This window comes from Pituophis catenifer, unplaced genomic scaffold (assembly GCF_029215685.1).
Source record: "Pituophis catenifer annectens isolate HBS135680 unplaced genomic scaffold, rPitCat1.0.hap2 SCAF_7, whole genome shotgun sequence".
NCBI lineage: Eukaryota > Metazoa > Chordata > Lepidosauria > Squamata > Colubridae > Pituophis > Pituophis catenifer.
Window position 1 is genome coordinate 58,652,460 of NW_027256887.1, and position 576,716 is coordinate 59,229,175.

Sequence of the window (576,716 nt, forward strand, 5' to 3'; positions counted from 1 at the left end):
GTCTGAGTAAGTTCTACCAGAATCCTGATTTTTGGCTACAGTAGACTAACATAATTGTATTCCTACAATGTCATAGGAAGGCAGTACCCAAAGCTAAACAATTAATACAAAAACTGAATACACTATACATCAAGAAAAAAAAGTAAATTATACTGCTTAATATTTGGGCACCCTTCCTGCAAGAGTCTTCAGAAAACCATTCCATTTATGTACTCTTTTCTTAGGACACTACTATCTTATGCTTACCCCTCCAGGTTTATCTACAAAATCTAATACCACAGCAAAATCTGTACACCTGTTCCTGGAGGCATACCCATTTGGGAATCTGCTGTTGATTATTGCTTAGAAGTACCCAGAACTTAATTTTTTTCCCAGGCATCTCCATGCTGGGAGGAAAGCACTGCCTGTGTGCAATGCCTCAGCTTTTGCAGATACCAGAGAAGCTGATTTCTCACTATGCCCTCTGCCTTCCATTCAACTGTTTGCAAACTGAGACAGTGGGGATGATGCAAACGAACAACAGGGCAAATTTGCTTTCTCTTGGCAATAGTTTCCATCTCCAACAGGTTGCCGTATGGAAAAGCTTGGTATCTCTTCAAATTTTCTCCCTGCTCACATTTGCTCACTTAATTGTATCTTCTTGTCCTCATCCTTTTCAGTTTTCAAATAGCTTTTATATTTACAGTTCATATGCTCATTTGCCCAATTGGCTACTTTTTCAGGGCCAGTGTTGTGATTGCAGTAAATTAACAAATGGTTAATGGGAGGGAACATAAATGGACAGAGCAAGGACAATAATTGATGCTAAACTTGGAGAATGGAAAGGAAAAAGTTACTTGTCAATTTGATCAATAAATTTGAGTGCAATGATATAGATATAGATATAGATGTAGGGATAGGTATATAGAGATACAGAGATGTAGTTATAGATATATATTAGAGATATAAACTAAGAGATAGGGTGGGACAGAGCAGAATGTACAAGGGGGGATAGGATCTGCTATTTTTTTTATTTATTTATTGAATTTATATTGCTGCCTATTCGCTCATGGCGACACAAGGCAGCTTACAGAATATAAAACAACATTTAAAACAATAAAAACTAACAAAAAGAATCAAATAAATTAATATAGTACAATATAACAAAATCACTCCCCATCTCCCACCCCCCATCCCGGCAACAGCAGATCACACAAGCCATTTAATGGGCTCCATCCCGCTCTGGGTTCCCCAGGCCCACTGGCAGAATCAGAACTTCAGCACCTTCCGGAAGAGTATTAGAATGGGGGCCATTCTAATCTCTGAGGGAATAATGTTCCAGAGAGAGGGAGCCACCATCCACCTCCATTGTTTCTTGTTTTGACTCTGCCACAGATCCTTCCATGTTCCCCTGATGCTCCTTATAGTTCTTCTTGGATGGCTTCTCTTTGTTTGAATCAGCAATTGAGGGAGACATCACGTTTGATTAGTTCCAACTGTATGACTTCTGATCTACTTTCAATAATTTCAAATATGATGCTGCCAAGACTGCCTGGTTTTCAGCATTTACTTCTAGTCTTCTAATCATCTATCTGATTACTGATCAAGTTAATAGGGAGAGCAGTTTAGCAGGCAGTTTGGTGTAGAAATCAAGGAGGAAGCACTTTTTAAATTATTTATGAGAGAAGCATGAAAAAAGACAGAATTGCTCTTGTGACCAACAAGGCTTATTCCATATTGTTGCTCACCCTGCAGAACTATGCATGACTTTGTCAAGCTTCAATGCATGACTATGCATGACTTTGTCAAGCTACACTGTTGCAACTATTATCACCTCTCAGCTTGCCAATAAACTAAGGGGGAGGGGAGGGGGGAAATTAAATGTAGGTTCCAGACATAAGGAGAGTGGGAATAAAGGATACTTCAGCCCATGGCTAATATCCTCAGTATTTTCTCATAACAATTCTATTGCATTTAATTGGACAATGTGACCTACACCAAGATGGGGAAGGAGAATTACTATGCTTTAATTAAACAGGATTGTGTGGGAAATAGCCAGGGCTGGTTTTGCCTTAATTGTGCCAAAATGATGTACTCAATAAAGCTTTGCCTAAAGAAATTGGACCTTCTTGATTGTGCTTGCTCGGTTGAGTTTGTCAGTCGAAACCTTGACAGACTTAATTGGAAGATGATTGACCTCCTAGAAAAAAGACAGAGAACAGAGACACCATTACCAACTTATCACGGAAGATGACAAATTGTTTTAAATGACTCAATGACTTATGGAAAGACAATAGCCTCAAGAAGCCTTTCAGGAGATAGAAAAATGTGGGGGTGGTTGCTTTCTCAGTAGCTGGCAAACCACGCTGAGGAATGCAAACGTCAGCACAATGATCCTTAAAGACCCTTCCTCAGGAAGTGTGAGACATGAGATTTGTCACGTAAGCAGGTCACATTGTTTGCAGCAGGAAAACCATGAGCTGACCATGAGCTGTCCATATGGATAGCATACCCTATAGCATGAGCTTTGTTTAGCCAATCAACTACAAATGAACTTTGATCAATGAATCAGCTTCTGCCATGAAGACTGTAGAGATCAATAAAAGGGAGCTCCCAGAAGCTGTCCTGTGTGCCTTCCCATTAACCTTCTTCCTGCCTATGCGTCTTTCTTCATCACAACAACACCTGGTGACCCCGACGTGATATCCCTCTGCACTCATTCGGCCGGACGAGCCCAGGTGCACCACAGCGAACTTTGTTCCCAAAAATACGTGAGTATGGGGGGGGGAACTGTCAGCTCCGCAGAAGCTTCATGCAAAAGAGCTACAGAAAATACTTAAAGACAATGGAACAGCAGGAGTTAGGTTAAGTGATTTAGAGCAGTTAGTAAATGAGATAGGTTGTCAATGTCTCTGGTACCCTGAGGCAGGAACCTTAGACTTGCGGGACTGGATAAAACTTAGAATTCATTTGCATTCGCCACCACGAGCACCAATTCAACATTTGTTGCTGTGGCAAAAATGTAAGGAAGCAATTGAGGTTATGGGGACTCATAAACTCAAGGCACCGTCACCATCTCTCTCTTTGCTTCCTAAGGAGGGGTCTGCTCCCCCTCCACCATATATGCAGCTGACTCTGCCGGCAGCAACTACACTGAAGACAGTGGAGTCTAGCTCCCCGACTGCACCCTTACCGATTGCTTTTTCACAGGAGCCATTTAGCGCAGTCAGAGCAGGGTTTAGGGAAGAGCAGCAAAAAGGAACCCTCACTGGGATAGAACTTGCAGAGGGTCTCCAAGCTTTTCCGGTCACACAGACAGTCAATCCACAAGGGCAAGCTCAATATCAGTGGAATCCCTTGCCATATCAAATTTTGAGAGAGCTGAGGAAAGGTATCACAGAGACAGGTTTGCATTCCACCTATACTATTGGAATGGTGGAAGGCATATCTAATGGTTATAATTTGATCCCACAAGATTGGAAGGATTTGTTTCGCATGCTTCTCACACCAGCACAGTATGTTGTTTGGGATTCAGAATATCAGAGAGAGGCAATTCATGCAGGAAACAATTCAGGAGATTTATATATACCAGACCAACTGTACGGAGTTGGTGCTTTTACTACAATACAGCAACAAGCCACAGGTACACCCCTACCAGCTTATTCCGTGATAGGGCGTTGTGTGCTCAAAGCATTTAAGAAAGTACCAATCTCAGGCAAACCTAGCAAGTCTTTTGCAGCAATTTGACAAAATGCTGCTGAAACATATTCTGATTTTATTGATAGATTGCAAGAAGCTATTCAGCGGCAAGTAGATGAGGAAGCTAGTGGAGAATTAATGAAAAGGCTAGCTTATGAACATGCTAATGCTGATTGCCGCCGCGCATTGCAATCTGTTGTTAATAGAGGGGATTACACCTTGGCTGATATGTTGAAAGCGTGCACTGATATAGGCACAAATGTTCATCAAATGGATGCCTTAGCAGCTGCCTTACAAAAAGGAAAGTTTGGCAAGCCCAAAGGTAACTGTTTTAATTGTAATAAACCTGGCCATTTTAAACAGCAGTGCAGAGCCCCTGGTGGTGGAGCCCATAAAGGCAATGGGCCAGGAGGAGGTCAAATAACTAAACCAAAAACTGTTTGCCCTAAATGTAAGAAGGGGTTTCATTGGGCAAATCAGTGCAGAAATCAGGGAAATAGTCAGGGAAACTAGAGTTTGGGCTCGCGGCAAGCCCCGGCCCAATTGCCGCCATTACTATTAAAAATTCTAAAGCAGCTACGAGAGGGAGTGCAGGAATTGATTTGATTAATCAAGAGGATAAATTCATTCCTTTCCCTGGAGTTGTTACCTTAATGTCATCACAACTGAAAGGACCATTACCTGCTAACACTGTGGGATTGGTCCTTCCTTGATCCTCCGCAGGGAAAAAAGGAATTTTTGTCATCCCTGGAGTCATTGACTCAGATTATGAAGGCATAATTATGATACAATTTGAAATGAATGTGCCCATGACTTTAAAACAAGGAGATTCTTCGGCACAATTGGTAATTGTTCCATATGTAGTGCCAGCAGGAGGTAAGCAAATTAGTAGAGGAAGTGGAGGATTTGGTTCTACCAATCCTATCCGCTCCCTGCATCCTAGCATTATGGCAATCACAATCAATTCAAGAAGAAAAACCAAAGCATATATATTTGTTAAATGGCAGATCTTTTGAAGGAGTCCTCGATTCTGGCGCAGACGTCTCTGTCATAGCCACTGACAATTGGCCCACAGATTGGCCTACTACATCACCCTCCGTGTGGGGAGTTGGAGGACCCCAAGCACCAAATGGTTTATGGTAACAGCTCTTGATGGCAAACGCACAGCCCAGTTAAAGCCAGTTATACTCCCCATTCATGTAAACCTATGGGGAAGAGATTTGATGTTGCAATTTCAAGCAAAATTAATTATTAATGATTAATAGTTACTATGTCTCAGCCTACTGCTCTCCCTTTAGTATGGCAATCTTCTACGCCTGTATGGCCTTTATTGTTCCTGAGGAACAATGGCCTTTACCGCAAGAAAAACTTATAGCCTTACATGAGTTAGTGAGAGAACAGCTAGCCGCTAACCACATTGAACCCACTACAAGTCCATTTAATACGCCAGTTTTTGTAATAAAGAAGAAATCTAGTAAATGGAGGCTTCTTCACGACCTCAGGAGCATCAATGCAATTCTACAACCAATGGGGCCACTACAATGTGGCACGCCAAATCCGAACATGATTCCTAGGGAATATCAAGTTATGATCATTGATTTAAAGGATTGTTTCTTTACCATTCCATTATGCAAAAAGGATAAGCCTCTCTTTGCCTTCACAGTTCCAGTATTAAATGCTGAACAACCCACAGAAAGATATCAATGGACTGTATTACCTCAAGGCATGTTAAATAGTCCTACTCTCTGTCAGCACTTTGTTGCAAGAGCTTTGAAGCCTTTTAGAAAAAGATATCCTCAAGCATTGGTATATCATTATATGGATGATATCTTAGTTGCTGGTCCGCAAATTTCTCCATATTGGCTAAAACATCTAACACAAGATCTGGCTACATATGGTTTGCAGATAGCACCAGAAAAAGTACAGCTACAAGAACCATTTATTTATTTAGGTCACAAGTTATTACAGACATATTCACACCCACAAATTCCTCAACTAAGAATAGAGGATAAAGTTTCCTATGTTCAATTACAGCAACTTTTGGGTTCAACTAATTGGTTGCGACCATACGTAGGCCTTCCTACTAGTATGCTTAGTCCTTTGTTTGATGCATTAAAAAATAAGAAAGATCCATCTGAATTGATAACACTTACCCCAACTCAAAAAGCAGTCTTTACAAAAATTAGATAGATAGATAGATGCCAGGAATTGGGTAGATAGATGCCAGGAAAATATTCCCTTGATAATGATTATCATTCCAACCGCAAAACAACCTACAGCGGTATTAGCTCAGGAAATACAACAAAGAAGCAAGAGTAAGCCTTCATTATTAATAATTGAATGGCTATATCTCTCACATAGCCCAAGTCATACTATTAGCGTACCGGCACAAATGCATGCAGAATTAATTTTCAAAGGAAGAGAACAATGCAAGGTACTTATAGGTCAAGATCTTGTCAATATCATAGTCCCCTTGCCATTGAAAGATTGGGAGCGTATGGTTAGCCTCTCCTCTTCTTTACAAGCAGCGCTGACCGATTATGTTGGGAAAATTTCTTACCATATTCCTGCAGACCCGCGCCTGCTTGCCTTTAATCAAGTAGAAATCATAGTCCAAAATGGTATCTCATTAAAACCTTTGGTGAATGCCCTCACAGTCTTCACTGATGGGGGGCCAAAGTGGGGCGCAACTGCCTGGCTTGAACATGGACACTGGGTTACGAAAATTACACCTCCACAAAAGTCCGCTCAGCATGCAGAGGTTGCAGCTGTAATTTTGGCCTTGCAAATCTTTCCAACTCAAGACCTCAATATTATTTCAGATAGCCAGTATGTCTGTCAAATTGTCACCTCTCTCCCTGGTGCATATGTTACACCATCTTTGGATGATGATCTTCTGTCCCTCTTTTTAACATTACAACAAGTTTTGCAAATTAGAAAGAATCAAATTTACATCGCACATATTAGAAGTCATCAGTCTTTCCCAGGCATATTGTCAGAGGGAAATGCTGTTGCAGATGCTGCAACAAAACAGCATGTTCTGTCTGTTACTCCATGGGAAAGTCATTCTATGTTTCATCAAAATGCCAAGGCTCTTGCAAAACAATTTCATATTCCTCTAGATCATGCTAGAGCAGTCATACAACAATGCCCTCTATGTTCTCAAATCACCCCATCTCCCTCCATTGGGGTGAACCCGAGAGGTCTTAAAGCAAATTAACTTTGGCAGATGGATGTAATCCAATACCGCTCTTTTGCTCCTTGGAAATATCTTCATCTAACTATTGATACTTTTTCTCATTTTATTTGGGCTACTCCTCAGAAAGGGGAAGCCACCAAACATGTTGTTAATCATTGTATTCAAACATTTGCTGTCATGGGCCTGCCTTCTATGTTAAAAACAGACAATGGCCCTGCATATTGTAGTCGCTCCTTTGCTGAATTTTGTGACAAATGGCAAATTAAATATCTTTTTGGCATACCTTATAACTCTACGGGACAGGCCATAGTGGAGCGAGCAATTTTTACATTAAAATCTGCTTTGGATAAACATAAACAAACAGGAGGATTCCTATAGGTCTCCCTGGTAAACAGGAATGGTTGAATAAAGTTCTGTTTACTCTGAATCATCTTAATATCACAGATTTATCAACTCCAGTAGATAATCATTTTGGAAGTAGAATGAGTCATCCCCAGCCACAGGTAATGTATAGATTATTGCCTAATCCCGAATGGCATGGACCTGTTCCCTTATTGATGTGGGGACGGGGATATGCTGCTGTGCTTGCTCCTACAGGTCCGGTGTGGATCCCTGCTCGGTGTGTGAAACCGTGGAAGGATGGCGTGGCACCAAGGACTGAAAAACCCGATCCCGAACTTCTCCCTCAGCCTGCAGAACCCTCAGCAGGATCGGGACCAAGCACCTCATCAGAAACATCAAGTGACCTGGGGGCAGATTAAGGCCCTCTCTGCTCAATCTACAAAATTGCTACAGGAAAAGGACATGCCACAGACACCAGAGAACTTTTTGGTAGCAGCATTTGCTTGTTTAAATGCTAATTCTGTAACTATTGTAATGTGTATTCTTTTTATGTGTATTTTTCCTCCTGGCGTGGCTACAGTGACTTTGCAAGATGGAATTCCAGAGCAAGGACTTTGGAAACAAAATTCCTATATATGGGATGTTCAAAATATCTCTCGATTAGTAAACAAGACTGATTGTTGGATCTGCATGCACGTTCCCCCACATGCCAAAGGAGGACTTTTAATACATGCTATTCCTTTTAATGAAACCAATGGAAACCGATGGAAACAACATCCTTGGATCCCCGGAACACTACAAAAAGAAAATGTTAATTATACTATTTTAGCCATTGGTAGCAGACTTCAAGAAGTAGCAGCATATTGTTGGGAATTCATTAACCATACTAGGAAGGCATCTGTTGATGTTGGAAAGTATCCCTATTGTAACACGACATTCGTTCCTAACACTGCTATTGAGAGACATAATACCTTTCTGAATGCCACTATAATGGAACATCTTCATAATTTTACCTCTTATGGCTGTACATACCAATTAACTGGATGTCCAGTAGTAGTAAGGGGAGGGTGTCCGACATGTGTGACCACCGGAGGTCTCTCTTTATGTAATTTAGTAAGATCAATGGTCAAACAATTAGCAGGGGGTGATAATCAAACAACTAACACATTAGGTAATGTTTGGATGTTATGTGGTAGGCGAGTATATCAACGTATCCCTGCATGGTGGTCCGGTCGTTGTACCTTGGGATATATTGCTTCCTCCGTAGTGATATCTGATCATCAACCTAAAGGATGGTTACGGAATCGTAGAAATATAGATGTTCAAAATCCCATTAATCATTACACTAAGACCATGTTAGCAAGGGGTGTTATTCCTCCTTTAGGAGTAATGATGAATTATAGAGATTTACATATTTTATCAAATTGGACTACTGCTTTATTCAATGCTACTATCAAAACCTTAAAATTGATAAACGAAGAAATGTCGCAAATTTGAGAGGTAGTTTTACAAAATCGTTATGCTTTAGATATTATTTTAGCAGCCAAGGGTGGTATATATGCTTTAATCCATTCACATTGTTGTATATATATCACTGATCATAAAGCAAATATTTCAGCCACAATTGAGCACATGGAAAACATGACTGCAGATAATCCAATTGGTTCCACTATTCTGCAATCCCCATGGGAATGGTTATGGTCTTGGCTCCCAGATTTTAGATGGGTGCGACAAATAGTGCCCGTTGTTATTGTCAGGGCATTTATTAATCCCATGTTTGGCTCTGGGACTAATTACCCTGGTTTAATTAGAGGAGATGAATCGTGGCTCCTCCTTGTTTGCAATATTCCGAAAAAGAAACGCGAAGGAAGGTTTCTAATAAAACTCATTTATTTGTTATAAAGAAAATAAAACACCTCACTAACTAAGAAAAGTTAATCGCTACATTTTTGAAAGTAATTCTTGCCGGCTATCTCAGCCGGACCTTGCTGGAAAAAGAACAAAGGAAAAAGTGTGTGAAGGAATGTGGGTGGATGGACATGCGTAGTAGCTTTTGATAACAATTCTTGGCAAGGTATGGAAAGTCAGATAGTCCAGAAATAATGAGTTCAGCTGGCAAATAAAATAACGCAGTGACAGTTATTTTAGTTATCATTGCCTTAATTTGCTGTTGCTGCTGCGTGCAATGTTTGCCTGGTTTATTGACGGTATTTCATCCAAGAATTCGGCCCTCCAGATCTGAAGTTATGTATGCATACAAATTATTAAAAAATAAAGAATAAAATAAAAAGGAGGACATGTGGGGGTGGTTGCTTTCTCAGTAGCTGGCAAACCACGCTGAGGAATGCAAAAGTCAGCACAATGATCCTTAAAGACCCTTCCTCAGGAAGTGTGAGACATGAGATTTGTCACGTAAGCAGGTCACATTGTTTGCAGCAGGAAAACCATGAGCTGACCATGAGCTGTCCATGAGCTGTCCATATGGATAGCATACCCTATAGCATGAGCTTTGTTTAGCCAATCAACTACAAATGAACTTTGATCAATGAATCAGCTTCTGCCACGAAGACTGTAGAGATCAATAAAAGGGAGCTCCCAGAAGCTGTTCTGTGTGCCTTCCCATTAACCTTCTTCCTGCCTAGGCGTCTTTCTTCATCACAACAACAGAAAAAAGCAGAAGGAACAAAGAGATAGAGGAATGTATACTCTGGAGCTTCAGAATAGGTCTTCAACTATGTAACACAATTTTTGTTCCTGGCTTCTAAGTTTATAGTTTAGTTTATAGTTTATTGGATTTCTATACCGCCCGTCTCCCAGGGGACTCAGGGCGGTGTACAGCCACATTAAAACACATGAATTTATAAAATTTAAAACCAATTAAAACAAATATATACAATTTGGCCCTCAAATTAAAACACACATACACCCACTTAAAATTCATATTAGGACAGTCGGGCTTGCTGAAACAGGAAGGTCTTTAGGGCACGGCAAAAAGTACGCAAGTTGGGGCTAAGACGAAGCTCTAGGGGAAGCTCATTCCAAAGGGCTGGTGCCCCCACAGAGAAGGCTCTACCCCTGGGTGTCGCCAGTCGGCATTGTTATTGTTAAGGATATTGGCGTTGTGTTACCAACCAGCAGAGTAAATGCACAAGGAAACGTTGCTGAGAGCAATGAATAAGAGATATGCAAACTGGTTTATCAAAAGCTTACTTTATAGCAGAAAAACAGTCTCATAGTCTTTAAACAAATTCCAAGTCTTTGCTAGTTAAATCAGTCCAGTAGTTACAGATATCTTCTTACCAAACAAACATTAGTTGGTTAGAATAACAAACTCACTCTGGTTCACAAACCACGATGGTAACAGATCCATCAAACGATGATTAGCAGATAGCAACTCTTCTCAATGGCAGCATATCATACTCTGGTAGCATATCACATCAGCTTCATACACAATGGCAGCATATCATAGCAGCAACTGAACACGTTACAATACCTTGCTTAAATACTCTCACAACCAGTGATTACCTAATTACAGCATGACTCAGCATTAAAGTCACATAATACATTTACAGATTAAAGTTACAGTACACATATATTGCCTGGACAACTTGTTAGGCTCAAACCACATCCTAACATTCTCCCCTTTGGACAGGTCAATATATACAGTTTAGATTCTTAATCCATAGCTTTCACAACACTCTGGCAAACTACGGTTGCTTTATAACGATCAGGTGGATGCCTTTCTCTAGTAGATCTCCTAGGTAATACAGGACTTACTGCAGATGATCCATCTGACTCCTCCCCTAAAACTACCTCCTCTAAACCTACTTCCTATTCTTCATTCTTGATAGAGAATTTTACATAATCTAAATCCTCAGGAATATCATCAGGAATATGATGATCTAAACTAACAGTATTATTATGTCTATAATCTGCACGCTCTAGTTTATCCCATCCTTCGTGCTCTAGAAATTTAGCACTTGCACTACAATAAACACTAGTAGTTCCCTGTGCCCAAAATCTAAAAGACCTATGATTTGATTCATAGCCAACGAAAAACATTTTTCTGGCTCTCTGTTGATCCTTTCTCCTTAAACTAGATTGAATATTTACCTAAATTGGGGCTCCAAATGTGTGTAAGTAACTAAGATTTGGTTTCCTCCCATGCCATAAGGTGAATGGTATTTCTCCTGTAGAGGAATGAACCACGTTGTTTAACACATGGTTAGCACACATAACAGCCTCACCCCATAAATTTTCAGGCAAACCAGAATCTGCGAACATAGTTCTAGTCATGGCTTGTAATGTCTGACCTCGTCTCTCAATATAAGAATTATGTTGTGGTCTGTATGGCGCAGACCACTTATGCTGGATCCCTGCATCCTGCAAAAACTTATCCAACCTTTGGTTGGTAAATTCTGTACCATTATCAGTCACCAAGCATTTAACCTTAAATTTCTGTTTCCTTTCCACAAAACGTAGCCAGTTGTTAATATGCTGGAATGTTTCACTTTTTATTTTCATTAAATAACAGAATCCGTATCTTGAATAATGGTCTACTATGCTCAGAATATAGCAGGCACCTACTATGCTGGGTTTTTTGGGTCCAATTAGGTCTACAAACACTACCTCTAATGGATTTGTGGTTTTAAAACCATTAACACGGTTTGCTGGTATTACCCTACTTTTTTGCTGACTACAGGCATTGCAATTCAGATATTTACTACATGCTTGTAGTTTTATCCCTTCGAATAACTGAACTGTTTTCTTTAACATCTTGAAATTTAAATGCCCAAGTCTCCAGTGTAATAGATGAATACATTCATCATGTGGTTTAACATTCTTATAAACAGACTTAGATTTAGCCATCAATACTGGGTTATCCCTTAAAACAAATAAATCATTTTCTAAACTTGCAGTAACAACCTTGTCATCTTTCTCAATAAAACACTTATCATTTTTAAATGTTACTGTAAACCCAAATTTCAGTAATGATTTAACAGATAATAAATTGAATTTTAACCCAGGAATATATAACATAGGTAATGGTTCATTAATAAATGACCAACGAGCAATACCCTCTCCAGCTACCTTAACCTTCCAGCCATTTGCTAGTTTAACATGTTGGTTACTGTTCTCCATTTTAACAAAAAAAAAATTCTATTTCTAGAAATAGATTGAGAAGCACCACTGTCAACAACCCAACAATCCTGGTTAACATCAGTAGTTGAACTGGATATAGCTAAATTACAACCTTCTTGGATCTAGTATTATTCCTAACAGGCATTTTCTTATTCTTACAATACTTAGCTATATGCCCTTTAGCCCCACAAGCAAAACAACGTTTTACAAAATAGGCAGTTGAGTACATTTTTTCTTCTTTTGGTTGTTGCACTCTCAACTGATCCCTTTCTTGTCTTCTTTTGGATTCTTCCAATAACCTACCAGTTATGCCAGCCAATGTCAGTTCATCTCTGGACAAAACCTCTAACGAAGAAACATAGTCGTCATAACTATCGTTCAAAGAAAAAAGAACTATATAAACTTGTTGTAGTTATGAGAAAACAAGTTCCTTTTCATGCAGCTCCTGGAAAATTCTGGTCATGGATTCCAAATGAGCCATCATATCTCCACCTTTAAGAAGATGTTGTTTAAATGATCTCCGTGTGAGATAAATATGAGCACCCACAGAGTCACGAACATATAGTCTCTTCAACTTGGTCCAGCACCTAGCAGCAGACTCTTCGCCACGAATATGGACAAGCTGCTTGTCACCCAGTGTTAGTCCAATAATGCAAAGAGGCTTTTTGTCAAGATGAGCATCAAGGATAAAGACTTTGAGGGACATTCTGCATCCCATTTTGGCATAGTTCTTTATGAGTCTGAACCGGCTTATAGTTTTCAGCCTTGTGATTGCCTAGAAAGCCATGAACCACTGCAATGAAACTGTTACAAGCCAATTTCTCCATCCTATTCAGTTTTCTGGCAAATTCGTCACACTCTATGATCTTCTTTATTTGTGGTCTGACGAAGATATCACCTTTAATCTTTGCCTCTGACAGCTGTGGAAAGAGATTTTGGAGGTATTTGAAAGCTGCAGAGTCCTTGTCTAGAACTGTGACAAATTGTTAGATGAGGCCTAACTTGCATCAGCATCTTCCAAGGGAATACCAGCTGCTTCTACCTTATGGCGGTAGTTATTAAGGAAAGTCTTAGGCCTAGGGAGGTCACTGTTCCTCAGGTTGGCGGGTGTGAATCCCTCCTTTTGAAATGGGACCCTGGAGTTCAGTCTGGGCTGTTGATCATGTACCTCTCCCCCAGCTGCGTGGCCTCAGCCCTGCCCGCACTACTAGATGTCTTAGCCGAATTGACGGTGGAACTCTCCAACCTTTTGGTTGTGGGAGATTTCAATTTGCCATCGGCCGGTGAGTCATCTGAGTTGGTACGGGAGTTCATGACCTCCATGACGGCCATGGACCTGACTCAGATTGTACAAGGCCCAACTCATATTGGAGGACACACACTCGACCTTATTTTTCTCTCTGGACAGTGGATAAATGATCGTGGGGAGGGGACTCTATCTATTGACCCTCTGTCATGGACCGATCATTCCCTCCTTAGACTCGACTTTTCCTCCGCCATCCCCCGTCGCAGGGGTGCGGAACCAGTAAGATGGTTCCGCCCCAGGCGCCTGATGGAACCCAAAAGTTTCCTGATGGAGCTTGGGTCATTTCCCGCCTCCTTAGCCCACGATTCATCTGAGACCCTTGTCACGGCCTGGGAACAGGCTGCGGTGGGGGCCTTGGATCGAATCGCGCCTTTGCGGCCTCTGATCCGACGCAGATCCCGGGCGGCTCCTTGGTTTACCGCAGAGCTCAGGGAAATGAAGCGTCGGAAAAGACGCCTGGAGGGTGGTTGGAGATCCTCCCGATCCAAGTCCGATCGAACACAACTAAGAACCCATATTAGGTCTTATCTTGTGGCGATAGAAGTGGCGAAACGTAACTATTTCGCCACTCTCATTGCATCTGCAGAAAATCGCCCAGCAGCCCTGTTTAGAGTGACCCGCTCCCTCCTTAATCAGGGAGCGAGGGAGGACCCCTTACAGGGCCGTGCTGAGGACTTTGCACAGTTTCTGCAAGATAAAATCACTCAGATTCGGACCGGGTTGGACTCCGACTGGACAGAGTCCGTTGAGGTGACAGGGCCTAGTCTCGGTGGAGACATCTGGGTTGAGTTTGAGCCTGTTTCATTGGATGACGTGGACAGGATTATGGGTAGGCTGGGGTCTTCCACTTGTTTACTGGACCCTTGTCCCTCCTGGCTTGTTTCGGCAGCCAGGGAGGTGACTGGAGACTGGATCCAGGCTATTGTCAACGCTTCACTAAAGGAAGGGGTCTTTCCCGCTGCGCTTAAAGAGGCGGTGGTTCGACCCCTCCTTAAGAAGCCTAACCTGGATCCTGACGTACTTAACAACTACCGTCCAGTCTCCAACCTTCGCTTTTTAGCAAAGGTTGTTGAGTCCGTGGTGGCACAGCAATTCCCTCAATTCCTGGAGGAAACTGACTACCTGGATCCTTACCAATCTGGTTTCAGGCGTGGCCACAGCACGGAAACGGCATTGGTCGCCCTAGTAAATGATCTCTGACGGGCCAGGGATGGGGGTTGCTCCTCCATCCTGGTCCTTCTTGACCTCTCAGCGGCATTCGATACCATCGACCATGGTATCCTGCTGCAGCGGCTAAGGGGGATAGGGTTAGGAGGCACCGTTTTACAGTGGTTCTCCTCCTATCTCTCGGGCCGTCTGCAGTCTGTTTGGGCAGGGGGTCAGGGATCCTCCCGGAGGCCTCTCACTTGTGGGGTGCCTCAGGGCTCGGTTCTCTCTCCTCTGCTCTTTAATATCTATATGAAACCACTGGGTGAGATCATCCGTGGTTTTAGGGTGAGGTATCATCAATATGCTGATGATACCCAGCTTTACATCTCCACTCCTGACCACCCTAGGGATGCCCTTTCCGTGATGTCCCACTGCCTGGAAGCGGTGCGGGTTTGGATGGGGAAGAACAGGCTTAGACTCAACCCTTCCAAGACTGAGTGGCTGTGGATGCCGGCATCCCGGGATCTGGAGGTTCCATCCTTAATGATCGGAGGTGAAACCCTTGCTTCCTCCGATAGTGTCCGCAACTTGGGTGTCCTCCTGGATTCTCGGCTGTCTTTAGATGACCATCTGACGGCCGTAACCAGGGGGGCCTTCGCACAGGTCCGTCTTGTGCGCCAGTTGTGCCCGTTCCTAGACCGGGATGCCCTCGCCACGGTCACTCACGCCCTTGTTACCTCTAGGTTGGACTACTGTAACACCCTCTACATGGGGCTGCCCTTGGGATGTGTCCGGAGGCTTCAGCTAGTCCAAAATGCAGCCGCGCGGGTAGTTACGGGGGCGTCTAGATACTCCCGTGTAACACCTCTCCTGCGTGAGCTGCACTGGCTACCGGTGGCACTCCGGATACGTTTCAAGGTGCTGGTGCTCACCTATAAAGCCCTTCATGGCTTAGGCCCGGGGTACTTGTAGGACCATCTCCAGCCGTTCTCCCATCGTCCTGTGCGCTCTCACAGAGTCGGCCTCCTCAGGGTGCCGTCGGCCAAACAATGTCGGCTGACGACCCCCAGGGGGAGGGCGTTCTCTGTGGAAGCCCCGACCCTCTGGAATGGATTGCCCACTGAGCTCAGGACAGCCCCCGACCTTCTTTCCTTCCGTCGTGAGCTGAAGACGTGGCTCTTCCGCCAATTAAACTGATCCGTTTGGGGGTACACTGGTATAATTTTAAATCGTTTTTTAATTGGGTTACTGATTTTAATTTGGTATTGTATTGTGATTTGTATTGAAGTTGTCATTTTGTAAGCCGCCTTGAGTCCCTAGGGAGAAAGGCGGCATATAAATCGCAATAAATAAATAAATAAATAAATAAATAAATAAATAAATAAATGTTGTTTTTCTCCAGAGAGAACTCGGTCCACGGTGGCCAGTCCCTTCTGTGATAGTGCACCTTAGTGTCCTGGCTGTCCTAGAGGCAAAGAAAACAAGGAAACTTCATGAAATTGTCTTGGAGGCCCATCAGGAATCACATCATTTTGAAGTCTCCAATGACTTCCCAGTCATAGTCACCATACTTCAAGGCACTTACACTCAACAACATCTTGACACTGGGTCAAGATGCACAGAGTGAGCCATAGGGAGAGACGAGTACTTGTTCCTGTTATGAAGCAGCACAACTCTGAGACTCCTGGATGAATTGTCTATGAATAGGTGCTATTCACTTGGGGCTACAGGTGATTCCTAGAGCCTCAAATAGACAGACAGGCCACATTGTTGTAGAAGCACAGTCCATCTTGCTGACTGAAGAAGTTAGAAAAACTTTGGTGACGCTTTCTCTGATCTGCGACTTTCACTTTCATCCAACAAGTTTCACTCCTTGAGCCTAGAGGTCAGAAGCTCAGCACGGGACTTGGTAAGACCAAGGTCTCTGATCAGAATACTGAAGACTTTCTGGTTGGGGAAGTATGGTTTTTCTCCTCCACCGCATGTGTGAAATTATAATCTGTATCTGCAATGTCTTTCTTCTTCAGGAGAGAGAAACAACTTTGACTTGTTTCTCCCTCCTGAAGATGGCAGATCCCTCTCCAGAGGGGTAGGAACAGAAAGCTCAGAGCAGTGTGGTACTAGGGCGATGAAGGAATGTTTGGATATATGAGGTGCACTCTTGCCAATTCGACGTTTGGAAGGATCACATGATTATACCCAATTTTATTACCATTTTACCATGGCGATTAAGCAAATCACTAGCCTTGTTAAGTGAATCACTTTGTTGTTAAGTGACTCCAGCTTCCTCCATTGAGTTTGCTTGTTGGAAGCAGAGTAAAAATCTCTCAAATCACAATTATGTAATTGCAGAATGCTGCAACTGTATAAATGTGAGCCGGATGTCAAGCACACAAATTCTGATCACATGACTGTGGGGTGTGACAGTCATAACTTTGAGGATGAGTCATAAGTCATTTTTTCCAGCACCATCATATTATGAATTGCCATTAAACAAATAGTCATAATTCAAAGGCTACCTGTATTTTATGTCTTCTCCCTTCCTTTTTATACACCAGTAAATCAGGGAAGAGTCATCCTGAGTCTCTTCATAACAATATCTCCCTTTCCAGGACTCAGTTGTGTCTTCTTTGTTTACATATGTTTTCTGAATATTTGCTTCAAAACGGTCTCCCTGTCTATAGAACCATACAACATGATGCAAGGGAGCAATCCCACTGTAGGTGTCATGGAGGCTTTGGAATCTGAGTCTGATGATGACAGGGAGTCAGCTCCACAGGTGTCCAGGGGTCTTTGGCGGCACCAGTAGAACAGCCAACTGAGCTGAGGCAGAGGAGGTGGGGCTGACAGGCAGGCAGAAGGAACAATTGCTGCTGTTATGCAATCAGGAAAACGAATTGTCACCCTTTCCCAATGCAAGAGCACATAGAGCAGAGTATAGGGAGGAGTAGCTGAGGTCAGTGATGTTACTTGTGAGAAAGCAGCCCTGCCTTCTTAAATGAGACGTGTTGGAATGTTCTTACTCAAGAGGAGCTTTGAGTTAGAACTGATGTTGGAAATTACCATCTATTAGTGCAAGTCTCTTTGCCTCACTTCGCCTCACCCCTAATATGATAGTAAGACAAAGGTGATGTTATGAGGACATGTCTTCAGCCAACAGTAAATAAATTGTCTTTGAACTGGGTGGGGTAAGTAGGCTACATGGGAGTCTATAGTTTTAAGGCTAACAATGTGGTGCCAATTTCTATATAGCTACCATGATCTGTATGTATCAACTTGGGATATTGTAACTATTTCCACACAATTATACAAACATTTAACTTAATAATCACATGATTCACCTAACACCTGCAGTGATTTGCCTAACAACAATGGCAAAAAAGTTGGTAAATGGGGCAAAACTCACTTAGTCCTGTTGAGCATTTTTGGGCTCAATTGAAGTTGTAAGTCAAGGGCTTGCTTTTACAGAACTAAACTACCAGTGTTTTGAAGAACCAAAGAAGTATAATTTGTAATAAAATTGAAAAAAGATATTTGAACAGGGAAGGATAACAAACAAACAGTACATTTGTAGCTGTACTTTGACACATCCTCAGTAACCCCTTTGGACATAGTCCCAAGTTAACTTGGGTTAATGGTATCACAGATTTTAACCAAAGAAACATATAAGCAAAAAATTAAAATCTTGCCAATTTAATTTCAGTCTAATTCAGAAGAATTGAATTTACAGTATAACTTCCAACATGGGCAACATTTGATACTTTCTTTAAACAAAGACACTCAGACTTTGCAACCATTGGATAACTGTATGTGTGTTGATTTTTTAAAGCTATTATTCTTATGAATTAGAATTTTAAGTGCTACTGAGGCATTGCTTTTCTGCATTTATCTGGAAGTATAATAATGATGGTTCTACTGTTTATATATTATATACAGTATTAACTGTTAGAAAGAAATGCTTTAGCACGTGCTGGCATACCATTTTTCTACTATTATTAAAGCAGTCTGTCTGTCTTCAGGCATCTGCACAAACCTGAGAAATAAAGATGCTACTACTTTATTGCATTGCATTTCATGAGTTGACCTCTTAAAGACGTCACACATTTTGTACATGGAAATTTGACAAAAGACAGGCTATTTTAACAAATAGCAGAGGTGCTGTCTTCATATTCATACATGTACCAAAAACCTTCTGAATCATTTTTCAAACACACACTGTTACAATTTTCCTATCCTAAAATTACTCTTAATCACAAATAAATCCCATTCAGCACAAATCCTTACACTGGGAAAAAGAGAAGGAAGGGAAGAAGCATAGTAGATTCCAGGTGCTAGGAGCAATGTCACAATATTTTTATTTATACTGTATTTCATGTCTTTAGACCACCCTCAAGGATAATACAGGTAGACTTTTTTACTAATAGGAAAACACCTAAAAAGAAGAATCTTTTCAATTGTATTCCATTAATGCACTCCAACCAAACCAAAAATAAACGAGCTAGCTAATAGCACTTGGAATCTCACTGGGATCTGGTGATTCTAGAATGTTGGGAGATGGCAAATGGAAAAGTTCTTATTCTCTCAAAAATTTAAAAATCTTTCTTCGTATAGAAATATTTGTGAAATTCTAGTACTAACAACTGTCCAGCAGATGGTAGCATTGGCATAAAGTTGTTCAAGAAAATCAGCTACAGTAATCATTGCTTCATATTTTGGTTCTAAATTTGATTTATCAATTTATCACTTCATCAAAAACAATGAATTGTTCCTCACATTTATTTTATTTGAAAAAAATGACATATTTTATCAGTAATTTATGCAACATTGTAATGTGCAGCATTTATACAATATTTAGCGTATTTTCCTTTTTGTGTGCGTTCAAAATTTAGCTATCTGCTGGAAATTCATGGGCAGCAGCTTTTTGCCTTATTCAGCAATCCAAACATCACAGTTTTTTAAAGCTAAAAATAACAGAATCACCTTTTTGCATTTTACATAGTAGAGCAGTATTTCCCAACTTGATTTGCTCCGCATGTATTGGATTACAATGTGCCCATTTCAGCAGTATAGAACCTGGCTCTTAAGTACTTGTTACTAGCTATGATGCCAAAATGATGAATATGCATTATGACACCTTACTGTGATATCAGATGTCAATATATACATGGCAGAATGTGTTTTGATGTAACACATTTTGTCACACAAACACCCTTCACAGATGTCATTTTCCTTCACTAAAATAGTTAATATTTTTATTAATAATATTAATAATTTTACAATACTCTATCACTGTATGCCTAGTTTTCTGATTTCTGGGACTGAAAATCTCAGTATATCAGATCACATTAGGGAAAGCAGTTTTAGAGCATTCAGAATCCTTCTCATCAATCTTCTAACAGGGCTACAAATAACAGTGCTATAAATTGGCCAATACTGATCTGTTTGGGGGGGTGGGAGTGAGGCTTAATAAGATCTGATAGACACAAAAATTGCTGCAAATCTGCCCTTAAATATACCCCTGACCATAAGGCTCCATTGGTAAACAGCACAAGCTATATAAACTACAGGAAAAACTAACTGCTGGCAACAGAATTAAAAATGGGTCAATGTGGAAAAAAATATTAACATGCTCCTATTTTTGATATGACATCACAGAGTGCCCTATAGCAGGGGTCCCCAACTCCCATACCATGGCCCACTACCAGGCTGTCACCTATTTGGAACTGGCCCCTCAAGTGGCAGGCCAGTGCATACATTCGTGCAGCTCAATTTGTGCAAGTAGCATGCTGGCACATGTGCACACAGCTCGACTTGTGCAAGTCAAGCTGCACGCACATGTGCATGCATGCTGGCCCACCGCTCATGCAAGTTGAGGTCCGCATACTCGTGCACGCCAGCTTGCTACTCGCATGGCCTAGTTACCCTTTCCCCTTTCACCAGGCTGCCAAGCCGCAACGGTTGGGGACCACTGCCCTACAGCATCTGATAAACTTGAGTCTATGATGAGAGGCCTGAATACATGGAACTTAGCTTTCACTATCCAAAAGACTGTGGTATGCCTTCCTAATTATACTAAGCTCTTTAAGAAAGAAGACATAGCTTCAAACTAACTTCTGGCTTGCTAGCAAAATCCAAGATATCATAACTGGATTATGGCCCTAGACTGGGGAAAAGAAGTAACTCTCTCCAGTAAGGCTAGTTTTCTTTTGGTTTATATGACATGCAATCTATGTATATCATCTCAAAATTGTAGAAATCCATAGCAAAACATGACAAATCATATGGCTTCTTCATGAAATGAAACAAGACGGAAAGAAATGCTTTCTACAACTCCAACATACCAAGGATAATGTTGTGAAGAGGAACTGTTACAATAGTAGTGCAGATTATATCTCTATTACCCATCAATTAACTTTCTTCACACGGATCTGAATAACATCTCTCAAAGGGAAAAGGAGTCTTTGCAATCTAAATCAGACTAGGCCAGGTGTTTGCATCCTTAAAACACTCAAAAGAGCCATTTGGACCAGGGGTGAAATGCTCCCTGTTCAGACCGGATCGCCCGATCTGGTAGCAATGGAGGTGGGTGGTTCGGAGAACTGGTAGCAAAAATCCCTGCCTCCCCCCCATGCCCAGCTGAGCCGCACAATCATCAGAGGCTTTTAAAAGAAAAAAACCTTTTTTTTCTTTTAAATGCCTGACGATCCAAGCTGAGTTGCCTGATCGGCAGAGGCTTTTTAAAAAAACTCTGCCGATCAGGCAACTCGGCTGGGATCGTCAGAGGCATTTAAAAGAAAAAAAGGGTTTTTTTCTTTTAAATGCCTCTGACAATCCAAGCTGTGTTGCCTGATCGGCAGAGGCTTTTTAAAAAAGCCTCTGCCGATCAGGCAACTCGGCTGGGACTGTCAGAGCCTTTTGAAAGCATTTTTTTACAACCTCTTCGCCAAAGAGGTTGTAGAAAAAATAGTTTTAAAAGTAAAAAAAAAAAATGGCCACGCCCACCCAGTCACATTACCCCCCCCACCAAGCCACGCCCACAGAACCAGTAGTAACAAATTTTAGATTTCACTACTGATTTGGACCCGCTTCCCACAGAAAACACCGGGCGCCACAAAACGCTTCCCATGCCTATTTCTTGAGCGGCCAGAAAACTAGCATATGTAGTTGAATTAAATGTTCTGTTTTTTTCTGAAACTTTTCTTTTCTTGGATTTATCCATGGTTGGCCTACTGGGGGTTGAAAAGCTCAATAAATCGCATGCCGGCAAGTGTTGCACATTGACGGTTGTGACACATATTTTGAGTAACAGGGAGCTGCAGCAGAGGGGTGAAAGAGCCACGTACGGCTCCAGAGCCGCGGGTTGCTGACCCCTGGACTAGGCAAATTCGGGCAGCTCTATATAAAATTCTTCTTTAATAGAAAAGGCTTTTGAGAGTGTAAAATGGGTATATAGACCACTGAGAATTGTTTTCAAAAATATGTATTAAACTATATTGGCTGAATGAAAATGAACAACATGTATGTATTTTTGTAAGGTTTCACAATTCACATGATCTTATGCTTGGTAACTTTCTAAGGATACCAATGTTGGTATTCCTGCTAGGTCCTATGCTTCATTTTATGCTATTCTATCAGAATAAATAACAGCATTCTACAATTTTTATCTCCAAAGCCACAGTATAACATACAAGTATTTTCTTCTTTGTATTATTTTTGTTGTTTTAAAATATGACTATTTAAAACATACACTCTAAGTCCATTTTCATACTATTAGCATAGCGTATTCTTTGATTGTAAATAAAAAAAACTATAGAAGTGCTCTAGAAACTCAGTACAGGTAGTCCTCGACTTACAACAGTTTCAAAGTTGCAATGGCACTGAAAAAAGCAACTTATGATAATTTTTTTCATTTATGACCATTGTAGCATCCCAGTAGTCACGTGATTTATATTCAGATGTTTGACGACTAGTTCATATTTATGATGGTTGCAGTGTCCTAGGGTCATGTGACATTTGCAATCTTCTGACAAGCAAAGTTAATGGGGAAGCCAGATTCACTTAACAACTGTGTTACTAATTTAACATTTGCAGTGAATCACTTCACAAATGTAGCACGAAAAGTCATAAAATGGGGCAAAACTCACTTAACAAATTTCTCATTTAGCAACATAAATTCTGGGCTCAATTGTGGTTGTAAGTCGAGGACTACCTGTATAAGAATATATACATTATCCTAAAATAGCCTGCTAAGCCAAGGATGAAGCTGATCTCATCTGACAAAAAAGCAACAACTACGTGGAATTGGCAATGATAGTGACCTTTACTCCCCTATGAAAAATACCTATTCCAGGATCCTGGGAGCCATTGCATCAGGAACCTCAGAAAGCCTCTTCAGCTAAAAGCAACAAAATATAAACTGATAACTGCCCCATGCTATTTCCAACTGTCTTGGGTGTACCATATAGACTCAGCATTGAAAGATTATTGGCATAATAGGGGGAACATGATTTTTAAAATAATCAAAAATTTATAAGAAACCCAAACATACCAATCCTTATTAGATGACGAGTTTTGAATATTGTCGGGTGATACCAAAAAGTTAGTGATGTTTTTGTTTCTTCTTCCACAATCTATTTTGTTTTATATATCTAACATTCCTAACTGCAGTACTTCCAATTTATCAAATCATATGTATACTAGGCCTATAGTTTTCATCTATTTAAAAATTAGTGATGTATTGCTCATTTACCATTATTCAAGTAAGGAAATTAATATTAGAAGATCAACAAGTTAACATGTATGGGTTTTCTAAAATCAATGCTATTTAAACTATTAAGCTATTTAAACTGACTTTTAAAACTATTTTTAAACTATTAATGTATCAATCAGACTCAGACTCTGATTACTTCTCATTACCTCATTTTGGTTCCTCAGACTCTGACTGAAAAACTAAGGAAATTTTAAAAGCTTTTCTGCAATCTCACCATTATACTTCAGTAATACATTCATATATTTGTCATAAAAATGATTAATATACTGCTGCTTCTGGTCTCTTTAGATAAATATTTTTATTTGTATTAAATCATGAAAGTAATTTAAGTTTAAGCATCTTTTATTGTTCTAAATAAATATTTTATAGAACTTTATAGCTTGCCTTTTATAGCTTTTTCTAGTCTGCACATTAATTACCCGGTCATCCTACTGGATATATGGTACATTCCTTCAATCTAGTATGCATTTTATATGAGCATCTTCATTTTAAAGTATTCTGCATAAATTTAGGTATCTTGTTAATTCCTTTTAATATCATTTTAGCACCCAGTTTTTTAAATCTTATTTTCTTTTATTTTAATTTGACTGCACTAAGCTCAGGTGAGGTGGGCTCGGATGAGGCTTCAGGGCTGTGCTGAGGAATATGTTCAATACCTAATGGACAAAATTGCTCAGATTTGTTCCCAGTTAGATCCCACGCATGGGGAAAGTCCATGTGAGATGCCTGAGGAGAGGTCTTGCCCAGTTATTCGGGAACAGTTTGACCTTTTTGGACCTGAGGAAGTGGACAGGGTCTCCAGTCAACAATCTCAGTGCCACCAACTGTAAGTTAGATCCTTGTCCCTCCTGAATGGTGGGACAAGTATCTCCAGTACTTCCACCAGTCACTAACAGGTGGGCTCACGCAATGATTAACTCATCACTGAGGGAGGGGATATTTCCAGGGTCTTTAAAGGAGGCCCTGGTTTGCTCCCTCCTTATAAAATCATCACTTTATCCCATCTCTTTTATCCCATCTGCTTTTTGTCCTGTTTGCTATCTTCCTTTCCTAGGGAAGGTGGTGGAAAAGGTGGTTGCCTGGCAGCTTAAGAGAGTCCTGGCTGAAAAGGTTATCTGAATCCATTTCAGTCAGGATTCAGTTCGGTTATGGGATGAAAACAGCATTTAACCTGCTTGTTGATTATCTTTTCTGAGAGTGGGATGGGGGTAGTGCAATCATCCTCACTCTCCTTGTCCTCTCAGCCTTCGATACCATCGACCATAGGTTTTTTTTTTGTTTTGTTTTTTAATTTTGATTTATATGCCGCCCTTCTCCAGAGACTCAGGGCGGCTTACAATGTGCTCAGCAATAGTATGTCTTTGGGCCAACTATGGGGGCTGGGTAGCACTGTTTTACATTGGTCTGTCTCCTTTCTTCAAGGCAGATCCAAATCAATCTTAACAGGGAGAGATCCAGCCCACAGACACTATTTTGTAGCATGCCGTAGGGATCAGTATTCTGTCCACTCTTTTTAAACATTTACATGAAGCCACTAGGTGAGATCACCCATCAACATGGGTTGAGGTATCTGCAGTACACGGATGATACTCCACTCTGTACTTTTGCTCTTAGTGACCCAAGTGATGCTTAGCTGCCCTCTTGCAATGCCAGGAGGTTATAGGGACCTAGATGGGGGACAACAGGCTTTGACTGAACCTTGGCAAGACAAAATGGCTTTGGGTTCATGGAGTCCCTAGATTTGGAATTTTGACAACTTTAATTCTGGATGGGTGGCATCACCCCAAACAGATCCAGTCTACACTTTGGGGGTTCTCTGTGACTTATACTCCTGGTCAAAGAGCAGGTGGCAGTCATGGTTAAAAGAGCCTTTGCACAACTTTGGGTTGTGCACCAGTTGTGAACTCTCCTGGATCAAGAGTCCCTGCACTCAGTAATTCAAGCCCTAGACATCTCGTTTTCGGACTAGTGCAAAATGCTCTACATGGGGCTACCCTTGAAAAGCATTTGGAAGCTCCAACTGGTGCAGATGCGGGAAGAGATGGGCAACCAATAAATTTAATAAATATATAAATGAACAAAATAAGTTAACATAGGGTATACTGAAGGATATTTGTAAACAATGGACCCAGAAGTTAATTTTAAAAATATATTTTTTTATTTATTTTTTTATTTTACTTCAGATTTATATACCGCCCTTCTCCCTAGGGACTCAGGGCAGTGTATAGCCAAGTAAAAACACATAAATACATAATACATCAGATTAAGAACAGATTAAAAGGAAATATCTCAATTTGGCCCAAAATTTAAAAAGACAAACGAATTTAAAATCATTTAAAATCATTTAAAAGGATTTGTTAGGCCAGCCCGGCTTGTTGAAAAAGGAAAGTTTTAAGGGAACGGCGGAAGGCACGAAGGTCTTGGATTCTCCTTATCTCTGGGGGCAGTTGATTCCAGAGGGTGGGAGCCCTCACAGAGAAGGCCCTCCCCCTGGGGGTCACCAGCCTGCATTGCTTGGCTAATGGCACCCTGAGGAGGCCCTCTCTGTGGGAGCGCACGGGTCGATGGGAGGTCGTCGGTAGCAGAAGGCGGTCTCGAAGATAACTAGGTCCTATGCCATGGAGCGCTTTAAAGATGGTAACCAACACCTTGAAGCGCACCCAGAAGACCACTGGGAGCCAGTGCAGCTCGCGCAGGAGCGGTGTTATGCGGGAGCGCCATGCAGCTCCCGTAATTACTCGTGCGGCTGCATTCTGAACCAGTTGGAGCCTCCGGGTGCTCCTCAAGGGGAGCCCCATGTAGAGAGCGTTGCAGTAGTCCAGGCGAGAGGTGACGAGGGCATGAGTGACTGTGCACACGGAATCCCGATCAAGAAAGGGGCGCAACTGGCGAATCAGGCGAACCTGACAAAAGGTCCCCCTGGCAACAGCCATCAGATGTTCCTCCAAGGACAGCTGTGCATCCAGGAGGACACCCAGATTGCGCGCCCTCTCCACTATATAACATTATACACAGATTGTATTTAAAAATGATATGGAAAAAGAGCAAGTTTTACCAGATAAGACTGAGTCTGAATTTGAAAGTTAAATTAAAAGTGATGGGCTATGGGAATGATGTGGTAGGAGATGCTATATTGGATATATAAATAAAATACATATCTTACCAATCCAATACAGTGATCTGGGTAATTTTCTTATATTGGATTTATAAAACAGATTTGTTAATGTTGTGAAGAATTATGAGAAGAGACAAAGAAAAATGACAAGGATTTTCCAAGAATTTACAGAACTTTGAGGGGATTGAGAATCAAGATTGTTAAAAGGAAGAAATATAAAATTGGTTAATTTGATCAAAGTTAGTTAATTTGATTAATGGGCTTTTTCCTGGCCAGGATTGAACAATGTGCCTTTAAAGATTTTTTTATGGATAAGACATGAAATATGGGAAGAAGAGATCATTTGTTGTATTTTAAGGGAAAGCAATGTTGCTAAGATTCCTAATTCTTGCTATTTCTATTTTTTCTTTTTTCTGAACTTTCTATTTTTTCTTCTTATACTTTTATTTTTCTTAGCTTGTATTTGTTCTTTTTAATTTGTAATGTTTTATAAAAGAGGCGTTGGACTTACCGTGAACGCTCTTTCTCCGGGGGCTGCGAAGTGGGTCAGGAGTGGGATGATACAGTCAGTCTGACCAATTACTGAGTCGAATTGCTTTGGCCATGCCTCCTCAGGCCTCCATTGCTTCCAGTTTGTTCGACGAAGGCAAATCTAAAAGACATGCTCCAACAATAGTTAGTCAGAAAGGAGAGGTCACAGGTGGGAGGGGCTGACCCACTCCACAGCCCCCAGAGAAAGAGCGTTCATGGTAAGTCCAATGCCTCTTCTCCCAGTAGGCTGCGGAGTGGGTCAGGAGTGGGACATACCCAAGCTCGACAGCCCTACGGGTGGGAATCCTGTGACTTAGGAGGCCTCGGTGCCAGGTGTACCTGTTGGAGAACCCTCCTGCCAAAGGAAGCCTCCGCAGAGGCATACACATCCAAACAATAATGTTTAATAAAAGGGACAGTAGTCCAGGTAGCTGCCCGGCAAATGTCCTCAAGGGAGGCCTGCGTGGCCCAAGCAGCGGTGGTAGCTGCACTGCAGGTGGAATGAGCAGTGATGCGCCTTGGAGGGACAAGGGAGCGTGACTCATAAGCCCATGCAATACAAGCACGAATCCAATGGCCAATAGTAGCCGAGGAGGCTTTGGATCCCAACGAGGCAGGTTAAAAGGAGAGAAAAAGTGCCTCAGAACATCTGGATGGAGCTGTCCACGACTTGTAAATCTTAATAGCCCTGCGGACATCCAGAGTGTGCCATTTGAATTCTAGAGGATGAGAAGGGTTGGGGCAGAAATTAGGAAGGACAATTTCTTGCTCCCGGTGAAATCTGGAATTAATCTTAGGTACGAAGGCAGGGTCCAAACGAAGGACAACTCTGTCTGGGTGGATGATACAGAAATCAGGTCTGATAGAAAGGGCCACTAGTTCTGATATGCGGCGGGCCGACGTGATGGCTACCAGGAAGGCAACCTTCAGAGTAAGGAACCTAAGACTTGCTGTACGTAGAGGCTCAAATGGAGTTTCGGTAAGTGCCTTCAACACCTGCGGCAAGTCCCAGGTGGGGTATCTGTGAATCACAGGTGGGCAGAGATTCCGAACTCCCCGTAAAAACCGTCTGATGGAAGCATGGTGAGATAACGACACCCCGTCACGAGGAGACAGTACCGTGGCGAGAGCAGCAACATGACGCTTCAGAGTGTTGTGCGCCAGTCCCTTACGGAAGCCATTGTGGAGGAACTCCAGCACCTGTGGAACAGAAGCTGACAGGGGATTAATCTTGCGCGCAGAGCACCAAGAGATAAATACCTTCCACGTGATGTTGTAGAGTCTGATGGTGGACTCCCTTCTGTCTGCCTGCATGATTTGGATGACTTCAACGGAGTAGTGGGCTTCACTCAGGAGGAGCCCCTCAACAGCCAGGCGGTCAGATTGAGCCACTGGGGCTCTGGGTGGTTGATCGCCCCCTGGCTGAGAGACACCCTCTCCTGGGGCAACCGCCAAGGCCGTGCTGCAGATAGTGCCACGAGGTCGGAAAACCAAGGCCTTCTTGGCCAATGGGGCGCGGCGAGGATGACCTTTGCTCCCTCCGCCACGATCTTGCGCAGTACCCATGGAATTAGAGCCAGAGGGGGAAACGCATAGAGCAACTCCCACGGCCACAGGCAGTGAAGGGCGTCTGTGTTCTCCGCACCCGGAGCTGGGTAACGGGTGAAGTAGCGGGGAAGTTGCGCGTTCGCAGAAGAGGTGAACAGGTCTATCTGAGGTTGCCCTAACCGAAGACAAATGTCGTGAAAGAGGTCGGGGTGAAGGCGCCATTCCGATGCATCCATCGTGGTCCGGCTGAGGAAATCTGCTCAGAGATTGTCCCTGCCCGCAATATGATCCGCTCGAAGAGAGATGAGATGTTTCTCCGCCCAGGTGCTGATAAGAAGAGCTTCCTTCATCAACAATCTGGACCTTGTCCCTCCCTGGCGATTTACGTGGGCTTTCACCGCCATGTTGTCGGTAAGTATTAGAATGTGATGACCTTGTATGGAAGGTCGAAATGCCTGCAGCACCAGGGGTATCGCTCGGAGATCCAGTAAGTTTATGTTGGACTGGGTGATCTGTCCCCGTACCCACACACACACCCACACAGCCAGTCGAGGGTTAAGGAAACACTTTGGAACGCACCCAGGTCTTATCTCCGACTTGGCAGCGATAGACACACCGTCTGCCAAGGGTCTTTATTTTCACAAACAGACAGATAAGATACGAACGTTCAAGAAAGTCCAAACAGAAATAATATTCCTCCCAGCAGTTCCGGACGAGGCTTTAGTGACTCCAAGGTTTTGCTTTGTTCGTCACAAGGATCCTTTGACCACTACCCTCTATTATATAGTCTCTGGGGTGTGGTCCAGTGACTCAGTTCTAATCCCTAGCACGCCTCCCAAGCTGCTGCAAACGTTTATCACGCCTTCGGAGGCGTGCGTCCAGGAATGATGTTTCATTATCACTTTGACTCGAATCAGCTGTTTCCTCTCCCTCAGCCGGCACTTGAAACAATGCCAGAGGGGAGGGGCCTGGAGAGGGAGGCCTGGCTGACTCCTCTTCCTCATGCTCGGAGCTTTCTTCCTCCGATGGGACAGGCTCAGAGGGCGGGGCCACAACACTGGGCCTCCTTGGGGGACCAGCGGCCCTGGGCCACTTGAGAGCCGAGGTGTGCTCCCCACCCAAGCAGACTGGCGTCGGTCGTAATGGTGAGAGGTTGAACGTCCGAGAAAATGCAGCCTTTGTCCAGGGCCAGGGACAGCCACCAGCGCAATGACTGGCGGATGGACAGAGGAACCCTGATCTTGAACCAAGAAGCTGCGGTCTTGTTCCTTTGATACGGAAGTAACAGCCATTGGAGGCTGCGTGCATGTAAGCGAGCCCAGGGAACAATGTTTATACACGATGCTAACTTCCCCAGTAGGCGGGACTGTTTGAGTTTGGACACCGTGGGTTCCCTGAGAAGCTGACGTATGAGGAGCCTGAGGTTGTCCCTCCTCTCGAGAGAGAGGAAGACCTGCCCTGCTTGAGAATCTATGATGGCCCCTAAATGAGTCAAGCGTGTCTGGGGTGTTAACTGGCTCTTGGGCACATTGACCAGGAACCCGTGCACCTGTAATACTTGTAAAGTCAGCTGTAAGTCGGCCTGGGCTCTCTGGAGGGATGACGCCTGTACCAAAATATCGTCCAGGTAGGCCTGAAGCCTCACTGGAACTGACCTTAGATATGCCACGAGCCGCCAAAATCTTGGTGAAGCTGCGCGGGGCCGATGCCACTCCGAAGGGAAGGGCACGGTATTGCAGATGGCGCCCGCGTAGCTGAAACTGAGATACCGGCGATGAGCCGGGAGGATTGGGATATGCAGGTATGCCTCGGACAGGTCTATGGAGGCGAGAAAGTCTCCTGGCCGGACCCCTTCCAGAATGGTTTTCAAGGTACTCATTTTGAATCTCCGATATACAAGATGGGTGTTCAGAGATTTTAGATTTTTTTTTTTTAATTTGATTTATATGCCGCCCTTCTCCGGAGACTCAGGGCGGCTTACAATGCGTTAAGATTTAGAATCACTCTCAAGCCCCCCGAGCGTTTTGGAACCACAAAGAGAATCAAGTAAAATCCCTGTCTCCACTGGTCTGGAGGAACCTCCTCCACAGTTCTGATCTCTAAAAGATGTTGAATTGCAAGCTCCATTAGACAACGCTTGCGGAAACAAGTGGAGACAGGGCAAGGTACAAAGTGGCTCAGGGGGCTGGAGCGAAACTCCAGGGGGAGGCCAAATTCTATAGTATGCAGCACCCATTGATCGGTGGTGCTGCGGGCCCACCTGTCCAGAAAGAGGCTCAGCCTGCCTCCAATGGGCGCCGTGAGGGGACGGTCATTTTTGTCGGCGGAACGGGCGATTGCCCGTTCCACGCGAGGATCGTTTTGGGGGACCAAAAGATTTAGGTCTGTCTCGAAAGGACCCTCTATCTTGGGGACGAAAGGAGCCCTGAGCATATGGACGCTGACTAGAAGTGTCCTGAGAATAATATCTAGCCTGAGGCCTGCGATAATATGGGGTGGCCCTGTGGTAGGCTCGTCTGGTAACCGAAGGCAGTACCTTTTTCTTATCCCTGTCCTCGACTAAAAGGGGCTCAAGAGACTCTCCAAACAGCTTAGACCCCGAGTACGGGGTGGAGGCCAAGTGCCATTTTGTTTTGAGATCAGCCGGCCATTGTCGCAGCCACAACAAACGCCGTGAGGTGATGGAGGAAGCCATAGCCCGAGAGGCGTATTTGGCCGCATTAAGTGTGGCATCAGAGGCAAATTGGGTGGCTGCTATTATCTTGTTCAGATCTTGGTGAACCCTAACGTCCTGGTCTGGCAGTAGAGACTGGAGCTGCTGGAGTCACAATAGAGAGGACCTAGAGAAAAAGGAGGCCACAGTAGCGGCATGTATTGCCCAAGCCGAAGCTTGGTGGGTCTTCTTAAAGGATGAATCAAATTTACGGTCCTCAGGTTTAAGTCCCTCAGAGGCATCCCCAGAAATGTAAGGTGACGGGCAAGCAAGAGATGCCACCGGACCATCTACTGTGGGAACCTGCAAGAGATTCGCCAAGGAAGGGTCCATATTATAGTTGTGGCGGTCAGCTCCACTAGGAGTGGGAAGGGAAGCCAGATTGGCCCATTTTTTTTCGCACCACATCCATGAACAGTTTAGGGGCTGGTACAAAAAGTTGTTCAGTAATGGGTTCAGAAAATATGCCTTGACCGATTGTAGAAGAAGCCGTAGTTGGATTAGAATTAGAGTCGAAAAGGCTGGAAGTTACTTTGGCCTTGGGGAGTAAGGATTTGAAAAGTCCCTGAGGGAACAGGCCAGTAAGGCTGGGACATCGGGCAATTCTGTTTCGTCGTCAGAAAGGTCAGCTTCCCTTTGAGGTTCTTCCTCCAAGTCTAGATCAGAATCTCCTCTTGATCTTATGGGCGACCGCTCTGGGGAACCAGTTAAGCTGGCAGAAGGAGATACTCTAGAACACCTTGAATGTAGACTTTCAGAGACTAATGAGGCAGAGCGATGCTCTCTAATGCCCTCAGCAATACCATGGGAAATAGCCCTAGAAATTAAGTCTTCAATAGCCTCAGGCAAGTCCTTGAGCACAGAAGAGGTGGTACAAGGAGGTTTCTGAGCCTGAACAGGTTCCTGAGTGTCAATAGAACAGTCAAAGGGGTCTCCTTTTGGCTTTTCAGGTGATGACTCAGCGGATAGAGACTGTGGTCTCTCTGGAGACAATGCTCTGGCTAAATCTGGGTTATCATCCGATCCCTGTTCTAGGGAGGCAGGACAAGCGGTGATAGAGGCCTTGGTTTGATGTGATCTAGTCGTTTCAGTGTGCTCATGCAAATGAGCTTTGTGGTGGGCTTTCTTACCCGACGTAGATTTGGAAGTGGCCTTGCAACCCGCCTCAGCCTTGTCAGATGGTAGGTCAGCCATTTTGAGTACAGACTGTAGAATTGATAACAGCCTGTAAATGACAAATATATATATAAATATTATTAACAATCAGGTGCCAGTCTCAGAAGGAAATGAGACGTGAGAAGTAGGGTAACTTCGGTAGGCCGTGCAGAGCCAAGAATCCTGCATTAAATGAAACAGCAGTAACTGAAAGTACATTACAATCTGAACTTCAAAATGGCCGCCGAGAAATAATAATGATGAATAACAAAATGGCTGCCGTAACCGTCAGTTACTACACGAGGCAATGGCGGAGACCAAATCCTTTGAGGCCAAACAGCTCTATGGGTCACATTTGCAGAGCAAACTCCCCCCCCCAGGGAAGGTGGCTGCATATAGGCTGAAGGCAGATTCCTTGCCTGAAGTAAAATTTTGCAATGAATTCTGTCACTGGGAGGCGAGAATGCCTGATTAGACACACTGGGGTTCAACAGCAAATCGGCTAGAGAAAGATCTCTAGCCGAGCTCAAACAGCGTTTGTAAACTCACCACCTCAGACAGAAACGCCGGGATGGTGGTAAGGTGGCGGTGGCGGTGGCGGCGGCAGTGGCAGGAACTCGGCGGCGGCGTTTCCAGCAATTCGGGGGTGAAACAGCTCTCCTGCCCGCTTCGGAGATGAGCGGAGGCAGAGGCAGCGTAGCAGCGAGCTCCACAATATCCAAAACGATCGCTCACCAGGCAAAAAGCCGCTTGAAATCCTGTTCTCCGCCTCTCAGCTGATGATCGCAGTAGCGCAGCAGTAATAGCAGCGGCGGTGCGGCGGTGGCGTTCCCAGTCAGACTGGGATGGCCAGCACACTCAGCACAATTTTAAATTTTTTAAAGAATTTTTCCACCTAAATAGTCAGGAGTGGGACTGGTCAGAACTACTGAGTCGAATAAACTGGAAGCAATGAAGGCCTGAGGAGGCGTGGCCAAAGCAATTCAACTCAGTAATTGGTCAGACTGACTGTATCATCCCACTCCTGACCCACTCCGCAGCCTATTGGGAGAAAGTGATTACTTTTTAAATAGTACTGTGTTTCGTTTGCTTTTTACATTACCATATATGATAAATTCCTTCTGTATCATATTTTAAGTGAATATTTTTTGTTATATCATTTGCCTACTTTTTGTGATTACTGACAGAGTTATATATTATCTAAATAACATCATGTACTTTTTTTTCCTTAGCTTTGGATAAGGAGCACTGGATAAACTTTGGATAAGCCTTTGATTTTTTTTTCACAATTTCTCTTGTTTTAATGTCATTGTTTCTCTGAAACAATTTTGTATTTACTTTATCAAGCAATTTTTTTATTTCATCTCTGTCATATTTTAATAACTGTGTGTGTGTGTGTGCGTGTGCGTGTGCGTGTGTGTGTGTGTGTTGACCTTGGTAAATTTCTAGTTTTCATTAGATAATTCTTGTGTTTTTCGCCTATTTCAGGAATCTAAATGCAACATATCCATATATGTCATTATACTTTTATCGCAATTATTATTTTTAAAATAAAAGATATTTGAAAATGAAGTTACAAGTAACATTGCTGGACTTATTATTTTTATAGAATTCCATGTTTTATTAAACTTTGTCTCATAATCTCTTGTTCCAAATTTTAATCTTCTTTAAAACCCATTAAAAAGACCAACTCCTTCCAATATTATCATTCTGCTATTGCCATTCAGATTTTATCCATTCTGTTTTCCACCACAAATAACTTACAGCATAATATAATTTAAACTTCAGAAAAGCAAGGAGGGTTTTTCATTCCAAATAAATATATTGACTTTTCTTTGCCAATTTTGCAAGGTATTTTTCTGGGATTGTAATTGGTACCATTTGAAATAAATAATAATTTTAGATAATATATTTATTTTAATGTTCACTATTAATCCTAACCAGGAGTTTTTAATTTTTCTACCTTTCAAGGTCTTTTTAAACTTATCCCCACAATCTGATGTAATTATTATGAAATGTGAGTTTCGGTCCCAAACATTTCACTAGATCTTTTGTTGTCTAGCAAACTGATTCAGCTCAAAGCTGTCTTCTTCTTATTGAGATAAATATCTCATTATTTGGTTTTTATATGTTAATTTTGACCCTTAAAAGTTAAAGCTATAATTGTTTTTATTAGTTTATTATTTATTAGTTTGATTTATATGCCGCCCTTCTCCAGAGATTCAGGGCGGCTTACAATGCTTTTAAGCAATAGCCTTCATACTTTTGTATATACCTGCTTAGTAGGGCTTTTGGGCCCCCTCTACGCGGTGTTCTATTTTATACAAAGTCATCTTATTGCCCCCACAAACCGGGTCCTCATTTTACCTACCTCGAAAGGATGGAAGGCTGAGTCAACCTTGAGCCTGGTGAGAATTGAACTCGCAGTAATTGCAGGCAGCTGGCAGCTAAATACTACTTTAACAGTAGTTTAGTCTACTGCACCACCAGGCTCAGTTGTGAACTGTCCTATCGTAATTTGTGGTTGTATAACAGTGCTACATCATCCACATAATGTTTTAATTTATATTTCTCTCCTTGAATTTTGATGCCCGATATTTCTCTTTTCAAAACTTATTAGCTTATGCTTCTAAAGCAATCACAAATAGTAGTGAGGTATTACATCTTTGTCTGGTAATTTTGTTTATTGAAATATTTCCAGAAATTACTCCATTATCCATAATGCCAGTGATATATGCTTTTGACCCAAGCTTTTGAATTCTTCACCAGTATTTATTTTATTCAGTAGTGGAAGTAGAAATGGCCATTAAAAATTGTCGAAGGCTTTTTCTTTATCTAAAAAAAAAGTTCTTTATTTAAAAAATAAATTCCTTGTTATTACAGTAATATATTCTGTTGTATTTATTATAATTGTGTTATTGTTCTTTATACTCTTCTTAGGGATATGTTTAATCTATATGCATTATATTTGGGTACAAATTTCTTTAAATGTTCAACTACTATTGTAATATAAAAATTATAATCAACTTTCAATAAGGACAATAGTATTACTATGGTTTTCTTTCCTGCATCATTCCCTTTTTTATGTATCAAAGTGATATATACTTCTTCCCATGTTTGTGTTGTGCCTCTGTAAATTTCACTCATTTTAACAATTCGTCGTCCAGCTCTTTATAATATGTGACTTTCATTGTTATTATTCTTTGTGAGCTTCCCAAATAGATCCAGGTGCAACTGGCAAAACAAGTATGTAAATATTGCAACTCATCTAGGGTTATAGGTTATTGAAGTGAGCAGCACTGCATGTGTTTATTTTTTCCATTTTTAAATCCAAAACCCTATGCAGCCTTTTGTTCTAATTTGATGGCTTAGCATTATTCCTAACTGGGTTTTTAAATTTAATATAATTCTTTTTTCTTCATGGTTTTTCAGGTATGCACAAGCTTTGTATACAAATATTAAGTATGGCATATTAATCCATAATTCATATTGGTTTCTCTGCACATTTTGTGGATTTTTTTTTAAATAAGTAGCTGTGTTTGTGCTTCCCATAGAAATAAGCAAATTTTCTTTGAGGAAAAATGTAGCTTGATCAGCAAACATCAAAATAGTTAACTGACAAAAATGGGACAAAAGGCCACCAAAAAGAGCCTTGATGGTACAGTGGTCTAAGCACCCTGTTATTAACACAGCTGCCTGCAATTACTGCTGGTTCGAATCTCTCCAAGGCTCATGGTTGACTCAGCCTTCCACCCTTTCTAAGGTAAGTGAAATGAGGACCCAGTTTGTGGGGGCAATAAGCTGACTTTGTATAAAATATACAAAAGTATGAAGGCTATTGCTTAACGCATTGTAAGCCGCCCTGAGTCTCCGGAGAAGGGCGGCATATAAATCAAATAAAAAAAAAAATAAAGCAGAGAAAGAGAGAGGCATGAACATTCAGGAAAAATTTCCATTATCTGTATCAAAGTCAAAAAATTATAAAACTTTCCAGAGCCAATGAAAATAATACTATGGCTAATTAAAATGCTCAACCCAAAAAGAATGGGACCCCTTGGTTGTTCCAACTTTGACCCTTTGTGTACATAACATCAGCAGAGTAGAAATGGAAAGTCAGACACCAAGTGAGCCTTCCTCTATTCTGCATCAGGAATGAAAGAGTTTGATAAATGGCAATTGTATAATAACAATATGTACACTATTATTCCTGAAATCAGAATTTTCCTGAACTGGATGATCCCAAATCCCAAAGTAAAATATGTTTGAATTGGCAAAAATCCAGACACTTCCAAGAATATTCATCTACTACTTATAGAAAACCCCTAAAAATGTATATAAAAACAAATAGCTTAATCCATTCAAGGAAGACCCATGAAAAATTTCAAGAATATGTCAATTTGATTGCCAAAAGATGTGATGTGCAAATTGTCATTTTTCAGAGAACTTAAGCAGAAACTGCAGATACAAAGAACATCAAACTGAGATGTAAAATATTGAGGTAGAGGAAGGAAAACAGAGAAGGCTCTGGCATCACAAAATATCTAAATAGGAGCTGTTAGTTCTATAGTTCAAATTAACACAAACTCAAACTTTAAACCTTACTCTCCCCCTTTCAAAGCAGAAATAATTCTATTAATCTACCATAAACAATGAAAGATTGCTGAAATTATATGTGAGTTGTTTTGAGGACTGAACATGATACATAAATGATAATTTTCTGTAATTGCTGAATTTCTTGCTTCTTTTTTACTACTAAAATAAAAGCTTTCAGTATTTGACACCCTAGGTTTGGCAACAGTACATATAAATCCTACACAGACATTCAGGCACTGGAACCAAGTGACAAGAAATGCAGCTACTTGACTCTGACACAGAGAATTAAAATTGGCTATGCAATTCTTATCAGATAGGAATTGTAATTGATGCTGCTTAAGAAGTTCCTCTCCTACACTGGGCACAACTGAAGGGATCAGTCAAAAGAAAAGATACAAGAAAAGATGAGCAGGTTTCTCAGCAAAGGCATAATCAGTATCTGGTAGATGTATTGGACTTACTTATTCTGTAGCAGTAAAAGGGTTGTGAGAGAGGAGGATGCATAATACGTGGACCACCAGCCCCGTCGCCCATAAAGAGCGGCCTTTACAGCTGAAAGGCGGCTCGAAAAACTCCGTTTCCATAAGGAAACGAGAGACAGAGCCAGCGAAGGCAGGTAGAGCCCTCTGCGAAGTCCCCAGAGTCCTTTTTTTGTCTCTGGGGAGGAAGCAGGATGAGGCTCCCTATTTTCGCTCGCCGCTGCTCTGGGCTTCGGGAGAACTCTGCGCTTTGCAGAGCCAGGCGGTGGGACCAGACCAACTAATGAAAACTAACAGATTCTCTGAACAAGTAGGATGAAATCCGGACCTGGGACCCTAAATTGCAAGTATTTCCAATAACCCTAAGACTGACTTTAAAAGTAAAGAAGAGTGGAAGGGGAAAAAAAAGAAAGTTTAAAATGGCGACTGGCTGAGGCTTGAGAAGAAAAGCTGAAAGCGAAAGTCCTTCCGTTTGATTAGTTCAATATGTTACAAAGTAACTGAGACAACAGCGCTGGCTAGAACTGAAGAGAAAAATTCCTATTTTATGCTTCTTCCTTCTTAGAGACTTGATATTGATATTGTTTGGAGAGAAGTTTTCTTCTTTAAAGGGGGAAAAAAATCTGCTTGTGTGGCAGGATGGCGTTAAAACTGACAAAGCCAAACAATCAAGCTGTGGGGGGGGGGCTCCCCCATTTATAAACCACATGAGCAAGTTTTGAGCTTGCAGACACAGAGGAATGGCTTTAAAGATCTAACGCAATTTGTTCTGGAGGAGATGGCAAGACACGATGAGATTGTGAACCAGAACCTTGAAAAATTTAGACAGGAAATTAAAGAGTTGGTTCAACAAAAATATGATAAATTCAAGCAACATATGATAAATTTCTTAGACGCAATGATAAAGATGGATAAAGAGATTAATTTAGAAATAGAGTCTAAAATGAAGGAAGTTGATCATAAGATTTATAATTTGGATAATAAAATACAAAGAATTGAAAATGATTTAACAATGATTCAAGAAAATAGCTCAGAAGTAGAGTCAAAAATAAAGGAAGCTGACAACAAGACTTACAATGCAGATAATATAAAACAAAGGATTGAAAATGAAGTCACAATGATGCAATTCAGATTTATGGAATTTGCGGTCAGAATTAGGGGAATACAGGAAAATAAAAAAGATTTGAGAAAGATGTCTGCTGAAGTTCTGGCTGGGATTTTAAAGGTTAATCCTGAAGAGGTATCCTGTAAGATTGATAAGGCCTACAGAGTAAATTCTTGGATGGCAAAGCAAAGGCAGTTGCCTAGAGATGTGGTGATTTACTTTACCGATAAAGGAATAAGAAATGATATTGTGCAAAAGTCTTTTAACTCCACTCCTGAAATGCATGGAAGGAAGATTTGGATATTTAAAGAGCTGCCGCCCAAGATGCTAAAAGATAGAAAGGATGACTGAGCTAAAGAAACAAAAAATCCCATTTAGGTGGGATGCTTCAGTTGGAATAATATTGAGATATCAAGGAGAAAGATATCAACTACTGTTGAAAAAGCGGAAGAATTTTATTATAAGATTCTTAAAATGGATTTAACATCTCCATGTATAACACATGAGGGGAATAAAGAAAAGCAAAATCAACAAGAGGTTGAAACCCAGGCTAAGCAGATGGAGGTGGAGGTAATGGAAAAACAACAAGTTACAGAGGCCTTTTTGAATGAGCCACTTTTGGATTCTCCTTCAGAGGTTATAGTTGGGTTACCTATAAATACAAGAGAGGCGGCTTTGGATTCGAATGTGATGACTTATCAAGTTACAGACCAGCATGGAAATCAATCAGTTGATATACAACTCATAGAAAGGCAACCAGGATGGAGATCTAAGCCACAAAAAGTTAAGAAGAGAAGAAGCAGGTCTTACAAAAATAAAAATTTTTAGACTAAACAACAGTGTAATGCCAGTTACTTAAGAGACGATTAAATACATGAAAATATAGCTGAGGCAAAGTATTGGTTTATACTATTTTGAGGAGAGTGACAGATCTCTGCAGTGCTGTACTTTTGGAATGTGGAAGATGGCCTTAAATTGAGTGGACTGGAACTTTCTATTTTGGACTCTTTGACAAATGGATTACGTTTATGCTGAGCTACAAGGCAAGAGAACTAAGGGATTTGGGCATGCAGAAGATCTGGTTTTTACCCTAACACGGTGGTTGGAATGAATAATCTAGATGAAAGACATTACAAAAGACACTATATGGAATATAAATATAAAGTCACTCGGGTGTTTTTTTGATATATGAAAACATTTATTATTGATGGGGGCAGATGGTAATTGAAGATACCGAACATACTGTTGGAATTAGAATTTGATGTTACCCTAACATGGGTGATGGAATTAACAATCCAGTTGAAAGACATTACAGAAGATATCATATGGATTACAAGTTTAAAGTCATTTGAGCATTTTATTTATATATGGAATTTTTTTTTTTTTTAGTGGTGTGGGCAGAAGAATAAAGATATTGAAAATATTATGTATGGTAGACCTGTAGGAAACTGGGTGGAGATAAATTAGCTTATTGATTGTCTAGTTTAGGAAAAGGGATGTTATGTTATATTAATATATGTAAAAGATTTGAATTAAGAGATATATGCATGGGGGAGGAGGAAATGGATAGATTATGAGTAGAAATTGCTAAATTAGGATTTATTATATAATTTTACAGCTGAATGTTGCTTTGAAATGTATAGTATAAGGGGGATATAATAATATTGTTAGAAAGAAAGGGTCAGCATATGGGGGGTGGAGTAAAAAGGATGGTAAAGTATTATATAATCTGTTATTAATTAAAACTTTTTCAATAAAAAAAAGAAAGTATTAAATTACAAACCCCAAAATATAAGCCATATAAAATGTAATAAATAAACACAAAAATAAATAAAATAGGAGAAGAATAAAAATTGAAAGGCAAATTATTTGCATAAAGGGTTAATATGTTTTATTTATTTATAAAATTTATTGGCTGCCCATATTACCAAAGGAAACCCTAGGTGGCTTAGAGTCATAAAAATATATCTGCATTAAAACATATATTATAAACCAAAGATTAAAATCTAAGGACACATGTGGAGGGTGGGTGGAATGTGGGGGGTAGGTGAGATTTATTGACACAACCTCCACTGTGCTGTTTCACAATTGGGGCTCAGGCCAACTGGCAGAGCCAGTTCTTTACCTTACAAAAGAATAGGATGGTTGGGGGCAATCTCACATCGGAGAACAAGATGTTCCAAAGGAAAGGAACAAAGGCCTTCCTCCTGGACCCCACCGGCCGGAATAATTGGGCTGAAGGGACTGGCAACATGTCTCCTCTGCCAGAATTAGTGGGATGGGTCAATCCCAGTGGGATGAGACCAGTGGTGGTATTCAGCCAGTTCTATCCGGTTCAGGCGAACCGGTAGCAACAGTGGCAGAAGGTTCTGCCCACCCGCCCAAAAGTAATCACGTCCCATTTTTGATGCTCTGAAGGTCCTGCGCATGCACGGAGGTACGCTCACATTTGCGAACCAGTAGCAAAGGTAAGTGAATAACACCCTGGGTGAGACAGTCCCGCAAGTAACCTGGATCCAGGGGTGAAATGCTCCCGGTTCGGACCGGATTGCCCGATCCGGTAGCGATGGAGGCGGGTGGTTCGGAGAACCGGTAGCAAAAATCCTTGCCCCCCCTCCCATGCCCAGCTGAGCCGCACAATCATCAGAGGCTTTTTTTTTTTACTTTTAAAAGCATTTTTTCTACAACTTCGGCCAAAAAAATACTTTTAAAAGTTTTTTTAAAAAGCCTCTGATGATCGCACGGTTCGTCAAAGGCATTTAAAAGAAAAAATCCCTTTTTTTCTTTTAAATGCTCTGACGATCCCAGCTGAGTTCCCTGATCGACAGAGGCTTTCAGGGAACTCAGCTTGGATCGTCAGAGCATTTAAAAGAAAAAAAGGGGTTTTTTTCTTTTAAATGCTCTGACTATCCCAGCTGAGTTGATCGTCAGAGCATTTAAAAGAAAAAAAAGGGGGGGTTTCTTTTAAATGCTCTGACGATCCAAGCTGAGTTCCCTGATTGGCAGAGGCTTTTTAAAAAAGCCTCTGCCGATCAGGGAACATCAGAGCCTTTTGAAAGCATTTTTTTACAACCTCTTAGGTTGTAGAAAAAATGGTTTTAAAAGTAAAAAAAAAATTGGCCACACCCATCATATTACACCACCACCACCAAGCCACGCCCACAGAAACGGTAGTAACAAATTTTAGATTTCACCCCTGCCTGGATCCATGCCATGAAGAGCATTAAAGGTGATTACCACCATCTTGAATTGCACCTGGAAGCAAACTAGCAACAATTGCAACTCCTGGTGAAGTTGTGTTACAGGGACCATTCTTAGGGCCCCCAAAACTGCCCACAGTCACACTCTGCACCAGCTGTAGTGTTTGAATGTTCTTCAAGGGTAGCCGCATGTAAAGTGCATTACAATAGTCCAACCATGAGATAACTAGGGACTGAATGACTAACTACAGGGAATCCCGATCCAGGCAAAGCCACAACTGACATGCAACATGAAGTTGTGCAAAGGCTCTCCTAGCCTTGAGTGCCACCTGCTCCTCTCCTAACTGTGACTGCCACCTGTGTGGGTCCAGGAGAATCCCCAAGTTGCGGACCAGATCTATCTGGGCAGTGTTACCCTATCCAGGGTCAAAAATATCAAAGTTCCAGATCCCGGAGCCCCATGTACCCAAAGCCATTCGGTCTTCCCAGAGTTCACTTGAAGCCTGTTATCCCCCATCCAGGCCCCCACAGCCTGCAGGCACCGCAAGAGGATGGCCACAGCATCACTTGGGTCACCAAGAGTGGAAATATACAGTTGGGTTATTCCATTAACTAGTTCATTAAATTTTCCAGAAATCATTCCAGAATGTTCACACAGTAATACACACACACACAAACACACACTTGGTGTGTGTGTGTGTGTGTGTGTGTGTGTGTGTGTGTGTGTGTGTTGTAGATATATACCCAGTAGTGATCCTGATACCAGTAGTGGTAGGAGCACTTGAGTCTATGAGTCCTAAGATGGGAGAGTGGCTCCAATAGATCTCAGGAACTACTTCAGAGCTCTTGAAGTACACGAATAGTTAAGATACAGTGCAGAACCCTCAAGCTCCCAGGCCATTTGTAGAGAACCCAAGACTGAGAAAGATACATTCTACCCATAATGGTAAGAAGGGACTTTTTAAAAATAACATTAATCAGAAACAGGAAAGAACAGTTATTTTATTCTAGAAAATTATTCTCTTAAATGAAACCATCTGGAATCCATGCATCATAGTTTCAAGATACAAAGAGATATAAATTCCTTTTGCATTAAACCAAGTACTGTTTTGGATTTAGATTAAGCTTGTAGTTTTTTAAGGATTTGCCAGACTTTTTCTTGTTTAAAAGTGTTGTATCACATGATAGCCAAGTAAACTTTATAACTGTATTTTAAAAAAGTTTCCTGAGGCCATAAAAATAATTGATGTACAGCATCTACACACAGCATCTACAATTTAATTAAAAGACAGAAATATTATTTTTGTTTTGATAAAATCTATACATTTGCTAGAAACTGGCATATGAATTAAGAAAAAGACAGAATGCTTTTTCAAAACTCATGAAATATATATACTATAAACAATTGTTTGGGTTTCCTAGATTTATATTTCTCTTCCCTCACCCCTTAATACTAGGAAAAATTAATTTTCCAAATTTTTTAACTTCCCAACAATTAATGCCAATTTTCTATCCTTTCCAGATAGTAATACATCCAATAGTGGTTTTTTAATCTCCTGGATTTCTGATATTCATTTCATGTAGGTAAATCTGATTGTTTCTTCATACCGTCAAATGGAAAAACTGTCATATTTGTATCTATAATTCTAAGCATATCCAAATAATTTGAACTCCGTTACAGAATGATCATAGACCCTCGTTCATACTAAAACGCTTCTATATTTTGCCCATTATTTTCTCTCTAGGAGAAGGAGGATTTAAGTTTAAACTAATTACCTGATGCGATTAATGTATGATGTAAATTATATTGTGTATTGTATCTCAGTACTGTATTTTGTAGCGAATATTCCTCTTTCAGTACTAGCTTGTAAATTATTCCTTAAATACTCTCATGTAATATCCTATTCCTACCTCAGAGGGGTGCTGCGAGCATAAATTGTTTGAAAGGACGGTGAAGCAGAGATAAAGTTATACAGAAATTTCTTATCCTACCTTTTAGCTTGTGAGGACATGTCAGTCGCAGCTTGGGTAGTAACAAGAGTAATGTGCTCTGCAGTAACAACAAATGTTGTTAATTTGAATTTGTTTTTTCCATCTCAATATTTCAGAATTATTGTCAAAACTGTTAAAGAGCTCGTGGTGGGGAGGCAGATTTTCCCCTATCATTTACAGCTACCAGATCTAGGCTGCAAAACTCTGGGTGGCCATCAGATGGGAGCAAAGTGTTAAAGAGTTATGCAGCCTAGGACTGGAGTGGTTAATCTTAACACCTTTCTATTCCTCTGATATATAAGTACTGGGTATGCCTGCTCCTATGGGCATGAAATAGAAGAAATCTCCCATGGCTCTTAATTTTAGCTTCCTTCGGCATCAGCTATGGCCTTTATTATAAAAGAAATCTACATTTCAATGAAACTGAGATTGTTATCTCAATAATAATAAATTGTTTAACTAATGTATCCAACTCTATAGTATCTTGAAATAAGGTCAGAAATTAACATTCATTTTACTTACAGCTACAGCAAGAGATGCTTATCTTACTGAACTAGGAATGAGGTGTCCTTGGATAGGCTTCTTTTGCTGTCATCAGGGAGAAAAGCAGATGCTGTAGTCCGCCTTATTAGGGTATTTCCCTGTTTACAGGTAAAAGACAGGCAACATCTGATTTTTCTGGACAACATGATCATCACAGTACATAAGGAAATCTTTCCAAAACGTTTAGTAAATCTCTCATTACCAAGGTGAAGTGGAAGTTGAGAAATAGGTAAGGTAGTATTGTCCACAATGAGTGTCTGTAATATACGGGATATAAAGTTTCATTTCTTCCTAATAAGACAACTAAGGTAGCCCTGGTACAATAGCACTGCCTGTATTTAAGAAAAGGTCCAGCAAACAGGTCAGTCTCCTCTCATCAGTAGAACATATTCTCAAAATGGTTGGGCACTATGAAAAGGAAAGCACACCCATACCTTCCTTTTGCATAGATTTTTGGAGGGAAAAAAAATAGGCAGTTTTTCTATGTTACAAAAATATAATTGGGGTTGGGGAACTGAAAACAATTTGGCATCCCTTCCTGCTACAGGGTGTAGTAGAAATAATTCTAGGCCAGCACTGAATCCCAACATAAAAATAGAAATGAGCTTTTTCTCTGTGCTGCTTCTGTATGGGTGGGGCAATCGAAATTCATGGAAGAAAAAAAAGAGAGCTCAGACACGTTTGCCAATCCATCCAGCCAAAGCCGGTTTGAGCCGGCTGAGACTGGTTTCTGAGCTGGGATGAGACATCAACTGTTGTTTAGGCTGAGGTTCTGCCGCACCAGGGCTGACTGGAATCTCTGGACTGGATTACTCACAGAACACCAAGATCTGCAGTCCCCTTGTTAAAATATGCGGCTGGAGCCAGAGTAAATGCCATTAGCAGCAGAGCTAAACGTAAGATGTGGACTAGTTTGTTACATGAACTGGAGAGCCTGCCTTCAGTAAAAGAAGCTGCAGGGGCTCCAACGTGAAATCCAGTCTGGGTTTTTATTCTCTCCAGCTTTCCTGCTAGAACTGGTTTAGGGAGAAAAGGGGCCTCTCAGATATCGGTTTTCAGTGAGAGCAGCTGCTGTAGAACCAGAATGTGGGGGATGGGTGGCAGCTCTTCTGCAAATGCAGATTCAGTGTGAGACAGCTGCGGGGGGAAGGGAACAGCCTTCTTTTGTCTCAAACGTATTCACAATAGAAACGTGCTGTGCTAACACGAAAATCAAAAAACATACAACAGAAAAAAAAATCACAATTGTAAAATATAAGCTGCCACATAAACATGTGTGAAAGCACACTGACTGCACAACTCCTCCCATAACTTAAAAATGAGATTAATCTTAGCTAGGTGAGATTTTTCCAGTATTCAGAAAATCAGAATGTCCATGTGCAAAACAAAGGTTTTATCACAGTAGGCACCAGAATGTGTGTACAAAACAAGAAATGAATCTTGTATATAGAGGGCCACGTTACTGCCAATATAAAAGCAGCAGTTTGGACCTGGGTAGTGGCACATAATTTTGTCTGAAAATACAGTAAATTGCATTAATATATGGTGCTAAGGTAATTATATCATGAAAATTAGTTTCTTTTAATTGTTAATTATCGTTACAAGGGTTTAACAGTTGCCCCCCAAAATGGAAAAACTCATTCACTTCAAACGACCTCAGAGAAAATTATAAACAAAAAAATTCACAAGTGATAGGTTCATATCATATTTCTCCAGCATAAGGTCAAGTACCCCTCTGAGAGGGAGACAAAGTCCAATTTCAGAGAAATAAATATGACATTGAGTTTTACTTCCTTTGCCAGTATCTAGTGTGGCACTTTTTTGAGGTCTTGGCACTTTTCTTCACAAAAGATTTTTTTTTCGGGGGGGGGGGGAGGGAAGAGGCGGGGGGAGGGGGAGCTGGGGGAGGAAATCAGTATGTAAAAGTTTCACAATCCATTTCCTTGATCTTAGTCTAGGAAACTGGTTTAATGTAGATCAGGTCTACATAATTTATTTCTAATACATCACAAAGGAAATTAATAACCAGGAAGTGAAAAGAAAAATAAATAACTCTGTCTTTGTGCTCCCTTGCCAAGTTACAGCCAACAGAGTTTGGACTTCTGTGTGTAACCTTTAGGCTTGACTTATTAAAACCAATATTTCCACATTCAATTCACATTACAAAAGAATATGGAATTATACAATTTCTATAACTATTTCAACTACTGATTTGAATATATTAATTCAATAAACATATGTTCCTGTTTCATGTTTGATGGTAAAATGAATGCACAACTAGGTGAGAATCGATTTAGTCTTCAGACCTCTTATTATCTTTGTTGCTTTTCTTGGCACTCCTTTTAGGGTCACAACTTCTTTGTATCACAGAGACCAGAACTGGATATAGTATTCCAAGTGTGGCCTCACTAGCGCAGTATAAAGCAGAACTATAATTTCTCGTTTTTATGCTAGCCTTCTGTCAATGCAATCAAGGACTGCATTGGCTTTTGGGGCAGCTGCAGTACATTAGTAGCTCATACTTTAAGTGGTGGTCCATTAAGACACCTAGATCCTTCTCACAGTTGCTACTATATAATAACTGAGAGAGTTACTACATATTGATATATACATCTGTTTTTTGAGAGCCAGATTGGTCTAGTGGTTAAGGCACCAGTCAGAGACAATGAGTCCTAATCCTGCTTTAGCCATAAAACCAGTTGGGTGATCTTGGGCCAATCCCTCTCTCTCAACTCAACTCACCTTACAGGACTGTTGTGAGGAAAATAGGAAAAGGAAAGTGAGTGGAAATGTCCGCTGCCTTGAATTATTTGTAAAAAAAATAATAAAAGTGGGATATCTATATATAAACAAACAATTTTATCCTAGTAGAGCTAGCTTACTGTAAATCTCTCTCACTTATGGGCTAGGGAAAAGATTAAATAAAGACCCTGCAAGGGCAAATTTGAGCAGGCTGCACAATGTTTTGGATTCAAAGGAAGTGTTTGGAGTATGCAAAGGTACTTACCTAGCACCTCTTTCAAACAATTGCTTCATTTCCTACTCTCTGCAATTGCAAAACAATCTCAGGGAAACATAAATTTGACTTGAAGAGCAATTCCAGGTGGTATGTGTTCCAGGGCAGGGGTCTCCAACCTTGACAAATTTACAACTTGTGGACTTCAACTCCCAGCTGGCTGAGGAATTCTGGGAGTTGAAGTCCACAAGTCGTAAAGTTGCCAAGGTTGGAGACCCCTGCTCCAGGGCACCATTTCCTTTTGAATTGAAAGTGTTCCAAAGTGTTCCTGTGTTGTTAGGTGCAAAGGAGGAAATTTCTTTATACCTAAGAAACCCTGCTAGAGGTAATGGCACAACTGGATTTATATGATCAGAAATGAAATAATTTATTTTAAATTTGTTTTGAAATAAATACGATAAAAATTTTGTTAGGTTTAGACAACCTTTACAAGTTCGTATATTGATGTTACCTTCTCTCTTATTCTGATAGTGTAGCATCTTATGTGGGAGTGGATTACTGTATTCTCTCTCGTTTGCTTAGAGAGCCAATTGATTAAAAAAACTAAAAAGTTTATTTACCAATAATATTGGATGAAAAATTATTGTAAGTTGTCTCTGCTCAGAAAACATCAATAGTAATTTGTGCTCATTTACAGAAATATAGTTTACTATGCTGTCCAAGTTACTTTTCTTTTAATAAACTTTGATGGATTCATTTTCCTCCCCTCCCCCTTTCCTTTGTGCACTCTCTCCTCATATTTCTCTCTCTGGGATCTCTTCCGTTCTGCCTAGCACTCTCTGAGAAAGTTCCAATTACTGTTTACTTGCTTTAGTGGAATGTTACTGTTTTATCAGGGAAAAAGGTATAAAAAATCAGAGACAATTTGAAGGATAAATTCAGGAGATTAAATGCTACCCCTCATATTCACTGTTTCGTTCGTACAATGTTATGAAAATGTAAACCATGTTTTTTAAAATCATTTTGTAAAATTTGGTTCCATTTGTACTATTCATCGGAAAGCGTTACAGATCCCGAGTTCCTTGAAGAAAGTGGCATAGAGAGCTATGATGAATGGAAACTAAAGGAGCAAAATAAAATGAAGGCATCTAATAATTACATAGTCAACTTGAATTTGATAATTTACAGGTTCTAGAACATAAAATTAAGCAGTCAGCCTGTCAGCTTTTTATTTGGGAAATTTATATAGTTGTCCATCTTATATATGTATTTCTAGCATTACTACCCAATTCGGTAACAGCTTTGCTCCTTATGCCATTTGTTTGGTAACCTCGCAAGATTTGTTTCCCTTGCCATGTACATGTATACATCTGAGCTAGACTGTGTTGTTTCACCGAGTCATATAATATATGTGGGTATATGCTTATTTATTTATTTATTTATTTATTTATTTATTTGTCATGTTTATGTAGTGTATATTAGAAGTGGAGACTCTTTGAGACCTGTATGCAATGAAATTTCATTTTAATGTATGCCGATTAGTGTACATTTAAAGTGAGAATAAAGTTATTCTAAGTCTATATGTGTCTCTGAATGGCATAAAAACATAATACAACAAAATAATCAAAAAATAATCATAAGAATAATTTAAAAACATTAAAACATTTTTTAAAAACTAATAAGCAATAAAAACGTAATCTGTGGGAGAGAACAATCAACAAAACAGGCATTCAGTGAACTCCATACCACCACAACTAGATCCCTAGGCTAGATGCCAAATTCATGTTTTCACACCCTTCCAGAAGGTCAGCAAGGTTGCCAATCTGAGCTCAGGAATTATGATGTTTCCAAAGGTGGGTGCCATGGCAAAAAAGACTCTTTACCTGAATCCGGTCAGATGCATTCTTTCATGGATGGGAACCACATATCCTTCTTCCTGCCAGACTAGATGGGATAGTTAGATGTGATTGGAAAGAGGCGGGTCTTCAAATAATCTATCCTTATTTATATTTTCCTTTGAAAATATAAAAATGGTACAAATGTTCATATAACAAGACATCCCAAATTAAATTTATATAATTTTTAAAACAGACTTCTAGCTTTTTAGATTAGAGGAATGCTATAGATATATCTTCATTCTATTAAGATTTTCTTGTAGATTGCCATAATAAGTTGTTAAGAATCAAGTTTGACAGTTTGCGGTTATATAGATATGTAACTATATGCACTATTCACAAAGTCCAATGCTATGTATCGATTACAATATCAGATCTGGACCACGGTCATAATTGTAAATAACCTGTCCTGTCATTCCATGGTGAACTAGCTGAATCAACTTCATGAATTTCCTCAATCACCCATAATGTCTCAAAATGATCCAGACAGCTTACCTGTTTACATTGTCAAATGCCTTATCTAGGTAAATAAAAACAGAATAAAGAGGTTTGTTCTGCTCAATTTACTTCTCCTGGATTTGCCTCAGGACAAATACAATACCTACTGTATTGATAGTCCTTGACTTAAGGACTACCAATCATTAAGAGAACACTGCAGCCATTAAGCAAATCAAGTTCCCCCAATGGGTGTTTTTTTTGCTGGGAGCCAGAATTAAGCAACAGAAACTGGCAAAAATGTTGCAAATTGTATTAATGTGATTATGGGATGCTGCAAAAACCCATAAGAGTCAGCCAGTTGCCAAGCGTCCAAAATGCAATCACGTAACCATCATAATTTCAAAAACAGATTGTAAGTAGCTTTTGAGGGGTTTGTGATATCTTTGAAAGGTCATTGAGTGATTGATTGTATGTATAGGACTACACGTACTTTATTCTGGCTGAAAGCCACACTGTGTCTCTGGCAGATTCATTTCAAAGACAATGATATGTTTGTTCAAGGGAATGCAGGCACAAATTTTGCCTGCAATTGACAACAGTGAGATAACTCTAATTTCCGCAGTCACATATTCCCTCTAAAAAATAATAAATACTTGACTAACCTGAGAGCAACACTGACAAACAACTGCCCATAAGGAACAGAGGGCCAAGCCTAGTGAATGAATGGCAACCTGAATAAAGAAACATATATTCTACAACTTTAGAACTCAAATAACGTCGAGTTCTTTAGACAGAAAAAAAGCAGCCTAAACCAGGGGTCCCAGATTTGGAATTCATGGGCCACATGTAACCATCCAGATAATTTTGTGTGACCTGCATTCTGCCTCACTATGCTAACTTGGTTAAGGCCAAAGTATATCAGCTCACCACAGGGGTAGTGGTGGAACCACATCAGGAACATATTCATGTTCCTGCCACTTCAAAGTTCCTCCCTCTGTTCTCCTTTCCTAACATTCTCTTGCAGTCCATCTAACAGTAATGAAGGTGAAAATGCACTGAACAACATCACCCTTGCCTTGATTGCTCTGCTGTCTGGCTAGTGTGGCAAAGGGAACTGCTGCACAGGAAGGTAAATTTGACAGGCAGCAATCAGTTGGGAATGATTGCACATTCTGTCAGTAGCACAGCTCAACTTATTAGCAGATGGTAAGGAGAAACAAAGCAGGAGACATGAAGACTGTCAGTGTGTAAGAAATTGTGAGCTGGGATAGTCATAACAACAAGTCAGCCAATGGGAACTGTTTGGTGACTGAGAGTCATGTCAGACAACTCGGAGCCTGGGCGTGGCTTAGCTTGATTGATCTGTATATAAGAGTGCTTCTGTGATTCTTTTGCTTCTGTGATTATATTGATTCTGTGCTTCTGGATTCTGAGTTCTGGTTCTGGCTTCTACTGCATGGGTATTGTCTACATGCGTCATGCTTTATATTACTGTATATAAAGAATTTTCTTTTATACATGAATCCTGCTGAATTATTTACTTGTATGCTGGTTGGATTGCTGCAAACTCCAACAAGGCCAGCATCATGTAAGGCCTTATTTACACTCCATAGCAAGTAATTGGTAGGAAACGAGGCAGAAGCAGAAAGCAGCAGTGGTATTTGTCAGAAAACCCCAGTGCAAAGAAGGGGAAAATGCCACCACTATCCAAACATTAGAAACAATGTACTTTTGTTACAGCCACACTTTATCTTTTGGGATTGAGATAGGAGGGGTGGATCTCTGGAGATACAGTTGTACCCTGAAACTAGTCAAAGCAAAGACTAATGCTAGTTGTTAATTTACTATTCTAAGGAAGAGAAACGTGCACCAACTTGTCTTATAAGCTTGTGAAATATTCTATTAGACAGAAACATTGATTAGGGATGTGAAAGATTTCAAACTTTATCAAGCTCACTGACAATTATCCCTTGTTGTACCTAATGGAAGTAAGTGAGAATCAATTAATTCGGCCTACTGAACCAATCAACAACAAAATAAGGAATAGCATTAGATATATAAGAGTATAACGATGGCCCTGAAGGTGGTTTAGGCCAATTGTTAGTCAAACATGAACTTAGCCTGCAAAAACTAAGAGAAAGAAACTGCCTGTCTTGACTTTCTTGGAAAAAAGTGTGAGGGAAGGAGAATTACCTTTGTTTTCTAAACACAAATGCTTCTCGCGAAATAAATCAAGTGAGGAAAAATTGTCTTGACATAAATAAATGTTGACCGTTTCATTTAACTTTTTTAATTAGGAAACTTCCTTAATGGGAATGCTATACAGATAGTACACAAAATTCACTTAACAACTGTCTCAAAATTCACTTAGCAACAGTCACTAAATGAACTGTTATAAGTCAAGACAGGAAACAAACTCTACACTCACTAATACTGATGATGTAGCCTAAACGGGTAATAGAATGTCTGCAAACAAACAACCAAACACAGAGAGAATCAAGGATTCATTGTTACTATATATAATTTTAAGTTATTTAAAAAACTAGTCACATCTATTTATTACATCTATTGTATATGTAAGATTGTAAATTATTAGTATATAAAAATTAAATTAACAGGAAACTAACAAGATGTGTGTGTGTGTCTATATACACACTGCATATGCATATATATGTGTGTGTGTGTATGTTATATATACTGTATGTGTACTCTATATTACCCTATTTTTTGGACTATAAGACACACTGGTGTATAAGATGCACCAAGATTTTGAAAAGGTAAGTAAGAAAAAAAAGGGTTTTGACCTCCCCGACCCCCAGGAGCACTCTGCAGGCCTCCCAAACCCTCTGCGTGCCCCATTTTTTGCAAAAACGGGCCTGTTTTTGCCCTCCCTGGCCCGGTTTTTGCAAAAAAAAACGGGTCACACAGAGGGTTTGGAAGGCCTGCAGAGTTCTCCTGGGGGCCAGGGAGGGCAAAGATGCCCCCATTTTTGAGAAAACTGGACAAAAGGGCCCATTTTTGCAAAAAACGGGCAAAAAATGGGAACGTTTTTGCCCTCCCTGGCCCCCAGGAGTACTCTGCAGGCCTCCGAAACCCTCTGTGCAACCCGTTTTTCACAAAAATGGGCCCATTTTTTGCCCATTTTTGCAAAATACATGGCACGCAGAGGGTTTGGGAGGCCTGCAGTGTGCTCCTGGGGGCCAGGGAGGGCAAAAATGCTCCCAATTTTGTGAAAAATGGGCAAAAGGGCCCATTTTTGCAAAAAACAGACAAAAAATGGGGGCGTTTTTGCCCTCCCTGGCCCCCAGGAGCACCCTGCAGGCCTCCCAAACCCTCTGCGCACCCTGTTTTTGTGAAAAACGGGCTCGTTTTTCGCAAAAACAAGGTGAGTGGGGAAGGGCTTCAGGAGGCCAAAAATAGCTGTATTCGGTGTATAAGATGCACCAACATTCCCACCCTCTTTTGGTAGGGGGAGTGCATCTTATACTCTGAAAAATATGGTATATACTGTATATTGAGAAAGTTTAAATTGCTAGCAGTCAATTTGTCTCAAATGCTTTATTTTTATTTCAGATGCAAATCCTACCAAAGTGCTTAAGAATAAATATGTTGCTTTTTAAAGAATAATAAAGAATAACTGGGAGTTGGATGACATATACCTTTAATAAATTATTTTCAAATAATATCTACTAGGTATCTGCACTCTATTTATTTGCTTATGGTTAGTATGTGAAATTTACAACTTTCCTGCTTCCTTTTTATGAGTTGTATTTCTCTATTTTTCTGAAGTTCTCTTGTCTGTTTATTTTCTACCGATAGTAGAAAGAGCCATCATTATATTCTGTGTGATGTTTGTTTTGTTCAAAGGTTACCATTCGCCATGGAGTTTGCTGTCTTTTCAATCCATCTCCCCTGTCCTTTCTTTAAAACTTTGCTTCTATGCATACTAAGACCTCTGCTTCAGACTTTCTTCTGAGTTTTCCTTATAGTTATCATCCCAAGATAGTCTTTAATTATCGCTAACTTAGCAGTTACATTACAGATAGTCCTCAAGTTACGACCATAATGGAGCCTGCCTATTATGGTTATATGTTATAAAAGTTGTAAAAGGAGTTGGTCATGTGACAAACCCAATTTTACTAGTTTTTGCAGCAGTTGTTAAGCAAACACAGTTATGTGAATGCCACAGCTGTTAATAGCAGTAGCACTTAGACTTATATGCTGCTTTATAGTGCTTTACAGCCCTCTCTAAGTGGTTTACAGAGTTACCATATTGCCCCCAACAATCTGGGTCCTCATTTTACTGACTTCAGAAGAATGGAAGCTGAGTCAACCTTGAACTGCCAACAAGATCAAACTGTTGGCAGTTGGCAGAATTAGCCTGCAATACTGCATACTGACCACTTTTAACATTAAGTTGATGCATTGTTTATATTTTTAATAAACTCTCATGTAACTGAGCTTTCATAACCAAATACGAACAGTTCCTCCCAACAGGAAAACTAGATATATCATAACAGAATTGACCACTGTTATAAATCAGAGGTCCAGGCTTTTGCTCTGTTTCAAGATGTCTCCCAAGATGTCTCTCCCGGTCTCCCCAAGAGCTTTATTTTTATACAGTTTTACACAAGCAGATAAAAGGTAACGCAGCAATAGGGTTCTAATTGGATAATCCTCCTCCCTCTTCCCTCACTCAGAAGAAGGTCAGATAACACAGACCATAGCAAGAATGAGATCATCCAGGAAGAAGATACATGACACTAGAAACGGAAGCAGTGTGCTGCATTCTGCCCGATGTCATGGACTTCAATTCCCTACAAACCACAGAAAAAACAGAGATAATATTTCCCACAATAAAAAGCGAATAGAAAAAAGGAAATTCCCATCAGAAGTTAAAGGAAATAAGACCAGAGCTTTTAAAAATTAGTAGAATACAAAACTTTTGTACTGACAACCTGATGTAAATGTAAATAAATTCTGATCATTTTCACTACCCAGAAGATCATTGTCAACTTCTGGCAAAAGCAAAAGTAAATTGCAACTCCAAAATACAGTAGTACCTCATTACTCGACTGCTTCAAAACTCATCAAATTTGATACTCAACACATTTTGACACCAAAATGTTGTCCCGATACTTGTTGTTGGTTTGATACTTGACATGCTGCAATAGGAAGAAGGGGAAAGCTGTGGAAAACAGACAGGAAGTTGGCCATGCTGGAAAGGTCACTATAAAAGTAAGCAGGGGACAGCCACAGAGGGTAGACAAGAAGTCAGCAATGCTTGGAAGGTCACTGACATAGGAAAAGAGGGATGGCGGTGGAGAGCAGACAGGAAGTCCTTCCCAGCTAAAACAAAGGTTCATGTGGTAAGTCACATGATTTGTTTAGTACTCGTCATGCCTCCCAGAACCAATTAACGAATATTGAGGTACCATTGTAAAGTAATAAAAAGACATTAAAAATTCACATTAAAATCTAGCAAGGGGTTAGAATAAATCAGCATTCAACCTATTTATCATTTATTAATAAATAAAGATGACATTCAAAATGAAAAAAGTTACTTCAAAAGATGCAGTTAAAGCTGGGGCATGCTTAAAATAAATCAAAAAGCTGAAAGAAAAGATGGTGATCCAACCATCTGGTCGCTCCTACTGAAAATTGCAACCATTGAAATTCTTCTTCTCAAGCAGGTACACGGTCATTAGAGAGTAATCTTGGATCATTCCTAGTTGCTCCCATTCAAATCTAGGAAGCACATTGGCAGCAAAATCAGCTATTTGTTGACAGGAGGAAAAAAATTGTCCTGCCACTCTGTGTACCATTTTTGAGGATTCCTGCAAAGCATTTGAATATTGATGATATAACCATGGAGAAGCTGCAATGGTGCAAGGACCAGTTGCAAAGTTACTTTTTCAGTGCTGTTGTAACTTTGAACACTCGGTAAACAGCAATCTTTTAAGGTCGGTATAGTTTTTACAACAGGAATAGGATTCTTTAGGTTTCTGTCCCACTCCTCTCAAAAGAGAAAAATTAATAAAGCATTATCCCAAAATATGTGTATGTTGATATGCGTACTTACCTTTCGCTCAAACGATTTGCAACATTGTATGAAAGGGCTCAACTAAACAAAAGGAGGAAACTGACAGACTTGAGAGATTTGAATTCTCCCCCTCCCCCCTCCCCCAGGAACAATTACAAGAATTAACAAAAACTCACAACAGTTAGCATTAATCCTGGATGTGGAATCACCAGAGAACTGTTTCTGGTTATATGCATTAAATAAATAAATCTCAATGGTTGCTATGATAGCATTAGCTATAAAGAAGATGACATTTCCCCCTTTTAAGTACCAGCAAACGGAATGCTAAATCAGCTGAAACCTGGGAGATGAGAAGAGGGGTACAACAAGATCTTCCATCTGTTGAAAATAAGACTTTTCAAGCTCTGCAAAGTTTTATCATTGTAAAGAGAAAGATGGTTGCTAATTTCCATTTTAGATATATCACAGCTGGGTTGGAACTAAATTAGCTCAGTTTTCTCACGCAGACAGTTGTGTGAGAATACAGTGGTACAGAGCTGAATCTAGAACACAAAGAGTGGATATTTAAATGATAACTAGTTATGAAACAGAATTAATTATGAGCTAGTAATTAATTTGTGAAGGAATCACTGTTGTACACTATTGTCCAACATAGAAATTATTAGTGCTATTTACCAGGATTTCTTTCTCCTGGGAGTTCTGCTTTCTTTTAATTTTCTTTTTCTAGTCACTCGGAGTAGAAGATAAAAGCTTTAAATTCTGATTTTAAAATTACCCCCATACTTGAAATGCCCCTTTGCATACCTTACAGTACTTAGTCTATTAAATAATATCACACATTAGGATTGTGTAAAAGTTCAGCAAGAAATATTAGGCATCTCAATTGGCCGTCTATGTTCACATATTAACAAATAAGGGAACATCACACTGGAGGTGGTTGATGAATTAAGAAACAATCCTGCATCCCCTCATGCATCCTGTTTCCTCCCTCATCTTTTAATTATAATTTTATCACGATTGGGTCTTCTCTTTTTATTGTTTTAGAGATATTTATATGCTACGATTTTAATGTTTTATGCTGTAAGCCACTCGGAGTAGTTTCCTTATGAAACAAGACAGCAAATAAATAAATAAATAAATAAAATTGAAAGAGAATCTTTATGTTCATTTTACTCCCATTATGTGCAAAAACAAGGGTTTCTAATAGGCCTTTATACATATCAGCTGCAGACCCCTGCTTTAACTTCATGTGGTGGCTGTCATACAGCGAAACAAATTAATTGTATGAAGATGGAACTTCGAACAAATCTGTTTCTATTTCTACCAAGTAATCAATCTAAACCTTAACTTTAATCAATCTTAGATGGATTTCTTTTTTACCTTACCTGGAACATACTGAAATAGTTGAATCATTATTTAAGGTATTTGGACTAAATAAAAGTTTAAAATTTAAAATCCATATTGAATGTTATCATTTAAGACCGATATTGAGACAGTAATACAGATTTTCAGTTTATCAAAACTTCAGTTCCCTTCAGACCTGCAGAGAAGCCATTGTAAGATGCTTGATGGTTTAAAATGATGGAAGAAAGATGAACAAAGCAGGCTCCAAGTCACAGAAGCTTAGCTGCCTTCTTGGCTAAATAAATTCTTGTGGAATTTTGTCCTCACGAATCTTTGACCTACAAGGCAAACTGAGCCTAGTTATTTATTAAAAGTTAGTTGTCTTTATGGACATTATCTTTAGCTCTTAGGCTGCAAAATTCCAGAGTGCAGCAGCATTGAAAATTTGAGGCAGATAATCATTTTAGCAGCATGGAGAAATTTATGGCTGATGAAACAAGATGGTTGAATATGTTCTCATTATATATATAAGTAAATGGAACTAGTCCCAAGGCCACTGCTTCCTTTAAGATGTTCTTGAACTAACTGGGTAATTGAAATGAATTATTTTTAAAGAACCACTAATGTATATTAAATGGCAACTTTGATCAAAAACCCATTCATTCATCACAAGTATATGTTACTTTGCCTAACACGACTGCCATCATATCTGATTCTATTGCAGAACTCTATTTTTAGAGGGGAAAAGCCTGGCATGGCAGGAGAATTTACACTGATGTTTAGGCTTCTTCCTAAGACAGGGGTGTCAAACTCACGGCTTGTGGTCCGGATGCATCACGTGCTGGCCCCTGACCGGTTTAGCAAAGGAGAAAAAAGTCCCAATACATCATGCTGCCGTGATGCTGCCATGATGTCGCAAGTTTGACACCCCTGCCCTAAGAGGTGGAGAAAACTAAGCTGCTGCTAGAGAGTATTTATTTATTTATTTTAGTCAGATTTATTTGCTGCTCTTCTCCCGTAGAACTCGGGGCGGCTTACAACAGTAGAATAACCCGACAATAAGTGAAAATTAAATATTATTAAAACCAATTTAAAATTCCCAAATCCCCAAGTTAAAATCCGCGGCAGATCAGGGAAGTTGGTGGAAGAGCCATGTCTTTAGGTCGACGCGGAAGGTGCGGAGGTCGGGGGCCGTCCAGAGCTCAGTGGGTAACCCATTCCAGAGGGTTGGTGCGGCCACAGAGAACGCCCTCATCCTGGGGACCGCCAGGATGTAGGCACACCAATCCTGTAGAGTAGGCACACCAATCTTCTGCACCTCTTGCTATAGGCTTCTGATTCACTAGCAGCAGGAGAATTAGAAGGAGAACAAGCAGATCTTCAAAGGAAAAATTGAGGGATTGGCTCAGTGGTGGGTTACAATTCTTTTCCTACCGGTTCTGTGGGTGTGGCTTGGTGGGTGTGGCATAGCTTGATGGGTGTGGCTTGATAGGCGTGATAGGGGAAGGATACTGTAAAATCTCCATTCCCACCCCACTTCAGGGGAAGGATACTGCAAAATCCCCATTTCCTCCCAATCAGCTGGGACTTGGGAGGCAGAGAATAGATGGGTGCGGGGCCAGTCAGAATTTTTACTACCAGGTTCTCCAAACTACTCAAAATTTCTGCTACCAGTTCTCCAGAACTGGTCAGAACCTGCTGAAACCCACCTCTGGATTGGCTTCATATAATGCTCCCTCTTTGAGTTTTGTTCTTTGGGAACGTTCAGCTAGATCTCCTATATTAAAATGAACCATGGCTGAATTATCTGTATTTGATTAAAGTATCTTATTTGGCATTCTGATCATTTTTTATTATTTTCACAATGCAATTATTTCCAAAATTATATACTCTGACTTTGAGTAAATAAGTTTTTTTAAAAAAAGGGCAGGGGAGATATTTTGTGAAGTTTCGATTTTTCACCAAAATAGTGTGAAAATTATGTATAGTAGAAAATAAAAATAAAAGCCATGTTTCTAGTGAAAACCCTACTTTATATATTTTGCAGTGTTACATATATATATGTGTGTGTATATTATACATTCAAGGAAAACAATCTAATTATATGGATTCAAAACCATGATTCTGAGAATTAAAAATAATAAATGTTTGCTAAGTTTGCAAATATTATGGTTTCTAAGGTATACCTTGAAGATAGAATAGGAATCAAAGGCGGAATACATTTATTTATTACACAGCTCAGTGGAATATTCTTATTTAGAAAGACAAATAATTCATTTCACTGAGTGCAAACAAACTGCCACAAATCACTTTTAATCTACATATAAAAGTATTCCTTGCACAAACATTAATATTCAAATGGTGTTGCTCCAAAATGTGAAAATGCTCTGTATGTACTATATTGCTTCCCTTCCTCCTCAGTGCATATTTAAGTGATGACTCATTTAACGACTCTGCCACAGATAACAAAAGGGGAAGGACTGTGCAGAAGCCATATACTATTCTGAAAAGAAAGTAAGTCTTGCAAAAAAAAAAATTCAATACCTTTTTCTATAATTTACCATAATTAAAAAATAAAAAGGAAGTATGTATACTTTATGTAGCTTTTCATAGTAACTATCTCACTTTTATGAGAGATTATATAAATAGACCAGAAAGCATTTTTGAAGGTTTTTTTCTACCTTGTGACCTAATTATTTTAAAAATTGCTGCTTGTTATCCTCAACTACATTTCTGTTCAAAAGTTCTTAAAGTTATGACTAGAAACAGGACATGAGCTACTCTATCATCTATTTCTGCATTATGGATAAGGTATAGTACATAGTACATTGATGTGGTATGTACATAGTACATTTTCTCCATCAAATCTTATCAAACAAAATTTGTTCAATTAGTTTCTTTCAACAATGTTTATAATTTTAGTAGAAGTCCTTCCTTACCATATAGTGGCATAACTGAAAATATATTTTTAAAATATTTTAACTCGATATAATCCTGAAGTCACTATTCAAAAGTATGTCAATTAAAAATATAATGGTGGTGAAACCTGATTTGTTAATATAACACTGCATATTTGAAGAGATCTAAGTCTTTGATCGTGCTAATGAAAGCTTATTTTTTAAGGGATTGCTGTGTGATTTGTTTTGTAATTACAAATTGAGAGAAATAGGTTAAGCCTATTTTCATTCCATGTCCCAATTTTGATAGTCTTTCTGAAGATGCATTTAGCATCTAGGATGACCCAAGAAAATGGTTTCTCTGTGCTATACCATTAACTTCTAATACTAGAATTCAAAAGATCAGGATTTTATACTAGTCTCCATTATATATTTGCAGGCTGGACAATGGAATTTTCATTATTATTAACAAGAGCAGACTCACCTTGAATATTTATAGAGGAATTGATTGTGTGAGAAGACTTTTGTAAGTGTGGGTAGTGTTGTGCTAGATCAGGGGTCCAACCCCCAGTCCGCGGACTGGTACTGGTCTGTAGCTGTTGGGAACTGGGCAGAGGTGGGTTCTACTTACCTTTACTACTGATTCACAACGGGAGCGTGCTTGCTTCTGCGCATGTATGCTTTGCGCGCTTGCTTTGGCGCATGTGTGCTTTGCTCACACACGTTTGCGTGCTTCTGCGCATGCACAGATCATCCATGGTGACATCCGGGTAGGTGGGCGGATCCTCCCGCCACTTTTACTACCGGACCAAACCAGGAGCAACCCATCACTGGAACTGGGCCACATTAAGCAGTGGGTGAGTATATGAGCACGTTAAGCTCCATTTGCGCAAGTGGCAGGCACACAGATGAAACCATCCCCTCCCCCCACTGTGTTGTGGCTCCGTTGCCTGAGCCTGGGCTATTGACAGATGCAGACTCTGAGAGTGAGGGAGAGGAGTTGGCAAGGCCCCCCTCTCCAGGACCCTCCTCTCTGGCAATGCCTCCGGAGGACACCGAAGGCCAAGAGATAGGCCCAGAGCCAAGCACGTCCCTGCAGCCACAGGTGGACAGCGACGAAGGAGATAAGTGCTGGCTGGACCCTCCGCAGAGGCTCAGGGAGAAGCGTGCGCAGCAGAGGAGAAGGCGTGCCAGAGATTAGCTGAGTCACTGGACCACACCCCACAGGGTATAAATGTGGGTGTGGTGCCGGTTCAGTTTGTGACGAGCAAAAACTAGAAATAATCCATGATCTCTGCGTTACTGGACTTTTGTCTGCCTTGTCGGACTGCATTTGGACTAATCCTTGTATTGCGGAAACTTTGCCTGCTTTATCGGAATGCTTGCAGTCTAATCTTTGTTTTGTGTGAGTAAAGTCTGAATTGGCAGCTAGTCACTGGGTTGCTGCCAACTTTATCTTCAAAGATTTTGTCGTGTGGCTTATTAACTCCGGGCCGTCTGTGGGGGTGCATGTGTGGGACGGGGACAGAACACACTGCCACTGTTGCCAGTCCACAGAGCCTGAAAGGTTGGGACAGCTATGTTAAATGGATAAATTATCTGAAAGTCATGTTATCTTTTCAATAGATCAGGGGTGTCAAACTCAAGGCCTGAAGGCCAGATCCGGTCTGCAGGGTGCTTAGATCTGGCCCATGGGGCCATCCTGGAAACAGCAAAAGACTGGCATGCGATGCCTCTGCCAGCGAAAACTGACCTCGGGAGGGCCACATGCAGCCCTTGCGAGCTCTGTTTTCACTGGCAGAAGGTTGCAGAATGCCATCCCAGCCAAAAATGGAGCTCGGGAGCCCGTTTTGGCTGGCAGGGCACTCGGGCCACACAAGCGCCTCCTGACACAAGTGATGTCATGCTGGCCATGCCTACCCTAGCCATCTGAAGTCAAACACAACCCTGATGCGGCCCTTAATGAAATTGAGTTTGACACCCCTGCAATTCTGTATCAAAGAAATGGGTTCAATCCTGCTTTGGTTATGAAAAGAATTGCCAACAAAAATTAGGATTATACTGAGTTGGTAGTTACTCTTGTTTAAAAATTATCTGACCATTTTTGTATCTAATAGCTGCACACTGGCAAAATATAACATCTGAAAACATGCTATTTGCATGCCAATTTTTATGCTGTTGTACTAGTGCAATAGTAGAGTTTTGTTCGCACTTTCATTATATCATCCAGGTTGTCCCCTTAAGCAGAATTGTCAGTGCACTCTAGCCAATCCTTTTATCTGTTTAGATGTAAAATCAATATGATTTAAATGAATATTATCCAAACATATTATTCTGATAAACCAAGTCTTATTCTAGTCACATGTTGCCAATGCGGGAGGCAATCAATATCAGAATGTGCTCAGCTGTGTAGAATTGGTTCTGAAGAAATGCATCTGTTTTTTGTTTATGTGAACACTTTATATCCACAGTTTATTGATTAGTTTGGGTGTGGTAAAAACAGATACTGGTTGTTATCATTTAGCGGGAATCCTTAATGGCAAACTATGCCTTTTTTTTTTTTTTTGTTAAGCAAAGCAACAGAAAAATGGTAAATTGATAAAATTATTATTAAAAATAATAAATTGAAATTTTTATTCTGGAGACTTGCACCTGATTCATATCAATTTCGGTTCTATTCCCACTTCTCAGATTTAAATGAATCTGAATCTAACTTTACCTCTATTAAAAACTGCTAAATCTATTTAAGACTATACCTCTCTGGAGTGGTATTGAAACTGACACAGTATACTTTGAAATGTACAGTTTATAACCACTTGGAAATAAATAATCTGCTTCCAATGGTATCACAGCAACAGTTGTTGGGTTTTCTCTCTCTGTCTCTCTCTCTCTCTGTCTCTCTCTCTCTCTCTCCCTTCGGTTGACTGAATTGTTAAGAGCTGTGTGCAAAAGTAGGTTTTAGGGCTGTGTGCAAAAGCATTTGATGCAGCTACATGTACAGTACAATATTTCCTTTCCCTAGTGTATTATCTTTCATTTCTGCTCTGATCAACTTGACCTTCAGAAGCCCAAGGAATGATCACAGTTTTCTTAATATACATTAACTCGGTTTGTTAAAGTATAAACTTAACAATAATGTCAGATATCCTGCTCTTAGCCATCAAATGCAGAGCTGATGAAGTAGCAGAAACAAGTAATTAATTTGGAAGAAAAAAAGGTGTAAGACTCCATGTGGAAGATATACCAAAACTCCTTAAAACATTGCCCCCATCTAGTTCCAGGTGTTTTGAAACTGAAAGTTATATACAGAAACATTTATATGCTAAATCTTCTTTAAAAAAACACAAAACTATTCAGAAATATTTCTGAAAGAATAGTTTGGGAGAGGCAAAAGGTTCCATGTTTATTAACAACCATTAAGATGCACTATGTATTATTGCATACCACTTCTGCCACTTCTTTTCTCAGTGTGATGTGAATTATCCTTCATTTTCAGCATTAATAATGGTACAATGTTCCATTGGCACTGAGCAATTGAAGCCAGGATTTAAGCTGATTTCCAAAACTCAACACCTGTCTCGTCTCACAGCTGTGCAGCACAAGCAACCAAACAGAATGAGTGGCCGGCTGGCTGTGCAGGCTCAAAAGTAGGGCTTATTTTGGGGGTAGGATTTATATTAGATGCATGTGTAAAAACATGCTAGGGATTATTTTCAGGATAGGTCTTATTTTTGGGGAAACAGGGTAGATGATAGCAGAAAATTTGCCTTTTTTCAGCACCTTCAAAGGACACTGGGTTCTTTCTCTTTTAATCTCTCCTGGAAATTGCTTATTAACTGTTTTTTTAATATTAAGAATTGTCAGAAAAGTAATTCGTATTACACCAGGGGAGCGTCTTTTAATCCTTAGCAAAATAAGTTGTATGCAAGGAAATCAGTAGACTAAGTTGCAGTACCATTTTATGCCTTAAAGACGACTAGACTTTGGTCAAATCACTGTCTCTCAATCCATGACATCAGGTTCGGGCAACATGCCAATCAGTTTCTTGTTGCAACTAATCAATCAACACTCAATTGATCCAAAAGAAGCAGACTCTGCACTTGCAGGAAGAATACCAGAAAGAGGGGAAAGTCTTTTCAAAATTCTTATTTTGGAATAAACAGCAAAAGGGTGATTAGAATGTTGGTTTTGGAAAGTTGTAAATAGATTAAGGGACCTGATGCATTGAAAATAAGATTTTAAAAAATTACAAGAATCCTTCCTGTGTGAAAATGTTTAGAATTCCATTAAAAATTATTTTAAAATTAAGGATAAGAAATCTTTCCATAAGAAACTGTTGCTGAATAGAGAAAAAAAAAACATAAAATAGGACTTTGCAGGTTGGACACAAGAGGGAACTAAAAATAATTAAAATTATAATTGAAACAGAAGAGACCCACTAATATAAAATGAAGCAAAATACTCTAACTTTGGGTGAATTTAAGAATATTTAGTAACAATATACTTATTACTGTTAAAAGTGTCTGCCATCATAAAACTAGATTTTAAAGAGGACAAGTTTTATTGGACAAAACTGAGGCTAATTCAAATGTAGATTTTAAAATGACAGGTTACAAGAATTATACAGAAAAATACATTATATACTGGATATATAATTGAAGCTGATTCCTTGATATATAATCAAGCTGATTCCTTGATAATTAAGGGGGATATACAAATAACAAAGTAGAAGAACGACTTGGATAACTTTCACATTTTAGATTTTTGAAAGAGATTTGTTAAAATCTTTGATGGATTTTCTGAGAAGAAACAAAGAGAAAATGAAATGAAACCATTTTCTGCGACACTATTTAAAATGACTAAAGATTGAGATTCGCAAAAGTAAAATGAAGGAATATAAAGATGGTTTATTTGATCAGGGTATGTGTATGTATATGTACCGTATTTTCCGGCGTATAAGACGACTGGGCGTATAAGACGACCCCCTACTTTTCCTGTTAAAAAATAGGGTTTGGGCTATACTCGCTGTATAAGACTACCCCTCTTCCAACGCACACCAAATAAAAATTAAAAAACATCAGATTTGATTTCAATATGGTAATTTTAATTCAAATGCTTATGACATGCAGGTACTTAGCAGGAAAACTGTCACTTATAAACATAATGCTGTTTGTCATCAAACATGTCAACATAAAACAGTGCAATTGGATTAAACTTTTCCTAATTCACTCTAAAGCTGAAAGGAAGGATAAGACAATAAACCCATGGGAGCTGCCATGCTGTTTGTTTTCTAAGCTGTCAACCAAACTGGAACTGATGATGATAGGAGGAAGATAACAAACAATAGAGAGCCAGTGCCGGGCAAGTCCCTGGCGAGTCAGCAACGCCCATCATAACTGCAAGCTATTTTTACAGGTTTTGCTGGCGTGACAGTTTCCCTTTAAAAGCCTTCAAAATCCTCCTGTTCGTCATCTGATATCATAAGTACATCAATGACATCTTGTGATACATTTGTAAGGCAGTCATCATATGGATCTAATTCCGTATCAGATGGTGTGGTCTCAGCTTCGGCTTCTTCTTCATCTTGCCACAAGTCCTCCATACCATCTAATGAATTTGATATGCCACACTTCTTGAAAGACTTGATTACTGTTTCTGCATCAATATCATTCCAGGCTTTTATGACAAACTTGCACAAAACATCCAACTGTGGAGCACGCATGTTTCCTCCTTTTGTGAATGACTTTTCACCGCTAACCATCCACTCATTCCACTGTTCTCGAATGCGATCTTTAAATGGCTTGTTTAGGCACACATCCAGTGGCTGTACCAACGATGTCAATCCTGCAGGAATAACTGCCGCATCTGTGTTTATTCTTGCAAGCCTTTGCTTAGTACTGGGAGTTAAATGAGCCCTGAACATATCCCACACCAGTAGACTACGTTTTTGAATAAGTCCACCTGGTCGCCTGCTCCATACATTATCAAGCCATAGCTTTACCCCTTCTTCATCCATCCAGCCTTTTTCATTCACATGTACAAAACAACCAACAGGGAACTTTAGTTTCGGCATTGTTTTTCTTTTAAAAATAATCATTGGTCTCAGTTTGGAGCCATCAGCTGTGCATGCTAGTACCACTGTAAAACTGGACTTCTCATGTCCTGTTGTTTTAATTAAAATTGTTTTTTCACCTTTTGGATGGACAGTTTTATTTCCAATCATATCAAAATTCATTGGAGTTTCATCTATATTTCCGATACTACTTAACGCATAGCCATGTTTCTTGCGCTGTTTTATTACATATCGATGGAAACTATTTACTTTGGCATCAAGATCTGCAGGTAATTTTTGTGCAATTTTTGTCTTTTGCCTCAGAACCAAATTATGCCTTTCCAAGAATCTAGTACACCAGGATACAGTGGCCTTAAATCTGTTGCTGTGATCTGGGTTAGATTTGGCCCACTGAAGTGCAAACAAACGTATTTTATTTCATGTCACTACATAACTGTTTTGGCGATCCTCATTCACCATGTCTGCTACATGTTTTTTGAGTTCTGGCCAATGTGGGGTGCCTCTTCTTAATGCACACTTACCCCTTGGCATACTCTTTAATGCTTTTACATTTGCTTTCCAGTCCCGAACCATCTTTTCTGTTACTCCATATTGTCTTGCAGCAGCACAGTTATTATGTTCCATGGCAAAGTTTACAACTTTAAGTTTAAAACTGGCTTCATATTTCTTTCTTCTTGCTGGTGGAGCCATGATGGGGTCTTGACTGTTATATTTGTATACTATACTGTATGTACTGTTGCTGTACTGTATGTATTGTTGCTGTACGGTAGAGAAAGGTAATGGGCTACGCTACGTGTAGTGGCAAGAGGGCTATTTTGTACCAGGTTTTTTTCCTTCACCCATGCAGCCTTGTCGAGATCGGCACAGCTTCATGAATCTGAGTTGCTGGCGCTGACTGATGACGCTATGGGAACGCCGACAACATTGACAGGAAGCTGTGCCGATCTAGTCAAGGCTGCATGCTGCTGAATGCTGGAACCAGCTGGTTGCTGTGCGGAGCTTCCCCCAGGCATCTAGGGGGATATTACCGATGCTCGGACTTCCCCAGCTGACCCCCACTGATGGCGAGCCCCACCGGTCTGGGGAAGTCGGAGCGTCGGTAATTTCCCCCTGGATGCCTGGGGGAAGCTCCGCGCAGCAACCAGCTGTTCCAGCATTCCAAGGAGGTCCACAGTGAAAGCGACGCCGTGGTCGACCTGGGCCAACGCCTTGCACACCTGGCTCTGCATCTCCATTATGAGAAGCTCCATGCGACTTCGCATGTCTCTGCCCCAGTCGCGCAGCTCTCGCAAACCGCTCACCGGAGGTGCCATGAAGCGCTCGCACCGCCTTGCCAGATCTTCCTCGTCCTCCTTTCCCCACGGCTTTTCCGGTTGTAATTGCTGCTGTTGCTGCTGCTGCCGCCGAGGCTGCTCCTTCATCTCCGCCCGCCGCACCAGACCCAGCCCGGTCAGCACCGCCGTGGCTCCCGCAGTCCAAGCGATGCCGATCGCTGCCACCCACCATCGCCCCAACGGGAAGAACTACCCGGCAGCGAATCCAAGGAGCCCGAAGCGAACATCCTGGAGCAGCACGGGTCGGCCCGGAGGCTTAAACCCCGGGAGCCCAGGTGCCAAACCCCGCACAGCAGAAAAGACATGATAGCCGGTGCCCAGTCCCTTTTGCAGCCGTCCGGATCGGCGCCAAGCGAGGAAAGTGCGCTGCGCTCTCCCACCCTTCACCTGAGAGCCTGGAAGAGGTGGTGAAATGCAGAGCAATACCTCGTGGGGAAGTAGTCCGCCGTGGCTCCCGCAGTCCAAGCGATGCCGATTGCTGCCACCCACCATCGCCCCAACGGGAAGAACCTCCCGGCAGCGATTCCAAGGAGCCTGAAGCGAACATTCTGGAGCAGCGCGGGCCGGCCCGGAGGCTTAAACCCCGGGAGCCCAGGTGCCAAACCCCGCACAGCAGAAAAGACATGACAGCCGGTGCCCAGTTCCTTCTGCAGCCGTCCGGATCGGCGCCCGGGCTCACAGGTGAAGGGTGGGAGTGCGCAGCGCACTTTACTGGCTTGGCGCCGTTCCGGATGGCTGCAAAAGGGACTGGGCACCAGCTGTCATGTGTTTTCTGCTGTGCGGGGTTCGGCACCTGGACTCCCGGGGTTTAAGCCTCCGGGCCAGCCCGCGCTGCTCCAGGATGTTCGCTTCGGGCTCCTTGGATTCGCTGCCAGGTGGTTCTTCCCGTTGGGGCGATGGTGGGTGGCAGCAATCGGCGTCGCTTGGACTGCGGGAGCCACGGCGGTGCTGGCCGGGCTGGGTCTGGTGCGGCGGGCGGAGATGAAGGAGCAGCCTCGGTGGCAGCAGCAGCAGCAGCAATTACAACCGGAAAAGCCGTGGGGAAAGGAGGACGAGGAAGATCTGGCAAGGCGGTGCGAGCGCTTCATGGCTCCTCCAGTGAGTGGATTGCGAGAGCTGCGCGACTGGGGCGCAGACATGCGAAGTCGCATGGAGCTTCTCATAATGGAGACGCAGAGCCAGGTGTGCAAGGCGCTGGCCCAGGTCGACCGCGGCGCCGCTTTCACCGTGGACCGCTGGGAAAGGAAGGAAGGTGACCCGAATTCCGGGGTAGAGTGGGGACGCATTCCTTTCTCGTGGGCCACGCACTGCCTGGCACCTCTTGTAGGTTGGAACTAATTCGGAGTACAGCTTCCCCTCAATGTTGCCGGCGCTCCCGTAGTGTCATCGGTCAGCGCCAGCAACTCAGATTCGGGTACCCGGCGTATAAGGTGACCCCCGACTTTTGAGATGATTTTCCTGGGTTAAAAAGTCATCTTATACGCCGGAAAATACAGTATATGTAGCTGTTTTTGGTAGCTCTCAACAGATTTTTGTTGAACAGGAACAAATAAAGATTTGTTTAAAGATTTGATTATAGATGAGATATGGAAAGAAGAGATCTTTTGTTATAGTATCAGAGAAAGTGATTAGTTGTTGAAGTTGTTTGTACTTGTTATGATGAAGGAGGAAATTTTAAATAGTCTTCAGTTTGTATTCATTTTTTATCTTTGTCATTATAAATTTTAATTTAAAAATTACAAAAAACCAAACCAAACCAGGGAGGGTCATATCTAAGTAACTTTTTCAAATTATATTTCTGCCCAGGACTTAGATTTATTTTATTTGACCATTCTCATGGTTGCAAATCTTCCTTCAAAGTTATTCCTTCTACCCATTACATATTTCTTTCCCCATTTTTCCCTGAACCACCAAGCTGTCGATATCTCATTTTTTATTATCTTCCCTGGGATGTAATATAGGTGAGTAATCTACTATAAATATTATAATATATATTATAGATGTTATAAAATCATATATTTTATGATAATTAAAATATATGTCATCTCTGGCTCATAATCCTTCAGTGTTCTGCTTTGCATGTTTTGAAATCTCTATATGATTCTTGAGACCAGAATCTTTCCAGAATTATTGTGCCTAATAACACTGAAGAATCAGTTATGATAAGATTATTAATTACAATTTTTTTAAAAATGTGTGATTTGTACTTCCTGAGCCTTTATCAACTATACATATGTGTAATTATGATTATTATGTGTTTAACTGATTAAGGATGAAGTCTCTTTATCAGAATGAGTTCCATGTAGTGGCTGTTGCAGTGTTCCATTCTGGATCATCTGCTCAGATTCTTTTTGGCCAACCTATCTACAATAATAATTACCAAAGACAAATTCCACCTCTGCCACTATTTAGCAACAAATCTCTTGTTCTTCCAAGTTGGATACAAATGGTATCAGTTACATATTATTTATTTGTTTATCCTTTTGTTCTCCTGTCCTCTTCTGTCAATCCAATTCAATCCACAAAACGTGGTTTTTAAAAGTCACTGTTCTAATTGTTATTTTTTTTCTATTTAATAGTACATGTAGTCTTCACTTCCCAACCACAATTGGGACCAGCAAATCTATCGTTAAGCAAAACAGTTGTTAAGAGAAGCATCATGTGACAGTGTCTGTCTTGGACATCAGTTATTTTATTTATTTATTTTATTTATTTATTTATTTATTTTGTCGAGTATGTATTAGATAATATATATAAGTATAAGCATGAATTGAATACATAAAATGAATACAATTAAAGGGAACATTAGGACGGGGACGGTAGGCATGCTGGTGCTCTTATGCACGCCCCTTACAGACCTTTTAGGAATGGGGTGAGGTCAACAGTAGCCAGTCTAAGGTTAAAATTTTGGGGATTTTGGGATGAAACCACAGAGTCAGGTATGCATTCCAGGCATTGACCACTCTGTTGCTGAAGTCATATTTTCTGCAATCGAGTTTGGAGTGGTTCATTTTAAGTTTGTATCTATTGTGTGCTCGTATATTGTTGTGGTTGAAGCTGAAGTAGACATTGACAGATAGGACATTGTAATAGATGATTTTATGAGCTATGCTTAGGTCATACCGAAGGCGGCATAGTTCTAAATTTTCTAAGCCCAAAATTTCAAGTCTGGTGGCATAAGGTATTTTGTTGCAAGCAGAGGAGTGGAGGACTCTTCTTGTGAAATATTTCTGGACACGTTCAATTGTATTAATGTCCGATATGCAGTGTGGGTTCCAGACAGATGACCTGTATTCGAGAATTGGTCTAGCAAATGTTTTGTATGCTCTGGTTAGTAGTATATTATTACCTGAGAAGAAGCTACGCAAGGTTAGGTTTACAACCCTTAATGCCTTTTTGGCGATGTTGTTACAATGGGCTTTGGCATTTAGATCATTTGATATGAGTACTCCAAGGTCCTTGACAGAGTGAGGGTCATCTACAAGGCCGTGTCTGTTAAGTTGGGTGAGTGAAGAGATGGAAACAGGCTTCAGACAACAGCTCTTTATTTGACAACTATTTACTATCCAGCAGATTGCCTCTCTGACAGCTTGCCCTTATATAGGGAGTTCAACCAATCATGTTTGAGTATTTTTCCCACTCAAACACCAGACCTAATAGAAACCTTTTTGGCTGTCAGTATCTAACACCCCTCCCCTCTTAGTCAGAACAATCCACTCTGCATATGTAGTTGCGCAAGTAGGCAGGGCGTTTACAGGCCCTTCCAGACTTGCACAACTCAGCAGGAGTGGCGGCAGCGGCCTGAGTGGTAGTGCCTGCTGCCGCCCTCTGGTCTACCCATGGAAACTCCTGGAACTTTTCAGATGGGGCCTCGGGCTTGACTGGAACTGGTTCGCATCGCTGGATTCCTGGTTCTTCAGGTGCATACTCTGTTTCCATTGGGCTTAAGTCTGCAAAGGAGGAATTATAATTTAATTCATTATTGACTGATTCTTGGGTTTCTTTGTTAGGGCTGAGGAGGCTGTGTAGTTGGCCTATGTGCCACCTCCATAGTTGCCCGTCGTCTAATTTAACAACATAAGACCTGGACCCTGTTGTTTTTTCTATTATCCCTGGTAGCCATATGGATCCTTTGGCAAAGTTTTTTGTGAACACCAGGTCTCCGATGGTAAAGGACCTGGTGCGGTTGGTTGGTTCCCTTATTGTTTTGGGGGCATAGTTTGGGTGGAGCCTGTCTAAAACTGACCGGAGCCAGTGGCCCATTAGTAGTTCGGCTGGGCTTCTCCCTGCTGTTGCGCTGGACATTATGTGCTGATACAGGAGGAATTTATCAACCCAGGCTTGCCAGTCCCCTGGTCCTAGTCTGCCCAGGGCTTCCTTGGCAGACCTTACCATCCTTTCAACCATGCCATTGCTGGCTGGGTGAAAGGGCGCTGTGAGGGCATGTCGTATGCTCTGATCTGCCAGGAATCCTTCGAATGGCATGGCAGTAAATTGTGGGCCATTATCTGACACAAGCACATCAGGTAGGCCGTGCATGGCAAACAATTTTCTCAACATCTTAATTACTGCATCTGCAGTGGTTGTGCCTATCAGGATGATCTCCAATCATTTGGAGTACGCATCCACAACCACTAGGAATGTTTGGCCATGGAAAGGCCCTGCAAAGTCTATGTGGACCCTAGCCCATGGTGCTCGGGGATGTTCCCATTCCTACATGGGTGCCTTTGGGGTGCTGGCCATGACTCTTGGCACAGCCTGCACGTTGCTACCCATTCTTGTATTTCTGGTCCATTTTGGGCCACCAGACATAGCTTCTTGCTAGGGCTTTCATCCGGACAATCCCTGGATGGTCCTCGTGTAATGCCCTCAGAATAGGTGTCCATAAACTCGGGGGTATTATAACCTGATCCCACCCCCAATAAACACCCCCCTTGTGCAGACATTTTGTTTTGTTTTGCTATATAAGGCATGAATTCTGTACGAACCGGCACTTTTGGCCCTCCCCTCCACACCCAGTTCAAAGGAGTCTTGAACGTGGCATTTTTAGCCAAATGCTTTGCCACTTCAGCAGAAGTCACAAGTCCGGAATCAAGGCAGTCAATGAGAAGGACAGGTTCGCCCGGGATAGGATTATTCAACAGTTTGGGCAGCGGGCAGAGGCTGAGGGCATCAGCATGTCCCAAAATCTTACCAGGTCTGTGGAGAAGTTTGTAGCTATAGGCCGAAAGGAAAATAGCCCATCTCATGATTCGGGGGCAGGGGGGCAGCGCTGCAGGTGTGGGGCGGTCCCTTGCCAAAAGCCCCAACAGCGGCAAATGGTCAGTCACCAATTCAAAATCCCTCCCAAACAAGTACTCACGGAACCGTTTGACCTTGGCCACCACAGCCAGCGCTTCCCTGTCCAGCTGGCTATAGTTCCTCTCTGTACTTGACAGAGTCCTGGAGAAGTAGGTGACCAGGGCCTCGTCATTTGACTGCCTGAAATGCGGCAGTTTCCTTGCAGCCCCCAGACCCAGGGACACTGCTTAGCTAGTAATCTATGGAGGGGATCTGTAATTGTGGCTTTGTTTTTTAGAAATACGCTGTAAAAGTTCAGTAAGCCCAGAAACGCCTTCAGTTCAGTCTGGTTCATTGGGGTGGGGGCCTCTTGGATTGCTCAGATTTTGCTTTTCGTTGGGTGTATGCCCTCCCCAGTAATCCTATACCCCAGGAATTCGACCTCGCGGACTCCGATTTGGCATTTGCTCCTTTTGCACAGAGTCCTGCAGTGCAAAATTTGGTTGAAACTTCCCCTAGAGAATAGCTATTGTTCGTTGCTGGCAGTTATTAGCACATCGTCGAAATACGGCACTACCCTGGGAATTTTATGTAGCAGCCTTTCCATAATACTTTGAAAATTCCCAGGGTAATGCTAACTCCAAACTGTAAGCAGTGACACCTGAACGCCCCTCTATGTGTCACTATGATTTGAGCCTTGGCAGTAGCAGCATCTACCGGTAGTTGCTGACACGTCTGTGTGAGGTCAAGTTTAGCGAAAATCTTTCTGGGCCCCAGAGTGTGTAATAAATGCTGGACGATTGGTACTGGATAGGCCGACTGTTGAAGTGTTATGTTGATTGTGCACTTATAGTTGGCGCAGATATGCACAGACCCGTCCCCTTTAACGGGAGTCACAATGGGGGTCTCCCACTTTGCGTGGTCGATCAGTTCTAGAATGCCTTGCCGGGTCAATTTATCTAACTCTAAGTCTATTTTGGGTTTTAAGGTGAATGGGACTCTTCTTGGTTTCATTCGAATTGACGCAACTCCAGGGTCCAGGCTAAAAGAAATAGGGGTGCCCACATACTTGCCGAGTTCAGGGCTGAACACGTCCTGGAATTCCCAGATCAGATCGTCTGCAGTGGCGCTGGCAATGGTGTTGATGCCAATTACCCCCAAACCGAGGGAACTGAACCAATCTAGGCCAAGCAGGCTCGTGAGGTCTCCACTGACCACCATCAATGACAGCTGTCCCTGGAATGCTGAATTTCACGTTGAACATTTCGCAGCCTAGTACAGGAATTTGATTTCCTTGATAGTCACTTAGCTTCAGCCATTGGTGGTTCAATTGTCGCTCCTGTAGTCTCAGAACCGCTCTCTTTAGTGCGGTTATTATTGTCACTGAGGACCCTGTGTCTATCTCCAACTCGCAAGGGGAACCCTCGATTAATATAATCATGTTTATTTTCTTTTGAGAGGGAGTGCTTGCTTGGCCAATTCTCATCTCTGGAGTCCTTGCGTTGCTGTTACTCCGCCTCAGTTTCCATGTCTCGCGCCTTGGCTGCTTTGGTGTTTCTGGCAGGGTGACCTCAGGGTTAGTTCTGTGGTTGGAGGGCAGGTTTGCCCGGCACACTCTCGCCAAATGCCCCTTTCATTCACATCTTCAGCAGATTGCATCACGATGGCGGTACAACACTCCTGGGTGCTGGCTCTCACAGCTGGCACATGGTTGCTGTTTACTTTCCTGTCCCGCAGGCCTTCTTGTGTGATAGACTTCGTCCTCACTATTTTCGGACTATTCATCCTGATGGTGCCCTTTGTGCACAGTGGCTGTAGGCTTAGCTGCCAGGGCTGCTGGAGCTGTAGCCAGCTTTTGGAGCGATTCAGCTGCTCTATTAGGTGACGTGGTAGCCCTTGCTTCATGTAAGGCAGACTGCAGTGTCAGGTTAGGTTTGGCGAGGAGCCTTCTTTGTAGGCGGAGGTCTTGTACTCCGCAGATAAGTTGATCCAAAAGGATATCATTCAAGTCTCTAAATTCACAGTGGACAACGGCCTTTTGAAGTGCTGCAATTTGTTTGTTGATGGACTTGCCGTCCTTCTGCATTCGGTGCCAGAATTCGTAGTGTCTCACTATTTTGGACGGAGCCAAAGTGTAGTGAGTCTTCAGCGCGTTCTGAAGCACTTACCATGGAACTGATTGCACCGGAGCTGGTTCAGACAGGGATTCTGCTGTGTCAAACATGTCGTGGCCGCAATGGCTGAGAAATAGTGCCTTTTTTCGATTGTTGGATAACCCGAGATCATTTGCTTCCATGAAGCATTCAAACCGGGTCATGTACATGTCCCATTTCTCCTTCGTTGGATCGAAGGGCGCAGGCGAGTGGAACGCAGACATTCTTGCCACTATTTCACTCTTTGAATTTGGCATGCAAAATGGCCACTGCTCCTTTTTGTCTGCCTGGCTGGTTGTTTGTTGTCAGCTCTTTTTGCCTCAGTTCTCCTTCACAATTCCACTCTCGTCGCCAGTGTTAAGTTGGGTGAGTGAAGAGACTGGAAACAGGCTTCAGACAACAGCTCTTTATTTAACAACTATGTACTATCCAGCAGCTTGCCTCTCTAATAGCTTGCCCTTATATAGAGAGCTGTCAGAGAGTTCAACCAATCACGTTTTGAGTATTTTTCCCCCTCAAACACCGGGCCTGATAGAAACCTTTTTGGCTGTCAGTATCTAACAGTGTCCACTCAGCTTGTATTTTCTGTTCTGATTCTTTTTGTCAATGTGTAAGACAGACAATGTGTAAGACTCTGTGATCGGTTGAGATTTGGAGTTGCCAATTTTTTGACCATTCTGACACCAAGTCAAGGTCTTTTTGAAGGGTAGCAGCATTGTTGGTGGTGTTAAATAGTTTTACATCATCAGCGAAGAGAACACAGTTACTTATAATATGATCACAAAGGTCATTACGTATAGCAGAGATCTTCAAACTTGGCAGCTTTAAGACTTGTGGACTTCAACTCCCAGAATTCTCCAGTCAGCTATGCTGTGGAGTTGAAGTCCACAAGTATTAAAGCTGCCAAGTTTGGGGACCCCTAATGTATAGTATGAGGAGTGTTGGTCCTAGAACGCTGCCTTGGGGGACACTGCTATTAACAGGTGCAGGATTTGATAGGGCGCTCCTTATTTTGACCTCTGTTGTCTGCACAGAAGGCAGTTCCTCATCATCATCACTAACAGCTGTAGCTCTGTGCTTTCCCACGGAGGAAAGCACAGTTCTCAGGACTGTCCTGCTGCAGCTGTGCTTCAGCCAAATCACTCTCAGCCGGCTGCTTGGAGCCATTGACCAACTCCCCTCCTGATTGCCTGGAACTGATTCATCTTCCTCCAACTGACATCTGGAGAGGTATCTGGGGAAGAGACCGGGGGGAGTCATCACTTTTCCTGAGAAGCCATTTTGGCAATTGTTTCATCAGCCACCTCAGCACAGGTCCTTGGCCTGGTGCTAACAAGAACAAAAGCAAGTTGTGAGATGGAGGAGGAGGAGAAAACGACAGTGGCAGGGCCTCTATCCATATGAAGAAGATTGCCAGCCCTGTTCTAAGTTAACATACACAGACTACCAGATATATGAATGTGCATATTTGCTTATTTGCTTGATCCTAATCCTCAGGACAGAAATTTTTTTAAAAATCAACATTTCTATAGCAACGTAATTGATATATATTATATTAATGACAATAATTCCTTCTTGAAGATAGTAACTGCGGAAGGGCAGGAAAGTAACACAGTTTGAATACTTACGACTACATCACTTATTACTTATACATATGTTTAACTATCATTTTCTTCTTTCTAAAATATATAAATATGAGTGTATCTTTTTGACTGCAAAAGATCTTCCCACTGTGCTCTTGAGGGAATTCTTTCAATATGCATTGATAACAATAAATACTGCAGTGAGTTTTTATTATTTGCTTTGGGTCCTATATGTTGATTCCACAATACAAATTATTTTGTCTCTCCTGAAGAAAAGATGGATAGCAGGGGAAAATTTTGAAAAAAGACTATTTTGTTTTAGTTTAATCTTCCTTCCTTCCTTCCTTCCTTCCTTCCTTCCTTCCTTCCTTCCTTCCTTCCTCTTTCTTTCACATCAGTGTGAATATATATTGACGGAAATATTTCCACTATAAATTTTAATAATGAAGTGATGCAATTAGCCAGGAATATTTCTACCAATACTGAGGAACTCTTCATAATTGGATGAAGCAAAGAAATATAATTAAAGACTATAATGAACTATCAGTTGCAATATTTTTTTCTCTCTCCTGCAGCAAAAACTGTAACTGTGCAGACAACAGCTGTAATATCCACAGCTGTTAGCACCTAACTTTGACATTCAAAAATTGGCATAGGGCTATTCAAGTGACCTAAAGAGATTAAATGGCTGGGAAGAGATGAAAGACAAAACAGGTCGTCAAAAGAAGTGTAGAAGAGAAAAGAAACAAAAGATGCAGATTAATGGCTACAACTGTAATCTTTAAAAAGGGAAAAATCAGCTTGTTCTAGAGTAGCGGACTCAACCTTTCTGGCTCCATGGACTGGCAGCAACAATAGCAGTAGCGGCGGCAGTGAAATAGGAGGGAATGGTTTTGCACACACAATCTAATTCTCATTCATGTGCAAATGAAGTTTTAGGTGCTTGCCCACTGCTTGCACAGCCCGGTTCCCAACGAGTCACAAACCAATACTGGTCTGCGGCTCAGGGCTTGGGGACCCCCGTTTTAGAGGGTAGAGAGGAGTACCCTAGCAAATTGAAACATGGCAAAGCCTTCTGCCTAAAGACAGATCCAGATTCAAGTCAAAGGCAACATCTTTTAAATGGCTGAGCTGAGAAATGTGAACAAGAAACAGCTAAAAGGGAGTTATATCCAGTGCCTAAGATTGGCATGAATTGAAGCAGATATCCATTCCTCATACAATATCCTGCACTCAGATTTGTTTGGATTGTACTCTTTAAAAAAAAATCAGTTCTTTCATAATAAAAGAACTGTTTTTTTTTAAAAAAAAGACTACAATCCATTAATTCGAGAGCCAATAAAATCTATTCTTTGTTTGTTTATTGTTGTGAAGAAAGAAGTATGGGCATTTACACTCCCTTAGTAGAAAAGATGAAAACATCTATGTTCCATTGACTAATTTTGGGGGATTCTCCAAACTACTTTTCTGCTCAAAACCAAGGGAAAGTTATAGAGTAAATTACTGTAGTGACATAAACTCCACCTCCCTTTTCCAGAATGTAGACAAACAAGTTTGATGTAGTGAATTTAATTTTTCCCAACTAAACTTTCTAGCTTAATGTTGACAATGAATATTTCTGTCTCTCTTCTATTACTCCTAGAGTTAGGCATGGATGAAAAGATAGATGGACAGAGTGGTATTGGAGGACTGCAAAGGTATCTTTTCTTGGAAGCAGTTCTAGGACAAATTCTTATGCTTGAATTTGAACTGCATGCTAACATTTTCTTCATCATGATTGGATCCTTGATCTCCTTACATCAGGAACTAAGTCATAATTTTTTCAGCTTCAGCTGGTGCAGAATGCGTCCGCGCGGGTTGTGATGGGAGTATCTCGACACTCCCATGTTACATCTCTCCTACACGACTTGCATTGGTTGCCGGTTGCCCTCCGGGTGAGATTCAAGGTGCTGGTGATTACCAATAAGGCCCTATCTGGCTTAGGCCCAGGATATTTGGGGGGCCATCTGCAGCCAACAACAGCTGCCAATTGCCCAGTGCGTTCCCACAGAGAGGGTCTCCTCAGGGTGCCGTCGGTCAGTGTCGGCTGGCAACCCCCAGGGGGACAGCTTTCTCTGTGGGCGCACCTACCCTTTAGAATCAACTGCCCCTGGAGCTCCGGGTGGCCCCCGACCTCCGCTCTTTCCGTCGCAACCTGAAAACGTGGCTGTTTTGTTTGGCTGGCCTGGACTGATGGGGTTTTAATTTTTAACTTGTTAGTCTTAATTGCACTTTTAACTGTTACATTATGAGATTTAGAATTTTTTTTTTAATTTTTTCATTAGATGTTTTTTACTGCTGTGAGCCGCCCTGAGTCCGGCTGGAGATAGGGCGGCATATAAATCTCATTAAATAAATAAATAAATATTTTTTTTTTATTTTTATTAATATAAATAGAAAGAACAACATGTTCAAAATCCATATAGACAGTGTGTTGTCTGGTTACAATTCTTTTGAGTAATATTCATCAGAGTAATAATAATAGTGTTCTCTAATAGTAATCTCATAGTAACAGTGTTTTTCTCTCATAATATTAATATATATTAATAATACAGAATTAATAAAAATTAATGTGTTACAGTAATCAATCCTAATAATAAAATGAATCTTTTTCTTGTAGTTTTAGAAGTTCTAACTCCTGTTTCTCTTGTTTAACTATCGATAAAACAAATCCCATGCATCAAAATATTCAGTGTCTTCCTTTTCTTTAATTTCAAATGTTAGTTTATTCATTTCTGCATATTCTAAAATTTTTATTATCTTTTCTTCTGTGGGGATCTCCTCGCCCTTCCAATGTTGTGTGAAGACAATTTTGGCTGCTGTTAACACATATATGATTAAATATGCATTCCTTTTACTGTATTTGTCTGGTATGATGCCCAACAGAAATATTTCCAGTTTTAAATCTATATGTTCTTTTATCATTTTTTCTAGCCAGGTGTGAATTTTAGTCCAGTATTTTTTTGCTTTCGGACATGTCCACATGTGGTAATACGAGCCCGGGATTTGATTGCACTTCCAACACTTGGCAGACATATTCTTAAACATTCTAGCTAATCTTGCTGGGGGGAAAGTGACATCTATAAAACATTTTGTATAAGTTTTCTTTATATGCAGTGGACGTTGTCAATTTAGTTTCTGTCCCACAACTTTTCTTATTTGTCCAATTCTATAGAATACCCAAATTTTTAGCCCATGCTATCATGGTTTCTTTTAATTGCTCTTCTTCCATTCTAATAGTCAATAAATAATTATAGAATTTTTAAATCAGTTTCTTCTCTGGTCCTATTAAGATTTGATCCAATACTGATGGTTCTTTATAAAAAACATGTTTTAACATCTTTATAATATCTAGATTGTATCTGTACATGCAGCCACCATGCTAAATTTATCCCTTGGCTATTCAATTCCTGTTTGTTTAAAATATCTTTGTATCTTACAATTTTTCCCATATCCATCACATTTGGGTATGTTAGTGCCTCCATTGTGGAGAGCCAGACTGGTATTTTCAAGAACTAAGTCATAATTCTTTTAAGATTTAGCAGTATTAGTTTCCCGCTTGGCACCTCAGTTATGAAATATCTGTAAATTTTTCATTAAGAACAGAAAACAGTATTTATAGTATAGGAAGAAATATCCTTTTGGGTTCAGCTCCAAGTGGGGGAAAAGACACTGGAAACATGGAGACTGCTTGGAAAGATTGTTTAATAGTGGACAGGATCACCTGGTTTGAGTTCCTGAAGGGGCGAGACGCAGTGAGTCTCCGGGTTTTGTCCTCTCTGGCTTTGAACTTTCTGGAGCCCAGAAAGAGTATCCTGATTGGTTGCCAGACTCCCAGGGGGTGGGGGTCTTAGCTTCCCTTGCTGGCTGATGTAATCTTCCCAGGTGCCATGTGGTGAGTTTCTGTTGCTAAATGGGTTCTACTGTGTTAGTTTCTGTTGCTAGATGGGTCCTATTGTGTTGCAGATGATGGTCCATTGACAAAGATGGGAGGGAATTGAGTTCCTGCCTCTGGCCCATTGACAAAGGTGGGGGCAGGAAGATGGGAGCTGCTTCGTCTTTAAAACATGCTTCTCCATTTCTCATCCAGGGAAACATAATACTCTGCCTTTTTAATATTTCCCAAAATATTTCATTCCTCTAGGAAAGGGATGGGTGCTAACTTCCTGTAATAGCAAGATTACTATGTTGGGATTACAATCTTATTTTTCACAACCAACACTTTCAAAAATATTATTCAAGTTGTATTTTAAAGTTTGTGGAAAAAATAATTCACTGTCAAATTGCAACTTTTTGTCTGTGAAATTATTTTCATTTTATTTGGAATGAGCAAATTAGGAATAATATATCACAGCTAGGAATTAAAAAGATGGCTATTTTATTTAGCGTATGTAAAAAAAATTGGTAAAAAGATAAATTGCAGTTATTTGATTGCAGGATGCTGTAAATGTGGGCTGATTGCTAAGCACTTAAAATGCAGTTAAATTCCCATAGGAGGGGCCCAGTTATTCATATTTCAAATCTGGATCGTAAGCAGCTTTTTTGGTGTCCATTGTATCTTTGATCACATGCAACTGGTTGTAAGTCAAGGAGTAGTGCATGCCTTTGACAATCTATACAAAATCATACATGCAGTGAATGCAAATACCTTGTAACTTCAATAGTAGGTGATACTTGAAAGTCTTTTTTTGCTGTGGCTATCAAAACTGCAATTGCAGGCTAAAATTACTGCCATGTACATTGAATTTTTTAAGTCTAATATTCTGTCTGAAAACCAGAACAGTTTTTACAATCTTTCACTTTATTTACAGACTTCTTGCTTAAGACATTGTTCTAAGTTCATCAGACTTTAAGAAAAGTAGGTACTGAATGAAATGAAAACTGTAAATATATTGGACAGGACTGTTATAAAGCAATAAGGAAAATAGTATGAAGAAATGCTGGAACATATATGTTCCAAAAAATGAAGTGGTACACTGGTGGGACACAACAATATAAATCAATTTTTTTCAGTTAAGTGACATTGTAAAACAGAGTGAAGGAATACCTAAAATAGCTTCAAGGGCAGAAAGAAATGCTTTGGATTCAAAGGTACATGGATGTGCATGTAGTACCTTTGAGAAACACCTTAAAGCGGCTGAATTTTTTGTTTGGTTCTTGCAATTGCCCTCCAAAAGTGTAAATAGTCCTGGAAAAAGAAGTGTTTCATGTTTCTCACATATGCTGTGCATGGATTAAAGTGCAGTCCAAGTCATTTTCATTTTGAATCCAAAGTGATGCTCAGTTGTGGTTGTTGCTGTTGTTACTATTATTATTGGTACATTCTATATTTAACAATCTAGTATATCAGGGGTGTCAAACTCAGTTTTATTGAGGACCGCATCAAGGTTGTGTTTGACCTCGAGGGGGCCAGGGTGGGCATGGCTGGGGTGGGTGTGGCCAGCTCGACATCACTTTGGCCGCGGCGGCCTCCTGCAATCCACAACCAATCCTTCACTGTTTCCAGGGCAGCCCCGTGAGCCAGATCTAAGCACCCTGTGTGCCAAATCCAGCCCACGGTCCTTGAGTCTGACACCCTTGTAGTATGTTATCTTTTGAATAAACAAGTATTTAAAAATTATTTACATGTTGGATTTTTGTGTAATGAAAATGAACTCATGATTTATGATTTTGATAATTAGGAGAAATTATAGAGAGTCATGATGTAACTAGAGAAAGAGGTGAATTTATAATTGTTCTTATAGCTGCTGAACAAAAGATCAGAAGCCACTTCTTCACACCTTTTTATTTTCTATTTTTGTTTCCTTCTTGCACTATTACCTTTCTCTGTGATTTTTTTTACTTACTCTATATTAACGTATATTAGTTTTTATCTTTGTTTTTAAAACCTTAAATAAAATTATATGTAAAAATTATTTGCAATGTTTATTAACTGCCCAATTCAGACAACCACAATAAAAAAGAGAATGTTTTAGTTTTAAAAAGTGAAATTCTGGCAAGACAAGTATCAGGATGGAAGGGCAGAAAATTAATTTAATTCAAATGTTTTGCATCAATCTGGACTCTTTCAATAAAGCAGCAAGCGCATGAGGAGCTGATTAGGAACAAGACCACCTTGGCTAGAGAGGATAATTTAATCTTCCTAAGAAGAATAGTGTTAGAAAGGATGGTCTTTAGCACAGTGGGAAAAAATGGTTAAACTGTTCTCAAGTGAGATAGAGAATGCAAATTCTGCAGACAAATTAGGACACAATCTTATACTTTTACCTCAGGTAGCAAAATGTCTTGGCTAGCAGGTTCTGGTCCATATCTGCTAAGGGATAAAGCAAGACTTTGGCAATACATGTAACAAAAGCTTTTGTTCTTTTACCAACTTGTACTGACCACTCAACCCTAACCCTAAATTTTATTTTAAGCCTGCTTTGAAATGATTCAAAGACTCACTAGAGCAAATTGGATATTATCTAGCAAACATTCTGACATAAGTTATATCTTTGCTCCAACCAATAGCTGAATAATTTGTACTAGAAATTTGTACTGACAAATATCACTACTTGTCAGTTTTGATTGTAAATCTCTGGTCTTCTCAAGCTCAATTCTGCCCCTTAGTCTTTAGCATAATTAACATGTTGTAAATTAATTATAGAATTAATTATCATATATTTTAACAATGAGCTTTTCCATTCAGGTGGTCTGCAAAAAGTTAAAAAATGTTTGAAAAGTGTTATAATTGCAGAAACATTTGTTTTTGACAAATAAATTATAATTTTTTTGACTGAAGGCACAAACCTACTGTACATAACGTTAAGGTTTTCGTCTTTCACTTCCAAAGCTTAATAAGGATGAATGGTGAACCTCTTTTCAAGTGCAGTAGGATTATTATAATAGAAATTATGTTTATGTTAATTTGTAGAAAAACAACAAAAATTAAACAGTTCCTTTTTCCGGTTATTCATGAAGATGTATACAACAAACAAATGTTCAATTTTGTAGTAATTTTTAATATCTTGAATCAAAATGTTATTGTAAATAAAACATTCCTACAGTATTTCACCCACCACCACAGTTATTTCTGGTGTTAGATTTTCTTGCTAATTTGCCTTTTTCCCCCGTTTTTCCTTGTCTTCACATTAAGCACTCTTTCTGTGTCCTTCAATTTAATTCTTTCCCCTCCCCCAGCCATTCCAGTTGTTGCTTTCCTAGCTCTCTATGGAATGCTTGTGCCTTGAAGCCCTCATGGTTGCTAAGCAACATTCCTCATTTTGCCATGTGGCTAGCTGCTATGGCAACATCTCCCCATTTACTTTTTTTCAGCTGTTTGCTACCATAGTACCCCTGTCAATGCAACCATCTGTGGCAGGGAGCAGCCAAAATCTACCATGAATTAATTCTACTTGTCTTGTTCTGGTGCTTTTTAATGGACTACATGATGCCTTGCCTAATGTTTTCTTCATGTCAAATACATTTTTAAATTTATTTTTAATTTTGGTTGCTCTCCAATCAAAGTAATGTTCTTTATTACATTAAATTTTGGAAACATTTTACAATTTCCATTTATATTGATTCTTAAATAAATTCTTGGATGCAGATCCCATTTATTCCCATTTCACTGATTTGGGCACTGGCCTAAACCTAAAACATGACTGATTCGATCAAGAACTCCAAATTCAGAAACAATACTTATTTCACTTAATCAAACTAACCAATATTCTGTCCATGACAGTACGTAAAGTTTAATTATGAAGAGCATTGATAATTAGAAAAAGTGTTAATAATTAGCAAAAAAACAAGTTATTTATTTACATATGTTGTGGTTATTTATAATCTATAAAATAAACATATGAAACACCAGACTTTATAATGCTGTCTAAGCTGTGACCTTTATGTTGATGTTTATTTTTATTTTACAATTATCTTCTAATTTATTTAACTATGAATCCAAATAACAAGAAAGCTCCTTTCCTCCTTATATAACAAATATTTTCAATTATCATTGTACATAAAGTGAGCGCTATCAGAAAATATACATGTACAAGTGCTTAAGATGGCAATTCTTAAGAGTTAAATTCAAGTAAACTCAGTGATCATATATTTAAGTAATGTACCACAGTGTATATACGAATGTGTTGTTAATGCTGTATCAAAATATGTAACTATTTTTAAAATAAAACTGAATGTAGAAAATAATTATCTTTTGTACTCTGGAAAACATACTGTAATTCAAAGCAACAGCAATCATTTTTCTGTTGTTTATTATGTAGCTTTCAAAGATAATGAGACAAAAACATTGGCAACTCCCATAAATAATCTTTCTCCATTTCTGATGCTCTATTTCTTTTGTCAAAAACATTTACAATGTTACATGTATTGCTTGCAATAATTAAGACTTGGGAAATTTTTTGTTACTTGGGGGCACCCAATATTTTATTGAGGGGGAGTTTAGGTGGGGTAATAATTTAAAAAATATGCTTGAGTTCTTCTTGCCATAATAACTATTATAGGGTTTCCAAAGTTTTTGAGTTTTAACCACCTTGCCACAATTTTAGAGCTACTATAAAACATCATTTGTCAAGTATCTAGTTCTTCTCTGGCCACTTGCACATTTATTTCATATACTCTCTGGGTAGATAACAGTAAAAACACCTAATAAGAAAGCAAGATCAGATTTTTTTAAAAAAGGCCCAAATTAGAGTGTCCAGCCCTGGTACACCTTGCAGATAATGCTTTACCCTCTCTTCCATATCAACACTGAATGGAACAGGCCTAAGAGGAAAAAGGAGAACCATCATTGTGCCTCCTACTCATAAACCCTATGATCAGCTCAGAAAGATGTCATGACATTATCAAAAGCCAAGATAGTTGCATCACAGATGTCCCAGCCCCACTAGAGTTCATCCACCAGCATAACAGATGCTGTTTCCATATTATATCCTGGCCTGAAACCCAAATGGAAAAGATCCAGATAATTCACTTTATCCAGGACTCTCTGTTACTTTTTATTTTTATGTTTTTAGTTTCTGCACGTTATTCTACAGTGGAATTACTTTTAGTTCTAAAAATAAATGCTATAAAATTTTAAATAAACAAATCACATATAGTAAATTATGCTGAACAATAATGACTTTCACTTAGTTAAGCCTTGGTATGGTCTCAAAAAGAATAAACATGCATGCTCATTTGTAAGCCATTGAAATGAGAATAAAGAAACTAATTTCATTCTACTTAAATTGGAAAGTGTGTAGAAAAATAATAATTCCAATTGAATGTTGGATTTTTGCAGAGTCCAACTAGATCAGGGCAGTCAAACTTGCGGCCCACAGGCCAGATGTATCATGCGCTGGCCACACCCACGCCCAGTTTAGCGAAGGGGGGAAAGTCGCAATACGTCATGATGACACGAGTTTGACACCCCTGAACTAGATTGTAAAAAAACAGATTTTTTAATCAATTTGATATAGTCTTGAGTATTTGCTCTTGCATTGTTGCAACAGCTCTACCTGAATACCTGAAAACAAGATAATTAAGTATTTAAATTTGGCATGATGTGATGTCTCCCTTGGACGACTCCTCAGATTCTTCCTCGGAGGTTGGCTCAAGGGAGGATGAGCTCATTCCTGGCATGTCAGGAACTGGGTTAATTAATGACTCTGAACAGCTGGCCGAAAGATATTTACAGGGAGCTTTGGCTGGGAACAGCTTGCAGGGGCGGTCAGTGAAGAGGAGGAGCTACCTTCCGTGCTGGATCCGAGAGCATACAGGGCAGAGAAGAGACAAGAACAATGGTGATCTGCCAGATTACTTGGGGAAGGCACCAGCTGTCTTGATGGGCTGCACTGCAAAACTATTTATCACGATAGGTAGAGGGAGGCATTGTTGGGAACAACGTGTTTCGTTTCTGGGTGTGTGTGTTTGTTCTTCATGCTTCATGCTTCCTGCTGGACTTTGGAGACTCTCAAGAACTTTTCTTGCCAAGTGAGCTCTTGTGGGCGTATTTCAATTTGGCTTGGTAGATTAACTTTGTTTGGTGGACTATTTGTTGAGTGACTTTCCATTGTTTTATGGACTATTGGCCATTGCCTTGTGGCTTGCTTGGCTTGCTTGTGGCTGGAGTTATTTGGGACAGTTCTGAAACTGGGTGAAGGGAATTGCTGGGGAACATTAATAAACTCTCTAAAGCAGGGGTCTCCAACCTTTCGGACCTCAAGGACCACTAAATTCATAATTTTAAATCCCGTGGATCACTAATATGATCTACCTAATGACGGCTGGGTAGGCATGACTGGGTGGGCATGGTAAATTCGATGTCACTCACGTTGAGGGATGTCTTGCCGGCCTCTACTCGCTCCTCCCCTCCCAGCCACTCCTCGCCTGCCCACCCGGGCTCCTTAGTGACCCAACAGGAAGCAGTTACTGGAGCTAAGCAGCCACCATGAGAAATAGTTCACAAAACAGCTCATATTGTATCTGACTGAAAAGGAGGCTCAGCAAAAGCATCTCACTGAGGACTACGAGCATAGGCTTTCTAACCAGAGGGAAGACCTGCAGGAATGCCAGGTACCGGCGCCTGGAGGCTCAGCAGGCTGAGATGGTCAGCCAGTTCCAGGCCATGATGCAGTCCCATTGGAACAAGGCCCTCCTGCTTTTCACCACCAGGGGCGCTTCCCTCCAGCCTTTGCCCAAAGCCACTCACCAGGAGGCTGAAGCAGACCGCAAGTCAGAATTTCTGCTCTCCTCCGACCCGCACAAAAAGACCCTGAAGGGGGAGACTCTCCGCAGCAACACAAATGTGCCATAGTTTGAGGCACCTGATTTAGTGCAATATAAAAAATGCAAATAATTTTTCTGTGGACCACCAAAATTTTCTTGCGGACCACCAGTAGTCCACAGACCACCAGTTGGTGACTGCTGCTCTAAAGCACACTTACGTGTGTGTATGAGTGAGTGGAGCAGCACACATGAAAAGTATAGCTAGCACATTCCCATTAAGTGTAAAATAGATGCACAGTTGACTAAAATGGTATACACATTTATATTTAAAATATATGGGATAAAAAAAAGAAACTCCATATCTTAGGGAACCAAATAATGTGTGTGGACTAATAAGTATAAATATTTAATATTAGTTTATGTATGAATATTAAATATTTACATTTCTTAGTCCACATACAATATTTACTTCCCTAAAATACACAGTTCCTTTTTATCCAATATATGTTAAATAGAATTTTCCACTTTTCATGCATTTATTTTTGCATGATAGTTCTTTTTTATATCAATATACAATACCTTCAAACAAATGTATAGCTCTGATAGATATTTAAATTCAATTTTCAACATCTTTCTTAAAATTTAAAATCATTAAGAAGTTTATATTCCAAATGACTTCTACGGGCCATATTATAGCTTTAAAGAAAACTTCAGTTGATATTGATGAGACTCACAAATTGTGCAGAATAATAGCTAATCACATTGTGCTAAGTCAGTGAATGAATTGAACAAACTACAGTGCCTTGGTTGACGAATTTTGCTAAGTCACAAACTATATTATTGTTTAACCATGGTTAAAATAGATACTGATTTAACTGCTGGTTCATGAAAACTGACAATATTTTTGTATGACTTTATTTTTTTAAAAAAATCTGGTTGGACTCTTGGATACATTCAAACCAATACAAAACTCTTGAACTAGAGATGAATAAGAAGGTGAAATAATTGCACACTAAAGGGGAATGCTAAATGGGTAGTTAATAATGCCTATTTGGGCCAAAAAATAAATAAACTCTTGCTCTAGGGCAATAAAAGTAATTTTGGTATAAGTTCCAACCTGATGCCAATTGGGATAAGTGATGGGCCGAAGCATGTTTTTTAAACTGTATGCATTATCTCATCTTTTAGTTGTGCTTTATCTGTTCTCACAGGATATTTAGGGCATAAATAGGTACATATTTAGAAAGGGTGGTTAGCATTGCCTTTTTTCCCCCCTCACTAAAATAAGAAAAGCAGTTTGTGGGCAATAGACAATCAACAGTAAACACCAATCCTATTTTTTCTTCTAGGGCAGACAATAAAAGGAACAAGGACAGGAATTGCATCCAGTTCTATCACTTTCTAAATACCGTAGCATCTCATCTAAACTACCATTTCAGGGAACAAGCAGTAGAGTCTAAAAACAAAACAAGACAGTGCTGTTCATCTCCTCTTTCTTATTTTCTTCCAATATACATAAGAGGGTGAATGCTTAATGAGAATACAAGTAGGCATCACTACCCCCTCAACATTTCCCCTTAATAATGTAATTATGCAATTATCTCACCTTCTCTTTCATCTCTGGTTCCTGAGTTATGTATTAATATGAATTAGCCTTAAGGAGTCCAACCTTCACACCAACCAGTGACAAAAATAGAGCTGGTAAATGAAAATGGTCTTCTAATTTTCTCCAAGAAGCAACACCATTTTATTTATTTGCTTCTTTGGCTGACTAACTCCAATCCCTCTCCCTACTCCTTCTGCCATTAAACTGAAATAGGTAGAATGGTCAAGATGAAACAGCAGCTGAGCAACAAAAGATCCTTCTCCAAAAGAAGAAAATGTGTCTAGCATAACAGAAACAAGTAGGCTTTAATCTGATTATGCCAAAACTTTTGCTCACTGATAAGAAAAGCCAACATAAGCACACTATTCCTTGCCAGCTAATACAAAAACATGGGATAATTTATTTTTATTTAGTATAGTATCTATATTCTATGCATTTGAATCTAGGAAATTCATAACAAAAAACAGAGTAAAACAGAAAACTATTTGATGTAAAACTTCCAAATACCATTCCCAGCCTATCAGGTTAAAAATAGACATTTACCATCCCTCATTTTTTAATAGCCCACAGGTAAGCAAGTAATTTAATGTAATCTAATTTAGGATGGAACAAAACAGTTTTCACTGCCATCAAAAAAGTTACCAATTATCAGGGTCATATAGATCTTTTGAGGCATAGCTGTGTTCCATCATATTTATTCTTCAATTTTCACCAGTTTAGTGTGTCCTGTTTATGTTTAGCTGTTGCTCTTAAAAATAGCAATCTGTTCATACATCCTTTCTCTTCTGACTTCCGGAGATTAAATATACAACAGATGCTTGCTCCTAAATACTCTCTTTTTATACATTTTAGGCACTTCACTTGCTCATTTACTTGTCCCTTTGTAGAATATAATACTGAGAGGTGATCATCAATGATTTCATCATCTTATTTGTCCCCTTGAATTCACTCTCTGAGTAGCATTACGGTGGCATTTTTATCCAGGAATCAAATTCTTCCCATACCTTACAATGCCAAATTATGGACACTGGTATTGTAATTATTATTAGTAAATTTATACCCTTTATTTTATACTACTGAAGACAGTGGTCGTGGATTCTGCAATTATTTCCTGTATTGGTTGCCATATCACTAGCTGCTTACCAGCTGTCTTCTTCTATACAGGTAGTCCTTGACTTATCACAATTGAGCCCAAAATGTCTGTTGGTAAATGAGACAGTATTAAGGGAATTTTGCCGCATTTTACGACCTTTCTTGCCACAGTTGTTAAGTGAATCTGGCTTCCCCATTGACTTTGCTTGTCAGGTTGCCAAAGGTGATGACGACATGACCCCAAAACACTGCAAACATCATAAATATGAGTCAATTGCCAAGCATCTGAATTTTGATTAGATGACCATGGGAATGCTGCAACCGCCGTGTGAAAAAAAAATCACGTCACTTTTTCAGTGCCGTAACTTTGAACAGTCAATAAATGAATTGTTGAAAGTCAAGGACTACCTGTATTGCTTTAATTGTTCACTAATACCTATCTTTCATTTGATACAGCTAAAGCCATTGAAATGTGTGTGAGGGGAGCAAAGATATAACCTGCTTACATGGCCTCTACTTATTCTCTTACAGAATGAATGGGATTGAATTACCGGTACTAGTCTTCAAAATTAGGGGAAATGGAGAGTAAAGTGCAAATGAATGAGGCAATTTTTATTTCAATGACCAACTGTCTATGCTTCTAGAAAGCTAACAAGTAGATGGCAAATGTATCTTGCCTTTCATAATCTCTCTCCTTCTGTGCATGCTTAGAGTTGGTGGCACTGTGGGGGAAAATACCAAGTTCTTTCTGGCTATTTATTCCCATCTCCCACTTCTCCATTTTCCACCTCTCTCAAATGTCTTAAATATTAAAAGTTTGCTGTTGTTTACTGTTTGATTTCATTTCATCAACAAATTTAAAACGGGAACATCAAGACTTTTTACTCTACTTTATTCTAAGTATTTAGAATAAATGAGTAGTTTTGTCCCTGCAGAATACCTTAAGATAGCATTGCTGCAGGCAATGAAACAGGAAGGGATATGTGGAAGAAAAGACTTGTGGGAAAAGGGTGTGGAAAATCACTGTAGAGAGGAAAAAGCAGCTAGTAAGGTATGATTTTAGAAAAGCAAACAAGGTATGTTTGTATTTAGCCTTTCCTATTTCCCATTTAATAACAATTCAATTATTTTCTAGCTTAAAATTATTTTTCCAACTGAAGATCAAAATGTGGAGATAATGTATTGTGCTTCAATACGATGGATACATTCAATTTATAATAAAGCTATTTTATTACATAACATTTTATTCACAATGGATATATTGTGGATAAAGAACCTACAGCTCAAAAAACAACAATTGAATAGTGAACTTATTTTCTTTAGGAATAACCCTAAACGAACTCAACGTTTACTTGATCCTTAAGTAGATGCTATAGATTTGCCTGTGAGAATATCAGAACGTAACTGATATTCCAAATATGTCACGAGTTAACAGCTGTACGACAGCTTAATTTTACAATAGTTACCTCCAAAGTGTAGCAACATTATTCACTACTTTTACCATGGAATACAGAAATTGTATTTCACTGACACTGAGGACTCCTCTGAAACAGTACAAAACACGAAGCCTCTCTTCAGGAACATGCTGATTTCAAAGCTATTCAGATACACCGAAGTAACTCCAACCGATCCAGCCGAGACAGTTTACGCTACATCGGTCAGCTTCGTAAACTGTAGCAGCACTTTCTCCTGCTGCCACTGCCGTCAATTTCTAGCTTAACAATCAACAAGGACTTCCGTTCCACCTTAACTCGCTTATCAACTATCTGCCGCTCAAACCAATAATTTCCTTACTGCAAGAAGGGGAGGAGTTTCCAGCAAAATATGCTAAGTAATTGTGGAATATTTGCATAACCGTCGAAACGGCCGATCTGCGGATTGGCCGGCGAAAGAATGCCGTTCGCACGTCCGCCCCCTCAGCTTTTTCAAAGGAGGTGTGGCCAAGAGAGTGGGAGGGGAAATCACAGCTCATTTGCATAACGGCCCAGCACATGCTGTAGGCTGTGTGTTTCTTTTTTTTGAATCATCGGCGGCAGTGGAAGCGGACGGGAGCACTTGTAGCAGCGCTCTGAACCACTGGCGGCGAAAAGACTTCTACTCGCAGGTACTGCTGCAATCCCCGAGGGGAGGGAGGGAGCGGGTGTTGGATACAGGTCAGGTTTTGTGTTGGAAACGGTGGCAGCCAGCCGCAGCTAGTACACCTAAAAACAATTCTCCTCAGGCATCTTTTATGAGGGAAGACTTTCTCCTTTTTATCGATTCCCCTCCGACTTGCCTTGTACAAATCGCTGACGCGGTGAAAAATTTCCGGATTCCTCACTGCCGCTCCTGGCGGTAGTTTCCGTTCGTTCCTTACCCCCCCTCCCACCGCTGGTTGATGGGTGGCGGTTTCCTGTATCCTGGCAGGAAGTATGTGCCTGAGCATGCGCATTGCATAAGCGCGCCTGAAACCCTCGTTTCTAGCGTTGCACGACGAGGAGGTTTTCTTCAGAGGAAGCGGCCATTTCCCCGATTTATGAACAGTCGAGGAACCTGATTTTAATCTCATGTAATCGGTTAGTACTGTATTATTTTAATTTATATCTCTGCTACTGAAGTCTGACTGTCTGAAATTACGTTGGCTGGGTTATGCTGTTTTTTGATGTTTCTATTTATTTGAGTTTAAGGTAAGTACGGTAAGGTGGGACAATTTTGTTTGTCTTTTAACACAGGTTTAATTTTATTTATTCATTAAAATGTAAATATTTGGATATTGATTAGTTGTATATGTTCAGTTTAAGAAATGTCCTGATTTGTAGCCCTGAGAAGGAGCTAAATACACAAAGTGAAAGTACTGACAGCGTTGTTAAAGAATAGACTAAACTTAGAAAGTAATAATACAATTAATAAGGTAGAGTTTTTAGTATTATGTAAGACAACAGTTTACTCATTTTGCTCTTTGGATGATTGGGCAACAATTAAAATAACCTTTTCATTACAGTAAAGGAGAGATTTTTCCAGTTGTGGATTGTGTTCAAAAGTTGGATTTTCAAGAAGACTACTGTCTTGTGTATGTTTGCAATCTATATACTGTTAATATATGTTAATGTTTCTGCCTTTGTTTATTTGTGTGCATATACACAAATGCACACACAAAACATTCACATGTATTTAAGAGAAAAATAGTTGTTTTGATTTATAAATAAAAATAGTCTTAATTAGAAAAGATATTTGCTTGAAATGATACTCGCTATGGATTTAAAACTTTGCTGCTAAAATATTGACAAAATTGTCAAAAACATAATGTTAAAGAAGACGGAAGACTACTTGGCAATACAGCTAGAATATAAAATAAAAACTTGGATATAATTCTTTAATTCTCATTCATTTATGTATTACATAGAAACATATAAAAATTACTATAGTTTTGTAGTTTAAAATCAAAATGCCTCAAGTATTTTCTAGAACTATTTGTGCTGATTTATGGGTTTTTTAATTCTGGGAAAGTGGTATATAATAGTATGGCAATTTTGCCATGTTTATAAATATGACAATTATATCAAAATTAGCAGTATTTGAAAATATTATTTAACTTTTAAAATTGCAACACTGTTATATGACCTCTAGCTTTTTCCTAAAATAAATAAGAGAGCTCCCTTTGTTTTGCATGATCAGTGTGTGTTTTATTCACAAATAACTTTCTTTGCTTTTATTTAAAAACCAGCATAGTTATCAGCAAAATTATCTGAATTTAACAGTAAGTATGCTATCCACTCTGAAACATGGTATATAATGTTGCCGGTTTCTAGTTTCTGTTGTGGAAAATACATTGATGGTGAGATTTAAACTGCTATATTTTATGAAATCTCAAACTACGAGCACAATCTTCTGTGTGAATAAGTAATTAAAGGGTTCCAAATCTTGTTTTTGTATTCAAGGATTATGTACCAGTGTATTGGGAAGTAATAGAAAAACTGTATGCCGTGTATATGCATATCTTTCATTCTTATACATTGCAATACAAAGAAGAGCGAATGTTGTAATGCACGTTGATCATTCATTATGGCATTATGTCTTGGTGTCTCTGAGTGCAAGAAGCACAATGGGGAAATGACATACCAGTGCCCTACTTGGATGTGTGTGTGGACACTACGCTACATGTTTTGGGAAAAAGCCTGCTCTGTATATCAATTCATTTTTATTTCACGTTTATCTTTATAAGTTCTATAAATGGTTTGTAAAATATTAATTGTTCTTAGTCTTTGAGAGGTAATGATATTCTTTCACTTCTGATTTGTTCAGAAGTTTTATTTTTTAAATTTATATTCTTCCATTCTGTCAAAAGATCTCAAATTACATTAGAATGATGCCAAGATCTAATATGCACAACAACTCTGTGAGGTAGGTTAACATTATTGATAGTGTAAGAATGGCTACATAGGTTTAATATAATTATCATGAGAAAAAACCTCCAGGTTTCAGTCAAAAAGAGTTGCAAATACTATTTTTTTCCTTCCAGGCCAAACATTTATTTAATTAAATTTATTTATTTATTTATTTATTTATTTAATTAAATTTTTATACCGCCCTTCTCCAAAATAGGACTCAGGGCGGTGCACAGCCAAGGTAAAAAACAAAACATATATACAAACATGGTGAATCTAAAAAACTATTTAAAATAATTAAATGTTTTGGCCGAATTAAAACCATTTCCAATTTAAAATCAATTTAAAAATTAAAAAATTTGGTCAAGCCAGCCCAGCTTGTTGGAATAAATAGGTTTTTAGGGCCCGACGAAAAATCCGGAGGTCTGTTATTATGCGTAATTCTGGGGGGAGGGTGTTCCAGAGGGTAGGCGCCACCACAGAGAAGGCTCTCCCCCTGGGGGTCGCCAGCCGACATTGCCTGGCGGACGGCACCCTGAGGAGGCCCACTCTGTGTGAGCGTACTGGCCGGTGGGAGGCTATTGGTGGCAGAAGGCGGTCTCGTAAGTACCCCCGGCCCTAAGCCATGGAGCGCTTTAAAGGTGGTCACCAACACCTTGAAGCGCACCCGGAAGACCACCGGGAGCCAGTGCAGCTCGCGCAGGAGAGGTGTCACGTGGGAGCGCCTCGTCGCCCCCATGATCCCCCGCGCGGCCGCGTTCTGGACCAGCTGGAGCCTCCGGGTGCACCCCAGGGGGAGCCCCATGTAGAGAGCGTTGCAGTAGTCCAGGCGGGAGGTGACGAGGGCCTGAGTGACTGTGCGTAGGGAGTCCCGATCTAGAAAGGGACGCAACTGGCGTATCAGGCGAACCTGATAAAAAGCCCCCCTGGCCACGGCCGTCAAATGATCTTCCAAGGACAGCCGTGCGTCCAGGAGGACGCCCAAGTTGCGAGCCCTCTCCGTGGGGGCGAGTGATTCACCCCCAATAGTCAGCGATGGCGTCAGCTGGCTATATCGGGACGCCGGAAGCCACAGCCACTCGGTCTTGGAGGGGTTGAGTTGGAGCCTGTTTCTCCCCATCCAGGCCCGCACGGCCTCCAGGCACTGGGACAACACTTCAAGGGCATCATTGGGGTGGCCTGGGGTGGAGATATACAGCTGGGTGTCATCAGCGTATTGATGGAACTCCACCCCGAAGCCACGGATGATCTCACCCAGCGGCTTTACATAAATGTTGAACAGAAGGGGCGAGAGTACCGACCCTTGTGGCACCCCACAAGCAAGGTGCCTCGGGGTCGACCGCTGCCCCCCTGTCAACACAGATTGCGACCGGTCGGAGAGGTAGGAGGAGAACCACCGCAAAACGGTGCCTCCCACCCCCAACCCCGCCAACCGGTGCAACATGATACCATGGTCGATGGTATCAAAAGCCGCTGAGAGGTCTAACAGGACCAGGATAGAGGAATGACCCCTATCCCGGGCCCTCCAGAGATCATCCACCAATGCGACCAATGCCGTTTCCGTGCTGTGCCCAGGCCGGAAGCCGGACTGGAGCGGGTCTAGATAGACAGCTTCATCCAGGTACCGGGGAAGCTGTTGCGCCACCACACTCTCAACAACCTTCGCAACGAAGCGAAGGTTGGAGACTGGACGATAGTTAGCCAAAACAGCCGGATCCAGAGAGGGCTTCTTGAGGAGGGGCCTCACCACCGCTTCTTTCAAAGCGGCCGGCAGGACCCCCTCACCCAAAGAAGCGTTAACAATCATCTGGAGCCAGCCTCGCGTCACCTCCCGGGAGGCCAGTACCAACCAGGAGGGACACGGGTCCAATAAACATGTGGTCGCGTTCAGCCGTCCCAGGATCCTGTCCATGTCCTCGGGAGTCACAGGATCGAACTCCCCCCAGATAACACTCTCAAGACCTGCCTCAGTCATCCCGTCCGGACATACCCAGTCAGAGGCCAGCCCTTCTCGAATCTGAGCGATTTTGTCATACAGATATTGCACAAAATCCTCAGCTCGACCCTGCAAGGGGTCATCCCGCACTTCCAGATGGAGGAGGGAGCGGGTCACCCTAAACAGGGCGGCTGGGCGATTATCTGATGACGCGATAAGAGCGGCAAAATAGCTAGTTTTCGCCGCTTTTATCGCCACTAGGTAGGTCTTAATATGAGACCTCACCCGTGTTCGGTCAGATTCGGAGCGGCTGGTCCTCCAGCTACTCTCCAGGCGTCTTTTCCGGCGCTTCATCTCTCTAAGCTCCTCGGAGAACCAAGGAGCTAGGTGAGTTCGGTGCCGGGTCAGAGGCCGCAAAGGCACGACTCGGTCCAAGGCCCCGGCAGCCGCACTGTCCCAGGCGGCCACCAGGTCTTCAGCCGAGTCATGAGCCAGAATCTCAGGAAATGGCCCAAGCTCCATCTGGAACCTATCAGGGTCCATCAGGCGCCTGGGGCGGAACCACCTTGTCGGTCCCGCCTCCCTGCGGCAGGGTGCAGCGGTTAGAAAGTCCAGTCGAAGGAGCGAGTGGTCAGACCATGACAAGGGTTCGATGACTATATCCCCTATATCAAGGCCACTCAACCACTGACCAGAGACAAAAACTAAGTCCAGAGTGTGTCCCCCTGTGTGAGTGGGGACATGAATTAACTGAGTAAGGTCCATGGCCGTCATGGAAGCCATGAACTCTCGAGCCACCTCAGACGTTTCACCGATGGATGGCAGGTTAAAGTCCCCCATGATGGCAAGTCTGGGGGTAGCCACCGCCACCTCGGCTATAACGTTAAGGAGCTCGGGCAGGGCCGTTGCCACGTGGCAGGGAGCCAGGTACGTGACCAACAAGCCCATCTGTACTCCATGACCCCACTTCACAAAGAGGGACTCACATCCGGCTATCTGTGGAACAGTGGTCTCCCTTGGATCTAGACCTTCCTTTATAATAACCGCCACCCCCCCCGCCCCTGCCCTGAGCCCTCGGTTGAAATGCTGGAAAAATATTCCAAATTACTTTCACTTCTAATGGGGATAAAAGGTACTTAACCTTGAGGAAAACCTTTTGTTTGTTAAGAGTTTTTTCAAACTCCAAATGTTTAGGTATAAAGGAAAAATAATATTTTCAGTTGTTGCTAGATTAATATAATTCTAATCCCCCCTTTTTTAAAAAAACTGCTTTGACTTGTTTTGTTGGAAAAGAAGAGATGCATTGTCAAGAACATATTTTAGATTGGCTTACAATATTTTGGGTTATCATAAATTCTTTTGTCTAAAGCTACTCAGTGGAGTGGGGTAACTAATCTGGTAGCATTGTTGAGGCTATGGAAGTGACGAGGAACAACATGCTCAGTTTCCTTCTGGTAAATAGATGTCACCATAGCTGTCCCATGGAAGCTGTTTGTGAGTATGCTCATAAAATTCCATATGTAATAAATTGCCCTTCTCAGAAAAGGTGAGACAAAGCATGAGCCTCTTCTGAGTGACTGCGTTGACTAGAAATGTTTGGAAACTTAAGCTTTCAATAGTGCTTTCAAAACTGATTATTAAGCCCTAATGTATTTAAATTTAAAATTACACTTTTAAGTATTCTAACTATTATTGATACTCTTGTAGTTAAAAAGAATATCTGATAAACCTTCATAAAGGTTTATGCTTTTTATTGTTATGCCTTCATATATATATATATATTTGATTTATATGCCGCCCTTCTCTGGAGACTCAGGGCGGCTTACAATGATATAAACTATGTATCAGATAAAAAACCACAACTTATAAATCAAAATATACAAAGATCCCAAATAACCATTGATAGTATGAGATAATAATAGTAAGTTTGTTTATTAATAAATAAAGATAATAGAAATGTATAAAATTATTACCCTTGTAAATTAATATCAATATTATTTTCTGAGATTCATTCTGTCAGTCGAAAAAGCCACGATTCAGATACAATAAGGGCGTTTCATGAGGTTTGCAAGGAGAATCCCCAATGTTTGCAGATATACAGAAGAGAATAAAAAAGACACAAAGCGGATAAAGAGAAGAATTCTAAACAGACCCTGAAGATGTTGTATTCTCAGTGCTTATAACTGCTGGATAAAAGAGAGGAATGGAAAAGCAAGATAATTGAGAATTTATAAAGAGAACATGGACAGTTAGAACCTTGACATGTATTTATATACTGTACATTGCAATATTTCATTGTGGTAGTTACTTTAACCTAAGGAATTTTTAAGTTGTAAGGCTATGTCCAATGTTATTTTCATACATGCAGTGAAAGTTCTATTTCTTTCTATGTTTTGTTTACACACTCCAAGTTGCTCTGAATCCTAATCCTTTATAATACATTTAGGAGGTACGAAGAAACCATTTTGCTGAAAAAGCAGTAAACTCCAATAGTATTAAGGCCGATTTAGAATTTCCCGCAACTGCCCTTAGCTATCACCGCATACCTATACTGCAAAGGGGTGGTTGAATAAGCATAGGTTGTAGATGGCCATAGATTGGCTGACATAAACACTTCCCCAAACCCAACTATGTATCCTGCGTGCTGATTGGTTGATCCAACTTCCTGTTCTCTGCTGTTTGAGTGCTCCCTAGTCAACAAACAACAGACACATATCTTCCCTCACCTACAGTGTCGGAGAAGTCTGCTTGATCCTTGATAATTTGATGAATTATATTAACTGAAACTGCCAGGAAAAATTCATTAAAATTGTTCTTCATACATTTCTTAATATTCCAAATTGTCAACTTAAAATACTCAATATCAAGGATGGTATATTTTGTGAATTTGGAGATGTTTTTGTTTTTTATAAATTTTGTATTTTATATTACACTACAGAACACGCACCAAACTGCAAATATAGCAGCAGTGCAGAAGTAGTATTTCATTTATTTATTTACTGAATTTGTGTCCCATCCATCTCATTACCAAATGACTCTGTGCAGCATCTTACAATACCATAAATAACAGAACAAGTAGTATGAATAAAAATGTATGTACAAAGTTAAATATTTGCATTGTTAACTTGCTGATAGCTGTGTTTTGTTTTACTTTTTATAAGCTGTTAAGTGACCACATCCAAATGATATAAAGCTCGGTGTCTCTTTAATATAAAGATTGCTTAGTAATTGAAAGAATTACATTTCAGGAGAAAATATTTTAAGCATGTATTTATACTACTATACACGTTATATCCATAAAATATTACATGACAATCAAACACTAATCTTAAGTGTGCTTGAGCATACTAATGTGATAGATTTTTTCCCTTCCAATCACTATAAGTTATTCTGCCAAAATCTTACTAGTGATTTTAAAGTATGTCATTCATTAAGATAAACTAATATAGTGATGTAAGTCATTAAATAAAAGCATTTTCAGTTGCTGTTAAAAATAATAATTTGTCGGGTTGATTTCTATTAAGGAACTTAATCTTTGTTTAAAGCAATATCAAAATGTAATTTTTATTTAGACATTATACACTATAGGATAATAGGAATACTGCCAATTTTTGCATGATTTAATTATCTAATATAGTATTTTCAAAATAGAAATGATCAACTTTTTGAAAAGTTACATTATTTAAAATTAGGAAACATAGATTGCAATATATAAGTAAAAATTGTTTCTGTGGGGATTCGTAAATTATCATATATAACAAAAGTTTCTTAACAGAGAGAAAAAAACTTATCTGCTGAAAAATTTCCCTCTACAGTATTCAGTTTTCCTCTGAGGTTCCAGCTTGTGTATAAAAATTGGGTATTTAGTTTTTTGTAGTTGTTATAGTTTTTATCTGACCATTAGTAAGAACGTCTTTATACAAGACTTAAAAAGAAGCTTTATTATGAAAAATAAGCAGCATAACAAGAAAAACTTGTCTGGACCAATTATTTAATAAAATTAACAATATTAACATGAATTTTATAGTAAAGTTTCTTAAGACAATAATTGCATAGGCAGGCTATTTGAATGGTTTTGTTTTTTGGTATCAATATTCTAAATGATATAAAAGTATAAGCGCATCTATAAAATTATGCTTAAAAACTGCATAGAGCAGTTCCAAACAGTCCTCATCATATATTAACTTGCAAATGAGTTTAATATTGCTCCTTTTCAGTCAGCAATTTATTGACTTCAAACAGAAATACTTACAAATATTTAGTATTACCATTGAATTTATTCCTGTATCATTGAACAGATCTATTTAATTTCACAATCCAAGATTTCATTGTTTTTAAGACTATAATTTACATTTTAAAAGTTGGTGCAATTGTATTTCAGAATTTGTGCAGTAGGCCTTTTCTTTCTCAGCAACAGAAGATAACATAATTTTATGTACTTTTAAAAGTTTAAATTAATCTATGCTTCTTTCTTGGAACATATTGAAATATATTTAACTAATAAATATATTTTAATTAATAAAAATAATGAAAAAGTGCAGGATATTTTTAAATAGCAAAAAGAAGACTATAACCATAATTTTTTTTAAAAAAGTCCCATAAACATTTTTATTTAGTTCACACAGAAATGATTTTTTTGAATATATTTAATATTAATATAAAAATTTATATTAGAAATAGCAACACTTATGCTTTGATTATTCAAAACTTAATGAATTATTTTGAATACTGGTTGAAGTGTATAATTCAGGCAAGTTAAAATATATCATACAACATCCATTTAGTCTGTTCTCTAACATTTCATTAATAACTCCAACTCCAATAACTTTACAGGAAGTCATTTACATTTATCAGATACAGAACTCCAGGATCTGCATTCATATCTTGTCCCTTGAACATACTTAGCAAAATAGTTTCCCTTGAAAGGATGCTAGAGCAATCATGATAGAAATTAATTATATAAATATATACTTATAGGTCTAGACAGATTGGCTAAGACCTGTTGGCAGCAGGGCAGAATACAAATTTGATTAATAATGCTGAATGAAGTTTTCATCAAAAGAATTAGATATATCTAATTAACTTTTTTGGGGGAAATAACAGGATGGGGTACAAAATACAGCAGAAAGCAATTCAGGTGCATAATCAGTCAACATATATTTAAATATTGTTCCATTTTTATTGTTTACTGGTTTTTGAACAATAGTCAATGTTTGGTAAAAGTGAATTGTAACTAGTTGATTGGAGGATCTCTTTCCCTCTAAGCCCCTTAAGTTAGATTTTTTTATATTGTTCTTTAAAATTGCCTTTTATGGACATAGCTACAGTTCACTGCTGAGTTAAGGTTTCTGTGTTCTACAAGTAAGCAGTCTGGATCAGCAGAATATTCTCACAGCATGGAGAATATCCAGGTATTCAAGTTTTTGCCCTTCCCCTTCAAAAAAGCTATTTGAACTATATTCAACATCTAATCAAGAACAAATTTGTGTAGAAGATTTTTTTTGTCTCCATGTTTTCAATGCTTTATTTTTATTAAGGAAAATCTTCTGACCCACTGAAAGCTAATGTTTTAGAGGAAAACAAAATAAGCTTGGAAGTCCAACTTGAAAACTACCCATCTCTTCCTGCAGTATATAGTGTTCTACTACAACATAATTGCATCTACTGAGGGGAGATAGAATGTTTATAATAGCAAAAGTAGATCTAAATAGTCTTATCCTCTTATTTACGAGATAATGAAAATTGAGTAGCAAAGCTAATATAACCCAACCATTATTCATAGATTGTTTACTAAATAGCTGCCTGCTGCTGGGCAAATTTTTGGTGCTGGATTTCTGCTGATCAGAGCATTTTTGTAGATACAGAAAGAATAATAGTTAAACATTTTTCCCTCTCTTCCTGCCTTGTATTAAAACGCCAATAAACCATTGAAAATCTGGTTTCCACCTACTTAATTCTATAATTTTGAAGGGCATTATAATTCTCCAATTAAAAATTAGCTTCAGTGTTGAGTGGCTGTTGATAACCCCAGTGGTATTACTAGTTATTTTAATATATTCTTAGTTTCAGCATTCTACCCTGTTTTTTTCTTACAGTTCTGCACATATCTGTGATTAACAATCCTACTTATAAATAAAACTGGTCCAACCGAAATTGCATGATTTTGAGGGAACAGAGCGGTTCATTTAGAATTATGAGACAATGTTGTTGCTATTTTCTTAAGATAATCAAGAGGATGCTATTTACTGATTTGTTCATTTTAATTTATTGTGGCTACATTCCTATTTCAAAATATCAGTTATTTAAACTTATTATTTTATGTGGATCTAGGAATTGCATTATTATATTATGCCATCTCACATCAAACCTTCATCATTTAAGTGTATCTTTTTCCTAATTACATTGATTGTTTTCTTACATTTGTGTTGGTATAGTGTTGTTTTTTTTAATTTGTTATATACTTATTAGATTTTAGTTTTGTTTGCTTTTGAAAATACCATAGAATCCTGTAGTTTTCTTCTCCCGGTTTTGTTGGTTTTTTCTTTGACAAATTGTTGCGGACTGCCTATTCAGTTATTAGAAAGATTCAGTTTTATCTGATTATCTAATCAATCTATTTTATTTTATTTTACAACTAAAACTTGGTTAAGGCTTTGTAATAAGAATACTTGTTGTAACCCTTTCCCAAGACAAATGCCAATTAGTACAGGTTGTATTCTACAGATAGCCCTCAACTTACAAACACAATTGGGACTGGAATTTCCATCATTCAGCAATGTGGTTGTTAAATGAATCATGTCCAATTTTATGACCATTTTGCCTCAGTTGTTAATCAAATCACACGGTTAAGCAAATCCAATTCAACTTCCCCCTTTGCTTTTTGTAAGCTCCCTGGGAAGGCTGCAAATGGCAGTCACATAATGCAACTATCATAAATATATGCTAGTAACCTGAGAATAGTGCAACAGCCATAAATAGTTATTCACTTACGGCGAGTTCAGTCTAAAGTCAAAATGTTCTAGAGATCAGTCCCTGTAGGGTTCTCATTGTTTTTCCATTTTTGATGCAGTACCATTCATTTAGTGACCAGCATTATGATGGTGCTAAAAAGTGACTTATGATAGTACTTGCACTTATAACTCTTGCAATATCTTGCAGTCACATGGTTACTATTTGCAAACTTCTCAGTCAGTTTTGGAGAAGGAAAATCAATGGAAGAATGTAACAAATTGAGGCCACACAATGTTTCATTTAACGATCAGTGATTAGTTTAACGACCACAGCAAAAAAAAGTCATAAAAATTTTGGTGTGGTTTCATGATGTCTCACTTGATCACACCGCTTAATGACAAATTTTCCAGGCCCTATTGCAGTTGTAAGTTGAAGTGTACTAGTTTTAGAAATTTCCTATACATCACACCCTTTTTCCATTTCTTTATGTGTCTCTTCTCTTTTCTGTTGTTCCTCTTTTTTGTTGTTTCTATTGTTCCTGGTCAACAATAGAATTCCTTGGTTATGGCAGACATTTTTCCAAACTCTCTGAAACACACCTACCACCTTCATACTGTTTAAAAAAATATTCTCATGGAATGCTTCATTGATAGTTATTGAAGTCTTCCTTAATTTCTTATCTGTCAGTAAATAACCTCCTGAGCCATTTCAGCCAGGTTCTGGTGTGTCATCTGTTTGATCTCAACTGCTTTAGGTTATGATTTGCTGGTGAGTAAGGCAAGCCATCAATTATCAGTACTGGTGTTGTTGGACTTGTCAAGTCCCTATGTTATTTTAGTCAAATCACTGTCTGATCTCTTCTTAAAAACCTCCAGTGATGAAGCATCCATAACTTCTGGAGACAATTTGTTCCATTGCTTGATTGTTCTCACTGTCAGGAAATTTCTCCTTATTTCTAAGTGGATTTCTCCTTGATAAGTTTCCATCCATTGCTTCTTGTCCTACCTTCAGGTGCTTTGGAAAATAGGTTGACTCCTCCTTCTTTGTGGCAGCCCCTTAGATATTAGAAGACTGATATATCACCGCCAGTCCTTCTCTTCATTGGATTAGACATATCCAGTTCCTGCAATCATTCATCATATGTTCTAGCCACCAGTCCCCTAATTATCTTTGTTGTCTACTTCACACTCTTTTCTAGAGTCTCAGTTTTTATATCATGCCAATCAAAACTGGCAGTATATACTTGCAGTATTCCAAGTGTGGTCTTTCCAAGGCATTATAAAGTGGTACCAACACTTCAAGTGATCTTGATTCTATTCCTGTGTTAAGCCTATTAATTAAGGGGACATGATGGCTCAGTGGCTAAGACGCTGAGCTTGTCGATCAGATAGGTTGGCAGTTTGGCGGTTCGAATCCCTAGCACTGTGTAACGGAGTGAGCTCCCGTTACTTGCCCCAGCTTCTGCCAACCTAGCACTTCGAAAGCACATAAAAATGCAAATAGAAAAATAGGGACCACTTCGGTTGGAAGGTAACAGCGCTCCATGCGCCTTCAGCGTTTAGTCATGCCGGCCATATGACCACCGAGACGTCATCACACAGCACTTAGAAACTTAGAAACTGAGATGAGCACCTCCCCCTAGAGTCGGGAACGACTAGCATGTATGTATGAGGGGAACCTTTACATTTATCTTACATTGAGTTTTTTTGGCAGCTGCAGAACGCTGTTGTTCACTAGAATTCCTAGATCTCTCTCACAGTTACTGTTGTTGAGCCAAGTACTATCTATTCTATACCTGTGCATTTGGTTTTTCTTGCATAAATATAAAACCTTACATTGAATTTCATTTTGTTGGGTAGGGTCCAGTGTTCAAGTCTGTTGAGATCCTTCTGAATCTTGAGCCTGTCTTCTGGAGTGTTAGCCTTTCCCACCAGCTGGGTGTTGTCTGCAAATTAGATGAGTTCCTCTTATATCCCCTTCTCTAAATCATTTATAAAAATGTTGAAGTGTACTGGGCTTAAGACAAAACATTGAGGGTGCTTCACTGCATTCTTCCCTCCATGTAGATGTAGTTCCATTGAGGAGTACACTTTGAATGCAGTTGATCAGCCAGTTATGAATGCATCTGATAGCGATGCTGTCTAACCCACATTTTTCTATGTTATGAAGTAGTAGGTTGTGGTCTACTTTATCAAATGCTTTACTGAAATCCAGATAAATTATATGGACAGCATTTCACTGGTCCAATTTGCCAAAAATGCAATAAGGTTTATCTGGCATGATCTGTTTTTGACAAATCCATGTTGGCTTCTGGTTATAACTTTGCTTGCGTCTAGATGTTCACTTGATTCTTTCCAGGATCTTCTCAGGTATTGATGTCAGGCTGATTGGTCTGCAGTGTCTTAGATTGGTTTTTTTCCCCTTTTTGAAAATGGGAACCACATCAGCTCTTTTCCAGTCGTCTGGTAGTTCCCCGTTCTTTAGGATCATGGTTCAGGGGTTTTAAGATCCTGTCTTTCAGCTTCAGATCCTGGAATCCATCTGGGTCTGATGATTTGAACTCAAATCTCTTACAATTTTGTACTTATCCTTTTTGCCTTTCAGTTTATCAGAGAATTCTTTATGCAGCCATTCTGGTTTCTTCTGGGATCTCTTATTTTCCTTATTCAGTGATATTGTGACTTGGCTTTTATAATCTCACTTTTTAAAGTTTCCCAAGTTTCTTGGTTTGGTTTCCTCTTTGAGTTTTTCTATCCATGAAATCCTTCCCAAGTATTCTCTAATTTTGTTGAAATCAGCTCTCTTAAAGTCAAAGACTCCAGTTTGATTTTGTTACTTTGCTTGTGCTTGCAGTATTTTGAATTGCAACATAGCATGGTCACTCCCCACTAGGAGGCTTAGGGTCCTGTTTTAGGCCTACATTTGTTTATTGTATATAATCTGTTTCAGATTTTTGATACTTTCGTTGTTATTGTTCATCTGTCATAGTGATGCTCAGCTGTAATTCTCTGATCTTATCTTGGGTGAAGATAGTCTTCCAACTGTCTTCCTGGGATTTCCAGATGGATGTTTTCCTGCTGCTTCAGACTAATGTGGACAAATTGAGCTTAGTGCCTTCTCTTTTTTTTCTAATTGTTTTTCGTTCTTACTCCTCTTTTCAAAAGTATCAACCACTTTTAAAACTCTCAATTTTACAGTCAGTGATATGAGTGATTTTTTTTCTAAGTTCTTTCATTAATAAAACCATGTGAATCTGCACACTTTTCTCTTGTGACCCTAAACATTTGGCCATTTCCTGCTGTTGAGGCAGCCAAGCAATTCCTCTTTCAGTTGTGTTTGTCTTTGGTCCAAACTAACGCAGTCCATATTGTCTTAAACCTTTTCCAATATACATTTTTTTCTTCCTTAGCACATGTCTACATTGATCGTGCCAGTTCAAAGTATTGGTATTGACTTTCCAGGCTTTGTTTACAAGTGATTGAAAGAATCTGATTGCAACTCTTATTTCAGTGTGCAATTAAAATTGCTTATTTTGCCATTTGTCAGAATCACCATTTCATGCTTAAAACTTCCCATCTAGCTCTTCTTTGGAACTGACTATCTCTCAAATTACAAAGACTTACCTCCTAAGATTTTCAAAGGCCCCTGAACACTTTGTACTGAAGCTAGAATTATTTTTATACCTATTATCTAACTCAAGCCACTCAGTTGCCTGAACCATGAGATGGGCAGCAGATAAATTTAATAAATATCATGCTGGAATTTTTTACGGTAGTGCTGGAGTTTGCTTGCTTGTTTATCAAATTGATTTGCTGCCATGGTTCAGATAACTCTGAGTGGCTCGAGTTAGATAATGTAGTAAAATTGATTGAGATACACACAGAATGATATTTATACTAAGTTATGATTTTCAACATTTAACATGTACAACATTGTACAACATGTACAACATTTAGGTATACATTTATATCAAATAAAAACTAATGCTAGAAATCGTAATGTTCAAAAATAGATACTGTGGTCAGGATCAATTACCAATACCTGTTTGGCCAGCAAGTTTATTGATGAGGTTATGTTGTGTCAATTTCTATAGCTCACCATGTAACCAATTCAGTTTATTATTTTGCAAGTGGAAACCCTTCCAAAAAAGAATATGGGATCTGGTAGCATTCTTTTTCTTTGCAAGACTTAAGAGAGCTTCTCCCTTAAAGAAGCTCTTAAAAAGGTTAGATGGAACATGAAATCTACTGACATCAACCCAAAGTACCCATGGGATAAAATGTTGTTTCATATACGTTTTAATCTATTTATATAGCACTTTTGGTGTTAGTATTTTTGTCTCAATTTCTGAAGAATGAGGGTAAAAGATTAGGATTATTTACATTGGAGATAAGAAATCTGTGTTGCTAATCTCCAATTCTGAATAACCCTAACTATCGTGTCTAATGGTAAGAGAGGCAGGACAGGCATTATATCAATATCTTAATAATACCCCTGATGAAATTGAAGCACCTTGACTTTTAAGTAGTACTGAATGATGTTTGTTTTAATTTTCAATATCACTGAAAAATTTTTTTCGGTTGATTAATTTAAATTTTAGCAATTCATTCTCAGGCACTGGGCAGTAAAAGATATATTGCCAATACTGAAAATATGGTAATATATTTATATCTGGCCAATGAAATTTGCTAAACAACTCTTTAGGATATGAAACAAACTTCTAACATGTACATAATTCAGGTATAGAATTTAATATTTCTGTAATATATACTCTTAAGAACATTTTTATTAGATTTTTTATCCCATATTGAGAAAAAAGCTCATTAACATGCTTGCATTAAGACAAGTTTGTAAAATTGTTTAATTTACTATCAGTTTAATTGATTCTGTTTTATATATTTTCTCCCTCCCTCCCTCCCTTCCATGAAATCAAATATAACTAGTAAATATGCAGGCCTGGTGAGGTTATAGCAATTTACTATTTTTTAAAAATTGTTTGATGTGAATTAAAATATACTGCGGATCTTTCAGTTAAAAGCACTATGTTGGAAACATGTAGTTGATTAAAAACAACCTAATACTTACCTTTCTGTGTAGCATCTTACAAAAAATTCTTTTTGTAACATTATGTAGTGTAAATGATTCAAGCAGAATTTATAATGCTGTAAGAAAAAAAAAGGAATTGAAATCAGGCTCCTCCTGCATAGCATTCCTTGCCTGCCAGTAATATTTGGCTTCATTCCTGTAGTCAATAATATGTGACATGGACTTGCAGCTGCTTGGATTCAGTTCAGGATTAGATATTATATCCTGAGTTACCGATTGGTTCGCAGAAACAGTCTTTGTGTCTTGTGAGTTTTTTACTTCTAGTACTTGTGCCATATCTCTGCAGCACATGCACTAATAGCACTAATAGTGTATACTCCATAAGGGAGGGAGGTGCTTTGTGACAAGTGTTTCACACATTGCTACGTTCTTACTGGCTGAGACTGAATACACACTGCAGCCATTTTAATCACACTTTCAGTGTAGCTGAAACAGTGCAGCCTCAAAATGGCTGATGAAATTGTCTCTGGAGCAGTTTAGCATGACTATGCTAATGAGCAAATCTGATGCAGTCACATGTTACAGATTTAGAGGTAAGAGCAATTAAGTTTTTGTTTTTTATGAATTAGTTCAGGATATATATATATACAAATATTAGACTGAAGTAAAACTATTGAACAGAAGTTTTTCTGTTTCAGTTTTCAGCTTGTGATGAAGAATTATAGAGAGTTTGGCTATTCCAGCAGGTTTGCAAAAGTCATTCGGTGAAGGGTTGGGGTCAAAGGGTCACATTAATATAAAATTATCATAAATATGTATAATCATTGTTTTGACATTCACATCAGCTGATTTAGACAAAAAACAAGATATGGTATGTTTGTTAATCTTTGTATTCAGTTTTAAATATATTAAGATTATTTTTAATCATTCATAAAGGTTTGTAAAAGATATAACTATATTTACAAACATAATTTTAAATTCTTCAATATTTGAAACAAGATAGAACACTATTTTTGAATAGCATTTACTCAGAAACGATGCATTCATATACAATGTTAAAAAATTACTTCTTAAATTTTTATATTTGCTATTTTGTAAAATAGTATTAGTTTTTTTTTAAAAAAAGTTTTTGATGCATATTAATTTGAGATATAGGTTCACTTACATAAAAATATTATGACCCACATTCCTATTTTGTTGTACACGATTTATTAATGGTATCTTAGGTTTGCATGAGCATTGCCTTGAAGCATAAATAAGAAAGGTAAATTAATAGCGCAAAGTTCAGAAACGAGATATTAAGGTAGAATCTCTTTTGAGTTTGATGTCTGTTATCTTCATGGACATTTGCCATGGTCACCTTCATTGAAATTTTTCAACTCACTAGTTTAGCGTATAGGCCTGGTACTCCATGATTGTCTTTTATCCATGTGCTAACAGGCTTACCCCTTCTAACTTCGGAGACCAGATAAGTTCAGCAAAGTGCTGCCACCTACCGAAGGAAAAAATATTAGGTTGTTTCAATTTTTAATGTGCTTTTAGGAGGATATTTTGATATTGCTGCAGGACACTGGATTACTAATTATTAATTATAAGATTGGCATTAACATCTCATATAAATACGTCTCTGTCAAAAGAATTGTTGCCCATTAAATCATATTTTTTGTAGGCTATACATTTTTATATCAGGTTTATCTAAAACATAATTCCTTTTATTCAATTCTGCTATACTGTAATTGAGTAGTATATGTGACTGCTTATCTGAATACTAATAGTATTTTTAAAAAACTAAGAAAATGCTGCTACTTTTGTGAAGAAAAAGCAGACCACTGTGCACATACTTGGGGCAAAACTTGCCTATCCCTTTTCCAAGATGTGGTTTGCTTGCACTTATCAGAATATCAGTGGGTCTTAGTGCAAGAGGGATGTCTGTTTTCAAAAAGCAGTTCCACGAGGAGAGGCAATATGTCCACGTTCATTATCATATCAAGGAAATCAAACCATCCCTTCACTAACCTCTTAAAATTAATGGATATTACTATTTATTCATCCTTAAATATCTAATTAAAAAGCTAATTTAAGAATATATGAATTATATGTTTGAAGTCACATTTTCCAGGAGCAAAATGTGCACTATTATAAAATATATAATAAAAAGGTTTCAATTTCATTTTTGTTCTTGTAAGCAATATTTCTATGTAAGTTAGGCATTTATTTATCATTGCATGGGTTTTAAAGGGATAAATGGTCTGGCAAATGTGATAGTTATAGAAGCAAGCAGTAAAAATGTTACCAATAAACATGATCAGTTACAAAATACATTTTAGTTATTTTGCATACTTTATGAATATTGACAATCTTTTCAATTATAATTTTTAAAGAGGTTTTGCAAAATAATCAATTTATAAAAAGAGAAAAGCACTTTCCTCATTTAATAAATTTTATTTGTATTCCACTTACATTTCTTTATGAAATATTTTAGATGGTTGAATATTTTTCAGATATTAGCTATATTTTACTTTATTACCTAAAATATCAAAAATAATTTTTGTTTATTTGTGCTGATGCCTAAATCTAGAATTTTCCATAATTACTGCAATCCAATGGAAGAAAGCAAATAATTATCAGGAAACAAGATAGGATTATTTTGCTTTGTGCTTTTCCACTTTGTATAATGCTTTCTTTCTCTCCAGTGTTTTGTAGTGTTGATTTAATTGGCAAAAATACTCTAGCTTTTACTTAGTTAAGTTTTCTCATGATTTTAAAAGAATAGACTTACTGTAAAAATGTTAAAATATTCTTTTTCATCAGTTATTTTGTGGAATTAAAACAAGCAATGTTTCTTTTATAATTGGTCTAAGGTTCTATCAAAAGTCTATTATATTAACTTCAATGTGAGATTTCAGCATGTATTTAATTCTTCTGTTGGAAATAGTGGATTTCAACAATGCATCGTTTCAGATACATTGTGCCTGTAGAAGTGGAAGATTAGCTACAATCCTGTCTAGACTTGTAACATTACCATTGTTAGCTCAATTTCTTTCACTGTATGATTTTATCATTTTGTAATAAAAGGTTTTATTAAAGTATACAAGCACTGAAATAATTCAGTGATTTTATATCCTTGCGTTTTGATTTGTCAGTATAAATAAGATGTACATCTTAACCATCATATACTTTCCATTTAAAAATTGTTTTAAAGTTGTACATTAAATCTGGTGTTTACATTACTTCTCTTCCTTCTCCACCCCCAAAATTCAGCACACTGGCCTCACTGACATTGCAAGATTGACCTTTGCAACAACCCAGCTTCTACTCTTGCTTATACAATCTTTTAATGAGATAGAATCAACTTTGATAAATTGCTTTTTCTCTCACTGCTTATACTCTATAATTTTCCACTAGATAATTTGTAATCTACAACACATTTGTGAGAATGTTTCATCAGAAAACTAACCTAAAATTTTCATTCTAGTTATTTGCTGCTTTAAAATATTCCTTCTGATGCAATGAGAATTTAGAACAAATTATTGTTGGAATAGTACACTAAATTATAGTTACTTTTGGATGATTGATTTTTAAAACAATGTATTGTGTGCCTTTTAAAATACCTTTTTAAAATATCTCATGGTTAAAAAAAACTGCAATGAATATGTGACTTTCAGTAAACACTGATCATGAAATACTTTTTTTTTTTTTAATTTGATTTATATGCTGCCCTTCTCCGGAGACTCAGGGCGGCTTACAATGCGTTAAGCAATAGCCTTCATTCTTTTGTATATTTTATACAAAGTCAGTTTATTGCTCCCACAAACTGGGTCCTCATTTCACCTACCTTAGAAAGGATGGAAGGCTGAGTCAACCTTGAGCCTTGGAGAGATTCGAACCAGCAGAAATTGCAGGCAGGTGTGTTAATAACAGGGTGCATTAAACCACTGTACTATCAAGGCCCTTTTTCAGGATAAAGGAGTTAAAATGAGGCAAAATCTGTTATTTTAAAGGTCAAATGCTACAGATGCAGCATTATCATGTTAATTGTGCAATTTATGAAAAATTAGGTTGCCAGTTTAACAATGGACCTCCTTGCTATCCTTCCTATACATAAAGTTGGCATCTTGGTGATCACCAACATTCAGTTCCTGAAATTTATTTCATACTCAAGCTGCTTTTATGATCTACCCAACCAATAATTTTAATAATTCCCTAAATATTTTAAGGAATATTTTAGTTTCCTAGAGGGCAGAAAGTTTTCTAATTTTAGGCTTTGAATAAGAGTGGACATTTTCCATCATCATCCCTCACTATGAGCTATCATAAGTAACCACTGACTTTAAAATAATATATATGTGGAAGTGTTTTATATTGTCAGAGAAGAATTAATAGATCTCCAATAATTTTTGAGCTATAGCTATAGACCTTATAACTGACGCTAACAGTACTGCAAATTAATAATACAGCAAAATCTACATTCTCAGATTTCACATTCCTTCTATAAGGTCTTCGATAATTCAAGACACTCGAATTCCTTTCCAGAGTCTTACCCGATAATTGAGATTTGATCATTATCATTTATTTGTATTAAACTAGCTGCAAATTAGACATTCGCAGTTCCAAAATTAGAGAACTATTTTTCCTAAAGTTAAGAGCAAGGCTTCATCCTTGTTTATCTTAAAGCCTTTCTAGAAATCTTTTTATTCAAACTGCATTTCATTACACTGGACTTCCTTGTGATTATTTTTGAAATAATTTCTTTTAATTTCTTTATCAATCACAGTATTCAAAGATTTTCAAATATTGTTTTTTTCAGTCTTATGCATGTCTATTTAAAAGCAAATCCTGTAGATTTCAGTGGGTTTACTCTTTAGTGAATCAGTAATGGTTACAATCTAATCTCAGATAATCAAAGTATATGATGATTCCTCAGTTATAAAATCACAATTTGCTAAAATGATTTATTTCAGATTCAGAACACATTTTATGCAAAGTTTCTACTCTGTAAATAACATCCATTTCAAATTTAAAAAATGCTGAGGTTTTTTTTAAAGACAATACTTGATAGCAATATTTAACCTCTTGTTGAGATAATGTTCTAGTAGCCTTCCATGGTTTGTGTTTTTATTTGTATAAAATCCAGCAAAGTGAGATAACAACTACATATATTTTTTTCTAACAGTTTTTCTTGGTATTAGATTTACAGCAACACCACACTTTGAAGACAAAAGTCTTCAATGGTTAAGGGTCACGTTTGAGTGAGCTAGATATTTCTAGTCCATCAAAGGATTAGGGGAACATGATAACTACCTTCCAGTACATGATGGGGGGCTGTCAGAAAAAAGAGGGGTTAGACTTATTCTCTGTCATGCTGACAGGATAATACAATTAGTGGGTGTTCCTCTACCTCCTTGCTTTGAGGCTGAGTCAATCATTTCTTTAGTCCCGCCTCCTACTGTGCATGCCCAGTTTTGACTCAGCCTTTCATGCAAAGAAGAGGCAGGGAGAGGTGCTCCAGAGGAAAAGAGTTGTTTTAGACCACAGGATCCAACTAATAGAAGGAAAATTAATGGTAGCAAAACCGTGAGTAAAAATTGGGCTGTCTCTGCGGGCAGATAGAATAGCCACCGGGGGGGGGGGGGAGCTGTCCAGCAGTGAGCCCTTAAAAGCACCAGCTTTCAGCCTACTGAGGCTTTAAACTGAAAAGCAGAGGTCCCAGGACATCATCTGAATAATAAAGGGGCTAGAGTCACTGCTCAGTTTCAGCTAAGTACACTCGTTATTGGCCATAGAAACAAGAAACTCCAGCATGGGTGAGTCTGCCTGTCTTCCAGGAACAAAGGGGACAAACATGAAGGATTACTCAGAGATGGGCAAGTGGGGAGAAGCAGGTATTCCCTGCCCTAAGCCCAGCCCGAGAAATGAGCTCAGAGGGGCCCAGAGGGGCTGCAAGAGTAGCAACACTTGATGAGAGGAAAGCCTCTAATTTCCAACAAATCTTCCAAAGCTGAGGAGAAAGACGCTTTGAGGAGACAAAGCCATTGATAAAAGCTTTGCAAAAGCTGAAAAGGAGGTGGAGTGGAATGGAATTTCCCGCTCTTCAGTATTTCAGCCAATAGAGATGAAACAGCAAGGAATTAGTGCCAGAGCTACAACACCAGAGGGAGCTGGTGAGCAATCAAACCAAACGATCCTTTGTTTTGGAGAGGATGAATCCTTGCATGAATTGCAAGAAAAGTTTCAGGACTTTGGAAATCAGTGGGAACCTCATCCAAAGAGGATGAGACTGGCATCGGCTACATACTCTCCCACAACTGCAGGAGCTAGATCACTTGCATTTATGAATAAGATGAAAGCTCTGATATCGGAGGCTTTAACGCAGATAATGTCTGACAAGAGGATCAGACCAGCCCTGTAAACGTTGAGAGAATATCAGAACAGGATCATCCTTTACCAACAAGGAGGCAAAAAGGGGGCCTGGCATTACACAGGTTTAACTCCTGCATTTCATCCACTCCAAGTGAGGCTTCAATTTCAGGAGAGGAGGAACAAAGGGAGACAGAATTTTCTGATGAAAAGGAAACCGTGGAAGATACTCCAGCATTTAAAGGTCTATTTTGAACAAGCCTGTTCAAGCTCTTGTTAAACATGCCATGGCAGCAACTGACATGGGCACTGACCCTATGACAACTAGGATAAAACCATCTATGACAAATCCAAAGGATAGGCTTTTTGCAAGACCAACGGTGGAATGCAAGACTGTTCCCTCTTCCGAACTGTTCAGAGAGATGGTGCGTGGACAAATGGTCCAACCAGTGATTTTCCCAATGCCAGATGGGAACAAAAAGATCTATAATGTAGAGCTGGAATTTGCAGAGTCTCTACAACCTCCAACAATTGATGGCCCAGTGGCTGCCTCAACATCCTCAACCATCCTAGCCAATGAGGCAGAGGAGGGCTTGAAAGGAGAGGACAAGAAGGCAGAGCAGACCCTGCATAAGGTCCACCAAGCAGCAGCATGGGCAGTCAAAGCTACCACAACTGCCTCATTTTTCAGCGGAGCTGCTCTGGTCTGGCTTCATGAGACGCAGGACAAGGCACCACCTGGTGATGTCCGATCACAACAGGATTTTAACAAATAGCTACGCTGGAATTTAGCAGGTACCACTCTCAATGGCACTAAGTACACTTCCAAAGTCATCGGAGCTTCGGTAGTTCCAAGATGCTTGGGTTGGCTCCGCCATTGGCAGGTGGAGGTAAAACATGAATGGAAGCTAGCTTCTGCCCCGGTCAAGGGGAACAGGCTATTTGGCGAGTCCATAGAATCTATACTGGGGAAAACCAGGGACAAGAGAAAAATTTTGGACACGCCCAGCAGCGCTCCTCACCCTATACACCCAGGCAGCCTTTTCCAGCCACAAATGCCGGTTTTGGTTACCAGCAGAACCAGAGGCTCCACACATACGGCCAGACCAGTCAATCTGACAGAGCCGGATTTAAAGACAAGACAGGACAACGGTTTCCTGGGAGAGTTTTATTTCCTGGGAGAGGTTAAATCAATAGGCTCTTCCGACGCAACAAGCGACAGCAAGAGCAAACCACCTATTGGCGGAAGACTGGGCTTATTTGCCAACTGATGGGTGACAATAACAGGGGATTCCTGGATCCTGAACACAGTAAAGCGAGGTCTAGCACTAGAATTTCTACACACACACACACACACACACACACACACATCGAACTCCTTCAGAAGGTGCCCAATATCAAGGGACAGGATAAAAAGGAACATCATGGAGACAGCAGTTAAACATTTGCTGGACATCCAGGCCATAGAACCTGTCCCTCAGGACGAATGGGGACAAGGGTTCTACTCAATCCTGTTCATGGTGCCAAAGGCTTGGGGGAGGGAGTGGAGAGCAATTTTAAACCTTAAATGATCAAAATGTCACATAGTATACAAAAGATTCAAAATGCAGCCCCTCCAGTCAATACGGGGGAACATTTGAGAGGGCGACATTTAACATTGATAGATCTCACAGAGGCATATCTGCACTTTCCCATTCTTCAAGATCATCAGAAATTCCTAAGATTCTGCTATGCCGGCAGGCATTACCAGTACAGAGCCCTCCCATTCGGGCTATCCTCAGCACCCAGAACGTTCACCAAAGTATTGGCAGTAGTGGCAGCACATCTCAGAACCATTCCGGTTTGCATCCAATGCTACCTGGATGACATATTGATATAGTTCTCAACAAAGGCCAGGGCAAAGGAGGATTTGGAAAAAGCAATACAAGCACTGCAGAAGCACAGATTTTCCGTCTACTTTGACAAGAGCCAATTGACTTCAACCAATCGACTGCTACATTTGGGAACGGTCATAGATACCACCTCATGTGAGGTGTATTTGTCACAGGAACGCCAAACGAGCATAAAGGCACTGGTGGATCAACTCCTAACAGCCCAAACAGTGTCTTTGGATCTGCTACTGCAGCTCCTAGGCAAAATGGTGTCCCGCATAGCAATCATGCCCTGGTCACACCTGCACGCAAGGACATTACAATGGTTCTTCCTACCACATCAGAGATCAGGCAGGAGCAACACCAGGATCAGGGTGTGGGTTCCACCAAAGGTGAGGCAATCACTTCAGTGGTGGAGGTCACAGGCCATAACAAGGGGGTGTGGATTCAAGGAGCCGAATCGTCTGACCATCACAGCAGACACCAGCCTATTCAGTTGGGGCACATTGCCAGTCCCAGATAGCACAGGGTCAGTGGTCCCCAGCGGATCTCAAGAACAACATCAACTGACTGGAACTCAGGACGACTCACCTGCCATTAAAAAAGGGTTCCAAAGGGTCGCAATGGGTCGACATACTCATCCTGACAGACAACATGACCACCAAGGCCCACATAAACGGCCGGTGGGGGACACACTCCAAAGCACTCATGCAAGAAACTGAACGCCTGGGCCTCTGGGCAGAGAAGCATCTCCTCTCACTCAGAGCAGAACACATCTTGGGGTCAGCAAACGTACAGGCAGACTGGCTAAGCAGAACAAGGGTCGACAACTCAGAGTGGCGCCTACATCCTGACCTATTCTAGGAGTTGGCGAAAAGATTCGGGAGTCCAGTCCTGGATCTTTTTGCATCCAAAACGAACATGCAGCTGCCAAGATTCTATGCAAGATTCCCAACACAAGGAGCGGAAGGAGCCAATGCTCACTGCAGCCCATGGCCAAGGGGACTGCTATATGCATTCCTACCACTACCATTGATCCCGAAAGTGATCAGAAAGATAGTGGAGGAGAGGGCAGAGGTCCTGCTCATAGCACCACACTGGCCCAGACGGCTATGGTTCACAGATCTGGTCAACCTGTCGGTGGCCAGACAGTGGAGGATTCCCACGGACATAGGATGTCTCAGCCAGCAGGATCTGCTACACCCAGAACTGCAGTCGCTTCAATTGACCTTCTGGCACTTGAATGTGCTAGATTAGGTCAGCCCAAATGTCCCACCAAGGTTATTCAGACAATACAGGCCTCTAGAAGGCCATCAACCAACAGGATCTACGACCACATGGAGAGCCTTCTGTGGTTGGTATGATAAAACACATATCGAACCAACCACAGTATCAGTGATACAAATTCTAGAATTCCTACAGGAAGGCCTGTCTCCCAATACCTTACGTAGACAGGTAGCAGCGATAGCATCAGTCTTGGGCAGCGGGAGGTTGGGGTCCATCATCTGGCACCCACTGGTGCACAACTTCCTCAGAGGAGCAACCAACCTAAAACCCCTAGTGGTTCATAGATATCTAACATGGGACCTGACAAGGATCCTGAGAAGATTAATGGTAGAACCGTTCAAATCATTACGCTCTACAGCTTCCTCACCTGGAAGGTAGTCTTCCTCGTGGCAATTACTTCCGCCAGACGAATATCTGAACTGGCAGCCCTGTCCATAAGAGAGGATCTATGTGTATTTCACCCAAGTAGGGTAGTATAACGGCTAGATCCCACCTTTCTACCAAAGGTGAACTCCACCTTCCACAGGGCACAGGAGATATTACTGCGGGATTTTTGTCCTAGGCTGGTACATGCGTTAGAAAAGAAGTGGTACTCCTTGGACATTAAAAGGGTGATACGTATCTATCTAAAGAGAACAGCTTCTATCAGAAAGACAGAGTCAATGTTCGTTTCAATTAGTCCAAGCTCATTGGGCAATAAGATTTCACCATTGACAATAGGTCGGTGGATTTGAGCATGCATTACTAAGACCTATGAACTGCAGTCGTTGCCACTGCTTGGACGAGTGACAGCCCATTCAACGAGGAGCATGGCCACAATGGCGGTGTGGAATACTCCAGCTTCCATCAAGGACATCTGTAGCGTGGCAACGTAGTCTTCTCCGTCGCCATTCATCAGACACTACAAGCTGGATGCTTTCACTTCAGCAGAGACAGCCTTTGGCAGAAGAGTACTTCAGAGAGTACATACAGAGGCAGGAACCCAGGACCAGACTTTGCCCCACCCTTAGGACAATCAGCTTTGATATGTCCCACAAATTGTATTATCCTGTCAGCACGACGGAGAAAGAGTGTTGGTCTTACCTGAACGCTTCTTCTCGTCGTGCTGAAGGATAATACAATCCCACCCTGGCAACTGTCAGGTCCTAAGTCCAGTAGTGATCAGTAACAGTACCGAAGAACTCCAAAAGTCACTCAATCAGCCTTCTTCAAAACTGGGCATGTGCAGTAGGAGGAGGCAGGACTAAAGAAATGATTGACAGCCTCAAAGCAAGGAACACCCACGAATTGTATTATCCTTCAGCACGACGAGAAGAAGCTTTCAGGTAAGACAAACACTCTTTCTTTAAGACACCAGAGGGCAGGACAAGAAGTAATGGGTGGAAGCGTGTTAAAAAGAGATCCAGTCTAGAAGTAAGGAGAATTTTTCTGACAGAACAATTAATCAGTGGAACAGGTTGCCTCCTAGGATTGTGGATGCTCCATCACTGGAGGTATTCCAAAATGGACTGCACAACCATTTGACTGGGATGCTATAAGACTTCTGCCTTGAGCAAAGGGGTTGGATTAGAAGACCTCTGAGGTCCCTTCCAGCTCTATAATTCTATGATTTAGCTTTAAAATATATGTTAATATTATACATATTTCTTAGGCAGGAGACAGTATATTATACATTTTACCCCGTTTTCACCGGTAGACTGTACATTTACTTAAATGAGTATCCCCATGATTCATATTATGCATACAGAGGTTTGATGTCAATCAGCAGGGGTAAGATAAATAAAATGCCAAAGTAGTGTAAAGATAGTATCTTAAAATTCAGCTACAATTAAAATTCAGCTAGAGTAGGAAACGCAGTAGCAACTTTAGCAAGCTTTAGTGGTATTTGTTCACACTGCTGTTCTGGAATATAAAACTTAATTGGGGAGAGGAATGGAAGAATGTCAAGCTTGTGGTCAACCAGGAATTTCAGCTCTGTTTTAGGGAAAATTTTCCTGAGGAACTAGGTTAATAGATCGTCCTGAAAATGGAGAATTATTCATGTTTTAAGTCTTACTTAATTAAAATAGCCATGTTTTAAGTCATATGTAATTAAAATAGCTTTGACTTTTATTTATAATCCAATGCAAACTTGATGACATACTAGATTTTAAAAGTTCCAAAGAATAAATAAAATATTTACAATAATTTTTAAATTAAGGTTATCTAAATATATAAAATATATGAACAGTCAAATTATTTTTATTATATATTGAATATATTATATATTGAAAATATTGATATTTTTTATTTTGATTGAGGCAAATTGTCACTGAACTTTCAGTTCTGTTTAGAACTATTCATCCTTGAACATAAAACATAGTAAATATTTTCTAGCAGCATCTTACTGCAGTTACTTTAGGAAATAGATGCTTGTTTTATCTACATTTCTACTACCAGGTAGGCAGTAAAGAGTCTACCCCATCTGGAATATCCAAGCAATATTTTTGCTCTAGTGGAAGGGGAATAAAAATAAATACTTAAAATAGATATTTTTTAAAAAAGTAGTTATTAAAATAATGCAAAAAAGAACAAAATTTTAAATTTGTATGCAAAATTTAAATTGCTAAATTTATGTGTTGTTTCCTCTTGTGTTACAATATGCATTTTTTCTGCTGTGGCATGTTATAAGGGAGACATCACATTGCACACATTTCTGTGGAGGCAACTGGTAGCACTGCAGCAAGCATCGCCAATAATCTCACTCTAAAAGCTTTCTAGTGCAGCTGACATTTTTAGACTGTATTTGAGAGCTAATATGATTCCTCTAGGAGCATTTGTTGTATAAATAAAAATCTTGGCATTCGTTTTTCCAAAAATGGATAGTTAAATGAAAAATTATGCATTAGGCAGGTTCAACAAACATGCAATATATTTTGCTTATGTAAAGACAAATAAAGCCTGTTCTCAAGATGGCTGACCTAGAAGTGTTCTTCTACTGTTTTGATAAATAAGCAGCTAAACTGAGGAGGAAGTTCATTTGATGAGTGTCAAGCTGTCTCCAGGTAAGAAAAGTAATTTCATAATATTTTAAAATATATTTATAAGTTTTTAATTAATTATAGTTTAATTTAATTATAGTTTCAAGATTTAAAAAGCTGATTAGGTTATATGACAGTATTTTTGAGGGTTTAGGATTGTTGGAGATAGCCACAGATTGATTATTTAATGGAGTAATTAACATAGATGTATCTGTGATGAGATTGTGAGCATGTTTAGTGAGCCTCATAAAAAGTTTGGCTATAGTTTTATCCCATATTTTTATCGCTAAATATAATTGCAGTTTCAAAATAAGTAACAGAAAGAGTGATGGGTTTTTTATTTTTCATTTTGTTTTATGTCTGATAGTATTAAATATATATATATAATTAGATTGTCAGACATTATTTGAAAAAGTGATTGATTTCCTCCATACCAGGAAGAATTTGCTTAATCTCTAGATTGAAGAATCCTGTAAGATTGGAGATTTACTCTATAAAGTTTCTAGCTCTCAAGTCTGCATTAGTACATTTTGGAACTACAGTGACACATTCCTAATAGAATTAAAAACCGAATAAAGAATTTTAGTTTAAAACTAATAATCAGCATTTTAGGGTTTTTTTTGCCTATGTCCAATTAAAAACACATCAGTTTATATATCTTAGATAAGTAAATGGAAATCATCTTTAATTTCATATTGTACAAAATATTTGGCATAGCTTCTATAGCATTGTCTTTTCAGTGTTGATATATATGTGAACATGTAAAACATTTGTTCATTATTTCTAGTGTTTAATTCTATGACATGTTTGGGAAACAGCATTCATTGAACAAGAATAATGATAGTGCCAGCATTGTAGAATAAATCCAACAGTAACAGAAGAAGCTTAAAACTGCATGTGACCAAAGGGAGAAATGTTTTCATTTCATTATTCTAATTTACCTTTGATAGAAGTCTACGTCATGAATATATTTAAGATTACAGATTGAAGCTTTGAATAATTTAAAAACCATCTTTAATATTTTTTTATTATTTTAAAAGTAAAATAATAATTTTATTATATTGTGTGTGTGTGTATGTATGTATATACACACACACACACACCAAATTTATATTTCGCTGATAAAGAAATAATATATATAAAATAAAAATAACTTGGACTTGCTAAACGCCAAAATGTTAAAAAAAATTAAATGTTTTTTAAAATTCTAAATTATAAATCTTTAAAAATTTTGTAGAACAAGAGTTTCCCTTGGTGTTGAAAACTTGACAAAACTTCATTAAGGAGACCTCACCATTAGTCTATTAGTTTATCCATTTTTTCATAGTAACGAAGCTTGAAAAGGTTCAAAGTTTATCAATATTACATAACTAAACAATTCATTTGTAAATCAAAATCTTAAGGCTAGTGAATATTATGAATATAATGATATGATTAAGCAACTCACCAATTATTTAATTAGTGGCGTTAGCGTAAACTGTTAGAACTCATGCTCTTATCTTTTAATGGTCTTATCTTTTAATATCCGCGTTGTACATTGTAATTGGGGTCTAGCCAGACTAGATAGAGAAGCAGAGACTAGGTCTTGCTGGTCCCAGCTAGATGATTATTGCTTATTGTTCCATAATTTGGTTGTATAGTTCAGAAAAATATTACTTACAAATAACCACAGACCAGGTCTAAATATACACGCCTTTGGAGCAGACTCTTAAACAGGGTGTCATGGTTTAGGCCAGCTAGATGTATAAATAAGATAATATTCTGTCTCTCAATTATATTGCTACTTGTAAATACAGACTTGTAATTCTATTTCTCTTTATGGACAAGTAAAACAATGTTCCACTTGAATCCATTAGAGTAAACCCAGGCTTTCCTTTACAGCTGGGATTTTCTTATTACCACCTCTCAGAATTGACAAGTGTGTAGCCCAGTTTTGTATAACTTTCATCTTAATACTGCTGATCTGTGGTCATATGCACATCTATATATGCATACCTCTTGGTCCAAATTGCACGACCAATTTGTTGAAGAAAGAACAAGAAGCATCAGTCAGGACCAATGGCAATTATACAGTAAGTTGCAGGCAAAATAAAAACGGGGGTAACCTTTTTTCCATTGGTTTGAATACTGACAACTAAACTTTTATAAAGAGAGTGAGATTTCAGTTATTATAGTGTGTTAAATCAACAGAAAGAATAAATCTAGATGATGGGTTTCAAAACTTATGAACAACAGTATTAATAACCAGGAAGGAAAACCCATTGTTGTTAGGCTCAATCATTGTTTTCTAAGCATTCTGTTTCCATTGATTCACTTACTCACTTCTATACAAATGTACATTTTTCTTCAAACGTCTCAATGTACATGGCCATGGACTGTAGGGAATAAAGTCTGATAGCTTTACCACACAGTACTGACATGAGCTACACTAAGGGAAATTTTGTTCTTTTCTTAACACGTATCTCCATATTATGATTAAAGATGCTGTCATCTCACCAGGAATGGTTTTTCAATAACTGCTTCCATTTCCAAAAGGTTTTTCAAGAACGAAAGCCTATGAATAACAAGGATTGAATAAAATTGGCTAATTACCAATGTTTAAAATGTTATATTCTCACGCTTACTGAAAGAGTGAAAATGTTTGTGCAATATGCCAAATCCTGATGCCTTAACCATTGTCAACTGTTTCTCCATAATGAAATGTTCTAAATGACTAGTAGCAGGCACCATTTCTAACAATGAAATTTTAAAATAACAGTTACTTACTGGTTTCCAATTCCAGTTTGATAATCAAAAATTTGGTGGCCACTTCAAATCTGCTCTACACTTCTACGGATAGAAGTGTTCAAAATAGGATTTAAAATGCAATCCATAACTTCATGTTAATTAACATTGAATGCTTTATTGTATCATGCAAATGCCTCTTTGGTAAATCAGTGCACTGCTTGATATACTAATTCTTATATTGAGCCAAATTATCAATGTTTATCTTAGTGCTGGCATGCATACCAGCAGTCAGCTCTTCAAGATATCAAGTAGAAATAAAATAATTTCCAATACTATTAAGAGATATTGTTTTACTAGAGATATTGGGATTTGAGATTTTAGTCATGTGAAATATGGGTGCTATTGTTGAGTAATAATTGCTTTTATTTAAGGGGAGAGAGATTGTGTTTAACCACCATGTTTCTTCTTCTCCATGTATCAATGTTACTGAACTTGCTGTTCAGATAAAGAGTCTTTACATTCCATTTGCTATATATATTTGATTTTTAAATGTCTGTTTACATTATGTTTTTTAAGTGAAGCTCATTTTGCTTGACTTAATTTTGTATGTGCTTAGGTAACAATTGAAAACAAGTAGAAATACTTTTAATCTGAAGTACAATGATTTGTTAATACTTTTTAAACATGGAAGGAGAAACACTGCTTTGAGATACGAATTATTATGCATCATGGAAGGCAAGGGTATCTTTCCACTAAGGTTTCTCAAAAGCATTGGGGTTTTATTAAATGAAAAAATGGACAATTTTGCAGATGTTTAATATTTTTAGTCAACCCTGTCAAATGCTTCCCTATGAAATTATAAGTAGGTATATATTTTTAGCATTATATGTATAGTTTAATGGTGGATGAAAACAGAATAATCATATTTTTAAAAATTTACAGTTGAATTTAACTATTTCTAATAGAGCTATATTTCCTGTCTTTAAGACTAAAAAGAAATAATAGGCAAAATGTGTTCTATGCGTAAAGAAGACTGCATGAAAAATAGTTACATGCTTAACTCGTATGTGCTAATCTGGCTCTGTTGTGGGACAGCATAATAGTTAAACTTGGTTATCAAGAGCACTCCATTGTGCATATGGATAGAGGCAGGAAGATTTCATGAAGCTTTGCTGATTTCACACAGTAGTGCTAATGCTTAGGAGGTGTGCTATTTTTAGCCTTGTTGCCAGGCAGATCTTTTCCTGCTTCCTGCTGATTCTCAGCCTCTAGTACTGCTGGGCTTGTACAAACCAGTCTTTAGTTGCCAACCAATGGAATTGCACTAATATTCAGTAATTTGTCTGACATCAGACTTGTTATGTCTTGTTTATGTATAGTTTCTCTTATTAGGCTTGCTGATAATATGGCAGCATGGCTTCAGGGGCTTCTTGTTAGGATATGTTTTTATATACTCAGAAAAGATATTGTCATTTTTAAATGGCAAATAAATGCCAAAGGTAAATCTGTAGGTTAATTGGGTCCATGGTGAGGGGAGATAAATCTGTACTGTAACCAAATTTTGATTTGTGAAGTCTCCCAAAATTGAACTGTATCTATTTGATCCACATTTATTATTTTGTACAGGGCTTGGTATAAGCCAGTATTGTTTGTGGTTGTGCACATACAAGCAGATGTATTTCATTTCTATCAATGAAATCTTCTCAAAAAACAGTCAACAATTTTCTGGAAAATCAGTAGAAAAATTTAAGTTTAAAGATGTGTCTTGTACTATAATGTATCATTGCTTTCTGGAGGTTTATAAATGCTACTTTTTTAATACTGAAATTTTGAATTTTGATGTATTTCTATGTAATTTCCCTTGTGTTTCCAGAGGGTGACACTTGGTGGCATAAAAAGATAAGATATCAAATATAATTATAAAGTTATACATAAGAGCAGCTAAAATGTAAATATGCGTAGTTTTGCATATTTGCTTTTGGTAGGCTTATTGTTACCTTAGTTAAAAACAAATGCGATTTTAGTATCAAATATTTATTTGCTGCTTTAAAATAGGTTTCTTAATGGAGGCACAGTAAGAGAGCATTGTCAAAATTTCCTGTTATGCTTGGGCAAGCCTTAAACAACAGCAAAATTTGGAACAAATTTTGAGAGATGTCTAAATCATTCACAAGAAATCTATTTCTTTTGGCTTTATTCATGAGTGGGGTTGCATGTAGTCATTTATCATTTTAGAAAATTGTATTACAAATTTAAGAACTCATGCTTTGATTACTATACTAACACAGGTTCCCATTATACTACCCTGAAGGCTATTTATCATCTTTATAAAACCAAAGGAATGCTTATGCAACCAAGCAAATGTCCTGCTGAGATGGTGATTTATTTAAAATCCAAATATAGGAAATCCAAACTATAGGAAATAAAGATGGTTAGCAAACTAAAAGTATAAATTGAAAAAGTATTTGAGAGAATATGCCAATAATAACAATAGCACTAAACCACAACTGATTAATATAGCACAGTTGATTTGCATAGGCTTTATAGTAGCTTGTAATTGTGTATTAGCGTTTTAGCAATTATCTAAAAGATTTTATGGTTTTATGGTAGTTACTCGGAAACTAACACAGAATGCAAGTAGTTTATTTTTGTGTTGGTTAAAGGAAATGTATACTATTTGATACTGAAATCGAAAAATTCAGAACTAGATTCAGTTTCATAACCTGTTATTTGGAAACTTCAACAATTTCCAATCTTACTGCTACAATTACCCTTAACATTATATATTGAAGAAGGATATTTCAAAATACTGCAAAAGATTATACATTTTCTAAATATTCAGCAATTATACTTTTTTTCAGGCAATGTCTAAATGTTCAGTTTTATTTGATTTTCTTGTTGCTGGGCAGAACTGAGATTTCATGTTTTTAACTGGTGGGTCAGGATTAGCATTCTCGAGCCAATAGTGTAAGATAAAATTTTCACAGGAAACGGCTTGGTAACAACAAAGCACAGCTGCTAATTTTTTCCTGTATGATAAGTCACACAAATTTGTGAGTACTTCTAACTCCCTCTTGAGTATGCTTCTGATACTGCAAGAACTCAAAAAAAATAGAAGGAATATTATTGCTGTTGTTACCTACCATTATTATGTGGTATTACCACATAATACCATTATTATGTGTAATATAATGTAATTTTTTTAAGTGTAGAATTTTTGTTAATTTGCTAAGGACATAAATGGAGTACATAAATTAGCAAATATTTATTAAGACACTTAAGCAGTCCAGCAAATACTTTAAAGAAAGAAGAAATATAATCTTAACCAAAAGTAAGATTATGAAAGTTTATGAAAATTGCCTGTTATTTCAAAACATCAGTGTGTATTTCTCCTTATGTATTCTTGACATAGCAATGCAGAATTCATTATACAAGTGTGCATTTGCATTTTGACGGACTGTTGAGTAGTGTCTGAGCCATGTTTCAGAACAGAATTCTATAGTCCATCTAGAACATGATACCAACGCCAAGGATTTCCTAATTACCTTGCAGGCAACACTTATGCAAAAAGGCTTAACAGTGAACATTATTTGCTTATATAATTTTTTTCTAAACTGGGTTATATTTGTTAGGGAAACACTTTGCTTTTGAGACTGTAATAGAAATGGCCTTCTGAAATGCTTGTAACATGTCTTAAGTCTCATACAGTATATTGTTGTCTTTTCATGATCTGTCTCCTCTGTTGCCAGGTAAAATACATTTGAACTGGAAAGCAGTTAACCTTTTTAACTACTAATAATACTTCATGAGTATGGGTTAATTCAGAGCAGCTCTTCTAATACCTAACTTTATTGACATATAGCAATGAACTTGCTTTTCAAAAAATAATATTAAGAAAGAGAAGGAAAAGTTCTGAATTATGAAGGCAAGGACACTTTGGAGTATCATTTAGAAACTACTTGCACTGAAAACTACATCAGTATTGACAAAACTTTTCATCAAGTAAAAGTGACAGTGATTTAAATAATTTCTTCTGGTAGATGACATAAATGTTTAATATTTATGAAATGAATTGTATTTTGCATAGGCAAATACTGTATGTAAGCTTTTGCAAAACAAAGCAAGATTTACCGTATTTTTCGGTATCTAAGACACACTCCCCCCCCCAAAAAAAAGTGAGCGCGGCTTATAGAGCAAATATTGAAGCCCCGCCCACCCGCCAGCCCCACCCTTCGGCCTCTGCCTCCCAGCAACTTGCTTCCTTGCAGCAAACAGCCTGATCAGCTTCAGCACTGCCCGATTTAGCATGAGCAGCTGATTGTCAGTTGGATCTGCCTCCTGGAATACCGCCTTTCAGCTGTTCCAGGCTGCAGAGATTGCCAACCCTGCTGCCTATCGCTACCTCCACATTCCCCATTTTCGGCCGTTCCAGGCAGCGGGGATCGCAGCTGCCTATCCTGGCCGCCTGGAATGGGCCAAAAATGGGGCACGCAGAGGCCAAAAACATAGAACGTGTGGAAGCAAAAAAATAGGATGTGCGGAGGTGGCAATAGGTGGCAGCAGTGATGGGCAGTGGCAATCCCTGCAGCCTGGAACAGCTGATAGGCAGTATTCCAGGAGGCAGATCCAACTGCCAATCAGCTGCTCGTGCTAAATTAGGCTGTGGTGAAGCTGACCAGCCTGTTTGCTGCAAGGAGGCAAATTGCTAGGAGGCAGAGGCAGATTTTTTTTCTTGTTTTCCTCCCCAAAAGCTAGGTGTGTCTTATAGTCTGGAGTGTCTTATAGTCTGAAAAATATGGTACTTGCCTAGTCCTAGCTCCTAATTTGTTATATGGTTCTGAACTGTAGAACTTTAAAAAGCAAAAATAAAGCTGTTTCAGAACTTGTTTCAGAACAATTTCAGAAATTGTTTCTTCTTGGTAAGACATATCTCTTAAAATTTGTGGGTGTTTCTATTGAAAAGATTCCAAGTTAGACATTGCTACTGGAGAAGGCACAGGTAGACCTCATTTAACAGCTGCCCTATTTAGCAACTATTTGAAGTTATGAGAGCACTGAGAAAGTAACTTTACAACCAGTCACATTTACCATGCAATCATGTGGTTCCATTTGCGTGTTTCACATCTGGCTTCCAACAGGCAGAATCAATGGAGAATCCGGCAGTAAAATCACAAATCACTTAACCACCAATGGGTAAATTGCAGCAGAAGTGAAGTTGTAAATCCATCATAGTCATGTGATGTCTCACTTAACTGCATTGCTTATCAACAGAGTTGCTGATCCTAACTGTGGTTGTTAAGCAAGGACTACCTGTAATCTCTACCAATTTTTACAGACTTGCTATCTCAATTGAACTAGAAAGATGACAATTTATGTAATGTGATTTCAATATGGTGCCATCAGTACTTTTATTTTCATGATCAAATTTTAATAACTTCCTGAAATAAAAAGAGATTCTGTGCCAGTCACAAGGTCCAGTGACAGTCATTGGTAAATCAATAACAAACCTGTTGTACTTAATATTAGATTTTTACTGATGGATTTTCCTTGTTTTTCTTTTTTATCCTAAAACTATTTTTAAGAATCAAGATGGAAAACAGTGAAGAACCTCAAAAAAAAGTTTTTAAGGCCCGTAAAACCATGCGAGCAAGTGACAGACAACAGCTTGAAAGTGTATATAAAGTAAAAGAAGATTTTTTGAAGACTGCTGATCTGAAACTGTTAAATGGAAAACATGAAAATGGGGATTCAGATATCAGTTCTCCTTTATTAAATCCTGACTGCATTGAGGAAAGAGAGGTGAATGGCCTAGAAGATGCATGCCTTGATCCTGAAGACAATAAAATAGAATCTGATGAAATCACTGATGTCAAAATTCCAGATAACAAGGACAACCAGCATGGTGACTTAACAGCAAAATTTGAAACTCTATCTCCTGAAAACGTTGTTTCTGAGCAACATCATGAAAATAGTAACCCACCTTTGAGCCCTGGATCTGAAAGTCAAGTACTTGAATGTAATAAAGACCATGACATCCAGGAACAGATCACTATAAAAGAGGACCTGAATTATAAAGATCTTTGTGTACCTGATACTTTGGATCAGAAATCCTCATCAAGTCATACTGAAGAAGAAAGTAACATTAATGACCAAATGGTAGAACCAGCAGAAACAAATGAGTTGGCTATTATTCCTGAACTATCTATGGAGGAAAAAAATAATGCAGAGGAAGCTGTTGTAAAAGAGAATGTTGATGAGGAAGCAATATCTAGTAGTTTGAATACAACTGAAGGTTCAAAGAATGAAATCAAATCTGCAGATGTTGTAGAGACTATGGCTCAGAAAACTGTAGAAGAACCACCAACTGAGAATATGTTGGGAAATGCAGCTAGAATGGAAACAGATGAAATTATTCCAATTTTAGAAAAGCTGGCCCCAGCAAATGCATTAAATTGTTTCTCTCAATCCATTTTGCTTCCTGTAGAGACTTCTAGCTTATGTTCAGAAGAAAAGGTAGCAAATTCTTTAAATTCTCCATCTAAACATGAAAGCAATGAAAGTTTGCCCAAAGAAGCTTTCTTGGTTCTTTCTGATGAAGAAGAAGTTTGTTGTGAAAAAGAAGCTGTAGTATTAATGCCAAACCATGAAAACCCTCCAGGTGAGTGGCATCTTTTTCCCCCCTCCATTTTAAATTATCGTTCGAAACAACTCAATATTGGAAAATGCAGTTCCATTAAGTTCCAAAATAATTGTCTTATCTGTGAAATAATAAATTAAGTTATATTAAATGTAGAACAAGCATTAATTGTATCCAATGCTTCTAAGTCACAATATCAACATCATTTTGCTGTTTAAAAATTAAAACATTAAGAATAATAGTGTACAATAACCATACAAATAGTAAACTACTCAATCCTTCAAAATCTACTTTTCAGTAATAACAACCATCAAACAACAACATCTGCCTATCCCAGATCCTTGGGAAGGACTCGATAGATGAATAAAAATGCCAAATCGAGTGTAAACATCTTGCTGACTGCAACCAACCATAATAATAATTTTTTAAATTCATGTGCCACCCAACTCCCAGCAACCATAGAATACCAAATCAAATCAAATAAACCATATCTGCAGAAAATGCAGCAAAAATTATTCTAGAGGCATTTGACTCATGCTGTTGATACCTACTTGTGGTTATTGAATTTTATTTTTACATTTATAGTACTATATTTAGACTAGATTTAAATTTGCTGTTGTGTATAAGATCAAACTGCATTAGTAGATTATTGGAATGTAATCAGCTGATATTAACTGGCTCAATTTTTACTTGTTTTTCTACTTTGCTTATCAATCTGTTTTGATACTGAAATTTGATTCTCAGGGTTGATTCTCAGCAGTGATATTCTGTTTGTAATAAAAATTACTAATGTTTGATTTTATTCAAAAATGGTTATGTTTGTGGGGGTTGGAAAGTAATTTAATTGAAAATAAAATACAAGGGTTGAAGTGTTCCTCAAAAAACCTTTGTTATGCTGGTGTCATTTGTAAGCATTAATTTCTGTTGAGAAGGATTAAATTCTGAAGAATTTTTTGTCAAATAATACAGCACCACCTTCTGGAGATATCTGATTAAATAGTATTCAAACCATTGCAGAATAATTTCAAAATTTTTCAAGGTAACAGAAAATAATTAGTTGATCAGTATTTCAAATGTGTCTGAGAGACTTAGAAAACCATTATTTGTATAATTCTAATCTAAATAAAAAATTGCTCAAATTGATAATTCTATTTTACTTAACATTTACCGGTATATAGTGCCTTTGACCCTATTTGAAATGTGCATTCTATTATTTAAAATTTAAATAAAATTTGATTTAAATTTAAATTATGGTACAATAGAATAAATAAATAAATATCAAACCTTAACTCTGAAAAGCCATACTAAATTAAAAAAAAAAAACTGTGGCCCAAAATATAAATGAAAATACATTTATAAATCAAAATTTTACTTTAATAATGCTGATCATTGCTTCTTTAAATATTGTTTCCTATTAAGATTATTACCTACTTGCATAATTTATATTCTGGTTCTTAGATGTAAGGTTCCTAGAGCAGCTACATGGCACATGGCGCAGATGCGCTTTCTGACACCTATATGGAGATTGCAGCAGATAATTTTTCTTTGCATCCTAAGGGAAAAACATTTGCTACTATCTAGGATTGAGCTTTCAACCTTCCAAGTGGGAGGTGAGTGTCTTCACCACTAGGCCACCAAACTGCTCACGCTGCTGCATATTCTATTTATTCAACCTATGCGTGGAGTACATATTGAAGGAAGTTGGATTAGAAAATAATGATCAGGGGTTTAAAATTGGAAGAAATATAACCTGCACTATGCTAATGACAGTACTTTGATAGCTAGAAATGGAAATCTGTTAACTGTAGTAATGAAAGTGAAAAGAGCGGAATGAAAAAGTGGGGCTCCATATCTCCATGTAGAGCAAGTTGCAGTAGTCCAATCAGGAGATCACCAACGCATGAGTAACTGAGCAGAGAGCCTCCCTGTTCAGGAAACGTATAACTGGTGCACAGTGTGGAGTTTTGCAAAGGTACCAGTGGTGGTATTCAGCAGGTTCTGACCAGTTCTGGAGAACTGGTAGCGGAAATTTTGAGTAGTTTGGAGAACCGGTAAATACCACCTCTGACTGGCCCCGCCCCCATCTATTCTCTGCCTCTCGAGTCCCAGCTGATCAGGTGGAAATGGGGATTTTGCAGCAACCTTCCCCTGGAGTGGGAGGGAATGGAGATTTTACAGTATCCTTCCTCTACCATGCCCGCCAAGCCATGCCACACCCGCCAAGCCACGCCCACAGAACCAGTAGTAAAAAAAAATTTAATCCCACCACTGAAAGGTACTCCTGGCCACAGCTGCTACCTACTCTTTGAGCAGGTCCTGTGAGTCTAAGAGGTCCCCCAAATTATACACCAGGTCTGTAAGCAGTAGTGCATCCAAGACCCAAGATGAAAACAATATAAGGGCGCCCATCCACAGCCACTCCATCTAAACAGGGTTCAGTTGGAAGCCTGTTGCCCACCATATCCCAGTTATACACCCCATATCCTCCAGGCACTGCGAAAGGACAACCATTGCATCACTCACTTCACCTAGGACAGAGATATGTATCCTGATATCACCAGCATATTGATGATATCTCATCCTATGGTGATGGATGATCTCACCCAGCGGTTTCATGTAGCTGTTAAAAAGGAGCGGAGGGAGCATCGAGCCCTGCTGCACCCCACAAAGGAGAGTCCATGAACTGGATCTCTCACTCTCTATTAACACCAATTGGAATTGGCCTCTGAAGAAAGAGGTGAACCAGCTCCCCCCCCAAAGGTCACCCCTAAAGGATGCCATAGTCAAGCAAGGAGAGCAAGGATGGATGCACAACCTCCCTCCCACTACTACCATGAGTGCAACCAATGCAGTTTTGGCCTTAAATCTGATTGAAAAGAGCCAGATAATGTTTTTTCTCTAGGACCCTCTCAACAGGGTCCAGATTTACCACCAGCTTATTCATTACTTAGGAGCCAAGGGCACAGCAGCACAAGGAAACAACAATCAATGACTTAATAGCCAGCCATCAACACCCCAATTAACAACTAAAAGCCACACAAAACCAGGCACCACATAAATATTATGCATAGTACACGCATTCTGGAGAAAGAGAAGTTTCCTGAGGATGGGCTCCAGCACAAGTCCGAAAGCTTTGAAGGCTAAACCTCTGATCCTGGTGACCAACTCATATTGGATTCTGCATACAGTAGACAGTTGCACTGAGGATGACAATGAAGATCGTATAGATGGATCTATCTAAACAAATAAGTTATATTCAGTTAGAATTATGCACACACTAATGGAAATGGAACTGCTAAGCAATTTTACCTATTTTGCTTAGCTTCATTAATTATAATGTAATTCCATTTGTGTTTTCTTCAAACATGAGAATTATAGCTTGAGAAATCCATCTGAAAGTTGTAACTAGAAAAGATGGCCTTTAAGGATTTGGAAAGTATAGTGTAGTGGTTAAAGTGCTGGACTTGAAGCAGGGAAACCCAAATTCTGATCCCCCCTTAGCCACAGGTTCATGAGTGACCTTGTGCCTGTTACTCACAGCACAATCTATATCAAAGAGCTACTGTTGTACGCAATATTATCTATACCACCTTGAGCTACTAAATGAAAGGTGAAATACAAATCTACAAATAATGATCTAAGATTCTCCATCATGTTTAGACATGCTCTTTTTGATATTCATTTTGTCATCTAATTCGTTTGATTTTTAAAAAATATTTATATTTCCTTAACCTGAGTGCTTATACTTTTAACTGAAATTTAAAATAATAATATAATGCTTTATATTGTGTCCATAGAGATACTAGCTAATCTTGTTTGAGAGATTGGTAATATACTAACTAGTAATATAAAATAGCTTATCTTGATTTTATCATACCATCAATTATTGTGGCGACTTCTCCATTTTCTAGGTAAAACTATTAAGATTCCAGCCTGCAGTAAGTCCCGTAATCGGGACCTCTGATTACACTACCATCTTGATACATAGAAACCATACCAAATATGATTCCATTCAGATTATACATTTGCTGCAATATTACCTTGCATATATGGATTCTTGTTAGTTGTGACTTGTTTATTGGTCAATTTCTTAAGTGTAAATATTCTGAGAGCAGTGTGTACAGGTAGTCCTCGATTTACAACCTTAATTGAGCCTAAATTTCTGGCCCTAAGTTGAGTTATCATGTAACGAGATTCAATTTTAAGGTTGTTTTTATAATGGTTGCTATGAGAATTGTAGTTTTTAAGTGAATTGCATAGTTAGAAGTCTGAATCCGGATGATCTAATATGTGTTTTTGCAGAAAATGACAAAAAAAATGCAAAATATAATCACTTCACTGGGATGCTGCAGCCCGGCATGAATGTGAGCTGGTTGCCAAGTACCTGCAATGAGTTCACATGAGGTGGGTCTAATGTGGCAGTTGTAACTTTGAGGATTGGTCATGAGTAACTTTTTTTTCAGATTGTTCTAACTTTGAATGGTTTGTAAATGACCAGTCATAAGTGAAGGACTACTTGTAATAAAAATATAATGAAAAGCCAAACAAACTATTTTTTAAAGGATTGGCTTAAAAAACAGTTATGGAATCCACTTTCTTAGGAGATGCATTTAGCTTACACTCTTACAGTATTTAAAAAACTAATAAAATGAATAAACACATTTTGCTAAGTTTTTAATTGTTATTTTTAATTATAATTGTATATAATTGTATATAATTCTATTCATCTCCCTCAAGTATTGGAATAAATAGAAATACATAGTGTAAATTCAAAAATAAAATTTAAAAAACCAAAACGATTAAAAAAACCCCTAGGGAGAATATTCTCTAGACAGGATATTATTTTAGAAGATGCTCTTTCCCAAATCATTTACCTTTAAGTTTTGGTTGAGAAGCTGTATACAGTTGCAAGAAAAAGTATGTGAACCCCTTGGGATTACGTGGAGTTTTGCATGAATTGGTCATAAAGTGCTCTGAACTTCATCTAAGTCACAACAATAGAAAAACACAGTCTGCTTAAAATAATACTACACAAACATTAGATGTTGCCATGGTTTAATTCAACATAACATGTAAACATTCAGAGTGCAGGGAGGAAAAAGTATGTGAGCCCCTAGCCTAATGACTTCTCCAAGAGCTAATTGGAGCCAGGAGTGAGCCAACCTTGACTCCAATCAGTGTGATGATATTGGATGTGTTGCTGACAACTGTCTTGCCCTTTAAAAACACACACCTGTTTTGGGTTTACTGGTTTCAAGAAGCACTGTCTGATGTGAACCATGCCTCGCAGAAAAGAGCTCTCAGAAGACCTACGGTCAAGAATTGTTGACTTGCATGAAGCTGGAAAGGGTTACAAAAGTATCTCCAAAAGCCTTGATGTTCATGTGTCCACGGTAAGACAGACTGTCTACAAATGGAGAAAGTTTAGCACTGTTGCTACTCTCCCTAGGCGTGGTCGTCCTGTAAAAATGACTGCAAGAGCACAGCGCAGAATGCTTCATGAGGTAAAGAAGAATCCTAGAGTGTCAGCTAAAGACCTACAGAAATCTCTGGCACATGCTAACATTTTTGTTGACACATCTACAATAAGGAAAACATTAAACAAGAATGGAGTACATGGGAGAACACCACGGAGGAAGCCATTGCTGTCCAAAAAAAATATTGCAACACGTTTGAAGTTTGCAAAAGAGCACCTGGATGTTCCACAGCACTACTGGCAAAATATACTGTGGACAGATGAAACCAAAATTGAATTGTTTGGGAAGAACACACAACACTATGTGTGGAGAAAAAAAGGCACAGCACACCAACATCAAAACCTCATCCCCACTGTAAAACATGGCGGAGGGAGCATCATGGTTTGGGGCTGCTTTGCTGCCTCAGGGCCTGGATGGATTGTTGTCATTGATGGGAAAATGAATTCCAGAGTTTTATCAAGACATTTTGCAGGAAAACGTACGACCATCTGTCCGCCAACTGAAGCTCCGCAGAAGATGGGTGATGCAACAGGACAATGACCCAAAGCATACAAGTAATTCAACAAAAAAATGGCTTCAACAGCACAGAATATGCCTTCTGGAGTGGCCCAGTCAAAGTCCTGACCTCAACCCGATTGAAATGCTGTGGCATGACCTTAAGAGAGCGATTCACACCAGACATCCCAAGAATATTGCTACACTGAAACAGTTTTGTGAAGAGGAGTGGTCCAAAATTACTCCAGGTTGTTGTGCAGGTCTGATCTGCAACTACAGGAAACGTTTGGTTGAGGTTATTGCTGCCAAAGGAGAGTCAACCAGTTATTAAGTCCAAAGGTTCACATACTTTTTCCTCCCTGCACTGTGAATGTTTACATGTTATGTTGAATTAAACCATGGCAACATCTAATATTTGTGTAGTATTATTTTAAGCAGACTGTGTTTTTCTATTGTTGTGACTTAGATGAAGTTCAGAGCACATTTTATGACCAATTCATGCAAAACTCCACGTAATCCCAAGGGGTTCACATACTTTTTCTTGCAACTGTAGGAAGGTTTCTGATTTTCTTAGTGTGCAGCTAAATTGGCATATCATCTGGCCTTACAATTGTCATGGTGATTATGAAAAACAATGTTGTTCTTGTTAAGGTGGTCTTAACTTGAGAGTTTTAGTCTCCCAAGGCCATATTCTTCAGCATATCTGTCATTTTAGGTAAGAAAGTAAGAAGACTGTTAAACTATAGAGTACTTAATTTGCCAGGAATGCTCAAATTAAATCCAAACTTTCAAATGTTGCAACATTGAAATTGGAGACTAGGAATGGATTAATTCCACCTTTTCTAAATAGTATGAGGGAGCAATATCTTTTCCATGAACTCCAGTTGGATAGCTGAAGAAAAAGAATTAAGTAGCAAGCAAAAGTGACTCATTTCAGCCACTGTGTGACTTAATTGCAAAATAAATAAGAGGTCAAAGAACACAGCCAGACAGAGGATGAAACAGCCTGGTTTGCTTTTCACAAGGGCCAGACCAAGCATAAAAGTAACAGGCTCCATATATGACTGCGCAAAGTAGTAGAATGCAGAAATCCAGCAACAAACCTGGGATGGCCCTGGGCACAGTACAGAGATTACACAGGCAGCTGGCAGTTCAAACCACGTCTTTATTGCTCCAAATTTCCCCAAACACTCCCACATTTCTGGCAAGTCCCAGAGCAAAGTGATCTCTCACACACACACACCTCAAGCAGCCTCTGGCTGCAAATAGTCCAGCCCAACACCGTGAATACCATGGCTACACAGCAAGATATCTATCAGGCAAGTTGAAGAATCCAGGAAGCAAGGGGGGGATGGCAAGTAATCCAGAAATCCAAAAAGAATGCAAGGACTCCAAGAAAGTTCAAACATTGGCACTAAACACTCCAGGAATTAAGCATTTGCTCCCGACAAATGCCTCTCCCCACAGTGTCTCCTTAAGTCTAAGTCCCCAGGTATGCCTTGTGAAGAGGCTCTCCTGAGTAGTTGGCTCAGTCTACGCTGTTCTCGCCTTCTCTCCACTCTGCATGCTCAAGGATCAGGAGGGGGTGGTCCTTGCTCATCGCCTGAGCTCTGTGTCTCATGTTCATTGCTTAGCTTCTCTTGGTCATCCTGCCCCCATTCCTCCCTGCCTACAAGCCATCCTAAACTTGAAAGCCCTGGCCTGACTGGCCCTACTCCTCCCCAACGAAGGGCCAACGAAGCTGCCCCCTCGATCTCTGTTGGCTCCAGTTCCAGCTCATCTTCCCCTACAGATTCAGGATCCGACAGGGGCATGACAAAGTCTATGTGTAATATATTAGGACTGAGGACCACTTAGAAAAGTTCTTCCTACATCAGACAAGGCATGGTACCAACAACAGTAACTGTCAGTGATTGTCCAACAACCAGCCAAATGTATCAGACAGCACAAACAATGGGCAGCCAGATTCAGCAAAGAGGATACAGTAGCAACCAACCTCTCCAGACCACAAACAGCATGGATCACCTTTTCTTCTGTTGCCAGAATGGCAGCAGAAAACTGAAATTATGCCCAGTTATGGGAGCTCCAGCAAATATGCCTCTTAATAAGAAAAATTTCAGAACATAGTCACATGCAAGTTTAAATAGGCTGTTCCAGACAATCAGGAAGAGAGGACAAAAAAATCACTCTTCCATTCTCCACCTTGACATGTTCCAGAGCAAAAAGAGATTCAAGGGATGCAAGAAAATAATTTGGGAAAGAAGGTGATAGCTATCCTGAAAGTATTACAAATAGAAAGAGGGTTCTTAGCCCTAAATATCTATAGGAATGAAGATATTTCAATATTAGTTTGGGATACTGAAAAAAGAGTCACGAGATACACAGACTGAGTCCACTTCCTCATTGAGTTTAGATGGGGAGTGGATCAGTTTTTGGATGAAAACATGCAAACCTTGCCACCCTTTAAGAGCTTAATGCTAACTCATTCCCAGACATGCTTTGTAAGTCAACAAATCACTCTACTTGGAATTGTATCCTAGCAACCCAACGGCTATTGTCTCTGAAAGAATTACAAGGATGCTTCCTACAGGGTGTGTCATGGATCTCAGTGTCCTTTCTGGATGTTTTAATTGAAATAATTGAGCAGATGGAGCTGGCCAAGTGATAACATCCCTTACATTAGTGAACTCTAATGTACTTTCCACTAAGAGAGATCAAGTAATGGTTACCAATACTTCTAGTATTAATGAAATAGGAATAGCCATAATGTCCAAATTAATGGTCTTTAAAGGAGAGACGATAGAAGTATTGTTGAAGGAAGAACGAACAGTGTGTTGAAATGAACACATGAAATATTACTGGTAGCTTGGACTACAACTATTTCTTTATGATTGCTACAGCTTCATGCTGGAGCTGTGGTGGCGCAGTGGTTAGAGTGCAGTATTGCAGGCTACGTGTGCTGACAGCCGGCTGTCTGCAATTTGGCAGATTGAATTTCACCAAGCTCAAGGTTGACTCAGCCTTCCATCCTTCCGAGGTGGGTAAAATGAGGACCCAAAATTGTTGGGGGCAATATGCTGACTCTGTAAACCGCTTAGAGAGAGCTGGAAAGCACTGTGAAGCAGTATATAAGTCTAAGTGCTATTGCTATTGCTATTGCTATTGCTATTGCTATTCAACTTTTTCTAGACAAAAATCTAAGGCAAAATATCAGCAAACTAGCCAGAGGAACAGATCTGTTGGAATGTTTACAGTTTGTAGGCATATTCATGCTTCATGAGTAGTAGAACTGTGGGATCTGTATTCAAAGATCAGAAGATGACTCTGTCTTTGTTGATTTTGCATTCCAGCTCTTCAGTTATAGCTGCAGTTGTGCTGTACATTAGTTGGTTTGTTTCTTGCAGTGAGCTGGTTCTTATATTTGATATTACAATATTGGCATCTTTTAATGTTTGTGCTAGCTGTTTCTTTGTAATAAACTTCAATGTAGGCAATCTTATTCAACCTATTCTCTGAGTGGAGTGTGGTAGACCCCTACTTCTACAAATCTGATGCTTAGTACCTTTTTTGTGCTGCAATTGTAACTTTAATCAGTCACTAAATGAATGTTTGTAAGTCAAGCACTACCTTTTCAACTCTCATTTTAAGTACAAGTGTGTTTTGTGGTTTACAGCCCCATTCTGTCAACAGCTTTGAATATCATTTTGTTTGAAGTTTGCATTCCTGGTTAATAGAAATAAAAGCATTGCTCCTCCTCGGAATGGGACATTTAGGCACGGACCTTTGGCTGCGCCTCCTTCACTTCCAGCCCCTGTATGAGATAGAAGGCTTTAAAATGGCTAACTTCCAGAGTGTTAAAAATGAAATGGTAATATATTATGACTATCCACTGAAAATCCAGTGTGTTGTCTAAGTGGAAGACATCTAAAAATTATCAAGGAGAATTCTAGGAATTCCTCAGGAGTCTGTGAACAAACCCAAAGGCCTAAAAAAAATAGGCATATATAACCAGATTGGGAGGTTTGGAGAAAATGAGAAAAAAATCAAAGGTTCCAAAAAAATCATGCAGTTGATTGTTGAAGTTGTGGCTGAGAATTTGTGGCAGCAAATTATAGAATTTATGCTTGTGCCAGAAAAAAGTAGTCATCAGTACCGAAGTCAGCCCAAACTTCTAACACCATATTTTGAGGGAAGTCAACTGGTGGGATTGGCAAGTGGAATGGAGGTAAGAGAGCTGCACATAGGGAGGTGTAGAATTGCTTTGTGTACCCTGGGTATTTATGCAGTAATAATGAGATGAGTCTAGTATGAATGTTTCTGTAGTACAGGGTTGGAGAAGCACGTGTCCAGTGTATGTCCAAAGTCACAGAGCCATTGTCTCTTTGGATAAGGAATTTTCCTGCATGACATTATGCCCGAGTAAAGGCCCAGCGAAGAAACTTCAAGGTTAGTTAAGTATGCCATGGGGGAGCAGAGTACCTGTTAGATTCATTGGCAATAAGGGTTCGGATCATGCTAAGTCCATTTGGCACTTTGTATTTGCTACACATTGTTCAATGAGTGCTTTGGTCTGATCATATTGCATGCTGAGTAGGAGTAAGACTAGGGATGAGATTGTAGTTGCCATTGCCTGTTTCCAGGTGGATTGAAAGTTTATAGTTAATGGGATAAGACCAAAGGGAAATAAATAGTCTGAGCCAACAGTTGATTATGGTCACCTACACTCTAACCTGCACTTTGATGAAGCCTGCTTTAGTGGCAGGATGGCATTGGAGACAATTTGTGACTTGAACAGCTCATTCTAGAAATTTGGATTGTACAAGTTCTAATGGCACAGAATTTGAAAAGGGCCAATAATTGTACAGCTATCTAGCATTAGAAGATATACTAATTTTAAATATTCATTAAGATACTTTATCTTAAGAATTTCTGAGATTCAATTTATTGTATATATGTTTATAAATAAATAATAATCTGCGGTACAATGACTTTGTCTATAAAGATTAAAAAATGATTGATTTTTCTCACAGAAGACAGAGAGGAAAAAAAAGAACTGAATCACATAGAAGAAAAGGAGCCCAACAAGGAGGAGGAGAAACCTCCAGAAAAATGTATGTATAGCAAAAATAAGAAATTCATACTGCTTGCAGGAATTATATTGCACTATTTTTGTATGTTGGCTATACTTCAAAATGGTTTATGTCAGGGGTGAAATCCAGCAGGTTCTGACAGGTTCTGGAGAACCAGTAGCAGAAATTTTGAGTAATTTGGAGAATCGGCAAATACCACCTCTGGCTGGCCCCAGAGTGGGATGGGAATGGGGATTTTGCAGTATCCTTCCCCTTTCACGCCCATCAAGCCACACCATGTCCAACAAGCCACGCTCACAGAACCAGTAGTAAAAAAAATTGGATTTCACCACTGGTTTATGTGTGCGTGTGTACTCTATTATAAACAATGACTAAATGAATTCACTTGTTTCTTCCTCATTTCCTTCCCCTCTGCTACCTTCAAATCATGTGGAAGCTTTAGGGCTCTCTGTTAAAATCATTACCTTATTTTTGGATAGTCCTGTTTTTTATTTTTTCTACTGATAGCCATTCTGTCATTTCAGTTATCTACTAGGTGAAATTTCCTCGTTGCATACAATATGCTTAAAATGCAGAAAAACACATCATCAGCGTGTTAAAAGTTTTTCATAGGATTGAGCTGCCGTTCGTTGTGTCAAATATTAAAATTACTAGGAAAGCAAATGTATTTCCAAGTTCACTTTAGTTCTCAAATTATTTAGCTGCCTTATCACTACTGAATCCCTGGACCATGCTAAATCTTATACCAGAATACTGTACTTTTTAGTCACACTAGATGCTGTTTTAGGACCTCTTTCCAGAGCACGATACCATAGTCTCTTGAAACTGAAGGATGCCAATGAATTGTACGTGCATATATATATGATGCATGATTGGCAACAAATATTACTTAGCGTATACCATATTATACATGAACTACCAACATATACCATGTTTCCCCGAAAATAAGACCCTGCCTTTTGCCATATACTCAAAAGCCCAATTGGATTTATTATCAGGGGGTGTCTTATTTTGGGGAAAACTGGGTATTAACATTTCATCTAGATTAGTAAAACACAATAAATATAAAAGTTAAAATGATCTATGTTCAATTACCAATGTCTAACCAGCTAACCATTGAAGTGCAGCATTGTTTATTTTTAAAAGGTCAGATTCTGAACCAGTATATGTCCTCAGGTTACAGCTGGTCACAATGTGATCTACAGTTAGATATGGGACCCTGCAGTCACACTGAGGGGAGAATACTGTGCCCCAGGTATTCAGAGAGTCCTGGCAGACACCATGTGAGATACAAATCCTATTCAGGATTGTCAATTGCTGACATAGTAGTTCAAAGCATGGCACATTTTGTGAGGTCATTTATATGTCTTCCTAAATCTTGGAGTTCAGCAACCCTTTTGGCTTTCCATTGGGAATTGATGTTAAAGTTGTTGGGCAAATGTTATGCAAGTGCCAGTGGAGGCTTCCTGGATTTGAGTCTTACAGCTGAAAAATGAGAAGGTCAGTAAGCACCAGTAGGAACAGGTTATTCATAACCTTTTCTGTATTTTTTCACTAGTGCAGGGGTCTGCAACCTTAAATACTCATAGAGCCATTTGGACCCGTTTCCCACAGAAAAGAAAACATCGGGAGCCACAAAATCTGGGTGGGCGTGGCCAACTCAATGTCACTCACTTCCACCGGTCACATGACCCCCTAACCACACCGACCCAGCCGGTCATTAGGGCAGAGAACCAGTTGTTAAAAAACACTGGAAACCACAAAATCCTTTTGACATATTTCTCTCTTCCCTTCCTCTCTCTCTCTCCCCCCTCTCCGTATCTCTCTATGTCTCTCTCTCTCCCCCTTTCTCTGTATCTCTCTGTCTCTGCCCTGGCCGCTTCTTTATCCCCCACCGTCGCCCTTACCTTCTCAGGCCAGGTGAGGAATGACTGGGAGGGGAGGGCGAGGGGCTGGGCTAGCCAGTGGTAGGATCACTTGACAGGGAGCCACAGCAGACAGCCCAAAGAGTCACATGTGGCTCCGGAGCCGCAGGTTGCTGACCCCTGCACTAGTGCATTTTGCCTACATAAAGCTGGTGGTGCTATATGGCTCAGAGCAAATGGAACTATATGGCAACAAAATGAATAAATTTGGGTCATAGTGAAATACATGAAATGAAAAGAAATACATACATGCAGATAAATACTTAAATGAGAGAGTTGTCCCAGTAGGTTTTCCAGCCCTATTTGGAGACACTCCTAGATGCAAAATAGGTGTTCTGTCACTGACTTATTCCAGCTGCAAGATGCTACCAGTTTTTCTTACTGGGTAGTACCATTTTAAGAAACCTGGTAACATCATGCCTGATTCATATTCACATTATTCCTAGTGAACCAAAGTCACCAGCTTGCTCAATGTGGTGGAATAATTACGGCTATTTTCAACATTTCTATCTTAATTTTTGTAGGCATAAATTTTAAAAATTAATCTAATACATTGCATACTCATGGTTGAGAATTATTGAATATTTTTTTATTTATTATGAACAAAGAAAAATAGACATTTTTTCCCATTGGGTTTTTAAGGGTGTATCACACCCTTTTTAATACTGCTTTTTCTCAAATTTTGGATTACTTGAGGATTTATTTTTTTGCTTTCATTGAGAGAATCATGGTCTTGAAAAGGGCAACTAAGAAATCTATAAAAAAAATCAAAATAAATTTTAGGTGAGGCATCAAGAAGAAAGCGTTCTAAATCAGAGGATATGGATAGTATCCATTCTAAACGCCGGCGGTATCTGGGAGATTTTGAAGCAGAATTTGAAGTAAAAATTACAACCAAAGGAGATGTTCATCAGAAACTTGAAAAGGTAAATATGGCATTCTTGATTTGTGCATTTTAGGTAATTTGCCTTTTAATTTAAAATACTTTCTCTTTGTTCCAGCTATATTAAAATTTTAAAATGCTTAATCTTGAAAATAAATGCTTGGCAGGATTATGCTTTATAAAGAAGAAAACTATATTTTGGAAATGCTATGTTCCGTTGTTCTTGCCTAAGTCGTATTTCTTTAACTTATTGGCTGAATAACAAACCCATTCTTTCCTTTTTACCCATGAGATCTAAGCATTTTTTTGTGTGGGGGGAGGCTGTCCCTTTCCAGCCTGTGATGGTGTGAGGGGTTGTGGCAGAAGTGGAGTAGCCATCCACAAAAGGCCTAGGTTTTCAGGGCCCCTTGGGAAACTTAATAGCAATAGCACTTAGACTTATATATTGCTCCATAATGCTTTACAACACAGTCTGAGCAGTTTACAATGTCAACATATTGCTCACAACAGTCTGGGTCTTTAAGTAGAAGAAAAATCATCTCACCCAGAAACAATCTCTCTTCACTGTTCTCATCACTCCTGCACTTTCTTAGGTGTTTTGGCTGTCCCCAGCTTCATGGCAGCCATGTTGACTGCCACTGCTCCTTGTCTTCGGATGAGGGGGATTTTCCAAGTCAGGAAGGAGAGATGTGACTTCCTTGACCTGCAAGGTGCTCCCCTTTGCTTCATCACCCCTACAGGGTGCCTATGGCTCATTTCGGAGCCCTTTGATGTGGAGAGCATGGAGCAGGGCTGCAGAGCTCGCAGTCCTTGCCTCCAATATCACCAGAAGACAGCTGGAAGCCTGCTGTACCAGTTCTGAGAACAGCTGCTGCCACCCTGCCACCCTCCAGCTCCAAGTAAACCTAATGATCTCCTAATTCAACAACAACTCCACAACCCACATTGACCCAACAAATTCTGTGAGCCCTAAATTAACATATTCCTATAGAGAATCATATAGTTGACCTTGAAGACTTTTAGCAAAATTTCATTCAAGACCAGAAAGACAAGATAGCAAAAGAGAATGAAATTTAAGATTGTCTCGCTTTGACTCTCTCTGGTATAGGAAAGGGAACATGCTTTTAGGCTTTTAAATTTCTGTTTCTGTAGTCTATTTCATTAAAGTAGCGTTCCAGTATTTAGAGTGGCATACCTCAAATGGTTGACTATATCCATCTTTGGTGCCATGTTTTTAAAAAAGTGTGGAATTATTCATAAATGTGCTGTGTGGAGGTAGTTCTGGTGGGGAATGACGAATTGATGCCCGCTCGCAGCGGGAGGCATTGTGGCCAAAAGGCAGTTGAATATGAGATCCAGACTGCCATATATTTTCTCTAAATTAAAGAGAGTGTCAACTTGCAAAGCTTTCAAGTTGCCACGAGCAGGAGGGAGGGAGAACTGAAGTGAATTCCATACATTCTTTCTGACCGCAATCAGAAGGAGGGTGTTAGGTTTCACAGCCAGCCAAAGTGGTTAATTGGATAATGTGATTTATGACATGGCCAGAGAGGAGGGGAGAGACAGGGTCATAGGGGAACGTAAATCTACGCAGGATCAGTCCTAACTGCATCCCAATATTGCCGGAATGTTGCTCCTAATAAATGACTATATTTAATAGCAGAAACTGATGTTATTATAGTCACTTGTCAACTGAGAATCACAGATTCCAGCATCTGAGCTGTTAATGCAGCCTTTTAAGGATTCAAAGTTCAACCAAAGCTCATTTTCATTACTTTGGAAATTAATTTTTACACTCTTTTTTAAAGATTGAAAAATCTTCATAATTGCATGTTTGGCATTCAATGGGTAGGTTCAACCTGTTTAAGAAGGAAGAAAATTACATTTTTCCAGTTTTGTAAATTTTTTGAAATATACCGGAAAAGGATGATTATATCAAGAAAGTTTTTAAATGCTGAGTTTAAATCAATGAAATTGATTTAAAGGAAGACTTTGAGGTGAATTAAAAAGATGCTTTCACATATGAAAATCTCATTCCATGCTGAAAACAAAATTTTGAAGGTTGATCGCTAGAGACTACCATATGACAGCTTGAAAGGAAACATTTGATATTTGAATCCAATAAATATTTGAGTTATTTGAACTCTATATTAGAACCAAAAGCTGTTTATTGAACAAATTTAATTAAATTAATTGAAAAATTGAAAAGCAGTCTACTAGCAGTCTATCAAAACAGTGGTTCCTTTTAAATTGGAATATAAGAGATTTGCTGGAATTTATTACAAGGAAATTAGAAATGGACATGGATAAAAATAAGAATTTGACAGAAGAGAAGTACGGTAGAAGAAAACAAAAGTAAGAATTCCATGTATGGAACCTAAGATTTTCTGAGAGGAGGAAGAAAAAAATACAAAAATTAGCTTACTTGATTTTGATTAAATAATGGGTTACTATCTCTGGTGATTTTTAATGGTTATTTTGACTATAGTTTTCTTTAGGAAAATGTTCAATTTGATATAATGGATTGGTTTGCAATAGCTATATTATTACTTTAACATAAAATAAGGAGATACTATCTCTAGTAATGTTTAATAGTTCTTAATTTTTTGTAATGTTTAATTGTTAATTGGAATTAGATTAGATAGGGATTTGGGAATTAGGTTTTAAATAGATAGTGGAATTATATATTTTATGTTGTTAGGTATTTCTGTTAACTTTTACTGGATCTCTGTTGATTAATAAGATGAATGGAGGATTTAGAGATATGTTTACAGGTAACAGTTTGATACAACCATTTGTTTAGTGATTGTTCAAAGTTATAATGGCATTGAAAAAAGTGACTTATGACCATTTTTCAAATGACTATTGCAGTATGCCTGTGGCCACATGATCAAAATTCAGATGCTTGCCTACTGGCATACATTTATGATTGCTGTTGCTGTTGCACATGGGGTCATGTGATCATCTTTTGCAGCCTTCTGACAGTCAGTGGGAAAGCCATTAACTTAACAACTGCAGTGATTCACTTAACAATTGAGGCAAGAAAGGTCGTAAAATGAAGTAAAACTCACTTAACAACTGTCTTTGCTTAGCAACAGAAATTTTGGGATCAGTTGTGATCGTGAATCAAAGAAAACCTGTATAGAAAATGGGGTGTGGTAGAGAATGAAGCTTTTTTTAATTTAGTTATATTTTAAGAAACAGTGATAAGTTGTTAAATGTTGAATGTACTTGCTGGCCATGACGGAGGAAGTTTCTTTTTGTTTCCTTTTTTTTTCTGCACTCTTTAAGTACTTTCTTTTTTTATGTATTTTTGTGTTTGATTCTTGTATCTGTTTTATGTGTTTAATATAATCCTTAATAAAATTATTGAAAAAGATGTATATGTAAATTAAAAATAACAGCATAATCTTGTTTTATTAGTACATGTGTGAAATTAATAACAGATTATATGATAAAAGTTCATACAGGTTAATGTTTTTAGTGTCTGTAATTGCATAGCTTCGGAGAGCAAAAATAGGGAAAGCATTTAGATTTATGGAAGATATATTATTTGAATGGTTTTTGGAAACACATCTGAATGGTTCAATTTCAATTATTTGTTTCCTTGATTTCAGGGACATGTTTTTCAATCTAGATGTGTATTTCAATTTTATTAAAGCCAATGGAAAATACCACCATGTGGTAACTTACACTTTAGCTATTTTTAAATAACTTGTCTTTAGTAAGCAGATCTTGCAATCTAAACTCTTCCACTAAGAGTAATTTTATCTAGGCTTGGATAGTACCATGAAAAAAGCCAATCTAACATATTTTAACGTTTGCTGATCTTCATTTAAAAAGTGCTAATAAGTAAGGGTGTGAATTGAAAATAGAATTGACTGAATGTGTCATCAATGTATATTCAATGTGTCATCAAATATATTCAAGATTTGTTTTTCATTGATAACTATATCATCAGTAAATAAAATTTTAAATTAATTTTATTTCATTTTTACTTAAATTTTAAAATGAAATATTTTAATGATAACATTTAAAACAAAATTTAATCTTAACTTGCTACTTTTTCATGTATATTTTTATAGGTCATCCATCGTTTTCTAGAAGAGAAATTTAGTGCCATGGAATGTGCGTTGTTTGAGAAAACTCTAGAAGATTTGAAAAGTAGAGTAGATAAAATTGAATGCAATAAGAGACACAAAACCGTCATTACAGAATTACAGGTATCTATGCTTATATGTCTGAGAGTTATTTTTCCTCCAATATTTTTCCTCCAATGACTTTCTTGTGAAGCAGATAGAAATAAAACCACATCTTAAAAAAAACACTGATTTTTCTTGATGAAACCAACATTATAAAACTGAACTATATAATTAATTTATTGAGACTATATTTCATTTTTATTTTATTTTTCTCATTTTGAGGCTAAAATTGCAAGATTGACAAAACGTTTTGGAGCAGCTAGAGAGGACTCAAAGAAAAAAACAGAAGTAAGAACATAACTTTTTATTATATTGTTGATTGACTATTAAGCTCAAAACTGTTATTAGTAACAATGCAAATTTTAGTATACCAGTATTTAATTCATGCATGTTTTTAGCTAAAATACAACAATGGAATCAGATGCATTCTTTTATATAATTACGAAATTATGTGTTAACTTGGAGAAGTTATTGGATACACATAAATTTGTGGACTTGTATTTCTAAATTGAAATGAGGTAAGAAAAATATTTTGGGCTTTCCCAGTTGGAGTAAGATGAATGCCATAGTGAATGCCATTGAATATTTAGCTGTAACTGACAGATTAGTGCGATCACTTGTTAATACCCACAATATTTAGCTAGTACATTATAACTCCTTGTATCTACTGAGTTTTCTAGAAGAAAATTAAAGGATTAAACATTCCACCCCTAAAATTTATTCTTGATTAAATGCAAAATTACAGTTAAACACGTTATTTTAATTTAATTTTAGTTTTTAAACCATTAAACTAGGCATATCCAACCTGTGGCCTGCGGTTCCCATGCAGCCCTGAGCAGCTAGTAATGTGGCCTTATTTATACATTTAATTGTTTGTTTGTTTGTTTGATAGATTGATTTGCTACCTATCTCATTTCAAAGCAACTCTTGGCAGTTTACAGTAATAAAAACCATAAAAGATAAATATTTATAAAACAATAAGAATGGAATTATAAAGATAAAATTATAGTTAAAAGAAGGGAAGAAAGGGAGCAGGATGCACACGCCTCTTAATTCATCAATCACCTCCAATGTGATGCTACCCTGTTGGGGCCCCAAGCCATCTGGTAGAGCCAGGTCTTCAGGTCCTTACAGAAGATCAGAAGGATGAGAACCAATCTCACCTCAAGGGTAAGATGTTCCAAAAGACAAGAGCCACAGCAGAGAAGGCCCTTTTCCTGGAGCTTGCCAGCTGAAATTGCTTGATTGTTGGGGTTTGCAGCATAGCATGCCTCCTTTGAAAGAGTGGGTGGGGTGGGCCAGTCCCATACATTAACTATATTATATATTTTATATGTGGCCTAAGATCATTCCTCTTCACTCAATACAGCCCAGGCAAGCCAAAAGGTTGGATACACCTGCATTACACCATAGAGGACAATTTGATGTGTCTATGTATCTTTCAGAATTAATTGTACTACAAATTTATTTGAAGAATGGAGAGCATTCATAATTCTAACATATCTTCATAATTTATGAGCTAGGAAAAAATAGTTCCAAAAAGATGCTTAAATATCTTAACTTTTAAAATAAAAATGGGAAGTCTAAACACCTTACCTTGATAGTCCCTGATAGATATTTACTATTGCTACATTAATGCATTATCAAGCACCAGGATTGTTTTGATAGTTTAGATATGTCAGTTCATTTACTATGTCAGAGGCTTCAAGGGAAGAAAATATATTTATATTGTATCATGAAATGTAATACAATACTTATTAAGTAGAACTTGAGATTTTCTGAAAGAGAAGTGTGCCTAAAATAGAGCGATCATTTATGAAGTACAAAATTTAAGTTGCAAATCTCACATTGGTTTGTGTCACTTTGTAGACTCTACAAAACACAGCCCATTCTCCAGGAAAAGCAGTGAGTGATACAGGCAATGTCAATAGTGCGACATATCGGTAAGCTGCAACTCCCTAGTTATACTTTTTGGAAATTTAGTTAGAAAGATAACTTCTGCAGAAAAGTACATATATTTTGATGGCAACTATATTTCACATTGTATTTATAAATGTGCCCTTTTTTCTGTTACCCAAATACATGTTAATCCATTCTAGTGATGAAAAGCATAGCTAGGCATGGGGAATTCTTAGGGCAAAAGTGAGCAGCCTGTAGTTTTCAACTGTATGCCTTAGTTGTTAAGAAATAATGGCAGTTAGCATCACACAAAATATGAAGGACAGAGATTGCTTGTTTTAAACTGAGAAATATCTTGGGTTTTTTTTAAAAAATAAGGCTTTGTTTTACATATCAATAGGTATGCAGAATTCAGTGATATTGTGAATGATTTAGAAAAATTGAGTAATATTAAATTATTTAAATTTAAAAATAATTTTCTTTTGGACTTCCTGCTATACCTCCTCTACTTGATACAGCTAACATAAATCTTTGTTCTGTAGAAATGCTGGTACAGTAAGGCAAATGCTGGAGTCCAAGAGAAATGTAGGAGACACTCCATCAACTACTTTTCAGTCCCCTGTGAATACAGGTAAAACTTATCTCAATTATGTATATTATTACTTTTATGGCACATTTTAAAAATCAAATAAGTAAAAACTGACTTGATATAATTCAGCCAAACAGAAGTGATTTAGTTGAAAATAACAGATGCTGTCTTGTTTAAACCCAGTGGTAGCATCAAACAATATCTGAGTCTTAAAATGAAATACGTAGAGTTTTGTCCTTAAACTTAATATACAGTTTTATTCTTAATGTATCCTTAAACATTCATAAAACCAGTTTGAACACCATATAAAATAAACCAGGCTGTAGCACTTTGTGCTACTGGAATTCCACATCAGCTCTAAAACTAGAATAAATTAAACACAGTTTTGACAAAGATGCTCTGTTTAGAAAAAGAAAGCAGTATTTAAAAGAAAATTAAGCATGCTTCCATTTGTAGTTTTTCAGAAATGTGTAACTTTTGGGGGGCTCTTAATGATCACAGTTGGCCATTTAATTGCATGTTGGGTACTATATTTCAGTAAGTAGGAAGGACTAGGATAAAATGACTGGATAGTAATGTAAATTTAAGCTTTTATGATATTTCCATTTACCTAATAATAACTATAAAATAAGTATTATAATTTGATGCTAACTTTTTTTTTTAATAAAAAGTTTTTATTTTCTGATCAAACAAGTATACAATATAAACAATCATTCAAACTATCATCAAGAAAAAGAGGAAAAAAATCAATCCTTGGTAAACTCAATCTTCAACCCCTCCTCACCACCCCCCACCCCCGACTTCCCAGAACAAAAACAGGGCATAGATTTCACCAAACATTCGCTAAAATAAACTAGCTAACTGCAAGATTTAATAACTCCCAAGACCCCTTAACTCCCCTTTTACAATTTCATCAACCTCCCTTTTTATAGACTCAAAATAGCATGTAATCCAATAACTCTTAAGAGTTTTAAAACCATTAACAAATATTAAACATTCAAACCTAAAAACATTTTTCCCCCTCCTACTTTTCTCAAAGTTCAGATATTTTGAAATCTCATAACAAAAAATAAACCTTAGATATTCACTAATTAAATTTCTACATTTTTTAAATTTCTAAATTTCCCCCCTTCATTATTCCTCCCTCCAACTTTTAAAATTTTTAAAAGATAATCATCAACATAATTAACCATTAGTACATAAACTAGAAAACCAAAAAGGATTAATCAACCATTAATGCATCATATTTAAAAATCAATATTTAACTTTATACTTTTTCCCCCTCAGTAGTTATAACACCTAAAACATAATCATTTTTAACCATGAGTAGAACAACTGCAAAGCCAAAAGAAAAGGTTAATCTTCCATTCTTGCTTTCTTATTTTGAAATCTCATAACAAAAAATAAACCTTAGGTATTCACTAATTAAATTTCTACATTTTTTAAGTTTCTAAATTTCCCCCCTTCATTATTCCTCCCTCCAACTTTTAAAATTTTGAAAGATAATCATCAACATAATTAACCATTAATACATAAACTAGAAAACCAAAAAGGATTAATCAACCATTAATACATCATATTTAAAAATCAATATTTAACTTTATACTTTTTCCCCCTCAGTAGTTATAACACCTAAAACATAATCATTTTTAACCATGAGTAGAACAACTACAAAGCCAAAAGAAAAGGTTAATCTTCCATTCTTGCTTTCTTTTTATATTTTTTCCAATCTTTCTGCATCCCTCCTACTTCTATTTTGAGGAGGTTTTTCATTTTAATTTGAGGTTGATGTAACTGCAAAGATTGTCCCCTTTTTGAGAAAATTTCCTCTGATTTAGAGCCCCCAAATCGCCTCTTCATGCTTATATAAATCAGTTCATTCCTTCGTCTGTAAAACCAAAGTTTGTCAAGAGTTTGTGAAAAAAAGTTCAGTTGTTTCTTTTCTATTAAATGTATAAATGCCACTGGCAAATCTCCTTCATCTTCTGAAACTTCGAAAGTCTGGTCATTTACTACTTTTTTCCAAACCAAGTCATAATTTTGAAAGATTCTATCAATTTTTCCGAAAAGAGCAGAGAATAAGCTCGAAAATTCTTGAGAAGATTCTTCCACCCTCTCTGCTGCAATCAGAATATCTCCTGAATTGTCATCATGCTCCGTAGTTGTTTTTGTCTCCTCAGTCATTTCTGTTGTTATCCCTTTAAGAATTGCTATTTGATTACTTATAGCTGCAGTGTGATTATTCATGGCTTCTTTTATAAATTCTGTAAATTCTGCATCAAAATCCTTATAACTCTGTAAATCAGACAACTGTTTCGTTTCTGACACCTCCAAATAGCTTCCAGCACTTTCAAGATCTCCTTTCTTAGAAGCCATTTTATTTTAAAAAGATTTTCTTTCTTCCCACAACCATAAAATCATAAAGTCAGAGCCATCCTTTTGAGCAGCTTTCAGCAATTTCTTTATAAATCACCAAACGAAATAATCTTTTCCCAAACAGCTCTTCAAAATCTATTCCAGCAACTTAAAGCCAGTCTCTGAGCACGAGTCTATTAGCAAAGACTTTCCTTTCTAACTTTCACTTTTAAAATCGCAACAAAGAAACGCCATCTTAACTTCCAGCTCAGAAATTCCAATTAGAAACATTGTATCCCTGGAGTTAAGTATTATACTTGCAAAAAGCTTGTCCTGCTGCTTCTGTTCCGCCTGCTTTTTTGAAATCATTTAATCTTCTGTTTGACAGCAGAAATTGGACGCAACGCCTAGCTCTGTAAAAAAAAACAGAGTCCCCCCGGATCCGGAGCTTCAATGGGCTGAACGGGGAGCTCTCGCCCTCCTAACCCCTGGAATTAATCCAGGGGTTTTCGGGGAGCTCTACCCTCACCCACCTGCTCTCCTCCCCTTCTTTTTCCGAAGGGGAGATTTTCAAGCCGTTTGACAGCTGATTAACACTGTCAGAACGGCTCAACGGAATCACGGGGGCGACGGTCTAAAAAGACCATCAATGGCGCTGCGGAGCCAACCCGGAAGTCCAATTTGATGCTAACTTTTGGAGACATTTTGGACATATCCAAAGCTTCAGTAGGGCACCATGAGCTCTGATGATTTAGGTTGACATTTATTAATTTGTTTTTTCTACCCATAAAGTAATAGCTACTCTTTACAAATCAGTCATTGATTTATAATAATAAACTCATAGATTACTATTGATATCCTTGATCAATCAGTATGAACATAAGTTATTAACATTGTGCCACTGTAGAAGGTTGAAATAAAAACAGTAATTATAGTTTCTTCATGTTAAATGCAATATTTAGTTGAGTAGAACCTGAGCTCCCTAACTTTTTCAAATTTTGATCAGACAAAGGCATTCCCTGGCATAATTAATCCTCAGACAATTTGAAACAAAATTAGAATTGAATAAGGCCTAGAAATTAATTGGTGGCCAATGCTCATGCTTTAAATAGATGACAAAAGATAGTTTTGTATTGTTTGTCTGGATATATAATGAAAATATAATGGCAATGAGAAAGAAACTTATGTACATATTCTTACATTTTAATTCTTCACCATAATCATCTGGGATGAAAAAAAAATCAGGTAGGCTAATGGTGGATGATTATTGAAAACCAGTGAAATAGCTATTTTCCTGTTCATGTATTCTGCTGCCTGATGTGGATCAGATAATAGTTTATGAAAGCCAAATGAGTACCATGCAAAGTTTGAATATTTCATCAGCTAAATATTGCCAGTTTACCTTAGCTGAAGTTTCTAAATTATTTTGTATTCAGACAAAAACTTGCATTATAAAAGTATTTCTGATTCAACTTCTTGTTGAGAAAGAGTTTTCATGGCAAATTAAAATTTCAAAGCAGTTTAGAAATTAAAAAATCTTTTCTACCTTTTCTTGCCTGCTGTTTTTCTGTTAAACATCACTAAGTTTTATATTTCTACAAATACACTGAATTAGATTTGTACATAATGGTGGCTTAGATACTTTGTTTCCCATTGGAAATTAGATTCAGTTCTTTCAAAAGGTTCCTTCAAAAAGACTGGCAAACTATGCTCTGGAAATACACATGAAAAATAACCTCATATTTTAAAAAATATCTGATACTAACTTCAAAACCATTTATGATTTATAATTCTGCACATAGACAGCTGAAGTTTGGTTTGTCTTAAAATTTTCAAATAGCAAATTCTGATTGATGATGAAGGATTGTTTAAGTTAGGAATTCTTGTCAATTTTTATTATTTTGACTATTTGTAATTTTTTACTTGATTTGTTCTAAAGTATCAAATTGATTTTACTTGTTTGAATGTATTGTTTTCATTTACTATTATTGGTAGAATAATAAAGGGACATTTTTATTTTATTTATCTAATTTCTATACTGCTCATCTTACCTGTGTCTCTCTTCATGATTCTGCATGATATTTTACTTTCCTTAACATTTTACAAATTCCACAGGATGACATAGATTTTGCTTCCTGAACATATTTGGGTATCTTTATATATTTTTGGTTGCTAGTCATGAAAATAACATGTAATTTAACCTATTACATATTGTTTTTAGAAATCTTGAACAAAGAAGGTGAAGTTTTTGTTATTTGAGACAGATGTCTCCAAAAATAACTGAGACCAAGATTAAAGAAGACATTTTGCTTGGTCCAGAGATCAGAATCATCATCAATGACAAATGGTTCAAAGATCTGTTAGTGGGGCCAGAGAAAATCACTTGAAAAGCATTCAAGGATGTCATTGAGAATTTTCTTGGCAGCTACAGTGCACCAAACTACATTCAACAGGTTGACTAACCTTCTTACAACTTGCGAGACCTTATAGTGCAACATGTCACTGAAGATTCATTTTCAGCATTCACACTAAAAATCTAGGTACAGTGAGTAATGAATATGTTGAAAAGTTCACCAGGACATTGCCACAATTGAAAACGGTATAAGGCAATTGGAATCCATCCAGGCTGATTATTGTTGGATACTGCAGCAAGATGCATCAGGCACCGAGTATCAGTGAAAATCAGCAGCAAAACATTTTTAGCCCTGTTGAACTCATTTATTATTAATTTATTATTTATTAATTAAATTTGTATGCCGCCCCTCTCCGAAGACTCAGGGCGGCTCACAATGCATTTAAAATCATTATAAAAAACATTTAAAAATTAAAAACATTAAAACTCATTCACACCATTCATGACCTGATCTCGCTGGATCACAAGAGCGAGATCAATGGCCCCAGGCCTTCTGGAAAAGCCAGGTCTTCACTGCTTTTTGGAAGGCCAATAGGGTGGAGATGGTCCACCCTCAGGAGGTAACTGGTTCCAGAGAGCTGGGGCAGCCACAGAGAAGGCCCTCCCCCGCGGGCCCGCCAGCCGGCATTGTTTAGCTGACGGGACCTGGAGGAGACCAACTCTGTGGGATCTTACTGGTCATTGGGAGTTATGCGGTAGAAGGCAGTCTCGAAGATACCCTGGCCCTGAGCCATGTAGGGCTTTAAAGGTAATAACCAACACCTTGAATTGTGCCCAGAGACCAATGGGAGTCAGTGCAGCTCGCGGAGAATTGGTGTAATGTGGATGTACCTAGGTGTACTCACGACAACTCTCGCGGCTGCGTTCTGGACCAAATGTAGTCTCCGAACACTTTTCAAGGGTAGCCCCATGTAGAGCGCGTTGCAATAATCTAACCGTGAGGTGACAAGGGCATGAGTGACCGTGAGGAGAGCCTCCCGATCCAAATAGGGTCGCAATTGATGCAACAGGCGAACCTGTGCAAAGGTCCCCCTAACCACAGCTGTCAGATGTTGCTCTAATCTTAGCTTTGAGTCTAGGAGGACACCCAAATTGCGAACCTGTTCTGAGGGGGACAATTTCTCCTCCCCCAGAACCAAGGATGGACAGTCAACATAGTCTTTAGGAGGCAATACCCATAGCCACTTGGTCTTGTCTGGGTTAAGTCTGAGCCTGTTGACTCCCATCCAGACCCTCACAGCCTCCAGGCACCGGCCCATCACATCCACCTGAATTGACGCGGGGTAGAGATACACAGCTGGGTATATCGTGCAGCATGTTGGAAATACTATGCAATTAAATACATTATATCATTAAAAGTTAATTTCATATTTCTCAAGATTCCTTCATGATACAATTACTCTGAAACTATATTTTTGTTCATTTTGAAGGGGTCTGTCATAATCACAAAAACATTTTTCAGGAAGCAAAACATTTGAAAAAAAATTGTCCAGTGGTTTATTCAGTTTGCAAATCTATCTTTTTCTTATCTTTTTATTCAAAAGTATCTTTAAAGCCAAATTAAAAAGAAATCTTAATTAAATACCTTTTGCTTTCTTTGCCACCTTTTCACAGTATGTTAAATTTGAAATAAATAAGTTTTTAACAATACTTCCCAAAAAGTATCTTTTTATTATAATAATGGTTTTATGTTTTTTATTTTGATGATATCGAATAGTGATAAAACCTATGCTTTTACATGAATAAAAAGTACAATAAAGGTGTTGATTTTCATGATGAAATTGTAATTTAAATTCATTTTGTTTTATTATGAAATAGCTCATTTGACACAAAAAAATTTTTTCTTTCTCTTTATAGTGTCTGCTACTTCTCTTACTACTCCACAAACACCAGTCAGTGGACACCCAAAGCCCCAAACACCAGTCACTTCTGCATCCCTTACATCTGGCTCTTTGACGACACCTGTTCTTCCCACAGCTAACACTGCAACAGTAGTTGGTACCAACCAGGTGGCTGGTGGGAGTACACAGCCAATGTCTGTCTCACTTCAGTCTTTGCCAGTAATCCTGCATGTACCTGTTGCAATGTCCTCTCAGCCTCAGCTGCTGCAAGGTCACACAGGAACCTTGGTTACTAATCAGCAATCTGGCAGTGTTGAATTTATACCTGTCCAAAGCCAATCAAATGTTGGCAATCTAACCAAAACTCCTTTGTCTCTATCATCAACTAATTCAGCAAAACCAAACAATAACCCTTCAGTGTCCAGTTCAAGCATTCAAAGGAACTCTCCAGCTAGTGTTGGCTGTTCAATAGGGACAACCCTTGCAGTGCAAGCTGTAACAACAGCACATCCTGTTGCACAAGCCACAAGGACTACTTTGGCTGCTGTGAATACTTCAGGAATATATACTCCTCCCATCAACAGGAACTCCATACAGATGAAGATTCCTATATCAGCCTTCAATAATTCAGCTCCTGAAGTGAATACTACAACACCAAGAATTGGTGAGTTGTTTTTGTTTTTTATTTATTTACATATGATATTTAGAAATTGCCCATCTTCCTCATCAAATGACTCTAAGCTTTGCACAAATAGACATTTATTTATTCATTTATATCACATTTTTATAAAGCTCATCTCCCCCACAGAGTGATTCTGGGTGGTGTACAATAAAAAGTTAAAAATATAAAACTCTGTGTATGTGTATGTGTGTGTGTGTATAAGACAAAATGTTCAAGAGGTAAATTGATTAAAATTAATTAAAAGATGAAGGAAGGGCTTTCAAGGGACTAACCAGCCTCATGGCTGTGGACTCCTCTGGGCTCCTCAGGAGAGGGTGCAGAGCAATGTCTTTTCAGAAGACCAGGAGAGTGGCGGCCTGTCTGACCATCGGGGGAAGAATGTTCATAGAGTGGGGACAATGGCAGAGAAGACTCACCACCTAGACCCGTGATGGCGAACCTATGGCATGCGTGCCACAGGTGGCACACGGAGCCATATCGGTGGGCATGCAAGTGTTGCCCTAGCACAGCTCCACAGCCTTTCTAGGGCCTCCGGGGGGGGGGAAGGCTGTCTTCGCCCTCCCCAGGCTCCTAGAAAGCCTCTGGAGCCTGGAGAGGACGAAAAACGGGCCCACAAGGCCATCACGTGCCAAAAGCAGGGGGGGTCAAGCGTGAGGGGGCGGGGCACATTGAATTACGGGTGTGGGCACGCACACATGACCTTCACCCCACCCCCTGCTTTTGGCATGCGACGGCAAAAAGGTTAGCCATCACTGACCTAGACCCTTACCAGTCAGAATTCTTTAACTGGCAGGTTCTACAACATACCTTCCTTGCCCAACTGGGTAGGACAGTCTGATGTTATGGGATGAAGAAGGTTCCATAGGTAGCCTGGACCTATATTATGTAGGGCTTTATAGATCACAACACCTTGAATTGAACCCAGAAACAAACTGGCACTCTGCAGTTTGCGGAGCAAAGATGTTACCCTTCCTTTGGACACTCAGAATTGCTTATGGGGTCATATTCTGTTGCTTCTGCACCAGCTGAAATTTTTGGATACTTTTCAATTATAGCCCCATGTAGTTGCAATATTGCATTGCAGTAGTCGAGGCAGAAAATGACCAGATCATGAGTGAATGAAGAGCCTCCCTATCCAGGAAAGGGAGTAACTGGCACACTACATGAAAAGTCCTCTAAGCCACGGTTTTTTGAGCAGGAGCCATGAGTCCTGAAAGGCCTCCAAATTAAGTACCAGGTCTGGCTGGGTAGTACAACTCCATCCAAGATCAAAGATGATAAATTCCTAGGTATAGAGGTCCACTCACAGCCATTCTGAAAACAGCTGAAGCCTGTTTTCCCCATTCAGGCCCCCAGAGGTTCCAGGCACTGTGGAAGAATATCCACAACATTAATCACTTCATCCAGGATGGAGATATATAACTGAGTATTATCAGCATACTAGTGATACCTTAGCCCGTGGTGATGGATGATCCTGCCAAGTGGTTTCATGTAGATGTTAAAAAAGAGTGAAGACCACATTGAGCTCAGTAGCAGGTGCCAAGAGTTGTAGTGCTGTCTCTCTATCAATGACTATTACTGGCCTCAGAGGAAGGAGGTGAACCAGTACAAAATTGTGCCACCCACCCCCAACTCTCTAAGTTGGCCCAAAAAGATACCATGATCAATGGTATTGAAAGCTTTTGAAAGGTCAAGGCGAGGAAGGATGGATGTACCACCTCCATGAATTGGACCTCGAATTGGACCTTAAATTGACCTCGAAGTAAACTGGTGCCCAGTGCAGCTTGTGGAGCAAAGGTCTCACATGTGCCTTTCTTTGGATGCCTAAAATTGCCTGTGCAGCTGCATTTGTACTATCTGAAACTTTCAGATACTTTTCAAGGACAGCCCCATCTAGAGCTTCTTGCAGTAGTCCAAAGGGCAGGGCGTGAATGACTGAACACAGAAAGTGTGTAACTGGCACACAAAATAATGCTGAATAAAGGCCCTCCTAGCCAAAGCTGCCACCTGTTTTTTAAGCAAGAGCTGTGAATCCAGGAGAAACCCCAGGTCTGTCTGGGGTAATGTAACCCCATTTAAGACCAAAGATAAACTACCCACAGCCATTCTGTTTTATCAGGGTTCAGCTGAAGTCTGTTGTTCTCCATCCATGCCGCCACAGCCTCCAGACACTACAAAAGAATGTCTGTTGCATCATGCACTTAACTTGCAACAGATAAAATAGATACAAAAAGTGCACACATTCCTTTAAAATACCAGGTTTTTGAGATGTAAAAAAATCAGATCAAAATAAATCACTTCAGAATTTTTTCCACCTTTAATATAATATATAAGCTGTAAAATTCAATTCAATTGAAAAGCAAACTGAAATCTTTTATTTGGGGGGAATAAAATAAATGTTTTTGCTGTATTTTACTATTAAAATAGTTACATGTCTTAAAAATATATTTGTAAGGCAATGCAATGAAATTCTTCCTTGATCTCCTTAGAGAATCAGACATCCAGATTGTTACCACTTCCACCACCACCAGCAGATAATATAGGAAATAAGAAAGCAGTTGAAGTGCCGTCGCAGGTATGCTGGTTTGTTTGTTTTTATGGAGACTACTTTATTTTCCTTCCATTCAACAAATCAGGTTAGGTATTGTAATTATTTATTTCAGGGTATTAATAAAAATTAAATGTTACTTATTCCTTAATATTTATTTATATGACATAATTTTTTGAACAACAGAATCTGCCAATCCTAGAGCAGTTAGCAGTTCTTTTATACAAGTGACAGATAATAGTAGTAACAATTAGATAGTAGTTCAAATATTACAAATTTCCCATCTATCTGTTAGCCAAGGTGGGGTTGGAGGACTCCCAACTGCTCCGTCAAGAGCCACATCTGATATGGGGAACATCAGTTTGTAAATTCTGTCCAAAATGCTAGGGTAGGTGATTCAACATTTGGATTAACTGGTCCATATGGGAAGCTGATAGATTCAGATACATGAGCAAGTATTGGCAACTTGGATGACCATCTTAGAAATTGTGAAAGATACTGCAGCTAGAGTTGATCCTTCATTTCTAGGCTATCTTGATGTAAGTAAAAAGAAGATAGATGAACTGTTAAGCTTTATGTAGGTACAACTGAAAAATGTAGATCTCTCCTGGCTTGTATTATCATAGATAATATTTATTTATTATTTATTTATTATTCGAATTTCTATACCGCCCTTCTCCTTTCGGACTCAGGACGGTGAACAGCCAAAATAAAAACATTTATACATAAAGTACGATTAAAAATAGATTTAAAATAATTAAATTTGGCCCATAGTTTAAAATTTATCAATTTAAAATCCATATCAAAATTTAAAACCAACCATAAAATCATAAAATCAAGAGAGACCGGCTAACTGAAAGAGGTGAGTTTTTAGGGCCCGACGAAAAGTCTGGAGGTCGGAGATCACTCGTATCTCTGGGGGTAGATTGTTCCAAAGGGTAGGTGCCACCACAGAGAAGGCACTCCTCCTGGGGGTCACCAGCCGGCATTGTCTAGCCGACGGCACCCTGAGGAGGCCCTCTCTGTGGGAGCGAACTGGCCGGTGGGAGGCTATTGGTGGCAGAAGGCGGTCCCGTAAGTACCCTGGCCCTAAGCCATGGAGCGCTTTAAAGGTGATCACCAACACCTTGAAGCGCACCCGGAAGTCCACCGGAAGCCAATGCAGCTCGCGCAGGAGAGGAGTCACATGGGAACGCCCCGTCGCTCCCATAATCCCCCGCGCGGCTGCATTCTGCACCAGTTGGAGCCTCCGGGTGTACCCCAAGGGGAGCCCCATGTAGAGAGCGTATGGCTAGATTATTTACTTTGTTGCACTTAACAGTGAGAAATACTTAGGTGTACACAGGAGTCAAAACCTGTGCATGACTATGCAAAGCCTGCCCCCTGCATTTGAGTTCTATACCCTTTTCTCTTCTCTTGCCAAGTCAAACAGAAGGCTGTTCTCTTGAAAATCATCTTTGATATAATTATTCTCTCTAGCGAAGGTATTGTTGGTTCCTGCCTCACCAATTTCATTCCTTACATATGTCCTAGCAGAATAATATCACATCTTTACAGTAAATGATGTGTTATGCTTAAAAAAAGTTGGTAATGATTAAACCAGGGTTGTGGTTTGGGTGAAATTGTTTAAAATTCTGAGCAAATGTAAACCAGGAATAAGCTGTCTTTTAACTCTGCTGTACTCTTCCTGCAGCCTACTTTCACTCTATTTTATTTCATTTTCCTCTAAATCTCCCAAGATTTACTTTTGACCATACCAAAAATTGATTAATCAACATTCATAATCTCTCATCACTTTTGTAATCCCAAATTTTCATTGTAAAAAAAACCACTTTTTTGAGTCATTTCTTCAGTATGTGTACACATGCATAGATTTTTGCTTAAACCATGTTATTTGGTATCATTTTTACAGAAAAAAATCAAACAATAAACCATTAATTTTGGGGATGGTCCAATCCAAATGGCCTAATCATTTTTCCTATATCTCCTATCTACTCATTCATTGATGTCATCTAGTGGAGAAAGTTATATTCTCCTTATAGAATCAAGGGAAAGTGGACATAAGGAAGTTATTTTGATCTGAGAGAAAGGAATTATGTTACCTCAGAGGTGTATGGAGTAACACTAGTTGGAAATAAGAAAAACATGCTTAATGGAAAGATGCAGAGGCTGGATGAGGGGAAAAATAGAATGATTGCTAAAAAATATTACTACAATGTAATGTGTGTAAAAGTGTGCTTAATAAATTGTTACAAGGATTAAAATGTATGTTGCTATTTCAATAGAAAGCAAGGAATAGATAAAACAGGCAAGGAAATTGTACAGCAATTTTGACTCATTATTTTTGAAAATTGAATGAAAGGAGCTAAACAAAAAATCCCACTAGAATTAATGGAATGAAAAATAAACATAATAAAATGACATATGAAGCTGAAACAAAGAAGACCTATAAAGAGTATTTTCGAGATCTTTTTATGGGAATAATAATAATGATGATACATTAAAAAATAAAATTGAAAAAATGTTATGAATGTCTAAAAAATGGAGGAAAGGTGATTATATAATATTTTGAACAGGTGGATTTGATTTAAATCGAGTTGATTTAAATCACAATTTAAATCATGATTTAAATCACTAGTAAAAAGGCTTGATTTAAATCAACTCGATTTAAATCATAATTTTTAAAGAGCAACTGTCATCTCTGCTACTCCTTTGACCCACTGTTGACTCACCGATAGTCCCAGTGTTGCAGAATATACAGCCTCATGCTACATAACTAAGCTCCATTTCATGCTGAATAAACTAAATTATTTGTGTATCTTAAATAGAAAACTATCTTACGATAGATTTTTACCCCAAAAGTTTTTTATTAAAATAAATTTGATAAAAATCAAAAAAATCCGATTTAAATAAAAAAAATCCGATTTAAATAAAAAAAATCTGATTTTTTTATATTTTTTTAAAAAAAATCATTGATTTTTATCCACCCTGATTTTGAAGAATGTTAAAATGGTTTTTTAAAAGACTGCAGGTATAGGAAATGTAATTGGAGAAATATTTAAAATATGGATGTTGTTTGCTTATGGAGTAGCCTCTGAAAATTCATGAACAATGAGTAGGATGGCCTACTCATCCATCCTGATTCTGCCAAAAATATCAATAATTACAGCTGATGGTTGTTTACTGAATGTTATAAGAATTGTATATAATAGAAGTAAAGCTGGTATGAAAATAAATGGAAAGCTGAATTACTGGCTCAGCAATAAGCAGGGAAGTTGATCAGAATGTATGTCTCCTTGGTTGTTTAGTATATCAATGGATAAACACATAAAGGAAATTTTCGATAACATATCAAATATGTTGATTGGAAATATAAATGTTCATGTATATAGGCCATGCCATGTCTGACGAAGCATTTCAATGATCTTAATGAATCTTATGTGCCATACTGTGATTGTATGCTATGATGAACACTATAGGTCTGAAAATTAATGCATCAAAGACCAAGGTAGTTGTGTTGCAAATACATTAATTAATGTAACCTAGGGATATGGAGAAATATTAAAATATGCAGATTTAAGTAGAAAGGTAGGGGGTAACCTATAATCTATTATGAGGAAGTAATACAAAAGGAAGAAGAATGCTTGTAAAAAGTAGGCTCCCGCACTTTTTTATATAGTACTAAGGGTTGGATATGTCAGAAGAAATGTAGATGTAAATTAAATGTAGTGGAGTAATGAGCAGGGTGGCTAAAAATCAATGATTTTTTTAAAATGTAAAAATTGGATTTTTAAAAATTTAAATAGGATTTTTTTATTTTTATCAAATTTATTTTAATAAAATGCTTTTGAAGTAAAAATCTAAAGATAGTTTTCTATTTAAGATATATTAATAATTTAGTTTATTCAGCATGAAATGGAGCTTAGTTGTATATTCTGCAATATTGGGACTGTTGATGAGTCAACAGCAGGTCAGAGGAGGAGCTGCTGTGGGACAGAGATGACAGTTGCTCTTTAAAAAATATGATTTAAATTGAATTGATTTAAATCAAGCCTTTTTACTTGTGATTTAAATCATTTAAATCGTGATTTAAATCGACTTTATTTAAATCAAATCCACCCTGGTAATCAGTAATTTAAGAAGTATGTATGGAAAAACTACAGAGAGTTATCACAAGGGCAGTGAATAAATGTGGACTGAATGTAAAAGTGAATAGCCAATGCAATAGGATTTGGTCATATAGAGTAATGAATGAACACTGAATTATAGAATGATTATATGGAATGACTGAAGAACTCATGGTTGGGTGTAGTCAATTACAACTAAAAAAAGTGAACATTTTCAAGAACAAATCAATGTATCAGTAAGTCTCTGAATATATAGTAAAAGCAAGGATGGTCTACAGGAAAACAGATTGAGAGATATTGCATATGTTAAACTAGCTTTATTTTATTTCTCTTACCATATGCATGGAATGTATTTTTCTTGCTACTTCTTATTTTTTTTGCATTTTGCATGATGTTACCTACTTTAGAAAAAATAGCATATATGTGTTTGTGCGTGTATGTGTATACATAAAGCCATTGCAGTATTGAATTTGAATTCTGAGTTATTTTGTCGGTGGTAGGGGCTATTCTTAAATTTAAACTACATAATTATTTAGAAGATTAGTTTACTATATAACACATAACTGAATGTTTAGATTGCTAAGAATGTTTATAAAAACAAATGTGCAATTTCCTCTACTTAAAATCATTTTCATTATTATAAGCATATGTCTGTACTTTTTTCAAAATGATCACGGGCACTGTAATTGTAGAAAAGTATTTTCGTTTAAAATTTTCATGGCTATCTGCTGTTTTATGTATTAAAATGTGTAGAGAATTTTAGCATTCTTTCTAAAACAACTTCTCACAGTATTATGAACATAATTATTATTTTTTCTTGATATTTTAATTTTGAACCCACAAACCAAATTGCGTTGTTGTAGTTGTAACAAACCAGGTACAATATTTTAGAACTGTATGGTCATCCAAAAACATTTAATCCAAACTATTATGGTACCAAAAAAATGAAGAGGGAGTATTCTGGAATACAAAAATTAAATTGGGTATTTTTTTCTCTGTTTCTACTATTTAGAAATATGTCATTATTAATCAAGTTCTTAATCAAGTTTCTAGTTCTTAATAGGCATTTCTTTAAAGTATTCTAGTTCTTAATATTGCAGGTGTTAATCTAGTTAATCTAGTTTTTTTTTTTATTATGTGGCATCAAATTAGTTCTATTAGAGTTAGGTCCATTAAAACTAATTGTACATTTCAGTAGAGTAATTAAAATTCCATGGATCTCTGTGGGAATATTTTATGTCATTTTTAACACTCTTAAAAGGAAATTGAAAACCTGTTACAAATAATGGGTGTGGGTAATATTTTGTTTGTTTGCTTGCTTTTTTCATTTTCCAGACTGGAAAGGTTACAGGAAGTATTGCAGCTGGAGTAATTGATCTCACATTAGATGATGAAGATTATGGTTCTTCTCAAGGTAACTGAGAAGATATACCTGACCAAAAATATGATTTGGTTAATGGAATTAAGAATAAGCTATGTTGCAACATACTAATTTCAGAAGTTATTGAAATCAAAAATAAACATTTGTTTATTAAAATAATTTTACTGTAAAACATTGTTCAAAACTGAGTTTTAAAATTTCATGATAACACATAATGCATCTGATTACTGCAGCCCATGAATGTTTATGCCTTCATAAATTTATTTGCCCAAGATATTAGTAAACATTTTTTTTACTATTGCAGAGTTCTTACATAAGTTTTGTCTTGAAAAATGGCAGAAGTTGCAATTGATGCAAAATTTAATAGCCAGACTTTTGAACAATGTAAGGTATGGGGATGATATAATGTCTCTACAAAGTCCAGCCACTAATTGCTTACTAGACACAATTTAAGATTCGGATGCTGAGTTTTAAAGTACTAAACAGACTTCATTACCTGCCATTATCTACCTGCTTGCTATGAATTGGCTAATAGACAAAAGGAAGGAGTGGCAAGCCAAGATAAGGGAGGGAAGGTAGGGAGCACCTGCTCTCATGAACAAACTTAAAGAATCCACAGCCAAGTTAAATCCAAGAGTCTTGATGAAGCTTGTGGAAGTCTTTTCTGTTATCTTTGAAAAATCATGGAGAACAAATATAACACCAAAAGACTGTAGAGGACAATGTTTGTTCCTATCTTCAAAAAGGGGAAAAAGAAAGTCCAGGAAACTACAAACTGGTCAGCTAGATGTTATTTCCAAGAAATCCTTGAACAAATTATTAAGCAGTTGATTCATGGGAAGATACATGGTTTGGCAGAACCCAGCATGGATTTATCAAAAATAAATTATTCCAAATCAACCTAAACACCAATTTTGATAGAGTGACAGTTCAGGAATTCAATGGACATAGTGTACTTTGACTTCAACAAAGTATTGAACAAAGTGTACCATGAAAATCTAGTGGAGAAGGTAACAAAGGATTATCAGGATTATGCTACCATTAGATGAATACAGAGATAGTTGAACAGTCATCTCTAAGAAATGCATATCTATATATCTGCATCAAGTTAGAAGGAACTATAAATATGAAGTACCAGCATATTCATAAATGTCTTGTATGAATGCTTAGAAAATATTTTGCGGACATCACAGATAAGGAAAATAGCATATAATGTAGATGACATTTTCAGTGTTTGGGAGAATCTTGACAAAGTAGAACAAAATGTGGAAACTTAGAAAGATGAATTTTAATAGAAACAACTGCAAAGTCCTACATTTACATAAGAAAAATCAAAGATGTAAATATAGGAAGGGCGCACTGAGTAGCAATAGATGCAAAAAGAATCACAGGTTGAAGATGGAGCCAATATTGTAGTGTAGCTACAAAAAATTCAAATGCAATCCTGCAGTAAAATATATATATAGTTTCAAATTCATGAGATGTTATGGGTCCATTTTGTTGTGTGTTGGTTAGCCTGGATCTGGAATAGTTAACATCCAGTACCAGATACATATTAAGGAGGGGCATTGAAGTACTGGAACATGCCAAGAAGATTGAAGACATCATTACAGAGCCTGGAAGGAAAAAGTTAAAAGAAATGATTGGAGAAGTTGTTAAGGCTGGAGAAGAAAAAGGAAGATGTAACTATCAGCAAGTATCTCTGGCTATTTTGTAAAGACAATTGTTCAAAAGACATGAAAGAAACAATGGTGTTTTAATTACAAAAAAATTAAATTTTGATTAGATATCAGAAGAATGGATATCAGAAAATATCTACAAGAGTTAGATAGCAAGAAATAGTGGACTGTATTCATTGTAATATTAAAGAAAACGCAGCTTAACAACTGTGTTACTGACTTAACTGCAGTGATTCACTTAACAACTAGCAAGAAAGTCGTAAAATGGGGCAAAATTCACTTAACAAATGTCTTACTTAGTAACAGAAATTTTGGACTCAGTTGTGGTCGTACCTCAAGGACTACCTGTACATGCACAGGGTTTAATAGACGATAACCAGTATCTTGAATCACACTTAGAAACCAACCACCTTACAGAACATTAGGGTCACACAGACTTAATGAGGAATGTCCATCATTGTTTACGCCAATAAATTATGTAGCTTCCAAGAAGTCTTCAAGGACAGTTCCATATAGATAACATTACAGTAAATGAAGTCATGAAAGTAACCAAGTGACTTATCTAAATGAGGTGACCAATTGTCTGAGGGCATTCTGTTCCAGATAAGAGCACAGCTAGCACTCTAAAGACAATTGTGCAAAGGCTATCTCGCTCACAGTTGCCATCTATTCTTCAAGCAGAATCTAAGTCCAAAGATGGCCCCAAACTGCACATCAGTGTTGAATGAGAAATGCAACTCCTTCAAGGCCAAAAATAGAAAATCACCAGATGGCCCAAATATCTGCAGCCATTTGATATTGTCCTAATTGAGCCTGGGTCTATTCTTCCTCATCCAGATCTACATAGTCTCCAGATACTGAGAGAGGACTTTGACAGCATCACTTTGTTCATCTGGGGTTGAGTTATAGTTGAGGTATTATCACAAAACGGACAGATGACCTCACCTAGTGGTTTCATGTAATGTTAGTAAGGTGTAATGCCATTGACCCCGGAAGTAACTCACAAATGAGGCATTGTGCACTCGATCTCTCCCCCTACTAGCCTGTTGACACTAATTGAAGCTGGCCACAAAGAGAGGAGGGGAACCACCACATAATGGTAACCCCTGCTTCCAAAGTTTGCAACCAACCCATAAGAATACCATAATTGATGACATCAGAATCAACTGAGAGATCAAGGAGTACGATAAATGCATTACCTCCATTCTCGATGTGTCACAGATCATCAGTAAATGTGACCAGTGCTGACTCTGTACTGAAACATAGCCTGAAGCCTAACTGAATTGTGTCTAGATAATCCAGGTCTTCCAGGATCCTTTGGAGCTTGAAGCCCAAGCACCGTCTCAACAACTTTCACTAAGAAGGGACATATACTGTTCATCTAGCAAATTTCTCCTCCCTTTTTCTATTCTTGCAAATTAATAACATTATCTAATATGAATGGCAATAGTTATGTCAGAGAACCCTGACTGATCTCAGTTATTATTTATACTACAGGGGAATATTTTGGCATAAAAGATTGAAGATGGAGGCCAACAAACTATGCAGAATAATCAGAAAGAATATATGTCTTTATTTCGTTGTTGTTTTTTTAAACAAAAACATTGAAGGTGAATAGCAAATATTCTCCAGACTACTTGCATTTGCACAATACTAGACATTTTTCAAGATACTTTTTCTGTATTGGCTTTATGTTCCTAACAGATGGCAAGAAGCAGAACCAGAACCAATCTAACAACTCTGGAATGGGCCTATCAGCCCCATCTATTGCTCGCCCGTTACATGCAGTACAGACAACCCCTCTCCAACAAGCTGGTATGCCAACAAGTGGCCTGTCACAAGCCACCATACATGTTCTCCCCACAGGTAATATATTTTTTTTAAAATATGTTTTGAAAACTTTATGTTGAGCACTTTTGTTGAAGGGGGAAAAAAGAATGGTCATATCTGATTTGTTAAGAATTCACTAACCCTGGCAGATGAGACTTTATTGATTTTCCTTGGTGCGGTGTGAGTAATCCATTGATTTTAAGTAACTAATAGTTCATTATAAAAAAATATAAATTTCAAAGCTGTAAATTGTTGTGGTTCTTTTAATTAATAGTGTTTCTGGGTCATTGAGAAACCTTCACATATATGTAAAACTTTACCAATTGCAGACAGATAGCTAATTTTCAATTTAGGACTGTAATTGAGGCTGGATTTTCAGTCGTAAGTCAAAACACCCAGCTGACCAAACCCAAATTTACAATATGTTTGGTGGCAGTCATTGAGGAAGTACCATAGTTATAAAATGCCAAGTGGGCTTTTTTTTCTGGCAAAGGAAAAAAAAACCCTGCAGATTATGGTCATATGACCACAGGATGCTGCAACCAATTATAAAGGTTTAAGGAAAGAGGAAGTCAAGAGCACATATGAAATAAATTAACGAACAGTTGTTTCCAACTACCAACCAATCCACTCTGTCAGCTTAAGTCATCCTCAGCCGGTGTTTCTCATTAAGGGCAAGGTTGCTTTCTTGCGAGTAGCTTCGCTGACATCCACTGCCTCTTGAGGTTCAGTCTTGTCTGCAGATCAGGTAGGTGGCAGCTGTTCCTCATTAGTCAATCTGTTGCCACTGTGCCTTGCCAGTCTCTTGTTCTTCTGCTTGCACAGGCAGCTGTTCATCTGATCAAACTCTCATCCCTCTCCCCAACATTAATCAGAACTGCCTCCCTGTCAGCGACAGCGCACTTCACAGTCTCCAGAAGCCCCATGTCACCCCTTTCTGATGGCCCTGACTCTGACTCTGGCTCATTCTCATCAGAGCCAGTCTTGGGTGGAGACACAGCCCTACTCCCCTGCATGGCCCTTCTTCCCAGGTCACTGTTGCTATGGTGTGGAATTGATGGGTTAAGTGAGGGGCATGGACATTCACAGCATCTTCCCAGGAAAAATCCTCAGGGCCATAGCCTGCCCAATCCACCAAGTGCTACAGGTGGTCGCAAAACCAGCAAGAGTCCATGACATTCGTCACCTCATTATCCAGCTGACCTTATACCATGACAGGTGTAAGTGGTGGTGCCAGAGGACGGAAGGGACTGGCAGAAGCATCCAGGACCAATAATCGGTGAAAGACAGGGTGAACCCACAGGCAAGGAGGTAGTTTCAAATGGAACACCACAAGGGATATAACTGCCTCTATAGCAAAGGGGCTCAAGAAACTGTGATCCAACTTCTTGGACAGCCACAATTTAGGTAAGTGCTGGGTGGATAGCCAGAACTGACCTGACTGCCAAAGATGGGATGACCCTGTGATGGTGGTCAGCAAACCATTTGTAGTCCTCCTTCACCTTGTTTAACTGACACTTTACAATTTGGTACAAAGTAGTCAATTCATGGAGGAAACTATTCACAGCAGGTACAGGAGAGTCCAACAGCGCTAGAGGTAAAAGGCGCAGATGAAATCTGTCATTCGCCAGAAAAGGTTGAGGCATGCTGAAAATTGTTATAAGCAAATTCACTGCCAACAAGTCTAGCCAGTTGTCTTGCTGGAAGATTTCAAAGCAATAGAAATATTGTTCCAGAATTTCATTCATTCGTTCTGTGCATTCATCCTTCTCTGGATGATAGGCAGAAGAAAGGTAAACCTGGACTTCCATCTTCTGGAGCAGCGCCTGCCGGAACAGGGCTGTGAAGTGAACCCTGTGATCTGTCATGACTCAGGTAACCGATGTAACTGAAATATAAGTTGGATGAACAGTTGCGTGGTTTCCTGTGTTGTCAGAAGTCTGGAACGGAATGAAATGGGCTATTTTGGTCAGCATATTGACTAAGATCAAGATCATTGTGGCTCTCTTGGAATCCAGCAAATCTGTAATAAAGTCCAGCAAAACAGCGCCCCAGAATCTCTAAGGGGATGGGCAAGGACTGCAACAGTCTATGAGTGGCACCAGTACTGTTTTTGGCTTGTAAACCCTTCCACATTATGGCATATCCAGAGTCACCAAAAGATCCACAAAACCAAATGAAAGGTCTTAAAGAAAATGAAGTAGCTGTTGGTTTATCATGACCTTGGCATGGAATGAGCCCCTGTAGTGGACCTGCAGAGACAAAACACACTTGCAGAAGTAAAATGTGTTTTCCTCCCATGACCAAGGGTTAGGTTGTCCCCCGGTGTCCTGGTTTAACTCCCTTCACTGTGTCGTCATGAAAGAGTCTCATGTTGCTCATCCCGCATGTATGCCTTCAAGTCCACAGGCTCTTGATCAACTGCAAATTTGTCAGTAGGAATGACAGACCAAGGCAAGAACTTCCCATCTGCAAAAGCATGTTCAGGTTTTTGAGATCCCATCTGTTCACTGATTACATTCACTTGGAATATGTTACCTTAAAGTTAAAATGGATGAAGAACAGTGACTATTATTGTTTAAGCTTCTGTGCTGTCTTTAAATGTTCTAAGTTTCTATGATCCATCTGGGCTTCAATCTGATGCCGAGTTCCTTTGAGGTGATGTCTCCATACTTCAAAGGCTAGCTTCATTGTCAGAAGCTCTTTATCCCAGACGGTGTAGTGCTTCTCTACTAAGCTTAATTTATGGGAATAACAGACACAAGGAATAAAGTTCTATATGGTGCAGCAGCTTGCAGCAATACTGCCCCCACTACAACATCTGATGCGTCAGTCTCAACAACAAAAGACTACATGGAGTCAGGGTGTCTGAGGATAGGTTCTGACACAAATGCAACCTTGAGGTTGTCAAAACATGTTCTGTTCAACCTTACCTCACATAAACTTGGTCCTTTTGGGGGGGATTGGATAGGGGCAAAGTGAGTGTTGCAAATTGAGGAATGAAGGCTCGGTAGTAATTGGCAAAGTCCCCCACTTGACATGGGGGTTGCCAGGCATGTAGAGTCTTGATTTCCTTAGGAACCATGTCAACACCCTCAGGAGAGATCTGGTGACATAGAAAGTTAATCATGGTTAGTGCAGATTGGCATTTCTCATGCTTTGTGAAAAGCTGGTGTTCCCAGACACACTGTAGCACAATGTGCACATGGTCCCAATGCTCCTTCCACAGTGGGGAGTAGATAAAAATATTGTCAAGGTATATAACTACAAATTGGTCCAGTAGGTCTGGAACACATCATGCATAAAGTACATGAAGACCCTAGGGGCATTGGTGAGTCTGAATAATCGTGTACTGAAAATGGCCATACCTTGTCCAGAAGGCTGTTTTCCATTCATCTTCATTGCAGATTTGCAGTAAATTGTAAACTCCTCTCAGGTCCAATTTCATAAAGATCTTGGCCTGACACAACTTCTCCAGTAACTCAGAAATCGGGGGCAAGAGATAATGGTTTTGGATCATGGTGTCATTAAGCCCCCAATAATCTCAACAGAGTCTCAATTCCCCGGATTTCTTTTTCACAAATAGTACCAATGTGGCTAATGGCAGCATCAAGGGTCTATCCCCCCCCCACCAATTCTTAGGAATTAAATCTTGAAGAGCAGCCAACTACAGGTTGGACAGGAAGTAAACAGTCCCCACCTGCAATTTAGCATTAGGAATGAGCTCAGTGGGACAATCATACAGGCATGGGGGGCAGCTGATCGGCTTCATATTCTCCAACACATCCATGTAATCCACATTTTCCAGCAGGAGGTCCATGGGCTTGGCACCTTGTTTTTCCATAGTGAAAACATTCATTTGCATTTGGGGTTTATAAAATCAATCACCACAGATTATGACATGATGTGTGTAGATCATGCACCTGCAGCCATTCCAGTCTCAATACCAACGGAAAATAGAGCTTGGTAACCACATAAAACTCTACCTGTTCCATATGGTTACTAACTGTATATGAAGAAGAGCTCTTGCCATGGCCACTGGTCCCAAATGGAGCAGCTATGATTGATTGTCTCTACCAGCAAAGGCAGTGCCATTTAATGTTGGTGAATGTCCCATTTGGCCACAAAGGCTGTATCCATAAAGTTTGTAGTTGACAGGAAATCAGACATCACAAGTTGCCTGGATGGTGTGGTTTAGGATTATTGAGACGCGAACTTGACCTATTGAGCCCTCGAGGCTGGGCTTCTTGGCGTTTCCCACTGGCAGCTTCTTCACCTTGGCAGGACACTTGGCAGCCATATGATCTCGTCCTCTACAATAAAGACACAAAGGCCTTCCTGTTGTGGCTCCGTCCTCCGAGCCTATCTTATTGGAGGAAGAAGGCTCCGAACATGAAGGAGAGGAGACGGCCAGGCCTCCCTCTCCAGGACCCTCCTCTCTGGCAATGCCTCAGGTGTTTCCCGAAGGAGAAGAGATTGGCCAGGAGCCAGGTGTTTCCGAGCCGTCGGATAGTGACGAAGAAACATTGTGGTTGGACCCACGCCAGCGTCGGAGAGACAAGCGTGAGCAGCAGAAAAGGAGGCGTGCCAGAAATTAAGCTGAGTCACTGGACCACACCCCACAGGCTATAAAAGGGAGTGTGGTGGCCATTCGGACTCTGTGACGGACAAAGCTAATCTCTGGCGAGGCACTTGCACCTTCGGACACAACACCTATTTGCCATTGGATTTAATTACAAACTGGACTATTCAAACTGTGTATTTTTGTCTGTGTTATCGGAGTAAAAGCTCTTGGCAGGCAGCCACGGAGTTGCTGCCAAGTTCCTTATCACTGACGTTGTGTGTTTGAAGAATTTATTTAACTCTCGGCTGGCTGGTTGGGTGTGTGCGTGGTACGGGGACAGAACGCTTCCCATCACCGACACTCCTTTTCCACCTGTGACAAACTTGAGTGGCCTGAGCTTTTTGACGTAATGCTGGGCCTGGGGATTGTCATGCGTCTTCTAGCCCTATGCATCTGCTGACAATCAATGCAAAAGCACAGGTGCATGAGTCCCTGAAGGGTTGAAGGGCATTTGGTGCAGGCCTGTTCATCTAGCAGTTCCAAATGTGACCCTCTTTATTCCATTTCAGGTCCTAGCCTGACGAGTCAAAAGTCACTTATATAGTCCACAACTTGCCTTTGCCCCTGTTTCAACTCTCGCAAATGATAATTGATGGTTTGAGCCTTCACCAAGACCTCATACAATACTGTGGGGAGAAAATAGGCTGTTTGGCAAAGATGCTGTAAATTAAGAGTGTTTTCAGAAATAGAAGTGTTAAAAGTTTATTTTTATCAATTAACAAAATGGAAAGTAAAGTAAATTAAAGATTTTTTTAAACATTCCCAAAAATAGTGTCTTATTCCCCAAAATCATAAACCTCTGTTTTCAATCCATTTTCCCAGAAAACTCTAGGCCAGTTTGTTTTCCAATTAGATGTAGTAAATCCATTCCCCAGTCACCATCTATCTAGTTACAAAAGTTCAATTCATCGCTCATTGATTCTGTTGACTCCAAATCTATAGAATCCCTATCCCCCTTTAGCCTTCTTCAGCAAACCTGCAGTTTCTAAACAAAGTTCCTTCTTTAAATCTACCAACAGCAATTTACATTCCAGTAAATGCAATTGTAAGTTTGGGTTGGCTGCAGTTGCTTCTGTCTGATTTAAGGTTGATTTAAAACCTTTGTTATTTATGAAACATTTTACTAAAGTTTTCAATTTGAACTTGTAGTTTAAAAAACATTGTTTTTTCAAAAACTTTCCAGGTACCTTTATCTTTAAGTTGTTAAACTACATTTTTAATATAGTCCTGTAACATGGCATTCACAACCAGACAAAACCGTTCCTTTCAAGGACAAGAGAATTTAAATGTACTGTAACAAAGTAGCCACAGAGAATGTTGAAATAATATTTCTCACAATAAAGTATGATGGGGGGAATTCCATGAAGCATTCAAAAATTATGATCAGAGCTTTTTAAAAGTTAAGAAAATATGAAATCCTTCTAGTGAAAATCTTATGAAAATAAAAATCCAAACAGGTCACTTACACTACCCAAGAAATCTCTGTTGATTTCCATATGGAGAAAGTGGAAGTAATTCAAAACAGCAGAGTGTAACAGTGAAAAAACATGGAAGAATTCACATTAAAATACAAGCAAGGGGTTAAGGTAAATCAGCCTTCAACCAGTCAATTAACTTTTAAAAGGAAAATCAAGATAAAAAAAATTCAAATCACACAATTAAAACCCAGGTGTGCTTAAATAAACCAAACAGCTGAACGGAAAGATGAAGACAATGACTATCTGACTGCTTCTACTAGGAAATGCAATCCTCAAGATTCCTCTTCCTATTTTTGCTCATTTTTCTCAAGCTCTCTTCATATTTCAACATCATTTGTTGTGTACTCGCCACTTTTTCATCTGTCTTGAGTAGTTGTTCCATCCTCTGAATTGTTTGAAAAATCATCTATAGTGTTACATCTTTCTTCTCTTTCTTTCTCCTTCTGCTGCTGAAGCATCATCTGAATTGATCGCTGTCCTCCAGATGGCGATGAGGCAGGTGTAGTTGAAGCACATACAACTGTCACTACTTTTCTACTCATTCTATCCAAAAGTCACCAACGGCCAAAAAGAAAGAAAAAGCCCCAAAAAGTAAAAAATGTAGGGGGGGGAAAAGGGAAAAAGAGAAAATAAACAATTCTTTTTTAAAAAATATTTTTTTTATTTTTACAAACATAAACATAAAATATATCTTTCAAGAACGAAGTCTCAATCCGGTCATGGATAGGTACAATTGCTTACATTTTTTTAACAAGCTCCATTCACAATTTCCCATTACATCTTTTAAAATTGAAAATCAGAACATAAATTATTTTAACATAAATTCTAGCATCTTAATCTAAACCATTCTATTATATCACCATAAATTTAATTTCCAGATAAACTTAACTCATTTTTATAGCCATTTATAAATCCAAATTATATCTGGTTCTTTCCAAAGCTCCCTTCAATACGTCTTTTAACATCAATATCAAAACATTAATCTTAAAAAATATTCTAACCTCTTAATCTAATTATTTACATTACAATTTTATCACCACAAATCTTATTTTCAAATTAAATACAACTCTATTTTTATTTCAATTTATAGGACAAAATTCTATCCATATTTCTTAATCTCTAGGCCCATTTCATCAAATCTTTCAATCTTAAACTTTACCTTTAATTTTCTCACGCTTATCATCTATTACACATTTCATTTTACACAGATTTATCTCAAAATCCATATCCTCCTCCATATCTCCTATTATTATTTGGCTGATTTCCAGCATATTTTATTTTGGCTGATTTTCAGCCTAATCTCCATACCTCCACCTATTGTTTGGCTGATTTCCAGCATATTTTATTTTGGCTGATTTCCAGCATAATCTCCAAGCCTCCAACTATTGTTTGGCTGATTTCCAGCATATTCTCCTCCAGAACTCCCAACTCTTGTTTCGCTGGTACCCAGCATCTCTTATTTTAACTTTTTCCTTCCAGTGTATTTATTATTTAGCTATTTCCCAGTATACACTTCCAGATTAATTCTCAACATATTTCATAATAATAATCATTTCCATCATACATTGAGTTCAATCACAATTTGTTACTTAAGTCTGTGTGTCTTATGTTTTCATCCAGTAATACATTAATCAGTCATATTTACCATTCTCGTTTGTTTACAAATTAGAATTAAAACATGTTACATCAAACAATAAATTTTCTTAGATTTATCTCATATTAGTATATACTCTTAACGTTTTTATAAAAATATCATTTTTAACCACCTATACATCAATCCTCTATTTTAGTTACCTTCTTTTATTTTCCATCTTACTTCATGAGCCCTCCTATTTTTATCTAAAAATCATTTATACATTTAGCTTTTAAGCATTACATTTTAATTTTATCTGCTTTATTTCTTCATTCCCCTATCTGTCCACAAATGTTCCACTTCAAAATCCATATTTCCATATTAGAAACTCTATATATCACTTTAATTCTTTTGTAACATCTGCTCCGTGTAAAATCCATCAGCTTCCTTTCTTTTGTTCCTGTGCCACATCTTTTATTGCTAAGCCAGTTAGTTTTGATTTTAATAAATCCAGTGTATTTCTTCTTTTTTTGTAAAATCATCCAAAAACAGAATAGGAATCTCTAAAATCCAAAAGTTTATAGTTAATTTCAAAGTAATCCAAGGTAGATAGCAATTCAAAGTATTTCTTTTCCAAACAAAAGGAGGATCTCTACAATCCACATTCCGCTTAGTCACAGCAATCTCCATTTTATAGCTATTATGTAACCATCTGTTTGTCTCTCTTCTTTAACTTTCCAAAGGTGTTAAATCCCAAAATAATGCTTCTCAAATTCATTCCAATTAAAAAAAACAAAAACCCAATTTTCTTTTTTGTTAAAAGCCAATTCTTCCAACTCAGTTTATACTAAAGCAAAATCTTTAATGGGACTTCCAATTATTGCTTTACCAAAACCTCAAGCCCCCAAGATCTACAGCCGCTATTTAAAATTTGGGGTCCTATTTGTAAAAACCCATGCTGTTACGTTGTTTCTCGCCTGGGTTGGTGTCACTCACCCAGCTTCGAAGCACATCGTCTTTTCTTCTTCCCTCCTGCATGAATCTTTTCCCAGTTTGCCGAGGCTTTGTGGCAGCCGCCATGGCTGCCTCCCCCCACCGCCGACTCAGAGGATTCCCTCTGGCCTCCGAGGAACTTGCCTGTTCCTCTCGGCCGCCTGAGGCGCTCCTCTTCTTCCCCCGTCCCTGCAGGACGGGTTCAGTCCGAAGACCCATCGATCGGTGGTTTGTCAGTCAGGGTTTTCGCGGGGCTCGTCAGAGCCCGCTATTTCCCCGACTGTAACACAGCGCCAAACCGGAAGTCAAAAATAAACAATTCTTCAGGTTCTTCAAAACCCTAATCCACTTGGGGTGGGGGGGAGGAAAAAAAATTAATCCCACTGGTAACCAAGATACACTGAAGAAAAGTCGAATTAAAAAAGGAAAAATGAAATAAAAATAAAAAAGAAGAAGACCAAGTAGTCAACTAGAGAGGAAAAAAAATCCAAAAATCAATCTTCAGGCTCTTGTACACCTTAATCCAACTCTGTTATATAAGAACAAAGAAAGGAAAGTCCATCAAAGATATTTAAACTGGGGGAGCATACAGAGAGTTATCATTTAACAGGAACAATAAGAAAAGCAAAATAATAAAAAATAAAAGAGAATTTCAATTTCTTCTGCAATGCTTCTGCTTGAGCATTAACAAATGTCTCTCATTTGCCTCAGACTCCTAGTTCTGATAGTTCTCCGAAGAGCACCTGAATAAACAAAGGAGATAGTTCCAACTCTTTCAGATGTCCTTCCAACAATCTTATCAGCAAAAAAGGTTCAGAGTCCTTGGATTATAGCAACAATGTAATACAATTGTTTCAATTTGTTGCTTTAATAGCAGAAAAAATAACAAAGTTTCCAATCCAGTAGATGGCAGTATTACATGCTCTCCTATCTCCCCCACTTAAATTCTTGGTCAGTGAAAAGGAAGTTGAAAAATTAAAACAATCTTCAGAAAAGAAAAAAGAAAAATTAACTCCAAAAAGAAAAATATTTCAAGTATAAGGCACAAAGGCTTACAGATGTTAAACTCTCAGTTCTATCAATCCTTTTCCATCCAGTCCCAGTCAAAAGCAAAACAGAAATTTAAAGCTCCATCGATGTAAATAGATTAAAATAGAAAATGACTCCTGCTTAATTTCGCCGCTTGATTTCTTTTAAGTCCAATTTAATTCCCACTTCAATCTCAGGGTGTTCTTTGCATCAGTTTAAATTAAAAGTCTCTCACCGCATCGACTCACTGTCCTTCTATTCTTCTTCCGGAGCTGTCCCAACTTCAGCAGCTACTATGGCTGCCACCCCCGCTGCTAGAAAAAGGGCTTCTCCTGGATCAACCAGGGACTTTGCGGTGTCCCTGGGATTGTCAGGATGTGCCCTCCACTATCACAGTCAAAACAAGACTGTGAGGTCCGAAAAGGACCGTCCAGCAGCGGGGCTTTCGGCAGCGATCCTGGAGCCCAGGAATCCTCCGTCTGTTCCGTCGTGACGTCAGCTCCTCCTCATTCCTAGCTATTCCCATTCAGATCTAGAGAACTAGCTGCCAAAAAACCTACTTTGTTGGCAAAATCAGCTGTTTGTCAGCAGGAGAAATGACCCCCACCGCCACCATTCAAAGCAGGACCTCTTTCTTTTGCATCTTTTAAAAGCTTGTATTTAATTCTTGTTTTGCCAGATAAATTTGAAAATAACCTACCATTATTCAAAAGAGAGGTCTTTGATCAGAATCACTATAATCTGAAACAGAAATAACATTCTGAGTAAAACATTTCCTTTAATAACAGATTCTTCTCATTAGTGGCGAATCTAGTTTGTCCCATCTGTGCAAATCCACTTTATCTCATTCTATACTTTTACAGAGTTATTTTTATACCACATAGAATTTTTTATTAGAAAGAGTCAGGTACTTTACCACTTTCACAATCTTAAACCTAGTTTTGTTTTCCAGTTTGATCTTGTTTTCTGCTTTGATGATCTTCATTCATATTCTTTACCAACATTTGCACTTTTTGTTTATTTATTTTCATTTCCGCCAATTCTCCAAATATTTTAAGCCTCCTCATAACATATTCAATATCCTCCAATGGATTTTATAAAATCAGAACCCAGTCTTCAGCAAAAGCATGTTATTTATGCGCCTTTATTTACAGTTCTTTTACTCTGTTATCTTGTCTAATGTGTCTTTAATAGTTCCAACATGAAAATAAAGAGGGATAAAGGACACCCTTGTCTTGTGTTTTTCTGAATCTCATATGGTTTCATAAATTCTCCGTTGACTATAATCTAGGCCTTCTGTCATATATAGATTTCAGTCCTTGTATAAAACTCATCTGAAGTCCCTCTCCCAATTCGAATTATCAAAAGCTTTGTTTACATCTAAAAAAATTAATACAGTCTGTTTGTCATTGCATTGTTGTAAATATTTAATTATATCCAAGATGATTCTTACATTATCCTTTAGTTATCCTTCAGGTAAAAGAAAAAAGGTTTAGATTCATTCCTTCATCAATAATAATTGTTTTTAAAAAATCTTATAAAATCCATTCGGTAAGCACTCGGGTCCTGGTGCTTTACCTATTTTAGTTTTTTTTAATTGCTTCTGTAATATCAAAGGTCATTATTGTACTGTTCATAATTTTCTCTTGCTCTTCTGATAATTTGGGTAAATTTTGATTTTGTACATAATCATCCATTTGCTCTAATGAAAACTTATTTCTTATACAAATTAGAATAAATGTCCCAAAAAGACTTTTTTGAACTAATAAAATGTTTTCTGACTAATTAACTTCATTCCAAAATCACACGTGTATTTTATGTTTGTTAAAACCTGATAGGGTATTTCAGTTCCTTACTCAGGAGATTATTTGTGTTACCAATATTCTTTAAATTTATAAAAATTGAATGACAGTATTGCTTCAAATATAGCGTATCCTAAACATCTTGAGTATTGAGGTGCCACCGAAACTTGAAAGAGCATCTGGACCATACCTGTTTCAATTGAATAGATTGCTAAGCAGACTTTTAGTTAAATTATACTCAATACGTGACCTCTTAAAATCCTTAAAAATACTTAATGGTAACCATTTTGTTTAAGATATTACTCATTTAGTCCAAAACATAAATGAAAACAATTCATAATCAGATATGAATTATTCTGTAATATAGTTTTTTTCATGTGAATCTAGTTAAAATTCAATGCCTTACTATTCATAAAATCCTCCACAAGTTAAACTTGGTCTTAGGACTCTCTATACAATACCACGAGTGTTGCCAAAGCCATCCTGGTTCACAGCTTTTCTGCAGATATGTAGGGAAGTGGTGTTGCAACTCCCTCACTGAAAAGATTTGCTGTCCCAGGAAATTAAGACAATATCCATGTCAAAGAACATTTTAAAACTATTGTAGTAGTACTTCCTCCCTGCAAGAAAATCCTTTGCAGAGATTGTGTCTTATTTCTTTATCTTCACCTGCTCAATATTAGGATTCCTACCTAATCTACATTGTACTTAGATTGTTTTTCTCCCTAGCATCCCTTCTCTTCTCTTCTTTCCTTTCCTCTTGTATTAAAATACATATGACAACTATCTTAGTGAACCTTAGCTTTTTTGATAGATATTCCATCATTTTGCACCCTTTGATGCCTGGACAAGACATGAAAGTTCCCATAGTCTACTACATTCTCTGTATAAACAAGTCACACAGCATTACAAATTGAAAACACACATAAGTAGATGTTTCCTTCAAGAAAAACATACTGTCTTCGGTTCTCTCCTAAAGAGCACCACTCACCAACTTAAAATAAGCTTTGTACTTCGTACCTAGTTACAATGATTTTATTCATAGAAATTACGATGAAGATGAACAAATAGCTTGTCTCTTAAGTGGTTCATTGAATGATCAGTTGTACATTTACACAATTCATGTACTTTCTGCTATGCTGCACTTGTTTCTGATAAATGTTTTACCTCCAGGATTGAGGGTAAAACGAAGGGAAAGTAGAAGATATTATCTCTAGCCATATATGAAAAGGTAGACTTTCCATCAAAACTAGAAATAACAGCTGGAATCAGAAGACTGCAACAAAAACTATGTTTGCATGTAGAGTTGACAACTCAGTTGTTGATTTTTTCCCCATTGTAATATATTGGTTTATTTCTTATGCTATAGTGTTTTTCTTAAAAAGACAACAAAATAACATTGGAGTTATGACTATTAAAAACTTGTGAATCACCAGCATTTTTTACAATTACATTGACTGCAGATTGCTGTAGAAATAACCACACCAAAAAGTCCTACATGATTAACTAAAATGTCAACATGATTGGGCTATTAAACTTGTTTGACTCCATATGTTTTGTATGTTATTGTTATGATTGATCACACAGTCAGCCAGATGTTTAGATCTAGGGTAGACACATGTTGCTTGATGGGACTAAAGATCTTATTTACACAACAATGTGAAGTCACAGATGCCATTTCTTTAACTGGTGTTGGTCTTCATAAGCATAAGTTTTTTTACTATTATTTTACCTATCTCTTAGCCCAGACAACTGTGAATGTAACACATCGCCCAGTAACTCAGGCTACAGCTAGACTCCCAGTACCAAGAGCTCCTGCTAACCATCAAGTAGTCTATACTACTCTTCCTGCACCATCAGGACAGAATCCTGTGCGAACCACTGTTATGCAGAATTCTGGTTTAAGGCAAATCAACCCACAAAGTTCAGGTAAGAAACCTTTTCAAAAATACATTTGTAAGCTGTGAACTGAAACATAATTATCAGTTGCTAATAAAAACACAAGTCATAAAAATATGTTCAAAATATAAATTTAAATTTTTAAGGCAGTAATTTTTTAAACTTTTAATTTGATTTCTGATGCAATAGTTGATGTATGGTTAAATTTGATTTCATAAATGTTTGACATGAAAAATAGTTCAACGAAAAATATTTAAATTTTTTATAATGTAGATGTTCAATATATTTTTGTGTTAGCATTTCACTTTGCAGCTTCATTCTTTAGATGGTGACATGAGTGACATATAAATTAAATAAATAAATAAAAATAAACTCAACTTGATTTTTCATTAGATTTTTCTGTTGTCCTGTCTGATTTCTTTAAAAATAATTAGTGGATTCCTAGATTGTATAACCACCACAACCAGTAGTGCCAGGATTGCAGTAATTAAACAAAGCAGTTACATGATGTCTCAATGACCAAATTCTAATTGTAGGCATAAATAAAGGACTACCTGTATGTTATTAAAATAGCATGGTTTATAATAGCTTTCCAAAAAGTAAGGCATAAATACATTGATACTAATATCTTTTATAGGTGTAACCGTGCGAGTGCCTCAAACAACAGCTTATGTTGTAAACAGTGGGTTAACTTTAGGATCTGGTGGACCTCAACTCACAGTACATCATCGGCCTCCTCCAGTACATTCAGTAAGAACATTTATCTATTAAAATGAATATTTAGAAAAGATGATACAACCATACAGAAGATCAAATGTATTTATTCAGGGATCATTAATATTTTAAAACTAATTGGGGACAATACTGTGAAAAACTTCAATAGATGGAGAAAAAAATAGTAAGTTGATGATATCAATGAGCTGGACAGGGTTAGAGCTCATTGGGGTTTGTGGGGGAAATTTAAGGGCATGCGCACATGCAAAGAGAAAAAATTCGTTATTTCTGAGATCATAAGAAAAAGATCTGGAGGCTACGTATGGACCACAAATTATTCATTCTGTAGACGTTTCTGACAAATGTAGGAACACATTACTATTTTGCTTCCAGTACAATTCAAAATGCTGATTTTAATCTTTAAAGCCTTGATTTGCATAGACTAGAATACCCTGCTTTTGCAATAATCTGTTTGGTTCTATAAGAACTCTTCAAGTTCTCGTTCCTTCTGAAGCCAGTGTTTTTGGTGACTGCTCCCCTTTTCTGGAATTCCTTACCACTTGTCAAGTGCATGCATTTTTAACTGTTGAGCGATCAATTCATATAGACTCTGAAATGATGAAGCAACTTCTTTGCCACCTTCACAATACCATTTCTTTTTCCCTTAGGAGCCATTGCGGCCTGTGCATCCAGCCCCTCTGCCAGAGGCCCAGCAGCCCTCCCGACTGCCTCCTGAAGCTGCCAACCATTCTTTGCCTCAGAAGCCACACCTGAAGCTAGCCCGAGTGCAAAGTCAAAATGGCATTGTGCTTTCTTGGAGTGTTTTGGAAGTGGACCGGAGCTGTGCTAGTGTGGATAGCTATCACCTATATGCATACCATGAGGACCCAAGTGCCACTGTACCCTCTCAGTGGAAAAAAATTGGGGAAGTAAAAGCCCTTCCTCTGCCTATGGCATGCACACTTACTCAGTTTGTGTCTGGCAGCAAATATTACTTTGCTGTGCGTGCTAAAGACATCTATGGACGTTTTGGACCCTTCTGTGACCCCCAGTCAACAGATGTGATTGCTTCTCAAAGCAGTTAAACTTAAGACATTGAAAGCTTCCATTCTTGCCCCATGGCTGTGGCTTGACCTAGTTTTGAGTTTGTTCTCATGCATGAAACTCATTGTAAAATCTTCTCTGCAGAATTATTTTGGAGAGCTCTTTCATACACTACAAAACCTAACAACCAAAACTGAAATAAATTCATAACCTCCAGCAAGTCAGCTTGTATTTCTGATGAAATAGTTTCCTCCCCTTTGCTTACAAGTCACTGTACCTAGTAAATAGTGAGTTAGAAAGTTTTGGGAATTTGGCTGACATGTTTCATGTGGCGTCAAATCTAATGTCAAACATTGGCACAAGCGCAGAGTATAACAGCCAGGTTAGGTGGGAAGCCTGGATTCAGGGTTGTGCTTAGTCCTAGAAGAGTGGCCCATTGTACTTTACAAGACATCTAACCTACTTCCTAAAGGGCAAAGAAACTTACCCACAATCAGTTTTTGAGTTCTTATACATGGGTCTGCTTATTGAAATGAAAAAGTTCCAGGCAGGCTTGCACTCGATTTGTCACCAGAATGTGAGAGTATTTTGAAGCCCACCACTAAAGCCAGGTTTCTAGAAAACTTCATTTGCATTTTCAATAGCTTCCTGATTCTCTTTTTATGATCCTCTTTTTTTAAAAAAATAATTTAATTTGTGCCTTAAACAATAATTTCAAAATAAATGCAGTCACACTTTCTGTGTTCCTCTTTCTTTGCCATCCTTTCAATATTCAGCTCTTTTGGCAACCCTAGAATGTCATAATTTCTCATTGCAGATTCACTTGACAAGTAATACCCAGGTTTTCCAATAATTCATGCTAATGTTTACATTACTTATTTAATTTAATCTGTGAAGATTTATCACTCTCACACCGTTTAGCTGTATCATGCTGTTCTTAAGATGGTAGGTAGCCAAAAAATAAACCTCATTTTCTTAACAAACAGACACAAATATCTAGAATTCTGTGTAACAACTTCATGAAAATTCTATACCTACTGAGTCCAAACAACAGAATAGATCCTCTACTTTTTCCAATTCAGCAAAGCTCATGGCTACTGAAAATAAATAAGCTACACCTGGCATAGAAATAACTACCATACTATATTCTAGAGAAAAATAGGACATACATTATCTTCTTGGTTGATAATGCCTATTAAATAGTGAGTGGTAACTTCACTGCATTGCTTGGCACTTCCTATTACTTCCTGTTCTGAAATTGATAGAGTTGGAATAGAAATGCAAAGTTCAAAAAAGGCAGAGTCAGAAGCTAGCTTAGGAAGACAGGGTCTTAATGCTGTTTATGTGGGCAGGTGTATTTCAGTAAAGAAAAACCATAGTCTTGTGGCATTTTGTGTCTTATTTTTCTGAGAATAATGTGGAAACTTGCTTGTCTCTATGTGTTGTAGTCAGAAACTATTTTTGAGTGAGTAAATTTTGTTTTGCGTATTATGAATTCTTCAATCAGTTGGTAATTGGCATAATCAATTTATCACATTTTCTTATTACCTTCAAAAATCTGGAAATAAAACAACTGATTAGCTAGAAACTCATCTCTGAAATGGTCACAAGATTTTTATTATATACGGAAGGAGTATATTTAGCCCACATCTTAATTTGAATGCTGAAAAATGCAAAATGCAGTCAACGAAAAGGGATCAGAAATCAATGGAAGGAGCATTTAATTACAAAACCATTTATTATTATTTTTATTTTTATTATTATTTTTTAAAGAAGCATTGGACTTTACTGTTTAATTTGGCAGTTCCTATTGTTTGTAGCCAATATATTGTTATTTGCCCTTTTAGATTTTTTTTTTTTTTTTTTTTGTACTTGGATAATAAAATCAGGCCTGAGAACATCTGGGAGGAAAATATATTTTCATAAGGTGTGCAACTTTCTTTTTGAGGTTAGGGTACTAGGACCTACAACTTTAACAGAAGGCATAAGAAGTCATTCAAGAACTTTCAGTTCCAGTTTCCAGTATCAGATCTCGTTCCATGTTCAAGTAAGTTTGTGGCAGATGTTAATTTCAGCACTTCTTAAATTAGCATTTTAGAGGATAGTTGTTAGCCTTCAGATTTATGAACTGCAGCTGATAGAATAGGATGCTACATTTTCCAAAACAGAATGAGCATGCCTCACAAGTTATATAAAGCAATACGGAGTTAAGCAGAAACAAATCCTTATGTGTAAGTAATGGCAAAACACATATTTTATATTCTGTGCTTAATTCTCTGCCTTTGGCTGGAAAAAAAAAATCTGAATCTGTAGATATTAATATGTCCTTGCAACAGATAATGGGGACTTTATTCTTTTTCTATCAAACTACTATAAACAGGATTGCATGGCAACAAACTCGACTAATGCTGGATTTTTATTCTGTGTTGATTGAGAAACTGCATCTCACTCAGCACTGTGAGCTTGTTATAGTATGGATAGAAGAGATATTTTTTGAAAGACCTTAAAGAAGAAAAGAAAATTTCACTGTCTACATTGTACCATGTTGGTATTTTTTTTTCTCACCACACCTATTTTATCGCAGTGTATGCCTGGCCCAGTTTAGACATCTTTTTCTACAATAATTTCACTGTGAAACTTATTTCAGCAATGTTCTGCTCTTTAATACTGATAATGCAGCTACTAGTAGTAGTCAAGTTCCATTTCAGAAGAAATGATATAAATTCTGAAAGTGAGCTAGAAGATTGTTATCTTGGTCTGGAACTTGTTAGCTTATTTCTGTTCAATTTTTTCCCCAAATTACACTTTATACAAAAAAAATTGGTTGAATTTAGATTGTGGAGAACAAGACATGCAACATGCTTGTTATATTAGCAACTTAATGATAGAGGATATGTTCGGTGATACTGATAAATGCCTAAGAACTCTGAACAAAAACACTATGTTTAATGCTTACTGAAACACCCTGATTAATCTGTATTTTCAGCATGTTGGGCAATTTCTGTGCCTCTTTAAATTATACATAAAAAGACTTAAAAGTAAATGTTGACAAAATGTCTGAGAACAACCCATTAGAATTAGAACATGGGTTGTACCACATTAAATTGGTCCATTCATTCAATGTTAGACTGATCCAATCAATTGCTACTACGTGTCCAGGACTTCTGCGGCTCTAGAATCCATATTACATGTAGTATTAGTGCTTCAATAATTTTTATTTATCCCTTGACTTGCAATATCACAGTATTGGCTAGAAGAACTACAACCAGAATATGAAACTACATTATGTTGATGCCATCTTACACTTTCTTTAGTATTCTCATTCATTCAGTGGCAAAGTTGTTCATTTTGCATATGAAATCTTGCTGTTTTTAAGATCTTCATATTTGGGGTGTATGAAAATTGGATAAACATATTTTCAGCAGTATAGAGGTTATGTTGAGAGTAATGTACAAATATGCAAGAATGCAAACCAAATTGTGTTCTACAGTATTATCATTGGATCTCACCTATATTTTAAAGCAGAATGATTGGTTTCTTACCTTGTGCTAGCTTGAAAATATATTTTAAGACTAAGTTTAAATTTTAACTGTAAATAAAGTAACTGGACAGCCAAAACCTGAGATACTCTTCAGATCAGTAATTTATAAGCACTGATAAATAAACTTATACAAAACTCCTTATAGAAATTTGCACTCTTGATTTTTTTTCTTCAACAGATGAACATGTAAATAATGTAGGCTGTACCAAAAAGTCCAGTTTAAGCAGGACGGTGGCAAGTTCTCCTAACTTTTATATGCATTGTAGACTAGTGTCTGTATGTGTTAATTGTAGTGGGGTTTTGTCTTGATACGCCTGAAATTTATACTTTGAAATAAACTACTGGGTTTTTAAACTTTTGAGTTTTGTGTGATTAGTTTGGAAGAACAAAAGATCATTTGGTTTAAGAAATGGAAATATCAGTTCAAAATACTAGAGAGAAAGAGTATATAAATGTCAGAGAAACAAGACAGACAAACAGGCAAAGATGATAGAATGGGCAACAAAGCACACAACTAGGAACTATTTATGGAATTGCTGGAAATTCACTAAGCAGCTGCCAGAATTCATCTAGAATCCAAGGTTATATATGCTATTATGCCCATATATACTTGCATATATTAGGCTTTATCTTTCTCATAAGAAGCCATGAGTAAAATCAAGGTATATCCAGGTCTGTTTATTTGATGTAAACACAATTTTCAGAATTTACAGATTCACAGCACTGGTTTCATAGTAACAAAATCGAAGTTATATGACTCTGGCAGACCCTGGTGCTTCGTCTTGTTGAAATGAACCCAGCTGAAGATAGGCAGGCCATTCTCCACAGGGGGGCCATTGATGGCATAGGCTGTAAATTTTGCAGCCATATTGATATCTGCTACCTATACCAAATTTTAAAAAAGAGGTCATGTAAGGAGAAAAGGGGTAGATGGATATTTCACAAATATAACATGCACAAATTATTTCTAAAATCCCCTTCAAATATAAATGGGTCATTTTAATTCATTGTTTTTTTTTCTTTCTATGTGACATTAAAAGAAAGCAAAATTATTCAGAAATGGCCCAGGACAATCCAAACCATGTTAACTGAATCACATGTGCTGCAAACCAGGCCCCTTTATTCAGCAAGGTGAATTGAGGACCAGAATGCAGATACTAAATCATACATTTGATACTGGTGAGATATGATTTTGTGTATTTTAATTCTCTGTAAAGCAAGGAGAGAGGACTGAACAATTTCCTATATTTAAATAAAAAGAAAGCTGGCACACAAGGATCCATGACAAATTTGGATTTATCCAGGTTTTGTCTTGAGCTGATTTTATGAATAGATTATCAAATATTAAGCCACATTCCCTAGCAATGAAAGCATGGTGAGATTTCAACAACCAACCTCCTCAGTGAGATAATCTTAACAATTATCTTGTGCTGTTTCTTCTCTGACCCAAAGATACTCAGTCTTGTAATGTGCTGCACATACAACTATCTTCGAAAACTATCCAGAACCTACAATTGGTCTTGAATGTGGTGGTGTAGTAGTAATGGGAATTTCTTGTGACACCCAAGTGACACTGTTGCTCCATGAGCTACACTGACTGGCTTCTGGGTGTAATTCAAGTTGTTGGTTATCACCTACAAAAGCCCTCCAAGCATACAATATCTCTCCATCCCACACATTGCAATTGGAGGGGCATGTCCCTTTCCATATCATCTTATGAGACCCTGGAGATGTGCCTTCTCAATGGTGGCCCTTTTGGTGTAATCCTCCCTTCAGCATAAATTGGCTGGAACCTGCAAACCATTACAAGCCTTTTGGCCAGAATGAGTAGAGTCCCCATCAATAGCAGTTATACTGCACTTCAGCAGTGTTCGCCATTTATTGCCTACATGGTTTTAATGATACAGGTTGGGTTTTTTCTATTTGTTGGTTTTGACTTTTCCTTTTTTTTTTTAATGCTACTTAAGAGTCATATTATCTGAGTTGGATGGCCATATAAATGCTTTAAATAAACCAACTGACCAACCAACCTTTCTGTTCATATTTTGCCCATATTTCAATTAACTCCTTTAACTATTTCCCTCACAATTCTTACTATTTCTCTTTTTGACATCCTGAAGTAAAAAGTAAGTAATTACAGAATCTCAATGTTCTGTTCCTGTATGAGTCTTCTGTATCATTGCAAATATGCAAAAATGATGGATAAAAATGGCAGGTCAGTGTTCAGAATTTCTGAATCTTCCTTCCACAAAACCAAACAGCCTACACATACAAATGAAGTTAAGTATACATGTCCCAAGATAACGTTGCAGGATCAAATCTGAGTCAGACACCAAGACCAAAAGTTTATTTTCCAAGTTTTCGGGCTTGTGCTGTTTCCCTGATGGACTCCAGCACAAGACTGAAAGCTTGGGAGAACAAATCTTTTATCCTGGTGACTCTCAGATTGAATCTTGCAGCCTACACACAGGTTAAGAACACAGACTATGATATTCCTTAAATAGTATTAATTTCTCAAGGACAGGAATGGCTATGGCTCTTCCAAGGGTTGCTAAGCTATAATTCTGAATGTCCATTGCAGTTAGCCAGGCTGATTAAGGCTACTAGAGACCCTTTGCCTCAATTTTAAAGGGAGAATTAAACATTTTACTCTGTACTGGTCTGTTGCAGGAAACTGGAATAGTTCCCAAGTTCCCTCTGAAATGGCTATACTTTACAATCCCAACACAAAAACAAATATTTACATGGAATTCGCATTTAATTTTAACTGTTAATTAGACAAAAGCTAATTTTATCATATTTCAGTTATTTATATATTAAATTATTGTATTTTATTCCAACTTCATTTTAAACTGTATTTTATTCCAATTTCATTTTAAATTGTATTTTATCCAATTCCATTTTAAATTGTTTTTATATTATTTTTATATTATTATATATATATAAAATAATTTGTGTCTGGAACTCTGCACTTTAATATGGCCCAAGGACTAATCAATAAAGTTAACTAAATAAAGATGAAAGCTGCTATCAATGGAAGCATGATAAAAATGATGTCAATGATTGTCAAGGTAGCTTGGTTTGGCCAGCTGCTGCACCTGCATTTGAATGCACAAGTAATTACAGGCACATATAATGATGTGCAGTGGGGAGAGTATTGTGTATGCAGAATAATGTGAACCAGCTAATGTTTTCTCCATTCCACACATATCTATAGTGGGGCAATTCCTTTAGGAATGTGTACCTTAGAATCATAGCATCCAGCTGGAACTGGAGCCTTGTGCTTCAAGTCTTCTCGGCAACAAATGGTATTGCAGGGATTGTGTCTTGTGTATGGATCTTTCTTATAATCTGGAAATAAAGGGAAAGGGATAAGTAAGTTTTCGCTCACTTGCTTAACCATGATTTAACCCTGTATCTGTAGAGTCAGAAGTCTGTCATTTGATTCTTGCTTCTCCTTCAAAGAAATTGGAGTCATTTTCTTTCCACCCCAGTTGGATTTTATCTATGAAGCAGGTTAGAATAAGAGAGTAGAAAAGAGGTCTACTCTGAGAAGTTGTTTAACAATAAGTAATAGAAATTTGGCTCCTGTCACTCACAGACTTGGAAAATTGTATCGAAAAATATGATGTATTTAAAATTCAACATTTATTTATTTTAACTAGATTCAACAGATAATGGCCAAGAGTTGCATAGTTTAACATTATGAAAGATGAGCAGATATCGTTATTGCAAAACAAATGTTTGATAATGAGGTTTTCTTATTATGGAAGAGAAAACAATCTAAAAAAATCAATAGAAAAATTTAAAATGACATACTATTATATCTCATGATGTACTTCATGGACTCAATATCAGTTACTTTTCCTTGGTCCCGTCGGAAGATTTTTGCTCTTGGGGCCATTTCATAAGAAAAGTCCAAACCATACTTTTGAACATATTCTCTATATCCACTCATATTGTAAATTATGTTATGGAAAGGGATGTTGTAGGAAGGCCAGTATCCTGCAAAACAAGGCTTTACCAGTGAATAAGTTCATCTGGAGCTTTTGTACATTGCTTGAATTCAGCTGCAAGAAACATTAACCAAGTTCTAAAACACTGAGTCGCAAGGGAATGTGAGCCAAACTAGCATGGTAGAAAAATTTCATAAAAAGAGGTTACATTTGGCAAAGCTGAGGTATTTAAGGAATTTCAAATTCAGCAAAAGAATGTGAATTTACATCATCTACCCTCTGTACCACAAAGGAAATTTGTGTTTAGTACTGTCTCACACACACACACAATTATTTCTATAAATACAAATTTTGAATTCCTGGTAAATTGCATTTATTAACATTGAGATTATTTGCAATTTCTATTAGGAAGTTTTAGTTGAGGTTATTTACCTTTGGCCCTCTCCCGTATTCCATTATTCAAAAACTCTTACATAAGTATTTACCTTTACGGAGAATATTTGTTTGATCAGAATATTCTACAAGATTGGGAACCTGTTCAATGATATAAAGAGTCCCATCTTCAATGCTTCTTTGCAATTTGATCTTTTTTGTATCAAGTATCATATATTGGTTATTGTAAGTACCTAGAGAGCAGTGAGAAAATAGTTAAATCTTAACTGTGCTTTTCCCCACATAGAATCATGGGTGAAAAGATTCCCATTCAAATATACCAACCAGAATTTTGTTTTTCAAAGGTTTGGGCCCAGGTCTTTCCAGAATCTGCCATCATATTGGCAATACGGACTCTCTCCCATGCAAAGAGGCTCTCGGGTACCACTTGTTTAAGAAGAGAAAGGTTGAATACACTGTTTGTGGTCTGCAACATAATCAATCCGCTGCCAAGTATGTAAAAGTCATCTAGGGAAACCAAAAAGCCTGAAACAAGAATTTTCAAAAAATTTGTTATTCAAAAAGAAACCCTTCATTTTTTTTTTATTCTAATGCTTGATTTCCGCAAATGAAGGAAATTAAATGGATAAAAACAAAGAATCTACAGAATTCTACACCAGAATCAACTGATTATAAATGAAAGGAAACCAAATTCAGTTAAATTATATAAGGTTTTCAACAATGAGACTCTGGAAGTGGTGAACTGGACCTATTTGTGAAGAGGTCATGCATTCTACAATTGCTTCCAGAAACGTGGATTGGACAGGACTGGCCAAGTCTCCAAAGAGGCTTTTCTTTCAGTGTCTCCAACAAAGCACAATCAGGTAAAGACCTTCTCAGTGGTTTTATTTATATGGGGGCATTCATTTGCACATGAATGTCCTTTCAGCCCCAGGCACATTAAATTCATTTTAACAAAATACATGAAAAATTATTCACAAGACCAGAAAAAATTATACTCCCTTTCAGTCCATGTCATGGTTTGAGTAATGATTGCCACATATGAACTATAGGGGAGAAGGAGGACTCAAGATGGATCTAACTATTCCAGTTTCTTTTGGAGATACGTGCAGTCCAATCTTTTGGGATGGGAACAAAATACATAAAGGACTGCAATGCTGCATATTCATCCCTGATTTCAACTCATCTTGGGAAAAGCTTTCCTTGCTTTTCATCTCACAAAAGGCACCATAAGAAAAATCATTTATACAACTTCCGGTTTGCTGCTTGTCGCTGCTAGACGATCCCTTGGGATCGCCAGCCCCATTGCCTGTAAAGAGCCGCCTTCACAACGGAATGGCGGCTCGAAAAAACTCCGTTTCCCCGAGGAAATGGAGATAGAGCTGGCTAGGGCAGGTAGAGCTCTCTGCGTAGCCCCAAAAGTTTTTTTTTTACTTTTGGGGACGGAGCAGATGAGACTCCCCATTTCCCTAGCCGCCGCTCCGGGCTTTGGGAGACCTCTGCTTATGCAGAGCTAGGCAACAAGAACAAGCCTACAAATTTAACAGATTAATTAAAGAGGACGTGAGTTGGACCTGTGATCCTGAATCGCAAGTATTTCATTTATTTTATAAAAGTTATTCAAGAAGGAAAAAAGAATTTTTAAAAATGGCGACTGCCGAGGCTTGAGAAGGGGCTGAAAGGGAAAGTCCTTCCGTTTTCTATTACTACAAAGTAGCGGAATAAATACTCTTGGCTACAATTGAAGATAAAACTTCACTTTTGTGTTTTTTTTCTCCTGGAGATTTGATATTGATCTTGGTTGGAAAGAAGCTTGTTTTTTCTCTGCTTTTCTTTTCTTTTCTAAAAAAGTTTGTCTGGGCGGAAACATGGCATTGAGACTTATAAAGCCGGACAAACAAGCAGTGGGGGGGATTCCCCCATTAACAAACTACATGAACAAGTTCTAAATCTCCAGTCTCAGAAACCCGATTTTAACATAATAGAATTTCTCTTGGAGGAGATTGTAAGAAGGGATGAGATTGTGAATCAGAACTTTGAAAAATTTAAGTAGGAAATTAAAGAATTGGTGCAATATTTTGGAACGAAAGATTATAAAAATGGCTAATGGTTTTACAGAATTTATGATCCAGTTGGATGCAAATATTAATTTATTAGAGTCTAAAATGGAAGAAATTGAGGACAATTTGGACAATAGAATACAAAAAATTGAAAATGACTTGACAAATACTCAGATAATAGCTTAGAAGAAAAACCTAAAATGGAGGCTGATCAAAAGACTTGTAATGCAGAAAATTTACAACAACGGATTGAAAGAGAAGTTTTAATGATGCAATATAATTTCACTGAATATGCGATTAGACTGAGAGGACTGCAGGAAAATAACAGAGATGATTTAAGGAAAATATCTTCTGAAATTCTGGCTGGGATTTAAAGGTTCAATCTGAGGAAGTATTTTGTAGGATCGATAGAGTTTATAGAATAAATTCCTGGACTGCAAAGCAAAGGCAATTGCCTAGAGATGTGGTGATTTATTTTACAGATAAGGAGATAAGAAATAATATTGTGCAAAATTCTTACAACTCTACTTTGCAATGGTTTGGAAGAAAGATTTGGATATACAAAGAGCTCCCGCCCAAGATATTATTGGAAAGAAAGAAATTTGGTTTTCTGGTGACTGAACTTAAAAAAAGAAATATTCTATTCAGGTGGGATGCTCCAGTTGGTATTATATTGAGATATCAAGGAGAAAGATATCAATTAAATACTGTTGAAAAAGCAGAAGAATTTTATCAAAAAATTTTGCAAATGAATTCAACATCTTTATGCACAATACAGGATAAGCAGAAGGAATTGGAAATAAAGGGAAAACATCGAATTATAGAGGCTTCTGTAGACAAATTGCCTTCGGATTCTTTAGACACCTCAGCTGGATTATCTACAAATAAAAGAGAAGTGGCATCGGATTCTAACGTGATCATGATTCATCAAGTCACAGACAAGCATGGAAATCAATTAGCTGATATACAATTGATAGAAAAGAAATATGAGTTACAAAAGCAAAACCAACAAGATCAAGTCATAAAGCAGAATGAAAATCGATTAGTTGATATACAACTTGCAGAAAGGAAATTAGGATGGAGATCAAGCCCACAAAAGGAAAAGAAAAAAAGGAATAGGTCTCACAAAAATAAAAATTTCTAAATTAAGCAACAGTGAAGCCAGTTTTTTTTTTTTAAAAAAATGAATGAATATATGAAAAGACAGCTGAGGCGAAGTATTGGTTAACATTATCCTGAGGAGAGTGACAGACCTCTGCAATGCCGTAATTTTGGGATGTGAAAAGAGCCTTAAATTGGTTGGATTGGAATTATCTATTTTGGATTTCTTTTTATTGATAAATGTATTATATTTATGTTGAGCTATAAGGCAAGAGAGCTACGCTGGGGCACGCAGAAGATCTGGTTGTTACCCATTACGATGATGGGAATTAATAATCCTGAAGAAAACCACAATTACAGATATTATATGGAATATAATTATAATGTCACTCGGGTGGTTGTTTTCCTTTTATATATATATATGAGGAGATTTATTACTGATGGGGGCAGATGATAACTGAGGATTTTGAACAATCTGTTGCAACTAGGATGCTATGTTACCCTAATATGGATGATGTACTCAACAATCTAGTGGAAAGACATCAAAGAAGATATTATATGGATTATAAACTTAAAGTTATTGATTTTTTCTATATAACGGAATATTTTTTTTAGTAGGGTGGGCAGTAGATTAAAGATATTAAGAATTGTTGTGTATGGCAATTTTGTAGGAAAGTGGGTGGAGATAGGTTAGTTTACTGATTGTTTAGTTTAAGAAAAGGGATGTTTAAGTGATATATTTATGGGAGTGGAGCAAATGGGTGGAGCTGAATAAATGCAAAATTAGGATTTATGGGGAAGGCTGCTTTGAAATGTTATATTAATATACACAAAAGATTAAATGTTAAAGTAGGCCTTATTATATAGTTTTAAAGTGGAAGGTTGTTATGAAATGTTGTATTAATATATAGATATAAGTATGGGGGAGGAGAAAAAGGGCAGATTACTGTTAAATTGGGAGTTATAATAATATTATTATGTTAAATTAGAAGTTATTATGCAATGTTATAGTAGAATGATATTTTGAAATGTATGGTAAAAGGGGGAAGTAATAATATTAATAATATTATTAGTAAGTAAGGGGCAGTATTTAGAGGAGGGAGTAAGGGGGTGGTAAAATATTATATAATCTGTTATGAATTAGGTTTTTGTTGTGAAGAAGTCACGGGGGGATGGGTGGTGAGGGGGAGTTAGGGAGGAGGGGGGAGAAAAATGTGGGGAAAAATTTGTATTTGAAAACTTTTTCAATAAAAAAAAAAAAGAAAAATCATTTATTTTATTACTTAAGATTCAATTCTAATGTAAACATCTGTACAATTGATCTGTAACTGTTTTTGTGTGTGTCGAAGAACTTTCATAATAATAATAATAATAACTTTATTGTCATTGTACGTGTATACACAGTATACCCATACAACGAAATTCACTTAATACCCAAAGACCAGGTCCAATACACATAACACCCCCCCACCCACCACAAATTCCCCATACCTAAACCACCCAAACATCCACACAACAGACCAAGTAATGCTGTCCAACAGCTCACTGATGGTGGCCCTTTAGTTCATTGTTGAGTGCAATTATAGCTCTGGGATAAAAACTATTCATATTACATTATAAAACTCTACAACACTATTCTGAATGCAGTGCTGTTGGGCTATGTTGGATTATCTTCAGCTAACCTAGCCAATGGAAGATGGTACTTGTATTCTAAATATGAGTGGGGAGAAATTTTTTTTGTTTATGTGTATATACTGTAGAGCTCCAAATTGGAAATGGTTATAGTTTACAGACAAACTAAGAAACACATATGGCATTTTTCATTCATCTAAATTACCTGGATAACTGCTGAAAGAGGCACGTCCTGTTTTTGTCTGTGGGTCAGTAATTCTGAAGTCCCAATGTTTATATATTCTCAAAGTGGCAGCATATGTGAACCAACTAGAATGAGCAAAGTAGATATTCTCATATCCAGGGAGGACCTGAGAAAAAGAATGAATTAGTTATCTAGAAATAACAGACAAATCACTTTTGTTTTTCTTTTATGAAATTTAACATTTTTAAAAATCCTTTTATTAATTGTTGGTTAGTATTTTTATAGCCTGCATACAATTAGTAATGTGAATTAAAACATTACCCTGTTTCCCCCAAAATAAGATATCCCCCTGATAATAAGCCCAATCAGGCTTTTGAGCACATGGCAATAAGACCAAGCGCTTATTTCAGGGTTCAAAAAATATATAGGCTAGGGTCTTATTTTTGGGGAAACACAGGTAATAGAAGAACTGGCCTGACACAACTTTGAAGGTGTTGCAAGAATTAAGGATGTAGGCCAGGAAAGACAAAAAAGTGAGGGTTTTTTTTCCCTGCCACTATCCATTGGATAAGAATAAAAAAGAAAAAAATGTATTCAGCAGACCTATGGAGCTGAAAAGTCGTGAAAACTATTCAAGTTAGCTTTCTTAGCATTCCTTGCACAGAGGAAAGCAGGACACCATCATTGGTGTGTGTGAAAATTGGCAAGATGGCAGGTGCAATGGTGCAAACCAAGCTCACCTCTTTTGTACAGGTGTGGTCTTATCTAACCTTAGGTGGAGATCTGTTCAAAGGAAAAGAATAGCAGTTGAAAAAGGATGTCTACATGGTCCCTAATAGACTTTCAAAGATAGGACTTGATGGCTGCTTACACCAAAATATTTTATTGTACAGAGACTATAATGGCATATAAAATGAATCTGAGTGACAAGAGAAGAAACATAGGCCAGGGAAACCAAGCCAATAAGAGGCAGGTTAGCCTGCAGCAGGAATGTGGGTGTGGCAAACATCTCAGACCCTCCCTAGTTTCTTGGACATCTTAGCAACAGGGGAGAAATGTACTTTCAGACTTGTGAGACTTGGTTGCTGTAATCTTACAATAAAGTAGAATTAGTTCATCTGAATTTGCTTCCTGTCTGAACTACCTTGCAAGACTGTCAGAGACCCCTGGGAGTAGGCAATCTCAAAGATATCCAGATCATTAGCCATATAGGGCTTTAAAATGCCAAACAGAACCTTGAATTAAACTTGAAAGCCAATGAGTAACTAATACACCTCTTGCAGTGATGGAATTATCTGAAGAAAATAAGAAATGCCCATAAGACTCAAGCCACTGCATTCTGGACTGTTGTAGCTTTCAAGTAGTTTTCAAAAACAATCCCATGTAAATCATATTACAATTGTTCAGTCGAGAACTGCATCTCCTGATCTGGGAATGTTCGGAATTGACACATAAAATGGAATTATGTAAAGGCCTTCCTAGTCACAGACCTGCAAGCAGAAATTTTAAGTCCAAATGGACCTTCAGTTTATGAACCTGTCCAATCCAGAGGCATGGAACCAGAACTATTTATTTATTTACGTTTTTAAGGCCACCCATCTCATCATAAGGGCTCTGGGTAGCCAACAACAATTAAAAATAATACAACCTGAATAGCATAACAACCAGTGCATATTCAGCAGACAAGGTAAAACTAGAAGCAAACATCAAAAACCATCATTGAAATAACCATTTGATGGGCTTTGCCATATATCTGAACCCTAAGGACTTAAAGAAATAATAGAATTATAGGACTGAAGGAACCTTGGGAAATATCTAGTCCAACTCATTGCCCAGTCAGGAAACTAACTCCAAAATATTTGAAAAAACAAATGTATGTCTTAATTTCTTAGGTATATTCTACTGTGTGCCTGCCACTTAATTCCAATCTGTTAAAAATGCATCCAAATTTTATGGATTCTCATGCTACTTAGTAATGTGTGAAGCTTCGGTTTCCCTAATTTCATGTTGGATTCACATCCTGCATTAAATTGAAAGGCCTCTGAATAAATAGAATTAGGCTATTTAAGCTGTTGAAAGAGATGAATCAACGTTTTTGGGTTGGCTAATTCAGTTGGTTACAGCAGTGCTCCTGAAACCCCAGGTAATAAGAATAATGGAGAATAAGCAGGTTGTGTTGACAATGGATTAATATTTGTAGACTGCTTGGATTGTGCTGTGATCGGTTTCATCAGCCCCTGTAATCCTAAAGTAAAAGTTTTTTTTTTAATGCTAATGCTCTCACCTTGATTAAAGCTGAGCAATGACCCATATCCCATTGATACATCCTAGAAACTTCTGGCATAGAAAGAAAATCATTGTTTCTTGAGTCTGAGGTTAAGGCAGGAATGAGGTCAAGCAGATCTCCAATTGCATTTAGGAAACTAATTTCAAAGTCAGTGAGAGGCTGAAATGAAAAAGATAACAATTTAAGATTCAGTTTTATCTACATGAGTGTTACACGACAGGCAGAAATAATCCATGCCTAGCCAGTTTGTCTTCAAATTGGGAATCTGAAAAACTAAAGTCCAACAGCAGTGATGTTTTAGTTCAAACATTCATATTAAAATTAAGAAATAGTAGTTCATAAAGAAAGTTTATACAGAAAATTGGATCTAAAACTACTGATTTACCCAACATGCTTTATTCAGACACAACTTTACTGATTAGGGTCCCATTTAGAGATAACCAGATACAGGGAAAAAGAATATTTGTTCCTTGAGCTATAGAATGAACGAGCTAGGGAGTTTTCTTAGTTCAGCCCCTGCAGATGAGTAAAGAGTTCAGAGAGTTCTTGTCAGCAGATTCTGGTAGCTCAAAGTGCTGCATATAGGTAATCCTCGAGCTTCCAAGTCTTTGCCACATAGGCGAGGGACAAACTGCCCTGTTTTGTTGCCTTAACAAGATTGCTCAGTGCTGCAGAAACAGAGCCTGTTCATTACAGTTGTATGTCGCAATGGCCATTAAGTGAATATCTCACTGAATGATCCCCCATCACTGTTCTCCCCAATGCAATTGTTAAAAGAATGTGCAGGTCATGAAATGGACCATAGGGTGCCTCAGGGATGAGTAAGGCCATTGGAGGCCTAGCATAGGCCTAGGCCTGCCTGCCTTGGCCCTCCCAAAACTTAGTGAAGGTCCACAAAGCCTTGCAGACCACTGGAACAGATTGCTTCATTGAGCGGCCATGTGACATGATTCTGGAAGCAGAGCTTCCAGAACCTGAGAGGTTTTCAAAATCCTACACGGACTGAATTAGTGAAGCAGAATCAGCCATATGGCATGGTTCTAGGAGCAGTTGCCATTTTTTCAGCCACCAAATTGCATTCTGATAGTGTCACCGCTTCCAGAATTGCACCATGCAGATGCAAGACAAACCACTCTGTTTTGCTGTTTTTGTGTGGTTTGCAGAATGTGGCAGAAGCTTTCTGCAACTTTCTGCAGTGCTGTGCAACCTCATTAAGGCAGAAAAACAGAGTGGTTTGTCTCACAGCCACTATTTTGATGGTTGCTTCCGAGTTTTGGCCACACAGGCAAGGGATAACTGCCCTGTTTTATTGTCTTAACAAGATTGCACAGGGCTGCAGAAAGTAGCAAAACAGAGTGGTTTGTCTCTCACCTATGTGGCACAATTCTAGAATCAAGCCATGTAGCCAAGTGACAAAGTGACCCATTCCAATACTATAGAAGGCTTCGGAGCTCTTGAAAAGGTAAGTGAGGAGGAGTGTCTGGATCCTAGTAGGATGGAAATCAGGTTTAAGGACAGTAGGGATCCATTGGGAGAGGGAAATTCCTGCAGAGACCCAGTGGGCAGGATGGGGGAGAAGATAGGCAGGGTGGCACTGCAGCATCCATGTGGTTGTTGTAAGGGCATATGAATATGGGGGCACTGCCCCAGTCATAACTACAGGTCTGGGACATAAGTAGCTTTTGGCGTTCCACCATAATTTTGAACAACTGTTAAGCCACTGAGTGTAAGTCAAGGACTACCTGTATTCCCTGATAAAGGAGTTTCCATCATAGAAGAGCCAGAGAATAGGATGTAAGTGATGAAGAGTGCAGCATAATATAAACTATTATCAATATTTATCCTTTTTACTTCCTTTTTTATTTCATTTCCATAAAATCCTAACAGAAAATGCAAACTGTCAATTCATTTATAAATATTGCAAAATATAATAAATCCACCATAAAAATAGATTTCCTAATCAAAATCACTATGCAACACTGAAAAATTCAAAATTTCACATCCTTTCTTCATATATAATAAAGAAAAAATAAATTACTTTTTTCTTAAATGTGGGGATACAGATCAAATCTGAAATTCTATACATTTTACAGGGATAAGAATTATATGAAAGTTGAATATATACTTTTTAATTAAGTATGAGCTAGAGAGAATTTAATTTATTTGCCAATATTAAAATCGGAGAACAAACAAAATAACTGGGTGTGTACATACAAGAATCCAAATATACTGTCTCTACATATAATTATCCAAATAGTATTCAAATATCTTATTTTTTGTTATTTTAAGAAATTTACCAGCTTTAAATCTACCACTAAAATACTTAAATCCAAATTCAACAAGAAAACAGTATCTGACTATCGATGTACAGTAAAAAATTACATATTATTATAAAATCTTTCAATATGCAGCTTACTTTGCTCAATACTGTTATCCAAAATTCGGAAAAACAAATACAATCTTTTATTTGTCTAACTGGTTTCTATTTTCATCATTTGTAAAGTAATTTAATACTGTTCTCATGATTTTGTCCGGCATAGTGGAAAAAATTAAACAAACTATATATTTAAAAATTTGGTTTTTATGTATAATATTAACAAAAAATCTATATTTCTACTTACAGGATATCTGCATTTGTTGGGAAAAACTGCCAGTATTTAGCCATGAACAATATTTCTGCCAGTGGCATCATTGGCAAATCATTCTTGATTTTGGTACAAATAAGGCTAAATTAAGGCTGGAGGGCCAGGGGGGGATAGATACCTATTAATACAGTGAGGGCGAAAAGGATGGGTATTTCCTTCTTTTGAATATGAACTCAGATGTTCATCTTAAATTAAAAATACAGGCAATTATTTGGGTTTACTTCTTGAACTTAAAAGTAGAGGCCAATAGTTTTCAACTGTTATGTTACATTTACTTCATAAAAATGTTTTTATTAACATTATGGTTAGAATCAAGAAATATTTTTCCTTCTCAGTTTCTGTAAATCGTTTTCAGAAAAATTAATTCAAAGGGGATAAATGCTATTTTCAATTCAAATGGTATTGACCCTGATTCCATTAGCCCCAGGCTCCATATTTTCTTGCAGTGCTGAGTCAAGGAAAGAAAATGTGTTTAGTTATTCATGTCTTTATTGTCATGCTGTGCCTGAGTATGGAAATAAAGGTGAAAGCTATTTGTATCCAGTGAATTCTCCTCTTGCTAATTCAGTGACAACATCCTGTTGACTCTCAGAAGGTTACCCAGCCCATTCCAAAATTAGGGCTATAATGACAGCACTTTCCCTGTGTGGTATAGCAACTGCAGATAGACGTTCATCTTCTATCTAAGCTTCCTAAATGGTTAGAGAATTATTAAGTAATGCGCTACTCTGGGGCTGTGCCAACTAACTTCTACATCAAATGGAACAGCTGTAACATAAAGGATGTTTTACATATTCTGTATAGAAAGCAGAAAGACTTGGGCTTAACTTAAATCTTGAACTAAACTCTATTTCCATTTCTGAAAGTGAAAAACAACATATTGCTTCTTACTGTCCTTTTCTGCCGTTTAGCCCATTCCACGTTTCCCATATACAGCCCATCCAGCTGAGCAATAACGTATCCTGCATTTCTCCAGAAGGGGTCATCCTTGTTATTTTTAATCTGCTGCCTGGTCCACTCATCCTGTTTCCTATATAGGAACAAATCTGAGTTTAGAATATATATTTGATCAGAACTACTGAGATACTTAAGGTTTGCTCCATTCTATGTCTCAGTGGGACTTTCTTGTGAATAAATATGTTTAGGATAATGTTCTCCTCAAGCTATAGAATAATGAAGTCATGGAACAAAGGACAAACCATATTAATACATGTTCTTTTGTTAAGAAGTTTTGATAATTTCAAACATCACAGATATATTTCCTCTGCTAAATATAATGACCCTAAAGTGCTGGAGACACTGTCAACTCTGCATCAAAACCAAAAAGCCTTGTGGCATTTTAGAAATGTGGTAAATCTATTATGTCATAACCTTTCCTTGTATCACATGCTTTAGCTTCAATTCTTGCACAGAGTCCTGCTAATTCTGTTTGTCTGTTCCTCATTTAGTTATGTATTGCTGGAGCAAGTGGAATTAGCTTAGTAAACATTCTAACTGGGGATTCTTAAAGCCGTATTGTAGCACTTGTTTCATTGCTATTTATGAATGGGAACATTTTTGACAATAGAATACATACTGCATAAAATCTTTTATTTTTTGTTCAATGATGACATTCTTAATCAGCTGAGGATACAGATTTGCAACATGGTCACTCATTCGCCTGAAAGAAATATGCGGGAAATATTATTTTAGTTCACTTGTCTTGCTTTGTCAATATGAACACAACTTAATAAATTTTATGTCTTAACTTGTATCTTTAGTACAACAACAGTTGTGACATTCCAATATAAAGAATAAGAAAGACTACGCATAATTTCATTTTGTATGTAAAATAACAATAAGCAGGCTTCCCACCCTACTCATAGTAACCCTAGTTAAAATGATACATTTCAAGTTATTTTCATAAGATTTTCTTAAATTAGCTTGAATCCTCTTTCATTTGGTACTACAAATGGCATGCTAATTCTGCCCAATAATCTTGGTTTGCCTGCTCAAAGCTATAGGCAAAAAAATCAAGCCATAGAGATAAAACAATTGAAGACTAACTACAGTAGAATTAGAATTTGATTAGAACTGAAGAAGCTTCTTGAATGAGAAGGAAAACATTTTCTAAGGGAATAAAAGTCCAATTGCCTTTTTGGAAAAAGCAACTTTGGGTCCTCCAACATAGTGCCCTTCAAATTTTGGACCTCAAATTCTTAATCTGTAAATCTAGAATAACCTAAGTTTAGGGAAGTTTAGTCAAAACATCACTTGCCTTAATGCCTTGTTAAATTATAATTCACATGAGGAAGGCAAGCAAATCAATTTTGCAAGATTCTGTTACTGTAGCCAATCTTTAAAAAGGTAGTTTTAGGCTTCCATGGAATCTGTTTCTGGTCTGGTCCACTTATAGACAATAGTTGTCTATTGTTCCAGGAGATGAATCTTTCCTTAATATGTACTGTATTAAAAGTACATATTATAAGTAACTAAGCTACTTCTTTCACATGCACAGTCCCCTATCCTATTTCCTACTGTTCTAATCATGGCTTGCCATGATATCTAAATTGTTTACAATTAATGTGGTTTGTCTATCATTTTTCTCCAAGGCAAAATAAGAAACCGTGATCAAAATGGATTTATGTCTCTGTTTTAGAGGCAAGTTTGGTCAATTAGGATATTTTGGAACTTGTGATTACAGCAAGCCAAATAACAAGGGAGTGAGTGTTTTTCAAAAATCCAAAAAGTCCAACCCACATTTTAGATAATCAATTAAGCAATGCCAATTTAGTTTACCAAACTACTTACGAAGCAGTGAGATAGCCTTCCAAGAAACCTGCAGCGTACATGAATATTTCATTGCTTACGGGCTGGTTACCATAGCCTGCTTTGATCTCAAGTATCCCCCATCCAGTAGATTGTACAGTGTCATTGTAATAGCCATAAGCATCACCATTCTTGTCTAATACATCCCTAACTTGGAAAGTTTTTTCATCTTCCAACCAATATACAGTACCGTAGTGGAGATCTGTAAGGATACAAAGAAGAACATTGAAAAATCAAAATATAGTATTAAAAAACTCTAATTCCTCGATTATGAAAAAATTATAAAGAGGAAGATGGATGGAAGAGATACTTTTCTTAGTCATTGTTTATATTTAGAAATCTGTTTCCTTCCATGCAACACTCTTGTCTTTTGTTTTGAACTTGACAGGTTAATAGAGGATGGTTGCATCCTAATTTAATCTTAAAATCACTCATATAAACAATACAGGATGCATTCCAGAAAATCACCATTATAATCTGCCTACATAAAAAGGGTGACAAAGATTAGCCAAAAAACTATAGATCAATAAGTCTTATTGGAATTGTGGCTAAAATGAGTGATAAGGGCAATGAAGTGTAATTATTTCTCCACCTTTATTGCATCTGCGTGGAGGTGGCTGGCAGCCCTATTTCCTGTAATCAGGTCCCTCCTGGGTAAGGAAAAGCTAAGGGATCCCTGGCAGTGTCACTTTGAGGATTGTTCTTGAATATTCTTGGCTTCCGTCAGACAAAGTTCTTGACTTTGCTCAGAGTTAGACTGTGGCTGGGAATCCCTATGAAAGTGATTGAGGCATGTTTGAGTTTTGTTATCAGGTAGGAATTTGAGGCAGTTGCTCTTGAGAAAGTGGGTAGGTTCCTTCGGGCTGTGAGCTCAGCCAGTTATGTTCTGGATCCATGCTCTTCCTGGCTTGAGAAGGCCTCCCAAGAGATGGCATATGATCCAAGTAGTGATTAATGGCTCTTTACAGGACAGGATGTTACCATCTGCTCCCCAAAGAGGCAATGGTATACCTCCTTCTCAAGAGGCTATAGTATTAGACAATGTCCAGTCTCCAATTTTTCAATTTTAGGGAAGCCTGTTGATAGGGTGGTTGATGCAAAGTTGCAAAAGGTCTTGGATAAAGCAAAATATTTGGACCCTTTCCAGTCTGGGTTCAGGCTGAGCCACAGCACTGAAACACCATTGGTCATACTTGTTGATTATCTTTGGAGATAATTACCATAGTATCCTTTAGAACCAGATTTAGGGGCTATGAGTGGGGCCATTGTGCTATAGTGGCCTCCTCCTTCTTTCATAGCTGGTTCTAGTTGCTGTTGGTAGGAAAGGAGATCTCAATATGGTGTGTCCCAGGGCTCAAGCCTTTCACTACTCCTTTTAAAGATCTACATGAAATTGCTAGGGGAGATTATCTGTTGGTATGAGGCCCAATATCATCAGTATGCTGATGATACTCAATTATATATCTCTACCCCTAGCTGGACAGGTGACACTGTGGCGGTACTGACTGAATGTCTGGAGGATATAAAAGCCTAGATGGGGAGGAACTAGCTGCAATTTAACCATGGCAAAATGAAGTGGCTTTGGGGTTTTGGCCCCCCAGGTCCAGATGATATTTCATCTTTGATTCTGGAGAGGGTGGCACTTTCCCAGACTGAGCTGGTGCATAATGTGGGAGTTCTCCTAGATTCACAGTTCCTGATCAAAGAGCAGATGGCAGCTCTGGCTTGGGGATCCTTTGCAACAGATTCATCTAGTGCATCAATTGCACCTCTTCCTGAACTGAGAGGCCTTGCTCATGGTCATTCATGCTTTGGTCACCTTCCATTTGGATTATTGCAATGCACTCTACATGAGGCTGTGCTTGAAGACCACCTGGAAACTTCAACTTGTTCAAAACATAGCAGTGGGCACAGTGATGGGTACTCCTAGGTTCGCCCAGGTAACTCTCTGGGGCCCAAGCTACACTGGTTTCCAGTTTCTTCCCAGTGCAATCCAAGGTGTTGGTCATCATCTTTAAACCCCTATATGTTACAGGGCCAGGTTTTCTGTGGGACTCCCTTTTCCTAAGGACAGCTTTTTATCCTATATGGTCAGATAAGGCAATCCATTCTCTTAAATATTGTCATCTTATGGGAGCTAGGAAATGTCAGTTTTCCAGGGCAGTCGCTGCCTATGGAACCCCTCCCCCTTGAAGTTTATCCTTTAACCTTCTAGCTTTCCATAAAACATTGAAGATTTGGATTTCCCCCAAGTGTTCGGATGAGGCAACTTCATATTGGAAGCTTGATGGAGCCTGATTTTTGGTTTTTAATGTGTTTGGATTTTATAGTTTTAATATGGTTTTATGTTGTTTTAATTTTTGATTGGGGGCCAGTCAGGGTATGTTATAAGATGGGCGGCTACATATATGTTTAAACATAACTAACATAAAATGAACAAATTAAAATATAAAGTCTTCCTGTTACTTTGTGCAAATACTAAAATTTTTCATTATTTAAAAGTTTGGTTTGGCATTAATTAGACTTTATTTACTGTGTGGCTCTCCAATCTATGATTGCAAGTTTATAAATTTTAATTTGTTAAATCAATATTGTTTATTAATAATAACACAGCTAATAATTATAATTACTATCATAAATATGATTCACTATCTTGTTTTAAGGCAATTCCCTCTTCATGAAAAGACCAACAAAAGTAAGCATGAATCCCAAAAATACAAATAAAAATTTTCAACAGCAACTCTAGAAATGCTAACATGGCAATAAAGACTCAGTACGGTATAGTTCTGAAAAACATTGTTATTAAGTTTAATATGAAACAATCAGTTTTACCAAACCAAAATAATATTGTGAAAAATCACACATATCAGCTTTTTGTTTCAATATTACAATTAGTTTATAAGATAGGAAAAACATCCTATTCAGAGAATGGACAAGAAAGACAAATAAGAAGATTCTTAAACAAGATGCCTACCCCAATGTTATCTATCTTGCCTACTGTTTGACTTGCACATTTACAAAGAGCACATCCAATATCCTCTACATCAAAGCTAGGTCTGACCAAATCTCTTGAAGAACAAACTTCTAACTGCATCATCACCTACCAGCAGACTGAGAAACATTGGCTGCACTTGCCAGCACTGGTGCTCTATCTTTTAATGCTCTTTTAAAAGAAGTTTTAAATGGAAATGTCCGGTTTGGCGTCGGTCAAGATAGCGGGAGTTCCGTGAAATCCCAGCCGATATCTCTTCATTGGGGGGCCCTAAGGGGCCAAAGTCACCCTGGAGGGGTGACAAAGAAAGGAGGAATACCTTGATGATTGCAGAAGAGTGATAGTTCTTCTGCTTGAGCCGAGGCACCCTCCCGACCAACAAAGAAGAGAAAGAGAAAGAGAAAGAGAAGAGACCATTATGGCTGACCAAAGCTGGGTCAACCAAAGAAAGAAATGAGTTGGAGCGGTTTGTGAACAGTGGATTGGAACTGAGTGAGACAATTTTCAATTTTTTTATTAGAGACCCACTTTAAACAAAATAATTTTTGAAAGACTCTGAAGTGTGGAAAAGTGGTGAATTAACACATGGAGATAAAGTATAGACCCAAAAGAGAAATGAAATCTTAATGGAACAACATGAAGTTTTTAAAGACTGAACTGGAATCTGTTATTTTGTGAAAAGTGACTTAAATCTTCTGGAAATATTGTCTGACTGTTGGGAGAAATTATATAAAGAAAAACTTTTTTTTCTTTGTATGGAACTTTGACAATCAGCTGGCAGCCCCATTTTGATATTGAAATTTAGAGCTGTGTCACCATCTCCTGGCCAAAGAAGATATTATATTAATATAGAGCTGGTAAACAACATCTGGAAGGTTGTCTCTTTGTTTTTCCTGTTGTCTCTACTTGTTACTTTTTGGCAGTTTAGGAATAATTGATGAGTCTTTTGAAATTTTGAAAACAATGTGGATTATAAAGAATAGGAATTGCCCTTGAAACTGAACACCTGATTCTGTGAGTTAATGAGTCATGGGGAAATTTTGTGGGCCATTCTGTATTACAAATACCATTTGATAAAATATTCCACGAGGCGAAAGGAGGGGGGTGGAAATTAAACAAGACTTATAAAGTTATATAACTCAGAAGGAGTAAAACAGCAGACTTTGAGGATTACAAACATTATGGATTTTGAGGAACAGTTCAGGGACTGAGCAAATTCTTTTAACATTGACTTTTTGACATTCTTGAAAACTTGGGACTCTGGGATTTGGATGGATTACTGAACAACTTTTAGCCAACTAAATAAAGTAAAATGTTACAATAAGAAGAAATAAATATATCCCAAATGGAAATACTATTAATGTTTCAAGATATTAAGGAAACTATGATAAGGAATCATAGGGAGATGATCTAACTGATGCATGATACAGATCAGAAACTTGGAAATTGCCAAAAAATGATAATGAATGATGAACAAAAAATTCAAACAGTAGAGGAGAATTCAGAAGGAGCAGAAGAAAGAAGAGAGAAGAAAACCAACAAATAACACAAGATATAGAAGAGACAGTAAAAATAGAACAGATAAATGATTTTTAAAGCGGCCAAAATGTAGAAGAGAGCAAAAAGAAAGATTCCTTACCAGAGACCAAAGAGGTTCTGATGGGTATCTTAAAGAGCAGACAGCAAGAGGCTGATGTGGAGGCAGGAAGACATTTAGATTAAACATGAGTGATGTAGGATACAAGATCCCAAGGGAGGAGCAAGGAAGACTGATTAAAAAGTCAGTAAGAATTGAAATACTAAAAAGGGCAAGAGATGATGGATAGATATAGAATACATCTTAATATGGGATTTGTTTTACTAAAGGCTAAAAATAGAGCTAGAAATTAAAAATTGAAAAAATGTTATTATGCATACTGTTATATGATAGAATCTATTACAGTTAATATGTATAAGTAAATGTTAGAAGTCAAGATTATGATTATGGAGGCTTAAAAAGTAAAAAATAAGGGATGATGGATAGATACATCATACCTCTTAATATGGGAATTGTTGTATCAGAGGCTAGTAATAAGACATAAAAAGTAGAAATTGGAAAAACACCATTTTATATACAGCCACAAAATAGAATATATTATAATTACAATGTATATGTAAATCTGAGAAGCTGAAAGAATATTATTATGTATATTTAATTAATATAATCATTATTATCAAGATTTTGTATAAAGTAAATTGACCCAGCCAATGTACTGTTCATTAAGTATCTTTCATTAAGGAAAAAATATATAACGTTTCGAATGAAGCATTCTTTGGAAAAGTTTCTCATTTCAAATATAAGATGTCTGAATTTGCATAGTCACTACTTTTCTTCTGCCTTGTTCATTTGTATCTTACCTTTGTTATTTTCTGTTATCAATTATGCTTTCTACGTGAACCCCATATGTCATCAGATCTCAATACATTTAGTTGCTTAGGAATGCAACTTAATGGAGGCTCTGCTTCAAAGTTATAATCAATACAATTTTGAGCAATGCTGTCATCTTGCAAAAAACAAGTGAACTAATACAACAAGTCATATTTTGATACATTGGAATGGAGAAAACATTTCTTTTAAAACAAGGTGTCCTTTATATTCCAGGTTTATCCCATTAAACGCCTATTGCAATTTATGGGTGGAACAAGAAACTGGAGGAGAACATAAAGCATTGTACAAGAACTCTAACAAATTAATCCATTATAATTATTGTATTACCCATTATAATTCGCCTACTACCCATTATAATTAGTACAGCCTTAAAAAATATTGAAAAGCATTCTTACCTGAATAGTTTGGGATAATTCTTATAGCAGGCAACTGACAATTTAAGAACAGTACAGGTTTTAGGTTTTAAAAATCATTCCTACTGAACAACAGCTCAGAACAACAAAGAAGTTTAGAATATCTAGCACATTTTTATTTTCTTTATCACTGTCAATCGTTTGGGCAAATCTGACTGGCCAAGGAGGTCCAGGTGTTTACCACCTCGATTGCCAAATGAAGCAAATGAAAAAGTCTTCCTTTTTTAGCCTCAACAGTGGGCCTTTTCAAGCCTAAATGCCAGAGGAAGAATTATTTTTCTGGATCATAACTGATGGGAGGTAGGGGAGGAAGCTTCATCTTTCTCATTTCATTGGGGCCATCTCTGAAAATCTGTCAAGTGTACAAAATTAACTAAACTCCTTCATAGGGATTCCGTAAGCTTCATCTCTTTCCTGTTACTTAGGATTGGAGACAAGCCTGTCAGCTAACTTTCCTTGGGTCCAAATAAACTTTTTCTTTGCCCCATGGGCTTTTGACTTCAGTAAGACTACCCCTCACACCAAAACACAATCCTTGGGTTGATATACATTTCCCTTGTCATAATTAGTAGCTATTTGAATTATTACTTCAGTCAAACACTTGGTATAGCTCAGGGATGTCAATTCATTGAGGGCTGCATCAAAGTTATGTTTGACCTTGAGGGGTGTGTGTGTGTGTGTTGGCAGGATGGGTGTGGCAAGCTTGACGTCACTTGTGTCAGGGGTACCTGTGGTGGCCTGAGCACTCTGCCAGCAAAAATGGGCTCCCGAGCTCTGTTTTTGGCTGTGATGGCCTCCTGCAACCCTCTGCCAGTGGAAACAAAGCTTGGGAGGGCCACGGGCAGCCCTCCCAAGCTCCATTTTCACTGGTAGAGGCATTGCAGGCTGGTCCATTGTTTCCAGGGTGGTCCCGTGGGCCAGATTTAAGCATCTTGCAGGCCAAATTTGGTCCCAGGCCTTGAGTTTGACACCCCTGGTATAGCTGAATGTATGAACTGTGAGGGATCTCACGAAAATCGATGGTTCGTTGAGGATGCTTTCAAGAAAAGGCAGCACGCAAGGATGCAATCAAATTAAGTCTTTATTTAGAAGTAAAGTAGAGTAAAATGGGTTCCCTGGCATGGAGGCATCCATGCCTGGATTGAGTCCATGGATCATTCCTGTAGGAAGTTAGAACAAGAGCAGAAAAAACAGCCCCTGTGCAGGGGTTCTTATAGGGGCCCAAGGCTCCTCCCTTACCAATGAGGCTGCAGGGGCCAGAGCCCCTTGACCCACCAGTGGGATCAAAAGTCCCTCTTTGCTCCCATCTGGTGGCCTTTTAAGAAACTGCCATGGCTGGCACAAAACACCTAACAATTCCCCTTCTTGCCAGCCAATGACAGGTGACGGTGAATATGAGTGAGAGGGTGAGCAAGTGTCATAGACATGCAGATACGTCGTTTACAGGACCAAACACAAACGCTTACACAGAAGGTTGTGTCAGTCAATGGGTACAGGTTTTGTGAACAGGTCAGCTAACTGGTTGGTTGTATTACATTGTTTGATATGTACAAACCCCATTCTGACAAGCTGCCTGACATTCTTGTAGCGGATGTGTATGTGGCGGGATCTAGAGCCCACCACGTATGCCCCAGAGATTCCAATTGCAGCCGTGTTATCTTCCTGAATTTGGATGGGCAGAGTAGGAGGTGCCCAGATGCTCGTTATCAGAGCATTGAATCAAATCAAGTCATTTGCAGTGTCTGATAGGCTAGCATATTCTGCCTCGGCCGTGGAGCAAGAAACAAATTTTTGCTGCCTAACATGCCAATGGATAGGACAGCCATTTAGCAGTATGAGGAAACCAGAGGTGCTCCATCTACTCTTGGTGTCACCAGCCCAATCTGCATCCGAGTAAGCAGAGAGCTGGGCTGGCTTCCCCTTCTCTGGCTCCAGCATAAGGAGGGCATCGGCCGTGCCCCTGAGGTACCTGAGTACTCTCTTGACAGTATTCCAGTGGAATTCGTTTGGGTTTTCCACATGCCTGGACAATAGATTTACAGCTAAAGTTATGTCAGGCCTGCTCCAATTGCTAATGTATAGCAGGGAGCCAATCACAGATCTATATAATTTGTTGTCTGTGAAGACAGGGCTGTCTTTGTGATCGTGGCCATAGTAATCACTTTGTATGGGGTTACGCATTGGGTTAGATTCCGCCATTTTGCATTTGGCCAACAACTCCTCAATTTTTTCTTTCTGGGATAATGCAAATCCCTTTTTAGTGGCCAAGATATGCACACCCAGATACCTGTCATCCCGCCCCAAGGACTTCAGGGTAAACTTTTCCCCCAGGGCCTTGGCAAATTCATCACACCTATCCTTGCCAGGCCCTACGTATAGGAGGTCATCCACGTAGACTAAAACCCGTTCTGTATTACCTTTGGTGTCACGTGTAAAAATACACTCATCTGCATGAGATGCCCTGAAGCCAATTCACTCTAAACCCTTTTTGAGGCAGTTGTACCAGAGTTTCCCCGACTGCTTGAGGCCATATAATCCTTTTTGGAGTAACCATGTGTTTCCCCCCTCCCGCTGGTAACCAGGAGGGGCCCTCAGGTAGATCTGCCGGTCCAAGTTGGCGTGGAGGTAGGCTGTTGAATTGGTAACTTCCTTTACGAGGGCGGCCTTGACTCTTTCTGCCCAGACAGTTGGAGAGTAGGTCTCTAGAGTCCTCCATGTAGTGTTGGGCGAACCCCTGTGCTACCAAGCAGGCCTTGTACAGGTAGCGGCCATTGGCAAGTGGTTTGGCCTTGAAAACCCACCTTGTGCCAATGACTTTCTTCTCCTTTAGTGGTTGCCTGGGGGTGAAGACCTTGAGCTTTCTCAGGCTCTCCATTTCCTGTTCCATCGCGAGCTGCCACTTTTCCTGTACTTCAATGGACAGCTCCTGGATGTCAGAGAAAGTCTTTGGGGTGACCACGACGCTGTTGACGGATGTGACGTACCCAATGTCAATTCTCTTTGGTGGGACCCCCTTGTTGGACCGCTTTGACCTTCTGACCTCCTGCCACTCACTGCCCTTTTCTTCTGCAGGTTCCTTGCTGACTGGCTGTTCATGACCAGGATGTGGAAGTCCTCGGTCCCAGGCGTTGGGCATCATGGGCCTCTGAAGCGTCGCTGGAAGCGAAGAGTCAGGTGAAGGTGGCGTGTCTTCCCCCTCAGGACTGGACGGCTCATCCTCCCCATCTGGACCAGGTAGGCTGACCTCTTCTCCTGTTCCTCGCTCTCATTGGTGGCAGGGTCTGTGGTTGTCTCAGGTGGTGTCGTGGTTGGTGCGGCTTTGCTGGACCGCTTGATGTATGGGCCCAGATCATTTGAGTGGATCTGGGCCCAATTGGAGTCCTCTTCGAAGGAGGAAGATTGGGAGGTCACAGTCCTGCCCCCTTCTCCCAGGAACCGGTAGGCCTTGGAGCCAGGGGCATAGCCCAAGAACCTCAGTCTCTGGGAGACGGATCTCCCTTTTTTTTTTTTTAATTTGATTTATATGCCGCCCTTCTCCGGAGACTCAGGGCGGCTTACAATGCGTTAAGCAATAGCCTTCATTCTTTTGTATATTTTATACAAAGTCAGCTTATTGCCCCCATAAACTGGGTCCTCATTTCACCTACCTTAGAAAGGATGGAAGGCTGAGTCAACCTTGAGCCTTGGAGAGACCCTTCTTCCGCAGCTGCTTGGGGATGTGCACCCAAGCGTAGGAGCCAAACACACGGAAGTGTCCCAAATTTGGCTTCCTTCCGTGGACCAGAAAATATGGGGTCTGGTTCACAACGCTGCTCCAGGTGCGGTTCAGGGCGTAGTTGGCGTAGTGTGCCGCCTCCGCCCAGTACGATTCCACAACCCCAGCATCCACAATCAGGCTTCACACCATAGTCTGCAGAATGCCATTTTGTTTTTCTACAACGTCATTCTGTGCAGGAGTAAAAGGTGCTGTACGAAAACGGAGTATGCCCCTGTGCCTTATCCAGTTCTGGAATTTTCGGGACATGAACTCAGCCCCACGGTCACTCTGCAGCTGCGCGATTTTTGTCTTGAACTGAGTTTCCATGTAGTTGTACAGTGATTTTATGGCATCAAAGGCTTCAGACTTTTCTGGGAGGGTATACACATGGCCGTACCTCAAGAAATCATCAACAGCAGTGAGGAAATACTGCCTCTTTCCTAGGGACAGTGTAAATGGCCCAACCAAATTAACATGTATTAATTGATATGGATATTGGGTTTTATGCAGTGACACCTTAGATATTGGGTTTTATGCAGTGACACCTTAGATATTGGGGCGGCCTTCCTCTTTGCCCTCTTACAGATGGCACAGTCCAGAAACACCTCACAATCCTGGAGGTGAATCCCCTCAGCGAATTCCCCCATCTTTTTAACCACTGGGAAGCTCGCATGGCCTAACCTCCAATGTAAGAGGTGGGCACATTTAGTATGGAGCGGCTTTCCCATTGACACCTCCTTGGCTCTGGTTGCCTTGGGCAGTGCTGGCTCCTTAGGCCCTTTTTTGGGCTTATCTGCCTTAGGTGCCTGCTGAGGCTCGGGTTTCTTGCCCGCATTGGCCTTGGAAGGCCATGAGGCTGGCTGTGGAGCCTTTCTCTCTCTCTGCGCACAGGCCCCTTCTGAGGTGGCACCCTGTGAGCTGTCTCCTGTGGCTGGGTACTCGGGGGAGAAATATGGCAAACCATTCATAATGGTAACACTCCCAATGACCCTTTTGTCTCGAGTGACATGACCTCCCCCTTTGCGAAACAATACCTCCAGCCTGCCATCATCACATAACTTGGTTATACTCAACAGGTTATTGGCAATAGAGGGAGCATGTAATACACCTTCAACATTGCCCAGCCCTGGTACAGAGACAGTGCGCTCCCCAACAACCAAAGCATTGTTATCATTGGCAACCTTGACAGAGGAGTTAATTCTCCTTAACCTCTTAAAACCTTGCTTCATGTTAGCAATGTGAGATGAAGCCCCAGAGTCCAGTAACCAGAGGCCAGTGGGGCCATCAGCCCGTGTGGCGGGGGTGAGGTAAGTAGTACACACAAAATTGCCCTTAGCACCACCTTTGCCCCCGCCAGGCCCCCTTCTCTGCTCCCTGCCCCTTCCTTGATTGGAACCACATTTAGGTCCTTGCTGGTAATGGGGGCAGTCCTTCTTCAGATGCTCCTCAGAGCCACAGATGAAACACTTGGGTAGAGCGTTAACCTGCTCTGAACTCTGGTGCCTTCTGTTGATGCGATGAGTTGTGGCCCTGGTGTACTCTCCTGCATCTCTACGCCTCCTGTCTTCCTCATTGAGCCTCCCTGTGAGGTAGGACAGAGTCATGGCTTCCTTTCTGATTCCCTCTAGTGAGACAATAAAATTGCCCCAACTTTTGTCCAGGGATGCCAGAATGACAGCGATCATGTTGGCCTCAGTCACAGGGTAGTTCCTGAGCACCAGTTCTGCCCTGAGTGCCTTCAACTTTCCCAGGTGCTCAGCCATGCTAGCCCCAAATTTCAGCTTGGTGTTATAGAACTCTGTTGTGAGTCTTGTGGTGGAGCCCAAGCTATCACTATTGAATAGGCTATATAACAACCCCCAAATTTCACCAGCTGTGAGCCCATCTGGAATGCTGGGGTACAATTTAGCATCCAGTGAGCTCAGTAGAGTGGTATAGGCTTTCCTGTGGTACCACTCTTCTTGAGGCCCCCAAGGGAAAGGTGGGGGGTCTAGAACCATTTCTAGGGTCCCCTCTTTTGAGACATACCTGTATCTCTTTATTCCATATGTTAAAATCTTCACCCCCCAGATGTAGTTTTTTTCAAAGCTATTCGGGAGTACTGAAGAAAAGGAATAAGAAGGAGCAGAAAATACCTGTCCATTCTGCTGTCCTTGGTACCTTTGGGATGATTCCATTGAAATATATGGGAGAGGGATCCCTCTGCTGGCGAGTGTAGGTATTTTTCTCTGATTATTTTTCTCCTTTTCAGATGGGGCCAACTGAGCATGCTCAGAACTCATGCCAGCCCAGGAGCCGACGGGAGCGGACCTCTCTCTCTGTGCTTCAGGGCCAGGCCTGGGCCCAGGCCTGTGGAACTCTGAAGAGTCTTCTGGAAGCCCCCCTGGTACTGGAACACTTACCAGGGGGCGAAGGCTGCAGGATGGGGCCAGAAAAGCCCGAAAATGCTGAGGATCGCCTGGAGGGGCCCACCGTTGGTCCTGAAGACTCTGGAGGAGGCAGCCATCTTGGGAGGTGGGAGGCTCGGCTGGAGGCCCCCTGAAGTCATTGAGGTGAGTCCTCCGTTGCCTCGGTGGGGGTGTTGGGAAGGCTGGAGACCCCAGGGGTTCTTCTGGGACTCTCTGAAGGCGTGGGTTGTTGCTGGGGGGCTCCGGACTGGATGCCCCCCCTCGCTGGTCTCCTGGGGGTAGTGAGGGAGGCTGGCTGCTCCCGAGGTTGAGGTCACGGTCATCATGGCCTCCAGGGCCGCGACCAGGACTTGGATTGTGGCCCTGATGCCCGCTCCAGCAGGTGCGGCTGGGCAGACTTTGAGGCTTGACTGTGGGGGGGCCCAAGCAGTTTGCATGCTGCTTTGGCTGGCTGCCATCGGTTGCTGGGCCTCGTGGCCTAGCTGAGGCCCACCAAGCCTCGCTGGAGTAGGTAGCCTGGGGGCCGCCATGTTGCTTCCGGTTGGACCCGGAAGCTGCAGGTCATGATTTGGTGGGAATTTTCCCATGAAAAGCTCTGGGGCCCCCAGGGTGGCCAGCGTCATGTTAAGGGGTCTCCTGGGCGCTGGGGAAACACTTACCCGGTGTCCAGAGGCCCCCTGCGCTGGTGTCCCATGTGGCTTGGCTCCTGGCGTCCCTCAGGTTGCTAGGAACATTCGTAGCAGCTCTCTGCATTCTTCGCCAGTGAGCTGGTCTACGCTGGAGGTGGCCTGGTCCCTGGCCTCCTCCCCAGTGTCCTGGCAGTCCTGGGTGGACTGCTGGCCTTCCATGCCTTCCTCTGTGGCTTGCAGCTGCAGGGAAGCATGAGAAGGGGTCCCTTGCATTCCGCTGGGTCCTCTGAGGGCATAAAGATCATCTGTACCTTCCTCTGGATCGAAGCTAACATCAGGGACTGGATGCAGGGTTGCCATCCTTGATTGAAGACTTCTGGTCACAATCGGGGATCTCATGCCATCCACCTCTTGGGGGTTCTTGCTGGAACCTCCATGACATCTTGCTTCTGCTGGCTTGGAAGCATTGCCTCAAACCATCCTCTGTTCCCACTTTGTGAGGGATCTCACGAAGATCGATGGTTCATTGAGGGTGCTTTCAAGAAAAGGCAGCACGCAAGGATGCAATCAAATTAAGTCTTTATTTAGAAGTAAAGTAAAGTAAAATGGGTTCCCTGGCATGAGGCATCCATGCCTGGATTGAGCCCATGGATCATTCCTGTAGGAAGTTAGAACAAGAGCAGAAAAAACAGCCCCTGTGCAGGGGTTCTTATAGGGGCCCAAGGCTCCTCCCTTACCAAAGAGGCTGCAGGGGCCAGAGCCCCTTGACCCACCAGTGGAATCAAAAGTCTCTCTTTGCTCCCATCTGGTGGCCTTTTAAGAAACTGCCATGGCTGGCACAAAACACCTAACATGAACAAATAGGGGAAAAAATAAAAAATAAGCTTAAGATATACAATATTTTAATGCTTTTGATGAACTGAATACCTTCATTTATTTTTAAAAAACATTCTACCAAATTTTTAAAAATGCATTTCCACTAATGCATTAAAAAAAAGAAATGTTTGCTGTAAATTGCATAATTACATGCAAGTTAAACAAGCACTTCAATCTAGCTAAATATTAATTCTTACTCTATTTTTTGTGAAAGCCAAATTATTTGCCTGAACATTTACAAACTAGTACTCTCAGTTTTAAAAATATAAAGTATATTGTACTCTTCTTTTTAAAAATTCGTATTATGAGGATTTTGTCTCCCCAACTTCAAAAAACAAGTTACTACAATAATATAATGCTTTTAATAAGATAAACAATACATACGTGAATTTAGTTCAATATTTAATATTAAAGCTAAACACAGCTATATATATATCTCAAAATCTTCCACACTTTTTATAGCATTTAGATTAGTTCTAGTAATAGCACCGTCATGGATTTTGAATTATTTTACTCAACAAATCAGCATGGCTTCTCTTTATTTGTACTGCATTGGATTTTCATGAGATATAATCTTTATTTTGCTTTTTTGAAACTGTTGTGTCCAGGGTGTCCATATCTAAGCCATGTACTTAGATATATCTTTGGGCAGAGAATGCCAGCAGGAAACTCCCAGACAAAAGACAGTTTCTAAGAAACTTTCACTGAAGAAATTCTGGAACTGTTTCATTCCATCTCTGATAGGAAGTTAGATGAAGGGGCCACAGAGACCCCCAGTAACCAGCATACATTATGTGAGATGTAAATGCCTTATTCCCTAATGTGTAAATAATGTATATATGGGACATCGGGGGTTAACTTATTCTTTGGTTCCTAATGTATTCATAATTCACCACTCCCATTCTTGGCTCCACCCCTTGTATATATAAGGAGCCACCTTCACCATTTTGCTTGCTTCTATCTGTGAATATTCAGTGAATATAGAATGCCTGTTATAATTAAAGAGAAATATATTTAAACCTCTAACTCTTATTATCATTATTGAGTCTGATCCTGAAAATATTGCAACAAGCTGGTAGCAGAGGATGGTTAATTGACTCAATAAATACTTAAAGATGTCTAAGAAAGATAGGCCCAACACCAGGGCCTACAGCAAAGAAATAGAAACTGAACAAGAAATAATCAACGAATCCACAAACGCGATTTCGAGAGAATCCGAAGAATACACCACTGAAGAAGAAGAACTAATAAATGAAAATAATGACCAGGAGGAAATCGAAATAGAAAATAACGAACTCAGGTCAGAGATATTAAAACTATTAAAAAGCCAGAAGAATGATGAAAGCCTCATCGCGAATCTCCAAGAAATGCTGAAAAACAGCGGAGCAGCGAGAGAGAAAAACATTGCTAAAGAGAAACCCAAAGACCAAAAAACTGTGAGTGATATGACTACAGAGAAAGTCGTTATGAAAAAGAAAAGATGTGATCCCGCGCGAAATTTTGAATGGCAGCCATCTTGGTTCCAACAAGCCTCCAAAGTGAGCGAAGCAGAGCCAATCAAAATGCTCAGTTCAAAATTTCTGGCGCGAAAAACGTTATCAGACAACGAAAGCGAAAAGGAAGATTCAAACTCTTCAGAAGAACCAGAATCAGAAAGCGAAGACGACTTAACGAAATCCCAAGTAAAGTCAGCAATGAAGACGCTTTTTGCTGCATTTGGGCCAAAATTAAAAATTTCCAGAGCGACAACGAAGAAGCTAGAGAACAAGCCGATACCTCAAGACCTGCACGCTCCCATCCTGACTTCGAGAGCGACGACGCCCGAGCCCAGAGAGCCATGTCGATTCCGCCCTACACCGCAGACCGGATCAAGTACCAACGCACACAAAAGAAAGAAAAGAGCAGTCGCCGCCATCAAAACTCCTAAAACCGAGCCAGAAACCGACTCGTCTGAAGAGGAGCGGAGCGAGCGAGCTGCAATGAAGAGAACCTTCCACGACGACGCCAAAGAAGAAATGAGCAACGCGCATGTGCGAAACTACGTAGACGGTCCGGAAAGACTTGAACTGGCCAGAGAACCGCGCAGACTCGTTGCAAGCATCCCCATGCCGTTTTGCAATTTCCTGCACTTGCGAGACCACGGACTACCTCAGGTTGTAAGTAATGAACAAAATAATGTGGGAAACTTACCCAGTGACTTCCCAAAACTTAGAGTTGATGGCATTAATTTGCAAGAATGGTATCAACAGCTCCAGGTTGTCTTTATGAAAGAAAATTTGCTATTCTTTATCACTAGTCCTCCAAGAAGGCCTTGGACTTTAAAAATAGATTGTTTACATCATAGAGCATTTTTCTTAATAATATCTAGCGTGTCTCCTACAATGTATCATAGCATCAAACCAAACCTAACTGTTTCAGAAATAATTCAATGCATGTTTAATCTGTTTCACAGCGATAGTGTAGCTACCACTACAAGAATGTCTAAGGATTTCTTTTCTTCCAGAGTAAAACCAGGGGTTTCCATAAGTGAGCATTTGATATCTCTAAACAAAATAAGAGCTGAGCTGCATTTGAGGGGGGAAGTGATTTCAGATCAAACAATGAAAAGTGTTATTATCAATTCACTTGATTCATCATGGGATAGTTTTATGTCACACTTAGACACCATCAATCTAGGATATTTATCCATAGAAAGTCTATCTAACAAATTGATAGCAGAAGACAATTCAAAAAAAAATCGTTCCAGCAATCACACAGAACACAAATCTTTTAGGAAGGTAGCTTTCCAGGAAAAATACAATGAAGCTTTTAAATGCCATAATTGTGGGTCCAGGGAACACAATAGAAGAGACTGTCCCAAAATCTCAAAGGAGAGACATAGGTCAGAGTATAGGAGCAAATACAATTATAGACAGTCTTCCACAGATAGACATAAATATAGAAGCCCACCAAATTACAGAGATAGTAGAGGGGGTAGAGAAAATTCAAAAGAGAGAAAATCTGGTTCACTGAATGGACTAAATAAACAAGACAGCACTAAAACACAACAAAATGAGAACAATAATTGGCTTATTGATTCTGGGGCAACCAACCACACCACTAATAACAAAAATATATTGTCTTCATTTACAGAAGATAAATTTGTAATAAAGGTAGCTAATCAAGAAAAGGTTCAAGTATTAGGCAGAGGAAATGTGACCTTGCCTGGCCTAGGAAAAATAGAGGGGGTATTGTTAATTCCAGAAATACCTCATAACATACTAAGTGCCATAAAACTAAGCAGAGATTCTGACATCAATATAGTTTTCTCAAAGGGGAAAGCAACTTTAGAGAAGGACAAAACAAATGTAGGCACTGTGATGATTAAAGGAGGCCTACCCTATCTAATAACAAAAGAAAGATGGTTACATAACATTGATTCAAATATGGAAGATTGTATTGAGGCAGATGATGAAAATGTTAGTAACAGTGACAATGATGAATGTAAAATATCTCATGATCACGCAAATACACACAATGAGAAGAAACCAAGAATAGGTAAACCAATTCATGATGAGTGTGCTCACATCTTGAATAGGAAGTTAGGACATGCAAGTTTTCCTGTAGTACAAAAAATGACTGAACACGCAGAAGGTGTCAAAATAAAAAATTGTGAAAATTATTTGGAATGCTCAGTATGTAAATCCACTAAACTAAAAACTAGTCCCAGACCAAAAAAATCCAACAGATCAACTAACAAAATTTTTGACTTAGTACATATGGACCTAGTTGGTCCATTAACTCCATCAATCACTTATAGAAAACGTTACTTCCTAACAATAGTAGACGATTACAGTCGTTATGGTTTTGTTTACACATTAAAACACAAGGATGAAACCTTTCAGAAATTTAAGGAATTCTACAAACGCATAGAAACACAACATAATATCAGAATAAAACAAATTATGACAGATAGGGGATGTGAATTCATGTCTAAAGAATTCTCCCAATGGTTAAAGGATAGAGGAATGCTACATTTCACGTCTAGTCCATTTTCTGCGTTCCAAAACGGGATTGCAGAGAGAAAGAATTCCACACTACAAACCATGATTAGGTGCACATTAGAGGATGCTGGTTTAGGCAAACAATTTTGGTCAGAGGCCTTACATTATTCAAATTACACTCAAAATAGAACCTGGTCCAGTATTGTGAATAAAACACCATATGAGGTGATGTATAATAGGAAACCCAAATTAGCACACATGCACATATTTGGAGTCACTGCAGACGTACACATACCTAAGCAGTTGAGAAGAAAGGGAGAAAACGTATCCAGAAGATTAAGATTTATGGGATATGAAACTGGCACCAAAGGGTACAGATTCATTGATAATAATAACAAATTTATAGTCTCCAGAACAGCTGTGTTCCATGAACAGGCCAATTGGTCTAAATTACATCTTAATGAAATATTTCCAAATAAATGCAAAGATACAAAATCTTGTGAGGAAGGGACAATAGAAAATCAAAATATCAACAAAAATAAAAACAAAACCAAAACTTGGACAAATAGTCAGCACAAAATAAAGACAGACACATTAACAAAAAAGGAAGCAAGATATTTGCATGATAACCATAGCAAACCCGAAAGAGCTATTAGAAACAATAGAAATCAAGTACCAAATAAATACAGAGATTACATAATGCATATGGATGGTGAACAAATGACACCTAATACATATGAGGAAGTATTAAAACTCCCTCGTGAAGAAAAGGAAAAATGGGAACTAGCTATGAAAAAAGAGATGGAAAGTTTGCAAGGATTAAATGTGTTTACACCTGCGATTGCACCTAAAGATAAAACGATTATAGGTACCAGGTGGATTTATAAAATTAAGAATCTAGAAGGAGGCAATACTCTATACAAAGCTAGATTGGTTGCACAAGGTTATGCACAAAAATATCCGGAGGACTACACTGACACATACTCCCCCACAGTGAGAACAGAGAGTGTTAAAACAGCTCTAGTAGTGGCATCTGCACTCAATCTTGATGTATTTCAATATGACATACAGACTGCGTATTTACACGCAAAACTAGATAAGGAAATATATGTAAGAGCACCACACAGTCAATACACTAATAAGAATGAAATTTGGCTATTGAACAAGAGTCTATACGGATTAAAGCAATCTGGCAAAAGATGGTACGATTGCTTGGTAAAAGTACTTAAGACCATGGATTTCAACGCTACCACTGCTGATAACTGTTTCTTTGTAAAAAAGAGTGATGATCATATTGAATTTGTATTAATTTATGTAGATGATATTTTATATATAGGAAAACACAAGGAGAGAAGAGAAACCTTTGTAAATAAACTAAACGATCATTTCTCGTTGAAATCTCTAGGTAAAGTAAACAAATACCTTGGTGTACAAATTAACAAAACTAGAAGGGGATTCAAACTTACTCAGAAAGATAAAATCATTGAACTTCTGAACAAATGCAATTTAAACAATGCCAAACCCTGTGACACTCCTATGCAAACTGATTTCCTTAGAAACACTGATGAATCTTCCCCTGAATTCAAGGATAATACATTTTATAGATCAGTCATAGGTTCACTTCTTTATATATCTAATTGGACCAGGCCAGATATTGCATTACCACTCAACTTATTGTCAAGATATGTTAGCAAACCAACAATGTATCATTGGGAAGCAGTCAAAAGAATTCTAAGATATCTGAAAAGTACATTAGACTTTTGCTTAGTATTAGAACCTAGTAATGATAAAGAACCAAAACTTACATGTTACGCAGATGCGGATTGGGCTGGAGATATATCATGCAGAAAGAGCACTTCTGGTTATATTTTTCTATTAAATGACTGTCCAGTTTACTGGTACACTGGTAAACAAGAACTGGTAGCCACTTCGACCACAGAAGCGGAATATGTTTGTTTGTCCAAAGCTGCAAATAACCTTGTATGGTTTAATGATTTGATTTCAGATGTTTGGAAAAAACCTGCTTTGCCTTTTGTTATGCATGAAGATAATAAAGCAGCCATTGAAATATCCAGATCCGATGCCATTGGACAAAGGTCCAGGCATATAGATATAAAATTTAAGCATGTGAGACAATTGTCTCAAGATGGATTTATCAAAGCAGTGCATTGTGATACCTCTGAACAATTAGCTGACATATTGACGAAGCCTTTACCTTCTAAACAGCACAAATATTTAACATCAAAATTATATGTCTTATATTGTCCTGAATCTGAATGTAATTGGTGTTGTATAGCGAACCGGCATTTAGAGGGGGATTTGTAAATGCCTTATTCCCTAATGTGTAAATAATGTATATATGGGACATCGGGGGTTAACTTATTCTTTGGTTCCTAATGTATTCATAATTCACCACTCCCATTCTTGGCTCCACCCCTTGTATATATAAGGAGCCACCTTCACCATTTTGCTTGCTTCTATCTGTGAATATTCAGTGAATATAGAATGCCTGTTATAATTAAAGAGAAATATATTTAAACCTCTAACTCTTATTATCATTATTGAGTCTGATCCTGAAAATATTGCAACACATTATATACATTATAATCAGCCTTTTAAAGTATCACCCGCCTACTCAGTTACTTGTGCCCCATCTCAGTTACTTGTGCCCCATCTCAAATTCCACATGAGGTTGCCTTTCTTGCTTGCCAGGGCCTCTATCTTTTCTGAAACTACATTTATCTAAGGAGAAACTATCCTTGGAAAGTACATCTTATCTCACCTGTATGGCTAAACTATCTTCAATAAGATAGTTATTGAAGAGTAAGATAATAAACGAAATCTTTAAAAAACAAAAAATGAGATTGTTGCAAAAAAATAAATGAGATGAATTTCAAGATCAGAAAAAGCTTTTTATTTTGGCCAAAAGGTTCAGACATGCATTCTATTTACATTCTGAACAAAGACCTTGTTTAAGACACGCATCTTTATACTTTTCAGTTAGTAACAAAACAGGAAATGTGAAATCTGCCTCTTTAGCTAGCCCCCTCCCTTATTCCTTAGGCAGGAAAGCTCCATGTGGTTTAGTTCTGCATTTTAACATGGTACCAGGAAGATATTCTTGAGGTTTGACTTTTTGAACCCAGCAACTGTCTCTTTGCCTGCAGTCTGACTTCTTGAACTCTGCAACTTTCTTAAGTCACAGGGGCCCTTCAGAGATCATCCAGGCTGACCCCGTATTATTTCACTATTATATTCAATTTCACTTTACGTCCTACCTTAAGATAGGGTTCCAGAGCCTTAATAAAAGTGTGAATGCTCTAATAAAATGTTTCAATACTATATTCTATAAAATATTCTAATGTCAAAGAGATTGTAATTTTATAACTCAGTTAATTGGGGGAGAAATCTGTGGTCTATTATAAAAGATGCCTCCAACTTTTGGAATATTGTCTTTAGAAAACAACTATAGTTTGTCATGTGGAATTCTGAAAGAAAACATTTGGAAAAAAAAGTTTTTATTTTTTGCTAGAGAAACATCCTAGAAAATCATTTCCTTATACGCAAGCAGAATGTGGAACTGCTAATCTCAAATTTAGAAAGCAGAAAAATAACAGGTTCCTTTTTTTTTCAGGTACAACTATGATTTTTAAAAAATATTTTAATACTATTATGCAACTATACTTGCCTAACACTTTTGCTTCTATAATGAATAATAATTGATTCTTTCATATAGAAGAACTAAATAATTTCACTTCTCCTATCATTATTGCAAAAGCTTTTAAATCAGTACAAAACCACAGATAGAAAACCTGAACAAATGAAACTACTAGTTTCATTTCTGCCCTAAAATTAACAGCCAAAATACAAAAGACCAGAGATACAATTTTAGGTTTGTTGAAAAATATGTGCAGTTCTTTATTTTTTAAATACAGCTTTATACATTTTATACATCTCAAAAAAGTTTTCAAAACTTTGAATCTCAAACATACAAATAACTGTATATAAAATGCAACATTGGCTCCAAGTTATTTTGCTTGCTATCCAATAACTTTTATTTCATCATTGATGCCTCTAACTGCCTTTGCTGAATTCAGTAAATCTAGGCAGTCAGGGATACCCAGCATATTTTGGACTCAAATTTTTCCATAGCTTCAGCGAATTTTATATTTTCTGGTACCCTCTAATGTTGCAGTGTAACACTATTCTTATTCTGGTTAAACAGGTTTAAGATTGAAATAATACCTTGATGTTACAGGTTTGAGCGCCATTGAATTCATATCTAAATTGTGATTTAAAGGCATCCTGCTAGTACGATATAAGTACAAGAAATTTGGGGAATTTTCAGTCTTTTTTACATTCTCCTTTCTGTCTTGTCTGTTGCGATTGTCCTCCATAATATATTCCCTTTTTTGGGATTGCCACAAACCTCAGCAGGCCTAATACAGATAGTCCATGATAACGAATGGGAGTTTCTCCAGTCAAGCTGCTTTTTAATATACAGAAATTAAAAGAAGGATCCCCAAGAACACCAATTCCAGAGAGAAAGTGGTAACTGCTTCTCAGAGTTACTAGTTAAACAGTTAAGAAACAAGCAGTATTGAAATAAAGGTGAATTCTGGTGCTTGTCGTTCAACTTCCAAAGTTAGCAACCCTATTCAGAACTCTCCCAGGACCTTTCCCTGCTTACACTAAGTCACAACAGAAACATGCCCTGGTAACTTTTCTGCCATTTTTCATGATATTGCCTTCAATTTATCCTCAAATACCTGAACCAGCTTAAAGTTACCCTTAGCTGTTCTGATGTTAAAATAATGCTTTCCCTTTAAGCAGGCAACAACATATAGCAGTTTGTGGGTATATTCTGAACTATATTGCCATTTTGTCGTCGGTGGTCCTTAGGGAACAGGATCTGCTTGGCACCCTAGTAATTGAATGCTGATGGGCACATGCTACCTTCCCTCTAGTCCCATAAATTCTCTGGGGTTATTCTGCTTTTTCAGCCACAGAATCCATTTTTCTTCCCAAATCAGGTTCTGGACCGACCTCTGCTTCAGTCCAGAATCTCAGTTTAGAGACCTGAATCAGCTGGAAGAGCAGCCAACAATTGGCAGCAATCACAGTGAACTTTTTGAAGTTTAGAGTAATATAAGCATGTGTGTAGAACTGAAAATGATACTACTACTATTACTATATATTTCTGTATATATGGCAGAGAATAATACTGCTACATGAGAATATGAAAGTGACAATATCTAGTAACTCATCATACATAAAATTCCTAGTTACTAGTGGTAAATTCAGGGACTAAGGTTATACATAATAGATGTTGTTATAGTGAATATTTATTATAAATACCTTATTTAGTTATTATTTATTGTACATATTTACTTAAAATAAACTAAAAAAAAATTGGAATTCTCTTCCTTAGGAAGGAGCTAATGGCAAACCACCCCCCAAATCTTGCCAAGAAAACTGCAGGCTCTAGTCCAGGCACATACAAAAATCCTTAACAATATATATTTCAGTTTATTTCATAGTGTTAAGTATTTATATGCATATTTAGCAGTTTTCAAGCATTAAACCAACTGACCTATTCTGCTACATTTGTTCTTTTGTAATGTCCACAAAATATTTTCACCAGAAAAATTTCCCACAAATTTTTATTTTGAAAAAATCAAAGAAAATGGTTGAATAATAGTGAACATTGATATTATTTGATCCATCATTTTAGAATAAATATCTATTTCTTGCTGAAAATGTTCAAGACATTCAAACACTGTCTTTTAGATTTCTTCTGGCAATGTTAAGACCAGCGTGTTTACAATATCTCCTGACATTCTTCTTCAACATTTTATTCTTTTTTTTTTCTATGCTTATGTCCATTTCCTTAAATTTTCTTGTTGCATAAGCTTTTCATAATTTCCGATTGCTAAACTTCAAGGAACAAATTTTAAGCCTTGGGCTTGCACTATACATTGTTCAAGGTTCATCCCAGCTGTTTGTAAATATTGTTGTATATAATTAACATCATCTAAAACTTCATATCAGGAACATAGGGTAATTCAAGAAAGAAAAATCACATTATAGCAGGGGCAAAGTCTAAGCCCGTGATGGCGAACCTATGGCACGAGTGCCACAGGTGGCACGCGGAGCCATATCGGTGGGCACGTGAGCATTGCCCTAGCTCAGCTGCAGCACACATGAGCGCGCAGGCCAACTGATTTTCGGACCTTCCGGGCACACCGGAAGTTGGCAAACGGACCGTTTCTGGCCTCCAGAGGGCCTCCAGGTGGGTGGGGAAGGCTGTTTTCACTCCTAGAAAGCCTCTGGAGCCTGGGGAGGGCGAAAAACGGACCTACTGGGCCCACCGGGCCATTGTGTGCCAAAATCAGGGGGAGCACGGGAGGTCGTGCATACATGCATGGGGGGGTGGGGCGCATTGAATTGTGGGTGTGGGCACGCACGTGCGTGACCCCCCCCTGCGCTCCCCCCACTTTTGGCATGCAACGGCAAAAAGATTAGCCATCACTGGTCTAAGCCATCGACTCTCTCTTTTTTTGGGGGGGGGGAATCCCACAGCATTTCAAATGTTGATATTACTGCTTCAGTGTTTAACTTTACTACAGGCATAGTTTCATACTGAGCAATTCATCTTGTCTGGGAAAGTCTTGTCACATTCAGCTGCATTTTCCAATGAGGAAGTGAAAGTAAAAAGAACAAATTGATTTTTCTCCTATGTTCCCAAAAAGTCACACACAAAGACATGCTTCCAAAAAAGTGAACACCACAAAAATTTGCCAGCAGCAGCAACCCAAGTCCAGCTCCACTGCTGTGCTTGCATGGTGCCACTGACTACTATATAGCTGATTGGTGCAGCAACAACTTCACTTCTTTGGCATTAACCATGTGGTGCAAGAAAAGTGACCAGAGAATGGGGCAATAAATTTCTTCATCACCTCTGGCAGCCTCTCCTATTGCCTACATGCAGGATGGACTAACATCTTTTTAAAAGTATTTTAATCAAAATGAAAATGTACCAAAAAAATCAGGTTTTGCAGTACTGTCCCAAATCCACAAAGAACAATGACTAGTCCAAAAGGCCAAGGGAATGTGTAGACAGGGAGATTAAGTTTACACAAACGCAGTATATGAGCCAGCAGAACATGCTGACTGATTACATGGCATGGAAGCTAAGGTCAGCATCTTAGCTTACAACTTCCATACTAAAGGCTTTAGTTCTTAATTTAAGACTAAAGTGTTTCCTGCATTGGTCAGCCTTATTATAACATCACTCCAACAAATGTAATTAACATTGTGGAGATTAAGCAACAGATATTTTGTAAGCATATTGATATTGTATAATGGAACTTACAGTGCTAAGCATTTATTAGTGACAGATGGAAAGCAGATTCAGTATATTGCAGTAAGCATTCTCTTTTCTTTCCTCACTGTAAGGGGTTGTTTTGTATGTGTGTGTCTTTGACTCAGCTTTGACTCCTAGCAACTGCCTGGACGAATCCCTGATGTTTTCTTGGCAAGATTTTTCGAAAGTGGTTTGCCATTGCCTCCTCCTTAGGACTGACAAAGAGTGACTGACCCAAGATCACCAGCCTCTTTTGTGTATAAGCTGGGACAAGAGCTCAAAACCTCCACCCAGATGCCTCGACTATATAAAAGTGGCTGTTGGTAAGAGGATCGTATCCATCTCTATTCTTTTCCAATCTATCACTCAAAACATATCCAGAAAGTAACAGTATAATTTAAGAATACTAAGATATACGTATAACTGATCATTTCTTGAAAATAAACTCAGGTATTTTAATCATGAACATTTCAACTAATTTCAACTACTTTGGGTGTTTGAAACAATGGGGAAATATGTGGTTGAAAATATTGAAATTTACATTACTATATGTTATGATCTTAATTTTTTTTAAATAAAGTTATATATTGGTATAAGTCACCAGAGAAATTCCCTAAAATATATAAAGAATTGCAAATTTATGCTGGAAAAGTGGAAAACAAGAAATGTTCCACTAAATCAGAGTGATAAATACAGGTGGTCTTCAACTTACAACAACAACTGAACCCAAAATTTATGTTGCTAAATGTGAAATTTGTTAAGTGAGTCTTGCCCATTTTATAACTTTTCTTGCTGTATTTGTTAAGTGAATCACTGCAATTGTTAAATTAGTAACAGTTGTTAAATGAATCTGCTTTCCCCATCGACTTTGCTTGTCAGAAGTTTGCAAAAGATGATCACACGACCCTGGGACAATGCAACGGTCATAAATATGAGTCAGTTGTCAAGCATTCAAATATAATTGCCATGACCGTGGGAATGCTGCAACAGTCATAAGTGAAAAATGATTATGTCACTTTTTTCAGTGCCATTGTAACTTTGAACTGTCACTAAGTGAACTGTTTTAAGCGGAGAACTACCTGTAAGTAGGGGAAAAGTCATGGAACTTTGTTTTTAAACATGACAACTTCACCAAAATTATTATATGTGCAAAGGTGGAAAGATTTGGTTGGTGAAGATGATGGAACTTGAAGAAATAGCCAAATTGACTTATTAATTGGAGGAAAAACAACTATTTATTGCTAACTAGAAACCCCTTATAGACTTTTTGTGAGAACAGAAAAAATGAATTTATGATGATGAGTTTTGCTGATGTTTTGATGATGAGTCAAGATAGTTTATGGGAAAAAATAAGGTATTTTGCAACCAAGTAGTATAATATATAATTGTACTTATAACTGATGTGAAGAAACTCAGAGGCTACTTATTTGTATTTTCTTTCTTTGCTTTTGTGCTTTGAACTCGTTTTCTTGTTTTTACTTTTAAAATCATTTCTGATTATTTGAGAAAATGAGAATTTTGAATACTACATAAAAAAGGAAGAGGTCACATATTGATTATCATACAATTCTTGACACTCATTGATAAGACTAAATTTTTCTAAACTACTTCAATTGAAAAGTTATCGGATTTTAGAACTTTTAAACAAATCAGATGAAAATCGTAAATCAGCTTGTGACATAGTCAAAAAGTGGAGAAAAATCAATAAACTAAAACAGTTTAAAAACACGTCTGTAGATTGTAATTCATCCAAAAAAGGAGCTGTTCCCCAAATCTTACAATTACTCTTAAGGAAGAGGTTCATAATTTATAGGTATTATTTAATCTATTGATATCACCAAGTTATTTTAAAAGATATAGAAGTATATGGTTTTTATTAGACTATTATTTTATTATGAGTAAGTGTTAAACCATTCTTGTCAACTGTACTGTACTTGTCAACACTATATCAGTGTTTCTCAGCCTTGGCAACTTTAAGATATATGAACTTCAATTCCCAGAAATCAGTTGGTCCACATATTTTAAAGTTACCAAGGTTGAGAAACACTGCCTTAGGTCCAAACCCAGCCCAAATTCAAATCATTAATGATTCTAAACTCAAAGATCCTTCACACCATTAAGCCAGGATGCTTAAAAGTCTATATTATGTATCTACCCATCAGTATCCTTATCAGAGGTCCTTCTTTGCCTTTTGGATCAACTTAATTATATATGGTTTTCTTGATAGTACCACTCAGTTGCTCCTCTTAAAGAATTCACTTCACACCTTCCTACTTAATCCTTCTGGCAATGGTCTATCTATGGGTACTCCTCAATTTACAACCATATTTGAGGCCAAAATTTCCATTGCAAGGCAGTTATAGTGAGTTTTGCCCCATTTTATAACCTTTTTTTGCCATAGTTGTTAAGCAAATCACTGCAATTGTTAAATGAATCATGCTGTCATTAAGTGAATTTGGCTTCCCCCATTCTTTTGGGAAGCTGGCTGGAAAGCTTACAAATGATCACATAACTCCGGGACACTTCAACTGTTTTATCAACAGATTAAAAGTTTTATGTTACTTATGATCATCCTCATTTCTAAGTTTTCCAAGCATATTAATAGCAAATCCTATGAATGTAAGGAAGTAGATTCAATGCTGATTGCTCACAAGTAACTGCTTGTGGATTATATCCAAAGATAAAAACATGTATTAGAACAGATAAAATCAGTATATGAGTAAAGTAACTGACATTCAGATACACCAATATAAATAAATGTACAGTAAATATAAATAAACTTAACCCTAAGAGTCAGCAATTCATGGGAAGAGAAACACTCTATTCTAGTAGCTAATCTATCCAGGCTACTGACCGCAGATGTGCTGGCTGAATATGCAAATAAAGTTACAAAATATTTTCCCATGGTAATCTAATATTGCAGTAATAATTCTTAGGATCAACAGGCTTTCCTTTTCTAATTTGCAATGTTTTTTTTTAAAGAATAATATTCAAATTAGAAGGCAATCAGTCCTACCTTGTGTTTACAAATGTAAATGTCGTTTTCAAAGTTTTTTCGGAATCACACTATGTACTATGTATACAAGTATCTTATCTCTTACATATTGTAAGCAGTTTTTCCAATAATGGAACAGAAATGTACTTGCCTCTTGAAAATAAACGAGGGATGGAAGACTGACTGAAAGTTGTATGATTTTTGTTTGTAAAAAGTGTCCCCAAACTCTAAATTATTTCTGCTTATTGTTGATTTCAGTTCAGTTAAGGATTTAATTCTAGGAAACGTGGCTTTATAATATATGCAGCAAAGAATTGCCCCTCATAAAAGGAGAATGCCAAAAATGTGTTGCTCCTTGTTGCTTTTACTATTTTTGCTCATTAGGCAAAAGAACCCAACAGATGAAAGGCGACTTCGAACCAGCTCCGTTCCATGTACTATCTATTCTGGTTGTTTTAAAAATACGTTTCTTTTTGAAATTTAGAATAGGAATTCTGGACTTATTTGCGTTGTGAGCCATTTCCAAACGGAGGGCTTTTTGACGCCTTTAAAAAAAGAAGAAGAAGAAGCCAGAGGAGATGCGAGGAGAAGCGACGGAGCCACCCCTCTTCCTCCACGGTGCAGAGCAGACAAAAAGCAAAAGCGAGACTTCCCGGCTGCGCTGTAACGCAGGGATTGGCGAGCGCCTGGCTCACGCTCTCTTGGCGGGACCCTGCGGAGGGGGCCCGGGAAGCGTCCTCCTCCTTGGAAAGCCGCCTCTTCTCGCAGCAGCCTCAGCCCGAGCCCCTTCCCGGGCCAGCGGCGAAGTTGGCCGGGAGAAGGGCTTTTTCTTTGCCTGTCCTGTCAAGGGGCTGCCTTCTCACCTGCTCGAGTTTCTGCCACGGCCCAGAGAAGTAAAAGTCCCCCCCAGTACCAGCTCCAGCATCGCTGGCGGCGATTGTCCGAGGAGGAGGCGCTGCCGAAGCGGACCATGCCGAGTTCTGCGAGACGGTCGGAGAGTGGGGAGAGATTACTCGCTTGGCTCGTCCCCGGCCGCTGCCCCGGGCGGCACAAGAGGTCCGCCCTCTCTTAGGCGGGGTGGATTAGAAAGCGAAAAAGCTCTCCGCCCGGGCGTCGAGCATTATCATTATCATTGTTATTAAAGCGGTTGTTCTAGTCTCAGGATTGGAAGCAAAGGATAGTAAGACGTCTTGACCTACTTTTAATGTCCCCAGACTCTTGAGGCGAAGTCATTAACCCGGAATGACTTTTAAGCAAATCTCAACACCTGGCCGACCCTGTCTGTAGGGTTTGGAAAATCAGGTCTGCTTGGTATTTCAGCGGGAGATTTTGGGGCACGGGATGGCATCCTTCCACACACCTCGACAGTTGAACTCAACAAGGAGTGTTGTAATCTGATACTGAGGTGTACACTTTTGACTGGAGTCTGGGCATAACACAGTTATATCTTGAGGGATACAGAGGTTTTAATGGATGCTAGCCAATTGGTACTCCCCCCTCCCCCCCAAAAATTTCTCTTCATGGATATGTTTGGGAAAACAAAACATGGAAATATGTAAAACATAGAAACATAGAAAACAAACAGCAGAAAAAGACGTAGTGGTCCATCAAATCTGTCCTTTGAGCTCTTTAATTTTTGTTTTCTTTTTAATTTATTATTTTTAAATTACAATATGTTCGTTGCACAGTCAGCCAGGTATTCAGGCTGAATTTGGCATTTTTATTCACCTGTCGAGGCCTTTTCTAGGACCTGGGATAGACTGGTGTGAATGTTTGATGATGATAAAGATATTGTCGCAGTATGTAAGCTGTTGTAAGTAAAGCAGCTTTTTGCAATTTTTATTTATTTATTCTTGTTGAATGGTGGACATGTGTTTATCTCAAGCATGATTAAACTGGTTACTGATGATGTGCCTTTCAGTATTAAAGACAGCTTACAGAAACATAACAGAAAAGTACAACAAAGTGTGAAAAGGAAAAGCATTTTCCAGGTGTGATAAAAAATGAGTAAAAAACCCCTATAGTTAAATTGCTTGTTTGATAAAAGCAAAAGCTTGGCTTGAAAGCATTTAGTAGATCAATCACTTTCCTAAGCAAAATTCCTATAGTATGATAGATCTCCCTATTACAATTTTATCATATTTTTCTTGGGCAGATCTGATGTTTTTCAAAACAAATATTGTAGGCTAGCTTCCTAAAGTGATATGGCTGAGATAGAGCTCCCTTTCTATTTTTACAATTTTAGTTATTTTAAAGCCATTCCAGTTCTAAAGTGTAGGATTTTTAAATTGAATCTAACAAGAATTCTCTTTTTGTAATTTTACAAAATTACATTTTGGTAATGGTAAAAGACAGAGAATGAGGTGGCTGGATGGAGTCACTGAAGCAGTCAGTGTGAGTTTAAATGGTCTCCGGGGGATGGTAGAGGACAGGAAGGTCTGGAGGAATGTTGTCGATAGGGTCACGATGAGTCGGCCACAACTTCACAACTAACAACAACAACAAATTGTAAAAGAAATGGATGCATGGTTATAATTCCATTCAAAAAAAATAAGCCACCATATAATATTTATGCCATTAAATGGTGGTAAACTGTAGAGAACTGATTATCTTGGAGAAAATATACAGTACTCCTAAATTTACAACCACAATTGAACCCAAAATATTTGTTGTTAAGCGAAACAGTTGTGAATTTTGCCCCATTTTACAACCTTTCTCGCCACAGTTATTAAGTGAATCACTGAAGTTGTTAAGTTAATATAGTTGTTAAATGAATCTGGCTTCCCCATTGACTTTGCTTGTCAGAAGGTGCCAACTATCATAAATATGAACCAGTTGCCAACCTCCGAATTGTGTTCACGTGACCATAGGGATGCTGCAACGGCTGTAAGTATGAAAAATGGTCATAAATCCGTTTTTTCAGTGCCATTGTAACTTCGAACAGTCACTAAACAGTCACTGCACTACAACAGTCACTGTTGTAAGTCGAGGACTACCTGTACTAATAGCTAATGCAAATGGAGTTCCTGTATTAATTGTGGAGTCTGATTTCTGATGAGGCCTACTTTGAATGGCTGTCACCAATTTTGAAAGCCTAATAGCTTGTTCTCTTCCATCTCTCTTACATTGAAAAGAGTCAAGACTAAATTTAAATTTCTTTCTCATGCTATTGTTTTCCCCATGTCAAGTCAATGTTTTGCTAACATACTTTGCATATCTTCTCCAAAATAATGTCTGCAGTTCTCTATATAAGCCTATTGATTGAATTATCTGAATTACTCAGTTTTAAATATCTGAATAATACAGAGGTGGCATTTTGAGAGTTTTGTTATCATGAGTTATATAAAAAGAACCATTCTGTAAATTTAGTTTAGGCTGATCTGAAGAAGTCAAGCAGTTCTATCATTTTTTTGAAAAGCAAGGTCAAGTTACTTCCTTATGATCTAAAGCTTACCTTAAATGTTTGCTTATTTAACAGTCTCCTATGTGATCTTAGTCATGAACAAAGAAACTACAAAAAACTGCCAAGGGCAGGAAGCTACAAATTTCATTGTACACCAACAAACTAAGGATGACATTTTATTTTTCCCGTGCTAAGTAAATCAGTAATAACTAACTCTTAACTATGGCTTATCTGTTTGTTTTATCAGTGACATCATCAAAATAAACAAGTCCCCCTCGGATGCAGACTCTATCAGGTCATGACCCTACCCGGATATGACGTGTATACCCCTGCCCTACCTGATGCTGGAATCAGAAGATCATGACTCCTAAAGGACATGTTGAACATAATCCCATGGGGGAAAAAGTGACAGTCAACCCTACACTGTGTGATTACCCAGCCTTCATCCTATATGGATTTGAACCAAAATTAAGCCAAGTGAATAATTAACAGAACTCTGGGCTACAGTGTATTTGGGAAGCAAACCCTATTTATGTATTGATAAATAAATAATAATACTTTTCTCTCATTTTTTTTTTTATGTGCTCTTTCCTTTATATTTAAACTATTCTTTCAGATTCTAAAATTTATTTTTTCCCTGCTATATTGTTTGGTAACTTGAGCAAAAATATAAAGTAAAATATGTTTTATAGTGGCACCATATAATTAAGATAAGTAATAAAGAAAGTATGTCCATATTCTGGTATGTATACAGTATTTGGCTTCAACTAACACTGATGTCATGCATTTTGAAGACTATGGCAAAACTTGGTGGATTTCACAATTATTTCCAGGTGGGATGGTAGCAGCCGCTTTATTTTATCTATTTGACATATATTATCTATTTGACATAGGATAATCTAATTATTTGATGTAACAGAAAAATAAATGGCAGTTCCATGAAGCAGCTTTTTAAACATTTTTGTTGCTAACTTCCCATCCTCAAAAAACAGCAGGATATGCTTCCTAAAAAGAAATAAAATGAACAAAACATGCATAAAACATGAATTTGAGTTTTTAAAAATGAAGATAGTCGTAATACTGCTATGAAAATAAAATCATAGCATAACAGCGATATCCAAATCGCCAGCTGTGTTGCTAGTGGAGACCCCAAAAAGGACGACGTTTTCTTTCTTTGCAGCATTTTGAATCCTGTTTTCTTGCCACACAAATGATTCTCCAATGGTCCTCCAAACAAGTACTCTCAATTGTACATAAATTATAAGGAATCTTAATGTTATAAAATACAAAATAAAATCATGTATGAAAAAACTATATAGAACAGCAACAAAATGCCAACTTCCACATAACTGTCTGCCTGTGAATATATCTCAACTAAGTGGGTGTGGTTATGGAGATAGCTATTCATATTTCATCTGTAGCATGGTAAGAACAAGTGCTACAAGATACTCTTATCCAAAAGTTTTATTGTACTTTCAAATGGATTGGTTACACTCCCAAACATTATAGAACAAATAAATCATGAAAAAAACCAATGCCTTAACAGATTTTAAATGGCAGATAAAATATATAACCATAAACAATGTACTGAGTCTAAAACGTATTACTGGTAGTCGACAGTCTCTTCCTTTGTTCCCTGCATATCCAAAAAGCAGTGTACTAGTAAAGGCTCTAATAAGTCAGCAAAAGCAGCTTACATTAAATTATTTGCATGTTGGAAATGCAGCAAAGGGAATCTTTTCATAGTTTATTAATTACTAGTATAACGATATGCAAGTACAGAAGATATTACAGAGAGCCATGTTAGTCTATAGTAGCCAAGCATTGTTTCAAACTAACACATTCTATTAAAAAATAAACTGTAGTGATGAAAACTTGTATGTCTTTTAATAATGCTTGCTAGTTTGAAAAGGTGCCATCAGACTTATTGATTAACGATAATTAAAAGAATGAGCAACATTCTGTTTTTAACCAGTCTTGCTCTCCTCAATCTTGCAAATGGGTAACAATGGTGGGAACCCAAAATCATTTTATTCCTAACTTGTTCCTATCTAGCTTTACAGGTAAGTGGCAGGGTGTTCTTTAGTAGCCAATTGCAGATATTCCAGGGTGTCTTTGCAGTAGCTAGTCATGCGCGAAATCTCTTGCATCTGGCAATCTCCCGTTGGTCTTTTTTGTAACGAGTCCTTTATCATCTCAGCAAAGTCTGCCTGCAAACGCTGCTGATTCTCCCTGGAAATAGCAGTAAATATTTTTAATTATCTATATATTTCTATCCATCAATACTTCTATTCCTATAAACGCTGTTTAAAAGTTGAGAATAGAGGGAGCTCATACAGGAGTGGCAACACCTAGTTGATCTTATAGCAGGTTGAGGCCTGGATGGCACCTGGGTGACATCCCATCAGAATATCCTAGGTCTATAGAAATGGTGAAGAAATTGGGAAATAAAACCAAACAATAACAGAAAACAGTGGCAAGCCACTCTCCTGAATACAACATGGATGTATACACATATACACACCAAGAGCCAAGCTCACCTGGAGTGAGAATGTACTTTTTTATGTGTCTCTATATCTTGCAGGGGGCGAAGTTAGTTTGGGAATGCATGAACCTGTCCTCCAAAAGCACCCCACCCTCAGAAAATAACAAATAGGAAGAACATATACTGCAAAAGATTCTTCTCTCCCTATCAAAAGGAAAACAAGGACTATCAATCAACAATGCAAAAACCCACCCTGATTTGAACACTGGTTAATATCACAGCTTTAAAAAAAAACAAAAAAAACCTCTTACGCTGAAGGAGGTGATGGAAGATTATATTGTTGATCCTTCACACCTGTCAGCCAATAAGTAATCTCAGTTCCTTTGCCCTAGCATGAAATGATAAGATTAATTATTAACTATTATAATTATAATTATTATTTTTTTGAATATACATCAATATCAATACATGAATAGTGAGGCATCAGGGTATACAAGTATTTGAATACAAGTAGTAATGATAGTATTAATATTATTTGTTATTTAAATCATACTTATGTAATTGTAATAATATTCTTTTACATATTTGTATTAAAATATAAGCATTATTTAATTATTCAACATTTTAGTCCCCCATTCTAATAACAATAACAGTATCATTAGAACGTACATGGTATCACCATCTTTCAAACTCTAATCTTTATGTCTAGCTATTACTTTTAATATGTTATATTAAAATGTGCATAATAATATTCCCCCTATTTCTTGTGTCTGCCTCTATTCTAACTCCTGGTAAAGCCAATCTTGTATTACAAAACATTTCCTCTATCCGTCATCTCTTGCCCATTTTAATATTTCAATTCTTATTCATTTTTTGACTTGCCTCCCAAATTCCTTCCTTGGGTCTTCTTCTCTATCTACATCTTTCCTGTTTAATTTAAGTATTTCTTCCATCTCTACTATCTTTTGTTGCCAAACCTCCAGAGGATCTGCCCAACTCTCAATTTTCTTTTCAAAGATATATTTCTGTTTATCTAGTATCATTTTTTGGTCTTTTAGCATGTATTTTCCCTGAATTGCTTCATATGTTTTTATTACCTTCTCCCTCTGATCTTCTTGTTTTGTTTGTTTATTTAGTTCTGTCTTTTCCCCTGGTCTCTCCATTGTCTCCTCTATTTCCTGGGCTTTTTGATCATTATTCATGATCTCTTGTGGAGCATTTTCTAACTTCCCATTTTTGTTATTCATTAAGTCCATTATCTCCCTGTGATTCCTTGTCATAGTATCATGAATGCTTTGAAACATTGCCACCAATTCTTTTTGCAACCCACTTATTTCCCTCTGCTGAAACATCTTGCCTTCTTTTTTGATAAGTCCAAATATTACTCAGTAGTCTGTCAATGTTGTATCACTAGTCAGAATCTCTATTATTTTTGCTCTCAGAAAGTCGATCTGGAAACCATTTACTCAGTCTCGATGTTGCTCCTCCGGAAATACAGTAATATGGTTCTTTGTGTTCCACAGTTAGTCAAGTTAGCTCTTTTTAGGTAGTCCAGGAAAATGTCCAAATGTTTCCTTAAGTCCCCACTATAAGTTCAATCATAACTCCTGATAGTTAAAAGTCACTTTACTTAGATGTTTTCCTTATTTTCAATGTTAGAGCTCCAGTAGTCATGGAATAGATAAGTATAAAGCAATAGATAGCACAGCAACCCTCCAGGTGTTATTTCCACTTTCTCCTCTGTCTTATCAGTATTTTTCTCAGGGTTGTAGGAATATAATGTATTCCATTCACCAGTAGATGGTGCTTTCTGTTTAACTTCAATATTGCATAGATTCTAACAAATTCCGTTTGTATTTATTCAAATAAATAATAAAAATTCTGACAAGTAATTCCAGCATTTTAAAATGTCTTATTACCAATAAAAATTAGAGATCCAATCTTTTTCTGTTTTTAAAGGTTTTGCGCTCTCTTAATATCTTTTTCTTTCAGGTCTATGATTTTTCTCTCTGTAATTGTTCACCACTTAAACTCTTCAAAGAGTCCCTTTTCCAGAGTTTATTTTCTTTAGGGTAGGTTTTAGATTTAAAAAAAAAGTCACCTCACCCAGTTCCAGTCACTGTTCATCCACACTGCTCCAGCACAGTCTTTGTTTCTTCAGCTGCCCCAGCTTCATGGCAGCCATAATGGCTGCCTCTCCTCTTTGTTGTTGGATGAGAGGGAATTAGCCCTGGATTAAGCAGGACAGCTGCCGCTCTTCATGACCTGCAGGGCACCCCTCACTCTTTGTCACCCCTATAGGGTGACTTTAGCCCCTTATGGGGCCCTCCAAGAAAGGGATTTGGTGGGAGTTCACGGAGCCCCGATTTTCGCGTCCAATAGCACAGTGACGTGAACCGGAAGTCCAATTATTGTTATTACTATATTGTATGATTTTTTATAAAAAAAGCAAACTATTTAAACTCACTGAATGTATAAATACATAAAATAACACATTATGTTGTGATTAATTCAACCTCAGGATTTGCTAGCATGACAATTAAAAGAAGGAGAAGAAAGAAAAGGCCTTGGACAAGATGCTATTTTATAAAGTAAGCAATTCCAAAATTCTTCACCATAAAGGCAACAGGACTATTTTTTCCCTGAGGAGGAAGAAAACATTTTGCTTCTCATCCAAGAAGCTTAATCGGTTCTGGCAGGATGGTGGTGGGGGCAGGGAGGTTCGAAGGATCATATTTCTTTGGCAGTCATCTGGTTATTAGCACTCTCCCTAAGAACTCTTGAAGCCACTTGCAGGGTTTATCTGTGCAAAGTGTGTGTGTGTGTGTGTGTGTGTGTGTGTGTGTGTGTGTGTGTGTGTGTGTGAAGCTGCTCAATGTTAACATAAATGGCCTCTTTTACCCTTCTTTAAAACCAATGCTGGACCATTATGTTAACACTGAGCAGTCCTCTCTCAACATTCACTGCTGCAAATCAGGAATATATTTCCCAATCCAAGGTCATATAATAAGATTTATTACAAATAATCCTCACTTACCAAGGGTAACTTGTACTAGCAACTACGCCACTAAAGGACATGGTTGTAAGGCCCCACACTGAGTTATTGCAGTTGTAAAGCAACTTGCCAACTTACGATGAATGTTCTAGCAGTATCAGTTGCCATAGTTAGATGAATCCCATGTTATTACAGCATCCCACAGTCACATGATTATCATTTGTGACCTCTTACCAGCCTCCCCATTGATTTTGATTGTCAGAAGATGGCAGTGAAGGTCACAAACGTGATCATGTGATCATGGAATGCTGTGATGTTCTATTTGTGATCTGATCATTAATTACCCAAATCCCAATCAAGTGACTACAGGGACTCTGCAATTGGTATAGTTATGAGGATCCGTCATAAGTACCTCTCTCATTCCACACTGTTGTAATTTCAAATTGTCACTGAATAAGTGGATGTTAAGTGAAGCCTACCTTTAAGTAGTCTGGACACAATTGAGCTGTAAGTTATATCTTAAAAGCTACACAGCTCTTAAATAAATGTTCACTGTAAACAGATTTTTTAAATTATGAATATATGGGTATAGATTACCTTCAAATATGTTTCTCCCCGTTCTTCATACTGGAACTGACAGTCTGTCCTCTTTAGAATATCAATAGTGGAACCACTTACATGGATCCGCAAAGCTAAAAGTAAGCATATAAGAAATACACAATATTTGTAAGATAGTTTTTAATTATTATTTATTATTACTATTGTGCCAAAGTTATACAGTTGATATTTAGTAATTCTTGATTTTTTTAAATGGGTGGAAACAATAGAATTCAGTTATCTGAAAAACACCATTGTTTTTATAAGAAACATTTGTAATTAAATATATGTAATGCTGAACATATTAATATAAATTTGGATTAGCTTTGATGATTTTATTTATTTGTTTGGTCATATAACAATGTGTATATATATAACCGGTACTAAAGTCAAATAGAACCCACCCGATTGGAACATATTGCTAGAAGGATATAAATTGTTCAATGAGACAGACTCAACAAAAGAGGAGGAAGAGTTGCAATGTATACAAAGAATTACTATATCTCTATAGAAATACACAATACTAAGGATGAAAGCTGCCTTCAAAGTATAACTTTCAAGTTATAGTGAATATTGGGGGGGAGGGGAATGACATTCCTCAGGTGCAGGGGTGGGTTCTACTTACCTTTACTACCGGTTCACAATGGGGGCCATGCACACGGTCTTCTGCGCAAGCGCAGAAGCGTTTTCATGACATCAGGGTCAGTGGGCGGAGCCTCCCACTGGTTTTACTACCAGTTCTATAGAACCGGTGTGAACCAGGAACAACCCACCACTGCTCCTGTGTACTACAGGCCACCCTACCAAGCTGAGGAAATATGAAAGCCATATTTGAACTATTCGCAAAAAAGTTGACGGAGGTGTGCAGGAAACACATAATGGGGAACTTTAACTACCTTTCCATTAACTCAGGAAAAAACTTTGCAAGGAGTGGGGGATTGAACAGGTTCCTGACGTGCCAAGTCACGTGCCTTTATCTCCCAAAAGGTGGAGGAAAGAACTAGAGGGTCAGCTATACCGGACTTAATTCTTAATAAAAACCAAATGGCTGAGGAAGTGGAATCTCTTTGGGGAAGAACTTTGGGGAAGAATGACCATATCATACTAGAATTCACCACAATGCAGACCCAGGTAACTGAACAAAGTCAGATTGGTGTTTTAGACTTTAAGAGATCTGACCTTCAACAAACTAGGAGAGAGAATAGGAAGGATTCCATGGATGGAAATCCTAGATGGAAAAACAGTATGAGATGCTTGGGTTACTTTGAAAAACAAATAATAAAGACCCAAACAAAAACAATACCAAGAGAAAGAAAAACAAGTGACTGCAGACAAGCATGGTTGCACAAAGAGCTCTCTGACAAACTGAAGGACAAAAAGGGCAAGTATAAAAAAATGGAAAGAGTGGCATATAACAAGAGCAGAATACCAGCAAATAGTCCAAATATGCAAAGATGGAGTCAAGAAGGCGAAGGCTCGGAATTAACTAAGACTTATAACAAATGCCAAAAATGGCAAAAAAAAAAAAAAAGGGTTTCTTTCAATATGTCAAGGAAATTGTTGGTTCACTAGTGGGAGAAAATGGCTTTTAATATATGGCTTTTAAAGGTCTTATCCACCTTCTTATCATATAATAAATAAGTATGCCAACCATATAACAAATCATATCCTTCAATATTCAATATTCTTTCTTCTGTTGAATTAATCCAGTCACTGATTATTGATAGGACAGCTGCTTCATAGTATAATCTTAAATTAGGCATTTTAAGACCTCCTCTTTCACGTATATCTTGCATTATTTTTAACTTTATTCTTGGTCTTCTCCCTGCCCAAACAAAATTATTAATACCCTTCTGCCATTCCCTCAAATTTACATCTTTCTTGAGTATTGGTATCAATTGGAACAAAAATAAAAACCTGGGTAAAACATTCATTTTTATTGCTACTATTCTTCCCAACAAAGATAATTGTAATTTTCCCCAATTCTCCACCTCTTTCTGTACTTTTTGCCATAACAATTCATAATTATTTTTATATAATTTTACATTTGAAGCTGTAATATATACCCCTAAATATTTAACCTTTTTTACTATTTCAAATCCCGTTAATCTTTCTAGTTCTTCTTTTTGCTTTACCATCATATTTTTAGTTATTATCTTTGTTTTTTGTTCGTTTACTTTAAATCCAGACACTTGTCCATATTGGCTAATTATATCCATTAAACCTGTAACTGATTGTACTGGTTGAGTTAAAGTAACAACCAAGTCATCTGCAAATGCTCTTAGTCTGTAATCATGATGTCTAATTTTAATTCCCTTTATTTTATTTGACCCTCGTATTTTATTCAATAAAAGTTCCAAAGTTAAAATAAACAATAATGGTGACAAAGGGCATCCCTGTCTTGTTCCTTTTTCAATTTTAAAAGTTTCTGTTAAACCACCATTAATTATTATTTGTGCTGTTTGTCTCTGGTATATTGCCCTAATAGATTGTGTAAAATACTCTCCAAACTGCATCTTTTCTATTATTTTCAATAAAAATTGCCAATTCAATCAATCAAATTCCTTCTCCGCATCCAAAAAAATAAGCACTGCAGGGACTTGGTTGTTTCTTTCCAAATATTCCAATAAGTTTACAATTTGTCTTACATTACATTTCATTTGTCTCCCACTTATAAATCCAGATTGATCATTATGAATCATTTGTTGCATAACTATCATTAACCTATTTGCTAATATTTTAGCAAAAATCTTATAATCAGTATTTAAAAGCAATATTGGCCTATAATTTTTGGGTTGACTATGATCTTGATCCTCCTTTGGGATCAATGAAATAAAAGGATGGGGGTACATCTCCTACAGCTTGAATTTTGCTAAATAGTTCCTTAAGCAGTTCCACTATTTCTAATTGCAAATTTTTATAATAAACAGCTGTCAGTCCATCTGTGCCTGGAGCTTTACCCCCTTTTAACTGTTTAATTGCTAAAATAATTTCCTCTGAAGTTATTGGTTGGTTCAATCCTTCCCTTTGCTCTGGTGTAACTACAGGAATATTCTCCTCCTGTAAATATCTATCTATGTCTTTACCTTGAATTGTATCACTAGCATATAACTTTGTATAAAATTCTAAAAAAGCTTTTTAAATCATATTTTGTTGATATACCCCTTTACAGTTGTATTCTATTTTTTCTATGGTACGTAGCTTTTGTTTTTTCCTTAACAAATAAGCTAACCATCTACCTGGTTTATTCGCATTACAGAAAGTATTATGTTTAGCATATTGTAAATTAGTTGCCACTTGGTCTGCCATCATCATATTAAACTGCCCTCGCAACAAATTTATTGTTTCCTTTATTTTCTTATCTGTTGGATTCAATATAAATGCCTGCTCTTTCTTTTTTATTTCCTCTTCTAAATCCCTCTGTTTCTTTTCTTGTCTACGTCTATATTTATTACTCAAATGCCTTAAAATTCCTCTCATATATGCTTTACTTGCATCCCAAACCATTTCCATAGGTGTACCCTTGTGCATATTCATAACAAAAAATTCTTTCATTTGTTTTTTACATTCTTTCACATTTTCCTCATATCTAAACAAATTTTCATTTATCCTCCAAGACCTTCTAACTCCCTTTTCCTGCTCCAATTCCATCCACACCGGGCTATGATCAGTTAAAGTTCTTGAACATATCTTCGTCTTCCTCACCCTAGAAAAAAAATCATTAGTGATTAGTATAAAATCAATCCTAGAAAAAGATTGGTGTCTATCAGAAAAAAAAGTAAAATCCTTTTCTTCAACATTTCATTCTTGCCAGATATCTCTCAGCTCCATATCATCCATCATATCAAAAAAAGATTTAGGCAATCTAGCACGATTTTGGGTGTTTTGAAATAATCCTTTTTTGTCCTTTTGAGTATCCAATACTCCATTCCAATCACCCATTAATATACACGATTTGTAATCCCATTGTATTATTTTGGTGTGCAAAAGCTTATAAAATTTTTCTTGCTGTTGGTTGGGAGCATATACTCCAAATAAAAGTGTTTTCTTCTCTTCTATTAAAAATTCAATTGTGATGTATCTTCCTTGAATATCTGCCTCAATTAGTTTAGCTATTAAGTCTTTCTTTAGGTATATAACTATACCATTTTTCTTCTCTGGAGCAGCTGCAACAAAATGTGTTCCCAATCTTGAATTTATCAAATATTTTTGATCTGTCACTCTAATATGTGTTTCTTGTAGACAAATTACATAATTTTTAAACTGTTTCAAATAGTGAAATATTTTCTTCCTCTTTTGCGGTGAATTTAAACCATTAAGATTCCAGGTCAAAATTTTAATTGCCATTCTTGGCACCTTGAAGCTTCTGGAGTGCCAGCTGGAAATCCTCCTGCACCTTTCTCTTCGGCCTTTCTCCTCCCACTGCTTCTGTTTTTGTAGTTTCTTGAGCTTTCATTTGGGTTTGCTGTATCTTTAGGTCTTGTTCTCTTCATTTGGCTGCAGCTCGGGTCTGTCTTTGATCTTTGGGTTCTTCTCTTTTTTCTGCTAATTCCAAAGGTTGAACAGTACCAAAAAATTGCAATAAATCTTCTTCAATAAGCGAAGTCTCTCCTTCAGCTTGTGGCTGTTTACCTTCCTTCTGTCCCTGTATTGCCAACTCTTCTTTTCTTCTCCTCATTTCCGGAGATGATGGGCATCCAGCCTTTAATACATTAGTATAAAAATCTTTTGCCTTCCAAATTGTGTTAAGACGATATCTTTCTCCCAAGTAATTCACCACTAGTCCAGCTGGAACATCCCATCTAAACTGGATCTGTCTTTCTAAGTTCATCCACCAAAAAAGCAAACTTTTTTCTGCTTCTCAACATTTTTGGGCGGATTTCTTTTAGTACTAAAACCTCTTGTCCTACCAATTGGAGTTTATTTTTATAGAAGGCTTGTAAAAGTTCATTTCAGATCCTCCTCATTGTAAAATAAATCACAATATCTCTTGGCAATTGTTTCTGTCTGGCAAACCAGGAATTAATGCGATATATTTTGTCAATTTGCAATGAAAGATCTGCTTGTTGCTCTCCAGTTATCTTTGCAAAGGCCTCTGCAAAGATCTCTCTCAAATTCTCTCGACTGTGCTTTCTCAAACCTCTTACTCTCAGGGCAAACTCCATCGGTCTATATTGTAACATCACCACTTCATCGTCTACCCTATCCATCTTAATCTGAACTTCACCCATTTTATTTTCCAAATTCACATTAGACTGATTAATTTCTTCTACCCTTTCATCCAACAATTCAATGTGTTTTGCCAGACCCTGAAATGCCATTACAATATCTTCTCTTATTTCCTTATTCCGAGTTTGGATAACCTCCTTAATTTCAGCCATCTCATCAGACACTCCCTTAATTTTTCCCTCTAAAACAGAGTCCTGTAAAGACTCTTGTAAAGCTTCCAAAGTCAATATTTGTGGATTTGAGGTAGACAAAGATTGTAGTTTTGATGGTTGTGCTGGTGATCCTCCAGCGCTTTTAAAAGAGCCGGGTTTTATTTGCTTAGAGGCCATTTTTAACTTTCAATTTATACTTCTTGCAGTAACCAAATTAATAAGTTCAATTGTTTTTAAATCTTTTGTAAATATTGTAATTTATTTAAAGTCCATACTGTAATCTTTCCACTTTAAATCTTTCTTTCTTTAATGTAGAATCCAATAATCTTGAACAGCCTTAAAAGCGGTAACGATGTTAACAATCACTTTCACTATAACTTTCACTTTTCCACGCCCTATTACAGTTCAGGCACCATTTTTCCTTTCCTTTTTAAAGATGATCTTAGAAGGAAGAAATATGGATACAGAGTTAAAGTTCATTACTTGTAGTTACTAGGACTCCTGTTTTTGTTCTGCCTGCTTTGGGATTAATTTGAAGCTGACTGTTGATTGCAGGGGTGGTCGCGGTGTCTTGTTCTGCTTAAAGCAGAAAAGTCCCGGATCCGGAGCTCTGTCGGGCTACCAGGGAGCTCTCACCCTTCAAGTCCCAGAATTATTCCTAGGGCTTTTGGGGAGCTCTACCTTCATCCAGCTGCTCGCCTTATCCTCTTCTCCCGAGGGGAAGGTTTCCAAACTGCTAGACAGCTGATTTGCACTGTCTTGGCGGTTTTTACGAGATCATGGGGCTGACGATCCGAAAGGAACGTCTGCCAGCACCTGCGGTGCCACTGGAAGTCATAAGTCACTTTTTACAGTGCCATTGTAACTTTGAATGGTCACTAAATGAACTGTTGTGAGTCAAGGACTACCTGTACAAAAATACAAAAAGCTTCTTTGCTTGCAAAAAGCTGCCCTAAATACCAATCATTAGATTAGAAATACCTGCAAGCCAGAGTTACAAATCAGGCAGGGTGCCAGAACACCTTGAGGAATTAAAATAGTTAACAAGCAATGATAAGTATCACCAGCCAACTCTTGCTCATAAAGTGAAGCCCTTTAGCAGAGAGTTAAGCTCTCCAGAAAGTGGGTGGGCATATTTGGGCTACAAAATGCCAAGTTAAAGAGACAAATTAACAAATTATATATGGGACCCAAGTTCATGCCTCCCAAGCTTGTCAGGATCACAATAAAATTAGTACATGCCACAGATATCTAGATAAATTTCAAGCCTGGTGCCATGTTACTAAGCCTTATTATCATGAGAGAAAATTAAAATGAATGGAAGGATCTACACCCTTACCTCCTTTTTTTAAAAAAAAAAATCTTACTATCAGTGAGCAATCATGTGCTTTGGCCACTCCGAAGCAATTCAAAAGCAATAAAGGTGCTTTTTCAAGAGGCAACTGGACTTTCTGGAAACCAAGAAAGTCCAGTTGCCTCTTGAAAAAAGCACCTTTGGGATAACCATGACCTGAATGACTGAAGAATCCCCATAGACAAGAGACTCCTGTGCTCAGTGAACTGACAAAGCACCCTTTCACACCCAGGAGAAGCAATCCTTAGATTCATTTGCACCACTTAAATATACCAACTGGTCTCACTCACAAGATATCGTAAGGAAATCATCCAGATTTAAGGAAAGATCACATGCCCCCAGAAAGATAGTAAAAAAATCAGTGCCAAGCTTGCATCCTGCCTCTTGGAAGTACAGCCCAAAAGGACAGTGCAGGAACCACTAAAGCAGTGAAGGAAGATCCCCCTCCCCAGCTAGAAAAAGAAACCATGAGGCAGGAAAAAATTCAAACACAATACAAATAATTAAATCACAACAGTTTAAATCCTTTTAAAACTAAAACACAAGTCTTGTCTGGCTTATTTCCAGAGCTCACACCCCAGGCAAGCTCAATGTAAACACATGAGATAAGCCTAACTACAAAGAACCTGTTATTAACACAGCTGCCTGCAATTTACTGCTGGTTCGAATCTCTCCAAGGCTCAAGGTTGACTCAGCCTTCCATCCTTTCTAAGGTAGGAGAAATGAGGACCCAGTTTGTGGGGGCAATAAGCTGACTTTGTATAAATATACAAAAGTATGAAGGCTATTGCTTAACGCATTGTAAGCCGCCCTGAGTCTCCGGAGAAGGGCAGCATATAAATCAAAATTAAAAAAAAAAAAATACAATTAGTGCTAGAATGTAGCAAAAGAGCAAACACAGTAGCTGTTGCTTGTTAAACCAATTACCGGAACAAATGGACACAGGAACTAGATTTCTCAATCCTGCTTCTTTTCAGGAACAGAGATTAACATTTTTCCTTTTAAACAAGGCTGAATAGGGAAAATAATCCCATCAATAAACACAGCACAGAATTAAACTTAACCAAAAACCAGTTTTAGACCAAAACTCAGAAAGCATAACTCATGTTTGGATGTCAATCTTTCTAGCTAGCCAAGAAGCCTTGCTGAATGTCACTCATCTTGGTTCCTTGTCATTAAAAGCTTCTTTCCGGCAGCTCTACTTTGTTATTCAATTATTTCTTCAAAGTGCTGATCATTGCATCCCGGCTAGAAGAACTCCAACAGGGAAGTATTTCCTCCCAACAGCAGTGTAAAAAGCTTAAAACAACCCTTCCCCTTTAAGAAAGTCAAGCCTCTAATAAAGCAAAGCAAAGTACCAGCAAAGAAAAAAAAAAACCCTCAGGAGAAGCTCAGGCGACAGTAAGTCTGGGCATACTGCCAAGAACCTTTAGCTGTTACAATGTAATAAGGCTTAACTGAGAGGCAGTTTCTTGTAAACAGAGCAATAAAGATATGGATTAGGCTAGAAACAACACCAGAATCCCACCACTGTGTGTAGTCCTCAATGGACTACACACAGTCCTCTCTATGTAGAGAGAAACATGTAGTGGGATTCATAAGCGATCTAAATGAGGGGATAGAAGGGAAACTCATTAAATCTACAGATGACACAAGCTGGGGGAAGGGGCATTGCGAACACTTTGGAAGATAGACTCAAGATTCAGAAAGATCTTGAAAGACTTGAGCATTGGGTCCTATCCAACAAAATGCAGGCCAAAATTGGGGGGAAAGATCTAAATGTGGATGTCTTTTGAGGAAAACACCATAGATGGTCCAATTATTTATTCACTACATTTGTATTGTGAAGATGATACAAAAAGGAAATTGAATGGCATGTTAAATGTGCTTGGCAAGCATTCGGCAAGCTAAACATAATTTTCAAGAACAACCTCCCCCTATGCCTAAAGAGAAAAATTTTCGATCTGTATGCTACCTGCTCTAACATATGCCAGTGAAACATATACACTAACCTCACAATCGATACAAAAGCTACGAATGGTGCAAACAGCCATGGAAAGACAAATGCTCGGCATTAATATCATTAAGAGAATAAAAGAATTGAAATGGAAATGGGCTGGTCACATAACAAGAAGAACTGATGGCAGGTGGACCAAGGCAGTCATAAAATGAATCCCACTTCATGAAAAGCATCCACAAAAGAGACCTAAAACAAAATGGATTGATAACATCAGCAAGTATTCCAGGCCCAATTGGCAAAAAAGATCAGGATCGTATTGGTTGGAAACATGCCAAAGAGGCCTTCAGCCTGCAATGGATAGACAATGGCTAAAATGATGATGACATTTGTATTGTACATCAAGGAGGTAAGAAGCTATATATGTTGCAGTGCCTTATAATCTAAATTCACAAAAATTACACACTTATCTATGAAATAGTGATTGGCCCCCAATTCTAGTAAGTCTATCATATCTTGATAAAATCTTTCTTTTTATATATGGAATTCTGAATTTGACTGTATAAAACATTGTATAGTTAGAAACTCTGAAACTCTATTCTTACGTAAACCTGTAGACTCCATTCTTGAAGCTGTGTTCACAGTGTCTCCAAACAAGCAGTAACGAGGCATTTTAATTCCAACCACACCAGCTGCGCACGGACCTGAACATAAGACAAAATAGAAATTGTCTGAAAAGTTAAGTCCACATTGTCTAATTAATCTCACTGTTTACAATCCCTCAATCATGTGTATCGATATTTGTAACTCATAGCTGTGTGCTTATTCATGGATCTTTACACCCATACTTAATACTGTTGCTTATGAGTTAAGAGTACAAAAAGTTATGCCATAATCAATTACCAATCATATGAGTAGAATGAACTATAGTCAACCAAAAATTATGCCACAATCAAGTTATTAAGATACCATAAATTATTTGCTATTTTTCCTAATGTGTGTTCATGAAAAGATATGGCAAAGGAATGAACGTAGCAGGATTGATTTGATCAGTTATGTTTATGAACTGAGAGCACTGGTAAAGAATACTTTCTCTTCCTGCATATATAGATGGTGCAATTGGAAAAATGTTAAAAGATGGATATGAGATGGAGACTATGCAATATTTTTAAAATGTGTGATAATTGCATCTCTGCCTGATAATTGGAATAATGTTGTCACTGTTCTGAAAAACAGAGAGGTAAGAACAGTGGTGGGTTGCTACCGGTTCGCCCCAGATTGGGAGAATTGGTAGCAGCAGCAGCAAGAGGCTCCATCTTGGCATGCGCAGAAGCATCAGGCATGTGTGTGAGAGCAAGTGCGGCCACGAGCAAACTGGTAGCGACGGAATATGCAACCCACTACTAGGTAAGAAGAATGCAGAACAAAAGACAGGACGTGAATTAAAGACCACACATGAATTGTTGAATTAACACGGCGAAAAAAGGATGGTTTGCAACTCTGAAAAACATGGAAAGATACAGTAAATGCTGCTAAGTGGTGATATAAACTATATTTTAGCTTCCTTTTCTTGTCTCATATTTCCTGCTGTTAATTTCTTTTCATTACTGATTCTTACTCCTCTTCTAGACTTTGCATAATTGTTTCTCTCAAATGGGAATCGCATAAGAGCTAAATATCAGTATTTGTTTAATATTTTTCTATTGAAATAATAAAAAATGTATCAGTTCAGTAATTTATTTGCAGCCTGTAATGTGCTTAGTTCAAGCACTCCTTTGCAGTCCACAGCCTATGACACAGTCTGGAAGAAAGGTTTATTACACTACAACTGAATATCCTATGTCAAAAGACTATCCACCTTATTAATAATATGCTGAGTGACAGGACTTTTCAAATAATAATGGGAGGGGGGAAAGCGAAGTGCTCTTCCAAATCTAAGATCCTCTTATTTCTGAATCTCAAGCAGAATTCTTTTCCTCTCAATTCCAGTTATGTAAAATTGTCTAAGTCCGTTTCCATCTTTCTATTATTTAATTTTACTTTATCAGTAATTTGTTTTTATTCTGCTCAATTTCTTCAATTTGTTTTTTCTTCTTCTTTCATTTCCTCTTTCATCTTTACAAACCTTTCCTCCATTCTCTCTTCAGATGCAGCCACTTCAAACAGATTTGACAAATTTGGATACCCCCCCCTTTTCAAACTTTTTTGTAATAGTCCCAAAATAATACTGTTTTTTATTGGTTGTTTTAAGAATCCTCTTCTTCCCTCACAATATTTTGCTGCTTTTGCAGTGGTAACAGTTTTTAAAATGTGTAATCCAAAGGTAAAAGTGAGTCAGATGAGTTCCAGAAAATCCTGGTGAAGACATTAGAAAAATATCTTTAACAATTTTTTTTTTTGAATGAGATGAAGATGGTACATAGGCAGAGTAAAGTATATAGGATTAATATATGATTTGCAAGATTAAGAAACATATTAAGGAATATTCTTGTGTACTTTTTCAGGAAGAAATCCAGAGACCAGGTTTTGGGGCAGCATTCCAAGATCAGACTGAAGATTAACAATGTAGATGCAATTGTACTTAAATAAATTTTGATCAAGATAATGAGCAAGAGAAAAAAGTTTTTTTCCTGAAAAGTTCAGACAGAAAACAGATACCATTTTGATGGGACAAAGTCAATGGTGGAATTCAGCTGGTTCACACTGGTTCAGGAGAACCATTTGTTAACTTTCTGAGCGGTGTTTTTCCCACTTTACAGGGCTAATCCTGTCAGGAAGGCAGTAAGGAGACATTCTGGTGTACCTCTCTGTGTTGTTTCTAGCCTAATCCTTATCTTTATTGCCCTGCTTAAGTGTTTTCAGAAACTGCCTCTGGGTTAAGCCTTGTTACATTGTAACAACAGTTAATAGTTCTTGGCAGTATAAATTCATTTAGTGACCATTCAAAGTTACAATGGCACTGAAAAAAATGACTTATACATTTTTCAAACTTATGACTGTTGCAGCATCCCCATGGTCATGAGAGGCCGGGCGAAGCGAAGTGTCCCTCGACAAGAGTAATGTGAGTTGGCCATGCCCACCCAGTCACATGCCAGCCAGCCATGCCTACCGAGCTGGTCATTAGGGCAGAGAACCAGTTGTTAAATTATTTGAATCCCACCACTGGACCAAGTGGATACTTACTTCTAAACAACAGAAGTTTACATTGAATTCAGTACAAAAAGCAAGAGAATTTCTAGAATAATTTAAAGGGGAAAAGGAAGAAATGCAATTAGAGGTCATAAAAAGGACTAAACAACAACTATAGAATACTGAGAAGAGGCTCCCATCTTAACCACTACAGGTAGTGACTTTTCTAAATTCTTGACATAAATATGAATGACTAACACAGAATATAAATGGAGCAAATACTCCTCAAAAAAGAACATTGTTTGATTATTTGAAAAAAAATAAAACTAGATATATTCTACTTATAAGAAAACTTATTACATAAAAGGATAAAATATTTGGTTCATACAGATGTAGAGTTTATTTCAATGGAGTAGTTTTGTATATGAATCCACAATTACAATCAGAGTTGATATTAGCTGATGATTATGGTAGATATGTGGACATGGAAATTAATCTAAACCAGATGTTCTTGACAGTTCTACTCAACCTTTATTGTTCTTGATGAGAAGGTGAAGATATCAATAAAACTTGCTTTAGAGCAGTGGCCCCCAGCCTTTTGGGCACCAGGGACCAGGGACCAGTTCCATGGAGAAAGGTTTTTTCATGGACTGGAGGGGGCATGATTTTGCATGCTGCCTGCATTCCATGGATGGGGCTTCACTTGTTTATGCAGCCTGGTTTCTGGCATGCCGCAGACCATTGCTGATCCAATGGATCGGGGGTTGGGGACTCCAGCTTTAGACACTACTCTCTTGCCTCCATTTTTTCTTCTTCAGGAATTTAGAGAGGAGTGTCTGTGGTGGCTTAATTAAAACATAACTAATTAATAATGATTTCTTCAGGGTTCCTGAAAAGGGCACTTTTCATGAACAGTACAGAAATACTGAATTTTGTATACAAGTGTATACAAAATACAAATTACACGGAAGTATTGATCAATAATATTAGGAAGCTATTTATGCTTGATATTATCTTTATAATATTCATTATATTCTTTTTTGAACAATTGGTCACCACTGATAATTTTCTTAAAGGTAATATTTGAAATCCTAAGAAATATATAATACCATTTCTATTATTACTTTAGGAAAACTTAAACATGATATTAAACATCATTGGTTGATTTCTTTGTTTTGATCAAATGTTTGATAGAATCCTCGTACCAGAATGAATTCCTATTCGAATCCATACAGGAAGGCCAGGAAGATGTTGTAATTCAAATGACCCCATGAAACTGAGTATATCCAGGGCCATCATGGAAATATCCACTGCGTGGCAGTTACCATTTCTGTTTGGTAAACCACTTACTACCATATATGCATCTCCAATGGTCTCCACCTGTTGAAACATGACAAAAATTCACAAGGTATATCTGCTTAGGGAAATCTTCAATTAACAAAGTAAGTCTTCTGATTAGAGCTGTAGGTCCACTCAGTATAATACAGCCCTCCTATCTTGGTGTCCCCTCCAGATAATTGGATTCCATGATTCAGATCACTTCAATTCTGATTGTGCTCAACCAGCATACACACACACACACACACACACACACACACACTTTTGTTTCATCTTAAGGTAACCTTTTATATTTTGTTCTCAGATCAGATCACCTTGTAAACATCATGATGATCAAGAATGTGGTCAAAGTTTTTGTAGATGTCATTCAACATGTCTACCACTTCCATAGGTGTGCTGTATTTACATATGGTTGTGAAGCCCACAATGTCACTGAAGTAGATGGTGACCTCTTCAAACAATTCTGGCTCTACAAGTCCAGTCTCCTTCAAAGATTTTACCACAGGCCTATAGGGGAGGGAAAGGGGGAGGCTTATTAATTTCAAAATGTGCTTTAAAAAAATTAATTGTGGTATGATAGTCACAGCTTTTATCTCTTGTTGAATTGCCTTGAAAGAAATGGCAGCTATAAAAATGTCATTGATAAATAAAATAAATAAATAATTTGGTGAGACATGATTAGTTAATAATTAGTTCATAGCTAATTAATAATTACTTAATTAAAGTACTAAAGCATTTATAGCACTGGTAATCATATTCCTTATGAATACATTGGAAATCAATATTTAATTAAATAAAATCATCTTAACACTTTGCTGTTGTGAAATTCCCTTATTGTAATATCACACTGTTGTGTATATAAGAAGAAGAAGAAAGCAAAGGTAATACCAACAGTAATAGGCGCAATCCCAAAACAACTGGAGCACCACTTGAACACTATCTGACAAATTCACCATCAGTCAATTGCAAAACGCAGCTTTACTCAGAACAGCTTATATCCTATGACAATATCTATAACAGCATGAAACATCTAGATTTGTCTATCCCAGGTCCTTGGAAAGTACTTGACAGGTAGACAAAAATGCCAAATTCAGTCTGAATATCTGGCTGACTATGTGACAAACTATAATTTATAAAGTAAGTATATTGATCTAATTATGTAGAGTCTGAAATGGCATAAATATAATAACATTTAAAAACCATCCTTCCATAGACCAGACATTCAATCTCCACAAATGAACACTACACATGGCAAGCAGGATACAGTATTCCAAAGCAGCACTTGGTACAATACCTGTGGCCTTTCTAAAATCTGCCCAAGAAAAATCAAGACTATATGTCCTTTTTCAACAAAGTTACTTGAAAAGTATAAACTTCATTCTATCTATTTGTAGAAGAATAGTCTTTCTCTGAAAATGGTATTTGCTCTTGAAGAGGAATAGTATTTGCATGGAAGCAGAAGAAATTTTTGCATGCTATCCAGATATAACACGGTAAATCCTTCATGCTGTTCAATATTGTACAAGTTTTTGAAAAGACAAATATATTTAACATAGATTTTAAAAGCTTATTCTTAAGTATTTGGACAAGAAACATATAAATCTGTTTTCAATTCTTCAATTAGCAGAATTCTGTTGATACTGCAGGTACTATTCCCTGGTGGAAGGCACTCACCGTGGGAGAAGCATGAAATTTAGTTTGTCAGCTCTGTCTCGTTCTGCTTTGTACAGCTTGGTTCTCTCTTCTACTAAGTGCTCCAGGTTTCGTGAATACAACTGCAGACGTCGGATCAATGTGTCCATATAGCTCTCATTGTTTTGGTTGTGGTAGTTGCTAGGAATATTGTAAGAACAAAAAATGATATTTTTCAAGAAAAGCAGCAAATAGAACTTGGTGGAAATTAATCTAATCTATAAAGTTATACAATCAAAAGGAACATCCACCAATTCTGTCCCTCTGAATAATAGTTATAAATAGATAAAAATGACATGCTAGAAATGGTTTTAAAAGTTGTAGATGAATCTTAAAAGAGAAAGGAGTAAGAATATTAGTATTTAAGCGTTTAAAATGCTACACTAGATATCTTGAGGAGAAAGAGAAAGAAAAGAGAGAGAAGGAGAACACATGAATGAGAGAATAGTTAGGGAGGTATATATTCAGGGTTGATTCTAGTCAGTAATGATTGGGGAAGAAGAGGGCCTGCCCTAACCCCTGCTATGTGAGGCGCTGCAGGATTTAAGTTTTCTCTCTTTTCTCCTTTTTAACATTTACATGAGGCCACTGGGTGAGATCACAATAAGCTGATTGATGCCTTGACTTATGACCATCATGATTTACTACTGAAATTTCAGTCCCAATTGTGCTCGCAGGTTGTGGGCTACCTGTAGAGAGAGAGTAAAAGAGACAGAGACAGAGAGAAGAAAAGAGCCTAGCTAGAACAACCTATATGATCCAACAGGATTTTTGCATCACTAACCTTTACAGTAAATAATCATGCTATTTTACTTGATTTCTCTTCCCTTTATTCACGTCTACATGTTTTTTTTTTCCATACATGGACATTTTTTAAAATCAGATAATACGTTATCATTTACTTTTGCCCATGTCGTGTACATTTTGCCATATTACTATATAAATCCTTGTTTTAATGTATATTTGTTTCTTACCTAAATATCCTACCTAGAGTAGTTTCAATTTTCTTAAAATCTGGCCTCTTTTCTGGATCTTCTTCCCAGCAGCTTTTCACTAGAAAATATATCTGGCAATGCATAATCCAAACCAAGGTTAGTTAATCTATTTTGGGTTCTATGATAAGATATCAAAATGGCTTTTTTCCTTCAGATAAAGTTTACACATTTTCCACACAATTCCCACTTCCTTGACACACAAGTATTATGTCAAATATTAACCACTACCTAAGGTTCCAACTCTTTTTCTTTGCAAAGCTGAATGACTAGTTAAGCAGTTAATTTATTTTAACATAGTCTGCCTTTCCTCCTGGATATTAAGACAACGCATTGCTTCCAATTTTTCCCTATAATCATAAACTGTGAGTTTCCATCGTTAAGGCTATACTGAACCTGGATCTCCCCACCCTTAGTTCAACACCTTAACCACTACAACACACTGGTCACCATATGAATTATATTATGAGGGTTGAAATTAAAGATATTATAGGAGAATTTGCACACTTTATTAGGCCTCCTTTTTTTTGGTACTGAAACATAGATTGTGCTCTTCGCACAATCTCCGGCCTGCGGGGTACTTAGATCTGGCCCCTGGGGTTGCCCTGGAAACAGCGAAGGACCGGCCCACAGTGCTTCTGCCAACGAAAACAGGCTCCGGAGCTCCATTTTCAGCTGCCACGGCCTCCTGCAACCCTCTGCCAGTGAAAATGGAACTCTGTTTTGACTGGTAGAGGGTTGCAGGAGGCTGTGGTAGCCGAAAACGGAGCTCGGGAGCCTGTTTTCACGGGCAGAGTGCTCGGGCCACCACAGGCACCCCCGACACATGTGATGTTGAGCTGGTCATGCCCCCCTGGACACGCCCTCCCATGGTCAAACACAACCCTGATGCAACCCTCAATGAAAACGAGTTTGACACCCCTGATATAGAGTGTATATATAAACAGGAAAAAATATAAAATGGAATGAATTAATAAGTAAATGAACAGGGTTACAAATATGAGCTGCAGAATTAGAAGAAAAAAATGTGATGCCATTTAATGGTCTTCCAGGTTTTGTAGCCCAGATCTGGTAGCATAACTATCCCATTGTTCTTACCTCCCCAAAAGAAATTATTACCAGGCCTGTTTTCCCAGTGAAGCACCAGGGGTGGGTTCTAAATTTTTTTACTACCGGTTCTGTGGGCGTGGCTTATTTTGTGGGTGTGGCTTGGAGGTCATGTGACTAGGTGGGCGTGGCTAGCTGGTCAGAGTCATTTCTGGAAGGTCCTTGCACTTACGACCAGTCCTCGCACTTATGACCCGACTCATTTGTTTGCTTTTAACACTGATCAGCTGTAGGATGGCCCTTGGAAGCCCCATGGCAAGAGTTTAAACAGTTTTTTTCCCTCTAGTCATCAGCTGGGACTCAGGAGGCAGCAATAGATTGGGGGTGGGACCAAATAAAAGGTAAGAATAACGTGGGTGGGTGGGGGGGAGGGCGGGGGGAGAACCGGTTCGGTGACATCATATCGTCACTGCTACCGGCTCGGCTGAACCGGACTGAACCGGGAGGAACCCACCACTGTGAAGCACCAAGGTTGAAAATCATTTGTTAGAAGAAATATGGCAAGAAAAATATAAGGGTTTGCTTTCATATCTGTTGAGGTTTGTAAAACATCATTTTAACTGCCCCTTTTTGCACTCTAAACTCCAGCTGCTATGTAGGAATTTGGCACAAGCTATATTCTAACAGCGGTAATCAACTAAGAGAAGAATTACAGTTGGAGAAAAGTTAATTAGATTTTGCAGATCTCCATGAAGTTGTTAATAGAAGCGCATTATATGGTGAAATTAAAAAACACTGGACCCACAATATTGTTTGCTAATTTTTCTAATTTCAGATGACATGCATATAGTTCACTCTATCAAAAACTCTTGTTTCAGTTAGAACGTACGTCTTGCTCTCCTTCCCCTTCTGTCTCCAATAAAAGATCTGGCCGGAATGGTCGTTCTTCTTTGCTGCTTTCTACTCTATAAAGTTTTTCTGTAGTGGGAGAGAAAACGTGCAATATATATATATATAAATTAAGCATAAAAAGACAATGGATATGCTTGCCCAATCTGGGGAAATGCCCATTAATCTCCTCCTCTTTGGGAATAATGGGATTTGAAATCTAATATATTTGGAGGATACAAAGGGGTAAGAGCATGAGAACAGAACTGTTGTAGGTAAACAGAAACCATCAAGGAAATATTTTATAAATATAGACTCAAACCTAGCTCTGAATAAACATGTTCATTCTTCGATAAAAAACTATAGACGGTGATTTTGTGTGTGTGTGTGAAGTATGCCAGAATAAAATTCCTGATAGGGTAAACAGAGGAATAAAGAGCAATTGATGCATATTGTTACTACATACAGTATATACAGCAATAAGGAAACAGCATGATGTTGGCATTAAAGCAACTTTTTCCTACTCTTCAGATGCACTGAAGCAAAAGCTAAAAGTTGGGAGTCCCAATTACAGATGTCCTGTAACAAGTTATTTGACATTTAAAATAGTATGCCTTGGCTTACAGAAGCAAATGACACATCTGGTGAATTCCTTTGGAACCAGAAATTTTCCCTATATGTGAGTTGGATGGTTATGTAGATCAGTGGTGGGTTTCTACTGGTTCGCCCCGGTTTGCGCAAACCAGTAGTGACGGTGGCGGGAGGCTCTGCCCACCCGTCCAGATGTCATCATGGACACTCTGCGCATACGCAGAAGTGCCACGCACAAGCAAAGCAAGTGTGCACATACACATGCTCCTGGTTCCGAACCAGTAGCAAAGAGGAACCCACTACTGATGTAGATGCTTCATCACTGGAGGTCTTTAAGAAGAGACTGGACAGCCACCTGTCCCGAAATGGTATAGGGTCTCCTGCTTGAGCAGGGGCTGGACTAGAAGACCTCCAAGGTCTCTTCCAGCTCCATTCTGATTCTAATTTATCTTCCTTTTTACTTTTTTATCTCTTGTTATTCAGCTATAATTATATTCGCTGCTATCGTCTTGGGTAAATATGTTGCATTTGTAAAATATGCAGCAAAAATAAATGGAATAAAATGGGAGACGAGTATGGAAGAAATGTTCTGTATTAAAAAAAAGTTTTGGTACTTACAAACATGCTTTTAAAACTTTTTAAAATGTTAAAATATACTGACAAAATAAAATATACTGATTAAACATTTTATTATTAAATTTCAGTTGTTCCTAACTATCTATCGTTCAAAATTCTAGATTTCAAGAGAATCATGGTCAATGTAAATGAAAAATATTGGGTCATTCTTGTGAATATTAAATAGTCTGCTCTAGAGGGTATTTAGACGAAATGCAACCATTAAGCTCCTTTCTCTTTGTAGTGTTACTCATTGGTCGTGTTTTTGGGGAATACATCCAGAAGGAACTACACAAAAGAAGTGGGTAATGTATTGCTGTCTCTTGTGTTTTCTTCTGTCACTCTCAGCACACAGAGTTTCCTGCTGAAATACATAGAAACATGGACTCAACAATGCTGACCAACAATATGCTCCGATTATTGGGAATCTTTTTTTTTTGGGGGGTGGGGAGAAGCAAATTCAGGAACTTGTTAAAAGGGGAATATCCAGGTATATTAAACAGGGATCTTCATTCTCAGCCTTTGAACGTTGCCAGACACTTTTTTTGGCTATTAATAGTTAAGCATTTAACATTTTGATCCCAAATCAAAACAGAGATGTTTTACTAAATGCATAGGCCAAAGAAGTTGACTTATATTAGTTGATTTATAGTGGTTCTTCTAAAGCGGTGTTTCTCAACCTTGGCCGCTGGATGATGTGTGGACTTCAACTCTCAGAATTCCCCAGCCAGCTCTGCTCTGCTGGCTGGGGAATTCTGGGAGTTGAAGTCTACACATCGTCCAGCCACCAAGGTTGAGAAACACTGTTCTAAAGACTGTGCTATGAATATTATTTACCTATAATTTCTGCTTGTCAAAATATAAAGGTGAAACCTGTACTAACTAAACACTGTGGCCCAGATCCTTTAGCAGCCTCAGAGGTACCTGCAAGCTTAGAATCCTTAAGAGGTTCAGTGCTTGAACTGAAACTAACAATCCAATTTGATATGAAAAAGCAGGCTGAAAGTTCATATCCGTTACCTAAATGAACCATGAAATAAAGAGCTGAAACATCCAATCTTGGAAACTCCAGGATTTAAGAAACAGAAAATGTACTGATGATTTAAGACTGCAATTAATTCATCAGGTAATATTATTTTGTATTTGTTGGATTCCTCAAAGAATATTTAAAAAGAGATAATTTATTTTTTGTGCTAGCATGGCATGAAATCTGAAGCTTCTATAATTGATATCGTTTGACCTTGATCCAGCTGTAGCTTTGTTTTGATTTCAAATTATAGCAACATTTTTGTGGGAAAATATTAGAGTTAAAGACATAAATATGATATTGAACAATATTGCTAAAACATAGAATGCATAATTTCAGAAAGTATTGACCTAGCATAGGGCAAAGAAGATAATCTTATGCAAATGAGTTAAACATCTTCCTAATATTAACAATATTGGTTTTGGGTATATAATTATGCTATCTCTTTTTTAAAAAAATATGTTTTAATGTGCTAAAAATGAGATAATAAAGCAATATGTTTCTACATGGTCTCAATGTAATCATTTAAGATTGAATTAATTTAATTAATTCTAATTAATACTAAATGAACTATGAATTTTTCTTCTATAGTTCTTTTTACTTTTTGTTACATTTCAGTTAATTATTATAATATTTATTCTCTCTGTATTATGTGTGTTGTGCATCTGTTATACCTTTTTTCTATTTCTATTGCTGGGAATCTGTTGTTTTTTTAAAAGTGTAAACATGTAGCCATCCCTCTCTTTATGCACCATGTTTACCTTTAGAATTCCGACAATCGTTAGTGTAGAAAGTCTCTTTACGCAGAATAATCTCTTGTGCTATAATTCCATAGCTATACACATCTCCTTTCTGGGATACATCACCACAACGGAGGTGTTCAGGAGCAGTCCAGAGATCTGGTTTACAGAAGGAAATCATGTTTGTAGATATGAGTGGACAGACAAGCATCTTAGAATTTAATCTATTCGTATATTGGTTTGGCTTCCATTAATTCTATGTATTGTTATACATACATACATACATACATACATACATACATACATATATATATGTTTTCTTTTCTTTTCGTAGGCCTTTATGTGTATTTCTCTTTAGCCAGGTTCTTCCTAAGTAAACCAAGATTTTTATGCAGCCCTAGTTGAGTGAAATCCCAATCCACTAGTTTCTAGGCTTTTTTTTCCAGCAGCCAGCAAGCTCCCTGCTATCCATCTAAGGAGACTGGCTGCTGGAAAAAAATATATATAATATAAAGATATGCATGTGTGTGTGTGTGTAATATAAAGATGTCAGTGGATAGTCATCCCGACAGTCAATATCAGAGATAGTGATGTAACATTAGAGAATTTTATCTATTGTTAGGGACTGTTGTTGCACTTAGATCATGCATATAGGTTGTCCAAGACATTTGGTTAGCTGCTGTGAAATCTAAAAATTAAACTACAGAAGTCTTTGGTCAGAACTAGTTAGACTGTTCTTACATTCTGAAAGTGGGTCAAGTACAAAGAATTTATTTATTTAATCCATTCAATAATTTGATTTATTTATTTGATTTATACACTAACTTTCTACTTAAAACAGGCACTCAAGTGACCAACAAAATTTTAAAATGGGATATAAAAGATTAAAAACTTCTAGTGCCCATTGAAAGCATTCCATTATGAAAGTCTGTGAAACAGAAGAAGATTTTTCTGTGGGCACACTGGCGCACATTAAAAATGAAATTCTGTTGTCTGCTCTCAAAAGTATATACATACATAATACACATACAGATATGCTATATACATACATATGTATATACCTACACCCTAGCATATAAATACATATAAATATTAATCACTATCCGTCTTGAATACCTATCGAAAAGAGGAAGCCTGAGAGATCATAAGGTTGATCTCTGTATGGAACAAACCTGTGGCTGAATCTGGATGTGCTGCTTCAGATACCACGAAGCCTCCTCCCAGAAGGTAACAAGGAAAACAGAAGAATCTTTACAAATTTTCTACATATTGAGCATGTGAAGGCCAAATTCAATTCCCAAGGTTGTTTGTCCAATAGGAGGTAATACTCATTAGTTGATGTTAAGAACATCTTTAACGTATTGTGCTTAGTTATTTTATTTGCTGAAATATTCAGATTGGTCTACAATGGGTCAAAGATCTCTCAAAGGATTAAGATAGTTTAAGAAACAAAGCTGGCCTACTTTCCATGGAACTACACTAAACAAACCCTAAGGGGGAGGGGACTTGAGATCTGGCTGCCAGACAAAAGCATTCTAACTACCTGGTATATGTAGCAATTAGAAAAAATATGACTCCCTTCCTCTCAATGAGGAGGGAAAGGACTTTATAGGAAAGTTCCCTTCCTCTGATTGAGAGGAAGGGAGTTATAACTTTTCTAATACATTATTGAAACAGAAAAAGGTTATCAAGATCAGTTTAAGGATATATGGATGTAATTAAGTCTCCTATTATATTAGTGAGTTCATATGGGATGCAATTAAAAGAAAGGCAGGGGATGTGATGTTTCAATAAATATTTTGTTTTGCTGTCTCAGAGTTTAAAAAAAGGGGTGGTAAAACCTGATTTAATCACATATAATCATTAAAGAAACACATTACTGTCTCAGTGGCATCACTTGCATAATCATTATATTTTTTAGGTATGATTGACTACAAAGGCCAGCATTCCTAGGAATATAACTGTCATCATGCTGTCCTCTTTGCTTCAAAGACCATAGGTAAAAGTAGTGCATTACCTGGTACAAAATATGCTTGCTCCTGTTGTATAAGGCGTGATCATGAAGGGCCATGACTTCATGGCCAAATATATCCTTTGTAAATGGGTCCTAGTATATACAAGCTTTGGCATCTTTGCATAAGGCTGGAAAAAGCCCTTTCTGCAAATTAACTGCTAGTCTGTGTCAGTATTGGTGAATTAGATGGACCAATGATTTGATTCAGTATGAAGCATTTCCTATGTTCCCATTCCCAAGGCATGGGTTTTTTTTTAAAGAGAGTAAATGATTTCTTCCATATCCCTTAAGTACCTTTTTTAGGTAGCAGAATAGAATTGCAGCCAAAATCAGTGATTTTCACAACCATGCGTTTATCAACAACACAATTTGTGGATTTCAGGCGTCCATGGACCTCTGTTTTGCTTGAATGCAAGTAAGACATTCCCTGTGAAACAGAGTGACAGAAGGTAACAGCATAATATCATTACTAACAACTGTATGAGATAGACTGGGGCAGAGGTGGTATAGCTTGCTTTTGACAATGGTAATTAGATCTCCAGCCCAATCACAGCATTGACCTGAAAACACTTTTTTTTTTTAAATTTGATTTATATGCCGCCCTTCTCCGAAGACTCAGGGCAGCTTACAATGTGCTCAGCAATAGCCTTCATCCTTTTGCATATTTATACAAAGTCAGCTTATTGCCCCCATAAACTGGGTCCTCATTTCACCTACCTTAGAAAGGATGGAAGGCTGAGTCAACCTTGAGCCTTGGCGAGATTTGAACCCTGCAGTAATTGCAGGCAGCTGGTCTTAATAAGCTTAATAACAGGGTGCCTTAAACCCCTGTACTACCAAGGCTCTTCTTGCATTATTTTACTCTCCAAGCTGGCAAGAAATTCTAGGACTTGTAGTTCCCACTATATCTAAATGAAATCATGTTAAAGAAATCTTGACTAAAAATTAATGTGAGCTCAGATTCAGTAGAGGTCCAAACATGAATCCTTAGCTAAAGAAAATATCCCAGATTTGCAAGACTTACAACCTATTTCTGAAATACATATTATAACTTTGACAAAATTTTAAATGACAAATATAATGCAACAAATTGGATTGGGAAATATCAGTTGGTAATATTTAATGGAATTATTCCATACTTGCTTGCTGAGGTGATACATATAAGATTCAGAAATTAATTTTAAAAAGTGTATAATATTTAGGAGCTAAGGTGAATGTGACAAAACTGCTTCCCACTCCATTTGTAGTCTGGGTGAAATGAAGGCCAAAGCGAAGTCTTAAAATAACCTGGCTACCAGATTATGTTTGGAATGATGTTTTCTTGATGCACTGTTTGAGCTCCTTATGACTACATCTTTTCTCCACCCACCACCCAGTCAGCTGGGCCATTTTTAAACACAAATCTACCAGTCTTGCAGAATATTTGTAGAATATTTCTACCAGTCTTGCAGAAAACCCAGAAAGACAGGTTATCAGCATCAAGAACATTCACATGGCAACTTATCACTCAGCCCATCTGAAAGATAACTGATGCCTGTGTCCCTGCCAGTTGCTCAAGTGCCCTTCATTACCCTTTAAGGACAGTGACCGATGATGAGCTTTCTTCCCAGCCAATGACCTGAATGGGAAGAGAAGTAAAGCCAGAGGAAGCTACCAATCCTCTTAAAACCTTGCAGTAAAGTTATATAGACAAGGACCATTTACAAACTGGATAACTGAGGCAGATTAGTGTTTAGCTGTTAAGGCAAATTTGGGCATGTTTTTTTGCTAGTACATCTGCTCTTTTATATTTCAGAATGGAGGAGCAGGAGTAGATCAGCCTAGTACTGGTACTTTCTACCTGTTTTCTCTCTTCTGCCATCATATAATAAAATAATGCTTCCTTTTCCACTGTCAATACCAGTAAGGGATGGGGAGGAAGATAAAAAAATATTTCCCACAGATTTGTCTGCATTAATTATTGACAGAATCATGAGAAAGACCTGGCAGTCCCATTTTAGCACTTTTTTATATTATCTTGTCTTATCTCTGGGCCTTAATTAAGCTCTCTTATCTTGCTCTTCTTGTACCACAGAACATTGCCCAGCAGCAAAGCACAGAAGAGAACAAAGAAGTCAGGGCAAAGCATTATTATTCAAGCAATGCTTTCTCTTGCTGCAGCAAGGGCTGCATTCAACTAAGAATCACTAGTGAGAAATCACTCACAGCAGGGATTGTACATCTACATGTCTATTATTTATTTGTTTGATTCATCAGTTTTATCAACCCAACAGGAAGCAAATGCATTTCTAAAATGCCCATAAATTCAGATTATATCAGTCAAAACAGTGGATTCCCAGGAAACACTAATCAGAAGGAGGCAAGAGTTCTTGTGATTAGGATTGTGGCATGAGACTATAAGTTCTCAAGTTCTATACCAAGAATAGACAAAGATCTCCATAAGATATAATGGGTGACAGTGACATTTACAACAACCACAATCATATTTAAATAATTATATGTGCTCCATGCCTTTATCACACAAATGACACAATTATGTAATACTGACATTTATGTCTGGCATAACTCCATAAGTCATGCCATGAAGCATATGTCATATGCATATTTGTACCTTATGAATGCTTGCAGTGAATGATCACCTACATCCCCAAACGTTCTGGCACCAGGGACCAGTTTTGTGGAAGACAATTTTTCTATGAACGAGAGGGTGAGGGAGATGCTTTCACATGCAATCTAGATGCCATGCATGCCAAATAAAGCTTTGCTTGCTCTCCCGGTGCTTATGTGGCCCAGTTCCAATAGGCCATGGCCATGGCCAGGTACTGGTCCATGGCCCAAAGGTTGGTGACCCCTGTCTTACATTACTGCTGCAAATTACTATTTATCAATTATAAGTTATCAATGCTGCCAGCCCTATTAGTCAACCCATTTATTTCCATCTGCCCCCACCTTGTTCTTATTTGTAATCAAATCCTTCTCTTTATTTACAGATTGCCAACCTTTTGCATTTAAGCTTTTCCTCTTCTGTCTCTGCCTCCATAGTCTTCATCTGACCCTGTTTGCTTTATTTTCTAAAGGAGACAGGACTTGAAAGGGTTTTATTTTTGCTTTGAATCCCTATCTTTGAACATCCTCCAATTCCCTTAGTCTGTTCACACACTTCCCAGTTTTGAAGCAATAACAAGACCAAATGCCTCCATATCAGTGGCTTTGTTACTGTCCAAGCATTTAACTGAGCAGAATGGATCTGTGAATTTGAAGATACACAATATTTTCCCTTACTGATAGCTTTTAGTTATAGTCTCTAATTAGAGATCCCTAACCCTGGAGCAAAAAACTAATCTCTGAGAGTTTGCTAAAAAAAAGAAGAAGGGCTATCCTACATGTTACATCAGAAGAGGAGATGGAAAGAAGGGCCATTCTATTAGTCTGTTGTGAGAACAATTCCTTTAATCTTGGTTTGATTTGCATTGTTTCCAACTCAGTTTACATTGGATCCCAGCTTGATAAATTTAAGGATACTGCCCAATTTATTTATGTAGTCTAGATATTGATAGTCTAGATAATGCCTTTCCCCCAATTATTAATTCAAACTACCAATTGGAATGCCTGCTCTATAACAATAGAATTACAAAATATTACCATCATGATTGTTTATAAGCCTCCAAACTATAAGTTGGCCAGATTCTGTTTTATCAGTATCTGTGGGATATTGTATAATCCTTGGTGATAGCCACCACACACATCTCAGGGATATAACCAAAGCATTGAGAATGGGAGTAGATTATTCCATGATTGGATAAAATAAACAGTCTTACTCTTATATATGATGGTAAAGATAGAGGCATATTTCATTCTGCTTGTTGGCAAAAGGATTATTCCCCCAGAACCTTGCTTTGTTTCCTCTGTAGTAGTAAAATCAACATCTCAAATCCAGAGGCAGGTTTTGTACAATTTCCTGTACAGTCAGCGTAGGCCTATAATCTACAGAATAGGACTCCAGATCCCAGTAATAAGGTCCACTCCTAAACTTCATTGGAACTTCCAGAAAGCAAATTAGAATGCTTATGCAAAGCACACTGATGCTAATATCAGATGGATCAAAGCAGTCCCTAAGGACTACAACAGGTTTGCTGATTTAATTAAATCTGTGGCTAAAAGGAACATCCCCAGAGGCTACCGTAAAGATAATGCTTGGGCTACTGGAGAGCTGGCTAATAATGCCTGCCCTATGCTTTTTGAAGCATTTGTCCTGACCCTATTGAGATCCCTCTATACATGAGTTTAGAACTCTTTTGAAATAGCACTAGTCCTGGACTATAGAGGTCATCTAAAATTGGGGGAAAGAGCTGGGTTTTGCCTGTTATTTGTTGCCAGTTGTCTCACCAATGAGTGTATGACAGACTTCTAACAAGGTTTATATGACCATATGTAGAACATAGAATAACAGGGTTGGAAGGGATTTTGGATGACTTCTAGTCCAACCACCTGCTCGAGCAGGAGACCCTATACCAAATGATTGCCAACCTCTTTTTGAAAACCTCCAGTGAAAGAGCACCCATAACTTCTGGAGGCAAGCCATTCTACTGTTTATCGTTCTCACTGTCAGGATATGTCTCCTTACTTCTAGATTGGATCTATCGTAAATAATTTTCCACCCATTACTTCTTGTCCTGCCCTGGGGTGCTTTGGAAAATAAGTAGACCCTTCTTCTCTGTGACAGTCCCTTAAGTATTGGAAGACTGCTATCATGTCATCCCTAGTCTTTCTCTCATTAGACTAGACATACATAGTTCCTGTAACTGTTCGTTGTACAGTTTAGCCTTCAAACCCCTTTGTTGCTCTTCTTTGTTGCTCTTCTCTGCATGCTTTATAGAGTCAGCATCCTTTCTGTATCCTGGTGACCAGAACTGGACACAGTATTCCAAATGTAGTCTTACTAGTGCAGTATAAAGTGGTACTATCACTTAATGTGATCTTAATACTACCCCTCTGTTGATGCAAACCCAAACTTTGGCTTTTTTGGTAGCTGCAGCACACTACTGGCTCAAACATGATTGTCCACTAGGACACCGAGATCCCTCTCACAATCACTACTATTAAGACAGGTACCATCTATTTTATACTATTGCATTTGGTTTTTCCTGCCTAAGAATAAGACCTTACTTTTCTCATCACCACAACTGCATTTTGTTGGATAGGGCCCAGTATTCAAGTCTGTCAAAATCCTTTTGTATCTTGAATCTAGGTTCTAAAGTGTTGGCTACTCCTCCCTGTTATGTCCTTATAAGGACATCCGTCGTGGATTGGCTAATCCACAGGTGGGAAAAATGAACTGCTGTCACTGGGTGGCCCAGCCTGCCGGAGCGCTATAAAAGAGAGTTCCAGCAGCGCAGCCGCCAGTCTATTCTTGAGCTGAATAAAGTACTGAATGGACCATTGCTGGTTGCGTCTTCTTTCCCTGTGCCTGATCTAATACTCCCACCTTAATGTCATCTGCAAATTTAATGAGTTTCCCCTCTATCCTCTCATCTAAATCATGAAGATGAACCTCTTTATGAAGGTGTTGAAGAGTACTTGGCCTAATACAGAACCTTGAGGTACCCCAAGTTCCCAATTTCTTACTTGGGTGAGAAGGCAGCACCATTTTGCCTAAACCTAATTGTTGCTGTCCATAGACACTTAACTGTAGTTCTAGTCAAGGATGGAACTTACTAGTTAGTGATCATTCCACCTCAACCTGAACCCCTATTTTATGACCTGTATACCAGGTAGATTGATGGGTGGGCTAAGCTATCTACATTTGCCTGTCTCTGCCACACCACACCTTTAGTACTATAATTGGTAGTTACTTTCTCTGGCAGCAGGTAACCCTCAGTGGATGAGGAAATAAAGGTAGGGGAAGCCATCAATCATTTTACTTAAATTCTCAGGGATTAAAACAGGGCAGCATCACTTGCCAGCCTCATTACTCAAACAGAAAAACAATTGTCAGTGAAAGCAGCATAGGTTTTACCAGCCTGTTTCTCTGCCAAATCACACTTTGGAGCAGTGTTTCCCCAATCTTAACCATTTTAAGATGTGTGAACTTCAACTCTCAGAATACCCCAGCTAGCATTCGGAGTGAAAGTCCATATTCTGGGAGTTGAAGTCTGCACATCTTAAAACAGCTAAGCTTTGGGAACATTGCTCTAGATCAGGGGTGTCAAACTCACATCGTCACAGCGGCATCAAGTGACATATTGGGACTTTTTCTTCCTTCGCTGAACTGGGCATCGCCGTGGCCAGTACATGTCACATCTGGGCGCACATTTGACAGCCCTGCTCTAGATGAAAGCACTGTAACAGTGGTTGTACCCTAAATGTGGACAAGTCAGTAAGTTTTTTGAATGAAAAACCAGATAATTGTATTTTAAATGTTTTAATTTTTTAAAATTTCTGCTCAGTCAGGGTGAACAAAGATATGCAGCTAGCAGATGCTTTACTTACAGGAAAAACCAGCCATTCTACAGAGTCAGCCGCCTGACAATTCTCCACTGCCATTAAAAAAGAAGAAATTGTGAACTTCTTCTGTCATAAAAAAAACCCTTGTTTAAGAAAGATAAAAGAAGAATGTTCCTGTATGCATATGAATAATTCAAAAAGAGAAATAATAAATATGTCATATATCTAAATGGGAATTAAAACTGGGATCCAATACTCCAATTTACATTTATACTCATTTCCTTACACACCTTTTTTTTTTTGGCAATATACATTTTCTGGGATGATTACATGACATAAATTACACCCTCCACCCACCTACATTGACACTGAGGGAGGAAGTGGAATGTTTGAATGTATGTGCAATTTTCTGGATTGCACATTAAGGACTCCTAAGCACTATTCTTTGGTCAACTAAGAGATAAATAATAAAATAATCAAACAATTTACTTCTATCTATAGTCTGTGTTAGACTAAGAGAAGGTCCTGCCTCAGTTTTCCTACAGAAATTTTGAGCACTCTGGATGAAATCTCTGATTCTGAAAGAGTTCCACCTACTCCTCAGTCATCAGAAATGTATACCTGCATGACATTGGGTATCTTCCTTGCTAATCCTTATCCTGCCTGTTTCAAATCATTGCATACACCTGATTTACTTCCAGGGCAATAAGTATATAAAATAGATTTTATATACTTTCTGGGTACAGAATATTAGAAGAAGGGGGATATATTCTCTTAACAAAGCTAAGGACTGCTTAAATGTGTCTGTCTCAGAGTGTGAAGGAATTGAAAGCAACAGAAAAGAGATCTTGCCAGGACATGTTTGCACAGTGATTAACTGCAGGTGGGGAAAGGCCATTTGTAATGCAGAAGGAGTGCAATTTGAATTATCACAAGACAGATTGAATACCTGTTTAACTGCAGGCACACAATACATGCAGGAAATGAAGGATGGGGAACTTCTTTATGCTTGTCATACTGGTATTAGATGATATTATTTCTGATTCCAACAAATGTGTGGGACAATTAAACTATTGAGAGATTTTGCTAAAGATAATCCCTACTGGAAAAAAGTCAAAATTATCATGGTCTGAGTTGACATCCAGACATTTTTCTGGCCTCTTCTTTGCCTCCTGTCCAAACAAGGATGGAAGATTTGTCTCACTGGGCTCTTCCTCATGGCTATGTTAAAATGTTTCCTCCTTTCATTGAAGTGGCCTTCATTGCTGAGATCACTGCAGTAATCAGAGCCAGTTTGGTGTAGTGATTAAGGCACCAGTCTAGAAACTGGGAGACCATGAGTTGTAGTTGCACCCTAAGCAACAAGCCAGTTGGGTGACCTTAATCTCTCTCACCCCTAAGAAGCAGGCAACTTCAAGGCACTTCCAAGAAATCTTGCAAAATTGCAACGACTAACCCAGGCAGTTGCCAGATGTAAAAAACTGACTTGAAGGTGCGTGTGCACGAGTGTGCACGCACATGTGTGCGCACACACACACACTCACACAAACACACACCAAGACCAAAGAGTAGTACAGATGTACTCTGGGAGAACTTAAGAGAAATGATTGTAAATTGTTTGGCTTTATTTCCATTCCCAACATCAGTCAACATCTGATAGGAAAACATCTATCAATTGCTCTCCATTACACAGATTGGGGCTGGAACCTCTGGAGGATGCAGTAATGTGATATGATATGAAAATGTGAACACGACAATCTCATCTGGCTTTTGGGACCCTTGATCTGGGAAAGGAATTTAATTTTCTCTGGCTACCATTCCCATTTTTAAAATTCTTCCCATGGTGCTGGTTTTTGAAAGTACTGATCTGTGAATGTGTAGAGATTGCATAAGACACCATGCACACCTGGAGATGATTAGGTCAAGTCGGCAACAGACAGCATCTCTCTCTCTCCCCTCCCTCCCTCCCTCCCTCCCTCTCTTCCCTCTTCTTTTGCCATATGTTCACATGCAGGAAATTCAGCCTGGTCTCTTCAGTTTTCTCTTGCACACGCATTCTTGCTCATCTGCACACTTGCCTCTTGGTCTCCCACTTTCTCACTGTTTTTTGCTCTTGCAGACTTTCATCTGCCCTCTCCCTCTCTTCTACAGTCAGTTGACAAAAGGGCTGTTGACAAGTTCAGGTAAGTAGACTACCCTCTTTTCCTGCCACCATCGCAACCCCCACTTTGTAGTTCATCATAGCTGATCCTCTCTAGCACTCCTGCTGCCAAAATGTAATAAAAGCTTCAGTAATAGTCATTTTGCAAAGGAAAAACTGAACTGCCCAGCGATTGCCAGAACTGCAAAATTTAAGCCTGTTCACTATAGGACCTTCAGTGACCCCACTTCCTGCCCCCCCCCCGGCATGTCTTTGCAAGAACCTAGATAAGATTAGTAAGAGGAGCAATTCCTGTCCCTCTATAAACATAATTTTAAGTTTATAATTTGTCTTTGCATATACACTTTCAGCTATGCAAAAGCTATTGGCTCCAACACATTTCAGGGAAGAAGAATTGTAGGTTTAACCTTTTGCTTAACATGAAATCTTTCACTGATTTACTACCTCACTGAGAATTAAGTCTGGAAATAAAAAGTATTCTGAGAAAATGAATACACTGAAAGATTACTGGAAAAAATTCTAAGTAAGAAACTATGAGCTTCATGATATTTTTAAAAATAAAAATTATTTCCAGGCTCAGCATAACTGGCTACAGAGTAAAGCCTATTTAATGTGAGTTCAGAATGATTTTTTTTCATGCCACTTTTTAGTTCATGATTTTAATTTTATAAATATATTTGTCCTCATTCTCATTCTGTAAGGAAATTTTTATCAGTGAGAAAAATTACTTTTATTTTTTTCTGTACTGAAATGTACTAAGCTTATTGTGGCTCAGCTCTCAAGAAATCTGCTATTTCATAGTCCTGTCATGTTTCTAGTGACAGGACTGGAAAGAAACTTGCACAAGCTGATTTTATATACTGATAGTTAGGACAATATATTAAGCTCCAATCTTATTCTTTTGCTAGATTTTATGATGTAAAACTATCCTCATATACTTACCTTAGCAATGTCATACATGACAGAAATTTTAAACTCCCAGTCCATGAAGGTTCCATCAGGGTAGGAGATTTTATCATTTAAGACATCCTGAGATGAAAACAAAAGAAAGAACTGCTGGTAACAACATTAAAACCAGCTTAATGCTGAAGAAGTTGCTAAAAGTAACAGTCAAACAATATCTTCATTCAGATCAATTAAAATAACACAAAATGATGAACCCTTGCTAAGCAATTCAGGGCAATTGAATAAAGAAAATATTTCCTTCAATAAAAAAGCTATTGAGAAAACTCAATTTTATTTCCAGTTCAATTCAGATATCAGCTTAGTGATTCTGTTTTTCCTGAAGTTATTTTGATCACAGTGGACAGTCCTATTTGAATACAGTGGGTGATGAAACAGAAATAGTTCTCCATGTTTGTATCCTTTTTAAATGGCTGTTGTGGTTAAATATTCAACAGGAGAACAAACTTAACCCCTTTAAGCCAGAGATGGGTTTCAGCAGGTTTTGACCACTTCTGGAGAACCGGTAGTGGAAATTTTGAGTAGTTTGGAGAACCGGCAAATACCACCTCTGACTGACCCATCTATTCTCTGCCCCCCGAGTCCCAGCTGATCAGGAGGAAATGAGGATTTTGCACTAACCTTCCCCTGGAGTGGGGTGGGAATGGAGATTTTACAGTATCTCTCCCCTGCCATGCCCACCAAGCCATGCCCACCAAGCCATGCCACGCCCACCAAGCCACACCCACGGAACCGGTAGTAAACATTTTTGAAACCCACCACTGCTGTAAGCCCTTAGTACCTGCCACCTGTAACAGAACAGATAACTGACTGAGGCGTGTCTGAGAAGTGGGGGGAGGACTATACTTAAAACACAAGTGTAAATTATTGCTTTTCACAATATAGTTAAATTAATTCCAGCTGGAAATTCTGGGAACTATAGTTCTAATACCCTGGAGGACACCAGGGTGGGGAAGATCAGGCTTGCCTTTTCATTACTGGTCTGTCTAAGAGAGCTGAACTTTTATCTTAAATTGAATACTATAGAGTATTTGCGTTGTGGTTAAAAAGAACCTCAGCTTCTATCTGGAATATTTCCTACTTCCTGACATGGAGGAGTGAGCCCTTTTGGTTTCTCCTTATGACTCCTAAAATATCACAAAATCTAGTTCTTAATAGCAGATTAAAATGAGTAAAGTGGTATGTAACAGGTTATAAAAAGATAAGTGCCATCTGGAGCTATTTGATTTGCTTCTGAATTGAAGATGCCAATCAATGTAATCTTCTCTGATGCATTGTGGTGTTATGATGTCCTTTTCTTATTACCTTCCTGTTCTTCATAATTAAAGCAAAATCTAATTAATTCTGAAAGATCTCTAAAGGTACTATTTCTCTTGCAACCACCACGAAACCCTTTTCTGTGTTAGAAATTCTTTGTTTTTCTCTCTTCTTTCTTTGTGTCTCTATGGTAACATGACTGTGGGACATGGGGAGCCTACAGGACAGCACAGTCATTTCATTAACATTTAAACCACCACCACCAAATTAAACGGACTACTATTCTTCTGTAGCGACCCCCTTGACCCTCACTAAAATTTTTCTTTAAGATGAAAGTTAATGTGTCTTGATACAAACTAACCAGTGAGTTATAAATCTGTTTACCCGCAATGAACCCCTTTCACAGTACTCAATTACTCCGTAGATCACTGTGTCCATCTTGACTGTTCCATAGAATTTAGTTAGGTTGTAATAGTCAATTTGAAGGAGCTGGAGAAAAGAATTGCATTTATTAGAAGCGGAGAGTTACATTTTAAAGTAACATACAATACTAGGAATGAAAAGTAAAAAATCCTTCAGTCTTTCCGATGGCATGGAGATACTGTATTTTGTGTTAGGTCTTGTAACTTTTCAATCCTAAGGTGATTAAAATATTTGCAAAAACTGCACAAGATACATATTTTTGGAGATCATTAACCATACCTAGAATGTTAAGTTTATTTTGTGGGTGCTATAAAAAAATGTCTGCCATGCTGAAGGTGCATGGCAAATAATAAAATAATAACTGTTTACTGGAAGGGAAATTAAAGTTGCTGTCCCTCATTCTCTCCTTATCTTAGATTAACTTTTTCTTGCTTCCGGCCAGATGAGTACTTGTATAGTACAGAACTATAGTTAATACATCCCCTACTTTTATTTTCTTGGAATGCCTACAGGGTCTATTTAGGATTCAGAAATATTCTTAGAAATAAAGAAGGGGGGAATTTTTTTTAGCAAGCCAGCTTCCTAGTTAAGCTTTTTTAAAAAAATCTATGTAGAAGAATGGCCGCAAAATGACTTAATACAATTCAGAAACTGAGCTAACTCATAAATGCCTTTAAATGGAGGGTAGAGCCGAGGATTTTGTTCAATATCTGTATGACAAAATCACTCAGATTCGGGAAGATTTGGACTCCGACTGGGTAGTCTCAGGGGGAGAGACAGGGGCAGGTCTTGAGAATGTTATCTGGGATGAGTTTGATCCTGTGACCCCTGAGGACGTGGACAGGATTCTGGGTAGACTGAACGCGACCACTTGTTTATTGGACCCGTGTCCTTCCTGGTTAGTACTGGCTTCCCGGGAAATGACACGAGGCTGGCTCCAGGGGATTATAAACGCTTCGCTGAGTGAGGGTGACTTTCCCGCCGCCTTGAAAGAGGCGGTGGTGAGGCCTCTCCTCAAGAAGCCTTCCCTGGACCCGGCAATGTTGGTAAATTATCGTCCAGTCTCCAATCTTCGCTTTGTTGCGAAGGTTGTTGAGAGTGTGGTCGCGCAACAGCTCCCCCAGCACCTGGATGAAACGACGTATCTGGATCCGTTCCAGTCGGGCTTCAGGCCCGGGTACAGCACGGAAACGGCATTGGTCGCGTTGGTTGATGATCTCTGGAGGGCTCGGGACAGGGGGTGCTCCTCTGTCCTGGTCCTGTTAGATCTCTCAGCGGCTTTTGATACCATCGACCATGGTATCATGCTGCACCGGTTGGAAGAGTTGGGGGTGGGAGGCACTGTGTTGCGGTGGTTCTCCTCCTTTCTCTCTGACCGGTCGCAGTCTGTGTTGACAGGGGGACAGAGGTCGACCCCGAGGCCCCTCATATGTGGGGTGCCGCAAGGGTCGGTCCTCTCGCCTCTCCTGTTCAACATTTATGTGAAGCCGCTGGGCGAGATCATCCGTGGTTTCGGGGTGGAGTACCATCAGTACGCTGACGACACCCAGCTGTACATCTCCACCCCGGATCACCCCAACGATGCCCTTGAAGTGATGTCCCGGTGCCTGGAGGCCGTACGGATCTGGATGGGGAGGAACAGGCTCAGGCTCAACCCATCCAAGACTGAGTGGCTGTGGTTTCCGACGTCCCGATATAGTCAGTTGACGCCATCACTGACTATTGGGGGCGAATCATTGGCCCCCACGGAGAGGGCTCGCAACTTGGGCATCCTCCTGGATTCACGGCTGTCTTTAGAAGAGCACTTGACGGCCGTGACCGGGAGGATTTTTCATCAGGTTCGCCTGATTCGCCAGTTGTGTCCCTTTCTGGATCGGGACTCTTTACGCACGGTCACTCATGCCCTTGTCACCTCCCGCCTGGACTATTGCAACGCTCTCTACATGGGGCTCCCCTTGAGGAACACCCGGAGGCTCCAACTGGCGCAGAGTGCGGCCGCGCGGGTGGTAATGGGAGCGACATGGCGTTCCCATGTAACACCTCTCCTGCGCGAGCTGCACTGGCTCCCGGTGGTCTTCCGGGTGCGCTTCAAGGTTTTGGTTACCACCTTTAAAGCGCTCCATGGCTTAGGACCCGGGTACTTGCGGGACCGCCTACTACCACCAATAGCCTCCCACCGGCCGGTACGCTCCCATAGAGAGGGGCTCCTCCGGGTGCCGTCAGCCAAACAATGCCGACTGGCGGCCCCCAGGGGGAGAGCCTTCTCTGTGGGGGCACCTACTATCTGGAACGAGCTCCCCCCAGAGATACGGAGGATCCCGGATCTGCGCACCTTTCGCCGCGCCTTAAAGACCTTACTATTTCACCAGGCCGGCCTGGCCTAATTTTCCCCCTCTTTTATAAAAGATTTTTAAAATTTTAAATATCTTTTAGTATTTATATATTCAATTTTAAATTGGTTTTAAAAGTTTGGGGTTTTAAATTTGTCGGGGCCAAAATTATTTAATTTGATTTTATTCTATTTTTTAAATTTCGTATTGTATGTGTTTTTATTGTCTGGCTGTGCACCGCCCTGAGTCCTTCGGGAGTAGGGCGGTATAGAAATCTAATAAATAATAATAATAATAATAATAATAAATAGATTTGGCACAGAGTAGAAGTTTAAAGGATTAAAATCAGTAATATAATGACCAAACTGGGGGAAAGTTTTCAAAATTCTCAGCAGTTGCCCCTTAACTGAGGGATGGGAGGCCTATTAGGTTGTCCTGTCCTAAGTGCCTGATGGACCCAGCATGTTGTCAGAGGGTAATTAGTTTGTTCCTAAAGCTCTAATATGCAGCTTCCAATAGGCTAAAAGCTAGGGATGACCTTTGGAGGGCTTGTGATGGGGTGGTGTAACTATCCTGGCTCTCCTGCATCTCTTGGTGACTTTCAGTACCATCATGCAGTTAAAGGTAATGGTTATCGCCTTTAAAGCCCTATATGGCACATTGGCACAAGATCTCGTTATTCTGGGACTACCTCTCCCGAAGAATATCTGCCCATTCCACTAGATCAGGTAAGGTAGTCTGGCTCCAGATCCCTTCCCTGAAATCCTGCCACTTAGTAGGACCTCCGAAGTGTGCTTTTTCCATGGCTGCCCTGTCTTGGGGAACACCCTCTCCTTGGTGGTTTGACAGGCCCCCACCTATTTAGCATTTTAAGATTGGGGATACCTTTTATCAAAATGCTGAGAATGGAATTTAATTTAATTTAATTTAATTTATCGCATTTCTATGCCGCCCAACTCCCAAGGGACTCTCACAAAGGAATGGAATGGAATGGAATGGAATGGAATGGAATGGAATAGAATAGAATAGAATAGAATAGAATAGAATAGAATAGAATAGAATAGAATAGAATAGAATAGAATAGAATAGAGATAATTGAAGTTTGCTGCAGGGCATTCTAAGGAATGATTAAAGGTACAGTGTTTGTATTTTTGTTTGATTGTTTTTCTCTTTTGTTGTTTTATGGTTGTTTTATAGTTATTGGTTTTATTATTCTTATGAGGCATCCTGAGCTGTTTAAGATGGGTGACCATATCAACATTTTAAATTAAAAATAAAAATACATTAAAAAAAGTTGTATTCCAGCATTCCTTAGAATAGTGTGCTGCTTACCTTATTCAGAGCTATTTTCTGTTTCTCTGTAAAATTTCCCTCATTGTGTTTGAAATCCTTCAGGATTATTATCTAGAAAATGAGAGCAATTGGAAGAAAACCATAGCAAAGTCATAACAACCTATCACTAATATCTACAATGTCTAGAGTAATTGTTTATAACAATGATTAAATAGCAAATACATCATATTTTATAGACAAATTGATATTTATGCTAATCAATAACAAGCAAATAATTTTAAAATTTTACACCTGCAGTCCACTTTGTTCATTATTTAGGACTGAGAAGTTGCAAAGGAAGCATTTAGGAAAAAAAATCTATATATTTTAATGCATTCATCTTTACAACAAACTGGGAATATGAACGGCATCATGAAATCTGTCTTGCACAAGAGCATCAGATCATTTTTTAGTGAAGGCAAGTAGAACAAAGAGACTGGGAGTAAGAATACCTTCTTATCGTATTTGCCTTGACGCAGCCTTTGAGCAGTATCCCGCCTTTTGTCTTCATCAATCTGGGAAACAAGAGGACTCCTTTAGAATTCTTACTTAGAATAGTAAGGTCCCTATCCTAATGTGTACTAGGAACTAAAATGCAATACCCTGCTGTTGGAATGTTGTCAGGGGAACAGATTCAAAAATACTTCCCATAACTTGAATATTATTTTGATATTTTATGCATCAAGTGATATTATATAATAAATGCAATTTTTCCTTTATTTCCCATTCTTGTCTCAAGATGGTTTTTTTGTTTTTGTGGAAGAACATAGATCGCATCATACTCAGGTCAGAAGCACTAAGGTGCTTCCAGGTTGAACGGATTAGTCAGCGACATCATCATTGCCCAGGGATGCCCAGCTGGGGGCTCTTTTTATGTCCCCAGCAGAAGCTGGAGCAAAGGACAAGAGCTCACCCCGCCCCCAAAGCAGCACTCGGATCTCAAATGTGGGCTTGCTAACCTCCAACCAGGATCCTAACCACACAAGACGCTGTGCTCGTTAGAAGAATATAGATGGCAATACTTAATGCCTAAAAAAAATCAAAGGCATACCAATTCCTAAGGGGAACACTGTTGTGTAAAGCATAGGGAGCTAATAGATAGTCTTTGTGTCCCACAGATAAAATTAATAGTATTGCAACTTTGAAATTCACTGTCCTTGGAACTATACATAATTCCTGAAAGAGCTGTAACCAGCAAATGGGAGAAAGGGAGGAGAATAAAATTAGATTAGAATTTCAGGTGAAGCTGCAATTAAGAGTTCTTTCGCACAACCTGTTTTTCCAGTGTGAAGTTCCCCACTAACCATTTGTTGAGGACAGGAATGTGTGATGTCATACTCAGTTCAGCCTCCTGCAAAGATAGCTTGTCCCTTCTTGTTCATCTCAAATGAGATAATGCATTGGCCATGAAGTGCATGAACTCTATCCATAGTATTTCATTTCAGTAGAAGCCGTGTTTTTACTCCTACTGGATAATCTAAGTTGTTGCAGCCACATCTCTTTCCCTCTAGTCAATAGTAGCTGCCATTTTGCCCATGCTGACCATATTTGCATATGCATGGGATATTTGTACGTGCCATAGCCATCTGCTGCCCCATTCCCTTGCAAGATTTATTGATTGGCGATACTTGGGAGCTGGGATGAAACTGCAAATGAGGGGAAGAATGATAATATTGGCCACTATCTGTAAACTAATAAATGTTACTGTTTCTATCACATGGGGCAGAGTCTAGTAGAAAAGGGGAATGTCTACTTGCTTTATACAATCATGAGAAAACTGTTAATGCACATATAATAAACTGAGCAGTTAGCCTTATTGTAGAACAGAAGACTTTATAACGAGTGATACTATCTGATGTACCATTGTGAAGAATGTACAGCTTACTTCATATTCTGCAGTGAGAAACTTTTGCCAGACATGGCTGTCACTTCCTACCTTTAGACTAACATGATTTGACTCGTTAGTATTCAATGGTAGTATCTTCTCAGGTGGAATATGGGACCATCTCTTTTGCCGCAATTGATTGGCTCTTCTGTACTTCCTGAAAATTTAAAAGTATGATGGAAACAATTCTGAAAGTATTAGAATCTGGAATTTTAGGAAGATAAAGCTGTATTAACATTTTAACACATTTACACATACATACAACATAGCATCTAATTGGGGAGGGGGAGAGGGAGAGTGGAGAAAGTCCAAATGGAGGATGCTGCATCTTTGCAAGCTTTAGCTATGGAGCCAAGGCAGTCAGATGGATAGCTAAAGCTTGCAAGGATCCAGCATCCTCTATTTTGTTGCACAACTTTTGGAGATGACTTTTGTTTTTCTTTAGTTGAAGGGGGAAAGCTGCAGAAACGTTTTATTTCCTTGCTTACTTCAGTTCCTCCATCCTGACGTCAACATCAAATTTAAAAGGGATAGAGGCTGGAGAGCAGAAGGAGAGATTAGTTTTAACACCTAATTGGGATGTGGGGGAGCGATCAACAAGTGTGTCCCTCCCAGCTTTTTGTAATTTTTTTAAAATTGAAGAAATGTGATTTCCTAGGGGGTGGGGAGGGAGAATTAAGCAAGGGAAAAGTTTGGGGAAGCTTATCCCAAACCTGCCTTTTATGCAACGGCCAGCTTCCCAAAGCCTAGAGAGGCAGGCGAGCTTTGCAGCCTCCCAATGGCCAGTTGATCAGTAGCCATCTGATGGTGCAGAAAGCTCTGAAAAGCTAAGCAACTGGGGCTTTTTTTGCCCCAGAAAGACAGGGCACCTTGGCAGGAGGAAGGACAGAGCCAGAATTAGATAAGGCCCAGTGTTTTCCTTCCCCGTTGTTTCTCGCTGGCAAGATAATCAGCCTGAGGTGGGCCTACATACAGGCTGGGGGATACCTTGAGAGGCCTGAAGCAGGTGGGCTTGTGCCTGAGCAAGGCCTCCCAGGATCTACCCAACCTTAACTTAAGCTTCACTTAACAACCCATGCATTCATTTAAAGAATGCATTGGGGAGATCAGGGATGACATGCTGTTACTTTAGGCAGTTCATTTAACATTGTTCTGACTTTTGACACTAATGGACAGGGTCTATTATGGTCGTAACTTGAGGACTACCCGTTTTCACATTGAGCCTTTGAATTAGCCCTTCATCAAACAAATGGGGAAAAAAATGATGGTATAACTCTATGGGGGGGGGGGGTAATTTTTAATATATTGTTTAAAAATCAATTCATAGCTGCAATTAAAAAGATTAAATAATTTTTGGAGATTCAACCAGAAGCGTCGCGGTGAGACAATTGGGGAATTAATGGGCTCTGATGAGCTCCGCGAAAACCCAGACTGACGAACCGCTGCCAAGGGGTCTTTGGATCAGAACCGTTCTTAGGGATGGGGAAGAAGGAGAGGCACCTTGGAAGACCAAGAGGAACAGGCAAGTTCCTCGAAGGTCAGAGGAATCTCTCCTATTCGGCAGTGGAGGCGGCAGCCATTGCAGCTATCAAGAAACTGGAGCAACCAGACTAAGTATTGAGCAGGAGCAGTGAATGCAATAGAGTTTTTGAAGCCGGGTGAGTGACAGCCAACCCACAGGCGAAATAACAACAACAACAAAAATTATTTTAAAACCTGAAACCCCCAGTGTAAAACTAGCGGCTAACAGGCATGGGGGAAGAAAAGAGGATGTAAGCGGAATTTAAAGGGACAAAAACCCGAAAATAAAATTGATTTTTGAATAAAATTAACTGGAAAATTTTAAGAATTAGAAGAAACAACCCCAAAATTGGCCAAAGGATTGGAAAGAAAATAAATAGATCCTTTCTTGTTGAAGACTAAGAAAAATAAAAAACAATTGGATATTAAGCCCTGCAACAGAAGTGCTTTATACCAAAAAAAAAAAAAAAAGAGGGGAAAAGTATTGTTTAATTTGGACTGGACTATAAAACTGATTTGGTATTTTTAAAGTTAAAAAGAAGAAAAAAGAAGCTAGATTGTTAACAAAGATTGATACAAAATGGACAATTAAGAGAATTGTGGATTCTAGAGAGACATCTTCAGGAGAAAAAAGAGCATTGCAAATTGGAATCTTTGTTTTGGAAAACTTTGAACTATATCAGCGATAATAGCCATGAAAACTTTTGGGGAGGATTGCTTTGTCTGCAAGCGGCAGAAAAAATGGGGAAGAAAAAATGGAACTTTTAAATTTGGAACAATGCTAATATAGAAAGAATAAAATGGTGCAGGAAATTAGAGAAATGATGGAAATAATGTATTTGTCGTGGAAAGCGGAAATAAGAGGAATAATTACAATGTTACACGGAGAATCAAAACTTGAGGATCCAAAAACTGAGAGAGAGCATGTTCAAGCTGACAAGGAAACAAAAATGGAGAAGCAAGACACAGAGACTGAAAACAAAGAAGAAGATAAAGACAATGAGATTAATTTTGGAAAACTTATTGAATATATGGATAGTAATAATAAAAAGGAGGTTTTTAGAGATTACATTGGGATTAACAATGGAAAAAACAGAAAAGGCAGAAAGAGACAAAGAAGGAGAGAAGGGAGAAATAGAAAGAACACAAAAGATAGACTTCCGGCAGTGACGTAGGGTCATGGCGGCACAGGAGAGAAGCGCTCTCTTTCTGGTGTCGGATTTCTGAGCTTTTGGTGCCTTTTTGGCGAAGACTGATCTTGGAGAGATCGGGGATAAGGAAGGAAAGCTTCGGGGAAGGCGAGGAGAGGTGCAATCTCCCACCATACCGCGAAGATCCCTCATTCTAGGCTCGGGAGAAGCCAGCTGGTGCGATGAGCGCAGCTGGCCCGGAGGCCCGACGAGCCGATTGAGACCATCGGGAGCAGAGGAGTAAGTACAGTGCAAGATCGTGGAGGGTGAGCAGAAAACAAGAATCAATAATTTGGAATAATTTGGCGCAAATCGAGGAGAGAGTATTTTTCCGGAGAGGTAGCGTGAAAAGAGAAGACCTCAGAGCATAAAGGGGCAGCAACCATAGAGGCGAGCAGAAAGGAAGAGGACGGAACATAGACCAGCAGAGAAAGAATAAAGAAACACTAAAACAGTGAAAACGAAGGTGAGAAGAAGTGGATTTAAACTGCGGAAATTTGAAGAAGAATAGACATTCTTTGTATCTTCCTTTTTTGGCTGCCCTAACAGAAGGAGAGAGGTAGTTTGGCAAAGTAAAAACTGCAGACTATGACTGTGCAGATTAGAGGTCGCCATATTGAAACAGGAAAAGACTCCAGCGTAAAAAAAAGAGAGACTTGCCTTTTCCTTCGTTGAAAATATAACAAACAAGACTTATAGAATATTTGAAAATATATTGCTCATATATAGTCCTCTTTATTTAGACATAGATAGATAATTGTTACTGATCGTTATAGATAAAATAGATAATTGTTACTGATATTTATTGGAATTAATTAATTAAGGATTATAGTGAAATTTGTTCATAATTTAAGTACTATAAGCATTATAATTATTAACTATTGAATACTAAATATTAAGTATTAAGAATTGATCAATTGAATAAGTCTTTGATTATTTAAGCTGCATATTTATATATATATTTATACTTGTATTAATATTTATACTGCTATTTTATATTATATTTATTTTTAAATTTCTGCTACATTTTTACCGAGTATTTTATAGAGATAATTAATTATTTAAAGGAATTTACTTAAAGGAAAGAGATTAAGTGATTGAGAGATTATTGAATTGAATTTTTACGAGAGAAAAGAAAAGAGAGAGAAAGAAATTATACAAAATTTGGATGGTGATTTGGGAGAAAGTTGATAAATTATTAGTGGAACAATATAGAATTTTGAAAGAGATGATGAGTACTACCACAACAACGTTGAAGACAGGGAAGAAGATAACATCAATCTTAGCAGGAACATCGGCCTCCCCAGTGTCACAGAAAACTTTGGAGGGAATGTTTGCATCAGAGAAGCAACCCAGCACACCCAATATGCCAACAATGCAAGCCACGTTAATAACCATCCAAGAAACCATGGCCAAAATGCAAGAATGCATGACCAGAAACCACGAGCAATCCAGAAAAGATATGGACGAGGTAAAGAGAGAAGTTAAGAATGACATCCAAAAGATTGATGGAAAAATGGATTTGATACAAGAAATTATCCAAAAAAATGACCAAAGGATAAAAGAAATAAAACAAAAAACTGAATTGACAGAAGAAAAACTAGAAGCACTGGATACAAAAATGACTAGACTAAACAAGGAACTTGAGAACACAGTGGCGCAGCTGGAAATGGAAAAAGCGGCATTTTATCTGCATTTCCAAAATGTAGTGGAAGAGAGGGAGGAAGATTTGACGATGATAATGGCGGAGATGATAGCTGTGTCGCTCCAAAGAGAAAAGGACGAAATAATAAATGAACTAGATGAAGTGTACCGGGTTCATACAAATTACGCCCGACAAAATAAACTTCCCCGGGAGGTACACATAAGATTCGTAAGAAGAAAGGTGAGGGATATTGTATACAAAATAACAAAGGACGAACCTATGTTCTATAGGAATAAAGAAATAATTACTCTGAAACAAATTCCCAAAAGGATAAGAGACTTGCGAAAATATTATTGGTTCCTGGCCACATTGCTAAATAGGAGATATATACCCTTTAGATGGACAACGCCGGAAGGAACGTTAGTAACGTGGCAGGGAAAGAAAATAAAGGTGGATTCGCAGAGTAAGGCAAGGGAACTATATGACCAAATGACAGGCAGCGAGGCAACAAATGGTAGTAAAGAAGAGGGAGGAAGGAATACCAAAGGAAAACAGAGGCAGGAACGTGAAAGAACTCCCCCACAAGGAGGAAAAGAAGACGAAGGAGAGTCGCAGGAAGAAGGAGGAGTGCAAACAAGAGGCAAAAAAAAGGAACAAGAAGAAACAAAGAAGAAACAACAGGAAAGTCAGTAAAAAATGGAAAGAACTCTAAAAATCCTATCAGTGAATATAAATGGACTCAACTCGCCATCCAAACGACACCAAATTTTCAAAAAAAAATTGAAACAAAAATCAGATATAGTGTGCCTCCAGGAGGTACACATAAGAAAACAAGACATAAAATACGTACAATATAAGAAATTAGGTACAGCATATTCATCTTTGGCAGAAGAGAAAAAAAGAGTAGTGATATATATTAAGGAAGGAACAGATAGCAATATAAGATATGTGGATACTGAAAGTAGAATAGTGATGATAGAGTTAAAACTTGACTACAAAAATATATTGTTGGTAGTAATATATGCCCCAAACAACAAACAATTAGAATTATATAAAAAAGTGCATGAGAAAATTATGGATCAAAAAATGGAAAATGTATGTCTGATTGGAGACTTCAACGCTATTTTAGATGTAAGAAAAGATTATAAATGTGGCCAGCAAAATAAAAATAAGAAAAATGTATTGCCCAGAACTTTTATAGATATGGTGGAAGAGCTAAATATGATAGATAGCTGGAGATTCTATAATCCCAAAATTAAAAATTTTACATATTATTCAAATCCACATAAGTCCTGGTCTAGGTTGGACATGGCATGGGTATCCAGTATGTTAATGATGGAAATAGAAGCGGTAGAAATCCTACCAAATGATTGGGCTGACCACAACCCAATAATGATGACGTGGAAGGGGCAGCAGAGAAAGAAAAATAGATGGACAATGAATATACAGTTAATAAAAGAAAAAGAATATAAGAAATACATGGAAAAGGAGTTAGAATTGTTTTACAAGGAAAATACAAAACAACACACCTCCCTACAAAACTTATGGGACACAACTAAGGCGTATGTAAGAGGCCTTACAATAGCATATAATGCAAAATGGAGAAAAGAGAGAGAGAAAAAGAATATAATAAATTACGAGAAGAAATTCAAAATTGGGAATGTAAATTGCAAGGAAAACCAGGGGATGAACAAATAAGGGTAAATTGTATAGCGGCAAAACACAAGCTGAATATATTAGAACAAGGGAAATATGCAATGACTTTAAAATATATAAGGCAGAATTACTTCGAACACGCAAATAAACCAGGGAGGTGGTTGGCGTATAGGCTGAGGAAGGAAAGGGAAAAAAAGACAATTCAGAAGCTACAAGATGATGAGGGAAGGATCCAACAGACCTTAGAGAAGAAAAAGGAGATAATAGTCCAATATTATCAAAAACTTTATGAGAAGGACATAGTAACAATGGAGGAAATTGAACAGTATCTAAAAGGAGAAGGAGTGCAAATACTAACAGAGGAAGAAAAAGAACTATTAGATAAGGAGATTACGATAGGGGAATTAAAAGAAGCGCTGAAGAGACAGAAAAATAACAAAACTCCGGGGACCGATGGTCTACCAACGGAGTTTTATAAAACATTTGGAGAATTATTAAATGGAATATTATTAGAAATATATAACGAAGCGCTGATGGAGGCAAAATTACCAAATTCATGGAAAGAAGCGTATATCTCCCTAATACCAAAAGAGGGGGCAGATACCACATTAATAAAAAACTATAGGCCTATTTCTTTGTTGAATACCGATTACAAAGTTTTCATGAGTATAATTGCTAATAGGTTGAAAAAAATATTACACAACAAAATATATCAGGACCAAAACGGTTTCTTGCCCACAAGACAGATAAAAAATAATTTAAGGATGGTAATGGATGTTTTGGAATATTACGAGGTGTATCCAGAGAGACAGGTGGCCCTGATCTTTCTGGATGCACAAAAAGCATTCGATCAAGTAAATTGGCAATTTATGAAACAACAAATTAAAACTATGAATTTTGGAGAGAAATTTACAAAAATGATAACATCAACATATCAGAACCAAAAAGCATGTATTTTGATAAACGGGGATCCAACAAAATTTTTTGGAATAAATAAAGGAGTAAGGCAGGGATGCCCGCTGTCACCCCTACTTTTTATTTTAACTTTGGAAAACCTGCTAATTAGAATTAGGGCAAACAAAGATTAAAGATTAAGAGAGAGGAGTACAAGGTCCAAGCTTTTGCGGACGACCTGGTCTTCTTCATAGAAGATCCAACAGAAACAACCCCGAAATTATTTAAAAAGATTGAAAAATTTGGAAATGGACAAATTAACTTCAGAGTTACAGGATAAGGAAGACTCAAAATATTTTACAATATGGAATAAATGGTACCAGTGGATAAATCAGAGGAGGGGAAATGGGTAGAGATGAAATTTAGAAGAAATCAATACAATTAAAAACTGCACTGTCAGATAGATAGAAAATGAAATATGTCACTGTAGGTTTGTATATATGTATATATAATAATAGAAATTAGTTAGTAGGTGAGTTTGTTTGTTTGTTTTGTTTTTTAAAAAAAGAAAAAGAAAGAACACAAAAAACTTAAATGATTACACTGGGATTAACAGTGAAAAGAAAAAAAAGAGGGGAAAAGGATGGGAAACAACAGGAAATGCAGGGCAAAATAGAAGAGTTCAGATTTGTGAAACACAGAATGATTACACTGGGATAAACAGTGGGATAAATAATGGGGAAGTAAGAAAAGGAGAAAAGAGATGGGAAACAATGGGAAATTTAGGGAAAAAGGGGAGAGCTCAAGATTTCAAAGTACAAAAGAAAAAAAGGGGAAAGAAAAAGGTAAAAATAAAAATGGGAAGGGAGAAAAAAATGAAAGAGAAAGATGCTATATGTATTTAGAATTGAAATATGAATTGTAATAAAAAAAATGGGAAACCATATGATTGCAAAAATGAAATGAATAATAATTGGAATATTTGTATTGTATCTTTGAAACTTAGATAATGATAAGCTTTGTTTTTTTATTTCATTTTTTTAAAAGAAATATGAATAAGTTTAAATTGTAACAATCGGAATACCTTTAATGGTATATGGTGTTGAAAGTAGAAAGGATTAAGTTGTGGCTTGGATAACAGCTAGAATACTTTAAAGTTAACTAGAGAAACTGTAATGGTTGGAATATTTTTAATTCTTTAATTCCATAATATGAAGAAAGTAGAAATGATTAATTGTAATAATTGAAATACTTCCAAATGTATATTATGTTGAAAGCAGAATTGGCTACAATTAATTGATTTGTAAGGAATTGGATTACATGGAAATAACTGGAATATTCATGTTAATATTGATTAATATAAAAAGAAAAAAAGATAGTTATATAATTAACTGATCCAACTAAAATGTTGGATTTGTATTAGCAAAGGAAATGTATGTTATAAAATAAGAGGATTTATTATAATCATAAGAAGTAAACTGCTGTAATATTACATAACTAACCAAGGTGAGGAAAGATACACAAATAAATGACAATGGGAAGGGATATAATATAGATTAGAAGGGAAAAACTGAATTTAATTAAGATTAGAGATGAAATGAAGGGTAATATTGGTTCTTAAAAAATAGATGAGAAATGAATATGGCAAAAAGGAAATGTAGAAATTGTAAATTTAAATTGAAATGACTAAATACTGTCTAAATTTGTGAACTGACAAAATACTCTGTTCAAAGAAAATATATTGTATGTTTGTATGTGTGTTTGTTTAAAAAAATTAAAAAAACTTGACAAAAAAAAGATTAAATAATTTTTGTTATTTTGACTGAGGTTTATTTTTCTTGCTTTATGTTGGATTTGTATTTTTCCTTTTGTTTTCTTTTTATTATGCATCATAACAAGAAAAATAATAAAAGACAAGTAAGTAAGCAATTATAAATTTGAATCTTGTCCAAATAAAGAAAAAGAGTGATGGGATTTATGCAGTCTAGATATTTGTGTGGAGTAATTTTTTTGCAGAAGGAAGACTTGAAAGAAGCTAAAGGTATTTGTGGGCTGATGCTGGCCTTCCCAGTCTGAGGTCATTCAGATGTGTTGGACTATAAATTCCCTATTTTTAGCCCAAGGAGGACAATGTATACAATCATACCTCAGCACGAACAAAGCAATTATCAGAACTAGCACCACAATTGCAGTAAGTGTGAAAACAGCTATGGTCAGGACGTTGGGACCTATAAAAAAAAAAAAAAGAGGAATGGGTAAACCAAGATCCTTAAAAAGCAGTTTGAAAGGTAAATCATAGTATAACAAAATAAACTTGTATTACTGTACACAGCGTGTACAACAAAATAGTAAATTTTACACAACGACCATTTTTGAGCCACTGTTTTGAAAGTACTGTAATGAATCCAGTCCTCCAAGAAATTAGTATCAATATCTCACCATCAGAGATTTAGGAAGCAAACTCTCAAACTGATACTTTATCAGAAAAAAAAATGTTTGGCCTCCAGTACTCCTGGATTTGTAGTGACATACATATTTTGTCATAAATGGTTTGGTTTGGTTTTGTCCTATTATCTACCCTAAATGATTGCAAGGTTGATTTTTTATATATTATGTCAGTCTTGTTTTTTTTGTTTTTTTTTTAATTTGATTTATATGCCGCCCTTCTCCGGAGACTCAGGGCGGCTTACAATGTGCTCAGCAATAGCCTTCATCCTTTTGTATATTTATACAAAGTCAGCTTATTGCCCCCACAAACTGGGTCCTCATTTCACCTACCTTAGAAAGGATGGAAGGCTGAGTCAACCTTGAGCCTTGGAGAGATTCGAACCAGCAGAAATTGCAGGCAGCTGTGTTAATAACAGGGTTCATTAACCACTGTACCATCAAGGCTCTTCTTAAAGAGAAACCATGGTTTGTTAAAACAAGAACTAAACAAGGAGCTAAATTCCTTTTCTCCCTGCTCCCCTCCCCAGACCTCTTTCCTAGGGATGGATCTGCAGAGAGAAAAGGATTTTAGCTCTGTGCCTTTTCTCCCTCAGCCCCAGAGCTGCTCCACCAGTATGGAAAGGCAGGGAGAAAAAGATTTTAGCTCCATGCCTATTTGAATTTTCAGCCTGCTTGGTCCTTGTCTCTCCATTTCTGCACCCCTGCACCAGGGGTGGGTTCTACTTACCTTTACTACCGGTTCACAACGGGATCGCGCATGCGCAGATCGCCGATGATGAAATCCGGGGCGGTGGGCGGAGCCTCCAGCCAGTTTTACTACCGGTTCTTGAGGGAATCCATTCACTTAACAACTCTTGAGATCATTTCAAACTGAAACTGGCAGTGCTGGGATCATGGTTATTGAGTGAAGTGGTCATGTGATGTCTCACATAACGACTGCTTTGCCCAATAACCAAGACTACAATCCCAACTGCGCAATTAGGGAAAGCCTACATCTAGTTACTTGTTCCAGTTTTGAGAAAGAGGAAAGGAATGGATCATTATCAACACTATAATGATTCTATGCTAAATTCTTTTGGGAAGTTTTTGCATTTATTACTACTTTGACAGCTCTTGACATTTACTTATTTTGCTTTGATACATCTATCCAATTCATCTACCTTTTCAACTACAAATCAGCCTTATTTTCTTAATTCTGTGGCAAGGTCAAACTTGTCAGAACATCTGGGCTGGCTGTTCCTACCAGAAAAGCAGGATGTTAGGTCAACAATAAATAGAGCACTTAACATGCTCATATACTTGGCAGGTTACAAAAATCTTGCCTGCCCTGCACCCTAAGCTGAATGACAGGGGGTTAAATACCTCCCAGCACATTTTAAATAAAATTAGAAGCTCACATTTAGAATATAGAATAGCAAGGTCATATATTTCTGGTATGCTGCTGCCCCCTAGTGGCTATAAGTATTCCAATGGGAAAAATCTGGATGCCTTCCCACCTGATTTTCTTCCCAATTTAAGATGTAATCAGAATATTAAATAGCAGGCATTATTATTATATTAGTTTTGTGAATTTCTGATCAAGTGGGGAAATGAATTATATAAGGCGGCAAACAACATATTATATTTTCAGGATATTGATGGAGAGATTTTTCTTTTATTTTCTGCACTGAATCTTATAACTGTTTAAATAAACTTTTTCTTTTTTGAGAAAAATGCTATAAGCAGTGCAATGAGAGACAGAACAGCAGTCTATGGAGCCACAATACTTAATGTCACAATTTAATTTGGCTATAGATAGAACATTTTATTGGTACTATACCTTAGGAAATATATACCAGAAATCCTTTGGGAATGCTTTTCTGAACAAGATTTTAAAAAAAAGAAAGAACAGTACTGGTATTATACTGAAACTATGTAAGAGTTTGAAAGCGGCATATCAGCTATTGGATAACATTTGCAGTCTGTTCTCAGTCTGCATCCAAAATGCCCCATATTTATCAGAATCTTGGCATTTATTGATATACCATATTTTTCCCAGAAAGGGTACATTAAATATGATAGATCTGTCATATTTATAAGGACGACAATAAAACCTGGTATGGGAAATGAGAGGACCTTTCCATACCTAATGGAAATTATAGCATGCAAGATTAAAGTTTAACAGGAATCAGGAGTAAAACAAACAATTGGAAAATCCCTACCCACCTCGATACAATTTTGATAACTTCCTGAGCTAAATAAATAGCTTTCTGTTTATTGAGTCCTCTGTGTAAGGCCTTTTAATAATCTGCTAGGCTCCAGATGTGTGAGTTTAACACAATTGGAGAACTGTAATTTGGGGAAGACTAAGCTAATACTGTAAGTCAACTATCAGTTACTCCTACTGCTGACATATAGAGAGGTGGGGGGGATTGGGGGTCAAAGCAGTGAGTTTGTATCATTCCCTCTGGCACACGTAACTTTGAGAGCCATTCTAGGATACTGTAACATCTGCAATTAGGAGGATAGGAAAGACTATATACAATTTTATAAACTCTGCACATTCATTCATTACCTGTTGGGAAATTTATTGAGTAGATCAAGATCACTTCTCTTTTAACACTAGATAATATGACTCACAATTATGCTAAGAAGTTAATGTGTTTTATCAGCCTTGCCTGTTATTCCATAATAGCACAACAAATGATCATTTGTTGTGGTGCAGCCGCACTGATTATGATGAGGGATCTATAATCCTTTCCATATGGGGGCACATTTAGAATTTTGAGAATATACTGTGTACAAATGTATTCTAGCTTTTAAGAATATTATTTGACATCCTATAAAATTCTGGAATGGCTTTAATTAGAAATTAGGGCAAAATATTAAAAGGTTTTACAATATCAGTTCCAAGTTTGAAAAGCTATAAAATATACCCAGCAAGAGATGTTAACCATTTGTTATCAAATACATTATTTGTGTTGTTTCCTGTATCTTGAGTGTCTGAAAATTAATTTCCAGTTCAAAATACTCTTTGTAGATCTCATAGAATGGATAATATTTGATCTTGTGACCATCCTAACCTTTCAAACTTATTTCTCAAGGTCAACATGTTCAAGGTCAGCTATGTTTCCATAGCAACAACTCTTTGTTTAATAAGCAGGGTTTTTTTCTTCAACCTGGGAGGATAAAAGAAGGAGTGGCAAACATAGGAAAATTATTTCTTCATCCAGGAATAAGCCAACTGCTATGAGCTCTTGATCATGCAGAAAGGGGATACTTACAGGTCAAACCAAATAAATCATTGCAATGCCTGAAAAAGTTATATGATGATACAATGTTTTGTATTTGATATTTATATTTGATTAATTATAAATTGCTTTGGAACTGAGGTTGGCATTCAAAACAGAAAAACATTTTTATGAGAATATACCTATATATCTTAAGTCAGGGGTCCCCAACCTTGGCAACTTTAAGCCTGGAGGACTTCAACTCCCAGAATTTCCCAGCCAGCTTTGCTGGAGAATTTTGGAAGTTGAAGTCCTCCAGGCTTAAAGTTGCCAAGGTTGGAGACCTCTGATCTAAGTCATTTTATTATCCTATTGATGCATATTTCATTGACTTTGTTCTCATATAACAGTGAACCTTTGTTTTTAACTGTGATTGGTTGAAATCAACAAAGTAATTATGTCTTGTTGGATCAATTCCTGGTTTCTTCCATTTTATCTATACTTGTTTTGCACATCTATAATTGGTTGAGATTATAGGAGAAAAATAACAAATCAGTAATTCAGAAAACCAAAAAGAATTGATTCCTGCTTGCAATTTATACTGTAGCATGTAAGGAACATAACCTTGTTTGAAATGCAGGTAGTCCTTGTTTAGTAACCACAACTGTGACTGGCAACTTGGTCATTAAGCAAAGCAGTTAATGAACCTGCAACTGTTCTTACTTCCGCCATCCCTTGCTTTACAGACCTGCAAAGGCTGTAAACGAGAGGATTAGTTGCAAAGTTGCTTTCTCATCACTGTTGTAACTGCAAATGGTCGTTAAATGAGGCAAACACCAAACAAAGACTAGCTGTATGCAGAAACTGTTACCTAGGCAAAGGGGCTGATACATTTTCAATAAGATAATGTTCAGAAGTGGCTCAAACAGATACATACATTCTCAACACACATTATGAATTATGGCAATTGCAAATGACTGATTCCATTTGTAGATATCTTTCTTAAGAATTACTGTACTTTTCACTCCATAAGACACACCTGACCATAAGACGCAACTAGGTTTAGAGGAGGAAAACAAGAAAGAAAATATCAGGCGGAGCCTGAGAGGACACAGATAGGTGTCCTCTCATGTGCCAGCTCTGCCTATTGACTCCTGCAGAAGAGGCAGGGTTCAGCACTGTAAAAGGACTCCGCCACCACGGCCCGGCTGCTATTCACCAAAGGACCGGCACTATTTTTGGGGTGGTGGTGGTGGAAGTATGTCTTATGGAACGAAAAATATGGTAGATTGGCTCACCGGTGTTAGGAGTATCCGTAGGTAGCATGTTTTTTTTCCAGATGAATGTAGGCGTTGTTGTCTTCACAACAGTTTTGTTCAAATTTGTATCAAACCACAGGAGGGGTTTAATCTGGAAGAAGAAAAGAGAAGGAGATTTCACTCTGAGGCTTCTTTCCCCTAGTTTACTAGTGATTAAAAGTAATTTTCTCAGACTCCTCCTTTGATCTTTTCAGTCTCCTTTCTGTATCCCACCTATCTCGTATTGAGCTCTTGTATAAATTATTAGTCAAAGTATAAAGGAATCTTTTGCTTAATGACCATCCAAGCCCCTTTGATTTCCTTTACTTGAATTGCAGTAAACCAGGAAAATTCCTAGGAAGGGGGCAATAGCAAACATCGCCAAGAAAACTGCAGAGACTTGTCCAGGCAGTCACTCAAAGGCACAGCAAAAACAATAAAAGGAAAACTCTACATTTCCCATTTCATTTTAATCAGGCAACAATGTTTACCAGCTTCAAATTACTCTAAATTGTACATCAATTTTAAGCTATGGTTTAATATACTATTCTGCTTTTGCTCCAAGGTAAGAATAGGACTGTTGTTTGGGCCTGTCTGGATGACTGTGGCTCAGTAATAAAGAATGTGCTTTCTATGCAGAAGTTTGCAGATTTAATCTCTGGCTCTACAGGTATAATGGGCGAAAATCCTGCCTGACGTACATCTGCTAGTTAATGTACTTATTTTAATGTAGTGTCTAATTTTTTGTTCAGATTAAAATGAAAATAGTAATTAACATAGGCGTCTATCTAATATGTTTCCCCCCGAAATGTAAGCACTAAGGAGTATTTAAAGTGCTAAAGATATAAATTTTATAATTAAAGGAGAGACTCCAGGGGTCCTACAAAGCTATTAGGAAGTCCAAATATTGTGACTTGTGACTGCATGACTGTAACTTTTTGCTTGTATCCTTGTGATTTATATTGATATTGATTGTTTTTTAGTATGATTTGATTGCTTATTGTACCGTATGACTGTCACTGGGTGTTGTGCCTTGCAATTCTCAATGAGTGTATCTTGTCTTTTTATGTACACTGAGAGCATATGCATCAAAGACAAATTCTTGTGTGTCCAATCACACTAAAATGAATTCTATCATTCTATCTTTCTATCATATTCATGGGCAAAGAACTTTATAATCCTTAATAACCTTATACATAAGGATAAAAATTAATATAGTTAGCAAGATGAATAGCCTCTTCTGATATATGCCTCATATGTGGGGTGCCGCAAGGGTCAGTCCTCTCGCCCCTCCTGTTCAACATTTATGTGAAGCTGCTGGGTGAGATCATCCGTGATTTCGGGGTGAAGTACCACCAGTACGCTGATGACACCCAGCTGTACATCTCCACCCCGGAGCACCCCAACGATGCCCTTGAAGTGATGTCCCAGTGCCTGGAGGCCGTGTGGATCTGGATGGGGAGGAATAGGCTCAGGCTCTACCCATCCAAGACCTGTGGTTTCCGACGTCCCGATATAGTCAGTTGGCGCCATCACTGACTATTGGGGGTGAATCATTGGCCCCCACAGAGAGGGCTCGCAACTTGGGCATCCTCCTGGATTCACGGCTGTCTTTAGAAGAGCATTTGATGGCCGTGACTGGGAGGATTTTTCATCAGGTTTGCCTGATTCGCCAGTTGTGTCCCTTTCTGGATCGGGACTCCTTACGCATGGTCACTCATGCCCTTGTCACTTTCCGCCTGGACTATTGTAACTCTCTCTACATGGGGCTCCCCTTGAGGAGCACCCGGAGGCTCCAACTGGCACAGAGTGCGGCCGTGCGGGTGGTAATGGGAGCGACATGGCGTTCCCATGTAACACCTCTCTTGCGCGAGCTGCACTGGCTCCCGGTGGTCTTCCGGATGCACTTCAAGCTTTTGGTTACCATCTTTAGAGTGCTCCATGGCTTAGGATCTGGTTACCTATGGGACCACCTATTATCACCAATAGCCTCCCACCAGCAGGTACGCTCTCATAGAGAAGGGCTCCTCCGGGTGCCGTCAGCCAAACTGTCGACTGGCGGCCCCTAGGGGGAGAGCCTTCTCTGTGGGGGCACCTACTATCTGGAATGAGCTCCCCCCGGAGATACGGAGGATCCCAGATCTGCACACCTTCCACCGCGCTTTGAAGACCTTTTTATTCCACCAGGCGGGCCTGGCCTAATCTTTTCCCTCTTTTCTTTTTAATATGCAAATTTTAATCTGTTTTTTAAATGATTGGGGTGTTTTAATTTGTCTGGGCCAAATTGTTTAATTCGATTTTATCCTGTTTTTAAATTTTGTATTTATGTATTTTACTGTTTGGCTGTTCACCGCCCTGAGTCCTTCGGGAGTAGGGCGGTATACAAATCAAATAAAGATAAAGATAAAGATAAAGAAGATAAAGATATACACCTGGACTAATTTGTGTACCAGTTGGAACATTTCTGTATCAGGACCCCTGTTTAAAGTCATTCATACTTTTGGGTATCTCTTGATTGAACTACTGCAATTCACTCTATATGGGGCTGTTCTTGAAGCCTACCCAGACTCCCCTCCCCCTTAACATCAATACTGCAACGTTACATGATTCAGTACCTGGACAACTATGACTAACTTCTCCGAGTGATTGAATCTCTAGTCAGTGATTGGTTCATTAATTCTTGCTAAAAGTATAGTTTCACAATAAGATTGTACTCACTTCATTATCCGTTGATGTGTACAGAATACTGAAATTGACATCAATATCTCCATATCTATCCAAGATTCGAGGACCTAAAATACCTAAGGGGGAAAAAATCATATTAACCTGTAAGTTTAAGTCAACAAGTGACATTAATTTACTATATAGTAAATTAATTAGACTAATAGTAAATAATAATAAAATTAGATGCAGAGAATGCCTTTGACAATTTGTACTGGATGGCAGATAAATGGTTGTTTTAACATGACCTATTGAAAAATTATTAAGGAGAATTTAAAAATCAAAGCAAAGAACAATAGCAGAAAGATATAATTATCAATGGATCTCCTCCTTGCAGTTATAAAAATGGAATGAGATATAGCTTACTATTTAGTTTGTGCTTTTTTATCTACATGTTTAAAAGTTTTAATAAAACATAGTAAAGTATAATCAAATTATTTTTGAAAAAGTGTTTCGTTTACCCTGTATTGTTAAGATGTTTCATCCTCATTATTTGTAAGGTAACATTAAGAAACCTCTTCATAAACTCTATGTTTGGTACTTAATTTTGCACAGTACCAATTTGATCCCTATAGATATTTATGGATTGCAACGTTTAGAAAATTAACCAAGAATCCTGAGAGTTGCAGTCCTAAAACATTTGCCAATTTTAAGAGGGCTGCATAGGCTATCCATAATAATCTAAAAGAAGACCTATAATTACCTTGAAATGTGATATTCCGGAATTGGTCAATCAAATCAACAGGACAAACTGATTCTTGTCTGGACAAAAGGACTTTCAAAGCATGTCCAAAGAGTAAAACAGCATCCAGGTATCCCAGAAGGATGTCGTTTTTCAGCTAGAAGCAGTAAAAGGAGAGTTAGATCCTAAGAGATTCTTGGATGAAAAATAGCATATAGTGTATTTTTATTCATTTTTATTCAGGATGTGTTTTTCTCTAAATTGTTAGGGTATCAGCGGAGTCATTGCTTTGGTACTGCTTTTTTTTGTTTTTCTCCTTCAAGTTTTATTCAGAATTCTACATAAATACACATATTTTGTGTATATGGGTGAAGAACATGCCCACATTTGTTTGTGGTTCTTGATACCTCCCTTCTCCCCTCTGAGGCTTGTTTAAAAAAAAAAAACCCAAGTAAATGAACTACTTAAACAAATTAATAAGCCTTGTCCTCTTCCAGAAAATTATATGGATTATGCGAGTATAATCTTGTTCAACATGCGAAGTATTGGATAAGGTGAGTAATTTTAGGAGAGGAACCTGTACAGATAATTGACAAAGAAGGTTGTAGGCAGTGGAAATGAAGAACAAATTCAATAGCACTAGAAATATTCAAAGCAACTGGACTGCAGCTGGTAGATGTAGTTCAGCCATTAAGTCCATGAAACTAGCCAAAAAATCTCTTGTATCCAGAATGCAAATAAAAGAGTTACCAAATTGATCTTCTCGGCATCCATGAGAGTCCTACTATGATTTAAAATTGAGCTGTAATTTGCTGGTGCAAGAGTCAGAACAAGGACATTCTGCATGTAGTTATCTGTGTGACTATTTTCATAAGAAAAGTTACTGAAAAGAAAGCACAAATACCTGTATATAGTAAGTAGCAAAAAGAATACAGTCAAACATTATTCAGCCACCACAGAGAGTTTCTCTAGTAAAAAAATCATTTATCAAAGCAAGAAGTGAGCTTTTTTTCAGAATCTACGTGGCAGAAACAATATTTAGCTCATATACATATGATATAAAGGTAGCATTTAATAATTCAAGATGGGATATATATATATTGTTTGTTCAATACTGAAACAAATGAAATATCATAGGATTTGACCTGGACATGCAAGGATTCAAGTGTCATGCATATAATATAATAGTTCCATGTTTCTTCATTGTCTCATTCAAATGATGGTCACTTCAAACAGGGAGCATAAACAACAGTCATTCTGCCTGCATCTAGTCAGAGCATCTCAAGAAAAGGCATTTTTAAACCTGAACTTTCCAACAAAAACTATGGTACCTATGAAAAGAATAGGGTATCTAGAGGTAAAATATCACAGTGTTTCACACAGCACACCTTTTCTTAACAGTTTCCCAAACTATTATCATCTCCAATTTTCAATATCAGAGAAATAATTTTTCATGATTTCATTTTTGTTGTAATTGTTTTTATTGTAATATTTTAACTGAAATGTATTAAATAATTAATTAAATTCATTTGCGTGCTTCTTCATATATCCAAGAGCTGTTGCAGGAATATAAGAAATGTTCAATACAAATATAACAATACAATAAACATTCAATATCATAAATGTTTATGAAGTGTGGAAAACAGCAAGAAATATACAAAATATACAATATACAAAATATTTGTATATTGAAGATTATTTCAGTAAATACTTGAAACAAAATGCAAACACTTGTTTTGTAATATAGTTTTATAATTATTGTCTGTTTTAAATGTGGAAATCATAAAATTTTTGAACACAAATAACCTTTCTACCCCACGTAAAAGGCAGCAAAACTTTATTGAATTGATTTAATTTATGGTGTGAGTTAACATGAGTACTGTGAACAAAATGCATAATAAAAGACTCAAACTACATAAAATTATTCGTCTATATAAAGAAAGGAAATAGTTCAAATGAAATTTATCAGTCATGTATTACAACTTGTCAAATGCTTATCTTTCTGTTTTAGCATTTAAAGGCAGCCAGTTAGAGGAAGTATAGTGATATATTGTGATTCATTATCTATACACTGTGTATAGTTCCAAGAAAATGTGTACTTCAGAAGTTCCTGTTTGAAACATAGGCACAAGTTATCTATCCATTAGTCTTAGTTTCCTCCATCTCTCATATCAATACTGGTTTACATTATAGGGAACATTACACAGTATTTTGAAATAATATTAACATCCCAACTCACTGAACTCTATATGAGTGCTAAATAAGTAACAGGGATAAATAAACCTGCATTTTTGATGCAGATTTGTATTTCGTTTGTCAAATTGCTGGCAGTCTTACAAGCAGACTGAATGTATATCCCATGCCAAAAGATCTTGTAAAACAATTGCAGTGTCATGTGTGAAATGAGCATTTCCTCACTACTGAGTTGAAGTGTTCTCTGCTCATCCTTGAGGCAACAGAAAACTACGCCAGCATGACATGTGCTAACCCCTTTGCTGATCTAGATCCCACCTCTCTTGCCTCTCTTGCAAGTAACTGTCAATCATGTTTTCCTCATTAAATATATGTAGGGCATGACAGGCAAAGTTACTGACAACCTTCTCAAGTACGTATGTCATCATCTAGCATGAAAACAATAGTCATGGCAATACAGCACAAATGGACACAGAGGAATGATGCCATAGTTTTTCCTTTGCTAGTTGCCAGACACATATCAAATAAAGTGTGTGTGTATGTGTGTGTGCGTGCGTGTGTGCGTGCATGCATGCTTGCATGCATACATACAGGTGTATTTTTAAAAAATCCCTTCAGACCCCTATGGGTGGTATGTGATTGCCTCAATCTCAGGTGCTTTACCAGAGGCCTGGGAGTTACAGGGTTGCATGCAGTATTTTAATTGTTCCTACCACTATCCTTTTCTGCATAAAAAGCTCTGATGCTGTTCCTAGGATCTGTTGGAGCCACTCTCCCAGTTTAGGAGTCACCGTGATATGCAAATTTAGTTTAATTAGAGCATCCGCATGATATAAAGTTTAATACTTTTATTATGGATAAAACCATAATAAAAACATCATAATATGGAGCCTTAGAATTGCAATGGGATAGATATTATAATTCGATAACTAAAGAAGCTAATCATTTAATTGCTCCTGATGTGGCTGCAATGAGATTATCCCAGGTGCCTTGAAATTTCCTGAGGAGACATTCTATATGTGTTATAGTTTGCTCTGGAGCATCACAGTTGCATTGTGGGCTCTTGGCCATTCCTCACTTAAAGAGCTTTGCCTTAGTTCTTAGTTCTTGATGGTGGTGATAAGGGAAACATTTAGAATTTCTCTTTTCCTACCCTTTTTTTCATATTGTCACTAACTGCCAGCTCTGCAATTTCTCCTGTTCTGGAAGGAAAGGGATGGGGGTGGGGGTGGGGGGTGGAAAGATAGATCTATCTTGGAATTTTAATATTCACATTTAGTCTTTATACTGTTACACTATTATACTAATGACTATTTTAGGCACAATTATATTGTTTACCAAAGCTTCATCCAGCTCTTGTGGGAGTAAATGCCACAAATATAAGACACATTTTTGTGGTGAGGTTTCTTTTATCTCTGGCTCACCCTTTTTAAGAAGCCTTGCTTTCTGGGACTTCATTTTTTCTGTTGACATTCCTTCTACCTCTGGGACTTTTGCCAGATTCAAGAATTTCTGGCGTATTGCTTTTGGTCTTCAGGTAGTCAATAAATCCTCCAATAATTTCTTTCTCATCTCAGATTGATGCTCTTGAACCCAAAATCTGTCTGAACATGTCTCTGGGCTAGACAGAAATATTCAAGAAATATTTTTTTCTCCTACTGCTACTTAATTATAACCAATTTGATTCCTGAATAGGATGCAAGAACCATTTGCCTAAGACATCTGTCACCCCATTGTCCACAAGGGATGATCTGGCCAGTTGGGTGGATATCTCCTTCATACCTCACTGTAGCATACAGTATATGCCCCTCAAAAAACTGTCCATTTGGTAGAATAGGAGACCATATGAGATAGAAACTGTGTATCATTCAGTCAACAGTATATGATAGCTGTACTCCTACTAGAGCCTCCAAAGAAAATTAAAGTTCATTTACAGAAAAAAACTAGGGATGCCTAAATCCACCAAATGAATCAAATAACCTTTCTTATGAGTAGCAAGAACATTCTCTCAATCCCTGCCCTAGATGTACTGGATTACTTCTGTCAGAATAAAAATACCCACTTGCCACCTGAGTCATCCCTATCACAGGCAAAAGTCACAAACAAAATTATAGAGAAATCTAAAAAGCTTTTCATCTTATGGAGGCTAAAGATGACAAAAGCTCAGGAAGCCAGCCAGAAAGCAAAGATAAAATAAGGAAAGAAAGATAAGGAAATCTCCTAAATCACAATACTATGTCAGACCCCCTCATAAAATTCCACATCTAGGAAGATCTGCACATCAAACATGCACCTCGTGATCAAAGTCCATTTTGGATTTCACACAGCCCCATGGCAACAGCACCTCAATTTGCACATCTAACACACTTCACAATCAAAGCCCTTTGTCACTATAAATACTTCTACTCTCAGTTTCCTAATCTCCTATATAGCATAACAGAGTTGGAAGGGACTTTGGAGGTCATTTAATCCAGTCCCCTGCTCGAGCAGGAGAGTCTACACCATTTCAGACAAATGGCTATCCAGTCTCTTCCTGAAAGTCTCCAGTGATGGGTCACCCACAACTTCTGAAGGCAATCCATTCCTCTGGTTTATTGTTTGTGATCACTGTTAGGAAATTTCTCCTTAGTTCTAGGAGAACTAAGACTTAGGAACAGCTTCATTAAATTCTCTGATTACTGAATCACAGACAGTTTTCAATTATTATATTCAGTTTTCCGGCCTCCATTCTTCAAGCTAGTAGTATTGTGGCACTGATATAATTTATAAAGCAAACAACCTCTCTTTGAACCCTCCAAGCCTTTGCTGCTCTTTGTTAAATCTTGGCCTTGGCTAGTGTCAGAAGATTTACAACATGATGACAAAAGCTCTCAGGCCTATAATTGTCTTCTTTCTAGTCTTGCAAAGGACACAGAGACTGTGTTTTGTTAATAAACATCTCAGATAAGTAGCAAAACCCTAAGAAAACTGAATGTGCAGGAACATAAATTATATGGATGCAAACTCCGTTGCTTATCCCCTTAAATCCTTAAACAAATGGGGGAAAATACCATAGCGGTACTGAAAAAGAAAAATGGTGATAGTCAAGTAGGACAGATCACACCCCTTCCAGTCATCTTTCCTGAATCTCCTTAGAGAAGCAGTAAAAATGCCAGTTACACCATGAAATGCTTAGAAAGCAAAATAATGTTGATAATACTTGAAAGCTAAAAGTGCTATGGGAAACAAGGCCAAGAAAGGTAGCACTTCAAATAACAACAATAATATTTATTCCACACAGCTTTTTTTTTGCAAATAAACCATTGTCTTTGTAGTTCTACTTTTTTTATCTCTATCATAGCTATTCCTAGCCTCACAGATTATATGTGTATTTTCTTTGCATAAACCTGGGGTTATGCAGCCAATTTATGCTTCGGATGGAAGAGTGTTGCTGGTCTCTTTTACTAATGAACTTTAGTAGATATTTTTTTCCTAGAGTACATATCTTTGGCCCTGCAGCATTACACCCCTGAGTACATAACAAATCATGCTAGAAATCATGGATTTTAAAACAAATTCTACCCCCTCAGACTTCAAGCATAAAAATTACTAACTTGGACATCAGTGGAGAAGAAATTACTCTCCCTCCCTCCATAAGGGAATTCACCGATTGTAAAGCAAATATTCAGTTGCATAAGTTTTACAGAATTTAAAAATAAGTTTAATTTGTGAGTTACTTTGGAACAGAATATATATAAAATCCCCTTCTCCCCCTAATGGGTGGTATTTGTCTTCCTCAATCTAGGATCCTGAGAGTTTGAGGGTTCTGAGTAGTATTTTAGCTGAAGGAATAAACACATCTGTATCCAGAATCCATGGTTTTCTTTTATTATTCTTTATTTGTTTCATAAAATTTGTACCTGTGAAGATCTATCAAGATGAAAACTATATTCTCATCCACCTCTTTATTCCCAAGGGCTATTTTGATATCATCTGGAATACCACATGTGATGATTACTGTTAAAAGAAAGTAAGACAGGGAGAGAAATAAGAAGTAATAAATATTGTACTATTTTTTTTTAAAGAAATATCTTATGTTTAGAACATGAAATAACATTAAAGCAGTAAAACTATTGGGAATCTAGTACACTAAAAAAAGCAAAACCAGAAAAGGTTAATACAAAAGTTGAAACTTAGTATTCTGATATCAAGAAAGAGTGTAGACTTCCTATATTTTATTGTTAAAGGAACTTATGAGATATATTTTAGTGGCGCCAACAACTACAGCAAAATGAAGAGCCAGCAAGTTGACTGGCTCTTCATAATTCCTCTCTGGACAAGGAGAAATTTTGAGATCACCCTCATGTGCTCCATATAGTTGTTCTTGTAGGAAAATGATAACAAATCAGATTCTTCTTCTTAACTTTATTCCTCATATTGTCTCAATCACCCCTTAGACAGGTCATACACAAACCACCTTTAATCAACTGACAATTCTCAAAATAAAGGAAATGATTAAAAACACCTTACTGCCCCCATCAGGGAAATGGAACCCCTTCAAGATTAAATCACAATACCAGGCCCCTTACAATAAAACCACAGTTAGAAATGCTTGTTAACTGCTTTTCAGCTATTAGCAGGGATGAAATGCTACCGGTTAGGACCGGTTCAGGCAAACCGGTAGCAGAGATTGGGGCTGGTTTGCCGAACCGGTAGCAATCGCTGGCTGGCCATGCCCCCAAACCCATCTGCGGCCCACAGTTCTGTCATGCTTCTCTGCCTTCCACACGGCCTTCCCAGCATCCCCATGGCCAGCTTGCGAAGGCAGGCAAGTGGAAGGCCATGTGGAAGGCAGGCAAGCATGGCAGGGCTATGGGGAAGGGAGTAGGCTGCTAGCTCCCTTTGCCGCAGCCCTGCCACGCTTGCCTGCATTCCATGCTGCCTTCCCGGCATCCCCATGGCCAGCTTGCAAAGGCAGGGAAGCATGGCAGAACTGCGGGCTGCAGACAAGCTTGGGGGTGTGCGAACCAGCCCCAACCTCCATAGATAGACCGTGTTTAAAAATATTATGGAAGAGGAACAAGTTTTACTGGACAAAAGTGAGACTGATTTAAAAATGGCAGACTACAGGAAAGATATAGAAAAAGACATTATATTGGACATACAAAAGAAACTGGCTGATATCTTAATATTTAAAACAGTTATACAAATAACAAACCAAAAGAATGATCTGGCTAATTTTCATATATTGGAGTTACAAAAGAGGCTTGAAGGGTCAAAGAAAATATGTAAAGAAATCAAGTTTTAGGACATTATTTCAAGATAAAGTTTCTTAAAAAATAAAAGGAATACAAATTAGAATAGAACAGAACAGAACAGAACAGAACAGAACAGAACAGAACAGAACAGAACAGAACAGAATAGAATAGAATAGAATAGAATAAACAGAGTTGGAAGGGACCTTGAAGGTCTTCAAGTCCAACCCCCTGCTTAGGCAGGAAACCCTATATACCATTTCAAACAAATGGTTGTCCAATCTCATATTAAAAACTTCCAGTGTTGGAGCTTTCACAACTTCTGGAGGCAATATATAAATATAAAGCTGACTTATTTGATCAAGGTGTAACTAGATATGTTGTTATCTCTGCTAACCGCCAATGGCTGATTGGGGTTGAAATGACAAGGTTTTAAAGGATTTGTTTATAGATAAGAGGTGGGATATGGAAAGAAGAGATAATTTGCTGTATTTTAAAAGAAAGTGATAAACGCCCTATCTCAAGTTTCAGTCTCACTGGCACACATGGTTTTTCAGGAAATTATCAATTTTAGTTCAAGGCTGAAAAGCTTAACATGAAGCAAAGGAATGTAAACAAGTCAAAGACTTGCCTGCAAAGTTTGTTTTGAAATAGGAGCACTCAGAAGAAGAGTTCAAATTCAGTCCAAGTTTTAAAGAACTAGGTCCAGATTATCAGACAGTCCAAAGGAGAGCGTTTAAAGAAAAGACTCCACATATGATTGTCATACATAGCCAGATAGTCAGAAGTTATCTCCAACAAAGAGAGCCTGATTCAGGATTGTTTCTTAAATAAGGCTACAGCAGCTGTGAAATTGCCGTGAAATTACCTTCGCTACCGGTTCAGGAACGGGAGTGCGCGGTAGCATGTGCGTGTGCCTCTTCTGCACATGCACAAAGCCTTTTGTGCATGCACAGATGGTTAAAAAACAGGACATAATGATGTCCTGGCGGGTGGGTGGAGTCTCCTGCTGTCAGTACTACTAATTTAGTGAATCGGATAGAACCGGGGGGGGGATTTCACCACTGGGCTACAGTCAGCTGTCAATAAATAAATAAATAAATCAAGCCTGATCACATAGTTTCGTAGCAAAGCACGAGTATTTAGCTAGTTTACTATATTCTTATTTTTTTTTCTATTTTCTTTTTCTTTTCTGCCCTTTTTTAAGGTGAGATCAAGGTTTACTCTTTGTGATTCTTTGTACCATTTGCACAGTGCAATGTCCTTGAGACATCCTGTTTCTGGGACACCTGTCCCCTGTTATAGGAACAGAGTATCTGGTTTCAGATGGTTGGCTTCTGAACTTACCAGAATTAGTACTTATCCCACTTTTATGGTTGGAACATTCCTTTCTCCATTCCTTTAACAGTTCTCATCTTCTTTTCTCCTAATCCAGCAGCCTTGAAAGGGTCAGTGACTCTTTCTTTGCTTCTGTTTGTATTTCTATTGATCCTGAATAGTTCTCTCTGCCTACCAACTCATCCATGGATCCTAAAGGAGGAAGGGATTTGGGAAGAAAGAATATCCATTTCCTCTAGAGCAGGGCTGTCAAACTCATGACGACACGTTGTCATTACGTGAAAAATCAAAACTTTTTTCCCCTTTGCTAAACCAGGGGTGGGCATGGCCAGCATGTGACATATCTGGCCCACGCACGGGCTGCAGGTTTGGCACCCCAGCTCTAGAGAGAATATAGCAGGCAGAGAAATCATTCAGCATCATGATCTTCTGTTCAGATACTTTCCAGTCCAAACCCAAAGATGTTTTCCAAAAGGCAATTGAACTTTCTTGGGGTTTTTTTTCTTTGAAAATGTTTTGCTTCTCATCCCAAAAAATTCTTCAGAACTGAACATTTCAAGGAAAAACCATGAAAGTCCAGTTGCCTTTTGGAAAAGCACCTTTGGGACAACCATGACCTGGATGATTGAGAATCTCCATAGACATATTCCCAGTCCAGAACTCTTCCACTATAGACTACGTTGGAGTGGCATGACAGCAGGAAATGTCCAATAACCAACAGCTCAAAGTGTAACATTCCATTCACTCTGGTTTAAGGAGTTTAAGGAGAGTACTCATCTGTTCCAGTGGATCAGAGATATATAAGAGAGAAATGTTCACTGCTGTTAAAGGTGTCTTAAATACTGTACAGTTTCATGTACATGCGGGAATCTAATTTTCTATTTGTAGTTATCCAATCATCCAACCACTCACAAGCTCCTTAAGTTCAAGTTCCTCCTGCTCCAAGTTCAAAGAATTGGTAAGTGGTGAGACACCAAGGCAAGGCTTAAATCTCCATGTTTATTATAAGTGGAATGCTGCTAGCTGGGGAGTTCTGGGAGTTGAAATCCACACATCTTAATTTTGCTGAAGTTGAGAAACACTGAGCAAAACCTACACATACTATTCTTGTTACTGCTATCTGTGAATTTGCTCAGTGAAGAGTGATCTATGTTTTCTAACTAAGTTACAAAATATTCTATCTTGCATGAATAAGTATTAGCCTGTTTGTTTTGTGAGTAGGTATATTAATTACATGAAAGTTAAAATGAAAGAAAAAAATTGCATAGGTTTGATCATGTGTGACTCTTTGTAAAATGTTTCTAGAAGTTCCAAGTTATTTTATTTTGTATGGTGGGACATGAAGCATCTAGAGGGAAAGCTAAACCGAGCTTCAAAGAGTATCAAGGCTCATAAGGTGAGATGAGGAGGGATTGTACATTCAAAACTTGCCCTCACGTCCAAGTCTGCATTGATAGTTTTCACCCTCATCAGTGGTTCTGCTAGCTTGGTGAATAAGGCATCTTTGCATGACTACAGAAAATGTCTTCAGACAACGCTGGCTCCCTCAGCCAAGAAATAGAGATGAGCACTACGCCCTAGAGTCAGACACGACTGGACCTTTTGCATGCAATGATAGATTATGAAATTCTTGTAACTCCAGAAACCATCACAATCAGAATATTTACAGCAGAACCAATCTGAGTGCAAAAATTAAAAAACAGACGAAAAGACATCAGATACACAGTTGGAATAGAGGACTGGTCTGAAGCAGAAATAACCCCTGGATAGGAAGTCCAGAAAAAGAATTACAATGGATTGTGCCCTTCATCCCCATAAGCAATGCTGACAGATTCTACTTACTAAGGAAAATAGGTGGGCATGGAATATTGCAAGTACATCATATGATTGAAGAAGAAAAAAGGGCATTGGAAAAATATCTGAAGGACAGTGAAGAAGCTAGTATAACAAGAAGGCTTAGTGAGTACTGGAGTGACCAAACTGTCATACAAGGAAGACCAAATAAAGAACAAAAAAGAGGTAAGGCAAGACGTGGCCAGTACATTAAAAAATAGCAGACAGAGAGACAATAACAGAACTTGCCAATGGCTAAGAGCAGAAAAGTTGACGAAAGGCACAGAGGGGCTAATTTTGGCTGAGCAACACCAAACCTTAAGAACAAGCATTAAGATTATGTTTGGAAGCAGCTCAGACAGATGGCTCCCTAATTAGGAGGAGGGGGGGTCAGACTTGATAAATAGTTGTTATAACCAATCTCAATAAAAGTAGTGTTATGCATCCTTAAAGTTGATTTCATGGCTTGGTCTACCTAGACCTATGGATTCCAGACACAAAGCCCTTACCATTGCTTTTTCGATTTGGATTTTTCACAATATTTTGCAATTCTTCTGGGGTCCTTAGAATTTGCCTGAATTTCAGGTATTTTGAGATATCTGTAATTGAAGCATCTAGAGCATTCATATACCTGGGATTGGAATAAGAAACAATAGGAAAATTAATATTCAGCAGTTGCATGAAGTTTGGAAAAATATTTGGTGTGAGGAAGATGATAGTGTTGTGGCATCAAATCCCCCCAAATCTAAAGCTGTATATGTCTCTAAAAAAGATGGCACTTCATGTGCATCAACATTTATAGTATTAAAAGCTTTGACTAGTTTAGATAAGATACTAATGGGCTCTGATGACCATGTAATTAAAAAGTTTTATGGATACTTCCTAGAGGTAAAATTGGAAGAAAAACAAGTTAAAGAATCAATGATAGCGTGGGGGAAAAATTTTGGTTATGGTATTGATTTAGAGAAATGGCAAAAATTGTGGTCACATAACTATAAAATGACAATATCTACAGCATATAAAGATAATTTGTATAAGATGTTTTACAGGTGGCATTTACCTTGACAAGGATAGCCAGAATGTTCAAGAACAAATCGGAGAAATGTTGGAAATGTCATCAGACTCCAGGATCTTATTACTATATGTGGTGGACATGCATGGAAGCAGGGAGATTTTGGACTAAGATACACACATGGTTGGAAAAAATGACAAAGAGACATATTGATTTTAAACCAGAGATATTTTTATTAGGGATCTTGCCAGAGACATTTAACAAAGAATTGCAATATTTAATTGTGAACATTTTAACAGCGGCTAGAATTGTATTTGCAAAAAATTGGAAAGGAGAGAAGATAATTACTGATGAAGAAATCACTAAGAAAATGCTGGACTGTGCTGAAATGAGTAGATTGACATTTGAAATAAGAAAACAGGAAGATAAACAATATTATTTGATATGGGAGATATTTTATCAATGGTTAGACAATAAAGCATGGAGATGAGATAGTATAAATGAAATGAAATTTCGATGAAATGTTTAAATATTTATCTTCTGTTCGAGGAAAGAATATTTGTCATATGATGAGATTTTGAAAATTATTGAGAGCACGAAATGATTCTAACCAATCGAGATGCTGTCTGTAATTGTTTGTAAGGATGATATTTTTATATTGTTTTTTTTTATTTAAAAATAATTTTTTTTTCAAAAAAAAACATTTATAGTATTAAAACCATTATATCTATGTTGCAAAATCCATAATAACCATAGGCTTCCATCGTATTAAGCTTACTTTTAAAAATGGGAAGGGATGTTTCTCTTTCTCATCGACCTGGAATTGAGCCTGGAAATGAAAGGAATATGTGTGTTTCTATGGTCATTGGTACTCAGGGATTGGGATGTAAGTAGCTCTAGGGAGGTTTGTCATAATTTTGAATGGTCATTAAGCAATAAAATGTTAAATGAGGACTATATTGTTTGAATATTCATGTCATATGTCTTAATACTTTTATTTGTAGCATTTTTAACTCTATATCACATAATAAAGTACACAATGTACAGGTAAAGGTAAAGGTTCCCCTTGCACATATGTGCTAGTCGTTCCCAACTCTAGGGGGCAGTGCTCATCTCCTTTTCAAAGCCAAAGAGCAAGCCCTGTCCGAAGACATCTCCATGGTCATGTGGCCAGCATGATTAAACGCCAAAGGCGCACAGAACGCTGTTACCTTCCCACCAAAGGTGGTCCCTATTTTTCTACTTGCACTTTTGTGTGTGTGGTGTGTGTGTGCAGTATAGTATCTGTACATCCCTATCTATCTATCTATCTATCTATCTATCTATCTATCTATCTAACTTTCTATCTATCTATCTATCTATCTATCTATTAATTTATATGCCACCTATCTAGGGGTGGAATCCTACCGGTTTGGACCGATTCTGCCATTCAGGTAGGGAAAATTTTGACTGGTTTGGAGAACCGATAGGGATAATTTTGATTGGCCCCGCCCACCTGCCCTCCCCCTCCTCTCACCTCTCCTATATTCTGTTGTTTATTAGCTCAGCTCATTCAGGCGGCAGAGCGATTGCCGCCTCAGCTGAGCTAAGAAACAGCAAATTAATCATAGTCTCATTTGCCCTCAGCTAGAATAATAAAGGGACACTTTCTGCCAATTCCCCCCTCTTCCCCAAAGCAGGGAAAGGAATACTAGCTTTAATGAGATGTATGGGCGTTCAGCCAAGAGCAATTATCACCTCCTTAAAATGTTGCTGTTGAATGTGTTCAAGGATCGCGCCCAATAACTCCACAAGCAAGTATTCATCAGATCAGATACAGTTTATTAACAAGGCATCTTATCATTACAGGTACAAGGCTGGAACTGCAGCAGGACCGCATGGCTGACCCTTAAGTACCCCCTGGGCGTGGCTAAGGTAAGGAGGGGTTATTGGGTTAGGGTGGACCTTGGGGGTTGGCTTGCCCAGCCCCCCTGCCTCTAGCTCTGGGTCAGAGGCAAGGCATTTATTCCTGACAAAACCCCCTCTAAATGCCTGGCCGAGGTGTTCTTGGGCGGTGCATACCTGAGGTGTCATTTTTAAGAGAACACCCAATTTTGATGTTAGATATGTGTGCTGTTTGTTTTGCAATGGTTTTGTTAGAATGTCCGCTGTTTGTTCTTCGGTGTTGCAATGTATAACTCTTATGAATCCTATGCTTGCGAACTGCCTAACGTGTTTGTACTTTATGTCGATATGCCTCGACCTTTGACCAACTGCTTCAGCCTTTGATATTTCCACAGCGGCCTTATTGTCTTCGTGTATGGTAATTGGATAGTTGGGTTCGGCCCATATGTCCGCGAGCAGGTCATCAAACCAGACCAGGTTGTTGGCAGCTTTGGACAAACATATGTATTCGGCCACTGTTGTGGATGTAGCTACCAGGTCCTGTTTGCCCGTGTACCAATGTACTGGGCTGTTGTTGAAAAAGAATACGTAACCTGACGTGCTCTTCCTGCTTTTCACGTCCCCAGCCCAGTCAGCATCTGCGTAGCATGTGAGTGTGGGTGTTGTGGTATTCTCGGGCTCTAGTGCTAGGCCAGCATCAGCGCTATGTTTTAGATATCTCAATACCCTTTTGATGGCTTCCCAGTGGTATACAGTGGGTTTACCTACATGTCGAGATAGCAAATTAACTGGTAGGGCGATGTCGGGCCTTGTCCAGTTCGCAATGTATAACAGAGAGCCTATGGTTGATCTGTATAATGTGTTGTCTTTGAACGCCTCAGATTCATTGTACATGTCCTTTATGAAGTCTGGTTGCATTGGCGTTTCACACCCTTTGGCGTTTGTCATATTGCATTTATGTATCAGTTCCAAAATTTTGTCTTTCTGTGATAGTTGGAAGCCTTTGTCCGTTTTTGTGATTTGCACCCCCAAGTATTTATCTACCCTACCCAATATTTTCAGTGAAAAGTGTTTTCCCAGCTCATTGGCGAAGTTATTGCATTTGCTAGCCTGGTCACCGATATACAGTATGTCGTCCACGTATATCAAGACATATTCGAGAGAGTTGCCTGACTTCTTGGTGAAGAAGCAGTTGTCGGCCGAGGTGGCTGAGAACTCCATGGACTTCAGTGTCTTGGATAAGCATTCGTACCAGCGTTTCCCTGATTGTTTGAGTCCATACAAGCTTCTGTTCAGGACCCAGGTTTCTCCCTTCCTGGTGCTTTGGCTAGGTGGCGCTCTCATGTATATTTCCTTATCGAGCTCAGTGTGCAGATAAGCGGTTTGCACATCGAATTGGTGCACTTCTATCCCAAGTAGTGATGCAATTACCAACGCACATTTTATGCTCTCGGCCCTGACTGTGGGGGAGTAAGTTTCAGTGTAGTCATCAGGGTATTTTTGGGCGAACCCCTGAGCCACCAGTCTAGCCTTGTAGAGGACTTTGTTTCCCTCTAGTGTTTTGACTTTGTAGACCCACCTGGTGCCTATGGGTGTTTTGCCTGCTGGGACTTCAGAGGGAGTGTATACATTTAGTTCCCTCAGGCTGTTCATCTCCCTTTCCATGGCTTGTTCCCATTTTGCTCTTTCCCCATCTGGTAATTTCATTACATCCTCATATGTGTTGGGGGTTAATTGGTTAGTGTGGAGGGATAACACATAGTCCCCTAACCTTTCTGGCGCTTTGCCCCTGTTTGCCCTGATTGGCTTGGCAGGGGGTGTCTCAGTGTCATGCATGTACCTAGCTTCTCTCTCTGTGAGTGAGTCCACTTTGATACATGGGTGGTTCTCCTTCCACACCTTCACTAGTATTCCCTGTCTCTTGGGTTTGCCCCTTTCCTGCTCTGTGTCCTTTCCTGCGTTGTGCTTTATCTCCCTTTGGCCATCCCCTGGTCCGTCCTTGCTAAGGGATACCTCGTTGAGGTGTATCTTGGACCAGTTGGTATTTTCGTGGAAGACAGCTGTTTGTGATATCACGAACCTGTTGTTGCTGTCTATGAATCTATATCCCTTCGTCCCTGGTTCATACCCCATGAACCTCAACCTTCTGGATACCCTGTCTCCTTTATGTCTCAATTGCTTGGGGATGTGCACATCTGCTGTGACCCCGAATATGTATAAGTGTGACACCTGTGGTTTCCTTTGCTACATCAACTCGTATGGAGTCTTATTCAGTACGCTGGACCATAGCCTGTTCAAAGTGTAGTTCGAATAAATGAGTGCTTCTGACCAGAAATGCTGCCCTAAACCGGCATCCTCTAGTGCGCACCTCATCATAGTCTGCAGTGTTCCGTTTTTTCGTTCTGCAACGCCATTTTGAAAGGCGGAGAACGGAGAAGTCGTGTAGTGGACTATCCCGCATGTCTTCAGCCATTGCGAGAAGTCGCTTGACAAGAATTCAGACCCCCTGTCTGTCATTATTTGTCTGATCTTGGTGTTGTGTTGTGTCTCCACCCTTGCATAGAACTCCTTAAATTTTTGGAATACCTCGTTCTTGTGTTTTAGGGTGTACACGAAGCCATAGCGGCTGAAATCATCCACTATGGTTAGGAAGTACCTCTTCCTGTATTTGATGGAGGGCCTTAGTGGCCCCACTAGGTCCATATGTATGAGTTGGAAGATCGAATTGGTTGTGCGTACTGACTTTTTGGGCCTGGGTTTGGTTTTTAATTTGGAGCTTTTACAAACAGAACACTCGAGATAGTTCTCACAATTCTTTATTTTTGCACCTTTGGAGCATTCCAACATTTTCTGCACCACAGGGAAGCTAATGTGTCCCAGTCTTCTGTGTAACAGATGTGCACAGTTGTCATGCATTAACTTTCCTATCGCTGGTTTTTCTTTCCTGGGTGTCCCCTGCTCACTTGAGTCACCAGCGGTGTGTGTGTGACTAACCCCCTCTACTTCCCCACTTGTGTTGCTAACCCCCTCTACTTCCTCACTTGTGTTGTCTGTGTTGTCAGTTTTTACCTTCCGGTGTTTGTTTACCTTGGGCTGCATGTCCCTGACTGGGTGAAGGAATGGCAGGTCCCCACTGATCACTATTTTCCCTATGCTTTTGCCCCCTCTAGTTACCTGTGCCTTTCTTTCTTTGAATGTCACCTCAACATTGTTGTCCTTGCTTAGTTTTAGTGTGGCAAGGATGTTATACGGTATATTTGGTACTAATAGCACCCCTTGTATGACTCCTACCCCTGGCACGTATGCGTTACCTTTCCCTGTCACTTGCACATTGTTCTGGTTAGCCACTTTTATTATAAAACTTTCTTCTGTAAATGAGGTTAGTAAGTTACGGTCATATGTGGTGTGGTTTGTGGCTCCTGAGTCCAGTAGCCATGTGCCTTCCTTCCTGTCCTGGCCTTTGTGTTGTTCTTTGTCTCCTAGTCCATACAGTGACCCCGTCTGGCTTTCCCTGGAGCTGTCCCTGTGGTTTCTTCTGTCCCTGGGGCTAGGGGAGTCCCTGCGCCTGTGTCTGTCCTCTGGCGAGCGTCTGCTAGTGTATCTTGCCCTTTGTTCTGGTCTGTCCCTTCGGTGTGACCTGTCCCTGTCCCCTGTGTTTCTAGGGCAGTCCCTTTTGTAGTGGTTTTTTGACCCACACATGTAGCACTCTGTGTTACTGTGGCTCCTACCCTGTGGCTCAGTCTTTCTGCTGGGTCTTTGTTCCCTGCGGCTTAATGAGCGGTCTTTCCTGATGCTGTCTTCAGCTATGAGTTTGCTTGTTAGTAATTCCAGTGAGAGTTTCCCTGACCCTAGATTGTCTATCTGCGTGATGAAGGTGTCCCAGCTGGAGTCCAGGGAATTTACAATAATGCTTATCATGGTTCTCTCACTTATGACCTCCCCTCTTTGTGTCAGCTGGGCCCTGGTGGCATTTAGGAACAATAGATGCTCGCTCATTGGGGTCCCTGCTTTAAGTTTGGTGGCATAGAACTCTCTGGATAATCTAGTGGTGCTTGCTACGCTTTGGCAGTAGAATAGCATCCTCTGTATTACCTCTAGAGCAGTCAAGTGGTGGCTAATGCTAGGGTAAATGCTGGGGATAATGCTAGCAATAACAATACAGTAAGCTTTATGGTGTGTGCAATCTAATTCAAAAGTCCAGGGTTTTTCTGGTGGGTCAGTGACTAGTGATAATAGGTCTTCCTTCAGCAGGGTGACTTGGAGCTGTTGATTCCAGTCCAGGAAATTCTCCCCATCTAGCCTTAGTTTGGGAAAGTCACTTGGCAAAGTCCCTGAATTGTAAGTTAAATTACTTACATTGTGTCGCTATCCATGGTTCCTCATGTAAGGATACTCACAATAAGGCAGAGGAACGACTGTGGCAAGTCTGAACTGACTTGCTTCTATGTGCTTGCGTCGGTGTAGCTCTATGTCTCGCTCCGTTTCTCTTGCCGGGAAGCAGTGCACATGCGTGAGGTTCATTCCTGCCCAGCCACCGTGGAGTGAGGAGCTCGTCTCTGCAGCTCCCGGGTGAAGGCCCCAATCTTCCGGATGGGCCTTCGGTTCTTCCTTGGTCGGCCTCGCTTGCTCGAAATTGTTGCGGGTCGCCGTCTGGAGCCTCGGGAAGCAGTGAGGATCGCCGGGGAAGGTCGGAAGTCCCACTGGGGCCGCGAATGGTCCCGGATGGCCCGGCCTTGCGTGGGTGTCGCCTCCTGGTGTCGGGCCGAGTCCCCTGCCCGCCGATGGACATCCCCTCCCTGCAGATGGCCCCGTGGGCCATGGATCTGGTCCCGGTCGTCGGTCTGGTGAGTAGTCCCATCGCCTTCGGTGACCCGTTCCTATGGGAGGGCTCCTTGGGAGTCCTGGGTAGCCCTGGCCCTGTGCGGTGGCGATCTGCTCCCCTGGGTGGGACCAGCGCTGGCCCTCCTCATGTTAGGGTCCCCTTTGCGCTTTGCCCTGGCACCGGGGTGCGTGTCGGATAACTTCATTTTGTCCCCTAGGGCCGCGGTGATTAGTTCGATGGCTTTGTTGACCTCGGGCTCGGTAGGCGGGCCTGTAGGTTTTGGCTTTGGGCTTTCTTGTTTGTCGCGGTAGTTTTGGGCGGCTACTTTGGAGTAGGCCCCGATTCCCGCCATGAGATTTAAATCTCGGGAATCCATTGGTGGTTGGTCGGCCATCTTTGGTGATGTCACTTCCCAAGATGGCCACCGCAAAAAGGGCGCGAAGTTTCCTTCGGCCTTTTCGGTGGGTTTTTGGTGGGGGCAGTCCTCTCTTACCGCGTCTTCGTCGCTGTAGTCGGATTCGTCTTCATCTTCCTCATTCGCTGCTTCGCAGCCCTTGATCAGGCTCCGGAGTTCCGCAATGAGGTCGGTGTTGCTCTGAGACGAATCTATCAGTTTCAGAAGTCTTCCTTTCAGGTCGTGCATTTCCCCTTTCGGGCTCTCGTGTTCCTTCCACCCCTCGTCGCATCTGGCCGGGGTGCATGGGTGGTGGAGTAGGCTGCTCGTCTCGGGTGCCTCTCCTTGCGTGGCTTTGGGTTGGGCAGGCCGTTCTGCCATCTTCTTGGTGAATGCCCTGGTATTCACCCTGTCTGTCGTGGTCCTTTGCATGTTATGGAGTATTAGGATTGGGCTGTTAAACCATCCTCTGCTACCATATTGTTGAATGTGTTCAAGGATCGCGCCCAATAACTCCACAAGCAAGTATTCATCAGATCAGATACAGTTTATTAACAAGGCATCTTATCATTACAGGTACAAGGCTGGAACTGCAGCAGGACCGCATGGCTGACCCTTAAGTACCCCTTGGGCGTGGCTAAGGTAAGGAGGGGTTATTGGGTTAGGGTGGACCTTGGGGGTTGGCTTGCCCAGCCCCCCTGCCTCTAGCTCTGGGTCAGAGGCAAGGCATTTATTCCTGACAGTTGCAAAGCTGCAAACCACCTTGCCTGAATTGAGAAACTGCCTCAAAAGAAACTGCCTTTTGCTTCCTCTGGAGCAAAAGCAGAGCGCCTCTTCCAGGGTAGATTTCTCTGTGTCTTCTGTTTTTCTTCCACAACAGAACAAAAAAGCCTCTTCCTGTGAAGGCTTTTCCAGTTCTTTATTCTAATATTCTCCTGGAGCAAAAGAAAGCCCTTTCTAGTGAAGCAGTTCCACTGGTTAATTGTTCTCCCTGTCAGGAAGTTTCTTCTTAGTTTTAGGTTGCTTCTCTGTTTCTTCAGTTTCCATCCATTGCTTCTTGTTTTGCCTTCTGGTGCTTTGGAAAATATATTGCCCCCCCTCTTCCTTCTGGCAGCCCTTTAAAAGCCTGTTGCCTATCACACTCTTGGGCAAAGCATGTGAGCCATTTCCACCTTTCAGTGGTCCATGAAAGTACATCTATAGTATGTAGATAATAAAGTTGAAAAAAAGGTGAACATTTTTACAGAACTATAGATATGTTGATGCTGGGTGTGACAAAGAATGGCTGTGAGGGGAGGGGCCAGACAAGGCACCCCTTGATGTGAGTGACATTGAGTTGGCCATGCCCATCCAGTCACATGACCACCAAGTTATGCCCACCAAGCCACGCCCACAGAACCAGTAGGGAAAAATTTTAGATTTCGCCACTCCACCTATCTTGTTATCCAAGCCCATGCAAACACCTTTTTAGTCAGAAGTCTCCTACTGCTCCCTTTAACGTTCGGCTAACACAAGTTACATTTTGTCCAGGGGAGGGGGAGATTGTCCCCCCTGGACAAGCAAGTACTGGGCTATAGCCAAATATCACTTGGTGCTCTCTGAACGTGGTTGTTTGCTTGCAGATATTTCTTTTATTATTATTATTATTATTATTAAAATATAAACACAGATATAAAGACAATACAATACAAAGACAAACAAAAAACCCACCACCTACAAACCCACCTAACATTTTACATTTACGCTTTTGTCATCAACAGAATATATGTCATTGAGCTTATATAGTTTAATAAAGAGTAATTATTAAATGTCTAATTCCAATGTTATAACTTTTCACTACAAATTTACATTTCTTATGGGTTCATCTCCTTGTGAAAGTCTTTACCCTAATTTCTGTCCTCTACATTTTTGCTGATTTTCCTTTCCAGCCATTGATACCATTGGTGCCATACAAGATAGTATTCGCTTTCTTCCTTTTCCTGGAGTTCCAGCGTCAATCTGTCCATTTCAGCGGACTCTGTTATCTTTGCAACGATTTTGTCTTTGGATGGGAGTTGGTCTGATTTCCAGTTTTGCGCGAACAGTAGTCTTGCTGCTGTCAAGATATGTATGATGAGATATTTCGTTTCCTTAAGATGTTGTGCCGTTATCATGCCAAATAGAAAAAATTCTGGACTGTTTTCTATTTGAATGTTCGTTATTTCTTCAATAATATTTTTTATATCTTGCCAATAGTGTTGGGCTTTCCTACATTTCCACCAAGTGTGATAATATGTCCCCTTTTTTGATTTACATTTCCAACACAACGCCGAAGTGTTTGGGTGCATTTTGGCAAGTCGGGCTGGTGGTAAGTGCCATCTATAAAACATCTTAATGAGGTTCTCCTTGTAAGATGTGGCTCTTGTCATTTTTATGTTCTGCTTCCATAATTTCTCCCAGTCTGCCAATTGAATATTATGTCCTATGTCCCTGGCCCACATTGTCATATTATGTTTAACTGTTTCTTCTATTAATTTGTCTCTCAAAAGGTAGTTATATGTTTTAGTAATCATTTTCTGGTCTGCTCCTAATAAAATTCTGTCCAGTTCGTTCAGATCTTTTGCAATTCCATATTTGATTTTATCCGCATTGTATCTTGAGTGTATTTGAGTGTAGTGCCACCAATCAATATTTATATCGCCATTTTGGAGTTGATGTCTTGGAGTGAGTTCTCCTTCATGATTCAGTAAATCTTGGTATCTCATCATCTTTCCGATTTCAAGGGTATTTGGAAATATCAATGCCTCCATCGGGGACCACCATTTTGGTATTTTAGTATAATAAGTTTTCTTAATTCCCTGCCAAATCTTGAAGAGTGAGGCCCGAATTATGTGTCTTTGGAAGTACATGTGTTGTTTGTCTGGTCCATCCCATAGGAACGCGTGCCATCCTCGTATGAGATCAAAGCCTTCTAGATTGCTTGCAGATATTTCATTATTTGACAAAGTAAGAGCATCATTGCGAGTGAATGTTGAGTTTGCTCCCTGTTTGTGTACAGTAGCTTGTCTTGCCAGTGTTGATGGGAGCGGGGTTTTCTCATTGGTAGTTTTCTCAATAAGGGAAGCGAGCTCGCGCGTGTGGGCATGATGCGAACCGGTAGTAAAGGTAAGTAAAACCCACCCCTGATCCATACAGAAGAAACACAACTAGGTCTGAGGTTTTCGCATGAAAAACAGCATACTTAATTTCCCCTTTTCCCTATTTTGACCACCCATTGTCCATTGTCCATTGTCCACCAATCCATTTTTTTTTATTTTGGGAAAACAGTCTGCACCTTCGGAAGGTTCCCATTGAATGGCCTTGAAGTATCAGGATCTTCTCAGGCTGCAAACAGCTCACATAAGTTCCTTACTTCCCTTTCAGTTCCCAATACATTCCAAGCATCCTCCTTCCCCCCCCTCCCTTCATTTCTGTTGCCAAATTGTGAGTAGAGGCGTGTTACGAGTCAGCCTTGACAGCTTGGGTATACTTGCTTTTACACAAGGTAGCCTTGTCAATTGCCACCATGCTTCATCACCCTTAATCCATCAATAAAAGTAGAAAATCTGCACGCTTGATAATGAACAGAAAGGCTGGATTCAGCATAAAAGGTCAAGTCTTAAGAACTGAAAGCTTTGAGAACCTTAACACTATCTCTAAGACTGTTAGTCTTTTGAGGTTGACCAGATCAGGAAATAGATTCTGTAAGAAGATCAGAACCACACTATTGTAACAGAATCTTAATTATGTTTTCTTTTCCCTCCCTCCCCTTGGACAAGTGGAGACTGTTACTTACAATTACTTATTTATTAGATCCCTGTCCATCCTGATTAGGGAAAGTTTCCAGGATAGTGGCTTCTGGGCGGTTGCATGCTGTGATTGTGCGGAGGGGGGGGGTTTCTTCCCAAAACCCTTAAGGAGGATGTGGTCTGCCCCCTCCTTACCTCACTTACTGGACAACTTCTGTCCAGTTTCCCAGTTTTCCTTTCTAGGGAAGGTGATAGAGAAAGTGGTTGTGTTACAGCTCTAGAGGGTTCTGGATGAAACAGATTATCTAGATTTCTTTCAGTCAGGTTACAGGATAGAAACAGGTCATACTTGTCAATGATCTCTTGTGAGAGCAGATAGGGTAGTGCATTTATCCTTGACTTCCTTGGCCTCTTAGTTGCTTTCAGCACTATCAACCATGGTATCCTTTTAGACCAGTTGTGGGATTTGGGTGGTGCAGTGTTGCACTGGTTTGATTCCTTTCTCAATGGCCAGTTCCATTCAGTATTGATAGGGGGCAAGAGGTCTAGCCCAGGGCCACTCCTTTGTGGAATGCCACAAGACTCAGTACTCTCGCCACTCCTTTTTAACATCTACCATTGGGTGAAATCATGGAATGGAATGAGATCTCAGTAATATGCTAATACTCAGCTTTAAATCTCCATCTCTGGTGATCCAAGTGATGCTGTGGCTGCCCTTTCGCAGTGCCTGTCAGCTGTAGGAGTCTGGTTGGGAGACAACAGGCTTCAACTAAACCCTGGTAAGATAGAGTGGCTGTGGATATGTGGAGCCTTGAGATCTGGAGGTTTATCATCATTAATTCTGAATGGGATGGCACTACCCCAGTAAGTGTTGTCTATGCAAAGAAGCTGAAGAAACAGTGGACCACCTGGTAATTGCTGCAAGAAGAAGGCACAGACTGACTGCAAGTGGTGGCATGACAAAGTAACAACAATGATGCATTGGAAGATCTGCAAGAAATATCATTTGTCTGCAAGCAAGAACTGGTGGGACCATTAAATAGAGAAAGTCATAGAAAGTGAAGAAGTTAAATTGCTCTGTGACTTTAGGATTCAAATAGACAGGAACCTGCCACATAACACTCTGGACTTAACAGTTGTCGATAAGAAAGACAAAAAAAGTCTGGATGGTGGATGTGGCAGTGCCTGGAACAGCAGACTAGAAGAGAAAGAACTGGAGAACATAACAAAATGCAAAGACCTACAAAGAGAAATTGACCAACTACTAGGCCAATAGTAATAGGCACCTTGGGTGCAATCCCAAAACAACTGGAGCACCAATTGAACACCATTGGCAATGACAAATTTGCCATCAGTCAATTGCAAAAGGCAGCTTTACTTGGAACAGCTTACATCATGTGACAATATCTGTAACACCATCAAACATTCAGATCTGCCTATCCTAGGTCCTTGGTAAGGACTCAATAGATAGACAAAAATGCCAAACCCAGTCTGAATATCTGGATGACTGTGCAAATAGCAACAACAACATTTCAAAATGATAGCCTGAAAGTTTCCTACCAGTAGCAGTCTTCATTGATGTCATTCATCTTATAGACATAAACTGTATCCCACACATCAGTTTTGAATGGCAAACTGGCATTTTCCCAGAAATCAATCAAGAAGTAGCTCACTTTCCTAGTTGGTGTTAACATCCTTGTTAAGTTTTCTTTAAAGTCACAAGCCAGACCAAAACTCCCAACAGAAATCAGAGGGAGGTCCAATACCCGATATAATCTAGAAAATAAATAATAACCAAATTATCTTACCATGGCTGCTATTGCTGTCAGTATTTCATAATTGAAATACTGTAATACTCTTCACACTTGTAATACTCTTCAGTTTGACTGCAGCTTAAAATCAATATAAAATCAAAATAAAGTAAGTTCTTTCTTTCAGAAAAATGATTTAATAAATTATACAAGTACTTGTAGTCAAATGTTTCAAATGTTACAGTGTGGATTGCTTCTGTTGACTCTTTCAATCAGGTATCAGCTATCAGCGCCATTTGTAAGGTGGATATTGGGCATGGAGAATGACTGGACAAATTGCTCTGATTATTCATCTGTCAATGTACCTGCAATTCTAAGGTTACCAAGTTGGGGCTTCAGAAATATGGACAACTCCTAGAGAGCAGCAAAGAAATAGATTATCTATTATCTATATCTAAAAATATAACCCTGAGCCATGCCACAGTGATTAGAATGTAGTATTGCAGGCTAATTAGGTTGACTGCCGATTGTTGGCAGTTTGAGTCTCACCAGCTCAAGATTGACTCAGCCTTCCATCCTTAAGAGGTTGGTAAGATGAGGATCCAGATTGTTGGGGGCAATATGCCAACTCTGTAAACCACTTAGAGAGGATTGTAAAGCATTGTGAAGTGGTATGTAAATCTAAGTGTTATTGCTATTGCTATAACATTTTATACATTAATCTCCTAAACTTTTAAATATGTAACAAGTTAATTCAATATTTTAATCTTATTCAAATACAGATAGTCCTTCACTTATGACCATAATTGGGACTGGAAAATTCATTATTAACTGGTGAAGTAATTAAGCGAGACATTATGTGATTATGCTTGTTAAGCAAATCAGCATGGTTGTTAAGCAAGATATCACATGATTGTGGTTTGCAACCTTCCCTGGTAGCTTCCCCATTAATTTTGGTTCTTGGAAGCCAGCTGGGAAGACCACAAATGATGCTGCAATCATTGTAAATACATGTTGGTTGCCAAGCACTGAATTGTGATCACGTGCCCATAATGATTCTGTGATGGTCATAAGAGCGAGGACCAGTCATAAGTCACTTTTGTCACCAGCATCATAAATTTGCACAATTGCCAAATGAATGGTCTACGTCAAGGATTATCTGTATTGGTTGCTACTTACGTGACCATCTGATATGTGGCAAATGAACACACAGGACCCAGGACAACACACCCAAGTTTGTCATAGGTCTATAATATAAAAGATCAAAATAAAGATAATATTAGAATATGCCTTTACTCAACTTCATCAAGTGTTCTAGTTATAACTATTACTGGACAAGAGGGCCTACTTTCTCTCATGTTTTAATTACCTCTTGATCAGATTACTGTTATATGCTTTAAATGGAGCTTACTTAAACACCATCCTGAAGCAACATCTTAAGTAGTTATGGATGTTCCTTATTTTGCCCAGATAGTACCTCTACTTCAAGAGGCTTCCAGGAGCAATTCAAGGTGCTGATTTATTTATTTATTTATTTATTTATTTATTTATTTATTTATTTATTTATAATTAATTAATTAATTAATTAATTAATTAATTAATTTTTTATACCTCCCTTCTCCCGAGGGACTCAGGGCGGTGCACAGCCACAATAAAACACACATATCCATAAAATTTAAAAACAATTTAAAAACATATTAAATAATTTGTCCCCAATATTAAAAACTAAAACAACCTTTAAAATTCATGTTTAAGACAGCCCAGCTTGCTGAAACAATAATGTCTTGAGGGCACAGCGAAAGGTGGGTAGGCTCTCCCCCTGGGGGTCGCCAGTCGATATTGTTTGACCGACAGCACCCTGAGGAGTCCCTCTCTGTGGGAGCGTATTGGCCGGTGGGAGGCTGTCGGTGGCAGAAGGCAATCTTGTAAGTACCCAGGTTCTAAGCCTTGGAGCGCTTTAAAGATGGTAACCAGCACCTTGAATCTCTCATTCTCTTTCTCTCTTCCCCCCCTTTCTCTTTCCCTCTCTCTCCTCCACTCTCCCCCACTTTCTCTCTTTCATTCTCTTGCAGGGGGCCGATCTGGTGTCTGCAATGGAGAGCAAAATCCAGCTTCTTCTCTCTGCTGTAAGTGCAGCATCAGGATTCTGCCTTGGTATATTTGCAGCGCAAGGCAGCCCTCGTTTCCTGCCGACTCAGAGCGGTAAATAGCGTCTGGTTCGGGGAGCAGCTGGATTTTGCTCTCCATTGCTCTCTCGGCCCCCTGCAAGCTCTCATCTCTCGAGAAGCCCAACCAAAGTTTCCCGCACCACTTCAGGGAGCGCTCCTCGAGAGACAAGAGCTTGCAGGGGGCTGAGAGAGCAATGGAGAGCAAAATCCGGCTGATCCCCAAACCAGATGCTGTTTACTGCTCCGTGTCCCAAGCGGCAGGAGAGGAGGGCTGCCTTGTGCTGCAAATATACCAAGGTGGAATCTTGATGCCGAATTTACAGCGGAGAGAAGAAGCTGGATTTTGCTCTCCATTGCAGACACCAGATCGTATTGCACCACCTGCAAAAATTTCCAAATGTAGCCCTGCCCTCTAACAGCCCTCCTGATGTTCAACTGTTGTCTCTCAAGGAGGATACTTGGCCATCCTCATGCTTGAAAGGATTCTACAGTGTAACAGCAGATGTCTCCCACCTTGGCAGCTTTAAGACTTGTGGACTTCAACTCCCAGAATTCTCCACAATTCCCCAGAATGGGCCAGGCAGGAATTGAAGTCCACAGGTTGTAAAAGAGCCACAACTGCCCAGCCCTGGGCTAGGGTAGGCTGATGCCGCGCGGGTGGGAGGCGGGGCAAGGCGAGGGGCGGATGAGCCAGCAATTTAACAAACGGTTTGGTGTGCTGCGAGGCCAATAAATTGCAAAAAAACACCAAACCGTTTGCTAAATTACTGGCTCGCCCACCCCTCGCCCCGCCCCACCCCCACTATTTATTGGCAAGAGGCGGGGCGAGCCAGCAATTTAACAAACGGTTCGGCCAAACCACCTAGAACCGGCAGAATCCCACCACTGGTTTGTTTCCCTCTAGCCATCAGCTGGGACTCAGGAGGCAGCAATAGATTGGGAGTGGGCGGGGTAAGCGAACGGCGACCAGCGATCCAACAGAGGCAGAGGGTGAGGTGAGTGAAGGCGTGGGGGGGCAGAGAGGGCTTTGGCGACCCCTGTGAAATGGCCATTCGACCCCCAAAGGGGTCGCGAACCCCAAGTTGAGAACCGCTGGTCTAGTGATTAAGACACCAGTCTAGAAACCAGGAGACATGAGTTCTAATTAAGCCATAGGCATGTAAACTAGCTGGGTGACTCTCTCAACCCATGATGTTGGGTGACAAGCTGGTTGGTCAATTTCTGTCACAAGAACACATCAATATTTGATTGATTTGAAAAAGTAGCACCTTGTGAAAAACGCTAGGAAGAAAAAAAAATAAGGCTTCTAATTCTTGTTCTGACTCTGCTGGGGTGGAAGATAGAGATTCTTTTTCAGGATATGTCCAGAAGGCTTGTCAGTCTTTAATCCTTTCTCCCTTGTCAGAGCTCAACATCATAATCTGTAGCAATATCTTTATACATTTAGATTTTAATTAAGCTCAATACCAAATAGTAGAGCCATGCATGTTTTGAAAATTATTTGAGAGAAGTGATTTGAACTTTGCAAAAGTAAATTTATCAAGTCTATCTAGAGGATTTTTCAAGAGTCTATATTAATTTCCAGAAATGATTTGAGAGAACGTTGTAAAAAACAAACAATCCATGAGTAACTCCGGTATTTTAATCCTCCTCCAAAATGGATCAGAATATTAACTATCAGTGACAATATACTAAGCATTCTTTATTCTTTGTATTATATTTTTGATATTTTATTGAAAATGAAGAAATCCTTTGCTCCCTCTTTGACAATTGGTTATTGGATTTAGCATTTTATCATTTGGTATATAACCCCCAAGTAATTTTTAGAGTCATGCATTTTGTTTCTTCAGGTTTAAAAAGTTACTGCTGTTTCCAAAATATAATAATAATAATAATAATAGCATGGACATTTTAGAACTAGATATATTGGAATCTAATTTGTTGCTAGCAGATTTGAAGGAGAAGGAATCTGGTCTGCAACCTGCAGGCTGGTTAGAGAAGGCTAAATGGATATTGATTCTAAAGACTCAGAGTTGACAGAACTAAAGAGTAATGAACTGGATTTAAAAAAAAATGATATTGATGAAGATTGGGAAATGGATTTATTATATCTAACTGGAAAGCAAATTTTAAGAGACGTTCTCTTTTGTAGGACGTTAGCACCCACCCCTCTCCTAGGAAAATGAAATATTCTGGGAAATATTAAGGGGGCAGAATATTATATTTTCCCTAAACAAGAAACATGTTTCTAAAGACAAACTCAGAGCCTCTGCTCCCTGTCCCCTCCCCCCCAACAGATATTTTGGTGCCAACCTATCTATAAGATAATTGCTGGGTCAGTTTATCTACAAAACAAAAGACATGGCCCTCAGGACATGATAGGATTAGTCCTCACTGAAGATCCAAACTAGGACAAAGCCATTAAGCCATAATAGGAATTGCCCAAAGCCCCTTCATTATTGTTACATCATCATCCAACAAGATTCAACCAGGCCTGGGACTCAAGACAACCTACAAAGTTACCCCTGCATGGCCCCATAGGAGTCTGACAACCAATCAGAGTACATTTCTTACACAGGAACAGAAAGCTCCAAGGCAGGGCCCAAGAGAGGGTATAAACCTCTCTCCTCTCTCACCCATGTGCTTTTTTTTTGCCCAAGACCTCAAACCATGTGGTCCTGTCCACCATTAAACCATCTTTCCAAACAGTCTCCATGTTTCCAGTGTCTTTCTTCCCACTTAGAACTGAACCCAGATGGACATTTCTTCCAACAGTTTCAACCTATAGGAGGGTTTTTTTGAACAACAAATACTGTGCAGATATCCATAACAGATACTTATGATTTTGGGGAATGAAATCCAATTGTTAGGAAAGATCCCAGTTAAAATGTTAATGTAAAGCCTTATTATTAAGAATCAATCGAGGATATTTGATCCTGGATGGACCAGAAGCAACAATTGTGGTGGGTTATGGTGGATTAGAACCCGTTGTGGATATTTCTATGCAATAATAGACTGTTAACAGAGGGCCTTGAATTTTAACTCTGCTGTTGGTTTTACCCTTTAACTATTGTAGGAAGTTAGCATCCACCCCTCTCCTAGGAAAATGAGATATTTTAAGAAATATTAAAAGGGGAGAATATTTCCCTTAAAAGGGAGGCAGAAATTCAGCCTCCCCCCATCTTTGTTAATGGGCCATTAGGGTCTGAGCCTTTCGATTCTATATAACAAAGATCTACCTCCTTCAAGAAGACCATAATAGGAATTTATTGGTTTATTGGTTTGATTTGATTTATATGCCCCCCTTTTCCAGAGACTGAGGGCGGCTTACAATGCATTAAGCAATAGCCTTCATACTTTTGTATATACCTGCTTAGTAGGGCTTTCGGGGGGGCCCTAAGCGGTGTTCTTTTTTATACAAAATCAGCTTATTGCCCCCACAAACCGGGTCCTCATTTTACCTATCTCGAAAGGATGGAAGGCTGAGTCAACCTTGAGCCTGGTGAGATTTGAACTTGCAGTAATTGCAGGCAGCTGGTGTTACTTAACAGTGCTTTAGTCTGCTGCGCCACCAAGGCTCTTCAATTGCCCAAAGCCCTTTCATTACACCATCACCCAGCAAGCGTCAACCAAACTTGGGACTCAAAAACACAACCTACAAAGTTACCCCTGCATGGCCCCATGGGAGTTTGACAACCAGTCAGAATACAAGCTCAAATTCAAAAGCCTAGAGAGGGAATAAAACTGAGGCACTCTCAGCATCTCTTCCCTTTTTTCTGCACCCAAGATCTTCAAGGCATGTGATCCTGTCCACCATTAAAACCACCTTTCCAAGCAGCCACCATGTTCCCAGTGTCTTTTTCCCCACTTGGAACTGAACCCAGAAGGATATTTCTTCCAACCCTGTTTTTTTTATATATATATAGTAGATAGATGTCAGGTCAAATGGGTTGGGCAAACAAAGTTGTAGAAGTTCATAAATTGTGTGCCTGTTTTTCAAGGGTGGGGACTATTATTCTTGAAATATATTTATCAGCATTCAACTGGGGGGGACAATTTATGTTTTTTTCTTTTCATGCACTTTTATACACATTTATATTCTTCTCTTTTTTGTTTTGTCTAGTTTTGCTTTGTTTTTGCATTTTCTTTTTTCCCTTTTTTGGAATTTGTATTTTAATGTTCTGAATAAAAAATAAAAAAATATTGAAAATAAAGAAAAAAATATCTATAAAAACTAGCAGCTTTACAGCAAAGAGAAAATAAAACTGGTCAAACATAATATATGAAAGAAGCATAATAGTCACTATAAAGCATGTCAAAGCTAGAAATGTAGCTATAAAAGTTCATTATACTCACATCGAGCTGTTTAGCAAATGCCACACCTTCACAAGTGCTACTGCGGCACCCTTGTGAGGAATAGACAGATGTGTTGAACAGATCATATGTAGCGCTTACTTTGACAGTCATGTTGTTTTCTGTAACAATAATACAAATAGAATACTGAATTGTAAGATAAACTTTAAATGATAAAAATATCTACTGAAGTGTACAATGATTGAATGAATATGAATGAATGAATGAATAAAACTTTATTACGGTCCTCGACCAGCAATAGACATACAATAAATTAAAAATAATACTGACATTAATCATGAATAATAACATCCCTGTTATGTAAATACATAATCTCAAATCGTTAGGGTCATTCCCTAATTTACAATACAATAGTGTATTGTAAATAAGTGTACAATAATTTAATAAAACAATACGCAATGCAATAATTTTAATAAGGATGTATAATTATTTTTATTGTATTGGGTGCCCCCACTATATATACACACATTGTAGATCTTCTATATTTGAAATAAATGGAATAGAATATGGGAATTTTAACTGAACTCTACCAGTGTCCTATGGAAATTATTATTATTATACTTTCTGTCTCGTTCTTTTGATGTAGCAAAATTTGCTTCAATTGCAGATAAGAGAAACTGTCTTCAAAACAGCTGAATACAATTTAAAGCCTGAATGCTATTAAGTCTTATTTTAAAACAATAGGTGAGTAATATTTAAGGCAAATGCTTATGTCTAAACTAAAGAATTTGTTTGCAAAATTTTCAACCAACTTTCGCAAAGTTGCTTTCCTCTTAATGTTTGGAACTAAATTCCCACCATAAATAGTCTGTTCTTCCATACTATTACTATCATAAGCACTATGCAACAAGCAGTTTCGATACTGAGAGATATTCCATTTTAATACAGCAGTTGTAAGATCAATTACAACTGATATCACATGAAAGAAAAATAGTTACTGCCTCCATGAAAGAACAGCACAAATTGCATTCTCAGTGGGATAAACTTGAGAAAAGAAATTAGCAGGTATGCTGTGTATTTGTTATACTGTGCTGTAATCTGGACTTGTATCATTACCAAATTTTAGTATATTAAATATTTTGCATTACTAAAAGTATTAGATTACATAAATTGTATTTTGATGTTATGCTTCAAAATGTTTATTTTTAAAATAAAGATTACTTTGAAAAATATTATAAATTATGATTTGTTAAAACCAACTCTAAACCCACATAAAGCTGTTTGGACAGAATTGGTTTAAACTGTATTGATCAATTACTGATAGCTAAAGATTTATAGATAGCTAAAGTACTGAAAACTATAGAACAATGCAATTAACATTCTTACCTTTCAGAATTTCATTCACCAGTCTGAGCCCCAGTTCTACAGTTGGTTTTAAGTTCTCTGATGTCACTGGATAATCAGAGTCATTTAGCATCATTACATTGATCACATATTCATCTTTCCCACACTTGGTTTCACTAGTGTACCACAGCAGCTGACTCAAGAGAAATGATGTTCCCACAAACTGATACATCATTGTTGCCTTATTATACTTTGTACTGGCACTTGGCATATTTTAGCATCTGCCTTATGTCTAGCACTCTGTTCAACTTTCCTTTTTTAAAATGGGTCTTTCTGTCCTTTTCAGTGCTTCTTTTTCACTCCACGCCCATCTGCCTTACCTGTCACCTCTGTTGTGAACAATTAACAGGAGCAGAACTCATGAAGATGGGAAGAGACCAAAGGTTGTTTTTCATGTTTGCAGTAGAGAACATGTAAGCTATAAAACTGAGGCATTAGCCACACCTCACCAGATAAGCATTCAATATGATTCACAAGAAAAAAAAAGAGAGGAGCCAATAACATTATTAAAAAAAAAACTGAAATAAGATTTAAAAGCCCATTAATGCAGAGCACAATGGCTCCTGGTCTCGCCATTCTAAATCATAATGCCTCTTATCATAATGCACAGAAGGATACTGAATAAAAGCTGTGGTTTGTTTTGAGATTCTATTTTCATTTTTTCATATTTACATCCTGCTCTGACAAAAGATTCTTGCTTATTATTTTCTTCCACCTTTTTTCTCTTTCATCTAGTGGCATTTTCAAAGAACCAATAACATATATACAGTTTCCCTTGGCTTATGCTAATTTGTTTTACGCAAAAGAAAAAAAGGGAGAGAAGGGGTTAATATGTGATTTGTTTCAACTTAGTCAATTTGCACCAAAGGTCTGGAAATATGGCAAGGCATTTTCCCCCATCAAACCCATCTTTGTTCTTATTCATGTGTTTACCATTGTGTTATGAAATTGCTCTAGTTGTACATTCTGCCTCCAACTAATTGTACTTCTTTGCCTGTAATAGCCATTACTGTTACTATGGGTGAAAATGGCCAACGTCCTCTTGTCCAAGGAAGGCCCTTGTCTAAAATGAAAAAGAAAACTGCTAGAAACATGTTTGTTATACTGCAGAGGACCAAAGCTAAATGATCTACAGGCCCAGGGAAAGCTTTTAACTTGAGCCAACCTACAAGTACAATACCATAAAAATGCTAATAAAATCCATAGTGCTGTAAGCCTCCCTTTTTTTGTATAATAATTATGTGCCTTTGAAATCCGACTGTAATAAATGTGGAGAAAATACTTTTGCTATATAGAGAACATGAGACAAAGAAGAAAACATATTTAAGTAATGTAATGCTTAAGATCATTGCTCTAAAAATTTATACGCACATTTGTAAATTCCTTTGGGTTACAAAATTTTACACCATATTCCACAACTCCCTTTCTTCCCCACTAACTACTTTATGCAAATTCACTTTATGCAAGGTTTTGGGGAAATATAATCATAGCATAAAACAAGGGAAGACTATATATGATTACATCTTTTTGTACTCAAATTGCAGATATCTATCTATCTATCTATCTATCTACGGTAGCCATCTGAATAGAAGTGATACATTGTACCTGATTATTTGCATTTGTGATGATGGTATTCCTCAGATCAATTGTGTAAAACAAACATTCCAAAATAAGATATCCCCTGATAATAAGCCCAATTGGGCTTTTGAGTGTATGGCAATAAGGCCAAGCGCTTATTTCAGGGTTCAAAAAAATATAAGACAGGGCCTTATTTTGGGGGAAACATGGTACATAGGAATAAGCCAACCTATTGAATTATTATAAGCAATTAGACAGTAAGGTCTAATGGTATTTCCACCCTAGTACATTTCCATTCCCTAATTTATCAGTAACCATTTTAAGCTGGCCTTTCATGCAAGAAAGAAATTTAATAAATGTTATTGCCCTCAAATCTAAGTATCTATTTGTCTGGTCATTTTCAAAAACAGAGATATGTACCTTTATTAAGGAGAAACTGCCAAGTTACCCTGTCACCATTCCTCTGTATCTTAGTAAGGATAATAAAAGGATAATAGGCCAGCAATAAGGTACTTAAGGCTGTACTCTGCTATAAAAAGTAGAAAAGGGGTGATATGTTTTAAATAACTTTTGTAGATGGACAACCGTATGCTGGAGGTTGCCTAGCTAAGAAAAAGAGACAGTTCTCAAGTAACAATAATTCCCTTCCTCTATTCCACATGAAAGAAAAAAGACCCTCTAGCAATCCTCCAAACATGAAGCAGTCACTAAAAACTGAAGAATCCAAGCAACCCGATACTTTGCACACAAGTTAGTCCCCTGACAAAAGGAAGCAGGAACTAGTAATATTCTTGTCTATTTCATTCCTTCTTTCTTTGCTAGGAACAACTGCAAAGCTCTGTAAACAATGCAGTATTGCCTGCAACTTAATTGGGAATCAACAAGATAGTGTGTAGTTGTCTGGTTGTATGCAGGCAATTGCAGGCAGCAATTGTTGTGAAACCTATAAAGCCTTCAAGCTATTTTTCCCTTTAGGGATCTGTGAAGGAAATGCTATATCAGCTTAATCCCAAAAACAGAATGTGGGAAAAGGTAAGATAAATGGGTAAACTTTGTTTACCTATTGATTGTTTTGTCATTTTAGATATCCTGGGACTTAGCTTAAACAGTTCACTTAGCTGTCAAACACAAAAGTATATCAATGCAGAAATGATACTGGAGTACTACAATAACACCTTGATGTTGGAAGGAATATCCATCTGGTTCAGTTCCAAGCTGGGAGAAAGACATCAGAAACATGGAGGCTGATTGGAAAGATGGTTTAATGATGAACAGAACTATCTGCATTTATGGTTCTGGTGCAGCTGCCAAAATGGAATTGAGAGTGGGTGGTTTTATACCTTCTTTTGGGCTTTGTATTTGAGTTTCCTGTTCCTGTGCCATGAACATGTCCTTTAATATTTTATTGGCTGTTTTTAGATTCCTATGGGGGTCGTGTAGGGGTTACATAGGGGTCATAGTTGGCTCTAGAGGCAAAAGAGGAAATGTAAATCCTAGGTGTTTGTCTGAGCTTGGACTGTTCTGGGGGTGGTGCAATGTCTGAAATACCCTTAGGAGATTGTGCAATGTAGTGAGCTCTGTGTCTTCTGCTAAATGGTAGTGGGTTAATCCTATTTTGTCCTGAAGGATCATGTCCTGTTCTTAATCCCATCATCCTGAAGCTGAAGGTCTTTTGCTTTGTAGATAGGCTGGCCCAGTCTTTCTTAATAGGCACAAAATATCTGCTGGGGGGGGGGCTATTAAGAAACAGTGAGTCTGTTTTCTGCCTCTAAAAAATATTCCACAAAATATTTAATATTCCACAAAATATTTCATTCTTCTAGGAGGGGGGTGCTTCCCACATTGAGAATGTCTTAAGTAAGAACACTGTAGAATCCTATGCAATATTGTATATTCTCCCTGTGTCTAAAATGCTTTCCTCATCCCAATAATTTGGCTGTACTCATCATTTCCTTTTCTGACAGCAATGTGAGGGGCACATCAAGTTCTGGGAAATCAACTATATCAGGGCAGTCTTCAATGATTAACAAATGAGCTGCCTAGAGTACCAGGAATGCTTGAAAGGTGTTAATTTTAAAAAATTAAAAGTTGTTTAGTTTATAATTAATTTTTCTTTTGTTCATAGTTGAAAATAAACTCACCTGATGAAGACTTTTCAAACACTCTTCTGAAGGTCTTTAATAGCTTTAAGATGATTAATAGGCAATTTCCAAAAGAGATTAGAAAATTAGGTTTGCAAACTTGGTATTCTTTAACAGACTCTGTTAAAGCAAGATGGCTGATGTGGAAGTCTCCTGGCATTTAAAACCACAGAAAACTGCTGTCCTGTGATCTCCTTGAGAGAGCTGTCTTCAATTCATCATACCTCCCCTGGAGGTCTATGGTCAACTTTTTACTGATACCAATATAAAAATAAAGAAAGCAACAATCATGTTAATTGATTTCACATATAAAAAGTCAGGGTTCCAACAAAAGAAGACTCCGAGGATAGAATTTCCTCAAAGTTCCATTTTATTAGAGATGTCATATTGACACATCTGGGAAAACCCGAATCTGAAAGCTTCCAGGTTTTTCCCACCAAAAAGAAAGTCCAAGTCCCTTTCCCTGCACCCACATGTCCATCACATTGTCCAATCAATGCACCGTCCCAAGAGGAGATGCTTCCCAATCACGCCGCTCCAAGTGCAGGCAGAATGTCCTTGACTCTCAGAGAAAAGAATGTTATTATGACTAGATATCTCCCCAACTCCATGCAATCCCCCCTCCCAGTTTCCCACAGCACTAAATGTGGCAGCCCTGAAGATCTGTTTCTGACCTATTGAGGAACTTGCCTGTTCCTCTTGGTCTTCCAAGATGCCTCTCCTTCTTCGCTGTTCCTACAAGATGGTTCTGGTCCAAAGATACACCCCCCCGACAGCGGTTTGTCAGGCTGGATTTTCACAGAGCTCGTCGGAGCCCGCTATTTTTCCAGCCGGTCTTGCCACGACGCTTCCAGTCTCTCCCAGGATACAATGTTTCTGAGATAATTCAGAACCTTGGGCTTTAATTTGCCAGGTCCTGGTGATATATATTCATCAAGATCAGAGGTGTTCTCTAACCATTTTCTTGCTTATTTTAGTTTTTATTTTTAGTCTGTCTTTTATGGTTAGGTTTTTGGTAGATTAGGCTATAGTTTCTTTTTACATGAAAAGAATGAGTTAAGTAGTTCTGCTTTGTCTCTGCTATCTGTTACTTCCTTGCCATCTTCTCTCTTTGTGGACCTACTGTCTCCTTGACTTTTTTCATATTTATAGGTTGAAAGAAACTTTTTAAAATTATCTTTGACTTCTGTTGCAAGTCTTTGTTCATTCTGAGCCTTTGCTCTCCTGACTTCATCTTTGCAGATTCTGGCTAAATGCTGATATGCTGCCTTAGTTATGTGTCCTTCTTTCCATTTTTTTGTACTTGTCCTTTTTGTCTTTCAGATTATCAGAGAGATCTTTGTGCAACCATGCTAGTTTCTTCTTGGATTTCCTACTTTTCTTTTTTAGTGGTAATGTGCTGAACTGGTCTCTTACGATCATATTTTTCAGAGTTTCCCATGCTTCTGGAATTGTTTTCTCCTTTTAGGATTTTCATCCATAGAATCTTTCTTAGGCTGTCTCTGACTTTGTTAAATCAGATCTTTTAAAGTTTAAGACCCTGGTTGGATTATGTTCCATTGCTTGTGTTTGCATTATATTGAATTCCAATTTGACGTGGTCACTCTTGCCCAAAGTTCTGGCAACTTCAACTCTCTCGATAACTTCTGTTCTATTAGTAAGAATTAGATCCAGTATAGCTTTTCCTCTAGTTCCTCCTCTTCCTTTTGCATGACAAAGTTGTCAGCTAAATCTTCTTTGATCTCCCACGTGCTGCAGAGTTTATCTCCCTGTTGATATCAGGGTAGTTAAAGTGTCCCATTGCTACTGTGATATGTTTCCTACATTCATTAATTTTTAGCAAACCACTCGTCTATTTCTTCTGTTTGCTTGGGTGGTCTATAGTACAGATAGTCCTTGACTTACAACAGTTCGTTTAGTGACTGTTCAAAGTTACAGTGGCACTGAAAAAAGCAACGTATGACAATTTTTCACATGTACAACCATTGTAGTATCCCCATGGTCATCTAATCAAAATTTGGACGCTTGGCAACTGACTCATATTTATGATGGTTGCAGTGTCCTGAAGTCATGTGAACAGCTTTTGTGACCTTCTGACAAACAAAGTCAATGAGAATGCCAGATTCACTTAACAACTATGTTACTAACTTAACAACTGCAATGATTCACTTAACAACTGTGGCTAGAAAGGTCATAAAATGAGACAAAACTCACTTAACAAATGTCTCATTTAACCACCTAACTTTTGAGTTCATTTGTAGTCATAAATTGAGGACTATCTGTATACACCTATAGCAATGTCATTCTATTTTCCTTTTATATTGATCCATATGGATTCTAGGAGGTTTTCATCCTTGGTTTGGTGGATTTCTGTAGAGGTGTAGAGATCTTTTATATATAATACACCTCCTCTTTGTATCCTTCCATCAGTACAATCCAGTTATGAGTTTCATTCCACCCAGTTTCAGTAATGGCAACTATATCATATCTGCCTTAATGTACTAGTACTTCATGTTCACCCTGTTTGTTCCCTAAACTTTGAGTGTTCATGTATAGACATTTGAGTCCTTTATGAGTCTTGGGTATGTTTCTTATATCTCCTACTTTGTAACTGAGTTTACTTCCTTTCCATCACTCTCTACTCTGTTGTGTTTTTCTTTTTCTTCTTCTTTCTCTTTACACACTACTTCCTTATATGATTAGTTATCTAGTGGTTTTTTCTTGGAATTAGATTCTAAAGGTTCCCTCTTCCTTCAATTTTAGTTTAAAGTTTTTCTGATGAGCCAGTCGTTTTCTGAAAATATTATTTCCAGTTCTTGTGAGGTTCAATCCAAACCTTGTCAGTAGCCCTTCATGTAGGTAATGCAAACCATGGTCTAGGAAACCAAAGTTATCTTGACGACACCAGCTTTTAAGTCAGTGGTTCATTTCTAAAACCCTTTGCTCCCTCATTGGATGTTGGCCTTTTGTTGGAAGTATAAATGAAAACACCACTTATGCTGCTACTTCTTTAACTTTCTTCTTGTCTAGCTCTTTGTAGGGGTAGAGATTTATTAACAGTGGAGGATGGGAAAACTGCATGCAGATCAGGGGTGGGTTCTACTTACCTTTACTACCGTTTCGCAACAGGATTGCACGTGTGCACTCGCTTTGCTCATGTGCGCGCCTTGTTTCTGCGCATGCACAGAAGCTTCAGTGCGTGCACAGATCGCTTCTGATGATGTCAGGGTCAGTGGGCAGAGCCTCCTTCCAGTTTTACTACCGGTTCTATAGAACCAGTCCGAACTGGGGACAACCCACCACTGATGCAGGTGGTGGATGTGGCTTGAACGTTCCTTTTTCGCTCACTTTGGATGGATATTCTATCATAATCATTACTCTGTAGAAATTCTGTGTTGCCTTTTTATGCTTTTTTGTATTAGAATATGTTACATATTAGAAATGTACAAAATAGACTTTCTAGTAAACAGCAGTGCAGAGATTTTTAAAAAATAGTTTTGTGATGATTGTTGGGGCATCAATCATTTAACATGGTAAAACTAGCATAAGAAACACAGTATACTCTAGTGGTGATTTGATGTTTTTTCCAGAAATAAATCTATGACAGAAAATTATTTCTGTCCCTAGAATTTCCACAAGCCATTTCCTGTCCAGCAATATTTATTTCCAGAAAACAACCAGATAATCTCTAAAACGACTCTTTGCTTCCCACCCCAAATCAGCTCTACACTGATTATCCTTGAGACTTTGTCTCAATGAGTCTCCATGCTGTCCTTAATACTGAATTATGGCAGAAAAGAGCCTGTGCTTTTATAATTTGTTTTCATTTATATAATTTATATAGCTGTCTATCTCACATAAGAGATTCTGGGCAATTTACAAGATTATAAAACTCATCAAATATAACCCCTGGAACCCAAGAATAAATAGTCAGCATACTCATAATCAATAGTGAAATAGTTTAATCTATTATTTATTTATTTATTTATTTAATCAATCAAGCATGTAGATATAAGTATAGACATATTATAAATACATGAGATGGATACAAATAAAAGGGAACATTAGGACAGGGACGGTAGGCACGCTGGTGCGCTTATGCACGCCCCTTAAAGACCTCTTAGGAATGAGGTAAGGTTGACAGTAGACAGTCTAAGGTTAAAGTTCTGGGGGGTTGGGGAAAAAATCACAGGTGGACTGGTCCCTGCAGTTTTCTTGGCCAGGTTTTTCAGATATGGTTTGCCATTGCCTCTTTCTTACAACTCTTACAGTAAGAGATATTCACCACTTCAGTAGCTTCATTGTCCATTTTTAGGGATAGTTACTATACCTGTCATTAATTTGCTCTTCTATATATTTAAGCTTAGTCCCATATTTTTTATTATGCTTCTTTACTTTCATAGTTAGAGCTTGCAGATCCTTTGCATTACAACTATCAGAATATGTAGTGTTGTCTGCACAATGCAAGTAACTAATATTTCTTCTTTCGATTTTAAAATTACACCTATCTTCTAATGCAATATATATTCCTCTATATACAGTATATTCCACATATAGCATATGTTGAATATTACCAATCTATTTTACCATGTTCTTCTTCATATCAGTCAACAGTTGTATCTGACTCCTTTTCATTTAGCACATTAGTATGCTGAAGTGCTATACCTATGTTCCTTTTCAATAAACATAATGTAATGGTCTTACGGAAAGTGGAAATTCACTGTAAAATCTAATGGTCTAGCCATCTGGCAAAAATTGTCTCCTCCACAGCCCATGTTAAAGAGAAAAATTGGTGGATTTTATTTCCTTTTTTCACAGTTGGTGGTAGTAGCAGTGTACAACAAAACTGAGAGAATCCATCATCTTTGTCATTAAATGTACAATATACATTGTAGATAAGGATAACGTATTTGCAATCTTGCTTGTGGCAGGATTGTGGTAACAAATTTAACACCAGTATAATTTTTGCCTGGCAAAGGGATGGTAGACAGCATTTTATCTTAGCCATAAAGAAGATCTATAGATTTCCCTTTTGCTTTGCAATATCTCTGGGAGAAAAGAATCTGGGACCACAACATTTATTTATTTAAAACAGTTGTAGTCTACCTATTTCTTCAGTTCTAGGCAGCAATCATTGTGAAAACAGAAAACACAGGAAACACACATTACTGCTCTTGATATTTCCAGTATCTTAAATGAATAGACATTTTTCATTAATGGTTAATGGTTCCCCAAAAAAAAAATTTTTGGATTTGTTGAAGTGACAAATTCAACGTGGTACATAAATCAGGCATCATTTTTAATAAGCACACTTGTATAAATCATCAGTCACTATATGGTAACTCATTAAAGTATATAATTTAATTCAGACTGATCTAGGGAATACACTTAATTGAAAACAATAAGATTTATTTCCAAGTCATGTATAAAATAGTATGATTTTTGTCATAAACTTCCATGATTTTATGTCATTAAACTTCCATAAACTGCTCCTAAATTCTCTAAATGTTATTCTATGTATGCAGTTGTTGTTGTTAGTTGCAAAGTCGTATCAACCCTTCGCAATCCCATGGACAATGTTCCTCCAGGACTTCCTGTCTCTACCATCCTCTGGAGTCAATTTAAGCTCATGCCTACTGCTTCAGTGACTCCATCCAGCCATCTGTTGTCCCCTTCTTCTTCTTTTTTTTTAATTTTTTAATTTTTAATTTAATTTTTTAATTTTTTTTAATTTGATTTATATGCCGCCCTTCTCCGGAGACTCAGGGCGGCTTACAATGTGCTCAGCAATAACAATTCTTTTGCCCTCATGTATGCAGTAGTGGTGCAATTAAATAATTTAAAACCTTTGGCCCATAAGTATTTGAAAATAATAATGATGAAGAAGAAATTGCACAAAATCACTGGTAACATGTTATTTAAGGGAAGTTAAAAATCTACTAATGATACCAACACAAACAGTGACTTTTTTTTTTAGTCCTACTCATTTGGAAATATGTTAAGTCACAGGCTTTGTGTCAGATCACAACACATGTCATTTGCCTTCATGCCCTCCTCAGATGCTTATTGTATATTGTTTGGGAATTAGTATTATTTTGTTGTAATGTAAAAATATAAACGTGAAGCATATAACTGTATACAAGTTTACCCAGCTATATACAAATAAATATGCGATCATAGCATATTGTAGTAAGTAGAAACAGTCTTCGCTGGGTGATGATATCGGACCCATTATCCGATCCATCGGAGTCAGTTGTAGCAGCAACTCAGTAAGCAACTCTACAGAGATGCCTACCGCAGTGGTTTTTCTTGCAGAAATGTGTCACTGGACAAGGTACAGCTAGTCAGCGCTTCGTGAAAACGGAGCTTTCCTGTCGAATTGGGACTCTCCTTTCTTCGCCCTCCTAAACCACGAAAGGGTACACGCCTCTTCACGTCACTGAAGCGCTTGGATTTCTGAGATTCTTTCCAAAACTATTTTGTCCGGAGAGCCACCGGAACTGTAAGTATGACTCGCAGTTGCCGCCCGGTCTTTTGTTGCTGTCTCCCAGGCCAGATTGCCTTACCCTAACTACCACCCTTCGCGCGGTTGCCAGGGTAACAGAGACCTTGGTGAGGCAGAATAGCAACAGACGACCGTTGTTTTTTGTGAAGCAGGCCTGTGGGCAAGATGGTGAGGGACAAGAAGAATCGGATAAGGCTAGATTAAGGGGCTTTTCTAAAGAGATGAGAGGGCGAAAAAGACTAGCGGAGCCCTTTTCCCTTTACCTTGTTCTTACTTCTGTCGCTTTTGCAGATGCTCTCACGGCTGAAACCCGCTGTTGGAGGCGGGCCTCAATCAGCGGATAAACGCAGAAAGAAAGGCAAACGGCTGCCGCAGCTGGAAGATTTATTAACTCAGCGAGATTTCACTGGGGCCATTGCCCTTTTAGAGGTACTAGGGATGCATTTGGGGAACTTGGCGGGACGAGAATTCTGCAAGTGGAGTTGCTGCAGCCGCTTCTGGATTATTTGCTAGCATATTTGTTTAGACATCTTTCGGAACAGATCAGTGGTTTGGGGGTGGGGAGGGGGGAAGGAAAGTTGTCCCGACACCTTCTTGCTACTTCAGTCATTTCAGACTGAGAACATCCGTGCTTTTTGCTTCTCTGATTTGCCAGAGTGGCAAATATCACCTCTGCAAAATAGAAGTTGGGTTAGGAGTCGAACCCAAAGGTGCTTTCTCAAGAGGCAGCTGGACTTTCTGATTTTTCTTTGAAGACATTTCACTTCTCATCCAAGAAACTTGGATGAGAAGCGAAAATATCTTTAAAGAAAAACCAAAAAGTCCAGTTGCCTCTTGAAAAAGCCCCTTTGGGACAACCATGACCTGGATGACTGAGAATCTCTATAGACATCTAACCGCTTTATGCAGTGGCCCCAGATAATCCACAGATTACAATTTATCTTCCTTGCTATAGATTAAATATAGTCTTCATAGCTGGTGTGTAGACTGATGAGGTATTACCAGTAATAAGGAAAGTACTGTATCATATCTAAATCACAAGATTATGAACAAGATAGTTTAAAATGACTTTATCAGTTTAGGAATTAGGATTTTATAGCAACCATCTTAATTTGCTGGAGAAGGTAGAATAAACTGCTTGTTCACTTTGTAATAAGCCAAAATTCCTAGTTTATCATGTGTGAACATGGCCATAAGCTAATGCAGTAGTTGTTCTACAAGTTTATTCCTTGTTGAGAGCAATGCAACAGAAGCAATATTATTAAACTGCAACATGAATGAGCACTGTTTGTGCATATATGGATGGTTTAGTGTGACATCATATTCGTGTGAGAATATGATTGTTGCATCTGAACAAATTAGAATTAAGTTTGTTTAATTTATTAGTTTATAAATTCCTAGCTTGTTTTCTTCAGTTCTATGATTAATGTTCTATAATTAATGTTCTATGATTAATACATTAAGATGCAAATACAAGAGTCAATTTTGCATTATGAACTGTGTGTGTCAACACTTCATAATGGTAGTTACATGCAGACATGTAAGGACAATCAAATTACAATGTTGTTGCCTTTTTAAAAACCTACATTTGCAGTGAGAAAAGCAGAGTTGGAGTGAATGTATTGTAACCACACTTTGCACTTCACTCATATTGTGGCTTAATGAGCTAATGAGTACTGCCTAACTGACAGTGACAAATTGATTGTATGGAGATCCTATCAATTTAGAAATATTTGTGGTGTTGCTAAGTCAATAATCACTTGATGGCACATCATATTCATGATCACCTTAATACATTTCTGCCTGCCAGTCATAAAAACTGCTTATCTAAATATTTGTAAACATCTAATTACTTAATTTAAATGTGAGCCCTTCTTTTATACATGAACATCAAATATACAGACATTTGAGAGTGTCTAAATTAAAGCCCCATCACTGCCTAAAAGGCTAGATTTGTGTATACTATATGGCTGCAATAAACTTGTCATTTTAAAATAATTAAAAATTATATGAACTTGGTCACAATTGGATATCACTTTAATTTTTATTCTGTCTTCTTTCCAAGTTTAAGCGTCAGGTTGGAGAACAGGAGGAAGATGCAGACCTCTGGATTGGATATTGTGCTTTCCATCTGGGTGACTACAAGAGAGCACTGGAGGTGAGGTAGTGCTTCTTTGTCCTCATCCTCATTCTTAAATTTGTAAGAATGAGGATGAGGTAGGCCTCAACTTACAATTACAATTGAGCCCATAATGTATGTTGCTAAGTGAGAAATTTGTTGATTTTTCCTTTTACAACTTTCCTTGTCACATTTGTTAAGTGAATCAGTGCAATTATTAAATTAGTAACACAGTTGTTAAGTGAATCTGGTTTCCCCATTGGCTTTGCATGTCAGAAGGTTGCAAAAGCTGATCACATGATCCTGGGACACTGCAACCATCATAAATATGAGTCAGTTGTCAAGCATCAAATGTAAATCACATGACCATGGAGATGCTGCAATGATTGTAAGTGTGAAAAATGGTCATAAGTCACTATGTTCAGCGCCGTTGTAAGTTCGAACAGTTACTGAGTGAACTGTTGTAGGTCGAGGACTACCTGTAAATTTTCCTCAAAGTAATATAAAAGCAAAAATACTGGTTATAATATTTTGTGTCCAGAAGCCTAGTGAATAAATTATATATAGTTTATTATTTTGACTTATTTATGAAATACAATGTATTAATTTATGATCTGCTATTTTTCAAAATTCTATGTTTATATGAGGATAATATTCCAAGAGAATCATGGTAAGAGAAAATTGAATCAATTTACATATGATTGTGTCACTATGACTGTGTCACTATATAACATTGTTCCTCAAATTTACTATCTGTGAAGAATGAAATTTACAACTATAATGTATCTCATGGACCAGAATAAGTAAGATAAAATATCAGTATTTCAAAGGCTTGCATCTAATTGAATATATGTTTAAATATTGTAGAAGAAAACTGTTGTGTATAAATTGGGTTGACAAAATCAGAAATGAGGAGGTGATAAGCCACCTGGGAAAGCCAAGGGAAATCATCAAAACTATAAAAAAGCGAAAGTTAGAATATTTTGGACATGTGATGTGATACCCAGAAAAATATGGCATACTTCACTTAATCTTCCAAGGAAAGATTAAAGGCAAACGAGGTCCAGGCAGAAAAAGAACATCATGGCTTCAAAATCTAAGGGACTGGTTTGGACAAAACTCAACAGCACTTTTTCATGTGGCTGTTGATAAAAATAGGATTTCCAACATCCGATGAAGGATATGGCACAAGAAGAAAAAAATGATAGTAGTACAAAGTTAAGGCTATGCAAAGTACTTAAACAGATGTTTTGCAAAGCAGATTGATATGAGTGAAGTTTTTCTTCTTAAACTGCAGAAGTAGTAGTATCTTCCAGGCAATACCATACAACTATTTTCAGTTTTTTTCAGGTTTCTTGTACATGTGCATGCACATAAAACATTTCCATTAGTACTACTAATAGAGCAAAACTGCTGTACATGCACATACTTGTAGAAATGATTTGGGAAAGCCCTAAAAGTAGCTGCAATTAAAAAGATGCAGCTTTTTCAAAATTTTGATGATAACTGAAATACAATATTTGCACTGGACATGGTAGTCATTTCTGTTTATATATATTTTTTACTTATTTACAGTTCTTATGTGCTCTGGCTGGGTTATAAGAAGAAATAAAGCATAAATTTGTCTGTGGTGATTAAGCAAGGCTGTATCAAAAATTATTATTTATTTAAGGAGTATGAGGATTTAATCAAGGAATCTGCCTGCAACCCTGATGTGTGGGTGAATTTAGCATGCACTTACTTCTTCTTGGGAATGTATACACAAGCTGAACAATCTGCTTTGAAAGGTGAGTCTGATAATTAAGGTTGCTTTTTTATTTATTTTTACTGGCAATAAATTCAGGTGCACTTACTGGAAGTGAGTGGGGACATTGTTTGCACCATGAAAATGAGGCATATGAATTAATAAGTTTGAAAACCTAGGTATTAATTTTGTTTTTAGCTCCCAAGAGTAGACTTCAGAATCGTATGCTGTTCCATCTAGCACACAAGGTATGTATTTCAAAACATTGGATCAAATTTGGAAGTAGTTGAAGTATTTTGAAATCCAGTTCCCATCATATCCCCAAATGTTATTTAAAATCTTATAAATACCTATCATGCTATTTGTTTTCAGAGCAAACAGTGTAATGCAAGGTACTTGGGGAAAAAAGGAAGCAAAAGATATTAGAGATAAGAAGAAAGAGGGGGGGGGAAAGGAACCTAAATCTAGTTGACATTAACACCATTCACTATACCTCTCTGTACCATGGAGATTCTGCTACAATTAATTCATTCACTTTTGCTCAGCTTACATATATGCATACTCATAATGTTATTCTGAGCTGCATTGCCACTTCATAAAAATACAATAACTTTTACACCTTCACCTTACTATTCAAATTCTGAAAGACTTGTTTAAGTAAGAAAGAAGTTCTCTAGGTAGAATAATGAAATGAAGACCTGAAGTACTAAGTAAGCACAGAAGATGAAAGCCTGAAAATTTCATGGTGACAAGAATTAAGATAATTGAGAAATAGATGACTCTTTTGTAGACTGCCTGAAGTCTGAAAAAATGATTGGTTTCTAATAAAAGATGGTAGAAGAGAAATATGGTTAAATATTATTTTCAGCAGACAAACTATTAGAATATGTGTAAGGCATCCACTTGTCTCTGTCTTTAAATCATATTTCCTTTTTAGTTTGGTGATGAGAAGAAACTGATGAATTTCCATCAGAATTTGCAGGATATAACAGAAGACCAGCTTAGTTTAGCATCTATACACTATATGCGATCTCATTATCAAGAAGCTATTGATATCTATAAACGCATACTGCTTGATAACAGGTTGGTTCAACTTGTCTCGATCTGTTTAACATAATTTGGAGGGGAAAGCTGAAACAAATAATTTCATAGGGCTTTTCGATTTTGCAATGTTTTAGCTATCTTTTGCTGAGTTTAAATATTGTCTTTTGAGATCCTTCTTTAAAATGTTACTGTAAAATCTTTACATTTTTGATCCAGTAGTGAGTTCTGAGTTTAATAAAACATGCAGGGAATGTGGACATTTAAGGAAAAATGCTAATGAAGGTACAATTCTACATTCATATTAGATATATGTGGGGCTGTTATTTTTTTTTATGAACAATTACTTTTTGATATTTTACCTTGTGCAAATTTTAAATGATTTAAAAATAATTCTTAAATAATTGGATAACTCTAGAAGGACCTACTACAATCTAGTGGGGCTTTTTTCCTGTTTAAATTAGATTCTGGTTAAAAAAAGAGAAAGATGAGAATTAAAAACTTTAGAAATTCATCAAGGGCCAGAAACGAATGGGGCAAACTTTCCACCTAAATATCTAATCTGAATTACCCCAGTCTTTCTTCATGTCAATAGTTTAATTTATGGTGGGGGAGAATCATTTTGAAGTTGTTACTGTTAAACAGATAGGGGTCAGAAAAGCTTGGCAATCTGCTGCAAATCATTCAGGAGGTATAATTACATCCAGATGCACCTTCAGGCCAGTAGTGGGTTCCACTTACCTTTGCTACCGGTTTGGAACTATGAGCGTGCATATGTGTGTGCTTGCTTCGCTCATGCGCAGAGCATCCGTGATGACATCTGGGCGGAGGGGCGGAACCTGCTGCTGCCGCTGCCACTACCAGTTTGCCTGAACCGCGATGAGCTGGTAGAAACCCACCACTGCTTCAGGCTTATTACATTTAGTGCCTGAATCTACAAAATGTGTTAAAACTACAACATAGAGAAATAGCTGGATCAAATCAAGACCTATTTTAAGCCAGCAATTTTTATTTTCATAGTAACCAACTAAATCCCTCTAAGGTACTTGCAAATAGCAAATGAATGCAAACACTTCTCTTGCTATTGTTCTCTTTGTATTTGTATCTGGAAGCATGCAGTCACCTTATTGAAACAGTGAACACTGAGTCTCCATGCCTAACAGTTTTGATAAATATATTCTTTATAAATTATCCTCTTTTAAAGCAATCCAAACTAATAACCAGGCCTATGTCTTATGTTAATGAATTCTACAAACCAATTATGCAGAAATGCTTTCTTTTGTTTATTCCAAGACTTCCAGTCAATTTCTTTGAAGTCTCCTGATCCTAGTTTTGAAAGAGAAACTTCTTCAGGTCTACTCTTTCTATGCTCTGAATTTTAAATGCATTGATTGAATCTTCACTCAGTTATTTTTTCTTCAAGTTAAGAGTCTCAAAAATATTTGAGCCCTTTGGTCAGTCACTTTGATTGCTTTTTTTCTGCACTTTTCCCACACCCATTGCAGTGACCAAAAATGTATACAGTACTTCCAAGATGTTGGGCTAGAACAGGGGAGACCCAAATTCAAATTCATTCTCAGCCATGGAGACTCACTTACGAGGTTGTTTATGTGAGGAAACCAGTGGAGGAGAGAATGCTGTATTTGCTATCTTGAGTCTCTCAAGAGAGCCATTTATTTATCAAATAATTATTGACAGATTTATTTACGTTTGGACACCTTTCTCATGAATTCTCCATGGAAAACAGCTTTTTCACAGCTGTTGCACACTATGTTAATCTTCAGTGAGTTATCCACTATAATTCCAAATTCTTGATCAGTTAGAAACAACATACTGTATTTTTCGGAGTATAAGATGCTCCAGACTATAAGATGCACCTATCTTTTTGGGGGAGGAAAACAAGAAAAAAAAAAATCTGCCTCTGCCTCCCAGCAATTTGCCTCCTTACACTAAACAGCAAACAGCGGAGGTCCGCAGAGGCGGCAGTAGGCAATGGCAATCCCTGCAGCCTGAAACAGCTGATGGTTGGGAGGCCAATCCAACCTACAATCAACTGCTGGTGCTAATCAGGCTGTGCTGAAGCTGAAACGGGCTGTTTGCTGCAAGGAGGCAAATTGCTGGGAGGCAGAGGCCAACGGGTGGAGGCTGGCGGGTAGGCGGGGCTACATTTGGTGTATAAGACGCACCCAAATTTTCACCCTCTTTTGGGGGGGGGGAAAGTGTGTTTTATACTCCGAAAAATACGGCAATATAAATTTATATTGCAGTGTCCATGTTTTTTCTGATGTTTCTGTTTTTTTAAACAAATGTAAAATTATATGCCCAGGATCCTAGGCAACAATTTTAGTGTCCCATTAGCTGAGAGTTTCATACCTACAGTATACCATAGACATTTACTTTATCACAGTTTATAGCAAGATAAAGGTATTAAGTTGTAATGAAGTAAGATGGATATTGGGGGTATTTTTTTATACCCCCAATATCCAGCTTACTTCATTACAACTTAATAATGTAATATCTTTTTTAGATTTATATACTGGGCTTTTCTAAATTTTATATCACTGAAACTTAGTTGAATTTCATAAAGCATTAGTTATATTAATATGTTGATGAACTTTGATTTGGCAGGGAATATCTGGCCCTCAATGTATATGTGGCCTTGTGTTACTACAAGTTGGATTACTATGATGTCTCTCAAGAGGTGCTAGCTGTTTACCTTCAACAGGTTCCTGATAGTACCATTGCTCTTAACTTAAAGGCTTGTAATCATTTCCGACTCTACAATGGGAAAGCTGCTGAGGTATTTTGTTACTATAGTTTAATCTCTCAAATCTTTCTTCAATCCAAGTTTAAGTTTTGCTATAACATTTCAGTATCTATTCTTGAGAAATGCAAATTCTTTGTGGTGTGTGTATAGCTATTTCTTATTGTTCCTGATACTATGCAGAACAAACATTTTAATCCTATAGTATTTTGCATATGTTTATTTCTTTGGTTATCACTGTTGATATGACCTATTGTCTGTTTTTTAAATTTCTTTAAAACTACAAGGCAGAGCTTAAAAGTTTGATGGACAGTGCCTCAACATCATTTGAATTTGCTAAAGAGCTCATTAAGCATAACTTGGTAAGTAGCAATGGGATAGCTCATATAATGTAATTTATGCCGATCATATACATGATCAAAGTACTGTTTGGTCAATTTGTCTGGAAGAGTAATTTATTGATTGGGAATGAGCTATGAAAGTTGCACTTCTCAGAAGAGTTCCTGAAAAAGAAATTCCATTGATTATCACATTCATGCACTATCATTAACCTATTCCTGACTTTAAGTTCTTTTCCTATTATGTTCAAATATTTATTATTTCTTCAAAAACCTTATGTGATCCATTCCCACCAGCTTCATTTTGATGTAATTTTTCAGATATGTCATTTTTCAGATGATGTTAACTCTGTATTGATACATGTTTCTCTTATGATTCTGCTTATGATGATTTTTTCTTGAAATTAACTTTTTTCACAAGACAAAAAAATTTAAAGATATATTTATTTATTCCATTCACAATTCTTCCTTGTATCTCTTTTACCGGCTTCTCATTCCTTCCCTTATACACTGTTGTCATCTTATCCTACAGCTACCATGTGTTTTACAGCTTATTAACCTTTTAATGACTTTAACTTATCTAAATCTATCATCTTAAAATGTCAGATAATATTCTTAGTTATTCTTTCTTATCCTTGTTGCTGTTTGAAACTCTCTTTTCTCACAGACCATATACTTGATGTCACCTTTTACCTCCCACCTTAAAATCCATGTTTCCTGCAAGGTCTTGTGCTTGACCTTTTTTTTCCCCTCTTATCAACTATATCCAAGTTTTGGAATGTATATATAGTGGCTGTGTATGAAAGTGCTTATATATTGATAGCATTAAATAATAAAGATGTCACTATGATTTCTGGGGTAAATATTTAATCTGTAAACTACAAAAGCAATGGAGTAATACGTGACAAATGTCATCATTCATGATAAACTGCTTAGTATAGTAAATACATTGAAAACATGCATGGGATTAAATTGTAACTTGTTTGCTACAATATTAATACAGTGAATACTTCTACTTACAGGTGGTATTCCGAGGAGGGGAAGGGTCTCTCCAGGTACTCCCTCCACTGGTTGATGTCATTCCTGAAGCTAGACTGAATCTAGTCATTTATTATCTTCGGCAAGGTGAAAAAAATTTATATATCTCATTTTACATTTTTATATGTATCTAAATATATTTTATATATTTTATATATCTGTTCACGTTTTTAGTGATCTTTTTCTATCAAATAGAAAATATACGTACTTTGTTTTGGGAATTATTGGGGGGGATACAGTTGCTTGCTATTTTTTATTTGTGGTGCTTCATGAGCTAACAAATGATGTCAAGCAGGATATCCCTGGAGAAACATCTGGGATTCTTTAAGGTATTGCAGACAAAAATGTTTGCCACCTGTACTTCCAATACATTTTGCTTTCAATTCCAAAGTGCTGCATAGTCCTGTTATTTAACGTCCCTTTTAAAGGAACAAGTGAATTTTTTGCTTAAGGCAATCTGTTCAATCTCTTCTAACTTCAGCTGATTTAGGTAGGAACAAAAACTCAAACATCACTAACTTCAACTATAACAATAAGAAATCTCTTTGGTCCCTCCTCCCACCTTGAGATTTATTTTGAATAGCAGACTTCAAAACCACATGTTTTGATCTTTGGCTGATCTTAGTGTCAACTCGCAAAGCTTTCCTGACCTGCTCGCTGACATGGCGCTCCTAATAAACAACTGGATTTTTCTTGAAACTGCTGGAGGTTCCCACTTTCATTAGGGCATCGTTTGGAACCCTGACACTTAGTTATTGTTGTTATTCTGCAATTGTCACATTGACTCTGGTATCTTTTTATTTGTATCTCTGCTATTAAAACAAAATCCCCCAAAATGCTTTTCTGTGATTGTTTTGGTTTGTTAGTCTAATAAAATGTCTCATTTTAGTAATTAAATACATTGTATTTAATTACTAAATTAAATACAAAATACTAAATTACTTACAAAATAAGTTGACATTCTGTTTTGATGCATTTTCTTTCTCTTTTCTCTATGTATAATATGTGAATATATGAATAATAAAGGCTAAAAAGCCTTTAAACTGTACACCTATTGTAACATTTAAAGAATAACATTATACAAATATTTACCGTCTTTTTTTGTCAATAGATGAATAAAAGTATAGGAGAGGTACAGTATTATATACTGTAATATTATATACTGTATCATATTATTTCAGATGATGTACAGGAGGCTTACAACTTGATTAAAGACCTGGAACCTGCAACCCCTCAGGTTAAAAAAAAGTTTATTCATTGATACATACTAGAAGAAATTATCTTTGAAATGTTATAGGATAGAATTAAATTCTTGTACCGTCTATTTTTTGTTTGTTGCCTTCCATTTTTTAAAAAAGATATGTGGATCAGAGTAATTAAGTAATTAAGATAAGTGGATCAGAGTAATTAAGTTTTGTTAAAATCTGTGAAAAAAGAATTGTCATTTGTGTCACACATATTTTAATGCAACCAAGTACAGCTAATTTATTCTTGATGAAAACTGTTTTGAATTTTTCTTCATACTTAACAGTGATCAAAACAATATAAGCTGTACAATATATTTGGTTCAAGTTTTGAAATTTTATGATAAACTATAGTAAAACAATTGATGTGTTTGATGTTCCATTTAAGTGACTTTTATAGATTTTTATGGATATTTCCATTTTGTGATTATTTCACTTATTTCAAATTCATTACTGTTACTGTTATTATTTAAAAATAATTTCTTTAGCTGATGTATACTTTAAAAACCTGGAAGATGCCAAGATAAATTTCTGGAAACTGGGTGGTTAAATTAAAATACATGCTTGTATAATGGAATATACCTACAATTTTAGCAGAAGAATGAAATGGATGACTGATCAGCCTTTTAATGGTTTGAGTGCCTTTTATATTTAACTTGATACAATTAGCATCCATAAAGATATCTGATTCAAATATCTTATGTATTTGCACAGTAATTTGAATAAAAGAATTGCAAATTGCTTTAAGCATCAGGAAACAAATTGCATAATTTAATTATTTTTTCAATATTTTTAGGAATATATTCTGAAGGGAGTAGTGAATGCAGTACTTGGGCAGGAAATGGGTTCAGTGAGTATAACAGTTTCTGATACTAGTAATTTATGAAGAATCCATAAATGGTCAAATTGAATGCAGAAGCTGATTGAGATTTTAACTTGATCCTTTTTTACATAAATTTCTTGTGTTAGTTAATTATAACTGTTTTAGGCAAGCTAGAGCTACTGAGAAACAAAAAGGAAATATAACCATGCTTGGGGAAGGCTCAACTATTTAAAAAAAAATAAAGTTTTACACAGAAATTTAAAAAACAATGATAACTGAATATGCTCATTAACATCAAAACATTTTGGGAGGAGAAAATGGAGAACAAAATGAGCATGATGAAGAATGGAACTAGGCATTCAGGAAATAGAAAGGAAAAATATTTATCAGTGCAATAAAAGCCCTATTTCTATATTGTTCTTTTTCAGAGAGACCATTTGAAAATTGCTCAGCAATTTTTCCAACTGGTGGGAGGATCAGCTAGTGAATGTGGTATGTTTTAAATGTGCTGTGTTCTCTTTTCGTCAGACATTAATTGTATTAAATTTATTATGTGATTCAATGAAAGGAATATTGCTATTAGTATTTGCCAGTGACAAATATTAAGTAGAAATGTTTAACATAAAAATGCAACATAAATATGCTATTTGGGCTAGAATTAGATGTATATTTATGTCCAATTTAAGTTATGAATTTAGATTATAAATTTTCATGTCACAAAGAATTATAGAATTCTTTGAATATGTATATTCTTTGAATATACATTTGAATATCAATGTCCTATAGAATATAGGACATTGGAAGCTCATAACTTCTCTGAGCATCCCAGACAAATAACTCTCTAATCTTTACTTGAAAACCTTCAGTGAGGGAGTAGCCATAATTCTACGAGGCAAGTGCTTAATAGCTCTTACTATCAAGAAATTCCTCCTTACTTCAAGTTCAGCCCTTTAAGGCAAACCAGGTCGAGAAAGAATTGTCATATGAGTCTTAGAGCTATTTTTATTTTATTAGAACAGCTATAGCAGCGGTCCCCAATGTTTTGGGTGCCAGAGACCGGTTCCATGAAAAGTGGTTTTTCCGCAGACACTGAAAGGCATAGTTATACACAGTGCTGCATTCCATACATATGTGAATGGGGCTTCACTCACTTGTGTGGCCCGGTTCCTGGCGTAGGCTGTGGCCCAGTGCCAGGGATTGGGGATCCCTGAGCTATAGTGACAGAATATTGCAAGTCTGAATATGCTTTCCTCTTTCCTCACTTTATCTTTGTATGGATTAAAGAGGAGCATATCTGAGGCAACTTCTTATTTCTTGGAATGGATTTAATAGGTACTTGACTGATTGTTTCCTTGTAATGGATCTTCCCACTATCCTTTAAGATCATTCTCTATCCCTTCAATCAGTGTCAAATTGTTTCCTATCTGTCAACAAAGTAAATAATATATTGTGTTGCTTCCTGACATCCTGGCAGTAGTTCTGAAAACAAATGAATGTAGGTGTACTCCCCAATATTTTTGCTATCCTCAACCTATTTGCACTGTTAATCTTCAGATACTATTCCTGGGAGACAGTGTATGGCTTCTTGCTTCTTTCTGCTCAGGCAGTTTGATGATGTCCTAATATATCTCAATTCAGTAAAGGTTAGTAAAGTTACAGTTGTCTTGTATACATTCATGTATGTCTGTTTATTAGTATTTCAAAAAGTGGCTATGCACAAACATAATACTAGAGAAGAGAAGAAGGCTATTTCATCAAGTGTCATAGAAAATCCAGTGTTAGGGCATCTGGCTTTTAATCTGATATTTTCAATGAAAATGTTGCTGTGGTGCCAATGATCAATTATTTAATTTTGGTCTTGCTAGAATCTATATTGGAGTGTGTATTTGATGCAATCTGGATTTCATGGAAGTTTCTATAATTGCCTCTTTCTAGTGTCTCTTTACTGTAGATCAGTGGTTCTCAACCTGTGGGTCGGGACCCCTTTGGGGGTCGAATGACCCTTTCACAGGGGTCGCCTAAGACCATCGGAAAACACATATTTTCAATGGTTTTAGGAATAATTTTATGGTTGGGGGTCACCACAACATGAGGAACTGTATTAAAGGGTCATGGTATTAGGAAGGTTGAGAACCACTGCTGTAGATAGTAAAGATAAATAAATCAATCAATCTATGATGGTAAAATCTCAGTCAATATGTAAAAAGCAACTTGACCTATTTTTAAGTCAGAGCCTTATCTTTATTTATTGTATTTTTATCTCACCTTTAAGTCAGGAGGTTAAGCTAGCAAATACAGTGTTCCCTCCTCCTTTTCTCCATAACAGTACTCTTAGAAGGTAGGTTGAACGGAGAGAGAATGATTGGCCCAAAGTGAACTGTTGCAATGGACAATGGAATAGAAATCTGTGTTAGCTTGCTCTTAGTTCAGCACCTGCATTGCATTGGCTTTCATATATTAGCCCTAGCAACTCTTATTTTTTTATATTTTTCTTTGCTATAAACTACCTAGAGTCTTATGATTGGGATAGTTTACAAAAATTGTAAATAAATATCTTTTAAATGCTTTGCATAGCCCCTTTTGGCCAAGCCAAATGAAAACTTATTCTGTCCCTTTACTTGCCAAATCTTGTTTCATTAAGGAATTATCTGGCATTGGAGCAAAATCTGAGGCAGCAACTGGGACCGCCCCTCAGATATAGTATGTAATGCCATCTCTGCTGTAATTGATTTTCCCATTTTCCAATTAAAAACTGGGCATTACCCTTAATTTACAATATTTGGTGTATCATTTGGTGTATCACCTGGTGTACCAAGTGATAGTGCCTGGTAGATTTCAAGGCTCTAGTTGTGCAGAGAATATAGTTCCTTTGTTTTAACAGCAGATAATTATAAAATAAGGATTTAACTTTTTCAAATGACTGAAAATAAGTTGTTCCAATATCTCTTAGCTTTCTTACCCTGTAGCAATCATTTTCTTTTACTACTATAGGGCTAACTTTTATTACTGAAACTACCTCTCAATTTTTTCTTCATGAATTGCACAGGGTCATTTTTTTTCAAAAACTAAGGACACAACTAAGTATGATCATTTCCTGAGTAATACAGAAAATTAACTTATTGGATACCTCCGTCATACCAAATAAAAGTTAATTCAGCTTTTAGTTCATGCTTTATCAATATGTTTATACAGAAAGCACCAATTATAATCTACAACATTTTGTTTTGGAAATTGTATATTTGCTTTTTATGTAAATAAAATTTTAAAGCATATGTCATTGCCATGGTATATTTTTTAGCACAGAATTAGATGTTTCATTGTGATTACCGCATATATCAGTTTGAAAATCTGGCTGTTCAGTGTTTAATACATTCATTTTCATTCATTTACTTCTCTTGAAAATACCCATATAAAATATTTGACTCTGTCCTTTTCTCTTAAGATTTTTAATCTCCATTTCTAAATGAATGAAATGCATTAAACATGCATCATGCATTAATCATGATCATAATCATGATGATGATGAAGAAAATCGACAATTTTGGTTTTGGGATTGAAAGGCAGGACTATGCTATCTTTGCTTTGCTTTGAGTGGAATGTTAATAACTGTACTCCAGGAAATTGCAAGACAAAACTAAGCTTACATTAATTGAAAATACAATAGTTATGTTTTCCAAGTATTTATAATTTTCTCCATCTGTCGCATTAAAAATTATAATTCTGTGGGATGTTCTAAGGTACTTTGGGAGCCAAAGCCAAAATTTCAGGGTGATCATATCTGTCTTCTGCTTCAGAGACTACTACTAGGACATTTTCTAACTCAACTAATAGAATATTGATACAATTAACAATGAAGAGTTTATTGTAAATAAAACATAGACTCACTATGCAATATAATGGGAAACTGAAGATCTACTACTGAAGATCTTTTATATATGGTAGTGTGCTTAGATGTATCTTTTGTATGTATCTTTTTTCTTCAGGACTCACTGAGTTATATTTAATTGATACTTTCTGTTTTCCATACAGAATATTTTTGGTATTTGTGAAAGGAATGAAAAATTTTACATCTAAATCAGATTAGAACCATGATGGCAAACCTATGGCACGTGGGCCCAAAGTGGCATGCAGAGCCATGTCACCTGGCACATGCTGCGTCACCCATTCCTCTTCTGGGTTTCTGTGGCGCATGTGCGCATGACAATCAGCTGGCCTTTTTGCATGTGGCAGTGCTGGAAACTGGAAGAGCTGGTCTTCCATTTTTGTGCGTGAGCATGTGTGCCAGCCAGCTGATCGTCGCGAACGCATGCGCACCAGAAACAGGGAAGACAAACTGGCTAGCATGCATCTGCACGCTGGAAACAGGAAGTTCATTTTTGGCCATGCACATGCACCATTGGCAGCTCCTCTTCCGGGTTGTGGCCCAGATGCACGAACCGCACTCCCTTTTTGGCACTCAGTGCTGAAAAGGTTCACCATCACTGGATTAGAAGTTGAAAAGACACAAAAACCACTTAACAAAATATGTGAATACAGAGATCAAAACAGTACACAGAGGGTTAAGCATTTGTGAAGATTGAGGTTAATCTACACATGATTCATTATTTGATAATATAATTAATGTATTTAAACATTCCATACTGATTGACACTTAATATTAGTTGGCACCTTTCCATTTTCTGTGTTCTAAACCAGTATGTCTAGATAATATTTTATACCTCCCACACAGCTAAAGATTTCAGCATAAAAGCAAACTTTTCCACACCTCAAGGAGAGTGGTATTTTTCTTCCTAGGTTGCAACTTGGCATGAATCTGGACAAAATGTTATTATAATGTGATCTACATTCATTTATACAGCAATGATTACATTTTATAATTTCTGAAATTCTTAATTAGCATTTATGCTATTTAATATATGATTATATATTGATAATCAGTTCATCCATGGAAAATCTAAGGAAATATATAATATATTATAATATTATCAGGGTGAGATGTTTTATTGAATTGGTTTGCTATGACTTCTAATTTAGAAATTTGGTATAACAAAATGAGGAAGTGTTATTTAATTTTAAGTGTGCAAAAAGAGGTATAAAATCCTTTCTGACTTGGCCTGATAGACAGATTGTTTCAAATAGAACTTATTCTCTAGGTCCATGATGACGAACCTATGGCACGGGTGCCACAGGTGGCACGCGGAGCCATATTGGTGGGCACGCAAGTGTTGCCCTAGCTCAGATCCAGCATACATGTGCGCACTGGCCAACTGATTTTCAGGCCTTCCGGTACCACCGGAAGTCGGGAAACTGGCTGTTTCCGGCCTCCGGAAGGCCTCTCGGGGGGATGGGGAAGGCCATTTTTGCCCTCCCCAGGCTCCTAGAAAGTCTCTGGAGCCTGGGGAGGGGGAAAAATGGGCCTACCAGGCCCACAATGCCGTCGCGTGCCAAAAGCAGGGGGAAGTGTGGGGGGTCACGTGCACATGCGCGGGAGGGTGGGGCGCATTGAATTATGGATGTGGGCACACGCACCCGCAACCCCCCCACGCTCCCCACGCTATTGGCACGTGATGGCAAAAAGGTTAGCCATCACTGCTCTAGGTCATTCCTTTTCTGCAGCAGAGCCTACCTTCTGGAGTAGGCTCCATGTAAAAATCTGTATTGTACCATGCCTCCCAGCATATAGGAAGGATGAAAACTGAGCTGTTTAGAAGACCTTTTAATGATTAAATATAATTAGGAGACATTTATATTAGTATAATTATGGGTAATTTAATACACTGATATGCTAGGAGTTCTTTGGGAGTTTGATGGTATATAAATAAGTAAATGTTCCACCCTCTCTGTATAAGGCATTAATTATGAATTGTGGATTCATAGCTTTTATACTGTTTTGGAATTAAATGAAAGAACAATTTCACATTCATCAGGACTATATTTTAGGGATTGTCCAAGGCTTAAACTATTTTTATGAACAGTCAGTAAACTGTATTTTCAAGATGTCATAACTAGATAAAAATGGGGGCCCTTGATATTTGTTGAATTAAAAAAAATGGAATTGAGCAATAATGTTTTGAGGAGACAAAGGGGAAATTACATCATAGCAAGATTTTATATACTTGGGAGAAAGGCAAAAGACGTTCAATTTCTAACATATTAACTTAGTTCAATTGTATTGTCAATTTCAAACGATAGCTGAAAATTGATATTAGCTGTTAAATGTCATAAACCATTAAATTGTTTCTTTATTAAACATACTTTATTTTCCAGAGTTATTTCTATAATGATGATACTTTTAACTTTAACTATGCACAAGCCAAAGCTGCTACTGGCAATACTAGTGAGGCTGAGGAGGTATGTATCTGCTTCTTGAAAAGATCACAGACAATTTTAAAAATATTTGCTGGTTACATTCTGTGTCTTAGTTTCTATATCTGAATTTTCAGAAACTTCAAGGATTTGTGCATCCTTTCTTAAAGAATGTGGAGGTTGTATAAGAATGTGGAGGGTGAATAAGAGGCAATAACTTTTTAAGTATTCAATATACGCATAATCCTATGCATATATACTCAGAAGGTAACAACACTAGACAGTCGCAAAACATGTTTTTTTAATACTAGGAGCTGTACTGAACCTTGTCTTGTGGTCACACTTCCATAGTGTATGAAACTAGAAAAAATATAATAAAACAAGGAGAAGGTGGAAGATTGATTAATTGCTAATACAGTATAGTTTGTAATTTAAAATCTCTCATAATTACAGACAACATAAACAAAAAACTTATTTATTGCAGTATAATAGCAGAGCCTGATATTTTATCCATGTAACATATTGAGAAATGGAAGTAAATTTGCTGCTGAAAGAAAAGGATCTTATGGTTGCTATTTCCCTCTTCAAATTTAACTCCATAAGATCCTTTTCTTTCAGCAGCAAATTTACTTCCATTTCTCAGTATGTTACATGGATAAAATATCAGGCTCTGCTATTATACTGCAATAAATAAGTTTTTTCCGTACAACTGTAGAAGAATACTCTGTTTTCAAGGACGGATGGATGGATGCATGAATGAATGAAAACATAAAGTATAAAATATGCCCCGTTTGCCCTTCACCATTCCTTAAGTATGCCTTAGTAAAAGCTCCAGAATGTTCTGAATAAAATGGAAAAAAATATATATGCTATTCTGAGAAAAGCTTCATTATTTGCTGACTTTGTAAACTGCTGTAAAGCATTTTGAAGTGGTATATAAGTGTGCTATTGCTATTTCTAATACTAATTTCTATTTCTAATACTCCTTGAAGCTTTTTTTTTTTTTAAATCAACATGAATTATCATTTGGCAAAGTAAGGATTAAAGGTTAAATGATTGATTTTTTTTTAAGTAACAGTCTGCATATTAAGCTAGAGTTTTATGAAAACAATCTAGAGTCATTCCCAGACTTAGGCATGTTTGGTCCCCAGACTTTCTAAACTGCTAATTGTTCCCATTCAAAAGGGCCATAAAATACATAATGATGGGCTATATCAGGATTGCAAGATTCCTTTTTTACATCCCTGCTTTTGTATTACACCTCTGCTTTATAGATCCTGGGGGTCTTTTGATAAGGCAAATTATTGAATAAATAATTTTTGAATGAATTACTTAAGGGAAAACTATATTTTCATGTCTTAAACTTTTATAGCTGCTGAATCTTTAGAATGACAAATCCTGATTTGATTGAGGGCATGTATTTCAGAGCTACATTTAATGTGAACAGAAGCTTGGTTTTCTTTGTTTCCTTTCAGGTATTCCTCCTGATTCAAAGTGAGAAAATAAAGAATGATTTTGTTTACCTCAGTTGGCTAGCACGCTGCTGTGAGTCACTCTGCTCTGTTATAAAATATGTATTGACCTAGTATTCTCATCGCTTAAATTAATTTTAAATGAAATTAAGTATTAAGTACTGTATATGTAAATTTAATTACTTTTTAAGCTAAAAGATTTTTTTTCATACAAATGTCTTTTAAGAAGCAATTTTCCAAGGTTTTGAGAGAGGGACTTGAAATTTCTGCTTTGGAGATAGGCCAGTTCTTTAACATAATCTACAGAAAATGTGTCCCAAAGGTGCTTTTTCAAAAGGCAGTTGGACTTTGTTTTTCCTTGAAGACATTTAGCTTCTCATCCAGGAAGCTTCTTCAACTCACTCCAGAGCCTGGGAGAATAATCAGGTCTCCAATACTTCCTGAATGTTATCAGGATGTGAGATGTCATCCCACTCTGGAGAAATATTCTAGAGAGCAGGTGACTTAACACATGGGTAACTGTGTGAAGCCTTCATAGTCCAGGAAAAGGCCCAGCTGCTACACTAGATGTGCCTTGCAAAGACTTCTTTGGCCATAACTGCCATGGTCCTAGATCTATAATGGTGAACCTATGGCATGCATGCCTCTCTGTGGGCATGTGTGCCGTCGCCCCTGCTCAGCTCTCCGTGGCGTTTCTTTCGTGATCTTCTGTTTCCCTGCAAATGACAAAACAAGCATATGAAAGAAAAAAATCTCACCTCTGGCAGAGCTGCCGGTGTTGGGATGCCCCGCCTCCCGCCGGCCAGCTGGTCTTTGGGTCTCTGCTGCTCATGTGCACATGTTTGCGCATGCATGCGCGCCTTACAGTTTGGGCATGTGCGTATGCGCAGTTTGGGCACTCAGGGCCTAAAGGGTTTGCCATCACTGTCCTAGATAGTCTGTCTCCTTCAGGATCCTCTACAGTTGAAGTAGGTTTAATGCCAACATAGATATTATATATTATATTCGTAGATCAGAAAGAAGAAACTTTCAGGAAGGCAACTGACTTTATTTTCACATAAAAATTCACATGTATGATCTATTCAAATGCTCAGCCTGCTGTGTGCTCAAATGGAAAGTACACATGAAAATCTAGAGATCATTTTCATATAAAACTTGTACGTTGGCACATATTTTTAAAATATCGTTTTTTTAATTTTCCAGTCAACTTAATCCGTGTAGCTATGTTATTTCTCAACTCATCTGAACAGCCAATGTAAAGAACAATACTGCTGATTAATATGTTTATCCAGTTCTAAACACTGTGTAGCAACATGCCTCTACTAGTTCTAACTTTCTGTTGATTGCAGATATTATGAATAAGAAACCAAGATTAGCCTGGGAACTCTATCTAAAGATGGAAACTTCAGGAGAATCCTTTAGTCTTCTGCAACTAATTGCAAATGACTGCTACAAAGTATGTTGTCTTTAATCCATTTTCCTTCACTATCTAAATCAACCCTGTAGAATTGTAACTTTTTTTCTTTCTCAAGTCATGTAATTTTTTTTTAATAAATTGCTTCTATACTTTTCTTACAATCAGAAGTTATATGAGATAGGCCTAATTCCTAGACTATAAAGCAGTTCATTAGTTTGGAATTTTTATGATGCATAAAGCTGTCCCAAGAAATAAACCATGCTGACTACTTTTCGTATGATCATACTAAGACATCTTAAGAAAGATTATCAGTTTTTTTGCTTTTCATTGAGTAAGGAAATGATGTTAACTTTTCTATATGTTTATGGCAATTTTCTAAGATGTAAATGCAAATATTTCACAAAAATACATGTTTATCTTTTTTTTGTCATAAATGCTCAGTTCCTTTATTTTAAAATGTCCATTTAGAAGAAAATCTACTTTATATTGAGCCAGGAGATTCAATCATTTGTGCTATTCCTTAATTTTGGCTTTTCTATTTTAATAGAATAGAATAGAATTCTTTATTGGCCAAGTGTGATTGGACACACAAGGAATTTCTCTAATATAAATATAGTTTTGACCATAACTTTTTAAAAACATATTTCTGTTCATTGGAAATTATTTTATTCAATATAATACTTTGCTGGAAATGAAAAAAAATAAATTTCAGGATGAAAGGTAAAATGTAATTGAAAATTGAACTGGGAAAAAAGAACATTTTAAAATGTTTTCAAAGAAAATCTTCCATCTTTAAAATTGTTTGTGCAACTATCATGGTTAGCATGCCCCATTTCTGTGCCACAATGTAAGCATGTTAACACCCCCCCACACACACACACAAAATAAATAATGTGAAATTCTTGGTGCTCTCTGAGCTTGGTTGGGGTTTTTTTTTTGTAGATCTTTCATTACCAAACTAGGTAACATAATCAGTGCTAGTAGGGAATGGGGTTTGCTCTCCTTTTCTATGCTAGTGGCTTGCCCTGTAAGTGTTGGTGGGACTAGTCTTGGGAGCTTCCTGATTCAGCTATTGTTTACTGTTAGCCTGCAGTATCTGCAGTTCCTTGAGATATTGTTTGCTGCTTCTTTTTTTTTGACAACCACAAAACATATATTCCCTTTTTACAACAGTTTCGTAATGGTAGTCTTCTATTGTTTACATTTTCTCCTAACTCTCCTTATAATATATATATCCTTCTTGTCCCATTATCCCTTACTGCTCTATAACTTCCTTCACACATAATATTAATTTTATACATTATTCTACAAACACTTTCCATTTGAAATTTTTCCCCAATCATTTTTATCCCGTATTCCTAATTTCCAGCCAGTTGTACCATTTATTTATTTATTTATTTATTTATTTATTTATTTATTTATTTATTTATTTATTTAATTAATTAATTTTATTTAATTTTATTTAATTTTATTTTATTTCATTTCTATACCGCCTTACTCCCGAAGGACTCAGGGCGGTGCACAGCCAAACAATAAAACACATACATACAAAATTTAAAAGTAGAATAAAATCAAATTAAATAATTTTGGCCCCGACAAATTTAAAACCCCAAACTTTTAAAACCAATTTAAAATTGAATGTATAAAATACTAAAAGATATTTAAAAATTAAAAATCTTTTATAAAAGAGGGGGAAAATTAGGCCAGGCCGGCCTGGTGAAATAGTAAGGTCTTTAAAGCGCGGCGGAAGGTGCGCAGATCCGGGATCCTCCGTATCTCTGGGGGGAGCTCGTTCCAGATAGTAGGTGCCCCCACAGAGAAGGCTCTCCCCCTGGGGGCTGCCAGTCGGCATTGTTTGGCTGACGTTACCCGGAGGAGCCCCTCTCTATGGGAGCGTACCAGCTGGTGGGAGGCTATTGGTGGTAGTAGGCGGTCCCGCAAGTACCCAGGTCCTAAGCCATGGAGCGCTTTAAAGGTGGTAACCAAAACCTTGAAGCGCACCCGGAAGACCACCGGGAGCCACTGCAGCTTGCGCAGGAGAGGTGTTACATGGGAACGCCATGTCGCTCCCATTACCACCCGCGCGGCCGCACTCTGCGCCAGTTGGAGCCTCCGGGTGCTCCTCAAGGGGAGCCCCATGTAGAGAGCGTTGCAATAGTCCAGGCGGGAGGTGACAAGGGCATGAGTGACCGTGCGTAATGAGTCCCGATCCAGAAAGGGACGCAACTGGCGAATCAGGCGAACCTGATGAAAAATCCTCCCGGTCACGGCTGTCAAGTGCTCTTCTAAAGACAGCCGTGAATCCAGGAGGACGCCCAAGTTGCAAGCCCTCTCCGTGGGGGCCAATGATTCGCCCCCAATAGTCAGTGATGGCGTCAACTGACTATATCGGGATGTCGGAAACCACAGCCACTCGGTCTTGGATGGGTTGAGCCTGAGCCTGTTCCTCCCCATCCAGATCCGTACGGCCTCCAGGCACCGGGACATCACTTCAAGGGCATCGTTGGGGTGAGCCGGGGTGGAGATGTACAGCTGGGTGTCGTCAGCGTACTGATGGTACTCCACCCCGAAACCACGGATGATCTCGCCCAGCGGCTTCACATAAATGTTGAACAGGAGAGGCGAGAGGACCGACCTTTGCGGCACCCCACATATGAGGGGCCTCGGGGTCGACCTCTGTCCCCCCGTCAACACAGACTGCGACCGGTCAGAGAGAAAGGAGGAGAACCACCGCAACACAGTGCCTCCCACCCCTAACTCTTCCAACCGGTGCAGCATGATACCATGGTTGATGGTATCAAAAGCCGCTGAGAGGTCTAACAGGACCAGGACAGAGGAGCACCCCCTGTCCCGAGCCCTCCAGAGATCATCAACCAACGCGACCAATGCCGTTTCCGTGCTGCACCCGGGCCTGAAGCCCGACTGGAACGGATCCAGATATGTCGTTTCATCCAGGTGCTGGGGGAGCTGTTGCGCGACCACACTCTCAACAACCTTCGCCACGAAGCGAAGGTTGGAGACCGGACGATAATTTACCAACATTGCCGGGTCCAGGGAAGGCTTCTTGAGGAGAGGCCTCATCACCGCCTCTTTCAAGGCGGCGGGAAAGTCACCCTCACCCAGCGAAGCGTTTATAATCCCCTGGGGCCAGCCTCGTGTCACTTCCCGGGAAGCCAGTACTAACCAGGAAGGACACGGGTCCAATAAACAAGTGGTCGCGTTCAGTCTACCCAGAATCCTGTCCATGTTCTCAGGGGTCACAGGATCAAACTCATCCCAGATAACATTCTCAAGACCTGCCCCTGTCTCTCCCCCTGAGACTACCCAGTCGGAGTCCAAATCTTCCCGAATCTGAGTGATTTTGTCATACAGATACTGAACAAAATCCTCGGCTCTACCCTCCAAGGGGTCCTCCTGCGCTTCCTGGTGGAGCAGGGAGTGGGTCACCCTAAAGAGGGCGGCCGGGCGATTATCTGATGACGCAATAAGAGCAGCAAAATAGCTACATTTCGCTGCTTTTATCGCCACTAATTCCTAATATGGGATCTTACTAGTGTCCGGTCAGATTCAGAAAGACTGGCCCTCCAACTACTCTCTAGGCGTCTTTTCCGGCGCTTCAACTCCCTCAGCTCCTCGGTAAACCAAGGAGCCAATTGAGATCGGCGCCGGGTCACAGGCCGCAAAGGCACGACCCAATCCAGAGCTCCAGCAGCCGCCCTATCCCAGGCGGCCACCAGGTCTCCAGTCGAGGCGTGTGCCAGAACCTCAGGAAATGGCCCAAGCTCCGTCTGGAATCTGTCAGGTTCCATCAGGCGCCTGGGGGGGAACCATCTTACCGGCTCCGCCTCCCTGCGGCGGGGTGCAGCGGTTCGAAAGTCAAGACGAAGGAGAGAGTGATCTGACCATGACAAGGGTTCAGTAACTATATCCCCTATCTCAAGATCCCTCAACCACTGTCCAGAGACAAAAACCAGATCCAGCGTGTTTCCCCCTGTGTGGGTAGGGCCATGAATTAACTGGGTCAGGTCCATAGCTGTCATGGAAGCCATGAACTCCCGAGCCATCTCCGACGTCTCACCCACGGACGGCAGGTTGAAATCCCCCATGACCATAAGCCTAGGGGTATCAACTGCCACCGCGGCGATGACGTTGAGTAGCTCGGGCAGGGCTGTTGCCACGTGGCAGGGAGCCAGGTACGTGATCAGCAAACCCATCTGAACCCCATGACCCCATTTCACAAAAAGGGATTCACAGCCGGCCGTCTGAGGAACAGTGGCCTCCCTCGGTCTCAGACCTTCTTTAATGATAACCGCTACCTCCCCCCGCCCCTCCCCTACCATTTGTTCCATACTGCATAGTATTCTGTATCTTCCTTTTCTTTAATTTCCTTTGTTAATTTATCCATCTCAGCACAATCTAAAATTTTCTTTATCAATTCTTCCTCTGTTGGTGTATTGTCTTTTTTCCAATTCTGTGCATCTGATACTCTTAAATATTTTATTTCCTTAGTATATTTTCTATTGAGTATTCCCAACAAAAATGTCTCTGGTTTCCAATCAATAGGTTGGTCAGTTATCTTTTCCAACCATTTCCTAATTTTGGCCCAATACTTTTTTGCAGCCGGACATGTCCACCAAAGATGGTAATATATTCCATAAACCTTTTTACACTTCCAACATGTTGGAGAGCTGTTCGGGAACATCTTGGCAAATCTTGCCAGAGGGAGGTGCCATCTGTAAAACATCTTTAACTGGTTTTCCTTGAATGCTGCAGAAATAGCTAATTTTATGTTCGTTTGCCAAATTTTTTCCCATCTCTCCAGTTCTATATTATATCTAAAAAATTTTGCCCATTTAACCATTGTTTCCTTAACTACCTCATCTTCCATTTTGTATCTCAGTAAATATTTATATATATTGCTAATTAGTTTTTCCTTTGTCTCTTGTATAATTTTGTCCAGTTCTTGCTGATCATTTTGTATTTCATATAATTTAATGTCCTCTTTATATTTAGACTGGATTTGTGTATATGTCCAGCAATCAATTTCCCTACCTATGTCTTGTTCTAGTTCCTGTTTTGTTTTCAAATTTCCTTGTTCTTTTAATACATCCTTATATCTATTATATGCATTATATATTATACATTATATCAATTAAATTTGGATGTTTTAGTGCTTCCATTGAGGATATCCACATTGGTATTTTTATACAGTGCTGTTTTTTGTTTTTTTTAGCCAAATTTGTAGCAGTGCATTCCTTAGTATATGCCTTCTAAAATAACTATGTGTATTATGTTTTCCATCCCAAAGGAATGCATGCCATCCTACTTGCAGGTCGTGTCCTTCTATTGCTAAAACTTTTTATTTCTTAGTTCCATCCAATCGTTTAACCAGGTTAAGATAGTAGTATATTTCCCATTCTTGAGGTGCCAATCCCCCTTTATCTTTTGCATCTTGTAAGAGTTTAAGTCTAATTCTAGGCTTTTTTCCCTGCCATATAAATTTAGTAATTATTTTATTTAGGGCTTCAAAAAATGTATAATAATAATAATAATAATAATAATAATAATAATAATAATAATAATAATAATAATAATAATAATAATAATAATAATAATAATAATAATTTTGTTTATATACCGCCCTTCTCCCGAAGGACTCGGGGTGGTGTATAGCCAAGATTAAAAACATAAATATACAATATCACAGTTAAAATTAATTAAAATCGTTAAATAGTTTTGGCCAAATTTTAAAACCCAATATTAAAACCCAATTTAAAATCATTCAGTTAGACAGCCCCGCCTGTCAGAACAGTAGGGTCTTGAGGGCACAGCAAAAGACCCGGAGGTCAGAGATGTTACGAATATCCGGGGGCAATTCATTCCAAAGGGCAGGAGCTCCGACAGAGAAGGCTCTCCTCCTGGGTATCGCCAGCCAACATAACTTGGCCGACGGTACCCTGAGGAGTCCCTCTCTGTGGGAGCGGACTGGTCAGTGGGAGGCTATTAGTGGCAGAAGGCGGTCTCGTAAATATCCTGGTCCTATGCCATGGAGCGCTTTAAAGGTGGTGACCAACACCTTGAATTGCACCCGGAAGACCACTGGGAGCCAGTGCAGCTCACGCAGGAGAGGTGTTAGATGGGCGCAACGAGGTACGCCCATAACCACCCGCACGGTCGCATTCTGGACCAGTTGGAGCCTCCGAGTGCTCTTCAAGGGGAGCCCCATGTAGAGAGCATTACAATAGTCCAGATGGGAGGTGACAAGGGCGTGAGTGACCATGCGCAAGGCTTCCCGGTCCAGAAAGGTACGCAACTGGCAGATCAGGCGAACCTGATAAAAAGCCCCCCTGGCTACGGCCGTCATATGCTCAATTTTGAATAAATATATCCAACAGGACCAAAATGGATTTCTGACAGGCCGACAGATAAAGAACAATATGAGGACTATAATGAACACTCTGGAATTTTATTAAACACACTCTGAAAAACAAGCTACACTGGTTTTCCTTGATGCCCAAAAAGCATTCGATAATTATAATGCAACTGAAATCTATGGAATTTGGGACAAAATTTGAAAAGATGGTAGAAAAAATTTATACTAAACAAACAGTAAGGGTAATTATGAATGGGGACATTACAGAACAATTCGAAATAATCAAAGGAGTAAGACAAGGGTGCCCACTCTCTCCACTTCTATTTATTTTAACACTAGAAACACTTTTGATAAAAATTAGAGATGATCAAGAAATATTGTTTGCTTCTTGATTGTCAGATCTTAATCTTGATGTTAATCTGTACTCATTTGGTGTTGCTTGGTGAAGAGGCATTTTGGTCCTTTCCTTTTCAGCTTTTTGATAGTCTCTTGAATGGTATGTAAATGTTGTTTGTGTCTGTGTGCTTCTTGATGCCAGATTTGTCTGGAATTCTCTAGCGTTTTTAGACTTGGCTTGGTCTAAGATGCTCACAGTTTCCAGGTTGAAACTATGGTTTAGTCTGTCCGTGTGTTGGGAAATTTCATCCTGTCTTCTGTTTTGATTCTAGTTTTTCATGAATATATCTGCTAGTCTTCTGCTAGTCTCCTAATTTGGTAATAAAATGACTGCAAGAAAACAATCAAGCTCAGAGAGCACCAAGAGTTCAACACTGAGCTACAAATATTGTATCAATAATGTGTTTATGACATTGAAAAATATTTATTTCTTCAGAAAAATTTATCTGGCTTTCAAATCATGAACAGGAAAAATTCAGTGTCAATGTTCATTTCTTTTTTTATGTTGCTACGTAATTAAACTTTGTTTTAGGCAGTGTTGCTGCCTTAAGTATGTCCCTTTATCTTTTGAACAGATGGGCCAGTTTTATTATTCTGCTAAAGCTTTTGATGTCCTTGAAAGATTGGATCCTAACCCTGAATATTGGGAAGGCAAAAGAGGAGCCTGTGTTGGTATCTTCCAGATGATTGTCGCTGGCAGAGAGCCTAAGTATATTCACTGAGTTTCTTTCTACTACTTTGGCTGCTTAATATTACAGTATTGTTCTTTGTTACTGAATACAAATGCCAATTAGAAACTTAAGGAACAGAAAGCATTTAAGTTTTGATTCTGGTAAAGTATGTATAATGAATGGAAGCCTTACCTTTATTAAAGTACAGGTAGTCCTTGAGTTACAATAGTTCGCTTAGTGACAGTTCAAAGTTACAACCCCCCCCCCCAAAAAAAGTGTTCACTACCCGGGCCTGAAGTTATGTGTGTTGCAACACCGTGGTAGTCATTCACCCTTATGACCAACCACAGAGCTGCTACAACATGCCTCCTACCTATTTCCTCCCAATACTGCCTCACCAGGTCTCCACAAGAACTCAACCTGCTTTGCTAGCCTACCAGGTTCCACATGCTCCTCCCCACCTTGTCACCGATTGCTCACTTACCTTTCAAAGATCTCCAGCATTCCAGACAGGCTGGGCCACATGACAGAAAAGCAGCCATCTCAGATGCTGGCAAAGAGGACAGGATCATCTGTAAGAATGCAACATCTATCACATCCTGCAGGGCTTGTTTAGTCCTGGCCTGGGTGGCTCTCTGGGTGCTCTCTGCGCACTGCTGGATGGCTGGTTCAAATGAACTGTTTTGGACATTGTGGTGAGAAGATGGCAGTGGCAGCCAATCAATTAGGAGATGGTCTCCTCGAGAGTAAGGCTTGGGGCTAATTGGCCACTCCCTTTGCCTATTTAAGGAGGAATGCTGACTGAAGCAATTTGCAGGTAAGAACTTAAGCCTCAACTCAAGCCAGTTCAGTGCAGCCATCGGGCGCCATCCTAGAAGCCTCACACACATGCGCTCACTCATCTCCAGTAGTGCCTTGGATGCTGGAGCCCGGGGTGCGCTCCCTGGCGATGGTGGACGGGCGCTACCACAGCTGTGTTCCTGGGAGAGTCATTGTCTCGTTCTCTCCCTTGGGGCAACTCCCACAGCCTTCAGATGCCCCTCTGCCCATCCGATCTCCCACAGGACATACCCAGCAAATGTGGGGCAGACAGCGCACCAAGCTCTCCATCTCTCCATTTGCTTCTGTAACACTGCAATTGGTGAGGTCCGTGCAAGTTCGCCTCTCCATTATGTGGCAGAGCAAATAAGGGCTGCAGAGACTATGGAGACAGGTGGAGAGATGACAAGCTTGGTGCACCAGCCATCCCATGCTTGCCAGGCATGCCTCAGGGGAGATCAAGCAGGCAGAGAGGCATCTGTGGCTCATGGAGGCTGCCCAAAGGGAGAGGATGAATTACAGGGGGAAAAATTAACTCAACAGACAGGTTATACAGCCAGGGGAAATAAAAATAAATAAGTTTGAAAAATTAAAATTAGCTGGTCAACAGAAAAGTCCCTGATTTAAAAAGGTGATTGCATAAAAGGCACCAGAGGAGTTAAAAGAACATTCTTATGTCACAGAATTTCTGGGAATAGCCATAAAGAATGTCCTCTCTCATTTACAGGTTACTCTTAATATTTTTTAACTAGAAACATCTGTATATAATCAGCAAGATTGACATACATTTAAAAAAAAATTGGTACTACTGAAGCTAAACCAAACCTAGGCTACCCTCACTGTTAATCCACATAGACTGCCTGATGTCCCAAGGGTGCTTTTTCAAGAGGCAACTGGATTTTCTGGTTTTTCTTTGAAGACATTTTGCTTCTCATCCAGATTCTTGGATGAGAAGTGAAACGTCTTCAAAGAAAAACCAGGAAATCCAGTTGTCATTTGAAAAAGCATCTTTGGGACAACGATGACTTGGATGATTGAGAATCTCCATAGACATTTAGACTGCCTGATGCTAGACTTTTTTGAACCTTAAAGATATCTCTGATCACCAGAAGCAAATAATTCCCTGGAAAACAAACATTTCTAGACATATTTTATGACATAATAGCCCATGTATTGTATTGAAGACCAATTGTATGATTGTCAGATAAGATTACAGTGGACAAATTACTTGAACCCATGAAAAGATGTTTGTAATTACTAATAGTGATAATAACCATACTTGTATATGCTGCCTTGGGCTCCTACAAAAGGTGGGATATCAAATAAATGTGCATCGACAAATAAAAAGGATCCTGGACGATCCTTAAATTGTGAACCTGGATCATCCCCAAACTATCAATAAAAGTTTCCAGAAAATTTTCTCTCTCAGTGACTGCAATCATACACCCATGTTGTTTCTCTTGCAACATTAGAAAGGGATTGCTGTTGCCTTCTTTGGGATTATGTTTTTTACTTCCCAGTTGACCAATATGTAACTATGCAAATGCAATATGCAATATGCAAATCGATATTTTTCTACTTCATGCTCCAAGATGGCTGGGCATAGGGTTTTTCTCAGGATGCTAAACAAAAAGTAATTAAATTGAATTCCACTTTATTATCGCAGTATCAATCAAAACATATATTTGCTCTTTTGGCAGAACTTAATATATATTGACGCTTTTAATATAAAATTTCTTTCCCTCTGTTCTGTACTTTAAAATTGAAAATTTTTAGAATGCAGAGAAGAGGAAGTAATTTTAAGCACCAATATAGGGTGAAAATTGGAGAAATCAAATCAGCATCATGGACAACCATTTACTCCTATTGAATACATACTAATTTATGGGGCTGAATTTTGGGCTTCTAGTTCCTAGCAAATATGATATATCACTTTCTCTGGTTCCTATATGAAATTTTCTTTTATCCATTACTTGAAGTCTGAGAAATTTAGTTTCTAGCAATAGGACTGAAGAAAATACTTCAAAACTTCTCAGATATAACATACTTAGAAGTTGTCCGATATTGTCTGATCTATTCTTTCTCTTTTTTTAAAAAAAAAATCTTCATTTCTTTCCTTTTAGAGATACCCTAAGGGAGGTACTACATCTCCTGAGAAGTACAGGCAACCCCCAGGTAGAGTACATTGTACGTATAATAAAGAAGTGGGCCAAGGAGAATAGAGTTCCTGTTTAAACAGTGTGATCAAGCGAATGGAAGTCTGCCATCTATATTGTGCCCAGCTGGAATACTGTGTCATTTTATAGCAGAACAATTATAAAAATACAAATCTATTTATTTTTATATATATTTAAATGTCTTTTATGAAAACTATGCAATTTCATGTATTGTGAGGAGAATCTCATTTTGACTCTATTATACTTCTCCCAAATTTTATTTCATGTTTATATTACTGACCTCTAGCTGTACATATTAGCTTTAATCTTCAAAATGCTTTCATTCTGTGACAATCAGTACTTTTTTGAGACAGTTCAAGAACTTGCAAAATACAGATTTTGCCAGGTCTTATTTTGAAGCAGAATATAAAAAGAGCTCTAGAATTAAATTTCAGATTTTAGTTATAAAAGTTCCTCATATTGAATCTGAAGCAAAATACTTAAAATGGAACACAATAAGAAAATGACGACCTGATTAGTAGTTTTCATTATTATGATCTAATGGACATAAGGAGAAGTATTGTAAATAAAGAGATAACGATTCACTTTCATTTGCATAAAAGATTACTGTTCATATCTTCATCTGTTTCTATATTTTTCTTTCTGATTAAATTAGGGCTGTAAACTTGTCATTCTATGATGAAAGGTGTTTTTTAGTATATTGGGAAAGTTAAGAGTTGGTTTCAGAATACATGTAATGCCTAAGGAAAAATGTCTAAGACACAAACATTGGAAATCCATGATAGAATATGTGTTTATATACTTGTACATGTTGTATGTAAATAATATATGTTGATGCTGTATGTTCATTACAAGTTTTTTTCAGTCTCTCCTGCATTTAATTCTGGAGCAAAATTCCAAAATAAATTCATTTATTAAATCACCTGTGAATTCTTGTTTGTTCTTTGTATATGCCATATGGCTAGGTTTGGGGTTTGGTTATTTTTTAAAATTCTTTTTCTTTTTTGTATTAAACCACTCAAGGCCATTTTGTAATTAAGCAGCATATACATTGCAAAAATAAATGTATTACTTTGTATAATTGGATAGATTCTATGTAGTTAAACTAAGAAGCTTTATGCCTTACAACTTTGTCTCTGAAATTAGATACTAAAAGGAAGAAAGAGCTAGATATAGCCTCTGCTTTGTGTTAGCATTTCAAATTTTTTAGTTTCCAGCTCAGATTTAAGTTTTGCACTATTTCCAGGTCAAATGTACTAAACAAGAAACATTTTTTAGGATGGTCAGTTTCTTTGAATTGCACCTTAAAAACAAATAATGAAAGACGGTGTTTTGTAATTAGTTCATGTCATGTTAAAAGGAAATTAGTATTAAATAGGAAGAAAATCATGCACCAAGGATAGAACGCTCACAACTTTTTCAGGTACTAAATGGTTTTTATGACCATCTTCATTTGCTGTAAACTAGAAAAATAATAATAATATATGAACAGGAATGACCACGCTTGGTAGCTGCCGCATTAGCGCCGCGTTCCTGAGGAAATTAACTTTTGCCCGGAGCCACCAACAGAAAGAAAAGTGCTCATTCAGAACTCTTCGCGAAGACTTTTTAAAAGTCTTACGATTGTACGGCGTACGCATTTCCAAGGCAACTGTGGGCGGAGCCATGTCGTCTTCAACGTGCGATCGCGGTGACGTACTAAAAAAAACCCTAATCTAGAACAACAATGACGTGTAGCAGCGCGTCCGTGGAGGGTTCTGCCTTTGCGCATGCGTGCCTTAGTAGCCTGCATCTATTTACGTGGGGGGGCTCCAAGATGGCAGCGATGTTATCGGCAAGGAGAGGCTAGTGGGGAAGAGGGGAGGTACTCTGACCTGGTTAAGGGGGAGGGAACGGGCGGAGGAGGAGCTGGGGTTGTGGGTGGCGAGGTTGGGTCACCGAACAGGTGGGAAGGGGGGTGGGGGGGTGGATGATGGCGGAGCCGCGTCGGGTGCCGTTCATTAGTCTGTCACCCGTGAGGCGACGAGAAGGTGAGTCTCCGGTGCTAGAGCGAGAGACTGGAGGGGGCCGCGAGCCAGAGCAGCCATTAGCGCGTGAGGGCCTGAAACTACCAGATCAGCAGGAGCACCACCACCACCACCCCTATGAGAACAGTCGGGTAGAGCCGCCATCGCAACCCTTTGAATCTGGTCCTCGGCCAGAGTCTCATCCTGTGACATTACCGCGGGAGATCAGTCGGCCTGAGCTGACACCAAAGCCGCCTCAGCCGCCACCCCACCGAGAGTCCCCAAGGCCAGAAGCACCGCCGCTGTCGTCTCATCAGCAGCCAAATCAAGAGAACAACCGACAGGAATCGCCGCCACCATTGGATCAGACGGTTCGCTTTGAGTTGATCTTGAAAGATCCCACGGAGGAGAGCTGCGTGGAGTTCAGCTATCCCGAGTTGCTCTGGAGTGGCAAGGCCCGGGTATTAGACCTGCAAACGCTCGCTCTTTATCTACCCTTTCTGCCTCCTATTTTGTCAATCTTGTCCTATATGGTTCTGTTAGCATAGTCCTTAGCTTGAGTGCTGGAGGAGGAAGGGGGGAGGGGAATAATGAGAAAGTAAAGGGGTTTAGCATTAGAAAAAATTCCTATCAGGATGGATATAAGACCAAATTGCTACTCTTGATTCAGTCAAAAGATGGTGAACCTATAGGAGCTGGATTTTCTACTGGTCTTTGAAAACCCTTTGATACAAAAAGAGTCAAAAGCAAGTAAATATATCTCTGCCAGAAAGATTTTGTTAGAGTAAATTAGTTTTTCTGTTGTGAATAAGCATAAACCTGTGGTTTTTATTTGCAGTGTTCTTTCAATATACCTTACAAACACTATTAATGCCTGTACATCATTAAGAGATTTGAAGATTTACATAGCAGTGGTGTAAAGGCAAGCAAAAATGGGTATTTCTTTTTTTACAAAGTCAGGATATTGGGAAAACTTGCTTGTTGATATTGTCATAAATAATTTCAGTAAATTTGTGACAATGTGACAGTAATGCATTTAGAAATGTTAATGCAGCCTAATTCATAGTGACTGAGGCCTTATGCAGTCGAGGTTTTTTTTTTGTTTTGTTTTGTTTTGAGAAATGGGCCATCACTATATGTAACCCACAGTCCCTTTTATGTTACTCAGAATCTAAAGTTAATTAAAATATTCTAAATTATTTTTTCACTTATAGGGAAGTCTACTATGTGAACAAAGTAATATATTATTTTGCTATTTGTGGATTAAAAATAGAACATTGCAAAAAGAAATCATTGAATTGCTGACAATTATTTTTTAAGTGTTGATAAGATCTGATTTGTAGTCATTTCTATTATACTACACAATAATATTCAATACTATTACCAAAATTAACACTATACTACCTACAATTTATCATTAGGAAATAACTTTTTCTGTGATTTTTTAAAACAATCTTGTTTCTCTTTGTATGTTGTTGGTTGGTATTAAGAATTCTACCAATTGTCCCTCATCCGTCTTCTGCTGTTATAATATGAAATGTAGTACAGATAGTCCTCAATTTACGGCCACAATTGAGCCAAAGTTTATGTTGCTAAGCGAGACATTTATTAAGTGGGGTTTGCCCCATTTTACGACCTTTCTTGCCACAGTTGTTAAATGTATCGCTGCAGTTGTTAACTTAGTAACACAGTTGTTAAATTAATCTGATTACTCCATTAACTTTGCTTGTCAGAAGGTTCCAAAAGGGATCACATGACCCTGGGACACTGCCACTGTCATAAATATCAGTCAGTCGCCAAGCATGTTAATTCTGATCACAAGACCATGAAGATGCAGCAACATTCATAAGTGAAGAATGGTCATAAGTCTCTTTTTTCAATGCCATCGTAACTTTGAATGGTCACTAAATGAACTGTAAATCGAGGATTACCTGTATCCTCTTTTGCTATATTTTTTTTTCTTTTTGTTGCTATAATTTATCCTTTTCTACATGGCATTGCCCTTGGAATACTGCAGGCCAACAATAAGTTCATAGCAATTTAGATGTTTTACTTGAAGGTATATTTGATTATTGTGAGATTTGTATTAAAAGGGAACAAATTAAAAGCAAGTAATGATAATTTCTGGATCAAATGCAAATATGCCCATAATTATTCAAATCACATTTTGCAGGATTGCTAGTCTCATATATCTATTATCCCAGGTTAAGACAAATAGGTCTTAATCCTGGGATAATAGGTGAAATAGTCATAATAGATGAAAAATCTAGGTGAATACAAAAAATGATATGTAAGTAATACCGTGTTTTCCCGAAAATAAGACCCTGTCTCATATTTTTTTGAACCCTGAAATAAGCGCTTGGCCTTATTGCCATGCGCTCAAAAGCCCGATTTGGGCTTACTATCGGGGGATATCTTATTTTGGGGGAAACAGGGTAGTGTGTCTCTAAGTATAATTTTATCCAAGTGCATTCTGTTCTTATGCTGTTCTATATATTTGGGGATGTGAGGCTACTGAACTTTTGTAAATCAGTGGATATCCAAATACCATACTACCGATATTACAGCTGCTATTACTAGTTCAGCAGAGGACTTCAGTTAGTTTCATGCTTATTAAATTGATTCATGTGGAAGTTTCAAATCTGTATTTTACTTTCTCAGTGATGATTTATAACATAAAATGACAGTTTGATTACCATGAATGTAAATATTTAAAAGCATTTCTTATATCGATATATTGTTTTATATTAGGAACACAGATAAGATATTTATTTTATTTTAAGGTTTAAAAAGTCTTATTTGATTTAAATAATTTATGGTATCTTAAATTGCATGGCTGCGCAACCTGAATCCTCAGAGCTGCATATGATACACAGATCTTTTTTGCTGGTCTTAGAGTCCATACATTTTCACAGAGATAAAAGATGAACATGAAATAATATAAAGTAATAAATTAATACATATTAAAGAAAATAATATGTAGTGAGACAGTAGAGAAGCCATAGGTTAGTGATTTATGTGAATCAAATACGGTTGGATTCACATAATAAACCAATGTTAAATTATTGGTAGTTTAGTACAATATGTTAAATAGGCCATAGGGCTTGTTTTTTCTACTTTGATGAGAAAGCAATTAAAAGAGATGGTAAGCAACATCTAGTCATACATAGTCACTCGTCTGCAAGATTGATTCTGATTCAATAGATCATTGTTAAACACTAACAGTTTAATGATTGACTACAGCCATTGAATTTAAGACTATATGCTTGGAAAATGAGAAGGGCACATCCATTTTTGGAAATACGGTTATATTCTGTTTAAAACAATTTAGCTGTGGATTAATCTGGCTTGTTTCAACAAGTAAGGTTTTAATATGTTAAACTATGATAAAGATAACTATCATAGTTTAGCATACTTAGCATAGATAAATTACATTTGGAGTACTGTGTCCAAAGTCCTCACTTAAAAAAAGATATAAGATTGAACGAGTCCAGAGATGGGCAATAAAAATGGTGCAAGGTCTGAGGGGGAAAAAATTAAGGGAGATTGGAGGGACTAGATATGTACAGTCTGGAGGACAGAAGGGAAAGAGGGGACATTATTGAAACCTTTAAATATATTAGTTATAAATAAGGCTCTAGGAGGCAGTATTTTCAATATTAAAAAAGCAACATAGGGGCATAACCTCAATCAGGCGCAGGAGGCAAGTTCACAAGTAATATTAGAAAGTATTATCTCACAAAAAGTAGTAAAGGTTGGAGCGAACTTGTGGAGGTAGTGGATCAATCATCAGTAACTGAGTTTAAAAATGCTTGGGAAAACATGTCCAGCGTCCAACAAAATTTTTAAAAATAAAGTAATTAAAAAAACCTCAAAGGGCAGACGTGGGCCAATAGATCTTTTTTTGCCATCAGGTTTCTAAATAGAAGTGAAAAATAATTGCTTTGTATCCATATCTAAAATAGTGGGAAACTCACTTTAGTACCTTTATAACAAGGTAACAGCCCAAGGCCCAATCTAGCATTTTGTTTCTCATAACTGCAAACCAGATCTTTCTATGGTGAAAGGCAGAAAATAGAAGTATATGTGTCTCCTGCCTTGTTCTAGACGCAGTATTTGGAGGTATACAGGTTCCAGTGTAGAAATAACAGTAATGGTTATTCTTGATGGCCTAATTGTTCAATAGTACTTTGTTATAACCTCTGAACTTAAGTTTTAGACTAGAATTAGAATCACTAAATTATATTGGGTCTTGATTTAATTAACATGGTAATGAAGGTGTATTATAATCCATAGCCATGTTTTGTTGCTGCTTTAACTCATCCAGTTGCTATGTGATGTGTGAATAAAACATAAGATCAAGATAAACTACAACATTGAGCTACAAAATTTCCAGTAGCAGTTCTTCTGTTTCTTTAAAAAGAAGAGGGAACTAGGGAAGGATTAACATTTCTCTCTATTTTGCATGATTACTACTACATCTGTAAAATTGGAAACCGTGAACAGAACTGGGGCTACTGATTCCGTTTAAATTAAGGTGATTGAAACAGGCATGGGAAGAGAGAATAAAATTTTGATAGGGCAATTTATGGTAATCTACTGGATGCCACATGAATAAATCTCATGTTTGTGTGCAGTGGGTGAGTCAAAGTCATGTACTAATCTAAAGGAGTGAAAAGTTACATCTCTATGATGCCAGTTTCACTTCATTCAGCTACATCTCAAATTGTCCTTGTTATACCGTATTAGTTGATCTCACACTTTGCAATAACATTCAGTGATGACATAGAAGAGATTAGCCAAAGAATCTCTATTTTGCCCATATCTTGTGAATATGATTTGAATTTGCTGAATTTAGTAACTTTACAAGTAATCTTTCTTTAATGCAGTTTCATTCAATTAGATCAGAAGTAATTGTGATGCTTTTTATTTAAAAAACTTGATATAACCTTCAATAGTTTTGTAGATAAATATGACTTTGCCTTTTTTTTGAATAGCTCTTGCTTGTTACTGGATAGATGCAATATATGAAATGTCAAATAGGAAGTAAGAATGCCGATTTAAAGTATTTCAGAATCACTTAGTGTGCTGTAGGAGATTCAACAGGAAGGCAATACGTTGTAGAGTGATCACAATTTTTCACTGTCATCAGGCCAAGTAGCAAATGAACTCTGTCATGATGGGAAATAGCTACTTATACCTCGATTTACAACAGTTCATTTCTTAGTTCAGTTAAGTTAGTTAAGACAGTTCAGTGTCTTAGTGTTCAAAGTTAAAATATCACTGAAAACAGTGACCTATGACCACTTTTCACACTTATGCCCGTTGCAGAATTCCCATGGTCATGTGATCAAAATTCAGGTGCTTGGCAACTGACTCATATTATGACAGCTGCAGTGTCTGGGGTCATGTGACCACCTTTTGTGACCTTCTGACAAGCAAAATCAAAAAGGAAGCCAGATTCACTTAAAGCTGTGTTATTAACTTAGTGATTCAACTGTAGCAAGAAAGGTCATAAAATGGGGCCAAACTCACTTAACAAATGTCTCACTTAGCAACACAGATTTTGGGTTCATTTGTGGTCATAAGTCTAGAATTACCTGTATTTGTTCAAAACAATTCTAATTTCTATAATTGAGATAAATATTAATATCTATTAATCTGGAATATACTATTTAAATGATTGAATTATACTCCTTTTTTTCCCATCAAGTTTTTATTTTTTAAAAATTTATACATATCATGTGGATGGTGTGGTGTTTTGAGTATCATACATTTTAGTACAGATAAACATATTCATAATTATTACATTCCATTTTCCTTATTCCATATTATTTACCCCTCTCTTTTACACAAAATTTTTATTTTCATATAAATATTAACAAGTATGCAATAATATCTAAACCGATATGCTTTAACGTCCACCGTGATGTTATTATCTTTTGTTATAATTTCAATAGTATAACCCTCAAGTAGAAAAAAATACGAAATTGCCCGTCTGTTTTCTTTTCTCCTGTACACCATATTTTACCCAATTTTAAAATACAATCCATCTCCTTTCCCCTTTTTTCTCCTCCCTCTTCCCTTCTCCCCTCTCTTTCTCTCTACTTCCCTCCTTCCTTCTCCTCTTTTTCCCTCTACTTTCCTCTTTCCTTCTCTCCTTCTCCACTCCCCTCTCTATTTCCCCTCTCTCTTCTCCGCTTCCCTCTCCTTCCTTTTCTACACTTCTCGTCCCCTCCACTTCCCTCTCTCCTTTCCCCTCTCTATCTTTACTCTTTCTCCCCTCCTCTCCTACTCCCTTCCACTACACTCCATTTCCCTCTCTCTTTTCGTTGTTGTATATAATATTCCCAATACCTACAGGTTATGGTGTATTTTCCAATTAATATCTCTTTCAACTATAACTATACAACTTCTTAAAGTTACATTCAAAAATAAAAGAAACAAACTTAATCACTTAAACGTGTTATTATTATTATTATTATTATTATTATTATTATTATTATTATTATTATTATTTATTAATAATAATAATATAATATTGATTAATCTTCATGTTAATAATTTTACACACATCATCATTCTAATCATATATATATATATGCAACTACAATATTACTAACATCACTTCATTGATCAAACAGCATACCATCTGAATATCAGTTTCTTACATCCTAACATTTCAAGCTTACCACCATTTTCATTCTTTGTGTCTATTTTTCATGTTTCTTTTCCTTGAATTGAATTATTTTCTGAAATAATGTTTGAGTACAGAAGAAAAACATAATTTTCAGATCTCAAATTTTATTTTCTGTGACTGTTTCTTAAACTTTTTATTTTTAGGACTCCTTCCCACTTTTAAAAATTATAGAAAATCCCAAAGGGGCTTTTGTTTATATTGGTTATTTTTATCAATATTTTCTGTATTAAAAATTAAAATTGACACAGTCATAGAATATTTATTTGTTGGATATGTAAAAGTAAGAATATTAAACCTGTTAGATATTATAATAAATAAAATATATCTCAAGGAAAACCCTATATTTTTTTTTTACAAAAAATGAAAAGAAGAATATTGTTTTTAATTTTTGTAAGTACCTTTAATATCTGCCAAATAATTTTGGTTTTTCATGGATCACATTTTAAGAAATACTGCTCTATAAAATCGTTTATTGACTTGATCTCTTCTCTGAGTTTGTAAAGTTTTAGTTTAGTCTTCACTTATGTTATTCAGTAATAGCATATTTAATAGATGGGGTTTTAAAATATTCTGTGTTACGTTTGTAGAAGCATTACGTTTGGTAAGTCCTTTTATAGGTAGTTTAAAGCAGTGGTGAACCTTTTTTAACTGAATCATAAGCTTTGAATGGCATGAAATGGGACTATGATTAAAAACAAATGCATTTACTAAATTCAGTTAATATTATTCCCTATATGTTTGTTTGTTTGTTTGTTTGTTTGTTTGTTTATTTATTTATTTATTTATTTATTTATTTCATGTATTTATATGCCGCCCTTCTCCAGAAGGACTCAGGGCGGCGAACACAAGTTAAAAACATGCACAACAAAATCCCATTTTAAACCAAATTAAATAATAAATAATAAAACCCAGAATCAGAGTCAGCCTATTTGCTTGAACAGCCAATTTCCCCAGTCTCTTGCATTAAAATTGCAGTATGGCATTAATAATTGGGGTTTAGGGTCACAAATTGTATATCATTGATTAACATGTCTTACTGATTCCAAAAGGGTTTATTTAAATTGAGCTGTTTATTTTATTTATTTATTTATTTATTTATTTATTTATTTATTTATTTATTTATTTATTTATTTATTTAATTTGTATACCGCCCTTCTCCCAAAGGGACTCAGGGCAGTGAGCCAAAAATTAAAATACATACAATACAAAAGTTAAGATAATTAAAAGAGATTAAATCAATCGGCCACCCAATTTAAAACCCCAAGTCTATAAAATTAAGTTTAGTATTGATGCATTAGATATTAAACTAAACATGTTAGGATTCTGTTTGCTTTTCCATTTAAAGTTGTAGTCCTAGATAATCGCTCATGTACTGCAGATTTAAATATTAAAAGTGATTGGTTTCTTGTTTTCTCTCATCAGAAAAAATCACTCATTGAAGACCCATTTGATAATGAAGAGCATGAAAGGCATGAAGTGGAAATGCTGGCTAAGAAATTTGAAACAAAATATGTGAGCAAATTTGTAGAAATTGTTGCTATTACAGGCATGAATCCTGATAATTTTTAGTTGCTTCTAACATTGCTTTAAGTGACAAATTTAGCTTTTTAAAGAATTTTGTTTTAGTTATGGTAACACATCCACTGTGTTTGCTGTCTAATCATTCTGCTTTTATTCATTTCCCCCAGAAGGCAGGGACTCTCCTGAAAGAAAAATAATTCTGTTATGTCTAAACGCAATTGCTGACTTTTTCTTAAAATAGCCTAAGCTAATTTCAGTTTCTGCATTCAGTCTTATTCATTATAAGAACATAGAACATCCGGTTAAATATAGGTCTTAATTTATTTCTCTTGGTATCTTGCTATCTTATTTGCCAGAGAAACAAAGCAGGAAAGATTGGTGAACTTTTTCTTTTCCTGTTATCCTATAATGCTTATACGCTTTGTTTGTTTATTTGTTTGTTTGTTTGTTTATTGTGAGAAAAAAATTCCTCTAAGGTATCAATCTTATTTTATAGGGTGGAAAGATCCACAAACATCGGAAGGACCGAGCTCAAGATCTGATAGATATGGGTTCTGGTTATGATGTAAATGATCCTTTCATCGATAATTCAGAAGCTGTAAGTAAAACTTATATGCATATTGTATCTTCTTCTGAGAGCTAAAATGTACAGTGGTATCTCGATAGTCATCATTAATTGGTTCTGGGAGGCTCAATGAGTACCAAAATGATGGGTACCAAACACTTTTTCCATAAGGAATAATGTAGTGAGTCACTAGGCAACTGACACAAGTCTAGCTTGTGCGTTGAGTACCAAACAAACAATGGGTACTGAGACAAAATGTTAGTGTCCAAATGTGTTGAGTACCAAATTCTATGAGTTTCAAAGCAATTGAGTACTAAGGTACCACTGGGTATCTGATATTCTGGGGTGATTTCATTCGGACATTAGGCTTTCTTTTTTCAGTTTAGAGATAGGACTACATGAAGTATTTTTGGATGATTATTTAAAGCTGGGTAATTTAAGACATTGCAATATTTACATTTGGACCCAACATTAGGTATAGGATGATGGAATAGTCTGGGAGAAGAATCAGGAAATGCTGCATTTGCTTTGTAAATGCTTTTAATTTCAGTGAATGATAGATTGACTAACAATTGTGTTTTAATTTTTTAATTGATGTGATTTTTATACTTCATCTAGTATTAAACAATGAAAAAGGAGTACATTTTATAATTTATAATTCAGATAACTCTTAAATTTATTGGGGAAGCAGCATTAAAAGATGTTAATATATAAAATAACTTATTTGATTAGCCAAAGGCAGATGTCTTATGCTACAATTAGTCAAGATTGTATTCTCTGTAGCAGTACGCTTCATACTAGATGTTCATCTTTATAATATTAGTGAGATACACCCACACACCCACACCCACACCCACAAACACACTTTTGCTACATATCAACACTTACCTAAAAAGGACAAAAATAAGGACAAAATTGTGATTATATTTGCCCACAAGTCCTAGTATTAATCAGTAAATGGCAGGCATTAGGAATAAATTTGAATATCATTTAAAAATTATTCTTGAAATTTCATTTTTGAAACAATATTTTCAGATACCAATTTTAGCATTAGTTAATGTCATCACTGAAAGCCTCCTAATTGCTGTTTAGATTAATTTATAAAATATATTAAAAAATGAAAAAGATATACCACATATTTTTCTATGCTGTAAATCTTTACACACTTTGATACTATTGTATTTTGAGGGTTGATACAGCACTGAATTAGAAAATCATTCCAGAAGTACATGCTTTGTGTTTTTATACTAATCAGAGTTCTGACATATTCATATTAGCCTTTTGTTGCATTGCAATAAAACTACTACATTGTTTTATATTAATACATATTAGTAATCTAACGTTTAATCTTTTATATTCTTTGCAGTATGATGAATTAGTTCCTGCATCCTTGACTACTATATATGGAGGCTTCTACATTAATACTGGAATTCTGCAATTCCGCCAAGCATCTGATTCTGAAGAGGAGGATTTTACAGGAAGCAGGAAGCATAAACCATCTAAGGTGAGTAAACTCAAGAGGGGTTTACTTCAACCCTCTGCTCAGTGCAGGAATCCAAATGATAGCTTTTCAGTTGTAGGTGCTATTAATTTTTTTAATATCAAGATTTTGCTTTTATTTATTCAATACATTTATTTGCCACACATCTCACTGTCAATGCAACTCTTAGCTGCTTACAATCCTATAAATTAAATAATGTATTAACCAGAATTAAAATGCTCATTCAATTACAGGCAGCCAATTACAGGCAATTGAGCCCAAAATTTATATTGTTAAATATTTGTTAAGTGAATTTTGCCTCATTTTACGACCTTTCTTGCCTCAGTTGTTAAATGAATTGCTGCAGTTGATAAATTGATAACCCAGTTGTTAAGTGAATCTGGTTTCCCCATTGACTTTGCTTGTCAGAAGGTCACAAAGGGTGATCGCATGATCTTGGGATACAGCAACAGTCATAAATATGAACCAGTTGCCAAGCATCTGAATTTTGACCACATGACCATGGAGAAGCTGCAGAGATCTTAACTGTGAAAAACAGTCATAAGTCACTTTTTTCAGTGCTGTGTAACTTTGAATGGTCACGAAACAGACTGCTATAAATTGAGGACTACCTATATTTAAGTTGTTATATGCTTCCTCCTCCCCTTTCCTTACTTGCTCCCTAAATTTTTAGTTTGGTAAACTAAAAGATGGTGATGACCGCAGTATGAAGAAACGAAAGCGAAAAGAAGAAGAGGCAGAGAAGGAGAAAAAGCCTCGGAAAATTAAAGTTACTAAGCAGTTGGGGTAAGTTTGCTAATACTTTCTTCTGACATAATACATTTTGTGAAATTGGTAAAAATGATGAATTAGTTGCAATACTATTTCCATTGTGAGTTATTTAATTTAGTAGAATAAACGTAGATCAAGTGAAGTTCAGTATATTTTTCTTGACATGTTTTTTAAAATACTGTCATTAAAATGATCAGAGTTTCTTAGATTGCTGTCCCAAATCACATACAAGTATAATACTACTATTTGAATTAGTTTATTAAAAGGTGAGAAAGACATGTTCAAAAAATATTTTGCAGTTTTCCAGACTTATAAATTTGTGGATTGAAGAAAGTTAGTTACAACCAATGTGCTGAAATAATTTAAAATTAGATTATATTGTATTTCTTTCATTACTTTACATTGTTTACTATTTATTGATGTAGTTTAATCTGTGTAATTTACAATATTCTAGTGTTAACTAATACAACGTTTTCACATTTTTAATTGAGATCCAAGTTAGACATTAATTCCTTTCAGTTACTTATATTGTTTTATTTGCAGGGTAATAGCATTAAATTCACACAAATCTGAAAAGAAGAAGAAAAAATTATACAAGGATTCTTTTTCATTGGCTGCTATGATCCGAAAATTTCAGAAAGAGAAAGAAGCCTTTAAAAAAAAGGAGGTTAACCTGAATCCCACAGTAGCAGCTACCTGTTCTACACCCAGTAAACTTCCTATGGCTCCTACTATTGGTGGTAATGATGTGTCTGACTTGAATCTCAGCATTACAGATCCAGTCCTTTCAATTTTTGGCAGCACTAATGAACGTGAGCTCCTGCAGGAAGCTGAAAGTGCCCTGGAGATGCTGGGAGACATTGATTTTGATAGGTTGCTTGATGGTACCTCTGATGGAAGCCCGGTATCTGAGCCTTTAGGAGAAAATGGAAGTGTCACTCAGCCCCCCCATACTGCTGAGGTTCTGACACTGAAACAAGTGCCTGCCCTCCCAGAAGGTATACCAGGACATCTAGAAAAGCGTATTGAAGACCTTAGGATTGTAAGTATATATTTTTTACTGGACTTTCTAAAAAAGAACTATTAGAATTCATGTTATTTAAGGCAATCTTTGCAGTCACAATAATTTGCAAATTTCAAGATATATAGAGTACATACAAACTGAAATGAATGTTTGAATATTGGATTTTTGTTTGAATATTTGAATTTGTTTGAATGTTTGAATATTGGAGCTCTGATACTTCTTATTTCCTTTGAGAGACAGCAGATTACAGTCCCTAGTAGCGTACATTTCTGACATGTATGAAATCTGTATGCATGCTATCAAAGATACAGGTTAACCTAATCCATCTGTTTTTGTAAGGCTAAAATTTCGATAAATATATGTCTTCATTTCATAGAACCTATTTATGTGATCTGTATTTTCCTATTTAATAAAACTTTCTTTGAAGGATATAACATTCCATTTTGTTAGGTGTTAATCTCATTTTATTGTGATTGATTTTTAAATACACATTAACCTATCCTAAACCATAAATATGCATGTCAGCATAGCCTTAGATCAGTGGTTTTCAACCTTCCTAATGCCGCGACCCTTTAATACAGTTCCTCATGTTGTGGTGAACCCCAACCACAGGGGTGGGTTCTAATTTTTTTTACTACTGGTTCTGTGGGCGTGGCTTATTTTGTGGGTGTGGCTTGGAGGTCATGTGACTGGGTGGGCGTGGCTAGCTGGTCATGTGACCGGGTGGCCATGGCTATGTGTATAGGGACTATTCAGAGGGCTGAAAAAAGTCATTTCTGACAGGTCCTCGGACTTTTGACTGGTCCTCACACTTATGACCATCCTCACATTTATGCCTGTGCAGCATTCTTAACAACCATGTCACTCATTTCACAACTGCTTCTCTTCAACATGGTGATAAGATAGGGCAAAAAACGTAAAATGTGAGGACAGTCGTAAATTCGAGGACTGGTCAAAAGTGCGAGGACCAGTCAAAAATAACTTTTTCAGCCCTCTGAGTAGTCCATATGCATAAAAGGATACAGCAATAGAGAGGGATGAAGGAAGGGAAGGGAAATTAGAGTAGGAGTGAGGGTAAGAGAGGGAGGAAGAGAGGAGGAGAAGGAGAAAGGAAGAGGAAGTAGGGAGAAGAAGAAGAGGGGGGGGAAGAGAAAGTAAGAAGGAAAGAAAAGACAGAGGTGGTAGGTTTGAGGAGAAAGATTGCTGTACAATAAAAAAGATGAAAGGGAAGAAAGCCAACCCCAAACAAATATAAAGATATTAAGATAAAGAATGAATTGTTAAACTTTAAAGAATAAAAGAGAACAAATAGCAATAAATAGCAATAATTAGAAACACACATACAAACATACAATGTATTTTCTTTGAACAGAGTATTTGACCGGTTCACAAATTTAAACAGTTGTAGGAGGTTAGCACCCACCCCTTTCCTAGAAGAATGAAATATTAAAAAGGCAGAATATTATATTTTCCTGGATGAGAAATGGAGAAGCATATTTTACAGACAAAGCAGCTCCCACCTTCCTGCCCCCACCCTTTGTTAATGGGCCAGAGGCAGAAAGTCAATCCTTTGTCAAAGGACATTTGCAACACAATAGCAACAGAAACTAACACAATGGGCCCCATCTAGCAACCGAAACTCACCACACGTGACCTGGGAAGCATGTGACCTAGGAAGCACATGTGACCATTAGCCAGCAAGGCTAGCTAAAACCCCCACCCCCTGGGAGTCTGACAACCAATCAGGATATTCTTTCGGGGCCCCAAGAAATGCAAAGCCAGAGAGAGCATAAAAACCCCAGGATTTACTGTATCTGCCCCTTTTCTGTTCAGGAACTCAAGCCATGTGATCCTGTCCACCATTAAACCATCTTTCCAAGCAATCTCCATGTTTCCAGTGTCTTTTTTCCCCACTTGGAGCAGAACCCAGAAGGATATTTCTTCCAACACAGTGTTTAGTCATTTCAATTAAATTTACAATTTCTATATTTCCTTTTTACCATATTTATTCCTCATCTATTTTTTAAAAAAACCAATATTACCCTTCATCCTCATCTCTAATCTTAATCAAATTCAATTTTTCCCTTCTATTCTATATTATACCCCTTCACATTGTCATCTATTTTTATATCCATCCTCACATTGGTTAATTATGTAATTATGTAATACAGTTGTTTAATACAAATTCAACATTTTAATATAAATCAATTAGTTATATAACTATTTTTTTTGTATATTAATCAATATGAACATGAATATTCCAATTATTTCCATGCAATCCAGTTTCTTACAAATCAATTATATTTACCAATAATAATAAACCAAATAATTTCCCCCCTATATTCCTCCAAACCACAACTTAACCATTTCTGCTTTCAACACAATATACAATTAATAGTATCTCAATTATTACAATTCCCTAGTTAAATAGAGCTTTTTTTCTTTTGTGTTTTAAAATCTTGAACCTCCTCTTTTGCCCTAAATTTCCCATTGTTTGAAGTTTTGCACCTACCTTTTTTGGTGAGGAAAAAGAAATCTCTCTGCCTCATTTTGTCACGTTGTAGCAAAGACCCTGCTTACTTTCAATTTTGCTTTTTCAGCAAAGTTAGGGGGAAAAAAATCTGCTCCAGGAATTTACCTCTTTGCAGCTAGCTAGCAACAGAGCCCTCCGCAAAATAGCTGAGAGTAGGGCGGCTCTTTGAAGCCCCGCGGCAAGAATTTAAAGTTTTTTCCCTCTAGCCATCAGCTGGGACTCCGGAGGCAGCAATAGATTGGGAGTGGGCGGGGTAAGCGAACAGCAACCGGCGATCCAACAGAGGCAGAAGGTGAGGGTGAGTGAAGGTGTGGGGGGGGCAACAGAGGGCTTTGGCGACCCCTTTGAAATGGCCGTTCGACCCCCAAAGGGGTCGCAACTCCCAGGTTGAGAACCGCTGCCTTAGATTTTAAAAGACAAGTATAAAAAGTGGAACGAGAGGCACATAAGTAAGGCAGAATATCAGCAAATAGCCCAAGCTGCAAAGATGAAGTGAGGAAAGCTACAGCTCACAATGAACAAAGGCTTCTGACAAAAGTAAAAAATAGCAAAAAAAAAACCTCCTTCCAAAATGTTAAAAACAAGAAAAAAAGTCAAGGAAACAGTTGGTCCATTGCTGGGAAAAAGTGGCAAGAAGGTGACAAGCAACAGGGAGAAAGCAGAACTACTTAACTTATTTTTTTTGCATCTGTCTTTACACAAAGGGAAAAAACAGTCCAACCTATCAAAAATAGCATCACAAAAAACAGATTAGGAACAAAAGTTAAAATAGGGAAGAAAATGGTAAGTGAGCACCTGTCTACCCTAGACGAGTTCAAATCACCAGGACCAGATGGATTACAGCCCAAGGTTATGAAGGAACTGGCAGACAAGATCTCAGAACCATTGAACTATATCTTTCAAAGACCCTGGAGTATCAGGGAACTGCCAGAGGACTGGAAAAGAGCTGATGTAGTTCCCATCTTCAAAAAAGGGGAAAAAAAATAGATCCAGGAAACTACAGACCTGTCAGCCTGACCTTAATACCAGGGAAGAAGATTTTGGAAAAGATAAGCAACCAATCAGCGAACACCTAGAAGCAAACAAAGTAATAACCAAAAGCTAACAGGTTTGTCAAAAAAAGATCATGCCAGACTAATCTTATTGCATTCTTTGACAAAGTGACAAAATTAGTGGACCAGAGGAATGCTGTTGATATAATTTACTTGGACATTAGTAAGGCATTTGATAAAGTAGGCAATAACCTACTACTTGATAAAATAGAAAAATGTGAGTTAGACATTATCACCACCAGATGGATTCGTAACTAGCTGAGCAACCGCACTCAACATGTAGTCCTCAATGGAACTGCATCTACATAGAGGGAAGTATGCAGTGGGGTACCCCCAGGCTCTGTTTTAAGCCCAGTACTCTTCAACATCTTCATCAATGATTGGATGAGGGGATAGATGGGGAACTCATCAAATTTGCAGACAACACCAAGCTAACAGGAATAACCAACACTCCAGAACATAGGCTTAAGATACAAAAGGATCTTGACAGACTTGAACATTGTGCGCTTTCTAACAAAATGAAATTCAATGATGAAAAAAGTAAGGTTCTACATTTAGGCAAGAAAAACAAAATGCACAGGTACAGTATATGTGGTACCTTGCTCAATAGTAGTAACTGTGAGAGGGATCTTGGAGTCCTAGTGGACAACCATTTAAATGAGCCAACGGTGTGCAGCAGCAGCCAAAAAAGCCAACACAGTTCTAGGCTGCATAAACAGTGGGATAGAATCAAGATCACATGAAATGTTAATACCACTTTATAATGCCTTGGTAAGGCCACACTTGAAATACTGAATTCAGTTTTGGTCGCCACGATGTAAAAAAGATGTTGAGACTCTAGCAAGAGTGCAGAGAAGAGCAACAAAGATGATTAGGGGACGAGGCTAAAACATATGAAGAATGGTTGCAGGAACTGGGTATGTCTAGTCTGATGAAAAGAAGGACTACGGGTGACATGATAGCAGTGTTCCAATATCTCAGGGGCTGCCACAAAGAAGAAGGAGTCAAGCTATTCTCCAAAGCACTGAGGGTAGGACAAGAAGCAATGGGTGGAAACTAATCAAGGAGAGAAGCAACTTAGAACTAAGGTGAAATTTCCTGACAGTTATAACAATTAATCAGTGGAACAACTTGCCTGCAGAAGTTGTGAATGCTCCAACACTGGAAATTTTTAAGAAGATGTTGGATAACCATTTATCTGAAGTGGTGTAGGGTTTCCTGCCTGGGTAGAGGGTTGGACTAGAAGACCTCCAAGGTCCCTTCCAAGTCTGTTATTCTATTCTATATACTGTATAGCCGTGATGGCAAACCTATGGCACGCGTGCCAGAGGTGGCACACAAAGCCCTCTCTGCTGGCACGAGTGCCGTCGCCCCAGGTCAGATCTCCGTGGCATTTTTTTCGTGAGCTTCTGTTTCCCTGCAAACACGAAACAGAAGCTCACAAAAGAAAAATATATTAACTCTTGCCGCACGGCCGGTGTTGGGATACCCCGCCTCCCGCCAGCCAGTTGGTCTTTGGGTCTCTGCTGTGCATGCACATGCATGTCCACGCAAGTACACCCATGTCCGCACATGTGCATGTCCATGCTTTTCAGTTTGGGCATGCGTGTGTGCAGTTTGGGCACTCGGTGTCTAAAAGGTTCACCATCACTGCTGTATAGTGTTTTTATTTCATCTATAAAATGAGATTTAGGTTTTAGAAAACACCTTGTTGGATATGAATGTGCAGTAAGTTCTTCTGTATGTTTAGTTCCTAGTTATTCTTTGTAGAAACCATAATGCTTAAAATTTATAGATAATCTAATTTTAATTGCATATTCAAATACAATTGGAAAGTTTAAGAAGTTTTCAAAATAAAATACAACTAGGAAGATCTCAAATATTTTGTGTCCTATGCCAATATATTTAAATGAAGCCAATTGTTACTATTGCTTAAATAATAATATTTAAACAATATTAGTGCTTAAATATAGTAATTTTATCTCCCAGTATTAAACATAGTGAGGAAAAACAAAGTACCTGTGGTATTCTAGAATGTACCACTTGGTACAAACTGAAGTAGCTTTCCTGAGATGTTGAAAATATCCTATGATTACAATAGATTGCAACTTGCTAAATTATTAAAATGCTGGGCTGAAGTGCATTTTTATTGTTGTCTCTAGGCTGCCAAGCTCTTTGATGAAGAAGGCAGAAAGAAATTCTTTACACAGGATATGAATAATATCTTGCTCGAGTAAGTGCTCATTTTGTTTTTCAGAAAAATATTTAGTTTAGTAGAATAAATGTGTTGAGCAATGAGTAGATTTCTAAAGTAGCTCATAAAAATCATTAGAATAGTGTTTATTTGTTGAAGAGTATACTTGTCGTCCCTTGGATATACAGTCCCTTGGACTGCAAAGCGATCAAACTGGTCAGTCCTAGAGGAAATCAACCCTGACTGCTCTTTAGAATGGAGCCCCCTCTGCTGAGTGTGCAAACAGAAGCAGATGGGGGCTCAGATATGACCCTCGGCTCGGAATGAGTGGGGTGACTTGCCTGCCGGGGAGGAGGGGGGCCACTGAGGTGGGGGAGGGGATCTCTGGGGTGTTGGAGAGCCGGAGTATTGTGGTTATGACTGGGAGAGGTAGATATGGCAGGAGCCGAGGGGTAGGCCGCTCTTGGGGAACTAGGACTCGCTGTCTTAAAGCGATTACTTGTTCCGGCCCCTTGGGTTCTGGTTCACCGGGTTCACCTCGTATACCTGGTGACTCGGGATGTCAGGGCCCTGGCTTCAGGCTGCTGCTGTTTAATGCCAGGTGTGTTGTTAACAAGGCCCCCCTCGTTCGGGACTTAATCCTGGAGGAGGGGGCTCCTCCAGGATTATGGCATGCATAACTGAGACCTGGCTGGGCCAGGAGGGGGGGTGTGCCCCTCTCAGAGATGTGCCCAGACGGGTTCCAGATATTGCATCAGCCGCGACTCCAGGGAAGGGGTGGAGGAGTTGCAGCCATTGTCCGGAAGTGTCTTTGCCCTCGCAGGATCCCTGCCCCTGAGATTGTTGGGTGTGAGTCTCTCTTTTTGAGGTTGGACTCGGGTTCAGTTGGGTTTGTTGCTGACGTACCTGCCTCCCAGCTGCGTTACAGCAGCCCTACCTGTGCTGCTAGAGGCGGTAGCTGGGCTGGCGGTGGAATTCCCCAGGCTTATTGTTCTGTCCCCGTCGCACGCACACACACAAACAGACAGCCAGGAGTTAATGAATCAAACAGTCAGGAATTCCTTTAAGATAACAGTCTTTGCAGCAAACCATGAACTGCCTGCCAAGAGATTTTACTCACTAAGGGAGGTTTTTTCTCCTCAGTCCGATATACCAAATTAATTCTTCAAAGCAAAGAATTGTCAAAGTCCAGTCCGAAGAAATCCAAAAAGAGATTCTAACAGGGTTCTAGAAACACGATATGACTTCTGAGCTTTTCAGTTTGTCCGTCACAAGGCCTGAATAGCCGACACACCCCCTTTTATCCCTTGTGGGGTGTGGTCCAGTGACTCAACTCAATCTCTGGCCCGCCCACGCCTCTTTCTCTGCTGTGCGCGCTTATCCTTCCGACGCTGTCTGGGATCCAGCCAAAACTCATCCCCCTCGCTCTCTATCTGCAGCTGCTCCGAAGTGCCTTGCTCCTGGCATATCTCTTGGCCTTCAGAGGAAACCTGAGGCATTGCCAGAGAGGAAGGTCCTGGAGAGGGAGGCCTTGCCAAATCCTCTCCTTCACCTTCTGAGTCCTCTCCCTCTGTTAGGACAGGCTCGGGAGTCAGAGTCACAACACTTATGGTACTGAGGAACTTCAGTTTGCTGTCACTTGGAGAATCCTCAGATGCGGCTCAGGAGTTCATGGCTTCCATGACAACCATGGACCTGACCCAAGTAGTTCAGGGTCTGACTCATAGGGGGGGGACACACACTTGACCTGGTGTTTCTCTCGGGGCAGTGGAGATATGATCTGGAATTAAGGGGTATAGATGCTTCTCCCTTGTCGTGGTCAGATCATTTCCTGCTGAGGTTAGACTTCAGGACGCTACTCCTCCATTGCAGGGAGGCGGAACCGATTAAGTGGTTCCGCCCCAGGCGCCTAATGGATACTGAAGGGTTCCAGAAGGAGCTTGGGGAGATACCTGACTCCCTTGTCCACAGTCCGGCTGAGTCCCTGATGGCTGCCTGGAATATGGCGCCATCTGGAGCACTGGACCGGATTGCACCTTTGCGACCTCTCCATGGCGGTGGATCCAGGAAAGCTCCCTGGTTTACTGAGGAGCTCCAGGAGATGAAGCTCCAGAAGAGACGTCTAGAGCGACGCTGGAGGACCAGTAACTCTGAATCTGACCGAACACTCTTAAGAGCCTTTATTAGGACTTATTTAGTGGTGATACGGCCCCTCCTCAAGAGGCCTTCCCTGGATCCAGCAGAATTAAAGAACTTTCGTCCAGTCTCCAACCTACCCTTTGTGGGAAAGGTTGTAGAGAAAGTGGTGGCACTTCAGCTCCTGCAGTCATTGGAGGAAACAGATTATCTAGACCCTTTTCAGTCTGGCTTCAGGCCTGGCTACAGCACGGAAATTGCTTTGGTCACGCTGATGGATGATCTCTGGTGAGCCCGAGATGGGGGTCATGCCTCCATCTTGGTGCTACTTGACCTCTCAGCGGCTTTCGATACCATTGACCATGGTATCCTGGGATGACTAAGGGAGCTGGGAGTGGGAGACACAGTGTTACGGTGGTTCTCCTATCTCTCTGGTCGATCACAGTCGGTGTTGGTAGGAGGACAGAGGTCGACCCATGGGCCCCTCGTTTGCGGGGTGCCTCAGGGCTCAGTCCTCTCTCCCCTCCTATTTAACATTACATGAAGCCGCTGGGTGAGATCATCTGACGATACGGGGTGAGGTATCAGCAATACGCTGATGATACCCAGCTGTATATCTCTACCCTGCGTCAATTCAGTGATGCGGTGGATGTGATGTGCTGGTGCCTGGAAGCCGTGAGGGTCTGGATGGGAGTCAACAGGCTCAGACTTAACCCAGACAAGACCGAGTGGCTGTGGGTATTGCCTCCTAAAGACTATGTTGATTGTCCATCCTTGGTTCTGGGGGGGGAGAAATTGTCCCCCTCAGAACGGGTTCGCAATTTGGGTGTCCTCCTAGACTCACAGCTAAGATTAGAGCAACATCTGACAGCTCTGGCTAGAGGGACCTTTGCACAGGTTCGCCTGGTGCACCAATTGTGACCCTACTTGGATCGGGAGGCTCTCCTCACGGTCACTCATGCCCTTGTCACCTCACAGTTAGATTATTGCAACGCGCTCCACATGGGGCTGCCCTTGAAAAGTGTTCAGAGACTACAGTTGGTCCAGAATGCAGCCGCGCGAGCTGTCGTGGGTGCACCTAGGTACACCCACATTACACCAATTCTCCGCGAGCTGCACTGGCTTCCTATTGGTCTCCGGTCACAATTCAAGGTGTTGGTTATTACCTTTAAAGCCCTACATGACTCAGGGACAGGGTATCTTCGAGACCGCCTTCTACCGCATAACTCTCAACGACCGGTAAGATCCCACAGAGTTGGTCTCCTCCGGGTCCCATCAGCTAAACAATGCCGGCTGGCGGGCCCGCGGGGGAGGGCCTTCTCTGTGGCTGCCCCAGCTCTCTGGAACCAGTTACCTCCTAAGGTCCGGACCATCCCCACCCTATTGGCCTTCCGAAAAGCGGTGAAGACCTGGCTTTTCCAGCAGGTCTGGGGCCGCTGATCTCACTCTTGTGATCCGGAGAGATCAGGCCATGAATGGTGTGAATGAGTTTTAATGTTTTTAATTTTTAAATGTTTTTTATAATGATTTTAAATGCATTGTGAGCCGCCCTGAGTCTTCGGAGAGGGGCGGCATACAAATTGAATTAATAAATAATAATAATAAATAAATAGAAGGCCAGATCCTGAAGATGAAACTCAAATACTTTGGCCACCTAATGAGAAGGACAGACTCACTGGTGAAGAGCTAATGCTGGGAACGATTGAGGGCAAAAGAAGAAGGGATGACAGAGAATGAGGTGGCTGGATGGAGTCACTGAAGCAGTTGGTGTGAGATTAAATGGACTCCAGGGGATGGTAGAGGACAGGAAGGCCTGGAGGAACGTCCTTGGGGTCGCGATGGGTTGGACACAACTTCGTGACTAACAATAACAACATACTTCTTGTATTTAGGTTTTGTATTTTTTATTCATAATTATATAATATACTTGTTTAGACAAGTTTATGGTATGGACATTAATCACATAAGAGCAGCAAATAAAGCGGTGTTCCTTAAAACAACCAATCCTCAGATTTTTTTTTTCCATAGAAAAAATGTAAACTTGCTTGAGAATAGGCAATAAGACAAGAGTCTTGTCCATGTGTTCCTTATTAGTTGTGAATTTGTTTTCTGTTCAACAGTATTGAGATGCAGCTACAGGAATTGAATCCTACTTTCCGCAATGGAGTGTATTCTCATCTTGAAGCTTTTGTGCCATGCAATAGGGACACATTGATAAAACGTTTGAAGAAATTGCATCTCAATGTCCAGGTAAACCTACCCAATTAAGATACATTTTAATCGAGACGCATCGTAGATGGGTCAGAATTGGTTCCCTGTAGAATGAAGCATTACCTGCATGTCAAGGGTGTTTGTGTCTGTATCTCTGTGTGTGTGATTATAAAAGATTTGTATCCCACTGTTTTTTAAATAGACTAACTTCTTAATGTGCTGTAAACTAGATCACATAATTTCTTTGATGATGATTGTTTTATTTTGAATTATTTTTATTTTTGTATTAATTTGTGAGTTACATTTCTAGTTCCAGGCTCTCTCATACAACTTATTTATTTATTTATTAGTTGCATTTTTATGCCGCCCAACTCCTGAGGGACTCTGATCCCCACTGATTAGAAATTGCAATCCTTTGGATAGACTTTCCCGAAGTAGCTTTTTTCATCTGTTGCTGATTTGTAACTATTAATCTAAAACGTATTTGAGAATTGTTGTGGTACTTTTAAAAATGTTGACTTTTAAAAAAGATGACTCAATTGTGAATAAATTAAAATCCAATCATAATGCAATACTATCATAATTAGACAAGTCCATGATTCTTTTTGGACTTGCTGACTTGTTTTTATGCTAGATCTAAGAATGTACGTTTTAATTGAGAAACACTTTTTTTAAAGCACTGTCAAGAAAATAAGTCTTTTTTATTTCCTTTAACTTACATGATGGTCTGGAAAATTTGGTCCATAAATTTCAAAATTACCTTATTTGTCTATTTCAAGTGATGGGGGGAAAGTACTTTGTCTTTTTTTACCTTAAAAAGATCCAGAAAAGGTAAGAACATTGCAGGATGAATTTTAATGGCTGGATGGAAGATGGATGGATGGATGGATGGATGGATGGATGGATGGATGGATGGATAAGGAAGGAAGGGAGAGAGAGAAAGAAAGAAAGAAAAAGAGAAAGAACACAATTTTTGTATAGCACATCAAGATCACTTCCATTATATTGGTTGAGAAGAGTCTGGCCATTGGTTTATTTCCCGCTTCCCTGCATGCCTAAAAAAACTTCATCTTTTTCTTACTAGAGCCTTTCTCTCTCACTATAACAAATTGGGAGTCGAGTGGCACCACTTCTTAATTAGAAGATATCTGTTTGATGAATGGATAAAATATTTACCAGGAGGCAATGTCTTTGTATTTCATACTCCAAATCCTAAGAAGGTTGGAGGAAACCAAGACAGTGTCTGGAAAGCAAAATATATCAGATGAATTCTAGGTGCCACTTGCATTTTTAAATTTTCAGATTTCTGTGTACATTCTCTCTCTCTCTGTTTTGTTTTTTTGTTTTTTTGCAATACAGTTAATCCCATCTTGGCTATGGAAGATAAATAATGAAAAAAAAAACTCTTTTATATTGAATAGGATATACTGGCTATATCAAGTTGCTCATTATTTGTATCATTGTCATGGTCTGAACCTTTATTCTTGAATTCTAGCCCTAGCAGCCTGACCATGTCTATTTGTCTTTTAATTGTCTTGCTGCCATACAATTACATTACTATGATGTTTTAAATTATTTTACTTTTTTATTCTATTTTATAGCTTGTAACCCTTTGTAAATGACTAAACTATACGTATTTCAAATAAATGAATAAACATGATTTGAAAACAGCAATATAGGCACAGCCCCTTACATCACCTAAGTTTAATTTAATTTGTTATGCTTCTCCTAAGACGGTTTGTCTACTGCAAACTTTATTTTCTTTTCTCTTCTTAACAACTAATAATGTTTTTATTGTTAAAAATATACATTATTGCTTTATTCTTCACAATATGAGACTTTAAAAAATACAATTGTTTTAGAGCCAAGTTAATTCAGAAAATGAAAAACATTGTAGACTGTTCAGGGAGAAAGCTTCAGAGATGCAGTGTGTGAATGTATTACATTGCTTGCATCACTGTTTTAATGGTAGTATCTTCTCAGGATGATCGCTTGAAGGAACCATTGCAAAAATTGAAGTTGGCTATCAGCTGTGTCATGCCTGAACAACTATTCAAATACCAGGAAGATTGCCAGGCACATAGTCAAGCCAAGAATGCCAAGTATGTAGGCAAACCAAACAGAGCTCTTTGGCCAAAGGGGGGAGAGGGGAGATGAATGGGCAGTTGTCCTATTTTATTATAAAATATGATGTTCCAGATGTGAGGAGATTATGTTTGCAATGCTATTTTTCTGCTTATATTATATATATATATATATATATATATATATATATATATATATATATATATATATATATATATATATATATATATATTTCCCTTTTTATAGTACATTAATTCTGGGAATATAATGGAGCATTTATGGGATGGATATGTCTCTTGCCCTAAAAAGATATTGATATCTGTCCATGTATTCACTTGGCTATTTTTTGTCTACTATCTTAGCAAAAGCAGCTCCAGAAGCTATTGCTATTGCTTGTGACAGGTTATATTTACCTAGATATCTATTTCTAGATTTTATCTGTTTCATTTTGTTTTTCCCCCCAACATGCCCTGCATGCCTAGCTAGTACTGGAGTTGTAATTAAAAATCTTTAGCACAAGTGGGGATGACAGTTCATTTCTGTTAGAAAAGCTGTAGCCTGAAGTTCAGCAAACAGTGATGTTGCAATTTAAGTGGGGTCTGGCATGTAAGAAAAGAGCTGCTATTAGTGATCATCATTTTATTTAGTCCTACAGCTAATTGCTGGATTCATTAGTGCTAGCAAATAATCCATTTGAAATTCTTCAGGGACCATCTCATTAAAATTGCCCTGTTTTTAAATTTTCAAGTTTCATTTATGTTCTTGTCATTATAGGAGTAAACTCTTATTAATCTGTGGTTGCAACATATCAAAATGAGCTGATAGCGTATTTTTTGACTAAGAGACTTAAGAAATTTGATTAACAGCTATTTTGTTAGTTGGAAAAGGTGGTACCTCCTGACTTGTATTGACATACATACTAGCTGATAAGTTGTAATTGTATGAAACTTAATTATTTAATTAAGTTAAAACAGATTAACTTCTGACAAATCTTGCACCACTTATTAGTTTTGTAAATGTGGGACAGGACCAAATTGCTTTGCTACAGCTGAATTCTTAAATTATTTTATATGCCGTCATACAACTGACTCTTCTTGTCTCTTTCATATTGGTAGCTTTTTTTACAATTCTTGCAATGAACTAAATGGAAATTGGCTCATTTCAGTGTCCAAGATATGTGTAGATATTCAGTGACTTTTAAGGTGATGGACTGCAAATACCAACTTCTATCTGGAATACCAAAACATCAACTGCTATAGGAAAAGGAGTGGCAGAACCTGAGGATGGATCGGTCTATACTCCCTATGTGGCCACAAGTGAACTAAATCCAACTGTCCTTGAATTGGCCCTTATCTAACACTAAACAGGTGTTAACCCTTTGTTGAATAGATTCTATTCGTAGCCATGATTAGCAATACATCAGTTTAATTAGACCTTCACATAGAGTCCTGATCTTTCCTGCCAGACAATTGCAAATAAGCAACCAGTAGATATCTGAGTCTCTCTGGCAATGTAACGATGGGGAAACAAGCTTACCTCTGTTTCTACTCTTTACAATACTGTGCTTACTCTTTTGCTCCAGAATGCAAGCAGAAGATGAGCGAGACAAGAATGGTTCAGAAGAGGAGGATGACGAGAAACCAGGAAAGAGGATTGCAGGTCCAAGAAAAAAATTCCACTGGGATGAGACAGTGAGGTGTGATACTATATTGTTTGATACTCCACTAGAGATATTCTAAGTTACCATAGCACAGTTTAATAAAACTTATTTCAGATCTATCAGGAAAAAATATTTCTTGGACCTTTTTTCCTGGGATGGAGCATAGTCACAAATGTAAATCTATAATAACTAATGCATGCAGTTCTGGAGTGGAAATGAACTGCATGGAGGTAAAACAGAAATAAGGCTTTTAATCTCGGTTAATGTGAAGCTCATCTTTCTTGCTAATTTACTTGTTCCTAAGCGCTATCTAATATTCACTCTGTAGTTTCCCATACCTTTCACTGCATAAGGCTTTAGACACTTGGCTATATTGGCATTCTTGTCCCAGAATCTTTGCTTTTATTTGTAAAATTAGTGTCTCAGTAAAATTCTGTCCTCAGTATTTGATTTGTCTTAGCTCCTATGTGAGGGATTATCAGAAGAGAAGTTAAAAGGAATGTCAAAGAAATTGAAATAATTTTGCTTTATAGGCTAGAAATCTGAAATGTGCAGTGGTATTTGCTTTACATTTTCCACCAGCTTTATGGGTATGGAGAAGGAAGAAACTCATTTTCATCTTCTCTCTTCAACAATGGAATGGGAATGGGAATGGGAATAGAATGGAATGTTTTATTTGGCCAAGTGTGATTAGACACACAAGGAATTTTTCTCCAGTGCAGATTTGCTTATCTTCATTTCTTAAACCCAATTCTGTATTTAAGTAATTCATACAGTTTCACTTAACAAATTCTCAGTTGTGGAAAATTAGTATCTACCTGTAGTAATTGCAGTGTTCTTGAGTAAGAAATGCCAAGAAATGGAAATGCCTGTTTTAAGTTATAGAAAAGATAAACCAGAATACAAGAAACTGAAAAACCAGTTGCATTATATCATACAGAATACTATGGTTAACTAAATGTTATTGTTGAATAATCTTATTTTTAGAGAAAAAGTGAAAGGTAAATGAGTAACTTTGACAAGTGATGCTTGAGCCAGGTTTATTTCAACAGGGCTTTGCTGTGTAACCTTGTCAAGATAAAGCTGGATTGTTATGAGCTAGAGCCAAATAAAAGTCAATCTGCAGAAGATTACCTCAAGACATTTATGGAGACAGAGGTGAAACCTCTTTGGCCAAAAGGTTGGATGCAAGCTAGGTATGATACCTATTTAAGACAAATATTCTTATTCAGATTTTATGATATATGATCAATTAAGTTTTGTCAGAATTCAAGTATATGCTTTTTTCAGATCCTGGTTTTAATACATTTTCTGAAATAGTGTATATGAAATCATTAATTAGTGCTAGAATTTCCAAATCAGTGTCTGTAGGCCTTAGAGTAATATCTTGATGCCCGTGATGCTCCTATTTATTCTCTTTTCTTTTTAATCTGGTAATGTTACATTGCTGGGAAAGTGCAAAGATGATCCAGCCATCAGCAAATGGAACTTGCTAATTGCATCCCATGGTGCTTAAAACTATAAAATAAACATAAGGCATTGTTTTCTGGAAAATCTAACAGTGTAGATGGCCACTAAATACAAATAAACATTTTTTTATATTGCAAGGGAGGGTTTTTGGGGGGAGAAGTCCAGGGAATATCTTGTTGATTAGTTTGATATCATTTAATTGTAGTAACACATAACCCTGGTTTGTGGTGGGCCTTTATATTTTTTAAGACATTAAGTCAAATAATCTTGCTATTGCGGCAAAATGTGACACTGAGTGAAATGTGACTTACCCATCAAATACAAATAAATCTGTATTTATACAGCTATTCACAATGTAAAATATGTAAGAAAGTGGTATTCTTTTTAAAATGCGAGCAAAAAATTTTTGGTGCCTGAAAGCTACACAACATTTGAACAAGATCAAATGTCCCAATGAATGTGGTCGGACACCAATTAGTCTTCAAGGGCAACCCCTTGTAAAGCTCATTGCATGAATTCTGTCTGGAGATAATGAAGACAAAGATGACTGTTGTCAGAGTTTCGTACTCCAAAAATATATCACAGCTGGTCTTGGTAAAGGCATTCAGGTTTACGTCTTCATCTATAGATCCAAGTGTAATCATGAATTGAAGAGAAACACCATAATTGTAGCCCTGGGCCTCTCCAACTATGACTGCTGGACAGTCACTTTGCTCTAATGCTGTCAACATCAACATAGGAAATGAGATGAACCTCTGTAATTCAGTGCCTCCAAACAGCCATAGGTGATCTGAGATGCTAGCATGATCAGTGTCAAAACCAGCTAAGATCTAAGAGAATAAGGACAGCTACACTCTTGCTGTCCAACACGTAAGGGTAACCTATTGCTGTTTCTGGCCCATACCTGGATTTAAGTCCTATCTGAAAATGACCAGCTAATTAATTTTACCCATGATTCTTTGCCTTGGATTCCCATAATAATCTCCACGATGCTCCATAAAAATGGGAGGTTGGAGATTAGGCTGAAGCCATCTAATATGGGGAAGTTGGAGACATTGTTTTTCACCACAAGCATTCCAGACATCTTTTCTATCATTTCATAGGATCTCTGATCAAGGACAGATTGTTAGAATCCATTCTTTTTTTTACCTTAGAAGTCTCTATGTTCTCTGTCTCCTTATTAATTTTATGGAAGCTACTATATTGCTGGAAATTAAGATTATTGGTGTTTATCCTTTTAAACTTTAATAATAGTTTAAACTTATCCATTTAATTGTTTAATTCATAACAGCTTGTTTTTGGTATAGATAAGAAGTTTAAAGATTTTTTTAAACTGATCTGCTGTATGGTGAACTATGCACAGTTGCTTTGAAACACAAAACGACATTCTACCTAACTCCTAATCAGCCAGAGTAATGGAGAATTTATGGTAGTCTCAGAATCGGATAAATTTTTATTTTAAAAATTTCTATTTATTGTAGTAATCAATCAGAGGGTAGTATTATATCAGTGTGGAACATAATAAGTTGCATTAAAAATAGACCTAAAGAATTAAATTTAGAATTTTGGGTGGAAAACTGCTATTAAAATAACAACAAAGTTAGAAACTTCTGTCTTTGGTCATACTGTTCTATTTTTAGTATATACTATTGCCCAAATGTAGCAAGGCCTAAAGTATTTATGTTTGAATGGCTTTTTATGGACTTACAGAGCTGCTCATTTGGAAGATTAAAAACCAAAAAGCTTCATTCTCCAGAAACCATGTGGCCTGATAAGGTTAGGACAGGAACAGGAACAGGAACAGGCTTTTTTTTTTTTTTAAGAAAATGGGCAAAAGAATACCTGTTCTTTTATACCTCCTCTTCTAGAAATGGTAGAAAAAAGCTGAATATTTCTGTTTAAATGTTGCTGAAATGGAGAATTTAACATGTGAGCATGCTTGATAATCCCTGTCTTCAATGTCACTTACACTGTTTGGCTTTTTGTAGAAAGGAAGCCTATGTGCATAACAGTATTAAGTGTTGATTTCCTTGTTAGCCAGAATCTTAAATGGGCGCTAAAATAATATCTCCTCTGCAGACATTTGTATTGAACCTAAATTCCTGCAGGGAAGCCAGTGTCACTAGAGCAACATTAACAGAATCATTTATTTCAATAATGCCTGAACAGGGCTTCAGCTTTTTAAAAAACGAATTCTAAAGATTATAGCACAAGGTTGAAAGTGGTTGTTAATAGGTAGAGAGCAATACTGATACAAGAACAACTGGGAACTTGCAGAATCTGTTAAAAAATGCATGTAACTTTGAAGCAACTTTAATTTTTCTCAACTATTTTAATGTGCAATATTATTTAGAATCACAAGAATTGCAGGAATAATTAATTAATTACCCTTTTATTTCCCTTCAGTGCATGGGAAGAGTCAGTCTATGCAAGAAGAGCAGGTTGTTATTATTCATGTTCATGATGTGTATGATAAGGACTGGCATGTTAGGATATAAAAAATATTAAGTGCAAGGAATTCAGTACCCCAAATAATTATTTTGATTAGTTCTTTGATTTATAATGAAGATAGTCTAGTACCAGCATACTAGCAATGTGAATATGTGTTCAGAGTGAACACATTTAAAGTGGCTTAAATTGAAAATGTCATTTTGATGTAACATTATTACAAATTATGATCAATTTATGAAACTTTCATAGCTTCTATTTGCTTCATTGTCTTGACTATTTCAGGAAAGTCAATCCAAATACATTTCAGTGTATTAATTATTAATCTTTCTTACTGCCTTGTTTCAATTGTTTGTAGCTTGATTGGGACAAATGTATACACATGTACACATACACATGTAATCTTAACCCTTTTGAGGATTAGAAATTACAAATACTGAATTTAAAAGGTTGATTAATCAGTTGTATAATCGTTGGCCAAAAGTTTTATTCAAGAGTGATTAGGTAACAATAACACAATCTTTAACCAACTATTAATATATATTTAGTGTGGACATATATTTGGCTCTTTATAACCAGTGAAACCTGTTTTCAGCCTGAAAGAGATTAGATGGAAAAGATAAATACAAGTCACAAAACTTTAGTCAAGGTAAGAAATTTAAAAAGCTTGGAGGTGGGTGGATAAGAATGAGCAGCTTACATACGAGAGTGTTCTAAAATTTGGGATTTTTCTTTATAGTGAGTTTACAAAAGTGTGTAACAGTAGCTATTATTAGGATAATAGAAACATAGTTGAACATGGCCATTTGGGTCAGTGGGTGATTGTTCCACTATACAAGTCCCCCCTCTGGCCATAGATGCTGATACCCTGCTTAAAGCAGGGATCCAAATAAAGTATTCCTGATAAATGATTTTATAACTTCTAACTGAGTATGTCCAGCAGATTAGAGCTACTATCTCTTCTTAATCCTTAATAGACATTTTACAACTTCTACCTTAAAATCCTCTCACAATCACTTTTGTAAACATTTAGTAGCAGTTTATCTTTCTATAATTTAAATCTGTTAAATACTTTGGAATATAGACTAAGTCTCGGTATCCTTTTGATATTATCTCTGCTCAGTCTTCTCAAAACATAAATTGGTGTGTGGGTGTATTTTTTTATACAACTTACTTCTGGTTTGTTGGAACTCTTCTCGAAGGATAGCATTCAGAACTGAAAAATATTTGGGTTTCACCTATACAAAATAAAATAAAATTACTATTTTCTGTAATTTGTAAATTAAACTTTTCTTGACATACCTCCCTTTTGCGTTCATATCACATTACTAACTTGCATTCAGTTTGTTGTAATGTTTCAAGATCCTAGTTTTGAAACATCAATTAATTTTACAAATGTTTCCTTCATTTAGAAAGTGTAGAACAAGGTCCTCAAACTTTTTAAATGGGGGGCCAATTCACGCTCTCTCAGACTGTTGGGGGGCAGACCAACTGGGTGGGCATGGTTAGGTGGTCATGTGACTGGGTCAGCATGGCCAATTTCGCAGTCCATTAAACAATACACACAAATTATACTTTAATTTGTTTTGCTCCTGGGGGTATTTTATTTACTTTTGTTTACATGTTGCTCTTTTGGTTGACTTTTCTTTTTACTATATCATTTTTTAAGTTGTTTAGGAGTCTGGTGGTCCACTTTAGGAAACCCAGTTTTGCAACAATTCTTCTCAGCCCCAAGGAGCTTACAGTCAACAAGTTTCTCTCTCTCTATGTCTCTTGTCTCTCTCTCCTTCCTTCCTTCCTTCCTTCCTTCCTTCCTTCCTTCCTTCCTTCCTCCCTCCCTCCCTCCCTCTCTTTCTCTCTCTCTGTCTGTCTGTTTGTCTCTTGTCTCTCTCTCTCGCTCTCCTTCCTTCCTTCCTCTCTGTCTCTGTCCCTCTCTGTCCCCTGGGGGGGGAAGGAACCCCTGAACTGGTGCTGGGTGGTGGGAATCTGACGTCTGGAGGCCGATGAGCTGCGCACCAAAGACCAGTTGGCCAGCGGAGAGGCAGGGCAATCCTGCTGTCCCCCCAAAAGTAATACATCTCTTGTTACTTGAAACTTGAAGACTCAAGGCAGTATGAATGTTTGTGTTATAGCTGCTGGAGCTACTAAACAGCACAGCACTCTCCCCTGACGACTGCCCGCTTGCCCTCCCCTCTGCCTCGGGCCCTGCATCCAGCCCGTGGCCAGGGGACATGGCACTTCCTGGCTAGTCCAGTCGGCGGGTGGGCGAGCAGGCAGCCCTTCAATCCAATCCTCCAGCACAGATAAAATATGGCCAATACTCTGTTCAAAAAAAATGTGGGTGAATGTGGGGGGGGGGGGGGGGGGGAGAACCAATAAAACTTGATTAAAAAAAAAAATCCAGTCCTCCAGCACTCTGCTGGCTGCGTGGAGGCCCTGGGAGGCCTCCGTGCATCACATTTTTGGCCGGCAGAGTGCTTCTGGAGGCTGTGGAGGCAAAAAATGGGACCAGTATCACTCTGCCGGCCAAAAATATTGGCTTTAGCTTCCAGTTCCAGCCTGCAGGGCTCATGAAAGTAAAGCCTGCGCTCAGCTGAAGGGTGGGGGGCGGAGGGTGGGCGGGGCAATGTGGGCAGGGCAGCCTCATGATCCCATGCAGGCTGGATTAGTTTGAGGATGCCTGGTGTAGAATCTTCCTCGGCATATTTTATGTATGTGTGTTTGCATGTTCCTTTGAGTCAATGTTGACTCCTGGCAACTGCCTGGACAAGTCCCTGCAGTTTTCTTCGAAATGGTCTTTCATTGCCTGCATCCTAGGATTGAGAGAGAGTAATTAACCCAAGGTCACTCAGTTGCCTTAATGCCCCAGACAGGAATATAATTCATGGACTTCCAGTTTCTAACATGATACCTTAACCACTACATCAAATTGGTTTTCACTGTTACACTTATTGGTCTGATTTTGGGGTCCTTTAATTCCTTTTGATGATAGATAGAATATTTGTTTTTCTGCAGTCATCCAGCACCTCAGTGAGGGTTTTTCAGGATCTCTAAAAAATAGTATATACATGTTTGGCTGAGCCCTCGACAAGTTTCTTCAATAAACTAGAATGAGGATCATCAGATTCTGGAAATGTCATCTTATTTGAAATAAAGAGGCATTTCCCCACCCCTAACTATGTAGATTTCTATCTAAAGCATCAATTTTACCCTCCCTCCCTCTTCAGAGTTGTCAGGTAGAGCACATATGACTTCATGTTGGGGAGAACTGAGATGAAAATATACTGCCTTTGATTTATTATCTATTACTATTTTTGCCACCTTCACTGATTGATTGATCATATGTCATCAAGTATTTTCAACTCCTAGCAATCACATAGATTTTCTATCTCTTGTTTCTTCAAGTCTCCCAGTGATACATTCATCACCACCATAACTAAGCCCATCAATCATGCTACTCCTCTTTTTTCCTTTCCTTCACATTTCCCAGCGAGCTGGCTCTTCCTATTAGGTGTCCAAAGTACAGGTAATCCTTGCTTAATGATGGTCACTTAGCAACCATTCAAAGATATGATGGATTTCCTCAGAGCTATTTAACAACCCATTTTCAAAGTTCCATTGCCGCAATCTTTACCATAGTCACATGATCTCATTTTGGGCTCTTGTCAGTCACTTTGCATTTACAATTGTTTGCAGTGTCCCATGGTCATATGGCAGTGATTTTTGGCAATTTTGCTAGTTTGTGGTTCCCAATTTCCAGCAAAGAAGTCCAATGGATAAAACTGACTTGTTTAACAACTGCAGCACTCACTTAACGACAGCAGCAAAAAAGGTCATAAAATCAGGTGGTCAGACCAGTTGACCATTGACCACCTGATTTATGACCTTTTTATGCCACCCTGCTCCCTACACACACATGCATGTACAGCAAGAGTTCTACACCACTCTCAAACAGGTCCTCGGAAAGCACTCCTGTTACACAGGTCCGGATTCTAAACTCAGCAGAAGAGTCACTGGGTAACCCAGTCCAATGGGCACACATGAAGTTCAGGAAAGCAATCCGCGATTCAAACAGGTCAGGGCACTTGGCACAAGCACAAGGCATGGAACTGGGCATGTTGCTCCAGCAACACAAGTGTTCAGGGCGAGATTAAGTAGGCAACACTGGTACAGCCCTTCATGAGAGGCGAGGTTGCCTGCTCACAAGTAATCTAGATGACTGGCATTGTGCCTGTCCTTAGATCAGGAGGGTGTGTGGACTCCACCTCCTTCTCATTGCTACTGGGCAGCAGTTGCTCCTGGTCCTTGTCTGGAGCTTCCTGGCCAACTTGCTGCAGCTGTGGCTCGCCTCGCTCAGCCTCAGCCTGCCATTCGACCAATCAACCCAGCTGAGACTGCTCTGCCAGGCTAGCACTCTCCAAGCCCCAAAACATTCAGCTTTCCTCTGCTGACTCACTCACTCTTCTCTGAACTCACATTCAGGGAGGCAACCACCATGACACTGTATGATTTATGACTATAATTCCAGGCTCAATTACTCTCATAAATTGAGGACCATGTGTAGGATACCCTTGGTCAATTGTGCCTTGTGTGAGAACAACGGGTTGATTTGTTCAGCAATCCATTGGTTTATTTTCTTGACTGTCCACAATATTCTCAAGAGTCTTCTCCAACACCAAAGTTCAAAGGCATCATTACTCTTTATATCTGCTTCTTTAAAGTCCAACTTTCACTTCCATTAAGCATCATAGGGAATACCATGGCTTGCATGATTTCGATTTTTGTAGCTATAGACAATGGGTGTCAAACTCGCTGTGTCATGTTGCCATCACGTGATGTATCACGATGTTTATTTGTGGAGCTGGGGTGGGTGTGGCCTGCGCGTGACGCATCCAGCTCACAGGCCACCAATTTAACACCCATGGTATAGACACATTGTGGAATTTGAATATATTTTTCAAGGCCTTCATGGCTGGCTGCTCTTCTGCTGGTTCTAGCCTGCAGTGTATTTTTTGATTGCTGCTTCTTTTACCATTGATTGATCCTAGTAGGCAAAAGAACTGTCCATCATGTTATCTTCAATTCTGATGTGACTCTTGACATGGGATACTGGTGGGATATAGGCTTTTCAGGCAGTATGTTGATTGTGCAATATTGTACTTGGGGCAGGGAAAGATGTTTTATTTCTTTTACTTAAAAATCCACAAAAACTGTATTTTTTTATTATACGAGAAGTTCCATATGTAGAGAAGATTGGAGAAAGAAGGGGAAGAGCATTTTTTTGAATACATTTTATTTTATTTGGAAAATTAAGGTAAAATGCAAACTTCAAAAAAAAAAGAATTTTTTTTTACAAAAAAAACATAGACAAAACATTAGAAAAGAAAAAGGTGCATCAAAAAAGACAAACACACACACATATATTATCCCCCTAATTGAATAATGATAAATATATTGGATTTTTATTAATTCTCAATATTAATTCTCCCCCTTGCGAAGCAAACCCAAAACCTGTATTTGCAGCCAGTTTGACCTGTCATCTATCTACCCTGTTTCTCCCAAAATAAAACATCCCCTGAAAGCCCAATCGGGCTTTTGAGCACATAGCAATAAGGCCAAGCGCTTATTTCAGGGTTCAAAAAAATATAAGACAGGGTCTTATTTTTTGGGAAACACAATACTATATAAAGAGGCAAAATAGTTAACAGATGAACCAACAGCAAAGTTAAAATTCAGAGTTCTGTTAGCAATCTGTTATTGTATTTAATTTGTAGAAAGCGTATAGTCACTATTGTCATTATCTCTAATCTGTCCCGAATCAAATACCCTTGTTTGATTCTTAATAATAAAACTTCTTTTTAAGATTTTGGTTGAAAATATCCCAACAATTGTGTCTTATTCCACCTAATCATCTGTTGTCAATCCATTTTCCAAAAATGTCCAATCCAAATAATTTTCCAGTTAAATTTAGTAAGTTGATTCCCCAATCACCATCAATCTTCTTAAGAAAGTCCCGTTCATCACTCATTGATTCTGTTAATCCCAAATCTGTAAAATCCATATCCCAATCAGCCTCTCCAGAAAAACCTGCAGATTCCAAACTCAGTTCTTTTTCATTTAAAATTTAGATTCCAATCCTTCCAGTTGTGAGCTTAGTTTGGCTACAGTTGCTTGTGTTTGGATATCCTCCTTAGGTTGATTTAAAATTCTGTTACTTTGTCAAACTTTTTACCAAAGTTTTCAATCTGAATTTATAGATTAAAAAGCATTCTGTTTTCGAAGGCTTCCCAGAGGGCTTTAAGTTGGTACATTGTTTGTATTTTAATATAGTCCTATAACTGGGCACTCACAACCAGACATTTTGCTAGACTTTCCAGGACAGGGGAGTTAGACATCCATATAGAACATTGAGATAATATTTCTCACAATAAAGAAGGATGGGGGAAAAAGAAAATTTCCATGAAGCATTAAAAAATTTAAGACCAGAGCTTTTTAAAAGTTAAGAAAGTGTGAAATCCCTGCAGTGAAAATCTGATACAAACGTAAATGCAAACGGATCACTTTAACTATCCAGAAAATCTCCATCGATACGGAGAAAGCGAAAGTAATTCAGATAACAGAGTGAAACATGAAAAAATATTAAAGAATTCACGTTCAATTCAGCAAGAGGTTAAAGTGAATCAGTATTCAACCAATCTATTAACTTTTAAAAGAAAAATCAAGCTAAAAAAGAAAATACAAATCATGCAGGTAAAACCCAGGTGTGCTTAAAAAACCGATCAGCTGAGAAGAAAAAGGGAGACCCAACTCTCTGACTGCTCCTACTGGAAATTGCAATCCTCAAGATTCCTCTTCCCAGGAGGGTCTACAATCATTCAAGATTCATCTTGGGTCTTTCCTAGGTGCTCCCATTCAGATCTAGGAAGGACTGCCAAAGAACCCGTTTTGGCAGCAAAATCAGCTGTTCATTGGCAGGAGAAACAAATCCCCCTGGCACTCAACATGCCATCTTATGAGAAGCGGGAAGAGCATATTTTCTGCAAATGGTGTTAAAACTTTTAAGAGAAAAGAAAAATTGATCTTCTTCCCAGTGGATATCTGGTTTGTGAGTTTGTAGCCAATCTTTGCCCATTGGTATAAGGATATAAAAAAGCTGTGGTATATAGTAGAAAGAACACTGCATAATTTATTGTGGGATTGTGTGTTGCAAAATGGGACCAACCCAAAGAGGTTGACTGTCAGTCGTTTCCATTAGCATTGACCTTTCTAGCAACTAGGTAAGTCAAAATGATACACTATAGAATTATCCATGAAATTAATAATTACACCTAATCCAAAAGAGCTGAAAGTTGTATTTCTGGAGCTTTGTAGGTAAGAAGACTAACAGGGATAATAACATTCACTTGCCTGCTGTTGGTCTTCAGAGCTCTTCTTAATTGTTGAGGGGCCCTGTCAAATGTTTGGAAGGTAGTTTACAAAGTTTCCCAAAGATGAGGCTCTGGACTAATTCAGGTATTTACTTGTGAGGTGACACACATTTCCGTAAGTATGACTTTATAGTCAACTCAGAGTATGGAACTTTAGCAGTACAAACCGTAGCTAGTTGTACTGGAGCTCCCTAATAAAAACACAAAGCAAGGGTTCACTTTCTTTGTATCTCTGCTGCCAGAGATAGATCTCCTCACTGTTCCTATTTATACAGGTGGCACGGTTGGAGTTTGAGGAAACAACAGGGTGGTGGTGGAGGGATAGAGATTATGAAAGTCTGTAAAAATGTCTCCATTGTACTCTTTATGCTTCAATTCCTTCTGCTCTCTGCCAATCAGCATGTAATACTGAAATTGCTCTTCTAAATTTTCTGAAGTGCCCTGTTTTACTAATCCATTCTTCAGTTTATCAGAAAACTGGTTTATTTTCAGTTTATCAGAAAACCCAAAACTGGTTAATCAAGGCAAAATAATTCCAGTATACATCTCTGACATACAACTAAAAATCAACTACATGCTCATGAACCTGATTGTTTCCTTGCTTCAGCTTGTACTTCTCTCAATTTGTGATGTCTCTTCTGGCCGCAATATCAAAAGCAGCTCTAAATCTTTGCATGAAATTCTGGTAGTTATCTAAGACTGCATCATTGCTCTCAATGAGCGGAATTGCCCATCAGGCTGCTCCTTCCTTCAACAGGCTGAGAACGAAGGCTACTTTACTCCGATCAGTTGGAAATTCTACTGGTCTCTTCACCATGAATAATTCACATTGAATAGTGAAAGTCAGGAATTGATCCTGTGCCCCACTGAACTTCTCCAGCAGACTTCCCAGGAGATCAAAGTAACAGTGGCTGTGGGGCAACTTGTGGGGCCACTCCCAGCTGAGGTAAGCTTTGTCCCAGATGCTGTGCTCACTGTATCATGGCACTGTGCAGATTCGTTATTTCTATATGTAGCTGGTGTTGATGCTGCAATAATGCCTCGGCCACTTGTTGTGCAGACAAGTTGCCTCAAAGATCTGTTGTCATATTCCAGGTCTTGAAGGCAAGTTTTGAAGCCTCTGCTGAAAGACAAGATTGTTGTCAATGCTTAGAGGTAGACAAAATAAAAAAAAGAGGAGCAGCTTTGGTTTCAGGAATGCTATATTGTGCCAGGGTACGATAACAATCCTGAAAGCAAATAAATCTTATACCAAACAAAATCAAAGTGGGATTATTTTGAATTTCTTTCTCATGCTTTCTTTTCCAAGACTGAATAGTCTTTTCTAAAACCTCTCCCTCTCTTAATACATTGTTGATCCCTTCCCCTTTCTCAGGGCCATTTACATTCCATCACGTTGTGTCATACAGTATCTATAAAAATAATTCTCAATTTACTTTTGCAAATAATTTACTTTTTCAGCTAACAGTGCAGCACTATCTGCATATAGATGTACACATTTATATTATCAAACAATCTGTTACTATCACTAGCTTGTTAACAAAGCATTCAACATACATTTATCCATACATTCTTTTCATAGTGGATGGCTGGATTGCTGGATGCCACAGTTTCATGTTACAGTTTATTTATTTATTTATTTATTTATTTATTTATTTATTTATTTATTTATTTATTTATTTATTTTTCATATTTGTATACCGCCCTACTCCCGAAGGACTCAGGGCGGTGAACAGCCATAATAAATACAAATACATATAGAAGTTAAAAACTATTAAGAAACAGATTAAGTAATTTAGGCTCAAAGATTAAAAACATCCAAATTTATCTAAAGAGGTTTAAAACCCAATTTAAAAGCCAGTTTAAAAGCCAATTAAAAAGGGAGAGTTAGGCCAGACCAGCTTGTTGGAATAGAAATGTTTTCAGGGCACGGCGGAATATGCGTAAGTCTTGGATGTTTCATAACTCCGGGGGAAGCCCGTTCCAGATGGTAGGTGCCCCCACAGAAAAGGCTCTCCCCCTGGGGGCCGTCAGTCGACATTGTTTGGCCGACGGCACCCTGAGGAGTCCCTCTCTATGGGAGCGAACTGGTCGGTGAGAGGCTATTGGTGGCAGGAGGCGATCTCGTAAGTACCCTGGTCCTGGGCCATGGAGCGCTCTAAAAATAGTAACCAAAACCTTGAAGCGCACTCGTAAGACCACTGGGAGCCAGTGCAGCTCGCGCAGGAGGGGGGTTACATGAGAGTGCCACATTGCTCCCATTACCACCCGCGCGGCCGCATTCTGGACCAGTTGGAGCCTTCGGGTGCTTCTCAAGGGGAGCCCCATGTAGAGAGCATTACAATAATCCAGGCGTGAGGTGACAAGGGCGTGAGTGACCGTGCGTAACGAGTCCCGATCCAGAAAGGGATGCAACTGGCGAATCAGGCGAACCTGTTAAAAAGTTCTCCTGGCTACGGCCGTCATATGCTCTTCAAAAGACAGCCGTGAGTCCAGGAGGATGCCCAAGTTGCGAACCCCATCTGTGGGGGCCAACGACTCGCCCCCAATAGTCAGAGATGGCGCCAACTGACTATATCGGGACGACGGAAACCACAGCCACTCGGTCTTGGATGGGTTGAGTCTGAGTTTGTTCCTCCCCATCCAGATCCGTACGGCCTCCAGGCACCAGGACATCACCTCGAGGGCATCATTGGGGTGGTCTGGGGTGGAGATGTACAGCTGGGTGTCATCAGCGTACTGATGGTACTTCACCCCAAAACCACGGATGATCTCACCCAGCGGCTTCACATAAATGTTGAATAGAAGGGGCGAGAGGACCGATCCTTGTGGCACCCCACATATAAGGGGCCTCGGGGTCGACCTCTGCCCCCCTGTCAACACAGACTGCGACCGGTCAGAGAGAAAGGAGGAGAACCACTGTAGAACAGTGCCCCCCACCCCCAACCCTTCCAACCGGTGCAGCATGATATCATGATCGATGGTATCAAAAGCCGCTGAGAGTTCTAGTAGAACCAGGACAGAGGAGCAACCCCTGTCCCGAGCCCTCCAGAGATCATCAACCAATGCGACCAATGCTGTCTCTGTGCTGTACCCGGGCCTGAATCCCGACTTTTCATGCCAGACTCTCAGTCAATGCTAGATCTGTATGGCTGAACCTGCAAATGTGGTTTACATCACAGAGATCTGATTTACATGAGATGTAACCCTGTTTGAGATTTTCCTGCCAGGTTTCTAGCTGCTCCAGTAGCGTCGATATAGCAATTGGGGAGGAGGTAGAGTTGTAACTGTTTGTAAAAGTTGGCAGTGACCAGAAGCACTTCCTCAGAGCTGGCCAGGTGAATATCTGTATGATACATTGGGCTTTAGGGAAAAGATAAGTGCCCTTTCTGTACCATCTGCTTCAGTGACCTGCAATATGTCTGCCCAAGCTTCTGGATTTTTGGGCAGTTTGGTGGTAAAATTCCCTAGACTGCAATCTCTATTTTCTACAGAAGAATCATCTGTAGAGAATTCATCTCTTCTGTAGGGACCACAGATTTATTCCAGATTTTGGGTCCAGCTTGCAAATAGATGGCCACACATTAAACCCGGTGTTTACCTCAGAATTGATAGAATGTAATCTGAGTATGGAGAACATTGTCTTTACTTATCATTTTCATACTATTTTCTATCTAAGAAATGCATTATCCACTCAACTGATCTCTACATGGTTGGTAAATCAGTTAAAATATATTACCCCAAATATTAACAAATTCTCAGACTTTTCTGAGGATGTGTGGATAATTTCCAAGCAACCTTGCTATCAGTTCTGCCATGAGCCTTGCCGATCTCAGGAACATGGAGCCAATGTGAGTGTTGGAAGCAATTGCCCTTAAGCAGCCTCTCCTTCCTCACAAAGGGTTACTTGATTTATGGGGGAGCTACAGGAGGTAAAGACACACGTAGAGCAACAATTAAAACAATGAAGAAAATATGTGATTGATGATAGTTGATACCCATATTGAGGAATATATTGCAAAATTAAGAGTGATGAACTGGAGTTATTTCTTCACTCTTAATTCTGATTTCAGTAGCTGTGCCCAAGATTACCCTTTTCCTTTTAGGGTGAATTGGAGGGAGGTCTTTTGCAGACTATTGTGATTTGTTTACAGTTGTTTTGCAGGTAAAATTGCTTGCATTCACTAGGAATAGAACTCCACTTGGATATTTTGAGAGTTATCTTACTCCTGTATCTGGGTTTCCTTGGCCTTATTGCCACTCTTCTTTTCTTAGGCAAGTGTTTGGTGAAGGTGGTGAGGCATCAGTTACAGACAGTCCTAGAAAAACAGATTTTTCCACTTTACTTTCAGGCTTCAGGCATGAATGTGGTTTGGAAATGGTGCTGGTCACCCCAGTAGAGTACCTCTGTTGAGACATGGATGGAGAGAGAATGTTTTGTTAAACTTCTCAATAGTCATAACCAAATACCTCTGGATATGGTATATTTCTAACTGCCTATAAAATTAGTGCTTGGAGCACTGCTTGGTAGTGATTCCATTTTTTCCTAAGTGAGTGGTTCCAGTCAGCATATGAAGAGAAAGAAGGATAGTGTATGTGGTTGCTCCGACTGATTAGTGCACTAGCAGACCTTTTTAGACTGGGAAGCCTGGTAACAGTGATTCATGCCCTTATAACCTTGTGTATTGCTACTTTGTGTAATATATTCTATAAGGGACTGCCTTTGAAAACAAACTTAAGCTTCAGCTGATCCAAGATGTGCCAGCCTATCTGCTAATTGAAGTTAGCAATATTATACTTATGTGTTAACAGTTGCAGATTGATTGCTAGTTGGCTTCCTTCCTCATAACTTCCTCCTTTTAAAAGGTTGTTAAGGGTCTTTTTCTTCCGCAGAGCATTTGTGTGCCAATGGTGTGAGGGTTGCCAAATTAGTTAGCTATCATAATGTGGTGTTTTTATTTGTATTGCTTATTCTGTTGAATTTTAACAGCTGTGAGTCTATGAACTAGATAGCATTAGTGCAAACAAAAACCAATATTTTAATACCCCACACTGAAATTCTGGTAAGACTTAGGCACCCCATCCAATTCTTTCTACTCTTGATTTTGAATATTTTTCCCCTTGCATATGCTACTTGTTTGAAAACTCTGCACATATTTTCAATAACATCCAAGGATAAGGACTCTCAAAGCCATTTCAACACCTGTTCTCGCCTCTCCTCTCTTCTCCTTTTCTTCATTGTTAAGATGTCTTTCAGATCATTGTCTTGCTGAAATTTCCAGTCTCTTTTCATTGAATGGGGGAATTTGTAAGTAAGTGTACATAAATAGTGTGTAATTTCAAATTTGCAGAAAGTTGTATTTAATTTTGTACCATATAGAAGTTGTATCAACTTCAATGAAATATACAATTTGACAGGGGATCTAATAGTTTATGTACAATTGTAGATGTGATAGCACTGAAACAAAATAATGTCATGTTTCAAAGTGAGACTATACAAACTGCCTTCATTTACAAATCCTTTGCTAATGAGTAGCTAACAATCAAGCACTAAGATAGGCTGAGAGCCAAATGTGCAAGTACATGCATCCTTCAGAAATATATACAAGAGAGCGGGGTCTTGCCTGAGAGCCAGGCAGCTATAAAGTTTAGTCCAGACTAAAAACTTAACATGGGTTCAGAAACACCTTATCTACAACAGTTCTAAGAGTCAAATGCCAGGGAGGTTACTGAGCCAGTTCAGGACAAGGAGCTAAGATTCAGGAGACAGATCTGGATCAAAGGACATAGAAAATCAGATCCAAGTTTGGTGAGTTCTCAGCAAAGAGGCCAACCTGGTGATCGTTCTTCATTGACCCAGATGCAAGTGTGGCTCATTTATAGGCATTTGTGACTTTGCTTCTAAAGGAGCTGCGTTGCTCAGCTTTCCAAATCATCCAATAAGCTCTACTCCTGCATATTATCTGCCAAGATTAGTCTCAATTGATTGTTTGGCAACTCCTCAGGCTGACAACTTGTTGAATCAGGCCCCTTGGTGTCTTACTCCTTTGAGATTCTATAAAACTGAAGTAATGATGGCACTGGCCTATTTTGTTTCTCCATTGATCTTTAGATCAATAGGGGCTTCAACGGGATTGACAGCTGTGGGTTCTGGAAAATCCAGACCATTTAGGAATTCATCAAATTTGATAAGGCTTGAAGAGCAGACCAACTTGATGTCCCACAAACTGATAAGGGGGAATGATGCCTTGAAATGCAATTTCTGGCCTGATGGCCTGAATATAATAGCAGGGAATTGTGACTCCCCTAATTGCCCCCTTGACCCAGAACTGAAAATAAAGTGAGGATAACACCCTATTAACTAAATGACAATTTGGGATAGTCATAGCCATGGAATTCTGAGCTGACCGTATTAGAAGAATCTTACTATGAATGCTCTTTGAGGCCTTCAGATGTGCTGAAAAAATGACAATTTTCAGTTGTATGGTTTGGAATAGGAGCATAATAGCTTTGGCTGCACTTTCTGGCAGGGTGGATTTGATTTAAATCAAACTGATTTAAATCACGATTTAAATCACTAGTCAGTAAGGCTTGATTTAAATCATAGTTTTCTACATAGACTAATTCTTGCTGGTATAACTTTAATATGCAAGTAGATGAAGATTTTTAGAATAACAACTTTTCATATTAGTTTTTTTATCCCCAGTTTAATAGGTTAATCATTCATATTTGGACAACTTTTCTGTTGTACTTAGGAAGGAGAAAAATAATCATTACCTTAATAATAACAATTTAAATAGATTTATTCAACTGAAACAATAACATTACAGCATATGTTATTTGCTTAAACAAACATCCATGTTTGTTAACTAATTTGGCTAAACAAAATATATATATGTTAAGAAACTTAGATTGTCAGCCCAGCCTACACATGAAAAACTTAAATACTGTTCTCTGTAGCTCACTCGTCATCTTCATCTTCTTCTTTGTTCATAATCTGGAAAAGAAAAACAAGCTTTCCTGCTTTATCGGGTCCCAAACGATTTCTCAATTTAGAATGAATGAGTCCAAAGGAAGAGAATATTCTTTCAACGCCTGCAGAAGAAGCTACTGCTGTTAAAAGTGAAATCGTTACTTGAACAGTATCTAAATCCAAGTGCTTAAGTGACTTCCACCAGTTCACTGGTGTGACTTTCTTTAAAATATCTTCAGCAAACATATATTTCTTGAATGGTTCCCCCTTAGTTTTGAAGTTTATTATAATTGGCATTACAGATGGATGATTGCTGGATACCCATGTCATAGTTAACTCCTCTTCCTCAGCACTTAAGTTTTGACCCTGATACTGGATATTGACAATATTTGCCAAAAAATGAGCTGGAGACAGTACTTGTCCCATTCATTTTTTTAATGCTTGTAATTTAATTCTGTCCATGTGTAGTTCTGTTTTTAAGTGTTCACTCAGTTCCTTCCAAATTTCAACAGCATCAGCCATAAAACAGCTATTTTTCTGTATTTTGTTTAAAGCTTCAGAGATGGGTTTCGGGATGCTCAACATATGTTCAACCTTTCTCTTAAGCCCAATGTTGAGGATTTTGGCCATGACAGTGCCATCTATTTTATCTCAATTTTCTTCACAAACTGTCATCAGAATAGGCCAGTTCTTGATATACTGCTCAAAACAGTCCACCACAGAGTTCCATCTAACATCTTGTGGGAGCGTTAGCTTGGTTCCACCCATCCTTTTCAGAGCTGCTACAGCAAAATGATTGTTACGGAAGTATTTAGCAATTTCAACAACATTAGTCTTTATTTCTGGAACACTTAAGTCTTTGGCTAAGAGGTGCAGCAAATGAGCACTGCAACCATATGTTATTAGCTTTGTATTCCCTTCCTGCTCTTCTAAATTTCTTCTCATCTTGGATACATTTGCAGCATTGTCTGTGACCAAACTACGTACTAGACATTTGAATTTTTGTTCACATGTTATTATAGCTTTTACTGCCACTTCTTATAAGTATTCTGCTGTGTGTGCATTTCCTGACGTATCAATTGTTTGTGCAAGGAAGACTTTTCCTTCTTCTGTTGTTATACAAGCACATACAATAGGATCATTGTGGACATTACTCCACCCATCAATACTTAGGTTAACAATTCTACCCTCCAGAGCTGTTGCACATTACTCCATTTCTCTGTCATACACTTTATCCAGCAGTTTCCGTGCAACATCTGTTCTGCTGGGTGGACTGTATCCTGGTCTCAGTGACTGAACCATATTAATGAAATGTGGGTTCTCAGTCAGACGGAAAGAAGAGTTTGTTGCATAAACAAACTGGGCAATTTTTTCATCAATTAACTCTTCTTCTAATCTGCTAGTTTTTATCACAAACTTATCTATGGTGGTTCCAGGAGGGAAGGGTTTTTTCTTTCTTTTAGGTGATAGTGATATGTGGCTGTGGGTGTCTGATGATGATGATGCTAATGAAGCACTATCCTGGATGGATAACTTTGAAACTGTAGAACAGGAGGATGGTGATCTTGAAGGTGGATAGTTTCCAGAATCCATGAATTTCCCTAAACAAAAATGTCAATGCTGTTATTTTATTGTTTATACAATTTCTGCTTATTATACACAGCACTGCCCCAAAAGGAATATTTGCTTTTCTTCATAACTGTACCAAATGAGAGTAACATGCAGTAATAATAAGAAATATAATTTTGCTCAAACATGACAGTTCAAGGCAGTCTTTAGAAATAAGATTCAATAAAAATGTTTACCAACCTGAAGATCCTGCCTGTTCAAATGTGTTTTTTTGGTCATCTTCATCACAGCACTTCTCATGATGTTGCCTCATTCAGGCCACCAGGCCTTGCATTTCTTTGTTGCAGTGTTTGCAGTTTGCACACATGCTTGCCTTACCGATAGGTAAAGGAACTTCATTAAAATATTGCCAAACTGGGTCTCTTTTACGGCCTGCTGCCATTATAGGTTTTTTCCTCCAAGGAAAGAATGTGATAAACCTCAGGTCATACACACAAAAAGATCCAAAGACTTGTCTGTCTGTGGCTGTGCAGTATTGTGCTCAGAAAGTTTCACTTTCATTTTGTACTGCTTGTCTGCTTGCCCCTTCCTCCTCACACTTAGTTTCACTTTCTTCTTGTGCAGATCTATTCCACTCCAAACAATCAGAAAAATATTATTTCTATTCTATTCACTGAACTTCTTGAAACTTAGCACTGAAGGGGTTGATTCTGTATTCATAGATTTGTAGAACAATAGGATTAAGGTCTTTTTCTCAACTCTGTTCATGTTATAACATTTTTGCTGTGAAGAAGAGGCATGTGATCTCTGCTGAGTCAAATTCAGTTTTGAGAACCGCAAAAGTAAACCAAGCATCGATGATAATATCTTGTAGGCAGAGAAACTGCCCAATAATTTTACAAAAACCTCTGGAAGAGCATGACATTGTGAATGGATTAATGGAATTTATTTACCAAAAAAATTAAACATATACAGCCTTATTCTACATAATTAAAAAACTAATCTTTATTTCATGATGGAATAACCTTTGGATGGTAATATATTTTCCTCAAAAAGCATTTTATTTAAAAAAATCTGATTTAAATAAAAAAAATCCGATTTAAATAAAAAAAAATCTGATTTTTTTGACTTTTTAAAAAAAACCATTGATTTTTATCCACCCTGCTTTCTGGTTATATGTGTGATGTAAAGAAAAAACACAAAAGCAGTATGTCAAGGAACAGAGTTAAATCATGGTATTTATGGTAGAATCTTCAAAGCTATTTCTTATGCCCAAGGGTTGATTTATTAAACAACATGCCTAACATTTCAAAAAATAATATTTGTGATTATCCATTACGTACTTTTGATAATGAGAGAAAACTGTTTTACGGATCAGAGTTAGATGGAACAATAGAAAATAGAATTTTGAAGATATATTATTTAATCATCAAGAATGAAGCATTAGTCATTTCTCTATTACTTCCATCCTAAGACTGGTATCATTAGGCCTTCTATCAGTATTTATGTTCTTTAAAGCTAGTTGCTATTTGTGGTTTAGTACTTTTTTACAGAAAAAACTAAATATATGTCATATATGGTACCTTATATCATTTTACAGTAATCCAAACAAGAGTCAGTGTGTCGTCGCAATCCATTCACATCTGCCCTTCTATTGCAGTTTAGGATTTGAATCCCTTTACAAACCATGGTTAAATATTACTGTTTTGCCATACCTACTTTTGGGAAGATTCTACAATACCCTGTTTCCCCCAAATAAGACGTCCCCTATAATAAGCCCAATCGGGCTTTTGAGAGCATGGCAATAAGGTCAAGCATTAATTTCAGGGTACAAAAAATATAAGATAGGGTCTTATTTTCGGGGAAACATGGTACTTAAATTTATAGTAATTAAAACCAGTGACATTAATTAATGATATTCTAGGGCAGTGCTTTTCAAATGAATTGTTCAAGTGGGTAACATACAAATAATTGTAAATATATAAAATAATAAATAATCTTGCGGTATATTTACTATTTTTGCTGCTCAGACAGAGATTTTATGAGATGTTCCTCTGCTTCTCAACAAGTGTACAGATATTTTTCATTGATTAATATTTTTCAGAGATTGATCTTGATTAAACAGTTACAATATTGGCCTTCATAGCAATGCTGAAGTGACAAGCATGGTTTCTTAGGTCACTCTAGAAATTTGCAAAATTACAAAAATTGATTGGGCAAGTTGTATTGCATGATTCAACACAAAAAGCTTGAACTGTTTGTTGTTTGACTCACTGCAGCTGAATACTCCTTTGTGAGGAGATGGGTGCTAATATCTGCTACTCAAAATTTTCAAACTGAGGAGGAAATTTTGGTTGAGAGGATATGAAACTTACAGGATTGTTTGATAATAATTGAACTCTTAAAATAATATGCAAGGCAAGCATCTTTGGGCTCTTAAATGTTGAATTGTACTGTGTAGTAACTTGATGTGTAACTAGAGTAAGAGATTTCAAAAATAGTAGCCTTGTGGAAGAAGGTCCGCCAACTTTGGATCAGACTTATACTTATTGAGGGAACATTTGATATAATCACTGTTTTGCAGATATAAAAAGATTTCAGTGTTTGTAATTTTATTAATTATGTTGCCATTTTGGTTTTTTTTTATAGTTGTGATTGGATTTATGTAATTGAGCTTCACAGAATCTTTGGGATGACATACAGATGTAACAAATTAATAAAGACAAATTTAATAATTTTTATATTGCAGTCGGTTTTATATCATCTGATTTAATTATTGTTTGTCATCTGTAGATGATCCTTCATTAAGATATTTATAAGTGATTGTTTTTATGGTTTGCTTGCTGCAGCCCCCTGCTGTAGCCTATATTGCAGAGGGCTATCAAATTGTAATTTTTGAGTATATTTGTCTTCAGCAGCCTTCTTGTGCCAAGCAGGTGTACACATAAATGAGTTCATGAAATAATTTTTGAGAAATAATTGATAAATTTGATAAATTACAATTATTTCTTCTCCATATGTCTCTCTACAGGATGCTCTTTAAAGAAAGCCGAAGTGTTCATAATCATCTCACATCTGCTCCGTGAGTATAATCTCAATATATATACTTTTCCTGTTTATCTGCAATTCTTTAATCGTGATTGTCTTGATAATTTATGTTTATTACAGCAGTTATTATTGTTCGGGTTGTTACTCCATTGGTAATAGAAATTCAGCATTCTAATGTATTATGGCTTATTCTTGACATTTCTAAAATATGAATTTTACAAACAGGAGGTATGCAATACATTTCCTTAAACATTATATGAAATTATGCTTTAAAATATGAAAACAACTTCTAGAGCAAGTAGTTAGCTAATCATTTAATATTAAACATATAACATTGCTATTCAGTTGTAAGAAATTAATACTGATTTTTTTTTTTACATTTTAAAAATCTTAAAGACATACTTGTCTGAGGATTTCCACACACCACATGATACTGTATTTCAAACAATTGCTTCTAGATAATTATGCATATTCTTACACCCAGTTATATTTGTGAAAGGGGGTGCTGCTGTAGAGTTGGATTATATGAAAAACAGACATATAAAGTTCCTCTAATGGTTTGCTCTCCTTCATGCTGTAATTACTCAAAATCCAGCAAGGTAGTCGTTCTGTGAAAGACTTAGCTTACCTATTTGAATATTTCCAATAATATCATTGAAACTATGGAATAACTTTTTAGGGAAAGGCTATTAATCTCTAGGGCATGTACTGTTTCCCCTGAAGATTGTCTTGTCTTATTCTCAGAAGCATTTCCAATTGTTTTGAAAATAATTCTGGGTGTAATCTGGTATAATGTTGTTGTTCAAAGTGGCAGTACTTCAGCAAGAGTCACCTGCTAAAAATCCTGAATTTAAATAAGTTGTTTCACATGCTGTTTAAATGTGCATATTCTAGATTTAATTATCTTTCTATCTAGCAATAAAATTATAGCAGTAAATTTTCAATTGGACCTAGCTTGAGTAAAAATTACAGATACTCTTATAATTATCTTTGCACTGTCCTCTTCAGGGCAAAGAAGAAGGTGATTCTGGCACCTAAACCCAAAGGAAAGGTAAGTAATTAATTACTAATAAATAAAGAAATAATACTCTGAGATATACTAAATAAAGCAGCATTTCAATGAAGTATTTTATTGTAACTGTTTTGCTTGATTCTGTGGGCCACCCAGAGTCATTGGTAGTTGGGTAGAATACAAGAATAATAAATTATTATGATGTTTGGATAGGATTTGGCATTTTTATTCACCTATTGAGTCCTTTCCATAGCTGTACAGTAATCAACTCTACCAGAGTATTTATAGCTTTGTGATTTTCTATATGCTGACATATAATTTTATTTTATAAAATTAAAAAAAAAGTTATTATCTGTTCACAACAATATGAAAACACAGCTTCCAGTTCTTTTCACGTTCTTCCCAAGGATCAATAATAATAAATTATGTTGAAGTAATCTACGCTTAGATTCACAGTCTAAGACTATGAAAACTTAATAATTCCAAGTCCTAACCAATGACCTAAAAATTATTAAGGTACCGTCTAAGAATATAAGCAGTTCCAATAAAAGTGATTTTTTTTGTAAAATTAGAATATTTAGATTGATAAATTCTATATTTCCAGATATTGAGAAAACCCTTTAGGTATTTCTCCAAGGGCTCCAATCGCAGTATAACAACGGATTTCTTTTTCCATAAGCTTTCAAATTCAATCTGCAAGTCCTAGTATTTTGCAGTTTTTTCCAATTGTTTTTCCTAAATCTTTTCAGAAACTTTTATATAGGGATGTTATGAACAAGATGCCTGTCTGTTTGGATCTTAAAGACACACAAGAACTTAACTCATTCATTTTCCAGAACTTTCTCAACTTGATGGTCATAGTTGTTTTTACTACAGTCAAGTCCACACCTCTGGCAAAAGCTTCCAATAAATAATTCTGACAACTCAATCAGAAGTCACTTTGTGAAATTTTGCTGCAACCAAATGGTCAATTATTTCACCTTTTTACTACAGGGCAATATTTGCTGCTGTTTGTTACATGATGAAATTTTGACATCTTGCAATTAATTGTCAAAGCTTGTTTTGAGCCAGTAAAATAAAGCCCTTGGTTTCTTTCTTTAACACTGCTCGTCTTAGCCAATTTGGGGTTTTGGTCACAATTTCCTTCTATATTCTTTACATATTGGCCATGCATTGGCCATTCCAATTAATAAATTGGTTTTCAGTTGTTTCTTTTCTATATTCAGCCTTCATCATTGTTGTTTTCAAGAAGCTTTCTTTGAGTGACTACCTTCAGCAAGAGTTCTTAGGAGCATGATGGCTCGCATGATTAGGATGGAGGGATGGAGGTTAACAAGCCCGTGTTCGAGACCTGAGTGCAGTCAGGGCAGGGTTGAGCTCTCATTCTTCACTCCAGCTCCTGCTGGAGGACATGAAAGGGGCTCCCAACTGGACATCCCCCAGACAACAGTGATGTTACCGGTTAAACCTTTCAACCTGGAAATGCCTCAGTGCTTCTGACACAAGTGCAAGCAAGCAAGAGTTCTTGGTTTTTCTTAATATAGTCATTCAGGTCATGCTTTTCTTCCTCCACAGTTTGTTTTACCTTTAATGTCCTCTACCCCTCTCTTGGCAAACACAAGTTGATTAATTTCACTTTTGAGGTGTGGTGCATTTTCATTAATTTTCTTGTCTTCCAAGCCAAGTTATCAAGTTCCGTCTGGGTCGAGTCAGCTATTTCTGCTGTATATTGAATAGCAGGGACTACCCAGATATTGTTTTTAATGTTTCAATCATTTAATTTTGATTTCAAAATTTTCCAAACTCATTTGAAACATTGGTAGAAATATTTTCTTTGACTTGATTCTGTAATAAATTGGAAGCTTTGAAAATTCCCAAATATTTCTAGCCTTCTGGAGCTACTGCCTTTATAAAATCTTCATTATTAAGCTGTATCTCCAACAGTTTCCCCTGCCTTTATGAATATGATTACACATTAATTGATTCCAAATCACACAGTCAGCCAGATATTTATACTGGATTTGGCCTTTTTTTCTACTTATCAAGTTCTTCCCAAGGACCTGAGTGCGGATGTTGTTTGATGATGCTACAGATATTGTCTCAGTATGCAAACTGCTCTACATAAAGCTGCCTTCCGCAGTTAGTTGATGGTGATTTTGTCAGTGCCAATGGTGTTCAACTGGTGTCCAGATGTTTTGGGATTTTGTTATTTTCCTCTGTCCCCTGTATAATTTTATCAAGCTGTTGTTGCTCCTTGTAGAAGCCATATTTTTCTAGATCCTTTTTATATCTTGCCTGAATTTGCAGGTATGGCCACCAATCTATATCTATTCCTTGTTGTTTTAACTCTTGCTTTGTTTTTAACTTCCCTTGAGCATCTAATAATTTTAAATTTTAATATACACACACACACACCAGATTTAGAATATTGGGTATACCTAAAGTAAAATGTCATTTGTTGCTATTTGCATGCCATTTGGTCTTCAATTTTCTCCCTTGCTATTTTATTTTAATGGATATTCGATGTAAATAACATGAAAACTGTATATGTATAATATAAAAAATGTGAATCATTATTATCATTGAAATAAAATCAGCTCAGACTGATCAAGTCATATACTTGCTTTAACTTTTTTTTTTTTTTTTAGATTTGCTTTTTGCCTGACAAAGAAAGATTTTTCTACTTTGGAATAAGGCATATCCAACAGATCTCACTGACAAACAGATTTTAAAATATATAGTGCTGTTTTCTTTTTTTCTTCTTCTCTCCACAGAATTCTTTGTTTTATAAAGAACTGTTTCCAATAAAGGAGAATATTTGTAGCTCAGGGTTTGAAATAAGGAATTGTGGTACTCTTTGAGCTTGATGGTTTTCTTGCAGATGTTTTATTACACAAACAAGGTAACATCATCCGTGTTAGCAGAATTCAAAAACAAATTCATTTTTCTCACTTTCTTTTTACACTAGGACTCTAGTCCAAAGAAGGAGCAGAGAGCATGTCCCCCTTTTACTTCAGCTTGTGTTCCTGCTTCAAGTACTAGCACACCTATGAATGCTGTAACCAGCTTTATTCCAGCTCCAGAGACAATTTGCCTAGATGACTCACTGGATGAAGATCTGTCATTTAATCCGCCTTCACTGGATTCTGTTTCTGATGCTCTGGCTGCTATTAATAATGGGGTCAAGAGTTCTTCTGTTGTGTCCCCTGTAGACACATCTGCTTCAAGACCTCGGGCCGGGCTAAGAGAAGAGAAGTTAGCAAGCATAATGAGCAAATTACCTCTGTCATCCTCAAAAAAGATAGAGGCTGTTCAAACACAACATTCATCAAGTCTTATAGCTGGACACACAGGACCAGTACCAAAGAAATCCCAGGATTTGCTTCAGACTGGTATCTCTTCAGGCCTTATTGCTGGATCTTCAATTCAAAATCCCAAGGTTTCCTTGGAACCATTGCCAGCCAAGCTTCTGCAGCAAGGATTACAGCGGTCAAGTCAAATACAAGCTGCTTCTTCCCAGACCCATATTTCTTCCTCCTGCAAAGGACAAGCTACAGCTTCTCCTACTTCACAAAGGCCAAAGGATACAGTTATGCTTGTAACCTCCTCAGAAGTCCAAAGCTGTGGTCCCTCAACAGTACAAGTGGCAAAAGTTCACCAGCAGCCCACTGCCCAACAAAAATATGTGTCTCCTCTGCAAGTTACTATTAGTAAATCTCAAACCAATCCTGTGGTAAAATTAAGTAGCAATCCCAAACTTTCCTGTTCTTCCCCAGTAACCAAGACTTCAGATAAACCAGTAGTATACCGCCTTCCTTTGTCTAATGCCACCTCTGGGAGTTCCCAAATGGTTCACCCACTTGTGTCTCGGACAACATCCTGCACCTCTACCTCTAGTAATTATTTGGCCAAGGCCATGGTATCACATGTTTCTGCCCAGGGTTTCAAGCCTCCTTTCTCCATGGTTCCCTCTCCTAAACCAGCTGTCTCTCCCAAACCCTCAGCGCCCAAGCCTTCTGTAACATCCAAACCTACTACATCCCTTAAACTGCCCTCATCTAAGTCCACCTCTACAATCAAGCCCATGTCATCATCTAGTTCTTCCAGTCCAAGTACACTAGTATCCCAGAACAGTCACTCCAACAACAACAATTCCCTTCATAAACAGTCCAGTGGAATAAGTGTCAACCGACAATCTTCCACAATTAATTTACTTTCCTCTAACCGAACCTCAGGCTTTCAACCAGCAAAGAATCCTCAAACCCCTTCTAAATTATCCAGTTCCTCTGCCTCTGCAACTGCTGGCAAAAATAACATGAGTGGAGTTGGATTGAATGTACCTATCAATAGGGGAAGCAGCTTAAATGCAAGTGGGGCTAGTAGAACTAATCCCTCTGGAGCAGCAGGAAGTGGAGCACAGGGTGCTACTAAACAGTTATCAACTCCACATAGACCATCTTCTGCCTCAGGGTCTACAGTTATACCAGCCAGTGTACAGGTATGTACTGAATCTGAAGCTGAATTTAAGATATAATATACTGTACATATTAACTATTAAATTGTCAATTGTAGTAATGAATGCAAATGTGTATGGGTTTAGAAATAAGTCCACTCAGTGTAATAGGATTTACTTCAAGGAAAAAAAATATTGAACCCTAGATTTCTGTTTTGATGCAGTTACACATTTAAGATATAGTTTGTTAAACAAGTTACAGTGGCCAGGTTCATACATAACAGTGGCCCATAATGGGTCACTGAGTTTGTATATAACATTAAGGCAAAAAAACTACCACAAAGGATTTCTTGTAAATAGAAAACAGGGTTGTGTTTACCAATATGAGTTCCTATAGCTACTAGAAGATGGAATTTATTATAAAACAACTTTATGTTCGGTATTTTACAATAACTGACACTCTAGGATTTAATACATAAAGACAAAAATTAATTTCTAGTATATTTATTTGTATCTTAAGACTTTTTACTGTGACTGTTATAAACACTCTGCAGAGCAAATTACTAGAAAAGCAAAAAAAATTGAATGCAATAATTTAGATGGATGAATTACTTTATTTACAGAATAACCCTAATCCCTTGAAAATTACAGCTGCTTGAGAAAAGTTGTATGGGTGGTAAACCTATCACTTTTTTGTGATGTTTAAACTGAGTTTTTCTTTCTTTTCTTTCCTTCCCTATCTAGTTAACCACTTCTTACCTCATTCCTATCTAGTTTCCTTATCTTTGTTTCACTTTCATTCATTTTCTTAGAGCTATTCCTCCACTTCAACCTAACACTTTTTGATATTTTTCCTTTTTATGTTTTGGGGGCCTTTTAAAGGGATGTATGTGTTCTTCTTTGTGTGTGTAAATAGGGTATTTGAGTTTTGAGTAAAAATAAAAACACTCTTGAGTCAAACTTGAGTCAAACTTAAATAACATCCTTGCAACTTTTTTGGCAATATTATGGATTGCCACTGCCTTCACAAAAAAATGTTATACTTAGTTGGCCAACATTTCCTAAAGTAAGCACCTTTGTTGAATAACAATATTTAGCATAATTGCAGTCAAGCTTTATATCAGGACAGAGCAATAAATGTCAGGTCTCCAGACACTTAACCCTTTAGCAATCGACTAAACTTGGCAGAAGACTCTCAGGTATGACAGTTAAAGTAGAATATTGTAGATAAGAATTAAATATGTTAGCGTATACAACAAATCAAAGCCTTTATATAGGTGTGTACTCTAGAATTTAAATGCTAGACTTTTTCCTCCTGCCTTCTGAGTTCATGGATATTTGGACATAGGTGAAATATTTTTATTTGTAGCTCTCTCTCTTTTTCAGCCCTTATGACAGATCCTCTCTATTTTCTTCTTCCTATTCCCCCGAAGTGAAACCCTTTCTTGATCATGAATGGCTGGAAGGTATTGTGCCCATCTTCTGTTTCTTTAACACTTGAAGTATACGAGATTTCCAGTCGCTCCTTCTATCCTATGAGTTTAGCTAAAAGGGAAGTAGAATTTCCATTTCTTCTTTAGTTGCAACTGTCAAGATTCCCTCTTTTAAATGCTTGCATTTCCCCTCCCCCATTCATTCAGCTGGACATCTCAGTTCATCACATAGTAACTGATTATTCATGTCTTGTTTCTTGAAAAAAGACTCATAACTTGGCTAAAGTAGCTTTTCCATTGCAGACTAGATTGAATCTATATAGGAATCAAAACACCTTCTCTTTGTTTATCCAAGATTTGCTAAGTTTTCTTTCTACTTCTCACAGTCAAAGGGGATATTTCATAACTCTCTTCCAGCCCATGGGAGGACAGAAGGCATGTGTTGACCCAAAGAAGAGCTTTGTGGTTAAAGTGTTGGCAGTCACTGAGCACTTAAATTCTAATCTACTCTTAGCTGTGGAATTTCTCATGTGACTTTGGTTACAGTTCTCCCATGCCCTCAAAAAGCGGAGAACAAGGGGTTCCCTGAAGGTTGTCTATCTAACCCTGCACTTATGAACCCTGTTTTTGCTGAATTTGATCAGTCAAGGAAAGACTTTCTGTTCTGCCCTTAGGAGTCTGAGACTTAGGACTAGCTAGATATCAAGGAAGGGGCACTGACGTTTTCTGGGTGGAGAATGGAGATTGGAGGGTCATAAGGTAAGAAATATTCTAGCTTACATGATAAAATAGTCCAACATTAGAAATTCAAAGGTGCATTTTTCTAGCTTAGCAGAGGGACTGCATTTATGAGTCCAAGACCTCGATGCACTTGATCAGGGTAGAGAGCAGGATCCTTCAGGTAAATCAATAAATCTTCTAGATGCAGAATTAAAGCCCCCCCCCCCCCAAAAAAAAACCCTATGAGAAATGTGGTTCATAATTTCTTGAAGATTAGTGGCTCATTAACCAATCTGAAGGCCACTGTAAAATTCACATTTTATTCTATTTATTCTATTCCATTCTATTCTATTCTATTCTCAAAGTGGTGAGAATAGAACAGAAGTGATGGCACAAGGGAAAAAACTGTCTTCGTGTCTAGTTGTCTTGGTATGCAATGCCCTATTGCAGTGTCCTTGAGGGGAGGAGTTCAAACAATTTATGTCCAAGATGTGAGTGGTCTGTAGATAATTCTCAGCCCTCCTCCTGACCTGCTGATTATACAGATCTTCTATGGAAGGCAGGCTGGTTGCAATTGTTCTTTCTGTAGTCCTAAATATCATTTGGAATCTGTACCTGTCCTGTTTGGTTGCTGTACCAAACTGGACAGTTATGAAAATACATATAATAGATTCAATAATTCCTCTGCAAAACTATATCAACAGCTTCTGGGGCAGTCTGAACTTCCTGGGTTGATCCTTTATTGTGCCTTTCTAATGGTGGTTCTAGTGTTAAGTGTCCATTTCACATCCTGGGAGATTATAGGACCCCAAAACTTGAAGGACTCTCTGCTGATATTGTGGTGTTGAATATAGTAAGACAGGGGTCCCCAACCCCTGGGCTGTGGCCTGCTACCAGGCTAGTTGGGAATTGGGCCGCCAAAGTGGCGAGCGAGCATGCAAAGCTTCATTTGCGCATGCATGGGATTTAGATGTGTGCATGAAACCATTCTACCCTGCTGTCAAAGCTGGTTGCAGAACCAAAAAGGTTGGAGACCCCTGTAGTAAGAGGTGGTAGAATAGAAGGGCTACTCCTAAAATCCATTCTCATCTCTACAGTTTTAAGCATGTTTAACTCCAGATTGTTCTAGCTTCACCACAGGGCCCATTCCCATCTATATGCAGACCCATCACTGTCTCAAATGAGCTGAGTGATTGTTGTATCATCTGCAAATTTCAGTATTTTAACAGAGGAATCCCTAGAAATGCAGTCATTGGTATAAAGCGAGAAGATCAAGATGTCGTGTAGTGCCATATTGTAGTGCAGTTCCATCATCTGCAGATATACTGTATTTGCTCAGTAGGCAAATTGCAAAGGGTCTAACAGTGGATCCGTGATGACTTTCAGGTGGGTTAGCGCTAACCTCTCATAGGTCTTCATAACTACAGATGTCAGAGCAACCAGCCTATAGTCATTTAAACCCCAATCAAGATGAATGAAGAAAACTCACGTGGAGCATAAAAAGGTTTACAATTGATGAATAGTGTCTCTATATCCACACTGCAAAATTTCTTTAGTACTGTGACATTATTACACCAGCAGATATTAGCATAGAAGCAGATTCCCGGATGTTTCTGTAACCTAATCTGCCCTTTGAATCTAAAACCTTGTGTTTCAGCTCCTTCCCTCACATCCTGGACATAAACTGTTTCAACTCCACTCCTCGGGACGCATTGCATACCAAAACAACTAGACACAGGGACAGTTTTTCCCCTTATTTCCCTCTGCTGAACACCTAATTCCCACAGCACTGTCTTTTGTCTAAGGATATATACCCATGTTGTATGGCTGTAGTAGTATTATTATTATCCTTCCCGTTTTCTTTACTACTACCTCTTACTGGTATTATTATTATGATTATTATTACTCTGTTGCTTTGCATGTACACAGAGAACTTTTGCACTGGAGATGAATTCCTTGTGTGTCTAATCATACTTGGCGAATAAACTGTTTTGTTTTGTTTTGTTTTGTTCTGTTCTGTTCTGTTCTGTTCTGTTCTGTTCTGTTCTGTTCTGTTCTATTCTTGATAGTCTCACTGAGCCAAGTTTCTGTAAAGCAGAAAATGGCTAAGTTAGAAAAATTAGGGTTCCTATTTAGAGGGTGAAGTTCATCCATTGACAAACCTACATTCATTATTGAATGTAGATTTGTTAGATGAAGCAATGGGAGTGGAATCCTAAGCCCCCCTCCTCAGTCTCACACCAGCATGCTTCCTCTTTTTCAGTTCCTTTATATTCTCCAGCCATGGAAGAGAACTATTGCTTCTCTGATCATAATATCCACATAACTTCTTTCTGCGTTTGCAGAGACGGGAGAAACCAGAGGAAGAATATTCTTAGAAAGTTGTCTGATGTTCAGAAACTCATTTTTGAAAAATGAGAATATCGAAAACACAAGAGAGCATTTCACCAAGGCTGCCATCAGTGGCGCCATCTTGAGGATCTTGACTGAATCCTGAAGATACATTTTGACAATGAAAGGCAGATTAATATGCATGATTTACCTTTTTCATGCAAATCAAATTGTACACCCCTCACAGTTTAATTTTGGTAAAAATATGCTTTCTTCAGACGTACCAAATTGTTGCTGAGTTCAAAAACCAGTAACTGTGGACTTCATGTAGAGAGCTATTTTTCCTGATAGAAAAAGTTAGGATTGCTCATCAGCTGAGCAAAGGGGAAGATTAAGCTACTAGGTGTTCTGTTGGCTGCTGTTGTGGGAGAACTGATACACCAAAGTGACCTCAACCCTTTTAACTTTCTGGAGGTCCCTCAAGACCAGATTGGATCAGCAGGCCTCAGGAGACTGGAGAAATACTGAGATGACTCCTGTGTAATTAACATGTGTTTTTTAAATTCTGTTTTAGTTTTGTGCTTTCTATAATTTTAAAGTTTTTAATGTTAATAATATTATTACCGGTAATTTATATTTATGTTTGACTTTGTTGTACACTTCCCAGAGTCATTGATTATGAGATGGGTGGTTATATAAGTGTGAAAAATAAATAAGTGTAGCTTTCAACAGTCCTCCTTTGGAAAGCTTCTCCTAGGGTAAGAGCCCAAAGGGAGAAGACTTTAGCTCATAACCACAGTGAGAGCAGAGTATTGTGGGAGAAAGGTTCAGATGAAAGCTAATAGATTAAGGATCATTGTTTATTATAGTTGGTGAGTATATGTGGGGTGGAGGAGCAAGAATGGGATTTTAATTCCATATGACCCTTTTTTATGTGTGGTTGGGCTTCTACCTTTGGAACTAAACAAACAACAAAATGAGAAAGATGTATAACATGCTTCTAAGCAGGCCACAATCCAACCACAGTAAAAAATTAATTTTAAAGTATCAATAATCAAAACTACATGAAAATAATACAAGCTACATATAACATGTTTTATTTATTTACGTATGAAAATAAAATACTTACACAGCAGTAAAATCCTAAATCTATAGGCACTATAATCTAACCTATAATCTGGCATCCCTACTGTCTAACTTACTTAGTGGGATTGTCAGAAACACACAACCCTACCATCTTAACTACCAACCATGATTGTCAACATCTGTTCACAACTGTTTTTATCACTCAGTCTATTACATAAGTAAGTTTGCACATACTTCTTTAAAATGTTGGTGGAGGCAATAAAACATCAGGGGGTTTTATAGACAGAGGAAGTAATTTTCACAGGAATCAGCTACTTTACAGGAGAGAGGGCACTAACTGTTAAAGGAAGGGCAGTTTGGTCCCACTCCAAGTACCTCTGCCACCTTCCTGGGTTCTGAATACAGCACTGCTAGTGACCTTGTTATCCAACTATTGCTAATTAATGCCAGGCCAAATTGCAATATGTTCACATCCATTTTTGGTAGATCAGAAATCTTGTTAGGTACAGATAGGTATATTGTTCAGGCCACGTTTAGATATCACAGCAGCTATGACTGCAAGGTAGTTGGTACTGGAATTTTCCAGACTTACTTTGCTGGGTGATTTCAGTTCCAGTGCCTTGGAAGTTGGCTCCAGTTCTACTCAGGATTTCATAGTCTCCATGGAGATAATGGCCTTCTTTCAGCTGCTTTCTGCCACAACACATATGAATGACATGGTATTTAACATGGTATGTGATGGTCTGATGACTAGAATTTATGGTCTCCCAATTTCTAGCCTGTTGCCTTAACCACTACACCAGACTAGCTTTCAGTGATAGAAGTAAAAAGAGTTAGACTTTATACCATGAAATGGTGGTAATTGTAACTTTCCAGAAACAGTCCCTTATTCAGTAATAAGCCTTACCTGGTATATAACTCTCACAAAAAAGCACGTGTAATCTTTATTATGGAGAAGAATAAAGACATTTTTTTTACAGATTTGTGCTACGTGGAGCAAAGAAGCCAACATTTTATAAGCCTGTGTTCCAGAGCTTTTTCTTCCAATTTTCCAAAGCAATGCTTACTGTGGTTTTGATGGCCTTAAGTGGCAGCTGAACTATGATTATGTAATATTTCTGTCTAGCTAGGGAACCAGTGGTTGCCACCTCACCAAACTTACTTTTTACATTTGCACTGTCAGTTATATTTATCGCAAGAAAAAAGAGCCGACCAACATTTGCTATCACTTAAATTATATCATGAATTAAGTAAGAAATGAATAAGCTTTCCTATAAAATATTGTTTCTATGAATGTGAGAGAAAATAATACTTAAATACCTTTAGTATGCTTTGAGTTGCTTCCAAAAACCTTTAAAACATTTTTAAAATAACATCTATCTATGTAGTCAACAACAGGTGCATCATTACTGGCAAATGCTTCACCTTTGACTCTCATGGCATCACCATTGTCTGTAACCAGTCAGAATGTGACATCTACTCCATTGACTCCTTTTGGGATGCTGGGGAGTCTTGTTCCAGTGACTATGCCTTTTCAGTTTCCATTGGAGCTTCTTAGCTTTGGAACAGACACGGCTGGAGTGACAGCCACCTCGGGATCTACCTCAGCAGCTTTCCACCATAGTATAACTCAGAGTAAGTAAAACTGTTGTTATTGTTGGTTTTTTTTTTGTTTTGTTTTTTTACTATTTTTCAGTTAATTCTTCTTTATCAATGGCAAATTCTTTGAATTTTCTGCATTTGTTGGGAAATTAGTTTGTTGTTTATGCCTATAATTATTTCTCATTCTCTTGGTGGCTTAATTGTTTCAGTTGTGATGTGGCTGTTAGAAGGTATTAGATGTCTTGACTAAATGATTGGGTTGACCGCACAAGTGCATGACTATGAGTATCCCAAAAGTGCTTTTTCAAGCGTCAACTGGATTGTTTGGTTTTTCTTTGACGACGTTTCGCTTCTCATCCAAGAAGAAGCTTCAGCTCTGACTGGATGGCGGGGAATGGAAGGATTTATACTGCTTGAAGACAGCTGGTCGTTTGCATTCTTTTAGCAGGTCTTTAAGGTCACCTGGAGGTTTATGAGTCATCAGGGTCACCTGAGTGATGCAAATGGGTGTGGAGGCTTCTTGGAACTATTGAAAGGACTGTGTGAGATTGGAGAGAGATGATGTCGTATCCCTCCCCCTCTGTTGAGAGAGGGCTGTTCAATTTTGACATAATCCCTCTTTCAAACCAGCGATCCACTCTGTTCAAAATATGGATTTTGTTGTCTTCAAAAGAGTGGCCTGTGTCTTTTAAATGCAGGTGGACTGCTGAATCTAGTCCTGATGTGTTTTGTTCTCCTATGTTGTGCCATGCACAACACATCAGGACTAGATTCAGCAGTCCATCTGCATTTAAAAGACACAGGCCACTCTTTTGAAGACAACAAAGTCCATATTCAGCCTTTGTGCTAACAGGCAATTTATCTTTGGAGCAAGCCTATAATTAGGTACCACCAAGTCAGTTTCAGCTATTTGTGACTATATGGATAAATGCTCTCTATTGTGACTACTGTTTAATAACTTGTAGTTCTTCCAAATTCATTCTGTAATTTCTTTGATTCTATCTATCCATCTTATCCATAGTTGTTTTCTATTTACCTCGACATCACCAATTTCTTTTCTAACAACTGCTTGAATTACTGCTGAGGCATACTAGTTTCTAGTTGCAGATCATTGCAGTAGGGAAGAAGACAACCTTTATTGGTCCAGGACTATTTGATTGATTCTTGTTTTTAGTAAACATCTGCTTTCAAACAAATCTATAGTTTGAAGGCATTCATTCATTCATTAAATTTTATCCACTTTTCTGTTTGTGTGTGTTTCCTTCTCAGTGTTTAGTTTTATACTGTGCATTAGGTGTGAAGTAGGTGAACACTACACCGCTGGAGATGAAATCCACTCCCATACTCCTGGCCTTCTGGAAGAGCCTTAAAACCAGGCGCTACCAGCTGTCCTGAGTCCCTGATAGAGGCATACTACATTGGGAGTGGCTGATGGGATATAAAGAAGATCCCTACCCCCATGTTGCCCATCCTCTTAGTTTTAGATTCTTCTTTAATCCTCTTAATTTTAATCATTTTGAAATCTTTTTTAACTTTTTATTATATTGTAAGCTGACAAGAGTCACTGTAACAGTGAAATAGGTGGCCTATAAATTAAATAAGTAAAAACTTATTTTTACTTGTAAATTCTTCAGATCATATTTTGCTAGTATACCTATCCTCTCTAATTATCTAAGCTTAACTTGTACATTTGAAATAATTCATAATCTTTTCTACAATCTGCATCTCGCTGATGTGATGCTATTGCTCCTTATTTTGCTTCTTGTACATATATTTTGACTCTAAAGAACTTGTATTTTTGTTCAATTCAATTGACATCATCAAAGTGACCAATCTTGTAGTTTTGGACTGGCAAGATAGTAATTGCTTAAAGTCATCCACTTGAATTTTTAAATCCCAAACTTTAGTACTGCACCATTAAATAACTAAACTTGCTGTCTACAGAGAGGCACAGAAAACTATGACCATGTTAATTTTATGATTATATCTGGGTTGTTTTTTTTTCCTTTTGTGTGCCATGTCAGATTTATTGAAGGGTTTACAGTCAGGAGCTCAGCATTCAGCAGCACTGTCTCATACATCTCTGCCTGCTCATTTACAGCAAGCTTATTCAGGTAAGAAAATATATTTTTTCACTTTTTTAAAGAGAAACCAGCTGTCTCACAGTATAGTTTCTACAGTGATAAAAATTTCTTAAGACCAGTTTTCACAATGCAACAACTTTCTCAGAACCATGGCGGGATTCCCTTTACTCAATGTGAATCTCTTAGAGATGCTCTAATTTGACTTGAACAGGAGATTGGATTCAGTTACTCGAATAAACCCTTCCAATTCTAACATGTTTTCCATGAAATATGCCCAAAGCATGGGAGAAAGTACTATTCAACAATTTTGTTACAGACATAATTCTCCACCTGGGTTAAGTCTTAATTTTTCCCCCATTCAAGTGTATCTCATCCTTCTTGTCATTACTGGGAGAGAATATGAAATACGGTGTAGCCTTTGGTAATTGCCTGATCAGTTCTAAGAAAAAACATTCTGTTGAAACATGATTAAAAAGGATCAAAGTTCAAGACTATTGAATTTAATGGTACTGCTTCTGCAGTCAGATGCTAGGGTGATTTATATGGGTTGGGGGGGGTCATATATTGCACTAAATCATGGTTTGTTGTTACCCTGATTTGTGAAACAAATCATAGTGGTCTAACTCACTTATAAAGTAAACCCCAAACCATAGTATACAGTGACAATGACTAGTCAGTTTTTTAAAAATCCATACATTATAGCCTAGCATGAACAAGTCTTTTTGTAAGTGTTGAATACTTTGATTTTTGTGTACACTAATTTTAAATTCATTCTTAAGGAACGTTGTTATGACCATGCTGAGTAGGCAAAAAAGAAAAGACAGATAAAAGAAAAAGAATCAAGACAAGTATAAATGGTTTCAATATCACTTCACCTCCGCTTAATTAACATATAAAATCTCTTCATCCCACAATCCTTCATTTTAATCATAGGCAAGTCCAAAAAGCAATGACTTTTCCAATCCTATTGTCCACAAAGTTTCCAAACACAGCCCTAAAATAATATTAATTAACAAATATAAAACTCATACTTCCATACCTATTTATTTATTTTTATCCCATTTTACATGCTCCAGGGTTCAGTTCTCTCTGTTCTTTAATGCCTACTTGAAGGTGCTGGGAGATGATTATACCCAATTATACATCACCATCCTGGGCTGTGTTAGCAATACGGTATGATTGAAGCCTTTTCTAGGTGTTTGAACTCAACCAAGAAATAGTTGCTATTTTTTTAATCAAGGCTTTCACCCACATGGCTGTTTCTTGGAGACATAACACTGGCTTTGAGGGAGAGCAGGTCTGTGACTCAGGGGTTCTCTTGGATTCATGGGTGAGAATCAGGGACTACAGTGTGCCAAATGCCTCAAAGGTCAGGAGGAAGAGATACTAGGAAGGCAATGATCAGATAAAAGGGTCTTGAGCTCAGGTGAAGAAAGTAATGTGAGAAAAAAATCCTCCCTAGTTCTCACAGAGCTAGAGGGGAGGAGGAAGCAGATCAGATTTGCAAGATTTTTTTTTTACTGCATCTGTTACAGTAAGAGTAATTCTTGCTTGACATTAATGTTTGAGCCTGATCTACTTTATAGAACAGACAAGCACTTTACATGAGACTGCCTCTAAAAATCACTTTGAAAAAGGCAGCAATCTGCCTGTTAACTGGCAGTGGAAGTCAGCAACACATTGTACCTGTGCTGTGGTCCCTGGTTTAATTTCCTGTAACTTTCTAGGTACAATTTAATTTAATTTAATTAATAAAAAATTTAAGCTTTTTTATCTATAAAGCTTAACTTGGCTTGGCATCAAGTTACCTCAATAAACACTTCCTCCAGATAGAGTTGGCCTACATAATATATACATTCTGGGAAAAATTGCTTGCGATTCTTTATTTTTATAAAGTTGCAGGGATTGCAGCTTGAAGTTGTTTCTCTTTCATGACCTCCACATTATGAAATAGGCTTCCCATGAAAGCTAGATTCACTTTAGTATTCAAAAGTAAATTAAATTAACTATTAAGATGATACTATCATGGGATCTTTTAAATGTTTCTTCAATTTAGCTTGACTGTTGATTGATTGTGGTTATCTATGTGTTTGCTTGTTTATACTTCAGACTTTTTTTAACCAAGGATATTGATTTTTTATATTTTGTGTACCACCAAGGATCATATGATTGCAGTGATAGAAAAATTAATAAATCATCATTTCTCTTTTATGAATTGCTTTCTCTTTTTCATCCTCAATTCTAGATGGCCAAAGCAAAGTGGATGCTAAGTTACAGAGGAAAACCCAGTGATGTCCTGCTAAATAAGGGAGTAAACGTGGTTCTACTTTGCTGATGGAGAATGACCAGTTGGGAAAGTGCTTACATGGACACAGAGCTGCTGTTTCTGTCAATGTTTACATATTCTGATCCTAAGCACTGTGGTGAGGACAAAAACAAAAATACTTGATCAAAGAGAGAAGAAAAAGGAGGAAAGTGTTCTTATAAAATAATTCATGGTTTGATTTTGTTTTTAGGACAGTTCTCAAAGCCTTTTATCCCAATTATCTCAGAAAGGGTTGGCCAAACAGGTTCAGTTGTCAAACCTACAGCAACCCAAACCTTTTTGCAGGCTGATGTCTGATAAAGGAACTATAAAAAGAAACTAAAGTAGACATCTGTATCCACCATGCAAGTAAGGCCATCCATCCTGTTCAGCCATGTGGAGGCTTCAGGAAAGTCTTCAAGCTATAGCAGTTAGAAACATTCTCTGCAAGTTTGAATAAGGTGGAAGTATAGAGGAGAAAAAGTGTTTTATATCAGCATAAAAGGAAGTCCGCATTTTCTCTACCCAAAATCAAGGCTGCTTGTTTGCTCTTTGAAGAGCCTGAAGATTATACATAATTTGCTTTGGGTAATATTTTCCCTAGATACTGTAACTGATCAGGACAGAGAATTTTCTATTTCAGATAAAGATTTAAAAAATGGTGAGTGTTTTGTAATCACATTTCAGTGGAATTTAAAATCTTCCTTTTAGTATCAAAATTTCAGATATAAGATTAGCATGAATTGGCTTTATCATAGCATACCTTTGTTTTCAATACCTTTGATGGAAGGTTTATTTTATCACTTTTAGATTTGCTGAACCATTTCAGAGTTGCCTTATTTTTCATATATTGATAGAATGTAGAAATATTCCGTTTCTCTCCTTTGTGAAGATAGTTTTGGATTCTTCCTCTTCTATTAGCTTTGAGAAGATATGTGCTGTATTGATTTCTTACAGCTTTTAAGTAAGACCTTTTATCAGAACTGTTCAAAGCTCTCTCCAAAGAGTATAGTTGAGGTGCCTTCTGTTTTGGCTTTAACATTCTTATTCCCAGTATTCTTTAAATCTGCTAAGCTGGGAGATACTTGATTTGTTGTTGCTTGAACATACAACTTGTAGGCTGGCTTTGATTTTGAAACCATTATGTTAAGAGTCTAGGAAAGAAATGTAGGAACTGCTTTGTATTGCACTCATTAATTAATGCAGAAGAAATGTATTTCAGGATGTAATTCTGGGAGAAAAAGTCAAAACAATGTCACATTATGTTGTAAACGTTTCAGTGGAGGTCAGATCTAAAAATCATAGTTTAATCCCCAAACTAAAGCCTTTTCTTTAATTTAAATCTGATATTTTATTTTTTAGTAAGAGTTGATTTTTTAAATATTCCTAGCGATATGGTCATCATCCAGAAGAAATATGTACATATGCCAGCATGTTTTGCTGGAGGCTTATTTAATTCCAACTGCAATCTCTTGTGCTGCTCTAAAGGGAAACCACATTTAAAAAAGACAACTAGCTGTATCTATTGAGCAGCATTAATTTCTACAGTATGAAACTCAGTAATATCTATAGCTTCTTATAGAATTCTATTTCTTATGTGCATATAGTTATACTGTTTGGTGGCCAAGATAACTCTTCTGCTGTTTTGTGACAGACATGTATTTAGTTACCAAGTTTACAAATATATGTTATTTCATCTTACAAAGCCAGGTAGCTAATCTTACTGATTCAGATTACTACTTATCATATTTGTAAAACGTGTATATTTAAATAATATATAATATAAACATAGTAACTGAATGTTGGGTTGACCCTATTAATTTTTTTACAAACTTGCACAAAATACGGAATAAAAATAGAGTCAAATCAATCTTGATACAAGGTAAACAAAGGGCTTTTTAAAAAGATAACTGTTTGATAGTTTGGTAGAAGAAACTACAAAGTTCAGAATGTTTTTTGCATCTGCAAAGCTTTTCTTTCTTCTCCCTTCAATATTAATTGGTTAATTTTATTCTCTTGATTGATTTACCTTCTTTTCAAAGGTAAGCAAAATGTTCTCCATGAGCATATCCTACAAATAGCCAAATATACAGTTCTTACTGAGACTTACTGTTATCTAAGTTGTTTCCTTTTGGCAACTTCAGATCTGTGTATTTAAACATGTACACACACATGCACATATAAATAAAAAAAATACATTTGGAAGAAAAGATTTAAAATTTAAAAAATTATATTTGAAACAATGGTTTTAAAATATCATAAAAATGAAATTCTCTTAAAACAAGAGGCATAATAAGAGCCTGACATTCCATATTTACATTATGAAAACTAAATATTAAGTAGTTAGTAACTTTTAGATTTAGTTATCTCTTATACAGAATGATAGAAAGTGTGAAAGGTAAATCATTTTAAAATATAGATTTACCTTTCAATTCCACACATTTGCCCCTTAGAAATAATACAGTACAGAATAGAATTAGTAGGAGGAGTTATATGTTTCTGATTATGTTTTTCCATAAATTCAAAGCAAAATATTTGGTGGCAGAAAACGGTTTATGTTTATGTTAAAAGAGTGAAAATGTTCTCATAAAACCAAATAACACAAGTGGCTTTCTTATTGTTCTTCAATATTTCTTATGTAGAATTTAATGAAAGCACATTAATTGATTTGAGTTTATGATTCTTATTACATGGCATGCAATTGGGACCTCTTTGTTTTGCTAAACATATGAAGAGTGTTCAGCTTTTCAGCTTAATAGCAAACTGGAGTATCTGGAGACATAATGCCGTGAAAGAAGTGATAGAAGACAATTGCTCCTGAGATCTCAATAAAATAAGATTTTTATGATCAGAATAAATCTAAGTGATAACTCCATGAGTTTCTCTACAATGGACATAAGGACATAAAGAAGATAATCAGAACTGAAAAGAGCAGATATAATATCAGCACTATTACAATGCAAGAAATATATACTTCCTGCACAGCAATTTTTAATTTAGATGTTTTTAACAGCCTAGTTTGTCTTAAAATGTATTTGGAGAGTTAAATAGCTCTTATGTTAAATCTGTTCAGTATTCACAAGCAATAAAAGGTAAAGTTTTCATTTCTGAATTTAAATTGTTTTGAGAGTTAGGGCTAAAATAGTGATCTTACACTGAGCCTCAAATATAAGCAATAATTTTGACATACAGGTTTTGAATTTCAGAATCATTTAAATTATGTCTTTATTGTCCAATGGGGACAGTTAGTAATTCCTTAGGTTATCTTGGATCTTCATGAAGTATGGAGAAATGATATAAACAATGAACAAAGAACTGTCTTAACAATGCATACTTTCATCCCCAAGATAATATTTGATGGCTTAAAATCATTCCTTTTTCAGCCTTTTATATTGTCTTGTCTCTAGCAAGACAGATGGGAATGTTGAGTCAAAATCTCAGGTGTGGGTGCTGTGGGTTTGACATCTGTTTCCATGAAAATAGGGTTTAATTTATTCAGTAGGCTATGAATGAGGCAGGTAATCATGGTATACTTCTTCAAACTCTTAGCTGACTAATCTAACCTCCATTTAGCCTCTCCATTTGATCCAAAGCAGTTGATTATAAAATAATTCTCAAATCCCAAACTGCCATCCCAAGCTACCATTATGACATTGAATCATAATCAGATGATAGTTTTTTAGGACTCAGTTATTTACTATGTTTGCTGCTACATTCATTAAAATATTTTTGCTTATATTTATAAATACATTTAAATCTAGTTTACACAGTGATTTTTAGAACTGTTTGCCCAGAAAAAAAATTAGGATGTTAGTTTTTTGGAATGTTGACAAATGATAATTATTACTGTTATTTTTGAACTTTTCAGAATAGTAGTGCAGGAAAAAAATCATGTTAAATTTTGGAAAGTTTTTTTACCTAACTATTTACATAACTTGTTATGTTGGAGGTCACAGAACACTTTTTATTTTCCAAAAACTTAACACCAAGATTAGAGTAATAAATAGATATCATAAAATGTTTATGCAATTATAATTGTATGACCTTTAGATTTTTTTATATATATACTTTAGTTCTATCTCTAAATGGAGTTACTCCTCCAACTTACTTGATTCAGGCTTTTGGTTAAGTGCCTTTTCTTTTTGTTCCCTCTTATCCCCATAAAGTATATTCAGAGGTCCTAAAGTGTTTGGAGATATTTGGAAAGTCCTTGATCCTGTCCAAATGACTTTATGTTGTTAAAATAACCCTTCTGTAATTAGTGTTCAGTATATGTAATGTTATAACTGCTGTTGCATAACTGTCATTCTTACGTGCTTGTTCTTTGCACACAGCACTATTTTCCTTATGTTGAATCTGTTTTTTGTAGTATTAATGTTTACTTCTGAAAATGAACTTTGGCACAATTTATAAACAGTGTATTTGAGCAACTATAATGAAGTGGTTTGTAGTACACTAAGCCATTTCCACTGGAGTTTCAGATTGTAATTTAAAATACCAGTCTAATAATCATAATGTTAAACCAGCCATTCTAAAATTTGACATTTTTCCCTGTGACAGAGAAAGAGCAGAATATTTCTTCACAATAAAAATGTTATAAATAATTTATATTTGAATGGTTACATACTAGTAGACAATAAAATATTTTATATTTCTGCAATAAAAATATTTTCATATGGCCTCTGATGCCTAAGAAGCCTATTGCTTCACCCTAAGAAGCTGCCTGTTGATGGTGACAGTGATTTAATCTTCTAAATTAAAATTTTAGTTTTCCATGCACCAAATACAGTGAGAGCCTCTTTGCATTGCTCAGATACATATCTTTAGATATATTATAAAACAAAATTTTGCTTTAAGTAACAAATTGGCTAAATTGAAGAATAGCAGTATACTTTTAAACAAAAAAAATCACAGCAAGATTTCACTGTTTGTTTTTTTACCAAATCTGTTGCCAAGATCTGTGAGAAATGTAAGAATGCAACCCACCAATCAAAATAAGTAATCATACATTCTATTTTTTTATTGTATTTGTAAAGCTTTTAACTTTTTAAAACTACCGTATATTATTACTAAGGTTTTACTGATCTTTAAAACAATTATAAGTTGCATTCTATTTCAAATAAATTCTGAATGGATGGTTGAATACTCGAATAACATTGAATACTGCTAAAAATTAAAGAACTATCTTTTGTTCAGATAAAGTAATTTGGTATGATTAAGGAATATAAAGTATTTTATGTAATTAGTTAACATGTTTCTAATTGCAGTGACAGATAAGAGAGAAGGTTGAATTTCCTGCAAGAGTCTAAAGAAACTTCCTTATAGCAAGGAAATTCTTACTAGGAAGAAAGGGATCAGTTGTCATGCTGAAGTTTATTGTAAACTAGATATCTGGTTTTCAAAATTGAGTTTTTACAACTTTGAACCATTTGTTCCTATTTTTAAGAATTATTTTCTGAATGTATTTCTCAGGACACTATTGCTTAGGGTTTTTTTATATACCTTTTAACAATCTTTAGAAGTTGGAGAAACTTGTGTTAACACTTGAAGAAATCACCTAGAATAATCCATTTAGATATGAATTTGATCTAGGCTTAAGCACCTGGAAAATGACTGGCAGAAGTGAATGCCTCCATATCAATCATTTCAGATACCAGAAATAATATAGATCAGGTTAAACTGTAATATGGAGAGCTGAGGAAGGAATACCTGATGATCTAGAACAGGGGTGTCAAACTTGTGGCCCATGGGCCAGATGCGTCCCGTGGTGGCCACTCCCACCCCCAGTTTAGCGAAGGGGGGAAGATTGCAATACGTCACGTGACAACAATGTGTCGTCAAAAGTTTGACACTCCTGACCTAGAAGAATCTTCTGCCAGCCCTCTTGCAGATATCTAAATCTGAATCCATCTCTATATTTACATAATTACCAATTGTTTCTTCTAATTGAATTATATTTTGTTCAGCCATGTCAGAAAACTAGGATTCTCATCAGTTTCATCTGGAGCAATTTTTGTTCAATGAAATATCTTTCTTCTATGTAACAAACACATTTCTGGAGCTTTGTATCCCAATTATAATTCTTTAATCTTTGCAGTGCCCCTGAAACAATATAAGTAATGTACACTTTGTGTTATAAAATTTTACCTTTTATAATACATTAGACATTTTAATGTGGTGTGGTAAAAGGGAAAATATTTGATTGTCCCGTCACATATTGGAATAGTTGAGAAAAGTCAGCTAATTTAAAAGTAAAAATTGTAGGTAAGGCTCTCAGACCTTAGAGATGGTTGGTCTTTAGTACAGTAGCATTTATTTTCAGCACTGCCTTTCTCTGTAATGCTTTAGTTTGATTTTAGTAGTCAGTAAAATTGCTTATTACAAAATTCCATGTTTAGTATTACAGATATTTCCCCCCGGCTATTGTTAATATCTACCCAAAGAAACATGACAAAGCTTTTTGAATGTGTGTATTATGAAAATATTTTTGTAAAAGTGAAATTAAATTTTAAATAGCAGGAACATTTTCACCACAATGATAGGGTTCTGAGAGACTAGGTTTTTAAAATCTGATGGTGATATCCTTTTACTGACTATAATCAAAAATGCAGATAAAAAACAATCTCCCATTTGAAATTAGTAAATCTGTAAGTAGATAAAAGTTTCACCTGTACAAAGAGAGGACAATTAGTTAATTAGATCTCCATTCACATAGATCCTTCTTTAGAGAAGTGATCTGAATATCTTTCTTCTTTGGCACCTTTCAGCAGTGGATTGAAGAATCCAGAGGATTAAACATCATGTTGTGGAAACTGGTGCTCTTTTTTGTATGTATTTTCAGTCAAGTACATTTACTTAAAATAAATTTAATTTAAATTGCTGAGCAGTGTTACATATTACATCCGTCATCAAACATGTTTTAATCATATTCAGTACCTAAGTATCACAATTTAAAATTAAAAATATGTTAGGATTTTCTAAGCTGTAAGATAAATTCTGCAGTTGGACATTGATGTGATTATAAATATGAAACATTGAGCTGAACTTGTCATTCTAGAAAAGAACATGCTTTTCATAAATTGATTCTAACAATAGTGCAGCTTTCAAGTTAAATAAATCTAGAAATTCTATTTTAGTATTTTCCTCCTGATGGAAACAATATTTCTGAATACTTTCTCAATATTCAGCAAGAAAGCTTTTAAAATACCTGGTTAGCCATACAAAACAAGGAGACATCATGATTGACAAAATTGATCCACTGATACTTGTGGAACATGGTTATAGATTTCCTAATGACTTATTTAAAGTACCTATTTTTATCAAGTTGTTGGTGCTATAATTATCCATGCCTGGGAAACATATCTGAAGCAGTTATTCTGTTCTGTTTATAGCTTGGCTCTCTGAACCTGAGTATTTCTAAAATTAGTGGAAGGTTTGAGCCATGTGAGAAGAATATTTGTCTTCCTTGTGACATGTTTTCCATGCAACAAATATGTAGCTACTCTCAATAAGAGGGCTTGTATAATTATACACCTGATTTAGTTACTTGTGCCAACTGCTTTTTGGCTTAGTTTTTACAGAAATGTGTTCTACCAACCTGAAAAATTTGAAAGAATAAATTGATCTTTTTCTCCTATTTCAATGATTCCAAACACAATATTTGAATTATTTTTTCCATAATAAACTCAGGACCTGAAAGATTGTAACATAGTGTGTCTTAAAAGATGTACTGCACCAGCCATGAATTTTGTAAATAACCCTTTCAATTCTCCTTTTTATAAATATCTGTTTTAAAGTATGTTAGGCTCTTTATCAGAAGACCTGGTGCCTGCTTACTTTCCATGTAAAACTGGAGTACAGAAAAGGGGAAGCTGCTGCCACAAAAAGCCTATGCCATTTCTGAATGTATATTCAGGTCCTTTCCAGTTTCAAAATACAGTTAAATTAACTGGGAAACAAATGCTTTCCTCTTAGTACATTTTATCATATCATGGGCCTGAAAACTCAAATGGTGAATAGCAAATATTTGCTCCAAAAACTCATGGGTTGAGTTTTCTAGAAGAGTGATTTTTCTTCAGTGGTTTTCCTGCTTCTATAATCCAGGAATTACTATCTCAATTTCACTTTTTCAAACAGGGTGTGGATTATTCTTTTGGCTGGAGACTTCATCTGAGAATCCATCTATAGTTAATTAGCAGATATTTGATCAGAAGTGATCAGTTTGAGTGTTCAAACTGAGAGTAGATGTTCCTGTCTTTAAATGTGGCAGGAGTTTCATGAGTGTTTTTCTTTTGTATGTGACATGTGTCTGTGCTGTATTAAATAAAGAGGAATGTACATACACATTGTGTGGTTGATATATGTTATTATAAACTCTTTTGCATATCTTAATTTGGTAATGTGCAAGATACCTAGAAAACAGACATGCTTATTTTTCAAAAATGTAATTAAATAATTCTACAGCAAAAATTAATATAATTTGTTTCTAAAATAAACAAAACAACAGAAAAAAAAATGAGCCACAGCCTATATGATGACTAATGAATTGACCATGGATATAGTGGAAAATAGGTAAGTGGGAACAAACAAATCTATGTCTTGTAGCTTCTAATGTTAGCCAAAAAGGTTTCTCACAGCACCTCTCAAGAAAAAAAGAACAGATTCTTTGCTAAGAGTGTAGGAATAGATAACTGGAAGAGGCAATATTTACTCTTAGACTGAGAGGCAGTATAACCAAAAACAGTGTTTAGAGATATCCTGTGTGAAGGATAAAACATAAATGACAGATTTTTAATAAACATTTTTTTTTAATTTGATTTATATGCCGCCCTTCTCCGGAGACTCAGGGCGGCTTACAATGCGTTAAGCAATAGCCTTCATACTTTTGTATATTTATACAAAGTCAGCTTATTGCCCCCACAAACTGGGTCCTCATTTCACCTACTTTAGAAAGGATGGAAGGCTGAGTCAACCTTGAGCCTTGGAGAGATTCGAACCAGCAGTAAATTGCAGGCAGCTGTGTTAATAACAGAATGTTATCTGGGAGGAGTTTGACGCTGTGACTCCCGATGATGTGGACAGGATTTTGGGGAGACTTAGTGCGGCCACATGTTTACTGGACCCGTGTCCCTCCTGGTTGGTACTGGCTTCCCGGGAGGTTACACGAGGCTGGCTCCAGGGTGTTATCAACGCTTCGCTGAGTGAGGGCCACTTTCCCGCTGCCTTGAAAGAGGCGGTGGTGAGGCCTCTCCTCAAGAAGCCGTCCCTGGATCCGGCAATATTGGCCAACTATCGTCCCGTCTCCAACCTTCGCTTTATGGCGAAGGTTGTTGAGAGTGTGGTCGCGCGACAGTTCCCACAATTCCTGGAGGAAACATCTTATCTAGATCCGTTTCAGGTCTGGGCACAGCACGGAAACGTCATAGGTCGCGTTGGTTGATGATCTCTGGAGGGCTCGGGACAGGGGCTGCTCCTCTGTTCTGGCCCTGTTAGATCTCTCAGCGGCTTTTGATACCATCGACCATGGTATCATGCTGCACCGGCTGGAAGAGTTGGGGGTGGGAGGCACCGTGTTGCGGTGGTTCTCCTCCTTTCTCTCCGACCGGTCGCAGTTTGTGTTGGCAGGGGGGCAGAGGTTGACCTCGAGGCCTCTTATCTGTGGAGTGCCGCAGGGATCGGTCCTCTCGCCCCTTCTGTTCAACATTTATGTAAAGCCGCTGGGCGAGATCATCCGTGGCTTTGGGGTGAGATACCACCAGTACGCTGATGACACTCAGCTGTACATCTCCACCCCAGGCCACCCCAATGATGCCCTTGAAGTGATGTCCCAGTGCCTGGAGGCTGTGCGGATCTGGATGGAGAGGAACAGGCTCAAGTTCAACCCTTCCAAGACTGAGTGGCTGTGGCTCCCGGCATCCCGATATAGTCAGTTGACTCCATCACTGACTATTGGGGGAGAGTCTTTGGCCCCCACAGAAGGGGCTCGCAATCTGGGAGTCCTGGATAGGCAGCTGTCCTTGGAGGAACATCTGACAGCTGTAACTAGGGGGAGCCTGATTCGCCAGTTGCGGCCCTTTCTTGATCGGGATTCCCTGTGCACAGTCACTCATGCCCTCGTCACTTCTCGCCTTGACTACTGCAACGCTCTCTACATGGGGCTCCCCTTGAAGAGCACCCGGAGGCTCCAACTGGTCCAGAATGCAGCAGCGCGGGTAGTGATGGGAGTAGCTTGGCGCTCCCATGTAACACTGCTCCTGCGCGAGCTGCACTGACTCCCAGTGGTCTTCCGGGTGCGCTTCAAGGTGCTGGTTATCACCTTTAAAGCGCTCCATGGCATCGGGCCTAGCTATCTTCGAGACCGCCTGCTGCTACCAACGACCTCCCATCGTCCCGTGCGCTCCCTCAGAGAGGGCCTCCTCAGGGTGCCATCAGCCAATCAATGCAGGCTGGTGACCCCCAGGGGGAGGGCCTTCTCTGTGGGGGCACCTACCCTCTGGAATCAGTTGCTGCCAGAGATAAGGAGAATCCAAGACCTTAGCGCCTTCCGCCGTGCCCTTAAAACCCACTTTTTCCAGCAAGCCGGGCTGGCTTAAGAAGAAATTTTAAATGTTTTAATTGGTTTGTATTTTTAATTTTGGGCCAAATTTATATATATTTTAATTGTTTTTAATATTTGTATTTTATGTTTTTTTTTTTAATAAAAAAGTTTTTATTTTCTGATCAAACAAGTATACAATATAAACAATCATTCATACTATCATCAGAAAAAAAGAAAAAAAAATCAATTTGGTAAACTCAATCTTCAACCCCTCCTCACCACCCCCCACCCCCGACTTCCCAGAACAAAAACAGGGCATAGATTTCACCAAACATTCGCTAAAATAAACTAGCTAACTGCAAGATTTAATAACTCCCAAGACCCCTTAACTCCCCTTTTACAATTTCATCAACCTCCCTTTATATAAACACAAAGTAACATGTAATCCAATAACTCTAAGAATTTTAAAACCATTAACAAATCTTAAACATTCAAACCTAAAAACATTTTTCCCCCTCCTACTTTTCTCAAAGTTCAGATATTTTGAAATCTCATAACAAAAAAAAACCTTAGATATTCACTAATTAAATTTCTACATTTTTATAATTAACCATTAGTACATTAACTAGAAAACCAAAAAAGATTAATCAACCATTAATACATCATATTTAAAAATCAATATTCAACTTTATACTTTTTCCCCCTCAGTAGTTATAACACCTAAAACATAATCAATTTAAACCATGAATAGAACAACTGCAAAGCCAAAAAAAAAAAAAATTAATCTTCCATTCTTGGTTTCTTATTTTAAAATCTCATAACAAAAAATAAACCTTAGATATTCACTAATTAAATTTCTACATTTTTTAAGTTTCTAAATTTCCCCCCTTCATTATTCCTCCCTCCAATTTTTAAAATTTAAAAGATAATCAACAACATAATTAACCATTAATACATAAACTAAAAAACCAAAAAGGATTAATCAACCATTAGTACATCATATTTAAAAATCAATATTTAACTTTATACTTTTTCCCCCCTCAGTAGTTATAATACCTACAACATAATCATTTTTAACCATGAGTAGAACAACTACAAAGCCAAAAGAAAAGATTAATCTTCCATTCTTGCTTTCTTTTTATATTTTTTCCAATCTTTCTGCATCCCTCCTACTTCTATTTTGAGGAGGTTTTTCATTTTAATTTGAGGTTGATATAACTGCAAAAATTGTCCCCTTTTTAAAAAAGTTTCCTCTGATTTAGAGCCCCCAAATCGCCTCTTCATGCTTATATAAATCAGTTCATTCCTTCGTCTGTAAAACCAAAGTTTGTCAAGAGTTTGTGAAGAAAAGTTCAATTGTTTCTTTTCTATTAAATGTATAGAAGCCACTGACAAGTCTCCTTCATCTTCTGAAACTTCGAAAGTCTGGTCATTTACTACTTTTTTCCAAACCAAGTCATAATTTTGAAGGATTCTATCAATTTTTCCGAAAAGAGCAGAGAGTAAGCTCGAAAATTCTTGAGAAAATTCTTCCACCCTCTCTGCTGCAATATCTCCTGAGTTGTCATCATGCTCCGTAGTTGTTTTGATTTCCTCAGTCATTTCTGTTGTTATCCCTTTAAGAATTGCTATTTGGTTACTTATAGCTGCAGTATGATTATTCATGGCTTCTTTTATAAATTCTGTAAGTTCTGCATCAAAATCCTTACAACTCTGTAAATCAGACAACTGTTTCGTTTCTGACACCTCCAAATAGCATCCAGCACTTTCAAGATCTCCTTTCTTAGAAGCCATTTTATTTTAAAGAAATTTTCTTTCTTCCCACAACCATAAAATCATAAAGTCAGAGCCATCCTTTTGAGCAGCATTCAGCAATTTCTTTATAAACAATCTTTTCCCAAACAGCTCTTCAAAATCTATTCCAGCAACTTAAAGCCAGTCTCTGAGCACGAGTCTATTAGCAAAAACTTTTTCTAACTTTCCCTTTTAAAATCGCAACAAAGAAATGCCATCTTAACTTCCAGCTCAGAAAATCCAATTAGAAACATTGTATCCCCGGAGTTAAGTGTTATACTTGCAAAAAGCTTGTCCTCCTGCTTCTGTTCCGCCTGCTTTTTTGAAATCATTTAATCTTCTGTTTGGCAGCAGAAATTGGACGCAACACCTAGCTCTGTAAAAAAAAAACAGAGTCCCCCCGGATCCGGAGCTTCAGTGGGCTGAATGGGGAGCTCTCACCCTCCTAACCCCTGGAATTAATCCAGGGGTTTTCAGGGAGCTCTACCCTCACCCACCTGCTCTCCTCCCCTTCTTTTCCCGAAGGGGAGATTTTCAAGCCGTTTGACAGCTGATTAACGCTGTCAGAACGGCTCAACGGAATCACGGGGGCGGCGGTCTAAAAAGACCGTCAATGGTGCTGCGGAGCCAACCCGGAAGTCCGTATTTTATGTTTTTTTTTAATTCTGGCTGTACACCGCCCTGAGTCCTCAGGGAGAAGGGCGGTATATAAATTTAAAATAATAATAAAAAATAACAGGGTGCGTAGACCACTGTACTATCAAGGCTCTTGACGTTTCCCTATATATCTAATGTTTTATAGGATTCTCCTGTATTTAAGAAATCATCTGATGTATTCAATGCTGCTTGAGTTTATAAAGTAAGATACTGTAGTTATTAAATGTCAGGATCCGAGGGCATATTAAATAACTGAATAAAAGATTCTGAGGTCTTAAAATTTTTACCAATTTATATTATCAAAAATGTCCACAATGTTTTAAAATGAGTATTTATTTTGGAAGAGCCATAATTTTAAATACAGCCAATCTACCAATTGGTTCACACTCTTGTGACTCTCCATAGCTGTTAACCAAATAGGTAACCTATTTTTAACAGGAAGGATTTCATAATGCCATCTCTATCTCATCTCCAGCCCACTCTAGAACAGGGGTCTCCAACCTTGGAAACTTTTAAAACTTGTGGACTTCAACTTCCAGAGTCTTAAAGTTGCCAAGGTTGGAAACTCCTCCTCTAGAGGCAACCCAAAGTTCTCTTTAGCTGCTCCACTGTTAAAATGTTTCTCATCTTTTCCCAACTCCCTGTTGACCACTTGAGGCTTCTGTGATCATTCCCTCTCTTCTGCAATTGCAGAGACTGCACTCTGGCCATTTTGGCTTTGGCTGTAAGCAACACCATATGTTTGGCTTTACAGAGACATCTGCCTGCCTATTGCTTTACTAGAAAGTACTAGTTAGGCAATGCATGGGCTCCATATTTCCAACGGGTACTAGTCTTCTGGAAGAAGAAAATATCTGGTTTTTAAACAAAAATTTAGCAGTCCCATAAAATAAAAAAATCTCAGAAAGTTACTGGCAGTTTGGTCAATTTAGCCTGATAGTAAGTAACATTCCAGCACATTTTATTGCTGCTTGTATAGCAAATAAGTGCATTACAGATTTTCAGTTGCTTTAAAGTATTTCACGCACAGACACCCAGTCAAGATAGTTTAGGATACAAGAATGTCACTCTTTAGCATGACTGGCATTCCTCTGGCAAAAATTTGCAGGCTGACCACTTTAGCATGACTTGGCATTCCTCTGGTCAGATTTGCATGCTGACCACTTGGACATTCTTCACTTATCAGTTAACTTCTTAACCAACTCGTGCAGAAGCTGTGAAACACTGAAAAAGTTCTTGCCTTAGCCTAGAAAATAATTTGATTATAAAGTGAAAATAATATAGTTGTTCTATTACTTTTTCCAGATATTTTTCAATACATTGCACTCTGGGAGCATCCTGCTTTCTGTTCATGTTGGTTGCTAAACGATCCACAGGTCAGTAAGATGTAGGAGATCTGTCAGTTGTCTGCAAGCTCAATTCTGTTAGACCAATTTCTCAGATGGCATCTTCCAGACCAACATTCCCCTGGAGAAAAAAAAACCATCTGTAGGGATGAGAAAGAGGAATTTTGTCAGTTTGCTCTCATGCCACTTTACGTCATTCCCTGCCCCACCACTCTGTCAGGCAGATAATTTTTGAACAAGAAAATTTCAGTCCTTTGAAGGCCTAGCATTTGTGTGCCAAAACCTCTATGTTGATTTACACATTTCACTAAGAATTAAACTTTTGGTTTCAAATCTTGCGCATATATACTCAGGGTCTCCCAGTTCTGCTCTGCCATACATTATGAAGAACAATTGGTGTTGTTTTTTCCAGCTGGAAATGCTGCATTAGAGGAGAAAGAAAGCTAGAGAAGGCACTAATCTTTCATTAAATTTATAAAGAACCATAACTAGTGCACTGTGACTGAAGGACAGTAATGCTTGGCTATAGGATATAGCATAATTTGTATCACTACCTTTTTGCAGTCTTAACTGGAAGAATGAATTTAAACTTCTGGCTCTTATTGTTTTTTTACTCTTTTACTATTTAATAATATGAATTATGGACCAATACATAAATTGGGGGGGGGGGGGAACTATCAGGAAGAGGAAAAATTGATTATAGTCATTTTCTCAATCTAACTCATCTCACAGGGTTATTATGGAGAAAATAGCTGGAATATTAGATATGTTCGCCTATTCAATTAAATATAAAAAGGTGGGATTAATAACTAATAATACATATCGAGTACGCCAAATGTTGAAAACCTGGACAGAAGATAGGCTACACCATGCCTAGGAAAGTGTTGGTGATACCTGAGAAATGTTCAAATGCAGCAAATATAAGGACATTTCTAAAATCCATTTATAAATGAAACAAAGAAATAAACATTCTATTACAATTCATCCTCGAACATCTATTCCTACTTATATGCAAATCGGTACCTGAACAAAATTGACAAGTTAATGTTTTGCTCTAATATCCACTGTCAAAGTAATGCAGGTGGTTTGGTAGAAAGCTTTTGAATCCAGTTTCATACGGGTCTTACTCTTACGGTGTACCGTGCACTGCATAAACATCTATGACTTGATTTCGGAAGTTTAAAGCATTGAGCGCTACTAGCCATGAATATTTAACACGATTGGAGGGGGTGGGACTAATATACGAAAGATTGTGATGTTAACTAGATGATTGGAAGAAGTTGGCTTGTGGTAGCCCCAGTGGCCTAATGGATAAGGCATTGGCCTCCTAAGCCAGGGATTGTGGGTTCGAGTCCCATCTGGGGTGGTTTGTGTATTTTGATCTTATGTCCGTTTTTTTTTTTCCTAGGAAATTGCTGATCCACAAGACAGTAACTAATGCTGGGGCTCAGTAAAAACAATGCTCTGTGAAGACTTCTTTCTTTTAATTAATAGAGCAAGAAAAATATTTTTAAAAAATACATTTTGGCTAATTGGAGCACTGAATATAATTAGCTCAGTATAAAATGTATTTCGTTGGCCGTTTTAAGGGACTAGTCTCCCTATTACAGAATGTCTATCAACAAAATAGTATATATTAATCTTTTGCTGAAATCTCGCTTTTAGGCATGTTAGGAACCACTTACGGCCCCCGCAGATTCAGCTAAAATACGACTTCCAGAGTAGCGGGTCGCGGAAAGCTCTTCTAATGGGCCGACACGAACCCTTTCAAGGACCAAATAAAGCAGGGAATTGCTTTGAAAGAAAAGGCTCAAAGCTTTGCTTGCCTTCCTGCTGCTTTCAAACGGGTCTGAAATCCGTCGATATATTCTAATTATTTCATGCTTTCCATTATATCATTATTCCTGACTAATGGATGAGATGAAGCTCCGATACCTGGACCGATAGCAACTATGTTACAATACATCAGGAACAGAAGATTATCGCGCCTGAGATGCTCGCGTCCCGCTCAAATATTGCGCTTCTAGAAGGATGCTCCGAAACTGAAGGTGAAAATAACACGATCAGGAAAGGCCCGGTTGGTCTCGTAAGCTGCCAGAGCTTTTCTTTTTGATTGGGCGTTGGGTGAAAGAGGGGCTCTCTGATTGGCTGGATATTACATTCCAATAGCGGAAGCAAAATGGCGTCTCTCGGGTCGCCTCTTCGCACTTTCCGTGGTTTATCGAAGGAGCTCCGTTATGCTTTAGGAGGGAGCGATGTCTCTTACCGAAACAAGGCAGCATATCGTTACTTGAAGGAAGCTTTCCGCTGCCATCGGGTATGTATATTCCGGTGCTGATACTCGAAATCTGCCCGAGCTTTGCGTTAATAACGGCTTGCTTCTTTTGTCTTGAAATATGGCGTTTTTCTCTAAGCTTTAGAAGTTCTGTTTTGGGGACTGGCGAAGCTGTGGTGATCCTAAAACTAGGCACCTGGGCTTTTATGCAAATGTTAACTAAAAGGATAATTTTGTACTGATTCATGATACTGTTAGAGCTAAATTATTACAGCGTAGGATAGCAAGTTTTTGTGAAGAGGTTTCAAGCCATTTCATGAAAAGACTTGCTATACGTTCTCTTCTGCTCCCCCACCCCATTGTGTTCGATGTGAATTTCAAGATATTAAACGCATTGCATCGTTTGAACATAATGCAATACAGCGGCCTCTCCAAATTTGGCAACTCTAAAGACTTGTGGACTTCAGCTTCCAGAATCCCCCACCCAGCCTGAAAGCTGCCTGGTTTGGAGACCCGTGCAATACAGAATGGCAGCTGAGGGCCATAGCAAATGGAATGAGGACTGTGCTGTAGGCAGAGGAGTTGCAGTTATGGAGTTCTGACATGTGGAACGTTACATTGCAGGAGTGGAAAAAGCTGCTGAGAAAGGCTTATTTCAGGCAATTTGGAAGGGTTGTTTTTTTTAAACCTTACCTCCCATCTTGGTCACATGAAATTATAATGTCCCAAAGATGCTTTTTCAAGAGGCAACTGTACTTTCTAGTTTTTCTTTGAAGTTGTCTTTGAAAAAACGTCTTCAAAGAAAAACCAGAAAGTCCAGTTGCCTCTTGAAAAAGCACCTTCGGGACAACCATGACCTGGATGACTGAGAATCTCCATAGACATGAAATTATAATGCAGAGCACATGGGGAAAGTCTATGTACAAGGTAAGATTGTGTTATTCCTTAGGATAGGATTATATGAAAAAATGAATAAAAATGTAAGTGAACATTTTGGCAGCTTTACTGGACACACACATATTGCCTCAAGTTACTGTAAGCTAAAAATGTATTTTATCTGAATTGAAAATTAGACTCAAACAATACCGTTTCTTATGTCTTTTCTCTGACTCCAGGTAACCAGTGAAAAACTCTGCAAAGCCCAGCATGACTTACATTTTCAGGCTGCTACTTATCTCTGTCTTTTGCACAGTATCCGGGAACACTTAGTACTACATAAGGAATATCATGGCAAAGGAGAACGATCACTAGACATAATGGCAGGACTTGTAGGATTTAAACTACCACAACAGCCTGGAGGAAAGGGATGGGAACCATAAATGTGGTTTAACTATTTCATAAGAATTTTTGAGCTGTATTTTTTTTCAAAATGGTCTGTTTAAATAAAAATGCGTGTATGCCATACAGACATTTCTAGCTTGATATAGTGTCTATGTTTCATATACAATATAACCGTGATGGCAAACCTATGGCACGCGTGCCACAGGTGGCACGTGGAGCCATATTGGTGGGCACACGAGCATTGCTCAAGCTCAGTTCCAGTGCACATACGTGCGCTGGCAAGCTGATTTTTGGGCATTCTGGTCCCACTGGAAGTCAGCAAATGGGCTGTTTCCGGCCTCCAGAGGGCCTCCGGCGGGGTGAGGAAGTCCGTTTTTGCCCTCCCCAGGCTCCCAAAAAAGCCTCTGCTACCTGGGGAGGGTGAAAAACAGGCCAACTGGGCCCACTGTGCCATCACATGCCAAAAGCATGGGGAACATAGGGGGGGGTCGTGCGCGCATGCGTGGGGGCGAGGCACATTAAATTATGAGTGTGGGCACACATGCACGCGACCCCCCTCCCATGCTCCCCCTGCTTTTGGCACGCAATGGCAAAAAGGTTAGCCATCACTGCAATATAATATATAGCACAGCACTTGTTCTGAATTCTTGGATTCCTTTAGGAAGATAATTTTCCAGGATTGGGACACTACACCACTCATTCAGTAACTGTTCAATCCGTTAAATTCAGCCATTAGAATGTCTCCACAATCATTTGATAGTGATTTGGGCACTCACTACCAGGCTCACAATTACAACATGCAGCATTCCAAAGTCACCATTTGCAACCTTATTTGCTGGCTTCTAACAAGCAATGTCAATGGGAGAGCCAATGATTCACTTAACAATGGCAATTAGGTATGTTGGAATTGCTGTTGCTAAACTACATGATCATATGACATTGCACTTTACAAACCACAGTGCTTAGCAACAGTAATTCCAGTCTCAACGGATGTTATTAACTGAGGTCTATATCTTAATAAGTGCAGTATTTTAACAACAAAAATCTTGCTACGAAATAGTATCACAGAAAAGATCAGAGAACCCCGAACATAGCACCAGGGTTCTCTGATTACCATCTGACTTGCCACATTTTTGTCACCTCAGCTGTATCACCATCTGATTTATTATTGACAATCATTAAGTGCCTTTGCAGATAAAGTATATACCACTTGTCATGCAAAACTAGCTTGAACCACTTAACTTACATTATCCACGGATTGTGGATAATTAATGTTTATGTATAATGAAAAGTACATTATGATTATCTTTAAGAGAATTATCAAAGTCAATTTCATCATGAAATACCTAACCTAGAATTCAAAAGATTTTCTGCAAACCATTTTTATCACATTAATCAATGTAACTGTGTCTATGCAGTACAGGAAAATTTCTAGTATTTAATTTTTCTGTGGAAGAAGAAAAGTTGCTCCTGCAATGATAGGCAACTTGGAACCCACTGAATATAGTCTTTCCAGTTCATTTTATACAGACACTAAACAAATTGTCACTAGTTGGATCATTTCAGAGCTATTTCCTTACCACACTCCTCAATGCCTTCAACAATAGCAAAGCTTCTAACATACTACCTTCAATTCAGGGAGATATTCAAAGATCTATCTGCCTTAAAAATAACCCATGTTAAACTATAGTAGTCATGTAGAACCTTTTTGGCACCGAGTGCTGAAAAGGGAGCACGCACGCTTTGCATGTCTGGGCCGCAACCCGGAAGAGGAGCTGCCAATAGAACATGCACGCACCTGAAAATGAACTTGCGGTTTCTGGTGCATGCGTGCTGGCCAGATTGTCTTCTGGGTTTCTGGCGTACATGTGCTCGCGATGATCAGCTGGCCAGCGCGCATGCTCACGCAGGAAAATGGAAGACCACCTCTTCCAGTTTCCGGCACTGCAGCGCACAAAAAGGCCAGCTGATCGTTGCGCGCACATGCACGCCAGAAACCCGGAAGAGGAAAGGGTGATGCCACACATGCCAGGCGAAATGGCTCCGCGTGCCACAGGTTTGCCATCATGGAACTATAGCATAGTCAAACACCAAGAACTGATCACAAGAAATATTTTGTGACAATTTATATTATGTCAAAACATTTTAGAAAATTTGCCACATTTCAATTCCACAGGAGTTACTGGTTCCAGATTTTGGATGCTTTCTGTAAATTAGTCCAGTTGAGGTACAATACTTTGGTTCAAAAATTGTTGCCCTGTGATGAACTGTTAAAAAATACATATAGTTAAAGGGCAGTGTTTTAGTAGGATACGGACTGGACAACTCATGACTCCTTGGATCATCCTTTCAGTGATATTTTTTTATCATGCCTTCAACAATGACAGAGCTTTTAATGAACTGCTTTACTGGAAAAGTTGTGATACTTTTATACATGTATCTGCCTTGAAAAAAACATGTTGAACTATATAGCATATTCAAACAACAGCATAGGAAATGTTTTACGACATTTTGTATTATGTCATAACTTTTATGATTTTTTTTCATATAATGTTTTATAAAAACTATAAAATCTTAGTTCCATATGAGTCTTGGCACCTGGATTTTGGACGTTAGCCCATTTCAGGTACCTTGGTTCAAAAAGTTGTCCTATGCTGCACTGTTTCACCCTATTACAGGTTAAAGGAATAAGAGTTTTAGTAACATATAGATGGATTTGCAATGCCTTGATTTTCTCATGTTTTAAGGCTGCCTATCCAAACCAAGTTTGCATCGATTACTCTCACACCAATCTCCCTATAATATAATCTTGGTAATTTTTATGTATCATCATGCAAAAGCTACCAGATGTTGACTGCTAGCTAAAATTAATTGTATTTTAACATAACTCCTTCCTATAACTTGTTCTTATGTCTTTTGTTACCCAGTTTTATAGCTACTTTATTTTTCTCACTTTGAAGATAGCTCAATAGGTTTTGATTTTGTTTATAATTCCTCACCTTTCAACTTTACAATCACAGTTTCAATCTGTGTCTTAATAATAGTGAGACATGGTTTGATTTTTTTTATCACAGTTGTAAATCAGTTTGTTTTTATTTCATGCTGTCCAAATATCTAGATACAGTATTGACTATAATTGGACAAATTTGCAAATAAAAAAATCCAGCTCTTACGTTTTCTGAAAGCCTAATACATTATTTACTTCTTTATTAATGTAGATAACTTGTGATTACGGTGTGAGTTTAAATGATTCAGTATTCAATGTAATGCAAATTGTAAATGATATCAGGTCACATATAATGCAACTCAGTTTCTCAGTCAATGTGAAACTAGCACATAAATAATTGAGGCTAACACAGGTACAATGCATTTAGACACTAATTTTGTGTATGCAAAACCGAGAAAAGGATGACTTAGTCCTTGGAAAATAGTTCTGTGGAAGTGAAATGCACTGTCACAGAAAGTGAAAATATCTTTTGAGCTGCAGAGCTCAAAAAGCAAAAAATTATGTTGACCCTAATCTCAACTGAAATATGCAAGTTAGGTGTGGATAAAACACTCTATCAGAATATCAGAATACGTCTATCAGAATATGTATAAAGATTTAAAGAAAAACAGTAGTTCATTCTACTACAATATTTTGAGACAAAAGATTTTTTTGTCAGTGTAAGCTTTTAGAAATTATATTTAGAATTCTTAGTTTTTATTTTGCTTTCTATAATTGTTCTGTGACTTTGCTATACATACAATTGAATTCAATTCTTTTTATCCTTTACTATAACTAATATAAAATGAATGTTTAAATATTTTGCCTCTTCCATCAAGCTGGAATCAGTTACCATATTTTCCACAGAAATGTAACTTTGAATAATGTGAATGATCCCATTTTGTGGGATTCATTCATTAATTGAGATCTACTTGTAGTAATTAATTATAGGCAGTTCTGCTTCTCATTGCCTTTCATACTTCTTCTCTTCCCAGGACCATTGTGTGTGACTGTGTGTCAGGACTACAGTTATTCCTCGACTTTTATGACTACAATTAAGTCCAAAATTTCTGTTGCTAAATGAGACATTTGTTAAATGAGTTTTGTTCCATTTTACCTTTCTTGTCACAGTTGTTAAATGAATCACTGCAGTTATTAACTTAGTAACATGGCTGTTAAGTGAATATGGCTTCCCCATTGACTTTGTTTGTCAGGTCACAAAAGGTGATCACATGATCCTGGGACACTGCAATCATCATAAATATGAGTTAGTTGCCATGCATTTGAACTTTGATCATGTGACCACGTGGCTATTGCAACGGTCATGTGAAAAATGGTCATAAGTCCCTTTTTTCGGTGCTGTTATAACTTTGAACAGTCATTAAATGAACTGTTGTAAGTCGAGAACTATCTGTATGTGCATCTGAAGTGGACTGTGACCTGTGAAAGCTTATTCAATAATCATACAATAAATCTATAGGTTTCTATGGAGAACACAAGATTTTGGAATGCCACGGAATAACAAAATCCAATACCATGGATTTTGGAATAACATTTATCTCTGCTTCTGCTTATATTTTCTCTCTTGATAAATTTAGTAAATAGACCCACAAATAAAGTTATTTAGTATTACCAGAAGAATTTTTTTTACTTCCGACATAAACAAATGAAAGGCTCGCGCTGCGTTGCGATCCAAATGAAAAGAACTACGTCACAAAAAGAGACCACACTGAGCCACCAATCAGCTCCTATGCGAATCTAAAGGAACAACGAACTCGTCAACCCAATCAGCAAAGGCAGAAAGGCCGACGTTCCTGCCTGATTCAGTTTCCAGGTTAGCCAATCAGAAGGAAACTAATAGTAAGTATAGGCGGGAGACAAGCGCACGCGCACGGATGTCCGTTACTTCCAGGCAGCGCGCGTACGCCACTGGAGGCAAGCGTGGAGAGGTCGGGCGCGCGGGGTAGTCGCGGTCGTGAGGTAACGCCGGGCGCGAGGCGGTTTCTGTTCCTTTTCGACAAGAACGGAAGGTGCACGCGCCATTGTAACTACCCCGAGCTCAGCGAGAGGAAAAAAAAAAAAAGAATCCTGCTTCCGCCTTAGGCGGCCTCTGAGAGAAACGACCGCAGCGTCAGGTTCGATTATCTTCTAGGCCGCTGTGGGCGGGGTTTATACGGATTTGGCCGGCCCACTCGGGCCCCGCGCATTTTCAGGATGTCGGCACAGGCTCAGATGCGCGCGATGCTGGACCAACTCATGGGCACCTCCCGTGACGGTAAGAAGTGCTGCTTACTAGTCAAGCTAGGGAAACCTCCCTGAGGCATATTGACGGAAAAACAGAAAGGCCCCGAGTGGTGATTGGCAGGGCTTGTGTCTCGATTTTCTTTTCCTCTCTCCATTAGGGACGGGCCTCAGACAAGGGTGAGGGACTAGAGGCCGGGTTTCGGCACTAAGATAACGGGAAGGTTTGGGTGTACGATTCGTTTCAGGAAACGGGAGAAAGAGTTGTGTATTCGGTAACGGAAGGATTAATATATTTGTTTCCAGGGCATTAGGAGTGTGACAAGGGTAAGCTCATACTATTCTTGCAAAAGGATCTAGTCTTCATTAGCACAGAAATGTGAAATTGTGCCCTTTCTATTGTTCGTCAGCAGACTTGCCTGATTAGAAGAAAGGAAAAAGGCGCTCAGCTTGTTGCTGCTACTGCACACATATTTTGATAATGGAAATCTGACCCAAACCATCATTTCAAGTTAATTCCTATCCCTGATATTAAAATATTTCTGGTGGCTTATTTTAAGCAGTGTGATTTTGTGTGTGTGTGTGTGTGTGTGTGTCACACATACACATTCATTTCTTGACAAATGAATTATTTTTACTTTGTTTACTGAGTTTACTTTGACAAACAGGTATGTGTTGTGATGAGCCATTTATTTTTGAGTGGTATTTAAAACAGTTTCTGCAATAAATATTTTAGTCCCTTTGTGAACACATTATGAAGCAATGTAGTGGAAAAAGGGGAAATGTTGCATAAAATGTATGTATAGAAAATAAGCTTAAAATTTGTTCTGTCTATAGACTAATCTTAAGAAATTTCTCACATATGAATCTGCTTACACAGATTAATGAGTTTTTCCCTTGGGAAATACAGTAATAAACCATTCTTTTTGAATGCATGGTAGATTGTTTTTCTGTTTTGATTTACTATTACATTATGATCATTTTATCTGTGTGATTGCACACTAACACAGATAAAATGATCACAACTTTTGACGTAAGTAAAATACAGTGATCTCCAGCATTGTGTTTTGCTTAGAAGTGTTTTTTAAAATCATTCATAGAAGGGTGCAGTTGGCAAAATAGGAATCTGATTCATTCCCAAGAAAGATATTTTGTAAACGAGAGACAGATGACAGAAGAGTTTTAAAGCTGTGAAATCAAGAGCCATCATGCCATTGACTGAAAGAAGAGGGAAGATGAGAGCTAGGATTCAGACCTTGGAACTTTACATATTCAGAAAGATAGGACTTCTAGATGGTAGTAGATGGAGAATTTCTAGTATGCATAGCTTCCTATTTATATCCTTTTGGAATGTGGAATAATTAATTTATCAGGTAGGAAATCACCTCTGCCTTTTTATTCTTACTGGTTTGGAGCATCTCCTGTATATTAAACAACTGCTACAAATTTTCTTGTACTCCCATTAACTGGATCAGGGTGCCAATGCACACACATAATGAACCATGTAGCCTAACATATGTGATAGAAATTGCCCAAGCAGATGGTTCAAGGTTTGTAACTGCTGCCCTTCCAACACTGAACAGTCACTTTGCTGTCTGATAGGTTTCATGGGAATCTGGGCAACTTTACTACTTGTATTTAGTGTGAGCTGTACATCTCTAAGACCTGGCAATTTTCTCCTGGTCATTCTTGTATACAATCTATAAGAGTGATGACCAAAGGAGATGCAAAATCAGGACCCTCTCTTCTAATACAGAACAACCCAAGATTGTAGAACTTGCAACCAGTGCAGCTGGACACCATCAAAAATCTATCTGCCCAATAAAACTGCTGATACTTTGAGTTCTATGGTTAAATTGTGGAAATTCTGATCATACATGAGTGTTCCATTAAGATGGCAGCATCCAAAGTATCAACACTGTTATATTTAAGGTGAAGGGGTATGTTTTGGGAACGTATGACTCTAAACATTTTTTTGGTAATTTTGTTCCAATCTACAAGGGCTCAGAGGAACTCAATAATGTATCATCATTAAATGTCTCCTTTTGCACTTTTTTTCTTAAAATAGGCCATTTCACTCCATGTATCTGCCTCCACTTCTCTCCCAGTACAGTTTGCTTATTTAATAGTAATTGATTCACATGATACTCTTTGTTTTTGAAAGACTGTATTTCATTTTTGAATATATAGCTTTCCTTGCCCTGTTTTCATCATCCACAGTTGGAGAAACAGGATACATGCCACCTCAGAATAGTATCTTCATTGGTATATGAACTCCCAGCAATTATTTGGTATGATTGAATTAACTATTAATTATTTTGTACATGGTAATTTAAGCCCATATGTGGTTATTTGCTACACTTGCTACTAATGTATCCCATCCCTTCCTCCTCACAAATGCCCTCCTTTTTCTCCAAGAAATATAAACTGTTCAGAGCCTCCTGAAGAATCAGTTGAGTTGTCCAAGGCTTCTACAAATGTCCTCCTAACTGTCATTGCCAGGAAGGTCTCCCAATCAGCTAGAAATCAAATCAGGCTTTCTATCATTTCTCTCTCTCTCTCTCTCTCTCTCTCTCTCTCTCTCTCTCTCTCTCTCTCAAATCAAATATATATATATATATAAATATATATATATTCTCCGGAGACTCAGGGCGGCTTACAATGCGTTAAGCAATAGCCTTCATACTTTTGTATATTTATACAAAGTCAGCTTATTGCCCCCACAAACTGGGTCCTCATTTCACCTACCTTAAAAAGGATGGAAGGCTGAGTCAACCTTGAGCCTTGGAGAGATTCGAACCAGCAGTAAATTGCAGGCAGCTGTGTTAATAACAGGGTGCGTAGACCACTGTACTATCAAGGCTCTATATATGATAATCTGACAATTTAAAGCTGGATGCTAGATTTTACTGAAACATTTCTAGTATTTTTACTTTTCCATTCAGTAGCCCTTTGTTTACAACTTACATGCACTGAACACACTTCTCTCTATCCTATAGACGAGTAGAAGAAAGACTTCCAGATAGAATGTACTTTGCATTTCACAGAAGGATATTGTGAAATATTTGTTGGAAGAAATATCAATATAAGATAAGTTTTTTCCCCTTTCTTTCTCCTTTGATAATTCCATTTGCAGTGTTTCATAAATCAAACCTCCTGACCACCCATTCTGGCTCTGGCATCTGTTAGCAGTTCTGTTTCTGAGATGGAAATGGCTTGCTTGAAAAGAGGGTAGGTTCAGCAGTCCATTTAGCTTTCCACTGTGTGTTGATGTCAAAGTTGTTAGACAGCTGTTGAGCAAGTGCCAGAGAAGGCTTCCTGGATTTAAGCCTGCCAATTGATAGATGAGGAAGATAAGCGTGCACAGGAAGAAGTGGGTTTCTCAAAAATTTGTTGTACTCCTTCACTAAGGCTTCGTACCTTCGTAGACCTGGCAGTGCAATGTGGCTCAAGACGGGGAGCCAGCAAATAGGAATAGATTTTATGCAACCACTTACAATCCTCATTGTATCATTTAGTTTAGCATCGATCTTGCCAGTGTGGCAGCTATTAAGCCAAATAGGGGCGCAGTATTCAGCTGTGGAATAGACTAACCCTAGTGCTGATATTCTGAGAGTAGAGGCTGAGGCTCCCCAACTTGATCCTCTTAGTTTCTGGAGTAAGTTGTTCCTGGTATTGATTTTAGCGGACATGTTCTTTAGGTGTTCTTGTAGGAGAGAGTCTGATCCAAAGTTACTCTGAGGTATTTGGGGTGAGGATCAAAAGGGAGTAAATTGTTATTCAGATAGGCCTTTGGGGTGGCATTGGCGAGTTTGTTGTTGAGATGGAAACAGATGGATGCTGTTTTGCTGACACTGGATATGAGTCTCCAGTCAGCAAATAATTTTTCCAGGGACTTCAGATCCTCAGAGAGGAGGCAGTCCAAAACTTCCAAGTTTTTATCTTGCACTGCTAGGCCCAAGTCATCTGTATATCCAAATTTACATCCCCTTGTAGCTGGCATATCTGAGATACAAAGATTGAACAGTGTAGGTGCCTGTACAGAACCTTGTAGAAGGCAATTGTTGAGTCTTCTTAAATTGCTAACATTGTCCCCCATAATGATCTGAAAGGATCTATCACTGAGGGAAATGGTTTAAGGATTGAAGATGGCAAGACAGGAATCTCTGATTTGCACATCAGAAAAAGCAGTTTTAAAAATCAATGTCAGGAATCTTCAGGGCACTGAAATGAGTAAGCTATATGACTATTGAATCAAAAGGCAGGAGGAAGTGAGCTAGTATTCAAATCTTGGAATTAGCTTTAAAAGTGTAGGATTTCTAGGTAGATGATAAATATCTTCTATATATGATTTTCTAATTCTGTGCAAGAATTCTACTTATATAACTTAGTTAAGTATGTTTGAATACATAGAATGAGGAAGTCATCATGTGAGAATTAGTTCAAGTGTAAGAGTTTTTTATGATTTAGACCGATGATTCTCAACCTTTTCTTCACCACAGGCCCCCTTCAAATACCTTTGGTGGCCACAGCCCATGGCCATTGATCCCCAAAACTTAACTCAAGATTTAAATCATAACATTTCTTCACGGACCCCCCCCCAACATAAAACAACTCTTTAAAATGAAATAGGAGGTTCTGGGAGTCCTTTATTATTGAGTCAGCATTTGAGTAGTTTCAAAGTTCATGTCAAATGAACTTTTTTGGTTTTTACAAAATGTTTTCCTAGTATACAGTACAGTTCTAAGTACACAAGTTAATAGATGACTATTGAAATGTTTGTATACTGTTTAAGAGCCTATATGCACTCTTACTCATTTTATCTTATCTATGTTTATGACAGTACACTGTGTGCACAATTATTAGGCAAGTCGTATTTTGGAGGATTAATTTTATTATTGAACAACTACAGTGCTCTCAGTCAATCCAAAATGTTAATAAACCTCAAGCCTGAATATTTAAGGAAGTAAAAGTGCGGTTTTGGATTTCTTAGACGAATTATTATGAAACTAAATGAAAAATGAAAATTTGCGCATTTCACTCATTTGCATCTGGTAAAGCGAGAATAATAAACAACTCAAAATGTACAAATAAACATTTCTGACATTTCAAAAAAAAAAAATCAGTGACCAATATACCCACCCTTCTTTTCAATAACAGTTATAAGCCTTCCATTCATGGAGTCTTGTCAGTTTCTTGATCTGTTGATGATCAATTTTTTGTGCAGCAGCAACCATAGCCTCCCAGACACTGTTCAGAGAGGTTTACTGTTTTCCTTCACCATAAATCTCCTGTTTCAGATTAAGGTTTGGGAGTTGATTTTGAGTCCATCTTCAACCCGAAAAGGTCCAACTAGCTTATCTTTAATAATACCAGCCCATAACAGTACCACACCTCCACCTTGCTGGTGTCTTGAGTTAAGTGGAGCTCTGTGTCTGTTACTGATCCAGCCACGGGCCCATCCAACTGGTCCGTCAAGAATCACTCTCATCTCATCAGTCCATAAAACCTTTGAAAAATCTGTCTTCGGATATTTCTTGGTCCAGTCTTGCCATTTTAACTTACATATCTTATTCAGTGATGGTCAGGATTCAGCCTTCCTTACCTTGGCCATGTCTCTGAGCACTGAACATCTTGTACTTCTGGGCACTCTAGGTAGGTTGCAGTTCTGGAATATGACAGCACTGGAGGATAATGGGTTCTTGCTAGCTTCATGTTTGATTCTTCTCAAATCTTTGGCAATTAATTTGCATCTTTTCTTCTCACCACGTTTCTTGCAACCCTGTTGTCTATTTGCAATAAAACATTTGATGGTTGTGTGATCACGCCCCAAAATCTTAGCAATTTCAAGAGTGCTGCATCCCTCTGAAAGACTACTATTTTTGACTTTTCAGTCAGTTAAATCTCTTTTTTGGCCCATTTTGTCTGAGGAAAAGAACCTGACGAATAATTATGCACACCTTGATATAGGGTGTTGATCTCCTTAGGCCACACCTTCTCTCAATACACCAGCTGATATGCTTATATCTACTAAGCTGGGTGTCGGCAACTCACGGCTCCAGAGCCACATGTGGCTCTTTGACCCCTCTCCTGCGGCTCCCTGCCGACCCAATCGCACAACCTGCTCTCCGGTTGAGACACTGGCCCGACCTGGTCGTGCAACCTGCTCTCCTCCACAAAAAGGCATGAGCCTCTCTGCAGAGCCGGGCAGCTAAACCGCCCCTGTGTTTTCTCTGCACTGCCCGCAACAGGCTGCTTTTTGCGATTCTGCGTAATTCGCAGACAGCTCAGCACCAGCCACGGTCCCCTTCATGTCAGCTCAGGAAGTAGGGAATGCAGGGAGGGAAGATCTCCGACAGTGTAACACGGCGAGCTACTCACCTGAGTGCGCAGTGGCAGCAACGGGAGGAGGAGCTACCGCCAAACCAGGAGGGTATCCCGCTTGTGCATGGGTGCATGCGCGAGAGAGAAAAGAGGAGAAAGACAGAGATGAGAAAATGATGGAGGGAGAGAATGAGAGAGGGTAAAGAGAGAAACAGAGAGAGAAGGGGAAGAGTGGGAGAAAGAAATGAGAGAGCTGAAGGGAGAATGAAAGAAAGGGAAACAAATGAGAGAGAAGGAGACAGAAGAAGGGAGAGGAAAAATAGAAAAATAGAAATGAGAGGGAGGGAGAGAAAGAAAGAAGAGACAGAAAAGGGGAGAGAAATGAGAATGATGGAGGGAGAGATTGAGAGGAAAAAGAAAATTGAGGGAGGGGAAGAGAAATGAGAGAGCTGGAGGGAGAGAATGAGTGCGGAAAAAGGGAAACAAGAAGGGGAAAAGAAAGAATGAAAACAAATGAGATGGAGAGAAAGAGAGAAATGAGAGCGAGAAAAGAAAAAGAGAAAGAAATGAGAAAATGATAGCGGGAGAGAATGAGAGAGGAAAAAGGGAAATGAGGGAGAAAGAAAGAGAGAGAAAGAGGGAGAGAAAGAGAAGGAACAGAGGGAAATAAATGAGAGAGAAGGGGGAGAGAAAGAAAGAAGGGAGAGGGAGGGAGAGGAAAAACAGAAAAACAGAAATGGGAGAGAGAGAGAGATATCAACTTGTTTCCTACAGAAAACACCAGGAGCCACAAAACATGGGTAAGCGTGGCTGGGAGATCATTAGCAGAATCATATTTTCAGAACAGTCAGAAAATAATCTTTCAAAAACAAAGAAAAAGATTTAAAAGGAGTAAACATACCTGTAGACGTATATTTCCACATATGCAGTTCTAAAGACTAATACAAATATTTATGATTCAATGTTCCTATCCATAATGAGATTTGTTTAAATGAAGGTAATTGGTAGAATACACATTATTTAAAAAAAACACTAGAAAAGGAAGATTAGATATTCCTTCATTGTAGAGTTTTTAAAACATGCTTTCGTTTGTATTTATTTTTAAGCATAGCAATTTCCCAGACTTTCAAGCAATAGTAAATGAAGTGAAATATGTATTTTATCTTTTTATTTTTATCCTTGATTAAAGAAAAGAGAAATTATTTTGTGTTGAAAGGACTGGTTTTTAAATGCAGTATTGGTATGATCAATTACCAAGAGCACTTTTGAGTGATTATTTATTTAATAATATTTAGTTTAGCATAGTTTTGTAATAAAAATATTCAAAGTGGCTAAACAAGTTTTAATATCTGCATAAGTAAATGCCAAGTGTAATCTTCCGACTACACACATAGTCTGATTCTATCTACTTGTTATTCTGTGCACAGTGTTGCATGCACAATTATGCTAACAGAAAAATGTTCTTGTTCATCAGATATAAAAAGTTATCATGTGTGTAATTGGTTATTTATTTTTAAACAATTGATGCTTTTTTCTGTAATATTTTATGTCCTACTGTTTTGAAACATAGCTTCTGTTGAAGTAGGAATTTGAGGGATTTGTATAATTGGTTATGCAAGTAATCATTTAAGTGTAGTTCCAACAAGAATTAAAGGCTATTTGATTGATACACACACACACACACACACACACACACACACGGAAAGAGTCATGTTTCCTTTATCCATGGTAGGGTAACAGTAATCTGGACAGCTATCAGGGAGCTCTGTTGGCGGAGCAGACTAAAGCACTCTTATTAACATCCACTTACATCTGCTGCCTGCAATTACTGCAAGTTCAAATCTCACCAGGCTCAAGGTTGACTCAGCCTTCCATCCTTTCTAAGGTAGGTAAAATGAGGACAGATTCTGCGGGCAATAAGCTGATTTTGTATAAATATACAAAAGTATGAAAGCTATTGCTTAACGCATTGTAAACCGCCCTGAGTCTCTGGAGAAGGGCGGCATATAGTAAGTAAGTAAGTAAGCTTTTTATTGCGGTCAGAGACCAAATTAAAATACACATAGGAGGGGAGTATATTTTACAAATATAGATAGATCATGTGACAGTACATCATCTACTGCCTCAGATAATGGGGTTTTCCTGTTTTTCACAGATACAATCCGTACTGTCAATACTAGTGATCTTCTGCCGTAGGGGTTACCCGTCTCTTCCCTCGTTTTTTTTCAGCCACGACTGCAGCAAAATTTTTTGCCACCTTTGGAGTTATATTGGGGTCTGTGTCCTGGAGTAGGAAATAAAGGCTGAACAGATCAGGTGAACCAGGGAATCTCTGGGAAATAGGAGAAATTAATCTTGATCTTATGTCTCGGTAGTGGGGACATACGAATGTAATGTGGAACAGAGATTTCGGGGATCGGCCATCACATGTACAATAGATGGATTTTACTCCCCCCGAAATCCTACTGTCGAGGACATTCGAGGGGATCACATTAAATCGTGCCTTCATAAATGCGAGCCTATGTTTGATAGAGTGTAACGCGGAGAGATAAGGCGGAGGGTGAGGCAAGGGAACAATACCAAGGGAAAACGGTGAGCAAAACGGTGAGCATGTTCCCGATCCATTTGCCAGATTTAATTGTCTATCAATGTCGTCCAGCCGTTGAAAAATCAACAATTTGGCAGCATCAGGGCCTAAAATGAAAGCTTCAATGGGGGAAATCCCGATCTTCAAAAGTTTTGTATGGATATTATGGGCCAAGGGCGGCATATAAACCAAATATGTATGTATGTATGTATGTATGTATGTATGATTCTTTAGATTATTGCTGCTCCACAAACAGAAGCCTCAATCAATAATTATTGAAAGAGTTACGTGTTGATCTGCATGTGGTCTTTGTGGACATGCTTCTTACACTATCTGTAATAGGGATAGCAGATTAAAATATAACAGTGTAATTACATGTAGATTGATTCATGTTGATGCATTCTGATGTGTTAATTTTTTGCATCATTGTAACAAACTTTTTTTCGTGATAAGATACAATCAGGATCTGTATAAGCTAAAGAAGATTTCAGTAATAGTACAGTAGGAATATCAGTAATGTTACTGGGGTACTGTATTTTTCGCACTAATAAGATGCACCAGACCATAAGACGCACATTAGCTTTAGAGGAGGAAAACAAGGGGGGGAAATCTGCCTCTGCCTCCCAGCATCCATCCAGTATTCATCTGGCTAGCATCCTTGCAGCAAACAGCCTGGTCAGCTTCAGCACGTTATCGCAGCCCCAGCACCTGGTTCAGTCCACCACCGATCAACTGAGCTGAGCTGCTGCGCCTACCGGGGAACACTGGAGCCTTTGCTGCCAAGCAGCTGATCGGTGGTTGGTTCAGCCTCCTGGAATACCACCAATCAGCTGTTCTAGGTGGCGGTGATCCCCGCCTCCTAGAACAGCTGATCGGCAGTATTCTGAGAGGCCAATCCAACCGCCAATCAGCTGCTCAGCAGCAGGGTGGATTTGATTTAAATCAAGTCGATTTAAATCATGATTTAAATCATGATTTAAATCACTAGTAAAAATCAGCTCAATTTAAATCATAATTTTTAAAGAGCAACTGTCATCTCTGCTACTCCTTTGACCCGCTGTTGACTTACCGATAGTCCCAGTGTTGCAGAATATACAGCCTTGTGCTACATAACTAAGCTCCATTTTATGCTGAATAAACTAAATTATTTATGTATCTTAAATAGAAAACTATCTTACGATAGATTTTTACCCCAAAAGTTTTTTATTAAAATAAATTCAATAAAAATCAAAAAAATCTGATTTAAATAAAAAATCCGATTAAATAAAAAAATCCAATTTTTTTGATTTTTTAAAAAAAAATCATTGATTTTTATCCACCCTGCTCAGCAGTGAAGGCTCCAGCGTTCCACAGCGGCTGCGAACAGCGGCAGCAGTGGAAGGCGCATCAACCCCTCCCCCCGCCACAATATTCACTCTATAAGACGCACAGCATTTCCACCCACTTTTGGGGGGGGTGCGTATTATAGTGCGAAAAATACGGTAATTATACCAGTAGTAAGTGAGATGGGAAGAAAATAATAGTTTATATGGGACTGATTATCAAAATGAAATATGTATTCAAATAATTGAATGCTTACAACAATAGAATGTTACCTGAAAAAATATGCACACTTTTATTCTATTTCTCTAGAAGAATAGTTAAATGTATGTATTGTGGTCAGATTTAATATTTACTTATATGTATTGGTAATAAACATGAAATTTGATTAATATTTCCAGATTCCTCTAAATTATCGTTTGGTGGCGAACATATGCTTTAGGCAGCTAATTGTTATCATGAAATTATGTTGCAAATTAAAAGGTAATATAGGAATTGACTTCATAGGATTTTTTTAACAATAAGATGCAACTAGTATATAATTGCTTCCGTATTTATGAAGTAGCGAAATATGGTTTGGGCCAGACATACTTTTTAAAGGAACCTACTGTTTCTAAAGAACACTAAACTTGTTTGTATACATTCATTGTAACAATTGCAAGAATACCCTGATCACATAGAACATACAACAGTAAAAAGAAAATGCTACTTCCCACTTTTCTTCCAGTTACCATTGCTATTCAATGTTGACGAACAATCTGTATTTCAAAATTTGCGTTTTAAAATGTTTAAAAATTGATACTCCATGCAAGTATATTTTGAGATAAGTTTTATCTGGAAACGAATGGGTTTTTAAAATGAAAAGCGTTTTAAGCAAGGCTGGAAATATATTTGAAATTCTAGGTACTGGGATAACATTTTTAAGCAAATTCCTAGGTGCTTAAAGCGGAAGATAAACAGAACATAGGGGCCTAGTAATCAAAATATTTTTCCAGCTATAATTTAGGTAACTTTTCCTAACAAAATCTCCCTTGAATACAAACATTGTTGCTATCAGGCACAAATATTTCAGGTTTCCTATTACTCTTTACCTTCACAATGTATTTCTAGACACTGTAATTAAAATGCTGGCAGAGTTTATTATATACAAACTGAACAATATAGCCCCTTGTTTTATTTATAAAGGTTCAATGTATCTATGCCTGCCTACTTCATTCTGCAAGGGAGTGTCAGAAAGGCCCCGCATTCGCCGAGCCGTGAGTTATTGCTAACTTTTCAGATGTGTTAATGTGGAACCAACAATTTGTGTCTTTAAAAAGAGAGGAAAACTGGTGGGAAAATATCCCAGTTCCTCATTTTCTGCAGTAGTAGGTGTGGATTTTAAAGACAATTCTAAATTTTCATTAGTATAAAATTACTAAATCTAAAAACCCAGCTTCTGAAAACCTATTGTTGAACTACTCTGAAGCTTGAATTGCTTATTTGACTAATCTTCATAAACATTGATATCAGAAACAAATACTTGAGCAGAGTACAGCCCATCTGAAAATGTTACATCATAGTTCTTTTTTAGGGCAAATAGTCATTCTGGAATTGCATAATAGGCTGGTTAGATTAGAAATTTGAAGTGTAGAATTGTTGCATAGGCTTAAATTCTTCCAAGTTTATGAGAATAGGGTAGTGGCTACATTTTTTTATTTTAAACCTTTTTCCTTTTTGAAATGAATAATGTTGGGATAAAGTTTCAAAACTCTTTTTTTCCCAGCAGTGATATTCTGCTTCAGTAATTCACCAGTAGGTTTTCATTTTATATAATCATAATTTAAAATCCATTTTTAAAAACCCTGGAAATACAAGGATTCTATCTGGTTCTGCATCTTTAGACTGAAAATACATTTTATGGAATTATCTTTTTCAAATCTGAGACTGAATATTGTCCATTGTCTTAGGGTGGGTATCAGCAACGTGCAGCTCCCGAGCCGCATGCAGCTCTTTCGTCCTCCTGCTGTGGCTCCTTGCTGGCTGGCTGGCCCCGCCCCTCGCCCTCCCCTCCCAGTCACTCCTCGCGTGGCCTAAGAAGGTAAGGGCGACAGCAGGGATGGACTCGCTCCATATTCCAGAGTGAGAGGGAAGCGCCCCTGTATTTGCCTCTCATCTCGCGGGCGCTTCCTCTGGCGCTTCTTGGTGCTGTGCGCACCTTGACTTTTGCTCTGCCCCGAGTCACTGGCCCGGCTGCGGCCGATGCTCCGCGTTGTAATGGGCTCCAGAAAGAGGAGGGGACGCCGTCTCCCCCATTGTGAAGCATGCAAAATTTAAGTGTGTTGCGCAAGGTGCTGTGACAGCAGCAGTGAGCAGGCGATGGAGGCGGCAAGAGCAAGTTGCAAGTCTAGAGCACTGGCCCAGCCTGGCTGTGGCTGATGCCACTGATCTTGCCCACCATCACCTGCTCACTGCTCTTGCAGCGTCTTGCACAACACACTTAAATTTTGCATACTTCAGAATGGGGGAGATGGTGTCCCCTCCTCCTCCTGGAGCCTATTACGACGCAGAGCATCGGCCGGGCCAGTGTCTCGGGGCGGAGCAAAAGTTGCACGTCTCCCCGAGCAACTGAGGTGCGTGCAGCACCAAGAAGCACCGGAGGAAGTGCCTGCAAGATGAGAAGCAAGTATAGGGGCACTTCCCTCCCGCTCTGGAATATGGAGCGAGTCTCCATCCCTACCGTCACCTTTACCTTCTCAGACTATGTGAGGAGTGATTGGGAGAGCGGGGCCAGCCAGCCAGCAGGGAGCCACAGCAGGGGGACGAAAGAGCTTCATTTATCTGGGAACCTGAAATGACTGTTGATTTAAATCATATGGTAAAAAGCACCCAAAGAAGAAGAAACAATATCAGCAAAAAAAAAAACCCAACTCTCGCCTCATTTTGGAAATGGTTCAAGAGGGAACATACACACACACACATACACGAGAGAGAGACAGAGAGAAAGAGGGGGGGAAGAGAGAGGGAGGGAGGGAAAGAGATAGATGAGAGAGAGAAAAGGGGAAAAAGAGAGAAATGAGAAAATGATCGAGGGAGACAATGAGAGAGGAAAAAGGAGAGGGAGAGAGAGAGAGAAGGGAGAGCGGGAGAGGGACACAGAAATGAGGGAGCTGGAGGGAGAGAATGAGGGGGAAAAGAGGGAAACGAGAGAAGGGGAGAGAAAAAAGGAAAGAAAGAAAAGAGGGGGGGAAGAGAAAAATGGGGGGGGAGAGAGAGAGACCCATTTCCCACCCGGAGCCACAAAACCCGGTTAGACATGGCTGGGGTGGTGGTCATGTGACTGGGTGGGAGTGATGTTGAGTTGGCCATGCCCACCCAGGTTTTGTGGCTCCCAGTGTTTTCTGTGGGAAACTGGTCCAAATGGCTCTTTGAATGTTTAAGGTTGTAGACCCCTGTCTTAGGGAAAAAAACCTGCAATAAATCAGTAGCCAGTGTTTTTCATGTCATTTGGATAAAACTTTTCCAACCTTGTTCACAGATATGATATTAAACTTGAAATTCAATTTCAATATGTGGTAAGCAGGTTGATGCTTTGGGGTTTATAAAAGTTTGTAAAAGTTTCAATTTATCTTTAAGATGTTATATTGTCAAATAGAGGATTTCAGCTCTTGAATAATGCTGTTTGCAGGCATTGTTTTCCCAGTGATATAGTACAGGGTTTGGTTTTTTTTAACTTAAGTATGTGTTGCCCCTGCCTGAAGTAAATGGATCAATGCTACTGATTAGATCTTGAAGAATTAACAGCGGGAATTCAGTAAACATCAGAAAATATAGTATAAATGTTTTGAAGGCAGTTGATACTAATATAAACAATTTTACTAGCAATATTAATTTATGCCTCTCATAATTTGTTTTAGAAGCAATGAATTTTCACCCAGTGTAGAGTTAGAAACATGTATCCATTGCGGAGGTTGAAATGATAGTCTTAATATTTTTCTTTTTGTGAAAAGCAGAATATTCTTTTGAACAAAAGTGAAATATATGAAAAGTATGAATGCTTTATTCAATATTACATGATTCTCTAATCGGAAATGTATATTTCTATGTTGCAGGGGATACTACACGTCAGCGAATTAAATTCAGTGATGACAGAGTATGCAAAAGTCATCTTCTCAACTGTTGCCCTCATGATGTCCTCTCAGGAACAGTGCGTATTCTATATTCATAAATATTACAGCCATAAATATTAAATTATAAGTTAAAATATATATTTATCTCTGCAGAAGTACTCAAACTAATTCATCTTATTTTTGATTGTTTATTTACATTATAAAATTAAGGTACAGGGATTTGCAGCAATCTAGATTAAAAAAGGAAATTGGGATAGGGCACAAATATGGGCATGCATATCAGACATAGTAGCAAAGTAAATCAAAAACAGATTTTTCTGAGATAGTGTAATAGCTGTTGCCCAAACCCAGAAAAGGACTCTGCTTTTTAAGAGTTTGTGACGAGTGTGACCTGAGAACCGACGTAAGTCCTGCATAACTTTTTTGCTTTGAATCCGGATTGCTTAATAAAATAACAGTATGTTAGGCATTATTTTTATGCTGAAATTGGAAATAAAAATAAATATGAAGCATTTAACAAAAACAAAACCAGGATGCATCAACAAATACCAGTTTTTACTCAGATAATATAAATTCTAAATATTAGTATAGAAAATTATCTGGACTGTTGTCCAGAATTCAGTTAATCTGGTAAATACAATATATTTGATTTTTCACCAAATTAGAAACCTATTATTTTTCATGCAAATCTTCCATTGAAAGATATTTTTCTGTTTTTCATGTACTGTTATTTTGTTTGTCCATCTTTCAATTATCAGCTTCCTTTGCAACAGATATTCTTTAATTACTCCCTTCTGTTCCCTTCTGCTAGAAAACATCATAACTTTAAATAAAAAAGCAGATTTAAAGTCTGAACCTCAGAATTGAAGACATCGAGAATTGCCTTTTGTATATTTGTTCATTTATATTCTTTGAGTTAAATATAATTAATACTAATTATATTTAATAATAAATTAATAGAATTAATTCATATTTGGGATAAAATTGTTTATCACAATGCAAGCCAATGATTTAAAATTGACCAGACTTATTAGCGGTAGAACTCATATAGTAATGGAATATTTTGCATGTGTCATAGCTTATTGAATTCATAATTTAAATATCATATTTTTCACACTTTTTTGTCTCCCAAAAAGGGGTGAAAATGTCTGTGCGTCTTATAGACCGAATATTGCCAAAGCCCCGCCCACCCGCTAGCCATTTTTTGGCCTCTGCAGACTTTTTTCAGCTTTTTTCTGAAAAAAATGGGCCAAAAAAAAGCCTCAAAAACGAGCAGAAAAAAGGCTGGAAAAGAGCTGAAAAAAGGGCCAAAAATGAGGCGAGTGGAAGCCAAAAACTTTTTTTTTGTTGTTTTCCTCTTCTAAATTTAGGTGCATCTTATAGTCTGCAAAATATAGTACTTCATATTAAAACAAAAAAACTGGAAAACAGTTGCCTATGGTATAACTTGTAAGAAACATTGCACATAGTTTGATTTCAATGGCACCTGATAAAATTGTTCCAAGGAATGTTTTGTTCTTCAAATTGCTATTTGCCTGTCTCCGGGCTATTTATTTTTATACTTTTGCAAGTGATGCATGGAATGTTCTTCTTTGACAAATTTTATTATAAAAGTCTAACTCAGTATTTTCAGGTAACTGAATTGGGGGATATAGAATAATTTCTATGAATATGATTAGCTTTTGCTGGTCTTAGAAGTCCACTGTTATACAGAACTGAAAAACAAATTCAGTTTTAACTTTGTTTAAGAAAAATACTAAGTATGTGAATAAAATTATTTTATATCTCCCAAAAAAGTAGGAAAATAAATAACAAATTAAATTTTAATTCATGTATTTGGAAACTTGTTAATTAACTGCTAAGGAATCCATAATGCTATAATGTATTATTTTCCAATTATTTAACCAGTTAGCATACAAAAATGCACAGAGATGAAATTTTCCTTTAAATACAGAATATTTAAAGATTTACAGCAAGATAGAATAGGTTTATCACCATGAAACATACTACAATTTAAATCTTTTTTTCTTTTTTGGCTAAACCATAACTTAACAGCTCTCCAGATTTATATGAGTCCTGAATTGCAAGTATTCAAGTCTTTGTTAATATATAACTTTTTTCCAAAGACCATCCAGAACCTGTGCTTTTTTACTGCTTGTGGCTCTAATTTTAAGTCTGCTTTTACTAAAACTGTATTCAGTATCTTTAAGGTTCTGTTGCTTTATCTTTTTTTGCCAGCCTCAAGCTTTTATTGATTAATTGATTAGATTAGTATCCTACAAAGCTCAGGAAGGTTTTAGGGTGACAATCTGCCTATAGCAATAGCCCACTAAGGTAGTTCTGCTATGAGAACGAGTGGCTTGATTGCACATAGTGAATTTCCAAGTGTGTAAAAGGACTTAGGTCCATGTCTTTTCAGTCTAGATCTTAATAACACAACACTGGATCTGAACAAAGTGAACGCTGAATCTAGATTAAATTGGTAATGCTACAGTTCTGCTGAAGTCAGTGAGATATCCTAATTATTGTTAACTTATTCTCATTGATTTAAAATGGTTAAAAAGCTTAGTTAGAACAAAATATATTTCTGGGGGCATTGAAATGAAGACCTTTTATGATCGTTACTTTTTATTCACAATGTGAGGGAAATATCTGTAGATTTGGCATTTTTTGTTCCCTCTGCATATTTTGATGATGTTGCCTTTCACCATCATTTCTCTAGAAACCTTTTTGTTGTTGTTGTTCATTTCTTCGGATTTCTAATACTTGAAAAGTACTGTCCTTGAACAAATTCACTTGAGAAGATATTGAAGGTCTACCTTCAGAGAATGATAGCTGGAATTATATTGATTTAAAACCAAATGCATAGCATTTCATAAATTTATTTAGTATGTATTATTGTGGTGGTAATAAATACTATATTACCACTTCTATTTAAAGTACTAAACTGATATTTGCATTTTATGTTAGGATAGAATTAGAGTTTAATATTTAGGAAACATTTGGGATTAGTTGTTTTTTGTTTAGGAAGACATGCATTTTCTTATAATTTATTTATTTATTTATTTTTCATATTTGTATACCGCCCTACTCCCGAAGGACTCAGGGTGGTGAACAGCCATAATAAATACAAATACATATAGAAGTTAAAAACTATTAAGAAACAGATTAAGTAATTTAGGCTCAAAGATTAAAAAACATCCAAATTTATCTAAAGAGGTTTAAAACCCAATTTAAAAGCCAGTTTAAAAGCCAATTAAAAAGGGAGAGTTAGGCCAGACCAGCTTGTTGGAATAGAAATGTTTTCAGGGCTCGGCGGAAAATGCGTAAGTCTTGGATGTTTCGTAACTCCGGGGGAAGCCCGGAATGAAGTACATCAAAAGTTATAGCTATAGAAATAGAAGTTATAAATGCAAAAATATTTTGTGTCACACTGGCGGGCAAGGAGAAGAGAAAGCAAAACGAAGTGAAGAAAATGTATTGTGTATTTTATTTAATCTATAAAGAGGGGGAGAGATATGCCTCTGAGCCAATATTGACTCCTGGAAACTGTCTGAACAATTCCCTGAAGTTTTCTTGGCCATAGCTTGCTTCCTAGGACTGAGAGAAGTCTGAAGTCTTGAATTTAGTATTTCTAGCTTCTAGCCTGTTGGCACTCTCATGCATCTGATTTATAGCACTGTATATAAATTTTCTTGTCTATAGCCTAAACATTTCTGCATATATTAAAATCTATTCATAAAATGTGGCTACTGGCAAGGGAATTTTTAGCATACTCTTCCATGGTGTTGATAACAGTTCTAGCATGTAATGAACTCTTCAGAATAGATCTAGATCAGGGGTCAGCAACTGGAGCCACAAGCGGCTCTTTGGGCCCTCTGCCATGGCTCCCTGTCCCATCACTGGTTGGTCCCGCCCCTCATTTCTTTTTTGGACTCCAGACCAAAGTGGCAGGAAGCGAAGGCTGCCTTACACGCAAATGTGGCATAAAGACAGGTACAGGGCAGCTTCGTTCCTGCACCTTCCTCTCCCCCCTCCTCCTCTCGTAACCCCCTGGCCGGCTATGGCTAAGCCAGGAGTGTGCGCACGTGCGAGGAGACCCTCCTTAAGCGAGTGCCAAAGCTCAGCCACAGCTGGCCCGGGCATCCTGAGAGGAGGAGGGGGAAGAGAGTCACCGGAGAGTGCAGGAGCGAAACTGCCCTGTACCTGCCTTCACGCCACATTTGCACGTAAGACAGCCTTCGCTTCCTGCCACTTCGGGCTGGAGTCCAAAAAAGAAATAAGAGGGGCACAGCCAACCAGTGATGGGACAGGAATGGAAACTCCTCACTTTGAAATTGCAATAGAAATCCCCAAGGTAATTACTATTTATGTTGTATAAGAGTAACATATTGCTTTGCCAATTCACATGATTTCCTAATACGCAAATATTATACATCCACATGAACTTTTCAATTGCCTCAACAGAGTTAAAGTTACTCCCTCAGGAAAGACACATGCGTGTTATCTCTCTCTCTCTCCCCCTCTGCGCTTGGCTGAAGAGCTGCTGGGGGTGGGCGATGGCCGGAGCATTAGTGCAGGAGAGAAGTCGCATCCGACCAGGGAGTTACGGGGGAGGGGGAGGACGGTCGCCTGAAGGGGGGGGAGAGACAGAGAGAGAGAGAGCCATAGAGTGACACGTACAAAGTGATCCACAGAGAGGAGGTGAGAGAGAGGGAGAGAGGGAGATACAGAGGGAGAGAGACACGGGAGGAAAAAGGGGAAGAGGGAGAGGGACAGACAGAGATACAGAAAGGGAGGGAGAGGGGGAGAGATAGAGAATGGTTTTGTAGCTGGGTAGGCATGGCTAAGGGGTCATGTGACTGGGTGGGAGTGAGTTGGCCATGCCCACCCAGGTTTTGTGGCTCCCAGTGTGTTTTTTTTCTGTAAGAAACGGGTCCAAGTGCTCTTTGAATGTTTAAGGTTGCCGACCCCTGATCTAGATTGCCTAAGCTGTGGTTTGCTGGTATCTAGATCCATTCTGAAGAGTTCATTATATGCTAGAATTGGCTGCATTTACACAGCTGCCCTTATCAAGACACAGAGATAAATAGTGTCACAATGGGGGGGAGGGGACAAATAATGACATATGAGGAAACGTGGATAGATTTGCAAAACAATAACTATAAGGTTTTATTTTTATTTATTTGGCATTGATCACCTCTGACATAATAAGATTTAATGAAGGTCAAAACACCTCAGAACATAAGTGTATTATTGGGGGAAAAACCCTTCCAAAGAGCTCTTATGTCTGCAGTCTTACATAGTGCTCCCTTCTCTTATTTTTCCTCTACAGCTATCATCATATGATTAAATTCGGCTGAGGGAAAGTGACTTGAGAGGTAGTTTGATGTAGTAACCAGGGTACCATAGGTTTTAGTCCTAACTTAGGCCTTTAAAGCTGGCTAGGTGACTTAAGATAAGTCATACACTCACTCAGCCCAACCCATTTCACTATGTTGGGGAAGTTTAGAATATTAATATGTACACTGCTTGAGTTGACCAAAAATAAAGGCAAGATAAAAAAAAATAAAGTACTAGGCATAGAAGTTAAGCAGAGATTTTAAAAAATAGAGAAGAGTGTACCAGGCAACCAATAGTGCACCACTAGAGAAGCAGCTATCAGGCAACTGGGCATAACCACATGACTGTCTGCTGCCCAGTCAAGAACAACCTTCGCCTGTCTGGAGATTGCTAGGGTAGGAAGATCAAAGGACAATCTAAGAAAATGGAGCTTCGCTATACATTTTTGTGAATGTGGAGAACAATCCATCTTACATATGCTACAGTGTATACAATGTTCTTCAACATGCACAGAGGTAGATTAAAGCTGGTGAGAGAAAATGCTGTCGATGTGGCCTAATACTGGATGAACATCATCTAGTTTTAATCCTATTTATTTTCAGTACTTTTCATATGTGCTACATCTTTATGACCTAATTTACACATAGTTTAGCTGCTCAGAATTGAATGGTATATGTCCATAATTTGAAGATGCTTCTGACATGAATAAAGTGAAAAGCACTTATTGTGCATCGTTACTATTATTTGAAGTTATATCCTCTATCTTATTTTTCCCCACCTGAAGTAAAGTAAATTAGGCTGAGAGAAAGTAACTGACCCAAAGTCACCTAGTGACCTTCTGTGGCTGACGGTTGACTGGAACCTGAGTCTCTACTTCCTAGTCCAACACTTTAACCGCTAAATTGACTCTCAATTAATCAATTAATGTGTGTTGGGCTTGGTCTCTGGGTATTATGTGAATTTCGTTGTATGGGTATTCTCTGTATATACATACAATGACAATAAACTTTATATATATTTAAAAAATTAATCAAAACAGATTTCTCTATCCTTTTACCAGTCTTAATTTCTCATAAAAGAGTTGTTCACTGGACTTGAATATTTTGATTGTGATATTACTGATAACCATAAATATTGAAGGTAGTCTTTCACATAGAATCATTTTATCATAAGGCATTTTTAAAGTGTACATTCTTTAATGCAGTTCATATCAAAAGTCTTCATTTTTAAATCTGTATATTGGAGTGTATATCTGTATATCATGCACTTTTTGATATCCGTATAACATTAGACTGGCTAGTGAAAGTAGAGAATTTAATTATTTGTAATATTTTTATTATGGACAGTGCTAAAAATTGTCAACCAGTTTTCTTGTGCAAGAACTTTTTGCAAATGATTACAAGTAAAATAAAATTTATATCTCTAAATTGTCTCTTTGGACTTGGATCTTTCACTTTCTTTATCTTTTTTCTTGTCCACACTTTACCTGCCCAGTAGTACTGTCTATATTCTCCTACTTACATTAGAGCTAGAAAAGTAGGCAAAACTTTGGTGGTTTTATTTAGTAAACCAAGGAAGGAAAGAAACTGATGGTGGGGAATAAGGGGAACCCAATAAAAAATTCAGAATAACTAGGAATCCCCAGGCAAAAAGTGCAGTGGAAGAAGGATCAGGCAACTTAGTTGCTAAAGAGCGTTTTGAAAGAAAAAAGAGAAATTCAGAGTGTTTCATCTGTGGTTTATTTAGCCACCCAAAATTACCTTATTGGTGAGAGAAGTGGCATACAAACTTAATAAATAATAATAAATAATTGCTTCGTATATTTTTATGAGAACTAATCTGCATATAGGTTTTAAATTATATTATAAAATATAAAATTTGTATTTCATTTTTTCCCTGTCCAAGTTATGGTACCAGCCACTTTAAACTGTAAACCTTTGTAATAATTTTATTTATTTATTTATACAACATACATGGTTGCCCCTCTCAAACAATGATTCCAAATGGTAAAAACAGACATAAAAACAAACCATCCTTTCCATCAGGCTCCAGACCAAACAGCCTCCTGGCTCAAGCTCCATCCTAGCCCAATGATTTATTTCTTTATGTATTAATGTTTTTGTTTTATAATTTACTTTATAATTTTACAGATAGTCCTCGACTTACAACCACCATTGAGCCCAAAATTTCCATTGCTAAGTGAGGCTGTTGTTAAGTGAGTTTTACCCCACTTTACTATCTTTTTTATTATAGTTGTTAAGCAAATCACTGCCGTTTTTAAATGAATCATGCAGTTATTAAGCGAATCTGGATTTGCTTCTTAGAAACCAGTTGGGAAGGTTACAAATGATTATTACATGACCCCAGGACAGTGCAATTGTCATAAATATATGCTGGTTGCCAAGTGCCCAAATTTCGATCATATAACTGTGGGGATGCTATAAATAGCAATTAAGTGTGAAAAATGATCATATGTCACTTTTTGCAGTGCCATTGTAACTTTGAGCGGTAATCAAACAAATGGTTGTAAGTCAAGGACTACATGTATAAGCCCATAGATGCTTAAAACAAAGTACTATACCCCATTCTAATTCAGGACATCTCAGAGAATGGGATTTTCTGTCACTCTTCTCCACCCATCCAGCAAGGAGATTCTACCACTCCTTGAGCAGATATAGATGATATTTCAAAAAGGGCAAGTAAAGAATCAAGCATCATTTGTTCTTATGAAAGGACATATATTCAAACCTTGTTTTTGATGGGACTTAAAAGTAATACAATAGTGAACCAGTTTGGTGTAGTATTTAAAACACCAGGCTTGTGAGTTCTAGTTCACAGACCCAGTCACTCTGTTTCAGCCCTACAAAGAAGACAATGGCAATCCACATCTAAAATTGAAAAAAAATAATACAATGGGTGTTATGTATGTTTCCACACTATATAAAAAAATTAAATAACTTGGTTTGTAACTTGATTTGTTAAGCACACTAGCTTATAAGGGAAAGTATGCAAGAACTGAAGGGAAAGCTCTTTCTTCCCAGGAAGAAGAATTTCTGCTAAGAGTGCTGTATTTCTTATTTAAGTGTATTGATCTACTGCAGTATGGTGTCACTGAGACCTGGGGACATTTAATGATGTGACTGATCACTTTTAAACAAAATTTGTATAGTAATTTAAATCATATTAAACAATAGATACACTATTTGAATATTGAAATAAGAATATAATTTGTATCCATTTAGTATTTCTTTATAAAATTGTCCTTTTGTCTTGTGTTTCAGAGGATGGATCTTGGAGAATGTCTGAAGGTGCATGATTTGGCATTAAGAGCAGATTATGAAATTGCATCAAAAGAGCAAGACTTTTTCTTTGAACTTGATGTATGTTTTATCACCAAATTATCTTTATATTATAAAGAATGGAAAGAGAATTGGTAGTGCTAACATCTGGTCAAATTGTGTTAAATTTATATTTACCGACAATGAAATAAAGGGAGATTAGTATAGATCTATTTCAAGCTATTTAGCTCTCGTCAGCTAGCCATACCCTTCTGGGATTCGAACCCAGGCTACTTACATGTTAGGTAGATATATTAACCTCTAAACTATGGGCTCTCCTTGTCTTGTCGGCTATACCAGGGGAGAGATTGTTTTTTATCATGGCAACCTGGTCTACCCAAATATGGGACAGCATACTTCTTTCACCTTTCAGCCCCAATCCAGGAGTCTTCTCAGGCAGTTGCTTTTGCGACAAACTATTTTTTGTGTTAAATTTATATTTACAGACAACTTGAAGCGACTGCCTGCGAAGGCTCCTGGATTGGGGCTGAAAGGCTAAAGCTGAAGCAGTATGTCCCATATTTGAGTAGAACAGGTTGCCCTGATAAAAAACAATCTGGTCAAATTGTGCATTATTGTAAAATATTTCATATAAAATTAATTTAAAATTTCTGACAGTTATTAGTAAAGTGTGCAATTATTTGAAGCGAGAAAGGGGTTTCATTTGAAATTAAAGTGTAAAGGGCTTCATACTTGCACATGATCTTAGTACTTTGAAGAAGGCATGCATTTTCCTAGTGACACAGGGTAGTTACACTGTCCCATTTATCTTCTAAATAAGGACAAAAGTGGAGCACACACTAAGGCCAATAGATTGCACAATAAAAATCACAAACCTTTTCTACAATAAAAAGCCACCCAGAATCCCTTTTAATAAAGATTTTACACAGAGAGAGACCGGGGGGGAATTGAAACATTGAATACAGAGCCTTCGGATTTTTATAGTAGATTCTCTGAAACCATAATTGAATTATAGCTAATTTCTTAGGATATTTGAATAACTTGAATCTTTGAGATGTGGAATCTTCATTCCCATTTTAGTTTTATTTTAATTTCTGTTAACTTGCCAGTTCTAAATCAGTGATATATGCAGCTCAATCCTCAAAATGATTGTTCTCATCTGTTTGATTGAATATTTGTGAATACACGTGTCAGTGTGATTACCGTGAAAATAAGAATTCATGTAATGATGGTCTCAATTTTATTTGTTTTACAATCTTCCAGAAAAGTATTGTATAATTAAACCAGCAATTTATACATTTAATATTTAGTTCTACAGTTAACTTCTGCATTCTGAAAACGTGCTTATTTCTAGTCGGTATGATACTTTTCTGATTTATATGTTAGGCAATGGATCACCTGCAATCATTCATTGCTGACTGTGATAGGAGAACAGAAGTGGCAAAGAAAAGACTGGCTGAAACTCAAGAAGAGATCAGTGCTGAAGTGGCAGCCAAAGTAAGTACTTAATATTCACTCACTACACGGCTTTCCCTAAGGACTTCTAACTTGATTTTATATATAGCATTTATATAAAAGAATTTTGGAAGTCCCCTTTTATATCAAATTAGTGGGTAACAAAAGACAAAATGCACAAAACTACACACACATTTTTTAGCTGAGCAAAGATTTGGTTGTTTTGATTTTTAGTTTTGTGTAAGAGTGTGTACAACACGTACATATTTGTGCATTACAAGGGTCTGAATTGAATTAAAAATGGGATATATTGAAGAGGAGCAGTGAATGCAAAATGCCAATTGAATGTTGCTTCTTTTTGCCTGCCTGTAGTACCTTGAAACTACAACTCTCACAGTCCATTGCTACTGGCGTGGTTGGCTGGGGCTTTTTAAGTTTGAACTTTTGAAGGACATTAATTATCCATCTCTGCCTTAGTGGTATGAAGACACTTTTGTCTGTAAAGATAATCTGAGTGGGAATGAAACATTTCCCATATTTATTGAATATTAGTTCATTCTCAGTGTTGAAAATTTTGAAATGTTGCTCCTTTTTCACATTCAAGTACTATAAGCAACCTATATAAACATTTCTATTTATTATTGTTCAAATCTGCATAGAGCATTCATAGCATAATATGCCAGTGTACCCTAGAAAAGGGAATGGCTAGCTGAACAGAAGCACTTCATTGTGCAGTTTCTTATTGCTTTATATTGATGTGGCTTCTACATAGTGAACATTAATAATATTAGCAAATGTAAATATTGCTTTTCTCTCTGAAAGGCTGAACGAGTCCATGAATTAAATGAGGAAATTGGAAAACTGCTTGCTAAAGTTGAACAACTTGGAGCTGATGGAAATGTGGAAGAGTCTCAGAAAGTAATGGATGAAGTAGAGAAAGCAAGAGCAAAGAAAAGAGAAGCAGAGGTAATTTGATTATGTACAAAAGTATATTTTTTCAGTTAGTCCTGGAAAGACAAATTCTTATTCATGGAGTTGATAGTTAAAAGAATATATAAACTATATTCATTGTTCTCAACATTTCAGTAAATACACACCAATTGTTTAACATTATTTTATTTGTGGCTTATCTCAATTTATACTAGGCACAATGAACTTGTGCTACTTCTTTCCCTTTATGAAGCCTGGCACATAGAGAAAAGAATCCCTTTACATGTCAAAATATTTCCTTAATCTGATTCTGGTAAACTATCACTAGTTATATCCCTGAGCAAAGTTCCTTAGTACCAGAAGGATTAAAACATTCATAAAAGGATGGAACATACTCAGTGGTTTTCATTTGCCACAAAATATTGTTTCATTGGGAAATACATTTTTTTAAAAGGGAGAGTGAAGAAAATAGTGCAGATGAAGAATTTTGCTTATTTACAGATAGCAGTTATTACTCTTATAATATCTTCTGTTTGTTTCATTTTAATCAGGAAAACTAGCACACAACACATACAAAGAACCAAATTAATCAGCTATTGTTGATTCTGTACTTACTAAGAATGTAAGTTGTTCATAGCTTAAGAGACATTATGATGCATCTTCTAGGAAGTGTACCGGAACTCCATGCCTGCTTCCAGTTTCCAGCAGCAAAAGCTACGAGTCTGTGAAGTATGCTCAGCCTATCTTGGCCTACATGACAATGACAGGCGGCTTGCTGATCATTTTGGAGGAAAGCTGCACTTGGGTTTTATTGAAATAAGAGAAAAGCTTGAAGAACTAAGGGTAAGTATATATTACTCTTTTCCAACTGTTATGAACTGTTAATTATCAGACTACTTCAGTAATGTCCTGTTGATACCACACTTGAAATTAATATGATGAAGCTGAGAAAGAGGAGCTTCCTCAAAAAAATAGTATAAATAGTCCTTTACTGCCTTTCAAACAAGAAGTTAACTTAAATTTGTATTTAAGTGACTAAACCAGAGGTGTAGAAGTGTAGTTCCAAAATGTCTGGAGATTCTCAGTCATCCAGATTATGGTTGTCCCAAAGGTGCTTTTTCAAGAGGCAACTTGACTTTCTGGTGGATTTTTTTTTAAAAGACATTTCACTTCTCATCCATGAAGCTTCTTCAGCTCTGATTGGATGGAGGGGAATGGAAGGATTTATATTCCTTGCAGACAGCTGGTCATTTGCATCCTTTTAGAGGGTCGTTGAAGCACTTGGAGGTTTATCTGTGTCCTCAGGGTCACCTAAATAGTGCTTCTGTAGTCTGCAATTTTTTTCTCTGGAAATCCATTCGTACTCCCTCACCATTCCAAGGGTGTTCATCCCAAATTGTATAGCTAAAAGTCTGTAGAGATTCTCAGTCATCCAGGTCATGGTTGTCCCAAAGGTGCTTTTTCAGAAGGCAACTGGATTTTCTTTCTTTCTTTCTTTGAGTTCAGTTGCCTCCTGAAAAAGCACCTTTGGGACAACCATGACCTGGATGACTAAGAATCTCTGAGGACTTCTTTGATGTATTTTAGTTCTTTTTCTTTCCCATCTCTGCTGGTAGGCAGGCCTTCAGCTCAATGGTGTAGGGTTCTGATGACTTCCATTTTGTGCTCCAATGGGTGATGAGAATCAAAATGTGTAAATATTAATCTGTGGGGGGGGGGGGGGGGTTCTATAAACTTCACTGTTAAGGCTTCTGTCTTCCTTAATGTGTACTGCACAGTCCAGGAACACTGTGGGAGTCATCAGAACCCTACACCACTGAGGTGTAAGTACAAACAGGTACAAGCTAGAAAGTTTTTGGAGTTTGATAGTGACTGTTAAGAGAGTGTTTGGCAATTGAATGATGATATATTCGTTGTTTTTTTCTGCCCAGGTGTTTGCCAACTTGCTAAGCATAGGATCTGGGAGCATAGGCTTGCAGATACACTTGAGTTACTGATAAAATGATTAACTAATAGCTGGAGTCACATTCTTCAGCCAAAATTACAATCTAGGTCAACACCTTTATAATGAAGAGAAAGAGTTTGGGAGACACTGACCAGGGCAAACGAACAGGAGAATTAATGGATAGGTGTTTTTTGAGAGGAATGTGAATGGGGAAGAAGCACGAAGGAGGCAAAGCGGCCAGCTAGAAAGCCCGAGTAGAGGTGGTAGAGCACGCCCAGGCCCAGCAACAAAAGGCGGCCACCACAAGTGGGGAAAACTGGATCTCCATCAGTGCCATGACTACCCAGGCCCAGCAGAGATGGGGGGGGAGGCACCCGATCCTGGCTGGGCATGGGCGGCCATGGCGCTAATGGGGATCCAGCAGAGTGGGGGGAGGCATGTGATGCGGACCACCAGACATGCCTGCTCCATCCCATGCCACGTGACTCTCCCCTGCACCTCTGGCTACTGTCATTACCACCTCATGGGTTGTTGTCCCCCTCACAGGTCTTGCCTTTGGTCCACGCATAGAGCGCATTCTCCTCATACATCCTTTTTGTCCACCCTCCCCTCCGTTGCCTCTACACCTGATGCTGAGAGGGCAGTTCTGTGCGCCCTTCCCCCCCCCTGCAATGCCAGAAGCCACATTCCACAGCCACTCGCCTGCCGCATTCCCCGGCGATCACCTATCACCCATCACACCTGGCAGTCAGAAACCCCATGAGCCTAAAGTTCCCATTGCCATCTCCTTGCCATCTCCTTCCTTCCTCTGCACCTCAGGAAGGGATGAGGGCAGGCAGAGAGATTGGCAGCGTGGCTTTCCTATGCGAGGGTGGGATGGTCCCAATAAAAGGCCTGTGAGTGGGGCGCTGAATTACAACCTGGTGGCAGCTATCAGGGCCAGCCCATGGCCAATCTTAGATCTGCAGCGCCATCTTGGTGCCTCCCCCTGGCCGTGTACGTAGGAGGCAGTGAGCACGCGAGGGCTGGCATCCTGGGTGAAACGAAGCACTCAGAACACATTCCCCAGGGACGCCAAGCAGATCAGTGCCCAGTCAGCCTGAGCCAGACCGAGGTGCTGCAGGTCAATCTTTACCTGTTTCCAGGATGGCCCTATGGGATCTAACCACCTCGCAGGCTGGATTTGGTCCGCAGGCCTTCAGTTTGACACCCCTGCTTTAGATTAACAAGTTTTTACAACACTGATTGAGTTTCCTTCAATTCTTAAATTAAGTCTTAAACACAAGTTTAAGAATAAGCAGTAAAGGGTGATTAGAACTTTGATTTTGGAAAGCTACAAATGGACTGTAGGTCCAGATGGGTTTAGAATAAGATTTTGGAATTAATTATAAGTCCTATGGGAAAATGCTTTTGTTTTAAATTCTTTAAAAAGCATGATAGGATGAGAATTTGAAAGTTGGATGTTAGAAGGAATCGGAAAGAAAAAAAGATGACAATTAAAGGAGAAGAACCCTTAAATTTGACTTACAATGAAGCAAAATATTTTAACCTTAGATACAATACTTTTGAATACTGTATCTAGAAATAAATTTTAAGAGTGTCTACCTCAATGGATAGACTATGTCTAAAAGATGTTATGAAAGAGGAACAAGTTTTACCTGACAAGATTGATTCTGATCTAAAATCAGATTTTAAAATGACAGGCTACAAGAATGATATAGAAAAAATGCTACATTGTAGATATAAAACAAACTAACTGATGTGTTAATAATTTTGTTAATAATTATTGTTAATAATAATTATGTTAATAATAATGTTAATAATTAAAAGGGATATATAAATAACAAATCAAAAGAGTGACCTGAATAATTTTCCTAGGCTTGTTAAAGCTTGTTAAAACAGGATTTTTTTGAGAAGGGACAAAGAAAAATTTTTAAAAATTCCAAGACACTGTTTAAGAGGATAAAGATCAAAATTATTAAAAAGTAGGAATACGAACTTGGTTTATTTGATCAAAGTTAAACAGATACATTGTTATCTCTGGTGACCCTTAATGCACTTATGCTGATGAGGACTAAAATGGGGAGGCTTTAAGAATTTGTTTATAGATAGGAGATGGGTTGTGGAAGAAGAGATTGTTTATTGCATTTTAAGAAAAAATGATAAATTACTAAATTTGCTTATACTTGTAAGGAAAGGAGGAGTCATTTTTAAAATATTTCTTCACAATATTTTTTTTTCTGCACTTTCTATTTTTTATTCATTTATTTTTAAAAAAACTATTTTTATCTTTATAGCTGTAATTTTTAATAACATTTTATATTTTAAAAAATTCATACCAGTATTTTTAACAAGGACATTGTCTAGGAAAGATATCACACTCTAAATATTGTAAAGGTAAAGGTTCCCCCGCACATGCGTGCTAGTCGTTTCCAGCTCTAGGGGCGGTGCTCATCTCTGTTTCTAAGCTGAAGAGCTAGCGCTGTCCGAAGAAATGTCTGTGGTCATGGGGCGGCATGACTAAACGCCGAAGACGCATGGAGCACTGTTACCTTCCCACCAAAGTGGTCCCTATTTTTCTACTTGCATTTTTATGTGCCTTCGAACTGCTAGGCGGCAGAAGCTGGGACAAGTAACGGGAGCTCACTCCGTTACATGGCACTAGGGATTCGAACCGCTGAACTGCCGACCTTCTGATCAACAAGGTCAGCATCTTAGCCACTGAGGCACCGCGTCCCTTAAATACTGTATTTGTGTGCAAAATGTCCTATTTCAAAATTAGAACATTTTGGACATCTCTAAAGAGTGTGCCCTGTGTTAAATGTCCAGGAGCCAAGAAGTGGAATTAAAGAGCTTGAATATTGAATTTAGGACCAGACCTTCAAGCCCATTCCCAATAATGAATTTCAAACAGTTGTAAGGGAAAGGGGAATACTATATACCATCTTGAGTTGCTAAAGGGGAGGTTCTGAGCAGATTATAATCCTTACAAAGATTAAAAGAGTAAATGTACCCAAAATACAACTTGTATTATCATAAGCTCTCTTATCATTCAAATCAAACTTAGTAGCAGAAGATTGGAAGGGTATATCTAGCCCATCTATTGCCTCTGAGCACCCCAGAGTCCATAATGTGAAACAAAATGCTGGATTAAGATGACCCTACCTTGATCTAGCAAAACTATTAGTATATGTTTATGAAAGAATTATGTTGTTTTATAGCCTGACTTTGACATTATTAACAATTTTATTTATAGTCATTTATTTTCCTGCTGCTTTTAGCTATTCTCTGTGATTAAGATTTTAATTTTTGGTAACAATGGACCAAAATTAATTTGCTCTTTTTGTTATGTGAGTGTGAGTTCAGTTAAAAGAGATGGTATAAAAGAGATGGTAAAGTAATTGGCAATAATATTGAGACAATATACATGTTCCCTACATATTCCTATATGATAATATGTAACCTGCAGTGCTATCAGATTAGAATAATGCTGCCAATGGGTGAGAAAAAGTAACTTTGTCTTATACATATATATTCTTAATGGTTTATATCAGAGTTCCCTAACCTTTCTGGCTTTGCGGACCGGCCAGGGGGAGAGAGAGGGGATGGTTCTGCATGAACAGCGAGCAAGTGCATTCAGCCCTATTTGCACAAGCAGCAGGCAAGCAGACATGCCGCTTGCACAAATGGAGCGTGCATGTGCACTTCCTGCCACTTGCACAAGTGGAGTGCGCGCATGTGCTCATCCGCCACTTCACGGCCCAGTTCTAAAGAGCTTAAGACCTGGTTTATATAATATTTCAATATTTGAAATTTCTGATCTTTATTTTGAAAATGATTTCAGAGAATTGTGGCTGACAAACAGGAGAAACGAAATCAGGAACGTTTAAAGCGGAGAGAAGAAAGGGAGAAAGAAGAAAGAGAGAAGTTAAGAAGGTAGAACTCTTATTAGTTCTTATGTCGCACTAACACTCTGTTCTTTGACTTTGCTTTTATAAAGAGTCCTGCATAAGTATACATTGATCCCACAGCTTCAAGCTGCTGCTAAAAATAAAACTGAAATTAAATATTAGATTGATACATTCCCTATGTACTTCACCTTTGGAATGCAAAATGTTTTGCTTTGATGAAGTAAAATATGCACATAGACTTTTGAATGTTTTCATTAGTGTGTGATTTCTGGATTTATTTTTATTGCTTTAGTATTCAAAATGAAAGACAAAACAAAAAGGGAAAGAAAAAAGAGCAAGAACATATAATATATATAGGAAGCAACTCAGCTATTATAAACAGCATTAAAATGTGGCCTCTTGGAATACTATTGTTCAATCTTTCATTATATCATTACCCAACCAGTTCATAAGCAGAGAATGATGGAGGGGTCCCATTATTGTCCTGTTTTGGTTTAATGTCCATAGATTTGTTAACATAGTTTTAAGAGGAGTAAAACAGCCAATGTAGTGTAGTGGTTAAGATGCAGAATTTGCATCAATGATGCTAGGTTCAAATCCATGCTCACTGTCACTGTTTCCTAGCCTAACTTGTTCCATAGGAATGTTTGGGGAAAACGGAGTTTATGGATATTGTCTGAACTCTCAAAAGCTGAGATATGATTGTGATTCTGTATTATATACTAATCAAGCATGGAATACAGCCAAAAAAAATATTTTACTTTGGAAAGAGAGCAGTACCCCAGCTGCATAATCTTGGACTGATTATATTTGTTCATTTTACATTTCCTAATTCTGAGGTTAACAAGTATTTTTTTAAAATGTTCTCTGAAGTAACCAATAAAATGAAAGGGTTTCTTGAATTAATCTTCTTTTAAAATTATAAGATACTCTTTAAGACCATTAAGCCATTAATTTGCTAATACAGGATATTCTGACTACAGATTTTTTTGGGAACGGCTAACCTCCACACTAGTGATATTCTTTGTAATTGTCTATATATTTAAAACAGTCCATTCTAGATTAGTCAATAAATTTAGAATCATCTAAAATACATGTAAATGCTGATAGTAGAATTTCTGATCATACTAATGTGCCTGCACCAAATTGTGAAAAGAAATGATTTGAATAAATATTTCTATTTTGAAGTTATGAACAATCTAATTTTTTTTGCATTAACTTAAATGAAGTAAATAATTATTAATGTTAATTAATTAATATTTATTAATTAATTAATTAGTTAATTATCTGCTCCTTCAGAAAAATTAGTTGTAGTTTTCAAACTGGAATTATCGCTGTGCATATATTTATCATGTGAATAAGAATGAATATATGTCCTATCAATATGTCCTATCTCGCAGGCCTGGCCCTCTATGTTATCGAGGGCCCACCTTAATGACGGATCTTGGGACCCCGAGAGGTGGCATGTCGCAAAAAGGGGATTGAGGGTTTTTTTAAAGACTTTTTTAAATAGACTTTTAAGGGGTTCTGGGGGTGGGGGAGGTTATGTGGGTTTGGGGGAAAACCCACGGGGGTTGCAGACCAGTCCGGTTGCTATTAAAGGTGCCGTAGGGGGTGCGGACTCTGGGGGAAAGGGGACTGTTAGAATGCCCTCTAGTGAGGGCTTCTCTATTAACACGCTGAGTGGGAGGGGCAGGTATGGCGGGAGCGGGGGGCCATATGTGGTGGGGGCACGTGCTCGCTATCTTCGAGCGATTGCGTGCCCCGGCCCCCTTAGCTCTTCCCGTTCCCCAGGCTGCTTAGAGTCTCAGCGCCCGAGTTTCCGGCTGATGTTATGTAATGCCAGGTCCGTGGTAAATAAAGCCCCCCTCATTTGTGATCTTATTCAGGAGGGGGGAGCGGACCTGGCAGGTATCACGGAGACCTGGTTGGGCCATGAGGGGGGAGTTCCCCTCGTGGAGATGTGCCCATCAGGCTTCCGTGCATTTCATCAGCCGAGAGCTCAGGGCAGGGGCGGGGGGGGTGGCGGTCATTCTAAAAGAAGGTCTTGATCCGAGGGAGACCACTGTACCTCAGATAGCCGGATGTGAGTCCCTTTTTGTGAAGTGGGGTCGTGGGGCGCAGATGGGTCTGTTGATCACGTACCTGGCTCCCTGCCACGTGGCAACGACCCTGCCCGAGCTCCTCAATGTTATAGCCGAGGTGGCGGCTGATACCCCCAGACTTGTGGTCATGGGGGATTTCAACCTGCCATCCATCGGTGAAACATCTGAGGTAGCTCGGGAGTTCATGGCTTCCATGACGGCCATGGACCTGACCCAAGTAATTCACGGCCCTACTCATATGAGGGGACACACTCTGGACTTAGTTTTTATCTCTGGTCAGTGGTTGAGTGGCCTTGATATAGGGGATGTAGATATTGAACCCTTGTCATGGTCTGACCACTCGCTCCTTCGACTTGACTTTCTGACCGCCGTACCCCGTCGCAGGGAGGCGGAACCGACCAGGTGGTTCCGCCCCAGGCGCCTGATGGACCCTGATAGGTTCCAGATGGAGCTTGGGCCATTTCCTGAGACTCTAGCTCATGACTCGGCTGATGACCTGGTGGCCGCCTGGGATAGGGCGGCTGCTGGGGCTTTGGACCGGGTCGTGCCTTTGCGGCCTCTGACCCGGCACCGAACTCACCTAGCTCCTTGGTTTTCCGAGGAGTTGAGGGAGATGAAGCGCCGGAAAAGATGCCTAGAGAGCAGTTGGAGGGCCAGTCGTTCCGAGTCTGACTTGACACTGGTAAGGTCTCATATTAAGACCTACCTAGTGGCGATAAAAGCGGCGAAATCTAACTATTTTGCCGCTCTTATCGCGTCATCAGATAACCGCCCAGCCACCCTGTTTAGGGTGACCCGCTCCCTCCTCCATCTGGGAGCGCGGGAGGACCCCTTGCAGGGCCGAACTGAGGATTTTGTACAGTATCTGGATGATAAAATAACTCAGATTCGGGAAGACTTGGCCGCCGACTGGGTTAGTTCAGACGAGATGACTGAGGCAGGCCTTGAGAGTGTTATCTGGGAGGAGTTCGATCCTGTGGCTCCCGAGGACATGGACAGGATCTTGGGACGACTGAACGCAACCACATGTTTATTGGACCCGTGTCCCTCCTGGTTGGTGCTGGCTTCCCGGGAGGTTACACGAGGCTGGCTCCAGGGGATTATTAACGCTTCTTTGAGCGAGGGTGTCCTGCCGGCCGCCTTGAAAGAGGCGGTGGTGAGGCCTCTCCTCAAGAAGCCATCCCTGGATCCGGCTATTTTGGCTAACTATCGTCCAGTCTCCAACCTTCGCTTTATTGCGAAGGTTGTTGAGAGTGTGGTGGCGCACTCAAGTACCTGGATGAAGCTGTCTATCTGGATCCGCTCCAGTCCGGCTTCAGACCTGGGTACAGCACGGAAACGGCATTGGTCGCGTTGGTGGATGATCTCTGGAGGGCCCGGGATAGGGGTTATTCCTCTATCCTGGTCCTATTAGACCTCTCAGCGGCTTTTGATACCATCGACCATGGTATCATGTTGCGCCGGCTGGAGGGACTGGGAGTGGGGGGCACTGTTTTGCGGTGGTTCTCCTCCTATCTCTCCGACCGGTCGCAATCTGTGTTGACAGGGGGGCAGCGGTCGACCCCAAGGCGCCTTGTTTGTGGGGTGCCGCAAGGGTCGGTCCTCTCGCCCCTCCTGTTCAACATTTATGTGAAGCCGCTGGGTGAGATCATCCGTGGTTTTGGGGTGGAGTTCCATCAGTACGCTGATGACACTCAGCTGTACATTTCCACCCCAGACCATCCCAATGATGCCTTGGAAGTGATGTCCCAGTGCCTGGAGGCCGTGCGGGTCTGGATGGGGAGAAACAGGCTTCGACTCAACCCTTCCAAGACCGAGTGGCTGTGGCTGCCGGCGTCCCGGTATAGCCAGCTGACGCCATCGCTGGTTATTGGGGGCGAATCATTGGCCCCCACAGAGAGGGCCCGCAACTTGGGTGTCCTCCTGGATGCGCGGCTGTCCTTAGAAGGGCATATGACAGCCGTGGCCAGGGGGGCTTTTTGTCAGGTTCGCCTGATACGCCAGTTGCGCCCCTTTCTGGACCGGGACTCCCTACGCACGGTCACTCAAGCACTCGTCACTTCTCGTCTGGACTATTGTAACGCTCTCTACATGGGGCTCCCCTTGGGATGCACCCGGAGGCTCCAACTGGTGCAGAATGCGGCTGCGCGGGGGATTATGGGAGCGACGGGGCGCTCCCATGTGACTCCTCTCCTGCGCGAGCTGCATTGGCTTCCGGTGGACTTCCGGGTGCGCTTCAAGGTGTTGGTGATCACCTTTAAAGCGCTCCATGGCTTAGGGCCAGGGTACTTACGGGACCGCCTTCTGCCACCAATAGCCTCCCACCGGCCGGTTCGCTCCCACAGAGAGGGCCTCCTCAGGGTGCCGTCGGCCAGACAATGCCGGCTGACGACCCCCAGGAGGAGAGCCTTCTCTGTGGTGGCACCTACCCTATGGAACAATCTACCCCCAGAGATACGAGTGATCTCCGACCTCCGGATTTTTCGTCGGGCCCTAAAAACTCATTTTTTTCAGCTAGCTGGTCTGTCCTGATTTTAGGGTTAGTTTTAAATTTTTTTTAAATTTTAATATTTATTTTAATTGACAAGTTTTAAATTATGAGCCAAATTTATAAATTATTTTAACTTTATTTTAACTGTGATGTTTGTATAGATGTTTTTTATCTGGCTGTTCACCGCCCTGAGTCCGAAAGGAGAAGGGCGGTATAGAAATTCGAATAAATGAAAATGAAATGAAAATGAAAATTTCCAAATATTCCTTACAAGAAATACAATAGGTAAATAGGTAAACATGGAATCATGCCTTTGCCATGTATCTAAAGGAAGAAATAATAACTTGTCCACATAATGGCTTTTCAACTTAGTCACTTAAATTCCATTTAAAAATGCTAAATACCAACCAATAAATTTGAAAACCAGATTGATATGATAGTTGTAATTAGATAAAGAAAATCTAGGGGTTTATTTTCCCATGGAAAAATTTTTATTTGTCTGAGTTACGTTTAAATATTAACATTAAAATAGAGATACTCTTCGAGTTACGATGGTAATGGAGCCTGCCCATTATGGTTGAAAGTCAGGAAGGCCTCATTAATGTTCCTCCCTTCCATCCCTGCTCTGCCCAATTTATTTGTTAAATGAACATACGGGTTGTGAAGTAGAGCAGGGAGTGCCTCAGGTGGGAATGACCCTGAGAAGCCTAATGCAGCCACAAGCCCATCTACATCACGCCTCCCAAGGATCACCATAACCCTATGGACCTCCTCCCTACCCCACTCCATTACAATTGCACATTTATATTTCAAATATCCTCAGAGCTCAGGAAGTCATGATAGGGAAAGAGGATAGGCCATTCTATTGCTGGGCCATGTCGCATAATCAAAGAAAAGAAATCCTGCATGGCTATACAGTTTTAGCTCCCTAGCATTAGCTACGCTAATTTTATGCTAATACTGGGAGAACTAAGAAAAGTGATGAGAGGAAAGCCAGCAATTTTTCTCCTCAGTAGCACTAGCCTTAGCTCTCCCAGTATTACCAGTGCTAGCCTAGCTAATCCTGGGGGAGCCAAGACTAGTGATGAAAAGTGATGGCAGGGCTTCTCTTTGATTATGCCATGTGGCCCAGCAACAGAGAAGCCTGACCTCCTTTTCTATCCCAACTTCCTGAGCTGTGTATATCTTTGAAAGATAAGTAAGCAAATAGTGACCGGGGTGGGGAGGAGTGTGTGGAACCCAGTGGGGTGGCAAAGCAGGCCCAGTGCCTGCGGGGACCCAGTGAGGCACGATGGTTGAGGAATAGTTGGGGTGCTGTAGCATCTCGCCAGGCCGGGCTATCAACTTAATAATTTTAAATTGGGGTATTTTAAATTTTTGGGGTTTTAAATCGGCCAAATCTATTTAATTATTTTAATTTTAATTATTGTTGTGTCTTGTGTTTTTAAATTGGCTGTACACCGCCCTGAGTCCTTCGGGAGAAGGGCGGTATAGAAATAAAATTATTATTATTATTATTATTATTATTATTATTATTATTATTATTATTATTATTATTATTATTATTATTATTATCTCTGCAGTCAGTCATAAGGGCAAATGACTATAGGGGTGCTGCCGCAGGTATAACTTTGGAACTGGGACATAAGTACCTGTTGGGGTGTCTGTTGTAATTCTGAACGGTCGCTAAGAGACTTGTAGGTTGAGGACTACCTGTATGTTGATATTGTTTTGTGAGGGAGAGGGACAATTTCTAAATTTGATAAAAATACAAATAAATATTAAATACATATATCAATCCTGAAATAATGTTCATATTTATATTTATCTTTCCCAATATGTTCATTAAGATTTATATCATTATTTATAACCATATTAATGTGAGATAAATCATTTGATACATTATTACATTTACAGGATTCCCTGGAATAATTCTTTTGAATAGTTAAAGACATTTGAAAAGTAAAGCTCCAATTTGTTACAAATGTCTATGGTTATGTTCTATGAGACATCTTAAAAGTGCAGGTGATAATTCCATTTGTAATTTATATAAATTCATCTTTATTTTTTCTTTATTTTTAGATCTCGTTCTCACAGCAAGAACCCCAAAAGGTAGGATGGTCTTTTTTTCTCTGTGAATATAAGCAGTTATATCTAACAAACATTAAGAAAGGTTTTCCTTAAAGCAAACCCATTGTGATTTTTTTGTACTATAATTATACGACATACAGTAAATACTTGAGACAATTATTTAAGTCAGGGGAGATTTTAAATAAATCTAATAAAACTTACAAAATAGGCAGGTGCAGATTGTCTAAAATTCACATTGCCTGTGAATATAAATGCCTACCTAAAAATGAAATGCCACTAGAGGGAGTGCCAGTTCATCTTCCTGAACTAGAAGTGCCTTATTGGTCCAGCCACTAAGAAAGCCATTTCTTTGTCTCCAGGAAGATAGAGATTGTCACCGTGTTAGATTTCATGGAGTCCATAATCTACTCATTAAAGGTCATACACAGCATTATGAATTGGACCTAGAAGCAAAATAGTAATTGGTGCCATACCATTAGCTGTAATGTACTAGTGAATTATAGTCCAGCAAGAGAGTGCTCAGTAGTATTCTTATTGCTCCATAGTTTTTGAAGACCCCAAAGATAGCATCAAGTTGAGCAATTCTGGCTGAATGTAACTGAGGCAATTTTTATTGGAGCCAGGTCTGATGCCACCAGGAATGGATAATACTGACATACCAACTTGATGGCTGAAAGGCTCTATCAAAATTTCTGCTTGAGCTTCCAGGTGCAAATCTCAATCCAAGGCTCCCACCCCCCAAGTATTAGTCTTCTAAAAAAGTTTAAAAATCTATCTCTGAAATCTATTTCTGGAGCCATGTGTTTTTTTAGAAGTAGTATCACTGGGTTTATTGAAGATATGAAAATAGCCAGGGTGGATAAAAATTGATGATTTTTTTAAAAAAAAAATTAAAAAACTTTTAAATTTGATTTTTTTTTTATTTAAATCAGATTTTTTTATTTTTATTAAATTTATTTTAATAAAATGCTTTTGGAGTAAAAATCTATCTAAAGATAGTTTTCTATTTAAGATACATTAATAATTTAGTTTATTCAGCATGAAATGGAGCTTAGTTATGTAGCATGAGGTTGTATATTCTGCAATATTGGGACTGTCAGTGAGTCAACAGCAAGTCAGAGGAGCCACTGCGGGACAGAGATGACAGTTCTTTAAAAATTATGATTTAAATTGAGTTGATTTAAATCAAGCCTTTTTACTAGTGATTTAAATTGTGATTTAAATCGAGTTGATTTAAATCAAATCCACCCTGAAAATAGCCATAATAAAAATAGAATATGTTTACTTTTATGATACTACACAAGATTACCTTTTCCAAAGGTTTAAAAGCAAATACTTTAGTTAACTGTAGGTACAATAACAGTTAACAATGTTGAGTTTTAAAGATTTTGATAAGGTAGTAGGTAACATTTCTTCCAAATGTTACTTGAGGTTTAAAACAGAAGATATAGATTTCTTACCAATAGAAGAAAATATTTGAAGATCAGGGTTGAATTGGAGGTCCTTGGTCTCTCTGAGCTTAGTAGTTTTCTTGCAAACCTTTCATTACCAAATTAAGTAACATCATCAGCACTCATTGTATTAATTAGCTCATTGTGGTAATGAAACATCTGCAAAAAAACTACCAAATTCAGAGAGCACCAAAGACCCCACAGAAACTACTTAGACTCACATTTGACTCCTCCTATATGCATGTACACCCTGTGCACATTTATTAGGCAAGTGAGTATTTTGACTATATCATCATTTTTATGCATTTTTTCCACCTCCAAGCTGTATAAACCTGAATGCTTAGTTGGCATAAGCATATCAGGTGATGTGTAATGAGGGAGGGTGTGGCCTAAGGAGATTAACACGTTATATCAAGGTCTGCATAATTATTAGGCAGCTTCTTTTCCTCAGGTAAAATAGGCTAAAAAAGAGATTTAACTGACATTGAAAAGTCAAAAATTGTAAAAAGTCTTTCAGAGGGATGCGGCACTCCTGAAATTGCTAAGATATTGGGACTTGATCACACAGCCATCAAACGTTTTGTTGCAAATAGTTAACAGGGTCACAAGACTCATGTTGAGAAAAAAAGGCACACATTAACTGCCAAAGATTTTGAGAAGAATCAAATGTGAAGCTACCAGGAATCCATTATCCTCCAGTGCTGTCATATTCCAGAACTGGAGTGCCCAGAAGTACAAGGTGCTCAGTGCTCAGAGACACGGCCAAAGTGAGGAAGGCTGAAACCCGACCATCACTGAACAAGACACATAAGTTGAAACAGCAAGACTGGGCCAAGAAATATCTGAAGACAGATTTTTCAAAGGTTTTATGGACTGATGAGATGAGAATGATACTTGATGGACCAGATGGGTGAGCCTGTGACTGGATCAGTAATGGGCACAGAGCTCCACGTCGAATCAGACACCAGCAAGGTGGAGGAGGGGTACTGGAATGGGCTGGTATTATTAAAGATGAGCTAGTTGGACTTTTTCGGGTTGAAGATGGACTTAAAATCAATTCCCAAACCTACTGCCGGTTTTAGAAGACACTTTCTTCAAGCAGTGGTACAGGAAAGTCTGCATCTTTCAAGACCACCATGATTTTTATGCAGGACAATGCTCCATCGCATGCATCGAAATACTCCACTGCACGCACTCCACTGCTAGCTAGTAAAGGTCTTAAAGATGAAAAAATATGTCCTGCCCCCCCCCTCCTCATCTGACCTGAACCTATTGAGAACTTGTGGACCCTTCTTAAATGGGAGATTTACGGTGAAGAAAAAGTGCACCTCTCTGAACAATATCTGGGAGACTGGTTGCTGCTGCACAAAAAGTCGATCGTCAACAGATCAAGAAACTGACAGACTCCATGAATGGAAGGCTTGTGACTGTTATTGAAAAGAAGTGTTGCTATATTGGTCACTGATTAGTTTTTGTTTTTGTTTTTTGTTTTTTGAACTGTCAAATGTTTATTTGTAAATTTTGAGTTGTTTGTTTATTATTCTCACTTTAAAAGATGAAAATGAGTGAAATGGGAAAATTTTCATTTTTCATTTAGGTTCATAATAATTCTGCATGCTAATAGTTGCCCAATAATTGTGCACACATAGATATTCTCCTAAGAAAGCCATAACCTCACTTTTGCTTTTTTAAATATTCAGGTTTGAGCTTTATTAACATTTTGGATTGACCAAGAACACTGTAGTTGTTCAATAATAATATTAATCCTCAAAAATACAGCTTGGCTAATAATTGTGCACAGAGTGTATGTTTCATGTATTTTTTCTTGGTAATAGAATAGAATTGGTTTGCTACTGCTGCGTTTTAGGATTTTTTTTTTAAATGCGCAGGTTTTGCTTATAACCTAATGGTCTTTCCTCCAAGTGCTACCTAGAGCTAACTCTTCGTTTGTACAAGATCACCCAAAATTAGTTAGCTGCTGTCACCTGCTATTTGATTGAACTGATTACTGTTTTTAAACTATTGAAAATTTGTTTATATCTAGATCTAAAGTGTTCTATTTCAATTTCCTTGTGACTTATTTTAAGTTAGAAATTCCTCAGTGATGTGTCTGCTTAATACTAGGGTATGCCTGCCACGGTCTTGCCAGTGGCATGTAACAAGAGTGTTGTTTTTATTTGTTTTTAATCAACCACCGTTAATTAAACTTCAAGACTTTTAAACTTTAATATTAAACAACACCTTATTTCATATAAAGCACTCCAGCAGTCTCCAAACTTTTCAAAATCTTGGCAAAAGAAATTGTTCCAATAAGGTATTTTCCTTTTATGACTGGCCTAATAGAATTGTTAGGGGTTAATTGAATTATTAAGGATTTCTTCTCATCCACTGTTAAAAAAAAAAATTCAGATCTAGATCCCGAGATCGCCGTAGACATCGATCTCGGTCATCCTCCCGTGAACGAAAGAAAAGAACCCGTTCCAGGTCCCGTGAAAAGCGACATCGTCATAGGTCTCGTTCTACTAGTCGCAGCCGCAGTCGCAGTCACCAAAGGAGCAGGCAGAGCTCCAGAGACAGAAGCAGAGAACCCAATTCCAAAAAAAGGTAATATTTTAATGAGTAGTTAGCATTTTGTTAGCTTTTGAACAGAAAAGATTACACTTAAGCCATCAACCTATCTTCAACAGTAGCTGAGGTTTTTTTTTTCCATTTTGTTTATTATAGGTACATTGGAACAGTGTACTTCAAAAGCTTTTAATTATAGTCAACTCAGGTGCAAACTTAGGGTAGCTATAATTAAACAAGGAAATATCAGCATGTTTGGAAGATTGACAAGGTTTGCAGAAGTGGGAAGAAATCTCAGGAGACAAATTCATTCCTACCCCTACTCTAATAAGTCAGTGAGAAATTACATTCTCACTTGTCAATAAAAAAAACTAGGTCATTTTGGAAGAACATGGGAAACTGAATAGAATACAGGTAATCATTGACTTAAGATCACAGTTGAGACTGGTAAAAGTTGTGCAGCCATAAATTGAGTTGGACCCGATTTTACAACAGTTTTTACAACAGTCGTTAAACAAATCACATGGTCATTAAGCAAATCTGGCTTCCCAAATGATTTTTTGGGGGGTGGGGCTGGAAATTGGCAAAAAAGGTAGCAAATCGCAATGATGTGACCCAAAGGATGCAACCAGTCATAAACACAGATTGTCCAACTGCTGAATTGTAATTAGATGACCAAAGGGTGGTACAACAGCCTTAAATGGAAGTACATGGTGTAAGTCCCTTTTTCCAAGGCCATTGTAACTTTGAACAGCTGTTAAACAGACATAAATCAAAAATAGCTATTGACTGAAATGGAATTCTGGAGATATTTGCAGCAAGTTCTTTTTTAAGAGTTTAATATAAAATTCTACATTTATCAACTTGGAAGGGAACACCAATAACATCAATAAATTCAAAAGAATAAGAGTGTAGCCTAAATTTCAATTTCCTACTGTGTTTCCCCAAAAATAAGACCCTGTCTTATATTTTTTTGAAATATCAGGGGGGTCTTATTATTTTGGGAGTGCAGGAGGCAGCGAGCGTGGGCACCTCATGGCTGCTGCTGTGTTGTGCTGCTGTGGCAGCGCAACACAGCCACTTGTCAGCTGTTTGGTGGGGCACACAAAGGTGGGAATATCCTCAGCATTCTTGGCACTCGCCTGCCTCCCATCCATCCATCCATCCCCCTCACCTGCAAACTTCTGCCCCACTCCCGCCATCCCTGTAAGGTGTTTGCCTGCAGACAACGGCGAGACATGCAACGGAGCTGCAAGGCAGGTAAGACACATCTCATGTCTCCCCAGCCCCACCCCTCCCCACCTGCCATCCCCAAATTGCATCCAATTTGGGCAGGGGCAGGAAGCCCTGCCATGCCCGGCAAGAGGGGGAGAAGAGATGGCAAGAGGAGCGAGCCCTGTCTCATTCCACGCGTCTCGCTTCTCCCACACCCCACCTGCCATCCCCCTCGATAAAGAACCGGGGACTGTGGAAAAGGGAGCCGCGCAGGCTTTGGGTGTCTGGGGCTGCCAGGGTTGCCTGGTAGAGAGGTGGGAGCGGGGCGGGAGTTTGCAAGCGATCGCTTCCCCTTTGCCTTCTCTCCCTTTGTCTTCTCTGCTCCTCTGGCGGAGCCATTTGTGCAGCAGAAGTCTTGCGCCTTGCGCTGGCCTTCCGAAGGGTACTGTAGCAGCAGCTATCCACAATTTTTTGACCCTTATTTCATCCCGACCCACGTGACCCAGTATGGTCAGGACGAAATAAGGGTAAAAAAGTTGTGGATAGCTGCTGCTACAGTACCCTTCGGAAGTCCGGCACAAGGCACATGGGGCGCATCGCTTGGCCTCTTGTTGCAGAACTGGCCGCAATTGATGGCAAAAGCGGCCACTCTTGCTGGAGGCGCCGGCTGGAGCAGCACCCATAAGGCAGCTGTTCCGTGGATGGAATTGCCTGCTGTGACTGTCACCATTAGGTAAGGAGGGTGCGAGGCCTGTGGGGTGTGTTGCTTGGCCTCCGGCTTCTTTTGCAGCCACAATTGGCTGCAAATACAGCCACGCTTGTTGGAGGCGCCGGCCTGAGCAGCAACACGAATCAGTTGTTTCATGAATGGCAGTTGGAGTGGCTCAGCTGATCCGATTAAGGAGTCGAGAAGCCCTGAGGTGACCGGGGAAGGGAAGGGCTGTCTCCTGTGCTGGCCACACCCACCCCTTCACTAGGGCTTATTTTTGGGGGAGGCGTATATTTACACTTACCCAAAAATCAGGTTTGGCCTTATTTTCGGGACATGTCGTATTTTCGGGGAAAACATGGTGGCATGATTTGGTTTGTAACATTTTTTAATTTAATTTTTCAGTTTATATTCCACTTTGGGACTTTTTGTTCACTTAAATGTGCTATATCAGTTTATATTCAGTATGTGTTTAGGCTTAATTTACCTAATTAAAGTAGGCAATAAAGTTAAATACCTGAAGTAGTAACATTACAAACTAAGGTCTTCAAAGCTACAGAAATAAATTGCAGTATTACCAGAAATTGATAGAATTAAATTTGGCTATGTGATTGTGGTTAATTTCTGTTTACAAGCCAGTCTCAGATGAATTCATCAACTCCTAGTTATTTTTTCAGCATTCAGTCTTCCTTGAAATTACATTTCAAAACTAATTTTTTCTTTTGATTTTTTTGCCCGTTTATTCAATTAATCAAAATTCCAGGTCTGATCTCCAAGTTCAGCTTTAACTTTTATAAGTATGTTACTTACAGTGAGAGGAAAAAGTATTTGATTCCCTACTGATTGTATGTTTGCCCACTGACAAACAAATGATCAGTCTGTAATTTTAATGGTAGGTTTATTTTAACAGTGAGAGACAGAATAACAAAAAAAAAATCCAGAAAAACACATTTCAAAAAAGTTATAAATTGATTTGCATTTTAATGAGTGAAATAAGTATTTGACCCCTTCGCAAAATATGACTTAGTACTTGGTGGCAAAACCCTTGGTGACAATCACAGAGGTCAGATATTTCTTATAGTTGGCCACCATGTTTGCACACATCTCAGGAGGAATTTTCTCCCACTCCTCTGCAGATCCTCTCCAAGTCATTAAGGTTTAAAGGTTGACATTTGGCAGCTCGAACCTTCATCTCCCTCCATGGATTTTCTATGGGATTAAGGCTGGAGACTGGCTAGGCCACTCCAGAACCTTAATGTGCTTCTTCTTGAGCCACTCCTTTGTTGCCTTGGCCGTGTGTTTTGGGTCATTATCATGCTGGAATACCCATCCACGACTCATTTTCAGTGCCCTGGCTGAGGAAAGAAGGTTCTCACCCCAGATTTGACGGTGGCCCCATCCATCATCCTTTGATGTGGTGAAGTTGTCTTGTCCCCTTAGCACAAACAAAACCCCAAAGCATAATGTTTGACGGTGGGGATGGTGTTCTTGGGGTCATAGGCAGCATTCCTCATCCTCCAAACGGCGAGTTGAGTTGATGCCAAAGAACTCGATTTTGGTCTCATCTGACCACAACACTTCATCCAGTTCTCCTCTGAATCATTCAGATGTTCATTGGCAAACATCAGATGGGCCTGTACATGTGCTTCCTTGAGGAGAAGGACCTTGCAGATGCTGTAGGATTTCCGTCCTTCACGGCGTAGTGTATTACCAATTGTTTTCTTGGTGACTGTGGTCCCAACTGCCTTGAGATCATTGACAAGATCTTTCCATGTAGTTCTTGGCTGATTCCTCACCTTTCTCATAATTGAATCTCCACAAGATAAGTTTCTTCCATTTGCGAATAATCGCACCAACTGTTGTCAACTTCTCACCAAGCTGCTTGGTGATAGTCTTGTAGCCCATTCCAGCCTTTGTAGGTCTACAATCTTATTCCTGACATCCTCACACACAAAGAGCACAGCTCTTTGGTCTTGGCCATGGTGGAGAGTTTAGAAACTGATTCACTGCTTGCTTCTGTGGACCGGTAACAAGATGAGATTAGGAGCACTCCCTTTAAGAGAGTGCTTCTAATCTCAGCTCGTTACCTGTATAAAAGACACCTGGGAGCCAGAAATCTTGCTGATTGATAGAGTGAATTACTTATTTCACTCATTAAAATGCAAATCAATTTATAACACTTTTGAAATGCGTTTTTCTGGATTTTTTTATTGTTATTCTGTCTCTCATTGTTAAAATATACCTACCATTACAATTACAGACTGATCAATTCTTTGTCAATGGGCAAATGTACAAAATCAGCAGGAGATCAAGTACATTTTTCCCTCACTGTACATGTAAATTGAGTCTGTGGCATTGCGGATCTGCATCATTTCTAGTAGCTGAAGCATTCTGTACATTAGTGACACTTTAAACAGTATCCGTAAATATTTTAATTACTATAAGAAAAATATATTGGATAGCATTCATTTGACTTTCTCAACTTTTACACTCTTGAAAAATAAAATTAGTGATTTCAGTTTAATATTTTTTCTAATTATGTTAGGCTCTGTGTTCTTTCCATTCCAATTTTGGAAATGATACACAGTGATAATTGTGCTGTTTTATGCTCTGGTAGGCTTAATGAACAGTTAAAATCAAATGAAAGTAATGTACATTTTCAGATGCATTAATTTTTTCTTCAGATCATCAAAAGAAAGATCTTCCAGAGATCAAGAACGAACCAGAGATCGTAACAGAACATCACGTGACAAAGAAAGTTGCCCCAGAGAAAAATCTCCAAGAGATCGAAACTGCAAAGAAAGGAAGCGATCTTATGAAAGTGCAAATGGTCGATCAGAAGACAGGAGAAGCTCAGAGGAGCGTGAAGCAGGAGAGATATAACTGGCTGTACATTCACTTGATCCTTTACCTTCCTATGAAGTTGCATACTGTGGTTTAGTTTACAGTTATTAAAAGGGACACCAGTGAGCAATTCCAATGTTTATCCATCTAGGATAGATGTACAGTGTATAAACATGGTTATAATGAAGTCTGAATTGATCCGTTTCCATTGATAATTCAATTGATGATAAGTGAAGCAGTTTCCTTTTTTCTTCTCCTCCAGTAAACTTGTAAGACATATTTTCAATGATCTATCTTCAAGATACCGGGTTTATGTACCAACATAATAGATTTAAATGTTTTCTTCTCCAATACAGGTTATAGTAAACAAAACTATAGTGTGCTCTTTGCTTTGGATGCTTTCAAACCTTTATAAGCTCTTCTAGTTTTATTCTGTCAAACAGCAGCACTGAATCATTTTTAAAGAGGTTGAGTGGGTTCCAGGCTTTTATTACCACCAGAAGATTGAGTTCTCAGTTCCTTCTTGAGAACTGAACATGTTTGGCAATGTTTAGGTTGGGGACATGTGCTGAAGAAAATGACAACTTTTAAATTTTATTTTTACAGTGCCTATTTAGACTTGGAAGTCAAACAGCTATTGCATTTCATCCTTTAAAATTTTTTTTTGAAACTTTGAAATCAAAGCCAGTCCCATGTCTTTGTACAATTTAATTGGTCTATGTTCAGTATATTTGTTTTTTCTTTCAAAATGATTTTTCTGTTTTTTTTTCCTTGTGGTGTGTTAACTGCACATCCCTAATTGTAAACAGCAAAAAATAATAAAGTAAGCAAAAAAATAATTTTTGTCCAGTGAAATAGCTGTGTGTTCCCACTCCCTCTTAACAATTGAAGTGCATGCTTCTCACATCAATACTTTTTTCAATTAAATCTGAAAATCTGTTCTCGTATTTATTTGAAAGGTAATGTTTCATACATATTGTTTATGAGTTTACTGAAAAAATTGTGAAACAGACTAAGTCTAAAATACTTTATGTAATTCATATTTCTATACATATGGAATACAGCTTTCTTTGAGGAGGTAAGTTTTAACAACTGAATTGTACACTGACACTCCAACAGACATTTTAGACAGAGTAGAAAAATTTATTATCAAAGATAACACTGCATAAATATATATCATCAACAACCCAAGTATGTATAAATACCTTCCATTAATTTGTCACAAAATTTAATATCTGGATCCGGAGCTGAAACTGCTTCAGATCCTTTTTTTATGATTTAATAGCTTTTGTAATGATGAACCTTTTCCTCAAAGTTAAGCAAAACTACAGTTGCAAGAAAAAGTATGTGAACCCCTTGGGATTACGTGGAGTTTTGCATGAATTGGTCATAAAATATGCTCTGAATTTCATCTAAATCACAACAATAGAAAAACACAGTCTGCTTAAAATAATACTACACAAACATTAGATGTTGCCATGGTTTAATTGAACATAGCATGTAAATAATTCACAGTGCAGGGAGGAAAAAGTATGTGAACCTTTGGACTTAATAACTGGTTGACCCTCCTTTGGCAGCAATAACCTCAACCAAACGTTTCCTATAGTTGCAGATCAGACCTGCACAACGATCTGGAGTAATTTTGGACCACTCCTCTTCACAAAACTGTTTCAGTGTAGCAATATTCTTGGGATGTCTGGTGTGAATCGCTCTCTTAAGGTCATGCCACAGCATTTCAATCGGGTTGAGGTCAGGACTCTGACTGGGCCACTCCAGAAGGCGTATTCTGTGCTGTTGAAGCCATTTTTTTGTTGAATTACTTGTATGCTTTGGGTCATTGTCCTGTTGCATCACCCATCCTCTGCGGAGCTTCAGTTGGCAGACAGATGGTCGTACGTTTTCCTGCAAAATGTCTTGATAAACTCTGGAATTCATTTTCTCATCAATGACAACAATCCGTCCAGGCCCTGAGGCAGCAAAGCAGCCCCAAACCATGATGCTCCCTCCGCCATGTTTTACAGTGGGGATGAGGTTTTGATGGTGGTGTGCTGTGCCTTTTTTTCTCCACACATAGTGTTGTGTGTTCTTCCCAAACAACTCAATTTTGGTTTCATCTGTCCACAGTATATTTTGCCAGTAGTGCTGTGGAACATCCAGATGCTCTTTTGCAAACTTCAAATGTGCTGCAATATTTTTTTTGGACAGCAATGGCTTCCTCCATGGTGTCCTCCCATGTACTCCATTCTTGTTTAATGTTTTCCTTATTGTGGATGTGTCAACAAAAATGTTAGCATGTGCCAGAGATTTCTGTAGGTCTATAGCTGACACTCTAGGATTCTTCTTTACCTCATGAAGCATTCTGCGCTGTGCTCTTGCAGTCATTTTTACAGGACGACCACGCCTAGGGAGAGTAGCAACAGTGCTAAACTTTCTCCATTTGTAGACAGTCTGTCTTACCGTGGACACATGAACATCAAGGCTTTTGGAGATACTTTTGTAACCCTTTCCAGCTTCATGCAAGTCAACAATTCTTGATCGTAGGTCTTCTGAGAGCTCTTTTCTGCGAGGCATGGTTCACATCAGACAGTGCTTCTTGAAACCAGTAAACCCAAAACAGGTGTGTGTTTTTAAAGGGCAGGACAGCTATCAGCAACACATCCAATATCATCACACTGATTGGCGTCAAGGCTGGCTCACTCCTGGCTCCAATTAGCTCTTGGAGAAGTCATTAGGCTAGGGGCTCACATACTTTTTCCTCCCTGCACTGTGACTGTTTACATGTTATGTTCAATTAAACCATGGCAACATCTAACGTTTGTGTAGTATTATTTTAAGCAGACTGTTTTTCTATTGTGACTTAGATGAAGTTCAGAGCACATTTTATGACCAATTCATGCAAAATTCCACGTAATCCCAAGGGGTTCACATACTTTTTCTTGCAACTGTATATCAGTGAAACCCACAAACTAACTTTGTTCTTTCCTTGCTGTCCTTAGATGATTAACTAATCCTAACAAATTTTGTTTTTAAAATTCTTTGAAATGACAAGTACAAAATTCATTATTGTCAAATGATGCTTAGTTGATCAATCTAATAGTTAACTAATATGTTAATCAAGGCTATTGTGGCGTTTTAAATTTACAAAGTGAAAGTATATGCACTTGGATTTTTTTCAATGTAGATATAAAAATTTATTTTCAGTAACAGATACATACCCTTCCTCAGAATATAGTGCCTTGCACTTATTTCAAAATTTACACAACCCAGCATTGTCTAAATGTGTATATAATATCAAATAATAGATTTTCTCTTTAAAAAAATGTTTTACAAACTAATACATCCAATATATTATTGCTGTTGAAAATGAGCTTGTAAAACATTTTTTTCAGTAACAATATAAATTGGGTAAAAGGTATCATTTTGTAGAATTAATAGGAAAAGATAAGACTTTTTCATCACATCCTTCCAAAAATATTTTATTCTGATCTGGTGATGGTAGTTCAGCTTCTTAACTCATGACAATTACTTTTTTTTTTAGTCTTATCTATTTAAAAGTTCTTTTAAAAATTTGTGTAGTGATTATATATCAGAGTATTTAACAACTCTAAAACGAATTCCTTAAACTGGGATTGATATTTGGTTCAATTAATAATTGAGTGCTCCTTTTTTTGTTTAAATTGTTTTCTGAATTTAGTAGGTAGCAAATGATATCAGTATTTTGTTTGGATAAGTTGTGTTTAAGATGTAAGCTAAATTTGACCATATACAAGATACATATTAATGAATTAGACAGTTTCTATATATTAGGAACACATAATTTGCATATTACATTCATAATTTCATACGTTAGGTTTGAAATGCTCTTCTGGAAATATACAAACATTATTCCAAAATAGGTTTTGATAGCCTCATATTGCACATTCTTATAATTTTTGAAAGTTTGAAAAAGAACTTTTGGGTGATCTTCACTACTAGTGAAAGCAAATTCATACTATATACAGCAATATCTTTTTCTAAATATTCTACCATTCAGTTTCCTTGACTGATCATAACTCTACTATTAAAAAATGAGAAAAATCTATTCATTTTCACAACAATTTGCCTTCAGGATATGCTTCATGTTACCTTAGAGAGGAAAATGTAACAGGGAAATGTAAAATAATCTATTTTTGGAGTGTTTCAATAATCACTGCTTGAATTAGCTGCATGTCAAAAGTATTTTTCATATAGTTAAACAATTCCTGACTTCAGTAGATTTTGAAATCATGTATCATGTAGCTTTTTTATAGAATGGCTGAAGTTTGGAAAGCTTAAAAGGACTGCATAAATACAAAAAGACTTAAAATAACAATCGAATAGTTTTTTTTTTTATTCAAAATCTCAGAAAATGCTTTAGAATAGCTTCTAAATAATAGTAATGTTGATGTTCTTTAGTCTCACCTTATAGCCTTCCCTTAGAGGTGTCAGGATGAGCTCTTTTATCTCCTTAGACAAGTTTTCATTGCAGTTTTTCATGTCAGTCAACATTCCATTTTTTTTTTTTAATTTGATTTATATGCCGCCCTTCTCCGGAGACTCAGGGCGGCTTACAATGCGCTAAGCAATAGCCTTAATTCTTTTATATATTTATACAAAGTCAGCTTAGTGCCCCCACAACTGGGTCCTCAATTTACCTACCTTAGAAAGGATGGAAGGCTGAGTCAACCTTGAGCCTTGGCGAGATTTGAACCTGCAGTAATTGCAGGCAGCTGGTCTTAATAACAGGGTGCCTTAGACCACTGTACTACCAAGGCTCTTGCTTGTTTGTTTTCCTTTCAACATCTTTGCTTTTGTAATTCTGCAGAATTATATGATTCCGATTTTATATATTGGACAAAAACTACAAACTACTTATTCCAATAGCAGGAAATGATCTAAATATCTCCGCAATACGGCGAATATCTATAGCTCGGGTGTAGGATTAGGGGAAGGTTCTCTGAGCTTGTGGGTTGGTTTCTGAACGTTTTGTTACCAGGTTAGATAACATCTTCAGTGGAGTTTAGGGGATGTCAGGGTCAGTGTTCTATCTGTTGTCTGTGACAATGAAAAGACTATCCTTACACAAGGCCTCAATTTCAACCACAAAGATGCTGACCCCATTTAAATCCATTCCAAAGACACACCACCTGGACCAAGAAACACAAGACGTCAGACAAAACATCATCCCCAACGTGCAGTGCAACAGACAAAACACATCCAAAAGGAAAAGAGCACTAAAGACACTGAAACAAGACGAAAGCATTGTCCTACCAGCAGACAAAGGCAGTAATGGACAAAACTGACATCAGCAAGGCTGAAAACCATCTAAACAAAACCAACACCTACCAAATAATCCACAATGATACGACAAAACAGCTAGAGAACAAAATAAAAGACACCCTAAGGGGAAAAAAAATGGCTAACACCACTAGAAAGAAAGCATATGCAACCACAAGACTCCACACCCAGGTTCTACAGACTCCCCAAAATACACAAGAATGGGATCCCTTCATGCCCAATTGTGTCTCTCCCTGGAACATTGACATACGATGTAGCAGGAACCCTACAGAGGAAACTCAGACACCTGGTCAACAACTCAACCCACTCAAACTCCCCAGAACAGTGCATCAAGCACACCAAGATCAATAAGAAAGAAATGGTTTCCTTCGACATCACCGCTCTTCTCGATTGACATTGATCTGGCTAAACAAACCATACACCACCTACTCACTAAACACCATATCCAAAAAGATGATGACACCACAGAACACTCCATGTCTACAGAAACTATCAGGAAACTCTTGGAGCTATGCCTCAACACATTTCAGCGGGAAAATCTATAAGCAATTACAAGGTAATTGTGTATGGTAGGGTCCTGTTAGACCTCTCAGCGGCTTTTGATACCATCGACCATGGTATCATGCTGCACCGGCTGGAAGAGTTGGGGGTGGGAGGCACCGTGTTGCGGTGGTTCTCCTCCTTTCTCTCCGACCGGTCGCAGTTTGTGTTGGCAGGGGGGCAGAGGTCGACCTCGAGGCCTCTCATTTGTGGAGTGCCGCAGGGATCGGTCCTCTCGCCTCTCCTGTTCAACATTTATGTGAAGCCGCTGGGTGAGATCATCCGTGGCTTTGGGGTGAGATACCACCAGTACGCTGATGACACCCAGCTGTACATCTCCACCCCAGGCCACCCCAATGATGCCCTTGAAGTGATGTCCCAGTGCCTGGAGGCTGTACGGATCTGGATGGGGAGGAACAGGCTCAAGCTCAACCCTTCCAAGACTGAGTGGCTGTGGCTCCCGGCATCCCGATATAGTCAGTTGACTCCATCACTGACTATTGGGGGCGAGTCATTGGCCCCCACAGAGAGGGCTCGCAATCTGGGAGTCCTCCTGGATATGCAGCTGTCCTTGGAGGAACACCTGACGGCTGTAACCAGGGGGACCTTTTGTCAGGTTCGCCTGATCCGCCAGTTGCGGCCCTTTCTTGATCGGGATTCCCTGTGCACAGTCACTCACGCCCTCGTCACCTCTCGCCTTGACTATTGCAACGCTCTCTACATGGGGCTCCCCTTGAGGAGCACCCGGAGGCTCCAGCTGGTCCAGAACGCAGCAGCGCGGGTAGTGACGGGAGCAGCATGGCGCTCCCATGTAACACCGCTCCTGCGCGAGCTGCACTGGCTCCCAGTTGTCTTCCGGGTGCGCTTCAAGGTGTTGGTTATCACCTTTAAAGCGCTCCATGGCATAGGGCCTAGCTATCTTCGAGACCGCCTGCTGCTACCAACGACCTCCCATCGACCCGTGCGCTCCCACAGAGAGGGCCTCCTCGGGGTGCCATCAGCCAGACAATGTAGGCTGGTGACCCCCAGGGGGAGAGCCTTCTCTGTGGGGGCACCTACCCTCTGGAATCAGCTCCCCCCAGAGATACGGAGAATCCAAGACCTCAGTGCCTTCCGTCGCGCCCTTAAAACCCATCTATTTAAACAAGCCGGGCTGGCTTAAGATGAAATTTTTAACTGTTTTTTAAATGTTTTAAACGTTTTTAATTGGTAATGAGTTTTAATTGGGCCAAATTTATATATCTTTTAATTGTTTTTAATATTTGTTCTGCATGTTTTTTAATCTGGCTGTACACCGCCCTGAGTCCTCAGGGAGAAGGGCGGTATAGAAATCTAATATAAAATAAAAAATAAAATAAAAGGTACCCTGATAGGATCACAGATATCAGGCCTAATAGCAGAAGCAGTCCTGCAACAGTTTGAATCCATAGCTCTACCACTACGGGACACGCTGCATTCGTTATCAAACGATCCCAAAATTGAAGAAACATACCACCTATCGATAACATTCCCTGGGATCAAATTCACATGCAAAGAGAAAATAGATAACAGACTCCCATTCCTAGACATCAACATAAGGATATGAGACAACAGAGAATTGTCTAGCGCAAACCGATGAATACAGACCAGATCTTCAGCTTCTCAAGCAACCACCCCACTGCACGCACAAAAAGCTGTGTCCAGACCCTTTTCAGAAGGGCCAGGACACGCTGCAGCACCACAACACTTAAGAAAAGCGGAAGAGAAATGACTGATGTCCTTCTCTGTAACAGCTATCCAAAAAACTTCATATTCTGACACACAGCACCCAAACCACAATACGCTACACAACCAACCACCACACAAAAACTAACCCTACCATACACAAAAGTTGTCAAGAAATAACAGCCAGAATTCTCCAACCCCTAGGAATAGCAATAGCCCACAAACCCACAGCCACACTCCACCAGGAATTATCCAGAACCAAAGACAAGATACAGAAGAAACAATGTAATCTACAAAATCAACTAATTGCAACCAATTCTATGTGGGATAAATGTCACATCAATTAAAAACCAGGATCCATTAACACCGGCTGACAGTTAAATGCCATGATCTCAAATCCTTAATCTCCACCCACACCAGCACCAGTTCAATTGGAGTAATACAAAAATAATTGGCCAGGCTACCACCTGCCACGCTTGTGAGTTCATTGAAGTCTGGCACTCCACAAGCAATTTCATCAACAGACACATTGATCTATAACCAGCCTATGAACCCCTCAGAATCCAAATCAACTGCAAAGCCAACCAGATGCACCAACCCTCAACCAAGCATTATACCTCCTAATGACTCTCACCGGATGTAACCTCCCCATCACAAGACTGATGACTCATACCTGACCTGACATAAGACTCTCACTTGACACACCACACTTGACCCATCACACGGACATCTCCTAAACTCCACTGAAGATGTTACTTACCTGGTAAGCAAACATTTGGAAACCAACCCGCAAGCTTGGAGAATGAACTTTCATCCTCATATTTATCTGCTGATTTGAAGTCTTTAAGTCATAGTTTGCTGTATTCAATTTCACTGAATTCATTTTTTAAAAGTTAAATTTTGAAGAACATGTTAATTTTCTGATCAATGTCCTTTCATTTTCCAAATCTATTTCTGTTAGTGCTTGTGCTTTGTTCAATTGAACAGTTGGTTTAACACTCATAAAAGGTGAAGCATGAGTTGTAGGTGTATGGGGTGCAGCATATAGACTTAAGGGTATCCTAAAATATGGAAAAATTGATTTACTACTTATGAGCAAAGAAAACCCTTTGGGGGGATTATAGTAGTTATTTATTTATTTATTTGTTTATTTATTTATTTATTTAATCAAATTTCTATACCGCCCTACTCCCGAAGGACTCAGGGCGGTGAACGGCCAAGATAAAATACAGATAATACAAATATTAAAAATCCCTTAAAATTATTAAATATTTTGGCCGACAACACAGATTAAAACACCCAATTTATAAAAAGGACGTTGTACTTACCTGAACCTCCATTTTATCCTCGCTGCGAAGATATTCCACCGATTGGGTAAGAACCACTGTCATTGGACTGACTGAGTGCCATTCAAACTTCCTCTACAGCCTGGTCACGCCCCTTTCTTCTGCGCATGTCCAGTCTTTTCACTAAGTCAACTCTCGTAATGTTCACTTCCAGCCTATGGACTTCGTACCGTATATCACCATTTATCTCATAATACACTCCATTCTTTGCTGTAGAGGAAGAAAAAACAGAAAACCCCAACCCAGGCCAGGTGATGGAAGTACACTGGGAGGGCTGGAATATCTTCGCAGCGAGGATAAAATGGACATTCAGGTAAGTACAACGTCCTTTTTCCTCCCTCGCTGCTCAGATATTCCACCGATTGGGACATACCCAAGCCTTCATTCAATGGGAGGGTTTAGACTCCATCCCCTGGCTCCGGTTGGATATTACTGCTTGTAAAACTCTTCTACCGAATGATGCATCCGCAGCCGCAAATGAATCCACTCGGTAATGTCTGATAAAAGAAGAAATAGACGACCATGTGGCCGCTCTACAAATATCATCAATTGAAGCCTGAGTGGCCCAAGCAGCTGATGTAGCCGCACTGCGTGTAGAATGTGGAACTATACCTTCAGGAACTTGTGAACCCTGCAATTTGTAAGCAGCAGCAATGCATGCTTTAATCCATCTACCCACTGTTGTAGACGATACTTTCTGTCCCATAGTAGATGGTAAAAAAGATACCAGCAAAGCCTCAGACTTACGGAAAGATGCCGTTCTCTTAATGTAACATTTTAATATCCTAACATCTAATGTATGCCACCTTTTTTCTAATGGATGTCTAGGATTTGGGCAGAAATTAGGTAGGACAATGTCTTGCGATCTGTGAAATAATGAATTAATTTTTGGAATAAAAACCGGATCCAGTCTCATAACCACTCTGTCCGGAAAGAAAATACACAAATCTTGACGAATAGATAATGCTGCTAATTCAGATACTCGTCTAGCCGACGTAACAGCTAATAGAAATGCTAGTTTCATTGTAAGATGTCTTAATGTTATTTCCTTGATAGGTTCATAGGGTTCTAGTGTCAATGACTGTAATACTAAATTGAGATCCCAAGTTGGGTATCTATGTACTGTTGGTGGTCTTAAATTTACAGCACCATGTAAAAATGATCTGATTCTAGGATCTTGAGACAACGAATGCCCCCTGTCAGTATGAAGCACTGTAGCTAACGCAGCCACCTGACATCTGAGAGTAGCTGGTGCAAGTCCTTTTTTGAATCCAGATTGTAAAAATTTAAGAACGTCTTGTACTGATGCAGTTGTAGGATCTGTATGTTGTTCAACTGCCCACTTAGCGAACCTTTTCCAGGATGCATTATAAATGCGGACTGTTGCTGGTCTTCTAGCCGCTTGAATAGTGTCTATTACATCATGTGGTAACTGATCTTTCAAGAGACGGATCCTTTCAAACGCCAGACGGTCAACTGTAGCCAGTCTGGATTTGGATGATAGATTGCTCCTTGACTCAGATCCCGTCTGCCCACTGGTAACTTCCATGGTTGATCGATCGAACGATCTTTCAGATCTGCAAACCACTCTCGGCGCAGCCAGTATGGTGCCACTAGAATGAGCTCTGCTTTTTCCATCATCATTTTCCTTATGACAAGTGGAATGATGGGAATGGGGGGAAATGCATATAAAAGTCCCTGAGGCCAAGGACTTTGCAGAGCATCTAGAGCCTCCGCTCCTGGAGTCGGGAATCTTGAGAAAAATCTCGGAAGTTGTGTATTTTTTTCCGTGGCGAACAAATCCACCCTCGGCTTCCCGAACTTGTTTACAATTTGTAGAAATATTTTTGGATTCAATCTCCATTCTGACTGATCTATGATCCCCCTGCTTAGCCAGTCTGCTTGTTGATTTAAGGAACCCGAAATGTGTTCCGCCTTTATCGACAGTATATATCTCTCTGCCCATGCCATCAGTCTTTCTGTCTCGTTCATGAGCAATTTTGATCTCGTACCTCCCTGTCTGTTCAGATGAGCCTTTGTGGCCATATTGTCTGTTAGAACTAATACATGTTTCTGCACTACTTCCTGATGGAAATGTCTTAGCGCTAATCTGACTGCTCTTAATTCTAGGAAATTTATGTTGTACTGTTTCTCTACAGGCGACCATGTTCCCTGTGCTAGTTGAGACCCGAGATGGGCTCCCCATCCCATCATACTGGCATCCGTGGTCAGCTTGATCCTTGGTGGTTCTATAAATAGCATCCCCGCTCTCAGGGCTGGTGATATCCACCATTTTAGTGATAGTTTCACTATCGGAGTCAGCTTTATCTTGAATTGGGAGTCCGCCGTGCCCTGCTTTTGGTAGGGCAACAGAAGCCATTGTAACTGACGAGAGTGTCGTCGAGCCCAAGGCACAATGTTTATGCATGAAATTAGTTTGCCCAATAGTTGAGACAACAGAATCAAAGGCACAGTTCTCAGAGACAACACTTGAGATATCAAATTTCGAATGCTGGATTGGCGCTCTGGAGAAAGATACACTATTCCCTGCCTGGAATCTATTACTGCCCCTAGATGTAATATTCGGGTTGTTGGTTCCAGCTGACTTTTGTCCCAATTGATAGTTAAGCCATGATTCTGTAGTGTTTGAAGGACTCTCTGTCTGTCCAGTTCTGCTTGATGTACCGATGACGATAGGATCAAAATATCGTCCAGATAACAGACAATTCTTACTGATTTCTTCCTTAGTGTTGCCGCTACTGCTGCCATTAACTTCGTAAATATTCTTGGAGCCGACGAAAGGCCAAAAGGCATAGATCGGTATTGAAAATGGCGATCTGCATACGCAAATCTGAGAAATTGCCTGTGCATTGGATAAATTGGTACATGTAGATAAGCCTCCCTCAGGTCGATGGATTGCATAAGATCGTTGGACCGGATACATCCTAGCAGTGACCTGAGGGAGTGCATCTTGAAATGGCGATACCTCACATGGAGATTTAATCGCTTTAGATTGAGGATGCCCCTCCATCCTCCCGAACTTTTGGGCACAAGAAAAAGAATTGAATAAAATCCTTTATGTATTTGATGTTGAGGTACTGGTTCTATTGCTTTTATTTGAAGTAAGTGTTGAATTTCTAACTCCATTAGTTGTCTTTTTACAGGAATGTTTGAAAAGGGACATTGAAGGAAAAACGTTGGAGGTGGTGATGTGAATTCCAGTTGTAATCCGTCCATCACTATACGAAGAATCCAATTGTTGTTGAAAGTTTCCACTCGTTGCAAAACAATTGGATTTTCCCTCCAACGGGTATAGGGGTTGTCAAGTCATTTTCCTCTGCAGAACGAGCGAGAACCCGTTCCCCTAAAAGGACGTTTGAAACCTGCCTGACGTCTTCCCCTGTCTCGAAAGGACGCTCTATCTGAAAAGGAAGAATACTGTTGAGTAGAAGATCTTTGAAAATTGGAACCACTAGATCCCTGCTCTTGCCGAAAGGGCTGTCTTGGATATGGTGAAAAACGTCTATCATTACGTCTATATGAAGATGGTAGTACTTTCTTTTTATCTCGACCTTCCACTAAAATCGATTCTAATGATGCCCCAAATAAAGACTGTCCTTGATATGGTGCCGCAGTAAGGCGCCATTTTGACTTCATATCAGCTCTCCACTGGCGTAGCCAGAGAAGACGCCTCGATGATACTGCTGAAGCCAACACTCTTGATGCAAATTTGGCTGCGTCCAGAGATGCATCGGCTGAATATTCTGCCGCAGCTATTAACTTAGTCACATTTTGCATAAATTTGACATCTTGGGGAGGTATCCCTTCTCTTAATTGACAGAGCCAAGTTAATGAAGCTCTGTTGAAAAATGAGGTGGACGTTGCCGCCCTGATTGCCCAAGCGGCAGCCTGATGAGTTTTTTTGAAAATCATTTCTGCCCGTTTGTCTTCTAATTTTAGACCATCTCCAGCATCACTGACTAACACCGATGGCGAAGTGAGGCTGGCCACGGGCTCATCTACCGCAGGTAACTGTAGAAGAGCATCCAATTCAGGGGAGCTACAATAAAGCTTTCTATCAAATGTATTGGGTCCAGAAATTGAACCAGGCCGATTCCACGATTTCTTAATGACTTGAGAAAACAAATCTGGCAAAGGCACATAGTCAAAATCATTTGAAGGGACTGGAAATAAACTATTAGCCTTTTCAGATTGGGAAGTTGGATCCAAATTCTTGTCACTACTCTGTTCCATATTGGTAGCTATCCTTGCCTTACGTAAAAGAGACTTAAAAAGCTTAGGATTGAAAAGTCCTTGAAAGGTAGGCTTATCTGTATCCACCTCCTCCTCATCTGATAAGTCAAATTCATTCAAATAATCTGATTCTGGATTTTCCTCCTCAAATTAACTACAGAATGTTACATAGTATTGTGAGACACATTGTAAGAGGTTGATGGTATAGGTTCTGTTAATAAACCTGATTGTTGCAATCCCGCTTGGAAAATGCGAGAAAATGTTTGTGAAAGTAAAGCTTGGAAATCCAAATTCTGATTCTGTAATAGACCTTCTCCAACACGTAGGCCAGCGGCCATAGGAGTGAATGTGGCCTCAGGAGCAGCCTGAACAAAAGGTTGTTGAATTGTCCCCACAATGGCCCTGCTTTGGGTTTCTGTATTCAAAGACTTAGCAGCCATAGACAAGCCTTGATTATCTGAAGGTAAATCCGCCTGCTGCCAAATCATGGCTTCCTCATCTATCTCAGGATATATTATTTTTTCAGTAGTCTGTAAAATCACCTCCTGAGCCTCTCTTTGAGGTATAGCTTGAGCTGCCAGTCTGGCTCTATTGAACTGTTTTTCAAGAGCATTATGTCTACGTAAATCCTCTCTGGAAGGTCTGTCCCCTTGCCTGGACATGGATTGCTCAGACATATCCCTGGTCCTGGCTCTGCCCTTCTTAGATTTATTAGGCTTAGGGGATGGTGCCCTAGGAGGTGAATCCGCCTGTTCTAACTCTGATGAAATATCTACCTCTGCCATTGTTTATAAATTAATTAAAATAACCAAAAAAATTTATACTTTCCTTTGACAGTAGTATACAGGAGGTCAAACAATGCCAGACAGCGTCTGTAGATAACCTCTCACAATCGCCGTTAATGGTCCACCAACGACTTAGTTGAAAAGCTGCCCTTGACCGCTCTAACCAATAGGCGGGTAGGCGCTAAACAGGCAGATCAAATACAAGCGCGAGATCGGAACCTCAAGCCGACTCGGCTTCAAATGCAGCCTCTTCTGCCAAACGTCGTTGCAAAGTGCTGTGCTGGTATATGGAATTTGCTTACAATGCAGGGACTCCGAAGCCGCTTGCAAGGCAAAAAATTTAAAGCGGAGAGTTGTGAGAGCGAGGGCGGTCTTACCGGCACGCCGGATAACCCTCTCCTCGCTCGCGGCTGAAACGGCTGCTTTAGGACCGTTGCAAGGTCCTCTTTCCTCGCGCTGTCATAATAAACGGCCAAAGCGGCTGGCGCCCCAGCCGGGAAACCGCCAAAGCCGCGTAGCGCTAAATACTGTCAAAACAATCCAAGGCAGCTGGCGCCCCAGCCGGGAAACGCTGAAGCTGCTCAGCGCTGATTTATTGTATCTCTTTGAATCCACAACTCTCCGAACAAAAAAACAACTAAAAACCCTACTATTTGAAACAATTTAACCAAATGTATCTAAGAACGAAAGGCACACCAGTCTAATCACCCATGACTGAGTGAAAAGACTGGACATGCGCAGAAGAAAGGGGCGTGACCAGGCTGTAGAGGAAGTTTGAATGGCACTCAGTCAGTCCAATGACAGTGGTTCTTACCCAGTCGGTGGAATATCTGAGCAGCGAGGGAGGAAAATCACGAATTAAAAATTTAAAAAATTTAAAAGAGGGGAGTTAGGCCAGGCCAGCTTGCTGAAATAGAAAAGTTTTGAGAGCACAGCGAAACGTGCGCAGGTCTGGGATCTTCCGTATCTCTGGGGGGAGCTCGTTCCAGATGGTAGGTGCCCCCACAGAGAAGGCTCTCCCCCTGGGGGCCGCCAGTCGACACTGTTTGGCTGACGGCACCCTGAGGAGCCCCTCTCTATGGGAGCATACTGGTCGGTGAGAGGCTATTGGTATCAGAAGGCGGTCTCGTAGATACCCCGGTCCGATGCCATGGAGCGCTCTAAAGGTGGTAACCAAAACCTTGAAGCGCACCCGGAAGACCACCGGGAGCCAGTGCAGCTCGTGCAGGAGGGGGGTCACATGGGAGCGCCACGTCGCTCCCATAACCACCCGCGCAGCCGCATTCTGGACCAGCTGGAGCCTCCGGGTGCTCCTCAAGGGGAGCCCCATGTAGAGAGCATTGCAGTAGTCCAAGCGGAAAGTAACGAGAGCATGAGTGACCGTATTTAACGAGTCCCGATCCAGAAAGGGACGCAACTAGCGAATCAGGCAGACCTGATAAAAAGTCCCCCTGGCCACGGCCGTCATGTGCTCTTCTAAAGACAGCCGTGAGTCCAGGAGGACACCCAAGTTGCGAACCCTCTCCGTGGGGGCCAATGACTCGCCCCCAATAGTCAGTGATGGCACCAGTTATAGTTACAGTTATAGTAGCAAAACTGACATAATTCTAACACTTGAGGTTCTATGCTGTTTTAGGTATCAGTGCAGTCAAGAAAATACAAAATATGAATCCCTCTCAAATTAATTATGAAGATTTATTTTCTGTTGAACCCCATGGAGACTTTTTAAATAGTAGATGAGAGAATTGATAAAGAATTGATGTGAACTGAATTTTGCTAAAATATGGTATATGTTAAGCAGTGAAAAATTAGGAGTCCTGGCTTGTTGAATAAGATTACAGTGTTAAGTGTACGTATTATACACTATTATTGTAAAAAATAGATGGATAAATAACTTCAACTGGGCTCATATATTTATTACTGACAGTTTTCACGTTCCAATTCCTACCACTTACCGTACCCAATATCTTCTCCAGGATATAAGTAGGGTCGTGGTTGATCCTTGAAACACTAGGAAATCTCATTGGTGAGTCATGCTGGTCTATGGTGGCAAACGAGGAGGAGCATGGATAGTATCTTCCAGCTAAAATATTATTAAAAGGTATACATTTTCTTCAAATGCAGAAAATAGGTGGACTGATGTAGGATTTAAGTTGGGACGAAGCAGGGGAGAGGGAGAAGATTGGTTGGCAACGTACCATTCAAAAATGAATCAGTACGCAGAACTACGTAAGTTCCAAACTAAAGCAGACAACGTATCAAACATCCGCAACCCCAAAATTCATACTTCCTTAATATTTTGACAATAGACTTTCGGGCAGATCAGAACACCCAGGCATCCCGCTAAGTAGGCGGGTCACCTCAGGGCCGACCTGTACCCGCTCAAAAATTCCTCTCACATTGTTAGTGAGGACTCGGGCGTCACCCCGAATCGTTATTTTCCTTACTCATAAGTTTAAGGCATGCTGTTTCTAGCTAGCGGAGGAAAGGTGATTGACAACAGAGTTGTTCAACATGAGGGTGAACTGTTTAAGACAAAATAAAAACGACTCTAACAATTTAAATTTCAATTATGTAACCACTGGCTCGCTAATATAAGAAAAATATTTTATAATCTGAAAAAAATATGCATCTAATATCTCATTTCATACATGCAAATTAAACTTTTGTCGCTTTGGGTTATGGGAAAGTAGCCTCCGCAAAATCTCCAATACTTTATTACGCGTGATTTGTCTAAAGCCGCGAGAAGCTGAGACAAACGGGTGTAAGCGTGAGACCGGAAGTAGTTGCATCTCATGTCCGGGAGTCGGTCGCTGCGACTTTTCTCCGGGCCTAAAGAAAATATGGCGGATTTATCTTTGGATGAACTGATCAAGAAGCGCGGCGTCAGTGTCAATACAAAAGGGAGGTGAGTGGAAAGAACCATTAGTCTGCAGAGAAACTACGAGGATGGAACCTGGCGGCCCGCTCCCCATCGTAGCACGCAGAAAAGATCCGTCCTGTGTCCGGGAGAGAAGGCCCGCCCAGAACGACATCCTGTCTTCTGATTGGCTTATCGTTTTGTCAGTCGTAACCTCCTAGAGAGTTCGGTTCTGTTGACCCACTGTGAGCAGTGCGGGGGTGTCGGGTGGCAGGAAGGCACGGGACGCGGGGAGCAGAAGCAACATGCTGTAGGTGAGGGCTGAGTAGGAAGCTTTTCAAGGGTCCCCGCCAGCCCCAGTGTATCCAGCAGTCCCGCCCTCCCCCCGTCTCAAGAAGTGGCTTCCCTTATCCCCATCTTTAAATCCTGCAGTATGACCTGATTTTCTTCCGTTTTGTTTTGTTTTGTTTCTTGTTTTTTTGGTGTACTGGGGCTCTTGGTTCTATGTAATGCAAAGGTGTCTGAAAACATTTTACTGTCATATTATCTACAACAGAGGTCTTCAAACTTGACAGCTTTAAGACTTGTGGACTTCAACTCCCAGAATTCTCCAGCCAGCACAGCTAAGCATAGCTGGCTGGAGAATTCTGGGAGTTGAAGTCCACAAGTCTTAAAGCTGCCAAGTTTGAAGACCTCTGATCTAAAAAATGCATCTCTGGAAAAGATGCACATAGGCTATATCATTTACACTATAAACCAGTTTCAGAGACCTCTTGGAATTATGGGCAAAACCAACATGGTACGTTTTTATTAAGAACTATAAATCTGTTATCGATTCAAACCTCCTATGATGAATTGGAAGTATTTGTGTGTTGGTTTTTTTAATTGAAAAGCTTTAGTTAATCTGTGGCATTTCTCTTTCAGATTGAACATGAGGCCAGTCTTTGGAGGCATTAGATCTCGAATTGGAACCCAACAAACCTTTTTAAACAGATCATCACCCAGTGTCGGTTTTCAGCAGACATTTGATGCACGTCAAAAGATTGGCATTACTGATGCTAGGCACAAAATTGGTGTGAAAGATGCCAGGGAGAAACTGCTTCAGAAAGACGCAAGGTTCAAAATCAAAGGGAAAGTTCAAGATGCCCGAGAGATGCTAAATTCCCGGAAACAACAGAGTGTAGAAAAGGTGACCAAAGTTATTGATGCTAGAGAGAAAATTAGTTTGAAAAGAAGTGCGCCAGTTGCAGCCACCATGGACACCGTTGTGGAAACAGTATCTCCTGCTGTAAAGATCACAAAAACAATACAAGTAAGTTATTGCTAATTCACTTTTTTTTTCTGGTTTCAGGAGAAATGACTATGCTTTTCAAAGAAAAATATTGGCAAAAGTAACAATGCAATTTATGTCAAACTCTTGACAGTTCATTTCAGCTCTCACAGTTCTTTATAACAAGATTTCATTCATTCATTCATTCATTCATTTAAATTTATTGGCCATCCAACTCCAGTAGACTTGGCTGGTATATAAAACAAAAAACTGAGAAACAAAATTAATAGGCAGCTCAAACTGAAACATTGCTAACCCACAAAACAAAATAGGGGGCTATTAAACAATGGCAAACATAAATCCAGGGACCAGAGCCAGGTTGTCAATCCTTTGTGCAACTCTACAAGAAATAATTCCTTATCTCTGGGTGGATGCTATTCCAGACTGTGGAGGCCACCATAGAAAAGGCACACTTCCTAGATCCCACAACATGGCAAAATTTAATGGAGGGGACCTGGAGTGCACCCATTCTACTGGAGATACTTGGCAGGTAGAAATTATTGAAGATAATAGTCATCTAGGTATCCAGGACTTTTGCCATACAGGGATTTACTATTAATAACAGAGCCTTGAATTGCATTCTCAAGCCAACTGACAGCCAATGCAGCTTGCTTGCAATGGTGTCACATGGGTACATCAAGATGCACTTATTACTGCTTGTGCCACTGCATTTTGAACCATCTATAGCTTCCATTTGGTCCCAGGGACAGCCCCACATAAAACATATTGCAGTAATCAAAGCTTGAGGAAACCAGGGCATGAATGATTGTCTGAAGGGTCTCCTAATCAAGGAAAGGGCACAACTGGCATACAAGATGTGCTTGTGCATCGGACCTCCTGGCCACAACTGCTTCCTGCTCTTTGAGCAGTAGCTGCAATTTCACAAGAACCCCTAAGTTGCCTACTAGTTTTGACTGGGAAAGTATATCTCCATCCAAGGGCCAATGTCTCGGGGCAGAGAGAAAGTTGTGCGTCTCCCCGAGCGACCGAGGTGCATGCAGCACCAACAAGGGCCGGAAGAAGAGGCAAGTACAGGGGCGCTTCTCTCCCACTCTGGAATATGGAGCAAGTCTCCATCCGCCACCGCCACCCTTACCTTCTAAGGGCAGGCAAGGAGTGACTGGGAGGGGAAGGTGAAGGGCGGGGCAACCAGTGATGGGTTCAGCTGACAAGAAGCCATAGCAGGGGGACGAAAGAGCTTCATTTATCTGGGAACCTGAAATGACTCTTGATTTAAATCATATGGTAAAAAGCACCCAAAGAAGAAGAAAGAACAACATCAGGGAAAAAGACAACAACCCTCACCTGTTTTTGGAAATGGTTCAAGAGGGAACGCGCGTGCACACACACACACATATGAGAGAGAGAGAGAGATGAGAGAGAGAAAGAGAAAGACAGAGAGGGAGAAAGAGATATGAGAGAGAGAGAGAGAGACAGAGGGAGAAAGAGAGATGAGAGGGAGAGAGATACCTGTTTCCCACAGAACAGAAAATACCGGGAGCCACAAAACCTGGGGAGGGGTGGCTGGGGAGGGTCATGTGGCTGGGTGGGAGTAAGTGACATCATGAGTTGGTCACGCCCACCCAGGTTTTGTGGCTCCCGGTGTTTTGTTTTCTGTGGGAAACAGGTCCAAATGGCTCTTTGTATGTTTAAGATTGCAGACCCCTGACTTAGAGAGTCCAAACCGCCACAACTACTCAATCTATTAGGATTGAGTCAAAGTCTATTCTGTCCCATTCAGAGCCAGACAGTCTCCAGACAAGGAGTCAAGACTTTGACAACTTCACCTGTGCCATTTGGGGTTCAAATAAATAATTGCACCCTGAACTGGTAGCAGATGGGGAATGTTGAACAGGAGGAAGGGGATTATTGAACCATAAGGCATCCCCCCTCCGCCCCCCAATTAGAACCAGCCTGAAGAAGGAGTGAATGACTGGAGCCCAGTGCCTCCCACTTCTGATCCCCACAGTCCAGAAGGATACTATGGCCAACAAATTCAAAAGCCACTGAGAGATTAAGGAGCACAAGGACGGAGACGCCACTCCTATCTTGGTTCTGCCAGAGGTCATCAGCAAGGTGTCCAACACTCTCTGTACTATACCCTGTCTTGAAGCCAGACTGAAACAGCTCCAGATTTATTAAAAAAGAATAAAATAAGATCACAGAAGCCTCAGCAGTGGATTGCTTTTAGATGAGATCCCGATTTATCTCTCAACTACTTAAGACCAGGACATCAGTATTTTGTAAATTGCATCTGCGTCAACTGTTGAGGAGGTTGTTTTCTTAACAGATGAGTGAGGATGACATTCTCCAATATTCTGAACATAAAGTGACAACATTTTTGTAATAATAGGAGAAATCAATGCATGTAAGACAACTTTTCTCCAGATCAAATATTTATTTATTTATTTATTTATTTATTTTTCATATTTGTATACCGCCCTACTCCCGAAGGACTCAGGACTTCCTCTTTCAGAGTCAATTCACCATAGTAAAATAATATTTTTCTTAATGCAGTGTTCCAAGTGTATGGGGAATACTACCGCAGTTAAGTTTATAATAGATATAGATATTTATACTGCTCAAAAAAATAAAGGGAACACAAGCAGAAGACATCCGAGATCTGAATGAATGAAATAACCTTATTAAATACTTTGTTCTTTACATACAGTAATTTATACACTGCTCAAACAACTAAAGGGAACACAAAACTACTGTATGTAACGAACAAAGTATTTAATAAGGCTATTTCATTCATTCAGATCTCGGATGTCTTCTGCTTGTGTTCCCTTTATTTTTTTGAGCAGTGTATTTTATCTACATCTAAGAACTTAATATGAATTATATAGAACTGCATTATTTATATGACAAATTTGTAATCTCTGCTGTGTTATCCTCTTGTATAAATTTCAGCAAGAGGAGCAAATTGGTGCTGTATAGGGTTAATTCTTATCAAGACAGTATGAGCAATATCTAGAGAGCATTGAGTTCATACCCTTATGGTTATATGAAAATTTATATAAAGCATTGATTTATGTTGTATCTTGTGTAAACAAAGCTGTGCTTTATTTTTTTAAAAAAAATTAAGATTCCTTGAGTTGAACTAGGCTTCTGGTGATTGCCGCTATGCAGGTTTTTTGGCAGAATATGGAAGTAACATGTCTTTTTAAAAACCTAGCTGATAGTTTTGCATTTCCCAGATTTTTTTTCTTTGACAACTTTGATCACAATCAACTCTGTTTAGTTCCTACAACCAGCCAAGGTTGCCTGGGTGCTATCACTCACTGAGGCAGTTTTTTTATGAGTTTGAGATAAGATGCCACTTGATGGTTCTGTTTACTTCACTAAGCACACCATAAAAGAGAAAAGGGACGCTAGACTATCTCTTGAAGCAGAAAAGATATTCTGTAAATATTGAGTATTGTACTACTCATGAAGATGGCAGGTTGATACAAATGCATCAGCCTGCCATCTGGCTCACAAGCTATATTGTTCAGTAATTTTCAGTTTTCCCAGAGAAACAATGGTATATTGTACACAGAGCTGATAGCATATGCATATACATACATATCGAAATGCTTGGAGAGGTATCTTAACTTCCCAGAGGTATCATGCCATCTCACCTGCTATCAGCAGAAGAAGGGATTAGTTTAGCACTTGTGTCTTTCTTCTCCAGTTTTATGCTAGAAGCATCCCAATCTTCTTTGCCTCTGTGCCAGATAATCAAGCTTAGGGCACTCTACAACATGTTAAAATGTCATCTAATTCTTCCTTCTTTGTTCAGTTGTAATCCAGAAATTATCAACTTAAAAATGTGGAGTCAAACAAATTGCTTTTTAAGTTCCATTTTAGCGCAGAAGCAACAGCCTGCTCCACAGAGGCTGATAGATCATGGTAAATAAATTGAGTTCTGACTGTAGAATTTGTTTTAAAAACTAAGCAATTACTTTTAATAATCAGTCTGATACCACTGAGTTAGAAGTAAAATGTACAGTGATTTTTCCAGAGTTTTGTTATCATATCTCACAAATGAAACCAGGCTGATTCCAAATATCTGAATAAAAGTCAGAGAAAGCTGGGGTAATGATTCTATAAAGCATTGAGCCTTCTCTGGGAACCTTTACAAAAAGTTTGGAAATAGAACACAATTATGGAACAAAGCAATTGCTGCAATTATGCTTTCCTTTTTAATAGTACAACATTATTTGCTTAATTTCTAGATCACATTTAAAAGCCTTTTATTACAGTTAGTGGAGGAGACAGTAGAATAATGCATTTTAATAATGCTTCAAAAACTTGGTAAAGAAGTAATTGGTCTGTTATTAGAAGCACTAAAGAATTAACAATTCACATTTTTGTAATCTTCCTTGAATTAACTCCAGAAGTTGATATATCCTTTGCTGATTTTATCTTTTTCCTCTTCTCCTACCCCAATAACAGCAGAAAGCTACAATTCCATCACATGCTCATTCTGCAGGTATGAAGGTCAACATTGTGAATAATCATACTCACAAACAGGTGCGTGTCTTTACGTAACTATCAGTTCAACCTATTTTTATACATTTTGCTACTACGTGTACAATGTTGACAAATCATTGGAAGCATCTGCTTTGGGGTTATTCTGTATAGATCTGTGCATCTCAGCTGTATGGTATCTTTAGTTTTGCAGTGTTGGGACACATCAGGAAATGGCTCAGCAGAGCCAAATCTTCTGTTCCAATTCACTCATCAAGAGGTCTGGCAAAAGTTCCCTCTCTTCATGAGATTGATGGGATATGGGTGAAATGACAAGCTTTCTGTATGATAACTTCCACACTATGAAATATTTCTTGCCCAGAGTTCCCTGGGATAGGGGTTGGCTATAAGTACCATATGTTGCAGCAAATCCTGTTACCAATTCAGGACACAAGACCACGAGGGGTTGGAGAAACACGGGTGGGATTCAGCCAGTTCGCACCACTTCAGGAGAACCGGTTGTTAACTTTCTGAGCAGTTTGGCAAACTGGTTGCTGGAAGAAATCATTAGGGCAGAGAACCGGTTGTTAAATTACTTGAATCCCATCACTGGAGAAACAGGTTTATTTGCGCAAAGGTTCAGAGCATTAACATGTCAAATCCTGAACCCCAGGCTACGCCCAAGGTATGATTTTTATACATTTTGCAACCCCAGCCCCACCTGAGGCATTACTTTGATCTAGTTATACCAGAGCAAAACATAACATAGAAAGGAGAAGTTTTCATAATTGGTTATCTTACTACATCTCCCATATGTGGGTAGGGTATTATCTTACACCATCTGTTATCTTTGGTAGACACTTCTTGCAATATGTTCCTTTACAGGAATTATCTAGCACATAGGTCATTAAGCTCCTAGTTACATTTAGCAAGTTCTCTGTATTTTCCTAAGGCTTGCAACATATAAGCAAGATAACTTCTGCTAATTCAGTTAGTTTTTCCATACTGCCTCAATCAGACTCTTAAATATTGCCATTCTTCACTATTATGATACTTAATGGCCGAGAGATAATGGAAGATATTGACTCAGCTACTTTGATTGTCTTTGGCTTACCTGCTATCATTTCACAAAATAATGCTTAGTTAAGTATTGAAAAGAATTGACCACAAGTAAATAAATACCTTTGCATTTAATATACTTGTTTTTGAGAATGTAAGCCTTCATTTTTGAGAATTTAGGATACTATGTAGAACAGACTGTTGCATAGCAACCATAGTAAGTGAAAAACAGTAAGAAGCAGCTCAGCCTTCAACATTATTTTCATTGAATGGAAAGCGCAAATCACCTGTAAGAGCAATATATTAATTATGAAATGTTTCTTGTAATCAATAGAAGAAAAAAGGTTGCTCCCCTGCCCATATTGGGGTTCCAATCCTGTTCATAAACACTCCTCTTCCATGACCTATCTTCATTTCAGAAACTACACATCATAAATGTAAAAGTCCAATTAATACAATAATCAGTTTGTCATTTAAAACGTGAATTTTAGCATAAATGAGTCATCTTCTGTTTCACTGTAAGTATTGTCACGCTTTCCTGGGTTTCTAAATAGTTTTTGATATTACCTGATCAAACAGTTTTGAAGCATTTCAGTAAGTAAGCAATATATGCATGGAAAAGTTTAGATTTGTGTATTAAAATAGCCTTCATATGCGGCAAAAATTTATTCAGAATTATGATATCTCCATGTCTGTTTCACCTCTGACAAGTATTATACTCAGAAAAATTGGTTGATTAATTTGTGCCCTAACGTATACAGTATAAGTTTAAAAAGATCACTACATGCATATTCTTGATAGCTAGAAGTAGAATTAAAGTCCATAACAGCTTACTTGTTGCGGTTAGTTGTTACTTCAACACAACCCTGTCTCTTTAAGATATCCATTTTGCACCTATAATGTGAAATATTCAGTTAATTATTTCCATTATAAAAATTATATCAATTTATTTTCTGTTTTAGTGCCTATACGATACAGAAGATGATGATGAAACTGTATCTCCCTTTCCCAACAAACAGATGAAAGTCACAGCAACTGACAGCTTCCTGAACAATGCAGTAAGGATCTGCATTTTGTAATCATCTTTCTTTTCTGCCTTTAGTGGGCATGTACATATGTACCTATGTACAATAAATATGCTTTCTCTCTATTCATATTGGATGAACATTCTCATTCCAGCTTTCAAATTTGTACATTTTTTTGCACCTATTCTAGGACAAGGTGACAATTACCTATATCTGTGGCAGATGTAGAGCCTCATAGAATTAATGTGGCATTAATTTCTCTCTTCATCTTTTGAACTACCGTATTTTTCAGAGTATAAGACGCACCTTTTTCCCCAAAAAAAGGGAGTGAAAATCTGGGTGCGTCTTATACTCCGAATGTAGCCCCACCCAGCTTCTCAAACGGAGGTTTCAGAGGCTGAAAAAAGGATCAGAAACGAACCTTCAGAAAAAAAGCCCCCAAACAGAGCTTCAGAGGCTTTTTTTCTGAAGCTCTGTTTTGGAGACTTTCAGAGGCAGGAAAAAATGTTTTTTCTGAAACAGAGTTTCAGAAGTTTCAGAGGCAGAAAAAAAAGCAAAAAAAAAGCAAGGCACAGAGCTCACAACCAAGGAACCTGTTGCTAAAATTCACCTCTGGGAACAGCTGATTGGGGGTATTCCACACCTGCCAGTCAGCTTTTTTCTTATTTTCCTCCCCAAAAACTAAGGTGCGTCTTATACTCTGGTACGTCTTATACTCCGAAAAATACAGTAGCTAGTAATTGAAATCTGTCCAGATTCCAAAAATCTCCATCCGGTCATAGATGGTTACCACGCTTACATTCCTTTCACAAGCTCAATTCACAATTTCCATTACATCTTTTATAAATAAACAAAAAAAGAAAAAAAAAGAAGATAAAAAAGAAATTCAAAACTTAAGAAAAAACCAATTTTACCTCAAATTTCACATTTTCATCTATATAAATCCATTATATCTATCCAAAATTAGTTTCATATTCAGTTTCACTCATTTTTACATCTGCTTAACAATTCTAAATATATCTTTATTCTTCTTTACCTTATATCTTATACAAATCATATCAAAATAATTTTTATAATATTCTAACCTCTTGTTAAGTGTTTACCTTACAATTTTATCACCATTTATTCTTAGTTTCAATTCAATACCACTCCATTTTTATTATATTTTATAAAACAACATTTTATCTAATTTTAATCCTTTGACCCTTATCCTCAAATCAGTTTACTTTAGATTTTTTTTCTCCCAGTTTACATATTACACAGGTTTCTCTCAAAGGCATATTTTATTTACTCCAATTTCTAATATATTTTCCACTATATCTCCCTCTAATATTTAACTATCTTCCAGCTTGTTAAACACCAACTATTTAGTTGATTTTAGAATAGTTCCTTAATCTCCTCCAACTCTCCTCCTATTTGTTTGACTGTTTCCAGCATTTTGTGGGCTGATTTCCAGCATAGTCTCCTCCTTGACTCCCTCCATTGTTTGGCTGATTACCAGCATAGTCTCCTCCATCTCTCCTCCTATTGTATGGCTGTTTCCAGCATTTTGAATTAATTTCCAACGTATTTCCACCGAGTCTCAAACTCTTATCTAGTTGGTATCCATCCCACACATTTTAACTGTAATATAATTATCTGTTTTATATCATTTTTCCATCCTGCTCTTTCAATTTAAATCTCAGTATATTTCATAATAGTCATCATTTCCAACTTGTATTACCTTAATTCAAGACTAATCACTAACATCTGTGTATCTTGTATTTTGTTCAGTCAATCCTTATTCGTCAGTTTAACATTTGTTTGCAAATTAAAATTAAAACGTATTACATCAAACAGTACATTTTCTTAAAGTTTTCCTGCCTCAAAATATATTCTTCATTATTTTTATCCCCTTGATATCATCCACTATTTTAATAGCCACCTCTTATTTTCTATTTTTATTATTTCACAACCCTTCCTGTTTTTATCCAAAAATCATATATACCTAGGCTTTTAAACTTTATCATATATACATAGGCTTTTAAACTTTACATTTCAGTTAGTCACATTTAAATTTATCCACTTTAATTCTTCCTTTTCTTCCTTTTCTTCTCTGTCCAAAGTGCTCTATTGCAAGGTTCATCAGTTCAAAGTAAAGAATTTCTGTATGTCCCTTTAAAACTTTTAAAATGTCTGATCCAAGCGTAGTGCATCAGCTTCCTGTCTTTGTTAACTACACCACACCTAGTTTTGTCAGTCTCCATTGTTAAAATCAAAATCCCCAAAAATAAAACCCTGCCTTATATTTTTTTGAACCCCGAAATAAGGGCTTGGCCTTATTATCGGGGGGGTCTTATTATTTTGGGGGTACAGGAGACAGCGAATGTGGCCACCTCATGGCTTCTGCTGTGTTGCGCTGCTGTAGCAGCACAACACAGTCGCTCGTCAGCTGTTCACTGGGCATTTGCCCGCTTCCCATCCATCCATCCATCCCCCTCGCCTGCAAACTCCCGCCCCGCTCCCACCTCTCTGCCGGGCAAACCCCGGCAGCCCCAGACACCCAAATCCTGAGCCCGCCCAGCTCCCTTTTCCACAGCACCTGGCTCTTTATTGAGGGGGGTGGCATGTGGGGCCGGGGAGACGCGAGATGCACATCTTACATGCCTTGCAGCTCTGTCGCGTGTCTTGCTGTTGTCTGCAGGCAAACATGTAGGGTAAAACCAAACTTCTCGCAAGTTCGAGAAGTTTGATTGAACTTGCGAGGTTTTTTTTACCCTATATGTTTGCCTGCAGACAACGGCGAGACACGCGACGGAGCTGCAAGACAGGAAAGACTGCTCCACGCACCCCAATGGTAATAGCAGCCTGGCTTCTGCTCTTTCCCGCTGTCTCTTTGTCGAGGGGGATGGCAGGTAGAGCGGGGGAGACGCGAGATGCACATCTTACATGCCTTGCAGCTCTGTCACGTGTCTTGCTGTTGTCTGCAGGCAAACACGTAGGGTAAAACCAAACTTCTCGCGAGTTCAAGAAGTTTGATTGAACTTGCGAGGTTTTTTTTACCCTATATGTTTGCCTGCAGACAACGGCGAGACACGCGACGGAGCTGCAAGACAGGAAAGACTGCTCCACGCACCCCAATGGTAATAGCAGCCTGGCTTCTGCTCTTTCCCGCTGTCTCTTTGTCGAGGGGGATGGCAGGTAGAGCGGGGGAGAAGCGAGAGGCATGGAGTGAGACAGGGCTCACTCTTGCCATCTCTTCTCCCCCTCTCGCCAGGCATGGCAGAGCTTCCCCCCCTGCCCAAATTGGATGCAATTTGGGGATGGCAGGTGGAGACGGGTGGGGCCAGGGAGACACGAGACGCGCGTCTTACTTGCCTTGCAGCTCTGTTGCGTGTCTCACCATTGTCTGCAGGCAAACACATTGTAGGGTAAAACCAAATTTCTCGCGAGTTTGAGAAGTTTGATTGAACTCGCGAGGTTTCTTTTACCCTACAATGTGTTTGCCTCCGGACAACAGCAAGACACGCGACAGAGCTACAAGGCAGGTAAGACACATTTCATGTCTCCCCAGCCCCATCTCTCCCCACTTGCCATCCCCAAATTCCATCCAATTTGGGCAGGGTCAGGAAGCCCTGCCATGCCCAATGAGAGGGGGAGAAGAGATGGCAAGAAGAGCGAGCCCTGTCTCGCCCCATGCCTCTCGCTTCTCCTTCATCCCCCTCAATAAAGAGCCGGGCACTGTGGAAAAAGGAGCCAGGCAGGCACGGACTTTGGGCGTTTGGGGCTGCTGGGAGTCGCCCGGCGGAGAGGCGGGAGCAGGGCAGGAGTTTGCAAGGGATCGTTTTCCTTTTGACTTCTCTCCCAAAAGCGCTCCTCGGGCACAGCTACTTCTGCAGCAGGAGACTCGCGCCTCGCGCCAGCCTTCCGAAGGGTACCATAGCAGCAGCTATCCACATTTTGTTAACCCTTATTTTGTCCTGACCCATGTGGCCCAGTACAATCGGGATGAAATAAGGGTAAAAAAATTGTGGATAGCTGCTGCTACAGTACCCTTCGGAAGGCCGCCACAAGGCACATGGGGCGCATCGCTTGGCCTCCTGCTGCAGAAGTGGCCGTAAACCATGGCAAAAACAGCCGCGCTTGCTGGAGGGCTTATTTTCGGGGGAGGGCATATATTTATCCCCAACCCAAAAATCAGGCTTGGCCTAAATCCCGCAGTTCTGGGATATAATTTCTGATGTTGTCTTGAAAGTCCATATTATTATGATGAAAAGGTGCATATTATAAATGATTGATCATGTTGAGATTCATGCATTGTGCAAAGCCATTAATAAACTATATTATAAGTTAATGTCATGCAGGAGCCCAGTCAATATATTTTGATAAGACAATGGAAGGTATGTGTCAGGTTTCGGTGCTATCTTGAATAAACTTCATTCTCAAACGCAAACTCTAATGAATCACTTTTATTTTAAGAATAGCCGAGTCCGACATTCCTGATTTCATTTAGCAGCCAAACTGGCCCCTCCTTCCAACCCCCTCCTCTTCCGCTCTCCAACCCCAATGTCCCATTGGCCATCATGCAGATCCATCTCTACCTCCCGGCACGTTCTTTTCACAGGAATGTAGCCCCCATCCTCATCTCCCAGGAAACACTATCTGTACATACAAAACTAGGTAAAAGTTCATCTTGTTATGTCAGCGCTGGAAGAGAGCCTAATTTGGAACGCTGATAGTATGTTGCTAGTCAATTACAGAATGATCTCTAAAAAATTTTGCTTCATTTTTATCTCTTTATCAGTTAAAAGCGCAGAAAGGAAGTCATCATTGTTTGCTGAACTAGACTACAAATGCTTTAATTATTTACCTTAAGAATCATATTTTATGAAATATGGTCAAAGTTAAGCAAAAGCATGAAAGGAAGTCTCAGTGTCCATGGTCAATCTAACTAGTCATGTGTCACTTAATTCTGTTCAGGGTAAAAGAAGCTATAGTTTTAAAAAACCTACTTGTACCGTAGTAGTATTGGTTGCCTTAAAGGAATTATTGTGATAAATAATAGGCTGTGGGTTTCAACCAAAATTAGTGATCTGTACTTAAGTCATTTTGTTTGCTTACTATTCTATCTTCCTACCTACTTGTATGCCACCTCAAGTGCTGATGTAACTTTAGATGGCTTACATATTAAGATTAAAATAACAGAATTAAAACAAATAAAAGAATAACAATAAAATGGTAAGAATAACTACAGGACACCAGAGGAAAGAATCAAATTCAAAGATCAAAATATGATACCAGGGGGTAGATTATCTCATCCTTTCATCCATTTTTGGCCACATGAGTTTGTTCCTGCAGCTAAATTGTCTGACAGGAGAGATCTTGCTATGTAATACTATTTGGCTTTTGGTGTTTGGAAGAAAAGTAATTGCTTCTGGCATTTCCAACTTTTTATGTTTTGTTTGTTTAGGCTGGACACAGTGGCAACAAGTTTTCTCTCTCAAAGACAGTCCCTCTTACAAAAGTTGTCCAGAATGATGCATATACAGCTCCCCCAGTTCCGTCTTCCCCCATCCGAACAAAGACTCTCACAAACATGTCTAGAACCTTAGTGACCAAGGAGGAACCTCCTAAAGAGCCTACAGTGGTTGAGGTGAGTTGAAGGTTTGGAGTCTTTGTTTGCTGTGCATAGAATTGTAAAAAAAAAATTAAATTAATTTTAGTCTAAAACGAGGTGAACAGATATATTATGTCCTTTTCCCAAATACAGATACAAACATGAGGTCACCAAAGCACCTCCAGGGTACTGTTCCTAGAGAATTCCAGAGAACTATATTAATTATGCTGAATTGTGTTTAAATTAAATTAAATTAAATTGCATTTACTTTTTGTCTTGCTCCATTTTTTGACATGGCAGTTTCCTTTATGCCACTGATAACTGTGTGGTTCACAATTATGAATGGGCTCTCCCCCACCCCAACCAAAGTGTAGAATTATATATAACATGAGCTATTTGTGGAATCCAATATAACTTTTTGCTGACTGAATATGCTTTATATGGTGGTTGGATATTAGGGGTAATACAGGTAGTCCTCAACTTACTACCACAATTGATCCCAAAAATGCTGTTGTTAAGCAAGATGGTTATTAACTGAATTTTGTCCCATTTTATGACCTTTTTGCCAAAATTGTCAAGTGAATCACTTAATCATCGCAGTTCTTCAGTTAGTAACATGGTTATTAAGTGAACCTTGCTTCCCCATTGACTTTGCTTGTCAGAAGGTCACAAAAGGTCATCACATGACCCCAGGGCACTGCACCTGTCATAAATACGTGCCAGTGACCAAACATCTGAATTCTGATCATGTGACCATGGGGATGCTACAATGAACATGTGAAAAAAGTCATACATCACTTTTTTCAATGCTGTTGTAACTTCGGTCACTAAACAAATGGGTTGTAAATTAAGTACTACCTGCATTCTGAAATTGTAGAAATTTAACTGTAGACTTTAGTTTTTCACTTTGCTTGTATGCATTATTACATCACTGATCTTTCCTCTATTTATTGCTGATGTTTACCTTATTTTTATTATAGCCAGCCTTTAGTCCTTTAGAGGGTACTAAGATGACTGTGAATAATTTACACCCCCGTGTTACAGAAGAGGATATTGTTGTGAGTATTGTATGTTTTTCAAGTCTGAGAGTACAGATAATTTTTGACTTATAAACACAGTTGGGACCAGAATTTCCGTTATAGATACGTGCTGTCATAATTCAAATCACCATATGATTGGACCCGATTTTATGACCATTTGTACCATGGTTGAGCAAATCACATGGTCATTAAGCAAATCCTGTGGTTATTAAGCAAATCCAGATTCCCCAGTTGATGCTTATTGTTGATAATAAGTCGATGCCTATTGATGCTTATTACTGGCAAGGAAAGTCACAAATCGCAGTCATATGATCACATGATGCTGCAACTGGTTGTATGTGCAACATGGTTGCCAAGCACCCAAATTGTGATCATGTACTTTGAGGTTGATGCAACTGTCATAAGTGTGAGGATAGGTCATAAATCACTTTTTTCAAGGTTGTTGTGACTTTGAAATGTTGTTAAATAAACAGTCATAAATCAAGGAGTGCCTGTTTTCTGAATGTTTCCATTAAACAGTAATAAGGGACATGTTTTTGAAAAACTAGAACTTTTTATCAAAAGCTGACTAGTAACCTACTTAACTTGGTCTCCTTCATCCCTTAGATATTTCAAGTGTACAATGATTTAAACACCAGAAGGAATGTAATAGTTCCAAGAAAAGCTTTATTTGTGTGACACTGAAGTACAAAAGCCTAGAATTCTTCAGTTTGTTGTAAGCTTGACACTATATAAGTATACAGTAGTTTCAAAATCTAAGGAATCTAGAACATTTATAACATGCAGGCAATGCTCTAGTATCTCACTCATAGACCTTTTTATTTGCTATTATGCAGAAACTCTTCAATACTAGATGTTTTGTTACCATAAATTTAATTTACTGATAACAAGACTTCATAAATGCAAAAACTGGAAGAGACATGCATTAGGTAGTATCTAAATCTAGTATCTTGCTGCTATTGCTTTAACAATCCTGTCTTGTTTAAAGCTATGGCAATACTATATTCTTTATTCCAAAACAACAACTTTTTCCTCAGGAATTGTTCTGTGTGTGTGGTGCCCTAAAGCGAGCTCGTCTAGTGAACCCCGGGATGGCTGAAGTTGTGTTTGTGAAAAAGGAAGATGCCATCACTGCATATAAGAAATACAACAACAGATGTTTGGATGGTGAGCATGAGCCTCATATGAAAGGTTGAGCTTTTCTTTCTTTTTTCTTGCTTTGTTGCAAAATACTTCAAACATTTTCAGGAAAGCAAAGAATCAAACAATAAAAAAGATTTCTATTTTACTAGGATTTTAGAATACAGATTTTTGCAGTTGGAATTTCTCAAATTAACAGAAATTTCTCAAATTTTCTTAATTTTCTAAATTTCTAAATTCTTAATTTTCTTTTTATTTATCAAGAGGAGAAAAATCATGGAAGCAATGCTTCTGACACTGAATATAAAGTGAGGAAAAAGTGAAAGAATGAATATGATCCAGATTATGATTTTCCAGAATTTGTGCAACCTTAGCAACGATTCTAATAGTAATACTTTAAAGCATTGCATCTTTTTGATGTTATGTTTTTTTCTCACTAGGACAACCAATGAAATGTAATCTTTTCATTAATGGAAATGTCATCACATCAGACCAGCCTATTTTGCTGTAAGTGTATTACATTCATAAAATTAAAGATCTTTAAGGACAGAATATAAATGTAAGATGTAAATAAATTTTGCTGATAAGTTATCAGCCTGAAAATATAAAAACAAGTTCAGCATTATAATTGATAGCAACCATTTCATTTCTGATTATGACTCAATGTTGGAGCTTTTAGCATTTCTAATATTGTTCCTCCTTTTTCTTCCATTATATAAAAAAAATAAATACTATTGATTGAGTCTACATTCTGTCAGGAGACTAAATATAATGTTATTTCTTGTAACTAGTCGATTAAGTGACACTCCTTCAGTGAAGAAAGAAATTGAACCACGTCGGACAAGCACAGGAACATCTTCAAATCCCCCGGCTGAAGTGGATCCTGACACCATCTTGAAGGCACTCTTCAAATCCTCGGGGACTTCTGCTACTGTGCAGCCTACAGAGTTCAAAATCAAACTTTGAAAAGTAGCAGTCAAAGTGGACTAGTAAACTGAGTGTGGAAAATTGGGAGACATGGGAACACAATTGTTGTGTTGGACTGCACTCAAATCTTTGTTTTTCTACAGTTGCTACCTTTCCTGTACAGTAGTGTTCCCCTAAATGTGTTTGTTCCGTTTTCATAGTTGGAATTTTTGTCCCAATATTTCTAATTGAATAATTTCCCCTTTCTCTACTGAAATCTGTATCACCATATAACTCTTCCTTTATTATACCTGCCTCCCCACTGCAGTATCCAGCCAGTTAAAAGTACACCTAGTTAAAGGTGTGATAAACATCTATTGTGACTTTCATTCTTTTAGTAAAAATGGTGACCCTTTTGCTTTACACAACTAATAAACATTTCATTTCAATATATCTGTGTCTGTGGAAGAGACTTGATATAATACTGTACTCCCAGGCATTGATAATAGCTTGTCTGCTACTCTAAAATTGGTAAAAAGGAAGCAGCAAATGTCCATGCAGCAACTAATGGAAGAGATTATGAAGGAGTGGGAATATGTTTAAGTATATAACATATTCTACACTACTTTCATTGCCATGTATTCATGTTGTTAATATGTTGATGGAGGAATATTGTTGTGATCTTCAGGATGTTACACAGAAGTGCTTTTCCTATGGATTTGTTTGAATGCCAGTAAAGTACCTAGCTTCATTATCTAGTATTTATATTATTTTCCAGTTTTTGATATGAAGATCTATACTGCAGAGGAAAATATTGAGTATGTCCCAATTAAACAGCACAAAATAGAAAATGATACTGTAAGCTGTTTTTACATGGTGCTTTAGAATCACAAGTAGAGGCCTCTTCCTCCTAGCCCTGATGTCAATAGAATTCAAGTCAGGCCTTTATTTTGTTACGTTTAAATTTTTCTGAGATGTTGGCTCTAAAACAGTTGTCCATAAGCTAATTCAATGCAATTTTCTCTCAAACTACAAAACAGCTGATCACTTTGCAATTGATTAAGTCAAATATGAAAAGGACTAGGGGTGACATAATAACAGTGTTCCAGTATCTAAGAGGCTGCCACAAAGAAAAGCGGGGTCAACCTATTCTCCAAAGCACCTGAAGGCAGAATAAGAACAAGGGATGGTAACTAATGAAGGAGACAATCGATCTAGAACTAAGAAATTTCCTGACAGAACAATCAGTGAAACTCCAGAAGTTGTGGGTGCTTCAACATTGTAGGTTTTTAAGAAGAGATTGGACAGCTGTCTGAAATGGTACAGATAGTCCTTGACATGACCACAATTGAGCCCAAAATTTCTGTTGCTAAGTGAGAAATTTGTTAATTGAGTTTTGCCCTGTTTTACAATCTTTCATGCCACAGTTGTTAAGTGAATCGCTGTTAAGTGAATCTGGCTTCCCCATTGACTTTGCTTGTCAGAAGGCTGCAAAATGGGATCACATTTCAACTGGGACACTCCAGCTATCTCGGGTATCTGAATTTGGATCACGTGACCATGGGGATGCAGGAATGGTTGTAAATGTGAAAAACGGTCATGTCACTTTTTAAAATGCCGTTCATAGTCACTAAATGAACTGTTGTAAGTCAAGGACTACTCTCCTGCTTGAGTAGTGGGGTTGGAGTAGAAGACCTCCAGGGTCACTTCCAACTCTGTTGTTCTGTTATTTGAAATACCAATAGAAAACAGCACCCATTTTGTTCTTCAGGAGTTATATTTGTATAAAATGTATCCCTAAGTCCTTTTCTCTGGATAAGATTCTGCTGCTGTCATGTAGCATTATTTCTATGAAAAAGTGGCAAGGGTACCTTAAATGAATTATTTGTCATAAAATAGAGAAAGGTGGGCAGTGAAAGAAGTTATCTAAAACTAAGATGTATTTTATTTCCATGTGCAATTTTACCTGATGTACAAATTTTTGCTAAAAGATTTTTTGAAAATCTTTTTTTTTAAAGTACCATAACAAAGTAAAATAGCACTGGAAAACTCCTTGGACATTGGATTTTTGTTCTCTTAACTGCAGGATTTAAACATTTTCATCTGTGCTAAGATACTCTAGTAACAGCTTATTCCACTGTAAGCCTGATGCTCAGTAGTTGCTCTTCAAATAGTCAAATTATATCACTTCAGGATATGAATCGCTATTCCCTATGGAATTTGCTAATCTCAATTATTAATTTTGGAAAAATCATATTTACTCTTACTGGGGAAATGTACTTTTGAGCAGGTATTTTTTGTGCAGAAATGCTATTCCTTGTGTCTGTCCTTCATTAACAGCAGTGGGGTTGGTTTCAGAGGTTAACCGCAGGACATGATGTGTTTCTGAATAAATACTGTATTATACAGAGAATATTCTACATTCTTTTTTTTAAAGATACAAAACAAAGTTTATAATGTTTAATTTTGGGAGTGCTTCTAAACAATAGCTGATAGCATAAGTCTAGTTAAGGAAGTCGGCTTGTTCATTACTCTCCTGTGGATGAGGAACTCTTAAAATGATTTTTATTCTAAATTTGCAGATCAGCTTCACCCTTAGATACTGCTTTTCATATTCAGGAAGATTTTGATGCAAGTTGTTTGAGAAATCAGAATGGTGATTAAAATAACTACATGAGATATAGTACCCAGAATATATGATGTTTTAACTTTTTAGATTTAAAATGAACTTCCAATTCTATTACAATGCGAACTTTATTATGTTTAAAGTCAGGATACTGGGACACTTTTACCCCAATTAGTTAGAGGCCCCAAACCAACTTATGATTTAAGTTAACAGGGATCAGTTCCATCAGAAATCCTGAATATATCGGGAAGTCAGCCGAAAAAAATTGCAAGTCGCTTCCATATTGTTGGGAAGTCATCAGAAATTTTCTTCATCTTGAAAGGAAAATCTTCCATATGCCGATATACCCATCCTATCAAACCGAAGGAATTCTCCGTGGACGCTTCACACACACACACGGAGGGGCTTTCTACGATGCTTTAAAAAAACAGACGTAACGCTGGACGCCTCACTATAAGTTTTCAGTTCCAAAATTAACCCTGGAAACTCGTTTTGCGTGTGATTTTCGCCTCCGAATCTTCCGTTTCCAGAATCTTCCCTTTCCTCGCCGGTTACGAACGTTTCGTGAATGTGAAAAGGGGGCTTTGTGTCACTTATCGCCTCTAGTCCATCTCATCACCTTCATCTTAAAAAAAGGCAACAGGGCGGCACATGGCTGACCCAGTTCACGCGCAGGCCTGGGTCTCGGGAAACAAAGGCCCTCCTGGGCTGTGGGATTTCGTTCCGGGCAAACGGACGTGCTTAACAAACCAGCGGCCCAAGGCTGCGCAGATGGCAGGGACAAAGCCGCCCTTCGATTTTCCCGGGAAAGCGATTGGTCCCAAGAAACCTCGCGATGCTCAGCAGTTGGCGAAGGAAGGATGACGCAATTTCCTCCGAGCCAAAATGGCGGCCTCCGGCTCGAAGTGTGTGAAAAACGGAGAAGCTGTCGCCACCCTGGGATACACCGGTAAGTAGGAAACAGTTAATCCTGAAGCTGCTCTCTCGGTTGCTTGACGGTTTCAGTGGCCTCCGACCTGGTTTTGGCAGTGTGCTGAGACGCATCCTTTTGTTTCTTTCACTAATGGGGCCAACATAGAATGTATACACGGATGCAAAAGGCCTGCATACAAGTCAACAGAGTGTTGCGCTTCTGCTTGTGGTTGGAAACTGGTTTTCTGCAGAAGGAGATAATGGAGGCAGTAGTTAAATAAATTGGCCTTTCTGCGAAGTAGCTTAGACTAAATTAATTTTGATTCCACTTGTGATCCGAGTATTCTGTAAATGCATGCGTTTACAAAAGAATGTGCTTCCACTTTAAGCAGCATTATATAAAGTGCAAAAAGGTGTAAGAAATAGTAAACCTGTAAAATGAAGCACGAGATTTAAAAAAGGTAACTAAATCTAGCAACATCTGCAAGGAAAGCAGAGGATTTCAGATTAGACAAAGTAGTGGAGTAGTGTGATACAAATCCCATCCCTTTTTTTCACATGAGCTACCTAGTTGTACAAATAACTGGTGTGGTGCAAAAGCACAATGTTTGTTTATGTTATACTACCTTTATTTTTATAAATAACTCGAGGTAGAAAACAAATATAATAATCCTCCCTCCTATTTTCCCCACAACACCATTGTGAGATCAGATGCTGTTCTCTATGCCTTTCTATCTTTGCAATTCTTCCTGTTTCCACCAAACACTATTATATATTCTCTTTTGCCTGTCTTGTTTTGAAAATCAATTTCAATTCTGTCCATCACAATGTTCTTGTTCTTTTCCTCCCCCTTCATCTAGCCCAGAGGTGTCAAGCTTGCGGCCCACGGGCCAGATGTGTCACGTGCTGGCCCTGCCCCCACCCAGTTTAGCGAAGGAGAAAGAAGTCCAGATATATCACGTGACAACGCTGTGATGACATGAGTTTGATACCCGTGATCTAGCCATTGCTCATTCCTACATTTGTTTTGAAATTCAATTTTCTTTCATTTTCTCTGTAAGATCAAACCATTTCAGCATACTTTTCTCATGAGTAACTCACTTTTATATTGATGTTCATTCAATACCCAGGTTTTACTTTGTCTCTTCTTGTTTTAACTATACATATTTCTTAGTATACCATTCTCACTTCATTCAGTCTTATTTTCACATTTCTCTTGACATACTCAGTTTTGATACAAATGTAGCAAAATGGGCAGAAACTTGCATTTATACATAGCCATAGTCACCTCTTTTTTAAAAAAAACATTCATTCCTGGCAAAAGGCACTTATTGTCTACTAATTTTCTCCAATGTTTGTGTGTCTGAATGCTTTTGTATTTTCCTGCTTTTAGTAAACTTTTTGTCAAATGTACCTAAATTCATCTACTTAGTCTAGTTTCTCACTATTTATTAATAACTTGTGATTTTTACTCTTTTTCTTATAAAAGACAATGATCTTTAATCAATGTTAAAATGTATATTTTTGCCTCATATAGCATATGTGTTAACTGCAATTTATACAGGTTCTCAACCAACAATATGAGATCCTCTGCATTCATGTTTCAACTAGTAAACTTCTAATGAACTCATAATTATTCTTTTTTTTTTTTTTTTTTTTTTTTTAATTTGATTTATATGCCGCCCTTCTCCGGAGACTCAGGGCGGCTTACAATGCTTTAAGCAATAGCCTTCATTCTTTTGTATATTTTATACAAAGTCAGCTTATTGCCCCCACAAACTGGGTCCTCATTTCACCTACCTTAGAAAGGATGGAAGGCTGAGTCAACCTTGAGCCTTGGAGAGATTCGAACCAGCAGAAATTGCAGGCAGCTGTGTTAATTCTTGATGCATAGATAAAAAAGGGTTTGCTCAATTAAACATTTATGTTATTAATTTGTGGTGGTTCTGTTTAAATATTTGCCTGTACAAAAATAGACCTAAAGTGGAAAGGAGATATTAGAGAGTCATGCAATACCTACCCCCACTCAAGTTCAGCAAAAATAGTTTACAACTGTCTAGAGCCCATGAAGGTTAAAGTGGACAGATGCAGCAGATATATCTGTAAAAATGGAGACAGATCTGACATTTACATTATATGCATTTTAATTTCTGAATTTTAATGTTCTCTGTGTGGAGAGAAAAGTCTCCCTGGGCTTTTCTTGCTTCAGGAAGTTTTTCCCCCTGTCTAATCAAGAGTTAGTAAAATTGAAAAAAATATTTCTCAAGAAAAGGGTGTTATTAGTTAAGGGGCAGCCCCTGTCTCTTTATCTGATTGCATATTTGTTTAATCAGTTCAATCCTCTTAAAATGATTTAGGAAACACAGTAAAATGCAAAAATAAATATTGCACAAAAGTAAAATAAGTAAATAAGCCTGTGCTCATCTTACTTTGTCCAGTCACATACAGACATAGTAATAAAACTTTTCCTTCTTCACAAACCTACCAGCTTGGCTTCAAGCATATAGCAATAGCACTTAGACTTTTATACCACTTCATAGTGCTTTACAATACTGTCTAAGTGTTTTATTTCTTACTTACCTATTGACCCCAACAATTTGGATCCTCATTTTCCTGACCTTGGAAGAATGGAAGGCTGAGTCAATCTTGAGCCAGTCAGGATCAAACTATGCAGTGGCATTCTAACCACTGCCCCGCCATGGCTCTTTAGTCATTCAGCAGTGTACTATTGTACAGTATAAACTTGTGGGGTGCTGCTCTTCCTGGAGATGAGAAGGACTCTAATTCAGCAATATGAAAGGCATCGGGTTGGGAAAAGTTGCCTTAGACTGTCTTTCAGAATAGTTACATGTTGCAGAGAGATTGTGACCCAGTTGTTTTTTTAGGGGCAAAGTATTCTATTTATTGAAATAATTGTGACAGCCCTTGCAATGATTGTTTTTTCATTTATGAAACGTTCACCAATGAAGTTAATTGATTAGAAAATAATTTTCTTCCTTTTTTAGCTATTCCAGTCAAGTTTTCTGAGAAGCACCAGTCACCTCATTATCTCTATGTGAAAGAACACAAAGTCAGAGAGGGCAGAGATACCAAGAGGCCTCAAAACCGAACTCTTTTTGTCTTAAACATCCCTCCATATTGTACAGAGGTGAGTTTATTTGGGGAAGGAGAGGACGATTACATAAGTTACAGAGATTTGGACATTCAGAACAGATATTACAAATTAACAAGATAACTTTGAGAAGATAATATACATTGGACTTTTATGAATAGCATTCTGCTTAGAATACAAATCTGCTGACAAAAATTTGTTGCATTTTTCATTCTGTTAACTGATCTTATTTTAGTCTCTCTGAACTTCTACCTTACGCGATCCCTCTAACTTGGTACCCCACAAGATGTGTTGGCTTTCAGCTTCTATAGTTCAGATATTAGCATTGAGAACAGGTACGGAACAACTGATTGTAGATATTTGCAGTGCTGGTTGGACTGAATGACCAACTTGAATATGAAGAAAGCTTAGCTAAGAGAAAGTTTAATTTTTTGAAAGATTGACCAAATAAAGAAGTAGTATAGTTAAAGGAATTCATAGTGATGGTGAACCTCTGGCATACGTGCCCATGGTGGCAAACAGAGCCACCTTTCCGGGCACCCGAGCCGTTGGCCAACTCACCTGCAGGTGCGCATGCGTGTACGCCACAGCTGGTGTTCAGGCCTCCGGTGCACAATTCAAGGGACCCAGCTGGTCTTTGCACGCACACAAGAGTACTTGCACGCAACACGCACATGCATAGATGGCGTTCGTGCACATGCATTACACACATGAAAAATGCACATGCGCAGATGGTGCAATTGCATACACAGTGCACGGGGGTGCAAAAGCCATGTGAATGCTAGATGGTGCGATTGCGCACGCAGCGCACGGGGAGCCACACAAAATGGCGCATGCGCAGATGGTGAGATTGCCCGTGCAGCGTACGGGGGGAGCCGTGTGAAAGCCACATGCATGCACAGATGGTGTGGTTGCGCATGGGGTGCGCGTGAAAGCTGTGCACATGCGCAGATGGTGCGGTTGCCCACGCAGCGCACGGGATGGAGCTGCACATTAGCACAGATAGCACGCATGTGAAGCACGTACCTGTTCAGCACTCGGTGAGTAAAAGGTTCACCACCATAGACCTTTTTCTCTCTGCCCTGTCCCCCATCCATATGAAGGACAGAGTTAACTCTATCTCAAAATTGTGATCAGGATCACTGCCAAAAGAAAGGTGCAGCATGCCAAGACTCCAGAAGAAAGGTACAGAAGTTCTTAAGAAAGAATCCACAGTTTTCAGGGGGGCATGCTGACTTTTTGAATGACGTGTTGGTTTGCTGGAGTCCAAAAATTAAGGCATAAAAAGTAGTGAGCAGGATAACGGGATAAATATAATGAAATATATGTTATATGAGATCTAGCCATTTCTTTTATAATTTCCCCCTTCTCTCACATTAAAAATTAGATAACCATGGAAACTTTTAGAGGGATTCTGGAACCAATATCAAAGGTTTTCAAAGGCCATATTCATGACTTGGTCCTCAAGCTATGAACCCTGATTGAAGAGAAGAAAGATGTGAATGTGATGTGAACCTGCCTACTATAGATAGATGAGAATTTTGGGCAAAATAGAATAAACCATTTCATCTTTCAGAAATGTCTACTCTCTAACTATGCCAAGAATTGTGCTGAAATCTTTTTTCCTTTCCTTTTAGGAATGTTTATCAAGGCTGTTCTCCAACTTTTGCCCCGTACAATCTGTGGAGATGTGTGAAAGGCCAAAGCCAGGAGATGGGACAGAAATATCTAGGACCAAATTCTTCAATATCAAGATACTTTTGGTAAATTGGGAATGTGAAGGAGAATAACATGATGAAAGAAGCTATGGCATTACCTTTTTAAGAAAGACAAATAAGCATATACTTATTTGAAATAATCAAGTAGTGTTTATGTTGTGTATCAAGATCTTTTAGACTAACAAACTTACTATGCGCTTTTGGCTGAAAGGAGTTGGATCCCTTTCTAGCTTGCCTCAGTTGCCTCTGCTCGTTTTATAATCTGGATTATCCTAGATAATTTTTGCAGGCTGATTTCTTGATTCTTTAAAAGAGGGAGAGGCAAGGCCCTTGTTTAAGAAGCCATTTTTGATCCTGACTTATTTTAGCAACTGGTGTGCAATATTTATTATATAATATTTAGCTAAGTTTTTTCTGTGGGTTCTAGGTTAGACCAGGATTCATAAATATTTCTAGATCTAAATGTGACAGAACAATCTGCAAGTAATCCCAGGCAAAATAGATGATTCCAGGGGCTGACTTTAGTATTTTAGATACATGGCGATGGGGAAAAAAATCATAATGGCATATGAACAGCCAGGTTGAGGCTATCTCAACCTGGCTGAACAGCTGAACAGCTATCTCTGTGGTTGCCCTTATTTTTTGGGACATATATGTGAATGAAAACTGAAACAAAATGCTTCTTGCTTCACAGGGATTCCAAGTAGCTTATGTGGTATTCAAAAGACCTGCTGGAGTACAGGCTGCCAAATCCTCATCACTACAAGAACCCCTGATAATATCTTCAGACAGCCATCCTGTGCAAACTGGCATTCACAGTGAGTTAAGCACAAATGCTATACATTTTCCTTTTCCATTCAGAAGTCTACATTTAGGGCTGCACTCAATAGTCCCTAAGAAATATTGGACAGAACTGGAAATCAAGGATTTGATTCTCTCTTCACACATTTGATTTCAGGCTTCTGATTTTTTTATTTTTTTTATTTTGCCTGATCTGACTTATGATAAAACATTTAGAATGAACATCAAGAAGGGAGTGGAAATACCTAAAGGATTTGAGTTCCGAGCAATGAAAAATGAAATGCAAATATAATAAAATCCATTTGCTAGCTAAAAGGCTGTTTGGTTTTCAGTTATTGCCTATAAATCTCTTCATGGCATAGGAACTGGTCACTGGAGGAATTACCTAGCTCCCTTCGACAGAATCAACAGGCTTTAAGTCCCATCCCTTCTCTGTCGTTGTGCCTGCCCTCCTGGAATGTGCATCCTCCTGGAACTGGATGACTCCCACCCTGATGGCATTCTGGAGGGTCTTCTCCCAGCTTTGGACTAGGATAGGTGGAATTCTTGTCGGGTGTATACTTTTTATGGGTTTACCAGATATGCCATCTGTTTACTGGTATAAGATTATGCTTGTATTTTGAGCTGCCCAGTATCAGTCTGAAGTCAGGCAGTGTCTTTATCAAACAAACAAACGAAATAGGTAAAATTAAATCCAACAGACAAACTTCTTGAAGGATAGCCAGGCCCAATAAAATGTAAATCATTCTTCTTAATCACATTTGTCCCAACCCCAAATCCAAAGAAATGTTAGATTACCTAAGACTTAGAAGTTCTGATTCTGGTCTAGAATGTATTACAGGCAGTGATGGATGAACCACACCACTGGGTCCCTCTAATGGCAAGCCAGTCTAACAGCACTAAATCCCCAATGGCTGTCATATTGGGTGTATGCATGCATTTATATTGTTAGTTTGTTTGATGTAATAATATAAAATGTAAACTTTTGTGCTTAGATATAGATCAGTTTGTCCTACAACACTGAATCTGGTTCAGAATATATGAAGAGTAACTTCCAAATACTCAAGATGATTTCCCCCTCTCTTCATATCTTGAAAATTGCACTACAAAGTTGCTTATTATTTTGTTCTCACTCTTTCAGAATGGATTGCTAGATACGCAGCCTCAATTGTGGATCCTGCTGAGCTGAAAACAGAAGTTGACTCTTTCATGCAAAATTATGATCAAAAGATTGCAAAGGTAAAGCAACCAAGGACATAATTATAGTAGGGAAATACTGCCTGTCTTCAAAGAGTCTTTCCTTGATCCAACCCCTCTGAAATGGGTTAGGATTAGTAATGGCTGGCATGGTGCAGTGATTAAAATGTTTAGGTCGGGCTGGGAAACTGGAGGTTAATTCCTCTCGGCCAGAAAGCTCATTGAGTGATCTTGGACTAGCCATTATTTGTCTGAGTACCTTATCTAACAAAGTATATTTGAGAATACGTAAACAAGCAGAAGAGAAAAGCAAAGTGGGATGTAAAGTGTTAATATGTTTTCAATCCAAAAATTATAGTAGTTTTTCAATACATTATCTGTGGTTGTTGTACCACATTGTGTCCACCATACTGAACTTGGCCAGGGCATTTTCTCCACAACATGTATCACATATCTAAAAAGTGATTATTTGGACAATTACATTATCCATATTTCCTGAGAACAAAACTATTATAAGCTATTATAAGAAAGCTCACTTTGCACAAAACTGGGATTTCTTCAAGTTAAGAATGGCCTTCTGGATTGTAAACACTTCTTGAAAGCAAGTAGGACATCAAACTATTTTCATACAATCTTGAGATTTTTTTCCCCTTCATATTCCTGGAATAGGAAGAAGCCAAGGCTGAAAAGGAAGAAGGTATTCCTGATAAGGAAGGGTGGGTGAAAGTGACAAGGAAGGGCCGAAAGCCTGGTCTTCCATGGACAGAAGCAGCCAATTTGCGGGCCCTAGAAAGAGAGAAACGCAAGAGAGCACGGAAGGAACTGCTCAATTTTTATGCCTGGCAACATCGTGAAACCAAGAGGGAACGTGAGTTATTTACCTTTCATGAACTGTTTCAGGCATAAGGTTCAAGCGAAATTTTTATTAATCACTTGGATGAACAGGAATAAGGAATATTTATCAAATTTGCAGAAGAAAACTATTGGGGTGGAATATCCTATAAGATAGAAATAACGTTCAAAATTATATTGTTACTTAGAAAAATTAACTGAAAATTAGATTATGAATTTCATGAGATAAATGCAAAATTCTTCAGATGCACAGATACAGAATGCAGGCTACCTGACCTGGTAACAACACCAGAGATTTCAGAAGTGATTTACCATTACCTGCATCCTAGGGCTAAGAGAGAATGACTGGCCTGGAGGGAAGAGTAGAACTCACAATCTCCAAGTTTCAACTTAATGGCTTGATCACTACCCTAAACTAGCTCTCCAGGATATAGCACCATCTAATTATAAAAGAGCGTAGTTTGAATAACATCAGATTGTGTTGTTTAGGTAGCACAATCTTTCTGTAGTCAATCTGGAGAATAACTAAAAGTTGTTAACGCCACTTCCAAAAATTGGCTTTTATTTGGGTGATCAATGATGATGCAGTGAAAACATATATATTGCTTTGGTGAGGTGAGAGAAGGAAAACTAAAACTGAGAGACTTCAATTTCTTTTGTTCTCCTTCTTAAGTCAGTAACTGGAACCCCAATATCCCTTGTAGCAAGGATTTACCAAAAAGAAGCCACTAAAAATTGAAATTAAAAAAGCAAATAAAACTGGGTTCCAGACTCAAGCTGTATCACAAGTTTTTTTAATTTAAGTTTAGAACTTAAAGGCATTTTTGCTGTGCTCAGAAATAAAGAATTTCAAAAAAAACCAAGGTAATTTCCAAATGGTAATTTCCAGTTACTCAGAAAAAAACCCATTTTTTTTTACTGAACAAAAAAGAGTCAAGATACAGTTTAGTTCTTATAAATTCCTCTTAAAAATTAGGCACTTCATGGCCAATCTAAAGTGAAAAGAGTTACTGTCCTACAAATAACACCAAGGACAAGGCATTAAACAGCATCATTGGACACTTCTTTGTTTATTTTGGCAGGAGATAGTTCATATTTGTCCTAGTCTCAACAGCCTATATAGTTAACCTTGGCAGATAAAGTGTAGTAGAAAAATATTGGGCTCTAAAATTAAATTCAACTATAGCATCGTGATATTTTTCTTAAAGCTAAAATTGTTGTGTTTAAAATATTTCTTTCAGTGCAATATGCTGTACTCTTCAAAGGACCACATTACTTTGGGGAAGTTATCTGTTGGGAGATACATACTGTTGAGGGGACTAGGCTTGTCAGAGGATATGCATCAATCCAGAGCAAATGTGATCTGGAACAACCCTTTTTTTATTTTGCTCTTTTTCTCCCCAATCAAAATGCTGCTACCAGGGGGACAAATTATTCCCAGTAGATCACTTGAAAGACAGGTGGAACTCAATCTAAATATCCCCCAATTCAGAATGGTTAATACTAAATAAGACAGAATAGGATAGGAAGATTGCTAAATGCACAAAAACATTTTCATATTCTCTAACTAACTCCCACTATGTTATCTGGTGACGTAACAGCAAGTGGGTTGAAGGTTGTGAAAGCATTTTTCTTCCTCATCCCTATTTTCCAGTAATAATTTGAATCACCTTGAGTAACTTACCTGCTAACAGATTATAGGACTGAAAACTTAGATGGTTTAAGAATGATATTCTCATCTCTCCTATCTAATTATCTTTTGTGATTCTTTCAGATATAGCCCAGCTAAGAAAGAAATTTGAAGAAGATAAGCAGAAAATTGCTCTCATGAGAGCACAGCGAAAGTTCCGCCCATATTAACTTGGAGAAGTTGCAGCTGTCCCCAAGGTGACAATAGCCAGATTTAGAAATTAGTTTTTCATTAAGAAACCATCCCTGATCTCTTGGCTAGACTCATGCCTCAGCTGCTAAATAAGAGGTACCAACTGCAGTCATTTGTTAAGTCTCTGTGAAGCTGATAATTCAGTGTCAAAGAATTTCTGTTGACAAACTGCAACTGGATTTCATCCTCCGACTTCTTAGCCTCATGAACTTAGGACTACTTTTTATAATTAACTATTCTGCAGTTTATTCCTTTAGCATCAATTAAGATGAAGGGCAGCTGTCCAACCCCCCTCCCCAAACTAATTATTGTAAGCTAGAAATGTCAAGGGTTTCTTATTTTTTATATTTTTTTTTAAAAAAAGAGAGAGAAAAAAGAAGAAACTTTTTTTAAAAAAATGCTGCTATACCAGTAAGTGGACAAAGAAGTTGCAAAAGTTGTGCAGTTGATTCACAGTATATCATTGATGAGAAATTAAAAGCCAAAATGCATTGTTATTTGTAAGAATAAGGAAAAGAATTTTAAGAATACTATTGAATCTCTGAACTGAATGCTAAAGTCTTCACTGTTTTGTTATTTAAAGATAAAAAAGGAGAAAAGCTACTAAAAACATTATAGGTAAATATTTAGTTTCTAACCTCCCCTTAGTTGTTATCTAACTGATGTACTATTTATTAAAAAAAAAAAGAAATTATATTTTTATTTCCTTAGTCATTTTTTTATTCTTAAACACCACACCTTAAATACTTAAATTTATCTTATGACAATATGCAATATCTGTGGAAGTCATTCTGGTTTAAATTTGGTCAAACCTGTTTTGTTCTGCTGCTAGTATTTCCATTTCTCCCCATTTATGTTCCCAGTATTATACCTTCAGTAACATATCTCTCTTCTAGGGTTTATAGGTGTCTTCCAGGTAGAATAGAGTGTATTATACCAAGGGTCCCCAATTCCCAGGCCACAGCCCATTCTGAACCAGGCCTCTCACAAGGAGCGGGTAAGCGCATACGTGTGGGCAGCTCCATTTGTATGAGCGGTGGGTGGGTGGGCACCCACTTGGAAAGCTCCGCTTGTGGGAGCAGCAGGCATGAGCCCTCGCTTGTGCAAATGGAGCTGCATGTACACATGCTTGCCAGTCACACAGAACAATCCCCTCCCCCGCCAGTCCATCAAGCCGAAAAGGTTGGGGACCGCTGTATTACACAATAGCTGAATAAGTGAAACTGGGTATATTGGGACAATGATCATATTAATTTGGCGGAAAAAAGAAAGGACAAACCTTAAAAGGGGGCAAATCTGAAAGAGGTTTATTACTTTGCTTTACAAAGGAAAATTCAAGAACAAAACCAAGAAAAACTTTACAAAAACTTTTTGTACTTACAAAAACTGACAAAATAAAAATATCTAAAATCTATAGCACTATATATAAATTTGTTTTTAAAATATAATTTCCATATATTTCACATGAATATTAGAAACGGCATTAACTGGTACCATTTGAATGGTTAAAAAATGACCAAAATAAAGGACAACATGATTTTTTTGAAAAATAAATCTAAAAGAGCTTTTTGAAATAAAGGACCATCCTTTATAATAAAAGACATTATATAAAGGACTTCTTCTTTTTTGCCTTATGTTTTATAGCTCAAGTATCAGCATCAAATTAAGCTAGTATATGATGTATAATATCTGTTTCGGCATGGTAGTTTTGTGAACTGAGCAACTGAGGTCAGGTGACAGCAAGTTCCAGTGCTATAAAACAGTGCAATTCTGTAAACCCTGGCAGAGTCTACTGAGTTTTTTAAAGTTGATCAAAGAGGCCTGAAAAAACAACTTTCTATCCTTTAGACCAATGCATTCAAATCTCATTTGAATTTGACATTAGCCACAGTTAGAAAGGAATCACCATATTTACAACACAGAATTTACGTTGCTCTTAGTAACAGGAAAGAGATTTCTTGTTCTGTGCCAAGTTGTGTAGCAGGATGTTTGAGGTTTTGAAATTGGAACCTTCAGTGCCAAATGGCAGTAACATTCTGCAAAATGTTATCGTGTTCATCTATTAATAAATAATTGGTGAAAACACAAAACAAAATACGGTAGATACGATACACTTTAGAAAACCACAACAAAAAGAAATAATCTGTCTGCCCAGGTCATGCGATTCTGAAATATAGAGGTGTGCACAAAATGACTGACATATACTACAACTATAACATCTAAAATACTCTTCATGGGTTTTATGGACATATATCATCACTACATCTGTACTATTAATGGCATCACGCCTGTAGGAATTATAGTACCTGGATGAAACGTCATATCTGGATCCTATCCAGTTGGGTTTCAGGCCTGGGTACAGCACAGAAACGGCATTGGTCGTGTTGGTTGATTATCTCTGGAGGGCTCGGGACAGGGGTTGCTCCTCTGTCCTGATCCTGTTAGATCTCTCAGCGGCTTTTGGTACCATCGACCATGGTATCATGCTGCACCAGTTAGAAGAGCTGGGGGTGGAAGGCACTGTACTACGGTGGTTCTCCTCCTTTCTCTCCGACCGGTCGCAGTCTGTGTTGATGGGGGCAGAGGTCGACCCCGAGGCCCCTCGTGGGGTGCCGCAGGGATCGGTCCTCTCCCCCCTTTTGTTCAACATTTATTTAAAGCCCCTGGGCGAGATCATCCGTGGTTTCAGGGTGAAGTACCATCAGTATGCTGACGACACCCAGCTGTACATCTCCACCCCGGACCACCCCAACGATGCCCTTGAAGTGATGTCCCGGTGCCTGGAGGCCGTACGGATCTGGATGGGGAGAAACAGGCTCAGGCTCAACCCATCCAAGACTGAGTGGCTGTGGTTTCCGACGTCCCGACAGAAACCACGACATCAGCTGGTGCCATCGCTGACTATTGGGGGCGAATCATTGGCCCACACGGAAAGGGCTTGCAACTTGCGCGTCCTGGATTCACGGCTGTCTTTAGAAGAGCACTTGACGGCCGTGACCGGGAGGATTTTTCATCAGGTTCGCCTGATCCGCCAGTTGCGTCCCTTTGTAGATAGGGACTCTCTACACACAGTCACTCATGCCCTCGTCACCTCTCGTCTGGACTATTGTAACGCTCTCTACATGGGGCTCCCCTTGAGATGCACTCGAAGGCTCCAACTGGCGCAGAGTGCGGCCGCGCGGGTGGTTATGGGAGCGACGTGGCGTTCCCATGTAACACCTCTCCTACGCGAGCTGCACTGGCTCCCGGTGGTCTTCCGAGTGCACTTCAAGGTTCTGGTTATCACCTTTAAAGCGCTCCATGGCTTAGGACCTGGTTAACTACGGGACCGCCTGCTACCACCAATAGCCTCCCACCGGCCAGTACGCTCCCATAGAGAGGGGCTCCTCCGGGTGCCGTCGGCCAAACAATGTCAACTGGCGGCCCCTAGGGGGAGAACCTTCTCTGTGGGGGCACCTACAATCTGGAACGAGCTCCCCCCGGAGATACGGAGGATCCCGGATCTGCGCATCTTCCGTCACGCGGTTAGGACTTTTTTATTTCATCAAGTTGGCCTGGCCTAAATCTTCTCCCCTTTTTAAATGTAAATTTTAATTTGTTTTAAATTATGGGGTATTTTAAATTTGTTCAGCCAAATTATTTAATTCATTTTTATTTGATTTTAAATTTTTGTATTTATGTGTTTTTATCTTGTGGCTGTTCACCGCCCTGAGTCCTTCAGGAGAAGGGCGGTATAGAAATTTAATAAAGTAAGTAAGTAAGTAAGTAAGTAAGTAAGTAAATAAATAAATAGTTGCACTGAAATTAGTATTGATGCTCATGATTTATTTGTAGTATCTTCCTTAGTGAAACAAACAATATGTTTCAATAAAGCCGGACATCTAATTTTTAATGTCATCCTCCAGGTTTTTGTTCTAATGGTTTGGTTTGTTTATTTTATCTTTATAATCAGTTTCTTTCATCCTCATACCAGACTGAAACAATAAACTTTTCAATCATGGATAAGTCAGGGGAGTGGAACTAGTAAAACTAAACTGCAAAAGCTAATCCAAGTTGGATCATAAGGGTTGTATTCAGAATGCTAAATTAAAGGAAATTGGGGAGGATTCTTACCTTATCACAGAAGAAAGCAGCAATCCTTGACCTAGCCACTTGAGACTTTCCAGGAGTGTGGGCTTCTTAGGAGTGGGAGGGGGGAGGCAGGAAACCAGCATGTTTCTGGGAGTGAGGGGGAGGCCGGAGGCCTGCACACCACTGGGCATAACCAAACATGCCTTCTAGCCCACAGCAAGTTTCCATGTGCTGGGAGAGGGGGCAGTCCTCCAAAGGCCCCCACTACTCCTTGAGGCATCCTAGCAGGGCTTCTTAATAACTTGTATCATTTAATGACCACAGTGAGGAGAGCTGGGATTATGGTCAATGAGCAAGGTAGCCACATGGGTATCTTGCTTAATGACTACAATGACTGACCAAATTCCAGGCTCAATTATGACTATAATTGAGGACTACCTATATCTGAAAATGCTTTTTGGCTACAATACTCTTCGATTTATATGGAAGTTGTGAGCAGTATTTAAAGGAAATTTGTCCTGTCTGAAGTTTATAGAAAAAAGGGAACTGAGGCTAAAGATACTGAGATGTGTTTCAAGACATTTGAGTGGTTTAAAGTATACTTAATTGAAGATGTATTTTAAGTTCAGTACATCTGACCAATAGAATACACCACTGTATTCTATTATCTTTGCCAAAAAACATTATTTGACATGATCACATATTTAAAAAAACAGTGAATTGCCAGACATAAATATGGGATAAACATAGACATCATGTGTGGCATATCCTCTTTTAAGCAGGTTTCAACTTTGAATAAACTGTCCTTACAGACACAAGCATGCAAAATACACACACACACACACACACACACACACACACACACACACACACATATACATATATACATATTTCCATACCCAAGGTCACCCATCTGGCTTTGTATCTATTTACTAGATGTATGCCTTAACCACAACATTAATACATCTCTCTATTATGTATAGTACTGTCAGATGTAAATGCCTTATTCTCTAATGTGTAAATAGTATATGAACGGGGTATCAGGGGTTAATTTATTCTTCACTTCTTAATGTATTCATAATTCACCACTCCCATATCTAGCTCCACCCATTGTATATATAAGGAGCTGTATGCACCCATTTTCCTTGCTTCTATCTGTGAATATTCAGTGAATATAGAATGCCAAATGTAAATAAAAGGAGAAATATTTAAACCTTTAACTCTTACTAAATTTATTGAGTCTGATCCTGAAAATATTGCAACAATCTGGTAGCAGAGGATGGTTAATTGACTCAATAAAAAATTTAAAAAATGTCTAAGAGAGATAGGCCCAACACCAGGGCATACAGCAAAGAAATGGAAACGGACCAAGAAATAATCGACGAATCCACAAACGCGATTTCGAGAGAATCCGAAGAATATACCACTGAAGACGAAGAAATAATAGATGAAAATGATGATCGGGAGGAAATCGAAATAGAAAACAACGAACTCAGGTCAGAGATATTAAAACTATTAAAGAGCCAGAAGAATGATGAAAGCCTCATCGCGAACCTCCAAGATATGCTGAAGAACAGCGGAGCAGCGAGAGAGAAGCACATCACTAATGAAAAACCAAAAGACCCAAAAATAGTGAGTGATATGACTGCAAAAAAAAATACTGTGAAGAAGAAAAACGGTGATCCCGCGTGAAATTTTGAATGGCAGCCATCTTGGTTTCAACAGACCTCCAGGGTGAGCGAAGCAGAGCCAATCAGAAAACTCAATTCAAAATTTCTGGCGCGAAAAACATTATCAGACAACGAAAACGAAAAAGAAGATTCAAACACCTCAGAAAAATCAGAATCGGAAAGTGAAGGTGATTCAACAAATAATCAGATAAAATCAGCAATGAAAACGCTTTTTGCTGCATTTGGGCCAAAACTAAAAATTAACAAAAAGTTAACTAAGAAGCGAGCGAGCAAGCCAGTGCCTCAAGACCTACACGCTCCCATCATGACTACAAGAGCGCCGACGCCCGAACCCAGAGAGCCCTGCCGATACCGCCCCACGCCACAGACCGAAGCAAGCACCAACGCTCTCAAAAGAAGAGGAAGAGCAGCCACCATCGTCAGGACTCCCAAGATCGAGCCAGAGACCGATTCGTCTGAGGAGGAGCAGAACGAGCGAGCCGCAACGACGAGAACCTCTCACAACGACTCCAGGGACGAAATGGACAACGCGCATGCGCAAGACTACGCAGACGGTCCGGGAAGACATGAATTGCTGAGAAGACCGTGCAGGCTCGTTGCGAGCATCCCCACGCCGTTTTGTAACTTTCAACATTTACGAGACCACGGACTACCTCAGGTTGTAAGTAATGGACCTAATAATGTCGGAAATTTACCCAGTGACTTCCCAAAGCTGAGGATAGATGGCATTAATTTACAAGAATGGTATCAGCAGCTCCAGGTTGTCTTTATGAAAGAAAACTTACTGTTTTTTATCACTAGTCCCCCAAAAAGACCTTGGACTCTAAAATTAGACTGTTTACACCATAGAGCATTTTTCTTATTAATTTCTAGTGTATCTCCTGCAATGTATCACAGCATTAAGCAAAATCTGACTGTTTCAGAAATTATTCAATGCATGTTCAATTTGTTTCACAGTGACAGTGTAGCTACCACCACAAGGATATCTAAAGATTTCTTTTCATCTAGGATAAAACCAGGGGTTTCCATAAGTGAGCACTTAATATCTTTAAACAAAATAAGAGCTGAACTGCATTTAAGGGGGGAGGTGATTTCAGACCAAACAATGAAAAGTGTTATCATCAACTCACTTGACCCATCATGGGATAATTATATGTCACACTTAGACACAATTAATCTAGGATACTTATCCATAGAAAGTCTATCCAATAAGTTAATAGCAGAAGACAACTCAAGAAGGAATCGTTCTAACAATCACATAGAACACAAACCATATAGAAAAGTAGCTTTTCAAGAAAAATATAATGAGACTTTTAGATGTCACAACTGCGGATCCAGGGAACACAATAGAAGAGATTGCCCCAAAATTTCAAAAGAAAGACATAGGTCAGAATATAGAAACAAATACAATTATAGACAACCTTCCATGGATAGACATAGATATAGAAGCCCACCAAATTACAAAGAGAATAGAGGGGGCAGAGATAATTCAAAGGATAGAAAATCTGGTTCACTGAATGGGTTAAATAAACAAGACAACATTAACATACAGCAGAATGAGAACAATAATTGGCTTATTGATTCTGGAGCAACTAATCACACCACTAATAACAAAAATATATTATCTTCATTTATAGAAGATAAATTTGTAATAAAGGTAGCTAACCAAGAAAAGGTTCAAGTATTAGGTAGAGGGAATGTAACCTTACCTGGCCTAGGAAAAATAGAGGGGGTATTACTAATACCTGAAATACCTCATAACATACTAAGTGCCATAAAACTAAGCAGGGATTCTGATATCAACATTGTTTTTTCTAAAGGAAAAGCGACTTTGGAGAAAAATAAAATAGATATAGGCACTGTGATGATTAAAGGAGGCCTACCTTATCTAATAACAAAGGAAAAATGGTTGCACAACATTGATTCAAATATGGAAGATTGTATTGAAGTAGATGATGAAAACATTAGCAACAGTGACAATGATGAATGTAAAATATCTCATGATCACAAAGATGCACATAATGAAAAAAAACCAAAAATAGGTAAGCCAATTCATGATGAGTGTGCTCACATCTTACATAGGAAGTTAGGACATGCCAGTTTTCCTGTAGTACAAAAAATGACTGAACACGCAGAAGGTGTTAAAATAAAAAATTGTGAAAACTATTTGGAATGCTCAGTATGTAAATCTACAAAACTAAAAACTAGCCCCAGGCCAAGAAAATCTACTAGGTCAACCAACAAAATTTTTGATTTAGTACACATGGACTTAGTTGGTCCACTAACTCCATCAATCACTTATAGAAAACGTTACTTCTTGACTATAGTGGACGATTATAGTCGCTATGGATTTGTTTATACATTAAAACACAAAGATGAAACCTTTCAGAAATTTAAAGAATTTTATAAACGCATAGAAACACAACACAATATCAAAATAAAACAAATCATGAAAGATAGGGGATGTGAATTCATGTCTAAAGAATTCTCCCAATGGTTGAAGGATAAAGGAATGTTACATTACACATCTAGTCCATTTTCTGCGTTTCAGAACGGAATTGTAGAGAGGAAGAACTCAACATTACAAACCATGATTAGATGCACATTGGAAGATGCTGGCTTAAGCAAACAATTCTGGTCAGAAGCCCTACATTATTCCAATTACATACAGAATAGAACCTGGTCCAGCATTGTAAATAAGACACCATATGAAGTGATGTATAATAGGAAACCAAAATTGGCACACATGCACATATTTGGAGTCACTGCAGACGTACACATACCTAAGCAATTAAGAAGAAAGGGAGAAAACGTGTCCAGAAGACTCAGATTTATGGGATATGAGACAGGCACTAAAGGATACAGATTCATTGATAATAATAACAAATTTATAGTTTCCAGAACAGCTGTGTTCCATGAGCAGGCCAACTGGTCTAAAATACATCTTAATGAAATATTTCCAAGTAACAACAAAGATACAAAATCTCAAGAGAAAGGGACTATAGAAAAGCAAAATATCAACAAACATAGAAACAAAACCAAAACATGGACAAATAGCCAACACAAAATAAAGACAGATACACTAACAAAAAAGGAAGCAAGATATTTGCATGATAATAATAGTAAACCTGAAAAAACAATTAGAAACACCAGAAATCAGATGCCAAATAAATACAAAGATTACATAATGCATATGGATGGTGAGTCAACTACACCTAATACATATGAGGAAGTGTTAAAACTTCCTCGTAAAGAAAAAGAAAAATGGGAATTAGCAATGAAAAAGGAGATGGAAAGTTTACAAGGATTAAACGTATTTACACCTGCAATTGCACCAAAAGATAAAACAATTATTGGTACTAGATGGATATATAAAATTAAAAACTTAGAGGGAGGCAATACCCTATACAAAGCTAGACTAGTTGCACAAGGTTATGCACAGAAATATCCGGAGGACTATACTGACACATATTCCCCCACAGTAAGAACTGAGAGTGTCAAAACAGCTCTAGTAGTAGCATCAGCACTCAATCTCGATGTATTTCAATATGACATACAGACTGCGTATCTACACGCAAAACTAGATAAGGAAATATATGTAAGAGCACCTCACAGTCAATACACAAACAAGAATGAGACTTGGTTGTTAAACAAGAGTTTATACGGGTTAAAACAATCTGGTAAACGATGGTATGATTGTTTAGTAAAAGTACTTAAAACTATGGACTTCAATGCCACCACCGCTGATAATTGTTTCTTTGTCAAAAAGGGTGATGATTACATAGAGTTTGTATTGATCTATGTGGATTACATTTTATACATAGGAAAACATAAAGAGAGAAGAGAAACATTTGTAACTAAGCTAAATGAACATTTCTCATTGAAATCTTTAGGCAAAGTAAATAAGTATCTTGGTGTTCAAATTAATAAGACTAAAAGAGGATTCAAACTTACTCAGAGAGATAAGATCATAGAGCTCTTAAACAAATGCAATCTAAGTGATGCCAAACCTTGTGATACTCCTATGCAGACTGACTTTCTAAGAAATGCTGATGAATCATCCCCTGAATTCAAAGATAACATGTTTTATAGATCAGTCATAGGTTCACTTCTTTATATCTCTAATTGGACAAGACCTGATATCGCTTTACCCCTCAATTTATTATCCAGACATGTCAGCAAGCCAACAATGTACCACTGGGAAGCTGTTAAAAGAATATTAAGATATCTGAAAAATACATTAGACTTTTGTTTAATGTTAGAACCTAACAATAATAAAGAACCAAAGCTCACATGTTACGCAGATGCGGATTGGGCTGGAGACACCTCATGTAGAAAAAGTACATCTGGTTATATATTCCTCTTAAATGACTGTCCAGTTTACTGGTACACTGGTAAACAAGAATTAGTGGCCACTTCAACGACAGAAGCAGAATATGTTTGTTTATCTAAAGCTGCAAATAACCTTGTATGGTTTAATGATTTAATTTCAGATGTTTGGAAAAAACCTGCTTTACCTTTTGTTATGCATGAAGACAATAAAGCAGCTATTGAAATATCTAGATCTGACGCCATTGGGCAAAGGTCCAGACACATAGATATAAAATTTAAACATGTGAGACAATTATCTCAGGATGGATTTATTAAAGCAGTGCATTGTGAAACTTCAGAACAATTAGCTGACATATTGACAAAGCCTTTACCTTCTAAGCAGCATAAATACTTGACTTCTAAGTTATATGTTTTGTACTGTCCTGAATCTGAATGTAATTGGTGTAGCATAACGAATCGGCATTTAGAGGGGGATTTGTCAGATGTAAATGCCTTATTCTCTAATGTGTAAATAGTATATGAACGGGGTATCAGGGGTTAATTTATTCTTCACTTCTTAATGTATTCATAATTCACCACTCCCATATCTAGCTCCACCCATTGTATATATAAGGAGCTGTATGCACCCATTTTCCTTGCTTCTATCTGTGAATATTCAGTGAATATAGAATGCCAAATGTAAATAAAAGGAGAAATATTTAAACCTTTAACTCTTACTAAATTTATTGAGTCTGATCCTGAAAATATTGCAACAAGTACATTATAAAAAATAGAATTACCATGCAATCTGAAGTCATTATAATCTTCCTAGAATTATTCCTGCATGTGCAGGGTCTTCTTTTCAGATAATACCATCTTGCAGGATCAAACGCAGCATCTGGTCATGTCTACATTTTGACAGATATGGCTATAGGTTGGGACAAAAAAAAAAAAACCCTGACCAACTAGCTTGTCACCTGGGACTGATGGCAATTTTGCTCAGCACCACCCATTAGGGTGGGCAATATTCAGTGGCAATAGTAGAAGGAACAGACTTCACTAATACCATGCAATCTGAAGTATATGTAAAATATAAGTAAACTAAGCCATTCTTAGGTTATCAGCCTGAAAATGTGAAACCCTGTTTGGGTTCAGATACAAATAACCATTTCATTTCTCATTATTAATAGGTATTGGAGCTTCCTGGCATTCCTAGTTTTGTTCTTCCTTTTCCTTTCCATTACTCTTGTATAACAAAAAAAAAATACTATTGCTTGAGCCTGTATTCTTTGAGGAAGCTAAATATAATGTTATTTCTTACAATTCTGCCTAGTCGATTGAATGACACCCCTTCAGTGAAGAAAGAAGTTGAACCACATCAGATAAGCCAAGAACATCTTCAAATCTACAACATAAAAATGATTATTTTTACTTTTAAGAGTAAAATATTTTAAAGTTTATCTGTGTTGTGTGGCTCCTGGGGCCAATTTGAATGTTAGTTGTTTTCTGGAAAGAGCAGATGTGGAGTCAACTGTAGCTTAGTATAGCCACAATATGTTATATGTGAACTGGAAACATGCATGTCTTATCCATATATTTAAATGGATTCTGTCCTATGCATACCATATTATGAAATATTTGCTGTTGCTTCCAATATCTATACTCACACTACACACATACTTGTTTTCCCAAGGTGTTATGAATAGAAGTGCTGCTAAGTATATCACATTCTGAATAATATTAGGAGCACTGGTACTACTGAAAATATTATTGAATCTATATACTACTAAAACTCCTATTGCATTTATCTGTTTGTATCCTCAAGCCCAAATGGTGCATAATGCTGCAACAATCTTTGAATTGTACCTAAAATTTGCTGACTTGGAGATTAGTTTATTCTTAAATTTGCATAAAACCTCTTTAATCCAGGGTGAAAGGAAATTATCTCTGCATAATAAAATCTACCTTTCAGAAGGTTCCTAATGTCTACAAAATCAATAATAAGCAACTTTCTAAAGTAGTTAGACCTCAAGAAAGGCAAACTCAGTGTCTGTTTGAAGGCTTGGAATTGCAGTTTAGGCAGGATGCAAACTTGTGGGTGATCCTTGTCCTCTCCTTGATATGGAGAAGAGTTCTGAGGAGCAAATCTGTACAGTGGTTCTTCTTTTTGCCTTGGTCCATCAATTCCAGTAAATACTGACTTATTTTTGGAGTTTCTTTGCCACTACAATTACTTTTCTATTTATGATATATACTTTTTTCTTAGATGATCATGGGACCATACATCTCATTGATGTTCATTTTAGTCACCTCAGACTGCACCACCTTTCTCTCAAAGGATGACCAAATGGTTTATTGGATTGTCTATTAATAATATATAATTAGAATTATATGACTGCTGCTGGAGTAAATACAATTGTATATTTTAGTGTCAGGAGAAGACCAATTCATTTGCAGTTACAATTTTAGAATTAAAATGCAAAATATTCACTTCTTTTAGTGCAGGAAGAGGGAAATGAGGCTGGAGGATATAGCAGCAATTCTGAAATATCTAAATATTACTACAATGAGGGAGAAAGTAAAGGGAGGAAGATAATGTTTACAAGGAAATTATAATAAACACTTGAGATTGCAGTATAATTGAACAAAATGCATGGAGGTTATGCTCTCCTTCCCTGGTTTTATTAAACAAGAATAATTTATGTTATAAATTCCATCTAACAAACATCCTTGTTGTTAGATTATGATTAATAATTTCTATTTACATAGTGCTATGTGTAGTATTTACACACACAATGGAAGATGGGCTAAGAAAAACTATCCTTTAAACCAGCAGGTGGTGCCTCTAATTCCCACTTTTTTGTAGACCTTTATGTTTGTTTTCAAAAACCTTCCACTTTTACAACTGATGAAATAATATACATATACTCTATAAGAAATATAATCAGATTGAGTAGCTTTAATAATGCTTTATAAAACAACTGTGGTATGAACAGGTTTGTTAAATTTACTATTTGATAGGAACTGTCAAGAATAAAATATTGTACATAGAGTTTACGACATTCTGATATGAATGTCTCAGATACAATATATATGTTATGGGTAGTAGAGAAGGGGTAAAATTATTTCAGAAACCAAACAATGGAAAATTGGGTAACTATGAGTTTTCCTGATAAAACATGTTTTTTTTTATTTTGTTTTGTTTTTGCAGGTGAGTCTTAATTACAATATTCCTTGGACTGACACTTTATTTTTGAATCATAATGATGAGTCCAGGTTTTGTTAACTGTCACAGTGCTGTAAAGAAATTCCTTACCTTTGTTCTTATAGCATGAACATTGCTGACAAATTTCAGCTCTAAACTTTAATCTGTTAGCCTTCCAGTAACCCATCTTGCACAAATGTTCTGATATTGAAGAATTTCAATAATGCTACCCATTACACACAAATCAACCTTTTCTGGTTCACCACTTGTAGATTTCTGTGGCCCAGCAAGACTACTTAAGTCAAAACAGCCATCTCCATAAACAACTTGCATTCAGTGGTGAATTTTATTTGGAGGGACTCTGGGTCAAAATTAAATCATTGTACATTGCTTAAAGTGTGAAGAGTACTCACTGCAGTCTTTCATTTCACAAACAATAGTAACACAACCTTCTATCCCAATTTCCCACCAATGATATGGAGATGCATTCATAGAATCTAACTCTTCCATTGAAGAAGCAATTCCTTGCAAATTTATAGGAGAGATAGAACCATTTTCACTAAGTATTTCTTCAGATGTGTGGCCAATTCCTAGAACTGGATATGAAATGAACATATTGGTAGAAAAAAATATGGGAATACCTGGGGCAGAAAGGAATGTCCACCTGCCAGGAAAGTTTCCTCAGATTAAAAAATATACCCAAGAATAGATTCATGGTTGGTTAACTGATGGCAACAATTGAGACTGGGTGGGTGCTCTATAGACAGGAGTACAACAGCATTCAGTTTCTAACATGTCAGTGCTGGATTGTTGAACAAGCCGCAGGCCGTAATTTAAATATCTAATTCTTCTAGTTTCCCCATATTGTTACTAGACTGTTTTCAGATTCGGAATACTCTTGATAAATGAGCTGCTTGGATTGATGCTTTGACTTTTTGCTTAATTTTGGATTTCGTTGTCTAGTGCTGCCTTCCTTGCCTCTGCTGCTACACTATACATTACTGTTTGCAGGGCTTTCCCTAGAAAGTTTCCCAGTCCTAGAAATGTTTTACATTTTAAGTCCATGAAAGAACTTTTCATTTAATTTCATTTAATTTTCACCTTGAAACCATTTGTCTAAAATATAAGCACCTTGTGTATCAAAGCCATCTTTCAAAAGCCTCACTTCTCAAGAGTTGCCTGTAGCGCAGGAGAGGTATACATGGTCCATATGCTATGGAACACCATTTTTTGTTCTGAAACAAAAATTTTAGGCTTTATTAGCATTTTAATAAAAGTGATATTCAATTTTAGCAGGGCATCCATACATCCTTTTGAACTTTAGGAAATCATGTTTTTGCTTTACCTTACCCAAAACCATCTCCATTGTTGTGCAAAAACTAACTTATTCAGAAAGTAAAAAATAGGGCTGTATTCTCAAGTCTGTCAATTGCAAGTTTTAAAGAAACGAGCCTGAATGAGAAAAGGGGAGATGTATGTCTTTTCTCATGCCTAACCAATGTATTTTATTAATTTGATGATGCATCACTTATACACAGTGCATTTACTATTTGTTTCTGTACCCTATATAAACACTTGACTCCTCCCACTTAATAAAATGCTTTTTACTTTGCCTGAAGTACTTCTGATTCCTATTGGGGGCCCCTGAAAAAGCCAATTTGCAAAAGTATTAGTGTTTCTCTAATTCTGGGACTTAGTTTTTCTCTACTTCACACCACTGCCTGAGCTTTTTAAAGACAACATGGGCATTGTTGAATGTGATGAACCTACTATATTTATGCCATGATGGATTGTGGGAAATAATCTGGTATATTTTTTTTCTGTTGGTCCTAATGTGGTAAAACATGGCTCTGGATTTAAATAATTTATTAAATTATCCCACATCAACATTTATTTTTAAAGATGTGTAAAATGTTTTTGGAAAAGAGTAGAATTGATAAAGGTGTAGTGGAAGAGAGTGGACTTTTGTTCTCTGTTAAAACAGAAAAGGACAAGGACAGTTGTTGGGGAGAAAATTAATAGCTGTTAAATAAGAACTGTCACTGGAAGTTTTCAAATTGGAACTAGATGGCTCTTTCTCATTTATAGTAGGAAATGCTACAGTTGTACAGATGATGTGATACACTTTGAAGGCATGGATGCAACAATAGGAAATAAAATCCAGTGCCCTTTGGAACTGTTCACGAATGCCTCACATTGGACTTCCATTGCCCTTAACCCCCACCCAGCATCGCTATGAATATTGGAGACGAAAGTTCAATATGGAGAACAACAAATTGGGGAAGGTTGTCGGTTCTGTAAAATGAGCATCTGGACCAGAGTTGCTGCTAAAGTACATAAAGAGGACAGGAGCTGCTGGGATTAGCACGGATAGATTCAATGGATAGAATAACGACCCTAATAGAATCGATTCCATATTTCTTTTTTTTTTTTTTTTATTCCGGGCTTCAAGTTGGGGGGGAGGCATTTGTCAGCTCTCTTTCAAAAGGGGTGCAAGCTGCCGTCCGCTCTCAACCCCCATTGAAACGAAGCCGGGTGGCTCTCAAAGACTCGGCTCGGCTTTTCTCCGCATAGACTTTCCTTTTGCCCGGAGAAGCAGGAAAAGGAAGTGGGGGGGGGGGGAGAGAGACGGGAGGAATCAGGAAGAGTTACTCTCCTACACTTCAAGGCATGACTGTGAGATACCAGACCCTAATCAACCTCCGCGGGTGCCTCGCGCCTCAAAGCCTCTGCAGCCAGAGGAGCGGCGGGGAGAGCCCAGCATTCCCTGGCAACGGCAGCCGCGCTCCTCCTCTCTGTCATCAGCCATTTTTGTCTGACATAATGAAAAAAAGCTGCCGAGTATTGTCCTAAAACGGGGGGGGGGGGAAAGGGGGGGCGTTTAGGAGGAAAAGAGGGGTGGAAATAATTCAATCAATCACATGACTTGACAGGATTTCTAACCATTTTTTTTTTATCGTGCGGCGAAATTGTATCTATAGAAAAGCAGAGAGTCCCCCCCCCCCAATATTCCCACGCCCATAGAGGAGCTAAGGATGGGGCAATAGGAAAAAAAAGCATCTCAAGGTAAGCGTTTCCTCGTGGAAGGCGTGTTTTAAACAGAATTTGCTTCATCCAGCACCCCTTGGCCTTGGGGGGGGAGGTGACGGGTTTGCTCGTTTTTTACGTGGCTGCGATGTCCGAAAAGAGGACTGGGTGGTGGGTGGAAAGGATTAGGTCGACAGGGCTGCTTTTCCCCCCCGTCCCCCCCCCTCCCAGGCTCTCTTTCTGGAGCTGCAAAAAGAAAAGAAAAGAAAAACCGCGCGAGCGGTAGATCCCTCATCTTTCCGGTCTCGTCCCTCCCGGGGTCTTTAGGCGTGAATGCCGCGCAAAAGGAAGTGCGGGAAGATAACTCGGCGTGAAGGCGCCGTGAGCAAATCCCGGGAGGAGGAGGAGGAGGGTGGGGGGGGGGAGAAGCCCCGAAGAAGGTGAAAAAAACTGCCCGGTGGCGCTTCAAAACGAAACACAGAAGATGAAGAGGAACAATAACCCATCGGTTGTAACTCGAGCTGACTCTCTTCGGAGAGGTTTGAAGTCAAGAGGGTTGTGTGTGACTGAAGGCAGGAAGGAGGGACGCCGCCAGCGGGAAAGGAGCGGGCCGGGCTCCCCTTTCGCATTCTTCAGCTCCTTTCCTCCCACCGGAGCGAGGCAGCGTGACTGAAGGGCAGCCGCACGCGGGGTTTCTGCCGCTCAGCTTTAACCCTTGAGAGCAGAGCCTTCCCGCTCCCCGCTTGGAGGAGAAAACTTCTCTGGCTTGGGTGCCAAACGCCAGAGTAGCGAGCGGTGGGAGGCTGCGGAGAAATTACGATGGTCCTCCTCCGTTAAATTGGAGTGGGGGCTAATTAATTGCCACCTTTCTCCTGGGAAGTTTTACACGGGTAAAACTGTTTTTCTTTCCTTGCCAGGTGTGAGATTACAGAGGCCTGGGGCCCAATTCTCCGCCATTAATTACTGCCCAAAATTTGCAATTCCTATCAAAATGTTAGTATCAAAAACGATAAATAAAAACTCGTAAAAACACAATTCACTATTTTTTGCACGATGCATTTGAATAGTTAAAAGAAGAAGTAGTAATCAGACTTTGGTGAAGTCATTGCTGACTTCATTGATCATTTTTGATCGTCAATCATCAATTCATTTTGATCATTAATCATTCATGATTGACAGCATCAATCCCATGCTGGCTGGGGTTGATAGGGGTTGGAGTCCTACAACATGTTTAAAAAGACCAGGGTCATCACAGCCACTATAAAATTAGATATTGAAAACATGTTGTGTTCCATTGCCCACTATAGTGGCAATGAAAGGTCTTTGAGGAAAGACAGCTCACCTGGGCATTAAATTTCAGAGAATAGCAGGCTCCCAATATAACCAATTTTCAAAATTCCAAAATTTCAGTCAGACATTTTTAAATACAGTAAAGGGTGAAAATTGGTTAGATTCAAATATCAAACTTAATCATAATTATACAAGCTACTGTATGTTTTAGTCTGTTGGGTGAGTCTAATCATGATGATTCCTTAAAAGTTAATTATACCATGGCTTAATAAAATATGTGAACCCAAACTTCTTCCAAGATACCGGTATTGAAATAATAGAAAAACAAACTTGGCAAACTTAAATATTAAATTGAAATTATTAAAATAGATTAACAATTAAAATTTTGAATTGTTTTCATATTTGGGATATGAAAGTATCCAGCAGACCTACACTCTTTTTGTTTTCTGGAAAGTTCCCCAAGCGCTGGGATAGGATAAGGGTGGAACCTAAGCAGGGTGGATAAAAATCAATGATTTTTTTAAAAAAATCAGATTTTTTTTAATTTAAATCGGATTTTTTTTATTTAAATCGGATTTTTTTTATTTAAATCAGATTTTTTTATTTAAATCAGATTTTTTTATTTTTATTGAATTTATTTTAATAAAAAACTTTTGGGGTAAAAATCTATCGTAAGATAGTTTTCTATTTAAGATACATAAATAATTTAGTTTATTCAGCATGAAATGGAGCTTAGTTATGTAGCACAAGGCTGTATATTTTGCAACACTGGGACTATCGGTAAGTCAACAGTTGGTCAAAGGAGTAGCAGAGATGACAGTTGCTCTTTAAAAATTATGATTTAAATCGAGTTGATTTAAATCAAGTCTTTTTACTAGTGATTTAAATCATGATTTAAATCGACTCGATTTAAATCAAATCCACCTGAGCCTAAGGATTGAATTATTGTGAGCTGTCCAGAGTTGTATTTTACGTGATAGGTGGCCATATAATTTTTAAGGAAATAAATTTCATAAAAGCTGCAAGAATAAGGCCAAATGTATTCCACTATCTAGGAACAAGGCAGGAAAAATCTCTCTTGTATGCCAGATAATGGAGCCTCCAATAGCAGGGGTAGTTTTTGAAGGGCCTCTCCTGTAGATCTTAATGCCTGAGTAGGTTCATAATGGGAAAGGCAGTGAGATAGTCAGATTCTAAAGTTTAACAACATATGATCAGTAAATAGCTGGCAGATCTTTCAGTTCAACCTTTATTCCTTCTACAATTCAGTAAATTGTTTGATGCATTTTTTCCATTCGCAACTTCCATAAATTTAAAAAAATAGTCTGTGTAACAAGGGTATGAATAACTATTGCAAAATATCACCAACTTTCTGGAGTTGTAATTGAGTAAACAGGTATCTTGTCAGAGCTTCCAGTCATGAATCCAGTGTCAAAATGAAGATTAGGGGCAACTCCTAGACACTTTTTTTTTTGTGGACAAATAATAACTTGATCTTAGAAAACTGAGTCTCCATCCCAGTGTCCAATTGTTTTATTAACTAACAGCATTCTGTCTTGTACATCATTGAATTTAGGCAACATTCCAGGGTCTTTGGAACAGAATTATAAGGAACAGTAGAAAGACCACTCTTTATGTTATAGCAATCTAAGCTACTGCTGTCTCATATTAGAATATCATACTTGAAGAACATTAATATTAAAACACTTTAACAATGGATCTTTTAAAAATACAAAAGAACAATATAACTTAATGAAATCATTGAATTTTTGAAGAACTAATAAATAATAATTAGTTATTATTAACTAATAAAGATAAAAAAAGTATAATTAAATTTATTTTTTATCAACATCATTCACTATGTACTCTGTTTCCCCCAAAATAAGACATCCCCTCATAATAAGCCCAATCGGGCTTTTGAGCACATGGCAATAAGGCCAAGTGCTTATTTCAGGGTTCAAAAAAATATAAGACAGGGTCTTATTTTCGGGGAAACACAGTACCTTTCTATATCTTTCCCTTGTAAATTTTACCTACTTCAGCTATTTCATACATGACCTAATAATCTCATAAATTCAATTCATCTAAGACTTTTCAACCTTTCCCATCTATAGTATAGTATAGTATAGTTCCTCCCAGATCAGACTTATTTCACACTGGTTATTCAACTTTGCATTGCATTCAACATTTATTCAGTTCCCATTCATTCTTGGTTCTATTCTAATCTTAGTTACACACCTTTCTCAAATACTCCATTCTCACTGCTTTCAACTTTTATGTTTGCCCTGACATAATTCATTTTATCCAACAAATTGGCAAAAGCTAGAT

The 576,716-nt window shown here is 38.3% G+C and overlaps 8 protein-coding genes and 2 non-coding genes across 23 annotated transcripts; 7 read left to right on the forward strand and 3 right to left on the reverse strand.

The window, feature by feature from the left end:
* Nucleotides 1-92,021: 92,021 nt before the first annotated feature.
* ATF7IP (activating transcription factor 7 interacting protein) lies at nucleotides 92,022-188,663 on the forward strand. Of its 2 annotated transcripts, none has more exons than XM_070947039.1 (15): nucleotides 92,022-92,104; nucleotides 129,142-130,217; nucleotides 141,199-141,279; nucleotides 143,967-144,109; nucleotides 148,152-148,289; nucleotides 148,491-148,556; nucleotides 150,138-150,211; nucleotides 150,710-150,798; nucleotides 157,382-158,029; nucleotides 160,537-160,622; nucleotides 166,058-166,136; nucleotides 169,487-169,648; nucleotides 182,855-183,040; nucleotides 183,648-183,760; nucleotides 184,393-188,663. In XM_070947039.1, the coding sequence occupies exons 2-15, from the start codon at nucleotides 129,149-129,151 to the stop codon at nucleotides 184,807-184,809; spliced, it is 3,351 nt and encodes a 1,116-aa protein (XP_070803140.1). In that variant the 5' UTR covers nucleotides 92,022-92,104; nucleotides 129,142-129,148; the 3' UTR covers nucleotides 184,810-188,663. The 2 variants fall into 2 exon arrangements, with proteins under 2 accessions (XP_070803140.1, XP_070803142.1); XM_070947041.1 differs by lacking the exon at nucleotides 92,022-92,104 and adding an exon at nucleotides 92,487-92,555.
* A 320-nt stretch (nucleotides 188,664-188,983) lies between these two features.
* Nucleotides 188,984-234,194, reverse strand: PLBD1 (phospholipase B domain containing 1). Its single transcript, XM_070947024.1, has 11 exons — nucleotides 234,086-234,194; nucleotides 205,358-205,577; nucleotides 204,144-204,227; nucleotides 203,459-203,597; nucleotides 199,920-200,081; nucleotides 197,657-197,801; nucleotides 192,983-193,183; nucleotides 192,751-192,891; nucleotides 192,129-192,314; nucleotides 191,554-191,660; nucleotides 188,984-189,192 (listed from the first exon to the last, which is right to left on the reverse strand). Exons 1-11 carry the CDS (start codon nucleotides 234,192-234,194, stop codon nucleotides 189,025-189,027), a joined length of 1,662 nt encoding a protein of 553 aa, XP_070803125.1. The 3' UTR covers nucleotides 188,984-189,024.
* A 4,488-nt stretch (nucleotides 234,195-238,682) lies between these two features.
* On the reverse strand, nucleotides 238,683-331,851 carry GUCY2C (guanylate cyclase 2C). The gene is made up of 27 exons (XM_070947197.1): nucleotides 331,623-331,851; nucleotides 330,279-330,397; nucleotides 324,934-325,001; nucleotides 323,564-323,779; nucleotides 310,634-310,755; nucleotides 305,619-305,715; nucleotides 300,277-300,409; nucleotides 299,548-299,683; nucleotides 298,842-298,924; nucleotides 296,124-296,235; nucleotides 291,315-291,396; nucleotides 282,314-282,419; nucleotides 280,830-280,892; nucleotides 280,378-280,449; nucleotides 276,677-276,781; nucleotides 275,015-275,101; nucleotides 265,762-265,894; nucleotides 263,475-263,612; nucleotides 260,482-260,570; nucleotides 258,528-258,619; nucleotides 257,536-257,694; nucleotides 256,176-256,368; nucleotides 255,729-255,903; nucleotides 252,000-252,098; nucleotides 242,703-242,797; nucleotides 239,422-239,498; nucleotides 238,683-238,857 (listed from the first exon to the last, which is right to left on the reverse strand). The coding sequence occupies exons 1-27, from the start codon at nucleotides 331,849-331,851 to the stop codon at nucleotides 238,683-238,685; spliced, it is 3,255 nt and encodes a 1,084-aa protein (XP_070803298.1).
* Nucleotides 331,852-342,155: 10,304 nt separating this feature from the next.
* IFT56 (intraflagellar transport 56) lies at nucleotides 342,156-372,818 on the forward strand. 2 transcript variants are annotated; one of them, XM_070947027.1, is made up of 17 exons: nucleotides 342,156-342,293; nucleotides 343,930-344,022; nucleotides 345,656-345,770; nucleotides 345,926-345,975; nucleotides 346,665-346,810; nucleotides 349,397-349,568; nucleotides 349,820-349,894; nucleotides 350,893-350,995; nucleotides 352,090-352,145; nucleotides 352,949-353,002; nucleotides 353,404-353,467; nucleotides 354,530-354,618; nucleotides 359,243-359,326; nucleotides 360,757-360,826; nucleotides 362,103-362,209; nucleotides 369,515-369,648; nucleotides 372,553-372,818. In XM_070947027.1, exons 1-17 carry the CDS (start codon nucleotides 342,156-342,158, stop codon nucleotides 372,662-372,664), a joined length of 1,662 nt encoding a protein of 553 aa, XP_070803128.1. In that variant the 3' UTR covers nucleotides 372,665-372,818. The 2 variants fall into 2 exon arrangements, with proteins under 2 accessions (XP_070803128.1, XP_070803130.1); XM_070947029.1 differs by lacking the exon at nucleotides 343,930-344,022.
* A 1,757-nt stretch (nucleotides 372,819-374,575) lies between these two features.
* UBN2 (ubinuclein 2) lies at nucleotides 374,576-441,231 on the forward strand. The gene is made up of 17 exons (XM_070946937.1): nucleotides 374,576-375,073; nucleotides 382,735-382,824; nucleotides 383,330-383,431; nucleotides 384,765-384,902; nucleotides 385,573-385,685; nucleotides 386,214-386,712; nucleotides 392,442-392,512; nucleotides 396,730-396,859; nucleotides 398,804-398,922; nucleotides 400,488-400,601; nucleotides 401,618-401,761; nucleotides 423,484-423,534; nucleotides 424,509-424,551; nucleotides 427,481-429,010; nucleotides 435,924-436,170; nucleotides 438,162-438,251; nucleotides 440,467-441,231. Exons 1-17 carry the CDS (start codon nucleotides 374,576-374,578, stop codon nucleotides 440,511-440,513), a joined length of 4,026 nt encoding a protein of 1,341 aa, XP_070803038.1. The 3' UTR covers nucleotides 440,514-441,231.
* Nucleotides 441,232-456,153: 14,922 nt separating this feature from the next.
* On the forward strand, nucleotides 456,154-456,226 carry TRNAR-CCU (transfer RNA arginine (anticodon CCU)). The gene has a single exon. It is a non-coding gene; the product is annotated as a tRNA-Arg (tRNA).
* Nucleotides 456,227-457,029: 803 nt separating this feature from the next.
* LOC139319263 (putative RNA-binding protein Luc7-like 2) lies at nucleotides 457,030-511,176 on the forward strand. Of its 5 annotated transcripts, none has more exons than XM_070947048.1 (11): nucleotides 457,030-457,177; nucleotides 458,251-458,369; nucleotides 477,964-478,060; nucleotides 486,608-486,706; nucleotides 488,012-488,122; nucleotides 488,903-489,046; nucleotides 489,677-489,853; nucleotides 494,800-494,891; nucleotides 501,545-501,574; nucleotides 505,414-505,608; nucleotides 510,178-511,176. In XM_070947048.1, the coding sequence occupies exons 1-11, from the start codon at nucleotides 457,040-457,042 to the stop codon at nucleotides 510,374-510,376; spliced, it is 1,401 nt and encodes a 466-aa protein (XP_070803149.1). In that variant the 5' UTR covers nucleotides 457,030-457,039; the 3' UTR covers nucleotides 510,377-511,176. The 5 variants fall into 5 exon arrangements, with proteins under 5 accessions (XP_070803149.1, XP_070803146.1, XP_070803147.1 ...); XM_070947046.1 differs by lacking the exons at nucleotides 457,030-457,177; nucleotides 458,251-458,369 and adding exons at nucleotides 463,618-463,677; nucleotides 475,060-475,130 and having other exon boundaries at nucleotides 477,966-478,060; XM_070947047.1 differs by lacking the exons at nucleotides 457,030-457,177; nucleotides 458,251-458,369 and adding exons at nucleotides 472,267-472,283; nucleotides 475,060-475,130 and having other exon boundaries at nucleotides 477,966-478,060.
* A 15,420-nt stretch (nucleotides 511,177-526,596) lies between these two features.
* On the reverse strand, nucleotides 526,597-526,746 carry LOC139319990 (U12 minor spliceosomal RNA). Its single transcript, XR_011600660.1, has one exon. It is a non-coding gene; the product is annotated as a U12 minor spliceosomal RNA (small nuclear RNA).
* Nucleotides 526,747-527,073: 327 nt separating this feature from the next.
* POLDIP3 (DNA polymerase delta interacting protein 3) lies at nucleotides 527,074-544,146 on the forward strand. 6 transcript variants are annotated; one of them, XM_070947486.1, is made up of 9 exons: nucleotides 527,074-527,190; nucleotides 528,067-528,454; nucleotides 532,913-532,990; nucleotides 534,949-535,044; nucleotides 540,461-540,643; nucleotides 541,588-541,665; nucleotides 542,685-542,814; nucleotides 543,228-543,294; nucleotides 543,579-544,146. In XM_070947486.1, exons 1-9 carry the CDS (start codon nucleotides 527,078-527,080, stop codon nucleotides 543,751-543,753), a joined length of 1,308 nt encoding a protein of 435 aa, XP_070803587.1. In that variant the 5' UTR covers nucleotides 527,074-527,077; the 3' UTR covers nucleotides 543,754-544,146. The 6 variants fall into 6 exon arrangements, with proteins under 6 accessions (XP_070803587.1, XP_070803588.1, XP_070803592.1 ...); XM_070947487.1 differs by having other exon boundaries at nucleotides 532,916-532,990; XM_070947489.1 differs by lacking the exon at nucleotides 527,074-527,190 and adding an exon at nucleotides 527,373-527,456.
* A 3,038-nt stretch (nucleotides 544,147-547,184) lies between these two features.
* RRP7A (ribosomal RNA processing 7 homolog A) lies at nucleotides 547,185-568,258 on the forward strand. Of its 3 annotated transcripts, none has more exons than XM_070947102.1 (8): nucleotides 547,185-547,268; nucleotides 550,237-550,379; nucleotides 551,981-552,106; nucleotides 552,756-552,879; nucleotides 554,004-554,101; nucleotides 554,729-554,927; nucleotides 556,686-556,798; nucleotides 568,200-568,258. In XM_070947102.1, the coding sequence occupies exons 1-7, from the start codon at nucleotides 547,205-547,207 to the stop codon at nucleotides 556,769-556,771; spliced, it is 840 nt and encodes a 279-aa protein (XP_070803203.1). In that variant the 5' UTR covers nucleotides 547,185-547,204; the 3' UTR covers nucleotides 556,772-556,798; nucleotides 568,200-568,258. The 3 variants fall into 3 exon arrangements, with proteins under 3 accessions (XP_070803203.1, XP_070803205.1, XP_070803202.1); XM_070947104.1 differs by having other exon boundaries at nucleotides 568,057-568,230; XM_070947101.1 differs by lacking the exon at nucleotides 568,200-568,258 and having other exon boundaries at nucleotides 556,686-557,446.
* The last annotated feature ends 8,458 nt before the right edge of the window (nucleotides 568,259-576,716 follow it).

What these genes read in the sequence shown, in the direction of transcription:
- ATF7IP (XM_070947039.1), top strand. Translation starts at nt 129,149, where the DNA reads ATGGAAAACAGTGAAGAACCTCAAAAAAAAGTTTTTAAGGCCCGTAAA. An exon ending in TACTACAACACCAAGAATTG is followed by an intron (nt 158,030 to 160,536) that starts GTGAGTTGTTTT and finishes TGATCTCCTTAG; the next exon opens with AGAATCAGACATCCAGATTG. An exon ending in CATACATGTTCTCCCCACAG is followed by an intron (nt 169,649 to 182,854) that starts GTAATATATTTT and finishes CCTATCTCTTAG; the next exon opens with CCCAGACAACTGTGAATGTA.
- PLBD1 (XM_070947024.1), bottom strand. Translation starts at nt 234,194, where the DNA reads ATGGTCCGCTTCGGCAGCGCCTCCTCCTCGGACAATCGCCGCCAGCGA. An exon ending in GAAGGCTATCTCACTGCTTC is followed by an intron (nt 204,228 to 205,357) that starts GTAAGTAGTTTG and finishes TATTTCTTTCAG; the next exon opens with GCGAATGAGTGACCATGTTG. An exon ending in AAAATAAAAGATTTTATGCA is followed by an intron (nt 203,598 to 204,143) that starts GTATGTATTCTA and finishes GTTCCTATATAG; the next exon opens with GAAACAGGATGAGTGGACCA.
- GUCY2C (XM_070947197.1), bottom strand. Translation starts at nt 331,851, where the DNA reads ATGCCAAGTGCCAGTACAAAGTATAATAAGGCAACAATGATGTATCAG. An exon ending in ACACATCAACGGATAATGAA is followed by an intron (nt 296,236 to 298,841) that starts GTGAGTACAATC and finishes TTCTTCTTCCAG; the next exon opens with ATTAAACCCCTCCTGTGGTT. An exon ending in AATGGAGTCTACAGGTTTAC is followed by an intron (nt 242,798 to 251,999) that starts GTAAGAATAGAG and finishes GCTTACTTTTAG; the next exon opens with CTTTGCGGATCCATGTAAGT.
- IFT56 (XM_070947027.1), top strand. Translation starts at nt 342,156, where the DNA reads ATGCTCTCACGGCTGAAACCCGCTGTTGGAGGCGGGCCTCAATCAGCG. An exon ending in ACTACAAGAGAGCACTGGAG is followed by an intron (nt 344,023 to 345,655) that starts GTGAGGTAGTGC and finishes TATTTATTTAAG; the next exon opens with GAGTATGAGGATTTAATCAA. An exon ending in AGGATCAGCTAGTGAATGTG is followed by an intron (nt 353,468 to 354,529) that starts GTATGTTTTAAA and finishes GTTAATCTTCAG; the next exon opens with ATACTATTCCTGGGAGACAG.
- UBN2 (XM_070946937.1), top strand. Translation starts at nt 374,576, where the DNA reads ATGATGGCGGAGCCGCGTCGGGTGCCGTTCATTAGTCTGTCACCCGTG. An exon ending in CCACCATAGTATAACTCAGA is followed by an intron (nt 436,171 to 438,161) that starts GTAAGTAAAACT and finishes GTGCCATGTCAG; the next exon opens with ATTTATTGAAGGGTTTACAG. An exon ending in TTTACAGCAAGCTTATTCAG is followed by an intron (nt 438,252 to 440,466) that starts GTAAGAAAATAT and finishes CCTCAATTCTAG; the next exon opens with ATGGCCAAAGCAAAGTGGAT.
- LOC139319263 (XM_070947048.1), top strand. Translation starts at nt 457,040, where the DNA reads ATGGCGTCTCTCGGGTCGCCTCTTCGCACTTTCCGTGGTTTATCGAAG. An exon ending in CAAAGAAAAGAGAAGCAGAG is followed by an intron (nt 489,047 to 489,676) that starts GTAATTTGATTA and finishes TGCATCTTCTAG; the next exon opens with GAAGTGTACCGGAACTCCAT. An exon ending in GAAAGAGAGAAGTTAAGAAG is followed by an intron (nt 494,892 to 501,544) that starts GTAGAACTCTTA and finishes CTTTATTTTTAG; the next exon opens with ATCTCGTTCTCACAGCAAGA.
- POLDIP3 (XM_070947486.1), top strand. Translation starts at nt 527,078, where the DNA reads ATGTCCGGGAGTCGGTCGCTGCGACTTTTCTCCGGGCCTAAAGAAAAT. An exon ending in AAGAGCCTACAGTGGTTGAG is followed by an intron (nt 540,644 to 541,587) that starts GTGAGTTGAAGG and finishes TTTTTATTATAG; the next exon opens with CCAGCCTTTAGTCCTTTAGA. An exon ending in TTACAGAAGAGGATATTGTT is followed by an intron (nt 541,666 to 542,684) that starts GTGAGTATTGTA and finishes CTTTTTCCTCAG; the next exon opens with GAATTGTTCTGTGTGTGTGG.
- RRP7A (XM_070947102.1), top strand. Translation starts at nt 547,205, where the DNA reads ATGGCGGCCTCCGGCTCGAAGTGTGTGAAAAACGGAGAAGCTGTCGCC. An exon ending in CGCCACCCTGGGATACACCG is followed by an intron (nt 547,269 to 550,236) that starts GTAAGTAGGAAA and finishes TTCCTTTTTTAG; the next exon opens with CTATTCCAGTCAAGTTTTCT. An exon ending in ATGATCAAAAGATTGCAAAG is followed by an intron (nt 554,102 to 554,728) that starts GTAAAGCAACCA and finishes TTCCTGGAATAG; the next exon opens with GAAGAAGCCAAGGCTGAAAA.